A 576,716-nucleotide genomic window follows, 5' to 3' on the forward strand; every position below is an offset into this window, starting at 1 on the left:
AACCACACTTTGTTAGCCTATAACTGTGTTTACAAAGCCTCTAAGACCCTTGTGGATGGTCTGGCTGCTTGTGTCATGTTCATTTCTTTCTTTAATGTGTTTATATAATATTTTTCCAGTTTTCTAATTTGTATTACATGTGTATATGTATTTCTCATTTGTATAAATGAGAATGTACTAGAATGAACATTTCAGTTCTGATTCTTTTATCCTCATGTTCCTAGAACATCTGGCCTTTTTGACTTTCTTATATACCTTATTTGTTCTAAACTTAATTAAGAATCCTGTTTGTTATATCAAATCCAGTTCTTGGTAGATGGTGATAATGATAGCCAGCACAATAAATCTTACCCTAGGTGGGTCCTCATTGCTGCTCAACAGTTCATTTGATTATACTTATTGCCACTCCTTTCTATGTTTACTTTTCCAAAAATTTTCTATAGTTTAATTTCTCAGCTAAGTTTGGTTTATTACAGGGTTTTGAGCTTTGCCCTGGAATTAGTTCTCCTTAGTTTAGGTAAGGCCTAACTTGGATTGAATGATGTATTTTGCCCTCTGACATATATTTATGCTCCTTACAAAAAGGATGAAAATAACCATAATAGAAACCAAAATAACCTCCTTTCCTCCATCAAAGGCATGTTTCCTGCCTCCTTATCCCCTAAAGTTAGTGTTATGCAATCCTCTTTTTTCTTCATATGAGGTCTTTGCAGTTTCACACAGAATTTTAAGTTTTTCCTTAATGTGAATAGCTCCAATACATATTCTTCTTAGCATTAACTGACTTCCAAAAACAGGTTTACACTTACTATTGCTAATGTGGCATCTCTACTAGGATGCACTAAATATGTAAAAAATAAAACAACCATTTTCTAATAAACCAAGCACTCACCCTGAATTCATCCTGATGTCTACCTGCTCTTTGGTATTAATGGCACCATCACCTACAGAAACTAAGAGCTCACCTATCAAAGCTATTCACCCTTCCCTCTGTGTCTAACACTCTTCTCCCCATAGCATCTAACAAATAATAAGTCCCAGTGATTATTTCTTTGTAAGAAGCTTTCATAGCTGTACTTTTAAAAAATTAATCCTCATACAGGGATTGAACCTGCAACCCATACAAGTGCTCTGAATAGTAATCAAACTCACCTTCCTTCGGTGCTCAGGACAACACTCTAATCACATAGCAACACCAGCTAGGGCCATACTTACACTTTTGTCATCGTTTACACAACTGCACACACATACCTACTATCCTAATCTCCCATTTCTTCTGATAACTCTGTGACCCTTCCATGACAATTTCCCACCTGGATTACTTGAAACAGTAATCTCATTTTCCCAACTGACCTATTAAGAGCTGGAAAGTATAAATATACATAGATTAATGAAAAAGATGAAGTTTAAATTATCTCACTCTTATAAATAAACCTTTTGTGTTCTTTTCCTAGTATATTTTTCCAACTTTATCTTCACCTGTTTTGCTTCACTAACTTGTACTGTCATGTGGACTCCTCATGCATTCTGCATTTCCCAACATCATATTGTCTCTCCATCTCTTCCTATAAAAATCTTCACTCTTTTTAAAAAATATACTTTTATTGGTTTCAGAGAGGAAAGGAGATGGAGAGAGATATATAGAAACATCTGAGGAGAGAGAATCATAATTGGCTGTCTCCTACACACCCTACACTAGGAATTGAGCCCACAACCAGGGTATATGCCTGACCAGGAATTGAACCATGTCCTCCTGGTTCATAGGTTGAAACTCAATCACTGAGCCACACCAGCTGACCTTCACTATTTTTGAAGGGCAGCCCAAACATTTTCCATTATGCATTTTTATGCACAAAATTAAAATCAAGTTCCTTACACCATTCAGAATTAATCTTTCCTTTGAATTTCCTTCCACTTAATTCCACTCTAATAGAAATGGCCATATTCCCTATTAATGTAGATATTTATGCAGATATTTTTTTCTCTTCTATATATGCTATTAGTGTTTGATTGAAAAGATGATTTCTAAATGATTTTGATGTGTCTCATATTATCCAAAAGAGCATATTTCATGCTTGGAATACATTCACCAATATTTTCCAGTGATACTGACAAGTTTCACACAGATACCCAAATTCCATAAAACAAAATATCCATCCAATTTAATTAAAATAGACAACTTAGCTAAATAGTCACACACATGAATGTTTTGGAATCATGACAAAAAAACAACTGGTTAATTGATGGAATAATTTTACTCTTAACACTGAGTTGACATTGTAAAGACAGATCAAGAGGCTAAGAAAAATAAAGACTCTAACCTGTTAAATTTAGAATTTTTGTTGCTGTGGTGTTTTATACATGAAATGGAAGCTACAAGAAAACAGGCCATTTTTATTGTATTATATCTAATGCTGTTTGAAAATAAAACAAATATCACAATTTTAAGTGTCTTGGAAGCATAATTCTAATTTTGTTGCCAACATTCTGCTCTTCCATTTGTCATAGGCATCTATTATTATATGTCATTTTAATAGATATGAAACATGTCAAAAACACAGTTCTAATGGTAGCACTGAAATTGTCTAATTCTAAATGATTTTCATTAAACTACATTTATTTGTCTGAGTCAGTGGTGGCATTTTATGTTGTAGGAGTTTGAGGGATGCATTTTTTTATAGTGTCATTTTATTTCAGTCTTGTCTCTAGCTGTCTAGCTAGTCATTTCCATGTTAGCATTTTTAATCTCAGAAATAATGGTCAAATTTTTAACTATTTGTGAGGATTAAATAGTTTCATGCATGTATAGATTTTTTCAAATAGTTCTTAGCACATAATAAGCATTTATGAGGAAATAACAAATATAAATACACTTATTAACAAATGGATTCCTTAAGTATTTTTTACTATCTTATTCATATCAGTAATTATTCTCTTTAGTCTTCGCCTTAAATCAGAAATGTGCATTAATTTTCTTATTTTGAGTCATGATACCATCAAAAATACTTTGAAATAATCTAAAAGTGTTTTAATCAATATTTGACTGGAGATATGATATCCTCTCTGCTTTTACTAAGTTAGTTAATAATATTGTACATTACCTTTTAATCACTCTAAAATATTAGAATTCTAATATAAAGGTGTTGGTTATAGTTTAATAACTTAGAAGGCAACATAATGTGTTTATATTTTTGAATTTTACTCTGGAGAGGAAAGAAAAAAAACCAACCAATCAAATATAAGTAAAAATAACAACAAAATATTGACTTTATCTTAAGAAACAGGGCTACTTAGAACATTAGGAGTTAGGAGTTAGGATGCCTGTGTGCTAGTCTAGCACCTTCATTGGGTATCCTTGTGTCCTTAGCAAAACCATTCAATTTCTACAGTCACTCAGTTTTGGTTCTGATTGGTCAGTTTCTATGCCAGTCAGCATTTCTGAGCTTATCTCTGGGCCTGATCAGAGAGGCAGGTTTGATCAGCAGCCACCATGGAAGCCTGGAGAGAAACATATATTAGGATAAAGTTGCCTGGTCCCAAGGCAACTTTTCAAAAATGTTTAACTGTTTAGATTTTAAACATTCTTCTTTCTAGAAAGATCATATAGAGGAAGCTTTTAAGCTAGGGTAGCTCCTATTTCATGAAAGTCTTGTCTCCTGATATCTGGAACTGGTAGTCAAACTATTTTGAATGAGGATGCCCTTTGGAGAGGAGTGCCCACCACTGACAGTTGGACATGATTTGCTCCTGTCCTATGTCTTTCTGAGTGTGCTAGTATCAAATGTGGCCTACACTGGTCTTGTAAGAGAGAAAATTTAAGAGAGCCTAACATGACCCCCAGTAGGTGATTCACGTAGTATAGAGTGGGATAGACTTTCAGACCATTGTTTCAATTAAGGAGAGGGGAAAGGCACTGTGAGATTTAAAAGGACAGTGAGGCAAATGCTGACAGGATGTTCTACCTACATGGAAGAGTCCATCTACCTGTGGCTTGCTGGGAATGCTTTGTGGCTTATGACAAAGTATAACTTCTTTGTGAGTGAATAAAGATTGGCAAGAAGGCCAAGGAAGTACCAAAAAGAAGAGCTACTCAAATCCCTTAGCTACTGTGAAAAAGACTTAAAACTCAATGAATAGCGACGTAAGTATATATGGACTTTTTTCAGACATTATAAAATTGTGAGATTGTTATATGGGCTTACCCACTCCATGATATCTTCAATATGCCATGCTTAGCATGTTGGTACTCTGTCCTTGGGCAGGCACTTCTGGGTTGCAGCATAGCCTCTGCAGATACAGGTATCCTGCTCATATTTAAAAAGGGAAGACTAAGATCGTGGTCTAAGGAAGCATATATCTCTAAAAAGTTCTTATCAAACTTTTGTTTACATCTCATTGCTCAGTGTGATGGAGAATGGGCACTTCTAGTTGCAAAGTTTGTTGAAAATGTGGGTATTTAGCATTTTAAATTTCTGTAGTGGGGACAGACAAGGAAAAACAGTGAGGGATTTGCAAGTCATGTCACATGAGAAATGGTTGCAAATGCCTAGCATGTTTAATTAGAAAAGTGAAAATTTAAAGAAGACAGAAAAATGTTTGCAGCCCTTTAACTTAATGTTTTATGCAATGAAGATCATCCACATTTCTGCAGAAATTAGTTACATATCTGAAAGAACCTTTAAGAAGAGTTATTCCACATGGAATGGAATCTATTATGAGGAAAAAATACTGATATTTGTAATTTATCCAGGAAAATTTTAACAATCTATAATGTATATCTCCATTAAAATACCAACGGCATATTTCACTGACCTAGAAAGAACTCTCCAAAAGTTCATTTGGAACAATAAAAGACCCCGAATAGCCACAGCAATCCTGAGAAAGAAGGGTAAAGTAGGAGGGATCTCAATACCAGACTTCAAACTGTATTACAAAGCCACTGTTCTCAAAACAGCCTGGTACTGGCACAAGAACAGACATATAGATCAATGGAATAGAATTGAGAACCCAGATATCAACCCAAATCACTATGCTCAATTAATATTTGACAAAGGAGGCACGAATATACAATGGAGTCAAGACAGTTTCTTCAATAAATGGTGTTGGGAAAATTGGGCAGACACATGCAAAAGAATGAAACTAGATCACCAACTTACACCATACACAAAAATAAACTCAAAATGGATGCAGGACTTAAACATCAGACGAGAAACCATAAAAATACTAGAAGCATCCACAGGCAGCAAAATCTCAGACGTATGCCAAAAGAACTTCTTCACTGATACTGCCCCTAGGGCAATGGAAGCTAAAGAGAAAATAAACAAATGGGACTACATCAAAATAAAAAGCTTTTTTACAGCAAAAGAAACCATCCACAAAACAACAAGAAAGCCCACAGTGTGGAAGAAATTCTTATATTAGTTTAAAAAGAGAAAATTTTTACTCCTAAATTTCTTTTCCAGCATATTTATGATATGATTCTAATCTTTCTCACATCTCCTGACCCTTCTTAAATATCACTTGTGGACTTTGAGAAGAGTTGCTGTTCTAACATAGTAGCAAGCTGATGGCGGGCAGAATCTTCAAATTTCCATTGGAAAAGCTTACATCTGATTCTCAAAAGAAAGGCCAAATATTTATGTGAATGTAATCAACTAAGCACTAAGTAAGGTTTGTGCAAAAGTTTAAAGTTATAAATAGGTAAGGTGACATATTAGAAATATCCATTGTTTTAGAAGACTTTCTATTATAATAATCTGACCATTGAATGTACTCCAGAATTATACTATTGCTTTCATCACTCATGGAAAATAGTTTGTAATAACAATCATCTTCTCAAATTGGTCATTACCAAAGTTAATGACCTGTTTATTAGAACGTCAACCTTGGCTTTGCCTCAGTCTCTTAATTAACACATCTGTCATTTACTACTGATGGCTAAGAATCTCTGTGCAGAGGACAGTTCCTATAATGATGGCACCATTAAAACGACATCCCTTTATATTTAGATGGATCATCAAATTTACATTGGCCTATCACAAGCAGAATCCTGTGAGGCTTTAAATAGTTTTGGCAGCCCCAAATAGTAAATCTAAACAGCAAATAAAGCAGCATTAGCCTCCTTTGTGGAGCATTTGCATTGAGAATTATTTATTATCACATTTGAGAAGGATAATCCCACAGAACAATTTGCTGTACCTTCATGTGCAAAGAGGCCTTTTTACCCACACTAGTAAACAAACCTGCCCAAAGTGCAAGGCCTTCCAGATACATTTTCTCCTGCCATTTCCATTCATTCAATCATTCAATAAATATTGTCATATTACATCTATGTGGATGTCTTTAGCAAGCTAATAACATATTGATGTATTCAACTGAACATCTGTAAAATGTATGGTCATTAAATGTTGGCATTTTTTAAAGAAGGGAATATATTATTATCATTTTCCCAAAATGCGGTGATATCTGCTCAGTTTCTTAAATCCTCACTTGCATATTAGACTGGCACAGCCTGACATATTGACACACAGAATGAAACAAATATAACAAAATTCAGTCTCATATATTACTAATTTTGTTCTTTAAAATGTATTAATATTTTTAAATGTTTATTAAAATTAAATGATCAAGACAAAATGTTTATTTGATATAATGTCTGTTCTTTCAAATAATCATGTAGGAAATATAAGTCACCTGCAAGTTATGTTCTATCATCTCTTTTTAGTAATAAATGCATTTTATCATCCTTCTGGATTAATTTTTTTTAAATGCTCACTCGAGGGTATGTTGATATGTTTTTATTGATTTTAGAGAGAGAGAAAGGGAGTTAGAAAGGGGGAGTAAAAGAGATAGAGAAACATTATCTACATGAGAAACACTGGTTGATTATCCCTAATAAGTACCCTGACAGGGATCGAACCCACAACCTAGGTATGTGCCCTGACTGGGAATTGAATCAATATACTTTGTGTCTCTTGGAAATACTATATATGTTCCCATATCCAAGAGCCCCATTCTCCAACTGTTTAGAATGTTATTCTCTACTTCTATTTATCAAGCCCTTCACTCAAATGTCACCTCTTCAGGGATTTTTTTCTTATCGGACTAATTACTGTATGATATTGTGTTTTTACTTAAATCCTTTGTGTTTATTTTCTCTTTTATCCCACTACAATGTTAAGTTCTTTGAAGGCCTTTAATTCCCAGTATCCCCAGTGCCTAGAATAAATCCAGGCACAGAGATTAAAATAGACAGAAATCCCAAAATATTTGTCAGTTAACTGCTGTGTTTGTAGGGTGACAGAAGCTTCTAAAGGATATACTAGTATAATTATATATAGTCAAGGCACAAATATCACTTATATAATTTGAAAGTTGGAAATATATATATTTCCATGAAGCCAATACCCATATCAAGATAGGGAACAAGAGACATTTAAATGAAAACTACTTCTTTTTAAATGTAACTGTGGATCAGATATTTTGCTTCCAAAATAGAATCATTCAGAGTTTTAAGTGATGAAAGATGACATATAACCAATTTGTTGAAATAAAGTTATGATATAGAAATATTCCTAGCCTTTGGAATACCTCTTGCAAATTCAAATAAAGAAAATACGATTGAAAATGATGTTTAAAAGAGAAGAAAAATAAAGGGAAAATCCCCATCACCATCCTTCTAAGTTATTTACTTTGATTATTTTGGGGTGTGGTTGGATTGAAAATTCTGAAGTTATTAAAAGCAATATGTACCAATGTGATTTTCTTGGATAAATTTCAGGGAGGTCTTTAAGATCAAAGTTTTAACTATAACCCTAATTTGAAACTTCTAACTATTGCCAAAATGCTAAAAAGAAAATACTGTTATTTATTTATTTATTTATTTATTTATTTAGCAAAGGGTAATCATATATCCCAGTTTATCCAAGAAGGTCCCTGTTAGAACATAATTGTTCCAGTGTAACTGTTGTGCAATCCCTTTATTTTGAAACTAGTGATCCAGTGCACAAAATTCGTGCACATTAAAAGGGGCTTAATTAGAGGAAATAATTTAATGTTGCTATTTTACCTTTCTCTAATATAAGTGTCAGAGATGAGAGAAAATTAGTAAAATGTATATGAAAACCTTCCTCCTGTCAGAGTCTGGCACTCACCATGGGACCCAGAGTCAAGTCCCCGCCCATCCACATGCACCTCAAAATCACGTGAGACCCAGACCCGGCTGGCCCCCTCACCCCCATTGGGCTAGATCTAGACCCAGCCAGTCTCACCCTTGTCAAGCCCTGATGGGCAGGGGGCATAGCCTCAAGTCCCTGGGCCTGGTGCCAGGACAGGGATCGTGACCTGAGATTTCCCAGCCCAGACTGGGGCGGGGAACATGCTTTGAGGTCTTCCATCAAGCCTGCCAGGTTTGGGACAGGGTCTGAGATCCCCAGTCAAGCCCCGATGGGTGGGGGACATGGCCTGAAGTCCCCTGTCAGACCCCACCAGGTGTGTGTGGGGGTGCATCCCTAGGTCCCGTGGCCTAGCACCAGGATAGGAAGTGCACCTTGAGGCTCCTGTCAAGCCCCACTGAGCAGGGGGCGTGGCCTCAGATCCCCTATCTTGGCACTGCGGTGGGGGGCATGGCCTGAAGTCCTCCGTCAAACCCTGCCTGGTGGGGGGGATGGCCTCAGGTCCCCTGGTCTGGCACTGGGGTGGGGGGTGCAGTCTGAGGTACCCCATCCTGAAGTCAAGGAGGGGGGTGCACAACCTGAGGTCCCCTGTTAAGCTCTGCTGGATGGTGGGCGCAGCCTGAGATCCCCTGTCAAGCCCCATGAGAGTGGAGGAGGGCGTAACCTCAGGTCCCTGATGATTGCTCATTAAGACTCCTTATGGGAACTTGGCCTCAGCTGTGGCTACAGCCATATTTGTGATGGAGTGATGGTCAATTAGCATATTCCCCCTTTATTAAATAGGATAGTGTCCTTGGAAGATCAATGATGTGGTCACCCAACTTTTGTGCCCTTCTTTGATAAATGTAAGTACTGTTTTTTTTTTTGTCCAATGAAGCTCTGTAGCTCTCTGTCTTCTTCTTACTTTACAGGATAGATTTTGATTTAAAAAGCAGTTATACTTTCAAGATACAAGAGGCAGCTCAGCAGACATTGATTGCTGCCTTGACCTCATTATGTTGATAAGGGCATTTACAAATATTGTCTATGTTAAGGTAATAAACACCCCAGGTAGAAGGTTAATGACACATTTAACCTCAGTTGGGGGGCTGGACAGTTTTTCACAGAAAAACCAGTTCAAGCTGGTAAACCTTCTGTCTTGTCCATGTAAAACAAAAACACATCATGTTTCTACAAACTAAATATAATTCAAGAAGAAGTTAACAGCATGCAGAAAACTCAGTAATTGGCTGACTACACTGTTTTGCCAAAAAATAACAAACTTAAAATGTTATCAAGTCATTTTTAGCAGCAATTTTCTGTAATCTTTTGGGCCTCCTGCTATGACACTGCTAATCTGGGCCGTAGTTAACCAGACAAACAGCATTATGACAAATTCATGAATTGATGAGTCATTTTCCACATGCATTCAGCTAATGAGCAAAACAAGTCTTTTTTTTTTTTAAGCCTGATTATTTGCACCCTTATTTATTATAGGAAGCACATACAAATGCTTTCCCACAAAAATAACATTATGCTAAGACTAATAGTATCTATAGGCTAAAGATGTTTAGTCCATTCAAAATTGGAAAGAATTGACTCAAAATTTCTCAATGATGTCTATTAAATCCTTATATTTGGCATTAGGAGATACTTCCATCATTATACATTAGAATTCTAATAGTTTAAATTAAATCGATTATCAGTAGCTTTTATATATATGGGCTTTTAATTAATTTGTTAAAAAAAAACTATCAAACAGTCACCACAGCTATGAAGTCTGTAAATTTCTGGTTGGGACATCATAATAGAAGGGAGAAGTGTACACTATACTAGAAAAGAGAAGACATCAATGTGGGTAGCTGAAGGTGAGGCAGTCAAGAATAAGAACCAAATGAAGGAATTGGCGGGACATTTGGAGGAATTTAGGGGAGCCAGTGTTCTCAGTGAGTTTAGAGGAAGTGTGAGTTGAAGAATGGGAAAAGCCAGATGGGTTTTAACTTTCGTTCAAAAGTAATGCTTTCCTGAGCTGCAGAAATGTAAATGTTTACATTTCTGCAGCTCAGGAAAACATGACAACTGCAACGTTTTACTTCATTTTTGAACTTCTGGTCAAACTCCTGGTCGAGGGGAGAATTTGAATATTGGGTTTTTATTATATAGTAGAGGCCTGCTGCATGAAAATTTATGCACTGGAGGGTGCAGTCCCTCAATCTGGCCTGCCCCCTCTCACAATCCAGGAGCTCTCAGGGATGGGAGGCCACTTGGCAATCAGGGGAAGGTGACAGCCCCATCGTACCTCTGCTGCTACCATTGCTGGCAGCACAAGCCTCGGCTGCCCTGGTTACCTGAGCCTTGGGCCAGCCCTGGGCAGCAGGGCAGGTGCCATTCAAGGCTTGCCTGCACCTTGGGCTGGCCCTGGGCTGGGAGGTTGAGCAATTGGGGGACTTTAGAGGCAGGCGTGTGTAGCCACCAGACCTGCCTGACGTGGGCCCAGCCATGTTGTGTACCTGCCACCCCAGCAGGGCTGAGAGGACTGTGTGCTGCCATCTTGTGGCTGTGGGTGCCGCCATCTTTGAGGGCATGGCATTCAATTAGCATATTCCCTCCTTATTGGCTGTGGGCACCACCATTTTTGTGAGGGCATGGTGATCAATTAGCATATTTCCTCTTCATTATATAGGACTAGTGGCCCAAAGGAATTAATAGAGGAAATATTTTAATATGCTATTTGCCCTTTCTCTATAATAGAAGTATCAGAGATGAAAATTAGTAAAATGTATATGAAAATCTCCCTCCTGTCAGAGTCTGGGGCACACTGCGGGACCCAGAGTCAAGTCCCCTCCCACCACCTGCACTTGTTTTGAAAATGCAAGAGACCCAGTCCCTGCTGGCCCCATCCCCATTGGGTGAGACCCAGACCGAGCCGGCCCCACCCCTGTCAAGCACCTCTAGGCAGGGGCTGCAGCCTCTGGTCCCCTGGCCTGGTGCCAGGGCAGAGGAATTGGTCTGAAATCCCCTGTCAAGCCCCATGGAGCCTGGGGGCATAGCCTGAGGTCTCTTGGCCCCAGGGCTGGGTGCAGCCTGAGGTCCCTCACCCTGGCCAGGCTTTATGCTGTTCGGTCGTGAAGTTACAGTGTCCCGGCTAATTTGCATATCCCTCTGTTATATAGATAGATGAGAGGCCTGACACACAAAGATTCATGCAAGAATAGGCCTTCCTTCCCCTGGCTGCTGGCACCCGGGACCCAGGCTGCTTCACTCCAGCCGCCGGCATCCCCCACCAGGGACCTCCTCTGAGCTGTGCCATGCCTCAGAACATGCCCCCTCCCCTGGTGTGTGTGTGTGTGTGCCCCTGGGTGGAGGCATCTGCTGGGGTGGGGGCATGCTCCAAATCACACTGCACAGCTCAGATCAGAGCACGTCCCCAAACCTGGTGTATGTTTTGCAGCTTGGAGCATGCCCCCACCCCTGGTGTGTGTGTGTATGTTCTCTGGGGCTGGGGGTGGCACACAGTTCCCTCCCGTCCATCATCTGCATTCGAAGCTCCTCCTACTTGGTCATGATGCAGCCTCCTCAAGCTGGTGGTGATGCCCAAACAATTTGCATATTACCTGTGTGTATATATATATATATATATATATATATATATATATATATAAAATCATATATATATGATTTGATGTGAGTTTGATATAAGATTGGGAGGAAGTCTGAGTGGTTTCAGGGTCAAAAAGTAGTTTCTGGCCCCCTCAGGCTCTCTGTTAAATTACTACTTGAATCGTGAATGCACTGTGAGACAAAGAAAGAGAAATTGTAAGAACTATTTTGAATAGTGGAAAAAGCAATCAAAATGGAAAGAGGGGCACCTTGCATGACTAATTTAAAGTTCAGGTGTTCTTCCAGTAGACCTCCTAATTGCACTGAGGGGAGTGATTTGAAGCTATCAGATTCTAAGGTTAAATAGAGTTAATCTTTGGTGGGACAGTATGAGCATATAAGCAACGATGCTTGAAGAATGGGCATTCTAATTAAGCCTTCCAATTAACTCATAAAGTCATTAATGCTTACTAAAGATTTAAAATCTTTATAAAATATGAACATTTTTATGTTGGTAATCACAAATTGAACAATCTACTAATACATATAATTAGATCACATTTAAAACTCAGGATCTTAGATTAAAATTTATCTGCATCAACATCATTTTTGATAGGCAAATCATGCTCGCCCTGCTCCCAAAGATGTCTACATCACAACCCCCAGGATCTACGAATATGTTAAGGTACATTATAAGAATTGTTTATGTAATTAAATGAAGAACCTTAAAATGAAGAGATTATCCTGGATTAATAGGTTAGGCCCAATTTAATTTGATAGATCCTTACAATCAGGTGTGGTAAAAAAGAGAAGAAAACATTGTTACCTTAGTTAGGTAGGTATTAATGAAGGGGAGGAGGCAAAGGGGAGTTCAGACAGTAGGCCTTTTTGCTTCACCAGGAAGCTACAGCTTCACATCCCAAGAAATCGCAGTATTGTCCCTCCAAGGGGGTTAACACCTCTCCCTTCCCCTTCCTGTACTGGATACTCAGGGAAGCAGAGGGAGATAAGAACATGCTGTAGAAGTCAGAATGGTGCAGGGAGAGAAGCTGGACCATAGAGGCCTGTCAATCTAACCGGGGAAAAGATAATTGGTTAGGGGTGGACCCTAACCCTCCCTCCCCCTCTTTCTTTTCCTCCCTTTCCCCTCTTCCCCCTGCCTCTCTCTTCCTCCCTTCCCTCTTCCCCCTCCTTCTCCCTCTCTTTCTCTTCTGACCCACACTCACCCTGTTCATAATACATTCTCTTTCCATGGCCATGGGGACCTAGAAGCCCTGTGGACTCCACAAGCAGGCTCCAGACAGAAGCCTGGGTAAAGCAGAAAAGCAACAGATCGCAGGCTTAACACAAGCCAAGGTAACCTGATGCTGGACTGGACTAAGCTTAATATGCCAGAGAATCTCTGGACATTAACTCTATTCTGGCCCTGATTTTCCATGGCGGGATGGACAGAGATGGGAGGTGACCCAGGAAACTTCTTTAATGTTTGCTTCCTGAATAAATTTTGCCACCAGACCTCATTCTCTCTTGTGGGTCTCTGGGGATGCTCTTTCCCAAGACACTGCAAGAACCCCACTTCCACCAGCAATGATATGACTAAAGACTTGTCAGAGAAATGCAAAGTTGCTGGCTTTGAAGATGGAGAAAGAAGGTCAGAGCTAAGGAATGGGTGGCCCTGGGATTCTGGAAAAGACAAGGAAATAGGTTTCCCTCTTGTGTCAAGGAGAGATTGATACTCTGCCAATTCCCTGGTGTTAACTGAGTGAGACCCATGCTAGACTTATATACAGAACTGGAAGGTAATACATTTGTGCTGCTTTGAGACACTGAACTTGTGTTAATTTGTTATGGCAATGATGGAAAATGAATACATCCTATCTCATAACAGAATTTGTGGTAGGAAGAATTTTAAGAATCATCTTGACTACCAAAATATTTATCTCCCTAATTCCTGGGGCTCTAAAAATGATGAGGTATCATGTCCTTGAATATGTCAGGGTACATAGCAAAGGGGACTGTCCAAATGTGAGTAAGGTTACTAATCAGTTAACTTTAAAAATAGGGAGATTGGCCAAAACTGGTTTGGCTCAATGATTAGAGTGTCAGCCTGCGGACTGCAAGGTCCCGGGTTCGATTCCGGTCAAGCGCATGTACCTTGGTTGCGGGCACATCCCCATTAGGGGTGTGCAAGAGGCAGCTGATGGATGATTCTTTCTCATTGATGTTTCTAACTCTCTATCCCCCTGTCTTTCTTTCTGTAAAAAATCAATAATTAATATATATATATATATATATATATATATATATATATATATATATATATATATATATATATATTTAATAGGGAGATTGGCCGAAACTGGTTTGGCTCAGTGGATAGAGCGTAGGCCTGTGGACTGAAAGGTCCCAGATTAGGTTCAGGTCAGCGGCATGTACCTTGGTTGCGGGCAGATCCCCAGTAGGGGGTGTGCAAGCGGCAGCTGATCGATGATTCTCTCTCATGGATGTTTCTAGCTCTCTATCCCTCTACCTTCCTCTCTGTGAAAAATCAATAAAAATATTTAAAAAAAAATAGGGAGATTGTCCTAGATTACCTGGGTAGACCTCATCTAATTACTCAAGGTTCTTAAAAGCAGAGAACTTTTTTTTGTGTGTGTGTGTGCTCAGTGATAGAGGAGTGGGCCATGTGAGAAGGTATGCATCTGAAGTCAGTCCCCAGCGGGCAGCCAGCTGACCAAGAGCTTTAGGGAACTGGATCCTGGCACAACTGTGTGACCTGGAAAGCAGATTCTTTCCTGTCCCCTCTATGGAGAGTTCATCCCAGGTGAAATCTCCAAGCATAGAGCTCTGCCAAGCCTACCAGACTTATGACCAACAGAACTGCAGGCTAATAAATGTGTGTTGTTTTAAATCTTTGATTTTGAGGCAGTTTGTTACATGACAATAGAAAATTAATTCAAAACTCTAAAGGTTTTTTTTTTTTTTTACTATCCCTTGATACTAAGCATTGCGTAGGGCCATCCATATGTTAGGAAATGCAATCTAGCGAGAAGGACCAAGTGGGGTTTGAAGTGAAACAGACCCAATTATTAACTTGATTGCCTTGAACAAGTTCGTTAACTTTGATAAGCCTCATTTCCACATTAAAAAAAAAAAGCTAGATGTGTCTGTCTGCAAGGGTAGATGGGAGAATGATCTAAGTCTCTGAAATACATCCATGGAAATAGTTGGTGAGTACTAGGTGATCAACAAACAAACAAACAAACAAACAAAAAGACAAAGTGAATATTCAAGAGGACCTGCAAATATTAACCCTCCTCTTTCTTTCTTGGGTTCATAAATGGAGAAATAAAACAAAACAAAAAAAAAAAAAATAAAGACGGAGGCCAGTTCGCCATACTTGGCTTTAGGTCTGTTAGCCAAGTGGAGTTGCTAAGACTTACCCTAGAATTAGGGGGATCCTTTGCCTGTCTGCATGGAGGAGAAGTAGCAGCTGTGCCACTTACAGGCAGTTCGATCTCAATAGAGAAGTGGATGGAGCAGAGTTAAGGGTGCAAGTTACCCACAGAGGAACAATGGGGAAAGGGAGCAAAGATGTGCTCAAGGAAGTCCTGCTTCACTGAAGCCATGGTTTAGGTTTAGTGCCAGAAATGGGCACTAAGATTCTTAGTAACTTTTCTATGCTTACCTAGCAAAGGCATACTAGAGCTTGAAGGTAAATTCATGTCTTTCATATGCAAGGCTTTTGCAATATCTATCACAATTACTCTGCTTTACTGAAATGCAGCTGTAAAAAAGTCAGCGATGAGACAGAATTTGAATAGGTCTATTTAAATTAAATCTATGAATCTGTCTATTTGTAATCTTTTAGTGCGGTGTAAGAAGATACTATAATTTTAGAAAAAAATAACTTTTCCATCAATGTTTATCTGAAAGAAAAAAAATTGCTGGTTAAAAGAGGGTATTGGTGTCTTTCATTTAAATAAATGTTTATTATAATGCTAAAGATAAAAGCTTCCCTATAAGAAATAGATAATTCTAAAATTAACTGTAGTACCATAGAAGAAAGTAAATATAATGGTACTGATCAGCTAATTGCACAAAGTTTTAATCAGCATTCAGATATTAATGAAATTTGCCAACCTATGGAAAAGTTTTATTTCTAAAGTATAACCTTAAATGGTTAAAGGCTGAAATATGGAAGTTGTTAAACAGCTGCAGAAACAGATTATGTTTGAGGAACTCAAATTAATAAATGATATTTAGCTGTAATAAAACTGGAGTGGGTTGGGCCTCCCAGTTTCTCTCCAGCTGATTAAACACTACCTCAAGACATACCAACCTGTACTAAAGTCACTAAGAAAAACTAAATCAGTTTACTCTAATTGTGATAGCTAACTTAAATTTGTGAAATTTGTCAGATTTCACAAATTACCAAAAGTCTTATTAATTTTCAAAAACATGATTAGAAAACTACAGTTTCCACAGTTACAAACTATTTTCTAATTCTATTATTTCTCTGATGCATTATTTCTTATCATGAGCAGGGAAAAACAGTTGAAGGTAGAGAGAATGACTTAAAGATATCATCTCATTGGAAAGCACAAAATGAACATTTCTAGATGATGTAAACTTGCAGAATTGTTTTTGCAACACAAGTGCACATGATCTTTTGTGATATTTTAATGGATATTACTTTCTGGTATTTATGGGATGGTTACCAAATTTTCTTAATCTTTTTCTCTTCAATCCTATAACACATTGTAGTATCAGAATACATTATTAGGTGGTGGTAATAACGCTGAAGTACTACTTTTCTTAATAAAAATGTCATATATCATAGAAATAACAGAGAATCTACTAGTAAACTTTTGCATGAGTGCCTCCTGGACATGGATCAAAGCCTTCTGATAGATTTTTTTTTAATGTGTTACTCAGAAGTGTAGCATTTTAGAGGTAGTCCTTGGAACAGGAAGAAGATGTCAACTGATATTATGTAATTCACTCTGGGACCAGGAGCAAAGGCCAATTTCAAATGCTTGCTTTTACAACCTCTATTACCAACCAAAATGTCACGTAGCTAAGATCACCACTGTGATGTGTTCTCTGCCCCAAACACCTCATTTAGTGTCATATGACCTGCGGCTATTCAATAAATACTAATTGATCTTAATAACATGTGTGGACTGTGAACCCATAAAAAAATGTTAAAGGAACTTTAGAATGATTCCAGAGTTCCAGGAAAAGCTGGATCACATGTTTTGTTGTTACTTGTTTACATGTTGCCTATGTTTTAATTTAAAATTCTTCCTTATCATAGCACTAAATTTATCATATGGTAGTTCCCATTTTGGCTCACCATATGGCTAAAATATTATATTTATTTTCTGTTGATTTTAGTTTGATTATTTCTAGTATGAATAGGAGCCTTTCACATGGATTCAAATGTCTCTTAGTTCACAAATGTTTTTACCAGTTTGGCCCTGTGTTACCAGTATCTCATAATGATTGTGTTCTCAACAGCCTCCAAAAATGCAGGCTCAGTATTCAGGGAAACATTTTAACATTTTCTTTTATTTACCACATGGAACTATGGGATTACTAGTATTTCCTTTTTGAATAGTTTATTTGAAAGGTTATTTTTAACATCTGAAATTTCTATATAATGTTTCTTTCAAGTATTATTTTACCTGACCTAAAATAGAACAATTTCCTCTTGGCAAGATATGTTATTACTCTGGGTGAAAAGTATGCCAATAAATCCTTATGAGATGTGCTGGTTGGAGGATATTTAAAGAGACATATGTATTTTCAATAAAATTGATAACTGTTACAAAAATTCTGATTTAACTGATAAAGGAAACAGAATGAATAATCTAAGAATTCCGTATCTCAACAGCAAAACTTTTATATGCTTACTAGAGGCCCAGTGCATGAATTCGTGTATGGGTGGGGTCTGGCTGGCCGGCCCTGATGGGGGCCCATCAGGCCAGGCAGGTGGGGGAGAGGGCCACAGGTGATTAGCCGGCTGGCCCGCCCCTGATTGGAGTTTTGGGGACCGATTGGGGCCCGGACCAGCAGTGTGGGGGCCATTCTGGGCCTGGATCAGGCTGGTTGGCTGCCACAGTATGCATCATAACCACTAGTCATTCTGGTCGTTCAGCCGTTCCATTGCTGGGCTTTTCTATATATATAGATAGTTCTCAACATATTTTAATCTAACTTTTCCTTTTTTAACTCATCTGCACTTTCTCTTATATATATAAACACCTCAGATTTCCTCCATTTCTTTATTTTGGATGCAATAGGCCAGGCGTCTTCAAACTACGGCCCGCGGGGAGGAGTCTGATCCGGCCCGCCAGGTTTTTTGGGCAGTGAGCGCAGCCGAGGTGTTACAGTAGGAATTAATAGTTCATATAGTCCGGCCCTCCAGCTCTCTGAGGGACCGTGATCTGGCCCCCACTTTAAAAAGTTTGAGGACCCCTGCTAGGCTATTCTATATACATTCCATTTCCTGTAGTCACTCATAATTAAGGAAACATCCTTCTTTCCTTTGACTACCTATTTCTTTTCCTTTTTCCCCCTCCCTACTTTTATTCTACCCTCTCTTCTCTCTCCCTCATTTCCTCCCTACCTCCCTTTCTTCCTTCCTTCCTTTTTTCCTTTGATAAATATACTAAGTCCTGTGGCTTAAGCGTTACTTAAAATACAACAAGGACATAGTATTAATTTTTTTTTTTTTTTACTTAATCCAACTTATTTAACTTCCATCTATTTACAATATCCTATTATTATTATTAACTTTATTTTGCAAAGAAAGAACCCAAGACTCAGAGAAATTAAATGGATTTGCTTAGGAATACAAAAATAGTAAAAGAAAAAATCTAATGAAGAATTATTCAAAATATTCTTTAAAAAATACCACCTTAATTTTTTGGATGAATAGAGCCATTTGGACTTTCTTGAATTATTGAGATTCCTCAAAAGAATGATTACATTATAATAAATTTTTATTATTATGGAAATATATTAAAATTTACTTTTATTAAAAATAATGTCTTAATTAATTATTTCATCCACTTTTTGAAATAATTCATGCCAGTATAATTTTATTTGATCTGCAAACTATATGTTAATCACTTCAAAGATTCTCACTTGGTTTCAACCTGTAAAGCAATCTATTTCTCCTTATATTACTAGACTTTACTATAAATAATATCCAATAGGAATTAGATTTAAAATAATAATATTCTTTTTAAAAATAATAAAACACTATATAGAACTAGAATATAAAATTTCTTAAAGGCAACTAACATTCCTTAAGATGGTTTGTTTTTGTTAGATTCTAATTCACTATTTATTTCACAATTTAATGATTATATTTGTAATGAAATATCTTTATATATTGCCTAAAAATGATTTTTAGAGTTAGGCATACAGCCATTTATTTCACACAGAATCACAGAAATTCATAAAATTTATAATCTTAGTTATCTTTTTTCTTGCTAAGTAAAAAACATTTATATATTTATGTGATTTTTCTTCTTTTTTCCTCCATTATGAATAAGAGGTACATCTCTTCTTTCTAATAATCTGAAGTATTTAACCCCTGAGAATGCATTTGGGCGATTTTATTCTTGTTAGGTCCCTGCAAAATTAATTATGATTTCATTAATTATAGGCATAATTAGATTTTCATGTAAGTTGTTATCCATCCAGCAGTATATAGTATTAAGTACTGATAATGAGAGGCATGAATAACATTTTTATAGTATACTATGAATAATTGAAATTCCACTTCAAAGGACTAAGCTTTGTGATTATATAATAAAACACGTGTTTTTTGTTGTTGGTGATAAATAAAAAGTACGTTATAAAAAAGAGATTCCATAATACATTATTGCAAAGATACAATCACCATATATATATCAAGTCAGGTTTATGATAGCAACTCAGATTTTTCCAAAATACTATTTGTAGCAGACATTAAAAGATTGAAAGGATAAAGACAGATATCTGCATTAATCAATGTGAATAAATAGTTTTTAGACAAGGTGACACTTGCTCTCTTAGGAGCATTTTTCTTAAGGTGATATTTTTAAAGGTCCAAGTATTTGGGATAGCAGCATTGGTAATAGACCAATAGGCACAGTTCTTCATAGGAATAAAGTTTCCATAATTGATCAGCCTTTGTCTATAACTCATTGAACATTAGTTATTTATGGCCAAAGATATATAGTAAAAGGAACTTCAAATAGAATCACAAATACATATTAAGGTAACAAGTAAGAGTAATTTCTGTAACTTATGTCATTATTATTCTCTTATTTTTACTTTTATTTTATTTATTTTGTATTAGTTTCAGGTGTACACCTTAGTGGTTATACAATCACATACTTTACAAAGTGTCCCCCCAATGGGCACCATACATAGTTATTACAAAATTATTGACTATATTCCATATGCTGTGCTTTACATACGTGCCTTAATATCTTTTAATATAGAGAACTAGAGGCAAAATTTGTGCACTTGGCTGGGGCAAGAGGGGGTCCCTCAGCCTGGTTTGAACCCTCTTGTGGTCCAGGTGCCACATGATCAGTCGCCCTACAGAGGGAGGCCTGGCCCACCCACTGCAGCCCATTGATCCGTAGCCTGGGCCTCCCTCTTTGGGGCGATTGCAGAGTCCTCTGACTGATTGTCCCACTGGCTGGTAGCCTGGGCCTCCCTCAGCAGGGCTATTGTGGCGTGATGGTGCTACCCTCCTCCCCACTATCACCACCACCAATCACATCGCACCTGCCTTGGCAATGGGGACATAAAATTACTATGTTGCCATTTCAAGTGAATTAAGAGAGGGAAGTTAAGGGGTGAGAGGGTAAATGCTTGTAAAAATAATATTTTCTTGTGGTTTTTGTTTGTTTCAGAGAGGGATTTCCTTGATTCTTATGCTGTAATAGGTACTCCTAGTCTATGACCTCTTGAAGGTAGTAAGTGAAAGTACTACAGGCTGATACAAGCCAGTTGTAGAACATGGCATATATATATATGGAATGAGTCCAGGCTCCAGAATAACCATTTTGAAGAGAGCTGCCCACCAAACAGTGGGATACATTTTGAGTTTTGCATAATTAAGAAATAAACTCTTATTGTAATTGAGGCATTATATGTACATTCAGATTATACTGAATAATAATATATCATGGATATATATTCACATAGAGTGAAATCTTTGTTTTATAATTCAATTAGAAGTTTTGCTATAAATAGAAAAAGTTAATATTTTTTATATGCATATGATTTTTAGACTTGCAAAAAGCAATATGAAAAAGTCTCTAAAAATTCTTGTTGGGCAGCTGATTTAAGAAATATATGTCACTTCATTTGCAAAAGTTTGACCCATTTTGGAGCAGCCATAAGACAATATTACACAACATTCTAATTTCAAGGTGTGTTGTTTTATTAAGAGAAGGGAGTATTCATGTTGAACTATGATATTCTGGTTCTCTCACCTTCTATATGACAGATGCAATTAACTGTTTTGCTCTTAACCCCAATGAAGAATTGTTTATTTGTGTTTTCTGTTATTTCCAGAGACCACAACAATTTGAGTTAATAGACTCAAGGCTACAAACACACTCTTGTACAGTGACAGTTTTGGCACTCAATGTCTGTGATAAGTTAATGTAAGGTGTCATTAACTGCTATGATACAGTACCTTCCTATCCAGGTGGCTAGCAAGGTATGCTTTAGTTGGTACAGCACTGTTAAAAGAAAGTCAAATATAGAACTCTGTTCTTAGTATGAAATTAAGAATGACTTATATTTCATACTAAATTGAATATTATTTTCCCAAGTTTTAGTACTTTCAGTATTATTTTCCCAAGTTTTAGTACGTGTGGAAAGTATTGCAAGAGTATAGGCTTGAGGTTATGATTTTTATTCCCTGGTTGTGGCACTAGATGAATATATATATATGTATTATATATTATCTTCATATTAACACAACAGTTTGGATTGAATAAATATTATCTTGTTTTTATTTGCAAAAGCCTTTAGTCTGAGTATCTGAAATTATATGTAATCAGGGATACTATAAATTACTTCCTTCTGATGAAGGTCTGATCCATCATTGGCTGTGTCACCTGTCAAAAATAAATAAATCTAAACCATTGATCATTATATTTAATTATGTTTTTGTTATCTTGTGGATAACTTCATGAGTGTGGGGAAAAGTGTAGTCCTCAAAAAATTAAAAAGTAACTATCATTCTTCTATAATCTAAGAAAGGGTTAGAAAGTGCTCTGAATTATAAAGTTAAAAAATACTTGTAGTTCTGAACCTCTCTGTATTTATGTTTAACATCGCATCAAAAAGCTTTGGCCTTGAATTGATTATTTTTATTTCTAATTCTTATCTGAAGACTCTGATAAATAAATATGTCACAAATCACACAGATATCGCACATATGTCATCTGTTATTTGTTTATCTATTATCTATCTATCTATAATTTATCATTTTTCTACCCTTTATCAATTTCCTGCCTACCTATCTCTTCATCTCTTTATCTTTCTTCCTTGCTATATATTGGAGTTGTCAGAAATTTTATGCTCCAAGTTGTCAGAAATTATCCTTTAGGGGAACTTAAAATAATTTTATATCCAGCTATAAATTCTTTCTTAAAGATACTGTGCTGCCACTTGGTACTATAGAAAGGTATCCTGATACGGTGACTCTTAGAGTCCAAAACAAAAAGAGTTTATGAGATAACTTTTGCATCTTTGTGCCAAGCTACTGGGAAACCAGGACACCAGATATTTCTTCTAAGTATCACATAAATGTGTCTATTTAAAGTCGGATGAGGAAGACATGCATATACATAGGAAAATGCCACAGATTCATCTACTTATTACTCATTGGTTAATATTCTTTAAGGCTTTTTATAAGATTTTCAATGCCTTATTATCTGAACTTGAATTCAGATGAGAATACTTATGAGTTATGTACAGTGCAACACTGATTATAGTAATCATATTCTTACTTATAATTATTGTGCTACTTTTCAGAATTTGCAAAATTCTGTACTCCATTTCTTCATTTCTCCTTTGTTACTAGGTACATAGTATATTTTTAACTTACCAAAGAAAGAAAAACTTGAGGTAAGATCACAGGAGTGAAAAATTCTTTTTTACATATGAATAAATATACACATTCAAATATAATACATACTCACAGCTCTTCTTATTCTTCGTCCTGCCTTCCACAAACTACAAACTGAATAATAATATCACAATAAGTGTAAATATAACATGATAAATATTTATAAACATATAAATACATTTTCTATTCTCTCATACTTTATTTTCCCATATCCTTTTTTTTTCAGGTTAATAAAAGCTCCCCTAATAGAAATGTTTCCTATTTCAAAATAAATTACTGTGAATTAACGTGTTCCTTGGAAGTAACAAGGAAACATAGTATATGCAATTGCAAATCTGAAAGGTTTCTCCTGACCATGTGGAAATCAGCTCACCAATGTACAGAGTCATGGCCATTCCAATGCTGAGCCCAAATGAAATACCAGTGGGGGGTTTTTAATAACCGTTCTGTGTTATATACATATAGTTTGAAGCATATAATGTAGAATGTATAGCACATAATATACTGTATGTAATAAAAAAAAAGTATAGTATATTTCCAGTTTCTGCTTGGATTTTCGAAATCTCCAGAATTTCAATTTTTGATAAAACTTCAGGATAAAAGTGTTGACATGTTCTTTGTGATGTCCTTGCAACACTTTCCATCTTCCTCCTTGTCCCCGCTTCCAGGGATGACACATGGCCTAGAGCACATTGACTACAATTCTTCCAGTTTTGGCATTGTTGATTTCCACTTTCCTACTTAACGGGGAGAATATCAACAAAAAGAAAAAGTTTCAGCTTTCTTTCTTCCCCCTCCCCTCACTTCCCCTCTTTTCCCTCCTTTCTCCTTTCCTCCCTTCCCTTTAGGCATGCTAAATGCCAGATATTGTCAGGAATGATCCTTTAAAATACATGGAGTTTAATCACACAGCTTCTGAATGACACAACAGTGAAAAGGCCAACCTAAAAACTATTTCAGTGTCCTGTTCACAGCTGGTAAAATTAACTACTTGTTTTTAAAAAGGCAGTATTTCCCCCTCAAACATAATCTCAGGCTTTAAAGGAAGCTTCTCTTGCTTCTTTCTAAAACTCACCAGACATCACCTGAAGATATGCAAGAGGTTGTGTACAGACTGGGAGAGAAAATAAGTTTCACCCTATTGGGGAGGAGAGTTCGCCCTTGCCTAAGGCTTCCTCCCAACCCTTTTGAACAGCAAGTGCCTTGATGAAGGGCCTGGAGGGGGGATATCAGGGTGGAAGAAGGAAGTTTGGCCAGTCTGGACCAGGAGGCCACTGGGGGCAGGGGAGGGGGTGGTGGGGGAAGTGTGGAATGTTTCCAAAACTCAGCCTTGCATTTACATAGGAGGCTCTAAAACGTAGGGAGCAGTTTCCTTACTTTTAAAATAAAGAAGCAAGCCCTGGCCAGTGTTGCTCAGTTGGGTGTCTTCCCTTGCAAGAGGAGGTTGCTAGTTCAATTCCTGCCAAGGGCACATGCCCTGGTTGCTGGCTTCATCCCAGATATGAGGATGTGCAGGAGGCATCCCATCGATGTTACACTCTTTCACATCAGTATTTCTCTCTCCCCCTCTCTCTTCTTTTTGAAAATTAATAAACTATAAATAAATAAATAAATAAATAAATAAATAAATAAATAATAAAGAAGCTAGGAGAATCTTAAAAAACATTTTTTTTCCAAACTTCACTCATTGTTTCAACTGTAAGTCTTTCATCTGTGACCAAATAGGTTGTCTACCCCAGTTTTGGATCCTAAATATTTGAGGGATGAAAAGCAGGAGTTTAATTTTTTTTACTACCTACTGAGGAATGGAAGGTGCATTCTAGACAATTATTTAAACCTTCCCTCCAATAATATATTTTTTAAAAAATTAAAATGTCTACAGAATTCTTAATTAATTTAACAACTATTGATGGCAACCACTATGGGCCAGAAACTGTTAAAGTGCAGGGGACATATGGGTACAAATCAGCCTGAGATCGTATCTTCGCCTAAATTTCTTGGTTTGGCATAAGTAAAAAGTCAGTTCTTTCACAAGTAGTCTGAGCTTATGGATTTGCAATCTTTTAACATGACAAATTCATTTACATGTAATAGAGCGAGGCAAAAGTGAAGAAGTGTGAAAATTGCCCTATTTGAATTATTGTGCTCTATCACTTCCAGTAATGTTTTATGGCTCATCATATTTCAATATTTGCTGAAGGACATCTATGGAAAAACAAGATCTGTCAATTGCTGATATTTATGACAAACTTTTAGGAAAGAAAATAAGAGGAATCATGCCAATTTAAAGAATACCACATTTCCCAGCCTGTGGAGCACTAATGATTTATACCTGTTAGTATCTAAAGTCAAATGTTTACTAGAATCTTATGCTGATTGAGTGTCACCACTGAAAACAGCTAAGAAACAAATGCCCAGATAAAATGGAAAAAGTGCTATCAGGGACACTAAGAGTCCTTAACAGATCACACTATATGCCCTAAGCACACATATATTTAATTCCACTTGACGTACCATAGCGCCTATCAACATATCATGTAAAAATACGCAGTATTTAGAGTAGATATGAGGATTTAAACACATGTTTTATAGATTTGAAAAATCCTATTTTGAAATGACCAAAAACTTCTTATGTAGTTAATAGATTAAAGAAATTAATTAGAATTGCTTGGCTTGAGATGCACTAGAATAATTCAGGAGAATTGAGGCTTTTAGAGCTGGCATAAATCAATGAGCATACTTCCTCAGAATTATCTATGGGCAGGAAACAATGAGTGGTGAAATGCTTTCTGAAAGCACAGCACCTTTTTTAGTTTACAGCCTAATATCAGTTTCTCTGAGCAAGGAGATATTTAGACAAAGCATTTCGACTTCACTCCTGGGTCTAGCTGAGAGGAGAGAAAATAGCATTCCCCAGGATGACTAGCAAATGCTTATTACACTGCAAGGCCCGGAATGTGTGAAGTGTGGAGAGGTTCCGATAAAAACCTTGTCAAATCGTTCTCTCCTTTCCTTGAAGCCTTTCCTTGTTGGTTGAATTTTATCTGAGAATTGATTTTAACTGACCTCACTGTGGGGTCTGCCACTGAAGTTGGATCACGGGGACTAAGAGATTCCCACAGAGGTGAGGAGGATTTAAAAAAAATGACCCTTTGAGATAAAGCACTGTGAATATCAGAATGAGTCATATTTGACAGATCAGCGCTAACAAAAAGCGATTTTCTCTATCCTCACATTTCATTTCATTTTTACCCTTTCCCCCCCAGTTTGCTTGGTGTATGTGTATGTGTGTGTGTACATGTACATGTGATGTTACTTTTTTGCAATAATCTGATTGAACATATCATCAATCATTAGATTATCCATGTAGGACTCTTTATATATAAAAGGCACAGTGTCTCCTCTGGAGTTCAACTGCGAGACTGGGAGTTCAATTGCTTACTCTGACATGCGCTAACCACTAGGGGGTGGATTGGAATGAAGAAAGACCCCCACCAGCAGCTGGCATCTAGGGAAGGGAGTCCCTGGCCAACAGCCAGAAGGCCCTGATTGGCCTTGATTGCTGGCCAGGCCTAGGAACCCTACCCATGCATGGATTGCATATACCAGGTCTCTAGTGTTTTTTATAAGTATTTTCAGCAACATTTGATATGTCATTTAAAAAATAGTCAATAGCAGCATTGCGGCTTTTGCTATCCCTGGCTGTTCAAATATAGCAGCTCAAAACAACTATTTTATTTTGATTTGCAGTTTGTGGGGGGGTCAGGATTTTGGGAAGTCCTCATCTAGGCAGTCTGTACCTCATCTTCATGGTATCACTGGCATGGCTGGGGCTGAAAATCCACTTCCAAGAATGTTTCTTCACTCACATGCCTGGAGCCTTGCTACTTTGTGGCCTTGACCTCTCTCTCCAACCATGGCATCTCCTTCTGCAGGGTTTCTCCAAGTGACTTGGCATTCTCACACTGTTTTGATCTCAGGAGAATCAGGACTTCCCATTGGTGGCTGGCTTCCCCCACAGTGAGCCCTCCAAGAGACTAGGAGGATATGCAGGTTCATTTCTGTTAAGACCAAGCAGTTACAGGCCCAGCACAGATCCCAGGGATGAGAAAAGTGGACTCCACACCTGTATGGGAAAGTGTAGCCAAGACGTCACGACCCTCCTCATCTGCAACACTGATGTTCAAACTCTTGCTCTTTCATAAAGCTTTCTTCTTTTGTTTTCTGCCAATTCTCACCCAAGAATAGTCTGTGCACAGACACTCTCTCCATTGAGCCAAGCCAGTGAGGGCATGAAACCTTCTTCTAATCAGCTTTTTTGAAGTCAGAGTTTCCCAGAATGTAACTTTTGTTATAGTAGAGATAATTTGACCTTTAAAAAAATCATTTTCATTGTTGAGAGTATTACAGATGCCCACCACTCATTGGCCCTCTGCACCCCACTCTCACTCCCCGGGCTTTCACCACACTATTGTCTGTATCCATGCGCTATTCAGATATGAATATAAATTCTTGGTTAATCACTTCTTACCCCTCCCCCCCTTCCCTCTGAAATATGGCAGTCTGTTATGTGCTTCAATGTCTCTCTGGATCTGTTTTGTTCTTTGTTCGTCAGTTAATTTTGTTCATTAGATTTCATATATAAGTGAGATCAGGTGATACTTGTCTTTCTCTGAATGGCTTATTTCACTTAGCATAATGCTCTCCAGGTCCCTCCATGCTATCTCAAAGGGTAAGAGATCCTTCTATTTTTACTGCTGCCTAGTATTACTTGGTGAATATGTACCACAGTTTCTTTTCAAACTATATTTTTATTGATTTCAGAGAGGAAGGGGGAGGGAGAGATAGAAACATCAATGAAGAGAGAGAATCATTGATCAGCTGCCTCCTGCATAACCCCTATTGGGGAGGGAGCCTACAACCTGGGCATGTGCCCTTACCAGGAATGGAACCATGATCTCCTGGTTCATAGGTTGACACTTAAATATTGAGTCATACAGGCTGGGTTTTACCACAGTATTTTTATCTTCTCATCTACTGATGGGTCCTCGGGCTGTTTCCAGATCTTAGTTATTATAAATAATGCTGCTTTTTAGGGATGCATATATTTTTTCAGATTGATGTTTTAGGCTTCTTAGAATATATTCCTAGCAGTGGGATCACTAATTCAAATGGCAGTTCCATTTTTTATTTTTTGAGGGAACGTCACACTGTTTTTCATAGTGCTTGTACCAGTCTACATTCTCACCAACAGTGTAGTAGGGTTCCTTTTTCCCAAGATCTTCATCAGCATTTGTTGTTTGTTGATTTATTCATAATAACTATTCTCATTGAGGTGGTATCTCATTGACATTTGAATTGGCATCTCTCTGATGATTAGTTATGTTGAGAATTTTTTCATATATATCTTGGCCTTCTATATGTCCACTTTGGAGAAGTGTCTATTCAGGTCTTCTGCCCATTTAAAAATTGTATTGCTTGTCTTCCTTTGTTGTGTTGTATGAGTACTTTATGTATTTTGAAAATTAACCCCTTATCAGATGTATCATTGGCAAATATGTTCTTTCATACAGTGGGCTCCCTTTTCAATTTGTTGCTGGGAAATAGTATGACCTTTAAAATTGTGGTAAAATTCCATTTTCTTCTTAATCTCTATGTAACTTTCATTATTTAACATATCCAAACTTCAGATTTCTCATATAAAAATGTGGATAAAAAAGCTTTGAGTGTGGCTTAGGTGGTTCAGTTGGTTGAGTATCATCTTTTGCACTGAAAGGTTGCCAGTTCGATTTTCAATCAGGGCACACACTTAGATTGCAGGTTTAATCCCAGGTCACTACACATAGGGAAGACGACAGATTCTCTCTCTCTCTCTCTCTCTCTCTCTCTCTCTCTCTCTCTCTCTCTCTCTGCATGTCCTTGGGTGAGGACTTAAAAAAATAAAAAAATATAGATTTTTGAGAAAGGGAAGGTAATCAGAAAATGTTCATAATGTGTGTAATGTAGTGCCTGGAATAAAAACAACAGTAAAATTCAGTTTTTTGGTCCCTTTCTTGTGTTTTTTTCTCCAGATAAGTGTTTTGTTTTTTTTCCTAATCAGAATGGCACCTATAGTTTGAAAATGCTTGCTCCCAACTATCCTGAATGCAACTTGGTATTGGGGGGGGGGGGGCACAAAAAAAACCTTCCTGAAATATTTCTTTAAAATTTTACTTATTTTTCAAAAAAAAATTTATGACACTATATTGAAATGTAATAAAGTATAATATGTTTGGATGGTCAAGGCCCCTGTATTTTATCTATAAGTTGTTTTTTACAGGCTTTCATCCACTGCTACCCAGCATGAGACAGATGCATACTCTACATGCAGTCTTCAATTAATAACCTTTTCTCAAGCATGTGCTAAGTTACTGCAACTATTAGAGGTTGCACAGAAAGAAACATGAGTAAGACATATTCTAGGCTGAAATTTTGGCTACTTCTTGAACATACTATGGTTACCACCCATGCATGATAGTCATATATGTATCCCGGGCTGAATACCTTCCCTGCTCTTCCTGTCTCTCAATTAACCTGATGGTCAACATCTCTGTGAATTATTTTCTTATGCTTTCATATGCATTTTACCACCTTTTCTGTTTAACGTTTACTACTGTCAGCCATGTTTCTACCTCTATTTCCTAACAATACAATGGAAAACTAACTTTAATTCTCTATGCTCCCAGTGGAAGCTAGCCTTTCACTCAACTTATATTCAGGTACTGCTCAGAGGATAATTCTTTTACCTGGTCTTTTTCATCTTCAAGACAAAAATTCAGCTACTTTATCCCTTTTTCTCTTTAGTATGTAATCTATGTTTCTTTTCCCTACATGATCAGAAACAAAAGTAATATCCCCATAGGAACTACCAAAGCTTTGCGTTTTCACCTCATGTAATATTTTAGTGATTTATGTTCATCTCTCCTGTCATTTATATTTAAATCTGGCCTATTTGTATATTTGAATACCTTATAGCAAACAGAATATGAATATGTCTAATTAATATTTAGGAAGAGTATGAATAAACAATTTTTACCAGTATGAAATAAATAAGGTAAATTAATCATTTAACAAATTATTTTTCTAGATCATTTTCAGTTTTTAATGTTTTCATTTAGATATGACTTGATAACTGATAATGATCCTAATAAATTTATATGACATAGGAATAGCTAGTAATAAAATGAAAATACTCATAGTTCTAAAATGTTCTGCGTCTAGTGAGTTAGTTGTTGTCAACTTTCTAAATCACCTGTCTCTGTCCTCAACATTTCTTATTATCTTCAATCTGTTATTACACTCAAGAATGCTTTTATGTTTAAGGTTATCTCTGTGGAAGTGAAATTATCTAAGGTCATCTCACACTCAGGAAGTTTTCTATCTTGATTAAGTAAGGATTAAGTAACCTTTTCTATGTGTTATTTGCTGTGTGTGTGTGTGTGTGTGTGTGTGTGTGTGTATGCGCGTGTGTGTGTGCATGTGTGTATCTGTATGCAAACAATTTTGGAGAAAATCTTGGTAGTTGAATATGAGAATAAGACTATGTTTCTAAACCTTAATGAAGAATGAAAAGTTTTTTGTTTTTTTTTAAAGATTACTTCCATTTAAAAATTGGCACAAAGGAAAAAGATAATTCTTAGCAACAATGGTCAATATATTTCAAATAAAACTAGAGTTAGGGATAATTTTCCAGGTAAAAGGCTCTGTGCCTCTCCAATCATACCATGTAGTAGACCTGTATTCTGTCTCATAGATTCTATCTTTATTTGTTTGTAATAACTGGATAAGTAAAGTGATTGGGAATAAGGGGACATTATGGTGAATAACTGTAGCAGTATAAATGTATTCTCAACAGTCCATTTCAAAGCAGACTATAAGACCTGGGAAACATGCAGTTAGAGTTACCATTTATTTGTTTCTTTACATAATAATTCATTCATTCATTAGATATTCCTTGAAAGCCTATTTTGTATAAGGCACTCTGTTAATAACTCTTGTGAATATTAAAAAAGTATCCAACATTTTATTATAGTAAAAAAAATTATCCAACTTTTTATTATAGGAAAAATATATGCCATGTAGCCCATATTTGTTTTGAATTATGAAACATTTTAATTGGCATATTTTTATAACCATTCATTAACACATATTAGCAATAATTCCTGTTTATGCTTAAAATTCTAGCATGAATATTTATCATGCATTTTTTATTTTTTATTTCAAAGGTGTGCGAGTTGGAGGATAAATTATACCAGTGGTTCTCAAAACGTAGTCTAGATATCCCTGATGGAATACCTAAGATACTTTCATGGGATTAGCAAGATCAAAATTATTTTCATAATATACTATAAAATTATTTTACATGTTTAATCTCATTTATTACAAGTGGAGTTTTCCAGAGCTACATGATGTGCGATATTGTAGTAACTTAAATGCAGAAGCAGATCTGAGAATCCAGCTGTCTTTTGTAAAACTATATATTAAAGTGTATTTAATTAAGTAAGCATGAAAAAATGTAAACTTTACCAGAGGCAAGCCACAAGGAAAAGCTACGTGGCTTATTTCTTTCTATAATGTTTTCATTGGGCCTTAAAGGAAAGGACAGGAAACCTTCCCCTGGGAAGTTACATTGGAGCTGAAATACAAAGGTTCATAAGCATTTATAGGATGCTGAGTGCAAAGGGCATACTGAAAGAGGAAATAGGATATGCAAAGTCCTATGGTAGCAGTAAGCATGAAAGAACCCAGCAGCAAGAAAGATTCAACCGAAAGACTTGTATGCATGCATATAAGCATAACCAATGGACGTAAAACTCTGAGGAGGGAGGGCATGTATGGGAGTGGGGGTGGGGAATTGGTGAGATATGTACATATATAATACCTTAATTAAAAAAAAAAAGAAAAGAAAAAAAAAAAAGAAAGATTCAGGTCACTATGGTAGGAACTCAAATATGGTAGGGTGGATGGAATGGAATCAGGATAAGAAATCCAGGTGAAGAGGGAAAGAGGGATCCAACCAGAAAAGGATATATATATGTACAATAAGGATTTTTTTTTTCTTTAATTCTAAGAGCAATGTGAAACCACCAAAAAGTTTAAATGGATAAAAGGATAACCAAGGGGTCTTTTTTTGACCCCACAATTCAATAAGTGAGCACAACTATGAAATGATAGTGTCTGAACCAGGCTGATCACGTTCAAGAAAAGGAGAGAAATTTGGGCGGGGGAGGAGGGGATTCATGTATCATATCAATGGATAAGATATTGGAAAGGATGACGGGACTATGAACAGACATCCTTTCCTTAGTTCATGAATTTAAAAAATCGGTTGCTCTTAGAGGTTTCCTAGCTATGCAGCTGGCTGAATGGTGCAACATTTAACTTGAGAAGAGGGAAGCACTGACAGCCAGTAAAAGCCTAAAACTTCCAAGAAAACAATAGTTCCTTGGGGCTGTCACATACAGGCTTACAGCTCTACAGTGAAGAATGAAGATGATGAACAGTAAACTTCAGGCTAAATAAAATCAGCAGCCCAATAACATCCATCTCAATGAAAAGGATTGTTTTATCCTCCTGAAACAGAAACACAAATCAAGCTCAAACTGATTTTGACATCCTCTGTTTTTATAGTCCTGAATTCACTTCCCATCCTCCCCCAATTCTCTGTGGCCAACCACACTGGTATGAAAAGTTATAAATGTTTAACATTTACCTTATTCCCAGTCTTCTCAACTGAAATTTTAAATAGTTGAATCAAATTCCTATTCCTATTTGCCGCACTTTGAAATTTAGTATAATTCAGCAAAGACACTAAATTAAACTGCATGGGATTGATGTGTAAAGTGATTCATATGCAATAATTTCCCCCTTATCTGTGGTTTTGCTTTTCATAGTGTTGGTTACCTGTGGTCAACTGCAGTCCAAAAATATTAAATGGTAAGTTCTAGAAATAAACAGTTCTTAAGTTTTAAATTGTTCACTGTTCTGGGTAGCAGAATGTATGCTGTTTTGCTTCATCCTGCCCTAGACAGGAATCACGCATTTTGTAGCATGTGCATGCAGTATAGGCTACCTGCTCATTGTCACTTTGTAGCATCTCTGTTAGCAGATTGACTGAAGAAGTGCTGGTGTTCAAGTAACCCTCATTTTACTTAATAATGGCCCCAAAGTGCAAGAGTAGTGATGGTGGCAATTTGGATATGCCAAAGTAAAGCCATAAAGTGCTTCTTTAAGTGAAAAGGTATGTATCTATAGGAAAGCAGCAACATACTATATAACAAAAGCCTAGGTGGTGTCACATCCTCATGTGATGTCGTCACAAGATGGCCAGCAGGGGAGGACAGTTGTGGGCAAACAGGCCAGCAGAGGAGGGCAGTTTGGTGTCATTGGCTGGCAGGGGAGGGCAGTTGGGAGGACAGGAGGGCAGTTGGGAGTTGGATGCAACCAGACCAGCAGGGAAGGGCAATTGGGGGCCATTAGGCTGGCAGGGGAGCAGTTAGGGGGCGATCAGGCTGGCAGGCAGGCAAGCAGGAGAGTGGTTATGAGTCAGCAGTCCTGGATTGTGAGAGGGTTGTCCCAGATTGGAGAGGGTGGTTTGAGGGACACTCCCCCATGCACGAATTTCATGCACCAGGCCTCTAGTATATATTCAGTACTATCTACAGTTTCAGGAATCTACTGAAGGTATTGGAACATAGCCCTCATAGCCCTCATAGATAAGTGGGGATTACTGTTCTTATTTATTTGAGACTATGAAATATTGGAGCTTTTAAATTGAAATATATTCAAAGTGAAGTAAAACTACTTCAAGTTATATTCCTTAAATTTAACTTATCTGTTTATTTGTTAAAGCTGATTTATGTTTTAGTTGTTGATGTGTCCAGTACTTGACAGAAATATATCACTTGTCTTATAAATATGTCATAATTAGTACTCTTTTGTCATTCCTTCTGGAGTTTCATACTATCCCCTCTCATTCTGAGTAATGTTTATGATAGCTTGATGATTTTTTCCACCTGTATGGTAACAAAAACCAAAAAGACAATGAGTTAGTGGTCTTAATAAAGAAGCTTTTGAATCACATTTTCTTCATTTAATTGGAGGTGGTTTCCACCTTCAATTCCACAGATGTTACATCAGAAACAAAATTAGCCAATAACAATACACATAATTTAGACATATCTATTTTTTAAATCATCAGTTGTGACCCTCTATAGAGCTTTATGATTCTCTTTAGTCTTCTGTCTATACATACATATATGTTGGCTTATAATAAACAATTACTGAATTGAAGATTGTGCCTGCCATTTCTTTTTCTAGCCATAAATAAGTGTTTTCGGAAAAATAAAAAGTGAGTTGCCATTTCTTTTGCAGTAAGTGAAGTAGAGCATTATTGTAAGGGGAAGATGGAGGTCCTTGCAAAGGCCATTTAAACTTGAACTCCTCTGGATAAAGGCCAGCCCCTCTAAGCCTATCAATCACATGTGACTACCAGCCTGTCTTCACAGACTGTAATTTCTCAAGCAAAAATAAGGCAATGCAGCCATCCCCAGCTTTGATGAAACTTTTATGAAGGAAAATTTATACTAGTTGTACCTGATGATTAGTTGGTAACTGATTAAATGATTTATATTTTGCCTGGTCAGAAAGCCAGGCAGATTAAAAAGTGTGGCAGTCCCCTCTCAGAGCACACATCATTGTCTTTAGGTCATTGCTGAGATAAATTATCAGTGTGGTTCAAGGACAGCTCAACACTTCACACTTTCTCAGGGCAAGGCATTACTTGGTTGGATGTATATTTATAAGAACAATGATTCTTAAACCAATTTTCCCCTGAAATTACAGCACTGCAAAATTAGATGTTAATTTAGACTTGTTTGGAGTTTCAAAAGGTGAGGAATAAATGAAATTTAGTTAAATATCCTTCAGAAGTCTTACCTTCAATTTCAAGGCATACATAACTTCAAGTTGCAATTTTAAGGATGCCAATAACTTGCTTGGAAACTGGAAAGAAATTCGGAGACACCAGAAGAGTAGATCTGAAGGCAGGACTGAAAGAGACTGGTTATGAAGAGGAAGATGCTATGTACTAGGACAGTGGTTGGCAAACTCATTAGTCAACAGAGCCAAATATCAACAATACAACAATTGAAATTTCTTTTGAGAGCCAAAATTTTTAAACTTAAACTTCTTCTAACACCACTTCTTCAAAATGGACTCACCAAGGCTGTGGTATTTTGTGGAAGAGCCACACGCAAGGAGCCAAAGAGCTTCATGTAGCTTGCAAGCCACAGTTTGACGACCACTGTACTAGTATTATGATCCAGGAAGACAGTGATTAAGTTTAGAAAGGCAGAGAGAGCTAAACAATTCTTTCATATATTACCCATTTCTTATTCTGATACATACCATTATTTTTTTTAACATAAACAAGTCATTTAAATAAATATCAGTAACAGTGAATATTTATTGGGCATTTAGCATATCCAAAATATAGTAGGTTTGGAAATTTAAAGACAGACATTATAATAGGCCTAAGACTTGCTACTTAGCAATGTCTAAAGAGTTCTATTGTCGAAACCAGTTTGGCTCAGTGGATTGAGCATTGGCCTGCGGACTGAAGGGTCCCGGGTTCGATTCCGATCAAGGGCTTTACTTGGTTGCAGGCACATCCCTAGCAAGAGGCAGCTGATCAATGACTCTCTCATCGATGTTACTAATTATCTCTCTCCCTTCCTCTCTGTAAATATATATATATATATATATATATATATATATATATATATATATATATTTAAAAAATAAAGAATAAAGGGTTCTATCACTAGAGATGAATTTGAGAAAATAGCTTTGAAAGGAACAGAACAAAAAAGTAGTATACACACATTTCATCCTACTTTTCTAATTTTACCCTTACCTCTTTGCATGGATGATGATGGCGATGATGACATAGATGTTAGTACATATTTCTATGTCACTAGAATGATTGGTTTTATTCATTTCTGTTCTCAGTGTCTACAATACTGCCTAGAATAAAGTAGATCCTCCATAACTATCATGATATGGTTTTCTTCCAACTCAGTATGGTATCAACTTTAAGAATGCCATAAGAGCTAAAAGAGATTTGCAGTGTCTGGAAATGGGATAATAGGAGAACTGCCCTATTCCTGATGGGTGGTGCCAGTTACATTTTATGTAGATGTCCTTTTATGGGGCACTGAAACTAAAATCTAGGATGTCTGAGTCCAAGTTCATTGTCTCACAAAATTGAAGAATGAAATGGTGGACAAAAATGTTTGGTGAGAGAATCCAGTCCTGGAAAGGATGCAGCTGGGGGTTCCAGGAGCCAGTGTCCAGAACTTCTTTTCCACGTCACAGTCTATTAGTCCATGTGCAGAGTTCCACATTGCCATAAGCTACATGAGCTCAGGGGAGAGAAAGAGCGAGAGGGCAGAGGTTTTTTAAGCTAGGGGGTGGATACAGCTTTGCTAGCTCTTGATTGTTTTTTTCAAAGAATTTTGCCTTAGCAACAACCTTGGGATTGGTTTAAACACCTTGCTGCCTTGTGATTGGCTATTGGCATGTGGCCTGTCTTAGCAATATCTATACATTTTAAAATTCATGCCTCTCACACAAGCCCTTCCTTCCCCACCCAGTTGAGTTGCCTTTGTAAATCCACCTCGTTGGGTTTCCCAGTTTTTATTTCCTCCCCACCCCCACTGCCCATGGACCCAATTCCTAACTACCTACTTTCCCTCTGTCTTCTCTGCACCATCAATATATTTAGACATAAAATTGAAATAATCTAAGTGTTACACAAGAGTGGTGGAAGATTCCACGGTGAACCAACACATGGATGAGTTATTGAAAAGGCTCAAAGTAGTGACTTCTAAAAAATTGCATTTGAGAACTTTTCAGAATTTTTACATTTCTCATAATATTTTATTTATAAATTCATATTTCATTTTATAAAGAGCAATATACAAATAAATATTATTTTTAATTCCTCCCTTCTGTGATATATAGTAAAGATATAATGGGAAAAATGGAAAAAGAACCCATTGTATATATTTATAAAATATTAATATTAATATGTTAATAATTATAAAATTATTTTAATATATTTGTAATAAAATATGTTAATATATATTTTTAGTCTTTTAAAACATACCATTTTTTTATTTTTTGCATTGAAATTATACCTATCAAAACAAGTATGATGTCCTACTTACATATAGGTGGAATGAATTAACTCTGAATTTCAACATTTTCCTTATTAATGAAAGCTATTCATAATCAATTAAATAGTTTCTTCTCCTAGCCCAATTCTTTTGGATGCATATAAGTAAATTTAAAGCAATGTGAATGGTACACGTCTTTTGTGATTTAAATGATAAACATGGTCACAGGCACTTTTTGATTGTGTGGTAGAGAATGCTTTGAATTATAATTTTCATGCATCAATTTTCATAGAGCTGTTAAATGTAGCATTTAAATATTTCCCATACTATTTTATACAGTTAAGAATAGGGAATTTTTTCTATTGTTTATAAATTATTGAATTAACGACTGTGATTTATAACAGATTATAACAAATAAGGATACTCTAGAGACAGTTTTTACATATCAAAAATTTTTCATTCCCTGTAGTAAAAATCAAAGACTATGTGAATAAGGAGAATGTGGTTAAATATACCCGATTTGATTATGATTGTATGTAGTTTGTGATGAACAACTTCCCTGTTCTTTAATATTGGAAATGTTTATGGCCAAACTGCCAGCCAGCTCTGTTGGGGCTATTACTTGGCATCGTGTCTGTGTTTATCTCATTTGATTCTTTGGTTTGATTTTAAGTTCAATTTGTTATGCATACATACCACTGTAATGAAAACTGACATAATGGGTTTATTCAAAATTAAATGACTCAAGAACTTAATATATCCGTGTAGGAAAATAAACACCCAAATGATGCAGCAGAGTAAAGACAAATTGTTTGTGACTTAATTTATTTTGAAAAAAAAAGAAAAGAAAAGAAAAAGATGCAGCATCTTAGGAAGAAGTAATTATTTCTTCTATATTTGCAGACAGGCTTATAAAATAAACTGTAGCTATAACATTCTTATTAATTTTATTCTTCCCATTTTTTAATCCTATTTCTTTCTGGCTCTCTTTATCTTTAATTGCTTTTCCCAGGAAAAATATGAAGGTCGTCGTGTAACGTGAAATGATGAATCATACATGAGCCAAATTTGCTCTCTATATGACCACCTATACAACATGTAAGTTTACAAATTTGTCATTTCATGAGTCCATAAAAATGACAATAACTGTGACTCCTACTTAAACAAGCGTTTATTTAGGCTTTGTATTATATCAATGGTAGAATTGTTATTGGAGAATTGCATGGATTGCCTTCTCCTTTGCTAATGAGAATTGGGTTCCTGTGGTACTAATGGAAGTAAGCATTTCCAGAGACCCCCAGAGATGTGGTAGAAAGCTTTACTTGCATGGAATTTGATCTCTGGGTTTTAAAAATCCCAATTCCCTTATTCCAGTCCTGGAAGAGGTGCAGCCTGGGATACAGTAGAGCTAAAAGCTAAGCCAGTGTCCAGAGCTTCTGTTCCAGGCCCAGGAAGGAACTGGATCTGGCACAGCATTGGCCTAGTTCCAGTCCATCAGCCCACATGAGGTGGTAGTCCAAATGGCCCTGGGCCATGTGGGCGAGTGCAGTGTGTGAAAGCTTTGAAAGCCTGGAGTCAGGTACCAGCAGCAAGAAAGAGCAAGCGAGAGGAAGCTCCCTTGTTTTGTAGTTCAAAAGTAAAATCCTCCTGTGCTTGCATTGGCCATGACTCTTTTGAATAATGACCTGTTTCCAGGTGTGACTGACAAGCAAGAACCTTCCCTACATCACCCAGATATTACTGGTCATGCGTCAATTCTTCCTTAGTCCAGTCCCTTCCCCAGGATCTGCAGGGAACTACCTGGAGAGTATTAAACTGTAGCTTCCTGAACACATGGAATGACTGTATTATATGGCTATCCCTCTATTGTTTTGCATAACTGGGTTCATTACAAGGGGACCAGAATGTCTAGAATGGTACTAGTAAGTAGAGGGTATTTAAGAGCATGTGTAGGATAGTATGTGAGTGATTCCTCCCCCCCCCCCCCCCCCCCCCGAGACTAGCTCCCTCAGGTATTCCTAATGAGGTTGTTTTGTTGATTTGCTTGAGGGGGGTATCTCTCCCTGTAGTGGCATCCATTTCTCTATTTTTCAAGGATAATAGTCACTGCTATCCTGTTTCTCTGAAAATAAGACAGTGTCTTATATTAATTTTTCTCCCAAAGTTGCACTAGGTTTTATTTTCAGGGGATGTCTTATCTTTCCATGTGCTAGGTCTTATTTTCGGGGAAGCATGGTAGTATATTTTCTCTTGTTCTTAGCAGAAGATAAAGGAGGGAGGAAGGAAGGGACAGAGGGAGAAAGGAGAGAGAAAAGAAAAGAAAATCTATGTCCAGCTATAAAATTTACCTGAACTATTTATGTTAGATTTACAATTCAATTCATTAAACATTTGTGGTACCTACTACATATTACTGGCTGTTCTAGTAATTTTAATATATACCATTATGTAAAGTATGACATATTGAGTAAATTTTTATTATAAAGGGCCAGGTGGTAAATATTTTGGCTTTGTGGAATAGTCTCTGTTTTAACTACTCAACTGTGCCTCTGTAGTGCCTATGCAGCCATAAACTATAGAAACAAATGAGCATGGCTGTGTTCAAATAAAACTTTATTTATAAAACAGATGTGGGAAGGATTTGCTCTGCAGGCCATAGTTTGCCAACCCCTGTTTATTCTAATTGACAGTACTTGAAACATTGGCATGCCTTCAATAAAAGATACTACATTACCTCCATTTAGAATGTCTTCATTATGGGCTTTAGGTTGTATTTAGGAGTGTATATTATTTTAATTATATGATGTGTAATGAGTTATATAACAAGAGACTCCAAAATAACTAAATCCTGCCTTGATCTAGTCACTCATTTGTTATGTGAGTCTGTGGATTTGTTCTATACAAAGAATAATACCAGCCAGTGGACAGGAGTATACTTAATTACTCCATTGCAGAGATCTGTGGGACTGGATTTTATGCACATGTTACAGCCTGAGGGAGATGAGTGACTCTGCATCCCTTAAGTCCAAACCTAATTAACATTGTTTATTTCTCACAGACATATCATATATGAAATAACAGAATTCATATTTAGGCACAACTAAGCAAATCCAGTTGTGTGAACTTGCCCACTAATAAAGGTGAACCAGAGTTATCAAGTCCTACTAATCAGAAAAGAATCATCCCTCTTGGGAAGAGTACACAAGAGATTGGTAGAAGAAAGACTTCTTGGTGTGGAAGTAGCAGGAGCTGCCATCTCTTTAAAGGCCTTTGATTTTACTTCATATTCGTGTGGGCTTGAACAACAGAAATGCATTGTCCTTCATTCCTGGAGCCTGAATTCCAAGATCAACGTACCAGCAGGGTCTGTTTCATCTGAGGCCTCTTTCCTTGGCGTGCAGATGGCTGCCTTCTTCCTGACTCTTCTCTTGATCCTTCCCCCCCCCACCCCCCCGTACAAACACCTATGCTCCTGTCATCATACCACATATATTGGAATAGGGCGCAACCTAAGGGCCTCATTTTAACTTAAACATTTCACAGGACCATAACTCCAAATACAGTTACATTCTGAAGCACTAGGAGTTGGGACTTCAACACATGGCTTTTGAGGGTAAACTACCCTCTGATGGAAATAGCTCTCAAGTCCGAGCCACATGGTCTATTTTAAAATTATTATTTTTAAAAAATATATTTTATTGATTTTTTTTTTTCCAGAGGGGAAGGGAGAGGGATAGAGAGCTAGAAAAATCAATGAGAGAGAAACATCAACCAGCTGCCTCCTGCACATCCCCTACCGGGGATGTGCCCACAACCAATGTACATGCCCCTGACCGGAATCAAACCTAGGACCTTCCAGTCCGCAGACCGATGCTCTATCCACTGAACCAAACCAGTTTCGGCTTAAAATTATTTTTATTTGTTTGCTTGTCATAGAGGTGTTTTTTTTTTTAGTTTTTTGGTATAATTAACAAAATAATTTGTATATATTTAATATGTGTAATGATGTCCAATAAAAAAGAGAAAATTGACTAGCCAAGTATGTTTACCAGGACTTAATGGAGCCCATTCATGTTAACATGAATGTAAAATGTAAGGGCGTAAGATACAGAAATAGAAGAGTCTACAAGAAACTATTTAGTGCATGACAGTGATGTAAATTCAAGTGTCATACCTTACAGAAGTAAAACAGAAATAAACGTTTCCACATAGAAAAGGTCCGACCTCAAAGATTGATGGGAGTCAGTTACCTTGCAGAAGAGCAGTCATGTTGCTCAGATTTTATTGTAAGATACAAGATCTTGATGTTCATGCCACTGACTAGTCTTTGTAACAATAACCAGAGGAAAATGAGCCGCATTGATCGCCGAACTAATTGGATATTACTTGAAATTTGGCAGTGCCAAGCCGGGCTCCTCTGAGAGAAATAGACCAAGCACTAGCATCAGAGATTTACAATTCCCTTTGGGTTGTTATGAATGGAATCAATATGTATTAATGACTGTAGCAATAAATTCGGTCATATTTTATAGGGTAACATTCTGCACTTACCCAGTTGTTGGTTTGACATAGAATAATAGAGTTTACCCTTTTTAAGTTGTAAATTACTATGAAAATGCTGAGCCTAACAGTAAAATGCATTTGGGATGTTTTTAAGCTTAGGAAATATCGGTAATACTTCCACTAAGCATACTATTAAAATAAATAAATAGTATTTATTGCTTGGGTCCCAGCTGCAGCTGGGTGAAAAGCAGTGGGAAAGAAGAAATAAGACATACATATTTATCAAATGCACAAGGCTCATGTTTACTTAATCTACTTTCAAAGAGCTGCTTACACCAGAGAGGGGGGAAAGAGAGCTTTCTTTTTATTTCTGAGAATTTTTTAAATACAGTTGATATGGACAGTGGTATTAATAGTTACCATTGTTGTGGTAATTGAAAGACTAATTATGATAAAAGATTTGCCATAACTTTTTCTCATCATTAATTTACTACTACTTAGTTTTTGTTTTTTTTTTGGTTTAAGTTTCATCAAGACTCTATTTAACAAAGTTTTAGTCTCTAAATTGAAGGAAAGAATTAGTCTCTCAAAAAAAAAATACCCACAAACATACATATACACATATATGTTCATGATATGGTATATGTCCACACATAAATTAGTTTTATACATTTGTGTATATACAATACATTTATATGTGTGTATATTCATAGATATAAAATAAAGTGATGTCTGCCTGTATTTCATTATAATTAAAAATAATTTATCATTCCCACTATTTTCAGGATACTTGTGATTGTATTTAGTAAACAGAAGCATTGATTTGTATGGATTTAATATACTATAGAAATGATCACCAGTCATACAAATACGATTGTAGATTGATGCCTATGTGTGTTTGTGTACATACACAAACCATTCTATTACCTTTTTATAGCTTAGATAAACATTATAAATCCTTTACTTTGTTGAATGCATGCATAATATGGGTAGCAAAGCAACAAAAAGTTGCAGAGTAAATAGAAATAGTAAAGGAAAATCAACTTAGGAATAAAATTGGATTTCAGTGTTTTTTATCTTATCATCCTTCTGAGTAATTTTGCATGACTCTAACCAATTGTAAATTTGATCACATTTATTCCTCATATAATCTGATGAGTGAGCTTAAGTAAAAGTGATGTTTTTAAAAATTTTCTCAAATGCCTGGCATAGTATTAAGTATATAAAACATTTTATTAATATGTGCTGAATTAAGAATTATAGAACACATAAAATATTGTTTGGGTCTGGCTTTAGGCAAAGTACAAAAGTTAGAGAGATTACAGAGTTCAATTAAAAGGGAATGGAATGGGTATTTTTGGCTTATTTGTAAACATCAAAATCCTGCAACTCCCTTTCAAATTTTTGAGAGAGAGATTTATTTTAAACATATTAATGTTTTATTTAATATATTGTAATTATGCTTTGTTGATATCAGGAAGAATGTCAACATTGTGTATTATGTTATGCACCGAGCAAAAAAAAATAAAATAAAAAAAAAATTGAAATTTTTCTGCCTGTAGATAAATCTATGTTAAAACTTGTTCCAGTTGCCTCTTTTTTAAAAATGAAGTCAGTCCCACAAAATTCTAACCAGGCTATATATTTTTATTAGGCATTCGAATGTCTATTGATGTGCTAAGCATCTGGTTACCTTGAGATTCTGGTTTAACTGGGCAGAACAAGTATTTTTTTTTTTTTTTCTTTTCTGTTCATCCCACTGATTTTCTACAAAAGAATTATTTCATCATTCTGGTCATTGTATGTCCTAAATGAGGTTTTGCATTCAAGTGTTGATGCTTCCTCATTAACATGGAGTCATTTGAGGCTGAAATTGCAGGTGGAGTGGTGTCTGCATGTGGTGTTAAATGTTGACAGATAGCCTCGCTGTAATGGGAGAGCTCAGTGAAGAGAGTGCTGCCAATTGAATTAGAAATGCAGAGACGGAATCACTAATGGTTTAAAATGTAGAGCATCTGATCTGCCTAATCTTAGGCAATATGTATATTTTTTGAAAACATTAAACTCTATTTCATACCACATAAAAACTATTTAAGGTTTTGATTTTGGGGTTTAAAATTAAAAATATTCCAAACTGAAATGTCTGAACAAATGTTCCCAATTGTCTCAGACTCTATCTGTGGAAAAGAGATCTAAAATGCTTTCACATAGATTGTGTGGCCTCCCTGCAAGCAATTTTGTATACATTTAGTAACATGGGATTGAATGCAGAAATCACAATGAATATTCAGCACGAAAGGCTAGTTTCTAATGATTGCAAGCTATTGAGAGAAGTCTGCCCATGGGTTATTTTAAAGCAGAACTATGCCTCTTTGCTATGACTTGAATAACTAGGACACTTGATGTGCTTCAAGGAAGTATATACTAATACTTAATGCTTGAAGTCATTTTTTCTATTATCATTGTTTATATGCATACTCACAATTTAGAACCTAACATAATATACTCCATTATATATTCCATTTATTCTAACTCCATTCCAGAATACTTAACACAGCCCTATGGAAAGAATATTGGTGTTGGAGTCAGGGTATCTGTATTTTAATTCTAGGTTTATTGCTTTCCAGTTGTGTAATCTTGAGAGACTCATATAACCTCTCCTATGCAATTTTACGATCTTTAAATCTAATAAGATAATACTATTTCACAAACTTGTAAAAAAATTGAAGAAAGTCTATAGAAAAGAGTATTAGCCTTGTAACGACAATATGCAACACAAATTAGAGATTGCAATATTAATACTGACACATAGAAGATAATAACTACCTGATAAATTATGAGTGTCTGTCAGAGGTCAGCATAGTTCTGTAGATTGTAAGTCTCTGCCGATTTAACCACTTTCCATATTGAGGCTAAAATACATAACGTCACTGCAACTTGATTATAGTGCTATATGGTTCCTACTTATTCAACACTCTGGTAAATGGCATTTTTACTTAACTGGAGGAGACTGGCAGAGAACAAAGCCAGTTCTATGCCTACAGCAACTCTGATGATGAATTAAGGGTATATCTATAGTGCCAGCACACAGTCTACTTAAATCGGATAGATGGCTGCTTTTCCCGCAACCCATCAGCAGCAGTCTATAAAGGAATGTAATTCAGCTGAATAACATAAATCTCCCTCTGCTGAGACTCTTTGTTCAAGTTCGTTGGTTTTTCTGCTTGAGGCTGGCTGTTAGACAACTCAATCTATTACTCATGTTTATTCATATCTAGATGCTACCTATATGCCTATTTCAAAATCTCAAATTGAAAATGGGTCCTTGATGCCACACATTTCTGTAATGAGAGAAATCATGTGTTTGCCTAAATCATTATTACCATGATATGCAGTGTGGAGGCTTCAGTAAAAGATTTGCAAGGATTATAGATTTGTCGCGGCAGGTTTTGGTTTGTTTTTATGTTTTTAAACAAATGTGAAATCTCCTACCAACACTTCCTACTTTCACCATATAAAGAAATCCAGTGCTTCTTCCAAACAGAATTTCTTACAACTCTTTTACTATGTGGAGTAGGAAATTTCACAGAAACTTAGTTACTGCATATTCAAAAGCTACCCTTTCCCTACTTGGTTCATGACTTTCCATATCCTGGATATCCATCTATAAAACAGGATACCCTAGGAATTTTGCATAAGGTTATCATGATATGGTGGAATAACTCAATTTCTAATCTTAGATAAGCTGCTCAGTGGGTATGGCCCTGATTTAAGTTACCCAAAATTCTTGTTTCTCACTTTTTCTAATTGGTGGTAAAGCTTAAATGAACAAAGTAAGTTCATTACCTAGGACATAGTAGATCTGTCAAACCAATAAAATTTATTTTCACAAATTTAGCCTGTGGACATGACTGTAGCAAAGAAGTTTGGAATGATTTGGAATGTTAGAGAGAAGGCAATTACTTTTGGAGGGGATAGTATTCAAGATGGTTAACAAAATGAAGTAGAATTTGCTTTAAGCATTAACTCTACATAATAAAATAATCTTATTATTGAAGTTTAAAATGTATGTTTGTACCTTAATTTGATACTCTAAAACCTGAATGGATTTAACATCAGATCTGCTTAGACATGCTGTTTCCCTAATTCAAGTTTACTAGACAGTTGCCAAAAATTCCCTTAACATGGTATTTTATTAATAAAGAATAACAACATATTCTTTAACCATGGTAGGCTTATTCAGGTTGGGGGGCCTTCTGTGGATGCTCATAAATAAAATGGCTGAGTCATAAATTATTCATTATATATTCACTCTACAGCTTTTATGCATGTCTGAAATAATATACTTCTCTTATCTTTTGGTTTTCTAAACACAGAGTACATTGGCTCAAATGAAAAGACCAGAGTGCAATACAAACATACTGAATATGTTCCATTTACCTAACGAGGAACAAATAGAAGATTGTCCACTACCAAACTAGAAAGTTGGAGACATTTGAAAATTGTTCAGAACTATAGTGAGGTGGTTTCTAAAAGGTACTTACAAATCACTCAGTGATTTTTTAATCAACTTAAATCTCTTGCTGAGGAGGAGGTGATATGAATAACCTACCAGTTCAGCTTCTGTTAAACAACAGCCACAGAAAACCATCACAGCTGGAAGCTTTCTGAAAGAAAGGGTTCATTGGACCATATGCTAGCCCAAAAAAGAACAAGTCCTGGGCATGCAGTTGAAACCACCAGGTCTAAATGGAGAAGATATCATTTCTATTGTCCCAGAGCTACAAGGCTGTTTTATGCTTTAAGTTTGTGGAAGAAAGATATGTTTTTTTGAAAGAATAGACCTTGGCTGTAGATGAAGGTGACAGGAGAAGGTGGAACAGGGCTAGTGCCTGGGTAGTCCCTAAGAGAGAAGAGTGTTCTGTTTTGGATTGGTTATAGGCAGTAGTTCAGAAAATTCCTGGGTAAGCAAGATCTGGTGGAGCATGGTTGGTGGTTCACTATTGAGCTATTCTCTATAGGTAATTGTGGAAATAGCCACCTAAAAGTTAGTTCAAAGTTTCAACATATATTCAGGAATGTAAGCACTATTGTGTTTGTTTTGTCCTATAGTTATTAACTGATTAACCTTTCTTATATTGTCCTTCCACCCTCTGCTGTAATTTAATTTAGGACATCTCAGAATTCTCTCCCTGTCACTTCTCTGCTAATGATTTCCAACTAACCCCATCCCTCAACTCCAATCATTATACACAACTGAGAGTCAAATTAATTCCTGTTAGCCCTACAATTGGAAGTATTGCCCATTTTACAATACTTCTGAAGGGCCATTTTACCCACCATCTTTTTAACCTCTCAAGTTTTCTGGATTGTATAAATTTGTCTGGCTTAGTGGAAAGAGGTAAATTGAAACTGCTGGGGATGATTTATCAGAAAGCACTCCAGAGAAATAAACTGGTTGACTTGGACCTTAATGCAAGAAGCAAAGAATAACAGAAGTGCTCTTTAATTGTCCAGGACAACATGATGAATTATAAAGACAGCCCCCACATGGTCTTCAGGAATGTGCTGTTTTAGATGAGCTTGCAGCACTAGCCATGTATCATATCAGTGCCTTTGCATTTCCAATGATTATGTTGGCCAGACATCAGTTCCAAAGCCGATTTTGTATTTACCACTCATCTCAAGGGAAATAATAGAAGATATCACTTTAATTTTAGTAACTGAAAGATTTAGGAGTAAAAGGAATTGACTGGCATGTCTCTTTTTTTAATGTTGAAAGATGTGAGGAAAGAAAGTTAGAATAGTAAAAGGAGAGTTGCTTTTTGTTTAGCTACCTGTTAATGGTTTGTATGCTTCAAACATAAAGCTTTGAGCAATTCAAAAAAATCAAATGGCAAGTGATGATTCCACCGATGAGAGGTAATTTACTTCATAATATCTTACACATGGAGTCCTATAACACAGGGAATCATGTGGAGTGAGTAGAAATGTTCTTTTTTAAACTGAGAAAAGGCTTACAACAAATAAAAACTAGAGAGACTGAAAATCCATGATTTTTCTTGTACCCCTAAAGGACTCAGAAAAACTGAGGTGACAAAATCTAAAGAGACAGGCACATCCAGTGAGACATAGCATTGATATCACTTAGGGTGAGCAGAGGCCCCTGGGGACCTTGGAGTAGGACAGCTTTACTGGTGATTTGAATGAATTGCTGCTGGAGGCCGGGGAGGAACAACACTGAAAGTGAGAACCTCCTGGAGGCTGACCTCACAAGGATCTCCCCATCTTGTTTAAGGATATCATCTGCAGGAACCCTACTAGGTTCTCACAATGAAGATCCATAAAAAATCCTCTCAAGGTCACATGGCCAGGGGAAGAGGAAGAGTGGCCAGAGTATAATCTTCCCAGATTCTACACCGAAGGCTTCTTCTCCAGAGAACGCCTCCCCCAGGGCAATGCTGAAACATTGTTAGTTCCTCAGGTCTTCCTGTCCCACTACGGGTTAAGTCCTGGAAGAAAGGAAGAATGAAGTAGGAATATAATATTATACAATATAAAACATAAGTATAAATACAGTTGAAGATACCAAATTATTTCTCAGTTTAAAAAAGAACATTATCTTCACATTTAAGTTTGTTTTTTTAACTTTGCTACTCTCCTAATTTTGTATTTACTAGTATATTCTTTTTTTGCTTAGATTTACTTCATGTTTGTATCTTTAAAATTATACTGTTTTGTTCTGCATGTTTTCAAACTTTGTATAATGAATTATACTATGTATATCCTTAATTTATTATTTTTATAACTTAAGTATGCTCTATAAATATTTGTATATTCTCAGTATTTAATAATAAAATGAAAAAAAAAGGTGCTAGAAGCCCCTAGACTAATTGTTCATGTTTTATTAAGAATCACAACGTATGGTATTTATGCAGGAGATAGTCAAATATTTTTCTTTTCAGTACTGTGTTAAATGAGAGAGAGAGATAGACTAATGTATTGCTATATCTCCTCTCATTTAGAATTGGGACCATATCAGTATATAAATTAGTTCTGTGGTCTCTCTTTAGACTTGTGCTGGGTAAAATGAGTTTCTTTTACCAATACACTGTCAGCCACCACTCAGCGTTTCAATTCATGATATAGTCATTTCCTCTACCTTCTGTAATAATAGCCAGAGGAAGACAACTGGAATGTTAATGCTTAGCCTTAGCTGAATCTAATGGAAAGAAATTTACTGCTTTAACTTCTTAGCAACTGGGATCCACTGGCAATTAGACACCTCTTTCATATCAGTGTAAATTCAAAGATTAAAATGAAACAAAATATTCAGAAGAGTTGTTTTCCCACTTTTTCTCTGTACCTTTAAAAATTATTAAAATAAAACATGCTTATTGTCAGAACTTTATAAAACACATAATATAAGAAACAAGAAGAAAAAAATCCAGAATGCCAATAACAACATTTGGGGTGCACTTCCTTTAGTTGTCTCCATCCTATATAATAAAGAGGTAATATGCCAATTTGCCCTCATGCCCTTGCATAAGATGGCCACCCCCATGTGGTCAAAGATGGCTGCCATAAGATGGCTGGCAGGGGAAGGTAGTTGTGGGTGATCAGGCCAACAGGGGAGGGCAGTTGGGGGTAATTGGGCAGGAGGGGAGCAGTTAGGCATTTATCAGGATGGCAGAGGAGTAGTTATGCAGGCGTCTTCAAACTACGGCCCGCGGGCCACATGCAGCCCGCAGAGGAGTCTGATCCGGCCCGCCAGGTTTTTTGGGCAGTGAGCGCAGCCGAGGTGTTACAGTAGGAATTAGTAGTTCATATAGTCCGGCCCTCCAGCTCTCTGAGGGACCGTGATCTGGCCCCCACTTTAAAAAGTTTGAGGACCCCTGATAGAGGGTGATCAGGCTGGCAGGCAAGTGAGCAGTTGGGAGCCAGCACTCCCAGATTTTAAGAGGGATGTCCAATTTAAATCAGCAGTCAGACATCCCCCAAGGGGTCTCAAATTGGAGAGGGTGCAAGTTGGGCTGAGGGACACCACCCCTCCCTCTTCCCGTGCATGAATTTTGTTCACCGGGCCTCTAGTATAAAAATATTATCTTATTTGGAAATACATTTTCTATTCTGTGTTTGTTTATGGGTGTTTTTTTTCCACTTAGGATTTTCTTATGTCATTATTCTTCAAATACATTATTTAATCACTGCACACTACTATATATATATATATATATATATATATATATATATATATATATATGAACTAGTGACCTGGTGCACAGATTTGTGCACAGTGAAAGGAAATTAATTAGAAGGTGGCCAGCAGGGTGGGACTGGACAAGAAGGGCTGGACACACCCTGGAGCCAGCCTACCGTGGTCCCTCCCTGGCATCTGCAGAGCGAGTGGGGTCCCTCTGGCAGGGGGGTCCCTTGTCCTGCCCTGCAGGAATTGGGCCAAAATCTGCTCTCCAACATCCCCCAAGGGGATGATCCTTTTAATGGACATAGAAATTGAACCCATTGTTTTTCTATTATTTAAATGCTGCCTGTGGATCTTTCTTTTAAACCACAATTTTTGACAGTATATTGACTGCTTTCTTTGTGTGACAGACAAAATATTAACTTAGGAATGCTCCTAAGTCTTTCACTTACCTTGCCTGTAAAAGGAAATTACAGCTGGATTCCCTCAATTTATTTTATTTTTGTTTTTCTTGACCAGCTTGTGTTCCTGGGAGGTCCTGATTTGCCAGATCCATTCTTTTTTATTTGTTGATACAGAAGTGAGGAGCCATGAAGGATATTTAGAGGAACATGATACCCTTGGGCTAATCTGGTGGGAGAAGTATTCTTGTTGAAGAGGGCTGATTCAAAGAGGAAGAAGGTAAATGGGTGGGCAGTGGGGGGCACTTTTTCTTTGTTTTGTTTTTTAATATTTTATTTTATTGTTGAGAATATTATAGATATCCCTATTTACCCCCTTTTGCCCCCCCCCCATCCATCTCCCTTTCAAGAGCTATTAATCTCACTTAAGATAAGAAACTCAATAAGAGTATTACAAAAATAAAATAAATGGTTTTGAAGTTATCTCTCGGTTTCAGACTTGGTACTTTTGTGGCTGTGACATTATTTTAAAACTGGGATATGAGCATCCTAGTTTCATAAGCTTTACACTTTTGTAAGGAAAGATCATGTCCTTCTCATTAACAGTCAAAATTGCTTTCTCAAAAGATTAGGTGAATTTATCTTCTTTATTAGTCTGATATAAGAATGCCTTTAGGACTGATTTGGTACAATGGACTATTATCATTTTACAAAAAAAAGTTTGTAAACTTGATAGGGGGGAAAATAGTATCTAGTTATTTCTTTTTTCCTTAGTGAGGTTGGATATTTCTAGTTTTCTTCATATCTTAAATGTCATTGAAGTGTGATTTGACCATGATCATTTTTTTTTTTTATTCAGTGGGTGAATTTGCATATCTCGGTGTTTTTTAAGAATAGTCATCTATTAATTTTTATATTTGTGGCAGTTTATTCTCTCTGTCATTTGGTTTTAATTGTATGATTTTTAAGAATAGATGTTTTAAAATTTTATGTAGTCAAGTCAGTTGACTTTTTTCATTATAATTCAATCTATTGCTATAGTCTCAGAAAGTCCTTCCTTATTTTGAGTGTTCAGTAAATACTCCCCCACTCTTATTAGTGATGCTAAATTGCTTATTTACAAATTTCTAATATGCTAGGCTACCTATCCTTTGCCATTAATCTAGCATAACTTTTGTAATTCCAATTAACGTGTGTTTTAACATGCAAGAAAATATCTCATCATCTGCATTTTAAACTGGTCTTTGCTATTCTTACTGTTTTCTATAACTTTTAGAATTACTTTGCCAAATTATTTTTAAGAGTTTTCATTGGAAATTTAAGTAGAATTAGATTAAATCTCTAAGTTACTTTGGGAGGCATTCTCTTTCCATTTATCAAGTATTTTAAATACTTTAGTAAAAATTTGTTATTTACTTTGTGCATCTATTCATCCATTCATTCAGTGTATCGTTTTGTTAAATGGCACTCTGATGGGCACCTTAGATGTAATGATGTACTGGCAAACCTCTGTATTCCAATTCCCTTGCAATAGATGCCTTTCATCAGTGAGGTTATGTAAATAGGGCATAACATGGCCCTAAGAACAAATACTCCTTCATAATGGTCTCAGAAAAATAATTCATTCCATATACTGAAGACATAAACTAAATGGCAATGAAGTTCAGGTAGATGTATTTAAAGCACTAGCTGGGTAACTTTATAGAAATAGTTTTTAATAACTCATAGCTAATTGTCGCAAATTGGCATTATAGATTATAATTTTGGATTGCCTTTTCCCAAGATATTTTGAAATCTAAGACAATCAGAACTTTTATTCTTGATGATATGTCTTGCACATAGTGGTATTCTATGCATTTTGGAGGGAGGTTGAACTGATTGTAAATGAAGAAGAAAATAATACATAATTTTCTCTTTTCTTTTCATGTATAGGAAATCAGTTTTCTGCTAGTATGTTATCTCTTCTGTTTCATATAACTGCTTCAATCTATAGAAAGTAATTTTTGATCTGGAAAGACACAAATCAATAAAAAATGAAAGAAAAAAAAGACAATCACTCACAAAAACTATCCCACTTTATCTTTTGGATAGAATGATATTATCACCAGGTCTAGAGATAATTTTAGCCTTGCTTCATAGAATGTAATTCATTGAAAATGTAATCTCTAAATGGAATGTTCCTGATTACAATGTACATGTTTCTATGTAATTTTGGTATTTGCCATTATTTCTGTGGGTATACTAAAAAAACAATTTCAAGTTTTCATTTCTCTTGAATTGCTCAATTGATTTTTATAGATTTTTTTGGTATCAGAAAGATTAAAAAAAAATAACAACCCAAACAATTGCTTGCCTTTTCTGGGCTTGCTGAAATTATTTTTATCGACAATGTCATATTATCCATTGTGGATCTGTGTTCATATTTTGTTCCCAAAATAAAGCTCTTATCAATATAACCTTATGATGCCCACCACTGTCATAGAAAACAATAATTTGAAATATCATGAAACTTATTTTCCATAAATTACTGACAAAAAATAGAAAAAAACACTAGTTTTTGTCAAAATATTAGAATGGAATTTTAGCTGAGAATTCTCTATTACTATTCTCATTAATAACATCTTGTTAGTAGAAAAATATGTTCCCATTATCACCTGCATTTACCTTTAATTTTTCTTCACATCTTTTTCTCTATGAAAATAATCACCAAATTTTAGGGGAATTATTTTTCTAGATAATAAGTCCTAATGATAAAAAAAAAAAAAATGCTTTTACAAACAAGATGTCAATTGGTTTTGTGAGACTGGTTGGGGCAAGGTGTTACATTTTGCAAAAAGGAGCTCAGTGGGTATGGGTTAGAGATACATGACTACACCAGGAAGAAAACTCTTGGGTGTAATAGTAAGGATTGTAAAAGTAATTTGAAATAAATAGTACTATTAAAATTATGTTCTAGAGAAAATAATATTATACTTTGCAACATCATTTATTTGCTCCAAGTTTTTTTATTTTATCTTCAATAATTTTCACTAAATGCAGAATCTAAAAGAGCATATTGATTTAATAAATGTGTTCTTTAAATCAATTTGCATTTTATGGAAGACTATAAATGATTCACTAGTGCATGAGAAAATCATGGTTCTCTGCTATTCAATTTATAATGAGGGACAGTAATTGATATTTTAAATAAATAAAAAATGCAGAAAAGTGCAAAGATATGAAAAAACAGTATTTCTACTACTTTTAATTTCAAACTATTACGTTTTTCATTTTAACCTCATCTTTTGTTAATAAATGTATGAAAATATTCAGAAAAGATAGAAATAACTGACACCATCCCAGTCATATTTTTCTTTCTTCCTTTTCCCCCCCAAAGCAACTACTATCAACATTTTGTATATGTGGAAATGTATAATACATAGCATAATTTTTATATGTCTTAACAGTTTTCAATTTGCATAGGCAGTAGCAATATTATGCAATACAGTTAGTCTCTTCCCCCTCCTTATTAAACAAATATTTATTGAGTACATATTATGTAACAAATACCATTGGAGGTGAAGGAATAAATACAAATTACTGCTCTCAATGAACTAATATTCTAGATAAATGCAAGAAGAGAAAAACAAAACAAGTAAATATATACAAGAAATATGTCTAAAAGAGATAAAAGTAATGAGGAAAATAAAGCAGAATTAGGAAGTGGAATATACCAAGTGAAAGTGTGAGTTTAGTAGTGCTATTATAAATAAAACTAGAGGCCTGGTGCATGAAATTCATGTATGGAGGGGCGGGGGGGTGGGGGGGGGAGTTGTCCCTCAGCCCAGACTGCATCATCTCCAATCCGGGACTCCTCGAGGAGTATCCGATTGCCTTGAGGTAGGATTGGGCCTAAACGGACAGTTGGACATCCCTCTCATATATAATAATAATCCAGGACTGCTGAGTCCCAACTGCTTGCATGCCTGCCTTCCTGATTGCCACTTCTGCCTGCCAGCCTGATTGATGCCTAACTGCTCCCCTGCCAGCCTGTTTGCCCCTAACTGCCCACCCCTACAGGCCTGGTCACTCCTAACTGCCCTCTCCTGCAGGCCTGATACCCCAAAACTTCTCTCCCCTGCAGTCCTGGTCAACCTTAACTACCCTTCCCTGCAGGCCTGGTTGCCCCCAAACCATCGATACGTGCCACAATATTTTGAATTTAATTTAAAAAATAATTTGCAATGAATATTATAAAAATAAACATATTACTTACAATTTGGGTGTTCTTGAATATTTTCAGCTGAAAAGTCTCACGAAAAATGATTTTAACGTTGGTCATGGCTGCCACTTAGGGAAAACATTTTTTTTTAAATAGATGCACATGGCATGTGGGAAAGGTCTACCACTTGCTATTACAGATGCTTATGGCGTACAATGTGTTAAATCTGACACTTACTAGCTTTTGGGCTTTGGGAAAGTTATTAGTTACTTTACCATATTCTATTCCTCAATATTATCATCTATTTTTATATGGGGCTCATAAGTTTATTTTGAGTAGTAAGTGTATTAATATGTGTAAAGCCCATGGAAAACTGCTCACACATAAATGTCATATAAGAAATAGCTATTATAATAGTTATAATCATTATTTTCATGAGTTGTCAAGGATTATGAATGCAAATTTTTGCTTCCTTTTCTGTAAGAAATGTAAAGTTTTTTTTTTTTCAATGTAATGGAGATGTTGGAGAAGTCAGACATGTTCATCTGTTTCACATGGTCTTAGATAATAGAATATAAGCATTAAGAAAATCACCTGATTTTATATATATATATATATAGATATAGATATTTCCCACAGAAACCCAAAATCATCCAGAATTATAAAAAAAAACTATGTAGGCTATTTTGAATCAATATTTTATAACTATGTAATATAATTTTTAATATTTTAATTTACATATTACAAATATATCCAACATAAAATAATTAATGTGGGATCTCCTTTAAAGTATTTGATTATTGAACATGTATATATTACTGAATCTATACTCAAAGCCAGATTTTTATCTCATGACATATTTTTAAAAACTATAATCTTATCAAAATATAAAATTTTTCTGACATTTTTGTCTTTCTTGGGCTGTTGAAATTGTTGTCTCATTATTACTATTACTATTACTGTTATTGTTCATGTTTATGCCAAAACTTTCATTGAGAGGTCAATGTGTTTTAAGCACTTTGAAAATATTAAACAATAATTTGTTGCTGACGTGTAGAATCATGTCTAGTCTGCTAGATAACCGCTGAATTTGCTCAGGCATGTGAGAAAATCTGCAATTGTTCCACATGGTCCTTTACTTTGGAGACATGCCTTGTTAAAATTAAACAGATTTTTAAAAAATGAATAGACCAGACATTTTGATTTCAAATCTGATTTACTGTGATAAGTCTAGATCCAACTTGAATCTAAGCTTGGTAATAGCGTTAGTGGTAGCCCCTGAGAACTCATTAGGAATAGAACTATAACAAATTGAGTTCCCCAGTCATAGTTACTTTGTCTTCTGCCCTCATTGCTTGCATGTCCATTCAAAGCTAAATATATCCCTTATACTAAGTCTCCCTAATTATGAGAAGGAAAAATTTGCTTTTGAATTAAAAAAATCTAAAAGTTATGGTGAGCAAGCAAGCACAATTGCAGGTGTCATCTTGCATATCATTCCAGCTTAAATTATTTCCTCTCTTTCATAAATAGACCTTACTTTAAAAAATTTCTATTATATTTTTTTCTAAAAGTTTAGGTGTTTTATTTAAAACCTTCCTGGAATAGGTTTTTAAATGCTCAAAGTTTCTTTATCTAGGGCTATCTCTATTTTAGTATTTAAATTTAGTTTCAAGAAAGCATATTTATTAAAGTTTGAGGTCAATACAAAAAAATAGTCTTTATTCTTCAGATAAATTCTTAAAAAGTGATAGCTGAACAAAACAGACAGGTGTGTGGGGGGGGGGGGGGAAGGGAGGGTCGGCCTCAGTTTTGTAGCTTTGGACATCTTGAAAAATATGGCTTATGTGTGTGACCCAAATGTGCTTCCTAATGCTGAACCACATAAATAGACAGATTGATCTGGAGTACTCCCGGGCCTCCCAGGCAAGAGCAAAAACTTTTCGGCTGAACACTTCATTTAGCTTGGAGTCCAACAGGGAAAATGCTCTCCATGGACAGGCAGTTACACAAGAGATTAAAGGAGAAGGTTGTTAACCTTGGCATTCCCAGAATACATCCCCAAATTTAGCCAAGTGAAAGTGGTTCTTCCCTTGGAAGGATTGAATGATGAGGTGGAGAAATAACAAAGGATGTTCCTCCAAGCTGAAACAGGAGAAAGGAGTTCCTCCAAAGTATTTATGTCATTCTCTTTGCAATGAGAATGGGAAGCAGTTAAACCTTGTGAATTATGCCACATTTTACTGCCCAGACTGATTTACTTGGGCTTTGGCTTCTGATCCTTGCCTTTACAACATGGAATCTTCAGGACTGGTCATCAAAGCAAAAAGAAACTTACTAATCTTATTGTTCCTTATAACTAGCAAATTCCTCAAGCAGTTTCATCTCAAATTCTATCTTAGTCATAATTTAGTTAAATAGAATGTTGTTGGTACCATTGAAGAATGCTGTCATTAGCTTTATGCATTTAAATGGCTCACCAAAATATAACTTTGGGACATTTTCCCACTGAACTCTTGCTTCCAAGAATTTCATTATTAAAGAGTTAGAGTTTTGCCTTAATAATTTATGAGGCATGAAAATTAAGAAGAAGATCATTCAAAACAAATTCATCTTGTATTAAATTAATTTCACTCAGATCACATCCTTTCCACAGTAGCTATGTTCTCTGATCTTCCTTTTAGGTTTATAGATAAGATGATAGATACATTGGTTAGATAGGTAGATATTATAGGCATGGGTAGATATAGTTTACATCCTTTTAGAAGTTTTTTTTTTTTTTTTTTTTTTTTTTTTTTTTTTAACAAGCCGAGAAGAGTAACAATTTTACTAGTCTATAAACTGCTTTATTATTACTTTGTAAGAAAAAAAAAATACATATGAAATAAAACAGAAAGCTGCTTTTCCTGTTCAGCTGACTTTTCAGATAAATTTGTGTTTTGGAGGCAGGGAGCAGTGAGGATAGCATGACTATGGTATCTGCATAAAACAAGTTTCTTCAGTGGCATGTTATGCCTTAAAACATACCTTTCTCTGTAGATATTTGTTAACAACTCACAGGGGAAATACCATTGTGAAAATAAACACAGATACAACATAAAACCCTGGAACATTGTTTAGGTGAGAGAGATTTTAAGCACACTAAGTTGGGGGAATAAAGGAGCTATAAAAGACAGAGGTTGGACAATCTTTTCAAAGGAAAAAGAGGTAATTTGATTGGCTCTACTGCTTGCTGGGCTCAACTTTGGGAATTATGCTGAAAATTCCACACCTCCAGATTTTGACAAATGAGATCCCTGTGTGTGTGTTTTTCCCCCCATAGTATAGATTTTCAAACTTTATTTCACATTTGCTTCTTTTCTTTTATGTTTTCTCACTATTGCTTCAAGATGATACACATAACTTTAAAAGCAGAATTAAGTTTTCTGTGGAGGCTGAATTCAACATGGCCCTAAGACCAATGGAGTTTTTCTAAGTACTCTCCTTTTCTTAGAAAGTCATTGCCCCATAGTACGCGGATTATTATTCTAAGTCCAATTTATGAAAGTGTTATTATATGCAATTTATGGTATTCTGCAACACATTGAATAATACTTCTTAATATCACTGATAAATTGCTTAAATATCTCTGCAATATGGAACCACTCACTTAAAAATAACAGTCCAAATTTATATGTGGTTGCCTAGAAAGTGAATAATACAGATTTTCCTTTTTGTAAGAGTCCATTATTCAGGCTCATTGCCTATTTGTATTTTTTTAAAAATCTTTTATCATCTTTTCCCTGTAAAGAGATCATTTATAGTGACATAGAAACCCCACTTGCTTTTAATCTTATGGAATGTATGGCTTTCAGTTTCTGGGGAAACTTAAAGCTAAAATGAAATGAATGCTTTTAAAAAAAATTCATGTGATTTCACTTTCCATAATTACCCTTTTCAGAGGATTGCAGTAATTAAAAACAGATTAAGTATGTTTATTATCCCCAATCTTAAACTTTTCTAATACATTTTTTATATTGACAAAAGTATGGATGGAGGAGAAATTGGTAGCCATCACAGAAGTCCTCTTTAGTTTTAAAGGATAAACAGGGAAATTTAAAATATTGAGGGAAAATCTTTGATTCAATTAAGTCAGATCCAATGGATTATTTGTATCTTGAAAAGCTCCTCTAGAAAGGTTTTATATCTAATGCCATTACAAATTAAGACTCACTAATACTTTTAGTTAATAAATCTTAATTATTTAAGATTATGTAAATATTGATATTTTTTAATTATGGTAGCATATTTTATCTATTTCTCCTTTGTGACACAGTCTATGTTGTTATTAAGATTTCTGTGTGATATATGTATAAGAAGAGATTATATCCATTCTATACTTACTAGAGTAAGACAATAGGAAACACCAGAAATTAATGTAGACTAGGGAACAGGATTTTTTTTCTTTTCTGATTCTTTAATGGCACTCTATGAGCAAGCTGCTTGCATCCTGTGCCCTTGAAAAGAAAAATAATTTGGTTCAAGGTAGAATTCTCCTGTTTTTTTTCTAATTCTATGAAATACAAATGTACATATCACAATTGATAAATCCTTTCTTAAGTCAAATATCCATGAAGGTCAAGTTGTAAGGTTTTTTTGTTTGTTTGTTTGTTTGTTTTTAGCTGAAGCCTCAGTTTCATTGTCTCTGAGGCATCTGGAAAATTTGGGAATTTAATGTAATATCTCTTTATCCAAATGTCACAATGCAACGAATTAGGTTGAAATTTCTAAATTAGGACTCACTGAACATTTCTGTAGAGAGCTCCTGGTGTTTATAATAAGCTTAATTGAAAAATAATTCCAATATCCAATAACTACACATCAACTTTTTATAAATACCTGTAAAGAGAAAGTAGAATGATAATTTAATAGCTCTAGGTTGATTCAATCAAAGAACGCATGAAGTGGCTTAGAGCGCCACTTAAATTATTAATGAAAAATCTAGAATAAAGGTGATAGATATGAACTGAACTCTAGGAGACAAAAGAAAGAGGTAACTCAGAAGGCAGTTCTAAGAGGTGAAAATGAACCATTTGCCTCTCAATGTGTTATACTAATCACATCTCTGTATTTAACTGAAGACTGCATTGTTTTGAAACACCTATGTGAATATCAGGTTCTTGATTTATGCCATGTAAATCAGAAAAGCTTTTTGATAGGGGAATTGTTGTAAACTTTCAGTTTGGTCTTTTGGGACTTTTCAATGGAAAGACAAGCTTGAAACTATTAGTTTTAATTAAATCTAAGGTATTTTGTCCCTCAATCATTTATAAAACTAAAGACATCTTGATCTTAATTTTATATATATATATATATATATATATATATATATATATATATATATATATATATAATTTTATTTTGTTATTATTATTTATTTATTTATTTATTTTTTTGTAATCCTCACTTGAGGATATTTTTCCATTGATTTTTAGGGAGAGTGGAAGAGAGTGGAAAAGACAGAGAGAAACACTGATGTGAGAGAAACACATCAATTGTTTGTCTTCTCCAGCCACACCAGGGCCTGGGTCAAGGAGGAACTTGCAACTAGATTCAAACCTTAGACCTTTTGGTCTGCAGGCTGATTGCTCTATCCACTGAGCCAAGTGGGCTAGGTTTATTATGTTTGTTTTAATATCAAATATATTCTCTCAGTTAAAAACTGATAAATGCTCTAATATCCTTTGGATTTTTCTCTTGGAACTTCAGTTTGCATTACAGCAGTTCTTTGAGTGGACAACACTGGTTGGTATTCATCGTTAATATTTTTTCTTATAATGGTCAAGTAATACAACATGGTTATTGAGTGAGAAATATATCAGGAAATTGAAGGTAATCAATAACAGCTCCAACAACAAATTGCAAAACCAGTAAAAAAAAAATTACATTTTATAAGAAAGCAGTATATAAATTTACAAATTTTTTCTGAATTGTAAATTAATGGCCTATGTATATTTCATTCTATGATGATTTTTATGCTATCATTCTGAATTTATCATCTAATTAGCAAAATCATTTGTGTTTGCATTTAACAGATTATTTAATTACAAGTATATTTTATTTTTTCAAGAGTAGTATAAAGTCTTTGACCACAACAACCATATATTTTGCTTCTTTTTATACTTCTGGTGTAATGCTGAGCACTTAAAAATACTTGATGAATGACAGATTAACAACTACCTACTAAATCGCTATTAAAACAATGATTAGTGGTTAAATTGGCTGTGAGTAGATATGCTTATTCAGAGTCCTTATGTATATAATTGTGTGACTGCTGTGGATATTTTATAAACATATCATCCATACAGACTTGCTAATATGCTCACCATTTTTTCTACTGTGGTTTTATTCAAGGTAACATGAATATTTCATTCCCTCCCACTCATCATTAATAATAATGTACACATCATGTTTTTCATTTTACTTTGGTAGAATGTCTTGAAAATCTTCAAATATCAACTCTCTACACTTCTCCATTCTGTACCAATCATCTGGACACTGACCCATAGAATTGATCAAATGACCCCTTTGACCTCCTGTTTCTGATGGGATCAATAGGAGATGCTGGCAGGAGATCTTAAAGAAAAAGATTACTGTGAGCTCCGGATTTATATTGACTTACTCCTTTTCTTGCTAGATGAGTTGAGTTTGGCTACACTTCTCTATTGAAGTCTATAGCTTCTTTCAAGTATAATTCTTTCTCTGTGTTCTAGAAGGAATCTTCAACATTCAGGCCTAGGGTGCAAAAGTTTCCATGCTATGACTAATCTTAGAATAATGTGCCATTCCTTGTTGCTTTTCTAAAATAAAGTTTCTACCTTGCTAAATTCTCTTTTGAGTTCTCTGAAAATTATCCAATTTGAGTTTGCCATCTGTTTCCTGCTCATAACCTTGCATGTATGAAGGATGAAGGCAATTATGAACCCTACCACTTAATTGTTTCACATTTCATTGCCCAGGTGACTTAGATGATTCTCATTAGTAGAGCCACGTCTGGAATTAGACTTCTGGAAATGAGTTTCTCCAGATGAGTCTCCCCACTTCTGGTTAAGATGGAGTAATAGGGGCTGTAACACTGCTGATACTATTCAACCTTATGATTGACACTAAATGAAGCTGCTCTATCTGAACATATTGTCAACCTGTAAGAAACCAGAAAAAGTAGTGACTGTGCTATAGTCCAACACCCTGGACACTGGATGCCACTATATTCACTACTGGATATCAAACCAACTATCAATACCTAGTGCTCTGGGAGTAGAGTGTCCTAGTAATATTATTAGATGCCAAAGCACTAAAGTCACATTGTATATCTTGACTAAATGAAGAAGATATATAAGAAGTTCTATAAAGGTGCTTTGCATATAATTTAAAGGCCCATTAAATTTTAGCTATATTCGTGGTCCAAGAAACCCCAGGTTATCAAGAAAGAGTATAGGGACCTCAATGTAATATTTGTGCAAGGTTATGAATGACTAACATTTTACAATTATTTCTTTTGCCTGAGTTATTTAGTCTGGGTGTTCTCAAAATGTCTCTAAACATAACATTTTTTCCTCCTTTACTTCTTATTGAAGGGAAAAAATTAATAATAGAAGAAACAAGTTTCTTATTTTTTGTCTATGTTATTTCTTCAGTATTCAGAGGAAACCAAACTTAGATTGACTTAAAAATTAAGCCTTTAATGATATTTTAAAAATGATATTTCACAGTTGATTTTAAGAAAGTATTTTTTTTCCTTAATGGTCTTTAAGAAATGCTTTTCAGCCGAGACCAGTTTAGCTCAGTGGATAGAGCATCAGCCTGCAGACTGAAAGGTCCCAGGTCGATTCTGGTCAAGGACAGGGACCTTGGTTGTGGGCACATCCCCAGTGGGGGGCATGCAAGAGGCAGCTGATCCATGACTCTCTCGTCGATGTTTCTAGCTCTCTATCTCTCTCCCTTCCTCTCTGTGAAAAATCAATTAAAAATATATATATATATATTAAAAAAAGAAATACTTTTCAACATCTAGTAGCACTAAATCCTTTAATTGTTGAACTGATGCTTGGTAAAAATTGATAAAAATATAAATCAGAATACAGAGATGAAATGTATCTCAAATTCATGGCCCTATCCTTTTGATGATGATTATGGTTGTATTAGTGCTTAAAATAATATTGTGATATTGAATTATTGAATAATGAACCATTTAGTGAATTATTCATTGAACAGCTAGGACAGATATAAATAATCTGTTCTACAAGTTACTGTTCTAAGTAGTAATTTTGTCAAGTCTCTCTATTAATTGTTTCTTTCTTCTGTCAAACTTTACCAGTCTGTCTTTCAGGTCCAGTTCAACCCCATCCACTCAACTAAGTCATCACTAATGATGCCCCTCCCCCCACACACACACTCAATAAATATCTAGCACTTATTGTCTCAACCTATCAATTTAAAATAATTATATGTAGTTATCTGGTGCTAGTTTTCCAGTATTTAAATTTTGATATGAATAGTCTGTCTCTGTGCATGAATTAAGTTCTGTAAGAACACATTCTTTTTATTAGCATAGTACTCATGTTCAAAGTATTGATTACTAATGAATATATCTTCTAATAATAGTCTCTTGGACAAACTCTACTCTCATTTCATTTCTAAAGATGTGCTAGAATACACACTTGCCATTATTATAGAATTTTTTGGACATCCTAAAAATTTTAACTAATTCTGTTTGAGAAAATTTTAGTAAATATTATAAAGGATATACATTCTCTCTTTGTTCTTCTGGTTAGCTAAAATTATAATGCATATCACTTCTCTATGACCAGTTTTAAACCTGCATGTGAAAACATGCCAATCTTTTCCAATTTTGAGAGCTATTTGCAATCTGGATAATCACATGCCCTTTAGATAATGCTTGATCAGCTGTCTAACTAAATTTCACCCAAAAGATAAACTTTTTCATAAAAAGAAAGAATATGCCTCAAATTCTTTGTGCATTTGTGTTTGACACGTTCTTTGCAAGTGCATTACTCAGAAGGAATATATTTATGAGATAGATTTCTGCCTTTACCAGTAGCTCCTAACACTTTGAAGGCACATTAGGGCATTCACTAACACTCCCAGTCTAGGGCATAAAATAAAGTTTGTCCATATGAGAGAGACTAGAGTTTATGTGGTAGATGAAATGGACTCTTGGATATGACATTTCAGAGTATAAATTTTCATACTTTCTTCTTCATTTAACAAACATGCCAATCTAGGGAGTTAGATGGATGCATTAAAAAGGATAATCTGGGTTTATTTAAGTTCATTAAAAAGCTTAATGAATTTTAGTGTTGGTATCTGAACTCTCTCTGGTAATACATTTGTGTGGCACATCTCACAACTGACCAAGGCATATGGTGCCAGCAGAGTCTAGGCTATCACTAGTTAAATATTAGAAGGACTTGCACCAAAGTGTCTAGGAAATAAAGTATTTGACACATGACTGCATTACAAACTTGAATCCAGTCCACATTTGAGGGTAAGAACAGTGACAGATGCTGTGGGTTTCCAAACTATATTCCTTTTGGCACTCACTGCCTTGTATGCAAGTTATCTTCAGCTTTGAATTTAAAAGCTTTTACTGACTACAGAGTTTGAGGCAGAGTAGACTGGGAGTGTTAGGGCATTCACTACCAATGACCTCTACCAGCAAGTAGCTCACGAAACACAAATAGAAATTGGTGCATAAATGTCCCAACTCTGTCTCTCCTCCTATTGTGAAACTCTACTGCATATTTCTTACCTTCTAGCAAAAGTACTAAGCCTCATTGAATCCTTGTTGTTCACAGCTTATGAAACACCCTATATCGGTTTCTTTCCCTTCCTTACCTCATTTCCACACTCACCTGGGATTCACACCCCCAATAAACTACTTGCACATAAATCCAGTTGAGCTTCTAGGAGAATTCAATATAAGCCATATACAAAAAATGGCTACCTTTTCTTAGCATTAACCATTCCCAAAGCTGGCATACTTGAGATCTTATATGGAAGAGATGAAAAAAATAGCAAGAATTGGTAAGATATGTTCTAAATCAAGACTGGTCTCTTTTTCAGGCATCTGTCTTCATTATGTTTTACTATTAAAATATGTTTTAGAAAGGTAATAGAAAAAAAATTAGTATGCTGAATCCTTGTATTTCATGATCTCAGTGTATCATCCAGTTGTCATCAATATTTGTTATAGGACCATAATAATAAACAGTATCAAGCATAAGCATTTGTCTGGCAACTTGATTTTTATAGGTTTATTGCATAGACAAACTGACTGGTATTTTCCACTGTCTGTCAGAATAAACAAACTTATTTTAGATGTAATATTTCATTGATTCCTCTGAAGACAGTTATATTGCTATTTTAATCTAAGGTGCTTTCTTCAGTTTGGAATACTGAATTTATATTATTCAGGGTTTGTGAAGGAAATTTAAGTTGATTTATTGTTCTTTCTGAAGTGTAAGTGATGCCATTTGGTTCTCTAAATAGACAAATAATAGGAATAAAAACATCATTTGGATTCTGTTCTGGGTCTTTCTCTGATTTATCAATCTAAGTGCAATCTAATCAATTTTACATGTCTTAGTTTCTCTATTTGCCAAGTGGAGACATACTATTTACCTTCCAGTTTTAAATATCAACATTTGATTTAAAAATTCATGATGATTTGTCAAAAACTAATGTCCGATATGATTTTCCTACTTAATCAACCACCAGTTTGAAGTAGTTAAAATTTTAATTTTGCCTATAAGTTTCCATCCCCAAAGTTCTGATAAGAGAGATAGTAATGAACTATGTGGAAGATATCAGGTTACTAGGCTGTGCGGAGAGTAAGGAATTTACAAAGTTTCATACAGATTTCCTGACTATTAACCACAAGAAATCTAACGAGTTCAGCCTGACAGGTGCTGCTCCAATGGGCCATCTCTTCCTCAGTTCTTGTTTTTCAGGACTGCCATTCTCACCACTACTCACATTGAGGCCACTGACATGAAAGTGGCAGCTGCTTCTGTCCTGCCATAATAAGCAGAGGCATCGTTCAATGCCAGAGGTACCTTTCTCATTGAACACATCATATGCTACATGGTTGGGAACCCCAGCAATTGAGGAACACTGCAGTGCAGGATAGCAGTCCCTTTTCCGAGTACATGGGCTGAGTGATTTAGCACCTTTTCTTCAACAGAATTCTTAGGGTTGTGGCTGTTGATGATTAATAATTCTTCAGGATAGCAAGAGTTATTTCTCGTATGCCAAGCTCTGTGTTCACCACTTTTTCTTCACTATCTATAATAACCAAAGCATAATATGCTAATTAGACTGGACAGCTGAATGACATTCTAGATGTCCTTCCAGATGACTTACTGGGGATGAAGCCGGGGTTGTGAGGGCTCACCTAGGCTGCAAGGGCTGAGCCACTTGCGTGAATTTCGTGCATCAGGCCTCTAGCTTTATATAATCTTTAAAAACAATTCTGAGAAGTGTTGTTTCATTTCTGAGGGTAAATGAAGAAACTGAGGCAATAACTGAAGTTTATTTTTAGAAGGAATGGACATAATTTATATCCTGTTTTTGCCACTGATTAGTTAAGTAGCCAAAGTTAATTTCACAATCACTGTAAACTTTATTTGCCAATTCTGAAGCATAGGTCTAACAGTAGCTGCACTGCATGGTCAGGAGAAATGGACAAATCATAACTAGAAAATGTAAAAAGAAAAGCACCATCACCTAAACAAATTGTAAATTTATATTGATTGCTCACACTTGTTTAGTTAAAGGAACACATGTCTTTATTCCCCTCACCCAGAATCTCCAAAGATAGAAATCTCAATGTATTATACCTAATGGTAATTTTAGTTTCATGGATTGAAATAATCAAGAAATTCACTGGCCTCTTTTTCTCTTTCTTCTATTTCTTTCACATCATATCTATACTAATCATATTGAATTTTTAAATAACCTGGACTAAAATATTAAATCTCAGTCTAGCAAGATCTTTGAAAGCTCCCAAGTTTATAAAAGAGCAAAATTATTTGCTTTTATTTAATTAGCAATAACTGAAGTTTGTTGGGAAAGGTTATTTTGTATTTTTTTGTTTTAAAGATTTTTATTTTATAATTTAATTGTATTTTATTGTTGACAGTATTATAGGTATCCCCAATACCCCCCAACTCTCCCCCACCCCCATATACACTTTACCACCCTCCTTCCAGCCCCTGCTGGCCTTCACCAACTATTGCCTATGTCTTGGTTATATATATGTATATGAATTCTTTGGTTAATCTCCTCCCTCCCCTCTGAGATATATCAGTCTTTTCCATGCTTCCACGTCTCTGGACCTATTTTGTTTGTCAGTTTTATATTAATTAAATTTCACTTATAAGTGAGATCATCTGATATTTGTCTTTCTCTAACTGGCTTACTTCACTCATCATAATACTCTTCAGGTCCATCCATGCTGTTGCAAAGAGTAAGTGATCCTTTTTTTTTTTTTTTTTTTTTTTTTTGTAAAGCTGGCCTAGTATTCCATGGTGTTAATGTAACACAACTTTTTTATCCACTCATCTACTGATGGGGATTTTTAAGGGAAAAGTTATTTTGAATAACAAGAAAAAATAGATTTTTTTATATTTCAAAATTTTTATTTTTAAAGAATAAAACAATATTTAAAGAATATCCATGGGAAACAGAGTTCATAAAGTTCAGTTTTCCTGAACAGGCTGCATGGGGCAACCAGGCTGGTAGGGGAGTTAGTGAAGGACAAATAAATGACTGAGCAGCAGGCTGCATTGAGTGACCAAGCTGGCAGGAGTGAGGGGGCGCTTTAGGGGAGATCAGGCAGGCAGGCAGATGAGTGGTTAGGAGCCAGCAGTCTAGGATTGTGAGACTGAGGGGTCGTGGATTGGAGAGCATGCAGGCTGGACTAAGGGGAACCACCCCCTGCACAAATTCCATGCACCAGGCCTCTAGTTTTCATATAAATGGATCTGGCTGTGTCTTTGAGGAACATTTCTTTCTTTTTTTTAATTAAATATATTTTATTGATTTTTCACAGAGAGGAAGGGAGAGGGATAGAGAGCTAGAAACATCAATGAGAGAGAAACATTAACTAGCTGCCTCCTGCACACTCCCTACTGGGGATGTGCCCCCAACCAATGTACATGCCATTGATCGGAATCGAACCCAGGACCTTTCAGACGCTCTATCCACTGAGCCAAACCGGTTTCAGCTGAGGAACATTTCTATGGAGATTTATTTCATTTTAAGTTAAATGAAAAGTCTGATTATGTGTGATGATTAATTTTATGTCTTAACTTGGTTAGGCCACAGTACTTTCACTTTGTGTGTGTATCAAACACCATTCTATATGTCATTGTAATGGTATTTTTTTATATATAATCAAGATTTAAATTATTAGACTGAGTAAAGCAGATTACCTCCATGATATGGGTGGACCCAATCCAATTAGTGAAAGGCCTTATGAGAAAAAAGACTGAGGTCTCCCATAAATGAGGGAATTATGCCTCCAGACTACTATCAAACTTGAGTTATAAGCCACTATTCTCCGGTTTTCCTGCCTGGTGGCCTACTCTATATATTTTGGACTTTAAAGCCTCTAAAATCACATGATCTAATTTCTTAAAATAAATCTCTACATACACTGTTGGTTCTGTTGCTCTGAGAAACCTGACTAATACACTATATATTCCATTCTCCATGGCTCTCAGCAGCACACAGTAGGTGCTCAGCAAATAAAAAATATGGACAGCAAGCTTTTTAAAGAGGACACATGGAAACAAAATCTCTCCCACTGAAAACTTACAGGAAGCACAGCTCTTTGGGAACTCATACCCAAGTCCAGGAGAAAACCTCAATCTCTCCTCACTTCTCTTTGGATACACTCAGATGTTTTTTGTTTTTGTTTTTTTGTTTTTTTTTCTGGCACTGAGCTTGATTTTAGGGCTTTCTCAGGAAATTAAATATAGTTTTTCCAACCCTTTCCCTCCCTGATTTATTCCCTCTTTTTCACTCTCTGACCTTAAAAGGCATCTGATCTATTCCTGGCTACCCTTTCTGAAAGCTATGAACTGTGAAATTACGTAATTAATAGGCAATTGGATAAGTAAGTAGTAAAGTGCCAGAAAGTCCATGTATGTTCTCTTCTGTTCCCTCACCCCCAGGTTTCCCTTTGGAAAAACGCAGTTATGGCAGCAGATTCAAAAGCAATTAGCTTTGAAAACGCAGGAGTAGAGGAAATCCCCATACAATAGCTTGGAATAAGGAATGGTATGATTTAAAGAGCTTTGTGAGTGTTCACCACCATCTGCTCCTATCAGGACTGTCAGTTCTGCATTAGTCCCTCTCTCTCCTTCACTTCTCCTACCCACTGTTGGGGTGTCCTGTGTTATCCTTGGAACAGCCATCATCTGGCAACTATTTTAACATATGTGCAGCCAATATTGCTGCTTTAAGCAGCTCATCAACTTAGAAGCCCACTAAAGTGAAGAAATTACTTTACTTTTACATGTGGGATGTTTGCAATAAAACAAGCCTTCCTATGTTTTCTTAAGGCGAGAATACTCATTCTGTCTGTCTAGTCTGAAAGTCTATACCTTATTTCACCTATGTGCTAAGGGCATTGGTATCTCAGGCTTGAAAAATTATTTCAGCTGGGTTTTACTGTTCATAACTATTCTAGTCTAAAACTAACATTTTTATTTTTAAAGATAAAAGATGTTCACATTTGCCTCAAAGATCATCTGGAGCTAATAGTCAAAATGGGGAAAGGTATAGCATATAGCCATTACCTGAAGGATGGCAGATAGATAAGAAAAGACAATGTGGGAAGTTTGGGTCTCTATCATATTTTCATGAAATTTTCATAGTTGAAGATTGCATAAGAGCTAATTCTGTGCTATCCTTGGAAGGAAGAGGAAAGACCTGAACACCCACACCATTTAGCCTTTCAGAATAGTATGCAACTGAGGTGTGTGCCTAAATTAGAATGACTGCATGTAGCAAAAAGCAAGAAGCTCATTGGTTTGGAAAGTGTTGAATGATATGAGAAAAAGTATGTGTGAGGATGCTTCTATGTTATCACTCCAAGAACAGAAGGCTGATGGACGTGCTGTCCATCCATATTTGGCTAAAGCCCAAAAGGAGAGAGTTGGTTGTTTTGTAAGGTGTCAGAGTAAACTGTTATTGCACAATATGGAAGCTTCCAAACATGTGCTATCATTGGTCAGAAATCGTCTCAACGAGGAAAGGCCTTTTCACCAATTGCTTTATTATTTTGCTTAAATGTCTGTTTTTGCTCTAATATTTTAATGAGCTTGAATCCATTTTTTTAATATAATGAAAATTATTTTTGGAATAGAAAAAGCCCCGTTTTATTTCAAACAACATTTATTTCGTTAATGTGCTCTGTTAAAAGGAAATATACCAATAGAAAAATAAACAAGACATTTCTTTCTACTGGCTCCATGTTGACCTTTGTTGATGATGAGCTGGTGGCTATCTAAATATTTTTACTTTAATAAATTAATATAAAGGCTTACAGAATTTGATATATTAAATATAATTATATATTAAGCCTCTATTTGTCTTGAACTTCTCTGGTCAAACCTGTAAGGAAATAATTTTAGGAAAGGAGACTTCCTAATATATATTTTAAAAGCCTTTCTTTTCAGTTATTCCTCTTACAAACTAAGTATTAAGAAATTGTGAAAGTTAGAGCCTCATCTTGAGCCCTTATCCCTGGATTTCTTCCTACCCTCTGGGTCTGGCTCTTGTTGCTTACTTTTCTCTCAGAGCAGCTGAACTCTCTTAGTCTTTGTTAGCAACCTGAATTATTTCAGATATTTGATATGGTGAATCTCATCACTTTCCTAATTGCAGCTGAATAAAATCTAAGTTCAAGAAACTCAGATGTTTAGCTTAAATTTAAAAAAAAAAAACTGCTTTAGGATAACAGCATATACAAAAGGTATATATATATATACACAGGCAAGTGTGTATGATTATTCTGAGAAGATCAGAAGAATCTGTGTGTGATACAGATACAAAATGAATTTGGAGGTGGCAGGGGAATAACTTTTGAGGACAGGAGAGAGCAAAGAACAATGCAAAGGAACAATTGAGACATGCAAATGAGATAAGCATTTCATTATCTCATTTGTATATCTCGAGTTACAGGACTTAAGGAAGGGGTCCCAGAGAATCATGAGGTACAGGACTTAAGGATCAAGTAGAAAGATTTAGCACTAGGAAGGAGGGCAATAGGTTTGTGAAGACAGCAGCATGTACAGGAAGAATGTGGAGGAGGCCAAAGGAGAGCACGTAAATACTGGTAGATGTGATTTCCTCCCAGAGGAAGAGGGCAAACTGGGGAACCAGGGAAGAAGAATGTAGAAAGTGTAAGGAATGAACAATTTAGCGTCTGTCAGACACAAAAAGACAAAGTGAGGAAAATGCAGTCATTTCTAAGAATTCAGAGGAGACAAACATGGATTTGACTCAATCCAGACTAGTTTTTTTGTGTTTCCTAGTTATTTTTTTTCAGGTCTGGGATTGAAGTAATAAGTAGGTAAGAGAGGTAAGGAAAAAAACAAAACAAAACAGCAATTATTGATATCTCACGAAGTTCTAGGCACTGACCTCAATGCTTCAATTAGTCATGGCTGAGGATCGGCAATAGGACTTGTTTTGAATATTCTGCAACTCAGTAAGTTCTAGTAATGCAGTCAAATGCATAATAACAGACTGAAATTAGAAATAAAGACACAAGCAAACACCTACCAGTTTCAGATTTCTTGTGAATTTTGCGAGCACATTTTAATTTTTTGTGGGACCAATAAGCTTGTTCTACAATAGCTTTCATCTTTTGGACCTCATCCCTGTTATAGTGCTTTTCTCACCTTGTTCTCATATCAATTTGTTTATATTACTTAGAGCTGCAACCATATTACTTGGCTCAAATAGCTCTGAAATATGGACTAGTGAGACAATAAATCATTATATTTTTTCTGGATTATTAATATTTTTAATTTTATTTTGTTGGGAAACTCATAAGAAAAACAATTCCCATGAAGGGCAGTGTTAGAACTCTTCATTATCTTAACTTTGGGCTTTTATTTTAAAAATTATATAAGCATATGGTTGTTAATACTAGTTAGTTGAAAATACCCTTGAGAGTTCATACTGTTTCCTTTTTTTTTTTTTTTAAAGCAAGATCTAGTGGAGATGAAAATAATATATTTAGCACTTTTATGGCCTCGATAACATTTGTTTTGAGACGCCCACATTGAGTTCACTTTTGTTTAGCTCCCTCTGCATTAATCAGTCCAGCACGATTACCTTAATGACACTGCTGTAGCCTCCTCCTAAGGGAGCTCCTTCCTCCTCCAGCAGACCTCATAAAACAGTAGGGAGGGAGGGAAACACCAGTAAGAAAGTTGGTCTGAAGTAACACCAGGTAAGGGGAGATTTTGCTCAGTGAGGCCTGGTTGATAAGTGGTTTGCTGTGAAGTGTAACTCCATCCGTGGGAGCAATCATGCCTCAGGAGGAGCCATGCCCCCATGATATGAGAAGGGGTTGCTTGGGATGGTGTTGCCAGAACTTAGTCCAGAATTAGACAGCAGATTTGAAAGGCAAAAATAAGCCTGGGATAAGATTTTATTTTAATAAAAGAAAACTTGAGCCCAGCCAATGTGGCTCAGTGGTTGAGCATCGATCTATGAACCAGAAGGTCACGTTTCCACTCCAGGTCAGGGTACATTCTTAGGTTTCAGGCTCGATCCCCAGTGGTGGGCATGCAGGAGGCTGCCAATCAATGATTTTCTCTCATCATTCATGTTTCTATCCTTTTCTCCCTCTACCTTCATCTTTGAAATCAAGATAAATATAATTTAAAAAAAAGAAAATTTAAGGTAAACTCTTATAATGCATAAGGGATTTTCTAATGCCCTACTCTATTTCAGATCTTTGTAATATTTAATTTTCACTTGTGCACTTTATTTCTTTTTTTGCTTTGAGTGGGTTTCCCTGAAGTATTAAAGTATCTTGGTGCAGCTGACATAAATGAAAGGGAGTTTAAAAAAGCTAACCAGCCCAGTTAGGCTCAAGGAATAGAGTGTCGGCCCTCAGACTGAAGGGTTCTGGGTTTGATTCCAGTCAAGGGCTCGTACCTAGGTTGCAGGCTCAATCCTCGGTCCTGGTTCAGGGCATGTGTAGGAGGCAACCAATTGATATGTCTCTCTCACAGTATGTTTCTCTCTTTGTCTCCCTACCTTCTACTTTCTCTAAAGAAATACTCAATGGAAAAAATAGCCTTAGGTGAGGATTAATAAAGCAGCTATTATAAAATACTAACCAATAGAAGATTATAGACATATTAATAATAGTTTGTATTATCAGGTTAAAAATGTAGATTCAGACTCAGTAGGTCTGGGGATGGGCTAGCATTTCTAACAGCTGTCTAGGTAAGGTGCTGCTTGCTAAATAGATGGTCCCACTCTATGTTTGCTGCTTTTATTCATCTGCTGGTGCCTCCTGGGCTATCAGATATACTGAAAAAGACCTAGAAATATTCCTGGATCATTTGTATTTACAGCTGTATACCTAGAGATTTTTCTCAAAAATGTCTGATATGTAGAGGAGTAGATGTTCTTCAGTCCAGCAGTTGCATGACTGGTTGTCTAGAACACATGTGTCAAACACAAGGCCCGCGGGCCAAATCCGTCCCGCCAGGCCTTGCAATGTGGCCCGCACCACGCTGTCATCACTGCACTCCGCTGCGTTTCCATCACAATGACAGTTTATGACTGTTCAGTAAACCATTCGGCCCGCGATTTAGGCTGGATTTTAGATTTTGGCCCCTTCTCTGATTGAGTTCGACACCCCTAGTCTAGAATGTGCTATTATACATTTGTTGTGATAGGCCATGTAAGAGCAGAATCAACATTAACAGGGTGCCAGGGTGCTTGTATTATATTTTATACTCTTCATCTAACTGCTTTTATACTAGATTAATAATCCCTTACTACACTTTCCACTTGGTTCCTCAAAGCCAAGGGGCACAGGATAGACCTATTCAGCCCATGATGTCATTCCCTAATATTTATTGGCTTTGAATAATAAATGCGGCTCTTCCTGGATGTGTCTCTGCTGAGGTTGCTTTGTCCCAGTGGGAAGATGCCCCTTGGAGATTGCTTTAACGTCTAAAGGTATTTAATTCCTTTTAAAACTACTTTTCTTTTTTTTCTTCTTCTATTTAACTCTACATATTTTAAGAGGAGAGACCACACCCACCGGTCCCGGATGATCAGTTATTTCCTCTGCCTGGAGTTTCGTTATGCAACCCAGCGAGGCTGCTCTGCTATGAGGAGGCTCACAAGATAAATTGCCTCCCTTTGGCTCTGTTGTTTTCTCCAATTACACAACAGTGGCAAGGGAATCAGGAGGAGATGAGAACGACAAGAATTCTGGGAGATGCTAACGATTAGCACTTGCGTTATTAGTCTCTGGAGGTTCTTCAAGCTCAGTGTCCCTCATGGCTTTGTCAGAATAGCGGAGGGAAGCAGAAGCAGGCGGGAGTCAGGCATCACTCAGCTGCCCAGGATACTGCTGGGCCCGTGCACAGGACTATTTGTCTCCAGAGTCCCATGATCCGCCCAAGAGTTAACAGACACTGCGCGGCCCTGATGGGTTTAACTATGTCTAATCAGTCTGCAGGGCGGAGAGCTGTGAAAAACCTTGTTACTCTGGGAGGGAAGCCCATCTTCCTCTAATAAAACAGAATGTAGTTACTGTACCATTCATCTCCTAAAGCACTCTCCTTTGTATTATTAATTTTTTTGAAAGTGCAAGTTTGGGAAAGTCTTCATAGACACCAAGCTTATCAACCCTATTCATCTTCTGAGTGAATAAATTTCTTTATGAAAATAATGCTCTTGGAATGCTATTTGTTTGTGGTTTTCCAAGGAGAGAGCTTTCTATCTCTCTGCCTCTTCTGCTCCATTTGAGAGTGAAGCTCATAATGGTATGATTGTCAAAAGGAAAGAAAGACATCCTAAGATAACGTGGGGAGAAGCATCCGGGAAGGGTAAAATTTTGCTAGTGAAACCTTTAGTACTATTGTGCACTAAAGCTACTTTTTGGATGCATAGGATTTACTCCTAGAGGAGAATGGATGTTTGTTGACAGACAATATGTGCCCCCATTCCAAAAGCAAGCCCCATATCAGAGAACTTGGGAATTTCAAGACAGAGAGAGAGAAAGACAGACCTTGATATAGCATCCATGCTGAGTAGAACATATGGGGAAGGCATGGGCTTTGAGTTGGACATGTTTACCTTAAAGCACTGCCAGCTCTGCTTTGTGAATGTGGGCACATTCCTACTTCTATTTCTGTTTGTAAAATGGCGATAATGGTATCTTCTGCATAGGGTTGCTGAAAGGATCAAATCAAATTGGTATAAGTTAATTTCCTACTATGTAACACATGACCAGTAAATGTCACCTTTGCTAACATTTTTTTATAGGCCATGATCACTGCTGCTTGCTTCCTTTTACCTCTTTTATGGTTCTTATGATATTTTATTAAAATTATTTGTTTTCGAGTCTTTTTAGATCTTGATTTTTTTCTTGGACAGGAGCATATCTTATGATAGTAAGATCGCTAAATTTGGGTTCAACCAAGATAATTTTTTTTCATGGGATGATAATGCTTCTCATAGTAACTATGAAGATTAAATAGGAAACTGTAATGGGCATTTTATTAAAATTATTTGGCATAGAGTTTGACACAGAGTGGTCAGTAAGAAGATGCTAGTTCCACACTTTCTTTCCTTCTTTTGCACAGTCAGTGCCTAGCAGTTTCTGACACATATTTCAAGTGTATAATATCATTGTTTAACAAGTGAGGAGTCTATGGAGAAGTGTGTAAATGTGTAAGTAAAAATAGAGCATTGGATGAACCCAGAAATTTTGGCTTTAATTCTGCCTCTGATTTGAACTACATAGCTATGTGACCTTAGAAATGCACTTGTACTCTCTGGGTCTTGGTGTCTGTCATTGGAAAGAAGGAAATGAATTGGATGGACTATATAATGAAGTGGTTCTCAACCTTTCTAATGCCGCAACCCTTTAATACAGTTCCTCATGTTGTAGTAACCCCAACCACAAAATTATTTTCGTTGCTACTTCATAACTGTAATTTTGCTACTGCTAATGAATTGTAATGTAAATACCTGTGTTTTCTGATGGTCTTAGGCTCTACAGCAGCGGTTCTCAGCCTGTGGGTCGTGACCCCCAGGCTGAGAACTACTAGCAGGGTTGCCTAAGACCATCGGAAAACATAGGCTTCACTCGCCTATTTAACGACAAGTGATTCGTTTTAGATAATGAAAAAACAAGACTAAAATATCAGTCCAACACTGTAGACTTATCAGAAGTCAGTATCTTTTTCTGAGGACTCTCTTCATAGTGAAAGGCTTCTGAGGTCACAGCACGCAAAACAATGCCTTGGCTACTTTTGTAAAACAGCACACAGCTGCTGTCCCATATGATGGGACAGTGGTTTTTAAAGTGTGGTCCCCCGGGCCAGCCTCACTAGCAATAACTGGATACTTGTTAGAAATGAAAATCCTCAGGCTCCACCCAGACCTTTGAATCAGAAACCGTGTGGCTGGAGCCCAGGGATCCATGACTCTGATTCACAATGAAGTTTGAAAATCATTGCTGTAAAGAAAACAAAACCCTAAATGCTGACCAATCCTCTGCTTGTCCACTATTCAGAATTAGCCTCAATGAATGAATCACATAAAATGGAAGCTATTTCAATATTCCAACACATATTATAATATGTATAAATGCTCACATGCTCAAAGTGTGTCTTCCACTCTTCCACTTTCTAAACTCGGCAATGATCCTATACCTTTATTAGAGAACAATGGTGAAGTCTGATTTGAAGAGCAAGTGAGGTCATTTATTTTTACCCAGTGTCAGCAAGGATGCATGCATGCTCTCTCCTTTTAAAAATGTGCCCTCAGAGTTAACAGCTTTTGAAAAGTTTGAGACAAAGTCACTTTGTTTCGCACACGAAGGCCCCACCAGCCATGGTACCTTTGAGCTTAACGCCTCCTGGTCACCACACTGCCCTGGTCTTTGTTGAGGCAGAAGGCGAGATCAGCAGCAGTGGGCACGGCTACCTCTCTTTTGCAGGCTTTCTGGGTGTTTCTGTTCCACTTCCTTACTCTTTTTTTAGTTTCAGAAATAATGAGATAAAACTTCATTCCCCTGTACTTTTTATCCTAGTTAGAGAGAAAAACCTCATTAAAATAATGAAGTGATTTCAGCATGATGAATTATGTCCCAAGGCCATTGATGTCCACAGGTAATGAAAACACTCAACTACCCTAAACCCTGGTGCGAAGATAAAGCTATGTGCTCCCTTTCAGCAGCCCTGGGTGTGTAGGAGGGAGCAGTCGCTGGCCCAGCCAAACGTAGACGGATCATCTGTTTCATCTCGCGCTGCAGCTGGATCAATTTGGTCACCAGGAGCAGACAGATTTCATCTCGGCCTTTCGACAGAAATTCATTTGGCGCAGATAAATCACTGAGGAGTTTGCAATGCCTGTTGTCAATGACATGGATTTAAACATGGGGAAAAAAGAGAAATCCTTCATTTAGGCATACATAATGGAGGGAAAGAAAATGGAGGCTCACCAAACATTTCAAGCTATTCTGTCAGCGAAATGCATTTTCGGGCTAATCGAGCTGTGTCGTTGGGTCACCTGCTTCCTGAGGATAAGCCCTTTGTTCCCAAAGAGCTGAATTCAAAGACAGGAACATGTCCTGGAAACAATTGTTTTAAGTTATAAAAGGAACTATATATGGAATCCATTTATTCACTGGATCTGCTCACCCTGAATTGAAGAATTGGTCCCGCTCAGCATTCTTTCCTTCGGGGAAACAATTACTTGTATTATTGCTGAACATGGATCTAAATCACATGAAACATCATGACAACATTTTAGGAAGCTCTAACTAAAACCAAAGGTAAACAGCATTTAAAAAAAATTTTTTTTGTGTGCCACAAATGGCAGCTCCATAGTCCCAGGCAACAGATAAAGGTAGTGTGAAGCACATAACTCCTTCCAAAGTGAAACATAAATAAATACGTTACCAGAGAAGACCTAGACGTATGGATTGACTGTAAATGGAGTTTACGGCTTGATCTATGTGAACTGAGTTGCAATACCAATAACACAAATGCTCCTCCATAATAGGATTCCTAAGAGAGTGGGCGGTTATAGGCCTCCAAAGCCATAATAGCATTCCCCTCTCTCTTTAATGGCTAATTTTTCTCCAATCATGCTCTGTAGGTAATGCTATGGATGGGATTTAGTCATTTAATTAGGAGGCTAGCAGAAAAAGGGCCATAAAACAAAGCTCATGTTACTCAACTGGAAATAAAACCTGTCTTAAATCCATCTCATTGTGGTAAAGGCCAGGGGTTGCTGGGAGAACCTGATGTATTTTCATTCTACGAAAAAGAAGAAAAGCTTGTAAGTTTTCACTTGCAACGTTTTGAAATGAGATCTTTCCCCATTTTTGTAGGATTTCACCGAGAGTTCTCAAGACTTATTAAATAAACTACAAGTGTCATTATTCTTTAGGGTCCTTTTTACGTACTTCAAGTGTTTCAGTGAAGCTCTGTTTACTCAGCACTATGGAGGTGTTGTACTCCACAATGCCTGTTTCGCGGTCCCTTATGTTGGGTATAAAGTCAATGGAGTCAGGTGATACTTGAGTCTGTTCTCTGAGGTGCCAGCTCTAACTTCAAAAGGGTAAGCATTTTGGTTTTATGCTATCCTCCTACGTAGTATGAGCATTCCAAATTTTAGGGCAATGAATCTCAATCTTGACCATCTGGGGGTCTTAAAGACTCCTAGTGACTGCTTCCTCCTGCAGACCATTACATCAGACTTGCTTACAGTGAATGCCAGGCATTCCTATTATTAAAACTTTCCAGGTGATTTTTAAGATGATCCCCCTTCAGGATTGAGAGCCACCGTTTTCCAATTTTGACTAAAGAAATAAATGTGTATCTCATTATTCTGTCTTCTCTATGCATATGCTTCTCTTCTAGGCTTAGAATAATTAGGATAATTAGGTGATAGCCAACTCTTTGAAACTTTTTTTTTATAGATTTAAATGTTTCATTTATTTTTATGCTTACCTGTGGCCAAATATGTTTTCATTGATTGAAATATAACTGAAATTATTACAGAGTTTTGGAATATACTGAAGGGTCAAGGTTTTATTTCTGGGTCGAATCCTTTAATTAAGCATTCCATCTCAGGTCAGTGATGTGGAAAAATAAATATCATAAAGTAAAAGATGTTAATAACACAACAATAGTGCACGATTCTACTTTATTGCCCTTGCTTTTCCTAATTTTTTTTTCATCTTTCATCTTATTTTTCAGTCATCCTTCCTGATTTGAAATTGTTAGCCTGATTTATTACTTTTGGCTAGTTAACAGTTTTACCTGTTAACTAGAAAATTTCTTCTGGTGAAAGGTTCATTTTTGCTTATTCATATTTTATCATACTATAAAATATTTAAGACTTTGGAAATGGCATAAAGAATAACACAAAACATATCCATTTACCCATTACCCAGCTTAAGAAACAAAACATCGATACAATTGATGCCTCTGTACATTTATTCCTCCTTTATTGGATTGACAAATTTTGCAAATAAAGATCCAGAACACCAGTAAAATTAGAATTTAAGCAAAACAACCAAAACCTTTTTAGTTGTCCCATATATTGCTTGGAATATATATACACTAAAAATATATATTTGTTATTCTCTGAAATTCAGAGTGTACTGTGTATCAAAGGAGAAGAGCATCATTATTTTCATTTTAGAGATCAGAAAACTGAGGTTTGGAGAAATTATATACTTATCTCAAGCCTCTCAGTACATCAGAAAATGATAGATTTAGGATTGAAACCTGCATTTTCTAAATTCAAACTTCAAGTGTTTATTTTCCCATTTTATTATAACTCCTAAATGCATATAAATAAAATAATTTTAGTAATTATGCTCAAAAGCATCTTCTTAAATATTTTTTTTTCACATTCAACCAATTATTTGGATAGCGTACTTTAAGGTTTTAAATGCTTTGAGAACATACATACTCTATTTTTAAACTTGGAGTATATTTTGTCTCAAAATAAGTACCAATTTGCTTTTAACTAATGGGACCATATGCAGGCATGCAATCTCTGCACTGCATGGTTCCAAGTTTGATCAGTAGACTGTGTCCTCTCCTTACTGCCAATGGCCCACAAGAAAAGACTGATGGCAATAATAATGTGAACATTGCTATTGCTAAGGTTTGCAAACATCCACTCAATAAACCAGGATGCCATGAAAAAAGTTCCTGAGATTATTCTATATATTTACAGGCATCTATTTTTTGATATTACAAATGCATATTTTTATGCTTCTTATTGTAGATAGAAAAATTGAAATTCCCAGAGATTAGGTAATTTACTCCACATTTCAATGAAATGGAAACAAGTCCAGATTTTCAGCAAGAAAGCAAAAGCTATCAATGTTTTCTAATAATTTCATGAGAATCTTATGGTCTATAGTAGGCAGAATAATGACCCTAAAAGATATCCACATCTTGATCCTTGTGTGAATATGTTGTGCATAGCAAAAGCATTTAACAGATGGGTTAAACTAAGAACCTTGAGAAGGGAGAGTATTATAGACTAGCCGGCCAGGTGCACCAATCAACCACATGAGTTTTTAAAAGAGGAGAATTTGTTCTAACTGGAGTCAGAAGGAAACACTAAGATGGAAGAATGGTCGCAGACAGACGAGATTGCTAGCTTTGACGTTGGGTAACAGGGCTGTGAGCCCAAGGATGTGAACAACCCCTAGAAGCTAGAAAAGGTAAGGAAACAAGCTCTTCTCCTAGATCATCCAGGAAGGCTATATCCCTGCTATGGGATATAGTCCTTGATTTTAACTCAGAAAGACCTGCTCGCCTACAGCACTCGGAGGTAAATTTTTGTGTTGTTATCAAGTTGTGGTGAGTTTTTATATTGGTGATAGAAACATAATGCATGTTGTATTTTGACCATACAGCTATCATGTTTGTGTAGATAATTGGTAAACACAATAATTCAATAAATATTTCTTGATAATAATTCTGACAGTAGTTTTAGCTCGGACAAATGATACCATATTTGGAGATAGGCAGGCTGCTACCTCATACTTTTTTTGTGTGTAAGAGTCAACTTGGTTTTTATTTTTAAACGTTGATTTCTGATTTCTATCTCAAGAGTTTCTGATTCAGAAGTTCTAGAGTAGGATTCTAAAGGAGATTAAAAAAATGGAACAGTAACTTTGGGATATGGTGTATTAGCATTTGGAAACTCAAAATGTTTATCATCTACTATATGCATTAATTTTTATATACTCATACAACAAAATATTTCTCAGCCATAAAAAGTGACATGCTGATAACTGCAGTGATGTGTATGAATGTCAAAAGCGTTAATGCTGAATAAATTCATAACAAAAGGTAATATACAGTATATTTACACTTATATGATATGATAAAGGAAAAACTTTTAAAAAGGGTCAGAAATCAAATCAAAATTGCCAGAGGCTGGGGGCTGAGGGAGGGAGTTGAGTTGAGGGAGAGAATGATTGGACCTGATTGCAGTGGTGAGGGGTCTAAGATGATTAAAATATTCTATATCTTTATTGTGGTGATAGTTATAAGATAGTATGTATTTTCCAAAACTCATTGAACTTTATACTTAAGGAGAATACATTTTATTACATTCAAATCTGCCTTAGTAAACATGGCTTTAAAATAAGTAAGGTCTCACCTTGCCAGTGTTACTCAGTGGTTGAGCATCAACCCATGAACCAGGAGGTCACAGATTGATTCCAGGTCAGGGCACATGTCTGGGTTGCAGGCTTGATCCCCACTGGGATGTGTGCAGGAAGCAGCCAATCAGTGGTTATCTCTCATCATTGATGTTTCTCTCTCTCTCTTTTCCTCTCCCTTCATCTCTGAAATCCTATATAATTAAAGCCTAATATGTTAAGTGTCTGGTCATCGGTCATCTATTCACCCAATCAAAGCATAATATGCAAATGATATGCTAAGGCTGCTCAACCACACTGAACACCAGGGGGCAGACAGTCAACAGGTCAACCAGTCCCTATGATGTTCACTGACCAACAGGGAGCAGACACTCCAACTGGTAAGTTAGCTTGCTACTGGGATCTGGCCGATCCTGACTCCTGACTGAGAGAGACAGGCCAGATATGCCCTGGAGCCCTTGCATAGTCTCTTCCAGCTGGACAAACTCCCCTGAACCTCCCTGGCCCCAGTCGTGCACTGGTGGAGTCTCTCAGCCTGGCCTATGCTGTCTGATAATCTGGGACCCCTTGGGGGAATGTCATAGAAGTGATTTCAGCCCAATCCCCCAGGCCAGGCAGAGGAATACCAGTGGTGTATGAATTCGGGCACTGAGCCTCTAGTAAAAATATATTAAAACAAAAATTGGGATCTACTTTTAGGTCAAACAACTACAACCATCTTACACAGTTTAGGAACCACTGAGCTAATAAATCTGAGAGTGAGGAATAGAAAGCAAGTTATTACACATTACTCTTAACCAAGTCCCAATTAAGCCATAAAACCCCATGAAAATGATATAATGGGAATTCTCATGAGGCTCTGAGAGAACTCAACTCTGACTCAATTTTTAAACTACATCATAATATAGCCATGAATTTAGGCCATTATTTTCATAGCGACATAAAGTATCCTGCCCTACTAATTTTCCAAAATGTGAGGAGGGTGGGGGAATCCCAGAATGTTACAAATGAATCTCAGAAGTCATCTTTTCAATCTGTGATTCCATCTGGTTTTACAGTGTAAGTTCAGTTCCTTTCCCAAGATATCTCACAATTAAAGTTCTTGTTAAGAATGGGAGAAGACTCTTATATCTTGTAAAATAATAAACTGAGTTTTAAAGTAAAATCACTTTAAAATTATAAAATTTCATTTGATATTATATAAAGGTCAGGAATTCTGCTTAATGCCTTTGTGTGTGCGTATGTGTGTGTATGTGTGTGTGTTTAAGCAACCATAAGGTTCACACAAAATATATTGTTATATTTTAAAATACTCATTTTGCCACTTCTTTAGTATGTCTTTATATCACAATTTTTTTTCTGGCACAAAGTGGTCCAATAACTGTCTCCCTAAAATCTATTGAGTTCTCCTGACCCAGCGACTCAGACTCTGGGCAGGATTTCAGAATGAGTCGTGTTGATATTTATTGTCAGCCTGTGGTGTGAAGTGACTATTTGTCTAACATTTCCTGATGCACATGGACTAAATGAAGGTTCTAAAGACCTTCACAGAGGTGGTGAATATTTTTAAATTATGCATTATAAAAGATCAGGATTGATAGAAGAGTGTTGATTACATTTTTGAAAATAAATTGAACAGTTGTATAAAGTAAAAAAAAAAAAAAAGTGTGTTAACAGGGACCTGGGGATATTGGAACAATCCTGACTAGAGTTAGCTAGAGTGGTCAGAATGTATTGCAATAAGCGAGGTGAGCAATGATGCAGCTTCAGGGAGAAGAGAGTTAAGCAGAAACTTTGGAGACATGGTTATCGATTGACTAGAGAAAGAAAGAGAAAGAGAGAGAGAATTTAAAGATAATTCTAAAGGTTATTGGATAGTCTCAAGTCAATTATCTTAAAATGCCAACTCCTAGAGCAGTGATTTTTGAACACGGTCTTTAGAGTACTTTGATGTGCTTCAAACCTCGCACAGGTGCACCATCAAGCTTTAATCAACACATTAATTTTATTTTTATTCCACCTTAATGTTCAAGAACTCCATTTTAGAAGACACCATTTTTCCAGGTTCTTTATTTCCTTGAAATATAGTGCTCTTTCCTACTATTTCATACAATTCCATTTTCTGGAGTAATTCAGTATATCCCTAAGAGTGACAGATTCTTACAGGATAAAGGCCATTAATCTTAATAATCACTTTTTATATGGCTGAAGTTCCTTTCATCAAATGATAGTCAATTCTTGCACTCCAAATTTCCACCTGTTAAAAGGGCTCTCTCTAAAGACGTTTATACTAAAGTATGTCACAGAGATAAACAAAGAAAAACTTTTGAAAATTATTACTTTATCGTTTGATTCATAACTTTCTTTGCCCTTCTACCAAAGTCAAGTTCTGTAGGAAGTGTTGACAAGTTGATCTGTGATTAAAAGAAAAGGCACTTACAAGAACCTATTTATACACTTTATGGTATCTCCTGGGATCATTTAACTGACTAATTTGGACAGAATAGACAACAAATTGAGGGCCTGGTTTCTTCTCCTTTTATAACTCTGTAAACATAATCCCAAATTGATTGGTCTTTAATACATGAGAAGCAAATGAAAAATTAATTAGATTGGATGCAACTCTTGAAGTGAGCACTTTACTGCTTTGTTGCTTTGTCTATTTGATCCTCTTTCTTTTGATTTATCAATAAAATAGCTCATGTGGAAAAAATAATAGAAGAAAAGTAAGGGCAAGCATCAGATTAATCCAGACAAACTGTACAACTGAGCAGTCTTTGCAGAGTGTAAGATTTAGAGTTGGTCTGTAGGTATTAAATTCACCAATATAATATATTAACACGAAATCAATTTTTTTTCTCAATTTTAAACTTATGAGCTTTTTTGTATTATATATATTTTTTCTCTTTATAGTAGGATCAACAATTTCTGTTAATATGTTTATCTCTTCATTACACCTGGATGAAATGACTTGAAAGCAATTGTAGTCATAGAAAATTAGAAGTGTTCTTGTAATATAACCCTCTCTTTTTGATGGGTAGAGTCACTAAAAGTCTCAGAGGCTAGTGGCAGTAGCGAGGGACAAGAAATTTTCCTGACTCCCCTTTCTGTGATCAAAAACTTTATTCAGAATTTCAGTAATCACTGTTAGCTTAATTAATTCTAAATCAGACCTTGCAGTATTCATAATTCATTTACTAACTTTCTTATAGAATGAGTATATAGTAAAAGAAAACAAATATATATCTTCATGAGCCCTGAAATCTAGAATATAGGCAAGCAAATTTGTAAAATTAGTTGGGAAAATTATATTTAACACTCTTGCTTTGTGACATGGGAGGCATATTTACAGCACACTGAGGTGAAGTGGGAGGACTTTTCTACTTAGTGAGTTGCCAACAAAAAAAATGGTTTTGAAAACTCATTTTAGAGATGTTGAATCCATTAAAGCACAGACTATTGGTTTAGTTTAGTAGACTACATAATTATGTACTTTTTGATGCAGAATGCTCTATGTGGAGAGAGCAGTTTTATCAATATCTGAACTTCAAAAATAAAAACAGAAAAAAAAAACAGAAATGTCTGCACCAGTTTGGCTCAATAGCTAGAGCATCAGCCCATGAACTGAAGGGTCTTGGGTTTGATTCAGTCAAGGGCACATGCCTCAGACCTCACCCCAGTCCGGGTGGGTGGGGGAGGCAACCAATTGATGTCTCTCTCTATTCTTCCACTCTAAAAATCAATGGGGAAAATGTCTTCTATTAACAAAGGCAAACAAACAAAAAAATATTGAGGTAACTTATCCTAGGATGTAATGTGAACTCTTTAGCATCTCTCCTATTGTAAGCATTACCAAGAAAACACATAGTAGTTTCTTAAGGACTGTGGTGAGAGAGAAAGAACACAGAATTTTTATCAGCTGATTTTTGAGATGGAGTCAGACAACATAACTGAAGTGCAAAAGTACAGGATGTTTACATAGTAAGAGCCCATCTGGAATGTAGAGGATTTCTCTGAAAGTTGGCAAAAGTATATATCTTGGGGGAGGAGAGAAAGAGGGGAAGGAGGAGGAGGGAAGAAGGAGGAGAGAGAGAAAAAGGAGGAGAGAGAGGGAGAGAGGGAGAGGAAAGCTATATTGTAGCAGGTATGTGACAGAGGGTAGTACATATGCAAAAAAAGGAGTATGGAGTAAGAACAAAGAGTATTCAGATCCTTACAGTATGTTAGAATGATAGAACATGGAATATAAGTTATATTGGCACATTTTGAAAGCATTTTCAGTATGATTCCTTGAACTCTATGTGATCATTAATGACTGAGTTATGATGATGGAGTAGTATTTGGGACCAGGAAGACATACATGTCAGCAGAAACAACTTAAAATACTGAATTGCTTATACGATGAAAGCAGTGGTCTCTCCTTCCTGTCCTTCTTCCCTTCTTTCCTCCTCTCATGAGAATTTATAAGCTACTTGCTATGTCAGAAACTCTGCTGGATATCAAGGATACAGAATGGAAATCATGACCTGTGGCTATGATGTGGTAACTCCTGTGCCAGAGCCCAATGGTGAGGCACCAATTCTTCATGGGCTATGACGGAGGTTTACATCATAGGCTGCCTATAGATGTGGCATGATTTGAATCTAAGTAGCTGATTAGGACCCAGCCAGGAAGAGAAAGATGGCAGGAGCCTAAACTGAACCAGGCCTAGAGAACTATGTGTAATGACACAAGTATGGATAAGCGTGGTGCATTTGGAGAACTGTCAGTTTGGATTGCTTCAGCACACAGTGGGAATAGAGTGGGTGATGAGACAGGTTTCAAATCAGGAAATATACTTGGGTGTATCCCCTGAATCAAAGCAGTTGGGGTATTTTAAGTATGAGTGTCCTAGGGCAAGTGAGATTGATAATATCAATCAACTTAATATGTGTCAGATACTATATGAAAAAGAAAACCTACTTATATTGCCTTATTTAAACACTTTCATAAAGAAATTGTTATTTTTCACTTTGTTTTCACATACGCACAGAGAGAGGGAGAAAGGGAAATGCTGAAAATTTGCAGTCATAGAATTCAGACCCTCTGAATCAATAATAGATAGCTTGCTTCAACACAACTCTGTCCTGGAACCTGATACAGAGGCTTCAAAGCCAGCCACTCAGCACATAGATCCTGTCTATTTTTTTTTTATTTGCAAGATTTTATGATACCCATTTTATTGATACATTCAAGGAGATTAAGAAATGTAGGTAGCCCTAACTGGTTTGGCTCAGTGGCTAGAGCATCGGCCTGCAGACTGAAGGTTCCCAGATTTGATTCCGGTCAAGGGCATGTAGCTTGGTTTCGGGCACATCCCCAGCAGGGGATGTGCAGGAGGCAGCTGATCGATGTTTCTAACTCTCTATCCCTCTCCATTCCTCTTGTAAAAAATCAATAAAAATATGTATTTTTTTTTTATAAAAAGAAAGAAATGTAGGTAATTGCTCACAATAGCACAGCAGGTAATGATGACAGCAGGGTCATACTCCAGTCTCTCTAGCTCCAAAGCACATGTTTATTACATTGTGCTCATAGTGAATCCCAGTGAGAGTCCTGATTCAGTTGGATGTGTTTGTGTGTGTATATGTGGATGGCATTTTTGTTTGCTTGAGGTTTTTTTGGGGGAGGAGATGAGTAGGAATCAGAGAACTTTTATTCTCCCAGTATAAAGTTTTATTTTCTGAGAAATTATAATAAAACATCTGTCTATGGTTTCTTTGAGAATCTGGCAAGAAAAAGTTAAATTTACCTTCTTCTGAAACATTAGTTGGTTCATTATTTGATTTTAATGTCAGTGATTTTTAAAGAAATTCCTATATCCAAATGAACTAAAGACTAGAGATGATATATAAGATGCCGCAGGTTAGAACATCCCAATTATAATCATGATTATATACTTTTCTTACTAACTACATTAATATTTACCCATTTTCATTATTGGTATAAGCAAAAATAAAATAAATAAAAGGAGGGAGGGAACAAATGAAGAAAGGATAGAGGGAAAGGAAGAAAAGAACATCGCCCTGTCTGTCCAGATAGATCAGTTGGTTTGAGCAATGTCCCCATAATATGCCAAGGTTTTACAAGTTCTATCTATGTTCAGGGCATAGACATACAAGAATCCACCAAAAAATACATAAATAAGTGGAACAACAATTAAATGTCCCCTCCCTCCTTCACTCTCTCCCCTTTTCCTGCCTTCCCCCCTCTCTAAAAATCAATGATAAAAAAAAGAACATTTAAAAATAGCAAATATGTGCATCACATTCACAATATGCCAGCCACACTCTTAAACATTTTACATGCAAGAAGTGTAACCCTCACAACTCTGTTTGTGTGTGTGTATGTACGGACATAGACATTTGTTAAACTGTGCCTACCTTTGTGTTGTTTACCATTGCCTATCTATAATTGCGAATTCCCCAATTATAATCTCAGCCTCTCTAATTCAGAATTAAGAACGCATGCAGTATGTTTTTCAGTGAGCATGCATGTGTAACTAACTATATAAGTCTCAATGCAGGCAAGGCTACCTTCTCTGGGCTGCAGTGAACACCTGAGGGCTAAGTGGTTGCAGATGTGGCCCTTTTGCTGGCAGCAATAGCGGCAACAGAAACGTTGAGTTTCTGGCATGAGGTGCTGGGTGATCGCAGCTGCTGTGGCGACAGTTACTTTACCACACAGATGCTGGGATGTGGTTATATCCCTGGAAGGCTCACCTCAAGATATTTCTCCAGGCTTCACATCACTTAATTTTTTTTGTGCTTAAATTAGCCAGAGTGATTCTGTTTGTAGTCACGGGTGCTAACCCACCTTCTCCATGTATACGTGTACATATACGGACACAAAGACATTCATGCACATTTATAGGTATTTGTATTATACACCTGTATATGATAGTAAAACTAACTGCACTTCTTCAGCACAGTTCAAAGGTAACATTCATTCCTTACCAAGGTGATGCCAGGCACTCGGTGAGGCCCACTGAAGCAGTAAGTTCTTGAAAGCATGCAGGGTAAGACAGTTGGCTGCTTTTGTTCCCACCCTCTTAACATGGTTATGGGTGACTGATGTTATAAGTCGTCATCTCTCTTGAGAATCCTAAGGCAGAAATGGTGCTTCATACCCCTCAGAATGGAGAAAAGAGCATTCATGATCACCCCAGAATGCAACTGAGATAGAATTATCACTTTTATTTAAACACAAGATTTCCTGGAAACATACCATTTGTTTTTATTTACTTTGTGATATATCTGCAAAGTGCAATTTACTTATTTCAATTTTTAAAAAAATTCTTTATTGTTTAAAGTATTACATGTAGTATGTCTCCTTTTTCCTCATTGATCTCTCTCTGGCTACCCCCATCCCCTAGCACATGCCCTCACCCCCTAGTGTCTGTGTCCATTGGTTATACTTATCTGCATGCATACAAGTCCTTTAGTTAATCTTATACAATGTCCCACCCCCCACTACAAAGCCCCCCCACACACACACACCCTCCCCTACCTTCCCTCTGAAGTTTGACAGTCTGTTTTTCGATGCTTCTCTGTCTCTGGATCAATTTTTATTCATCAGTTTATGTTGTTCATTATATTTCACAAATTAGTGAGATCATGTGATTAAGTCTGGCTTTCTGAGAAAGCTTCAGTAGAGGACTTAGTGCAGTTGCTTTGCTGTTGCTCTGTGCTTGTGTTTGCTTCGTCCTCATCATCATCAACCCCTGTAGTCTGTTTAGATTCCCTTCTCTATGTAAGCTCATTCATCCTCGTAGCACTTCACATTTCTTTGATTATTCCAGGGGAAAGATGTGAGCATCCAAAGGAAGAACATTTCTCCACAGTGAGTGTTTACTTATTATACATTGGGATGCTACCTGAATGAAGGTTTACCTAATAAACAAGTTGCAGTAGAGTAGTATTCTTCACAAGCCTTGGCTCTGGAGTCAGCCTTGATGCCAAATTCAATGACACTATTCTCTGGGCCTGTGACTATGGGCACATGACTAAGCTTTCCAGTGTCTCTTAATATCTGCCAAGTAAGATATTAAGCGCATAGCAATTACTAAAGAAATATGAATGGAGTGCTTTGAGAGGTGCATAGAAGTGGTTGCTAAAAATTAGCTGCTGCAAGTATTCTGATGGAACATAGGGAAGGGAGTTCAGACCTGCAAGCATAACCCCATGCTAGGTCTACTCTGGGCATCTCAACTGTACTATGAACCATTTTTTTTCTGCCATGTTTGTAATACCCCCCTGCTTAGTTATTCAACCAGAGATCTGAGTGTCATCCTGGACTTCTCCTTTCTCTTCACCCACCATATCTAATGAGCAGAAGTCCTACTAATTCTGTCTTGTAAATATCACTTGAATGTATCAAAGTCTCCTCATTTATGTTGCCCATTTCCTCATAAGATTCAGGTCCCTTTACTCTTGGATCAGTCTGTTTGCCACAGAGCAGCCCTGATGGTATATTAATTATGTCTGGTAAAGAAGCAAATATGATATACAAGTAAAGCCCTTTATTCATTTTTACACTACCTTTGAAACACAATTCCCTTTCTATGGTATAGAAATATGAAGCCCAGTATGATTCACATTTATTTACCACTCTGGTTACATATCTTTATCCTCCTTTTTAAAAAAATATTTCTAACATACTAATCTTATTTTCCCCCTAATGTGTAATGAACTTGATTATATAGATCATATGGATAACTTTGTTCTCCCCTCTCCTCTTTCTGCCAAACTCATTGGTCACATATTTACTAAATTTAGGAAGTATTGGCCTAAATTCCAAGACCACGTAAAGTCTCCTTTTATATCCTACATCAAACTTTTATTTTCTTTGTCAAAAATTGCTTTTCTATGCTCTGATTTTTGTGTGGGCCAAGCTATGTCTACCTTAGTAACTGCTGTGTTGTTAGCACTTTACATAATATATTGCTCAGAAAATAATTTTGGTTGAATTACAGATTGAAGCCAGACTAAGGAATAGACTGATTTCCAACTGAGTCCCCTGAGTGTTGATTGCTGTACAGTCTCCTGCTGGAGGCCAAACCTATCCCATAATTCTTGATTATCTTAAGAGTTGTATATATCAACTGACCAAATGGAAAGTTGTGGGGGCAGAGATCTACTCTGGTGTTTCACAAAAATGTTAGAGCAATATAAAATGGAGTGTGGTCTGTTGAATTGGTATTGAGAGTTGAATGTAATAAGTTGGCCTCAGTTATGAGAAAGACTTGCACATTGAGGAAATTTTGTGTGCTACCAAGACAAATGGAGGCCATTAGAGTACAACAAGAATCCCAGAATTGAACTAAACAATGTTCATCTTTGTGGTGCAAGAAACATGTGTTAAATTCATGGGATGGACATGCCAAAAACTTATTTGCAAGAGGGTTTGAGGCCACTGCTAGAAAAATTCTGAAATATAGCCCCCATGTCTCAGAGTTTCCAATGTTATAGTGTGAGCCTTTTCTTCTTGTTTTCCCTAGTCCTCTTTTGTTTTTGCATCATTTCTGTACAGCTTCTTTGGCACTTCCTTTTTAATCATTGCTCATCCTCCATTTCCCCCCAGAACTGTTGTGTGTAAGAGTGTCTTTGTGTGTGGGTTGTGTATGGGGCAGGGACTACAATGGACAGGGAAAAACCAAAACTCTGCCACCAGCTTGCAGGAATTGTTCCTATGGCACAGGATTGGATGTGAAAATACATTATTTGACCATTTTCCTACTCCCAGCCTGCTGAGTTCAGTATTGCACAGCTGTTGATAATGCAGTCTCTCTCAATCATGCCTCCTGAATCAACAGACTGCCTTCTGTAAATATAGCTTGTTTGTGGCGTTCCTCACTTCTTCATACAATCTGGTTTCAGGAGAAATTCTCGCCTGCAGTCCGTGGATATAGTCCCTATTGTTTTAAAGAAGGAATTGCCCAGTTTTATTCCTCAGAGGTTTTGCTTCCTACAGAGAATTGAAAGCTTTCTACAGATCTGCAGGTTTACCTTTTATTTCTGTCCTGTGAGTATTCAGTCATTCATATAGCAAATATTTCTGAATTCAATGTGCCAAGTACATTGCTAGTTTCTGGACAACATTTGACAGAATGAAAATTTATGGAATATGCCCTCAAAGTACTTTGAATTTTTTGTGAAGAGAGGGTTAGGCAAACACACAATGACAATACAATATTAATTGCAATGATGGAATAATGCACAAAATGCTTCAAGACAAGAAGAATGCCTGAATCTGCTTAACTTGAAGAAAGGCTTTAGTTGACTCATAAAACAGGATGTAGACCGACTGCATGTAAGGTTCTGTGGAGAAGCAGTGGTGACTAAGGTAAACTTAAACTTGTCCTGATGAAGTCTATACCCTACTTGGCTAAAAACTGACTTTTAAACTGATAGATTAAGGATCAGTGGGGTTTTCCACAAGAATGAAAGTGAATGTTCCAAGGAGTGGAAAGAATCTGCAAAAGAAGAGAAACAAGAAAATATGGCTAGTTTATGAAACTGTGGGAAGGGCAATAGTGAATCATAAAAACCAAGCAGTGCTTGAGACAGAAGATGTAGCTATGCAGGTGGGGTAGGGATAGGACAATAGAAGAAGGTACACTGTGTGCTATCACTGCAGTTTATGTTTTATCAACATTTATGGAGGTGGGGACATGGAACAATTAATAACAAGGAATGAGACAATCACATTAGTATGTTAGTGACAACACTCATAAATAAATATGAAAGCATGATTAGAGGTCAAGACTAGAGTCAGGCCCACGGGCAATGTATCTATATCGACAGGTGAGAAATAGGGAAGTTCTGTTGTACTGAGATATAACACCATATAAGTTTAAAGTTCACACACAATGATTCGAATTTACATATATTGTGAAGTGATTACCATAGTAAGTATAGTTAATATTCATCATGGAAAGAAACATTATCCAAGACCATATTGCTTATATCATAAAATATAAAATATGAAAGAATTGAGATGTTCTGATATGTACAATTACTTTGGTGTATTTTAAAATGGTAATCCTAGATTTGATTTCAATCTAGGAAGAATATTAGCAAAATTTGGAGTCGGAGAATATATATTAAAGTGAATCTATTTCATGATTCTAAGAAAACTGAGGGCCTTTTCAAGAAACTTTTTTAAGGGTAATGGTAGAGTTAAGCATCCAATCATTCATTCATATCATACTTTTAAACACCTCTTTTTGAAAACATTTGTGGATGCTAAAAGAGGAATAAGGTATTGTTATTCCAGCCTGAAAGTAGGTTTTTTCCCCACCTACCAGGTACTTAATATGTAACAGTTGCCATTTGAATGGAAGAAAAGGCCATATGTGTGTGTGTGTGTGTATATATATATATATATATATATATATATATATATGGGATTTGAAATACTATTCTAAACTAGAAAATATTTTTAAAGTACCAGAAGAAAACAGGCACAAAAATGTCATGAGAAACATGACTTAATATTTTTTCTTTAGTTGAACAACTTGCAAAAACATTATTCGATTCTGGCTTTGGTTTTAGTCAAGTTCTTAGCTATTTAGGATGTTTTATTCCTAATTTAAATGGCAAGAAAACATTTGTTGGTCTCTAGTGGTTTTTCTAGGTCAGCAACTTTATCAATAATATTTTCAACACAATTGAACAATAAAAATAGATACTACTGAAGCAAAACCATTTTTTAGAAAGATATTCTATCCTGAAATATTTTGCATTTCTTATTACACCCATGCCAACACAAGAAAAATAGTCACAATTTTAAAATTTTATTTTCAAATATGGTCTTATTTTAATTTGGTATGTTAGAAAGAACACTTGAATTCTAGTTCTATTTTGTACTCAGTCATTTACTGAGTCAGATCATCAAAAATTAATTGTCCTGAGTCTTCCTGCTTAAATAATGAGAGTAATAATTAGATCTAAAACATTGCTGTGATGGTTTAATAACATGTAAATGATAATGTACTGGATGCTTTAGTAAATTAAAACATACTTACTACTTAACATTTGTAAAAGAAATAAAAAAATAAGGAAATTGTAATATGATGTATGTTAAGAAGTTCTCCTATTTCTTTAGAAATTAAATTAAGAAGGATTTTCTTAATGCTGACCCTAAATTGTTTCATAAAATCAAATTAAGATAAAACTATGAGACAATGTTGCCTAAGAAAAATTGTGAAAGGAGATTAAAATGTCAAAGTAAGTATTTTTGCTTGGAGGTCATTTATGAGAAATTGTGATAGATATAAAAGGCTAATCTAACAAAGGGAAACTGGAAATTACATGGGAAAGAAATGATAGGGCTCAGGTCAGGGCAGCATTTTTAAATGGTCAAGAATCACTTGAAACCAAATAAATATTCAGATTCAGATTTGAGAACAAAGAATCTGTATTTTAGCAAATATTTAAAAAAATTATCTTAGATAATTTTCCAGAGATATTTCAATATACATTACTTGAGCCCTTTAAGTTTAAAGACTTATTCAATTCACAGGTATTGAATTCTACTTATCATTTTTTTTTTATTTGCAGAAAGTATTGAAAAAGAAAAGTGATTAACTTTTAATTATGAATTAAGGATAATGAATTCTCTGGTTAAAAGCACTGAAATAACTTAACTTGAAGTAACTAAAAGATAAATTTTTATTTTTTCTGATTTGAGAGTATTTTGTCTTTTGTTTTTGTTTTTGTTTTGATAACAAAGAATAGAGGACAGAGTTTAGTTTGGACTTATATAATAATAAAATAAAATGTAAAATTGGAAGCTATTATGGGACTTAAACAAATAATGGAAGACAGTATATATATATTCTACATGATGACATGTCTCTCAGTTCTGAATAGCTAAATGTCTCCGTGACTTTTCCAATGTTTATATGAATCACTAGAGGGCAACATACACTATTCCTTTAAGATCATATATATCAGTCCAAATTGCTTATAAGTTACAGGGAGTGAAAACAGAGCCCAAACTGGTAGGAGTCAGAAAGATAAAAGCTGAGACTTTAATTACTGCTAAAAAATTATTAGTTATTTTAGCTAACTGCACGGAACCATCAGTAACCAGGCATTTAGTAGAAAAAAATACTGAATGAATTAAGGTTTTTTTCTTAATTTTTAAAAAAACAATCAAGTACACATAATAATTGTTCTCTAAAGGTACGCACACAATCATGCATAATATAAAACAACGACAATGAAAAATGGAGCCTTTTCTATATGTCAAACATGAATCAATTACAGAACAGCAGAATCTCTTTTCTTTGTGTGGAGTTTGGCCTGGGTTTCTTCTTTATATTGTATTATATGGGCTCATTTCATTACTGCTTAGGTTTTAAAAAAAGAGTGAATCTTTCAATGGCGACAGAGCCAGGCTGTCTTTTCAATCAAGTGGGAAAAAATACACCTTAAGAATAAGCCAGTCAGAGAAAGAGAAATATTAGATGATCTCACTCATTTATGGAATATAATAAACAACATAAACTAATGAACAAAAAAACAGATCCAGAGACAGATAATCATCGATCTGACTGTCAAACCTCAGAGGGAAGATAGGTAAAAGAGGGTGAGGGTTAGGGAGAGATCAATCAAAGGACTTGTATGCATGCATATAGGCCTAACCAATGACACAGACAACAGGGGGGTGAAGACATGAGGGGGGCGGGTAATGGGGGGATGAGGACAGATATGTAACACTGTAATCAATAAAGAAATTAAAAAAAAAAGAATTGTAGTTCAGATTTTCAAACTTAATATTAACTTTTTCCCCCACATTCTTATATCTAGACACTGATGTTTTGGTTGTACTGGTATTTTTTTTTTAATATATTTTATTGGTTTTTTACAGAAAGGAAGTGAGAGAGATAGAGAGCTAGAAATGTGGATGAGAGAGAAACATTAACCAGCTGCCTCTTGCACACTCCCTACCGGGGATGTGCCCGCAACTAATGTACATGTCCTTGACCAGAATCAAACCTGGGACCCTTCAGTCTGCAGACCGACGCTCTACCACTGAGCCAAACCAGTTTTGGCAGTATTTGGGTTTTAATGATGAAATATAAATCCACTTTAGAGAAAAGTTGGTCACAATAATGATGAGTAAAAAAACAAACAAACTAAATGAATGGATTCTCTGTCTCCAAAATACTTTTTAAAAATAGAAAGAACTAAGGTGAGAAAAAATACAAATATGAAGGTAGGGAAACTGGACAGAGTGAAAACAGAACCGCATGTTTTAAATGGAAACATATTCTAAAAAACATTTTATATTTTAATGATTATAATCTAATTCCTTTGTTTCAATAGAGAAAATGGTAGCTTCCAGTTAATTTTTATTTATTTTTATTTTTTAAAAATATATTTTATTGATTTTGTACAGAGAGGAAGGGAGAGAGATAGAGAGTTAGAAACATCGATGAGAGAGAGTCATCGATCAGCTGCCTCTTGCACACCTCCTACTGGGGATGTGCCCGCAACCAAGGTACATCCCCTTGACCAGAATCGAACCTGGGACCCTTCAGTCCCCAAGCCGACACTCTATCCACTGAGCCAAACCGGTCCTGGCTCCAGTTAATTTTTAAAGCATGGCATATGTGTCAGGCAAAGTGCTTTATCTTTATTATCTCATTTAGTCCTCTGTAACAATTGATGGAATTAGAACAATACCATCTGAACTATACATGTGCAAAGTGATATTTTAGAGGTTAATTTAGTGGTGGAGCTGAGACACAAATCCAAGCAATGAGCCCAGAGCCTGCAGTCTTCACTACTGTGCTTCTCTGCCTTCCATGGATAGGTGTAATCTCAGGAGGAGAAGAAGCTCGTGGCCATCTCTGCCAGAATGGGGCATATAAGTTTCACATTGTTGTTATATATGCAATTGGCTATGTATGCTTTTTTTGTTGTATTGACAGCAAGCTTCAAAACTTCATATGTTAAATTTTGTGAAGATGTTAACATCATAGATATTTTTACACTTAAAAAATGTCGAATTTTGTGTAAAAAAAAAGAGCATTTGCAGGAAGTTTTAGTTCATTATTTTGAAAAGTGCTGCTGAAAGTTATTATATACTCTGGGATGCTTATGGTAAACATGCTTCATCTCAATATACTTGTGAATGCTGGTTTAAATGCTTTAAAATTGATGATTTCGATGTGAAAGACAACATCCAGGTCAACAGAAAAAGTTTGAAGACCAACAGTTACAAGCATTATTGGATGAAGATGTGTGTCAAACTCAAAAACAACTTGCAGAAAGATTAAACATTGTTCAGCAAACAATTTCCAATCATTTACAAGCAATGGAAAGATTTTAAAGGGAGGAAAATAGGTGCCATATCAACTGAATGAAAGATAAATGGAAAAACCAAAAAATCATCAGTAAAATGTTGCTTCAGTGGAATGATAGTCTTTTTTGCATCAAATTGTGACTGGCGATGAAAAGTGGATTTATTTTGAGAATTCCAAATGCACAAAATCATGGGTTGATCCAGGTCAACCATCAACATCAACTGCAAGGACAAATGACTTCAGAAAAAAAGACAATGCTCTGTGTTTGGTGGGATCAGGAAGGTGTGGTGTATTATAAGCTTCTAAACCAGGTGAAACCATTAATACTGATTGCTACTGACAACAAATAATCAATTTGAGCCACACTTTGATCATAAAACCACCAGAATGGGCCAGAAGACATGGCAAAGTAATTTTGCTTTATGATAATGCACCATCACACACTTCAAAACCAGTTAAAGACACAGTCAAAGATCTCGCCTGAGAAGTATTAGCCCACCCACTATATTCACCAGACCTTGCTCCTTCAGATGACCACTTGTTCCACTTGATGGCACATGTACTTTCTGAGCAGCACTTCAAAACATACGAAGTGGAAAATTGGGTCTTTGAATGGTTTGCCTCAAAACAAGAAAAGTCCTATTGGGATGGTATTCACAAATTACATGAAAGATGGGTAACAATGGACATTATTTTGAAGCACTTTTGATGCTTCTCTTGAAATTGTCATGTTTTATTTGATTACAAAATCCACATTTTTAAAATATGTATTTTATTGATTTTTTTTTACAGAGAGGAAGGGAGAAGGATAGAGTGTTAGAAACATCGATGAGAGAGAGACATCAATCAGCTGCCTCTTGCATACCCTCCATTGGGGATGTGCCCGCAACCAAGGCACATGCCCTTGACCGAAATCAAACCTGGGACCTTCCAGTCTGCAGGCCGATGCTCTGTCCACTGAGTCAAACCAGTTTCAGCAAAATCCACATTGTTACCTGGTACAACTGAGTTAGTTATACCTTTCAAAGTGATTTGTATAACAATAGTTTCCTGTATCACTCCAGTTAGCCTACAATAGTCATCCAGGTCTAGGTTATGTTGCAGTAACAAATAATTTTAGTAGTTTATAACCCAAAGTTTTATTTCTTGCTCATACTACTTTCCATTGTGAGTCAGCTGAAACTGCAGCTCCACGCAACACATTCTCTTCACTCTGGAATCAGCCTGCCTAAATGCCCACTACCTTGAACATTGCCTCTGAATATGGCAAGGGAAAAAGAGATTTCTGAAGGGTTTCACATCAGCATTATACATTTTGAGCTGTCTTATAACTCATGGCCCAGAATTACTCCCATAGCCCTGCTCTACCACATGAGAGCTTGCTTGAAAAGTCAACCTACTGTAGTTCTAGAATGGAGAAAAACCAGAAGTTGTTTTTTACCTTTGCTTTTGACCCAAGTAAGACGCCTAAATTTTACACATAATTTCCGAAAATCAAATAAAAACATAACTTTTGACAATATAAAAATATATTTTAAGGATAAAATTTAAGCCGTTGATATCTTAGTCTTCCTGTTTAATTAAGCTTCCTGTAAGTTTAATTAGGCTCAGAAGGAAAGGGATAACAAAAAATATGCTTTTTCTCTCTCTAAGTTAACTTATAAATATAGATTCTTATCCCAGTTTCACAGATCAAGATGGCTATGTTTAATTAGAGGTAGTAGTAGTACAGATGAAGTTTGCAGACTCAAAACTTAACCACACTCATCTATAATGCTTTTGTGTGATGGTTCAAGATATGTTGGTGGTAGCTCAACTGCTCTGTATAAAAAGTTTCAAATTATGAACATATGCCTGTTATAAGAAAAACATTTTACTATATAAATAAAATAGATAGCCTGGCATTGTTAATTTTTCTTCCTTAGATATACTATATACATTCCATATTCATTTGTTGGTTTTCAAATAACTTTTTTTCTTTTCTTTTTTCTCCCAAATTTCATGTTATAGCTGATTAACATGTCTCCTTTTGCTGTCTTTTAGTTATTAAAATGATTTCTGAATTTTACAAACAATAGAAAATCTATCCCAAATGATGCATATATTTTCTTGCCACCATGTAGTCAGACTCCTCCAGTTCTTTTCTTTATTATAATCTATTTATTAAAATGTCTGGATTTTTTTCTTTGCTAATGTCTGCTATTTAAAATCAAGTTTGAAAATAAATTATGTCTGTACACAAATTATCTTAAACAAAAACAAATTTTAAGGAGATTGGCTATAAATAATACACTCACAATATAAGGACACTTAGCACTGTCTGCAGCAGAGGAACATAAGAAATATCAGCCTGCTCACTCTGAGAAAGTGCATTGTTTCTGGTTCTCAGACATCATCAATGTATAATGTTGTTTGAGTAAAGCTCCTGCCTTTAAAATCTTTACTTCTCGCCATCATTGATTTAAAAAAAAACACTAAACATATGCTCAAACTTTATTGTAATTGTGGACATGTGAGAGAAATGGTAAATGGATGAGATGAAGCAATAAGATATTAAAAAAATAAGAAGGGTTAAATATAAAACTTAAAAAGTGACATTTTTCAAAATAATGTTAATAATAGAAATACATAGATGGAAAGATAAAGGGCACAAAGAGAAATTATAAATTAAACATAAGAAAATGTTTTTAGAAGAGAAAATAAAAACTAGAAAAGTGTAAATTTGAGAATTGTATTCCAAATAAGCTATAGCAATTAGTTTTTCTTTTTTAAATCACTTAAAACTTTTTAACTATAAGTATTGACAAATTCTGTTATGCAGAATCCACCAATTTTTTACTTTCTCAAGATGAAATAGTCCTTGAAATATTTCTATGCCACTAGGGTGCCATTCAGTAAATTGCTTCTTCATAAGCACTAAATTGCACACTAATGTCTTGAGCAAGAAAGCTATCTACTTCCTCGGATTATAAATATTATCTCATTAGTGCTAAAAACACACCTATGAGGATGGGGAATATTTCTTTCATTTTAGAAGTTGAACAATTGAGACAGTAAGCATAGAACTTTAGAAATGTCGGTGTTCCAAATTTCAGAACTCCCAATGTAAAATCAAATGTTCAAACTATTAAATAAAGAATTTATACCTCAGTAGATATCTGCACGACCATGTTTCCAAAGCATGTGCTAGGAGCAGTGAAAAATCCGACTTTGCAAACCTTTGTTCAGTTTGTTATAGCAAAGAGTCCTTGCCATAGCAGTATTGGTGGACAAATGAGAGAAATGGTGAATGAATGGAATTTAAAAAGTGAATGAATGGATGAAACTTAAATGTTCCCATTTGTCATCATGATATTAATCCTGAAATAATCCATATGTGACAGAGAAAAAGGACAAAAAGAAATTATGACTTTGGACAAAGTGTTTCACATAAATGCCTTCTACTTTATAGGACTTTACCATTTCTTTTACAATTTACCACTTGCTGGCTGTCTTGATTTCCTGCAGTTTTAGTTGTGAGTTATTTCAGCAGATTTACACATTTTCATGACTCAGTTGTTTTTATTGCTCATTTGCTGCTCTCTGCCAGGCAAGATGAAGCAGAGGCGAACTCAGCCCTCGAGGGCCTGAGTCTCTAGACTGTCCCCACATTCCAGCATCTGCAGTACAGCTCCATCTTGCTGCTATGGAAGCTGTGATGACACTGAGAGCCATGCTGAAGCTGGGGGCCTTTTGGGTCCTTACTAGGCCACCTTGTCCTGTTGGACCCAGTGCCCTGGCTCTTGCTGATACCACTTCACTCCATGTCAAGATCAGTATTTAAAGCAAAATTGTCTGATACCATTAGTATTTCTGCTCCTTGCACTCACACATGTATTCAGTAATTCCAGACAGCTGTCTTCTTTCTCAGAGTCTGATTCTTCTTCCCATTTGACATTTCTGGAATTTCAAAGACCACGATGTTAGTTCCAATCTCCTTTCAACTGGGGATTACTAAGCACCTACATAGACATTTGAATGCAATGAGATGTGTGCAGGGAGGTAAAGCTTATCTCCACTCCCTAGCCACATCTAAGCCTAAAACACTCATTAAGTCCAAACTACTATTATGTGTTTCCCCAAACTATGTGTGGGTGATTGGCAGATAACTAAAGAGGGCACATGGGGCTGCCAGCTTAAAAGTAAATTTCAGTCCTCTGGCTTTAGTTCATTTTCAAACATGTTACATTTCAGTCTCTGCAGGGCTTCTCACTACAATTATATCAGTGTTCCCAAAGTCGAGATATATCTTCTCTGTTCCCAGTGTATTTACTTCACTCACCCTCTACATTTAAAATATTACATATATATTTTACTCTAGGGGGAAAACCCTATTTGGAGAAATGTCTGTGTTCCATATTTTTGATGGAATGTAGATTTCCCATTTAAACTTCTCACCTTAAAATTTATTTACTAATAAAGTATTTCAAAGAGGAATTTCAGTTTTTAAACTAGGAGACATGTTCAGGGGGAAAAAAACCACAATTTTATTATGAAACACATTTGAACTCTGGCTTCCTAGAACTTTTCTCCTTGAAACCCGAAAATGAGTGGTGAGGGTCAGATTCACTGCAACACTGCTTCCCTTACCTAAGTGATCTGTTCCCGTTATATCACTGCCAGTTAAAGGTGACCTCATGCTACCAACATATTTTCAGTGATTGATGGTGCCAGAGATGTTGACATTTTTTGCACTTTTTATTCTTTTCTGTGACTTGGCTTGGTCTCTACAGTTTTTTGTTTTATTTTGTTTTGTGTGTTGTTGTTGTTTGTTTGTTTGTTTGTTTATTTATTTTATTTTTTTGCCAATCCTGGTCCTTTCTCTATTCAATAAACAATCGAAACAAGGTCTTATTCCTCATTTTCTTTTCTTTTTTTTTAATATGAATCTTTATTTTTTAATTTAAATTCTTTATTGTGTAAAGCCATGGTTGGCAAAGTGTGGCTCGCAAGCCACATGCGGCTCTTTGGCCCCATGATTGTGGCTCTTCCAAAATATCACAGCCTAGGTGAGTCTACTTTGAAGAAGTGGTGTTAAAAAGAAATTTAAGTTTAAAAAATCTGGCTCTCAAAAAGAAATTTCAATTGTTGTACTGTGGATATTTGGCTCTGTTGACTAACGAATTTGCCGACCACTGGTTTAAAGTATTCCATAAGTCCCCTTTGCCCCCCCATTCATTCTACTTTGCTCAAGCCATTGAATAGCTCTTGAAGTTGGAATATGTGAAAGGGGGTAAGAATATGGCTTAGTATTCAAAACCCTAAGTAAATACATTAAGGTGGTCAGTTTTGTGGGTATGTAACAGCATGAGGTCCTCAGCAGCTCACATCAGGAAAGGGGCTCTGAGGTGACCTTTACCCAATGAGCATAACAAATGTCTGGCTTAGAGACTGTCCCTGAAATCACAAATTTATCGACCAGATTAAGATAATGTGAAGTTTTCCCCCTCTTTAGTAGCTGCTGCTTTACTTCAGAAATAATTAATGGAATCTAATCATTTGTGTAATTGGTGGGAAAAAGAAATAATTAATGGGACCCATCATACCACTACCTCCCTCTGAGGAAGGCATGGTTGCCTCATGGTGTGTGATCATTAATTTCATGTGCCAATTTGACAATGGGCCCTGGGATGCCCAGAATGCTGGTTACATATTATTTCTGGGTTTGTCTATGAGGATGAAGCTGGAAAATATTAGCATGTGAATTGGTAGACTGAATAAATCAGTTGGTCCCTCCCCAGTGTGGGTGGGCATCATCCAACCCCTTGAGAGCCTGGTTAAAACCAAAAGGCAGAGGAAGGCTAGTTTAGCTCTGCCTGTGTATCTGAGCTGGGCATTTATCTTCCCCTGCCCTCCAAACATCTACTTCCCAGACTTTCAGACCCACCTTGGAATCTGCCATCGGATCTTCAGCTCTTAGGCCTTGGAATTATATCACCAACCGTCTCCAGCTGGCAGATGGCAGATCATGGGACTTCTCAGCCTTTATAGTTATATGAGCCACTATTTTATAATAAAATGATCTCAATGTTTACCCCCCTTTTCCCTCCCATTCTCTCTCCCTTATACACAGTCTTACTTTCTCCAGTTTTTTTTTTTTTTTTTTTTTTTTCCCTCTGTTCTCTGAGAATCCTGAATAATACATGGTAGGAATGAACCTATGGATTTTGTCATATTTTAACTTGGTTTCTGGTACTGACTTTTTATGAGAAATATTGTAATGTGATTAAATGCTTGCCTTCCTATCTTAGTGTATTTTGTTTACCCCCATTCAGATGTGTTTTCTACTGGTTCTGTGTTTCTGGAGGCTGACTTGTATGGGCTGCATCAAATGGGCCCTCTAGCCTTCTAGCTTCTGGTTGGGTTTGGCTAATGGAGGAACTGGTAGGAGACTGGAGGACAGAGAAAGAGTTCTGTTTAGTGATTCCCAGTTCTCTCCCTGTTGACTCTTTCCTGACCTACCTAAGAACAAAGTTCCCACCCACGGTGGCCTTTTCCTTCATTCCCTTTGTTGCAGCTCTCAAGGTATTTAGGTATCTCCTCCTCTCCCCAACGTTGCCTGGAGCTGGGGATGGTGAGATTTCTGTAGTCATAGCTCTAGGGTATCTCTACATCTTATTTTTGGTTTGTCTTTAATCTGCCAACACATGTGTAAATGGTCCCTTTATTAAACTCTCTTCAATTGCCCTTTTTGAGCATGTCATCTGTTTTCTGGCAGAAGGTAAACCTCTCCTTCAATTGTTCTCACATCTTAGAATTATTATGAGAATAGAATAAGATAATACATGTAATGTGCTGAACATCGTACCTGCCTCATCGTAACTGTGAAATAAATGCTAACCATATTATTAATAATATCATCATTCTTTTATAATAGAGGAGGTAAACTTTTATTGTTCCTGATGACAGTCTAAAACAATTTAACATTTAGGAATGGTTATAATCTGTGCTACTCTGGGTACTCCAAGGAGCAGAGCCAAGACAAGATTAGACATGCGAAAGATTTGTAGAAGGAAATTCCTGTAAAAGATAAATGTGCAAGAAGAGCCTTCAGACCACATTTCAGTCCTGACATGTGAGGGGATGGTGGGCAGGGAGAAGAATTGAATGCAAAGTCAGACTGTCCCAAAGACAGTGTTGGTAAGGCTACTGGTAAGTCCTTCAACCAAGGCTACCCCCTATTGAGAGGATCCCCTTATACTGCAGGAATAAGCCAACACTGATGCTCTCAGCCACGGTTCAATTGTTGACTAGGAAGAACCTAGAGGAAGTGAGGTAGCAGGCACATGGAGAATGCAGTGGATAGTCAGTCAATACTTCTTACGCCACAGCAGAGTTCAGTGGTGGCTCCAGATTGAACCATGTATATGGTGTGAGATAAGGGTCTAATTTTATTCTTATGTAATGGGGATACGTCCCCAACCCACTTATTGAAGACTCTGCCTTTTCCCCTTAGTGTGTTCTTGGCACCATTGTCAAAGATCAGTGGGTCATAAATGTGCAAGTTTATTTTTGGACCCTGTATTTTTTCTATTGCCCTATGTGTGTGTGTATGTGTGTGTGTGTGTGTGTGTGTGTGTGTGTGTGTGTTTTCTTGTTTGTTTGTTTTTTGTTGTTGTTTTTTTTAATGCCAGTACTACATTGTTTTAATCACCATAGCTTTATAATAGTATTTGAAATCAAGAAGTGTGATTATCTCCAAGGAGAATGAGAGTTGGGCTTTTTTGCCATTTGCACTAAGCCAGGAGGAAGAGCCTCGGAAGTGTACATGTGCCCGTTTAAGCAAACCTGCCTCTTACTCTCTCAGGACCAAAGGACTGACAAGTGCAGGGCCCCATCAGTCCCTAGGGGCGAATGTGTTAGGAGCCAGTCTCTCGGTGACAGCCATAAAAGCTGGGATGTTAGATATCTGAACAACACCCTTTGCTCTTTAATAGAAGGGAGAAGCTGAAAGTTTAGGATTCCTTCCTGATGATATGGAGGTGTGCTGAGGATAAAGTTTATGACACCACTGAGTCTCAGCTTTTTACTTGTTTCAGTGGGGGTATTTCCTCATTTGCTTGGTGTGCAGGAGTCTCCTGACTAGTTTCTGGTTTGCTCCCAGAGGGCATTGTCCCCTGTGCAGAGCTGCTTATTTGTTGTGTGTATGGGAGAAAGGCTCCTCCGCCTGCCATCTTACTGATTTCCACTCATAGAATGTCATTTCTATTCGGGACATTTCTATGATAGACTCAGCTGTTTGGAACAGCCCTGCAACTGACCCAGTTCTAAACACTACTCAAAAATGGAACTGTCCTAAAAATTAATTGTATTTTGTGGAATGATATGGATTGAAAATTATCTCGTTGACCTAAGGGCTGACGGCACCTATTGCCTCAATTTTAATGAAGAGTATATATCTAAGGAAAACCCTAGGCATGACTTAATATGTCCATTTTTTTCTTTAATAGCAACTTCAAGTTCTTTTTCATGTAATTATTAGAACAAGTACTATGTATTGGTTAGTTCAGCATTTTTCAAACTACGCTTCAAAGGTGGCCTGCTTCTGTCGGCTGATAACAAAGTTATATAGTATACTGTTTATTATAAAATAATTTTGGAAAACACTGATTAAATAGGTTTCTTCACTATAGGACTTCAGTTGGACTTTTTGTTGTGTTTTAGTCAAGATTTTAGAGATAACTGTAAGGGTCCTTTGAATTTTTATCTTTAAGTTTTTACTTTGATCACACATACACATACACACATTTCTTTACCAAACCACTTGTCTATACACTGAGTGGCCAGATTATTATGATCTCTGAATATATAATAATCTGGCCATTCATTATATATATATTAGAGGCCTGGTACATGAATTCATGCATGGGTGGGGTCTGGCCGGGGGAAGGGGACATGGGCAGTTGGCCGGCCTGCCTGCTGGTCCAACTGCTGGTCAAGGGGACAATTTGGATATTAGTCTTTTATTATATAGGATATACACTGAGTGGCCAGATTATTATATGTTCAGAAATCATAATAATCTTGCCATTCAATGTATAAGCCATTGGGAAAGGGGGAGATGTGCAAGCATAGGAATTGGAATGATTTGTATTGGAATGATTCACAATATTCTCATTCCAAGCTACATTAGTGCCTTATAGAAATTCTGCTTACTTATGTCAGAGACCCAAGGGATGCATTTGCTTGTATTTTTATTTCAGAGCAGTGCATTTATCTCTAATTACCCTACTTTGTTTTACAGTTCTATTCTATGGCCTGTGGATTCACGATTCGGGGCTGTGTTCTGGTATTAAGACTCTCCCATGGATTTCGTATGAGCTCCATAATTTATTCCTCAAATGCAATCTGTGAAAAATATGATAAAGTGTCTGGGAGGGGTGTGAGGAAGAAAGGCAGATGGCATGAATGATGTCTCATTTTTCTGACAAAGAATATAACAAGGATGGAAAATGATATACTGTGAATCCATTGCAGTGACAAAGATTGTAATGAGAATTGGTAGGAACATAACTGGCTGCATTCTCATTACACTTGGCGGATGGATTGTAATCTTCTCATGCTCCTCAGAGACAGCACCCATCCTCTGCCGATGGATGAGCCTTCCACAGAGCTCTGCCTCACTTTTATATCGATATTTTTTATATAAATGGACCATTAGGAAAAGCAAGGGTTACAAATTTCAAAATAGGCACTGGAGCTCTAATTCTAGTGACCAGTTTAGTGACTAGCAAGATTTTATTTGATAATGTGAAAAGATATTAGTTTGCCCCTTAGTAAATAGCAGTGTTTCAATCAGAAACTGTCTCTTTACTCTGGGTAAATGAAGGTTGATGACTGTAGTGTTTGCAGCACAAGATGTACATAAATGCTTGGATAACACAATAAAGGGGAAAATTTATATAAAGAGTCTCAGGAGTTTTAGGGTTTTTAAAAACTATATTATGACACTCATTTTTATCATAACAATATGCGAATTATGTAACAATATGTAAAAACATATAAATAAATCCAGTGATACTTCAAAATTGTAAATGAAGTTATAAAATTATAAGTATTGACCTCTGTAGCAATAATGCCATAAACCAATTGCAGAATAAGTTGAAAACATGTTAAAATTGTTTTCTACAAAAGGACATGTGGTAAAGAGTTTTATTACCAAGTCCAAACAAAACAAATATATTCTAGAGTTTTAAATACTTGGCAATGACAACTTCCTTAACTAATAAAATGTATTAAAAATATCATCAGATATATTGTAGAGAAAAATAATATATGTATTTCCAAATAAGAAGCAAAGCTTTTACATATTATCCAACAATGTCCTGATGTATCGATTCATGTGCTAAGTCAGAAAAAATTTAAAAAATAATATTGTAAATGGAGTCACAAAAATAACATTACATCAAGCCATAAAATAAAGTATTTATAGCTTACATGAATCATAATATATTTCAGATGTATGCTTAGTCTAAATATATGATCTAAAATTGTGAGTGAACTAGTGTAAAATATAGCAGCAGATATTCTATCATCCTGTGGTAGGGTATTTTAGCTGGAAAAACTTCTGATAAATTTGCTATCGTTTAGTTATTTTAAAGTAGAAACTAATATTTTTAACCTGCGTGGACTAATCTCTATGTGGTAAGAGATTGGGATGTATCTTCATCAAGTTTCTGACTTTTAATTAAGGATGCAAAGCATACTCCTTCCTGACCTGACAGTAGAAGCATATGGCCCTTACTTGACAAATAACATCAAATATTATTTCTTCTTCATTCATATTTTTTTTCCTGAAAATAAGCACTTGTATCTACTTACAAACACACTTAAACGTAAAAGCCACTAAACAATGAGCTATAAAAGTTTGTCTAGAAGTTATGCAATCAGTTCTTTAATGTTCTCCAATGTATCTATAACGGGGTTTACTCTGACCATCACATAGCTGCCTTTTGGTCTATTTGCATATTAGGGTTACATATATACTGAGTGGCCAGATTATATACATATACATACATACATACATACATACATACACACACTGAGTAGCCAGATTATTATGCATTCAGAAAGCATATTATGCGTTCATATATATATAATATATATATATATATATATATATAGAGAGAGAGAGAGAGAGAGAGAGAGAGAGAGAGAGAGAGACACGAGATGGAACAAATCATATTTATATTACTTTATGCAACATTATATACTCAAAATACAAATGGAATAAATGAGCTTTTCCTCCCTCTTGAATAAAGTTGATATAAAAAAGTAATTATTGAAGTAACAGTATATTATTATTAACATGATAGTAATTATTGAAGTAACACAGATATCATTAGGGCTTGTATGGAGAGGGTCCTCATTACGTTTGATTCACTCTATCTGAAAGAGTAGCTAGGCTTTCAAAACATCCTAAGTGTCAATAATCAAATCAATGCCATAGCTCAAAATAAGTAGTCTTATCAGCTCTACTTAAATTTAGTTTCAGGATTTTAAAACTTCAGACTTCACAGGCTGTGGTTTTATTTTTTATTTTCTCTTGAACAAAAGCATTTAGTCCAGCACTCCTGTGAGATAAGCAGTTGATGGACTAAATGGATGCAGAGACTACATCCATACCAGTGGCAGACAGGGTAGAGAATTGATTTTATTTATTGGCAAAAACAAAGTCACTCTTGCATTAATGGCAGACAGATATTTCCAAGAAATATGCTTTGCTTTTAACCTCCTCACCACTGGCTGACAGGCTGATGGCTTACTGGTCAAAGATAAAGATATACCTAGTAGAAGTCATGGGTTTACTCTTAAAGATAAAGAAACTAATTCAACTTCATTAACATTTTTATTTAAACAGCTGATATAACTAATCTTGGAGCTGTAATTAAATAAAGATAAATGCTTATTGTTTTTATGGCATTCAAAAAAAAACTATTTCAAAAGACTGTAATGTGTTGTCCTCTGTATGGTCACATCACCACCTGAGTTTTGCACAGCTAATTAGTATCTTTATTTTATTGCCCACAATAAATCAACCCAGAGGAGTTTTTCATAGAAAAGTTGCCAATAAATTTCCCCAAAGCCTTTTCTTACCTATGTAGTTCTAGAGAGTCTGCATATAATTTTTTTTTTTTTTTGGTGAGATTAATTGTGAAGGGTAGACTCATTTTATGAAACAATAACATTTTAAGTCTCTTCTAGAAGAACAATTTTACTAAGATACTCATGCATGTAAATATGTATTGCATAATTTATAAAGGTAATTTTTAAAAATTGATGCTTGTACTTTCATAAGGTTTGTTGAAATCAATCCTGTACATTTATTATATTCATGATGTGTAAAATTGCTACAAAGTTTTGCAATAAAATGCAGAAATCTCTTTTTACTCTATAATTATAATTCTATAATTTTGGAATTGTTAGTGTGACATGAATATTGAGTATACTGCAAAACAGAACAATTGTTTCATAACTCATAATTTGAGGTCATAAACATAAGGCAAGATATACGACAAGATATCCTACCTAATAAAAGAGTAATGTGCAAATTGACCATCACTCTACTATACCCACCAGCTACGCTCACCAGCCATTCAGAGCGAGTATGCTAATAAACACAACCAAGATGGCTACAGCCACAGAAAGCAGGAGGGAGGCTTGGTTTTCCCAGGCAATGGAGGAAGCCAAACTTTCTACCTGCCCTTGCCAGCCTAGGCCTCCAATCAAGGCTACAAAGTTTCAATTATAGAAGGTAAACAAATCTAAACAGAAATGTCAGCAGCCATGGAGCTGGAAAGAGCAGGAGGCTAGGGTTGCCTCTGGCAATGGAATAAGCAAAGCTTTCCATACACCCTGGCCCATGGAGGCCTCCACTTAGGCTACAAAGTTTCAATTATGGAAGATACATAAACCCTAACAGAAATGGCTGCTGGCCATGGAGCAAGCAGGAGGCTTGGCTTCACTCCAGCCTATAAAGTCTCAGTTGTAGAAGATAAATAAATTCCAGATACCATGACCTCTGCTTGGGTTGCTGTGGCAGGCCTGCAAACCACCGCAGGCCCCTCGCTCAGGATGCCCCAACCCTCAAGGGAACCCCCACCTTGATCTGGGACATCCTTCAGGGCAAACCAGCTGGCCCCCACCCGTATACTAGGCCTCTATTCTATCTAATAAAAGAGAAATATGCAGATTGACCATCACTCCAACACACAATATGGCTGCCCCCAGGTGGTAAGATCCTGTCCCCATGTGGACACAAGATGACCACCACAAGATGGCTAGCAGGGGAAGGCAGTTGGGAAGCACCAGGCCTGCAAGGGAGGGACGTTGAGAGGGACCAGACCTGCAAGGGAGGTCAGATGAAGGAGATAAACTCTGTAGGGGAGGGTGGTTAGGGGCAATCAGGCAGGCAGGTGAGTGGTTAGGAGCCAGCAGTCCTGGATTGTGAAAGGGATGTCTGACTGCCATTTTAGGCTCAATCCCATGTGATATTGGGCCTAAAATGGCAGTCATACATTTCCCAAGGGGTATCAGATTGGAGAGGGTACAGGCTGGACTGAGATCCCTCCCACCCCCCAATGCACACATTTCATGCACCAGGTGTCTAGTTTTAAAAATAAATGACACTACAGACCTGGTACCAACAAACCAACACTTGGCTTCCCTCAAGTGGGACACAGGCCCTGTGCCCAACCAGGAGCGACACCACTTCAAATTGCAGCCAGTACTGCCAAGACAACATGGTGCAAAATGTAGCCCCCACCCCAGCCAAGCCTGAAAATGTTGGCTATGGATGCCAGGTATTGACATCATGTAGCAATGCTCAGCTACCTCTTCCTAGTAAATGGCCTCACTGGAGTTTCTCTGGTCCAGGAATATAATTTGCTTTATAGCCAGGTACAAACGTTTTACACTTTAATCAAATATTTGTGAAGCACTTTCTCATGCCTCATCTCATTTGATCCTCACAGAAATCCTGGAGTAGGTAGATAAGAGAATTGGTAGAATCCTATTTTCTTTTCATTAGCAAGAAAATGAAGATTTAGAAAGTTTATAAACTTGACCTGACTGAAAAGAAGTAAGAAATGGTGGAACTTGAAAATGATTATATTTCTCAGAATATAATCGAACACTACTACAGTTAAATATTCTATCCTTTGTTCTCCCTGCATGATCTACACTAATAATCTGCTTCATATTGATATTTACTGCTGTGTTGCTGACTATTACCTGAAAGAAAAGTTAGGGCTGGGCAGAAAAAAGTTTAGCTAAATCAGAAAGCAGGTTTAATTAAGCAAGTTTATCTATATATAGAAAGCTCTTGCTGGTGATAATCGCACACGTGTGTTTCAATCTCTCACTGTCTATTGTGAATTTGGTTGACACTTCTATTATAGAGAAAGGGCAAATAACGATGTTAAAATATTTCTTCTAATTAATTTTCTTTCAATGTACACAAATCCATGCACCAGGCCTCTAGTAAAATACATTAACATATATAGGTAGGCATTGTGGACTTTTAAATGATTGGGAGGCTTTTGGTAAAACAAATTATAACAATGTGAAAGAAGTGTCAAGGTAATCAAAATTAAGGCATTTACTTTTGCTAAAAACTTGAGAGTGGAAGTGTTGATATTGAACCTGGGTTTAAGGACTGATTCCAACACTTATTAGTCCTGTGACTTTGGGGAAGTTATAAAATCTTTTGGGGGACTTTACTTTTCTCATCTACAAAATGTGAGTGATAAGATCTTTCTAACCATTTTTGTTTTGTTCTTTTTATTTTTAGAATTACAATAACAATATGTAAAATACATGAACTTATCATAATAACATAAAGTTATTATCATTATTTATTACTATCCTGGATTTTTTATGGTATTTAAAAAGTAAAAAAACAAAACAAACAAAAAAAAATTTGTTTTTCCCCTTTCTTTTTAAATCATGTTGATTATAACTTTTCTTGTTTGTTTAAAAAGAAAAATCACAGTACTTTAGGGATGTTAGCACTACTTGGTTCACTCATGTTTCAATTTAACAAATACTTATTTGAGCCCTAATACTAATCACTGTTCCAGACACAGTTTTGCAACAAAGGGGAAAACATAGATATGCCTTTGCTTTCATGGAGACGTTTATTCTAACCAGGGAATGGGGATAAGTATTATTTTAAATACTAGGAAGAGATTATTTTAGATCAGAATATTTTAGATTAGAATATAAAACATTTTATTCTGAAATAAAATTTCTGAGAAATGGCCAACTAAACTATTCATAGAAGATGAGAATAAATACTATGCTCATAAATAAAAGATGAAAGTTCTTGAGAAACAAGGGCAAATACCTTAATTTGAGATGGATTATTTTTTCTAAGACATTTCAGAAGTCCATTGTTCTGGAAAATAATGATTTGGAGGACTGTGGAATTTTAGAAGTTTTGTTAGAAAGGCTAAAGATAAACCATTCAGGGATTTATTGTATGTCAGGGACTGAATTTGAATTTATTCTAGGTGTAAGGGAGGAAATTAAAGGCTTTACCCTGATGTGCATACTATGATTTTCTTTGTCATTGCTTTCACTGATATAACAACTGCCTAGGACCCAGGCAAGAATGAAAAGACAGCAGTGACTCAGGATACCCAGATATTCAGGTATGCTGAATGGCTTAGAATGGGATGGGGCTGTAATTAGAAGTGAAGAAAGGAAGGAGGAGAGCTATCATTTGGAGACAGAATAGATAAGACTTGATGGATTGATTGTAGGGTATGAGAGAGAGAGGAATCAAGAATTCCTTCTTGTAGATGGATGCACTTTAATTATAATTTGACTGAATAGTGTTAACTTTCAGCTGAAGTAAATGTACACCTACCAGTTTGTATATGTTGACAATGAATTAACTACATAAATGGCAGATTATTGCTGGTAGTAAAGGAATACCAATCAGGCATCTGCATAATATGCAAAGTGTCCCCTCAGGAGTTCCACCAACTGGGAGACTGATTGGTCTATATGACATGAGCTGACCTCTAGGGGATGGCACAGAAGGAAGGAAGGCCCCAGCCTGCAGCTGGCAGGTGCTCGGGACCCTACCCAGGCACGAATTTCATACCCTGGGCCTCTAGTCATTTTAGAAAAGTGCATGCTTCCACTCAGTCCCCTTTCCACTTGGATAGCACTTGATGCACTTCAAATTATAGCTATTCCAGAAGGAATTGCAAGTTAAATGCAGGAGAGCATATGAATTATGTTTATCATCAACATAGTTCTGAGCACTATCCATGCCAGTATGATACCATCAGAAAAAATCATAGAAACAGTGACACTTGTGTTTCATTTGGTATTTTGTTCACTATATATATATATATATATATATATATATATATATATATATATATATATATATTGATTTCAAAGAGGATGGGAGAGAGAAATAGAAACACCAATGATTAGCTGCCTCTTACACGCCCCCTATTGGGGATCGAGCCCAAAACCCAGGCATGTGCTCTTGACTGGAATCGAACCTGGGGCCCTTCAGTCCCCAGGCAGACACTTTATCCACTGAGCCAAACCAGCTAGGGCCTTTGTTCACTTTTTATGTCAAGACCACACAATTAATCTTTTAAGCAGATATGGGTAGTGTTGTTGTTGTTGTGGGGTTTCTTTGTTTTATTTTGTTTTGTTTTTCCCCTCAACACTCTGGGTACCCATTAAATGCCTCTAGTCCCTATAACCAGAACTGCTGAATGAGCACAATATGCAGCGTTGTCTGGTGATTCAAGATTGGTCTGGTTATGCTAGCTGACATTCTTCTGAGAACTCTCTCATTTTTCCAAGTAGTTTATATAGCTATTAGACCCTAATCTTCATTTGATCTTTTGAGTATCACAGAATTTGACACATTGTCCTTTACTAGAGAATTTATTGGCTAGGGAATGGTTACTTTCTTTATCCAATACTTTCTGAGTAGTGGCAAGAGAAACAATATCATGGATAAGTACATTGTACAAAACTGTTAAAAATTCACAAATTCTTTCAAGCACTATTTTAATTCTCTTTCCATCAGTGTTTCACCAGAACTATAAAGAGAGAGACAGAGAGAGAGAGAGAGAGAGGAGAGAGAGAGAGAGAGAGAGAGAGAGAGAGAGAGAGAGAGAGAGAATTTTGTTGATTGACCTTCAATTTTATTTTTGTTGTAAACATTATCAGGAGAATAGCCTGAAGACAGGTAGTTGCAGAGTGAAGAATAAATTGGTTTTCCTGATATATAAATTGGAAAATTGGCCCTGCAATCCCTGGGAATTTACTGATACTTGGGCAGTTACTGATTGATAACAGCCATACATACACATGTACCTGGTTCTAGGAAACTAGAAAATTCAAGAATGTAGGAACTTAACTATTCTGCTAATCTACGGATACCCTGTTTTTAAATTCTTTTTATTGCAGTTTATACCACATCGAGGACTTCCCTGAATAACAAATTCCATGAGTGCAAAGATTGTCCCAATTTTGCATAGTAGTGTGTCCTCAGCAAGTAACACTATGCCTAGCACAAAAGAAATATTTTTTATTTAATATATAAATCCTAATCCTTAGCAATAGCTTTATTAATTCTCTAGTAGATGGTTACTATAGTTTGTTTAACACTATATCATACAGTTGAATTATCACTTTTATAATATAACCTCACTTTTCTCACTTCATGGTGAAGCCTAATCATTGAATTCATATTGGTTTATTATAGAATGCACTGGCTGAATATGCAATTTTTGGCATTAATACATTTTGTTAGTGCTGAGAATTTATACATATAGTATAACTTTAAACCTCAATATTTATTTCATTTTTTAAAAAGGTGATCATAATTTATCTTTACCATTATTTATGGTTGGGATTAGGTAAAGAAAAAAATTTATCTAAAAAACATAATATCAAGTGCCCAGTAACTTTTAAGCTCTTAAATGGGTTCCAGGTATCATCAACAATAGCAGTTTAGAATGAAAACAAATCTGGTTCTTAATTTTAAAGGCAAGATTTCCTTCTTTTTTAAAAAAAAATCTATTAATTTCAGAGAGGAAGGAGAGGGAGGAAGATAGAAACAGCAATGGTGAGAGAGAGTCATTGGTGGGCTGCCTCTTGCTGGGGATTGAGTCTTCAGCCTAGATATGTATCCTGACTGGGAATCAAACCAGGACCTCCTAGTTCATAAGTTGACACTCAACCATTGAGCCACACTGGCCATGCTTAGAATTCTTAATATTAAAGATCATGGTACTTTAAACTGGTCTCAAAAGTTGTGACTGCATCCTGCTGGCTATAGAACACACTTTTATGTGACTACTAGTGGCCGAGTACATGAAATTCATTCATGTTAAAAGCGGATTAATTATGCCGAAACCGGTTTGGCTCAGTGGATAGAGTGTTGGCCTGCGGACTGAAGAGTCCCAGGTTCTGTTCCAGTCGGGGGCATGTACCTTGGTTGCAGGCGCATCCCCAGTGGGGGGTGTGCAGGAGGCAGCCGATAGATGTTTCTCTCTCATCGATGTTTCTAGCTCTCTGTCCCTCTCCCTTCCTCTTTGTAAAAAGTCAATTAAAACAAAAAGAGGATTAATTAGAGGAAATATTTTAATATTGCTATCTTCCCTTTCTCTATAATAGAGCTGTCAGAGATGAAAGAAAATTAGTAAAATGTATATGAAAATCTTCCTCCTGTCAGAGCCCGGGGCGTGCCATGGGACCCAGTGTCAAATCCCTGCCCACCAATGTGTGTCTCAAAATTATGTGAGACCAGACCCGGCTGCCCCTGCCCACACACACACATTAGGCTAGTTTCATACCCGGCCTGAGGTCCCTCAGCCCAGGTCCAGGAGAGGTCATGCCTTGAGGGCCCCCATAAAGCCCTGCCAGGTGGGGGACGTGGCCTCAGATCCCCTATTAAGCCCTGCCAGGCGGAGGGGTGCAGCCTCAGGTTCCCCAGCCTGGCGCTGTGGTGGGAGGCATGGCCTCAGGTCCCCTGGTCCAGTGCTGGGGTAGAAAGCATGGTCAAGCCTGGGATCCCTGATTAAGCCCCACCAGGATGGTGCATGGCAGGGGGTGCATCCTGAGATCCCCCCTGGTGATTGGGTTGGGGAGCAGCCTGAGGTTCCCTGACCCAGCATCAGAGAAGGGGGTGCACCTTGAAGTTCCTTGTCAAGCCCCTCCAGGTCAGGGGCAAGGATTCAGGTTCCTCAGCCTGGAGCTAGGGTGGGGATTGTGGCCTGAGGTCCCCTGTCAACTGCACTGGGCAGGAGGTGTGGCCTAAGGTCCTCTGGCCTGGTGCTGGGGCAAGGGGCATGACCTGAGCTCCCCTGTCAAGCCTTGTGGATAGGGGGTGCAGCCTGTGATCCCCATGCCTGGCACTGGGAGGTGGGGAGCAGCCGGAGGTTCCCTGTCAAGCCTTGTCAGGCAGGTGTGTGGTCTGAAGGCTCCTGTCAGCCCCATGGGACAGGGGTGGCACAGCCTCAGGTCCCTGCTGATTGCTCACTAAGGCTCATTAAGGGAACTCGGCTTCTGCTGTGGGCGCAGCCATCTTTGTGGTGGAGTGGTGGTCAATTTCCATATTCCCTCTTTATTATATAGGATAGATTATCTAATGGCTACACCTGAGAGTCAGAGAACAGGGCTTATGGTCACAGAAAGGGAGGGATGAAAAGATAGGATATTTGCATCTGCTTTTTCCAAAGCACTTCAAGGGATTAAATAACTCAGGCTGGACACTCTTGCTGAGATTCTCATGCCACTTCTCATGTTCCTAAAAGCTCTTCAGTGAAAGTCTTCTTGATTGCTCTTCCCAGTGACCTTCAAATTGCTATGTGCGGGGAATTTGTGTGGAAGGCTTTAAAACCCCGTTTGGCTGATGAGACACTCGTTGTGACCACATGCTTTACATGTCACTGCTGACTCGCTTAAAGCACAACTAAGCTTTGAGTTCAGTGTCCAATGAGAAGCACATTTGAATATGTGTTCCACAGGGCTATTTGTGAGGCTAAATTTTACCGATGGCTTTGGAAATAGAAATTTGCTTTTATTTTATTGTTTTATTGTTGAGAGTATTACACATGTCCCCCATTCCCCATCCCTGCCCTGTCCACCCCACACCTCCCTCCCCAGGTCTTCACCACACTATTGTCTGTGTCCATGGGCTATGCATATGTACATATAAGTTGTTTGGTTATTCTCTTCCTGTCCTTCCACCCCTCTCCCCTCTGATATCCGTCAGTCTGTTCCATGAATCCATGCCTCTTGACCTATTTTGTTTGTTGGTTTATTTTGTTCATTAGGTTCTCTATATAAGTGGGATCGATAGCAATTTTTCAATTTTGAGAATTCCTATTCCTGCTAGTTCTCAAAATACAAAATATATATTCTATATAGCATGAGAAAGAAAAAAAAATGATGAAGATTTATAAATGCAAAAGACCAGTTTTTAAGAAATATCTGTGTGAACCATTTGGTCAGTTAATGTACCTGGGATTAAGAGTATCTTAGGGGAACTCCAAGACCTTTCAATGACATCAAATACTAACAATTATCACATTCTTCATTGACACATACTCTCAGGGGAGAAAAACAACATCATTCACTTAAGAAGTTCCTCTATAAAGTACTAAACCTGTATTTTATTATATCCTGACACTTAAATACACTTCTTTCTAATATTCTATATAATGAAATGGGAAAGAATGGCCAACCACTTTGAAGTACAAGGATTGTCTAGAGGAAAGGCACTAGGCAGTGGTCTGATTTGTAAGCTGCACAAGCCTGGGAAATGCTCTTTAAAAAGCTCTTACTTGCACATTTGAGTGCACTATCAAAGGCATCCATTACCATCATAAATACTTTTTATAATAATTTTTCAATTAAAGATCTGCATAGCTTTTTCTCAGCTACTTTAACAGAAAGGACAATGGAGGTTGGGGAAAGGGCAGAGGGTGGGGTGGGAACCGGGTGGAGCAGGGGCTGGGGGAATGAGGAACTTTTGTAATAATATGAACAATAAAGATTTATAAAAAAAAAAAAAGTGAAATGTGAAAAAAAAAAGAAAAAGAAATCACAGCAGATTACATGCAGAAGCACCTGTGAAAACTCAGCTGTCTTCTCTTGTCATGCATTATAAAGACCTAATTTTCTAAATTGCTTTGTTTTGGAAAATGTATTTTAAGCAAAATATCTTCTATATGTCAATAGGCAATGTGTTTATTGTTTAAAATAAGTATTTTTTTAGAGTTCTCAATTTGAATTCTTAATAGGGTAAATATTAATAGCTTTGACCCACAGATCAAAAGCTCTTTGGGGCTCTGAATGATATTTAAGAATCTTAAAATGTTCTAACTATATCAAACAACTTAATTGGTAGGAATATATGTCCTGTTTGAATCAAGAAACTATTATTAACTTTGCCAGTTTGTTTCCTTTTCATAGGAATTGTATATTCAGTTAATCAGTGGGGTAAAATCACACTCTTTTGAAAAATCTCATTGTACAAATTGTCTATTCAGTCACCCCCCAAAATTTGTTATTGCTTGTTTTCTGAGTGTCAGGCCTTGTACCAGCTGCTAACACTCCAGTTAAAATTCTGAGAACCCCTTTCAGCTCTACTCGGAGTTCCCTTATTAGGTTATAGTCTGCATACCTATTTCCACATCTGTGTCTCTTTTGATCATTAATTCACTAGTGATCTATAATCACTGACCATATATTACTCACCCCAATTTTATTTCTAGTTTCAGTCCTATATGAAGGGTCTGAATCCACAAAAAGATACCACTTCACACTCACTGGGATGCCTAAAATAAGGACAGAAAACAAGTGTTGAAAACAATGTAGTGAAATTGAAAACTTTATGTATTAGTTTTTGTTTTGTTTTGTTATTTTATGGTGGAGCCATATTGGAAAATACTTTAGCAGTTACTCAAAATGTTAAATGTAGACTCAGAAAACCCCATTTCTAGGTATATAACCATGAGAATAAAAAGCACATATCCATGCAAAAATCTGTATACAAATATTCATAGCAACATTATTCATAATAGTATGAAGTGGAAACAATCCAAATGCCACAAATGATTAATCTATAAATTAAATATGGTATATCCATACAATGGGATGTTGTTTGGAAATAAAAACGAATGCAGCATTAATACATGCTACAACCTGGCTGAACCTTGAAGGCATACTGAGTGAAAGGAACCGATCCCAAAGATTGGTTCTGTATACCTCCATCTATATGAAATATCCAGGACAGATAAATCTATAGAGACAGAAAGTGGGTTACGGGTTGCCAGGGACTGGGTGGAGTGGAATGACTGATTACAAGTATAAGATTTCCTTTAGGAGTGATAAAAATTTCCATAGGTAAGATAGTGTTGGTGGATGCACAACTCTGAGCATACCAAAACCCACTGAATTATACATTTTCAAAGGCTAAATTGCCTGATAATTATAGCTTAAGGCTGTTATTTTTTAAAAAGTAATGGTCTTTCTAGCAGTCAAAATTGTTGGGGGTTCATTGTTGTTATTGTTAAACCTCAATGAAGATATATATATATATATATATATATATATATATATATATATATATATATTCCCATTAATTTTTTTCATTTTTCTATTTATTTAGAAATTTCAGGTAGCATTATAAATGTTTTTTAATCTTTATTGTTGAAAATATTACATATGTTTCTTCCCCTCCATTGCCCTAACTCCTCTCTCCCCCCACCAAACCTTCACTACCCCCCTTAATTTTTAGAGAAAATGGGAGAGGAGAAACAGAGAGAGAAACATTGATGTGAGAGAGAGACATCAGTTGGTTGCCTCCTGCATGTTCTCCAACCAGGGCAAAGATGAAGCCTGCAACCAAGGTATCTGCCCTTGACTGGCCTTTTAGTCTGCATGCTAATGCTCTAACCACAGAGCAAGCTACAGCTCAAAATTGTTTTGATGTAATTTGTCCTATTAAAATAATTTAAGAAAAAAAGTTTCAAAATAATGTCATTCTATTGTGGGGCTATACAATTTTGATTTTGAAACTGATCATGAATAATACTATTTAATAAAAGAGTAATATGCAGATTGACAATCACTCCAACACACAAAATGGCTGCTTGCATGTGGACAAAGATCCTGCTCCCATGTGGACACAAGATAGTTGCCACTAGATGGATGGCAGGGGAGGGCAGATGTGGGCAATAAAGCCAGCAGGGGAGAGCAGTTTGGGAGGACCAGACCTACAGGGGAGGACAGTTGGGGGGATCAGGCCTGCAGAGGAGGGTAGTTAAGGGGGACCAAGCCTGAAGTGGAGAGCAGTTGAGGGAACCAGGCCTGTAGGGGAGGGCAGTTGGGGGCAACCAGGCTGGCAGGGGAGGACAGTTAGAGGCAAACAAGCTAGGAGAGGAGCAGTTAGGTGACAGTTAGGGTGGTAGGAAAGTAGTTAGTGGGTGATAAGGCTAGCAGGCAGAAGTGATTAGGGGCAATCAGGTGATTAGGGGCAATCAAGTGATTAGGGGCAATCAGGCAGGCAGGCAAGTGCGCAGTTGGGAGCCAGCAGTCCTGGATTGTGAGAGGGATATCCGATTACCTGGGCTTCAATGGGGTCCCAGATTGGAGAGGGTGCAGGGTGGGCTGAGGGACATTGCTCTCCCTCCACACACCCCTATGCATAAATTTCATGCACTGGACCTCTAATCCTATATATTTGTCTGATTTGACAAGGCAGGCATAAATTCTACAGAGTGCTGAGTCTAGAGGAGAGGATTAAAGTTCCAGTTTTATGAAGACAGTTTTGTGTGTTTTTTTCTGTTTCAATGGGAGGTCAGTGGGAAAAACAAAGGTACAGTTACCAGCATGATAAAGTCATTATCACCATCCCCCATAGAGCAATTAAATAACTTGTTCAAAGAAGCCACCGCTGGTAAATAATTAAACCATGATTATAACCTTGAATAGGAATGTTTAATAAATTTTTAGCTTATAAAAAGCTAAACAATGTTTTTAAATCACTGTATTTTGTTGTTATTACATTAGCAAATTCATGTGTAATATTTACTAAGTGGCTGAAAGAATTTTAAGAACTTCATATTTATTCAGTTTTTTTGTCCTAATAATACTATGGGGTGTAGATTGTATGGCTGGATCATCATCTTTATTACAGATGAGGAAACTAAATACAGGGATGATAAGTAACTTGATTATAAGTATCTGACCTAACATATACTCACAAGCAGTCTTACTCCAGACTAATTTTCAACACTGTGCTCTGATTCCCCTCCAGCATCAAGCATTATCCCTTCTTGCTGGCCATTTAATATTTGCTATTTTTTTAAACTGAAAAGTCAAATGAAATTACTTAATACCCATCTCCTACCACATATTCTGTTGTTAAAGTTGAAAGTGTATTGTAAGGAGGTAAAAACGATGCAGTTTCCACTCTCTCTGTATACCCAAATTTACGCATTATTCAACTTTCATGCACAAAATTTCTGTATTTCCTTTTATGATTTCCCAAATTCTCCCTCTCTAAAAGTATCTTAATGTACTCATGATGCCTGTGTGCTTCAGTGCTGAAATTAATTTACTGCATTCATGTTTCTTTTTCTCTAATAGATTGTAAGCTCCTCCAGGGAAGGATCTGTATGTAATCTATCCTTCTATCTTTCAAAGCACCCATACACAGTAAACTATCAAAACATATTTGAGAAGTGAATCAATGAATAAATGAGTGACTAACATTGATAGTTGTGGTGGAAAAAAATGCTCACATTTCTTTCTATGTCATCCTTTAAACAGATGTATTTTACTGCTTCCTCTGAACAAGAAAATCGCCAGTGTTAGTACTATATTCTCTCGAACCAGCTTTAATCATAGTAGATTTATGCACTAAGCAGAGAGTAAATCCCTTTTAGTATTGATCTTGTTTAGAAGAGTGAGTGATTTTGGACAATTTCAATCTTGTAAAGTAGAACATTTAGCAATGACATGTCAGAAAGGTCTATGCTCCATTAGAAATAGCAGCAGATTTATTCCAGCATTTATCTGGTTTAGGCAGAATTGCCGATCTCTTTTGTCCCATATATGACAATCTAATACATCTCAAAATGCTTAAGTTTATATCTAGGTGAAGAAAACATCCGAAATCAATTTTTCAGATTGTTAGAGAAGTTGGCAAATTATTTTGATGAATGGTTAGGGTACCATAGTCCTGTCTAAAAAGGCATCCATTTTTTTTTTCTTTCTACCATGAGCACATTTTAAAAATAAAAAACGAACCTTTAAGAATGGACAAATTCAGAAGTAAACCCATGGTAACATATTATGACCAGGCTACCTAACATAGGTCCAATCCCATTATAAGTAAAAGGGTTATTCAAAAATCAATAATCTGGATTAATTTTAAGTCAGCTGGAGTAAAGGTCACTATTACTGTTTATTTGGGGATTACTATGTTCTAGGTACTAGTCTGGATGGTTTATCTCACTCAATTTTCCCAAAATCCTATAAGGAAGGGAAACTGGATATGAAGAAAGGGGCCATTAAATACTGTGTACTTAACTGCCCCCATAGGTTGCAGCCAAGAGGTAAATCCCAGCCTCTACCATAGCTAATTTTATGTTTAACATGGCCTTCTCAGTATCTCACATTCTTAATCCTTCCTAATAAAAGAGTGATATACAAATTAACCATAACTCTGCTCAAGCCATGCCCACCAGCCAATCAGAATGAGTATGCAAATTAACCCCAACCAAGATGGCTGCAGCCACAGAGAGCAGTTGAGAGGCTTGGGTTTCCCCAGAAACGGAAGCCAAGTTTTCCACCTGCCCTAGCCAGCCTAGGCCTCTACTCAAGATTACAAAGTTTCAATTATAGAAGATAAATCCCAAGAAAACTGGTAGCGGCCATGGAGCTGGAGAGAGTAGGCAAGGGTTGCCCCCAGTAACGGAGGAAGCAAAGCTTTCCACCTGTCCTGGCTGGCCTAGGGAGTGATCAGGATGGCAGGCAGAAGCGGTTAGGGGCAATCAGGAAGGCAGGCAGGTGAGCAGTTGGGAACCAGCAGTCCTGGATTGTGAGAGGGATGTCCAACTGCCTGTTTCAATGGGCAGTTTAACATCCCTCAAGGGGTTCCAGATTGGAGAGGATGCAGGCTGGGCTGAGGGACACCCCCCACCCCATGCATGAATTTCATGCACCAGGCCTCTAGTAATCAATAATGATTTGATTAATTTGACCACAAATATAATTTTAAATGATGGTTATTGCTATGAATTACAAGGTGTGTTTTTAATTCTGTAGCTCAGGTCCTGATTACATGTTATCTATTAATTTGTATTCTATTAAACATATTGTATTCTCAAGATTCTGATATGATCCTTACCTGCTTTCACTTCCAACACTAAGGGTTGATTCAAGGGATTAGCAATACCATTGTCTACATAGATTTGGCAATCAAGAAGAGTGAGGTCAATCAATCCATAGACAATATTAATTTAACAACTATTTTTTGAATGGCTATTGAATATCTATTCATCAAGCACTCTTCTTAAGATCTATCATATAGGAATCCTCAGTTTCTAACTTCCAGGAGCTCAAAAACCATGGGAGAGGGAACAGATTTTGTCAAAACAACCATTATACATAGTGTGGCAGGAGTTACAATACTATATCTTAACTGTTTAGTAATCTGTGGTTCCAGGTATCTTTACCAATCTCAGAAAATGTTTTTTTTTCTAGATTAAAAAAAATTGAAGACTCTTAATCAATAGAAAAGGCACCAATATAACATATTCTAGTTGTAAAGATAGCTAGTTTCTATACTTTCAATCTAGTTTTTGGACCCTGAACAATTTATTTCATATGTATAGGCCTCAGCTTCCTCATCTGTTAAATGATGATAATAAACTGAACTCATAAGCAAGATAGAATTAAAAGAAGTAATATTTGTTCCTGAAAGATAAACTGGCAATAAAAATTGGGAGCCATGTGTTATTCCTCTTTATGCAGAATAAAAACGCATATTGTCCTGAGAAGTGAATCCTACAGTAGGATAGCTCTACCTAACTTGTCTAACCCAGGTTCATTTAACAAGGATACAAGTTTTTAGTGGGATATTCATAACATGTGTAAATGATAACCTAAAGGAGTACATTTTGAAAAATGCTGACCTAATTAATATTTAAATTTCTGAATATAAAGTGAAAAAGTGACTGAATGTCCACATTGCTTAAATGTGTTGATATATTTATAAGAATTTTAATTAATATCTTGCTATGTTACCATACTTAATTTAGTTTGATGATAAAGAAACAAAGATTTGGTGGCAGAAAACCCTGGGTTTAAGTCTTGGTGACACTGGTTACTAGTTGTGGGATTAGGAGAAAAATACTAAGTGTCTCTCTGAGCCCTGGTTTCCTCAGTTGTACAACTGAGGAGAAATAATACCTATTTCTGTGCAGTAGTTCTGATGATAAATGAGATAATAAGAACTATGTATCATATAATGCCTGACATAAAGTTCTTCAGAAAATTGAACTATTTCTAGTATTAGTGATTTCATCATTGTTTTAATAATTATTTTTAGAGTATTGACAAATTCTATTTTTTCCCCAATTTATAGTATTGTCACTTACTATTATATTTAAGATATACCAATATATGTTATAGCTATAATTTATCTATTATATATTTATAGCTAAAATTTATATATATATATATTTGTAGCTATAATTTATATATATTATATATTTACTATAGGCCCAGTGCATGGATTCATGCACTGGTGGGGTCCTTCAGCCTGGCCTGTGCCCTCTCACAATCAGACCCCTCAGGGGATGTAGTAGTGCAAGAAGCCACAGGCAGCTGGGGAGTAACCCAGGCCAGGCATTGTGCTGTTCCTGCTCATCTCAGCTCCAGTGCTCCTGCCTCCACTTCAGCCACAGAGATGGGAAAGGCTTGCACAGGTGCAGCTGCTCTCGCCAGCCCTGAGCCCAGCATCTGGAACCCGACAATCAGCTGAGCAGCACTCCCTTTGTGGGAGTGCACTGACCACCAGGAGAAAGCTCCTGCATTGAATGTCTGCCCCCTGGTGGTCAGTACGAGTCATAGTGACTGGTCAAACAGTCAACTGGTTGCCTTGCTTAGGTTTTTACACATATAGATAGCTATAATATATATATATATATATATATATATATATATATATATATATATATATGTGTGTGTGTGTGTGTGTGTGTGTGTGTGTGTGTGTGTATTTGTAGCTATAATTTCTTAAATATATATTATATACCTATATTTAAGGTAATTCACCTATCTGTAATTATTAGCGTTAAACTCTGGACAGAATACAGAATATTAATCACCTCAGCTGTCCTTTCTATGTTTTGTAGAATCCACAGTTCTTCAGATTCCTACCTGCTTTGTTTGTTGTAGGTAGTGACCTTTCCCTAGGATGTTTTTCCATCACAGAAAGCTAACATTTGCTGACTCTTGTAATCTGAGATGGTTTTTAAGACCATTCTTTCTAGTAAAAGAGCAGGCCTCTAGAATTAGTTTTTCTTTCTAGAAAACACCAACCAAATATCAACAGTCTTTTCTTAAATTTAAAACTCTACCCTTTCATCTCCTAAAAGAAACCCATTGGAATATCTACTAATGTTAATTTTGGAAAACCTTAAGTGTTAACACTATTTTCCTTCCTGTGCAAGAATGGTGTTACAGAACACCATTAGTGGTGTGTATACACTTCAAGTTACTTTGTCCCAGTAATGTTGGTGATTTTGTGCAGATCTGGCTGGACTCTCCCTTAGTTCATTTCCTTTGCCTAGGCTGGGTAAAGCCATATCTCATGGAAGTTAAAGGTAATGTGTGGTCATGGAACAGGACAAAGCGGGGAACAGTCAAAGCCTTGACCATTGTACACTGGCACACTTCTTAACACTGAAGCTAACCAAGATAATTTTAATAAAAACAGCCAGCTGCTTCCAAATGGGAAGTCAGTATTACCTGTTCTCCTGCCCAAGCCTTCCAACTGGCTGTTGATTAAATATGTTTATGGAATACTTTTTAAAGAAAATTAACGTCGGAAGTGACAAAAAGCTTCATGCATAGGAAAGAATCAATAAGGATATATATTTTGTAGCTTTAAAACTAGTGAATTTGAGCTGACTCAGGTAGCTTTCCATATATGAGCAAATGTGTTTGAGCATTTGGGAGAGTAATAAAATTTTTCATTAAATTCTAAAGTTGTCTACATTTATCCTAGTGGGGGGGAAAACATACACACACACACACACACACACAAAAACAAAAAACAAATATAGTATTGGGAATCCACAGCTTGTTTTCACACCGAGTGAGAGTGAGGTCCAGTGTGCTGTTAATAAAGCAATTTTATCATGCAAATATTTCTTCCCCTCACCACAAATAACATTTAAATAAATGTTTCTGCAGAACATATTTCTCCAACTGCTATTTTTTCCCCACTGACCTTTAAGTAAAAGTATTGTAAAAACCATGTAGATTTGCATTATTTTCTTAGAAAAATATATGAAATTCAATAGCTATTTTGTTCTTAATTTATTGCCTTCTTAAGTAACACTCTAAAGCAGGATCTGTGACACATTTGGCATTTAGTATATTCATATTTGCTTGTGAAGTGATGGTAAGAGGGGCAGATTTTAATTTCTCTAAAATATATTTTCAATAGTTATTTGAAAAAAAGTTACCAGTTTAATGGGAATAAATTGCAGAATTGTAGAAATATGAGGCCAATATAATGTTCACTGTTATTTATCCATTAATATTTATTTACTGAAACACAGTAAAGGAAGCAATGTGGGAATAAAGATAAACAAGATACAAATTTTGCCCTCAAACTTATAGTATAATAGGAAGGATAAAAATTAAATAATGCTAAGTAAGATTTTAAGTGTTCTAAAGAAGATATAAAGAAAAGCTTATTAGAACACAGAGAAAAGCAGACTTATTTTTCAGCTGTGCCCTTTAGTAGATAAATGAGTAAACTGTAATATATCCAGACAATAAAATATTATTTAGTGCTAACAAGAAATGAAGAAATGACCTATTGCCAAAACCGGTTTGGCTCAGTGGATAGAGCATCAGCCTGCAGACTGAAAGGTCCCAGGTTTGATTCTGGTCAAGGGCCTGTACCTTGATTGCAGGCGCATCCCCAGTGGGGGGAAGAGGGGAGTGTGGGGTGCAGGAGGCTGCCGATCAATGTTTCTCTCTCATCGATGTTTCTAGCTCTCTATCCCTCTCCCTTCCTCTCTGTAAAAACATAAAAATAAAATAAAATATATTTTTTAAAAATGAACTATCAAGTCATGAAGAGACACGGGGGAACCTTAAATGCACATAGCTAAATTAAAGAAGTCAATTTGAAAAGGTACCAGCCTGTGTGATTTCAACTAGATGACATTCTGGAAAAAGCAAAACTATGGAAATGATAAATCAGAAATTGTTAAGGTTTTGGGTTGGAGGGATGAATAGGTAGAACAGGGTGGATTTTTAGGACAGTGAAACTACTCTCCATCTATACATATAAAATCCTAAGTGACCGTTACAACCAAACAATCAGACGACCATAATGACCAGTGGTCACTATGATGTGCACTGACCATCAGGGGCAGACACTCAACATAGGAGCTGCCCCCTGGTGGTCAGTCTGCTACCACGCCAACCTCTCTCGCCAGCCAACCTCCCGTGGTCCCTCCCCCAGATTAGCAGGTCTTGGTTTCTCAGTAGGACCTGGGTCCCAGGCTGGGAGGGGAAACCAAGAGTGGGTAGCAGTGGACTCAACCCCTATTCTAGGGTGGCTGAGGGTTGGTTTTCTCCTCATGGCTGGTGACCAACCTCCTGTGCCCAGTCCCTACCCCTGGCCAGCAGGCCCTGATAAGCCCACCACCAACAGCCGTGGTAACTGCACAGCAGCAAGAAAAGGAGGAGGGGGTGAGGCATAGAACCACACAATGGTGGCATCTGTGTTCCTTCCACACCTGGCCCAGTGACTGTTGCCTCCTCTCCTTCGCCCCCCAATTGGCCTGGCCCTGATCACAGACCAGGCCTATGGACCCCACTCATGCATGAATTTTATGCACTGGGCCTTTAGTCTACACTAATAAAAGAGAAACATGCAAATTGACCATCACTCTGCTATACCCACCAGCCAATCATGAGCAAGTATGCAAATTAACCCAACGAAGTTGGAAGTGGCCACGGAGCTGGAGTGAGCAGGAGGCAGCCAAGCTTCCTGCTCACCCTGGCCTCCACTCAAGGCTACAAAGTTTCAATTATAGAAGATAAATAAATTCAGATACCTGCTTTCAGCAGACCCTGGCCTCTGCTTAAGGAGGCACAGAAAAAAAAAAGAAGAAATAAAAGGAGGGGCTGGGAGCTTGGGTTGCTAGGGATATGGCAGCCTCTCACCCAGGCTGGCCACACCCCTATTGCCCAATCCATGTAAACGGGCAGTCGAACATCTCTCTAGGGGTCCCAGATTAGAGAGGATGCAGACTGGGCTAAGGGGCACCCCCTCTTCCATGCATGAATTTCATGCACCGGGCCATTATATTTCAATAGTTACAGTATAATGATGGATAAACATTTTTCTAAATTTGTCCAAACCCAGAGTACACCAAGAGTGAACCCTAAAGTAAACTATGGATTCTGGGTGACTATAATATGTCAATGTAGGTTCATCATTTGTAACAATGTACTGCTTTGATGGAATATGTTTATAAGGGGAAGGTTAAGCATGTATGGAAGGAGGGAGCATATAGGCATACCTCCTTTTATTGCTCATTGCTTTATTGTGTTTCACAGGTGTTGGTGTGAACTTAAAACTGCTTAACAAAGTTTTTGTTTAAAAATAAGTCATGCTTTGGGAGGATACAACACTACAACCTGGCCTGGAAATATGTGTGTTATTTTTATTTTTTCTTAGATGTTTCAGTCATGCTCCTTAAAAAAATAAAAATATAAATAAATATCTAAACAGGAGAAAACCCCACCTAGAAAAAAATATTGCAATTCTATCAAGAATCATGATTTTTCACCTAGTCAAAATGGGGAGGAAGTGTATCACAGGGTGAAGAAAGAGGCTATGGACAGATTTAGGAAGTATTAAATAGTACACAGCAAATGTGAAATTTGGAACAGAACTATTGGTTTGCAGATAAATGTTTAACAGCAGGCTCACTGAAAGAAAACTTGATTTATAGTGTTTGCCAATTTCCTCGGTGTAAATATTCCTGCCATGGCAAATATCAAGCTTCCAATGATATCACTAAAGATCGACGATGGAAGAGATGCGCATGATTAGATGTTCCACCTATATCCTTATCTCTAAAACTCTAAGGAAACAAATCATCATATCAGACTGAGGATATGCTTAAATTCCACCATTGGGAGACTGAATTCTATTCTTTATTTAATAGAAATGCATTGACATTTAGGTGCCAGTAAAAAATATGAATATTGTAAGAGTGTACAGATTTGAATTTGGGTTGTGATTATGGGAGTGTCCTGAAAGGATATGAAGGTGTAAAAGACATTTGAAAGTATAATACATGAGAAAAGTAATTGATTAATTAGATGCAATGAGAAAAAGAAATAAAAGATAAATATTCTTATCCTATTATTTAAACATAATTGTGTTAAATTGCTTATATATCTGGTATTCCCTTCTTTCTGTAGTTTAATCTGTCCCTGAAAACTGCATTGTGTTTTTTCTCATTAAACATTTTGTAAGTCTGCATGAGGCTTGGAATTCTAGAGTAGTTGTGTCAGTTACATTGCACATTGAATCTACATTCTTAGAAACTGGTGAGAGAGCAGCAAATGCTAACAAGTGAGTGAATTAAAAGATCCATCTAGAAAATGGGGGCACCTGATATTGTCAACATCATGTGATTTTGAGGGTTTTGTAAAGAACTGCATCTAAAAGCACGTTCTATTACCATGTAATTCTGAATGAGGTAAATAATAATTATTAAAAGACAAATAATGAAAAAAAGTTGAGACGTTTCCTTGGAAATGTTGGAGGAACAGGATATGTAAAAGCAGGAATTGGTTGCATAATTTCATTCAGCTTCATTGCCTGAAGTACCTTTGCTGCATGTAAGGAAGCTGCTCGTCTTCACTGAAAAGCTGAGAAACCTAACTCTTAAAGCCCACAGCATTTCATCCTGAAGTCACACAATTACTACCAAAGCTTTGCTTTGAATTAGACTGAGTAATTTACAGTCATATGCTCTGTTATGCTTCCCATACAATTGTATTAAATAACAAAGTGAGAAAGAAAGTGGCAAGAGGCCTAAACTTTTTTAAAACCACAATGAAACTAAAATTAAAGAATAGAATAGTCAGGTAAGAATAGCAGCATAGTGTCACTATTTTAATCCAAGTTCTTACTGTGTCTCACCCAAATTATTGCAATAGCATCATAGCTACTAGCTCTGCCAGCTTTACCACTGTCATTTACCTGCCATACTTTCATAATACTCAGCTTATTAAGTAAAATTCTATCCCTACTAGTCTGTCTGCATTTTCTAACTTACTAATTTCTAATTTTTTAAACTTATTTTACAAAGTCTGCTTTTATACTCCTCATTTGATGTAGTTGCCATTGCTTCACTTTTAATATTTCTGTATTTGTGTCTGTTGTACACATAATGGGAGCTCAAAGAATACCTTTTAAGTTGGTTCAGAAAAATTCATTTTGAATTAATAAAAGTTTCAGATAATGATTAAGATCCAAAACAATCAGGAAAATTATGAATAATAAAAATACTGATATTTTCTCAGTTTCTGTTTTGTTTTGCTTGGCATTTTATGCCTGCTTTAACTGAATCTTGAAAGAAGCAATAATTTGTTTTGATAGTACTTGGAGCTATGAGACTAACTATTAGGTCTCAATTCACTGGCTAACTCTGTGCAAATAATCCATTAAGTAAAACAATTGACATAATTACTTTTTTATTTATTGTTTTCCTCATGCCTCAGTCAACCAGACTTTTGAAGATTCTGTGTCACTTTAGCATGGTGGGAAAGCTATAGATTCAGCCAGCTAGATCTGAAATCATTGTGGGTCCCTAGACAATTTCTCTTTTTAAATTCATAGAAAAAGTAAGGATAACAGAACCCTTTTTTCAGGACTATTTATTTTATTATTTCTCTATGTCCAAAGATACCAGTGGTCTATTGAATCAGGATATAATGTGTAAATATCAAATATTTTTATACACAAATTCAGAAAAAAATATTTTAATTTCCCCCCCCCCCCCAAAGTTAACACATGTTGACTGATTAAAATTGATATAAGGCATGTAATATATTACACATATAACCTATATAATTAGCATTTTTTCATATATTCTACAAAGAAAAGATTAATCCTGATGAAACATGTTCAATCCATTGCTTTAAAACAAATAAAAGTTTTTTAAGCTCAAAAGTAAAATGGCTTTTTAACATGATCTTTCAGGAAACTTGGATTTTTATATTTTCTTTCAACTGATATTTCAAAATGCCTTTTCTTTCACGATCATGACAATCTTTTCACATTCTTACTTCTGAGAAACTTGCCAAGAGCAGGAGGGAAAAGATAAAGCTCCAAAGTGAGAATAAGTCAGTGGCTGGGAGGGGAATCCTGCCAACCTGAGGGTTCTGGCATTAACTTGTTGAGTGGCAGTGATTTCAGGAGAGCAGTGAACTGCGGTATAGACCTACCATTTACCAAAATAGAAGTTTACATGCCATCAAGGATGTGACTGCCAGCATGGACTTGTGCAAGCACGTAATCTGCAGAAGTTTCCATAATTCCCGTTTTTTGCCATCATTCCTTTGTGGGCGGGCCATTCGCTTTGGCCTGCAGCTTGATGGTGGTTTTCATCCTGCCAGGATGAGCTTCCGCAGCAATGAACCCAACTTACAGTGGACAGATACAAGCAGCAGAACAATATCGAGGCTGATTTACCCAGCACTTCCCATTCACGCTCCCCTCTCCCGCTGATTACCAGTGCCACTAATGTCACCACCTGTGAGTCTTGGTGGGAGGCTTTGCAAATATGAAGTGGATTCTGGAAGCCTCTGGGAAGAAAAGAGTTACTAAAATATTTCATTTTTCACTGATAGGATTAAAAGGCAGATGATTTTTAATAGCTCTTTCTATTCGTATATTAACTATTTTAAGAATCATTTTAACATCTGCCTATGAAAATGATCATTTTATTCCTGGGTGTGGAGGTGGAATGGTGGAAGGGATAGGGGTAAGTGTGTTCACATACACACTTTCCTGGTCTATTAAATATCATCTAAACCCATGGTAGGCAAACTGCAGCTCGCGAGCCACATGTGGCTCTTTGGCCCCTTGAGTGTGGCTCTTCCACAAAATACCACAGCCTGGATGAGTCTATTTTGAGGAAGTGGCGTTAGAAGAAGTTTAAGTTTAAAAAATTTGCCTCTCAAAAGAAATTTAAATCGCTGTACTGTTGATATTTAGTTCTGTTGACTAATGAGTTTGCCAACCACTGATCTAAACCATACATTAAGTTAAAATTATAAGGCAAAATATTTGATTTATACTTATATCTGCCTGCTAATAAGTTTCAGATGTGAATATGTTTGATTAATAGCTATCTAGAAGGTGGAAAAACCTCATCATTACTTTCTAGAAGATTCTAAACTCTTTAGGAAAATATTTTGTCTTTGTGTTTATCCCTTAGTAGTCCACTAGAAATAAGTGAAGGGGAAGGTTGCAAAAAGGAACAAAAGATGCATTTCAATATATGCTTACTTATTAAACATGTTTTCTAGAAAGTGTATAGAGTAGTAATGTTACTTTCCTAGAAACTAAGTGGGTAATGTAGTTGAGGAAAGAATTATAATATTAAAACATGCTTCTATTTGTGGTCATCATTCTTATTTCAAAATTTCTATTTGTTCCTTAGCCTTTAGGGTTCATTCCAAAAGATCAATTCTCTCTTGGTTTTAAAGTCATTCCCTGGCAGAATACAGTGCTTAGGGCAGTGGTTCTCAACCTTTCTAATGTCGCGCCCCTTTAATACAGTTCCTCTTATTGTGCTGACTCCCAACCTTAAAATTATTTTCGTTGCTACTTCATAACTGTAATTTTGCTACTGTTAATGAATCATAATGTAACTATCTGTGTTTTCTGATAGTCTTAGGCTCTACTGCAGCGGTTGGGGATCACCACAACATAAGGAACTGTATTAAAGAGTCGCAGCATTAGAAAGGTTGAGAACCACTGGCTTAGGGGAACACATTAGCATTTCCTTCCCTCTTGGTCTAGTTCAGTGGTTGACAGCATGGGCTGTGGAGCATGACTGCCTGGATTTGAACTTCAGCCTCACAACTTAACAGCTGGTGACTTCAGGAAAATTACTTAAACTCTTAGCATTGGGCAAAAATGAGAAAATACTTTTCTTATTGAGGGGTATGCGGTAAGGAAGAAAGCACTTAGCATACTACCTATCTTACAGTAAAAAGTAAGTAAATGTGAGCCATTATTATTACTAAAACATAATGGTTTGTGGTAAACCTGCAAGCCGCAGCTCAGTATTAAGTGTCTCGGCAACATTTAAAGAGCACGTGATCTCTTCAGGCATGTTATTGTGCCCGAGAGCTCTGGTTGTAACCCATGTGCCTCCTCATCCAGGGCTGATTTGGTTTGTGCTGTTTGCCGAATTCATCTCCTTCACTCAAAGTCTATAGATTTACTAAGCATATCAAGGATTTGTAATTTTATTAAAGATCCTGAATGTCCTGTGGAGGAGTCATATTTAAAAACTCTGCTTACCTCTTCTCCAAGCCTATCTGTGAACCTTCTTAAAGGAAAGACTAATGCAACCCAGCATCACTGGTAACATTGTCCTTCCTCTTGAACTTATCCCCAGAGAACGTGAGTCTCTTCAACATTTTCTTTACATTGAATAAGACTAGATCCAGTTTCTACTTTTAAATTTCCATTACCTAATCATTTCACCACAAGAAAAGAGCCTTCCAAGGGCAGCATCATTAAGAATTTACCCACAGATATAAACTTTCTCTTCCATTTCCCTCTCCCATCCTCCTCCTCTCACTTCTGTCCTTCCACTTCTGTTGATTTCTATAGGCAAATATTTCCTGAGAAGATTATGTTTCCAAACTGTAATTCACAGATTCCATGGGAATAATTAAACTAGAATCAGGGTAGAAATTTGTTTTATGAACAAATTAAGAATGGAAAGTTCGCCTTAATAAAACACTTTTTATAAATCTGACATAGATACTATTTCTAAAACTTAAGACAAAAATATTACTCATCTCCATATGTATCATTGGATATAAAATTAGATTTCACAGACTTGAGTATCTAGCATCCTCATCCATGAACTGCATTCAGCATGGCCAAGGGTGAACCTGAGGAGGGGCAGTGAAGGACTAAAGAAGGCAGACAGACAGACAAGAGAATACAGTTAGGGCCAGGTAGGATCACTGTGCCTGGATGAGGATACAGTGACACAGCCTGTAAGCTGAAGCTTTATTTTATAAACAGATCACACAAAACAAAACAAGGGAGTCATCAACATGTTTATAATGTTCTTGTGAGTTTCAAATCTATTTCATTACTCATACTTTGTTTTGGTAGCACTTGCTGCACCTCCCACAGCCCATTAGCTACCTAGGAACAAGGGAGCACTATAAGATCAAACTTAATTGTGCTAGGAGGGCTCTTAATTGTGCTAGGATGTGTATAGCTCTGCCACAGGTCAGTCCAAGGTGTGACGCTATAGCCACTCCCTACATATCCACATTCTCAAAAGATCTAACATATTCATTCATATAGGCTGCCTTAACATCAAAAAATAGGTATTTTATTAGACCATATTACCTCTAATAAAAGGAAATAGCTACAATTAATCAACTGTCCTAAACTACCGGAAACATTAATACATTTACACACACACATAGACATCAGTTTTTAGCACTTTATGTCCTCAGTAAACATGGTTTTGTTGAGAGTTTGCACATATTGTTCATCAGAATATCAGAATGTGGACTTTCACTATTAGGAATCAGAGTTGTTATTATGATAATATGTTAAACCATAGTATTAAATCAGTGTTTTTCAACCTTTTTTGGGCAAAGGCACACTTGTTTCATGAAAAAAATCACGAGGCACACCACCATTAGAAAATGTTAAAAAATTTAACTCTGTGCCTATATTGACTATATATAAAGTAATTCTCTTGAATAGGAATCAAATAAACACAAAGAAAGTATTTTATAATTACTTTATTATGAAATATTAAGTAAACAAAATAGTGAAAAATTATAAAATTCTTGTCTTGTCTGCACCTACGGCACACCAGGCAACATCTCGCGGCACACTAGTGTGCCGCGGAACAGCGGTTGAAAAACGCTGTATTAAATTACCTGAATCCATTAAGAGACAATTCTCTCTGTTTCTAAGAATTAAATAAGACAATGTGTATTTGGAAATTTGTAATCACATTTATAAGGCAATTCTTTGGAAATTCAGTGGTCGGCTTTGCTAATGGGTCATCTGCCATCATTTGCATCGGCAGTTTGAAATACCTATGCTGGCGAGCATTTAAATTCAAAGCAGCAAAATGTTAATAAGACATTCATGGAAATAAATATGAATTATTGCAAATTTACATCTGGTGATCCCATGTGAAATAGTCATAGATATATAAGATGAAATTTTAGCATCTAAGAGTAGAAAGCTAACCTGTATTGAATGTGCACATCCCAGAAAATGCAAGAACACTTTAAAAATCACCTTTTACAACTACATTAAAGAGGAATGAAGTTGAACTTTCAGTGCTTTGTTCACATGACTGAGGTAACCTGTGTCTCATATCAATCCGCCTAGAACAAAGGTGTTGCATACGTTTGCTCCCTAACTCCACTACAGTGATTAACTATTTTCACCATGGCTTGGTTAATTTACTCTGAATTACTGCACTTGCTCTCTTTTGACCAAGCTCATTTGCCTTCCTGAGGAAGGCACCTAGACAATAACCCCATGGTCCTATTAGTTTAGATTGCAGGTGGGCCTTAGCACTGAATCCAAATGGTAATAAGTGGTATAATTGAAAAAGATCACTAGGAGCACCAAGAGAAGGGAAGAGAAAGGAGAAGAGGCACATTTATCCTACTGAAAAGGAAGCTTTGTGATTAAAGTAAAAGAAAGATATATGAGACAATTTTGTAGTGCATGCCATTTTTTCAAGTACAGAAACAACACAAAACCTACTGAAAAATAGAACAGATTATCCTCTGAGACTTGGAAGAAGTTGGTCTGAAAAAACCAAGGGCTTGTATTTTTGTGGAAAAACAAATGTCTTTTCTGTTCCTGTACAGAAATCTTACCAGTAACTAGAGGAAATTAGCATGGATATACAGGCTATTAACATTAGGATTTGATTTTTGCAAAGGATAAACAAGGCCTTTTTATTTTATCTTTGCTTAATGAGCAAACTAGCTCCAGAGAGATGCAAAACTATTTTGGCATTGTGCCTACAGCTTATGTCACAGCTTCAAGGAACAAGGTGTTGGCCCCGATGATGCTCACACTAGGTACTTCAGAGCTCATTCATTTCTGCCATGCTTTCCCCTCACCCAGAGTTACAGGGCCATAAGGGACAATGCACCCTTTGGACCATTTGTGGTTTATGAATTGTAAATCCAAGGAGAGGGAGAGACAGCTTGACTGAACCCAAATTATGTTACAATAGATGGTAATGAATGTCCCGCTTTAGCAGGATAATAGAACCCCTGCTGATTGGCAGTCTTTCAGACTCTCTCCCCTCTCATCCGTTTTCTCTCTTGGCCTTGACCCTAATCCAGCAATTGCACATCCCCAGCTGCTCTTTAAGCTGCCTCATTAGCAGCGCACCATTGGGCAGCTCCCAAGACGGTCATCCAATGAGATAAAAGTGACATGGGGCCAAAGACTGTAACTGATTGGCAACATTGCAATGAAATATGAGACAGGGGTCGATGAAGAAGGCTTTTGAGTATATTTGGCAAGAAATGTTATGTACATGTTAACTTCACTGTTCATCATTTTGTTTTCCTAAACTTAAGGGGGGAAAAAATCCTTTAGATGAGAAAGCCATAAAGAATACATTTGGATTAAAAAGACTTGTTTTATAAAATGTTAAAATAATTTTTCTCAACATATAAAATGAATACATTAGCCATATAAACAGCCTAAGTTCATTGATACTGCCATAAAATACTCATAGGCATGATATTTTAAGACTGTTTCAGAAATGTTATTTTTAGAACAATTTCAAAATGGGCAAAAAGTATATTGTTTGGAAGAATCTTATGAATCTGTTATCTATACTTTTCTTGACATAAATCTAATTTACACTTTCATAAATTCCAGGAAAATGTAAATTTGTAGTGATAACTTAGGGGGCATAGTTAACACAACTCAAAATAACTTTCAAAACACAATTTAAAATAACATTAGATATATTATCTCTATATTAACTCTACCACTGAATTTATTATAGTTATTTCAGCAATTCATATAATCCTTCAATTGAACTTAGTACTCATTTGACAATCTACATGTGATGAATTATTTTAATAATTTTTATTTATGTTGGTATTAATTACTTTTTTATTATCAAACTCCTCTGGATGAAAGCAATTATTTCCAGGAGAATCATAAAGCTATTTGTTATGTCTTGAAAATTACTTCTCAGCTTTCAAATTTTTTAAATGCTTAAATAAAGCGTTGCCATTTTTATTCACATAATAACTTTGGAGCCTCTACAATGAACCAGTCTCTGTTTTATGTCACAGAGATATGAAAATTCTTTAGTAGTGTATTTGTTCTAAAACTGATTGCTGTCTGGTAGAAGAAGATATTTACTGTGTTATATAATGTGATAATGTGGAGTGGATATGAACTAGAGTAAATGTCTCAGTGGATAGAAGGGTCACAGGCTTGATGCCAGTCAAGGGCACATGCTCGGGTTGTGGGCTTAATCCCCAGGAAGGGGTGTGCAGGAGGCAGCCAATCAATGATTCTCTCTCTCTCCCTTCCTCTTTCTGAAATCAGTAAAAACGTATTTTTAAAAATAGTAGTTTATAAGAAGACATCTTAAGTATTTTTGAAGTGATTAGAAAGACTTCTTTAGAAATGTGCATCTGAACTAAGTCTTAAAGGATAAATACATTCCAGCTAGTTGAAGGTAAGATTAAGAGAGTAGGAAGAATTTCAAGCAAAGAGAAAGCCATATACAGTGCAGGCTTTAGGAAATTCTTGTAATGTCGTGAACAGTATCATAAAGAAGTTAAGGTGTTAAGGTACGCATGCATAGGGGAGCAGATGAAGTGCAACGTATTGAAATGGTAGTGCAAGTATAGGAACCCTCATATGAAAAGACCTCATTGATTGTAAAATAAGTGCCATCATTTGTGACACCAGTCAGTTCCAGAGGCCCGGGGGCAGAAATACATAATGATTCAGTCTGATGCTTGGAAATAATTCAAGTCAGCCACATTTCCTAGTCTTCTCTGCCTCATCCTCTTCTTATATATCCTGGTCAATTCTTCTTACAGGTCTTTCATGAGAAGAAAGATGATTGTTTAAGTATAACCCAAACTCCAGTTGTAGCAGTTATATTCAACCCAAGCCATGAATTTGGATGAGCTGCCGTTGGATCAGATGTCCTTCCTTGCTCACATATATTATAATTGAGGAGAAAATAGGAGAGATGACGAAGACTCAGTGGACATCTTGGGCTTCTAGCTGCTTAAGGCTAAATCCTGCAACAAAGCTGTAGGAGGAACAGTGTTCTTCAGGAAGGGTGATGGAAATGACAGGCAAGTTGATGGTGCCAGATAAGAAAGCACATAGAGGAAATCTGTGGAATGTAGATCATGTGAGACTCTTTTTTAAACAACAAGGTTAATTTAAACCGATTTTACTTGTACATTGTCAAAAGTTAAAATACCTCCAGTTACTTATGAGGAAGTATTTTGTATCTCCAGTGGCAAGAAAAATTAATTTTCCTTTGAATACACTGTGGACATTAGATGATTAACATATTCTTTTGTGGTTTTACACAAGGTATGCTTCATCCTTTCTTATTCTATTAAATTATTCTTTCAGTTTCTAACTTAACTTTCACTCTATTATTGAAGTATTACTTTACTCCATATTGACTTTCCCTTCATGCCTACAGCTTTCTCGTTTACTAAACACGTAATTACCTATTTTATTTTACTTTATTTTATGCATGTGTATATTTTACCACTACCAAGACCTCTCAAAAGCAAAGACTTTATTTTATACTTTATCCTATTTTCTCTACAATGCAATACAAATTTCATAGAGTAGGAATGTAATAAATACAACTTCGTTGAATGAATTGAGGCTAAGATAAATAATTTGGGAACTACAACATTGTTTCAGAAGATACCTTGGGCAAAAGATTAAGCTAATTTTTTGTGGTCCTTCAGATACATGGTGGTATAAATCATAAACAGAAATGGGTTATTTTTTCTAGATTTATCTTTTGATTTGACTTCTGAAAAGTCTTTACTGAACATAATATCTTATGTGAACTCAGTTAAATAGAATGTCTGATTCAACATAATGACTCTTTTCAATAAAACATGCTCGCTAATGACCAAAGCCTTTCTTTAATAAACTAGAACCATTACAATGAAGAGTCCCTTACATCTATTTCTTCAGCAATAAGAGTGAGGGCATTTAGAAATATTGTCTGCTGACTCCAGGTCTTCAGAGCATAGAGAACTGCTCATACTTCCACTGTGCCTTAGCCATTGCCAATCTACTTTAAGAATAAGACTGGCTTCTTCAGAGTAAAAATGTAAAACAGTGATTCTTTTTTTTCTAATAAATTTTAATAACTCACTTGAATGAGTGTCATGTAGGTCAGCATGTAGTCATCTGTTGAATTAAAAAGATTAGTGAATATCAAAAGAGCTTATTTCAAATAAACTAAACCAAATTCTCTCTCTCTCTTTCTATATGTATTGATTTTTTTTTTTTTTTTACAGAGAGGAAGGGAAAATGATAGAAACATCGATGAGAGAGAAATATTGATCAGCTGCCTCCCACACACCCGCTAATAGGGATGTGCCCACAACCAAGGTACGTATCCTTGACCGGAATCAAACTAGAATCAAACCTGGGACCTTTCAGTTCACAGGCCAACGCTCTATCCACTGAGCCAAACCAGTCAGGGCCACTAAATATATTTTTGAATTCTCTTTTCATTGTATTCAACTGTCATGATTTTAGAGTGAAACACAATTTTTAGAAAATCACACAGTGTTGCTATATACATTTTCAAGAAACTTTTAATTACTTAAAAATCCAAATTTCTCTTTAAACATTTGTAAAATGTTAGACGATATGATGGGAATTGCAAAAGCAAATAGGTATTATACATGATTCAGGTGAAAGTTATTTTTTTCAAAGAAAAACAAGAAATAAGAGGAGATATATGTATTTCCTGAATCCTGAAGAATGAGTAGGATTTCTCCAAACAGACAAAACAGTAGGGGAAGAAATCCCTAAAGAACTGTGTAAATAAAGGCTCAGATCAATGAGTGCTCTCTCTGTTTTAGCAGAATTGCTCAGTACAGTGTAGCTGGAATGAACAGGTAGTGCTCTCTTCTAGTGAGTAATCTGTCTTGGATAGTCTCTTCTGCCTTTTCTTTCCTAAAAGTCTAGTATATTAAATGGGCACAATGTGCCTTTCTTTTCAAAAGCTAATTAAAAGCCTGTCGTAACCCTAATTTACACTTTCCTAAGTTCCAGCAGAATGTAAATTTGTAGTGATAACTTAGTGGACACACTTAACTCAACTGAGCAGAGCATGGATCTAATGCAAGAAAAAAGACTGCTAAGCCAGCCTCTGCCCTTGTTATTCAAGGAGTCAATGATTTTTATGTGCCCAATATATTTACATGATGCTAGAATATATAGAGATTTGTGACAAACATTAGCTAGGTTAATGAGATATCGAAAGAGGGACTATTTTATTTTTAAATGTCTTGGAGTCTTAAAATTCTTCAACCATTCCCACAATTCAACGGGAGTGCTGAGCCACCCAGGCAAAAATGGGCCTCTTAGTCACTCACTTATAGTTACACTAAGTGGTAAAGTTAAAAAGGCCCAATGGCAAGTAGAGAACTGTATTCTTTTGAGAGAGTTTTTGTTATGTGGGGAGTGCCACCTCTGGGTCCCCCACCCTTATGCCCACGGGGATACACAGGAATGCCTGGAAAACCTAAAGAACAGCAGGTTGCAGGTGAAGCACCCTGCATTGCATGCGCACTAAACAGAAAGAGGCTGCCTTTGACTATTGATCAATTCCCACAAATGATGAATCAAAAGTTGCTTTTTTATGGATCATATGTAGACCACAAGTGTTGAAAACTGCTTTTTTATGGATCATATGTAGACCACAAGTGCTGAAAACAGCAGTTGTTTGAAAGCTCTGTCCTAAAGGACCCCATCTGAGTTTTTGAGCAATTGAAAATGACCCAGTCGTGCCCCCAAATACACAGAAGCAATGCGTTCTTCCAAATCAATGGAATTATGAATGACTTACCTTGAAGTGAGTCTTCAAAGAGTTTATCAAAATAAATATGGGATCAAGAATCAGCTTTCAACAGCTGTCCAGCTCGGGATCGCTAAAGCCAGCTCATGAAAGTACCATCAGGAAAGATATTTCTCATCCTCTTTTTCAATTCTGGGGGTTTAGTCAGAAGTAATGTCAGTGCTAGCAGTGTAGATAGTTAAAAAGCCAACAACCCCAATAACCTTTCCTGGCTTTAGGCTTCCAAAATGGAAGGAAGTTTTACTTTAAGTAAAATTTGGAAAATAATTTTATAAGACTGAACATTTTGTGACAGACCTCTTTTGGTGGGATATGGGGAGTGGGATGATTACTGTGACCTGAGGTTTTTCAGTACCTGATAATGGCCAGAAGTCATAGGGTCTATCTTTGACTCATCCAAGGGGATGGTGAGGAAGCAGGATACAAAATGCATATAAAAACACAGAGAAAATAATATATATGTTGGTTTTGTCCTATGAGTCATGTGGGTCCAAAATACTAATGCTTACATTTGTAATAACAAGAATTCACTATAAGTATACATTGAAAAGCCCTTGCAATGCTCAGTAGCAAGTTAAAGAGCTGGAATCCTGGTTATCAGGATACCATACTAATGACTGACATTCACGGTCTGTCTAGGGAATAAGAATCTCAAATTGGATGAGAACCCAATGAGTTATTTGATTTGGTAATTCAGAAAAAAATAGGAATGGAATATAGGATATTTGTGTTGAAAGTGGTTGGGAAATAATAAATTAAAGATAGTGTGTCAACACTTTTTTCCTTACTCTAGGCCCTAGAATCTAGGGTATTAAATTATGATTTTGCTTAACAATGAATCAGATTGCCTGGGACATATCTTAAATGTAAACAAGGTAGGAAGAGTAATAATAATGATTATAATAATGATATTTCTAGCTTATGTTTTGTAGTTTTCATATTTCAGGCTTTGGAACAAGTAATATATAATATTATGTCAAGTAATTGCCAAAATCAGTTTATACCTATTTTGATGATTAGGATATTTAGATTCAGAGAAGCTAAGTAGCTCACCCAAATTGACCTAACTAATAAATGATAGTCCAGGATTTTTTCTTAAAGAATATGTTTTCACACTCTAAATTTCTTGAAAAAAAGTTAACATTTATTTTTTTAAGATATATTTTTATTGATTTCAGAGAGGGTGAAAAAGGGAGAGATAGAAATATCAAAGATGAGAGAGAATCACTGATTAGCTGCCTCCTCCATGCCCCACACTGGAAATTAAGCCCACAACCTGGGCAAGTGCCCTGACTGGGAATCGAACCCTGACCTACTGGTTCATAGGTCAACACTCTACCACTGAGTCACACTGGCTGGGCAAAGTTGACATTTCTTATTCTAAGAGAATGGAGAGACAATCAGGTAGTTCAAGTATGGAAAAGAGGAAAATAGATTCCATTCATAAAATACATGTTATAAAGTCCAGGGTATTCCTAAATGTATGTCCACATTGGAATTATTTTAATACCAGGGATGGACCACAGGACTCTGTTTTTCAGAAGGATATCCTGGACTTCCCTGCTGATAAGGGATCCACTTGAAGCAAGAGTGCACTGACTACCTCTTATTAGAGAGGAAACACCAAAATGAGAGTTCCATATCTATGACACCAAAATGGCCATTTTCAAATGTAACCCAGCCCCTGATGTGCTATTTGTTGAGAAGAGATCGATCCCCAAACTGAAAGGATAAATTCACCCTTTAGGAAACTTACTCCAGTAATTTTAATACTTGGGAGATCTGTGTTCATCGTGACTGGGTGAAGTGAGTGTCAGTATTCATGCCTCCGTCAGCACCGAAGTCTCCATATGAAAATGATAGTAGTAACAGAGGCAACTCTTGCTGATTTCAGATATTAAGTCACAAAATAGATAGATATTCCCCAGTGGAGCAACCAAGAAAATGTGTGTGTTTTTTGTTTGTTTGTTTTTTATTTTATTAGTACTATTCTTTTCTTTGTTTATTAAAGTATTACATATGTGTCCTTATCCTACATTGACCACCCACCCCCAGCTCATGCCCTCACCCCCTTGGTGTCTGTGTCCATTGGTTAGGCTTCTATGCACGCATACAAGTCCTTTGGTTGATCTCTCCCTCTTACCCCCACCCTCCCCTACCTTCCCTCTGAGATGTAATGGTCTGATTGATGTTTCTTTGTCTCTGGATATATTTTTGTTCATCAGTTTATGTTGTTCATTATATTCCATAAAAGAGTGAGATCATGTGATACTTACCTTTATCTGGTTGTTTTATTTCGCTTAGCATAATGCTCCCCAGTACCATCCATGTTGTTTCAGATGGTAAAAAATCCTTCTTTTTTTACAGCAGGGTAGTATTCCATTGTGTAGATGTACCATAGTTTTTTAATCCACTTTTCTACTGATGGACACTTAGGCTGTTTCCAAATCTAAAAGTTTTAGAGAAAAGGAAGCATCATAATTCTGGTTACTGTCAGTTCTAAGGGACAAGAAAATACAATTGGGTCCAGATGTAGAACTGGCACTGTCAAGAATGTTTGCTCATTTATTTACAATATCCAAGGAGGGACCCAGCTTCTATATTAGTCTGGAGTTGTCCCAATAGTTTATGCATCAGTTAACATGAGATAAAATAGCGATTATTCTTCACAATTACTAACTATTCACTTACATAGTATGATATTTTAACTATTTAGGAATGTTGTCTGTTTAAATAATTAAAAAATGCCTATGAAGTAGAAACTATTATCTCTTTTTAAATAAGAAATCTGAGAGTCAGAAATATAATCAACTATCATTAACAGGAAATAAGGCCTAGATTTGAAATAAGATCTAGTTTACTCAAATCTAGAGCTTTTCATCAACATACTAAAATAATCTCTAGGTAGCAATGATAGCAACTACAGTGCAGATGTAACCAGATGGTTCAAGGACCAAAGGAAGATGATTCAACTGCTTATAACTGACCTGCACCTGAAGCAGAAGCAATTAGGTAGGACTAGAATTCAACCTACCAGACCCAGGACTGAAAGGGGCTTAACTCTGAGCAAGAGTGTTCAATGCAAGATCTCAACCACAGAGAAAAAGTAAAGTGTAAGCAAAAAACTGAATGAGATTAAAGACTGAGTTAATGAGCAAATTTTTCCCTCAGAGATTTTGTGAGATATGATGGACACTAGACATTGGATTTAATGCTACACTGTTATCCAGAAAACACCTATTGGTGAATATGGCCTGCTAACATTCAGCCCACCTGGTTAGGATTGCCTCAGAAAGGGGCTGTTTCTCAAACCTGTGAGTTACAGCCATAGGTGATGGGCAGATATCTGCCCTTACTTTTAAATTTACCTCTCAATCTTGGTTTGGGTCAGGAACATATTTATAAGATAATTTATAGCTTGTCTTTCAAATACATATACTTATAACATACTGGAACCTCAACTCAATGTATTATTATTACTGAGAAGCACTCAGTGTTGAATTGGTTTATTTGGGGATTATGTACTAAAACATAAAACAAAAACTTATAAAGCAGTTTCATTCAAAATTTAACAATATTTCAGTCTATAGTTGAAAAGAATCAACTTATTGAATGAACAGGACACATGTTAATATTTCTCACAATTTCAGTAGTTCTATGTACATTCAGTATTGTTTTCTAATGCATTGTATGGGTCAACATGTATTCTATCTAATAAAAGAGTAATATGCAAATTGACTGTCACTCCAACATGTAGGATGGCTGCCCCCATGTGGTCAAAGATGGCTGCCTCCATGTGGACACAAGATGGCTGCCACAAGATGGCCAGCAGGGGAGGGCAGTATTGGGTGATCAGGCCTACAAGGGAGGGCAGTTAGGGTTCACCAGGCCAGCAGGGGAGAGCAGTTGAGGGCAACCAGGCCTGCAGGGAAGAGAATTTGGGGGAGAGCAGGCCTGTAGGGGAGGGCATTTTGGGGAGGAGCAGGCCAGTAGGGGAGAGCAGTTGGGGGAATAGGGGGGGGCAGTTGGAGATGACCAGGCCAGCGGGGGAGGGAAGTTAGCAGTGACCAGGTCTGGAGAGGAGAGAAGTTGGGGAGTGGGGGAGGCCTGCAGCAGGGGCAGTTGATGACAACCAGGCTGGCAGGGGAGGCAGTTGGGGGCATTCAGGCCGTCAGGCAGGTGAGCAGTTGGGAGTCAGCTGACCTGGACTGTGAGAGGGATGTCTGACCGCCTGTTTAATTTTGTGCACCAGGCCTCTAGTTGATAAATTAGAGATGGAGCTGAGAGTGTTCTCCATCTCGGAGCTAGGGAAAAAGTCAGCTACATGTTCTTCCTGATATATAACCCTGAGTCTCCCAAACTCTTGCATATATATACATTTTTTTACATTTACTTTTATTTGATCTCAAGTTGTATACCTAACTTAAGAATCATAAATAGATAAAAATGCCAAATGTCCTGAAATTTCAATGTGTTCAGTAATTTTGTGCAGTGTTGAAAAACAATTCCAGTACCAACCTTTTCTTTATTCTCATTTTCTTTCTCTGAATAGAGTTTCCACTGAATTGAAAAGAAACCCCATGCACCGAACAATACAGGGCACAAAAAGGAGACTTGTGCCTAATGATCTATACAGACATATAATCAAGTAGTAATTTTAAACCTAGCAGATATGTGACTGGAATACAGTGTTAATGAAATTTCACAGCGGTTCTGGTAAGATGGTGATGGTTATTAAAGCTGACCCCCTTCAGCAAAGTAAATTGCCTTAGGTTTTAATTTTATTTTGACAGGATCCTTTATTACTTTTTCTGAAATCAATGTTGACACATTGCACACTGTGGAAAAAGCTAAACAATACAGTACTCTCAGCAGTGAAACTCTGAACAACAGGTGGTTTATATTTTTAGTTGCTACATATATTATCTGCTGCACAAAAATTATATGTGACACATTGAAAAAAATGGTATGCATGCATTAATGCCATTAAGAGCATTTAGTATAGGCTACAACTTTATACCCAATAAATATAAAAGGCAGTATGATCTGTCATTTTTGAAGGCTTCCTTAAAATGGATAATGGAGAAAGGTTAGTGTGAGTTTAAAAACATGCATTTATACTGACTCTGCTAAGTACAAAGGCAACTTTGAATGTAGACCTTAATTTTTTGAGACTTTTTAAAGTAAAAGTGTGAGACTAGAATACAACTTGACATATAAAGTGGATCTTGAAACTATTATATTCAGGTTTTATAAGTAGAAATATAGAGATTCTTTAGTTAAATTAATTAAGGTTACATAGTTAAGTGCCAACAGAACCAGAACTAATGTTTTAGGCAGCTATGCTTTCTCCAAATTATCACCTTTGAAATTTAAGGTTAAACGTTTTAACAAGTAAAATCACTGAGCGCATTCAGCAGTGGTTCAAATGAGAATGTAGAGAGACATAAATGTTTGTGTATGTTAGATGTGTGTGCATGTGTGTACACACATACATGTACATATATAGATATGTAAAGGACCCATTAACATATCCACATGTATTTTATTATTTCTTTTTGCATTTCAACATGACTTCTGTTTTTGAGAACAAAATAATAATAAATTAAGATATGGTTTTGCAATTATATTTGTTGAAAAATGTTTTTACTGCTGAGTGTCAAAGAACAAAAGCTCTATGAAGAACAGATAAACTTTTGCACTTCTTTTTCATCTGGGTAAATTCTGATTTTCAATGTCTCTCTATAGTTATCACCACTGCTCTCTCCTTTCAAGCCTCCACTTGTCCATGACCATCACCTGTAGAATCCTTCCAACATCTCAGCTCCAGTATCTCTTCTTTGAACTTCACTATACTCTATTCTTGTATACCCAAAGCACCTTAATGATTTACTCATATTCAGTTCTCTTTTCCAGTCTCAAACATTCTATAATAGATTCTATATATGTGGTCACCTTTATTCACTGAAATCAAAACTGTTAGAACTATATTCAATGTAATTTTTCTGTATGTTTCTCTCTTCATTCATCTTCTTTAATGCTACTGCTGCTTCTTCATAGTCTTTTGGGAATATCTTTCCTAGATATTTTCTCATTTCTTTTCTGCTTCCAAAGTTTTGCATCTCTTTTTTTTTTTCTTTTTTTTTTTCCTTCATGGTTTCTTGTTTCTTTCTCTTACTGGTTCTTATTTTTTGTAAAAGCATCACACTAAAAAAAAAGTTCCCAATTTTCGTCTCATCTTTAATTGGACACTAGAGATTTTTTTTCAATAATTTCATTAAAAAGAATTTGGAATAAAAATACCCACAATGTTTAGAAACAACCACCTAAGAATGAGCATGTTGTTGTGCGGGAGAATGTCACCACAGCTAGTAAGTGTCCAGGGGTCTCTTGTGATTAATCATGTGGATTTCAATTACTACAACTCATATATTAAAATGAATTCTGTAAAAAATTATGCAAGAATATGAAAAAAATAGATTATATTGTCAAAAGCTAAATTGATTACCTTGATTTTATAGCAGTAAGCAAATATATAAGTTAAATGGTGAATCATAATTCCTAAACTATACATAAAATTCTCCTTCATTTTATGGAAAAGCATGACAAAAAATCTTTAGAAGCTGTGGAGCATTGCCATTATGTTTATGCTCACTAAGCAGTGTGCCATAATTATTTAACTACAGTTTCAATGTTTTCATGTACGCAGCATTGCTGAGCCATTAGAAACTTGGTATTATTGTGTTCTTTTTCAATTACCTGAGCATCCCCTGGGTCCAAGAGGATGAATAAGTTTTCGGAGATTGCTGACTCTCTTACCCTATTAGAAATGATTGGGTCTACTTTTTCCACTACATGAACCTATTTTTATTGGTTTGTTTAGCAACTTTAAAATTTTTATAAAGTCAATCAAGAAGCCTTTTCTAAGTGAAAGTAAAATAAAACTTTTCTTATTCTTAGTCTAACAAGTAATCTGCTCAAAACAATAATAGCAAAAATGTGTACATTATGTATACTTATGTGTGTATGCACTTTTATACACACACACACACACACACACACACACACATATATATATGCTGTGTATTCTTATATATAAGTGAACTGAATGACAGCAATGATACAAGGGATCAAAGGGAAAAGCTATTTTATTAATATAGGAAATAAACTATACATGATATATACATAAGATTATTTTAAAATGGACTTGGAGTATTTGTAAATATTAATTATAACCTGTAAGTTGAGGTGGAAAATGTCCAGCTCGCGGGCGGGCCTTATAAAGCCTGCAAAACCATTTGGCCTGGCCCTGCCAAGGCGTTAGAGGTGAGTTAATTAAATGTTTGACCAAATGCAGCAGGCTAACTTTTAAGTTGATAATTTTGACTGGCTCATGGATGATGTTATAAATACCCAAATGGCCCTTTGCAGAAAAAATATTCCCACCTCTGCTCTAGTGGAAAACCACTTGAAAAAAAAATTAATTGAATTTATTGGAGTGACATTGGTTAATAATATCATATAGATTTCAGGTGTACAATTCTATAATTCATCATCTGTATATTGTACTGTGTGTTGACCACCCCAACTCACGTCTCCTCCCATCACCATGTATCTCTCCTTTACCCTCTTTTACCCTCCCCACCCCCCTTTCCCTCTGGTAATCACCATACTTTGTCTGTGTCTATGACTTGTTGTTTATTGCTTCCCTTCAACTTTTTTATCCAGTGCCCCATCCCCCTCCCCTCTGATAGTTATCAGTCCCTTCTCTGTATAATAAGCCTTTCAAAAACTTTCAATATAATGGGCAGGTTCTTCAACTAGTTATATTCAAAATTCAGGTGATTATAATACAAATATTTTTTGTTTTATCCAAATGATGTTTTTTTTCTCTCTCCCTGACAGTGAGAGCACCTGTTTACTTCCTCCACTGAGAATATCAAAGAGTAAATAAGCTTAAATTTAGCCTGTGGGATGTAAATCAGAAATAAATTGTCTTCCCAGTAGACACTGTTAAATAATAAGTCTATTTGTAGTTATTTTGCTATCTGAATGATTAGATATCTCATATATTTTACTCTTAGCTTCTGCTATTTAATTGGCTTCTATCTGGAGGGAGAGATATGGACAAAATTACTCTGCTAGTCTTCATTCTAGTATAAAAACTTTATCAAGAAAAAATGAATTTCTTTATCTACTTCTTTTTTTTTTTTACAATAATAATGGTTAAATGTATTCTTAGCCAAAAAATTAATCAAAAAAGAATAGAGAAAACTAAATATCTTCTGCTTTTTGATATGGGTTTATTATTTAAAGTAATTTATATATATTACTTAGCATGACCATGTGTCAGGCATTTTTTAAGCACTTTACACATATTGTCAAATTTAATCTTTTCAATGGTTCTTTTAGTTAAGTCTTATCACACTGGTTTGTAGGTGAGATAAATAAAGCTCAGACAGGTTCTGTAGCTTGCCTTATATTGCTCAGTTAAGAATACATATCCAATGCATTAAAATCTAGAATTGAAAATAGATCTTTTTGACATCATCTTTGACTCCCTTTGGAAGAGAATTAGTAATATGAAACAGAGAAATGTCATGAGCTGAGGACCTAGTCATAGTATCTTCAAATGTAGGTGTTTCTGATGTTGTTAACTTCATAGATAAAATCATGACATATTTTGGTTTTAGTGTGAGTCTATTGCTGATGATGCAATGGTTATTAATACATAGTTGGTGTGTTGTTGTTTTTTTAAATATAGTTTTATTGATTTTGGAGAGGGAGATGAGGAGAGAGATCAAAACATGAATGATGAGAGAGAGTCATTGATTGGCTGCCTCCTATATGATCCTTGCTGAGGATCAAGCCAACAACCCAGGCATGTGCCCTGAAATGGAATCAAACCTGGGACCCTTCAGGCTTCAGGCTGACACGCTACCCACTGAGCCAAATCAGTTAGGGTTACATAGTACTTCTTTTTGAAGTATGCCTTTCACAGATTTTGATCATGTTAGGAAGCATCATTTGGCACAGGCTGTTCATTGGCCTGTCCAGAATCCATCCTCCTCTTTTTCATATTAATAATCACAGTTTTCATTGGATGTAAAATACAAATAAAATACAGCATTTCTATGTGTCCCAAGTGGATACACAAAGTTTACATGAAAGTCATTGTATGGAATTTCCTCAAAATCTCTTTAAAGGAGGATCAACTTGTTAGGTTGTCCCTATGGCCATTTTCCCCTTTGTATTTCCTCTTCTTTGTGTCCTAGATCAAGATATGACAGCTGGAACACCAGTTGCTATCTTGAAAACGTGAGGATGAAAACCACTTATGAGTAGAAATCTATAAGGAATGTCGGTCCCTAAAAAGTGTTGAGCTTATATGCCCCCATGTGCTCACCTATACTACTGCTATATCGAGGTTGAATTCCTATGTGTAATAGAAACCAAAATATCAGTAGTGTAAATAAGATATAGGTTTATTTTTCTAATAATGAATCTTAGTGACTTAGTGAAATAAAAATTGATTTCTCTCATATATCCAGATACTACTCTATAGCCACCATCTCTCTTCTACGATACCATGTTAGTACATGACCATCAAGGATATTACTACAAGTGGCTTAACTTGAACCAGTTACTTAACTAAAACCTCTACAAATAAAAAAATAGAAAAGATCTATGTCCATGTATACCAATAATTTCAATAAGTGTTCATAAACTAAATGCTTCCATAAAAGATTACCTATGTTCAGAAATTAAGAATCACATCTAAATAATACATGGGTCAAAAAAATAAGAATTTGTCCCATATCTATCTATCTATCTATCTATCTATCTATCTATCTATATATATCTATATATATCTATCTATCTATATATATCTATCTATATATATATATATATATATTACATTCCAACTTCTTTTATATTAATTCAATTATTTCCCTCATTCTGCATTTTAAGCTTCTATTTGTTTAGAACTTATATGATCTTTTTTTTATTTCTATTTTTCTGTTATTACATTAGAAAATAAATTTTGCATTCTCTTTTGGGATGAAGGGGTTGTACATTTTGCCCTTATATGCTTATTTCACCAGCTTCCAACTTCCTGCCTCTGGCAGTTGCCAAATCTCATCTCTGTATCTATGTTTTTTTTCATTTATTTTAGTTTCTACATATAAATTATATCAGACAAGCATTTATCTTTTACTAACTTATTTTAAATGCATAATATCTTTAATATCTATCAATGTTGCTGCAAATTGCATGATCTTATTATTTTATTAGAGGCCCAGTGCATGAAATTTATGCACAGGGGTCTGTGTCCCTAAGCCCAGTCTGCACCTTCTTCAAAATGGGACCCCTTGAAGGATGTCCTACTGCCAGATTACAGGGATTGGGCCTAAACTGGCACTTGGACATCCCTCTCTCAATCCAGGACTGCTGGCTCCAGGCACTCACCTGCCTGCCTGTCTGCCTGATTGCCCCTATCCCTGCATGCCAGCCTACTCGCTCCCAAGTGCCCCCACTGGCAGCCTGTTCACCCCCAACTGCCTTTTTGGTGGCCTGCTCACCCCCAATTGCCCCCCCTGCTGACCTGCTTACCCCCACTTTCCCCACTGGCCTGCTTGCCCCCAAATGGTCCCCTGATGGCTTGCTCAATACAAACTCCCCCCCGCCCCCCTGCTATCCAGATCACCTCCAACTGAACCTCCTGCTGGTCTGATTACCCCAATAGACCCACCCCACCAGCCTGATCACCCACAGCTACCATCCCATTCTGGCTTGATCACCCCCCAGCAACCCAAGCTCCCAGCCCCTCCTTATTTTTTTCTGTTTTGTTTTTTTCCACATCTTCTTGAGCAGAGGCCAGGGCCAACTGGAAGCAAATATCTGGGATTTATTTATTTCTATAATTGGAACTTTGTAGCCTTGAGTGGAGGCTAGGGTCAGCCAGAGCAGGTGGGGACCTTGGCTTCCTCATTGCTGGGGGCTACCCTAGCCTCCTGCTCGTTCCAGCTCTGTGGCCACCATCATTTTTGTTGGGATTTATTTATCTTCTATAATTGAAACTTTGTAGCCTTGAGCAGAGGGCAGGGTTGGCCAAGGTGGGTGGGAAGCTTGCCTTCCTCCATTGCCATCTTGGTTGAATTAATTTGCATACTTGCTCCTGATTGGCTGGTAAGCATGGCTTGTGGGTATAGTGTAGTAGGTCAATTTGCATGTTTCTCTTTTATTAGTATAGATGTTATATTATCTTAGAATTGCTTATCCTATATAATAAAAGGCCAGAGGCATCATGACAAGAGACCAGAACACCCCGGCCCTTCACAGGGCTGGCCTCACCCCCAAGCAAGCAGTAAGGGACAATCAGGCAGGCAGGCAGAGTGGTTACGGATGATCAGATAGGCAGACCAGTCGTTAGGGGTGACCTGGTAGGCAGGCCAGCAGTTAGGGGAGATCAGGTAGACAGAAGGCTCCTTAGGGCTAGCTCTGCTCCCAAACAAGTGGTTTGGGGCAATCAAGCAGGCAGCTAGAGTGATTAGAGGTGACCATATAGGCAGACTAGCAGTTAGGGGCATTCAGGTAGGCAGGTAAGTGGTTAGAGGAATTCAGGTAGGCAAGTTAGTGGTTAGGGGATATCAGGTAGGCAGATGGCCCTTCAATGGGCTGGCTCTACCCCCAAGAAAGTGGTTTGGCATGATCAGACAGGCAGGCAGAGTAGTTAGGAGTTATCAGGCAGCAGACCAGTGGTTAGAGGTGATCATGTAGGCAGATAGCCCCTCATAGGGCTAGCCCTGCCACCAGCAAGCAGTTAAAAATAATCAGGAAGGCAGGTGAGAGGATAGGGGCGATCAGGTAGGCAGACAGCCCCTCACAGGGCTGGCCCCACCCCTAAGCAAAGAAGAGGAGGCCCAGGCCAGCCAAAACATCGCCCTCCAGCCTGTCACTTGCAGAGGAAGGCTACTGGTTGCAGGGGAGGGGGGGCAATGCTACACAGATGGCAAGCAATGGCAGCGGTGGGTATAGGTCCAGCTGCCTGAAGCTGGGGGAAGGAAAGCCCCAATAGGTCCGAAACTCAGACAAGGCCTAGGGGCCTTACTTAAGGGGTCCCAGATTGTGAGAGGGTGCAGGCCAGGCTGAGAGACAACCACCCACCCAAGTGCACGAATTTTCATGCACCAGGCCTCTAGTTTTATATAATGACCCTTTTGTCTTGTATTAGTCTTTGTCTTAAAGTCAGTTTTTCTCTGCTATAATTATAGTTACTCCAGATTTTTTATTTTGTTTTATTTTCATTTACATGGTATAGTTTTTCAATTTTTTCCCTTCCAGTCTGTGTTCTTAGCTAAATAAAGTATCTTATAGGCAGTGTATACTTGCTTGTTGTTTTTTATCCATTTAGCTACTTTATGTGTTTTGATTAGAGAATTTACTACATTTATACTTAAATTAATTATTGAAAAATATATTTCTGGCCATCTTGTTAATTATTTTAGAGGTTTTATTTGTGTGTGTGTGTTTTTTTGTTTTTTTTGTGTTTTTTTTTTTTTTGTGTGTGTGGAATGTTTTAGAAAAGGCAGATGTTTAAACTCTTCTATCAGTGTTTTAGCTCTAGTTTTACTGGAATATAGTTTTGGCATGGGTATCCAAAGAATATATAATGAACGGTTGATAAAGAACAATTAAATACAAATGTTTAGTGTTTAGTAAATATTTCTGTTATTCGTCACCACTCTCACCATGTAGATTTGAGGGTGTTATTAGAACATGTGGCTATGCATGGAAAGGAATAATACTTGTCTCAGAAATTATTTAACCTAACAAGGCCTCATTATCAATATGATTCTATTGTATTTAGCTACATTGAGAGACCTTAAATAATTGACAATAGATAGTAAGTTATAATGATAATTTGTAATATAAGACATGTAGGCAATAATATAAGATAGAGTGATATGTATTCAGAATAGCAATACAAATACATTGTTTTGTCTCTTTTGATAAAATAATAGTGCATAAATGAATGACCTATTTTAAATATACATCACACACACACACACACACACACACACACACACACACAAAATCTCTTGTAGGGGTACAAAACAGTGTATATTATAAAACTGTCCAAGATTTTATATTTTCTAAATTAATTTGGTATATCAGCTGAATAAAGAGGCAATCTTTTCATCTAAGTTTTGCCACATATTTATTCTGTCCTATTTTTGCCACATATTTATTCTGCCTATAAAGAACAATTTTGAGAACATCTTTGCCAATTTACAGTTTCTCCGTATTATTTCTTCCAAGACAACAGTCTGAAAAATATCCAGGATAGAGGGAAGATATGTAACCAGGTTGCTCTATGCAGTATCCATTCACCTATGCTACAATAAGTCTTCCTGAAAACAGGAAAGGTATCCATTCAAAGGTTAAAAAAAATAATTTGAAGAATCAAGAATGAAATGCATACTCTTGAATTTTATGCTGTATTCCTTACCAAGCACTTTACTTCTGAAAATTGTATACCCTTTGCCTTTTAGATTTTCCTGTATTTTCAAATAAGCTTAAAATCATTTTACAAACACTATTGGACTGTAGTTTTTTTAGTTTTTTTCTTTGTCTTCAGCTCGCAAATATAGGGCTTAGCATTTATCTTTGCATTTCCCCCACACATGTACACTAGGCTACTCTTAGCACACTTATATTTGCACTGTAAAATCAAAGTCACAACAGTTAATCTAAAAGGTCAGATCATGAAGGATTATCTAAAGCAAAGCTTAGCATATAGGAGTCAAAGATCATGCAACTTTCCTGCTAGACCCTCTGTCAAACCATGCTTACTGTCATCATAAGGTTATACTCAAAGGGGTGCATTAAGAAACTGGGGTAGAATCAGTGGAATTGCCAGCATAGGTCAGGATCTAACATACCTGCTGTGTATTCACAATAAACCAACTGGCCTACCCAATGCCACAATTTAATGGTAATACTAGGGCATATTGTGCATAAAATTTAAACCACTCTCTCTCTCTCTGTATTTTTATTTTGCTTGTTTCTTTTTCTTCCTTTTCTTTTCTTTTCTTTTTTTTTTTAAGAAAAACTTTCCACTAAATGGCTAAGCATACTCTTTGGATATTATTTCACTTATGATATTCTTGTGAGGAAGGCTCATAATTACAAGGCTCATAATCCCTACTTTAAGACTGGAGAAGATATCAAAAGATGAAAGGACCCTTATTTTATCAATGGCAAAACTGAAAATATACCTAATGAGAATTTTCACTCATGGTCAATGATCTTTCCTTATAGATGTTTTTCAATTTGGAGGGACAAAGATCAGAATCTATAAATTATGTTTAATGTTTGACTCTGTATACATATATATTCATTTTTTATTTGACTTCATAATCATCTCTATCTACTGGTACTATTAGTTCAAAGTAACACTAATAATAGTTTTTTTATATAAAATATGTTAAAGGTAAACTAGTGAATAGATGCCTTATCCAAAATTTTAAGGGTAATCTCTAAGGGATATTTATAATTTTTATAAAGATTGAACTAAGCACTTGCCTTTTAAATTATACATTATAAAGTATAAAACCAATAAATTTTGGAGCAGGCTCACAGAACATGTTATTAAAATTTTTATAAGCTGGTTGTTAGTACAGCATGAATAAATTGATATAGTATATGTTTGACTAAGTCTTATTGTAAACTTATTTTACTACTACACCTTTTATATCTGTATGATTGAAATACTCTATGACCGTGGTTGGCAAACCACCGCTTGCAAGCCACATGTGGCTCTTTGGCCCCTTGAGTGTGGCTCTTCCACAAAATACCACGGACTGGGTGAGTCTTTTTTGAAGAAGTGGTATTAGAATTTTGTTTTAAAAATTTGGCTCTCAAAAGAAATTTCAATTGTTGTACTGTTGATTTTTGGCTCTATTGACTAATAAGTTTGCCGACCAGTGCTCTATGACATGCCCAGCCAGGTGTAGTTCAGCAGTTGAGCATTGACCCAGGAACCACGGGGTCACCAGTTCAATTCCTGGTCAGGCACATGCCCAGGTTATGGGCTCGATTCCCAGTGGGGAGCGTGCAGGAGACAGCTGATCAATGATTCCCTCTCATAATTGATGTTTCTCTCTCTCCCTCTCCCTTCCTCTCTGAAATCAATAAGAACAAAATAAATAAATAAATAAATAAATAAATGACATTCTATTACCAAGAATATCTTCCAAATTCTCCTCTCAGTAGTTATTTTGCTAGCTTGAAATCAACTATGGTGGGAGTATTTACACCATGAAAACCAGGGAATTGTACAAATTGAGTTTGATTTATTGTTTTAATCATTGTCTAAATCATTGGATAGTAAACTATCACCTGTAGGTTATCAGCTTGCTTTTTTTTTTTTTTTTTTAGCTTGTTATACAAATAGATTGTATGGAAAAGAGACATTCCAGGCTGATTTTGTGTACTCTAAGGGCAGGGCTGAGTAGTTACAACAAAAACTATATAGCCTGCAAGCCTGAATTATGTACTATGTAGCTTTTTAAAAAGAAGCTTGCAAAATCCTGATCTGAACTTCCGAAGGCAATGGAAAAAGTTGTCAGTAATGCAGTTGTCATTTAAGTGGTTTGTGACTTTGGTCATTATATTGTGAATAGCACAAATCTTCCATCAATCAAAAACTATTACCCAATTCAATAAAAGATTCCCTAACATCATTGGTAGGAGTTTATTACCACAAAACCAGTATTACTTGAAATGTTGAATGGTGGTGGAGGAGAATGGGAAGAGGAGTGGGGAGGAAAAGTTGGAAGGGGGGAGAAATTGAAGGGATGAAGAAATTGGAGAGAGGAAGCAAATGGAAGGAGGAAAAATTTGGAGGGAGGAAGAAATTAGAAGGACGAAGAAGAAGGTGAGGGAAGGAGGAGGAGGAAAAGGACAATATCTACCAACAATTGAATCTAAAAAATCAAAATAAATGGACAAGGAATCTAATGAATAAAATAAACTGATGAATAAAATAGAACCAGAGGCATGGAAACATGGAATGAACTGACAAATCTAAGAGGTAAGGGTGGGGAGGGGGAGGCATGCAGAAAGAAATTACCCAAAGAACTTACATGCATATATGCATTACCCATGGGCATGGATGATATAGTAGTGAAGGCCTAGGGTGGAGCAGAAACTGGGTGAAGGAGGCAATTGGGGAAAATGGGGGACACATGTAATACACTTAACAATAAAGATATTTTTAAAAATCTATTTTATTGATTTTTTTTTTTTTTTGCAGAGAGTAAGGTAGAAGGATAGAGAGTTAGAAACATCAATGAGAGAGATACATCAATCAGCTGTCTCCTGCAACACCCCCCCTCCCACTGGGGATATGCCCGAAACCAAGGTACATGCCCTTGACAGGAATTGAACCTGGGATCCTTCAGTCCACAGGCCAATGTTCAAACCAATTTTGGCAACAATAAACATATTTTTAAGAAAAAAAAATTTCCACTCATTGCAATTATATAGGAAGAAAAATCCTATTGCTCATTTTGCTACATTTTCAATATATTAGTCAAATTGTTTATGAAAAGACAGCCATTTTAAACCTTTTTCCCCTAAGAATTGTTATATACTTCTTTCCCTTTTTAATTTATTCATTAATGGGTAATATGTAAAATATAAATAACCTAGAAGTAACTGTTTAGTGTGTGGTCTTATGTAAAAAACAAAGAACAAAAAGCAAATCTCTTCAATCAAGTGGCAATGATTTATTCTTTTCACTTTTCACAAAATAGCAAAAATCACCTCATTAATAGTTTTTCATTATAAAGACTGAATTACTTCTTAACTTGTTAGGACTCCAGGTGTAGTCAATAATTTTGCATTCATTGAAAGAAATTGAAGGAAACAGACTATAATCTAGAGCTATATAATTCAGCATTTCAAAGAATTTTATATTCAGCGTGAACTTATAAAGCTTACATGATGAGTATTTCAGTGGTTGAATGACTCCCTTGCAGGTTGATTGTGAATATGCTATTCTACAGTATATTTCAGAAATTAGGTTTTATGCTTTAATGAAAGTAAATTTCAGGATTCTCAACTGTAGCTTCAGAATGTGACGAAAGTTGAAAGCAACAAAAACTGAAAGCAATTTAGTAATGTGTTTTTAAGTAAATTGAAACTAAAATTGAAACAGTTTATCCCAACCTATTGGTGAAATTTATCTGTGGCTATAAGGAATATGATAGAATGGCAATTAAAGGTGCAGGGATTGATAGAGAATACCTATGAAAAGCAGAAGGAAAAGCTGGAGATGCTGGATGTTAGAGACATGTACCAAATTGAGTAATCCCCCCTCCCCCCCTATAATGCAGTGGATGCAGTAAAGCGGGAAGTGAAGGATTGTCCGTAGGGATACATGGATGTATAATAGTTGTGAAGTTTGGGTGAGGAATTAATGAAAGGAGTTTGGATCAGCTCAGGTATTATTCCCTGGGGAGCTGAGTTGGTATGGGAGTTCCCCTTATGTTGTAGTAAAATATACAAATGCTTAAAGAATGTCTAAAAACATTAGGAAGGTTTCAAAGTGTTGGAGTTAACCTTCTCTGAAACTTAAAGTGTGATAATAAGGATACATTCCTCCACTTCCCTGAAGCATGTGTACCCCAGAGATAAGGATTTGAACTTCAATTACTGACTCAGTGACTTGTACTCTACCTTTAAAAAAAAATTTTTTTTTTAATATATTTTATTGATTTTTTACAGAGAGGAAGGGAGAGAGATAGAGAGTTAGAAACATTGATGATAGAGAGTCATTGATCAGCTGCCTCTTGCACACCCCCTACTGGGGATATGCCTGCAACCAAGGTACATGCCCTTGACCGGAATCGAACCCGGGACCCTTCAGTCCCCAAGCCGACGCTCTATCCATTGAGCCAAACCGGTTTCGGCTGTACTCTGCCTTGATAACCACATGTAGCCCCTCGCCCTGTTGAGATTAATCTGTATGCATTGACGTAATTCATTGATAGACACCTGAACTGCTGAGGGTACAGTACAGGTTTTAAAAATAGACCCCAGCCAGCTAACGGTGCTCACCTGTCCAGACAACCACAAAAGCAAGTCCTTTTGTCAGTCAGGCCAGCGATGATGCTCCAGGCTCCTCTCCCTGCCAGACCACAGAGGAAAGGCTAGTAACTCCTGATCCAGACGAACAGAGCTCCAGGGTAAGGAACACCAGCCCAGCCCAGCCCAGCTGCTGAACCCCAGAGGACAGCACCACTGCAATCCCCATTAAGCCTGTACCCTTAGCATCAGGAACCTTTGTGAGTAATAAAGTGCTGTGTGATTTGCAACTGCATATGTTTCATGTAGTATAATTCCTCTGGCAGTTAATTGAATTATTTTGCATACACTTAAAATTGAAATTAAAGCCTCTGGTGTTTTTGATCTAGCAACTACTTGAATGTCCCAACTCCTGCACAGTTAAAGTTTATCAAAAGGGATGCCTTAGATCAGTGGTTGGCAAACCATGGCTCTCGAGCCACATGCAGCTCTTTGGCCCCTTGAGTGTGGCTTTTCCACAAAACACCACGTGCAGGCACCCACATACAGTGAGAACGAAACTTTGTGGCCCATGTGCAGAAGTCGTTTTCAGCCTGGATGAGTCTATTTTGAGAGAGAGATTTTTGAGAGAGGGAGATGGATTTTGAAGAAGTGGCATTAGAACATTCAAGGGACCAAAGAGAGCCACAGTTTGCCGACCACTGCCTTAGAGAAACACCCCAAACCCTCCCCTGGAATCTACTTGGGACACCCTGCTTTGCCTCAAGCCTGACTCACTGGGTTTTCATGGTTCGGGACCAGCCTGTATTTTGTCCTGTTCATGCTGGATGGGAACCTGCAGAACATGATGAAGTACAGGCAGACCTCATTTTACAGCACTTCACCTGCATTCTTTTTTTTTTTTTTAACTTTTTTATCTTTTTTAAGATATTTTATTGTTTTTTTACAGAGAGGAAGAAAGAGGGATAGAGAGTTAGAAACATCGATGAGAGAGAATCATCAATCAGCTGCCTCTTGCACACCCCCTATTGGGGGTGTGCCTACAACCAAGGTAGTACATGCCCCTGACTGGAATCCAACCTGGGACCTTTCAGTCCGCAGGCTGATGCTCTATCCACTGAGCCAAACCAGTTTCGGCTTCACTTGCATTCTTGTGATGCCCACTTTACTGAGGTGGTCTGGAGCCAAACCTATAGTATCTCAGGTACCACCTCCCTATATGACGTACCTACGTGATCATGTGGGAAGCAAGAGTCTGTACATGCAAGGGAACCTCAGGCTGTTACACTGACAAGATATTTCCCAATATTTCAAGGGGAGAACTTGAGTCAAACTTGAGAGGTGCCCAAAAGAACATGGGAATATAAGGCAGAGAACAGAGGTGATGCCAAAGAGGGACTGAGTTAGCAGCCTCCGCTGCAGCAGCAACAGCAGATCGGAACAATGGCTCATAGCTGGACCACAGACAGAGAGAATGTGCTAGGGTTTGCTAGTGACTGATACAGGCAGCCACTTCAACCCATGGAATCATGAAGGGGCGGGGAACTCTTTTTCTGCCAAGGGCCATTTGGATATTTCTAACATCATTCATGGGCCATACAAAATTATCAACTTAAAAATGAGCCTGCTACCTTTGGTCAAATATCTAATTAGCTCAACCCTACTGTCTTGGCAGGACCAAACCAAATGATTTTGCTGGCCTTGTATATAGCCTGCAGGCCAGATGTTAACAACCCCTGAGGGATTTTAAAACCATGTTGCTCAGTCCACAGCTCATTATAATTAAGTTATAATATGTGGACATTGGACTAAGGCAGTGGTCAGCAAACTGTGGCTTGTGAGCCACATGTGGCTCTTTGGCCCCTTGAGTGTGGCTCTTCCAAGTCTATTTTGAAGAAGTGGAGTTAGGAGTAGTTTAAGTTTAAAAAATTTGGCTCTCAAAGGAAATTTCAATCGTTGTACTATTGACATTTGGTTCTGTTGACTAATGAGTTTGCCGACTACAGGACTAAGGCATCCAGAATTTTTAGTTTTCCAGATATTTCCAAAGTCAAGGCTAGGAACTTCAAGCACTGATTGCACTTAGAATTACCTGAGAGCTTTGGTGTGTACCAGTACCTCATTCCCTCCCCAAACTAATCTATTCAGAATCTCTGGTGATAAGGCCCCAGAACAGAGGTTAGTTGTGATCAGAATTTTGTAATTTAGATGGAACGTTACCCTGTCTCATAGTTTTTCCACTGACCTTTTTCCTCTCTGGGACAATAAGAAAATTAGCTTCAGTAAATTGAGCAAACTCAGAGGATTCTAAACAAATGACAGCAATAGTTTCATTTCATAAAAGCTATTATACGTTTGTTCACATTTAAACTTTACACATATTAAGTTTAATTTTATTACCCTGTGTGTAAGAAGAATATTAAATACAGATTAATATTCAGATATCATGATGCTCTTACATTTTTATAATTTTCATGCAAAAAAAAACAACAAAAAACACACAACACATTTGATCAGAAATGTTTAATGCTTTTGGTTAGTGCCAGGTAAGTAAAAGAACTAAAACAGAAACTCCCTAAAGCCAATTCCACCAAGACCATTTAATTCCTTCAGTCCTGGTTTTGTAATTATTCATTGTCACGAAAGTCAAAGCATATGAGTAATTCTGTACTTGAATACTCAGGAAGGAAATTGTTACATAAATAATTAATGCTCCAAAAGGTTAAATTTAATTTGAAAGTGGGTGATTTTCTTTTGCCAGGGTTATGGACATTGAAGGTGAATAGTCTCTTGACAGTCTTTCTTATTGTGGGGGGAAAATCTAATGGATAGCCTTTTGGGGTCACACAGATTCAGCAATATAATTTCTATCAACTTAACTGAGAAGACAAAAAGACTTTTGTTTTACTTTAAATTTGAAAGAGAGAATTTAGAATGAAGTAGGAATGGGATTTTTTAAGTTGACAAAATGTGAAGGAAAGCTTTTTAACAGGGCACGCATCCAGAAACTTTTAATTAAAATCTTAGGAACAAGTAATATAACTATACCAAGATTTTCCTTTATGAGATAAATGTAATTCTAATCTTTGTTGTAAAATATTTTATAACTTTCTTTCATTTTTAAGTTTATTTAAAGATAAATGTTTTATATTGCTAAAATCAAAGAAAAATACCACAAAATTATAAAAACAAACATTTAGTTAAAATAATTACTTAAAGGAAAAAGTGCAAATGAATAATTAGCTCTGAAACAATATCTAATTTATTGCTGCAATTGATTAGCCACACTAAGTGTATTGGTGTGCATCAAAATTTCATAGTAAAAAGCATTTAATCAGATATTAAAAATGTATTTTTTCTATACTGCACTTATAATTCATTTTGTTATATTAATATAGGTTTGATAGGGAATTGTCAAAGAAGTTTAATTTGTCACATGTTAAATTTTAAATTTATGAAATTAAATAGTATGGCTTTACTTTTCTCAGTTAAAAACTGGCTTTCCTCACTTTAGGTAATTTTATTTTATATATATATAATTTTATTTTATATATATAAACAATGGTACACAAAATAGTCATAGCCACAGGCTAGTTATTCTGCATGATTTTCATAGTGTGAAGAAAATGTTTCAATGCCCTTGTCATAAAATTTTCTTTCAGACACAACTTAACTTTCAAACAAAAGATACTGGTATATATATAATTTTTCTATTGACCTTCTTAATTTACTCTTAATGAAAAGTCATTAGTAAATCACTAATTGATTTAACTGGCAGTGAAAGGCTTCTGATCTTTGGAAGTGACTGGGAAATATTTCTCATGTTCTTACACATTAGGGTAAAGAAAATCCAAACATATATTAGTGTTACCCAGCAAAGGTTCACTACCTGATTGGCATAGAAACCAATACAATGGCACTGGCTTTCAAGAAAACAAATGTCTGCAACACTAATAAAATTTATTTTATTTTATTTTTATTTTTAAAATATATTTTATTGATTTTTTACAGAGAGGAAGGGAGAGGAGAGAGATAGAGAGCTAGAAACATCGATGAGAGAGAGACATTGACCAGCTGCCTCCTGCACACCCCCTACTGGGGATCCACCCGCAACCAATGTACATGCCCTTGACCGGAATCGAACCTGGGGCCTTTCAGTCCAGAGACCGACGTTCTATCCACTGAGCCAAACTGGTTTCGGCAACACTAATGACATTTCTAATACAAAGACCGTGCAAGCAGACCGTGTTACCAAACTATAAGAGTCATTTGCCTGTGCACAGCAAAGCCCAATAAGAAGCAAACTGGAGTTTGCAGCCGAGAAAGTAAATGTTTACTTAAGGAAATAGTGCCAAACCCAGAGGCACAGGTGACCCAATGTTCTAAAACCGCTCCCTGATGGCTTCTAAGGCACAGGTTTTTATAGGATTGTGGATAGGGTCATGGTCTCTATCGATGGATTGGTGCTAGGATGGGGAGAGTTGATTACTGCGTCAGCCAAGGTGTCAATTTCTCTGTTCTCACAAGGATGTGGCCAGTGGGGTCATGCTGCTTTGCTTGGCATGGAGCTAAACAGAGCTGAGGCCTAGATGTCATCTCTGGTTTGACTGAAACTCTGCCCCTGAATTAAATGGTCCTGAGGCTACTCTCCTAAGATTGCTTAATGCTGACCAGAACCTACTGTCCCGAGTGCTTCATGTTTATGAGAGTGGACATGCAAGAGAGTTTGAGGTGGGTGAGTCAGGTTTCTGGACAAAGCTAGTTTGATTGAAAAGGAAAGAAAGGAGCCCTGACCTGGTGTCTCAGTTAGTTGGAGTGTCATCCCATACACCAAATGTTTGTGGGTTTGATTGCCAATCAGGGCACATACTAGTATCTAGCTGGCAGGTTGGAGGAGAGGCAACCAATCGACCCACGCTTCTCTCTCTCACCAATGTTCTTCTTTCTCTCCTCCACCTCTCCCCTTCTACTCTCTCTAGAAATTAATAAATACATATCCTTGGGTGAGGGTTAAAAAAATAATAATAAAGGAGAAAAGGTCATATTAAAGAAATGAAGTTTCTCTTTGGTTACAACAGGAGGAAGGGCTCAAATCTGTCCCCTTGATCCAGGGTGTGGGGTGACTTTTAGGAAGTAAGGAAGAGCAGGCTGGTATGTAGAAGTGCTGGCAGGGCAGTTTTCATTTGGAGGGTTTGGAGAATTTGAATATTTATGGCAAGATATGGTAAGAGAGACTTCAGCACCAGATATTCCTGGACAATGGACCTTTAGCTTCTGAAAGGGTTCTGGTGTTCAAATTTTCCTCATGCTCAGGTCTTTAGTTTCCTGGGAAGGAGGAGTTAGGTGCGACTTTGATTTTAGGTGCATCTGGAGGTCAAAATTCTCTCCCTGTGCATACTCCAGCTGCATTTTTTGAGTTTTTAGCATTTTAACGTGAAAAGCAACTCATTATCTTGTTAGAAAAAGGAGCAGTTTGAGCTGGTCCTATCTTTACACTAGATTGAACAGAAAGGTTTCAAAGTTTATTCTTCATAAACAAAGGTTCCATTAAAGTATAGAATGTCTTATATTCCTGGAGGGGAACTATAAATTAGGATGGTGAAGGCCTGGGATGATCTAGAATGATTCAATGGGGGGAAGAGGTGGGCATATGTAATACTTTCAACAATATTAAAAACAAATAAAACACACACACACACACACACAGAGAGAGAGAGAGAGAGAGAGAGAGAGAGAGAGAGAGAGAGAGAGAGAGAGAGAAATAATAAATTAGGGCCCGAACCTTAGTATAGAAAATTAAGCAAACTGTATGACTGTGTCACAATAATCACTTTCGGAGATGAGAAAATAAGCTGGGGGGATCTCTTGATCATACTTTCTTTGCCAACACTAAATGTATGACACAGCTCCACTAAAAGAAATCTGTGTGTGATTTATGCTCCCCTGAGTTGGTATAAGACCATCAGTTTATACAGGTAACTATTTGCTGAAATAAATAGTAAGTGGGTTTCATCATTATGACTGTTGTTTTTATTTCCATATGAACAATGTGCTAAAGGAATTCCCTTGTTCTATTTTACTCATCTATGAACCAGTGAAACCACAGAAGTTTCAATAGCTTCCCTTTTCTAAAGCTTCTGGAAGGTCATTTTGAAATGGATAAGATAGCAACCATCTGTGATGTCTAGCCTAAGGGGCATAACCTAACTACTCACTAGCAACAGCTTGAGAGCTATGAAAATTGAGCAATTACCTGAGGAAATGCTTTGTGGGGCCAGGACCTTTGTCTCTTCTTGTCTCCATAGAGACTAATAGAAAAAAACAACAACCTATCAATGTACTTGCTAAGGAAATGTTGATAAATATTATGGAATGGAAATGACAATCATAATATGTATCAATTTTTTTTAACCTTTACCTCTAAATATTTGGTTGGTAATTATTTATTTCATAATTGGGAAAATTGAAGTCCATATAAGTTCCTCTTGTTGTGAATATATGGCAAACTAAAAAAATAGCTGATATTTTAAATTTAGTAAACCATCCAGTGTATTGTATTACCATGACTACTACGGATAATTGTATTTGTAAAATGCATATTAACAAAATCATTTCTCACTAAGTACATTCTTTATACTCTAATCATCTTCATCATATATCTGTGATTGTTCAGCATCCTCTTTTTCTTCTATCTCACATGTTGATGCATGTCAACATGTGGTGCCTACAATTTTGGAAGAGTTGAATTGTAAGGAGAAAGAAGCCAGCCTATTCACCAAAGCGGGTGAATCAATAGCTGGCAGCCAATAAGATGACTAGCCAAACTTTTCTATTTGCAAGATTTTTAAACTAATTAAGCAAAGCAGTTGCCCTTAAAAACAAACAAACAAAATAAAACAAACAAATAAACAAAACAAAAAAACACCCCAAACTTGAGATTGTACTAGAGTGAATGGAAAGGAATGGTGACTTATTAAATTTGTTCTTAAATTCACTGTCTCCTTTGATTCATTAACTTTCAAAGATAGGAAACATATTTAGTAAGTGTTTAAGGTGTTTGCCATTTTACAAATTTCAGTAGTTTAGCTGAAGCAAGCATTTATGCATATGGAACAACATTAGAGATGCCTGCAATTTTGTAACTTTCTATGCTACTTGGTTTTCTCAGACCCTGTGAAAATAACATGAACAATAGCTCTATAATTATGTAAAACATAGAATAAATTTTTCCCTCTTTTCTTTTAAGGGTTATGTAAATAAATATCAAATATTGATTGTCTAATAATTTTCCATGATTATTCAGCTTCTATTCTTCATCTTACACTGAGCTGAGCAAGGCAGTACAACTTTCTCATGTTTTAGCAGCACTTGTGGTTACTTAAGTTATGGTAGTCACTCTTTTTTTTTTAATACATTTTATTGATTTTTACAGAGAGGAAGAGAGAGAGATAGAGAGTTAGAAACATCGATGAGAGAGAATCATCCATCAGCTGCTTCTTGCACACCCCCCACTGGGGATGTACCCGCAACCAAGGTACATGCCCTTGATCAGAATCGAACCCGCGACCTTTCAGTCTGCAGGCCGCCGCTCTATCCATTGAGCCAAACCGGTTTCAGCAATGGTAGTCACTCTTGATGCTGGCAGTCATGATATAGAAAATTTAGAAAATAAATTTATGTCAAAATATTAAGAAACTAATTCAACATAAAGGTTTTCTTTTAAAAATTCTGCTTAGGATGGTGTGATATAAATTATAAGACTTCAAACACCATAATTTTAATTGTGTTCTAAAAGATTGCTAGTAAAAATATATAAAACAATGAATTATTGGGTAAAATTTGTCTTTAGTTCTAATTAGAGAATCCTCTTTAAAAATTCTGAACATAGAAAATATTAACACAGGATTGTTTTTGTAAATTATTTGAAGAGCTAACATCAATTTGATTACTGTTAATACATCAAAACATTTTAAAATGCATTTTAGCAGAGATTATTAACAGGAAAATCATTTCATTTGAATCCTCTGCTCAGTGATTCTGTACTGAAGTTCTTTGGGTGTCTGGAAGTTACAGTTGAAGGCCATATCAGGAGTGAAGGCTAAAACTTGCATTTCAATGTTCTTCTTGATGCATTTGAATTAATATTTGTCATTAAGTACAACATAATCTTGAATACATATTTCAGAATGCTGGGGAAACATATATTTTTTAAAATATATTTTATTGATGTTTTACAGAGAGGCAGGGAGAAGAATAGAGAGTTAGAAACATTGATGGGAGAGAAACATAGATTCAGCTGCCTCTTGCACACTCCCCACTGAGGATGTGCCTGCAGCCAAGGTATGTGCCCTTGACCGGAATCGAACCTGGGCCCCTTCACTCTGCAGGCCGATGCTCTATCCACTGAATCAAACCTGTTAGGGCCATATTATATTGCTGTGGACATGTTTTAAATAATATATGTTTAATTATTGACTTTTGTGCTTTTAGGATTATTATTGTTCATTGGTAGAGAATTTGGGAGAAAGTAGAAGTTTTAATTTGTAGTTAGAGTCATACCCGCTAATGGACATCCAAAATAAAGTTGTTCATGTTTGCAGTACATATTGATAGTGATCTCCGAAAAACTATGGAGATACACTTTGATAACTTTTAGTACAGCTTTTAGCTGAATTAAGAGAGTGAATGAGAAGATACAGGTGTAGGAAAGACATAAGCAAATAAACCAAGAACCACGTCCTTGGAAAAATTATAATTTAAGTCTTATTTAAAACAGTGGAGCTAAGGTGAAATTGATTTGGCTCAGTGGATAGAGCGTTGGCCTGCGGACTGAAAGGTCCTAGGTTCAATTCCAGTCAAGGGCATGTACATTGGCTGTGGACACATCCCCGGTGGGGGGTGTGCAGGAGGCAGCTGGTTGATGATTCTCTCTCATTGATGTTTCTAGCTCTCTATCCCTCTCTCTTCCTTTCTAAAAAAATCAATAAATATATTTTTAAAAATAAAAATAAAACATAAAACAGTGGAGCTAGCAGATGCTGTTGAGTAGGAGTAAAAAGAGGATTCAGGTAAGACCCAGAGAGAAGTGCTATCATGAAAGGTAAAAAGGGATGTTTTCAAGAAAGAGAAATGGTCATAGTGTCAACTGTAGTAGATATGCCAAAACATAAAGCATTGGTTATTGGATTCAGTGACAAAGATGAATCTGTTACATGTCAAAGTGAGATTCTTGGGGTACTGCTGGAATAATCCTCATGAGAGGATAAGATATCACAGAAACCTTCATTTCTGAGGAATTTCACCCCAAAGCCCCATTTCCTTTTTCCCGCCATAGAAGAAGTGTATCTGGGCCTTCAGCCGAGCTAAAAATCAGAGCCAGTGTCCAGAGTTTCCCTTCCATGTTAGGGCATTCCAACCCAGCACCAGGCTAGCTTGGTGTGTGTTTCCCCACAGCAGTCCAGCGGTCCATGCATGTGGGGTCCTCAGGGCCACATGACCATGGAGGAAGCACAGGTGAATGCAAAGAAGCAGGGACAAAACCAAAGGAACCAGGAAGCCAAGAACAACAGGAGAGAAAACTCCTTTGTTTAGGGGATTATGTATTTCAAAAGTTTTGTGAGCTTGCAGTGGCCAATGACCTCTGTTCCTACACGTGACTGACAAGAGAGTAAGTCCCTTAGTCACCCCAACTTCACCATTCATGTGCCTATTTTCCCCTTTGTCCCAGGAAACCACCAGCCCTTTCCCCAGTGATCTACAGGGGATGGGCTGGTGGTTCCCTTTGCGGGGTGGGGGATGAAATTGCAGCTCCCTAGTGAAGCTGCCCAAATGACATACCTGTCCTGCTGGCCTTCCCTTTGCTCTTTTACTATTGTTAATAACTAGCTAATTACCACAGTGCTGGTGAACTTTACCAGATGATTCAGAGAAAAGGTGAGGACAAGATTACTTATTTGAAGGAAGCTTTATAACAGAGAGATATTAATCACCCTTGATGATGATTTCATTCCTAGCCTTAATGGAAAGGAAAGGAAGAGACATAACAAGCTAGGTGGGGGACTCAGGGCTTTGCCAGGTAATGGGTTTATTTTGTGCTTTTTTGTTTGATTAGGTAAAAGAAAAGGAACAAGGTCCCAGAAGGATGAGAGGAAATTTGTTATCGAGATTATGAGGTGGGATTATACATGAACAAGCTAAAGTAGTTCTCACCCTTTGAAATGAAAGGGGGAAAAGAAAAAAGCAAGTGAGGGTGAGAGGAGATACAGAAACACTCTTCATTGTGGGGGTGGGAGGTTGGGAAATTCCATATCTTTTATGTGTCAGAGATCACATTCACTCAAAAAGGGGACAGTGGCTTGGTGGGTGCTTTAAAAACAGTGGTGCAGATCTGGAATATGTCCTGTGAGGAAAGGATTTTAGAATTCCAGAAGTAGAGCCATTCTAGGAGACTGGGTCTAGGTCATTGCTATGGTGTGGATAGCTAAAATAGAACATATCTACACAGTAACGATATCCAGGAAATAAAAATTTAAGTTATAGAGCTAAACTGCCTAGAGTAGTTGTTGAAGTCATCTTTGTTAACAGTAAGCATAATTTATAAATATTTTGATAGCAAAACTTCTAGAGTTTCTATAATATAAGCACTTATACATTTCTGTTGACATATAACCTAAAAAAGAAACCCAATACACAATGTTCAAATAATTTTACTTGCAACCTGGACCTATTTATTAATTTATAAAACATAATGGCATGTTTTATCACTTGCATCTAGCAAAATGTTTCTGCACCTGAAGTGAACATAACCTTTTAATGTTTTAATAGGTACAACTACCACTTTACTAAGTATCAGAAACTATATTACACATAACTCTTATATAAAACATCAATTGAACCTCATATAAAGCTTAATACATTAATAAGTATAATTCCCATTAAAAAAAATGAAGACCTGGAATTTGGAGAGATGAATAAGTTTATTCAGGTAATATAGTTGCTGAATGTTGGAGCCAAGACCCAAATTCAGGCTCATTACTTCACAATGTGAGTACCATACCATTTGCTGTGCTGGTTAGAACAGTTATGCAAGAATAGACAAACTCACAGGATGTTTTTCTAGAAATTGAGTTTCCTGGGAAACCCAATATTCCATATTCTTTTCAATATATTGGCAAGATAGATTACTTTAGGAAATCTTCAGAGATTTCTTATAGATACTCTGAGCTCTTCAAAGGAATGTGAATGGAAAACTTTGTTTTGTTTTAAAGAACTTTGAATGAATACACAATAGGACATTTTAGACTTAAACTATTGAGATAATATGAAGTAATTATAATAAAAAGTAAACGGTGTAATGCATTAAGTCTCACATGATGTACACAAAGAAACATTGATTGCAATCAGATTTTTTTAAATTATGGATGGAATTCATTCCAGCTCATACATTCCTGGAGAAAATAGAATATTTTGGAAGTTCAAAGGGAAAGGAGAAAAAAAAATTGAGGGTGGCATATTGAGAGTGGTAAGTAAAACAAGTATAATTTGCAAGATTGCAGGGATATGATAAAATGTTCTAATACTTTTTTTTCTATTTCACATATTGACATATTTATTGCTTTTAAAATTTGATTTTTGTAATCATCATTTCCAAAATGTTATATAGTAGTATCATTTTATCCATGCTTTTGCTTTCTGCAGTTTCAGTTACCTTTATTAGAGCTGTGCTCTGAACATATTAAATGAAAAATTTTAGAAATAAACAAATATGCAATCTCCTGATTTTCTGCCCCATCCCACTTGGGACATGAGTCATCCCCCTATCCAGTGTGTCCATGCTGTGTATGCTCCCTGCCTGAGTCCCTTAGTAGCCATCATGGTTATTAGATTAGTTATCACCACACACACAGACACACATTGCACAGAGCTCATTTGCATATTTTTACTATAGTGTATTGCTATAATTGTTTTTATTTTATTACTACTTATTGTTGTTAATGTCTTACTGTGCCTAATCTATAAGTTACATTTTATCATAGGTAAGTTTGTATAGAAAAAAAAACACAAAACAGATTTGGGTTTGTTATTTTTTTTCTCCCCAAACATCCAGGGTTTGGTACTATCAGCAGTTTCAGGCATCCTCTAAAACTCTTGGAGTGTAACACCCAGAAGTACAAGGGGACGGCTGCAATCTTAAAAGAAAAAAGCTAAAAACGTGGTTTTAACTTTTCAGGGCTTTATAGCAATGTAACAGTACATTGTGCTATTCTAGTAACATAAGTACCCCTAGACTTCGGCACAATATATTTTAAAACCTACTTTCTTTCACGTGAGGCCGCTGCGCCTCCGAAGTGCGGAGACTATAGCACAGAATATATGTAGTGGTATGTACGCACCCCATTCCATCTATTTTCAGTGTTTATAGGAACAGACTCTGCCAGTCCCAAAACATAAATAACAGAGCCCAGAAACGCTCTTGCATTGCTTTTACAACGAAGTAAACTTGCTATTGCATCCAAGTAGATACCCTCTACCTCTGAGCTAAGTCTTTATTTCACCTCGGAGAAATAAACTGGCTAAAGCAGAAACATTTATCCAGCAAAACTGGGTTGCACTATCAGCCCATTGACTTTCAGCCTCCCCCGTAGTCATGCTTGTTGCCACATAGCGGTGCCCTGCTAATTAATTTCCTGGGTAGGTCCGAAGGGACCGTTTAGGGAAGAGCTATACTAGTTTGCTCCTCTCTACCCTGAACAGATAAATCAGAGATTATGGAGTATTTTTAAACCCTTTAACATTCATTTCAGAAGTAATTCTACACTCAAGAAGTATTTCCCTTTGTATTTCTCTATATTGTTAGAATTTTTCATTGACAACAAGAGAGAACTCTAAATTACATTTAACCCACTCTTGCAAAAATAGAACAAAACCAAACCCTGCCATAGTTTTGTCTTATCTTGCTCTTATCTTTGGGCTAAAAATAATTCTGAGGAAAAATAAAATGTTCTTCTTGCCTAGAGATGGAGGCAGATGGGATTGCATAGAGTTAGTTCTTCCAGCAACAGTTTCCTACAGCATTAGCAGTAAATCTACCATTTGCAATCCATTGCCTACTTAAATCTATTTAATTTACATTTAACAAGACACCTCTTATTCTTGTGAGTTAATTAGAGAGTTAGTGACTATTAGAAAGGATACTAATTGAAATGCAATAAATAAGATAACTGAGTTGGTGTCTAATTAACCAAATTTACATAAGTAATAAACACCATATTGCAGTCTTCTAGAATCGAGTTGAACTAATGCTGATAGTCCAATCTCGTAGAAGAATAAGTGTCTAGGCATTTAATTAGCATAAAACATAATAGCTGTAGCAAATAAATTGTATATAATTTTTAAAGTAACTGCCAAAGTAGAATGCTTTATGTGATCTTTTCACATTATGGTGATCCCTATTAAATTTTCAATGAGTCATTTCAGGAAGAGAAATAATTCATAAGGGAGGCAAGGGATCATTCTCCCCTTCATAGGCCTGCAATTCCCTATACAATTAGTTACTTTCTGTGTCTCCACTTTATCCTACATTTGTCCCTCAACACTGTGTCCTGCATGTCATGATCTTCAATTTGAGAAATATTTTTGTAGGATTTTCATAAAACAAGCCCAACTTTTTCAGGAAAACCAGGTCCCTCCTAATTTCCTAACTTATGATGGCTTATCCATTTAAGATGCAATTTAATAGAAAATAGACAATTTATAGTTCTTTACAACAGAGTTTTAGAAGTAATTCACTTTTCAATGTGTGTGAATCTGTCTGTAGAACACCTGATACCTCATAAAACAAGACCTCAAAGTGCCATTCTCTGTTGTTTTGATGATGCAGCATTTTTTGTTCAAGTAAATGGTCATCATTTATTTAAAAATAAATATAGATGGAAAAGGGGTCAAAACCCAATAGTAAATTGAAATATAATACTTCAGTGTTTAGTGTGTGGTTACAGAAAAACATTTTTGCTTTGATATTTGTTAGGTGTACTCATGATTTTCTTCTTGCTAAATTATCAGTCTCCAGTAAGCAGGATAAAGTAAATATCTAAAAATGTTGCACTTAAAACTGTTGTTTTTAATCATTTGTGACCCACATGCAAATTGTCTTAATCTAAATTCTTCATAATATTTTCATTTGTTTTATTGAAAAGAACAATCAAGAGTTTTCCTTTTTAAGAGATTTTTATAATATAATGCAAAACTATGTTATAATAAATAGATCATTTAGGTCAAATTCACAAGAGACCTCTATGATGTAATTCTAAGGTTATTGCTTTGGTAGTTAGTTATTCAGTCTTTTCTCTCATTGAAAGTTAAAAATTAAATGGGTCAAAAACAAATTAAAAAAAAACAACCAATAAATAAGATGAACTTAAATAAAACAAAATAATAACAAATACTAGTATATTCTTGAAAGTATTTATTAAGTGACACAGCCATGGAATAGTCTAATAGTGGTTTCAATAGCAAAAGTAATTCATTAGAAAGGGACCAGTCAAGATAATTTTTTTTAAATTTATAATTTTTATAATAAATAGTTAAGGAATGACAGCATTACATACTTAAAACATTTCTTTTTTTAGATTCAGGTTTAAACTTACCAAAAGGTCCTGTCACTAGCATAGAAATTCAAAATTAAATTGCCAGTGTGTTCACATGATGTATAAAACATAATTTAAAGAAGTATTATCCCCATCTTAAATATCTTTGTCTTCATGAAATAATGAAAGACAAAAACATGTATTTGATGTCAGTAGTTTTTAGAGATTCTGCCAAATATGAGAATATTTTAATCATTTTTTAACCATTTTCTATTGTTGATTTGGTTTCTCATCAGCATTTTCTATGGGGACATTTCTTGCTATGAATAATCATTTATTTGGCAAACAGCCCTCTTAATATTATTTATGAAGATTGTATGATTGAGCAGCATAAACATACATAAATTTAGTTGTCTGTGAAAAAAATTAATCAAGGAGGTTCAAAACAATCAGTTGAGACTTTTGAATGTGAATGTTGGTATGTAGATGTATATAGATATGTCATTTACCCTTTCAGTAATTGGGGTGGAATTCATGAAATTGAAAGCTTCTTTCTCATATTCTATATACTATACATACAAGGTATTCTAACTTCTCACTGATTTTCCTCACGAAGCTTGTATACATTAGGCCAGAGTCTCTCAAACTATGCTTCTGCTGCATGTAAATGTATAAGATATATACAATTGTATAAGATATAGCATTTCCTAAACTTTAAGTACTATCATTATTTTCTTAAACCTTTTCATCTGCTATGAGAACTTGCAACTAAGTAACAAATTATACTGTAACAAATGCTAGCAGAAAAAATGAAAGCAGGTTCAGAATTACAGAACCTTTTGTTAGACCCAGGATGATTTTGCCTTTTTGCAATACAGGCACTTTCTGCTGGTAAAAATGATTTCTATATTGAATTATGAAGTCCAAGTTATCAATATTTTTTGATGTTCAGCAAAGAACACTTTGCCTTCCAGGTCCTCAGGCACATGAAGACAAAATTTGTTTCTGCACTAAGCTTTTATTTTTAATGCACATTGAAGGTGTCTTTCAAATATTTTAAGGATAGGCTATTGTTCTATCATAATTATAAAAATTATAGAATTAACAGGTTTATATTGCATGTACTTTTAAATGCAGAGCACAGGGAATTTTTTACGCATTGCATAAAATAAAATTAAAATTAAAAATTAATTCAAGCTTGAAAGATGAGGTTGTTAACCTACTTTTAAGATGTGAACACAAAGACCTCTGAACTATACACATTCACTCAAACTACACTACAGTGATGGGAAATACAAATATTTTAATTTGACACTTCCTCAGCCTCCCTTTGACTCACATTTTCTTCCCTCCAGAATGCTAATTTACATTCTTGCTGTTATGGATTGAAGTGCGATACCTCTACCTGTTGTCTCAATGGCTGGCTCTAACTTAACTGCCCTGGCCAAGGGAAAAATGGAAGCATTTCTTCTCATAAGAAAAAAAAAAAGGAAGCATTTTTCCTATGCAGTGTTTCCCAAAGTGTGGTACACGTACCCCCAAGGGTACGGGAAGAGTTTGGTGGGGGTACGTGTTGCACTGGAGTTTGGTGAGGATATGCACTGCACCGTGCTTAGCTGCGCCTAATTCTATGTTCTCATGAGTACAAGGGGTACTCAGAGTTACGAAAATTATAGAAGGGGTACACATATGTCAAAAGTTTGGGAAACACTGCAAGGAAAGCTGTCTGAGGATGAGATATATGCCTCCATATCTGCTCTTCCGACACAGAGGACATCATAGATTGGGGTTATCTGGTAATAGACTCTGAGGCAGAGATTTGTATGCAGAAAGTTTATGGGGAATACTCTCAGGAATATCTTTGAGGAGTGAAGCAGGATTGTAGGAAGGGAGGGGAACAGCAATGCAGGTTCCATAATGTCCTCAGCATATCCCCAAGGAACTCCGAAGTTGAGATTGCTTTGGGATAGGGGCTGGCCTCGACTGGGTCTGCCTCAGTTGCCTGTAGCATATGGGTTCTTGAATTTGTGTAGGAAAGAGTTCACAGCAGTCCAGGTGATTTTGAGAAGGAGTTTATTAAAGCTGGGGAGAGTGAAGGAAAGGAAGGACTTAAGCTAGAAGGAGCAACAGGAGAGAGCCTAGATGGTGCCCTTCGTTGGCTCCCTAGAAATGTTACAGGAAAGAAGTGAGCCAAAGTGGGGCTGCTTTTACCTCACTGGAAAGTCAGCGAAAAAAGGGGGACTTGGAGACAGGATCAGGGTGTGAGCCTGGGATAAACTGCTGCTGCCTGCTGCTTCCCTGGTGGCAAGTCTCCTGGGGATCATTAGAGTTTAGGAGGAAGTAAAAAGATCTTGCCCTAGAAGGGGCATGGGTGTGTTCTAGGGCAAGCCCACAGCGGATCTTTTTCTTGGGGATTTCTATCTTCCTTTTGCCAGCGAGAATCGTAGGGGGTGATTTCAGTGTCATATTTATCAGGGTCTAGTAATAATTAATGTTGTTTTTTAACATTCGTTTAAAATCTTGCTTGGCGTTGACTTGTATTGACATAACCTTCAAACACATGGTATCTACAGAATGTGTGAAGTGCAATTAACAAGGTTTGCTTGAAAAAGTTTGTGTTTGGTTTGGTTTTTGTTGCAAAACTAGGGCTAAGAAGATGGCAGATGAAGAGCATATTCGACACTGCATGCTATACGAGTTCCAATTAGGAAGAAAAGCAAGTGAGGCTGCAAAAACCATCTGTAGTGCTCTTGGTCAAGATGCAGTTAGCGCCAGAAAATGCCAGCGTTGGTTTGAGAAATTTCGCGAGGGAAATTTTTCCTTAGATGACAAGAGTGGTCGAGGCCATGTGTCCAATTTTGATCAAGAAGCTCTTCAAGCTCTTTTGGTGCAAAATCCTCAAATTACCCAACAAGAGCTTGTGACAACTTTAAATTGTTCACAAAAAACAATTTCCAATCAATTGCGTGCACTTGGCAAAGTCCAAAAGTTTAGAAAATGGGTTCCTCATGAGTTGACCGACAACAACCATAATCAAAGAGTCACAATTTGCAGTTTGCTCCTCTCTCCTCAAAACTGTTTGCCGTTTTTAGAGCAAATTGTTACCAGAGATGAACAATGGGTGCTGTATGTTAATTTGAAAAGGTGGCCTCAATGGTTGGACAAAAATGAGGCTCCGCAGCTCACGCCAAAACCTGACTTGCATGCAAAAAAAGTGATGTTGTGTGTTTGGTGGAATTTTAAAGGAATTCTTCATTATGAACTTTTACCATCTAACCAAACCATTACAAGTGCAGTGTATAGTGCCCAATTGGAAAGGTTAGCCAAGTGTTAAGAGAAAAAGAACCCGCGCTGATTAATCGGAAGGGCGTAATTCTTCACCACCACGATAACTCATGACCGCATACTGCAAGAATCACTGCTGAAAAACTGCGCCAGTTGGAATGGGAAGTTCTCCCTCAACCTGCATATTCTCCTGATATTGCCCCTTCCGATTACCATTTGTTTCATTCTTTGCAAAACTTTCTTCTTGGAAAAACATTTAATAATGAAGAATGCCTCAAAAATGCATTGACCGAATTTTTTGCATCAAAATCACAAGAATTTTACAACAGAGGGATTAAAATGCTTCCTGAGCGTTGGGCACAAGTAGTAGAAAACAACGGCAACTATATTGTTGATTAAATTTTGTTGTATTGTTTAAATAAATTTGATTTTAAAAAAAAGTATTAGAAAACGACATTAATTATTACTAGACCTAAGATAAGCTTTCCAAATATCTTTTAATATGCTGATGCATAAAAAGGCTTGTTTAGAGGAGTCTGGATTATTGTTTGGTCTGCTTTACTATTTTACTTTTATCTTGGGTCTGTCTTCTTTAAAGCATTTTTTTGTTATTTGTTCCCCTGGCTTCATCTGTCCTTGGGCTTAGCTGGCACAAATGGCGTTAATTAGGTCTCTTGTTATCAATTTTCCCTGGCAATGGTGGCTTAACATATGTATTCTCTGGTTAGGTAGGAGAGATATAAACCATTTGCTCTCAAGTGTCCTTGGTTAGGAAAGATAAGTTCTTGCAATGCCCTACACTATTGAAACTTTGAAAGTCTACTGAGCAGTTAAGCATCTCAGTTCAGTATAACTTATGACTAATGGGATCACCTTATTGAAGATCCACATTAGTCATTTACTATCATATAGAAAATATATATCTTTAATAAATTGAATTATACATAGCTTATCACTATTGCCACATAATTTATTCTTGTATTATATTATTTATTTTGGTTTGTAAAAACACTCTGCATCTAGAAATGATGATGAGCAAAGCATTATGCTAATTTGTAGTCATGTTATTCACATTCTTGCCCTAGACAAAAAGTATTATAAATAGAGATAGCAATTTCAGATAAGTAGTAGTAAATTTACAATTTAAAATTTTGCCAAAACTAAGTTTTTGATGCTACCTACTGTTCATTATAAAGGCAAATTGAACTTAGAACATCTCCATAATTTCCCAGTAATTTTGGAGTAGCAATCTAAGAATTTACTGCTCAAATACTGAAGTGTGTGATGTCTGAGAGTGCCAGTCCTAGAGTCACATCTCATAACTGAAAAAATCTAGATGCCTTCTAAGTCAGAAATACATTTGTGTGTTACATTACAATATATCAGCACTGGAATTTATGGGACCTAGAAACTTATGTTCTCATACAATTTATGCAAGTAAAAAATGTATTCTTTCTTTTCCCTTTTATATATAACTCAACATAAGTAAAACTACATATTTAACTGTATTTTAATTATAATACAGTCATTCCTCTACCTTTATAGGATAGAAAAGTGGCCAATATGTGCCAAAAAAATCAGATTATGATCGGTTTCTTATATTTTGAATAATATTATGAGCTTTTCACCTGCCACCAATGTCATCTACAAGTGCTCTGTTTCACACAAGTGTATTCTGCAGTGGGAGAATTTGCACATTCATGAGTTATATACAAGTCTCTTCTGAAATCTTGAGACTGCCTGTCTCATCTTCCAGAAAGCTGCAGTCAGTTTATTCTACTTGTCACCATCAGGTCTGGAAAAGCAAATAAAAATTCTTTTCAAAGGACTATTACCACAAACAATTGATAGACATTTCAATGAATAAGAAGGACCATTGGTCAAAAAACATTTGTTCTAAATCTTAAGCTTTATAGAAAACATATTCATAAACAAGTAAACATTAAGAGATGTTCATAAATATTACCTATAGATATGCTCTGGGAATTTAACTTGAGTAAAAAATGTCATATCTGAGTTAAGTACCATGTCACTAGAGTAGAGAACCCTGAATTCAAGTTTACTTTAGGATTCTAGACTCATTAATAACTCCTGAAATAAAGTACTTATTATAAACTAGAGACCTGGTGCATAGATTTATGCACTGATGGGATCCCTCAGCATGGCCTGTGTCCTCTCGCAATCTGGGACCCCTCTGGGGATTTTGGACTGCCCATTTTGGCCTGATCCCCACAGGCCAGGCATGGGACCCCACTGGTGCATGAATCCATGCACCGGGTCTCTAGTATGCATAATATCTTTGGTTAATCTCTTCCCATCCTCCCCCTCCCTCTTTCTCTCTGAGATTCATCAGTCTGTTCCATGTTTCCATGCCTGTGCATTGAACATCTGCCTGCTGGTGATCAGTGCACATCATAGCTACTGGTTGAACAGTGGAATGGTGGAACAGTGGAATGGTTACTTAGGCTTTTATATATATAGATGGTAATTAAACACACACACACACACACACACATACACACACACGGTGATGCTTTGGCATCATACTAAATACACTTAATTCTGGCTCTTGAAGGCATAACATTGCTCAAGATTTTTTTTTTTTAAATCTTGATTGAAATAATAATTAAAAATTACAAATGTAATTATTTACATTAGTGAAGCAGAATCACATCCTTCTGAGTTTTGGTTTGCTTAATCCATTTAAAATTACTATGAGTTGGACTTGATCAGACTTTCACCATAAAAAAACAAAAACAAAACAAAAAACAAAACAAAACAAAACAAAACAAAAAAACACCCCCACAAGCTGATAATTATTGAAATTATATGGCCCTGGCCTGTGTGTCTAAGTTGGTTGGAGTATAATAATGGACAAAGTTGGTTGGAGTATTATAATGGACATCAAAAAGCGGCAGGTTCATTCTGGTCAGGTCACATACCCGGGTTATAGGTTCAATCCATGGTCAGGGTACATGTGGGAGACAATCCATGGATGTTTCAACATCTAAGTTTTCTCCCTCATCTCTATATCTTTTGCTTCCTTTCTCTGAAATCAATTTTAAAAATTAAAGGTGCCCATATTTGACTAACTCATACTTTTGACTTCGAAGTATTTTTAGCACATTTAACTTGCACGAGATTTAGATGCTTTGCAGAGCATAATAAAAGATGACAGGTTAATTAAACATTGGAGATACGCCAAAACACAGATACATCCTCATCACAGGGTTCAGCAGGTGCTTCCATCCCAAGTGTTATATCTCAGCTGCAGGTAAGTTCATAGACTAATTAGGATCATGCTGGATGATGGGTTATTAACTTACTTGAATAATTTGGTATTCAGTGTTTGGGAAAATTAGCATGAGATAACACTGGAGTAGCATGCAAATATTTATTAATGAAGATAGTATTAACCCACACAAGCACTGTGTTTGTTTCTTTCAAAATTTCACTTAAAATGAGCAGGAGTAGCACAAAGTTATAAGAAACAAGTTACAAAAGTCTGTCATAAGAAGCAACCCAAAGTAAATCTAAAAGACTGTGATGTCCTAAATTTTCAAACATGTGATTAAAGGGTTGATAGGTTGTATAGTTAGTTCTGAATATCAAAAATTCCTTGCTGACTTTTTTGACAGGCTGAATAATCTAATTTATAATCATGCTGATAGTAGAATGGATTTTGATTGGTTTATATTTTCCTTTTCATCTTCTATACTCTCACCTTTCTACTACTCTAAGTTCTCCTTGAGGACTGCTATCTTTTATGTTTATGTCTATTACTGGAATCAGAATAATTATCAAAAACACTCATTAAATATTTAAGGAAAATTAATAATAGATCACACATGTTAATTACAAGTCACATACTTAAACTTATAATTTTTATTATTATTACTAGAGGCCCATTACATGAATAGATTCATGCAATAGGCTTTGCTTCCCTTTGCTTCCAGCACCAGTTTTCCCCTTGCACCTGGGACCCAGGCCTCTGCTCTGGCAAGAGTCTGCTGCCTCTGCCTTTGCTGCAGGCTCAGGCCAGAGTTTGCCGTCTTCATCTTTGCTATGGCCAGAATGCAGCTGCTGTAGATCCCTTCACCCCCTTGCCCTCCCTCTCATAGCAGGTGTCCTGCCACTCCTGGCCACCTCACCTGGAGCAGCTGGGTGGCCACCATCTTTGTCTTTCTAATTTACATATTCCCTCCTGATTGGCTGATGGGCATAGTGGAGTGATGGTCAATTTGCATGTTTCTCTTTTATTAGTGTAGATTGTAAATTATAATTAACAAATTATATAAATTGAATATTGCCAAGTTGGTTTCTTTTTGTGTTCTACTTCCGAACACATTTTTTTTTTTCCTTACACGAAATCTGTTGTATGTTTTAAATTTCTATGGTTTTCAGTAAATCACACACATGAAAACACATACTCAAAATACTGATTACATTTTCTATAATATTTTTCTCTTTTGAAGTGCAGTCAAGTCTCATTTCTATGGACCCAACCCATACCCTATTAGTGAATCTATGTTAATAGAGCACTTTAAAATAATCATTTTTTTTTTAAAAGAGTAAATCACCTAGCTGGGATGATCAGTGGTTGTGTTTCAGTACATGAACCAAGAGGCCAATTCCCCACCAAGGCTTCCCAGTAGAGAGTATGCAGGAGGCAGCTGATTGGTGTTTCTTTCTTTTTTTTTTTTTTTAATTTATTGATTTTTTTACAGAGAGGAAGGGAGAGGGATAGTTAGAAACATCAATGAGAGACAAAAGCAATCAAGTGCCTTCTGCATACTCCCCACTGAGGATGTGCCCACAATCAAGGTACATGCCCTTGACCGGAATCAAACCTGGGACCCTTCAGTCTGCAGGCCGACTCTCTATCCACTGAGCTAAACCAGCTAGGGCCTGAGTGGTGTTTCTATCTTTCTCTCCCCTCTTTCTAAAATAAATACAAACACATTAAAAAAAAGTAAATGATAAAACCTCAATATTTACTTTATAGATCCACTCAAAGGCATGCATATTTTCCAAGGAAATTGTAACCATACCAGATATTAGAGAGAAAATTATGACACTGCTTGACCACATGTTACTAGACAAATGTATCTTTTCTGAGTCCCAGAATGATGAAATGCCTTCAAGCCAGTCTGAGAGAAATAACAGCAATTTGGAATAATGTGTCCTTAGTTTTCCATTTATCTACATATGAAACACTATTAATTTTGTGGGTAAAATGCTATTTCAGAAAGGAACAAATATAATATTCAGCAGGTGCTAGGCAATATGTGCACATGATAAGCATCAGGGAGCCACCTGGGTTTGTCTGACTCTAGCCAAATCAATTCTTATTCAATAATACAAGGTTGTGCAGACATAGAAGGAAAGAACACAGTATTGCAAGTTACTTCTAAGGCAGTGATAGAGTTGATTTGGACTCTCTCATTCTCTTTCTCTGACTCTCTCTCCATATAGATATATGGAAATATCTCTCTCTCTCTCTCTCTCTCTCTCTCTCTCTCTCTCTCTCTCTCTCTCTCTCTATATCTATATATATATATATATATATATATATATATATATATATATAATAAAATGTATATTCTAATTCATTTGATCTGACAAGTTAAATATATATGTATCTATATGAAAATACATACCTAAATAGACAAACATAGATATCTTTATATTTCTATATGTCTTCTTCAAAAGTTGAGATATTCTAAATAGAATTAACAAGGCTGGGTGCACTGGATGCAGCCTTTCTTTCCCACCCCACCCCCCTTTTTTTGTATTTAAGTAAGAAGAAAAAATGTGTGTTATTCTCCAAGCAACACTAATCAATCAGAATTTATAATATCCTTGTTAATATTGTTGGGCATTGTAAATGGTAGTTAAATTGGTGTGATTGTTGTCAGATTACATTATTAACTTATTTGTTCAACAAATATTCAGAGAGCTCAGACTATGTCCAAGACTGTTGCTACAGTGTGGTATGCAAGCTTCAGCTAATTTTGACTCAGTTTCCTCTCATTTATAAAATAAAAGCAATATTAGTCCTACTTAATAAGGTTATTAGGGAGATGAAATGAAGTAATACAAAGAAAGTTATTAGAAAAATGTCTACCACTACTTAAGCACTGAGTGTGTGTTTAAATTATAGATAACATGCTAAATAATTTTGTGTGATTCAGGGAGATTAGGTCTGGTTCAATCTCTTATATCAAACTCTGAAATTCTGACCAAACTATCTTAGTTTATTAGACACTATTTAAGGGGTATATACAAGTATTTCAAAGGTATTTACCAGGGGTTAGAATATTTCTTATATGAAATAATATTTCTTTGATAGACAGAGACCATATTTTTATCAGGGCATTTTTGTGGTAAGAGAGAGAATGATAAATTTGAAGGTTATGGCTTTGCCATTCAAATATCTTTTGTTTTTATTTTTTAATTGTCAATAGCTTTGTTATTCCTCAAGTCCTAGAGAGATGGGGTCACATATCTTTGACATCACTTCACAGGTGAGAATACTGTTTATAAACTAGAGTATCTGTGAGAAATAGTTGGCTACCAATGTAGAGTTTGCTTATTCTCTAGAAGACAAAAGAATGCAGAATATAAGGAGTACAAATGCTATTTTCAGTTGCCTTATGACTATTAAAGCATAGCTGCAAATTGTTTTCATCCTTGGTTAGAAGCAAGAGACTTGAGATGTAATAGAGCTTTATGATTTTGGTAAAATCATTAAATTCTCTTGGCCTTTGTGTTATATCTTTAAAATAATGTGGTAAGGTATCATTTAGCACTAAAATGTTAGTTTCCATTTTGGTATATTTGCCCTAAGTTTAGAAGAATGTCTCCTTTTAAATTTATCCCAATAGGTGTGGAGTGAAAGTCATTACTACCATTTGTCAGTCTTTGTGTGATAACCTCTATAAAAAATTAAAAATAAAATGCATGAAATATTCTAAATATTTAATACTCAACTTATATTCCAAACTACTTATGGCAAGTTGCAAATACAAAAATTTCTGTTACTGTTATAATTATAGCAAAGAAATGTTTAATTCTTTGGAATATTTAAGTTTTTTGGGTTCATTATACACAAATTAAATACTTTCTTTATATGAAAAAGGTCAATAATAATCCCAACTGTAAATGGTTATGTTAATGAAGAGTGTGGACAGTATATTAATGTTTTATTTCTTAGTTCATCATTACATCTATGCCTTCAAAGGAAATTGATCACTATTCTAGATATTTTCTGAGCATATGCAGCTCCATTCCTTATTGTACAAACTAAATTTAGGGACATAAATTGGAAGAAAATTTTTAAAAATTAAGAATTTTATTAGAGAAAGGAGAGAACTTTTTTTTAGTCTAGAAACTTTATTTAGAGAATACTCATGAATTTAGTTTTAAACCAACTTTATCGCATAATGTGCTAGAGCAGTGAATATGTTTTAAACTATGCTCATCCTTCTTTAGGAGGAAAAAAAAGCTCATTTACAATTTAATTCTAATCCATTTGATCTGACAAGTTAAATGTGAGAATGTAAATAGGAAACCTGAAGGGAAGAGAAGAAATCTCTTTGGAAACAGGCTATTTTTCCTGTCACTCTGTTAATATGTCAAGAGAAGGGTCTGAGAAACTTCAGGGTTAGAATGATTTATGGTGACTCATTCATTTTAATTATCCTTCTAAAGTTTTCAATAAACACTACTCAGACTCTTTTGGTTTTCCTCTTTTGGTTAATGTACATTTTATAAGAACATTGCATTGTAATTAAGTGATCAAATTCAGGCTGCTACACTAGAAAAAGCTATAAACTGCCTTTAGATTTCAGGAAGTACAAAATCATCTCATTTCCTCTGACACTATGACTTTTATTATTTGATTCATGCTTCTTCCAGCTTTCTATTGAGTTTCTCAATCAGAATGCAGGAGAAACAAAATGTATGAAAGCTGAAGACACAAGAAAATAATTGTTTTGTGTTTGGACAATGAGAATTAACTGAGATTCCAAAAGAGAGACACTAGGCCATGGAGAAAAGGACAATTAAAAACAAGGCAAGTCACCCAAGTAATTATTTATTTGAACACTATCAAAGTTTTCAAATCCAACTTTATGGTAGAAAATGAGCATCTGAACCACAAATAATGGTCATTTATTTTTAGAAGTTGTTCAGGATTAGATATAATGATGCCTTTATGTGCTTCAAAATAACCTATTCCCCTAAGCAATCATGCTGAATAGAAAGGCACACCATCATTAGAAACATTTCCTTTTTCTACTGAGCTTCCCAAGTGTGTACTCATATTCCCTAAAGTATGATTAAGAACAATTTTATAAAAAAATTTTTGTGCCCCACACTATTATAATTTCTTTTAGGTATGAGCATTAAATTTCCCCAGTGTCACTCACATTTTCAGATCTTTTTTTTTTTTTTTTTTTGCCAAAAGAGTACACAAATTAATTCAGAAAAATGCATTTATTAAAAAATATCTGGGCTTTTTTTAAAAAAAAAATCTCACATGAGTACAGTATTTTGCAAAAATTATAGACAGCTTCAATCTGTATAGAAAACTCTGCCAATAGTAGCATCGTATACATTGTTAGTATCAACTGCTTATATTTGGGCATATATATTTAAAATATGATAGTTTTTATAAAGTTTGAGAACCTAAAAAACAGAAAGAATACCTTATAAAGCTTTGAAATTGTATTTCTGCAATTTAAGAATTGAGTAAAAGCCCTAGCCTGTTTGGGTCAGTGGATAGAGCGTTGGCCTGTGGACTGAAGGGTCCCAGGTTCAATTCCCATCAAGGGCATGTAGCTTGGTTTCAGACACATCCCCAGTAGGGGGTGTGCAGGAGGCAGCTGATTGATGTTTCTCTCTCATCAATGTTTTTAGTTCTCTAATCCTCTCCCTTCCTCTCTGTAAAATATCAATAAAATATTTTTAATTAAATGGAGTGAATTTAGAGATGTAATTAGCTTTATTAAGTGATTTACCAATTAGGCAGTATCCCAATAGCAACTGGAACTAAGCTAAAAGGAGTTGTAAAAATAGAAGGTGTTTTTTTGTTGTTGTTTTGGCCCTGACCAGGTTGGCTCTGTGGATAGAGTGTTGGCCCGTGGACTGAAGGGTCTCAGGTTTGATTCTGGTTAAGGGCATATGCAGGAGGCAACCAGTGGATGCGTCTCTCTCACATTTGTATTTCTCTCTGTATGTCTCTCTCCCTCCTTTCCACTCTCTCTTAAAAAAAAATATGCGATAGAAAAATATCCTCGGGTGAGGATTACTAACAAAAAAGTAAAAATAAAATGTGTGAATTAAAAAAACGTAAAAATGGAAGGTTTTTATAGGAAGAAAGGTGGGGCAAGGAAACTATTAACAAAAGAGAAAGAAAGGATTATTTGGGGACCCAGACATCTTTTCTTTTCGAAAGGACTGAGAGGAGGGTTTTGATAAAGAGTGCCCCTTCTTTCTATGGGGGGTGATGAAGGCCCATGGGACAGATTACTGTAGCTTAACCAGAAAATTCTAGACTGGTTGATTAAGATTTTGATTGTGGGAAAGGCTGAAACTGCAATTAGATCAGGTTTGGTGTCTAGGATTGGTATTATGGAATATTATCTTGAGCAATGCCATTTTGGGCCTGTGGTTTTCTTTTTAACACTAAAAAGTAGGATTAGATCAATTATGCAGCAATCTCAATAACAGAGACATATGAGTGGCTAGGTCATTTGCATTGTGTGTGTGTGTGTGTGTGTGTGTGTGTGTATGAGAGAGAGAGAGAGAGAGAGAGAGAGAGAGAGAGAGAGAGAGAGAGAGAGAGAAAGTTTTACAAAAAAATAGAAGATGAAAAACTAAAGTTGCATCTCAACCATCTATTTCATTTTCAAGTGTTGAGTATTGAAATGTGCCACTGCAAACCTCAGGATGTTTATATGGGATTTGGCAAAGAGGTCTTAAACTCCTCAGTATGCCTGACTGTAAGGCAGATGAATAAAAACACTATATATTACAAGCATGTTTTTTCAGAGGCTCTTATTAGGTTAATGTATATACATCTTCCATCCTTGTTTCTCCTTGTTCATGTTGGCTCTAACATGCTGTTCTCAGCCAAGGACTAATTTTCTCACCTCTCCTTACATATAGGTGAGGCCATTTGAATATTTCTCATTAAGTAGAATTTGAACTGAAGAGATCTATGACACTATGGGGCTAATGCTATCATTCTCAAGCCTCTTTCTCATTTTAAGCTCACCTATGTTGGTGTGACTCTCACCTAGGTGGGTATCCTACAGTAAAATTGATGTTGGAAGCAGTTAGACCAGGGGTCGGCAACCTTTAAGACATAAAGAGCCACTTGGACCCGTTTCTGAAAGAAAAAAAAAAAAACCTGGGAGGCGCAAAACCGTTGTGACATTTAAAACAAATATAACACTGCATATATTGTTTCTTACCTTAATGCTATATACCGAATCGTGCAGTTAGCTGTCAATCTGAAGAAAAAAAGGACTTTTTCACTTAACAATGTAAAATATATTTTTGCAAATTAATAGCTAATTAAAATATTTAATTTATTTGGTTAATGGGATTTTTGCTCCTGAACCTCAGTGCACAGGGTCAGCACATCAGGGCTGTAAGACGTTACCTTCATTTTCACACAGGCTTGCAAGTTGTCGGAGCCGTGGTAAAGCTTCAAAAGAGCCGCATGTGGCTCTGGAGCCGTAGGTTGCCGACACCTGAGTTAGACTGACATGAGCAGAGTAGGAACAATAGTACAGCTACAGAAGGTCACCAGAGCAGAAAGCCCTTGCTTAGCAACAGAGGAAACTGCAAAAGCAAGTATTAGAGGTGGGATCCTGCCCCCAAGGCAACCTGTCCTCCCTTAGCACATCATTGATCATTCAGTTTAGCCCCCCTATTCTTTTATATTGCTGGCCATGCAGTTTGTTTGTTTGTTGGTTTGTTGTTTTTTAATATATTTTATTGATTTTTTACAGAGAGGAATTGAGAGGAATAGAGAGTTAGAAACATCGATGAGAGAGAAACATTGATCAGCTGCCTCCTGCACACCCCCCACTGGGGATGTACCCGTAACCAAGGTACATGCCCTTGACCAGAATCAATCCTGGGATATTTCAGTCTGCAAGCTGACGCTCTATCCTCTGGCCATGCAATTTGGACGCTCCCTGGAATGTCGCTAGTCATGTGGTAGACCCCCTTGGAGAAGGAACAAGGTGGCTGGAAAATTGCCTCATAGGACTCCCACACAAACCCTTGCACCACCACTGCTGTAAGCCATCAGGATACTGAGGTTCATTCAGAATAAATGGTTTTAAGAACATAGTATCAAGTCTGTTGATGACAGAGACTGAAGTTTGATCACTAAAGATAAGTAGGCCTCAGTTATGTTTCAGCTCTAGGACCAAAAAACCAAGCCATTAGGGCCAGCTGTGATGACTAATGACCCCTTCCCTAGCACCAGCCAATCAGTAAAAACCACACCCTGAAGGGACACACCTGCTAAGCTGATGAATCTTCTGTTGAGATCCCCATCCCACCCCACCCAACCTGAGACCTCCCTATAATTTCTGCCTATAAAAACTCTTAGACACTTAAGGGAAGGACTTAGTGCATGTTCTAGTGCATGTTCTTCCTCTCTCTCTCTCTCTGTCTCTCTCTCTCTCTCTCTCAGTCTGAGCCTTTCCTTCCCCCTTTCTTCTTTCAAGGTACATACCTATCCTTTTTTTCTCCTAAGCTCCAAGGATCCTCCTTTTTCCTCTGTAACTTGTTTCCTGACCCATGCAGCCCAGCTGGGTCACTTCTACCTCCGTGACTTTCTAAATAAACTTTTTGAGAGTTCTTGGCTCTGAATTCTTTCTTAGCCAACCTCAAGGACCAAGATCTGACTTCTAACATCTGGTGCTGTTTCACCATTAAAAAACCTAAGAAGGGCTGCTAGACCAGGAGTGTTTATGCCCTTGGGAAAATCACTTCTTAAGTTGCTACAATCAAGTGACAACTGATACTAATATAACTTCCAGGTGGCATAACTACAGTATGACTATCTGCTGCTTGATCTGGCATAACTTCTGAATTTCAGGTCTTGTGACAACTTTATTGCTCACTTTAATTAATAAATTTACAATCTGCTTTTTCCCTTCAGTCTTCACTTTTAGTTAGCATAAGATAGTCCCTCGGGGACTGATTATCCCCGAAAATGAGAAGAAGGGCATCCCTGAGCTTCCAAAGCAGAGTCATAAGCAACCAGCCTTCCCTTTGATCATTTCATTATAATTTACATCTTCATTCATTCTAATGATTTGTAAAATGAGGACATAGATATATTTGTTTCCAAATACTCCATTTTTATAATACCAGTTGGATAATCTCTACTTTTTAATAAAATATTAATGATTTGTTTTAAGTAAAATATTAAGTAGTATTGAGTGAATACTGATCAAAGGGAAATTTGTTATACTGTTACATTGACATTTATAACATTAATAAACGTATAAGTTGAGAATGATTGATTTTTTTTTAACTGTATGTGTGGAATTCTGCATCTGGCTTTTATGTTACTAGAGATCTCATACACTAAATTTCTACATTTGAGACAAGGTTTCATAGTGAATGTTGTAGGCAGAATAAAACATAATCCCTGAAACTGGTGTATTGCTAACTGGTGACCTTGACCCTTGTGTGTAGAGTGATGTGCATTTTGAGATAGGGAATTATCCTGGATCATCCAGGTAGGCCCAATCTAATCACAAGTCCTTTAGAATGAGAACCTTTCCTGGCTGAGGTCAGAGATAGAGGTGACAATGGGAAAAGGGCCTGAGAAATACATCGGAGCTGGCTTTGAAGGTAGGAAGGAGAGGTTGGGGTAGTGAATGGACCTCTAGAGGTTGGCAAAGTAAAGAAATAGATTATCCCATAGAGAAACCAAGAGAGAACACTGCCCTGTTAGCATCCTGAGATCTCTGTGGGACTCCTCACCTATAGAAATGGAAGATAACAAATTTGTGTTAAATTGCTAAATTTGTGGTAATTTGTTTTGGCAACAGTAGAAAACCAATACAGTGAGTATTCGTTGTAAGCTATTATAAAAAGGAGACTCCTGTGAAGGCATCTTGTAATCATGAAGATGGATAAGGATAAACCAGGAGAGCTCTCAGAGAACCAACTGCACAAACAGAACATATCACTGTTCCTAAGAATCTATTCATTTCTTCTAGGCTATTTCTGTTGTTGGCATCTAATTTTTCATAATAGTCTCTTAGGCTACTTGTATTTCTGTGGTATCAGTTGTAATGCCATCTCTTTAATTTGTAATTGAATTTATTTGAATACTCTTTTTTTTTCCTCAACAAGTCAAGATAAAGTTTTGTGAATTTTGTTGATATTTTCAAGTTTCTAGCCCTTAGTTTCACTGATTATTTTCTATTGACTGTTTAGTCTCCATTTTATTTATTTCCACTCTAATTTTTAACTCCTTACTTTTATCTTAAGACTTAGTTTTAATGTTGTTTTTCTAGTTACTAAAATTAAGTTCTTCATTTGATAATTTTTTGTTTTAGTTTTCTTGTACATTATAAACATCCCTCTGAGCACTGCTCTTCTGCATCCCATTAACTTTGGTATGTTATATTTCTATTTTTGTTTCAAGATATTTTTTAATTCCCATTTTGATTTTTTTTTGATTCATTGATTGTTCAGTAGTTTGTGAATTTCCACATACTTGTAAAACTTTCAGCTTCCTCCTATAATTGGTTTCTATTGTAGTTTTATACAATTGTGGTCAGAAAAGATATTTGTTATGGTTACATTTTCCTTAATTCTGCTGACTTGTTTTGTTACCTAACTTATGATTTATCCTGAAGAATGTTCATGTACCCTTGAGAATAATGTGTATTCTGCTATTGAGTGGAGTGTTCTTTATATCTCTATTAGGTCCATTTTATATAAAATATGATTGAGTTCATTTGGTCTAAAGTGTGATTCTATTCCAGTGTTTCCTTGTTGGTTTTCTGTCTGGGAAATCTATTTATTATCAAATGTATATATTCAAGTGTCCTACTATTAATGTACTGTTGTCTATTTCTCCCTTAGATCTGTTAGTACTTGCTTAGCATATGTAGGTGATGCAATATTGAGTGCATATATATTTACAATTGCTATACCCTTTGATGAATTAATTTTTATTATTATAAAATAATATTTTCCTCTTGTTACTGTTTTTTACTTGTTTATTTTGTATCCTATAAGTACCCCTGCTTTTTTGTTTTTGTTTGCGTGGGCCCTGAGTGGAAATGGAACCAGGAGGTCATGGTTCCATTTCCTCCCAGGGTACGTGCCCAGATTGCAGGCTCAATCCCCAGTAGGGGGCATGCAAGAGGCAGCCTATTAGTTATTCTCTTTCATCATTGATGTTATTCTCTCTGTTTCTTTCCCTTCTTCTCTCAAAAAAAAAATTAATTAAAAATTAAATAAATAAAAATATTGTGGTTGGTTGCATTCACAGATTCAGAACCCATAGATATGACTGAGCCAACTGTACTTTAACTTTTTTTTTTCTTGTGTGTATCTTTTGAAGGTTTTTGTTGTGGTTGTTATATGGAGGCTTACTTGAAACAACCAACTGAGCAACTGGCCTGGGCAAGGCAAGCATTTGGTGGAAAACAAACAAACAAACAGACAAAACACTTGAGAAATTTTCCATGTCCCCCAGGCAGTTAAAAGGGAGATCAGACATGTTTCCATAGGGAGTGGAGGGGTGGTTACAGTGTAGTGATGGGCTTATCTGGTGTTTTTTTTCTGGTGTCAGTGCACTGGTGGGATGGCACCAGTTGTTGGTTTTTCTTACCCAGAGTCCTTGGTGTGCTCAGTCCCCAGTCAGGGGCATGTAGGAAGCAGCCAATCAATGATTTTCTCTGATCATTGATATTTTTCTCTTTCCCTTCATCTCTGAAATCAATAAAAATACCACACACACACACACACACACACACACACACACACACACGAGGCATTACATTGTTAAATGCCAAGTAGGCAGAGTCAAGTTTTATAAGAAATGTTTTAGGGGGTCACAGGACAGGGATTAACATAATAAAGTTGAAAATGGGAAGGAGGTTGAAATATAAATGTTATGGGGGACAGATAGGTAAAGTAAATGAGCGAAATAGTCTAGGTGTAAGATACTGGCATACACTCTATACTGAAAACAGGTACATACTTCATATCCCCAAAGAAATGCATTCTTCTATTGAACTATGGGGTATATATTTTATACACATTTTTCAACCTTTGATATAGGCAAGGAAACAAAGATATATAATTAAAAATTAAAAATAAGATAATCATAACAATAAATGGCAAAGAATGTCTGTCTTAGTGTTAAATAGACCACACGGAGTATGAAGATAATAATGGATTGGAGAAGGCTGGCCACAGTCTTGGCAATGTCCCAGCTGATAGATGCAGAAGCCAGATGACCTAGCTTCAGTCCCAGCTCCACTACTGACTGTGTGACCTTAGTTTAGTTACATAACCTCACTGTCCCTATCTTAGAGATGTTGAGAAGATTAAAATAAATGAATGCAAATAAGGTGCTTTATGAATAAGTGCTCTATCCAAATAGTGCCAGGCTATTTGTATTTCAAGAGAAGCTGGAATTCCAGCTTGGAATTTAAAACATCTTATTTAAAAAAATTTGATCTACTTATTAAAATTGGAAAAAAAGGTCTGAGCCACACAAAATACCTATGCTGGCTCAATTAATCTAGAGGAGGAAACTTTTTACAACTACTCCCTGAGTTAGTATTTTGTTAGGGTTTGAAAGAATAGTAATAATTTTTACCAGAATGATTGAGGTTCACAGCTAATACAATATAAGACATGAACTGTCAAGTTAACACACATTCAAATAATCTATTCCTTCCTTAAACCTCTTTCTTGCTATGGAAACAATAAAGAGCAAACAATCACATAGATGCTTTTGCAAATATGAGAAATACATGGTTCAAAATTTGTGCCCTAATATCTTTACCAAAAACATCAGTGTCTTATGTAACAGATTTATGAACCAGTTAGTAAGTGCCATTGCTTCCCATAACAAATTTCTATGACCTATTAGATATACAATTTCACAGTTGCACAAAAGGTGATAAAACTATCATCATCTAAACCACGTGTGTCAAACACAAGGCCCGCGGGCCAAATCCGTCCCGCAAGGCCTTGCAATGTGGCCAGCACCGCGCTGTCATCACTGCACTCTGCTGCGTTTCCATCACAATGACAGTTTATGACTGTTCAGTAAACCATTCGGCCCGCGATTTAGGCTGGATTTTAGATTTTGGCCCCTTCTCTGATTGAGTTCGACACCCCTAATCTAAACCATATTGTTAGTCTGCTCAGGAGAAACAAACATACCATGACTAGTTGCACTATTTCTTTATGGACTTCTTTCTATAACCCTTCCTTCCTTCCTTCCTTCCTTCCTTCCTTCCTTCCTTCCTTCCTTCCTTCCTTCCTTCCTTCCTTCCTTCCTTCCTTCCTTCCTTCCTTCCTTTCTCCTCCTCCTCCTCCTCCTCCTCCTTCTCCTCCTCCTCTTCCTCCTCCTCTTCCTCCTCCTCTTTCTCCTCCTCCTTCTTTTAAATTTAAATTCTTTATTGTTGAAAGTATTACATATGTCCCCTTTTCCCCCAATTGACCTTCCCAGCCACTCACACCCCCTAGCAATGCCCTCATCCCACTGCTGACTGTGTCCATTTGGTTATGCTTATCTGCATGCATGCAAGTCCTTTGATTGATCTCTTACCCCCAGTTCACCCTCCCTTGCTTTCCCTCTGAGGTTTGACAATCTGTTCAGTGCTTCTATGTCTCTGGATCTATTTTTGTTCATCAGTTTATGATGTTCATTATATTCCACAAATGAGTGAAATCATGTGATATTTTTCTTTCTCTGACTGGCTTATTTAGCTTAGCATAATGCTCTCCAGGTCCATCCATGCTGTTGCAAATGGCAAGAATTCCTCCTTTTTTTTGGAAGCATAGTATTCCATTATATAGATGTACCATATTTTTTTAATCCACTCATCTGCTGATGGGCACTTAGGCTGTTTCTAAATCTTAGCTATGGTGAATTGTGCTGCTACATACCATCCAGAATGTGCTGGATCTCCTCTTTAAGCCCACATATAACTGAAATCCAATCAACAAGAAATCCCAAGGGTCTCCAATAAACAATAGTCATATGCTTTATTTATAAACTCTCATTTTGAAATACTCTGTTTAGAAAAAGTAAATTGTTACTATTAACTAAAAAAATAAAACCTTCTTAGTCTCAACAAACAAGCATGGAAATAAATGAAAACATAATTTTGAAATCTTTTGCCTGAGGTTATATAATTAACAGAAGGAAATACATGTCTTTTCTCTGGTGGCATTTTGTTATGAGATATTATTTAAAACAATTTTCCAAGGAACATTTTTCATGAGCCATCTCCGTAATTCTGTGTCAATGCCTCAGCACCATTTTCAAAGACTGTCACAAAATTTAAGGATGCTTTTACTCAGTTTGTTGGGTCTTGCTTCTTTCCATTTTCTAGAGTCTAGAATCTAGACCATAATTTTATTTTTCCCCCTTCTTCATTTTTCTCCTGTACATTCTCTCTGTTCCTTCTTTCTTTTTTGTTAGAGTCATTTCCTTGACTTCAGGAAGACCTTGAACTTCACAGATCTCCAAGAAACCTCCTCCTTTTTCTTCTAGTTCTCCTGGGACTGTATTTCATGGCCAAATCCGATCCGCTTATTTTGATGTTTTGATCTTCCTGTGACTAGAAACCAGTCTGTGCAGCCAAAACAGACACTTTTCTGAGGGCACTGCGTGGGTTTTCAGACCTCCTGGGAGGAGGAAAAGCTTCAATAAAACATCAGGCCACTACCTAAGTTGACTGGCTGGAGTGATGCAGCCTCTTATGTGGTTCCTGCTTTTTACTGTAAGTTCACACTCCCATGAACATCAGCTCGGCCTGGCTTGTAGGGCCTTAAGTGAAGGTTTGCACGCACACACAGCCTCTGTCCAAGTTACCTCGGCTGCAGTACTTCCATCACCCACAACGTAGGTCTCTGGGGGCTCAGTTGGCCTCGGATCCAGTTGCGGCTCATGTTTTATGAATGTGGCGAGATTGTCCTTGCCTCTCAGCCTCCCGCAGCAGGTGAGCTTGTCAGAGTCGCTAAGAGAGGACGCGAGAAGATTGCCAACCACTTATGCGGATTGTTTTCGCAGTTCTTCATTTCTGTTGAAAGGCACGCAATATAAACAAAGCTTTGCTCAACTGCAGGAACATTTGTCAGGGATTGGGCTGTCACACGCAAACCTCCATCCCCGGGCTGCGCTAGGGAAACCCTGCGGCATCGCTCCTCGTGGGAGGGCTGTGCGTGCCAAGCGGAATCCCAGGACGGAGGTCTCTGAGTGACTTCTGGCTTTAGCACAGAGGGAGAAAAATCTCACTTGTCAGAAAACTAGATGGGTGGCCTGGAAATGATTTAACAGTCACACTCAGCTCAAGTAGAAAAGTTTGGCTCCTGCTCTGCTGATTTTCCTGCGGTAGAAATGTGTGTATTTGTTTGTTTTTAATATGAAAACATGCCAGATCTTTAACATTATAATAGGTGTTTAATGCAAACACATGGCCCGGCTGGTCTGCCTCAGTGGTTGAGCTTGTACCTATGATCCAGGAGGTCTTGGTTTGATTCCTGGTCAGGGCACATTCATAGTGGCAGGCTCAATCCCTAGTGTGGGGCATGCAGTAGACAGCTGATCAATGATTTGTTCTATCATTGATGTTTTTCTCTCTCTCCCTTTTCCTTCCTCTCTAAAATCAATTAAAATTAAAAAAAATCCAAACTCATTAAGTATATAAAATGTTCTAGAAAAACCTTTAAGTTTTATCATATACTTAGAGGCCCGATGCATGAAATTCATTCAGGAATAGGACTTCCTTCCCCTGTCTGACAGCACCAACTCCCCTTGCAGCCCCAGTTTTGTTTGGAAGGTTGTCCGGAAGGACATCCAGTCTAATTAGCATATTACGCTTTTATTATTATAGATTTTGTACCTAAAATACTATGAAATCCAAAGAATACTTTCCTTGTGAATTAATAGCATTTAAAAATTGAATCTGCCAATAATTAGGAGAATCCTTAGTGTGCTTAATTTCTATTTATATAATTCATTTCTATTTTTTGTAAATAATTTGCTTTAGATGCATATTTTTCCCCCTTGAATTTTTTGATAAGACCTACAATTTAAAAGAGAGGGATACAAATTCTACGTAACAGATAATGACAAATAGCATGTTGACCAATTGATTCTGTATATTAAATCTACCTAGCTTTTATGAGTCTCAAGAAAAATGAATAGCTGGTTGGGGCATCATTGGTTGGAGCAACCAAAAGGTTGCAGGTTTGATTCCAGGTCAGGCCAGATACCTCGGTTGCAGGTTCGATCTCCAGTCAGGGTGAGAATGGAAGGCAGCTGATTGATCTATTTTAGCAGGTAGTCTCATGCACTGAAAGGTAGTAGATTCCTGGTCAGGGAACCTACTAGGTTGTGGGTTCCATCCTTGGTCTGGGCACATATGGAAGGCAACCCACTGATGTTCTTTTTCATATCGGTGTTTCTATCTCTCTCAAATCAATAAGCATATTGATTAAAATAAAAATGAACAAACTTTAATATATTTTTTTTCTTTTTTAAAAAAATTATAGTTCAAATATTCGGGAAATAATATCTGTATATGTAGTCAGCTCTGAACTTGAAAAGTTAGAAAACATGTTGTTTTTATTTTTTCTGAAAAATTTTGGTATCTTGGATTTTAAATAACTCTAACGGCTATACATTTATAATCAGTTATCTATAGGTAACTTTCTCCAATATCCAATATATTCATTGAATCATAAAAAACAGTTTTAGATATTATTCATGTTTGAAATCTATATGATCTTGAATTATATAGCTTGACTATATATGCAAACATATTAGCAAATTTTATACTTTGATTATGTATGTAAAATTCATACTGCCAACTCTCCCTCTTTTTAATTAGTGTTTTGGAGATTCTTACCTATGAGAGTCCTCATTCTGTTTTAATATACTCATATCTGATTAAAATTTCTAGAATAAATAATAATAATAAATAGAAGCTGAAGTTCGTGTTTGACACTATTACAAATATGAAATTGCCTTATAAGCTATTTGATTAACTTTAACTCACTGATGTACAATTAATGTTTAAAATCTTGCTACTACTTTATTTAACATCATTAAAGTGGTTTTCCTTTTAATTATCACTGAATTACTAAAATAACATATGACTTTTAAAGAATCACAGCATTGTAATTCTGATATTGGGAAACACGTTTAATTTTTTCCCCTGATAATAAATACTTTAAAATCTATATAATGTATATAAATATAAATATAATTTGTTATTTCTCTTTTAATTTGAGAATTAAATATTTTGTCCTCTAAACAGAAAAAAAAATTACAGGACCAGCAATAGATTCAAATGCATGTATTTCCACGTAAGAAACTAATATTTACTATGCTGTAAAGGACTGGTTCAGGTACTTTATCCATAATATGAATTAAAAAAATAGATGCTTAACAAGATTAATTTAGAACTACTGTCTTGATACCTGCTCATTAAGGGGTAGCATGGTTTGACATTGCCATTCATGTCCTTATAGGCAGACCTCATTTTATTGCATTTCACCTTATTGTTCCTTCATGGAGATGGTGTGTGTGTGTATGTTTGTTTGTTTATTTGTTTTTACAAATGCAAGGCAAGACTCTCCACCTGGAAACATATTAAAACTTGCTTTATGTGATGTTCACTTTGTTGTGGTTGTCTGGAACCCACTCCAAGGTATCTCTGAGGTATGGCTGTATTTGAGGAGGAGTATGTGTTCTAGAATCATATAGATATAGGTTGAATTCCTGTTCCATATCTTTCTAAATAAAGAATGTTGGGTAATAACTTAAACCACATTAGATTTTTCCATCTGTAACATGAAGATAATTATAGCCCCTACATTATAAAACTATGATTAAACTGTTTCTCTCTTTATGATAATGAATACTGACAGAAGGTCTTACCACTTAATGGTAGACAGAGTTCCAAAGATGTTTTCCCCAAGACTCCTGCCCCTTGATGATTAACTCAAGCAGGTGCTGCAATGAAAGGACTGACTGTATAGCTGGAATCAACATTACTAACACACTGACTTTAAAATGGGAAGATACTCTTGATTAGCTGAGTAGGCCCACTAAACACTTGACTCCTTAAAAAAAGAAGTTTCCCTAGTTGGGGTCTGAGAAATGCAACAGATGTGGAGATAGATGGCAGTGAGAGAAGAGAGATGAGGGTGAAAAGGAGGTCAGAAAGATTTGGAGTAAATGTGTAGAAGTTTCTTACAGAAGCAATATAAAATGAATATGCACAAGTATTGTAAGCAAGAATAATAATAATAATAGTGTACTGTCACTGGGGTACAAGGATATCTTTATCAATTGATATGAATAATACACAAATAGTTAAAAAATGAATGCATCATAGGAAAATACACAAATAGTGAAGAAGCTAATTATGGACTTATGAAGTGAAAAAGTTAAACTTAGTTTTTAGAGAAAGTGGGTGAATTCCTTATCTCCCTAAACCTGCAGTGGTTTTACAGACAAAAAAATAGGGAGGGATGAGTATGCAGTTGTGCAAGCTATTTGATATGTCCTAGTGTTGTCATTGTAGTTAACTAGTGAATAGTAACGGACGAGAGCAAAGAGGAGGCCAGACATAAGAATGATGATCTGGGCAACTTCATGCTCCTCAAAGAACCACTGGTCCATTCCTTGCAATTTACAGGAGGAAATGATCCAACAAAGCGGGAGATGAGCTTATGCGCAGCGAAGTCAGGGTGACCTAGGGAAAGTGCTTGCTGGTCTGTCTAGCCTGGGGAACAGTGGATTGGCTAGGAGGTGGACCTCATCAGAAGTATGCAACATCTTGGAAGGTTAAAATTCCCAGATAGAGAGCATCCTTTCTCTGGTGCTCCTCGTTCCCTCTTGCTCTGTGACCCACATTTGAGTGTGCTCACATGCTTTCTCTCCATAGACATGTGACCTTATGCAGCTGCAGGGCCCATGGCCATGTGAACCCCGCATGCAATGGACTGCAGCTGGGAACATAAGCTAACCTAGTCAGATACTGGACTGGACTTTATTTATTTATTTTTTTAAATACATTTTATTGATTTTACACAGAGAGGAATTGAGAGGGATAGAGAGCTAGAAACGTCGATGAGAGAGAAACATCGACCAGCTGCTTCTTGCACACTCCCCACTGGAGATGTGCCGGCAATCAAGGTACATGCCCTTGACCAGAATCGATCCAGGACCTTTCATTCCGCAGGCCAACGCTCTATCCACTGAGCCAAACCTGTTTTGGCTGGACTGGACTTTAATATGGAGCAGAGACTCTGGGCAGTGGCCTTAATTCTGTCCCTGCTTAAGGCAAGATTGGATTTCTTCCATGCAGAGACGGACAGAGATGGGATCTTGAAGGGGAACCCCATCAAACATGTGATCCATGTTTGGAATATTATCTTCCTTGTGGCCAAATAACTTATCTTCATCCTTCCTCTCCCAGCTTTCTAAAATGTATATGAGACAAGGGAATCTGAATCAGTTATTAAAATCAAAACTCAGTATTTTATTTAGAGAGATTCTGTCTCATAGTCTAATCAGTGAGTATATTTTCACTATTTTTTTTCATTTCAATAATTTTGGCCATGTTTATGGAATGCTTCATTCCGTCCACTGTATATTCCATTCCAAGGAAAGGACAAATTGTCCTGTTGATACTTACTTTTCGGACTGGAACCCGGATTCTTTGTCAGAATCAAAGAATGAATCCACGGGCAGAAAGTGGTATAGCAAAGGTAGAGATTTATTGAAGAACAAGTACAGACTCCCATGTGGGGAGAGGGAAGGAGTCCCACAGAACTGAGTCCCATGTGGGGAGGGGGAGAAGGGTCCCACAGAATGGACTTCCAAGTAGGGAGGGAGAGAAGTCCCACCGAGTTCTTCTTCTCAACAACTTATAAAGGCGGCAGATCATGGTGCCTTGATATACCCCTCTGATTGGTCAATATTCCTATTCAAGTTGGTTACTATCCTCCTTCCTTATTGTTTTTCTATCCCCCCCCCCCCCCCCTGGGCTTTCTTCTCCTCCTTCTCTTTATTTTGTAAATATGACCTTTCTTGGCTACTGTTGCTGCTCCCTTGTCTTATGGAGATGTAACTATACCTGGCTTCCTTGAGTTATGAAAATGCACCTTTTCCTAGTCTGTAGCCCTGCCCTTTTCCCATGGACCCCAATTCTAAAAAAATCCCTAAGCCTGCCTATGCTCCCCTAAAATTCCTGCTTCACTGTCTTAATACACTAATGTGTTTCAATGGAGTTTAAAAGTTGCTCTTTGTCATGCAGTAGGACTAGCATTTAATCTACCAAGTTAAGGAAAATAATGAGGTATTGCTCTCTGCTAAGTATTGAAAAGGCAGGCAGGTTCCTATCAGCTTTCTACTAAAAGGACTGCTCCACAGATTTCATGTTTGCCCCGTAGCATTATTCATGAGCACTGTCTAATCCTTCTTCCTGCTATGTGGCTAAACAGCTCCAGCACATCAAGCCAGAGGGAAGACTTCACATGCTGACGTAGCTGGGTTCTTTGAAGTTTATTCTTGCCACATTTTGAACCTCAACATTCTGGTCTCCTTTTCTATATAGTTTCACATTTTCTTTGAAACAATAAGGTTAAATAGCAACAAGGGTTATTTGTGTAAAATGGTTCCCTCTGGGCAGTCCCATCCCATAAACAATGCAGATAGTTCAGTAATGCAAGTGAAAATCAGAATCACATTTTAAAATGACTGCAGAGCAACAGACTGAAGTCAGTTTCTACTATTTAATTAGACTTATTTATTTTATGAGGATATGCTCAAGATCATTTCAGTTGAGATGTTATTTTGGGCCTTCCCCTACAGTGCAATAATTATTGACATGATTTTCAGCTCACCGCAGCATTTTGACTGAGGAGTAAGTCTACCATCACATTTCTATCACATGGTATAACTAATAGTCTGAATTTTTCCAGCAGAGCATGTTAGCTGTGTAAAAACAATTCAAAGCCAGTAAATGCTGTTACTTGGAAACATTATAAGGAAATGTCACACCATAACATTTACCTGCTATGTTTTATTCTTTAACCCGCAAGCACTTTTGTTGTTTCCTGAGCTGAGATTAGTAACTTAAAAAGCTTTTATTAAACATGTACAATTTAAATGGAGCATTCAACCAACTGTACATTCTCTCAATTAGATTTCTTGCAAATGATAAATGAGTGTGAATGTGTAATAAACCTTTGAATACCAGTGATTTAGGGCGAAGCAGAACTATAGCATTTCTAGCAACAGATTGAGTGCAATTGCTTGTGTGGTAAAAGGTACGAAAAGTGTGTGGTGGTTGCTTGCTTGCCCTTTCGTTTCCTTAAATCAAGAGTGTATCCTTTCAATGCAATTTACGTCAGTGGACTTTGAGCAGCAAATTAAGGCACAGGAAAGGCAAAATAACTCATTGATTCACAAATGCATTACTTCAAGGCCCCAGACCTCAAGTGCTTTAGAGCAACATAAGACTTACATGTAGATAAGAAAAATTAATCCAAAGAGTCATTTATTTGCATTTGTTTGTATGAAGGAACAATTCACAGAATTTCTTACAGACTACAATTGGCTTGCTTTAGACTTTCTGATTGGAGCTTAGTGTATATAATGGAATTACTTTGGTTTACATTAGCAATTTTAAAATTTGATAGTGTCAGCTCAACATCTCTCTCTAAATATGACATTTGACATTTATATTTATATTTTCTGGACTTTTAGGCCCTATAAAATTTGTAGACCAGTGATGTGATCATAAAAAGTAAAGAAGACCACAATAATTTTTAAAGTTATGTTGTAGTCATTGTTATTATTATTGTTATTGGGATTTCTTTTTAGTTAATCCTCACCTGAGAATTGATTCTTTTTTAGAGAGAGTGGAAGAGAGAGAGAGAGAAACATTGGTGTAAGAGATAATCAGTTGCCTTTTGCACATGCCCCAACACAAGCTAGGATCAGGCCTGCAACCCAGGTATACGGCCTTGATGGGGAATTGAACCCAGCCCATTTGGTCTCAGGCTGAAGCTCTAACCACCAATCCAAATTAGCTAGGGATAAAGTCATATTTTGCAATATGTTTATCTTTAAAATTAAATGCAACACTGGAAACCAAATCTTGAATATATATATATATATATATATATATATATATATATATATACACACACACACACACACACACACACACTCACACATACATAAATATACATATAGGTATATATATACACACATATGTGTATGTATATTTATATATCACATCATAAGTGACCCCCATATTGATGTTATTATTGGGAAAAGTAGGGTATCCCTTTTCCTACTGAGTGCCAGGGGTAGAGCGCTTATGATCTTGAGAATAAGAATTATCTGAGACTCACACAGGAGGATGAGTAATTTCTATTTGTGTGGCATTATATCTCTGTGTTTCCAAAGTCCCATGTCCCTTAATCCAGTTATAGAAGAAGTGAAACTGGGTTTAGTAGAGCTAAAAGCTAAAAGCAAAGCCAGTGTCCAGAGCCTCTGTTCCATGTTGCAGCTAGGTACTAGTTCAGTATCACACTAGTTGCAGCTCATTAGTCCATTTTGTGTGGGGCCCTGTGGGTGCCTGCAGGGGAGCCAAGAGAGCACACCTCCTACAACAAGAGTCCCAAGAGAGCCAAGAGCACCAAGTGCCCAAGAGGAACCAAGGATGACTTGTTTGTTCAGGGACTTAAGTATCCCTGCAGTGGCCACACCCATTCTGACCAATGACCTGTTCCCAGATGTGACTGAAAAGAAATTACCTTCCCAATAGCACCCGACTTACTGGGCATGTGTCTATTCTCTTCCCAGTCCACCCGCTTCCCCCAGAAATATGCAGGGAACAGTCAGGAGGCTCCCTGGGGAATGTAATACTGTAGCTCTCTGGCAAAGATGCCCAAATGACATTGCTATGCTATTTGGCCTTCTTTCTATCTCTTTCCTGTTAATTACAATGGAATCAGCGTTTCTAAACAAATTTAATTCTGTTAAAAGATAATCTGACTTATAGGAGCGTCTATCTGAGCCAAAACATATTCCAGTCCAGCGGCACCAAGCTGGAAGTGGTTAGGAGTTTTTGACTGATAGAAGAATATAATAAGCCAGGAAATGATTTGCTTGACTATGCCTTAAGTATTTGGAAAAGCCTATTTGGCTATTTGTGATTGATTGTCCTTAGGTTTTGATTTCTTAATGTTGAGGCCATATATAGGCTTAGTTTTTAGTTTGTTTATGTAGATTATAAGCATTAAAGCCACCTCAGTCTAATGGCCTCCTTGTTTAATTAAACATTCTCATTTATGCTGTAACCCTGTTAGCAGACAGCAATGGGGGATCTCAAACATGGTCACTTAAGGAGCCAGGCTGATTGAGCTGCCACCAACTTGAAAGTTGGTTGTTAACATAAAAATAAACAATAAGCTAATATAATGTTTGGCAAATTGTATCCTGATGGTCAAATAAAGCTTGCAATCTATTTTTGTATATTTAATGAGCTAAGAATGTTTTTAGACTTTTAAATGATTGAAAAGATTAAAAAGAAAATATTTTTTGACAGATTTATAAAATGTGACCTTCTAATTTCAGTCTCTAGGAGTAATCTGGGACCACTGGCTCCTAACTGCTCAACCTGCCTGCCTGCCTGATTGCCCCTAACCACTCTGCCTGCTTGCCTGATCACCCCTAACTGCCTCTGCCTGTCTGCCAGATCACCCCTAACTGCTCCCCTGCTGGCCTGATTGCCTCCAACTGCCTCTGTCAGCCCCCACCAACATGGCTTTGTCCAAAAGAAAGCCGATGTCCAGCCTTGCTGTGATAGGAGCTTGTGGGCCGGGTGGGAAGGAGCCTAGAGGTGTTCCATGCACTTCCTGGAGATCTATCATCTATCTGATCATTTAGGTCGTGATGGCCCTTGGCCTTTTTTAATGTAGACTAGAGGCCCAGTGCATAAAATTGGTGCATGGGGGGTGTGTCTCCCTCAGCCCAGCCTGCACCCTCTCCAATCTGGGACCAGTTCCCCTGGCTCCCAAACACTTGCCATCCTGCCTGCCTGATTGCCCCTAACTGTTTCTAACTACCAGCCTGATCACCCCTAACCACTTCCCTGCCAGCCTAATCTATTCCTAACTGCTCCCCTGCTGGCTCAATTGCCCCTAACTGCCCTCCCCTGCTGGCCTGGTCACCACTAACTGCCTTCCTCTGCCTGCCTGGTTGCCCACAACTGCCCTCCCCTGCAGGCCTGGTCACCCCTAACTACCCTCCACTACTGGCCTGGTCAACCCTAACTGCCCTCCCCTGTAAGCCTAGTCCCCCCAACTGTTCTATCCTGTAGGACTGGTCCCCCCACAATTGGCCTTCCCTGCAGGCCATCTTGTGGTGATCATATTGTGTTCACATGGGGGTGGCCATCTTTGGTTACATAGAATGGCCATCCTATGTGTTGGAGTGATGGTTAATTTGCATATTACCTCTTTATGACACCATGACTATTGATTTATGTTATCTATGGCTGCTTTTGTGATACAATGACAGAGTTGAGAGTTGGTGCAAAGACCATATGACCCAAATGCTGAAAATATTTATTGTATGGAGAGAGATGAATATTCATATTTTGTGTTTTATGAAGATAATAAGATAGAGAAAACTTTGGCAATTGAAAAAATGGAAATATCTTGAACCTGATAGAATTGAGAGCAAAGATGCCAAAAAGATAGATCTTCTCCTGGAATAGCTACCATTTTTTTGAATGCTTAATAAGTGACACACATCTTGCATGTATTTAATGGTTTCATTCTAGAAATTTAAATTCATCTTTTATGAATGAGTGTAGATGTAACAAACATCTAAACCTGTAGAGAATTTTTATAATCATTTATTTGAGCCAAACTGATGACAATTGCCGGGAAGCAAGATCTCAAATGTTTTGGAGAATAACAGTTTTTGCAGTTTCTTTCGTGCATTTGAAATCAAGGAAGAAAAGTTAAAGAAAATTTAATGAAGGGAAAGGAAACAAGGCCAAGGCGGGTTTTGATACTTAAAATTATTCTCTTGAAGGTCATTATTTGTAGTTCTAAAATTTGTTAAACTAGATGCACAAGAACAATGGGTAGGGCTTGCTTAAGGCAAATATAAAACTTATAATATACTAAAATTTATGTGCCTGAAGTATGAGCACCTGTCATGACCTTTCCAGTTAGGAATTTTTGACCAGATGACCCTGTGAGTTTACTTTTTATAGACCCCTTTTTTGGTTTACATGGAAAACTGAGATGCAAATGATATTGGATGAAGTTAGGGGTGCTCTTTCTCACTGGGTGCTGCTGGGAGAATTCTCATGATATCCCAAGAAAAATAGTTTTCTGAGATTTGCATGAGAGAATGAGGGATTTTTATCTGTGCAGAATTAAATCCCTGGGTTTCTAAAGCCCCATTTCCCTTAGTCAAGTCATGCAAGAAGTATAGCTAGGGTTTCAGTAGAGAAGCCAAGTCAGTGTCCACAGTTTCCTTTCTGTGTTGGAGATAGGTACAGTACAGCATCAGGCTAGTTTAGTCCATTAGATCATCGTGTGTGGGACCCAGATGGCTGTGGGTCATGTGGGCAAATGCAGGGAAGCAGGAGCAAAGAAACCCCACAAGCCAGGTGTCAAGGGCAATGCTCCAAAGGAGCCAATGACATGAGATTGAACTTCTTTGTTTAGAAGGTTAAGCATCCCAAATCTTTATGGGCTTACACTGGCCATGCCCATTATGCCCAATGACCTCTGACCTCTGTTTCCAGATGTGACTGACAGTAAGCACCTTCCCTCATTATCACATCTTTACTGGGCATGTGTCTGCCTTCTCTTTGTCCAGTCCCCTTCCCCCAATATTTTGCAGGGAATATGCCTATAATGTCTTCCCTTCCCTTTGCTCCTTTCCTATTCTATATAATAAAAGTGAAATATGCAAATCGACTGAACAGCAGAATGACCAGTAGGCAGGGGGCGGGTTCAGCGTTCAGGTGGTGCCAGGCCAGCCAAAGCATGTGCTAGTGGGCAGAGGGAGGGAACAGTGATGGGGGGAGGGGGAAGCAACCAATCACTGCAGAAGGGTGATGGGGGGGTGGCTGGCACCATCCCCTGATCAGCCCATCCGGTCTTCTCCCATAGATGAGAGTAGGACATCCTCTGAGGACTCCTGGACTGTGAGAGGAGCAGGCCAGGCTGAGGGACCCCCCAGCAAGTGCACAAATTTTTGTGCACTGGGTCTCTAGTCATTAATAATTAGCTAATTGCAATGGTATCACAAATTGTGTTAGAAAATTTCCACAATTTTTTAAAATATATTTAATTGATTTTTTTTTTTCAGAGAGGAAGGGAGAGGGATAGAGAGTTAGAAATATTGATGAGAGAGAAACATCGATCATCTGCAATCACGGTATATGCCCTTGACTGGAATCAAACCCAGGATCCTTCAGTCTGTAGGCTGATGCTCTATCCACTGAGCCAAACCGGTCAGGGCAATTTCCTCCACAAATGTGTACAGCTAGTAAAGTGATAAAATTATAATTAGAACTTCAGGTATGTCCTCTGGTAAGCACAGGGGAGCTATAGGTTTTGTGTATTGCCCCACTTATAGAAAGTTAAACTAGGCACACACAAAAAAAGGATTGGTTATTGCAAGGTTCCTTTCTTTTTGGGAAAGGCAGGGTTCTGTCAGGTAGGTTACCTGACTATTGCTCATCAGGCTATTTCTGAATGACTGACTTAAATTTTTATTTCTGGGGCTGTCAGAACTGTAATTAAGTCTCAGTTGGTGACATGGGGCATAAGCAGCTCCATTTGGAGGCTGCTGTCTTATTTTTAACAATATGTAGGACTGTGAGTTTTGACACTGAATATTTGATATACATGTCTTATACAATTTATACTCTCTAATAGGAAACAATGGAAGATTTTCATGATAAAAATGATTTTGAATTATATGCATTGTGAGAATTGATCTCTCCTTTCTCTACATGAATCAAAGATGGATATATGTGATTCCACATATTTATAAGCATAACCAATTGTTAAATGGCAGGCTGTGGAGAAAAATACATTGGATTTGTTGTCTTGACTTTTACTAATAGAAGGAGAGCCTGAGTTATTTACTAATTTAAAATGTTTGATTAATTAGGCTTTAAGTTTAACAGTTTACAAATACAATGAGTGTAGAAATTTCATTACTGCATCCTTGAATGTATTGGTATTGTTAGTTTTTCTGGCACCAAAACTAATCATATGCAGAGTCTAGTACTCAATTAACCTTTATTGACTAAATGACTGACTGATTGATTGAGTTAATGTACAAACTCAATGCACTTAGAAGGCAAATTTGAGCTCTTTTATTTTATTAGAATCCAGTGATAAATCTGTTCATATATAACATTTTTCCAACTTTACTTAAACCTTCTTATTGGATTTTTTAAAGATGACATTGGTAATATTTTACAACTTTTTTAGAAGTAGGTTTACCAGTAAAACTATGGTGATAAATTATATAGATCAACCTAAGCATACAGAGAATATACATACTCAATAGTGACAAAAGTATTTCTTTAAAAAAAAAAGTTATGGGAATAAAAACAAAACAAAACAAACCTTTTCAAGTGAATGTAATACAGAAAAATACCAGGTTCATTCTTTTATTTTTTATAAAATGCTTATGCATCATATTTAAAAAGAGTAAATTAAGTTTTGGGTTTAGCAGTCATGGCTAATAATGAGTAAAATTTTGGATATACAATCAAATATGACTCTAAAAAAAACAAAATTTCCCTTGTATTATGTATTACACTAGTCACTCTAAAATTATGGGACTATGATCTTAAACTCTCATGGTGGGAAAATCTTCAATTAAAAGTAGGGGTGAGAAATAAGGTAAACCTATGTAAGTGTATGCCACTGTTTTAAAAACATGCAGTAGGAACGGGAGGAAAGATAATTTCTGTGTATTTACTTGATTTTTTTTCAGCACAGGACAATATACAACAGGTCCTCAAATAACATTATTTGATTCAACATTGTTTTGTTATAACATTGATGAGATGCCATATCAATTAGCTTATGGTAAAATTGGTTTTGTTATATGTGGTTTTGCTTCAAGTCTCAGAACCAGTTGATGATGTTAAATGAGTACTTACTGTATAAATTGATGTTTTATATTTTCCTTTTTAACAATAAAGCAATGATGGGGAGTAAAATATTAGGTTCACTCTGAGGGAAAGAAAAAGTGAGGCGAAAAGAAATTCTCAATGGATGAAGCATGCATGTGAGAGAGTTCTTGTGTAACCACATGCAGCATCCCCTCCGCCATATCCTTGCAGTAGTTCAGGGAGTTATTGCTGTTCAAATTCACAGCTTCCAACACCATGTGGATAACAGTTGCCAAACCTTTATAATGGGTCAGTAGAAAAAATAAAATCATGCCCATACCTATTAGCATAAGGCAAGGAGGAAGAGAATGAGCTTTAGATATGGTTCTTTAGTTGTCCTCAGATTATTTTGTCTTTTTTTTTTCTTTTTTCTTTTTTTGTTCTTTTTTTGGCAGCTATTCCAGATTGCTTGCAATTTAGACAGTGATTATAACATTGGCTACATATAAGAATATCAGTGCCCCTTTCTGGATCAATTTTGTCAACTTTTGTGTGTTTTGTGTGTGTGTATGTATGTGCGGGCTTAATAGTGGCATTTGTTTAAAGCTCCTCAAGTGGTTACAGCATGACACCAGGATTGAGAACCACTGAGGGAGAGCTTTGTTGGGGAACATTATTTTGCTAGTTCCTAACTACTCACACCAAAGAGGGGGAGAAAACTAAATTTTATATGCAGACTCTTGAGTGAGAAGTACAATAAAGAGGGGAGTTCATGGCCTGAATGCCTCACCAATCTTCTACTTTTGATGCATGAGTCTGGTTGGTGTCCTTTAGGATGGTTGTGACGGGGAAGGACCACACTAGTGGTGATTCTTGGACCACACCTGGCTTGCTCTGCAGGTCCTGAGTTTTGGCAAGACCATCTTCAGAGCCAGATAGAGAGAAGACTGAGGAGGAGACAGCATGGAGGACAGCATCTAGAGGGAGGGTATACTTTTCTTTTGTTCATTTTCCCAGTTTAAAAAGAATTGAACTTGAGCATAAGAAGAAGATAGAGCGTGAAGATACCTGAGAGTTGTTGTTGTTTTACTGTACACTGCAAAAGAAATAAGCAATTCCAAATTAATAATATCATCTATTAACCATGCTTTTAGTGCCGACCATGAGTGCTATGCAATCCTAAAGTATGAATCAGGTATACTTAGTCTTTCTTAATGGAGTTAAAGAATGAACTGTAATAGCTATAATACTGAAATAGAAAATACTGTTCTAAAAGTAATACTTATATATTTTTTGTTTTTCTCTAAATGCTATAAATGTTTTAATATTTTCCTAATGACTAGTACTTCAAAACACATAATATCCCTGTTCTAGGCATCCTTACTAATACCACTTTCAATTAAGTAGAGAAAAAGAACAGTAAGATCTAATTTTCTGAAAATGCAAACACACACACACACACACACACACACACACACACACACACACAAAAAAAAGTGGCACCTCAACATTTTATGATACCTGTTTTTAAAAAAAACAGGATTTAGTTTTAGTTGTTTGTAGAATAACAACAAAACATCTGAAAATTATGTAAATAAACTAATATATAATTATAATATTTAAACTAAAGTCTAATTTTGTAATATTTATTCAGCCTAAAAAAGGTAGCTCATGTCAATAAAATAACCTTCTTGCAGAATTGTAGCACTCTCCAAAACTTAGAAATTATCCAATCAAACTTATTTTTTGTGGAAATTAAAACTCTGAGAAATTGTGGCTTTTGTTATATCATAATTTATTTTTAGCACAATACTAAAAATTTGTTGCCTTACTCAGTTTTTTATTCTATTTATCACAAAAAGATTTTTTTCAGAAAACTTAAGATCAACTAGATTATCTTGATAAATGTCAGCTAGAAACATCTCTCTCAAAACCTCAATAGAAAAAATTGTCATCTCTTCCAAAAATTAAACATATTTATGGGGAAATTCTAGAATATGCAATTAGCATTTTTACAAAAGTTTATCATTTAACTAGATGCACGAAAATTCATGCACTGGAGAAAGGGGTCCCTCAGCCTGGCCTGCCCCATACACAGTCCAGGAGCCCTCAGGGGTGGGAGGCGACTCGTCAATCAGGGGAGGCAACACCCCATCACACCTCTGCTGCTGCCACTGCCAACAGTGCAAGCCTCAGCCAGCCCTGGTTACCTGGGCCTTGGGCAGCCTTGAGTGTCTGGGAAGCTGACATACGAGGTTTGCCTGCTCTTTGGGTGAAAGCTGGACTTCTGCCATCCCAGGCTTTCCTGTGCCTTGGGCATTGGCTGGGCAGCCAACATCTGAGGCTTGCCTGTGCCTTGGGCCAGCCCTGGGCAGGTGGGGGACTGAGGATGGATCCAGCCCCACCGTGCACCTACCAGCCCCCTGGTGGGGCTGAGAGGACTAAGGAACTCTGATAGGCCTGAGGGGACTGGGCACCACCATCTTGTGGCTATGGGCACTGCCATCTTTGTCATGGTGTGATGGTCAATTTGCATGTTTCCTCTTTATAAGATAGGATAAGAAAGACTGATTGATATTCATTAAAATTTTATTGAAGAGATTAGGAATATAGGAACACAAACTGTTTATAACATTTTAACCATATATAACAATACTGCTATAATAGATTGAAAATATAGCATTGTGCCTTATAAATTTTTGTAATAATAAATATGAATATAGCCTCAAAGACATAAACATTTTCAAATCATTTAAATTATTTTTAGTTAAATTAAATATTCAAGGAGTTTTTATAAGCTTTTTTTGAAAAAAAGAAAAGAAAAAAGAAAAAAAGCGGTAATATATAAACATACTACAATCATGGAAATTATCCAAGCTAATTTAACTGTGTTAAGAATTAACCTATTTTAAGATGTAAAACGATTAATTTTGAATATATATGTATTAAGTGACTTAGTAGAGCTTGAAATTGCCTGATTTCTGGGAGGTAGATTTTGAAATATTTTTGGTAGAAGGTTTTTGGTGAGAGACGTGAGACAATACAAAATTATCATTGCTTTCCAAGTGGAACAGATGATCCATTAAGAAAAATTATATCCAAATTAACCTTTCAAGATTTGTAGTAATTATAATATGCAGATTTTATGTTTACCTGACTAAAAGTCTAGAGGGATGCAAGATTAACATCGAATCTGATATGCGCTGTTTTTATTAGTTTGGAAAGATATATGGAAGAAAGAAAAATATTTCATAAAGCAGAAAGACTTTTCTTTTATATTTGTAAGTAAAATAGAATAAATTTATGCTGTGTTAAGTCATTTTAGACAAAATAAATTGGAAATAGAGTAAAAGCAAAAAGATTGCTTTACAGGTGACTACTGCTCACAGGAAGTATTATGATTGTGTGAGAGACATACTGAAAATCATCCAGTATTCTGTTAAGTGTTTTTGCTAGTATATTAAAAATAAATGCCAACTACATGTAAATAATGCTTGAATCATTATAGAACTCTGATATTCACAATGTCCCAGCTGAATTTAAATATCACTCTGAATTTCTGAGGTGTTGTTATTATATAAGAAACACATTAATATAAATATATAATTTCTTTAAATATTACACTTTTGTGCCTGGAGCCTTACTTTAAAAAATTTTTAAGATAATAATTTAGGAGCATACACCACATGTTCTTTATAAATTAATATAAATATTATAATATTAAAATGATATTTGCCCACTTTCACCACACCTGTTGGACATAGTAATAGAAGTGCCAGCCATAGCAATTAGACAACAAGAAGAAAAAGATACACAAGTTGGAAATGAAAACATAAAACTGTCATTATTTGCAGATGACATGATACTGTACATAGAAAATGTTAGACTTTTATTATAAAAAATATTAGACTTAATAAATGAATTCAGCAATGTAGCAGAATACAAAATTAATGCTAAGAAATTTATGGCATTTTTATACACCCATAGTGAACTTACAGAAAGAGAGAATAAAAAACAATCCCATTAATCATTGCACCAAAAAAATTAAGATACCCAGGAATAAACTTAACTAAGGAGGTAAAAGATCTATATTCAGAAAACTACACAGGACACTGAAAAAAGAGATACAGGAAGACATAAACAGACGGAAGAACCTACCGTGTTCGTGGATTGGTACAAGCAACATCATTAAAATGTCCATACTACCCAAAGCAATCTACAGATTCAATGCACTCCCTATTAAAATACCAACAACATATTTCACAGACCTAGAACAAATTCCAAAAAAAATCATCTGGAATTGAAAAAAAAAAAAAATACCCCGAATAGCTGCAGCAATACTGAGAAAGAACAAAGTAGGAAGGTTCTCACTACCAGATACCAAGCTGTATTACAAAGCCACTGTTCTCAAAACTGCCTGGAACTGGCACCAGATAGACCAATGGAATAGAATAGAGAACTCAGAAATTGACCGAAACCACTCTGCTTAATTAATACTTGACAAAGGAGGCAAGAACATACAATGGAGTCTAGACAGTCTGTTCAATAAATAGTGTTAGAAAAATTGGACAGATACATAAAAAAAAAGAAACTATACCGCCAACTTACACCATACACAAAAATAAACTCAAAATGGATAAATGTTTTAAACATAAGATGGGAAACCATAAAAACACTAGAGGAATCCACAGGCAGCAATATCTCAGACATATGCCGAAACAATATTTTCATTGATACAGCTCCTCAGGCAATGGAAACTAAAGAGAAAATGGGACTATATTAAAAAATAAATAAACAAACAAACATATAAATAAATAACAACAACAACAACAACAACAAACAGCTTCTGCACAGCAAAAGAAACCATCAAGGAAACAACAAGAAAGCCCACTGCATGGGAGTACATATTTGCCAATGTTATCACCCATTAGGGTTTAATCTCCAACATTTACAGGGAACTCACAGCTTAACAAAGGAAGATAACGCAATCAAAAAATGGGCAAAGGACCTAAATAGATACTTCTTGAAAGAGGACATACAGAACCAAGAGACATGTGAAAACATGCTCAAAGTCACTAATGTTCCCAGAGATTCAAATCAAAACAACAATGAAGTATCATCTCACACTTGCCAGAATGGCTATCATCAGCAAATCAACAAGTGACAAGTGCTTGTGAGGATGCGGAGAAAAAGGAACCCTCCTGCACTGCTGGTGGGAATGCAGACTGGTGCAGCTACCGTGAAGAGTATGGACTTGCCTCAAAACACTAAAATGGAACTCCCATTTGACCCAGTGATCTCAATTCTAGGAATATATCTCAAGAAACTAGAGACACCTATCAGAAAGGATATATGCACCCCTATGCTCCTAGCAGCACAAGTCACCATAGCTAAGATTTGAAAACAGTCCAAGTGCCTATCAGCAGATGAGCAGATTAAAAAACATCTATACAACGGAATACTATGCTGCAGTAAAAAAGAAGGAATTCTTACCATTTGCAACAGCATGGATGGACCTGTAGAGCATTATGCTAAGTGAAAGAAGCCAGTCAGAGGAAGATAAACATCACATGATCTCACTCATTTGTGGAATATAAGGAACTATATAAACTGATGAACTAAAACAGATCCAGAGACAAAGAAGCATGGATCAGACTGTCAAACCTCAGAAGGAAAGTAGGGGAGGATGGGAGTAGTGGGGAGAGATCAACCAAAGAACTTGTATGCATGCATATAAGCCTATAAGCCTAACCAATGGACACAGATACCAGGTGGGTGTGGGAATGAATGGCTGTGGGGTTTGAGAGGAAATGGGGTGATAAGGACACATATGTAATATCTTAATAAAGAAAAACAAAACAAAAAATGATATAGAAAATGACACTATGTAAATATGTTCTTTCAAATTCCATCTATTGCCAGGAAAAGAAAGAGTAATATAATGTTTTTGTTAAAAAAGTTAAAAATAGGAACAAACTAAGATAGATTTCTAAGAAGCAGTTAAAAATAAAGCTTAAGTAATTAACTCCATTTTTTTTTCTCCTTTTCATGAATTAGATCCTGAAAATGTTGAATAAAACTTACCTGAGAATTCTAAGAAAACTAACTTTTAAGCTAGCTATGAAATTCTTTATGTTTGCAAATATCTAATTTTCCTTAAAAATACAGATTCAATCAATAAATTATTAGTGAACTCAGAAAACTTTATTCATTTATATTGCAAAATTACCTATTTATGGCCATTTTTTACATTAAATTTATAGTAACATTGCTTAAAAATTTCTAAATATTGAATTTGAAACAGATACTCTAGGTTTTAATGAATATTTTTATCACATCTCTTGTTTCTCACTTCATGTAGATAAGTTCTTAAATTTTTCTTCTCTTTAATGCCATCAATAGTTTTGAAGATAAGAACTTTTTTTCACATACAAATATATATTTTGATAAGAAAAATTATTAGTCCATAATAGTACTTATAAATTAAATTCAGTGTTATAGTATTTAAAGTTAACTTGTTCTAGTTCCTTTATACTGAAAATGTTTATTCATAAGATTAACATATACTTATTTGTATTATCTTATACAATAAATTAATTTAAAATAATACTAATTATATTTTAACATAGTACTGAATGATATTTACTTGTTTATATATATACAAGAGGCCCAGCGCATGAAATTCATGCATTGCTGGGGGTGTCCCTCAGCTCAGCCTGCACCCTCTCCAATCTGGGACCCTTTGAGTGATATCTGGCTGCTGGTGTAGGCCTGATCCCACAGGGATCAGTGATTGGGCTTAAACTAGCAGTCGGACATCCCTCTCACAATCCAGGACTGTTAGCTCCCAACTGCTCACCTGCCTGCCTGCCTGCCTGTTTGCTCCTAACTGCTTCTGCCTGCCAGCCTGATTATCTCCTAACCACACCCCTGACAGCCTGATTGATGCCTAACTGTTCCCCTGCTGGACCAATTGCTCCCAACTGCCCTTCCCTGCTGGCCTTGTCACCCCCAACTGCCCTCCCCTGCTGGCCCGCTTACCCCCAACTGCCCTCCCCTGCTGGCCATCTTGTGGTGGCTATCATATGACCACATGGGGGGCAGCCATCTTGTCTGAGGGTATGACAGTCTCTTTATTATATAGGGTTGTTTGGTTTTTTTTAATGGGGAGTGTCTGTTAATTTAAATTTTTCTTTGTGAATATGATTAAACATATATTTTCTAAATCAAAGCTATGTGACTAGGTACTTGCAGAGAAGATTATCATTGTGTGGACAGAAAAGGGGCCACATAGTAAACCTGACAAGGTCAGGAAAGGCCTTCATGAAGAGTCTAACAAGCTCAGAGACCTAAAGTAAATGGTCTTAATTTCAGTGGAAGTGGAGTTCTTGGGGTATTTTGAGGAAAATAATTCCCTGATGTCTCCATAGGAGGGTGGGTGTTAATGGAAAACTTTATTGTTGATGTAAAATTAAAGGGTTTCCCTCCAAGGTCCCATCTCTGTCTCTGGCCATGGAAAAAGTCCAATCTTGTCTTCAGCAGGGCCAGAGTGAAGGCCACTGCCGAGAATTTCTGCTCCATATTAAAGTCCCGTCCAGCCCAGCATTTGGCTGACTTGGCTTGTGTTCCAGCTGCAGTCTATTACATGTGGGGTCTGAACAGCCATGGGACATGCAGCTGCTGAAGGCCACATGGATATGGACAGAAAATAGGTGAGTCCACAATTTTTGCATGCTTCTGTTTGGGTCCATCCACTAGCCCATTTGTCGGCAAACTCATTAGTCAACAGAACCAAATATCAACAGTACAACAATTGGAATTCCTTTTGAGAGCCAAATTTTTTAGACTTAAACTTCTTCTAATGCCACTGCTTCAAAATAGACTCACCCAGGCCATGGCATTTTGTGGAAGAGCCACACTCAAGGGGCCAAGAGCCGCATGTAACTCCCGAGCCGCAATTTGATAAACATGGCACTAGCCAATCCATTGTTTCCCAGGCTAAACTGACAGACAAACACGTCCCCTTGCCACTCCAACTTCTACTGTGTATGTCCTACCATATGCTTCTCCCTCCAATACAGTACAGAGTGGGGAAAGGAGAGGTGTTAATCCCCTTTAGGGACAATACTGGGATTTCCTCCTGTGTGAGGCTATAGCTTCCCTGTGAAATAAACAGGCCATGCTTTTTAGCTGAGTATGCTCAACACATCAAAGGCAACTCTCCCTTTGATCTCTTTCCTTTATTAATGTTAACTGGCTACATAACTATGCCCATAATAGTAGAATTAAAACTTCCTAACTAAAGGAAAGTTATGGCAGGTAGTCATGGTCCTAGACCTGTATCTTTCTTGACAAAAATCAGTCTTTATCTTAATTGAGCTTTTCTATTGTCTTTTGTATCTATGATGACAAACTTTTGGGAGGACAGAATAATTTTCTTTCTTTCTTTCTTTTTTATATCCTTAGGGGCACAATCTCCCACCAGAGCAGAGATCACAAAACCCCTCATTCTTCTTGTTATCTTGTTAATTGTTAGCTGCTAGCTATCCTGTACCCACCAATGTAAACAAGTATGTGTTTATTTGTTTTACTTTTATCCACCCCCTGAAAATTCCCCCACTTTGCTTTCTCCTGCCTCCCTAATCTCTCACCAATGGATTTCATGTAACCCCTTGTGCCTCCTCCTCTGATTGTAAGGAAAATGAAATAAGGTGCAAAACTGCCATCCTCTGGAGCATTTTCTCAATCCCTTGAGATTTTGCTTCCCATCAATTGTCATCAGTTTGGTTCAAATAAACTCATTAAAACACCTCTTAAATTGACAATTGCTTCTGCATCATGTTTATTCCCTCCTCCAATGGATATCCATGCGCCTCGTCTCCCCCCCCCCCCACCCTGACCCCACTTAATTTTCATTTACTTAGGTCATCTATATCTTGGGATTTTATAGGAAATATCACTTTTGCATTAGCCTAATTGGCTCAGTAATGGTTGGGACTAGGCCCTTGTGGATTGAAGATGAAAAGTCTTATTGATGTAATGGTCTTTACATAGGCAAGTCTTTTTCTTTCTTTCTCCTCTTACTGCTTCACCATGTCTTTCTAAATTGGATAGTGATTTTTTGCTTCTCCTCTTCTTCAATAATACTAGCTGTTTCTAATGGAAGGCAATCACTCCATTTCTATTATATATGAGGTAAATAAGAAAGGGCATATTGGAATATATTTTGGACACTTTTTTTTTGTAATGACATCAACAGCTACCTAATCTTGAGTTGTTCTATCTAAAAACGTCTGAGATTTTAACTACAAAGCATCAGTTTTGTAACTTTGTACTTTCTGATTTTAATCTTCCAAAATAAAATTGTAAATTTATTTGAATCCCTTTGATGGGGAGCATGAATGAACAAAACACCTCTATGATTCAATTTTCCAGGCTGGGCTGAGGGACACACACCCTGTGCACAACTTTCATGCACTGGGCCTCTAGTATGTATATATGAATGTAATCATTCTAATGAGTGAATTATAGAGTCAGAGAAGTCCCATGATCTGCTGTTTGCAAGATGGAGTCCCAAAAAAGCCAGGTGTGTAATTCATCTCCACTGCAAAGACCTGACAAATGGGTGAACATTGCTGTTAAACTCCATACAGAGGCAGAAGACAAGTACTATTCCATATCAAGCAGCAAAGCAAGAAGTAGAAAGGGGTGAATTTTTCCTTCAGCCACCTTTTTGTTATTTCAGGTCCTCAAAGATGGAATGGTGCCCTCCTCATTAGGAGGGCTATGTATTTTACCAAGTCTATTCATCCTGATGTTAATTTTATCCAGAAACACTCTCACAAACACACCCCTTTGCCCAGTCAAGTTGGCATGTAAAATTTGTCTGTTTCCCTACTAAGGCTCACATCCATGAATTCAGGGGGTATCATCAATGTCTTCCTCCCACTGTGCCTAGCACACAGCCAAAACTACTCTTTGTCATTCAGTGAACTCCTTCACACTGAAATTCAGATGTTTTCTTGGGAGTGAACCACTGTTCTATAAATAAAAACTCCTTACCAAGATGTATGCAGATATACGAGGCAACAGACATAGCAAAAATATAAGAGAAACATTAAAAATGCTGCATTTCATCTTAAGGCTACATAGGCAAAGCATACATATATCCCTATACTCTTGGCAACAACTTGATGTTATAAAACTTCCCCAATCATTTTTACTTCCACAAATCTAATTCTTCCCCAGTTTTTGAAGCTTTAGTCACTAGAGTCACAGATTCTCAAGCTATAAACATAGGATCCCACATCTAGTTGTTTATCAAGTGATATAAATTTTATTTGAGGATCTCTTCAGTTCACCTACTTATGTATGCCTATTTCCACTGATTTAGTTTAGACATCGGTTTTCTCTTGTAAAATTATTTACAACATATTTTGTCCAATATCCCTTTAGCGTGGCTTTCTCTTTACTCTTCCATTTGCCATAATGAAGATCGAGTTTTTGTATAAAACATATCTTTAATAACACTGTTTGGTTTAAAAGTTATACTTGTTTTTCATGTAAGATTATGTCTAATATCTCTTACTTGGTAATCAAGTCTTTTGGGATTTGTTCTTACTTAACTTTTCAATTATTTCCTATTTTATGACCTGTGTTCCAAGCTTAGTAAATCTCTCTTAATTTCCTTTATAAATGATGTTCTTACATGCCTTTTGCCTTTAGCTATATTCTTTCTTTTCTTCAAAAAATGCTATTTTGCTCTTTCTGAATGATATCTATTTATTTTTTAAAGCATAAATAAATGATCATCTTCTACTTTGATAATGTCACATCCTACAGAGAACTATTAATAGTTGCCTCATTTTCTCTAACAATGATATCAATAAGAATAATCAAAGCCTTTTATGTGCCAATTACTTCCCATTATAATTTTATCAAATTCTTAAAACCACTATTTTTCAGGTGATAAAGCTGAGATTCAGAAATATATTATCTTGGCTGAATTAAGCAATAAGTTGAAGTCCTACTACTTAATCAACCCTTTAAAAAGCTCTTTAAATAAATGGATCCCTGAATGAGTTTGTAAAGAATTTTTCATATTTACATGTTTATCAATTCTGTTCACCATACCTTGTTCATTTAGCCCAGCTGCTTTTCATCTACTTATTTATTTCCCTATCTAAGAAGATACTATTTTTCATTATTCTTTGTTAACCTTATTTCCAACATAATTTCTCTGAGCTAACCAGAAAAGGAATAGACCTTCTGAAGTTCCTTCTTTCCTATTCTTAGCTGTACTTACTCTGGGTAATTTGTATCCATAAGTAGTGTGTGTCTCCCAATCTGTAGTTCTCATAGATGTTTTCAATTAATTTCCCTCTCAAGTTCTTCCATCTATTTTCTACCTACTTCTAGGATCTGAATTTTATCTACTGCTTAACTTAGGGTTGTATCTCTCTGTCTCTCTCTGGATTTTTTGCTTACTATATAAGTTAGTATTTAGGCTATATATCATTATCTATATAGGAATGAGACCTGAACATCCAGCAGCTAAAATAAGATAGATGTTTGCCTATTTTTCCCAAATATCTAAGGCTACTAGTATGTTAGCTCAGTTCTAGAATGTTACTCGGGAACCAAGATCTCTTATAGATCTGCCATCTGCAAGGCACTGTATGGTCTGCATGGTCCAAGATATAGTACTACCAGGTCTGAGTTTAAAGTTCTGTCCTGATGAAACAGTGCAATGCTATGATATGTCAAAAGTTGCACATGTCACCCTGGCAAGTGGTTCTCAGTGGTTAGAGCATTGGTCCATGCACAGAAGGGTTTAGAGTTTGATTGTCAGTCCAGGCCACATACCTGGGTTGCCGGTTCAATACTTGGCCCTGGAAAGGGCTTGTGGGAGAGGCAACTAATCAATATGCTATCTCACATCAATGTCTTTCTCTCTTTCTCTCTCCATCCCTCTATTTACTCCTTTCTTCCTCCCTCTGCTGTCTCTAAAAATAAATGGAAAAACATCCTTGGGTGAGGATTAACAATAATAATAACAAAAAGTTGCACGTACCACCTCTTTTCATTTCTCATTAGTGAGGACACATTCATATGACCATGACAAACCACAAGAAGACTGTGAAATGCAATCACTAGGTAGAACTTCAAAAGTGGGAGAAAAAGACTAGAAACCAAAAGATAATTAGTAGTGTACTGTATACTTATCCATTAATCATTCTATACTTATCTATTAGTTATTCAGTTATTTAGTAGATAATTCCACACCTAAACTAGAAAGTCCTAAGATTATATCCTAATACATAACGTTAAAAACTTTGGATATGCTATTTCCTGATCTTCATCTTTTATAGCTGAAACTAGAATTTGTGAAAATACTATCAGTATTTATTGAGTTAATTTTAAAGTATTGCCCATTGTATATTTCAGGAGCATCATATGTAGTAACAAGAAAAATTACTCTTCACCTTGTGTTCATTTATTTCACCAACAATCCATTCTCATTAAGGAGACTACTCTTTATCATCAAAGGAGAAAGTGATTTGAAATATCAATGTGCAATGTTTCATTACTAAAAGAAATAATGATAGAATAGATACTTGGATAATTAACACTTAAAAATCTCTAAATTATCAATACTCTTATGACCATTTATATAATCTCTAACATAGACTTACTTTGTGATCTTAAGCATTCTATCTGCTGCCTCTTAGACTTAGTTTTCTTATTTATAAAATGTGATGTGTAGACTAGATTATCCCTAAATTTCTTCTCTTAGTTAATATTTCTGATTCTATTGTTTTACTAAATATTATGTAATTGTTAACTTTTTTGTATATTTAAGAAAGAATATGGCATTCTGTATCTTTTTAAAATTTTCACCATAAAATATGTTTTTATTGATTTTTTTAAAGAGGAGAGAGAGAGAGAGAGAGAGAGAGAGAGAGAGAGAGAAAATAAATGTAAGAAAGAAACATTGATTGGTTACCACCCATAGGCATCCCTATCAGGGATTAAACCCACAACCTAGATATGTGCCCTAACTGATTTGAAATTACATCCTTTGGGTGTACCCTCAGTGCTCCAATCAATTGAGATATCTGGCCAGGGAAAAAATAATATGGCATTTTTAGTGCAAGGCAGATTGCTACAGGTTGAGGATTAATTTAAACAAAACAGACCTAGATTCCTTTGTTAAGGAGGTAATATTCTAATGGGAAGACTGGTAAGGAAAATTATGGGAAAATAATGATGGGGCAATTTATAGCAGAAGCCATAAAAGTTATGCTTAGATAAAAACCCAAAATGGGCATTTTTATGCAAATCTGTGTTTTTCAATAACATAAATTATTATACTATACACATAGTTTCCTAAATATTTAGGAATGAAAACAAGGTTTAATTTAAAATACAGTTCAGTTAAATTTATACCTATAGTATTTACTCATACATTCTATTTTATTCCATCTCTAACCCTATCTGCACTGTGAAATACATTATATAAATTTTCATGAAATAGTATGGAAGAACTCTGAAACAAATCTTCTGTATATTCTCACTTTGAAAGGTATTTTATGAGTGTGTAATAACATTCAGACAGCTGTTACATTTAAGTCTATCAATGATCTTCTATTAATAGTTCTCTTGATACTGAATGACACTAGAAATAAAAGAATTATTCTTTATTGAGTCCAAATACTCTATCACACTTTGCCTCATAGCATCATTATAGGATATTAATTACATGTGCCAATAAAAATGTCATGGCACAGTAAATTTAAATACACATGTTAAGTCTAATTTGACATGACGTGATATTTTAAAATATGCATTTTCATTATGTCTTTATTCCAAGGCACTCTCCAATTTTGAGTTACTGACTAAATGAATAAGTGAAAATTTATTAACTATATCTAGTCCTTTTCAATTACTCCATATTAACTTTCTGTTCTTAAAGCCATTAAGAGGAACCCAAGTATACATTTTTACCTTGTCGTTTAATCTTAATATCCATCTTTAAATTGGCATTATCACAACAAAAAACTAATCTTTATGGAGTGCCAATTGATTGGCAATTATAGTGCTAAATTATTTTTAAATATTCATGCAACCTTATGAATTAGGTTGCATTATTATACTTACTTTACATATGATGGGATTGAAGCTAGCACATATTAAGACATTTACCCACGTATGCTCTGGCCTGTGTGGCTCAGTTGATTGGGCATAGTCCCAGGCACCAAAAGGTCACTGGTTCAATTCCCCGTCAGGGTACATACCTAGGGTTTAGGTTCCATCTCCAGTCAGGAGGCAACTAATTGATGTTTCTCTCTCACATCAATGTTTCTCTCTCCCCCCTCTCCCTTCCTGCCTGTCTAAAATCAATAAAAAATATGTTATTTTTAAAAAATACCCACATAATTTTCTTAGGTATGAACTCAGGTATTCTAACTCCAGATCTTGAGCCTTAACTGGAAGCCCTTTTATAGGAAGTGTGGCTTAGAAGTTAACCCAAATTTATGATTAGGGTTATATATAACTGTGACTATGTCTTCTAGTATTCAAAGATGCTAAAAATTCAGGATATCTCTCAGAGAAATAGTGTTAACAATGTATTTGTATTTTTCTTTCTTTCTAATTTTAGAGAGTCTTTTGATAATTAACATTACCATTTCACCTTTCCCCCAATTCTACGATGTATCAATAGATGAAGCAATCATTCATTTAAAATCACAATACTATGCATGTTTTTTAAATATTTCATACTGATATAAAATAATATTTTATGAAATTCTTAGGCACCTAAATATCTAAAAGATCCTCAGTTTTTAGTAGTAAATACCAGTTCAATAAATTTTGTCCATTTAAAAAATATATTTTATTAATTTTTTACAGAGAGCAAGGGAGAAGGATAGAGAGTTAGACCGGAATCGAACCTGGGTCCTTTCAGTTCACAGGCCAACACTCTGTCCACTGAGCCAAACTGGTTTCGGCAATTTTGTCCATTTTTATATATTTGGTTTCTTTTTTAAAAATGTGCTGAAACCCATTTGGCTCAGTGGATAGAGCATCGGCCTGCAGATTAAAGGATCCCAGGTTTGATTCCAGTCAAGGGCATGTACCTCGGTTGTGACACATCCCCCCTAGGGGGCATGCAAGAGGCAGCTGATGGATGTTTCTCTCTCATCAGTGTTTCTAACTATCTCTCTCCCTTTCTCTCTGTAAAAAATCAATAAAATATATTTAAAAAAATAAAATAAAAATGTCATTTGTGTTATCTACATATACTATAAATTCATTATAGATTATTTGGAAAAAATTAGTTAAGATGTTGGCTAAGTTCTTTGAAAACATGTAGCAGTGGCTTAAACAAGATAATATCATACTATTCTCTTCCAAAAATTCTAAGATGCCCGGTGACCTCAAGGAAAATCCATTTGACAAGTGAGTATTTTCTTTTTATGGGAATGATTATAAATTTGAATTCATCATCTTCGCTCCAGACTCTTACTAGGTGTATCAGAGAAAGGGTAAAGGAGGCAGAAGGAGAAAAGAGAGAGAGAAAGAAGAAAGCAAGCGGACTCTCTATAGTCTGTTCTTATGCGGGCTCTATTCCATCATGAGGATCCCACTCTCATGATTTTGTCTCAAACTAATTACTATCCAAAGGTCCTAACTCCAGATATCATCACATTGGGAGTTAGGGCTTTAACATGAATTTTGGAGGGACACAAACTTTCAGTCATTAACTATCAGGAATGATACAAAAAAATATATTTTTTCCAAAGATGATATATAAATTAAAATTGCATTATAATGTATTTAAAATATAATCAAATCAATTAAATATTATATAACTATTTACCCTGATCATAATAAATTATCTGACTTAATTAAATTAATTATTTAATTAAGCTACATTAACAATTTAAATGGCCTTTGTTTGTACAAAATGTACAGACATACTATGGGTCTTGTGTAAGCTGTAGAAGCACATTTAATATTTGCTAAGTGATTTGCAGTCTTGTGATGTAAGCATCACTGCTTCAGTAAACAAAAGAAAGCAATTTCAAATTCAATTATTAAAATGCTAACATTAGCTTGGTAAGGAACCAAACAGAACATCACATTTGTCCATGACTTAAAAGCAGTATCATCAACAGTATGAAGTAGCTAGAAACCAATATGGAGCCAAATGCAATGAAACTGAATAACTTTATTTTTCTGGATGTAATATATTTCAAGAGTTACATTTTATTGAAATCTAGTTTCACCTCCGGCTTTTCAGGAAGGACTCCTCTCAGTTAATATTTCAAATAGAAATGGAAGGGTGAACCATTCATTTGTTCATTTTTTAAAGTTAATTTGGTTGAGCACTGTTCTAAACAAATGTGTATCCCTCATAATGTTGTCTCCTCGACTGGCTTCTGCTGCACATGTCCTCTGTAGGAAGGACATCTCCAATGTGCCAACTTGGCTTCTACTGTGCATGCACCCAGCAAAGGAAATGTCCTCTTGCTGTTTATCCCTTTGCCCTGTAATCAAGGTGAATGGGTGAGTTGTTCCCTGGGGAGAATGGAAAATTGGACTTTCCTGCCTGCTTTGAGATTATCATGCCTTTGATGGAAGATGTGGCTGTCCCCTGGGGTATCTGTGAAACTGTCTTCCTAGTTAACCCAGCTTAATTAGATGTCAGGCTCCCTTCTTTTTCATTAATATCTAATAACTACCTACTGGAACACTGTGAGTTTTAGTGGGCTGAGAACCAACATGGGAGTTAAGAGAAGCTGAGGAAGCTGAAATTATCAGGGAGGTGTAATAGATAAAACAGAGATACTCAGGGAAAATTCTTTACACATCAGCAGAGGAGTGCCTAAGTCAGTGGCTATATATGGGAATGATCTGTAAGGACATACAAACAGCAACTAATGGGGAAATATAATGTCAAAAACACGCAGAGCAAAAACAGGGTTGGGAGTTGTTAGGATTCTAATCAGCCAGAATGAAGAAACCTTACTGAATATTAAAGAGAGTTGATTGAGACCAAAAAGGCTTTTGTCTTATACAGTATAGGGAGCTTACCTGGCCCTAAAGAAACGTTTCACCATACCTGTCACATAGGGGTGCATATATCCTTTAAGAATGGTGTTTCTGGTTTCTTGGGATATATTCCTAGAAGTGAGGTCACTGGGTCAAATGGGAGTTCCATTTTTAGTTTTTTGGAGGAAACTCCATACTCTTCTCTACCGTGGCTGCACCAGTCTGCATTCCCACCAGCAGTGCATGAGGGTTTCTTTTCCTCGACATCCTCACTTGTTTTCATATGTCCCTTGGCCTTCCTTATGTCTCTTTCAAAAAGTATCTATTTAGGTCCATTGCCCATTTTTTGATTGGACTTTTTATCTTCCTTTTGTTAAGCTGTATGAGTTCCCTGTAAATGTTGGAGATTAAACCTTATGGGTAATAACATTGACAAATATGTTCTTCCATACAGTGGGCTTTCTTGTTGTTTTGTTGATTGTTTTTTTTGTCGTGCAAAGGCTTTTTATTTTGATGTAATCCCATTTGTTTATTTTCTCGTTAGTTTTCATTGCCCTAGGAGCAGTATCAGTGAAGGAATTCCTTCCGCATATATCTGAGATTTGGCTGCCTGTGGATTCCTCTAGTATTTTTATGGTTTTCCATCTTATGTTTAAATCATTTATCCATTTTGAGTTTATTTTTGTGTATGATATAAGTTGGTGGTCTAGTTTCATTTTTTTTGCATGTATCTGTCCAATTTTCCCAACTACCATTTATTGAAGAGACTGTCTTCACTCCATTGTATGTTCTTGCCTCCTTTGTCAAATATTAATTGAGCATAGTGATTTAGGTCAATATCTGGGTTCTCTATTCTATTTCATTGGTCTATATATGTGTTCTTGTGCCAGCACCAAGCTGTTTTGAGAATAGTGGCTTTGTTATACAACTTGATATTTGGTATTGAGATCCCTCCTACTTTGTTCCTCTTTTTTCAGGATTGCTGCAGCTATTCAGGGTATTTTTTTATTCCAGATGAATTTTTGGTGAGTTCGTTCTAGGTCTGTGAAATAGCTGTTGGTATTTTAATGGGGAATGCATTGAATTTATAGATTGTTTTGGGTAGTATGGACATTTTAATGATGTTGATTCTACAAATCCATGTACACAGTATGTTCTTCTATCCATTTTTGTCTTCCACTATCTCTTTTTAAAAATATATATTTTATTGATTTTTTACAGAGAGGAAAGGAGAGAGATAAAGAGCTAGAAATATCGACGAGAGAGAAACATTGACCAGCTGCCTCTTGCACACCCCCCACTGGGGATGTGCCCGCAACCAATGTACATGCCCTTGACAGGAATCGAACCCGGGACCTTTCAGTCTACAGACCTGCGCTCTACCACTAAGCCAAACCGGCTTCGGCTCCATTATCTCTTTTTTCAGTGTCCTGTAGTTTTCTGAGTACAGGCCTTTTACCTCCTTAGTTAAGTTTATTCCTAGGTATCTTCTTCCCTTCATTTTTATCATTTCTCTTCTCCAACTGACTTTTTACTTTTTCTAATTTAAACTGACCAAACCCAGTTCTGTGATCCTTTCAAAATTCACACCAATGCACCTAAACTCATCTTCTATTATATAACTTACCTCACAGAGGAGATCCTTTCTGGTTGTCAGAGGACTAACAATATGAAAACAACATTTGTGTTGTTATTTTTCTGATCAAATTGGAAAAACATGTTGTCTATTGCTTTATGTTGTTTTAAGACCTGGAAAGTTGTTAATCATGGTGAGGTCTGAACATGTAAATCAAATAGAAAAATGTGTATTTACTATTAGAGGCAAGTAAACTGGCATAATTGTAGAAACAATCAGTTTGGCAAAACCACAGTAAGGAAGATCATCCATCTATTATCATCAGGGACTTACATGTAATTGGTGTGAGAACATCTGATGTTTCCAGGCTGCTTAATGAACCAATGATCCTGACAAATTTTTCAAATTTTTAAAAAATATGTGTTTAAGCTTCTTTGCAATGCCTTTCCAGTGTTATCCATTGGGAAGTGTAAAACTCAAATTCCCTAGTGAAGACAGGGATGATCCAATGTTTATAGTAGGCTAATCCACTTGCTTCATCTACCCTGTTTCCCTGAAAATAAGACAGTCTTATATTAATTTTTGCTCCCAAAGATGCGCTAGGTCTTATTTTCAGGGGATGTCTTATTTTTCCATGAAGAAGAATACAGTACACATTTATTGTTAACTGAAAATAAAGGAAATTTATTACCTGTATACGGTAAGATAAATTAATTTTCATTCTGAGACAGAGCCTAAGGAGGCCTTATTTTCAGGAGGATGCCTTATATTTCACTCAGAAGGAAACCTGTAAGTAGGTCTTATTTTCAGAGGATGTCTTATTTTTGGGGAAACACGGTAGCAGTAGTAGAAAATGGCTAGATTATGAAGTGTGGCTGTCTAATGTAATCATTCTACACTTCAATATTTTTGTAAGTGATAGGATGTTATAATTAAGGCAATATTTGCATTGTTGGTTCATAAAAGCTTTTTTTTGTATACTGTCATTTAAAGAAGAAGCATTCATAAAAATAATAGCAGAACCAAACTTTAATAATCTCAAATGGAGCCCTAGATGGTTTGGCTCAGTGGATAGAGTGTCAGCCTACAGACTGAAGGGTCCCAGGTTTGATTCTGGTCAAGGACACATGTCTGAGTTGTGAGCTCAGTCCCCAGTGGTGGGCATTCAGAAGGCAGCTGATCAATAATTCTCTCTCATGATTGATGTTTCTATTATATGTCTCTCTCTCCCTTTCCCTTCCTCTCTGAAATCAACAAAAACATATTTATAAAAATAAATAAATAACATAAAATGGAGATATAGTATTTTAATGAATAAACCATTTTTAAAAGAGGGGAAAAATAAATTGATTTGTATGTCATATGGATGGCTATTTTATAAGAAGTATAGATAGAAAAAAGTCCACAGTTTTTATGGCTATATAGAAAAATTATCTCTGACAACACGAGACAACAATAGAATATTTTTTCAAATGTGGAAATGTAAGATGTTATATCAAACCTCTTCTCTGACTTCTCTGGGTAGTGGATAGATCTTAAAAATTTGTCATAAAAATATATTTATTTGTTTCTTATCTGTGCTTATTACTCTTTTTTGGTCTAACTTCGTATGTAAAATAGAGATAATACTTAACTCAGACATTATTATGGCAATTAAAAGAATGGATTAAATATGCCTGAAAGATAATACTTTTAATAACATTTTCTAGCATAAAATAATCATGCATTAAACACTTAATTCTCATTATACCTAATAAAGTAGTATTAGATCAGTTTCTAATATCACAAAAAACTGAGATTTAGAGAGGATAAATAACATTTCTAAAATCACAAATGAATGACAGAATTGAAATTTGAACTTATGTCTTATGAGTCTATCAAGAACTTATTCTATTACTCAAAATCCACTTTTGGTAAATTTAATACACCTCTTCATCCTAAATGATGTTTCTCTCAAACATGGCTGCAAAATACTTTACCACTGGACCTTACTTTATAGCTGCATTTATATCTTATCAGTGTTCACATTCTTATACCTTTTATTGTTAGTTTCAATGGAGAGTGCTTTCTCTAAATCAGTATTGAAACCTCAGCACTCTATGCAATGCTATTTGTTCATGAAAAGCTTATGCAGAAGGAGAAGAGCTAGGGTATTGTGGGAGCTGGGTGGAGGGAGGCAAAGTAGGAAAATACTAGTTGGAGACATCTTTAATATTCTCAATAAAAAATAAATTAAAAAACAATATAAACATATTTAAAAAACAAAACAAAAAATTGGACTGGATTTGACTTTTTTTCTTTTGGAGGTGGTGTTGCACATTGACTAAGAAGCCAGGCTCTGTATTCACATTTCCAAGTTTCAGAGCTTACCTAGCTAGCTACATCCTTTGGTTATTAAAAATAAGTCACTTAACCTCTAGGTGTCTCAGTTTCCCATCTATGACATGACGATAATAATTACCCAATAAATGTACCTACTTCATCGGTTTGAAGAATGATTTAAATAGACAGTAGATATAAAGGGTTTTGAATAGTACCTGTCACGTAGATATTGTTTTTACTGCTTATCAACAGAAGCCAGAGGTTGTTAAACATGCATGGCAGACTTGTATGAAGGACAGAAATAATGTTTTCTCCTGTAGTTGGGGATTCTAAAAGTGAAAGAAAAATGTATACTTAGGAACTGGAGGTACTTAGCATGAATTAAATCAGAGCCAGTGGCCACTGTGTGTGGGAGCCTGAGAAGACAATATTCTTCCTGAGCAATTCAGCCCTAGCTCCGGTGCTGCCTTTGTTCCCCAAGCTACAAAGGATAGCATTTTACATCGCACAGCTACCTTTACCAAAACACATGGATATACACAGACTTTTAGAAAGGAGAAAAAAAATCACAGCTAAAACTCTGAAAACACAGCTAAAACTTAGAAAATATAAATTATAGCTAAAAAGTAATAATGACTAAAAATAGCTTTTGTAATAGTAAAAAACATTAGTAAATCCTATCAAGGTTTGCTACTAATATTTTTTAAATCTATGAACCTTTGTTTCTAGAGAGAAATCTAAAAATTAATGCTGTGTTTTAATCCATAAAACTTTTAAAATTATAGTTTTTTTAAAAATTCTATTAAGAACAACATAGAGATCTGATTTTATTAGAAACATATAAATTTATCTATTAAGATGATAATATAATGTAAGAGAAATGAGATCTTGTTTATTTAACTATGCAGTAAACCATATTGTCAATGAAGAAGACAAAGTAAAGTTTAAAACTGGAACCTAAGCTAGTACTTTTTATTCTTCTATAAATATTAAAATAAATTTCAGTTGTATACACTTAAGATTTCTTGTTATTTTATCTATTTCCTGGTAAAATGAGTAAGTGCCATGGATCCATGATATGTTTTCCAATGTGCCATAACTGTTTCCTCTGGGCCTTTTGGCTGAGATAAAGTGTGATGTGTTGTCTCTAGAGACTCTTGCATGCAAAGCCAAGACAGTTATCTAATAAGCCTTTAGCATTTTTTAACTGAAATAATGGTAACCAATATTACACTAAGTGTTGGATTATTTATGAGTAATATGTTGCTCAGTAAAGATGCTCAAAGCATTAGCTGCAATGACTCTCATCATTTTCGACTATGTCAGACAGTAATCACACTCTACTTCTTTCATCCTCATGCCTTTCTCATTTTGTTCTTTGACATTTGATTTAGTAACAAAAATAAGCTAAATATAGCTTAAAGTCATTAGTATGATTGGATTGAAAGTATTGCACTCTTATTCCTTTCCTTTCTGCTATCAAGATAATAATGAAACACCTTTTCTATTTTACTACTAGAGGCCCAGTGCACAAATTTGTGTATGGTGGGGTCTGGCCAGCCCGGCCCCAATTGGGGCAGGTTGGCACTGAGCCTGTTGCGAGGAGGAGACAGTGGGAGGTTGGCCAGCAGGCCCTCCCTGAATGGGATCCCATCAGGGTTGGGCTGCCTGGGGGGGAGGGGCCGAGGGTAGTTGGCTGGCTGGCTCTGCCCTTGATTGGATTACAGTTCTGATTGGGAGCAGAGCTGACTGAGGGGAGAGGTCATGGGCTGACTAGAGTGGTGGTGGCCCATTGAGAGTGGAGCTGGCCTGAGGGAGGGGCTGCAGAAGGTAGGCTGGCCAACCCCGCCCCCTATTAGGTTGTGGGGAGGATAATTATGAGCAGGGCCTGCTGGGGGGAGATACTGTGGGAAGTTGGCCAGCTGGACCCTCCCCCCAATCTAGCCAGTTCATTGGAGACAGTAGGCATCATAGCAACTGTCATTTTGGTGGTTACTGAGTTCTGGTGACTGGCTCTTTATGTATTGATATATAGACTAGAGGCCCAGTGTACAAAAATTCGTGCACTGGAGGGGGTTTCCCTCAGCCCAGCCTGCACCCTCTCCAATCTGGGACACCTCAAGGGATGTCCAAATGCCCATTTAGGCCTGATCCTGGTGGGTGGTCAGACATCCCCCTCAGAATCTGGGACTGCAAGCTTCTAAACACTTGCCTGCCTGATTGCCCCTAACCATTTTGCGTCCCAGCCTGATATCTCCCTAACTGCTCCCCTGCCAGCATGATTGCTCCCAACTGCCCTTTCCTGCCTGCCCGATTGCCTCCAACTGCCTTCCCCTGGGAGGCTGAGGGGACTAGGGAACTGAGGCTGAATGAGACTGGATACTGTGGGAACTGGGTGAGGCAGAGATGAAGGTACTGGGGGACTGAGGCTGGATAAGGCAGGGCTGAGAGGACTATGGATTGCTGAGGCTCAAGGTGCCTGCCATCCCCTGGTGGGACTGAGGGAACTGGGGACTGGGCCCTGCCATCTGGTGGCTGTGGGTGCTGCCTTCTTGTGAGGGCATGACAGTCAATTAGCATATCCCTCTTTATTAGAAAGGATAGCACTTTTAAAATATATATATATATATATATATATATATATATATATATATATATATATTTTTTTTTTTTATTGATTTTTTTACAGAGAGGAAGAGTGAGGGATAGAGATTTAGAAACATCGATGAGAGAGAAACATAGAACCCCAGGACCTTTCAGTCCACAGGCCGATACTCTATCCACTCAGCCAACCCTATTTCAGCAGGATAGCACTTTTAAAAAAATATATATTTTATTGATTTTTTACAGGAAAAGAGAGGGATAGAGAGTTAGAAACATTGATGAGAGAGAATCATCGATCAGCTGCCTCCTGCACACCCCTTACCGGGGATGTGCCCGCAACCAAGGTACATGCCCTTGACCAGAATCAAACCCGGGACCTTTCAGTCTTCAGGTCAACTCTCTATCCACTGAGCCAAACTGGTTTCGGCGGCAGGATAGCACTTTTTTACAGATTCCTTAGGACTGTATAGTGATTGAGCACCTCAGCTTGGTGTGTGAGTTTTCCTACAAAGAGACTCCTAGGAGATAATGCACTTTTAGGTTCCTATATTTCAGCAAATGATTGCCTTGCCCTCATCCAACTATCAGCTCTCAGGTGTAACCATTTCAGATGTATTCCTATGCCATGCAGAAACTATGGAAAGACAAAAGAGTGTTACTGGAATCTTAGAGACTTCACCAGCTCTCGGTTGTCTGTCCCAGATTTATAATGTGACAGATTCCTCATTAATTTTATTTGAGTTTCTCATTTCCAGGAATATTTACTCACAGTGAAACATGATCCTTAACTTATATCTTCCTAAGTGATTTATATTTTAGAAAGTTCTTTGGAAGAACACAATGCATTAAGTGTCTAAAGAAGTTGATTAATCTAAACATTATTTTCTAAAGGTAGACTTTCAGGTTTTATGATATATAAAACTTAAGATATTTTATAGTTCCACTTAGTTGCCCATATTAAGAGTATTTAAGGCTATGGAAAAGTATTATGCTTGAAATATTGATATTTGGGGATTATGAAATTCTAGATTATAAACCCTGCCAGACTGTACAATTCCATGAAAGGAGGGTCTATTTCTATCTTGTTCAAGATATCCCCAGGGACTATTAAATAATTTAAAACACAGGAGATTTTTAAATATTTTATATAGATCAGTAAATTAGAGAAAGCCTGAGCAAACCCAGGTTATTCCCAAGCATGAATAAAACTGATTAAATGTGGATTATTCTTTGATATTAAAGGACTTCTGTGCCTGATTTTACCCTTAAACAGGTTTAAGAAGTATAAACCTATAATTGTCATTCTCTATTTAAAGACTTTTGTTTTCTGAGCTGTCTTCTTCCCTTCCTCCTCCCTTTTCCTCTTTCTTTTTTCTCTTCTCCTGCCCACAGTTTTTTTTTATTACTCCTATTGATGTCCCTCACTAGCCCATTAACTTAATATGCCAATCTTTTCAGCAATTCTCTGTAAAGAAAAACCTGAGTTTTTGAATCATGAAAATACTGCAAGCAGACATTTATATGCATTTCCTCTTTCCATCAGAAGAATAAATCCACTGAATTGTTTTCAATAATAGATGTCTTTTTCTACATTTATTTTCACTACATTTATTTATGAAAGAAGAATTACATTTTACTGATTGGTTTATATAACCTGGTTCACATATGAGTTTAGAGGCTGAATCATGTAGTAAGAATCTCTTCTTTCTACAGTATCACATTTTAAACCCACTTAAAACATGATATCTAGACATATTAAGTGATTTACCATATCACAAAAATGCTAGATTGCACATCTCACCAAATTAGATTTTCAGTACTTTCCTAAGTGCAGGAAAAGTAGGTAAAAAACACTGTAGTCTTAAAAAACAATCAGAAAGCTTGACCAAGTTCACTGATCCTAGATGATACTAGATAAATTTTAACTACTCATCTTCTTATCTTTAGCTCAATCTTGAACTTGATATGACATTGACCTTTTACTCTATCTCTGGTCAGCTAGATAAAGTACCAAACTGCAATTTTTATACATTTTCTTACTGTATTTATTAGTTCTGCTTTGATGGAAATACTTCCCAGCTTGGGAAAAAAAAATCTATTCTTAGGATTTACTAGAAATCTTTGCTCATGTAGACATTTCTGAGGTGCAGGTTAGAACGTGACCTTAGTTTATCTTCAAAACATATCAACATCCTAACTGAAATTGTTCAGGTGGGTCTTTTGAAAAATTATTTTAGTGTCAGCCTTTGGCTTAACAATATCTTAGAGTCGTTTTTACAGGTGACAGGTTCATTTCTGCATTTATGTTTCAAAGCACATATGGAATATATATTTAAGAAGGTTGCTTAAGATTATAGCCATTGGCCCAAACCGGTTTGGCTCAGTGGATAGAGCGTAGGCCTGCAGACCAAAAGGTCCCGGGTTTGATTCTGGTCAAGGGCATGTACCTTGGTTGCGGGCACATCCCCAGTATGGGGTGTACAAGAGGCAGCTAATCGATGATTCTCTCTCATCGATGTTTCTTTCTTTCTTTTAATATATATTTTATTGATTTTTGTACAGAGAGGAAGGGAGAGAGATAGAGAGTTAGAAACATCAATGAGAGAGAGTCATCGATCAGCTGCCTTTTGCACACCCCCTACTGGGGATATGTCCGCAACCAAGGTACATGCCCTTGACCAGAATCGAACCCGGGGCCCTTCAGTCCCCAAGCCGATGCTCTATCCATTGAGTCAAACTGGTCCCACTCTCATCGATGTTTCTAACTCTCTATCCCACTCTCTTCCTCCCTGTAAAAAATTCAATTATATATATATATATATATATATATATATATATATATATATATATATATATATATATAATAGCAATTGCCTAGCTTTGAGTCTCTCACAAAGTGAAAAAGAATATACAGCATTGGGTAGCATCAGCTATGATAGTATCAACTCTAACATCAAGATAACCTTCTCTGAGAATCCAAGTTACAAAAAATACTGGCAAAGCCCAGGCCTTAGGATAAAGTAAATACAAAATACATTAATTGTAGAGGCATTGATGCTGTTTTTCCTTATTTCTTAGGTGTTCAACATAAGATGATTACCACTATTCTGTTTATGCTTAAATCCTCTTTCAATTTAGAAATGTGTTGTTTTATCTTTCATATAAAGTGACAAATAAAAATACATATAAGATAGTAAAATTTCATGTTGACATGCTTATTCACATAAACATTTTTTCCTTTTTCTTTTTTTTTTTACACTATTGCAGATGCCCCCTATTTTCCACTCCCTTTGCCCACCTCCACTCCTCTGCCCCTTTCCCTCCTCCCACCCCATCCCTTGGCCCCTTAGCCCTCCCCACTCTACAGTCTATGTCCATGGGCTAAGCATACACGTTCTTTAGCTAATCCCTCACCTTCCTTTATAGAGTCCCCTTTACTTCCCCCACCCACCCTCATATAATTTTGAATGAATAAAAAATATTTTTAAAAAAAGTCTCAGGGTTTTAATAGTCAGGAAATTTTAGTGTTATTTTGCCCATTTCTTTGGTGCTTTTACTTATATTAATATCTACATTTATATATTAATGTAGCTAAGTTCATTTTCATAATCTATTATAATAAAAGTGTAATATGCTAATTGGACCAGATGTCCTTCCAGAGGACCTTCTGGGCAAAGCCGGGGAAGCCCGAGTCCCGGGTCTGGAGGAAAGCTGGGGCTGGCAGCCGGAGAAGGAAGGCCTACTCTTGCATGAATCACACCTCCAGTTAAAACATCATTATCACACCTTAGAACTGAAAAGGAGTCAGAAATCACTTTTATCATATTTATGACAGAAAATTCTCAATGTTTATAGATCATAGGTTTGAAACTAGACTTCAGACTATTTTCTTTTTTTTACTAGTGCTATTCTGCTTTAACAATTAAAGAGGTTCTGCCAAAACCAGCTTGGCTCAGTGGATAGAGCATTGGCTTGCGGACTGAAAGGTCCCAAGTTCGATTCCGGTCAGGGGCATGTACATTGGTTGTGAGCACATCCCCAGTGGGGAGTGTGCAGGAGGCAGCTGGTCGATGATTCTCTCTCATTGACATTTCTAACTCTCTATCCCTCTCCCTTCCTCTCTGTGGAAAATCAATAAAATATATTTTTTTAAAAAATTAAACAAGTTCATAATAAACCAATTACCATAAATTAAATTCAAGTTGACCACCATAAATTAAAAATTTGAAGATTTATTAAAATCACAGTTTTTAATAATTAATATACATAGCAATGCAATAATTGCTCAATTCTTTTATTTTAGTGAAGATAACAATGAAAAGAAATTTTAAATGAAATGAAAATGACTGTATTCTAATAATGATCAAATGTATTATTTTACTTTTTATTATATATTTTAATTATTATAAAATAGGTAGATTTTTATACTTATATATATTCACCTGCACATTTCTTAAGTTCTTAAGATCATAATTGAAATAAGTAGAAAGTATGCATAACAGTTAACGTATACAATGAATATATATATATATATATTTTTTTTAATTGATTTTAGTAGTCTAAAACAGAATATAGGAAATATAACTAATAGGAGCAAATACTTAGGACTTGGAATTTATATACATATTAGCAATAAGGTATATACTTTACTGTCCATGGAAAGGTAAAGGCAACCTTCTGCTTGCTGAGAACTACATTTCCAGTACTAATCAATTTGAGAAACTTTAAGATTTTTGGAAATAAGTTGGACTAAACAGAGAATGAGAGACTGATGCACAGCTCAACTACTAAGTTTAATATAGCAGGGAATTAACAGAAAAGGGAATCTTTTTATAGAAACTTGAAAAAATCATCTATATTTTTTATAAGGGAGGCTTCTAGGCCAATATATATGACTACCCTGATTATATATTATACTGGCAGATGTATGCATGTCACTTGCTAATTATAGTAAGAAATTAAATTTAAAAAAAAACAAGAGAAGTGAAATTGCTCTAGAAAATATTTCTCCCAAGCAAGCATGTATGTGAATTTTTAAAAAATCATTATTTCTTTTAAAAAATGCTATTAAACGAAAAGAAAGTAAAACAACTTCATTTCCTATAATCAGTCACTTTAACAACATAAGTCACTTCAAAAAGAAATATAATTCTTGTTTGGGAAAGGAAAAAAAAACAACTGCAGAAAATTAGCTAACAACTCAGAAAACTGGATTTGTTTGTTTTTATTTAACTATCAGAAGCTATCCTAGTATTTCCTGCAAAATAATTATAATCTCAACTAATGTGAGGGCTGAGTTAGAAAAAAAAACTGAAGGCAGCACCCCTGTCCTCAGGTTTACTTTCTCATTGGTTCCTTCCTATAATTTTACAGCAATAAAGCCTCTGCCACTCAGACAATTTCAGAGGACATGGGTATTTCCTCAGCTTGCAACCGTCAGTCCAAATGGGCTTTGCTCACAAGGTTAAAGCAGAGAGATCTGTGGGGACCCAAGAGTTTGCTGTGTGTGTATATATGTATATGTGTGAGTGTGTGTGTGTGTGTGTGTGTGTGTGTGTGTGTGTATGCGCGTATTTGGTAGAGTGAGACTGGGAATTTTCATAATGAGCAGAATAGTTTTGTAATCCTGGAAGTTTCTATTGTGGCATTATTTTCTCCTTCTAGTGTATTGCATACAGATAACTTGTACAATTCTTTTTGTGTGTTTGTTTGTTCATTTTTAGCAGCTACGAAAACATTTAGAAATGTACATATTTCTGTAAATTTTCATCTGACCCCTGATCTATATACCACATACATAGAAAGAAGCAAATTTCTGCTCTGGAGCTAAAGTACAAGTTTCTTATTTAGTCCCTGCAGCTTGTGTTCCTTTCAATTTGAAAATTCTTAAAATTTCGAAAACTTCATGTATATCTGGATATTGAAATTAATTCTTATGGCATGTCTGAAAATATAAGTTTTAGTGAAAGACTTCTAAAACTCAAGGCTCAGATTTAGTTTCTCCTGTGACTAATTGCATTCCCTAAAAAGATTAAAACAGTATTTATAACCTGTTACATATTCTCCCGGAATTAATACATGTGGAATATATAACATTTTATAGATTATGTGCTGTATAATATTAATTGAATATTATTTTAATAAATTTACATACCATTATTTCTTATTTATTTTAAGATACAATATTATCTTATACTATATTGGTAGAGTGATAATTTTAAGGCAAATAATAGTTATGAAAGTTTACATTTACTCTATCATATAAAACTAATGTCCTGGTGCACAGAGTCACCATGCACATTGAAAGGAAATTAATTAGAAAAAATATTTTAATATCACTATTTGCATCTTGCTAATGAAAAGAAAATAGGATTCTACCAAGTCTCCTATTTACTTACTCCAGGACTTCTGTGAAGATCAAATGAGATGAGGCATGGGAAAATGCTTCACAGACATTTGGTTAAACTTTAAAATGTTTGCACCTGTCTATAAAGCAAGTCATGTTCCTGTGCTGAAGAAACTCCAAACATACTAGTCGCTAGGGAGAGGAAGCCAGGTGTTGCTATGTGATGTCATTACCCGGTGCCTATAGCAACCATTTCCCGGCTTGGCTGGGCAGTGGGCCACATTTTGCCATGGGGTCTCTGCAGCGTGGCTGGTGTGCCAGATCTGTGGTGCCGTTTATTTTTAAATGGCCAGTGTGCATCATGGCAGCTCCTGAGTTGAGCATTTGCCCCTGGTGGTCAGTGCATGTTATAGCTACTGGTTGGAGGGAAGGACAGCCACTTAGCCTTTTATATGTATAGATTCAGTCTGTTGGTCTTATAAAAGCACAGCCTAAATGTTACAATAAGTGATTTAAAGTTACGCCATACTGTAAATATCTTTGTTTCTGCAGCTATCATTCAGGCTGCTCTGAAGTAAAGAACCAGAGGGACTTTATTATTAAGATAAAGAGAAATAAAACTGCAGTGTGAACCATCAGGGCAGTGAAATAAAAGAGCAAGCCTGGTGTTGGGAGCTTAGGTTGGAATGATGGCTCTGAAACAGTGATTGTTGTGGTGTCTCCAGTCCCTTGCCCTGCCTTGGTTTCTGTGTCTTCTTGGTAAAACGAGGACAAGGGATGAAGTCATGTGCCAAAGTCTTGCTCAGCCCCAATTTGGCAATTTTAGTTATAAAAAAGAAAACCTAAAAACGTGTGAATTTTAAACCCTTAATATGTGAACAAAACCCCTTGCAAATGAGATTTCTGGGGAAATTTATCCATTTTAATGACCACAGTCAGTCCTCTTTTATGCCTCAACCATGGTGTCTCATCTGGTTTAGCATTTTGCCTGGATTTGTTTTAATTCAATTTAATTAGCAAATGAAGTAGATCTCTATTATAGCTTCTGCACAGTATTATCTGGTAGTGTGTATGATATCTGTGCTCTGGGTGGGGATTTTACTTTCACCACATAAACAAATGTGAAAAAGAACCAACAATTGCCTGTATTTTCCCAAGAGAACTAGAGGCAAGGCAACGGAACCCTCTTCTCTTGACCAGCAGTGCAGGGGCTTGCTCACCTTTTAAATAAGTGCTTTCTGATTCATGTGAAGTCTTGGCACATAGTAGGACAGCACACCCTCTGTCGGCCACTTGAAGTGCAAGCCAACTGTGCCATCTGCTAAGACCCGCCAAATACAAAAGCTACCAAGCTGCTTCTTGGCAGGGTGTGTGGAAACATAGACAGTTAGGTTAAGGGTGCATGGAAATATATGAGTGAAATAGAGGCTCAGCAGTCTTGCCCTAGAATGCATAGTCTGGAAGCTTTTGCTACAATGCTTTTACCAGATTCCACATGGTGTAAGTCTCAAAGCTGTTCATTTTCTTGTTAGGTGACACTATCTTGGTTTTGTTATATTTTGTTATATTTTGTTATATTTTGTTATATTTTATTTTTAAGTAAATATTTATTTTAAGGTAGATGTATCTATACTAATGAAACGGCAATATGCAAGTTGGTCAGGACGCCATCACAGTAACGAATGGCATGGGTGGATGGGAACTTTGCAGCATTAGGGATGGGGGCAGGAACTTGCAGCTTTGGGGACACGTTGGTGCTGCCATTTGCTGAGGGCCCTAGGCAAGTGGCAGTGGGGACAGGGGTGGGGAAGGCAGGCAAGGGAGGGTGGCCTGGACTCCCCACATGGTGTGGCTGTGAGCTCTCCCAGTGGCCGCTGCCGCTTGCCCAGAAGGACCACAGGTTCCTTCTGCCAAGTGGCAGCAGAGCCGCTCTACCAGGAAACCTTCACACCGCTAGCAAAGGCAGGTGAGCGAGGGACAGCCCTGCTGGGGAGGGGAAGTCTGAACTCCATGGCTAAGAGCTCCCAGCCAGCCACGCACCACCTTGGCCTCAGGTACTATGGGTCAGGGGTTCTGATAAAGGCAGCTCCAGACAAAGCCACAGCGGCTGTGAGGCTGGGGCTCAAGGCAGCTGTCAGGTCCTTCCTGACAAAGAGGGCCAGCCTGGGCGAAGCCATCTCATAGTTGTTTATTTGCTGCCTGCAGTTTACCGGTGCACGTGGGTGTTATTTTTTTTAATTTATTTTTTATTTTTAATTGTTTTATTGATTAAGGTATCACATATTTGTCCTCAACCCCCCATTCCAATCCCTCCCCACACACACACACACACACTCATGCCCCCATCCCCCTATTGTCCTTGACCACTGGTTAGGCTCATATGTGTGCACATAAATCCTTTGGTTGATCTCTCCCTTTTATCCCCACCTTCCCTTTGAGGTCCAACATTCTGACCCATGGTTCCTTATCTCTAGGTCTGTTATTTTTAAACGGAATGCAGAGCTGGCTGCTGGGAGAGCGGTGGGCGCTTGAAGCCACCACTCCAGCTGGAAGACAGGGCGGGGCCCACAGTGCATCCTGAGGGCGCTGCTTGCTGGCCATCAGGCTGTCCCCACTGCGGGCTTCCTGCCCAGTCCAAAACTTGGGCCGGGAATCTGGATAGTGATGTTCATGCTGTCCAAGCCTCGGTGTAGATGACGAGTTCCCCCCCATGGGGCATTGTCTTCCCTAAGCCCGGGCTCTGCTCCTTCATCCGCATTCCGGAGACAAAGCCTCCTGCTTCTCTTCCACCTGGAAGCCAGGCCAGGCTGCACGGCCAATGGTTCCGGAGCAAATTTCACACCCCACATGCTCACCAACACACAGCACCCTGGCCGGAGCGATTTGTGCCCTCGCTCTCCTGCTCTGAATGTCCCCAGTCCATATGTGCCCGCCCGTCTCTCCGGCTCACAGTCCTGTCCGTGTACAAATGCGCTTCTGTTACTGCAGTTATCTTCAAAAGCGGGATGCAGGAAAGGCGGCGTCTGACTGCTTTCTGGGGTTGCTCCTCCGTGTACGGCCCCGCTCCTCTGTTTGTGGGCCTGTCTGCTGACAAGCCCGGGGTTTGCATTTGGTTTATAGCCTGATGGTGCTGATCCTGATGCAAAACAACTGTCAGCTTCAAGATCCCACGCGGTGGGAGTGAGGGTAGGGCTGGGGGTAGGGAGAGCTATATTGCCTGGAATCTGTTGTTCAGCTTTGAGGATAGCAGGAGGCGTGGGCATTGCATCATGATACCACATAAAATTTAAAGAACTCTCAGCGGCTTCATCTCCAGTACTTTAACACGCTGTAAAGTACATCCTCTCTTTTCTTCTCTAAATCTAAACAATCTTGTATCATTAAAGTGAAGACGTAGAAAGGATGTGTTTAGACTGGCTGGGCTCTCGGCCATTAGATTTTTCACTAAAAACATGTTGTGTTCCATTTTCAGAGTGCATATCCTGAGGGCGTTCCAAAAAAAAAAAAAATGAAAGAGTTCAAGTTTCAGTTCAAGGTTGACCCTCTCTTGGTAAGGAATGGGGGTAAGGGGCACAATACAGGTAGTCTTAGTTGGAAGGAATAAGACATACAGTGTTAAAAAGTTCAGCATTTCAATAGTTAAAAACAGTACAAGACAAATACAAGAAGTCATATAGTATTAGGCAAGTTTCAAACGAATGGAGGTTCAATACTTCAAATGGCAGTGGCTATAATTGTTCAACTTGGTACATGTGCATCTTACCCAAAGAACTTACCATTGTAATTTGGCCCCATGGCAAACCTTTGAAAACTCAGAGGTTGAATCTTAGTAATTGTTCTCTTTTATCCTAAAATTGCTTTGATTTTAAAGGCCCCCTTGGTCCTTTTCCAAACCCCTAACCTTTAGTACTCCCCACCCCCAAGTTTTTAGTACGTGGAAGCTGAGTAAGTTAAGGTTGTTGATTAAGAAGTAATGCCATCATGACCTTTGAGGTAGAATTTTTGGTCAAACTCTCCCCACTTTCTTTTTACACCCTGTTTATTTCTACAAATTAAGGTGGTAATTGTTCACTCTGTTTTGTAAATTCAGTTACTGGGAGAGCACACATTTTTTTAATGTTTCACCTAATCAAGCTGAGTAGATTCTAGAGCCCACATACTAGGGACTGAGCATGCTGCCTGTCAGCAAAGTGCTCATTTAACCTCTTGGGTTGGCTTTTATGTCTGTCTCAGCAATGAAGGCAGGACATGCAAATACAGTATACGCCTCCAGACAAATACAGTGTGGGGTAAAGTAGACTTACAGTTATTTATATGGAAATTAATACAATAATATATATATATATGGCTAAAATGCAAAGTATCCCTCTGGAGTTTGACCGAGAAATTGGGAAGTTCAATTGCTTGCCATGACATGTGCTGACCACCAGAGGGCAGCACAGAAATGAAGGAAGGCCCCTGCTGGCAGCCAGAAGGCCCCAATCAGCCTTGATGGCTGCCCAGGCCTGGGGACCCTATCTATACATGAATTTTGTGCACCAGGCCTCTAGTATTTATAGAAAAATTGTAAAGTTAGTACAGAAAGTTTGCAGATAGATACAACTCAAGTTATCCCTATTATCAATAAGTTGTATTATATATAAGATATTTATCACATTTAATGAAGTCATATTGACACTTTATTTTAATTAAAATCCATACTTTAATATTTTCTTAGTTTTGAAATAATGTCTCTCCCCGCCCACCCCCTTTCCCCCGATCCCATCTGGAATATCATAATGCATTATCATCCTATTTCAGTCTTTTCTTGGCTGTAATGGTTTCTTGGACTGTTTTTGTTTTGATGGCCATGATGTTTATTTCAAAAGTACTAATATTCTATAGAATGTTCCTTAATTGGGATGTATTTGATATTATTTTCTCATGATTAGATAAGGGGTATGGGTTTGTGAGATGAAGGCTGTACGTATTATTTTCATAACATCATATACAATAGATTATGTATTATCAACATGACTTTTTTATGTTAATTATAATCATGAGATAGCTTATGTCATGTTTATACACTTACAGTTTCTCTTCTTTCTCTCTTTGTATTCTGTTCTCTGTGGGAAAAAAGTACTATGTATAGCTCACACTGCCAGGGTGAAAAGCTATGTTCTACCAGCTTGAGGACAGAGTATATCAATTCTGGGGGATTATTCTGCAAGGGAGACTCAACAGTTCTCCCCCATTTAGTTATTATTTATAAATTTAAATTGGTATTAGCTCATGAATATTCAATTTATATGATGACTTATAATTTAACACTACTTTATATACTTAGTTGTGTTAAATTCTATCTTTGGCTATTGAGATGTTTCCCCCCTCATTTTTGTTTATTTTGAGTGCTTCTTTACTTTCTGGCACTACAAGGTCATCCTATATATTGTTTCCTAGTCCAGTATTGGAATCAAAGAGCTCTAATTCCTTATGTTGGAAAATAGTATTAGAAACCAAGATATAGGTGCTATGTGTTTTCATTGCTTCTGCAGTATCACTGCTTCTAGGCATTCTCAGAGGAAAGAACAAGGAAATATATGTTTAGATACTAACATATATACATATGCATATCTGTAAGTATTTATAAAGATAAAATGGATTCATATTGATGTTTCCAACTCTAATCCATAACCATGTAGATCATTCTTCTTGATCGTCTTTAACTTCCCAATTTAGCAGTACAACATCTGGTCCCCACTATTCACCATGAATTTACTTAATTTTAAGTTCATTATACAGATATAGTGATTTTCAAATTATTAGTTCACACCCCTATGGGACAAACTTTATCAACCAGAATACATTTCTTATGTAAAACTCCTTTTGCCTTTAGTTTTATAGCTCTACCCATTTCCCAAGTTACTTGGGTTAGCACTTAACCCTCCAGTAAGACTCTCATTCATAATAAAAGCCCAGCAACCAAAACAGCAGAATGACCAGAAACCAGAACAACTGTGCCCCTTGTCCTGGCCTGCCCCACCACCTAGCAGGGACCCCCACCACAACTGGGAGTGGGGCTGGTGTGCAAACTACCCATAACCTCTCACCCTGGCCAGTCCTGTCCCCCAGCCGGAACCCCCACCCTGATCTGGGCCCCCATCAGGGCAGGCCAGCCAGCCTCCATCCATGCACTTGGCCTCTACCCTATATAATAAAATGTGCAATATGCAAATTGACCCCAAAGGCGAAACAACCACGCAATCAGTCACTATGAGGTACATTGACCACCTCTTGGTCCCTCTCCCCGGTCAGCAGACTCTGATCACCTGATGGTAAACAGGGAATCAAGGATGGGTGGCATGGAATGCGGGTGGTGCTGGGCCAAGACCCCTGTTCTACCAGTTGACCCACACACAGAGAGGGCAACCCACAGAGGGGGTAGGGCCTGTGAGCAGGCAGAAACGGCTGACTTCTCAGTCCCTTCCCCTGGCTGTCAAGCTCTGATCACCTGATCGTGAATGGGAAACTGGGGGTGGGTGGCAGCGGGGGGGCGGAGGGAGTGATGGCCCTGATTGCAGGCCAGGCCCAGGGACAGTACCCACACATGAATTTCGTGCACTGGGCCTCTAGTTTCCTATAATCATGATACAGTCAAATTCTTTTGTCAGTGCCAACTTAAATCCTGGGATAACCTGACCTCCTAAATTAAATTTGTATGCATTCAGGTTTCCTCTTTCTGTTTTAAAGTGATGTGGGTTTTGACACATGCATAGTGTCACGTGTCCACCATTACAATATCATACAGAATAGTTTCATTGCCATGTATGTACCTGTGCTTCACCAATTCAACCCATTCCTCACTCCCCACCTGACAAACCTTCTCTGTTTATTGCCTCTATAGTTTTTCCTTTGTCAGTATGTAGTTTATTCAAACAAGCTTCTTTCACTTGGCAATGTGTATTTAAATTGTATCTATACATTCATATGGTTTGATAGCACAATTCCTTTGTATAGTGAATAGTGTTCTATTATATAGACTAGCAATTTTCAACTGGTGTGCCATAAGAATTTTTACAACTTACAATACTTTACTATTTTAGTCAGGGACATGGACCTCTTTTTCCCTTAGACTGTCAAATTAAAAATGACATACAACAATAGCATTCTGCGTAAGTAAATAACAATTATACCTATTTTTCTGATCAGCAAAAGAAAATGTTTAGGTTTGTCACAGATTTTTAATAATTAGTTTATGTGTTTTCTGAGATTAAAAAAAAGTTACAATTGCTGGTATAGAGGAACAGCAGCTTATTTTTTCCATTCACCTATTAAGAATATCTTGGTTGCTTCTAATTTTTGGAGACTATGAATAAAGCTGCTATAAACATTTACACGCATGTTTGTAGGGATATAAAATGTAAAATCAATTGGGTAAATATGTGTGGTTGCTAAATCATACAGTAAGACAATGTCTTAAACTGCCAAACTGTCTCCCAGAATATAAACAATTTTGCAGTCTCAACAGCAATGAGAGAGAATTTATATTGCCCTGCATTCTTCCCAGCAATTGAAATTGTCAAGTTTTTTGGATTTTAGCCATTCTAATAGAGGTGTAGTGATATCTCATTGTTTTAATTTGCATTTTTCTAATGCCAGATTATATTGAGCAGGTTTTTATATTCTTATTTGCCATCTGTACATCTTTTTGTTGAGGTATTCAGCTCTTCTGCTTATTTTCAATTGCATTGCTTTTCTATTGTTGAATTTGAAGAGTGCGTTGAATATTTTGGATGTAATTCTATTACTAGATACGTGTTTTGTAAATGTTCTCCCAATCCATGGCTTGTCTTTTTATACTCTAACAGTATCTTTTGCAGAGCAGCATATACTTAATTTTAATAAAGTCCAACCTATTGATATTTTTCTTTCATGAATCATGCTTCTGGTGTCATGTCTAAAAACTCATCACAGAATCCAAGATCACTTAGATTTCCCCCCTATATTTCTTCAAAGTTTTATAGTTTTGTATTTTAGTTTATAGCTATGATCTGTTTTTAGTTCAGTTTTATTATGAGGAGTAAAGTCTGTGTCTAGGTTCATGTCTTTTGTTTATAGACATACAATTATTCCATCACCATTTTGTAAAAAGATTATTTTATTCCATTGAATTGCCTTTGCCCTTATGTCAAAAATAAGTTGATTGTATTTGTGTGAGTTTACCAGACTTTTATTCTGTTACTTAAATGTGTATCTATTCTTTTGTCAATAGCATTTTGTCTAGATTGCTTTACCTTAATAGTAAGTCTTGAAATTGGGCAGTATGAAGAATTTTGTTCTACTTATTCAGTGTTGTGTTAGTTATTCTTGAATTTTTGGCCTTTCATATAAATTTTGTTGATATGTATAAAATAGCTTGCTGGGGTTTTTATTGAAATAAGCCATCAGTGAAAGAAAAATACCACATGATCTCACTCATTTATGAATAATAAAGAACATTATAAACTGAGGAACAAAAAATAGATACAAAGGCTGAGAAGCACTGAACAGACAAATGACAGTGAAAAAGCTGAGAAGGGTTGGGGGATGGGGGTGAGGTTAGAGATCAACAGAATGACTTGCATGCATGCATATAAGCATAACCAATGGACATAAAACACTGGGAGGTGGGTGAGAGCATGTGCCGGGGGGGGGGGGGGGGGGGGGGGGGGGGGGGGGGGGGGTGTAGGGCAGGCTGGGGCAAGGTCAATTGTGGAGAAAAATAAGAGACATAAGTACTACTATTTGTAATACTTCCCCCCCCCCATGGTATACCATCCTCATTTTATTTTGAGAATAAAAAAATAAAAATAAATAAATAAATTGATAGATCAAGGTAGAAGAGGTAACATTAACAATATCAAGTCTTCCAATCATGAACAGAGAATATCTCCCTTTTTGCCTAGATCATTGCTTTCTTTCATCAGTGTTTTATAGTTTTCTGCATAAAGTTCCTATATTTTGTTGGATTTATACCCAATTACTTATTTTTTGATACTTTTATAGATGTTATTTTTATTCCAAATTCTAATATTTCATTATTGGCGTATAATAAAATGTCTGATTTCTCTATATCAACTTTTTAGCTTACAACCATGATATACTCACTTAAAAGTAGGAGTTCTTCTGTAAAAATGTTTAGGGTTTTTGTACATTAATTTTGTCGTCCTTCAAATACACTGTAATTTTTTTGTCTTTTCCAATTTCTGTAACATTTATTTTCTTTCCTTGTCTTGTTTCAGTTACAAAGGACTACTTATATGTTGAACATGAGATATAAGAGACATTCTTGCTTGTTCCAAATCTCCAAGAAAAACGTAAGTCTTTCTCTCAGTGTCATATGTGACATTAGCTGTCAATTTTTTGCAGATGTTCTTCAATGAGTTGAAAAGTACTCTTTAATTTCTAAGATTAATGAATTTTTATCAAAAGTGGGTGTTGGATTTTGGAAGATGCTCTTTCCCCATCAATTGATGTGATCATTTAAGAAAAAAAAAAATCCTTACTTGGTTGACAAGATTGTATTACATTGACTTGGTTTTGAATATGAACCAGACTTGTTGACTTGGAAAAAATTCCACGTGATTCTTGATCATAGTGTGTAATTTCTTTTACACATTGTCAGATCTGTTTGGTAATGTTTTTTGTTGGGTGTCTGGTGTTTTGTTGTTGTTGTTGTTATTTTTTTTTTTTTAGGATTGTTGCTTCTATGTTCATGAGAAATATTTGTCTATGGATTTCCTTTTCTATGATATATTTATTTGATTTCAATATTACAGCAACTATAGCCTCATAAAAGAATTAAGAAGTGTTTCCTCTGCTTTGATATTTAGAACAAACTATGGAGAATTGGTATTATATGTTCTTAAAAGTTTGGTAGAATTTAGTTTTAAAAATCATTTGGGTGTAATGCTTTATGTTTTTTCTACGTTATTAATAATTGATTCATCTTAAAAAATAAATATAGGCATCCTTAAATACCCCTCAGGGAGCATCCATGTCTTGTAACTTTTTCAGCTGAAATCTTCTGTTCTTATACTGTATTATGATTGGTGTGATTGGTGAAGTATAGAGAAAAGGCAGTGTTCCGTATTTTTGTGATTAAATATCAGCCATTTAGTGGGCTTGTGTTCCTGGGCTGTAGCATCACTAGAATTTCTTAGCTCTCCTGCACCCCTCTGGTGACAAGAAGACAAGAGGAGTTGGGAACAAATTCCAGAGCTTTACTTTGAGCTCATGAATTGGAAGCAAGAAAAAAACCCAGACTATTCTTGATAAATTTTTACTTCAAAGCTCTGAAAAAACTTATGTAACATTGGTATCATTTGAAACTTTGTGAGGTTTCTTATCTGCTGATAGAGATAGTGAATTAATAGTTACTGTGTCCTTTGAAAAGAACATATATTGAAATTGATTAAGAAGATATAACCTAAACAAAAAGTGTTTCTTTATCCATTCATATAAAAACTTTTTGGAGAGGCACAAGTAAATAGTTTTACTAAATTGAAATGTAATAAATTATGAAGGTCTATAATTTGGCATTTAAATTTGATGTAACAATCGTATTATAAACATAGATACGATTTTGAAGACTTTTATTAGTAAATTATTTATTAAAATATCTCTTAATATAGACACAATGCAGTACTTACATAAGCATTTAAGGTAAAATATTTAAATATTTTATTTGAAATAAATTAGACTTTTATAAAATTTTCCATTTAGCCTAATTAGCTTCTAGGTAAGCAATGTTTTTCATTTACAATGTTATGACATATAGAGAAATGATAATTGAAGATGTATACATTTGGTTACCCATTAGATGTAACTTTAAAGATTTAGACATGTTTTGGAAAAAAAGGATCACAAGAACCAATTTACCAAAAAATACACTATATTGTTCAGAAACTTTCTTTTAAAACTTACAGCGTTAAAGACAACTATGACTAAGAAATTAAAGTATTTGTATATGTAACTAGTATATTTTTAGTTCTATATTATTTTTAATGTTCTGAAATTTTGCATTAAAATTTAATAAAAAATTCTTTAATGTACATGGACATTTAAAAATATTATCTTTTAAAAACAGTTTTAAAAAGAAATTTTAAATAGAGCTATTCCCTAGATTACCATTATAGTCAATCAACCAAATAAATAAATATTTAGAAAAAATATTTGTGGTGATCTTTTCATAATTTAAAGGTGGTTTGTTTCTTTTTCTTTTTTTCTTTTTCTTTTTTTTTACAATAAATTGGACAATTACTCCATTTATTTTGGCCATACACAAGCGAGTCTAAGAAGTGGCATCTACAAATGTATTTGAAAATCATTTTTTCTTGCACTTTAGTATTTCATCATGTGAAACTATTAGGAAGCACATATTACATGGCAAGTTTTGTCAATTAAAACTAGTCCTCCCAATATTCAAGGCACACTTGCTTCAGATCAGTACAGTTTTCTTTATAAGCATTCTAAGTTAGCCTGCACAAAAACTGCTACTTTCCTCTCTTTGAATTTATCTTTGTCAACTGGGACTGCAACAATATATATAGATTCAGGTCACGTATTTGTAGCAAAAATAAAAATAGAAAGCACCATATGTTTAAAATAATTAATGCTTATTTACCAATATGAACTCTATTCTAGATACAAAATGGGATCACATTGTGAGAATAGCTTGCACTTCAACTATGTTGCATATAAATGAGCAGAGTAATTAATAGGACCTAAAACTCCTTTCACCTGAAAGATTTAAAACTTTGCATCTTTGGGAAAAAAAAAAATATGACTTTTCACACTGAGGAGATTAATGTCAGTACAGGGTTGGTAATTCACTCCTGGAGGACAAAGAATTTCCAGTTTATTGCTATACTCATCCACCAAAAGGAGAAAAGACAGAAAGTTAGAATTTGTTCTCCTGTTGTACCTGCTTACTTGCGAAGCCGGATGTTTAAACATTCAAACTTTTGGGTGCTTCCTTAAACATTAAAGTACAGGAATTATTAGCGGAGAGTCCGTAGACATCGGGGATGTAAAAGCTGAAGTGCACTGCACATTTGGAAAGCATAATGTGCCGTCTGCTGATGGTGATGGATGATGATCCCCCTTCAGGCAACACTAGCCACTTGGCTGAACGGCAGATGGGGAATATAAGGCAAACGCAGAGCTAAGAGGCCATCAAAGTAAGTAAGTAAAAAGAAAGGACACTTAAAGGGGATGGATTGTTAGATGGAGGCTTGTAATAAATGGTGTCAGTGGTAAGTTAGGCTTGCTTGTTCAGTGGTTAGAATTCCAGGGAGGAAAACAGATTGGAAAACTCAGCCGCTAGGTATTCATTCTCAAAGTGCTGTGGTTTTAAATAAAGAGAAATGCAAGGTTAGCATTTAGGTGATAGCAGAGGATACATGTTAATATCTCTTTTCAGTTATACTTTAGTATCTATGAAGGTTCTCTGTCAAAAGAAATGTCTGTATCAGAGAGAATTAGGATAAAATACAGTCAGAGTTCAATAGAGTTGGATTTCACAAAACTTCTCTGGAGAAGTTTAATGGCACATGTATTACATCAACCAACTTCTATGACATCTAATCATGCTGAGCTAGATGTTTCATATACTCTGTTTAAAATATCACAAAAGATATTTGGCTCCATTCATTCATTATACTAATATCAGTCAGTCAATGCGTGAAATACGTGCTAAATTCTACCTATATGTAACTATGTGCCAGGCTTTGTGATAGGTGTTGGTGAAAAAAACAAGCTTCCTGCCGTCAGTAAGATTTTCATCTAATTTAGTAACTTAGAAACTTTTTTTTCATTTCCACAATTGATTTTTAAAATATTTTTATTAAATATTTATTGTTGAAATATTACATATGTCCCCTTTTCCCCTCCATTGACCTGCCCCCTCCCCCAGGCTTTTACCACCCTATTGTCTGTATCCATGGGTTAAGCATATATGTATACAAGTTCTTTGGTTGATCTCTTTCCCATTCACCCACCTCCACCTTCTGTCTGAGATTCCACAGTCTGTTCTATGCTTCTATGACTCTGGATCTATTTGTCTCATCAGTTTATTTTGTTCATTAGATTCCACATATGCGTGAGATTATGTGATATTTATCTTTCTCTGACTGGCTTATTGCGCCTAGCATAGTACTCTCCAAGTCCATCCATGCTGTCTCAAATGGTAAGATAACCAGGGTGTACATGTACCACAGCTTTTTTATCCACTCATCTGCTGATGGGCACCGGGGCTGTTTCCAGATCTTAGCTATTGTAAATTGCACTGCTATAAATATAGGGGTGCATACATTCTTTCTTGAAGCTTTGGTGGGACAACGTATGACAAAACAAATTTTACCATAGATTAATTAATATAAGCAAGAGTTGAGTTCCTACCACAAATCATAAGTGTTATAATGAATAGATGTTGAATGAAAATATGCTATTTGTAGATCTGCTGTATTGAATTCAGCTGTTTTATTTTGATTTAATTATGTTGTGCTATTGTCTTAATTTTTCAGAAGACCCCAAATCACATATGATATGGGTAGTTACTCTTTGTGTTTTTCTAGCATATTCCTTGTTCATCTTTTAATCTGTGTGATCATTTTGGACCAATGTAGGAACAAACCCTGTGCATGTGACAAACCTTTACTCTCTGAACAGGTGTTAATAATTTTGGTTAACAAAATTATTTATGAATTCAGGGTCTTCCAAAAGAAAATTAATGCTTTTCTGAGACACAAGTTAAGTACTTTAAAAATTATTTTTATTATAAGAGATTTTATAAATATATTTATAGAGATGCAAAGCAACAATAATTACAGTAACTGAAAATACAAATGCAGAAATCATATTCTTTCAAAGCATTTGCTCTTGACCTAGAAATCATACTGTAAGTGTGTCTATCTCTAAGAAAACATTCTGTACAACAGAATTGTTTTCAGTGCAACATTGAATATATCTCGGGGCTATGCCTTTAAATCTCAAAAGAAATCTTGTGATAAGATATTGTGCCAGTGTGAGGGTGCATGTGCCTGCTTGCATTTGTTGCCTAGCCTCTGTTAACTTTCACCTGCTGCCCTTTGCTCCCACCTGTCTTAGTTTACTGAGCTACTCAGGAAGAAATATTTTTTTTCCTGTGAGTAACCATTCTGAATCATTCACACGCGAAGAAACATGAAAATTCCATAGACTCTGACTTGCTTGGTATGACTGTTTAGAATACAGTGATTAGGTACATTGGTCAATTTTTTAAAGAGAATACTAGAATCTCATTCAAAATACAGGCATACCTCAGAGATATCGTGGGTTTAGTTCTAGACCACTACCAGTAGTAGATATCACAATAAAACAGTCACATGAATTTTTTGCTTTCTTAGGGCATATAAAAGTTATATTTACACTATACTATCATCTATTAAGTATGTAATTGCATTATGTATAAAAACAATATAGGTAACATTGTTAAAATATTTTTTTGCTGAAAAATGCTAACCGTCATCTGAGCCTTTGTTGAGTTGTAATCTTTCCCGTAGTGGAGAACCTTGCCTCCATATTGATGGCTGCTGACTGGTCAGAGTGGCAGTTGCTGAGGGTTGGATGTGGCAGTTTCTTAAAATAAGGCAAAGATGAAGTTTGCTGCAATGATTGACAATTCCAGGATCCACATCTCTGTAGCAGGCAATGCTATTTGATAGCATTTTACTCACCGTAGGACTTCTTTTTACATTGGAGTTAATTTTCTTAAACTCGGCCACTGTTTTACCTACCAGGTTTATGCAATATTCTAAATCACTTGTTGTTATTTCAACACTCTTCATAGCATTTTCCCCAGGAGTAGATTCTATCTCAAGAACCAAGGGATATTGCACTAGCAGGTATGAGAACAACATGCTTCTCATTGTACATCTCCATCTTGGCTGATTAAGTGCATTGTCAGTGAGCAGAAATATTTTGAAAATCTTTTTTCCTGAGCAGGTCTCATCAGTGAGCTTAAAATATTCAGTGAGTCATATTGTAAACAGAGGTGCTGTCATGCAGCTTTTTTTGTTGCTTTCAGAGAGCATGCAGAGTATGTTTAGCCATAATTCTTAAGGGCACTAGCTAGAAATTTTGGAAAGGTGCATGAGCATTGACTTCAACTTAAAGTTACCAGCTGTAATATCCCCTACCAAGAGAGCCAGTCAACCTGTTTTTGGACACTTTAAAGCCACACATTGACTTCTCCTCTCTAGTTATGCAAGTCCATCTTCTTGCAATCTAAAGCTCTTTTGTCTACTTTGAAAATCTCTTGTTTAATGTAGCCACCTTCATTAATTATCTTAGCTAGGTCTTCTGGATAACTTGCTAAAGCTTCTACATCCGCACTTACTGCTTTACCTTGCACTTTTGTCATGGAGAAGGCTTCCGTCCTTAAATCTCAAAAACTTGTGCAAGATTCAGAATTTCCTTTCACAGCTTCCTCACCTGTCTCAGCCTTCACAGAATTGAAGAGAGTTAAGGCCCTGGATTAGGCTTTGGCTAAGGGACTGTGGCTATTTGATCTTCTATACAGAACACTAAAACTTTCTCCATTCTCATTAATAAGGTTGTTTTGCTCTCTTATCATTGTGTTCACTAGATTAGCACTTTTAATTTCCTTCAAGAACTTTTCTTTTGCATTCACAACTTGGCTGTTTGATGCAAGAGGACTATCTTTTGGCCTCTCTTGGCTTGTGATGTGCCTTCCTCACAAAGCTGAATCATTTCTAGCTTTTGATTTAGAGTGACAAAACTGGGAGTCTTCCTTTCACTTGAACACTTAAGAGGCCACTGTGGGGTTCTTAATTGGCCTGATTTCAATATTGTTGTGCTTAATGTAATAAGGAGGCCTGAGGAGAGGGAAGGAGAGTGGGGAACAGTCAGTTGATAGAGGCAACAGAACACACATGACATTTAAGGACTAACTTGCTATCTTCAATGGGTGCAGTTATGGTACCTTAAAGCAATTACAATAGTAACATTAAAGATCACTGATCATGGATCACTATAACAAATATACAAATTAAGAAACAGTTTGAATGTAGTGAGAATTACAGATATGGGACACAGAGAGATGATGTGAGCAAATGCAGTAGGAAAAAATGGTGCTAATAGGCTTGCTCAATGCAGGGTGGCCACACACCTTCAATCTGCTCAAAACACAGTATCTGTGAGGTGCAGTAAAGCAGCACACAATAGAAGGAGGAATGCCTGTGCTGATCTCCCGGCTCTAAAGCTCCATTTCTCTGTTTCATAGTTCCAATGTAAACTGAACATTGGAAATGTAGATACGGTTAGTACAGAAATGGAAATAAGACAATAGGACTATATTGAATATATGGGACCATGAGAGAAAAAATAAAGTGAATGGGGGAAATTAGTCATTTCTGAATGTATACAATAGGCCTGTGACCTACCTCTCTTAATCCTCAACATAGTCCCACTAAGTAAGTATGGTTTAGCTTACTTACAGAGAAGGGAACAAAGGCTCTGAATGGTAAGTCATGTTCCTTGAATTGTTCAAGTGGGCAAGAGGCAAGACTTGCACCCAGTGCAGCCTGTTTCTGAAGATACCTCCTCCACGACACACTCATCCCTAAGGATGCAGGCTCAGTCATGCCGCTGTTATGGACTTCATTTGCTCACATACCTTCCCCCATCCTGTAAGCATGGTGAACTCAATCAGTTCTTTAAGTAGAAACAAACAAAAAAAAATTATAATATATTTTATTGATTTAAGAAAGGAAGACTGAGGGATAAATAGAAATATCAATGAGTATCATTGATAGGCTGCCTCCTTCATGCCCTCCACCGGGTAATTAGCCTGTAATCCAGGCATGTGCCCTGACCAAGAATAAACTGTGACCTCCTGGTTCATAGGTTGATGTCCAACCACTGAGCAATACTGGTCAGGTCCAAAACTTGTTTTTTAATAGACTTCACCAATTCTACTAGTATACTTTCTTCCACAAAAGCCACCAGTAACCCTATATTTTCTTTCCTTCCTTTAGCAACCATACGGCATTCATCAAGTGCACGCCACCTGTACAATCACACTGCATCTTCCATTGCTATAACTTTCCCATGGGCTTTTTTCTCTTCTGAGAGATTGTAAATTCCTTCAGTCTAAGACTGAGAATCAATCAATCAACAGATAATCACTCAGACCTTTCTAAATTGAGACATTGTATAAGGTGCAATGGAGGATAAAACAATTTGAGCTGTAGATAAATGAAAGTCTCAAAAGACAGTACATGTCTCAGTACACTAATGCCACAATAATTCTAAATAACACTGAGGGTTGTAAAGGCAAGCTTCTGTTCTCACACTCACTGTTATGGGAATTGCCTGTCCTTCGGATTGGCTTGGTCCAGATTGACTTATTCTGAGGGAGGATGAAGGAGCTCTGTGTGGGGAAATCTTTCTCCAGGAACCTAATTACCATGTTTGATAAATCAATAGTATTTGTTATTAACATGTTACTTCTCTTAAAGTACAAAATAATGTTTGGTAATAGCTATGAGGTAAACATGTATTAATTGGTAACATCACTATATTAATATATACATTGACTGGATGATATTCATATTTAATAAGGACTTGTATATTAAAACTAATCAGCATTTGCAAAGCAAAATATTTACCTATCAAAAAACTTTTTCACTTTATATCTTGTTGAACACAAATGCAAAATCTAAGCAGTCACTCAAAATAGAAAAAGTAAAGTAACATTCTACTTCTACATCTTTATACTCAAAGGGAAACTATCTTCTAAACGGAAGCTGGGATACGTGATGCTGGATAGGTTGAAGACATACTGCTCACCAGCCATGAGCTCTGCATTGAGTGTCTTCCCCCTGGTGGACAGTGTGCATCATAGCCACCGTTTTTGTTTTTGTTTTCTGCACACCCTGGCGGGCCCAGTCCTCCACTCAACGCTACAAAGCTTTAATTATAGAAGATAAACAATTCCAACAAAAATGGTTGCAGCCATGGAGCTGGAGAGAGCAGGAGGCTTGAGATGGCCCCTGTGATGGAAGAAACCAAGCTTCCTTAGCCCTGGCCTGCCTTGGCCTTTGCTCAAAGGCACAAAGTTTTAATTATAGAATATAAATAAGTCCCATATACCAGGGCCTCCATTTGAGTCCCCAGGAGGTGGGCCGGCCTGCAAACCACCAGAGGCCCCATGCTTAGGCCGCCCCACCCTGATCTGGAACATCCTTCAGGGTAAACCAGCTGGTCCTTATATGTGCACCAGGCCTCTGTCCTATCTAATAAAAGAGTAATATGCATATTAACCATCATGCCAACACACAAGATGGCTGCCCCCATGTGGTCAAAGATGACTGCCCCCATGTGGATACAAGATGGCCACCACAAGATGGCCAGCAGGGGGGGGGACCCAGGCCTGCAGGGGAGTGCAGTTAGGGGTAACCAGGCCTACATGGGAGGACAGTTAGGGGCAAACAGGCTGGCAGGGGAGCACCAGTAGTCCTGAATTGTGAGAGGGATGTCTGACTACTGGTTTAGGCCTGATCCCAAGGGGTCCCAGATTGGAGAGGGTGCAGGCTGGCTGAGGGCAACCACCCCATGCATGAATTTCGTACACCGGGCCTCTAATTTATTTTATACAAACAATATATGGATTTCTTTCCCTCAGCCACATTCTCTGGAATAGTCTTTGGCATAGTACATAAAGGTACAAATGAGGAAATATCCAGGAATCGACATGATGACTTAGTTTTCCATGTGTTTTAAATACCAATAAGAGGAATTGGAAACAAAATGTAGAGTATTTATGGTTTCTTTAGCAAAATAGAAAACAAAACAAAAATAAGTATTCATTTGAAAATGACAGAATGTGTTTCTTTTAAAAAGCAAAACAAAACAATGATCTATACATTTTATTGCTTATTAATTTTAAACAGAGAGATAAAAGAAGAGAGAGACAGATAGACAGCTATTGATTCATGTGTGTGCCCAGACTGGAGATCGAACATGTAATCTTGGCATGTAAGGGTGACATTCTAACCAACCGAACTACCCAGCCAGGACTTGTCAGCTTCTTATGGATGTTAAAATATTTAAAAGAAGTTATTTGTGAAACATTATAAAACTGAAAGAATTTGTATTATTAGTGAATGTTTGTTTTATAAAAATGCATGTATTTATAATTCTTAATCTTTTATTATGATGGTGATTGTAGCATAAGTAATTGAATACAAAAACACTCTTTGAGTTGAATCTTTTATTATCATGATTCTAGCTATTTTTCCTTTTCTTTAGCTCCTGCCTGGCTCACACATAATTGCTGTACTAGACAGCATGCTCTTTGTCTCTGGGCTTTTAATTCAGGCTTGGTAGATATTCAGTCAGTTCACAACTGATTAAAGTTCACATTGTAACTTCTCTCTTCATCACTGGAATTTCTTTTTTTTTAATATTTTTTTATTGATTTTATACAGAGAGGAAGGGAGAGAGATAGAGAGTTAGAAACATAGATGAGAGAGAGTCATCGATCAGCTGCCTCTTGCACACCCCCTACTGGGGATATGCCCGCAACCAAGGTACATGTCCTTGACCGGAATCGAACCCGGGACCCTTCAGTTCCCAAGCCGATGCTCTATCCACTGAGCCAAACTGGTCCTGGCCATTACTGGAATTTCTAAAGAAAAGTTTTGTTTGTTTTTCCCAGAGCAGCTTCTTCAGAATGACTGCAGCCTTACGTCACACCAACTTCTCTCTCTGCTGCTTATTTTTTGTCACTTCCTGGTCCCTCTCTGACTTTTTCTATGGCTGCTGAATGGCTTTTCCATCTGACTATGGAATGGATGTGGGATTTGGCAATCAGTGTCATTTGAAATTATACTCAAAAAGATCATCTCCTTCACAGAAATCATGAAGTCGAGGAAAACATCAAGTTCTGCCCCAAAATGGCTTAATTAAGCTTTTGGTTATGACATATATTATGTAGATTTCATAAACTTCAACTTCAGCTCCCAAACTAGCATCTTCACTGTACTTAACATGATTAATTTTACACATTCAGAACTTTTTATTTCACTTGATGTGTCCTAAAAGATTTTAGGATGTGAGTTCTCCAATGAGATTTTAAAAAAATGACATATACATCATGGATTTACATGTGCATACACACACACACACACCCCTAATATGCAAAGTGTCTCCTCAGGAGTTCTACCAGCCGGGAGTTTGATTGCTTGCTATTGTTTGCTATGACATGCATGGACCACGGGGGCCGAGGGGTGTGTGGAATGAAGGGAGGCCCAGGCTGGCAGCTGGCAGCTGCTAGGGACACTACCTGTGCATGAATTTTGTTCACTGCGCCTCTAGTTATATTATAAACAGCATTGTATTGCTATATAAGAATGTAGTGTTAATATCTATAATAACACTCTCGTAATAAAAGCATAATTCCCTAATTAGACTGGACATCCTTCCAGACGTCTTTCCAGGATGAAGCTGGGGCTTTAGCCATGGAAACAAGGCAGCCATCTGTGGCTGGGAGGGAGGGATAGAGGCAGTGGGTCTTGGATGTGAGGGAGAGATCCAGGCAGCCCCCACAGCTGCAAAGGCCTACTCTTGCAAGAATTTTGTACATTAAGCCTCTTGTTTTATTATAATACTGTAAATGCACTGGATACTTTGCAACTAAAGACAATTCTTCTGCACTCATCACACCATGGCCATTTCAGATAAGTGTTTTGTAGCTTTGTTTTGCTTTTCTTCTCTCATTTCTAGGTTGCTTATCACTACCAGAAAAGCAAAGAAAAAGTGAATACTGTTCACTCTACCAGTTTTGGGAAGTAACTTAGAATTATCCTGTTTAGTCTAGGACTTATAATTGCAATGGACAAAATTGGTTTAGTTAGACTCATTCTAACATTGATGGAAGTAAATGCTGTTTTCAATGTAGGCTCCACAATGCTAAGACAAGCAAAATAACCATTTACTTATTCAACATGTGTTTACTGACCAGTGACAGTTTTGGAACCAAATAAAGGATCATAGGACAATGATAGAATTTAATAGAGTAAATTCTGGTTAAATGGAATAATAAGAATTTGATTAAAATCCAAATTCAAAATCATCACCATATTTTTTATAAAGTATTTAGACAATATTGATTATCAAAGTTAACAAAAATAAATAAAGATGCCAGTCATTTGACTTATTATTAAGCTTTTATGCATCTACATCATTATCTGTGTAATTCAAATTTCTATTTTCAAAAACTTACAGATTACTAATGATCTTCCTTACTTGAACATAAATTCCATGCATGTAGACACTGTCTTGTTCACCAGTAATGTCATAAATTATGGCACAGAGGAGGCACTCAACAAATTTTTGCTGAATTAGTAAATGTATTCATGTTAATGATACTTTAATGCACATGTGTCAAACACAAGGCCCGCGGGCCAAAATCCGTCCCAACAGGCCTTGCAATGTGTCCCGCACCGCGCTGTCATCACTGCACTCCACTGTGTTTCCATCACAATGACAGTTTATGACTGTTCAGTAAACCATTTGGCCCGCGATTTAGGCTGGATTTTAGATTTTGGCCCCTTCTCTGATTGAGTTCGACACCCCTACTTTAATGAGATGAAAATGTTCATTTTAACCAGAAATGCTAAAAATACTACGAATAGCAAAGGTCCTTTGTGTAAACTGGCAAGAGAAATGCAGCCTGTGTATATCCAAAGAACATTAAGTGGGAACTACAAAGAATATAAAACAATAGCAATACTTTCATAGTGTTTTTTGTTTGTTTGTTTGTTTGTTTTTAATGTGATAGTTTTCTCATCATTTTATGTATACTCACCTCATTTAATTTCCATAGCAATTCTCATTAATTTTTTAAGATACAAACTGAGGGATAGGGATATTATGACTTGCCCAACATTATCCACCTAACTCTTGGTCAATCTCTGATTTCAGTTCATTTGGTTCCAGAGTCTGCTCTTAACCAATATGATGCAAATCACGTTCTTTGAGGCTTCATATGGGAAGAAATAAATCCTGGCAGGGATATGACTAAAACCTTACTGGTAGTTCATAATATTGAATCTTATCTCACAGCAGTAACTAGGTCTGCATAAAAGCAGTCACTAGAATAATTACTTAACCATCTTCGAAGCAGATCGCCTTTTGAAAAACAGAGGAGGTAATAGTAGGAAATATACTAGTTTACTTCTATATCTACTTTACTCCTGGGATGATTCACTAGTAACACCTTGAAGGAAGTTGACAGTCATTTAACATAACACATGTTTATCTAGCTGATTAGTTTTCACTACTGAAATATAACAATATAGAATAGATAACAATGGATTTTAAATAAAAACGTACTAATTTAAATTTTAAGTTATACATTATATTATCTCTGTTCCCTTACCTAAAATGTATGACACTTAAATTGGGATGTGGGGTGATTAGAAGCCAATTTCTTTTCCTTTTCAATATTTGAAGCAACTGAGAGGGAGATAACCAGGTGGGACACTAAATGCCAAATGCATTGCTTGGCTTCCAGTCACTCAGGAGCCAAGCAAGGTCAAAATCCATGAATATGCAGAACCATTTTGTCTCTTACCAGATGAAGGTAAACTTCTCCTTTGTAGAGAACTAGACAGAGGGGAAAACACTTTTCCTCATTGCTGGTAAAATGGCACAAGTTCCTATTTTACTGACTGAGTTAAGAATATGAGTAAAGGAAAAAATAAACCTTCTCTTTAGAATTTCTAATTTTGGCTTTTTATCCCCCTGGGCTTAGTTTCTAAGCTGGCAGCTGCCTTTCTTCAGGTTGTAGACAGTAATTATGAGAACAGCACTATTTCCTCCTTCCAATATGTCAACTACTGCTCCTTCATGCCTCATCTTGGAAAAACTAGAAGAAGGCTCACTTTTGTCTGAAGAAGACTGAAATGTAGCTGGAAAAAACAACAACAACAAAAAAGAGTAACTGTAAAACCACATTTCACCTTAGGTCAAAACTTATTCTCTATTTTTTCTTTTAATCCTCATCCAAGGATATGAACTTTTGTGGGTTTTTTAAAAATTGATTTTAGAGAGAGACAGAGAGAAACATGGATGTAAGAGAGAATCATAGATCCATTGCCTCCTGTATGTCCCCCACTGGGTATTGAACCCACAATCTAGGTATGTGCCTTGACCAGGAAGTGAGCCAGTAAAACCTTGGTGCAGTGGTTGACACTCCAACCAACTAAGCTTCCCAGCCAGAGCTCTATTCCCTTTTTATACCAACTATCAATAACTTGTCAAAATTTGCCATTCTGTTACACAAAAGATTATATTGACGGAGGCCAAAGTACCCAAGGATCAGACTCTTATCTACAGGCTTCCTTTAGCAAGGCTCAAGGGGAAACCAGAGTTCTGCATGTCCTTTGAAATACCTGAGCCACACCGCCTTTTCTCACACTCACAGTGGCACAACCACTGTGAGCATTAGGGCCAGCAGTCCTGACCTAGTCAGCCATGCCTTTAGTTCTGTTCTCATCCCTCCGACTCTAATCCTCAGACACACACTATGTCAATAATAGCAATGCTAACAACTTCTTCCTGTATTCTGAAACTCTTCAAAATTTCCCTGTGGAATACATAATCATCTGCAAATACCTCTCTTTCCTCAATCTCTTGGAGATTCCCTTCTACTTCTTCCTTAACTGAAGTCTGGTGTTTTTTTTTTCTCCTTCTCTTTCAGTTTTTAAGAGGCGGTTGTTTTCCCCTGACCAGTTTGGCTCAGTGGATAGAGCGTTGGCCTGTGGACTGTAGTGTCCTGGGTTCGATTCCAGTTAAGGGCATGTACCTTGGTTGCTGGCATATCCACAATAGGGGGTGTACAGGAGGCAGTTGATTGATATTTCTAACTGTCTCTCTCTCTTCCTCTCTGTAAAAAATCAATTTTATTGTAAATATATATATATATATATATATATATATATATATATATATATATATATATATATATATTTATTTATTTTTTAAGAGATGGTTATTTTGTTTGCCCCCTGCCATCCTTAAAAGCACTGGGGCTGGAACTGGAGTATGATGCCCTTTCTTTCCATTGTTGCTTTAGATGAATATCCCTTCTTCCACTATGAAGCACTGATTCTGATCATCTCATTAAACTCTATCTCTGACCCCCTATCCTTGTTGCAGATATCTTCCAAACCTGGAAGCACTCTCCCTCATTTAGTGAAGTTTTAGCATCTGAGTCACTGCCACCTACTCTAAAACTCTTCTAATGTTTATATGGATAATCTATCTAATAGCTTACTCTCTCAACTCTGTAGCCAGGTCCTCTCCTATGGAGATCTTGTCTTCTGTCCTTCTAAAGCTGCTCACTAAAATAGATAATAATTTGTTTGTCTCACGCACTCCAATATATGTTTTATAAGTTGAATGCAAATTTTCCCCCAAAGAAAATTCCAGAGTTTCTATGAAACCTTTCCTAGATTGAAATGCCATAGCAAAGAAGCAGTTAACTTGGGACACATTTTGTTAATAGGTGAACATAAGAGATCTCGATAAAGCACAGATGCTCACAGACACAGATCAAAAAGCTATGGTGACTTGATGCTGAGATGCTGAATGCAATTCCCAAGACAATTCCCAGGAAAGACCTTGGCAGGGCCACTCTTGATGCTCAGGATATGTATGGCCTTGATAATGATTCACTGCAAAATAAATGCTGAATGCTATATGTATATTTGTTTTTTTCATTAAAGGAAATATCCTGTTCAGACTTTTGTAAAAGTGAAGTGGCATACAGCGAACTTTTGAAAGGTGGGGATACCTCTACTGTATAGCTAGAATTGAATCCTTACTGACTGTAAATAGGAGCTATTTATACACATTTACTGTATGAATAAGTTAAAAAGACATTATCAAATCTTGTATAAATCAACGCTGTCAGTCTCACTAGGATGCTAGTCAGTCTAAACTAATTTTTCAGAATCCACAACCTATACACTTGTACCTCAATGGGAGAAATCTTGAATATGGTTTTAGGATAACACTACATATACCATGTTGAAGTGGAAGTGACCTCATTATTATACTGCCTTCTTAGGGTATGAGATAATTTTGGAAGCATTGAAGAAGCTAAGAATATATTCAGCGCCCTTAGTCTAAGCTTTATTGATGATAAAAGTACACTTTTTTGTTAACTGATTATTACTTTTCTCAGCCTAAATTTTGCTTTTAATGTGAATTTGTATGAATATGCATATATAAAATCACTAAATAGATCTTTAAAGAATTCGGGCTCTTTCTTATCTCCTATTTTGAGCATATCCCTGAATAAAAAGTATAATCCTCTTACATGAGTACTACTTCTAGAAATCTATCTCAACTTTAATAAGTTTCAAGTTTGTTCCATTTATCTTTAAAAGTCTAAATTTCAACACTCTATTGTTTTTCATTCTGATTCTGGCAATGGATTTTTTTCATACTTTTTTCTTTCTTTATGCAACACATTTTCTTCTGCCATACTCTGTGTTCAATATTTTTAATACTTTTTATTATACAATTTCTTAAGAAAAACTGATGAAATTAAATATCTAGATTGTTCCTACCTCAATATCTCTAAGGGAAAAATAAGTTTATTATCATGTGTTCATATATAGGAGAATGTTGTACCAGAAGAATGAGCTAATAGGTTTATCTTTTTTTTAAATATATTTTATTGACTTTTTACAGAGAGGAAGGGAGAGAGATAGAGAGTCAGAAACATTGATGAGAGAGAATCATAGACCAGCTGCCTCCTGTACACACCCCTACTGGGGATGTGCCTGCAACCAATGTACATGCCCGTGAATCGAACCTGGGACCTTTCAGTCCACAGACCAACGCTCTATCCACTGAGCCAAACCGGTTTCGGCTAATAGGCTTATCTTAAATACAGATTTTCTCCAGAAAAAGGACCCAAAAATGTTCGAAGAAAAAAAACAATTTAGAATATAACAATCACAAGAAATTTGTAATACTTTTTAACTTTTAAAACAAACACTCAGAACATTAGCAGTTGCCATCTCCAAATGATGAAGAATCATCCTCAAGTAGTGGTTAGATCTCCAGGTAGAAGGGACGCTATTTGAATATCTAACTTATTTCAAAAACTATAGTTTTGGCGAAAATCACATTTATACAGCCAGACATTTTTTTTCTCAATTAAATTCTTTCTGTGATGATATAAACATGATGTGTCAGACCCATAACAAGAGTTCTTGATAAACATTTAAAAGTTGACTTTGCTTGGATGTCCTGAGACAAAGTATGAGAAACTATTTATTTACTAACAGATATAAATGGAGCAATGTCCTTTGAACAGCTTTGTGGACAGTATTATGCAGCAGCTGGGATGCAGAGGTTCACTATAAGGCCACAAGCAAGCAGAGTATCAATACAAAAACCCAGAGTAACATCACCCAATAAATGAGTTTGTTTGGCTTGTCTTCTCAGGTGCAAGGGCTCTCAAGTGATTCATGCTTTCCTGAATCGTGTTTACGCCAAGTTTTGCATAATATTTTATCTTCTTTATCAGTAAAACAATATGAAATATTTATTAGGATGCTATCACTGTGGCCGATATATAAGATTAAATAGGTCTGTCAGTCTCTTTTCTCAAGGAGGCTACATAGTCACAGTAAATAAAAATAGTGTCAGATCTTCAGACATAGATTCAAATCAAAATACTATATTCTTTTTGTTTTCTATCATTCTTAAGCAGAATGAAACCATAAGAAATTCAGTATATTTTTATGATGATAAAGTTTTATTATTGTTTTTAAAAGTGGAACACTACATCACAAAACATAAGAAAAAGCAAACTGCTTTTTAGTTTTCAACTAAAAGTTGGAAACAGGAATCAGTGATGAAATGCTGAGTTCTAGAAAATATATTTTCCAATCTTAAACAATAGTTTTTAAATATTAAAGTAGAAAGCTATAGAATTCAATAAGATGAAAAAGAAATCACTCAAAATTGGTTGACTCTGTGGGTCTTTGAAAATCACATCAATAAATGTTAAATGTTTCATCATAGAAAAAAAATGAATTTACAGATCTAGGCCTCATATTTTCTTTTCTCTCTTGGCATACCATGTCTGTACAGGGCAATGAAAAACTCATCAGAAAGCAGTTGGTTATTGGGAGTGACTTTTCAGGACAGCAGGAGTTATGTGCACTTGTTCATTGCAAGGTATATAGGGATAATCGCCTCCCATCCTATCGAGGCAAAGTGTCTAATTCTTTGACACTGTTCCTGGTTAGCATTGTGGTGGTTGTCTGATTCTACTAAACTCTAATTTAATATATAAGATCAGGTGCAATAAATAGTCTAAATCATAATAACTGAATTATTTTATTTTAGTTAACTTCACATTTTATCCAGCAGCACACTATACTCTCTGCCTCTTCTTTAAAGGAGAAACTCAAGTCCTACCAGCATGGTTCAGTGGTTGAGTGTCAACCCATGAACCAGGAGGTCACAGTTTAATTCCTAGTGGTCAGGGCACATGCCTGAATTGCAGTTTCTAATCACAGTGTGGGTGTGCAGGAGGCTGATGAATCTCTCTCATCATTGATGTTTCCATCTGTCCTTCTCCCTTCATCTCTGAAATAAATAAAAATAGCCTATCTAATAAAAGAGTAATATGCAAATTAACCATTACTCTGCCACAAAGATGGCAGAACACATAGCCACAAGATGGTGGTGCCCAATCCTATCAGCCCCACTTTTGGAGTGGTGGCTTTCTTGGTGCAGCAGCAGCTGTGAAGCCCCCATGCCTAGGAGACAGAGAGCAGACAGCAGGGCATGGTGGCTTCCTTTGCATGGCAGGCACAACAAAGCCCCCATGCCTAGCAGACAGCGAATAGCAAGGTGTGGCAGCTCCATTTGTGTGGCATCGGCGGTGAAGTCCCCAGGCCCAGCAGACAGAGGACAGCAGGGCATGGTGGTGAAGCAGCCAGGCCCCACAGAGAGCATAAAACAATGGGGAGAGGGCCTAAGACATTATCAGGATATCCCCTAATAGCTCCTGGATTGGAGAGGGTGCAGATTGGGCTGAGGGACCATCCCCCATCCATAAATTTTGTGCACCAGGCCTCTAGTATTAAATAAAAAAGGATCTCCTCAAGCTACAACTAGAAAAGAAGAAAAAGAAAAAAACTAGAAAAAAAATGATCACACCTTGTTATTTCTATTTCATTTTTTTCAAGCTCAACTCTATTCCATTCCCTTTGTTTGATTTTCCATGGTGAAGACTTAATGGCTTCAAATTATTTTAAGATCTTAGTGGCTGTCATTCTTTTTTTTTGTGAGAATTGAGCATAACCTCTGGTTATGCCTACAGGTCTATTTGTAGAAATTATCCTCATTCAGAAAAAAATACATCTCAGAGAGAAAACAAAAACAAAACTAACAAAAACGCCTAATGAAGAGAGTTCTAGCAGAAAGGTAATTGTTTGAAAATAAACATGATAGATGTTGAATTGATTGAGCTTTATTTGGACTAAAGGCTTGAAGAGAGTTAAATAAAAGTAAAATAAAGTGACCTCAGAAAATTATACGAACTAATTAGGGAACTGTGTTTACAGAATAGATAAATAGTACATTTTTAGGGAGGAGGGCTACTCAGACATTTGAAGAGATATTTCTTCTCTTTTCTTGCTATGATTGGGTCAGTCAGGAGAAATGGTGTAAAGAATCCTATATAATAAAAGCCCAATATGCAAATAGACCAAATGGCAGAATGACTGGTTGGTGGGGGGTGGGACCTGTGAGCTGGCAGTGCCAAGCCAGCCAAGGTGGGTGCCAGCAGGCAGAGGGAGAGGATAATGATCAGTGGCAGTGGAGGGATGATGGGGGGGATGGGGCCAGAGCTGCCCCCTGGTGATCAGTGCACTCCCACAGGGGGAACACCACTTAGCCACAAGCTGGGCTGATGGCTGGTGAGCTCAGCGGTGGTAGTGGGAGACTCTCCTGCCTCTGAGGCAGCACTAAGGATATCTGACTGCTTAGGCCCACTCCTCCCTGCCCCCACCTCAGTCAGACATCCCCTAAGGGCTCCTGGCCTGTGAGAGGGTGCAGGCCTGACTGGAGGACCCCTGAGTGTACAAATTTTCATGCACTGGGCCCCTAGTTCTTAGTAATTAGACTGCCTCAAAAGAATAAGATTGTTGCTGTATAGATACATAGATAAATTAGATAGATTCGATAGATAGATGATAGGTTATTAAAATTTATTCAACCAGAATTTAAATCACATTGCAGAAGGGACAACTGCATTTGGCTATGTCTTTCATTCTATACTTCACTCAGCTTGTGATTCTAAAGTGCCTTAAGGAAGGTTACATGTGGTTTATCTTTGAAACTATTTCCAGCCTTAGATTATAAATAACTCTTTAGAGAGGTAGAAGGATTATAAACTATTATCTTTGGCTGGCCCACAGTGACAATTACAGTGTTCTGAATATATTAGAGACTCAATAAATATTTTATGGACTAATTGGCACATGAAATTTTGAAACACATGTTCTTAAAAAATGCAGCCAAGAGGACTTCCTAGCACACTCAACCTTGTCTCAGCAGATGTTTGGACTTGAAGTGATGTGATCTGTCTAATACGACATGTTGGCATAGAGAGGTGTTTTCTACTCCAGGTGACAGTGCCTTGAAATAATCACAAATGACTGTTTCCTAGCAACAGAGAAGAGATGTTCATGCTGCACAGGAATTTCCTAAGTTCTTCTACCAACCATTGAAAAAACATTAACAATCAGTGGAGATTAATCCTAACTTTTGAGTTATGATTTCCATTTGTTGCTCTTCTGATAGTGTACCATCAATTAGGGATCTATGGAAGGAAATCCACTTCAATAAAAACATTGTCAAACAAATATTTGACATACAAATAAGTATGACTATATATTATAGTAATTCTGAATAAAGCAGAATCAAGTAAATGACAGAAAAATAGATTAATCTAATATCAGATTCAAGTACTTCAATATATATTTCATGAACTGCATATTACTTTCTACCACTAAAGACTTTATTTTTATTACAGATAAATAAATAATTTTATTTTCTGAGTAAAGCTATTTCATACTTTAGTCCATAAAATTTCAGTCTTTACTTCAGTATTTACATTTAAATATATAGCAGCTTCTGGCCCAGCTGGTATGGCTCAGTGGTTGAGCATTAACCCAGGAACCAGGAGGTCACAAGTTAGATCTTCAGTTGGGGCACATGCCTGGATTGTGGGCTCAATTCCCTGGTAGTGGGTGTGCAGGAAGCAGGTGATTGATAATATTTCTATCTCATCGATGTTTCTATCTATCCCTCTATTTTTTTCTCTAAAAAATCAATAAAAACATACTATGTATGCTTCCTATTCTAATAATTCTTTGATCCAGGTAGTCAAGTTACAGAATTCTTATTTGCAAGTCTGTGAAACTGATCAGTTTATATTTTTTCATATGAAGGCATCACTGAGAATGAAAAGAAAAAGGTTAACCAAACAGTGTGGCTAAATGACAGCATGAGAGGAAGAGACAGAAGTTCTCAAGAGACAGACGGGGTCAAGAGCACAAACTCTAGAGACAAACTGACTGGGTTTGCATCTTAAGTGCTACCACCTATTATGTGCATGATTTTTGGGCAAACTGTTTAACAGTCCTGTCATTTCATGATGATGGTGATATGGATGATAAGCCCCATATTCTAACATTTATATTAATGGGTTAAAATGTGTAAACTCCTTAGAATGAAGATTTGGTACAAAAGTTTTAGGTTATCCTTTGTATTTCAATTTATACACACAACTTACATTTACAAACTTATCGATAAGTTAATAGTTGCTGCAACCAAAAGTAAGTCAGAAAAAGCATGAAATATTTCTGTCATCTGAGTAGTAGACATACCCACCACTTTCTTTTCTTCCTTATGACCTATTTAATAGTTAATGAAATAACTGATATCGACTATGTAGCTATTATTCATGAAATGTATTATTTTACATTATAAATAATAGCAACAATAGGATGTATCAAGTTCACTAGGGAACTACAGTATAATTGCACTAAGTATGGTTCAATACTCAAGGCTTTAAGTTATATTTTTTTCTACATACTTAAAGACAAACAGTACTCTAGAGAATAACTTCTTTAAAAAAAAAGCATAATAGGAACAGAGGATGCAGAGCTTGATTTTGTGCAACTAATGGTGAATCAATGAAGGTGAAAATAAAAGGAGAGTTTGTAACCTGAGGGAATAATTGTCCTCTGTACTTGTATGAAAAGATGCATACTGCTAAAGTCCATTTAGCCGACTTGACACCCTCCAATGCTTCACCTCACAGAGCTCTGATATTGGACGATGCCTATAGGAAGCGAATGGGTTTCTTCCTTCCAGTTATTGTGGTAAATCTACTGGAAACTTCTGAAATTAACACCCCTTACTAGACAATGCAGTCTTTTCTGCCTGCCAAGAAAGACCATACCAGTCAGAGAGCAAAACGTTGGTTTGGCTGTGGAGGGCTAAATGTACTGGTAGTTTTCCTTCCTGGAGGACATTTGAATATTGCAGGACATTTTGCAAAGAGTGTGACTGAAACTTTTGCATTGTTTAGCACTCTTTGTCACTAATTCTGTGTAGTTTCTTTTTTTAAAATATATTTTTATTGATTTTTCACAGAGAGGAAGAGAGAGGGATAGAGAGTTAGAAACATCTATGAGAGAGAATTATCGATCAGCTGCCTACTGGGGATGCGCCCTCAACCAAAGTACATGCCCTTGACCGGAATTAGTCCCCAGGCTGACACTCTATCCACTGAGCCAAACCGGTCCCGAAATTCTGTGTCTTTTCATATGCTGCTGAAGGAAGTAATCTACCAGGAATAAACAGGTTGAGGGTTTCAAAAGATGTACAAGCCTGAGTCATTTAAATGCCCTTAGAAATTTAATTGGTAAACTTGAACCTTTTCAGTTTTATACTCTTGGAAGTTTTGTATATTAAAGACAGTTATTGACTCTATAAAATGTATCATATATTTCTATAAACTAGTAATCAGTTACTTATATGATATGTTGCATATGTTTATTATTCCTCTCATAGTGTTATATTACATATTTATATATACAGTCACAATGGATTAAGACAGTGAATATTTTATTTTTCAAATTGTTTCATAATGGAAGAAAAAGGGGGGAGAATAACAAATACTTCAAATTAAGAAAATATATATGTATTCTAATGTTGGGGAAGTTAGAATTGCATGTTGTTAAAAAATTCATTTTATTTCTAAGTACAGAGAATACATATTGAGTATGATAGTAAAATATGTTTAAAAAAATATTAATTGATCCTGCCTTATATACCTGGACTTTTAATAGATAATATATATTATGAAAATATAAACTAAATAGCAAATATTTTCTGATCTTGAAACACTGATATCAAAAATGAACAAAAACAACAAGACAAGGTAGAGAATGCTATATGCTATTGAACTGGATTTTCAGCATTTTTGTTTATGTATAATAAAGAGGAAAATAATTTTATTTGGGGGTTGGAGGAACCATATAGAGCATTTCATTAAAGAGGTAGGATTTGAGATAGATCTTGAAGGATAGGTATAAATCAGTAGATGAATATGGTGGAGAAATATGTAGATACATGGATATCCCATAAAAATGTGTGGGAAGTATCATAAAGACAAAAAAGTTTGTCCTGTGCTTATAAAGCCTATACAAATAAGATGCATATAGAAATAGGAGTAGGAGAAAAACCATATATTTTTTAAAAAGTCAAACTTATGGAAGACTTGATTTTAATGAAAAATAAGAGTTTCATTTTTTTTTCTAGGCATGGGAACCACTGAAGACTGAATCAGGGTGACATAAGAAAGAGATATGTCTAGGGAGGAAATATCTGTGTTTATTGCAATGGTAATACAAAGAGATAATGTTTTATTTTCAATCAAGTCTATAAATTTTCTTACATTCAAAATAATTACTTATTCCCATAAAAATATTTAACCCATTATGTGAGTTAGAAAAACATCATAAAAGTAGAGAAGTAAATAACATTTCAAATAACAATAGGAATATCAGTGGAACATGTTTCTATCCCACTCCATTGGTTCTCATAGAAAAAGTTTAATTTAAATAAACATATTTTGCATTTTGCTCCAATCCTTACTACTCTATTGGTAGGTAAAGTGTATTCCAAGCCCTAAAGTGTATTCCTATTTTAGGATCTAACCTACTATAATACATGGTATATGTATTTGTATATGTATATGTTCTTGTCTCTACATGTGCTATTTCACTGTACTTATGAGGGCTGAGGTTAGGAGATGAATTGTATCCCTTGAAAACAGAGATATTGAACTCCTCACCTCAGTACCTAAGAATGTGACCTTATTTGGAAATGAGACCTTTACAGATATAATCAAGTTAAAATCAAGTTATAATCAAGTTAAAATGAGGTCATCAGGGTAGACCCTACTTCAGTATGAGTGATGTTCTTCTAAAAAGGGAAAATTAGGTACAGAGACAGACAAAGAGAGAGAAACAGGGAGGACATCAAATGAAGACAGAAGATTAGAGGGCTACATCTCCAGGCCAGTGATCTTCAGGGGTTACAAAGCTAAGAGAGGCATGGGAGAGGTGACTCTGGAGCTCTCAGAGCGACCGTGGCCCCACCACAGAGTACAGGCCTCCTGAACTGTGAGATAACACATTTCAGTCGTTTTAAGCCACCCAGTTTGTAGTGCTTTCTTATGGTAGGCCTAAGAGAGTAAAGTGTCCAACTGACAGATGCAGCAAGAAGTACACTTACTTACAAATAAAGTCAAGCTTTCCAGTGCACTAGAAAGGAAGGAAAGCAACACAAATAGATAGCATGTGACGATCTAGAGTTAAATGGGAGAAATACCCAATCAGTGGTTTTCCTTTGTTTGGCATTGACCAACTGAAAATCTAATGGCACTAAAAATTGCAGAGAAGCCTTAAAGTAAATGGGTTTATTTTCCTGACTAGACCTATTTGAGTCATCAGGTTTCTACAACAACTCAGACTAGATAAACAGAATAAGGCATAAGGAAGATTCCAGACCTTTTAAAAAATAATAATAATAAACAAGACTTAGAGGATGTTATTTAGACTTTATTTCTTTTGGATTTTAAATTTTTTCCTAGAAAATTCATAGTACTGTGAAGTTTTTCTTTAAATTTGGGGGAATTATATATTATATTTTATGACTGATTTATCTTAAAATTAATAGTTATACCCCTAGCTGAAACCAGTTTGGCTCAGTGGATAGAGCGTCGGCCTGTGGACTGAGGGGTCCTGGGTTCGATTCAGGTCAAGGGCATGTACCTTGGTTACGGGTACATCCCCAATGGGGGGTGTGCAGGAGGCAGCTGATCTATGACTCTCTCTCTCACCAATGTTTCTAACTATCTCTCTCCCTTCCTCTCTGTAAAAAAAAATCAGTAAAAATATATAAAAAAATAGTTATGCCCCTAATACTAATGATACCAATCTAAAAATAGATAGAATACAACATTCATTTTTAAAAAAATGAGAATAACCAATGTCCTTGGCATGTTTTATATATATAACATTTTTTACTAACTATTAGTAAATTTATACTCTGTTTATACTACCTTATATTTTTTAGCAAAAATGTTTTCATTCATTAAACTAATCTTTTAATTTTTAATTATGTGAAATTTAATTGTAGGTGAATATAGAAACATTTTTACTATGTGTGAAAAGAAAAAAAAATGGAGCAAGCTAGGACATGAAAAATAAAGGTTTTGGTGCTTCCAAATTACTTCCCTCAAATAGCAGACTTTAAAAATTTCTATATAGAGCTACTGTGAGAATAGTCTTCATTGATCTGATTTAATAATGTAAATTTCAAAATATAATGACAAAGTTTATGAAATCTAACTGAAGTCTATCAGCCTATCAAATATTATGAAGGACTATAATGATTAGAAGCACTGTAATATCCACTAGATCAAATATACAATGGTAGGTAAATTATTTTTGTAATATGACTTATCCTCCCTTCACTATTGATTCCTCTTATTCAATAAGATACTTGTAGATGAAAGACAATAAAAATAAGATAAGGAAATGATGAAAAGGACAAATAAGTTTTGGGATTTCATATAGTGGAAAAATGATATTGTATCATAAAGAGCTTAGTCATACTGGACTATGAATATAGCAATAATGTGTATGTCTAATAAAAAAAGTTTCCTTGAATACTTACGGTATACTAGACCTATGCTAGGAACATTGGATTACTCTATTTAATGATAAAGAAACCTACATCAGCATCTCTTTCCTAACTTTATTTCTTCTCTAAAATATAGAGAGAAAATTTACCAAGTGATTATTATTATATAAATATGGTATCTATCTATAATGGATAATAATTTTAATGCCAAGATTTAAGCCCCTTTTATTCCATTTCTGAAGCTTATAATCTTAACATAGGTTATTCTGCCTCTTTATTATGTAAAATGATCTCAGTGGTTTTGATAGCTGATTATTTCAGTTTGGGATATTTCATGAGCTTTATTTCTCTCTTGTACTAACTATTCATTTTATAGCTCATTAGCACCTTAACCTGGAATGTAGAAAGAAAACTACACTATGCAACAAATGAAATTTGAATTTGTGGATTATTTGGTATGTATGAACATAAAAATAATTGCTACCCTAAGAGCTCTGGTTTTTCTTTAATGTTTTATTTGAAATTTTGAGTTATAGGTACAGCTCTATTTTCTATTCTAATTATTTATTTAATGATTATAAAAAGATACTGAATTCTTGTGGTTAGACTTTTTCCATACTTCTCAGTTCTTTAGCATCCCCCCTCCCTCTCTTTATCTCTCTGTCTTGCTCTCTCTCCCCACAAATAACAAAAATTTTCCATTTAACATCTTAGCTTGTAATTTATCATATTTTAAATGTCAAAAATGATATTTATAAGTTATTTTGGTATTTATGAATGAACTAATGTCAAAATTTATTTTCCTTTTTAATATATTGAACATACAATTCAATTTTTAGAACTGTCTAGACTTTTCTTTTTTCCTTTTATATAGCCAACATTCTGTAGCATGTAATATTTCCAATATCACTGAGCTAGTTTATAAAAACCTATATTATATTCTTATGCTTCTCATAAATAAATATAATTAATAATGGCTTCCTTTTTACCTAAGAGATTAATAGCTTTAAATTCATGATTCTCTCAGCATAAGAATCAATAAGGTTTTATGCATGGGATAAGTACATTGTGACTAATACAATATTTTCAGTTACAGATAGAGATAGGCAAACATTTCAACAAAGTAAAAAATTTTAATAATGCTGTGATAACTATTGCCTCAGGTTATTTTCAACCTCAATTTACTTCACTTTTTTTTTCTCTTCTAAAAGAGCTTTATAATTACAAACAGAGAGAATATTTAAAATTTAATATTATTAAATCTATCATTAGCATTTTTCTTATTGTACTGCATCTTAAGACAGCCATACTGATTTCAATAATAACAAAATTTCATTTCTTTTCTAAAATTATTTGAAATACATTTTTTCACAATAGTGAATATTATTGCTTTATTCACATGTTAATAACTATGCAGGTGTCTTCACTGTATTGTATAGAATAATTCTACAAAGACAAACCTGATTTAATCTGGAATCTATTTGTAGGCCATTATTAAATAAAATTTAATGGTTATTTAAACTTTTTCATGTAATATTTAGTTTTCTAAAATAACCCCAAAAATTTTGTCAAGTTTTTTCCTAAACTGCTAACAATTATCAATCTTGGAATAAATATTAGCTTCAATTTCCTCAGCAGAGAGAATGGCCCTTTTGCCATTGTGTTATTATAACAAGTTACCTTACCATCCTAAATACATTTTTAAGTGAAAAAAATAAACACAATTATAATCAGTTAAATGTAAAGTACTTAGCAAGTGTTTCCAAGATAAAAATAAGGATCAATCAGATTATAACTGGAGTGTAGAAAAAGTTTTCACACTCAGGTGAACCTAGTATAGTTATCTCTGGGCATATAAAACTGATTAAATAATGCTCTCATTTTAAAGTTATCCTATGTTTACTATTATTTCTAGTTGAATACAAGTGGATCTTTTGTGGGGTCATAAATTATTTTTTATGAAAGCTTAGAAGCTGCCAACTACTACAAATATAGCAGGAGGAAAGCATGTAACATGAAATATGATGGCATCGATTATTGTATGGAATTAACATTAATTTATAGACCTTTATTTCCTATTAGAGATTTTGGTCTACAGATATACCATTACTTTGGAGATGGCCAGTTAATGTAAACCTTTGTTATAAATACAATGATGAATTTCTAAAAGAAAAATATTTAACAACCTGGCTAGATAAAAGCAATCTGAATTGCATAATTTAATAACCTTGCTCATTATGTTAAACTAATAAAACTGTATTTCATGTGAACAAATGTTTTCCATAAGTGCTGGATAATGTGAAAAGTCTTCATTCTGCTAGTTATGTCTCCAATCTCCTTCTGCCAGGGACTCTTTATAGTGTTGGCGATTTTGCTTGTGTGAACATCAGTTATCTATCTCTGATAAATCTACTTAGAAGTGGCCAGACACTTTAAATCTCAAGCTTTTTAAAGAGGTTGAGATATGTCCATTAATCATTATCATCTAAAAAGATGTATTAAAATTTATCACTCTTTAAAGCTTTTCTGTCAATTTGGACCCAGTCCAGGGCAGGCCCTTTTCACATAAAATGGAATAAGACAGACATGCATATAGACTCATTTCAATTTGGTCTGTCTCACTGCACTGACTTGAAAAATGCATTCAATAAATTTTATTCACAGATTATCGGCCACTGGATCTTTCCATTTTTTGTCTAGAACAAAACCCAGATATTTTTCCAAGCCAGTTTTTGTGTGTGTGTGTGTGTGTGTGTGTGTGTGTGTGTGTGTGTGATATTTTTAGTGCTCTATCTAAAGCAATATTTTAAGAATACATTCACAAAAAATAAAAAAAAAATAGTGGGAAAAAAATACTAAGTATGCTTGATAATGCCCCTTTCTTATACTTTTTTCGTGACTACCAACTTCATTATAGATGATTTTAGGAACTATGACTAAAAGGAGAACTGAATAAAGAACTCAGTTTAAAAGAGACAAAAATAACTGACCTCAAGAGTTATATTTTTGCAGAGTCTTTGTTATTTCATAGTCAGACTAGAGGCCTAGAGCACGAATCCATGCACAGTTGCGGTCCCTCGGCCTGGCCTGCAATCAGGGCTGATCCGGGCCAATCAGGGCCCGCCATCCAGGGGACAGGGCTGTGGGAGGTTGGCCAGCATGGGAGGTTGACTGTGGTAGCACATTGACCACCAGGGGGCAGCTCCTGCATTGAGCATCTTCCCCCTGGCAGTCAGTGCACATCATAGTGACACCCCCACAACCCTCCCCTACCTTCCTGCTGTAGTTTGACAGTCTGTTAGATGCTTCTTTGCCTCTGTATATTTTTGTTCAACAGTTTATAATGTTCTTTATTATCCATAAATGAGTGAGATCATGTGGTATTTATCTTTAACTGACTGGTTTATTTCACTTAGCATAATGCTCTCCAGTTCCATCCATGCTGTTGCAAATGACAAGAATTCCCTCTTTTTTGCAGCAGCATAGTATTCCATTGTGTAGATGTACCAGTTTTCTAATCCATTCATCTGCTGATGGGCATTTAGGCCATTTCCAAATCTTAGCTATTGTAAATTGTGCTGCTATGAACATAGGGGTGAAGATATTCTTTCTGATTGGTGTTTCTGTTTCCTTGAGATATATTCCTAAAAGTGGTATTAATGGTTTAAATGGCAGTTCCATTTTTATTTTTTTGAGGAAACACCATGCTATTTTTCACAGTGGCTGCACCTGTCTGCATTCCCACCAGCAGTGAAGTTCTTTTTTCTTCACATCCTCACCAGCACTTATACTAGAGTTATAAGTGATTTATATACTATCTTTAAAATGTTAAAGGATTTTGAATTTGGCTATATATTTGAATTTTTACCTTTTTTAATTAAATCTATTGGAGTGACATTGGTTAGTATAATTTCAAGTGTGGTTTCTGGATTCAGGATTAGTTTCTGGAGATTTATTCAGCCTGACACCCAAACTCAAATCTCCTGTCATCATATATAAGGGCTTCCCTTTCCCCCCATCCGTTTTCCTCTGGCAACCACCACATTACTGCTTGTGCTCAGGAGTTTAAGTTTTACATCCCACATAAGTTTTTTGGGTATATACCCAGGAGAGGGATTGCTGGGTCGCATGGTAGCTCTATTCTTAATTTTTTGAGGAATTGCCAGAATGTTTTTTCATAGTGGTTTTACCAGTCTACATTCCCACCAGCAGTGCTTTGAGGTTTCCTTTTTTCTTCACAACCTCTCTAGTATTTCTTATTTGTCTTTTTGGTAGTAGCCACTCTAATAGTTGTGAGGTGATATCTCATTATAGTTTTTATTTGCATTTCCATAATTGCTACTAAGATTGACTATCTTTATATATTGGCTGTTTATATGTCTCTTAGGAGAAGTGTATTTTCAGGTCATCTGCCAATTTTGTTTATCTGGGAAGGCATTTATATTTTCTTCTCTTTGAAAAATAGTTTTGCCAGATATTGCATCCTAGTTTGGCAGTTTAATTTTCTTATTTCAGCATTTTGAATATATTATACAACTCCATTTTGACCTAAAATATTTCTGATGAGAAATCCACTTATAATTATATGGATGTTAACTTGTATGTGACAAGTTGCTCTTTTTTCTATCTGGTTTCAAGATTGGTCTTACCGTATTTTCCGGCGTATAAGACGACTTTTGAACCGAAAAAAAGTCAACCGAAAATCGGGGGCAAAAGACAAAAATTGCACAAAAATTACCTGCAGATCTTGACGACTAAGTAAGTCTTTTCTTTGAAGTGGGGGGGTAGTCTTATACAGCGAATATAGGCCTAAACCTATGTTTTAACTGTAAAATTAGGGGGTCATCTTATACGCCGGAAAATACTTTAGATTTCTGATAGTTTGATTATAATGGTTCTCATTGTGGGCCTATTTGGTTATATTAATTGGAATCCTTTGAATTTGGAAAGCCATATTTTTTTTTTTTTAGATAAACCCCTTGCCCTTTTCTTTTCCTTGTGGGGCTCCCATAATATGATTATTAATTTACATGATGATATCCCATTAATCACTTAGATTTTTTGGACTTTACTTTTTTATTTTTATTCTTCTGACTGGATGAACTATCTTTGAATTTGTTGATTCTTACTTTTGATTGATCAAGTTGGCTATTGAACCCCTTCATGAATTTTTTTTCAGTTCATTTATTGTATTCATCAGCTCTAGAATGTGTTTCTTCTTTATAGTTTCTACACTTTTGTTGTTATTCTTATTTTGTTAATGCACTATTTTTCTAATTTCATTTAGTTTTCTATCTGTGTTCTTTTTAGTACACTGAGCTTATTTAAAAAACTTTTGAATTATTTGTAAGGCTATCTACAATATATAGATCTTTGTATATTCAGGATTAGTTTCTGGAGACTTATTCAGTTTATTTGATTGGGCCTTATTTTTCATTTTCTTCATGAGCTTTACTTTTTGCTGTGAAAAGTACATTTGAAAATCAGTCACCCCTTCAAATCTTTACAGGATGGCTTTGTATAGGAAAACACCTTCGCCAATCAGCCCAGATAAATAGTCTCATAGACTCTCGGACCTTTTCTAAGGCTGTGTCTTCTCTAGTCTTGTGCATATAATTTCCTAGTTAGATTTGCCGGTGTCTTTTTAAAGAATTTGACATCTTTTGCTACGTCTGGTCTCTGTCCACTGTACTGCAGGTTCTGCGACACTGAAGAAGCTGAGCTCTCTTATGCTCAGTGGCCCCCGTGCATGGAGAGTATGCCAGTGCTGCATCAGCACTCCAAAGCAGGAGACACAGAAACCAGTCCCTTGGATAGGTAGTCCCTCCAAAGGCTGGGGCATTGGATGTGCATTTCACTGTTTCCTTGCAAGGGAGGAGCTGTTATTTGAGCTTTTCTTTCCAATTGCATCACTCTGTGGTGTCTTGTGGGAAGGTAAACCACAGTTGTGAGGAAACAGGTTTTCTTAACTGTCTCAATGCACCTAGTCTTGGCTAGGTACTAGCCTAGAGCACTGAAACTTCTTTACTGGTCTCTGGAGTTCTCCTGAAGGCTTTTTAAAACCATATGTTGTTGTTAGGTTGGCATCTCTTTGGAGGAATGAAGGCCATGGCTTCCCATTCTGCTATCTTGCTGATGTTACCACTGGTAGTTTTATTAATAACAAATAAATAAAAAATCTTACTCTTTGGTACTATGGGTTACATTACACCAGTTTGAGGCTGATTGGAAGGCAATGTAATATAGGATTGTGTTTATTATTTTGTTTTGCAATCATGACATGACATTCAACTCAAAATTCCATAAGGAAAAGGAGACATAAGTATTTATCAGCACTGGTAATAAAGCTTTACATGATGGTATTGCCACAGAAAATTGTATAAAACACAGAAACGAAACCATCATGGTGATCAGCATGCAAGGATTCCTCACAGAATAGTATTAAATCTGAGGAAGTGTGTCTTTAAGTAAATTTCTTTATAATTGAAGCAGTAGTTGAAGTCCATTTAACTATTTAGATAAATGATATCTTTTTGACATGAACACTGTCAAGTAAGCTGAAAATGATTAGTTAGCTTCATTTAACTTGACTTTTATGTCAGTTGGAATATTCTCAAGTATGCTGAAAATGGATAGTTAGCTTCATTTAACTTGAGTTTTATATCAATTGGAATATTTCTTTCTACATTGGAATAAAATTTTCCTTGAAATGCCCTTTTAAAAAATGGCTGGAAACTCAACAATTAAGATTCCAAGGTTATTTTTGCTTCTAATGACAATTCTCTAATGAAAGGATGATGTCATTTTTTGGATATTTATATATACTTGTTTGCTTTTTTTTCTTAACTTTTTTCTCTAGAACTTATACTAATCCGTTATTATGGATATGGTAGTTGCAAAAATATTTTCTGAGAGTATGAATTCTTATATCTGTAATACATTCTTACTTTCAGTTGTGGGTTTTTATTTTCTTCTATTTTTGGTTGGTCCCACCTCAAAAGTCCAAAATTAATGTAGTGTTTTGGATGTTAATCTCATGTGCATGGCAAAGATCTACTGAATTCTTTTATAATATTCTACTATAATATAGAGGTACAGGAAGGTAGTATTTATTATTTTAAAACAAATTTAAATTATGCTGAGTCTCCACTTCTCATGTGGATGGGGTTTTAAATTTCCATATTTAATGTGCCACTTATATTTTTATCCAAGACTTCAGAGTTCTTCTAAAAGAGAAAGATAAGAATTTCTCTAGTTCTGGCTGCTATACGGTTTTTCAAAGTGGCTACACCGATCTACATCGCCACCAATGGTGCAGGAGATTTCCCTTTTCTCCCCACATCCTCTCCAACACTTGTTTGTTGATTTATTGATAATAGCCATTCTGACAGGTGTGAGGTGATCTTTTTTCTTTTTTCTTATCTAAACTTACAATTAATCTCCAGATTTCTGTCACTTATTTCGTGTTCTTTAGCAGACTAAGTAATCACTTTCCTCAATTTCCTCAATTCCCAGGACTTGCAGAAATCACCTGTTCCTTCAGTCCTAGAGAAATTTCCCAACTCATTCAGTATTAAATCCCCTGATTCCAAAGTTTCAGAGCACAGACCCTTTCTCTTGGACTTAAATTGTCCTTCTCTTTTAGGAAAGAAAACTTGCTAATTTTAACCTGGGAGTTTAAAACACATACATAATTCTGTAGGATCAAAAACCCTGCTTGATAAAGAATCCTGCTATCACAGGGGTAGAACATTGAGAAAAGGAACAAATTATCTCATTCTTTCTAATTCTCCTAATAATAGTTTTAAATTTTCAATAAAACCATAGTAACTTGCCATATCAACAGGTTTATATGAGGGAGGTCAATGGGATACTCCCAGGTTGTCTATTTTTGTTTTATGCATAATCTGATTCCCATGTTCTGTTCTTGCCATGTTTTCTCCTACTCATAAATGATTTCCCATATCCAATTACATTATGTCTTATTATTTATTATTACCTCATGATTAATTATGGTATATAACAGAATTAAATTGAAATGTGCTGTTTTGTTTGGCCATACTAGGCACAAAAATCCTTTGCCATTGTTTACTCAGTCATCCTGAGAGACCACTTTGGCTGCTGTGTTGAATTTAGACTGTAGTGGTAGAAAATATAAATAAGGAGATCTTTAGAAAACTAAAATAATAACTTGTGTGAGGAATAATAATAGGTCAGGTAAGGATTGTAGTCATTGATTTAATGAGAAATAGTTAAATCCTACTTTGAAAACAGATTCAAGTGGCATTATTGATGAATTAATTACAGCACGTGAGATAATAAAGAGAACCAAGCATAGCTAAAAGGTCTTTAGACTTGACAATTGGAAGAATACAGTTCCTGTTAACTGACGTGAGAAAAACTCTTGGAGAATCATGTTTGGGATTGGACATATGAAGATTATAATGCCCATTTTGGCAGCTGGACATACAAAAGTAAAAATTGGGGGGCATTCTGTAGAGAAATAAAGTTGGGAGCATTACCATATTAATGGTATTTTAAGATTGGGTTTGGATGAATTCACCAAGAGAATGAATGTGGGAAGAAAAGACAAGGCCACAATAAAAAACTGAGTCCAGGGCACTTCAGCATTAAGAGATTCAGGGAAAAGGGGGAAGCTCCAGACTAAGGATACCGATTAGTAGCATAAATCAGTTATATATAAAGTGGTGGGGGGCAGGGGAGGGAAGGAGGGAGGAGGAACACAAGAGAAAGTTCTGTCCTTTAAGATAACTAAAGAGCATATGTCTGTGAGGAGTGAGCAATCAACAGTCTCAAATGATTTGAAAGGTCAATTAAGATGAGGCTGAGAACTATCAGCCTGTCAATCCAAGATAAAATATAAATAAATAAATAGATCCTAAGCAAAGCCATTTTTCATAGTAGTTTTTAGTAGAGTTTGTGCAGCTGATGCATCCTTTATGAGGGTAGCCTTTTCCTTTAATCATCTGTGGGTCTATTCATGGCTCAGGAGTAAAATAGTAAAACTACACGTAGTTTCAACCATTCTTTATCTTCTTGCAAGTAACACGTTATTTTATTTTTCTTTCCTATTTGAGAATAATCATCATAAGTGACATAGTTTCTTCGAGTTGCAAGAGTCAAATCTTTATATGGTGGCAAATACTTGTTTTGTGAAGATGGAATTGGTTTTAGAGACTGACTCTTTTTGTAATTCCAATTTAGTATTATTTTGAATTGAATACAGTAAGAATCAAGAAATAGATTACAATGTTTTTTTCTCCAAAAAGTAATAACTGTATATTTATAAAGCACAATACTGCTTAATAAATGACACATTTTCCTGCATGACTTAATACTGGTTTATTTTAGTAACCATGTTTTGAAGACCTACATTGTACTAAATGTCTTGCTAAATATTAATTCCAAACTCGAAGAGTTTTATAGATATTTGGCTAACAAAATAACTACCAATTTTACAACATCATATTCTTTTAAAAATACAAATACTGTTATAATTATTAGACATCATATAGTTGATTGAAAACTAATTACATTTTTTTGCTTTAAAAATGTTTATTTTTTATTTTTTATGTGTGTTGTTGAATTTTTTTTCTTCCAGTTTGTGTTAGATTTTTTTAAATTGATTATGGTCTCACATAATTGTCCTTATTCCCCCATTCCCATCGTAAACCCCTCCCTAGATATGCCCCCCCCCAAAACCCCCATTGTCCGTGGCCACTGGCCAGGCCCATATGTATGCACACAAGTCCTTTGGCTGATCTCTTCCTCTTACCCCCATCCTCCCTTACTTTCCCTCTGAGGTTTGAGAGTCTGATGGCTGATTCTCTTTCTCTAAACTGCAACAAGCCATAATGGTTATGCTGAGAGGCAAATGAATCAGTCTGTAGTGAGTTCCTTTCTGGGCCAACAGTTCTTTTGAGTTCCAATTTTAATGCCAGATAGTTCCTACTTACATTGTTTTATAGTGTTTTCACTATTTCCAAATACGGGCCATATATAATTTGTCTTTATATACTAATTTCTGGTGTCTGCTATTAAATATATTAAATGTTATGAATAGTTTTATTTTCTGTTAGATTTAAAGTTTTTTTAAATACTGATTAATCAAATCACATGAATTATGTCACATAATTTCTTGTATATTTTACATAAAATTATATTTTAAATAAGGGTGTTAAAAATCTATGTTTGAGCATAGTACCTGCCATTTACTACCTCTGTAACCTTGAGTTACTCAATTTTTCTAAATTCCCTCACCTGTCATTTGGTATGAAAAAGTCTACAAAATACTAGGTGATAATATAATTATGTAAGTCATTTGTAAGCCATGATATAAGTGCAAATATCAAAAGAATGTGGTGTACTTAGGAATCAAAAGCTTAAAGACTAATTCTGACTCTGTCCCTTATTGAGAGTAACATTGAAAGAACTATTGATACTTCATGGCTCAGTTTTGTGTGTGTGTGTGTGTATATATATATATATATATATATATATATATATATATATATATATAATTGATTTTTTACAGAAAGGAAGAGTGAGGGATAGAGAGTTAGAAACATCAATGAGAGAGAATCATTGATCAGCTGCCTCTTGCACACCTCCCACTGGGGATGTGCCCGCAACCAAGGTGCATGCCCTTGACCGGAATCGAACCCGTGACCTTTCAGTCCACAGGCTGACGCTCTATCCACTGAGCCAAACCGGGTTCAGCTGAAGGCTCAGTTTTTAATTGGCATTATTTGCCCACCTTGATCAAGGTTATGGGTTGGAGAACACAGAGCAGGGGCATGCAGATCAGTGTAACAATTTATTCTATCAATGTTGTTATTTCTGATATATGTTATATCCATCCTTGTTATTTATTATTTGACAAAATATTATTTTTTTAGGATAAACTTGGTTTGTCTATATCAGAAAAGGCACCTAAGAGAATTGAGCTCATTTTCAACCCTTAAATAGCCCCTCCATTATAATGTAATTCATGGTACTGCCAATTTAAGTAAAAAGAGACATCTCACCAACTCACTCTGCTGATTGCCTGTAGGCAAAAGCATTGGAATAAGTGACTGAACTTTTTGCTTTGCATTCAGATGTTTGGCTTTGAGCTGACATTAACTACTGTCATAATTACTTACAACCTCCCAAGATATTCATAGAATTTACTACTTCTAGATCTTTAATGCTTTTGACATACAATTAGCTTTATCAATCACTTTTTCAATTACTTCTGCAGGATCTAGATTTATTAAAGTCTTCGATTAGGCCCATTAAGATGTACAACAACCATGAATATTTCAAGCTAGTGTTTTGGTGGTCCCAAGTGACATTTACAGAGCACTTTTCTTGTCGTAAACAAGTCTTCTTAAGGGATATGTTTCTCCCAGTTGGCAATACCAGTCTCTGACAATTCCAGTAAACTGTATGCATACGGGAACTGGAGTTTCCTTTTTATCCTGTTTGCTTCATTCTCCTCTTAAATTCATTTTTAATTTAGCCATAACTTGTGTATAAAGTCAGTCCTCATACTCAAGTGTTACCTCTTCTTTAAAAAATAACAGAATCATTGCTGATGCTTATCCTGAGATGTCAGTGTTCAATAATATTGTAAAGTCATTCCAAAGGAGATCTCCTTTAATATTAAAATTAGTTTCTGATGAAAAAATAAATAAAACAAACACACAACTATAAGGTGATGTCAAAACTCAAATTGATCTTCTAAAAGAAAGGTCAGTGAAGCAGGTGATCAATCCTGCTTACTGTTTGTTTTTTTGTACATTCTGAGAGCTAAGAATATTTGTTATATTATTTGAATAAAAAAATCAAAGTGGTATAATGCTTTGTGTCATAAAAATTATATGAAGTTCAAACTTCAGTGATCATAAGTAAAGTTTTATTTGAATGAAGCCATGCTCATTCATTGACATATTTATTATTTGGGGCTGCTTTCACTGCTACAGCAGCAATGGTAAACGATTGCGATAAAAAACGGTGTAGCCACAAAGCCAGTGATATTTACGATCTGATCCTTTAAAAAGTTTGCTAGGCAGTGCTGTGCATATGGCCTTGAAGCTTTAATTTGTGACCCCATTCTGATTCGTAGGGCCAATATTCACTTAATGCAGCAAGTATATAAAATATAGTAACTCAACCTTCCAACTCAATATTCAGTCACATTTATATCTAATCTGATTTCTGACAATGTGCTGTAATTATAATAAGCTATAGAATGAGATTTTTCTAAACAGCTGTCACTAGTTGGGGCTTGCTACTGCTTTTTCACATACTTCTAACTCAGTGGATAGTATAGCTTCAGGTCCCAGGAATTTATGCTCTACTTTACGACATTCCAGTTAACTGAGCCATGTCTCATTGTTTTCTAGTACATGCTAGGATTTTTCTATGACAGGATTTTACATTGCGTTTCCACAGAACATTAGTTTTCCAGGATGTGCAAATGTTTTTATAAATGAATCCATATTTAAAATAAGTTAGAAAATCTCTTGGATAAACAAATTTAAACAGTTTCTTTTCTGAATGACTTGTCAAGAGATTTAATATGCTGAATTCCTCAAAGTTACTTAGCTATCAAACACCTTTACAGAGAGAATATCATGGGACTTTGCTATTCTCTGAGGGGTTATAAAAATGGAGTTAATAAGGCTCATATTAAAAAATGCTTTTGTACTTTAAGTCAATTTATCAATATAAAATAGTGTTCCAACTCTAAATTTCAGATAGATCTGTTAATTATTTATTTTTATTCAGTAACTAACACATAAATAGCACTCTTTGCTGGGTCTGGTTCTACACACTTTTCAAATATTAACTAATCAAACTTTCATAATAATCTTATAACTTCAGTGAATTTTTATCTATACTTCAAAGATGAGAAAACTGATGCAACAAAGAAGGTGATTTTCCAAGTTAATTCATCCACAAAGCAGTAGAACTAGAACTAGACACATTGCTTTCAAGTTTTATGATATTTATTTATTTATTTACTTACTTACTTGTTTATTTATTTACATTGATTTCAAAGAGAAAGGGAAAGAGAGAGAGATAGAAACATCAATGATGAGAGAGAATCGTTGATAGGCTGCCTCCTGCATGCCCCCTACTGGGATCGAGCCCGCAACCAGGATATGTGCCCTTGACCAGAATCAGATTGGTACCCTTTAGTCTGCAGGCCAATGCTCTGTCCACTGGAAAAAAACCTGCTAGTGCCAGGATCCATGATCTTAACCAATAAACTGTACTGGATCTCCTGACTCAAAATCACATCCTTGTGATGCAAAGTTTTTCTAAAGCAAAAGTGTACTAATCTATGACACGTTTGCTCTTAGCAAAGGAAAACTTCTTGTAAAAGAAATATGATCTGCTTTGTTTCTAATTTTCAAGCTGGATAAGGAGACTATAAATTAAAGGAATAATGACAGTAACAACAATAATTTAAAAAAAAAGATAAGTTAGCTAAGAGTTCATTATTCTTTGTATTAGTTAGCTTGGGTTGTGAATATAGGATACCACAGACGGGCTGTGTAAAAGTAGAATCAATTTATTTCTCATAGTTTTGGATTCTGGGAAGTTCAAGTTCAACATGCCAGCAAGGTAGGTTTTATTCGGAAGCCTCTTCTCTTGGCTTGCAGGCATCCACCATCTCATTGTGTGCCTCTATGACTTCTTCGTGTGTACATAGAGGAAAGAGCAAGCTCTCTGGTGTCTGTTTTATAAGAATACCAGTCTTATTGAATCAGGGCCTACCTTTAGGACTTTATTTAACCTAATTACCTTTTTTATAGATGCTATATATATAGTCACATTGGGGGGTTAGGGCTTCAACATACAAATTCTGGGGGGCATAATTCAGTCCATAGAATTCCCCTATGGGCACTTACACAGACACCATTATAGTTAGATTGGAGTCATTTGGCTGGTTCTTGCAATATAGTGGAGCAAAAGTGATGTGTGGGTAAAGTTGATTAAGAGCCATTATTTTACTTTAATCTCTCTCCTGAGGTGAACTCAGAGGCCACATATTTCCAAAGTTGTGGCTCAAGTTGGAGGAGAGGAGTGGGTAAATGACATGTACAGTGCAACACATTGCATGGGGAAAAAGTAACTAGAATTGATATTACCAAATTAGTTGCTATTTTACCATAAGTCATCTTTGAAGCTATATTTTTTCTCATATTTTTGAATCTACATAAATAATAACTCAGTTTTTCCAGTTCTTACATAAAATACATTCTATATAAAATAAGGTATTTAAGAAAGTAGCAGAAAGAAACACCAACTGGTTATAATCCTACATTTCCCAGGACTTAAGTGTGACTTTTAAGAAATCACCTAACTTCTCTAGACCTTGGTGTCCTCACATAAAAATATTGGCCAGATTGCTGGCCAGGTAGCTCAGTTGGTTGGAGCATCATCCCAATACACCAAGGTTGCAGGTTTGATTTCCAATGAGGGCACATACAAGAAGCAACCAATGGAAGCACGGATCAGTAGAACAACAGGTCAATGTCTCTCTCTCTTTCTCTCTAGAATGAATAAATTAAAAATATATATACAAAATATTGGCCAGATTTACTAGATATCTCTAAAACCATTTCAAATCCATTACTATAACATCCTATATAATAAAAGCCTAATCTGCTAAATGTCCAGTCATCCATTTCAACCAATCAAAGCATAATATGCTAATGATATGCTAAAGACCTCTCAACTGCACGCTATGACATGCACTGACCACCTAGGGGCAGACAGTTGACTGACTGACCAGTCTCTATGATGTGCACTGACCACTAGGGGCAGATGCTCCAACTGGTAGGTTAGCTTGCTGCTGTGGTCTGGCAGATCAGGACTAAGCAAGGCAGGCCAGACACACCCTGGAGCCCTCCTACAATTCTTCTCTGGCTGGTCAGCCTCCCAAGTCCCTCCCTGGCCTTGGCCCAGATGGTACACTGGTGGTGTTCTTTGGCCTGGCCTGCACCCTCTCGCAATTCAGGACCCTTCGGGGGATATTGGAGAGCCAGTTTCTGTCTAACCCCACAGGCCAGGCCAAGGGATCCCACTGGTGCACAATTTCATACACTGGGTCTCTAGTAATAGTATAAAATTAGATAAAACACAAATTTACTTAAACATGGTAATGTATTAAAAATACTCTAAAAGAATATTGTTTTAATTTGTTTTTAATCATACTATTTTAATTATCAAAATATAGCTCATAATTAACGATGAGCACCAAACCCATAAGAACAACAAATTTGCCGAAACCGGTTTGGCTCAGTGGTAGAGCGTCAGTCTGTGGACTGAAAGGTCCCAGGTTCGATTCCGGTCAAGGACATGTACATTGGTTGAGGGCACATCCCTGGTAGGGGGTGTGCAAGAGGCAGCTGGTCAATGTTTCTCTCTCATCGATGTTTCTAGCTCTCTATCCCTCTCCCCTCCTCTCTGTAAAAAATCAATAAAAAATATATTAAAAAAAAAAAAAAAGAAAAAGAAAAAAAAGAACAACAAATTTGAATTATTTAACCTAAATTGGAAACTTTAAATATATTTACATACAATATTTCAAAACCTTTAGCAATAAAAATGTCAAAATATGTGAAATATTGCAAGGCCATTTTATTTTTTATATTAGCTCAGGCTGCCATAAAAAAACACCACAGAGTGAGTGGCTTTAACAGAAACATGTTTTATCACAGCCTGGAGGCTAGAAGTCCGGGATCAGTGTGCCAGCAGGGTTGGTTTCTGGTGAGATCTCTCTTCCTGGCTTACAGATGGCTGCCTTCTTGCTGTGTTCTTACATGGCTTTTCTTTTTCTTATATGAACACTAGTCATGCTAGATTAGGCTGAACTCTTATGACTCTATTTAATCTTGATGGTTTCTTTAAAGACCTGATTCCAAAATAAGTCGTAATGTGGGTTATAGATTAAAGATATGAAATTTGGGAAGGAATACTTCAGTCCATAAAATTGTTACATTTAACATTTTTCTTTTAATTACCAATCTTATATGTTAGACTAGAAGCCCAGTGCATGAAACTCATGCATGGTAGGGGTGGGTATCCCTCAGCCCAGCCTGTACTCTCTCCAATCTGAGACTCCTCAAGGGATATCCAACTGCCCGGAATTGGGCCTAAACAGGCAGTCAGACATCCCTCTCACAATGTAGGACTGCTGAATCCCATCTGCTCACCTGCCTCCTTTCCCGATTGCCCCCAATCGCTTCTGTCTGCCAGCCTAAACATCCCTTAATCACTCCCCTGCCAGCCTGATTGATGCCTAACTGCTCCCCTGCCAGCCTTTTTGCCCTAAACTGCCCTCCTCTGCAGACCTGGTACCCCCCAACTTCACTCCCCTATAGGCCTGGGAATCTCCCAACTGCCCTTCCTACAGGCCTGGTCACCCCCAACTTCCCTCCTCTGCTGGCTTGTTCACCCCTAAATTCTCTCCCCTGCAGGTTTGATTGCCCCTAACTGCCCTCCCTTGCTGGCCTGATTGCCCACAACTGCTCTCCCTTCAGGCCTGGTCTCTCCCAACTGCCCCTCCCCCTCCCACTGCTGGCCATCTTGTGGCGGCCATCTTCTGTCCACATGGGGGCAGCCTTCTTTAACCACATGGGGGCAGCCATCTTGTGTGTTGGAGTGATGGTCAATCTGCATATTACTCTTTTATTAGAAAGGATAGAGGCCTGGTGCATGGGTGGGGAGCAACTGGTTTTCCCTGAAAGGTGTCCTGGATCAGACTGGGGGATCCCTTGGGGCATGCGGCAGCCTGGGTGAGGGGTCTGTGGTGGTTTTGGGGCTGGCCACATCCCCTGGTGACCCAAGTGGAGGCCCTGGTATATGGAATTTATTTATCTTCTACAATTGAAACTTTGTAGCCTGGAGCAGAGCCAAGCCTTTTGCTTGCTCCATGGTGGCGGCCATTTCTGTAGGGACTTATGTATCTTCTATTATTGAAACGTTGTAGTCTTAAGCCAAGGCATGAGCTGGCCAGGGTGTGTGAAAAGCTTGGCTTCCTCCATTGCCGAGGGCAACCCTAGCCTCTTGCTTTTTCCAGCTCTGTAGCTGCTGCCATTTCTGTATCATCTATCGTTGAAACTTTGTAGCCTTAAATGAAGGCCTGAGCCAGTAAGGGCAGGTGAAAAGCTTAGCTTCTTCTATTGCCAGGGAAACCCACGCCTCCCTCCTGCTCTTTGTGGCCCTAACCATCTTGGTTGGGTTTATTTGCATATATGCTCTTGCTTGGTTTGTGGGTGTGGTTTGTGGGCATGGCTTGTGGGTGTAGCGAAGTGATGGTTACTTTGCATATTACTCTTTCATTAGCTAGGATAAGATATGCTGAATTTGTTAATCACAGATATTGACATCTGATATTTGGTGTATGAGAACAGGACATATTTTAATTGCAATATCATATAGTTTACTTTAAATTATTTTCAGATAGCTTTAATTTTGCTAATAATCCATTTTATTGCATTTTTTCTGAAGCATCTCTAAGCTCCAGTTTTTCCTTTATAAGATGGTAATCACATACCTATATCATAAAGTATTATCTCATAAGTTAAATTAGATATATTTCTTAAAAGCAATGAATATACCAAACATAGTCATATTATTATTATTTTTATTCTGAAGATTAAATAACATGTTAGTTTGGATTTATGCTTTCCCCAGTCAACTAAATAGTAGGATAAGAGCTTGAATATAGTATAACAAATTTAACAAGTTCAAGAGCAACATGGTCATAAGATGAATTGTTCTATGCTTACACTATAAACTTTGAAACTATAAATTTGAGATGACCATAAAACAGATTATTGTTCACAGTTTCCTGCATGCTCTGCAGAAAACTTGTATTTGTGGCCATCATTAATGAAGCCTAGTAACAGCCTTTGCAGGCATCAGTGGGAGCCAGCATTTGTAGCAATGGATGAAGCAGTAGCAGAAGTAGTGATACAGTCAGCATGAATACATAAAATTAAGATATTTTAGAGGGAAGAAGATCTACTAGTATATTGCTTCATTATGTATTGCTCCTGTGATTAACAACAGCATTGCTACCATTTTCTTATAATGAGAGATATGAGATTAATCAGGAATAACATACTTGACGGTAAAGAATACAAAGCCAACAAAAATCTTTGCCAAGGAATCATCAGTACCATATTTTCCAACGTATAAGACAACCTCCCAATTTTACAGTTAAAACATAGGTTTAGGCCTATATTCGCTGTATAAGACTACCCCCCACTTCCGAGGCAACACCAATTCTTTTTTTAATAGACCGCCTCTCTGACTCTGGCCAATCTGAGCAGGCTTTTTACTATTAATAGAACACAGTGTCGTCTTACATGCCAGAAAATACGGTATGTTCTAATGGTGGCCCTAGTGTTGGGCTTCTCTCAGGACTTGCGAAGGAAACTGGAGTTACAGTTTTTAGGTATTAAGAAAAGGAATAATCCCAATAGTTTAGAAGATTTGACTACACCTGGCTTATACTTATAATCCATTCTCTCCCTTTTAACAAGCTTATCTGCATGGGTCTCTATTCCTTACAACCAATTAATACCTAGCAAATATGTACACCACACTCACAAAGTGAGCAAGTAAAAAAGACTGTTCTTAAAATTCAGGTTTTTAAGTTGCTTCTGTGTTCCTTACCCTAAAATAAGTGATGTCTTGTTGGGAAGTTTGGCTTTGTCAATAGCAACAAATAGTCTTACAGATTCTACTTATTTTTTGTCTGTCCTGAGAATAGATCATATAGCCACAGGGTTATCCGACTTGTGCAATTCAACAAGATAGAGAGATACTTTAAAAAGGGTAATAAAGATAAACTCTTCGCCCTGGGCTCACATGCACCGAGCTTTCCAGGCTGTCTATAGGATTATTAGCTACTCAATTTTGACAGGCCTCAGAAAGATTCATAGATCCTTTACCTAGTGCACTGCTTTACAATTTAATAGTGGCTCTTCCCATGTCAGCCTTGCATTAAGTAAGGACACAAGGAGATTGCATTGCAGCTTTACTGGCTTCACAGAAATAACTGAAATATCAGACCCAGAAGAATACGTCTAGATATCTGGAATTTGTGAGCAATAATCCCATATTCTCTGTTTTTATAGAGAAATCCTTATTTACTTTTTTCAAGCAGATGTTATAGACTATTAATAAATTCATATAAAATGCATAATGAATATGTTGTATGCTATGTGAAGTTCCACAAGCTGCAGTTCTTAGAAAAAAAAAAAATGAAACCTCAGCGGAACCTATAAAAGTACATGGAAGGGTAATTGAAAATGTAAGATAATTTCTCTTTAATCATTGGTAGTAGTTAAATCTATAGGTACAATGCTTTTTATTTCTCTAAAAGATCTGATATAGTAAAAATAATTAGGGAAAATACTATAATACTAAATCTGTACTTTTTAGACTTTGGAATACATTCTTGATATAATAGAAATTGTTTTTGTTGTGTGTGTATTTTTTTTTAAGAAGATAGTTTTCAGAGGTAATGCTTTACTATTTTGGGTATAAATTTAAAACATTTTAATAGAAATGATTCTACAAGGAAGGAAATATAGAAAATTTAGGTTTACATAAATAATAAGACAAATTGGAGTGTATAACTGCAAAGAATGCTTACTGGATCAGCACAGTGATTAAAAGTAAAAAAAAAAATAATAAGTGGTTCAGGTGAATAAGAGTAGGCATACAGAAAATAAAAACCAAAAATGAAGGTCCTGGACTATTTTAGTTTTCTAGTAAAAAATGAAAAAAATTAAATAACTGTTCTACATGCATAAAGTAATTCAAATTACATGCAACTCAGAAATGTTTGAATTATTTTAGCTGGTTTAAACCTTTTTACAAGAATATACAAATAATATAGCATCGAATTTATCACCAGCTATTTTATATCCATAAAAATAAATGAATCAATCTGAAGTTGGTAAGATATTTTTAAATTATCTAAAACTCTATATATAAAACATCTACTGGGGAGAGGGGTGTCTATGGTGGTAGACCTCTCAGCATCCATGTAATCTTTGATGGCTATTTGTAGTCAGTCAAATAAAGTTATTTTATCTCGGTGTGATTATTGTAGGAATGCTCATATGTTCTAGTTCTATTCAAGGCATCATGGATATTTTTTTATTATTAAGACATAATATAAGGACACAGGAAGCAATGATTTCTTGACCATTGAGACATCTGCTGCTTGATTCTCATCATTACCCTGAAACTATGGCAGATATTGGGCAACCATACAGGAAAACTATCTTAGAAGAAAAAAAAATAATGATGAAAAAGTTAGAATAGGAAGAGGGAAAGAATCCAGCTCTTTGCTCATATTTTTGGATTGCTGATTAAATTATATCTGGGATCATGCTAAATTTGGGCACTTCGGGTGAGAAAATAAAATTTCCTGGTGTTTTAGCCATTTTTAAATGGAATTTCATGATGTTTTCCTGTTTAAAATATCATCATGTATAAAAATAAATTTTAAGTGTAAAAGTTTGTCAGTTTCTTACTTATAAAATTAATTAGGAAAATTAACTAAATTAAAAACTATATATTGATATATTTTTACATAAAATTGCTTTATTTACTAGTATATATAACCAATGTTTTGATTTAATATAGTTATTTAGTACATTCCTTTTTTTAAAAAAAAAGATATTTTTTAAAGCTAAATAATAGCTAAGATGATTCTACGCAAAATTGCCTCTTTTCCTTGGATGTCCTCTGCTATCAAGATTTTGGGGGGAGGCCAGTGCTGGGTGAAGGTTGTTTGCCTGCTCTTTAATCCTTTTATTGACATTGTCTATATCCACACTTGAGCCTATTTCCCACCCATCTCAATAGGTCTCTGCTCCTTCTACCCCAGTGCTGTTCTCACAGATCAATAGGTTTGTATAAGAGAACAAAGGCTTTCCTCAAATCCACAGAGATTACTGTTCGTATATTGCCCATTTTACTGCTTCTCTAACATGGGAAAATTCATAATTAATATATCTAACCTAGTTTCCTTGATTATATTTTAGTAGTCATCATGTGGGATCATGCTTCTTTAATTTAATCAATGTTAGAGAACTGATGGCCTGTCTGTACATGGGAGGAGGGATATCTATTACCAGGGCACATTTTCCCATGAGGTCTCAGGATGGCTCTGGGAAGCTGGCGGATTATTCCTTTTATTTACCTGTTCATCTTCCTCATGCTGCATAATAGAGATGGTATTGTTTGGAGACATGTAAGACATGAGAAAGTACTTTGAGAGGTTTTTTTGTTGTTCCAGGATAATCACCTTATAAACTTTAGTTACTCCTGTTTTTATATTCAAGCAATTAGGAAATGGGGACTATTAAAGTCTTTGTTAATATCATGCTCTCTGTCATAACACTTTTTATTTTCATCTCTTGTCATTATTGTAGTAGAAAACACAAACCAGTCCTTTTCTTTTATCTACAATAGCTTGTGCTTCTCTTATTTATTCATATGAGGATTAGATTGGATAGCCACTTGAGAACAGAAATGAATTAAGAAATTGAATTCCCTTACATTGTCAAATCAAAAACAGTGATAAAATTAAAAAAACAAAACAAAAACAAAGTGAGTACTTATCAAAACATTACAATAACCTAGAAATGATGTTACTTATGCAATAAATAGAACATAATTTTATCTCTAAGCCAAAAAAAAAGATTTACATACTCAGTCACACCTTGTGTGTCTCTGTCCCCATAGTATAATTGTTTGTTTTTTATAACCACAAATATTTAAAAATTGGTTTTAACATAGATCCAAAATTCTTATTCAAAATACATAGCATCAAATGTATTTTAAAATTCCATTTTTATTTGGCGAAGATAAGGTGGTGTGTATACTTATTAATGTAACACTCAAATCAGAAACTGGCAAAGCATCGCATAATCATATTTATGCAGTGGAAGATATAAATATTCACAATATGTGTGACTATAGCCTTTTTTAGTTTCAGATCAGAGTTTGGCAACAAAACTTTTATTGTAAACATCTGAAAAAACTTTTTATTTCAAAAGATTTTCATAATGGCATTGTTAATAAAGGCTTTAAAATCTGTATTTATTTTAATACCTGTCTTATAATATATATTTTAGTAAATATATAAGATATTTAGTTCCTAAATTGATGCTGAGTAGATCTGGAATGGGAGCTAACTAAGAACACATTTAGTATTTTAATGAGGACCATAGGACTGGAAATTAGTTGAGTTTTATTCCAGTTTTATGTCTGTTACTAAAGTACACTAGATATTGGCTGATCATATTTATTTGTTTTTGAATGAATATAATTTTGAATATATATATATATATATATATATATATATATATATATATTCACAATAGAGGCCCAGTGCAGGAAATTTGTGCATGGGGTGTGTCCATCAGTCAAGCCTGCACCCTCTCCAATCTGGGACCCATCTAGGGATGTCCCTTTCACAATACAGGACTGATGGTTCCCAACTGCTCACCTACCTACCTTCCTGATTGACCCTAAATGCTTCTGCCTGCCAGCCTGATCACCTCCTAATCACTCCAGCATGATTGATTCCTAACTGTTCCCCTGCCAGCCTGATTGTCCATAACTGCTCTGCCCTGCAGGTCCGGTTGCCCCCAACTTCCCTCTTTTGATGGCCTACTCATCCCTAACTGCCCTCCCCTGCAGGCTTGATCATCCCCAAGTACCCTCCCTCTCAGACCTGGTCCCTCCCAACTGTCCTCCCCTGCTGACCTGATTGCCCACAATTGTCCTCCCTTGCAGGCCTGGTCCCTCCCAACTGCCCTTCCCTGCTGGCCATCTTGTGGTGGCCATCTTGTGTCCACATGGGGCCAGGATATTTGACCACATGGAGGCAGTCATCTTGTTTTTTGGAGTGATATTACTCTTTTATTAGATAGGACAGAGGCCTGGTGCACGGGTGGGAGCTGGCTGGTTTGCCCTGAAGGGTATCCCGGATCAGGGGATCAGGGTGGGGGTTCCCTTGGGGCATGGGGAGGCCTAGGTGAGAGGCCTGTGGTAGTTTGCATGCTGGCCACACCCCCAGCAGCCCAAGCAGGCCAGGGCTTGCTGGAAGCAGGTATCTGGTATTTATTTATCTTCTATAATTGAAACTTTGTAGCCTTGATCATAGGCCAGGGCAGGCCAGGGAGGACAAGAAGCTTGGCTTCCTCCATCTTCAGGGGCAACCCAAGCCTCCTGCTCTTTCCAGCTCCATGGCTGTCACCATCTTTGTTGGGATTTATTGATCTTCTGTAATTGAAAATTTGTAGCCTTGAGTGGAGTCCAGGGCCCACCAGAGCAGGTGGTAAGCTTGGTTTCCTCCATCACTGGGGCAATCCAACTGTCCTGCCTGCTCCAGCTCCATGGCCACCGCCATAGTTTTGGGGTTAATTTTCATACTTGCTTCTGATTGGCTGGTAGGCATAGTGGAGGTATGTTCAATTTTCATGTTTCTCTTTTATTAGATAGAATATATATATATATATATATATATATATATATATATATATATATATAAATATATATAAATGAATATGTTCTTATTGATTTTAGAGAGAGAGGAAATGAGAGGGATAGATAGAAACATGAATGAGAGAGGAACATCATTGATTGATTGCCTCCTTCATGCCCCCTACTGGAATCAAGCTTGCAACCTATGCATGTGCCCTAACCAGGAATCAAACTCTGACCTTTTAGTTCCTAGTTTGATGCTGAACAGCTGAGGCACACTGGCTAGGCTAATCTCACCACATTTAAATAAAATTTATGTGAGGATTAAAGTTCCTTCAGGAGTTTTACTAGTATATTAGCCTTTACATTTCTTTAGTTCTTCTAATTAAAAATAAAAATAAAAAGTTGCTTCAAGTTAGTGAGTTTATTTACTCCCTCAAAAAATGTGGAATTTTTTTCACCTTCTGAAACTGAAATTTTGAACTCACTAAACCCAACTCTAATTCTGTCTCTATAAATTTGACTTCTATAGACATAGAAATTGGATTAATACATTTTTTGTTCTGTTGTCTACATCTTATTTCACTTAATATAATGTCTTTAGGATTCATTTGTGTTGAGCATGTGTCAGACTAACATTTTTTAAAAAACTAAATAACATGTCATTCTATGGAATACGGTTTTTAACATAAATAACCTCTTCTCTATGTTTTTTTTTTTTTTTTTAGCACCTATGGTGGCACATTGACTTTTGTGATGCTGTGTTGTTAATGCCTGTGATTATGCTCTCAGCAAAACAAAGACAGCAATTTATTATGCACCGAATATATATATCTATCCTAGTCTGAACAATATCAAAACATAAAGGAAATGATTTTTCCCAAAGCATAAATAAAATCATTAAGCATCCACAACAGCTAAAAACATTTATTACTTAACTAGAGGCCCAGTGCATGGAATTCATGCATGGGCAGGGTCCTAGCCAGTGATCAGGGCCAACCAGGGCCTGCTGGCTGCTGCCTGCTGCCTGGGACTCCCTTCCCTGGCTCCTGGCTGCCAGCTGGGGCCTTCCTTCATTCTGCACCACCTCCTGGTGGTCAGCTCACATCATAGTGAGCAATCAAACTCCCGGTCTTCTGGTCAAACTCCTGAGGGGACAGTTGCATATTAGCCTTTTATATAGAGAGATATTTATAGTTGTCAACAATATATCTAGTTGGAAAATAGCAATTCAATTTATTAACCTAATAATTTTAGAGATGTTTGACTTTTTTTAAAAAAAACAAGGTTATTAAAATATCCTATTGATTTTATTATCAACCATCAAAAGTTATATTTTACTTTTATTAGCCATTTACATATTCTTATATGTATCTCTCTCTGCTTAGTTGGTACCCAAGATGGAAGTCACTAAGTAATGCCAAAACTTATGTCTATATATTGTTTTGTATTTTCATAATAATTTAATTGATTCCTACTAGTTTTCATACAATTAAATAGTAAATTTAATTTCTCTTAGAGTTATACTTTATTTCAAGGATGCATGTTTTGTATATACAGAGGCCAAGAAATGTCAACGTTGAGTAAATCATATTAACAGCTTTTGATCAAACTAATCTTTTGGTAGGACCTGCATTTTCAAATCTTCTTATCTCTACTTTCTAATTATGTCTGAAAGACCTTTAACCATATTTTATAGACATTTTATTTACACACTTAAATCAATAGTGAGATTACTTCAAAGCACCAAATTTAAATTTCACAGTTTATACAAAGTAAAGGGTTAAAAGCTCGTATAAGCTCAGATTTGGAGTAATTAATTTAGTAATTGTCAGGGATGAATAAGTAGAGCATGAGAAAGAATATTCATTATGCGCATAAGGGAAGGCACTGGATTTCCATTAACATTAAAGCATCATCAGCATAAAATGAGCATTAATATTCCACAGGATAGTTGGCATCCTTTAGGGTGTGAATTTTTCATTTGTTTCCCCCCCTCTTTAGCTGTTCTCAAGAAGGTGATATTACTCCTGGCTGACTGAGAGGGATCAAGGTTTATGCTATGTTCTACTCCTTTTCCTACTGATAATCACAGGTTTTATTATGTATGTAATACAAACCATGCTGAAAATCTTCTATGGATTATCTTCTTTAATCTCTGCACAATCTTATGAAATAATTATCATTTTATTTTCATTTTGCTAATAGGTTATTATATGGCTTTTATAAGGCCATTGGGCAAGGGCCTATGCCCCCATGTTTAATTTATATGCCATAAACTCTTCTGTATCTCATACTTTGTAACACATTTTACCATTTTCCAAACATTATTATGTACACTGCCTCAATACCAAAAAGCAACCCTATATAATAATTATTATCATCACAATGACAAAATTAGGAAGTAATTCAGTTCCCAACTAAACATACTTCTCTTTCTATTATGTAATGCCTCAAAATGTAGAGCCAGTGGTTTGTGGTAGCTCCATGAGTATTTCTTTTTTTAGTAGGGGTGTCAAAATTTATTTACTTATTTATAATTAAGTTCATTGGGGTGACATTGATTCACAAAACCTACAGGTTTCAAGTGTACAACTCAATAAAACATCATCTGCATAATGCATTGTGAGCCCATGACCCCAATTCTCTTTCTGTAGCTATTTCCCCTTTTTGCCCAACTCCACCTACCTCCCCTTCCCCATCACCTTTTCCTCTGGCTATCACCACACTGTTGTGGCAGCTATGCACTATATATATATATATATATATATTTTTTTTCTTCTTAATCCCTTTACCTTCTCTCACCCAGCCCCTCAAACCCCTCCCCTCTGACAACTGTCAAGTCTGTTCCTTGTATCCATGTCACTGTTTCTATTTTGTTCATCAGTTCAGCCAAGATGCTTTTGAACAGGCTTACATATCCAGGGGGCAGATAAAGATTTTACAATGGCAGGTTTTCTTGTAAATGCTTAAAGAAAAGGGAGATCTGGTGCCCAGAGTTAGAAAGAAGCCTGTCTAAAATTTAGTCAAGCTGAAGGGCAGATTAAGGCAATCTTGGTCACAGACTTATGTCCAAGACTTCCAGTTATTGGTCAGTGTTGCTCCCCTTTTCTTTTTCAGTTAGAATCCAAAGTTTGATACTAGACACATGGAAGACTAGGTAAGTCAGGCATACCCTAACCTCTTTTGCCGGTGAGTGTGCCATTGGAGTTAGTTCTGGACAATGAAAAGTGAGCGGGTATGTTACCTCCAGAAAGGAAAGAGGCTTGGCCTCTTCTTAGCCTTCTACATGTCCTGCTAGACAGAGTAGAGACAAGACAGCAGGAGTTGCAACACAGTCTTAATTTAAAACATAGAAGCCATAGGATTTGGATGGCAGAGTAAAATGATAGCAGGATCCTGAGTCCTATTAAAAAATATTTTTAAAGGTAAAATCATGGCTCTCCCACATATATAAAAATTAGCATGAATTAAAGATTTTACATAAATCATTAATGAAGGAAACTGATAAGGTGTTAATCAGTTCAGAGGAGAATTTGAAAAACAGAATATTTATGAATCCAGAATATTATGGTGAATGTGAAAGTATAACCCAAACTGGGGGAGTGGAGTTTGTCTCTTGACACTGAATTCATTTGTATCTGTTAAAGAAGAATACTTTTACATTGGTATTAATTATCTAAATTACCACAGTTGTAAAATAGCTCCCACAGATTAGAGCCAGCCTACTCTAACGGGTGAGCTATATATAAGCAGTGCTAAATTTTCAATTGAGAACATTTTTACCATTTTTTTCTACATTCCCCTACTTTGTGAAGTGGCCAACTCTTAAGCTAATCTCTGTTTACTGGTTATTATATACATTCTGTCTTGAAATATCACATTGAAGCTTTTTAAAAAAATAATATGTGAATGCAGTTAAAATTTCTCATCCCTTCTTTACTTTCCCCCAATACAATTACTCTGAGGCATCCATAGAGACATTCTGCAAATATTTGCAGATCTATTATTTAGAGCCTAATTTGATATTATACTAGGAAGAAAAAAAAATCCTGACCAGAAAGATCTACATATTAAACTCCATCTTCTGTGAAACAAGCTTATAAATGAATTGAGGCTCTTGAATTATTTAAAAATGGAAGATGCCAGCATACTCCTCTCTGTCCAATGCTAACATTAAAAACCACACAAGTGCTCTGAGTTCCGCAAAATTTCATAAAAAGGAGATGTTTGGTATCTCTCCCTCATAGAAAAAACCATTTGGGAACAGAGTTGGAAAGATGATCTCAATAGGAAGCTCCCGTTGCTTATTTTAAGTCTCAAATTATGTAGTAAAATTGAAGAGGTAACATTTTTAGAAACCAAATATACCTAAGATATGACATTTATTTGTGAAAAACAAGTGCAATGTACATGTAGATCATTGAGTATTACTTCACCATTAAATTCAACCTAATATCTCATCAAACCTTTTCCCTGCGAAGCTAGCAGGAGGTTAAATTAATTCATTTGTACTTTTCCCCATTCAGGCTGCATTAACTGATTCAATGATTATAGTGAATGCACAAGTAGAAATTGAGTACAAGAAATATTGTTAATTTTCCAGAAGTAACTTCAAAATTATTATTAATATGTAATAAAGGTATTAAAAGCAGCGCTATTAACTTTCTGTGTATCAAGTAATTTGTAAAGAATTCATGTTGTTATCTCACCATAAATACTCATGTATTCTTTTATTTATTCAAAAATAGTCCATCATTTTCTGCATGCCCAAGCTTTGTTTTGATCATTAACCCTATATTAGAGGCCCAATGCACGAAACAGGACCAATCTGTGGGGCAACTGCCTTGGCTGGCCTGGGGCCTGTGGACTGGGCGCAGCTCCTGCATTGAGTGTCTGCCCTCTGGTAGTCAGTGCACATCATAGTGACTGGTTGTTCCACCAGTCATTCTGCCATTTGGTCGATTTGCATAGTAGGCTTTTATTATATCTATACTAATAAAAGGGCAATATTCTAATTGGACCGGATGTCTTCTGGATGTCATTCCAGATGTCCTTCCTGATGAAGACAAGGCCAGAGGGAAGCCAGCCTGGGTCCCAGGTGCCTGTGGGCAGCCTTGGTCTCAAGTATCTGTGGGTGGCTGGAAGGAAGCAGCTTGGGTTCTGGGTGCTGCCAGAAGCCAGAGGAAAGAAGCCTGCATCCCAGATGCTGGAGGGAAACTGGTGCCAGCCACCAGGGGAAGGAAGGCCTACTCTTAAACAACTTTTTGTGCATCAGGATTCTAGTAGGATAATAAAAAGGCTAATATGCAAATTGTCCCATTAAGAGTTCAACCATTCACTATGATGGGTGGTGACCATTAGGGGGTGGTACAGAATGAAGGAAGGCCAGGCCGGCAGCCAACAGCTGTGGGAAAGAAGGCCCTGAGGAGCCTTGATCACTGACCAGGCCAAAGGACCCTATCCATGCACAAATTTCATGCACCAGGCCTCTAGTAGCCTATAAATGAACCAGTCTGAGAGTTCCCAAACTAATATAGCCAGGGGCACTTTATGGGCTTGTGACTTGTGCCCCATATTGAGAACTCATTTCTTGGATTAATACCCCCTGCTTTTACTACTTGAAATTTTAAATTTTATTTAAACTTGTGTTTTGTATGTGAAGATCGATGTGATAGTAGAGAAAGAGCATGATCTAAAGAGGTACATACAATTGGCATTTTTTCCTTCCTGCACCATTCACGTATGGCATTATGGTGCCCCAGAACCACAGAATTCTGGTGGTCCATTGATACATGAGAATTCAGTGGGACTCAAAGCAAAAATAAGATAAGTAACATTTTCAGAAAGTGATTACAAAGAATTAAAGAGAAAGATAGTTAAACCATAGTTCCATTTTCTTTCAGTTCTTCCTTACTCATCAGTAAGCTAAAGGTAATATGTATTGGTAGAATGCACATGTATCCAGAAGTCAAACAAAAAATGGAATTGTGCACTATTTCGAACTGTTCTGGTTAGGGTGATATGCCTAAATTATATAATTTCTGTGATTTTTACATAAGTTAAATTCTCCCACATCTTTAAGTGAATCACATAATACAAAGGTATGTGGTAAAATTCATTGCTAATACTTTTAAATTAAAATATTTTTTAAATTACAATTACATTAAGTAATAAATAAAAATACCATGGCAAGCTGAGAGAGAGATATATCATGGGAGCGGGGGTGAGGGTGGAGGAAGAATGCTTTATATTTTATAGCTGTTTTTGAGAAAGGAGCCTCACATTTTCATTTGTAGCTTACTCTCTCATGGGGAAACAGACTGTAAACACACTTATTAAAACAGATATGGAAATGTTCTAACAAAAGAAAGGAATAAATAGTGATGAAGGGAGGGGGTATTTCAGATAAGAATTTCAGATAAAAGATTTCATCTGTTTGAGAAGGTGAAATTAGAACAGAGACCTGAATAATGGGAAGGAGCCAGGCCTAATAATACCCATGGAAGGAGCACAAGGTTTCATTTCAGATCTAAACCAGAATCTAACATGGAAGTGGGAAATATAGGAAGAAGGGAGCAGCATAAGGAAAGTCCTAGATATGAGAAATAGCTTCATGAGTTCCTGGAATGGTAAAAAAGAGAAATAGATAGTTGATGATAGATAGATAGATAGATAGATAGATAGATAGATAGATAGATAGATAGATATAGAGAGATAGTCATTGTGGCCTAAGCAGAGTGAGCAGTAGCAGACTGGTAGGAGGGAAACAGAAGGGAGGGGAGTGGAGAAGGAGTAGAGGGCCAGTTTCAAGGAACATTTTTGAAGAGGGAAGTGATATAATTGGATAAAAATACTTTATATACCTAATTTTAGTTATGTTGAAATTAAGGATTGGAGGTTGAGTATAGTTTTCTAAGGTTACCTAGCTAGTAAACAGAAGAGCCAGGCCTGAACATTAATCTCACTCTGGTGTCCACCAAGCTCTACTCTGAATACAGACACTGCCTACAGTGGATGAACAGTTAAGCAGATTATTTTACTGCAGCTATTGCAGTAGAGGAGGGAGAACATTCCTTACTGAGGAATGCCTCAAAGGAAAGGAAGGGGCCTGGTGTTCAATAGAGGAGGGGGAACAGGGTGTCCTGGGGAAGGATGGAGGAAGGCTTCATATTGGAATAGCAGAGGGCAGGCAGTATTCTGCCAATAGCCTGCTTTTTAGGGTACAAACTGGCTTGGGATTTTTTTAATTGTCACTGTATTCAAGGGGCACAAGGCTCAAGTTCATTTCAACATGGTTATTGCATGAACAATTTTGGTCATAGGTCTTCAAACTGTCTTCTTTTCATTTTAATCGAGCGTGGTATGTTATTGATACTGTTTTTTTTTTGTTTTGTTTTGTTTTTTTAATCTTCACCTGAGGATATTTTTCCATTGATTTAGGGAGAGTGGTAGAGAGAGGGAAAGACAGGAGAAATATCAATATAAAAGAAACACATTGTTTGGTTGCCTCCTGCATACGCCCCAACCAGGGCCGGAGCCAGGGAGAAGCCTGCAACCGAGGTACATGCCCTTGACCAAAATCTAACCCAGGATCCTTTGGTCCTCAGATTGATGCTCTATCCACTGAACCAAACTGGCTAGGGCTCCATACTATTTTTGTTTAAAGTGTCTTTATGAACATAAGCTCTGATTTAACATTGAAGCAGGAATTTACTTTATATCTGGATAGGCACGGGAATAGAATACTTTGTGAATAAAAGTGAAGCATGAGTCTACCATATGAAAAATGACGCAATCTCATATTTCTTTGGAAGCCTCAAACAAGCGTTTTGAGCCTTTTCTACTCAAAGTGTGGTCCTGAGTAGCTGGCTGCTTATTAGAAATGTAGTCTTAGGCTTCATTCCAGATCTACTAAATTAGAATCTATACTTTAACAAGCTCCCTGGGTGATGTGTATGCTTAAAATTTGAGAATTATTTCTTTGAGGCTGTACAATACCATATTCCTAAAATACATACAAAAGGATTCCTATTATGAAGTCTTCCAAAGGCAGGAGATATCTCCAAATGCCTTGAATATTTAAAAGAAATTTCAAAACAACCGTAGGCTGTGAGAGTGATTAACATGTTATCCAGTACTGTTGCTGATGAATAATGTAATTGGTCATATTGCCTTTTCTCTGCAGTACATCAGGATGTGTCTAAGAATAAAAGTATATTCAGTTCATTGAAATACATAATTTTCCCCAATTCATAGATGAGGAAACTGATACAGTGAAAGATACTAAGTGAATGCATTCTTTCTGAAGTGTAAATTATGTAGTCATAAGAGAATTAGCTAGAAAAGAAAAGCTACTCCTCAAAGAATGATAGTTTTGTAGAAAATGAGTAACAATATCTTCATTTCTACCCATTCAGGTAAGTCAGCTCCATTCTTAGATTTGTCCCTATTTGGGAAATTGCAGTTTCTATAGGAAAAATGGGCATTAAGAGTCATTTCTTATGGAAATATGAAAATACCATTTAGACAAAATATTAAAATGCAGAAGACTACACAAGACAAAGAGGATCGGGACATAAAATCCAAAATAACTAATAGGACACAAATTAAGAGAAAAACAATTTGACTATTACAGGTAAATCAAACTTTTTTGATTTTCTAATAGCAACTATTCTATATATTCAATGAATTTATTATTAATTTTCCTCTTTATTTTATTTGTTTCCATCACCATTTATCCCCCCTATAATCTCTTTCACCTCCATTCCCCCACAACCCCCTGCAATCACCACACTGTTCACTGTTGGAGGTGGAGAGTTCTCTCTCTCTCTCTCTCATTTTGCTCAATTCCCCAAAACCCCCTACACCAGCTATTAGTCTGTTCTCAAAATAGAGACAGAGTCATAGAGAGCATTAAGTGAACTTGAAACATGGGCATATATCAATGCCAAATGGATCTGCAAATAGTGAGCCAATGAAGGCAAACATCTCAGCACAGTCTAGAATGACAAATAGCCCTAAAAAATCGGACACAGGGTTTCTACCTGGTTTGATGCCTATTTAAAAAATGGAGATGCATCTAATTTGGGACTTTGTGTGAAGCTCTTAGTGGCTGTATTGAGAATGAATGAACATATACTCTCATTAGAGCTCCATACGATTTGCTATGAGTAACTAACTAACGTATACAACAGACTTTGGGGAATATATGGGAATTCTTACATAGTTTCTATTTCCTCATTACTCAGACATTGGTAGCAAATCTTAACCTGTCAGACTAACAGAATATTTCTGGGTTCATCTTCCTCCATTTTCTGAAGGCTTTAGAAGTAGATTCCTTTTATGTTTTGTGCTGCTGTGTCTCAACTTTGCTGGTTCTGGAAGAGTGTCCTATGTATCTACTTCTTGCATCAAGAGTGTCCTATGTATCTACTACTTGAGATTCTGACCTTTGTTTTGTTTTGTTTTGTTTTGTTTAAATCATCCAAAGTTCAATCTTTAAAAATTGGTTTATAAAATTACTTTTTATGGGGACAATTACTTTTTTCAAATTTGATCTAGAAAATTCAAATTGCCTGCTTTACTTATTAATCCTTAAAATGTTTTATGTTCAATATTTTAATTAAAGAATAAATTCCCAAACAATAATGCCATGAATTCAGATTTTCACATATTAAAATCTGCTACACATAAGATCACAAAAGCCCTTGAATGTGTTCATATACGTAAAATTGAACTAGATGAATTTAGTTAAAAATCACAACATGAATACATTTGTATTTAAAATCTACACATATTCATGTGATGAATTTAGCCAGAATCTATGGTTATTGTGAGTTGAGATAATATTATGAATTGATGAGGTAATAACTCACTTGTTATTTGGGGGGGGGACCCCAAGAATTTTATTTGATTATATTTTTGGTGTATTTTCTTCAATTTATAACATTTGGTTGAAGGAGAAAAGATAGGAAAATGTTCAAAGTGTAAAATAGATTTGTAAAGACTTCTTTCTTCTCTGGGACTTCCTGAGTATGTATGTACCAGTAGCCAGGTCTAGGTTTTCTTGTGCAAGCAAACTAATAGTGAGGTAACTTTCTATATTCATGCTATTTAAATAATTAGTAAACAATTTGTAAGGGAGATCATTTATAAAAATTGAAATTATTTGAAAATTTTAAAAAATTAAATATCTTAACCTGTCAAAATAAATAAAATAGGTTTATTTTTATATTCTTGAAGTGAATACAAATCTCAGTCACAAAAATACTAACTATGTGAATTGACTGTTTACTCATAGGTATACATGATAATATTTATATGATAAAACTGTTATTTATAATAGAAATAGGCAGAACTTGACATAAAGCTCCTAAACATATCTCAGTCATTAATATTATATGTCTTTATTCCAGTGGAAAATAAAATAAACTATTCCAACTTAGATAAAAAAGACAAAATACAGTTATTTTGAATAAAGAGTCTGAAAATAAATAAGAGAGAGCTGATTTGAAAAATGATCATTTTATGATTTTGACATTATCAAGAGCTAGGTTTGACAAATAAGTCAATTAAATTTGAATAAAAAGTACAGAATTTAATAACAGAAGAAGAAGTTCATTTGGGGAAAACAAACATTGTAATGTTGAATATATTACTGAAGTAAGTAAAACACAAAATTTTTTTATGAAGGGTGACTTTAAGAACTTAATAACAAGAAGATAATAACCCTTTTATTTAAGCAAATGATGCAATTTAAATTTTACATATATATTTAAAATTTAATCTTTAACAAGTGGAAACATGGAGGTAATGACTCATGTAAACTCCAGTATCATAAAAATAAAATAATATAATGTCAGTTGTATATGCAAAATTTTATTTAAGTAATATTTTAAATGAAACCAGAGTAACCATTAGATTTGTTGTTAAAATTGCTTCAATTTTGCTTTTGAAGAAAAGCAAGAGGAAGGGAAATTAACAAATGAGGTACCATACTAGTTTTTTTTAAAAAACATCTCTCAGTTTATCTTATAAAATATTTACAGTGGGAATTATTACACTAGTTAACAGAAAAGGAAATAGAAGTTCAGAGAGGCAGATAACTTGGGAAAACCTAATTGGTGGAGGAGTTTCAAATTTCAGATGGAAATGTGATTTAAAAACTTATTTGCCTTATAAGGCGGTGTTTCCCAAAGTGTGGTACGCGTACCCCCAGGGGTATGGGAAGAGTTTGGTGGGGGTACGCGTTGCACCGGAGTTTGGTGGAGATATGCACTGCACCATGCTTAGCTGCGCCTAATTCTATGTTCTCATGAGTACGAGGGGTACTCAATGTTACGAAAATTATAGAAGGAGTACACATATGTCAAAAGTTTGGGAAATACTGCTAGATATAAGGTATTGCATTTAATCAATCAATACGAAAACACATGTTATTGTTCAGATGTCTGGATTTGGGAAAGATTATCTGATAAGTGATGACATCAATAAATAATATACCACTCTAAACTACAACTTATTGTCTGAACGTGGTCCTATCACATGCTTTATTACTTCCTTTAAAAATTTGTTTCAAAATTTCACATTTGATCTTAACTATATTTTCTTCTACTTTTCCTGTCAGTTGATTTTGTAGCTTATCTCATTTAGTTTTAGAAACAGAAATAAGAAAAAAATAATTGACAGGTAAAATGGACAGGTAGATATCTTTTACCATAGATAGTTATTATGGATGTTGAAAAAATTACATCATTCTATGTTGCTGAAACACACAAAAAAAAGTCTGACTACTTTAAGACAAAGGAAATTTATTAAACTAGAGGCCCAGTGCACAAATTCGTTCAGGATTGGGGTCCGATTGGCCCATCCTGATCAGGGTGGGGGATGATGAGGGGCAGGGCTTCCCAGGGGGAGGGGCTGCAGGCAGTTGGCTGGCCCCACCCCTGCTAGAACTTCCAGTTTAACTCCGTGTTGTAGTCCTAGTCAGGAAAACAATTTGCATATTAGCCTTTTATTATAGAAGATATCTCTATTTTTTTAAAAATATATTTTATTGATTTTTTACAGAGAGAAAGAGAGAGGGACAGAGAATAAGAAACATCAATGAGAGAGAGTCATCAATCAGCTGCCTCTTGCACACCTCCTATTAGGGATGTGCCCGCAACCAAGGTACATGCCCTTGACCGGAATCAAACCCGGGACCTTTCAGTCCGCAGGCCGACACTCTATCCAATGAGCCAAACCGGTTTCGGCTACATAGGATATCTCTAAAATGGACAGATAAAAAGATTTACATTCTATATTGCTAGGAATAAATCCCCAAAGTCACTGTAGTCCAGTGGAATGTCACCAATGTCTCTGTGGAGCTTTGATGCAACTGTCCTTCTTTTTGAAATGGATTTCATGAGTTCTTTCTTTCTTTATTCAACTCAGGATTTAAGAATCATTAGTGGAGCCTAAGTCATTCACCTCAATAAGGGAGGCTGGAAAAGGTGACTAGCTTCTGATAGTGATTTCTACAGTTCACTAAGATTCCTAAAATGAAGAGAACCCTAAATATAGCAAAGGTATTCAAATGTGCTCTATAACTAAACAATAGCCAATATTATCTTATCAATCATGACATTATATAAAACATAAATTTATTTTTTATTCTTTATTGATTAAAGTATTACATATGTCTCCTTTTTTCATCTGTTGGTCCCTCCCTGACTATTCCCACACCCCAGCAAATACCCTCATCTCCCTAGTGTCTGTGTTCATTGGTTTTGCTTATCTGTATGCATACAAGTCCTTTGGTTGATCTCTTACTCTCCCCCCCCCCCCCCCCCGCCCCCACCCTCCCTTTCCTCTCAGGTTTGACAATCTGTTCGATGCTTTTCCGTCTCTATTTTTGTTCATCAGTTTATGTTGTTCATTATATTCCATAAGTGAGTGAAATCATGTATTATTTATCTTTCTCTGATTGGCTTATTTTGCTTAGCATAATCCAGCTCCATCCATGCTGTTGTGAATGGTAAAAGTGTCTTCTTTTTTACAGCAGTATAGTATTCTATGTGTAGATGTACCACTGTTTTTTAATCCACTCATCTGCTGATGGACACTTAGGCTGTTTCCAAATCTTAGCTTTTGTAAATTGTGCTGCTGTGAGCATAGGGTATATATAGCCTTTCTGTTTCTGTTTTCTTGGAATATATTCCTAGAAGTGGTATTACTGGGTCAAATTTGTAACTTTTTGAGGAAACTCCATACTGTTCTCCACAGTGGCTGCACCAGTCTGCATTCCACCAGCAGTGCCTGAGTGTTCCTTTTTCTCCGAATCCTAGCCAGCACTTATCATTTTTGATATGTTGATGATAGCCTTTATAACAGGTGTGAGATAAAACATACATTTATGTTTGTTTGTTTTTATTCAGTAAACTTAAAAAATCAATAGAAAGTCTACAAAAATATAGGGAAAATGATTGCAATTGTATTTTTATTGAACCTTTTATATATAAAATGGTCCTCAGACTCTTCTTGGTTTGCGGTATTAAGACATTCATACTGTGTAGAGTGGGGTTTCCAAATGGTTACAGAGACTATAATTTTATCATTTTTATCAAAACATTTTGAGAGTATACTGAGGTGCTAATAATAAGTCAATAGTCTGCATCAAAGAACAGTTCTGGGCAGCTGGTGTATGAGATCATCCTGGGTGTGCACAGACACTATGCAGTGGTTCATATGACAGAGTCACAACTGACTGATCAACTGAAGAGCTGCTAACTTTTCTATGAACAGGAAAGAAGGGAATTAGGAGGCAATGCTGGGCTCTGTAATTTCAATATTGAACAAAAACTGTGATTTGTAATTATGAACAAAGGTTTAGAAATCTAGCATCAGGAAACCTCTTCTGCTGTCCCACATACCTCTCAGCACACATACAAATTTGCTAAGTGAGAGTTCTAACACAAGCTGGGCACCATATATGCTGATACTTCCTCCCAATCTTTATTGAACCCTTCAGTGTTGCTGCTGAAAATCCCCAAACTCCACAACTTTTACCTGCAGTAGAAAAAAGAAAAAAGCAGCAGGAAGAAAGCTCTAATCTCAGAAATAGATTTACTTTAGATTTTAATTTGCATCTGCAGCTTAGATCCAAGAGCATCTGGGAAATGCAGTTTCTAACGTTTTAGCTCCATCAATATCAGAAAGCTCCCAGAAGGACATTGATATTAAAATAGTGGCCAAGTCCACCTGCTATACTAACCTCAAAGTTCAACTAATGTCCTTTCTCTTTCCTCTGTTACACTCACATGTAGAGATCCAACTCAGGCTAAATTCAGCTGTTTAAAAGAACCCATGCTGTTGAACAAGGAGGAAGAAAAACTCATGGGATGTTTTTACACTTAAAAATCCTGATTTTCAGATTGGAGTGTGATGCTGCCCCCATTCTACTATACTTTGATGGTCCATGGCTTTGTTCTTCTAGATGAATAAGTCATGCTTTGGTTTCTGTTCTCATTCCTCTCCAATTCCTTCTCTTCTTTCACTCCCAGTTAATGACCTTACTTTTTATTTTTCTGAGAGATAAAAGAATCAAAAGAGATGTTCCTACACTATATATTCTACTCGACAACATCCCCATATGCCCTGCCATCCTCCTGTTGCTATGGATGAACTTTTTATGCTCCCAAGTCTGAACCTTTCCTTTTTAATTAATCCCATCACTTCCTAACATACTTGTGCTAACAATTATGTTGTACTATCTCATAAATAATTACCTTTTTAATTAAATCATTCCCATAGCATCAAAACAGTTTATAATTTTCTATTATAGAAAAATCCTCATGACAACTTTTTCTTTTTTCTTGCTACTTTTTACTGTAAAACTTTGAAAAGTTCTTCTATACCTACAGTCTCCAGTCAGGCCTTTGGCCTTGTTACACTTCATTGGAACTGTTTTTGTCAATGTTTCTCTAGTGATCTTTTTAAGTTTCTGAACACAGTGGAAAACCTCTCCCCTTTATGAAGGAATGATCAGTGTTGGACAATGTTTATTACTTCCCACTTCTTTTTTTTTTTAATTTTAATTTTATTTTATTTTCCCCCCTCCCTCCCTCCCACCCATCCCCTCCCTCCCCAGAGCTTTATGTCCATTGGTTGTACTTATATGCATGTATACAAGTCCTTCAGTTGATCTATTATCTCCCCCAGATCCTCCTCCTCTCCCCAGTGAAATTTGACAATCTGCTTGTTGCTTTACTGTCTCTGTATCTATCTTTTGGTTCATCAGTTTATAATGATCTTTATTATCCACAAATGAGTGAGGTCATGTGGTGTTTCTCTTTCATTGATTGGCTTCCCACTTCTTGTAACACATTCTTCACTTGGCTTCAAGCATGCTGCTCTTCTCCAGTTTTCTTTGCTCACTCCTCTCATTTCCCCAATTTCTGAACATTGGGATAACTTGAGATCCTCTTTTCTCTATTTCATTCAGTCCCTTAATAACTTATTCTATTTCTTACATTTAAATAACACATATAACTGATGAATTCCTTATTTATAACTCCCGCTCTGCAATCCTGATTAATATTGCAAGAATAAATTTATCTCTCTAAAAAATCAAATAAGCATTTCAAATGTATAAAGTTGAATATAGAACTTGTTAGAAAACGTCCTTTCTAACAAAATTTCTTTTTAAACTTAAAATTTCTTTTCTAACATAAAATTTCCTTTCTAATGTAAATTTCCTTGTGAGAAAATTTTCTGTTCCTCTTGCAATCTTCTCCATCACAGAAACGGGAACCCTTTTATTCCCAGTTGTTTAAATTAAAAATCTTGAAGTCATCTTTAACTCCTTCCTTGCTTTCCCATTTTCACATTAAATTTTTCAACAAATCCCTTTGCTTTGCCTTCAAAATTATATACAGAATTATAGCACTTCTTGCTACTCCACTAATACTAACATCATCACCACCTACCAATTCTTTACTAACTGTCCCTTCCTCCAGATTTTCTTCCATTTTAACACCTATTCTCAATATGTATGCTAATACAATTTTTCTAAAAAGTTAAATATATCATGTCACTCCTTTGCGCAATTCTCTTTGTCTCTCTGGTGCCTGGCACACTGTTTTGCTTCAATTATGTTTTGTTATATAAAATAATGCAAGTGTCACATTCATTTTCAGGATGCTTCATGGTCTACAATAGCTACTGTTGCTCTAATCATCATTTACAGATGCTAGACTTGAAAAAGAACAAGAAAGGAATGTCATAATGTCATAAAGGCCTTTGCACAATGGCTGTTCTTAAAGGAACTCTCCCAAAAATTTAACAGAAAAGCATCCACATTCATATAATTGGTCACTCCTTTTATCAATAAGCAGCTTAGATATTCTCTCCATTTTAATCTGGGAAGATTTGGGAATACAGCAGAAATATTTTGAAAGTTCTAAACCTAGCTTATAAATGGCAATATAATGTCATTCTGTGTCCTTCTGCTCTCATAACCCAGTTACCATACTGTGGGGAAGGGATCTGCCAATAACCATTGCCCATGGGTAGGATCTAGCAATAACCCTTGGCCATGGATAGGTGATCTGTAAATAACCATCACTGACGTCTCCGCTGAAAGCCAGCATTAAACAACAGACATGTGAGTGAACCATCTCCAGATAATAATAGCCTTTGGCTGCTGGGTCTTCCTAGGTGAGCCACCAGGTCACATAGAACAGGAACAGGACCCCTTCATTATGTCTTATTCAAATTAATGGCTCTCAGAATCCTTGATCCCAATAAAATGATTTCATGGCACCAACTTTTGGAATGCTTTATTACTAAGCAATAGTTAACTGGAACAAGTGTGTGAGATTAATATTTGGGCTTTCAAATATAATCAAGGTTTTGTTACTAATTGCTCAACGAACATTCACCCACAATTCTTATCTTTTTGTACTTTCTAAAACATGGATATAATTTTAGCTTTTTAATAATGGCTGTATGGATGGTAAAAGTATTAAGACCTTTCATTTTAGAACTTAATTATTTTATCCTCATACTTTTTGCCTAGGCAGAGAATCTCCTCTTGAAAATTACTTTTTGGCAGTATTCCAGTGCTTTGCTCTGTGATAGCCATTAGTATTGCAGATCTCAAATTTGATCCACCTCATTCTGAATAGTTTGATAAAACTTCGATTTTTGTCTTCTCTGGAACATTTTAGAATCTTTTTTTTTATATCCTCAATGTTACAAAATTCCATCATATTCCATCTCAGCAAGAAACATTTTTTAATTCATTAAACAGAGCACTCAGCAGCTACTGTTAATCTTGAAAACATGTTGTTTTTGGTTCTGTGGAATGACATTGTATTTCTTTGGTAATTTTCTCCCACTATTTTACTTGTTTTCTTTTCCCTCAGAAACTCCTATTATTAAAATGTTGGGATGCTTAGATTAATCCTCTGGTTTCCTTTTTTCTATTTGTTTTTCATCAACTTTCTGAAATGTGTTCTCAATTTTAATTCCCAAATGTTCTTTTCCTCTGTGCTTTCTGAAAAATAAAGTATGTATTTTCTTTTGTTCCTTTTGTGGTTCTCTCCTTTCAGGGTATATTTTTTCTTTAAATTGGTCATAATTCTGGCAATGTTTTCATATGTAAGGTTTAGTTTATTAAAGCCAAAGTACCAACTATACAGTATAAATGGGTTTTGTAGCAAATGTTTCAAATTTTTTTTGTGGGGGGGGGGGGGAATTTCAAGTAACTTTGATATATTCTTAACAAGGCAGGAAGCTTTTGCCTTCTTTGTAATAGCTCTAAATTCTTTCACCTCTATAATTATGAAATCTTTTAAAGAAATCAGTTGGAGTTTATCACTATGAAAACATCATAGTTGCCAGGTTTTGCTTGTAGGAGGTGAAGGAGACTGAGGGGCCTAAATGGCAATGTTCTCTTTATTGCTGTTCCTCAATTATACACGTGGATTTTGCTTCACTTCCACTTTCCACTTTGTGTTCTTAAAGATTCTGTGTCAGAATTCTCTCTAAAACTTCTCTTAGAAAAATTACTCCTACTTTTACTACTGCTTTCTCCTCTGTGTATCCTTTTTTTCATTTTAGATTGTCCATAAAAACAATCTCATCCATTTTCAGTTATATTACCTGAAAACGTCCTCATTTCCATCCCATCAACAGGTTTCACTGGGCAAGGGTCAGGATACGCCTGTGCTCAGTTCTACCTTCTAGGCTAGGGGCCATATCTGTTATGTTTGTTTGTTTACTCTAATGTCAGTAGGAGTAGATTTCTGTAAGAACAAAAGTGTAGGTACTTCTCCCAGCAGTTTCTTTAAATGGTTTGACAGGAGATAGTTTTTGTTAGTCTGCCTGCCTGCCTGCCTGCCTGCCTTCCTTCCTTCCTTCCTTCCTTCCTTCCTTCCTTCCTTCCTTCCTTCCTCTTTCCTTTCTCCTCCTCCTCCTCGTCCTCCTCCTCCTCCTCCTCCTCCTCCCTCCCCTTCCCTTTCTTATGTCCACATGGGGGCAGCCATCTTTGACCACAAATGAGGCAGCTATCTTGTGTGTTGGAGTGATAGTCAATTTGGGAAACTATGGGAAACTTATGAATTTGTAAGTCTTGAATTTTAGGCATATAGCAAACTGTAGAAGTAAAATATTAATAGAATTAAGAAAATATGATTGTGCTATTGATACATATATGGGATATCTATAAAGAACTGAAAGTAAGTGTTTTCAGGAATAATATTTTCAGGGTAGTAGAGAGGTAGAGATTGGGATAATAAAATAAGAGAAAGAGACTCTTTGAGGTTACCTTTGTTTTGGAGCTGGAGAAAATAAAATTACCAAAGACAAGAATTAGTTTCATAAGAGGCATGAGAGGATCTAGAAGGTAATAGTGTCCTGGAAGTTAAGGGAGGAGAAAGGTTTAAGAATCAAGGCCAATAGTGATTCACCAACTATAGTGGCAATCAAAGAAGAATACATTTAAAGAAGTCATTGTATGTTATTACCAAGAATCTACAATATTAACTTCTGGCATTATATGGTAAAGATGGACTGAAGGCTGGACAGAACTGTTTATTTGACTATTTGAATATCAATCCTGTGAAACAGGGAGAGACTACATTAGATATTTTGTTTAGGGAATAACAAAACAAACAAAAAATGCCAGAAGTTATTGAGGAATAGTTTATTTAAGTTTTTCTGCATATTACAAATTGAGTAAAATCTAGAATAATACCTTAAGGGTGTTGAGTCTCAGGAAAGTCTATGAAGTTCACAGAATGATTCAGGCATCAGTTGATACAAGTAGTCAGTTGAATTACTTGAGTTTTGTAATTGAGCACGAAAGCAGTGTGGCAGTTGTATATTGCTGTTATAACAATAGTAAGGAAAAAATACAATATTGAACAAGTATTATAGTGTGAAATTGAAGTGTGATATAAGAAAGTATGGAATGTAATATAAACAAACTGATAAGCACCTTTGAGTGGCCTGTATGTAGGAAATAGATAAAGTGATCTGTACCCCATATGTAAGACCGGATAGCAAGTCTCCTGGGACCCGCTGATAAGACACACTGAAGATACATCTAAGCACTGAAGACACATAAAAAGAGCAAGCTCCACAGAAGATCAGAGATGTCCCTTCTCCACCTCCACAGAGGGTCGCTCTCCACTTACCCTGCCTTCATCAGTCAAAGCTCTGCCCGAGCCCTGAACCCTGAGCTGCAGACTATGAGTCGTCACGAGAGGCCTTAACTCAAGCCGAGCTGCAGCTGCGAAGTCCTCCGTGAACCTTGTGTGTCTGTCAGTGCGGATCCCCGGGTGGCCTGCCGAGGTCTGGAACCCACCAGGACTCTGGTAAATAAACCGTGTGTGATCCGTGCATTGTATGTTTGTCTCCTGTGTAATTTACGCTCGGTGGATTATTAATTAAGTACTTAGAGTCATACGTGTCAGATTTCTGGCTGAGGCACCCTAGGTCACCTGTGCATACGCCCCTTCTGGAGTTATTGGGACAATTGCCTTCTTCAGAGAATAGCGAAGGTTGGTGGAGGGTCTGGATCAGAACACCCTACTTTGTCTTGACTGGCCCCATCATTAGACAACCCATCCTCATGTCAGAGGGTGTATCACCCAGGGATCAATCTCTCCACTGGCATTGTACTGTTTATTCAGCTGCTGACCTTTTTTCCATTAAAGTCATTGTTGTCCAAATCACTATTTTGTTCAGCACTTTCATAGTATCTGCCATTTAGGGAATCAATACAGTCATAAAATTAGCATAGTCTGATAACTTGAAAGACATAACTTTCTAAATTGCTAAAGCTAATAGACATTTCATGAGTTTTTGCTATTGTACTAGTGAGTTTATGGGAAATAAGGAAGATCATAGCCTCATTGTTTTTAATATGAACATATTATTTATTTTTAAGATTTTTATTAATATCTGCAACTTTGACATAAATACTGTCAGGTAATATTATCTATTATTCAAGCTGGCTTAAGTAGAGAAGACAATTTGCAAGTTTGTCTATGAAAATTGGATTTAAGGCCATTTGACAGATTGCCCCAAAATATTACTCCTTAATAAGAACCTCAGTCTCTGAAATATCATCAATGTAGGTAAACTGCAATATTTTCATAGCAAAAGAAGTGTCTTGTAATCCTTATGAGTCTCTGCTGTGTCATTTGTTAAATGAAGATAATGATATTGCTTGCCATTTATTTCACTGAGTTACTTGGATAAAATGAGATAATTCTAATGAATGTGATTTGTAAATGTAATTTAATTTATAAAATCTGTGAATGTATATAGCCCTTGGAGACACATTTATCTACCCTGTTTTCCCAAAAATAAGACAATGTCTTATATTAATTTTTTCTCCCAAAGTTGTGCTAGGTCTTATTTTCAGGGGATATCTTATCTTTCCATGTGCTAGGTCTTACTTTCAGAGGATGTCTTATTTTCGGGGAAACATGGTATTAAAAGTTATTATATCTTAATGTGAAACTGGTTCATGTTTAAGGACTATTAACCAGTTAACTGCCACACATCCAAAATAGAAATCATCCCCATTTCTTCTATATGTGCTGGAATATTTACAAATTTAAGTTACTGTTATTTTCTTTACAAACCCAGAGATGTCACTAACATGTCTGATTTTAAAATTGGGCGACCAGAATTGATATGGGAGGTTTGTGGCTATAGAGGCACATGGTGTATGGGGGAGGTCTGCTGCTTGCGTCTAGCTTATGGCATACAATGGGTTAAAAACAAACAAACAAACAAACAAACAAACAAACAGACTTAATGAGACCAGATTTAATAGTCTGAGCTCCAACAAAAATGGGCAGCCAAGGTCAGGAGAGGGAATGTGGTCCCAGAGAGTGATCCCAAAATTCAAAAGGCATTAATGAAAAAAGACATTAAAGCAGTTTTCCCAGAAACACATGGGTGATCATGTTTTAGTGCTTCTTGAAAAAAACTGAAATTTTTTTTCAAGATAATATAGTGAGTGTTTAATATAATATAGTTCAAGAATAATATAGTGAGTGTTTAATAAACTAAGTTTATTTAGAGCAAATAAATAGAGATTGTGTTCTTTGTACTTTTGGGGGGATATATCTAATGTATTGTTTTCTAACACTTATTTTTTTTTTTTGCCTGCTTTATCATGGTATGATGTAGATACAAGAAAAAAAAAACACCTCATTTTTAGTTGTACATTTTGATGACATTTGACAGTTTTATACAGTAGTGTGTCAATCATCAGCACAATTTGATGTAGAATATTTCTATTTTCCAAAAAGACTCCTTTGTACCTTTCTGTATTCAATCCTTTCCTACCACACCCTGCCTCTGGCAACCATTGATCTGCTTCTAGTCATTATAGTTTTGCCTTTGCCAACTGACATAAAAGAAACCATACAATACCTTATCTTTTATATCTTCTTTCACTTGGCCTAATGTTCTTGAAATTCATCCATATTTTTTTAAAATATATTTTATTGATTTTGTACAGAGAGGAAGGGAGAGAGATAGAGAGTTAGAAACATCGATGAGAGAGTCATCGATCAGCTGCCTCTTGCACACCCCCTACCGGGGATATGCCCGCAACCATCAGCTGCCTCTTGCACACCCCCTACCGGGGATATGCCCGCAACCAAGGTACATGCCTTTGACTGGAATCAAACCCGGGACCTTTCAGTCTCCAAGCCGACGCTCTATCCATTGAGCCAAACCGGTCCCGGCGAAATTCATCCATATTTTTGCATGGGTTGCTGATTTGCTCCTTTTTGTTGCTGACTAGTATGTTGTTGTACCAATATACTTCATTTTGTTTACCCATTCACCAGTTGATATACATTTGGGTTGTTTTCAAGTTTGAGTTATAACGAATAAAGTTGCTATTAAGTTTTAAGTACAAGTCTTTGAGTAAGCATGTGTTTTCATTTATCAAAAGTAAATAAATCTGTAGGATTGGGATTGTTGGATTATAGCCTAAGTGTATGTTAACTTTTAAAAAACAGCCTAACTGTTTGCCAGAGTAGCTTTACACTTTTGCATTTTCATCAGCAATGTTTGAGAGTTCCTTCTACTTCACAACCTTTCAACACTGGGTATCATCAGTCTTAACTAATTTTAGACATTCCAGTGGTACCTCTGTGGAGTTTTAATTTGCAGTTCCCTATCCACTAATGATAGTGAGCATCTTTATATGTGCTTCTTTGATGAAGGGTCTGTTCATGTCTTTTGCCAATGTTTAAATTGGATTGTCTCATTTCTTGTATTGTAGTTAAAAAGTTCTCAACGTATCTAGATGCAACTATTTTATGAGATTGATATTTCCTAAACATTTTCTACATGTTTGCATCTAGCATTTTCATTTTCTTAAGAGCATTTTTGAATAGAAAAAGTTTACAATTTTGATGGAATCAATTTATCTATTTTGAGTGTGTGTGTGTGTGTGTGTGTGTGTGTGTATGTGTGGCTTAGCTGCTATTTGCTTAAACCAAGGTTATACCGAATATTTTAGTGATTTCTTCTAGAAGTTTTATAATTTAAACACTTGCATTTATGTTTATGATGCATGTAATATTTATGTTATGTATGTTGTAAAAACTTAGATCCCCTTTTAAAAATATAAGCATCCAACTTTTATCATTTGTTGAAAAAAAAACTACTAATAACTTATTGAAGTATCCAGACATATTTGTCAAAAAATAATTGACTATACATGTGTAGTTCTATTTGTAGACATCATCTTCTGTTCTGTCCTTCAGCATGTTTCTGTTACTGCCGATGCTTATTTGATTACTGTAGCTATGTTCTAAATCTTGAAGTCAGGTTGGATAATTATCTCAAATTTGTTCTTCTTTCATTCCTTCAAATTTGTTCTTCTATTGGCTATCTACACTAATAAAATAGTAAAATGCAAGTTGATCATAACTTCATGACACCTACCAGCCAATCAGGAGTGAGTATGCAAATTAAGCCAACAAATATGGATGGCTTATTTGCATACACAGGCACCTCCCTAGCTACTCTGGGCCTCTGGGCAGCGTGAGAAGGTGGAAAGGCCGCTCCAGCCGGAGTGAAGGTGGTGGCAGCAGCCAGGGGAAGGAAGGCCCGTTCTTGTACGAATCTTTGTACACATCAGGCCTCTAGTATCATATAACATTTTATCACCTCATTTCAAAAACTATTTATCTTTATAACATCCTTACCGGTTTTGGATTGAGTTGGCTCTATAGATTAGTTTACTAAGAATTTTTTTTAATAGGATTTGTTCTGATCATAAACATCGCATATCTTCCATTATTTTTCCTCTTCATGATGTTTTGTAGCATGCATGTATTTCACTAATTTTTTTTATTTTTGATACTACTATAAATATTTTAAAAATTTAAATTTTAATTGGTTATGACTTAGCATATAGAAAAACAGTCGACTATTACACAATGATCATATATTCGGTGGCCTTACTTTCAGAGCTATTTTTTGTGAATGCCTTAAGGTTTTCTACAAAGTTGATTATGTGGTCTAAAATAAAGTCAGTATTGATTTTTGCTTTCCAGTCTGTAGGGTATTTATTTTGGATGCTTTATGATACTGACTTTTATCTTCTCTATAATATTTAAAGTAAGCATACCTACTTTATTTAAATCTGAGGAAGAAAGCATTTAGTGTTTCACCATGGGGTATGTTGTTACCCTGTTTTCCCGAAAATAAGACAGTGTCTTATATTAATTTTTGCTCCCAAAAATGCGCTAGGTCTTATTTTCAGGGGATGTCTTATTTTTCCATGAAGAAGAATATGGTACACATATATTAAGTGAAAATAAAGGAAATTTATTACCTGTATACAGTAAGGTAGTATGGTAGTTGTCAACACAAACCAGATAAACTGTGAATCCTACAGTATCAAGAATTTACTCATTTATTCAATGACAATGATGTCATCATCTTCTGGAACATCATCATAACAATCCAATTCCTGAATTTCCTGGTGAATGTCTTGTGACTCCATTTCTTTCAGAATCAGTGGACCAAATCTCTCATGTTTAGCCTAAGGGGGGGCTTATTTTTAGGGGGATGCCTTATATTTCACTAGGAAGTAAACCTGTAAGTAGGTCTTATTTTCGGAGGATGTCTTATTTTCTGCAAAACACGGTAGTTGTGCATATTTTTTTAATATATATATTCCCTTCATTAGAATGAGAAAGTTTATTTCTATGCTTAGTTTGGTGAGAAATTTCATAATGAATGTGTGCTGAATTTATCAAATGCTTTTTTCTGCCTCTGTGGAAATGACCATAATTTTTCTCTTTTTTAGTCTTTTAAAAAGGTGAATTAAATTGTTTATTATTAAATGTTAAGCCTAACCTGCATTGCTGAAATAAACTCTTCTGGTCATTATAATTTTTATATATTTTTGAATTGATTTGTCATACTGCTATATTGCTGGATTCATTTTACTTATTTTGATTTTATTATAATTTTGTAGCAAAGTTTATTGACCTTGCTAAAATGGTAAGGATAAGGATTTTTTTTATAGATTATGTATTTTCTGATTTTTCATCTGTATATTTTTCTTTAACATTGTTTTTTTCTTAATATATTGACAGAAAATCAAAATGTTAGGGATCAGATGAGATCAGGAATGTGCATGGTGGTATGACCATAAACCAAAATTCTGGTAATCAGTATTTCAGATAATCTTCTCTATTACACTTGACTTATAAAAGATAAGCCTTAAGGGACAATATTTTTATTATCCAAAATTTTTATTTTCATACTTTCTAAGTATAAAGGTCAGGACTTTTATATTATGTTTAATACTCCCTTTCCAAATTTTCAGTAAGTAATATTTTCAGGAAATCTCTTTGTGTTTCTCTCCTCCCTCCCTCCTATCCCAAAATATTATATATCCTCAAATTAACCTAATTAGAATCCACATAGGTAATTGTCTTATCCCCCAAATATTAACAAATTTAAATAGAATCCTCAAATTATTGAATAAAGGACTATACAATGAAAAACACCCCAGAATTATTTATGCTCAAGATGTTGAAACAAGTGAATTAAGTGATTAACCCCTGAAATGAGGTCAGTGCATTGGAGAGGTACCTCTTGATTAAAAGCCAATGTTAGTCTTATGAAAAACTTTGTGATGTGTAGTTTAAAAGATACAAGCTTGCAACATCCTCTTTACTAATGCTTCTTTTTAAACATCTATTTTTCTAAAATGTGAATGTGAGAAATATATACATTCTATGTAACAGACACTCAAAGTTTATGTAATGAATGAAAGAAGTTAGACATTTACTCTCTAAACCTCATTAGTGATAAGATCTAGATGAAGTAGCTTTTAACTGTCAATCTTAAGTCAAGAAAATTTTCAGGTAATACTTAATTTTATATAAACAGTTGAACTTACATTAATAGAAAATTCAAGAGGTAAACAACTAGGTTGAAATGTAGTCTGCTTTAATAAGTTCCTGATACAGGAAACTTCTAGAGTAGCAAAACCACTCAAGCATCCTGGGGTAATTCCAAGAACATTATCGGGCCCCCTGAAAGCAGTTGTAACACTGAGGTGTACGATCTTGTCTAACTTGAGAAAGAATTTTATATTAATTTACCTAGTCCCAGAAACTCCAAGCCACCTAAGCTTTGATAGAGTTGAACAGGAGAACTGACCCAATTGTTTTTAATTGTTGTTCTTTGTTTGTTGCTGGAATATGTTTTTGTTTTTAGTTTATTTTTATTATCAAAAGTATTACAGATGTCTCCTTTCCCCCCCTCATTGACCCCTTCTAACCAGCATCCATACACTTTCCCCTTAAGCCCCCCATCCCTCTGCCCCATACCTCCAGGCCTTGGTCTGTGTCAAGGGTTGCGCATATATGCCTATAAATTCTTTGTTTTATCTCTTCCTACCCTTCCACTGTGATTCCACAATTGTCTTTGAATTCAGCACCTCTAGTTTTTTTGTCAAGAAAATAATTAAATATGTATCAAAAATTACTCTTGAAAAAATATAAAAATATTAAATTTGAACTGTAGAGTATGTTAAAGCTAAGAGTCCAAGACCATTAAACCATACAGATTTCTCCTGTTGTTGAAAGGCAAGCTTTTCTTTCTGCACTGCTGTTATCGAACTCTGTGTGTGTGTGTGTGTGTGTGTGTGTGTGTGTGTGTGTATAATTAGCTGCAGTCCAGATAAGACTACTTTTGGGAAATTCAATCAGGTAATTCCCATTAGTTTGATTATATTTCTTGACATATATCTATATGCCACATTCTTCAAACAATATTAAAAGTCATACTGAAATATCATAAGAAAAATAATATGTCTGAATCTTTGAATCAGAGAAAAAAAATGTAAAAGATCTTGTGAGGTAATATCAGTATGTTTTTGTAATACTTCTAATCATTCTACCATCATTAAGTCATAGATGGTTGATTCCCTGTTCTGTCATTTTAATTCAAGGCTGTCAGAAGGAGCCTGGTCTAATAGCACATAAGAGGATGCAGTTGTTCTTAAATGCATGAAATTCATTCCCTGCTTATTTTCTTCATCCTAGCTCTTTCCGTGACCATGAACATTGCCAAGGCTAGAAAGAGTGTACATAAATTAACAGGCAGGCAGAACTGAAGAAAAAGTACTGATGATCAAGTTGTATAGTAACTATCCTTCAGTTAAGGAAAGTTAATTTCAAAGCTCCCTTTTATTCATGAATGTTAAAGGGAGAAAGAGATGTTAATGTGTTTGGATTACATTAAAGTGTTAAGACTAACTAAAAGAAAGGGAGGGAAAAAGTGCTAATGGCAAGAGGACACGGAAGAGGCATTATTATATTACTGCTAATGCACATAAAACATTGCCTATTAAACTAGGATGGCAGTTTTACATCCTATTAAATATATCAAAGCTATGCTTCAATTACAAATCCTTTTATATGCATGTTTTAACAAATATGTCTTTGATAATGGAATGTAGCCACAACTTCTTAAATGCTGAACACAAGCTATATTATGTAATACTGTGCCAATGGGGGGGAAATGACCACCAGAAGTTTATTGTATTTTGAGATCTCAAATATATATATATATATATATATATATATATATATATATATATATATAATACGTTTATTATATTGATATATATATATAATCTTTATTATATATATTCATTGTGTATATTCATTATATATAATGAATTTTCAAGTTAGCATCTGGGCAGCAATTCAGTCGAGAGCCTGGGCCTCTGGTCTTGTGATGGTTAACAGTGACATGTGTGGTACCATTTTCAAATGCTTATTTATGGAAATAAATTATGACCTTGAGATGGTATATGAAAAAAAAAACACTTGATCATGTTTATCTATGATCTTATTTGTGAAATAACTGTAACAACTTTTTCTAGAAATCTATTATAGATGAAATAAATTTCCTCAGAAATTAACAAACCTCATTTTGAATGGCATATGTGTTAGCTTTATGGACATTTCAAATATAGAAGTTCACAACTTCTAAGCTGTATAATTCTGATGTTCCCTCGTACCTGATAAAAAGTGGCTGGGCAAAAATACAAACAGTGATGTTTTCATTAATTGGATACTATGGAGAGTAAAAGATGCATAGAGAACATAACGCATTTTTTAAATGATGATTTTTAAATGATTGGTGGTTATGATTCTGAGAAAACAATATTCTGGCCACTATGAACAGACTGCTTTTCAGCAGAATTGCAATCTTCTTTTTATTCATGACTCAACTATGAACAAGTTCTCTTTCTTAGAAACTCATCATCTATGCATACAAATGTATTGGGTTTTTTCCCCCACTAGAAATTGAAAAGAACGTATTAAATCTAATTGCTTACTTTTCTCTTTAGAGTCATAAAAACTAGCCAAATTAATTACTTGGTTAACTTACCTTTGGTGAACTGTTTGATGTGTTGTGTGTTTGTTTGTTTTTCTCCTATTACTCCTACTTGCTCTCAAATTCTAACCTTCCAGGGTTGGAATTTAAAGAAGACAGAAGCACCTACAAGAACATAGAATTCCTTCTAGATTTAGGCTGTTATACTTTCTATCTTGAATGTTGTGGAAATTCATCAGTTTACTTGAAGGAATTGTTTGTAAGTTCTTCTAAGGTAACTCCCTCACCTCCACTCCTTGAAATAAGTGCAGGAATCCTTAAGAGTTGTCTTTTGGTCTCTGGCACTTGGAGTCTAATTACAAAAGTTCACTCACCCTATAATCAGGGTCCTATAAACAGTCAGCCATCCTGTTTATAAGGCCCACATGGAAACTCTCTTTATTGTCTGCCCTGAACACTCTGGGGAAAATTACCTTCTTGCTATTGTTTTCCTTATTTATTTATTTTTTTGAACATCATCTTGGCCATCTCTGCATATATATTATCACATATTAGTTTTGAGTTTATTAGTTAAGTCCACAGAACACTTTGAGATTTTTAAAATAGAGATTTTATTGAATTAATTAATATGGGTAGGATTGAAACTTCAAATTATGTAATTATTTCCTCCCATGAACTTATCTTTCCACTTATTTATAATTTCTTATGAAAGCTTCAGTAAATTCTTAATGTTTAAACAAACAACAAACAAACAAACAAACACCTTCTGTGATCTAAAACCTCCCACATCTCCAGCCTCTCTCCCCTTCACTGTCTACCCCCCAGCCACGATAGCCACTCTCTCTTAAATCTGTCAGCCATTTCCCATTATAGAGCATTTTCATCCTATTCCATCTTCTTGGAAACTCCTTTTCTCTTAACATTCACATTTTGGCCCTTTCAGGTCTTAGATTATAAGACACCTTTTTAGAGAGGCTTCACTTATATCACTCACATATGGTCTCTTCGCACATTCAAACTCTTCTCTGAAAAACTCTTATTTTGATCTACTATATTTTTTATAATGGTGATTACTAATATCTGTTTAATGTTTGCCTTCCTGTACTGAAAAAAGCTGTCAGCAAAATATTTATCTGTTTATTTACTGCTTGTAATATATCCCCCCAAAACAAAAAGTACCTGTGAGAGTCTGCACTAAAATTCTATATATGAAAGAAGGCTTATCCATGATGAATTTATTTTAATTTTAGATATAAAAATCTGAAAATATACTGTTAGTTGCCATAGGGATTTGAAAAATTATGTACATAATTTTCACAATAAAATCCCTATTTTATTCTCCCAATAAAATACATTTCTTATTTCTCTTTCTTATCTCCTATGTATATATTTCTATTTTCAACACTTCTAGCATTTTCACCTGTAAAACTTTCCAACAGAAAGCCTATATATCTCTACCTTTATAATATATTTTAACTTCTCTCACATTGTAAAAGAGAGGGTAAAAGAAGAATTTTGGAAATGACATTATTAAAATGTCTTTTGGATCCTCCCAAGCAAAATATGTTATTACTAATAAGTATACATATTAGCACTATCAATAATGCATATTAGTAAGTGTTAGAATGACACCATAAAGGAAAAACATGTTAGTTTATGACAGGGTGATTATTGATAAACAGTTTTAAGCCTTCTGAGAAAATTTTAATCATGTTATATTTTAATTTTAATTAATTATCTAAAAACCAGATTAGTTAATGGTCATAATAATTTCCATTGATTAGTTTCCTTTCTAGTTGGCCTTTTGGCATAATAGATGTTTTCAAAGCAGCATGATGTTTATCTGTAAATATCTATCTTATTTAATATAAGAGTAATTTTGCAGATTGACCATCACTCCAACATACAAGATGGCTGCTCTCATGTGGACACAAGATGGCCACTACAAGATGTCAGCAGAGGAGGGCAATTGGGAGGGACCAGACCTGAAAGGCAGAGCAGTTGGGGGCTATCAAGCCTGCAGGGGAAGGCAGTTAGGGGTGACCAGGCCAGCAGAGGAGGAAGTTGAGGGCAACTGGGCCTGCAGGAAAGGCAGTTGTGGGGGGTGGGGGCAGGCCTGCAGGGGAGAGCAGCTTGGGGACACCAGGCCTTCAGGGGAGGGCAGTTAGTGGCAATCAGGCTGGCAGGGGAGCAGTTAGGCATCAATCGAGCTGGCAGGGGAGTGGTTGGGAGCCAGCAGTCCTAGAGTATGAGAGGGATGTCTGACTGCACATTTAGGCCCAATCCTACTGGAGGAACAAACATGATCAAAGAACAGATTTTTATAATACTTTCATATAGCCAGTCCACTATCTATTTTTTATAGAATATAGTTGTTAAGAAGGCAAAAGACAAACACCTGGAGAGAATTCTAAACATACAGGAAAACTGTAAGATAGAATTTTAATAACTCCAAGAGTTGATGAAATTTGCCAGCATTTATTTCCCAGTCCAACCAGAGCCAGATAGTATGGATGTTCAATTTCCTATGTGTTGGTAAATTAGGTTATTACATAATATTTAAGGTTCTTGCAAATCCATATCGTTGTGTTTCTATGATCCTTCAAGAGACACTATACCCAGGATGACCATATTGACACTATATACATCACATGGTTATACATAATATATTTTAAAAACAAGATGCTATATGAAATTCCTATGAGAGAGGCTTATTTTCTCCTGTTGCACTTCCCAAATAACTATAATCTACTGTCAAGAGTTTGATCTTCACTAATTGGACTCCAGAACTAAGTGGAGTTCTGAAAGTATCCACGAGACAGAATATAAAGGGTGGGATGGGTAATGCTAGTTATCTCATTTCCCTGTCTCCCTCCTAGTACACTCAGAAGCACACACATACATAAGAAAGATGAAGTCCTTTGAATGGACAGACAGGTGACATTAAGTTAGAAACTATTTCCCAGACACTCCTCTCTGTCTGGCTACTGATTCCTGTGAGCCTTGTTTTGTGTATTAATAACAGGGAAAGCCCCTCACCACATGGAAAGGAGAAAGCTAGCGGTTGGAGGTCCAAGTGGTGCTTCACAAAATATCAGGTTTTATTTATTTTTAATCATGGGGGAAACAATGCCAATTTGTGCCATTAAAAATTAACTGTTATTGGATACATTCCTTATTCTTATCCTTTGTTCTAGATACTTCTAATGAATTCACTTTCTTTGCTTTTTCTAAGTATAGCATTGTCTCATCATACTCAATTTATGTTATGTTCATTTTCCACTGGTGGTGTCACCATGAGTGATGTCCATTTCCTGCATATAGCTTGACCTCTGCATCTGCTGCATGGGTATGTACAGTGTATGTGCATAGAGAGGGACAAAATATCTGAACTTTTACTATTTTAGATCCCAAAAACCAAGACTTTTCCCTCTTTCCTTTATACTGACTTCATTTAAAACCTCTGATTTTAATATATCTCTATCTCTATCTCTATCTCTATCTCTATCTCTATCTATGTATATAACTATATCTATACTATATATACTGAAGTCAATATCCTTAAATGTCCTTCCTCTTTCTTTTACTCTCCTAAACTGTACATTTTCTCAAATAGGGAAAATGTAGCATGCAGGCTTTTTAAATAGAGAAGGTCTTATAAAAGTCTTATGAGATGTAAAGTATATTACATATTGTGTTAAAAAACACATAAGTGATCCATGTTGTTCAGCAGTTTTTATTGGAAATATCTATAAATTACTTGAAGGCCTAACAACTAAAGTAGCTAGAAATTTGAGCCAGTCACCCTAGGTGTTCTTTCTGGTGCCAACTTTATTTAATGCTACTCTGTAACTCCTCAGTAGCATTCCTGGATTATCTCCACTATATAGAAATAGAATAAGTAGTAAATAAACTGAGAGTTGAAAAAGGCTGAGGATTAAGATTATTCCATTTTCTTCAATATTAGGGGGAGAGATAAACCAAAGGACTTGTATGCATGCATACAAGCATAACGAATGGACACAGAAACCAGGGGGACGAGGGCAGGGGGGTGAGGGATGATGAGGAGATAAGGACACATATGTAATACCTTAATCAATAAAGAAAATAAAAAGAAAATGAAGAACCCAGAATTTAAATAAAAACCCAACCAATTTTAGATCCTACGTCTCCTAAATTCACTCCAGTCGTTTCCCCCACCACCTTGCATTTCCTCTGGAAACACGGGGATTCTCAAGAGTCTTTCATCTGTAATCTTGAGATGTCACAAACAGAAAACACAGAAATGCTCACCTGAAAGTAGGAATAATTTAAACTTTAAGGTTCTTCATAGTGGGCATTACTGCCTATGAAGTTCAAAATACTTTGATTTAACCATATTTCCCAAAATTAAAACTACATTAGTTCGAAGAAAAATCTGAGCAAATGAAATGATGAATTACTTACAGACTGAAAATGAATAAAAGGTATGGCTACATCTAACTGAAAATATTCTAAGAAATATAATCTGACTTCATCCCTCAGTATATAAAATGATATATATATAGCCCTGGGCAGGTGGTTCAGCTGGTTGGAGCATTCTCCCATACACAAAAAGGTTCAGGGTTTGATTCCCAGTCAGGGAACACCTAGATTGCAGATTCAGTCCCTGGTAAAGTCATGTATGTATGGGAAGCAACTGATCCATGTTTCTCTCACATAAATGTTTTTCTCTCCCTCTCTCCTCTATCTTCCTCTAAAAATCAATGAAAAAAACATATCCTATTGGAGCAATGCATACTTTCTAATATCACAATTTCCTGTTTTATGACATGTCTCAGAATTGAGTCATTCACAACAGATGGCTGCATAGATAGTAGCTATTTCTATAAGAAATGACAGCATCTTCCCACTCAGTTTCATTTGTGTTTTGTTTTCATGCATTTTAGAAGTATGAATATATGAAAACACACTTAGATAAATTTTTCATCAAAATGGTGTGAAACTTGAAAATAAAAATCTATCTTATTACATCTTATTTAAAAAATAAAACTGGAAAATGAATTCTAGAGAAACAATGTTAATTCAGTACATAGAGTTATCTCTCTCTCTTTGGTATTCAGAATTCTTAGTTTTAAAAAATGAGTGATGACTGGTAATAACCAGAGGATATTTAAAATATTTTCCTTTGATTTATGGTATACTTTATCCTCCATGCCAAGGACCCTGATGGGAATGTTAGATGATTCCTACTGTCGCAGTTGCAGGATCCAAAAACTGTGTTTTTCCTTTGTCAATGCCTAGATTTGCATGAGCTTCACAATCCATCTTACATAAAATTGTCACACACAAAAAATGATTTTTATCTTCATTGAATTTGGTCATTATCCACTCAAAGAATTTTGTACTTACTCCAAAGTAAAAGAGAAATCATTATGTCCAAGAAACTGCATAAAAACTCACTAGCAACCAAAGTGATCAGATAAATTTAAAATTCCTAAGAATGTTTATAATCAGATTTAGAAAATGTAATTATTTTAAAGGAACAAAGAATAGCCAAACAGTCAGGCATATTTCCTTGAATCTGTGACCCAAACCTCTATTCTCAAAGAGCTGGTCTTATAAATGATTTTTTGTTCCTGTAGCTTCCTATTAAATTATGCCATGTGCCAAAGGAACAGTAATAGGCAAATCAGGTATTCCTCCTCATTTCAGCATAAATAGTATGTAGTAACAGTTCTCTTTCCTCTGGACAATCAGCATCAGTTATTTCAGATTTTATGATATAGTTATCTATAATCTTCCCTAACCCATCCCCTTATTTATTCTTCTTCATTCAACTCATTATAGATAATTTTCTCAAGTGCCTTTATGTTTGCTTTGAAGGAGAAATGACTGATACAGAGAGGATAGAGACAATGAGACTGCCATTTTCATGCTACTTGAGTCTTTAAAACCTGCTTAAACCCGATCCCATCTCCATATTGAATTTCTCTAAAGGAGAACTATTGCAAAAGCCCATATTTATACCATGTGGGGCTATATAGCACAGTAGTCATAATAGACAGTTCATACTACATGATACTTCAGTGGACTATATTTAAATCTTCAGTCTCTGTTAGAGCCCATAAGCAACCCAGAAACTGTTTTTTCAATAGAGAATAGTTATCTATAATAGATGGCATGACTTTGCTCCAATATCATTAGGGTCTGTTCTGACATTCTCTTAGGTATTTGTCAAAGTTCCTATACAGCATCCTTATCTGCTACAGATGCTTCAGCTAACATTCAGTTTGTCAGGCTATAGGGCTCAAATGTCAAATTAATTTACACAGCAATCTGAATCTGTTGTAGAGCACATTAATATAGCTTCAAAAACTGTAATGAATATGTTAGTAAAATAGAATTCAACAGTATGTAAAAAAGGTGACATATTATGACCAACAGTAACTTATTCCACAAACATAAGGTTGGTTTAACTTTTAAATATCAATCAATATAATAGAATTAATTAATAGAATAAAGAATAAAAAAATAAATGATGATCTCAATACAGAAAAAAGTATTGAAAATTTAAGCTTCATTTGTGATATACAGTAAATCTCACTGGGAAGTAAACTATAGTTTGCTTTGCTTTGTTTTATGTTTTCCAGAGAGTGCACATCTTTCCTATTGTGTAGAATTTTGAGGTGAGAAACTTATAGATTTAATGAGTTTCAAATCACTTTTGGATAATTTAGATCCCAGTTATTATTTTTTTAATTTTTAATGTATTTTTATTGATTTCAGAGAGGAAGTGAGATGCAGGAAGAGATGAAAGAGAATCATTGATCTGCTGGCTCCTGCCTGCCCCCCACTGGGGACTGAGTCTGCAACGTGGCATGTGCCCTGACCAGGGAATCATACTGTGACTTCCTGGGTCATAAGTCAACGCTCAACTACTGACCCGCACTGGCCTGGCTTAGCTCCCAATTCTTAAGCTGCATTGCAAAAGGCTGAGGTTATTATCAAGCTATTGATTGAGCAAGGAAGGAATTTCGTTTCTGATATTGTTGTCTATTCTTGCAGAATTAGAATCCAATTACAGCATGAATGTTCAAGATTTTATGAATCCTCTACTTTTAAAAACTCTTTTCTGCTTACTCAGTAAAATTCTGGTGTAGGAAAAGGGTATTTTATAGAAGTAGGTGATTTTGTATTTCAGACTCTTCCCAATTCCAGCTGTCCTTTCACTTACACCATCATAAAAGGATGTTCCAATTTCTTTCTGACCGTGTAAAATCTGTTAGGCCAACTAATTCCTTTGCAGTTTCAATTGGACTAGGTTCTCGCTTCTAGGTATGATTGCTACTTTTGTGTCTATGCTCAGTTTCAAAGTATTTCTTTTGTCTGGAATATGGTTCCTTAAAGTTTTCTTTGTATCCACTGCTTTTCAAACTTTTACTTTTCCCTTAATTAAGCAATCTATATCAAGCCATTAGCACAGTAATTTTCAACCTTTTTCATTTTATGGTGTACAAACTAATTACAACAATTCTGCTGCATAAGAAAAAAATATATTATTTTTCCAATCTGACAAAATAACAGGTATACTTTTGATTCATTCACACTGGATTGCTATTGTGTTGGGTATTGTTTTCTTCTTCTTCTTCTTCTTCTTCTTCTTCTCCTCCTCCTCCTCCTCCTCCTCCTCCTCCTCCTCCTCCTCCTCCTCCTCCTCCTTCTCCTCCTCCTCCTCCTCCTTCTTCTTCTTCTTCTTCTTTTCAATTTGACAATGTAAGGGAAAAGAGGTCAATGTTCCTGGCTAGTTAGGTATGTACATTTTAAAAATTGTGGTCTACAAACTGCGGCTGGCAAGACACATGCAGCTCTTTGGCCCCTTGAGTGTGGTTCTTCCACAAAATACCATGGCCTGGGCAAGTCTATCTTGAAGAAGTCGTGTTAGAAGATGTTTTAAAAAAATGGCTCTCAGAATAAATTCCAATCATTGTACTGTTGATATTTGGCTCTGTTGACTAATGAGGTTTGCCGAGCACTACCCTAGAAAAACAGCTATCAGCTTTCCATGGACAACCAATATAGATTATAAATAACTGTCCCTATATTCAATTTAATATTTAATATTTTCCCAATATTGTCCCCAACTCAATATTTTCCCCTATTTTTTTATTTCTCACAGGTAACTGTAGAAGCATATCATTTTTAAAATGAAAATACTCCAGTAGCTCCCATCCCACTCAGAAAGAAAAGAAAAAAGTCAAAAGTTATTACCATGGTATAACTGAGTGATCTGGCCCTTACCCATATTTTTAAAATCACAACCATACTCACTATCTTTGCTCTCTCTCAAAAACTAAACTAAACTAAACTAAACTAAAATAAAATAAAATAAAATAAAATAAAATCTTAGCTCTGGCCATTGTGGCTCAGTTGGTTGGGCATCATTCCATGCTCTGAAATGTTGCCAGTTTGATTCCACGTCCAGGGCTCCATCCCCAGGAGTGCAGGAGACAGCTGATTAATGTTCCACTGTCACATAGAAGTTTCTCCCTCTCTCCCTCTCTCTCTTTAAAAAGAAAAAAAGAAATCTTAAAAATATAGAGCAGGTATCATTTTCTCTGCTCAGATAATTAATTTGCATTTTCCTGGGCTTGGAAAAACCTCCTTCAAATATTCCATGATTCATCCTTTACTTATTTATGTAATTTTATCAAGATTATCTCTCCTGATCACTGTATATAGAATAGGTTATACTTTCTCATCACACCGTTAGCTAACAAATAATCCACGTTTATTTTCTTTCATTGTGCTTTCTATTATCTACCTGACATTTTATTTTCAATCTGTTTACTCATGTGTGCTCTTTTAATGACATTTTCACACTGTCTTGTCGATCTTCATATTTTACTTTTCTTTAAATAGAGTAACTCCTTGGCTGCTTGGGCAATGTACACTTCTATTGTATTAATAATTCCAGAGGCATAAGTAGCTTCATGTTGCCAAAACATTTTATAGGGGTGAATTTCATCTTTTGTTTTTTGCTTAAATTCTGACAACTAAAAAGTATAACATAGGTCTCCAAGATATATTTCTTTAATTTAAATTAGTTAAAACCTGTTGTTTAAAATATCTCATACCTATAAGATATCTTATACCCCAGAGGAACTCAAATTTACTGAATAAAATTCACTGAATTTCCCCAATATTTATCATGTCATCAAGAAGTGTTTATTGCCGAAACCGGTTTGGCTCAGCGGTAGAGCGTCAGTCTGCGGACTGAAAGGTCCCAGGTTCAATTCCGATCAAGGGCATGTACGTTGGTTGCAGGCACATCCCCGGTAGGGATGTGCAAGAGGCAGCTGGTCAATGTTTCTCTCTCATCGATGTTTCTAGCTTTCTATCTCTCTCCCTTCCTCTCTGTAAAAAATCAATAAAATATATATTTTTAAAAAGTGTTGAACACACTACATAGTTTCAGAGGATAGTTTTATTATTTCTGACAGGTTCTATAATATTTTATTTTTTTTGTGGTGAGGTTTCAAAATATTAGTATGGCACTTTTTTTGTTTACTAGTATAGCAGCTATTTTCATTCTTAATCGATGGCTTAAGAAAATGACCTGGGATAATTAAGCAATTATGCAATAGTAGAGGCCTGATGCACGAATATTGTAAGCATCTGATGCTGGCACCTGCTTTCCTTTGGCACCTGGCAACTGGGCTTCCCTCGCAGCCCTGGCTTTGTCTGGAAGGTTGTCTGCAAGGAGGTCCAGAAGGATGTCCATATAATTAGCATATTGCACTTCTATGATTATAGATGGAATAATATAGTAGCCAGTAACCACAAGTGGCTGTTGATCTCTTTCAATGAGGTTTGTTCTAATTAAGATGTTCAGTAAGTGTAAAATACACACTGCATTTTGAAAGCTTAATAAGAACAAAATAATATATCTCATTAATAAATTTATATGGATTACATATTTAAAATACTAGAGGCCCAGATGCCAGCTGGGGTATTCCTTTGTTCTGCACTGCCCCCTGGTGGTCAGCAGATATCATAGCGAGCAAGCAAACTCCAGGTCAAACTCCTGAGGGGACACTTTGCATATTAGGCTTTGATATATATATATTCTATTTTACTATTCTATATATATAGAGAGAATATGTTGAATATAATGGAGAAAATAAATATGATTTTATTTTTCCTGTTTCTTTTTACTTTTATAATGCAGCTACATCTGAGGCTTTATGTTTAAAATCACACATGAGACTCCCATTTGTGGTTTGCACTATATTTCTTTCACAGATTATGGGGTTAAATATACATGAAGCATGAGAGCAAGTTGGAAGATTGGTTAACTTTTCATAGGGAAAAATTCGCTTATGTGCTAATTATTTTAATACCAATGTAGATTTCCTATAACACATAACATGCATATTTAATAGTTGTACAATTATGGGTTCTATTATTGAACTTTCTGGCATGTCCTTGACTGAAGTGATTTAACATAGAAGTTGGATTCTATTAATATTAAGAACTTTGGTGAGAAAATATATCTAGAATTAAAGATTCCCAGCTCAGTCTTTAAATATGAGGCATCAACAAACAAATGTGATTTGTCAAGTGCTAAAATAAAAACATTGGTTAGTGTCATGGATAATTATTAACTTGAGACTTTCTTTTTTCCAGTCAGAGTAATATGTTGGCACAGTGGTTGGTGCTGCAGGAATGGATCATTATACATGAGAAACAAAGCTTCATGGTGGTTGCATGATAGACCCATTACTATCAAATTATACCATGTGAGGAGCTTTCTAGTAGAGGGGGTTACCTAAAATTACATACAATGATGCTGTTGCTTTTTTTAGTAACATATTTGAAAGAGAAGAGATATAATGTAGTTACATGGTCCAAAGAAAGCTTTGCAGACTGTGGCTGTCTGATATGTATGACAATGTTATTGCATAAGTAGTGTTAATGTGACCTTTGTTTCTGTGTGCATAGTAGTAAAAACATGTATGAGAATGTTGATGTCAAACCTAACTTGTAGGATATAAACGCTTTTTTCCACTACTGAATTTCATGGTTATATACAGGAACCATCAATTGGCCACAAAGGGATTTCAGAAAGGGCTGAAAATTCTGGGAACTGTTGCTTTTACTATTCTACTAATTCTTAAAAATCTTCTTAATTGATGAAAATGTTGTGATTAGCTTTAATTATTTCATCATGCACTACTCAAACCTTTGATAGTATATCATGTTTTCAAGTGGTATACTTGTCTTTGGTAAAACTGGTTCTTTTCCGTGGTAGAATGAGAAGATGGGTTTAAACTAACTTGCCTGAAATCTGTTCAACCCCTTTTACTTGTCAAAAATATCCATCCTACACAGAGGGAAAACAAGACGACAAATTATTTAGTTTTATTTCCTTGCCAACTGGATCTTGATATTAATAAACTAATGATACTTTCTAGAAGGAAGAGATTTTATCTCGACAATGTCTTCAGTAGAATATGCCTGGCTAAAGATTACTTATAGAATCCTATAAGGCTTGGTTGCTTAAAGAATTTCATATAAATTATACAACCCACTGGCATATAAAATGAAGATGTTTCATACTTGAAGTGCACATATTCTGTGAAGAACCTCACAGACATAATTTAAAGACCTCATCTAATCTGGGCTGGGAGATGCATGTCCAGTATGGAAAGGAAGGACTCAGAGAGCCCCCTCAATGCCACAGCCCCTCTTTCCTTTATCTGAATCTTTTCATCAGCTGTCTTTTTTAATTAATTTCTAAAGCGTGATACTGGGCAAGATGCCTGATTCATGTAAGTCTGATTTCATAACAAGATCCTGTGTGTTAAGTAAAATTCTTATGAACCTGTTTAGTTAAGAATCATGCTAATGATTCTTAATCATACACTTGTAAGCTCTTTTTGGCCAGAAGAAAAAGAGTTTATATGCATTCCATATCAAAGTGTTTCATGAGGGAATTCTGTGGAGACTTTGTTATGTCACAATTGAATAACAATAACATAAAAATTGGCAGCGTCTGAATAAACCTATGGAACATTTTTATTTAAGTTTACCATTGAGTTTCCAAAGTTGATACAAGCAGATCTACACTATCTTAAATAAACATCAGTTCTGTAACAGCTTATAATTTACTGTAAGTGAATGTGGAGGCAAGTACAGTGTTTGTGATGAGTGCTACAGAAAATTGTACAAATACTTAGTATGTTAAAAATGACGTTAAGGCCAATTCAAATCTATATCCTCTACTTTTGGCTTTTTTAACCTATAAGAAAGTGGGTGGTTTAGGGGGGGATGGTGAAAAGTGTTACTAAGTTTTTATTGTGATTAGTGTTTCAATTATTTCTGTATGGTCAGTCTTAGCTTCCAGTTTTGGTAGGTATTAGAGAAAGAAAGTTTTCAGATGGACTTCAGTTGGATCTAATCCCTTTAGTTTTCTATAATACATTGAATATTTCATCCAGATAGCTTTTGGGACCTCTAGATATTTGAATCCTATTTTCTTTATATACATCACAAGTTGAACAGTTTTGCCAAGATGAGCTTTTATTTAGTTATGCATGAAGAACCAATAAATACTTCCAAAAACAATGTGTTTTCTGAACATCTGGTTTGGCAATGGTTTTTACATAATAAGTCTTTTCAATTAAATTTTCAGATAGTGTCCCATTTTTTTAAAAAAATTGTCTTTAAGGGGGCCCAAAGGAAATATGCTGGTTGAGATGGTTTTAGTACTTAAAACTGTATTTTTGATTTTACATACTTCCATGGTTAAAGAGTGCAAAGTTATTTGGGATTTAGACGTAGTACCTAAATCAAAGGGTATTTATTTATTTTTTAATTGATTTCAGATAGAGGGAGAGGAAGAAAAAGATAGAAACATCAATTATGAGAATCAGTGATCAGCTGCCTCCTGCACAGCCCCTACTGGGGATTAAGCTCTTGCCCTGTTGGGAACCCAATCATGACCTCCTAGTTCATAGGTGGATGCTTACCACTAAGTCTCTCCTGCAAGGCAAATTCAAGGGTATTTCTTATTTATATGATTGTTGTCTAGTCCCAAGTGCTGGTCAAAAGGTAATTTTTTTCCCAATATCCTTTTGTTTCTGCATTATCTACTGAACATATTAGTTAATTTATTGGCTTTAGGATAAATATGGTTGAAAATCTATAATTTAGTTATTTTGAACATGGGCCAGTTTTTTTGTTTTGTTTTGTTTTTTGTTTTTTGTTTATTTGTTTTTCAGGTGAGAAATATTTTTTGGGTTTTAGTTTGTCTATTCATTATATCCCTTTGGATATAATTATTTGCTAAATGAAATTACCTCTTTAATGCTTAATAACAAATTTGAGTGCTTCTTAACTTCTGTAGTTGGGTTGAAATCCAAGTATTACTTAAGCCTTTAATGCAATCTGATTTTGAAATTACCTCATACTTCCATTCATAATTTCTTATCATGAAGTTTACAGTCTTGAATTTTTGTTTAATAGCCCATTAAGGAAAGAAAGTCCTAAATAGAATTCTCTCCTACCTTTTAGCCATTACAAGATTGTTAATGTGTTAGATATTTTAGAGTATTTATGAGTTGTAATTAGGTTTCAATTGACATCCACTGTCTATTTGTCTTCATCTGATGAATCCAGCAAGTACATTGAATAGCAGAGGTCTGAAAAACCCAGGACATTGGGAAATAATTCTAAACTCTTGTCTCAACTAGTTCTGTGTTCTGTGATTTTTAAGAGTTCTTAAATATAGTTGTACAATAAAGCAAAAGTCAGTTTTCATAGTAATTTAAGCAATTCAACCGTGAGGTGCTTGGACATTGTTTAGAGTGAATTGATTCAAACTTATATATAAAGAAATATTATTCCATGAAGTACATTACTCTCAGTATAAAATGTGCTTGATGTATACAGGGTATGGTTATAGTATAGTAAAAATAGATAGGAGTGGTGGATATCAGAAGCAAAACCTCAGATTAGTTAGAGATGTTTTCCCTTTTGCTTTAGTCAATAAATCTTTGGAAGTATTCCATTTGTTTTTGGAATTTGCTCACCATTTTATTTGACAAGCTACAAGTATACCAGTGAAAGTAGACTGACCAGTGGATGTTCGCAATTTTTGCAATCCTCTTTTGGGGGTAGGGATTCCCTTTAAATATATCAATTTAACCAAATTAGAAGTTCCACAGAAAGCAGTTGTAATTCAGTTATGCTTTGTAAAGTTATTTTATTTAGAAAAATGGGCACAAGAATTGGATTTTAATGGAAAAACATGCAAAAGACAGAAGTATTCCTAGGAGGAATGTCAGACAAATCAAGAGACAAACATTGCTTTTTCATTGTATGTAGCATATCATGGCTCTCTTCTGATCTGGCAAGTCTATTTACATTGCCAACATTCTGGCAACCACTGATACCAGTGTAGGTCCAAGAGAGACAGTTCTTATAATTAAACTAGAGGCAGGTGCACAGATTCGTGCACTGGTGAGGTCCCTCGGCCTGGCCTGTGGGGATTGGGCTGAAACTAGCTCTCTGACATCCCATAAGAGGTGCCAGATTGCAAGATGGTGGTTCTCTTGAGATGCACCCTGGAATCTGGCTCCCTCCTCTCTCGTTCCGGGTGTGTCACTTAAGAACAGCTGCCAAGTCACTGCAGCTTGGCAGCTCCTATGTTCAACATCTGGCATGAACTGTCATAACTACTGTTCAGATGGTCAAATGGTCAGGTGGTTGCTTAGGCTTTTATATATATATATAGATATATAGATAATAAAAGAGATTTTATTGAGATACACAAACTAATATGTTTTGTATTTGTAATCAGAAACCCTAAAAAGTGAGGACCTCCTTTAATGAGAATTTTTTATTCAAGGATTCAGTAAAATAATTCCATTTCCTTAATCAAAAATTGTATTGAGGATCTGTTTGCACAAAAAAAGACAAAAGTCTTAGAGATCCCACACCTGCTTTGCCTAAGGCATACCTGGACAGAAATTAATGGTGTTTAATGAAAGTTGATTCCCTATCATCAAAACTCAAAATTAAAAAATAGCTGGTGGTAAAAGACAGGGAAAAGCATGAGGAGTATCACAGAGCAGTTTCCTGGTTGAAAGAGGGTCTTAAAATTTGGTTTGAGGGGGCTTCTGTGGCTAAATGTGAGTGTGTGTAAAATAAGAAGACAGAGACTGTCTTTCTGTTGTATAAAGTAAAACGACAAGGATATCCTGGACAAATAACATCCTATCTAACAGAAGACTGTAAATTGACCGTACCACAGTTATACCCACAAACCACGCCCACAAAACAATCAGGAGCAAATATGCAAATAAACCCAACCAATATGGCTGCAGCCTCAAAGAGCAGGAGGGAGGTTTGGGATCCCCTCCACCCCCAATGGAGGAAGCCAAGTTTTCCACCTGCCCTTGCTGGCCCAGGCCTCCACTCAATGCTACAAAATTTCAATGATAGAAGATAAGTAAATCCCAACAAAAATGACTACACACACAAAGCTAGAGAGAACAGGAAGCTAGGGTTGCCCACAAAGATAGAGGAAGCCAAATTTCAACAGACCTGGCCTGCATTGGTTTCCCCTGCTCAAGGCTACAAATTTACAATTAGAGAAGATAAATAAATCCCAAAAGAAATGGCTGCCACCATGTAGTAAGCAGAAGGCTTGGCTCCACTCCAGGATACAAAGTTTCAATTGTAGAAGATAAATAAATTCCAGATACCAGGGCCTTCACTTAGGTTGCTGTTGGGTGTGGCCAGCCTGCAAACCATGACAGGTTCCTCGCCCAGGCCACCCCACACCCCAAGGGAACCCCCACCCTGATCCAGGACACCCTTCAGGGCAAAGCAGCTGGCCCCCCACCCATGCATCAGGCCTCTATCCTATCTAATAAAAGAGTAATATGCAGATTGACCATCACTCCAGCACACGAGATGGCTGCCCCAATGTGGATACAAGATGGCCACAAAAAATGGTCAGCAGGGGAGGGTAGTTGGGAAGGACCAGGCCTGCAAGGGAGGACAGTTGGGGGCAATCAAGCCTGCAGGAGAGGGCAGTTAGGGGTGACCAAGCCCTAACAGGGTAGGGCAGTTAGGAGCAAACAGGCTGGCGGGGGGAGAAGTTAGGTATCAATCAGGCTTGCAGTGGAGTGGTTAGGGGGTAATCAGGCTGGCAGGCAGAAGGGGTTAGGGGCAATCAGGAAGGCAGACAGGCAAGCAGTTGGGAGCCAGCAGTTCTGGATTGTGAGAGGGATGTTTGATTGCCTGTTCTGGTGGTATGGGGCCTAAACATGCAGTGGGGCATCTCTTGAGGAGTCCCAGATTGGAGAGGGTGCAGGCTCAGCTCCCACCCCCCCAACCCCCGGTGCACAAATTTCATGCACCAAACCTCTAGTGCAGTATAACATTCTAAATAATAATTTTAAAAAAAGGGTTAAAGAATAATCTAAGATCACTGAAGGAACTTATTTAAAACCGAATGTGTTAGCTGGCCAGGTGAGAGAGCACCACACCACTCAGGAGCAAGTGCCATGAATTCTCTGAGTGTGGGATGAAAGGACTAGATATAAAGGTGTGATGTAATCTTTTTATTGCTTAAACAGAAAATAATGTAGTCTCTTTTGAGCTTGATAATTATTCCGGTGTGTGGACATTGAATAGTTTCTTTATCATTGTGATTTTCTTTTTGTATCCATCATCTCTTTATTTATCTGTGTATATGTGTAGATATCTGTCATGTTTTTATAGACTATCTATATGTATCTTCTATGTCTATTTGTGTCTATCTATGTATTTATTTTTCTAGGTATTTATCTATGTGTCTATCTCCCTATGTATATATCTGTCTGTCTGTCTATCTGCCCTCTATCTATTCATTTATTTATCTTGCCTTGGTATTAGCAGCATTAAGGAGATAGTGATAGAGTTTATATGCACATCACCAAAACTCAGAAGGAAAAAAAAAAAAAAGTCCTCCAGAACATTCAGATGCCATTCCTCCTATCAACAGATACTGATACTTACCTGTTGAATACCTAATATGTGTAAGTTATATTTTGAATTTAAAAAAATAGGAAGAGCTTTCCTGATCTTCAATAGCATGCCTCTACGTTATGAGGTGTATAAATGTAGAAGACATTATAAATACTTTTAAAATTACTTCCTTTTTTTGTATACGAGGAAAATGGAGACATTCCTTTTGTGTCTCTAAAATTCCATTTTAAATTTGAGATCCTGATTGAAATGAAGATGTGCCCCCTTGTATACACTGGATAATAAGCACACAGTTTCATAGATTTCAAATTGCTTTCAAGGTCACTTAAGAAGATTTTGGAATAATTCAATGAAGGCTGTGGTTGTGCATTTGAGTCTGTCTGGTATTCCCATTACATCTCTACTTGAAGTCAGAATCCCACATAGAACATAGCAGTTGTATTGGCAGTTGGGCAAAAAAGCACATTTTTGTTTAGTAACATCATTGTGAATCATGGTAAAGAGAAACATTTCTCTCTTACAAAACTTTAAACAGATGCCCATATCCAGGAGCTTCGTGAGTCTGTTTCTAACTCACATGCCAGAGACAGAGTTCCTTATTGCTTTCTATGTTATTGTTTTCAACATCAGAACTCAATTGCCCACACAAGCTGCCACAATATTTATTCTGTGTGTTACATTTAAGGAAAGTACAAATGAAATTATTCTGGGGGGTAAATGTAACAAACCTTTGAAACACGTGAACACCTATTTACTAAGAATCTTATAGTGAATACTAGAGGCCTAGTGCACAAAATTCATGCACAGAGCAGGGAGGGGAGGTGTCCCTCAGCCAAGCCGCACCTCTCAAATCTGGGATCCCTTAGAGGGATGTCCGACTGCCCATTTAGGCCTGATCCCACAGGCAGTCGGACATCCCTCTCACAATCCAGGATTGCTGGCTTCCAAATGCTCATCTGCCTGCCTTCCTGATTGCCCCTTACCCCTTCTGCCTGCCAGCCTGATCACCCCCTAACTACTCCACTGCCAGCCTGATGGATGTCTAACTGCTCCCCTGCCAACCTGCTTGCCCCTAACTGCCCTTCTCTGCAGGCCCAGTCACCCCCAACAACCCTCCCCTGAAGGCCTGGATCCCTCCCAACTGCTCTTCCCTGCAGGCCTGGTATCTCCCCTCACCTGCTGGCCATCTTGTGGTGGCCATCTTGTGTCCACATTGGAGCAAGATCTTTGACCACATGGGGCAGCCATTTTGTGTGTTGGAGTGATAGTCAATCTGCATATTACTCTCTTATTAGATAAGATGGAGGCCTGGTACAGGGGTGGGGGCCGGCTGGTTTGTCCTGAAGGGTGTCTCGGATTGGGGGGAGGAGGGATTCTCTTGGGGTGTGGGGTGGCCTGGACGAGGGGCCTGTGGTGATTTGCAGGTCAGCCATGACCCCTGGTCACCCAAACATATGCTGGAAGCATGTATCTTGGATTTATATATCTTCTAAATAATTGAAATTTTGTAACCTGGTGTAGAGCCAACCCTCCTCATGCTTACTCTTTTGTGGTAACCATTTCTGTTGGAATTTATGTATCTCTTATAATTGAAATTTTGTAGCCTTAAGCGAAGGCCTGGGTGGGCCAGATTGTGCAGAAAGCTTGGCTTCCTCCATCACTGGGGGCAACCCAAACCTCCTGCTTTTTCCAGCTCTGTGGTTGCCGCCATTTTTTTTTGAATTTATATATCTTCTATAATTGAAATTCTGTAGCCTTGAGTGGAGGCCTAGGCTGGCAAGGGCAGGTGGAAGCTTGGCTTCCTCCATTGCTAGGCAAATCAAGTCTCCCTCCTCCTCTCTGTGGCTGCAGCCATCTTGGTTGGGTTTATTTGCACATTTACTCCTGATTGGCTGGTGGGCATGGCTTGTGGTTATAGCAGAGGTACAGTCAATTTGCATATTGTTCTTTTATTAGATATGATACTTTCCAAAGAAAGTATAGCCACATAGGATCCAATTTTGAAGGGACAAAGGGAAAGTTTCTAAGAAAGTTGGAAAGAAATGTATCCAGAACACTTAACCCTCCCTGCTTTAATTTATCTGTTCATTTCCTAAATACAGGAAAGGCTTTTCTAAATCCTACAAAATATACAGGCATGCATGACACTAGAATGCTGAGATCAAAACAGTGATGAAAATGAATACTCTGGTCAGGCATGCTCTGAATGAAGGCAGAGACACAATTGATTTTGGACTTGTGCCTCACATTAAGTTATAATGCATGAAAAAGACACAGCATCCAAGAAACTGCTAAGAATGATTACCATTACTTCTAAGAATTGACTGATTATACTATAAGGGAATATATACAGTGGATTATATAGGTTTTACCCAGTAACATAAACTTTAAATGGGTTTGAGAAAGACAAACAGTTACAGTTGTCTCCCGCTGCCCCAGTCAACAGAGATTACTGTAATCTGTCACTACTTTCCTCCAGAGTATTCCAGAGAAGGAAAAAGATACTTCATAAAATTCAATATGATGATGGTAAAAAATAAAAGACACAAGGTATTATTGTTTGCTCATGTCTATTCCCTGGGGAACTAAGAATCATGTTTATAAAACCGGTAGAACAGGAGCCATATTACTAGTGCTGTCCAATCCAACATCAGCTCTGTCTTTGCATACGCAAAAAGTCATAATTCAATTTTCAGCCAGAAATAACTTTCTTTTTCAGATTATTCCCAACGTCCTTTCTCCCATTTCCCATTAGTCCTATCATACCAACTATGTGTGTCACACTCGTCTACTTCTTTCCAATCATGTGCAGTAAGTCCCTTTACTTTCACTTTATTCCCACTGCATATCCAATCTAATGTCCATTAATTTGTTCTGAGTATATCCATTCCCTTTTTCCCCAAAACATAGATTTCAACAAAGGAAAAACAAATATATGAAGGAAAAGAAACTCAACAGAACAAAAGCTCAAACATACAATCCATAAACACAATAGATGAGGTTTTGAGCCTCAGTTGAGTATAAATCTCTGAAAGAAGTCGTACTTGTTAGCACGATCCTTATTCCACCACCCCCCTAGTACCTTGTGTATTAAATAGACATGAAATGGCAATATCCTTGTAGAATTTAAAATCCCAGTTAAAGTTTCAATGCAAGCCTATTGTCACCGTTGGCCTCACCCCAGCTTCTGACCTAACAGACAGAGAAATGCAAGGAGATCACCAGTGATCCTCACTCATACTGGTGACCCCAACGAGGTGAAAGAAAAAGGACAAGGAGGGTACTGAGCTATTGATTGATTGGCATTTTGCCGCTTTATAGAATAACAGACCATACACATGAATCACTGGCTTACTATTATGGTATCAACTAATGATTAAAATAAACCTAGGGTTACCTTGAAGTGAAAAAAAAAAACACACTCAATTCCCTGAAAATATTGAGTATAGTGTTAAAACAGAAAGACCACTTTTGGAGCACAGTGCGCCTTTACCTGTTTGTGGCAGGGAGGTATTCTCACGTCAGAATTACTTCCTTCTTACAGAAATAATCACCTTCACAGATTACCTCCCCCATCCTCACACTTTACATACTTTCAGAGTCAAGAGAGTCTAATGGGTCTAGTTCACTTTTTTAAATGAATTTATTGGGGTGACATTGGTTAATAAAATTATGTAGGTTTCAGGTATACAATTATCGAGTACATCATCTGTATGTTGTACTGAGAAGAGGCTAAAAAGTGTATAAATATTGATGAAAGGAGACTTGAGGTGTTAACAGAGGATGTGGCTTACTTTTAACCATCTCTCTATAGGTGTGCCTTTAAAAAAAAAAAAAAAAGCAGTTCCTAAGAATGATTCTTTTAGACATTTCTGAAGCCCGAATTGGCAATAATCACTTTTACTTACTCTGACTAGAAATTGTCACAGGTTAAAAGAGAGAAATATAGGAAGGAAAAAATAGACACATCTAATTCCAAGCAAATTCTGCCTGATGTGGCAAGCTCTGCTTGTACAACTACATTTAAGTTACACAGGGGCAAGGACTAAATGCACATCTAGTGTGTGCTACATTCAGGATGACTAGCCTATCTTTGGTCACTTAGGGGCTTTTTCATCTTCCTGCAGGGGAGAGAAGTATTGTTGACATTGGAGCCAAGAACTGGGATAGCTTTTAGGATACACAGGGTCCAGGTCTGCAGTTTTTAAACTTCTCTTCATCATAAGCAACTCCACAGCTGCTGGGGGCTCTGATGCGCTAGGACTGTTGCGATGCTGATGGAGGAGATGGCATAAGGGCACCCAAAGGCACTGTGGAGTACAATGGCGGCAGACATGAAATGGATTTGAGGGCTCTCAATGTTTAACTTAATCAGACAAATTCTCCGAGCCTCAACTTCCTCTTTATCGAACATCATGCTCATCCTCTTGTGAACTTTAAAAGAGTAAACATGGGCATATGGCTACATTAGAACTCTAGCTGGAAACAGAGTTAGAGAAGCAGAGCAAGTTATGGGGTTGATAGTCTCATCAGTCCCTCAGCCACTGGAAATCTTAGCCCAGGACTACTTTCTTGATTGCATTATCTGTGCCAATCATAGCACTAGCCCTCTTGCATTCGTTATCGTTTATGTTCACAGTTCGACATAGAAAAAAAACCAGTTACCATATATCCTCCTTTTATATAAAAGGAAACTAAACTCAAAGAAAGGTTGAGTGGCTGGGCAAAGTCTCAAGTGAGATAGAAGTAATTCTGGCTTAAGAACTCTGAAGTTTGTCCTCTTATCCACCCTCACGCTGCACGTGCCAGCTGTAAGCCTGGCTCTGGCTGAGCCCACAAGGGGAGCGCCTGCGTTGAGTGTCTAAGCTCTCCTGTCGTGGCACTGGGGGTGGGGGAGTCGCCGACTGAAGTCCCCCGTCAAGGCCCCCCCCCCCATTCCAGCATCACATCAGTGCTGAAAGGGATTCCTGTAGGCAGTGTCATGTCTCTAGCCAGGGACGCAGGAAGGTACCTTCACCTCAGCACTGGGCTGGAACCCACACAGGCAGCGTGACACAGCACTGTGGATGGAAGTCCCTGCTCCCATCCCCGCCCACATACTGGTCGTGACTGGAACACAGTAATGGACAAATTAGCATATTATCTCTTTACACTGAGTGGCCAGATTATTATGATCTTTGAACCCAAAAAATAATCTGGCCACTCAGTGTGTGTGTGTGTGTGTGTGTGTGTGTGTGTGTGTGTGTGTGTGTGTGTGTCTGTGTATGTGTGTGTGTGTGTGTGTGTGTGTGTGTTTCATGTCTGCCGCCATTGTACTCAAATCCATTTCATGTCTGCCGCCATTGTACTCCACAGTGCAATCAGAGGCCTGATGCATGAATTTGTGCATGGGTGGGTCAGGACAGCCTGGCCAGGGAGAGGGGACATGGGCGATTGGCTACCCTGCCTCCTGGTCGAATTCCTGGTCAAGGGGACAATTTGCATATTAGCCTTTCATTATATAGGATATACACTGAGTGGCCAGATTATTATGTGTTCAGAGATCATAATAATCTGGCTTCTCAGTGTATATGTATAGATATGGATTGACACAGAAAGGGGGTGGGGTGGGAAACTAGATCAAACCTGTCTTATCCCAGGTCTGAGGGATAAGAGTAGTCTGGAAATAAGATTGGAAAAGATAAACCCAGTCAAATACTCCTACTTGGGCCATGTTATAAAAGTTGCTTAGGAATTAATAAAAAAGACTGATGGTAGTTCCATGAATAGGAAAGGTGGGAGGCAGAGAGAGAGAATTAAGTGAATGAAATATTTTTTTTTACTTATTTCCGCAAATAAAAATGGGGTGAGATTATCTGGAAAGAAGGGTACAAAGAAGTCAAAATATGATAATATTATTTATTTTATTCATTCACTAGCATTTGAAATCTTTCACACATTCTAAAGGATTAAAATAATTAAAGCTATGCTCACTGAACAAATCTGTTTTTTTTTTGTTGTTGTTGCTTATTTTTAAAGAAGAGGTAATAGTTAAATCAATTATATCATTTAACCTTTTATTTTAATATTTGGGTCCAGGGGAGTCAATTTCTTACTGAAGTAAATATCTTAAATTATAAATTCTAATAAATAAAAATGTTGGTTGCTTAGTACCAATATATTTTAAAATAACATCTGTATTAGAGGAATGGCCAGTTAATTTAGAAATTATGTTTCCTTATGTATCTCTCCTATTTTCTGAAATATGGGGAAATAAGGAACCCAACTTGTGGCCAAATGCTTTTTTGCTGTATGATTTCTTTTCATGCAGCACACACTCACACGTGCATACACATTCATCTCTAGAAGCTGGTAAAACATCACCAAATCAAAAAGAAGCATGACATTAGGAATTTAGGCACCACAATGATTAGAGTGTTTTAATAATGTAATAACTGATAGACTACTTGTCAGACATTTCATTCCTTTTAATCAAAACTCTTACTCTGCTAAATGAATCACCCCCTTGAGGTACAATAGCAGATTTCCAATTTAGTTATAGAACATTAATAATGCAAGTTCTGGGGGTGGGGGGAATTCCTTTATTTATGTTCTTTTAATTTAATTTCAGGGAAGTTTAAAGAGACAAAGAAAGAAGGAATATGTTACCTTGGCAGCTATGAGGAATATGGACAAATAAGTACAGAGAGTAACTCAAATCAGACCTTGAAACATTGAAAGGACACTGAGGAATCAGACCTCTAGTCCCTTGTCCAGTTTAGAAACCCCTTCTGTCATGTCTCTGTTGTATGCTCAGCTGGGGTCTGCTCTCACACTTCCAATTTGATCCCATGAACATTTACCATGCTTCTGTTATGCATCAGACACCGGAGAAACACTGAAAGACACAATGAATGGGAGAAAAATATATTGTACAATCTGAATAAAAGGGTTATAAAAATAAATTAATTACAATAATATATAAAAGTAATAAACTGAGCAGACATTTATCATTTACCTTAAAACAAATGAGAAAGGAATAAACAAAAATATCAAAAGTGAGAAGAATGTTATTCAAGGTCCAGGCAACCTCCAGAAAGAGAAAGTCATGGGGGTCTGGGGGAAACCCCATAGGACAAAACCTATGTGGAGAGGATCTGTGTGCCCAGTCTGGGTGGTACAAGGTCAGATGGCAAACCTGTGGCTGAAATAAAGTGGGCACAATGAGGAAGTATTTCAAGGCACCTGGGTAACTGCCTCTATAACATTGTCACTCCTTATAGAACATCAGGTAGCAGAACTATTTGCCCCAAGCTTGGAGTGGTGACAGAAAAGGCATGGCTGAGTGAAGGGTGGCTAACATAAACATCATGGGAAATAGACCAGCCACATATCCTGCCCAGAGCCTATTAATTTCAGAGAAAGATAGAAATATCAATGATGAGAATCATTGACTGACTGCTTTCTCCATCCGCCAAGTGGGGATTGAGCCTAAAAATCAGGCATGTGCCCTTCATTAGAATTGAACCTGGGACCTTTCAGTCCACAGGCCCATGCTCTATCCACTGAACCAAACTAGCTAGGGCCAAAAATGTTTTTATAAACTCATGAAATAGGCCCTGGCTAGTGTGGCTCATTTGTTTGGAGAATCATCCCATATACCAAAACATTGCGGGTTCAATATCCAGTCAGAGTTCGTGTGGGAGGCAACTAATCCATGTTTCTCTCTCACCTCTCTCACCTCTCTCTCTTTCTCAAAAAAAAAAAAAAAAAAAAAACTAAAAATAAAATAAAATCAAGAACTATTATACACACTTTTTTCAATCTATTGATAACAGTATAGCTACGATACTGATTCATATTGAACCTGTGTTAGCCAAAAAAGTCAAATGCTTCTTAAGTGAATTCTTTAAGTGATCTTAATGACTCTGATTTTTAAAAGCACCACTTATGAACACATAATCTATTTATTTATATTTTATGATATTCATCTATACCTGCTTTTGAGTTGTTAGTTTATTGTTATCTTAAGTCAACTTCCATCTTCTGACCTGGTCTCCTTGTCCATTTCGCTCCACATGCACGTAGTTATTTTAGGCCTGGAGACAAAACCATTTAGCAGAATAAGTATCGTCTGTCTGTCTCTTCCAAAGAATAACAACAAATTGTACGTGTAATAAACTGGTTTTATTTAATCACAAACATTAAGTCTAAAAGTAACTGGGAATTAGAGTTCTAAAAACTTTGAGCAGACTTATTTAATAACCCAGCTCAAAGAAATTGTCAAATAATACATCCTTCAATTTGACATTTCTGGAACATAAAGTAAAAGAAAAGAAAACATTTTGTATATATTTCTCAGGAATCAAACAATGAAACATTTAAACTGTCCGTGGTATGACAGTTAAGGCTGCAGACCATGATGAGGAGATCATGTCCTGCCCCAATTCCAGGATGTGTTAGTTGTGTAACCTAGAACAACTTTTATGACTTCTCTAATCCTTGATTTCTCTATCTGTAAAATAGATAAGGGTATTAAATATGAGATGATAACTGCATAAAAATATAGGCCAATTTCTTTTTTTTTGACATATTTTTATTGAAGGGAGAATGAGAGATAGAAACACCAATGATGGGAGAGAATCATTGATCAGCTGCCACCTACATGTCCCACACTTGGGGTCAAGCTCATAACATGGGCACATGCCCTGACCAGGAATCGAATGGTGACCTCCTGGTTCATAGGTCAATGCTTAATCACTAGTACATGGAATTTATATAAACCCTTTTACACATTCAAGAATTTAAAATTTTTGCCCCATTTGATTTATTCTCTGTCTCACTCTCTTCCTCTTCACAGTATAATAAGATCTTAAAACCAGGATATATAGCATTTCCTTTCATGAGAATACTTCCTTGGTCTTTCATAGTTTTTATCTTCACAGAACCTACAGATTATTTTATAGAATTTCCATATTTCCTCAGATTCATGTTGTTAATTTTGGTCACAAATTCAATGGAAATGATGTTGTGAACTTAGGAATGCACAATATAAGGAGGCACATAATGCAGTCTGCTCTATTGTTGATCATGTTGTTGATCACTGGTTTTAGATTGTGCCTTCTGGTTTCTCCACTGAAAAGTTAATACTTTCCCCTTCCCAATTAGTGAGTAATTAGTGAGGACATATTTTGAGACTTTATAAATATCCTGCTCCTCATTAAACTTTCATTTACTATTTTTAGCACACATAGATGATTCCTGACTGAATCAATTATAACTTTGATGGCTGCCAAATGATGATTAATTAATTTTATCCTGATTTTGTTTGTTGGAAGTCTACTGTATCATAAAGAAATGTCTTTTCCTTTTCCTTCATTAATTGTTTTTCTATTTATGTTACTGGGCACTAATAAAATATTTTATTCTATAGGTTATAGTACATTGCTACCAATTTTTATTCTGATGTTAAGAACAACTTGGTCAGCAGGAGCCCATTAAATATATTCACATTAGTCCTCCAATGTTTCCTTTTTATTGCCAAGCCTTGGAATCTTTTCTTCACAAAGCCCTGTTTTTGTTTTTGTTTTTATTTTTTTTTATTTAGTGGAGAGTGATATTTAAATACCAATATCTATGCACAAGGGCCACCCATTGTTACTGAGGTGTCATTGTCTCTATGTCTTCTCAAAGGAGAAGAAAACTTTTGTATGCGTGTATGTTTATATGTACCTATTTTATATGTATTTGTAAGTTTACAGTCATACACCTAATTCGAATCCAGTACCATCAGGTTTATTCTAGACTTCCTTTCTTTTGCTAGTAATGCCTGGCTCCTCTTATATTATCTTCAATACATTTAGGCTCCTATTATATTATCTTTAATATATTTACTTATCAGAATATTTCTAGAAAACTCAGACTCCCTCATTCAACTTACTTCAGAGTAACTTAGATTTAATAATTGTAAGTTCTTTCATCATGAGTTTGAGAGAAAGTAGGTAAAAATCGCATGTTTAAAAGTTATGTGGCTGCTTCATTTCCCCCTCTCCTCCTCCTTTTTCAGTGTGGTTATATTATGCATCTGAAATAGTTTTAGGTTTATTTGTCTCTCTCTTCCATTTAAGTTTTGTTACATCTTGACTTCTGTTATCTTTCTCATGCAAACTATGATTCCTTCTCCTCTGGATTAATGCAGTAAACCTTGACTAATAGGCATCCTTCCAATAAATCAGACAACGTGATCCTCTTCAGGTATCCCTGACTATGGCAAATCCTGGCTCTATCTCCTCCTTCCCTTCACCCCCCCCCCCACACACACACACATACACACCCTGCTTTCTATTTCACTTATTTCAATTAGAATAAATAAAACAAAGAGTTACAATTGAAAACAGAGTTACAATGGTTTACAAGTCTTTATGAGGTGCCTCCTTTTCCAATGGCTCTCTGTTTACATACCCACACAGATCTATTGGGGTTTCTCAAATGTTCCAGGCTGTGCCCTGCTGGTTTACTTTGCTTTTTCCTGTGCTTGAAATGCCCTTTCCTCAAATCACAGAATGGATTGCTTCCACACTTCTTTCAGGACAGTTTTCAAAACACATCTTAGTGAGACTTTCTTTCACCAATTCATTTATAGTACAAACCTTCACTCCTTTTGATTTTTTTTCTCTCCTTCATTCTTCTCCAGAGCGGTCCTTGCAAACATATTACCCACTTTCCTTCTTTATTCTCCTTATTGCATGAATTAGAATATAAATTCCAGTAAAACAGGCATTTGTATTTTTCCCACTCTGCACCCGGAGTGCTGAGTACTATGCACGACACACAACCAATTTTTCACTAAATAATTGCTGAACGAATGGATGACTCTCCTTCTCATAGGTACTTCTAGAACATTAGAAAGATAATAACATAAAAATTGCTTAAAATATTTGTTGTTTTCTATAATATTGTTTTGAGGAAGTTGGAGCTTATTTGTGTAAGTGGGGGAATATGTACATATATGCTAAAAAACCTAGCTTAACATTGGAAGCTTTGTAATACTTCACTTACCCAAATCCCCCAATGAGCCTTATTTCTCACTTCCTCTAATATACTGCGAGTTCTGGCTCTGCCATGGACATTCTTTTCTTTGAAGTCCTGGGATGCATCACAGGAAACAGCACAGCCATGATTGCAGAGGCGGGTTTCTATTCTATTTGCACTGGGAGGGCAGGAGTTTTCATTTCATACATCATTACAGCATTCTCCAGTGATTGGGCACCAACTTCATATTACTCCATCACAACAAGCTACCTGCTCACAAACTCAGCACGCAAGCCACGCTGAAACAATCTCCACAACACATTATCTGTAAGACCTTGTAATTTCAATTGTTCATGCTAAAATGTTATGTTATGCATTTCAGTGCAATCTCATTATACCAGCACATAGCAATCGCCTAATGAACTGTAACAAAACTCAGTTTCAAAAATGTCAAACATAATGACAGAAGGAAACAAAAATAACAGAAATACATTGCTCCTCAATTGGATTTATAAAGTCTTTGTGTTTAGACTTATATAAGTTTCACACACTTTATTTCTGGTGTATTTTAAATGATCTTAGTGTTTTAGCAGTGTTCAGCTACCTTATGTAAATCAACACACTGAAGAAACATCAAAAAATACTGACTCAACTGAATGTTTTTCTTAAGTTTGCCATTCTCAATTAGATCACTTTTTCCTTAATTATAGATCTCTATATTTGGAAGGTCTCCATGATAACTCATCTTTATTCATCCATTTTTTGTTTGTTTTTCTAGTTTTATTTTTAAGCATCTACTATGTGCAATTTTATAGGGATGCCATGGTGCATATAGCAGTGGATACATAAATAAATAAAACAATATCTTAAATGTATATTTCCAAGCTGAGGTAGGGACTATGAAAGAAAAAATACAGAAATCTATATAATATTGAAAACTGAAGTTCCAGAGGCTAGAAAAATGGCTTTCTTGAGAAATCAATTGACCCAAGAGCAAAGAATGGATGATGGGTGAGCATCCATCCTAGGAATAGGCTTATTGTTTCTAATTCTAGAGAAAGGAAGAAAAGAAATACACAACACATTGTGAGTCTGACCAACTTGAAGAGGACAGTATGACCCTGATGTTGGGAAAGACTGGGAAGTGGCAAAACCTGAAGCTGGATATGATGGCACAACCACATTATGAAGGATTTGGGACTTTATTTTAAGAACCACAAGACTCTACTGAGGAATTTCTAAAATGGAAATAGTTTATCAGATATTCATTTTAGCATGTTCCTTCCAGCTAAGTGAAGAGAATAGATTTGAAAAATGCAAAGGTGGAAGCTGAAAGAGTAGAAGATGCAGCAGTTGAGATGAGGGCATCTTGATTCCAGTAGAAATTATACACTGAAATAAAATTATATATATACTAGTGTTACTTCCAACTGAACTGAAAGAACTTAGAATTATTTTGACAGTTTTACTTTAATGGTTTACTTCTTAGCAGTGGTATTTACTTTATGTTTTTGTATTCCTCTTTCTGAATATGTGTTTTTCAGTCCAGATTAAAGCATATATATATATATATATATATATATATATATAGATATATATATATATATAATATTTGGCTTATATCTTAATACATTTTACTTAAGTCTTTTTAAAAAAAATATATATATAAGGTATAAAAATTTTTTTATTAGTTTCTGGTTATCCTATGACTTGTCATTTTAATTATTATTATGTTTATTTATTAGATGAGTACTATGCTATAAGTCTCCTTTAATCCTTCATAGGTAGCTTTTTTAAAGCTATAAAAAGGGTATAATATAATAAAAGACATTTATTAGATATTAAAAATCTCATGCTTCTTCACTTGAAATAGAAGTGTGATTTAAGCCGAAACCGGTTTGGCTCAGTGGATAGAGCGTCAGCCTGCCGACTGAAAGGTCCCGGGTTTGATTCTAATCAAGAGCATGTACCTTGATTGCAGGCACAACTCCAGTGGGGGGTGTGCGATTGGCAGCTGGTCAATGATTCTCTCTCATCGATGTTTCTAACTCTCTGTCCCTCTCTCTTCCTCTCTGTAAGAAATCAATAAAATATATTTTTTTAAAAATAAGTGTGATTTAATATACAAATCTCTATTAGTATAGACATAAAATATCTATCAAATATCATAAAATCACTTAAAATTTTTGAATTTAGGTTGCATATAATCTTAGTAGTTATAAGAACATCAGAAAGATAACATAAAGTATCATATCTTTATAACATTTATCATGAAATGATTGATTAGAAAGCAAACCTTTTGAAACTAATGTACTACTAATAAAAAGCTAATATACAAATTGACTGAATGGCAGAACAGCAGGTTGCTATGATGTGCACTGACCATCAGGGGGCAGATGCTCATTATTATTAGGCTTATTTATTATTACCACTCATCAAGAAGCTGAGCTCACGGCTGGTGAGTTCAGTGGCAGTGAGGGGAGCCTCTCCCATCTCAGTGGCAGCTCTAAGGATGTCCAACTGATGGCTTAGGCCTGCTATCCATTTCTTAAGGGATCCCGGACTGAGAGAGGGTCATAGGCTAGGCTGAGGGATCACCCCCCCAAGTGCATGAATTTTGTGCAGCAGGCCTCTAAAGTAAATAATTATTCTGCCACCCACAAACTCGCACTGTTTCTTAATGCCCACAACCAAGGGCTCATAACTAAATAATATATTTAATCCATAGACACAGACAATAGGATGGTTAGGGCAATGAGACAAAAGGAGACATGTAATACTTTCAACAATAAAGATTTAAAAAGAATATCTACATTGTCAGAGTAAGTCCTTTGTGGTCACATTTCTGTGAAAAGAACTCTGACTTCCGTAGCAGAAAACTTAGTTGCCATGCAACTGTCATGGTAAGATTTTATCTGTAAAAGTAGTATTTAAGTGGCCATCATCCTGAATTTCAAAATTCTAAATTCTATCCTTGAATGAACATATGCAAACTCTACTGATTTCAGGCTATTAACTCTGTGTTTTTAAAGTAGATTTGATATTAGTCATTACCAGCTTGAAAATACAATGTATGTAATTAGCACAGTAAGCTAATTCACTTATATATATATTATAAGCATCCATTAATTTCATCATCTCCACTTTTTCTTAATTTATGTATTTTATTAATACAAAAACCTCTATGGCCTATTTAAGTTTGAAAAGCAATCCTTAGTAAGTGGGTAACAAATGTTACCCATCATCTCCTTTAGGTTTTTTTTTTAAACATTATCCAAATTTTATTCAGTAACATGTAATTATCATAGTCTCAGATTTGTGGTAATTTACCCACATAGCACACTTTGAAAGAGAAATGTGAAGATATAGAATTTCTGGCTTCTTGTTAATAGTTTCTAAATTCTAAAAGTTCTATTGGAATTGATAGTATTAAATGTTTTCAAATAGCTGGATTCCCTACACAGCCAACTGATGTTTTAGAAATGTTCACATTAACTTTTAAGCTAAACATGCCATCTTCTTGGCCCCTATGTTTATTAGGTTAACTGCATGACACTGAATATAATCATGTATGTCCAGTATGATGTGATGAACAATATAAGCCCAAAGTCTACAAAATCTCTAATAAGATAGAAAATATGATAACATGCTATCCTTGATATTACTTCTATTATTAAGCTATGAACATGATTATAGTCTTAAACTTTTGTCTTCTTCACCCATGATAAAAGTTTTGAACTGAAACAGTTTTGAGAAAGCTATAAAGATAAGAACTGACTTTTTTCTCCTATTTGTTTAAGAGTAAACTTCCCTTTTACAATTTTGATATTATGGTTCCAAATGTATCAGCAAATATTTTTTCAAACCTTTTTATCCCTTTAAGTCCATCTAAAGAAACAGTGTGATAGTTCGAAGGAGTAAACACTGAACTTTGGAATTTCACAATTAGAAAAGGCTACTAGAAATGGAGAAGTCACTGTCAAAATATGAAGGTTCCATTATATTTATTAAAAATATCTCATTCTGTCTCCATAAAGTGGAGAGCCTTATGACTTAAATCAGCATGAAAGCAAGCAATACCCTATAATAAGATACCTTTCAACCATTCAACTGGTAGCTATGATGTTCAGTGACCACTAGGGGGCAAATGCTCAACACACAGGCATGGGAACATGGAACAGACTGTTGAATCTCAGAGGGAAGTGGGGAAGAGGAAGAGCGGGAATAAATTAATAAAAGATCTTATATGCATACTAGAGGCCCAGTGCATAGATTTGTGCACCAGTGGTGTCCTTTCGCCTGGCCTGTGCCCTCTCAATCTGGGACCCCTCAAGGGATGTTGGAGAGCTATTTCAGCCCAGTACCTGTAGGTCAGGCCGAGGAACCCCCCAGTGCATGAACCCATACACTGGGCCTCTAGTAAATGAGTAAATGAATACATCTACTGAATTCAACTTAGTTAAAATTTAATTTAAAAATCAAATAATTCAATGTTCTTTATTTTAGCCAGAAAATTTTATTTACACACAGTAAATACATAAATAGCAAGTCTATTGCTGAAAAACTTGTGGCTTACTATATAATGCAAGTGGTAAAAATAACTTCTAGTTGTCACAGGTTTAGTTAGTTATTTGTATCAATATCTCAATATGCAAAACCTTACCATTCAGTAATAATGAAAGCAACAAGTACATAGGTAAAAGTACAGAGATACACATGACCAAGTTCATGTATATACCTTTCTCAGATATGTAGCTCTTTTCTGAGGTAAATGTTTAGCACTTCTCAAAAGTCCACACTGTGGGCAGCAAAGTGGCAGTGAAATGAGGAGGAGCAGGAAGCTTGACACTTTCTATCTCTGAACACAATGGCTCTTTCCTCACAAATTAATTTTAATATCTGTGAATAGTTAGTCATGAATTGAAAAGATTTGCATGAATGCTCACAATTAGATTTATATGCAAATCCTGGAGTTCTTCCGGAATACTAAGAGGTATGCTTTGAGATAAGGAAAAAGAGGAAGAATAAATAAAACTCCAAAAACTTAAGTTATTCTATAACTGGGAAGTAAGCTGTAATTCTGTGTTTTCCTTTCCTTCTTTTATCATCAATATGTATGTCTTCATATTCATTTTTAAAACTTGGTATAATGTATATTTAGAAGAAACACTCCAGGGAAGCTAGAAAGATTCATTTAGGAGGATGTGTCCAGAAGGTAGTTCAAATTTAAACTATGGTCCCTCCATAGTGAAGATCGTGTTTGCTATCCGGGTCTTTCTTTTCTACCTAAACACTCTTCACTGCCACTGGAGGAGAGGCTTAAGAGGTATTATGCAAACTCATAATTTCCTCACCATTTTTAGGCTGTCCATCATTTTCTGAGGTAGATATATTTGAAAGTAATGTTATTAGAATAACAATTCCAAGACCAGGTGGATTCCTGCAACAGAGAGGAATTGACAGGCCTGCTCCAACCATAGACAAGAGGAGAAACAGTCCAGAGATGAAAGATGCTGACAACGCCTTGCCACACTAGCAATCAGCAGCTGTGCATCACTGCAGGTTACCTAGGACCAAACCAGAGAGGGTCAGACCCACATTGCTACCATGTGCCCACCATCTAAATATCATTGCTGACATGTACACATAAGGAACTGTTGGACATTGAAATTGGGACTCAAACATTTTTGTTATTATATGTTTATTTCTAGTCTGCAGAGGCAAGATTTTTAAAAGGAAAGAAATTGGGGGGGAGGGGGAATAGATACATAGACAAAGAAGCATTGAACAGACTGCCAAACTACAGTAGGAAGGCAGGGAGGTTGGGGGGTGGGGGCTGTAGGAGATCAACCAAAGGACCTGTAGACATGCATATGGGCATAACCAATGGATGCAAGACACTGGGGCAGGGAAGGTGAGGCATGTACTGGGGGGTAGGAGAGGTGGGGGGGTCAATTGGGGAGGGGAAGGAGACAATATATATCTGCCTCTATTTGTAATACTTCAAACAAAAATTTTTTTTAAAAAGAAAGTAAAGTTAATAAATGGTTTGAGTTCCCTTCTCTACCCCTGTTCTGGTGTCTCTACTTTATTGGTCACAAAGTAATCTTAGACTGTGATAGATCCTAGAAAGGCAGTGTTTTCTGCAGCATTGAACAATCTTGTTCCTCTACAGTAGGGGTGTCGAACTCAATCAGAGAAGGGGCCAAAATCTAAAATCCAGCCTAAATCGCGGGCCGAATGGTTTACTGAACAGTCATAAACTGTCATTGTGATGGAAACGCAGCGGAGTGCAGTGATGACAGCGCGGTGCGGGCCACATTGCAAGGCCTGGCGGGACAGATTTGGCCAGCGGGCCTTGTGTTTGACACATGTGCTCTACAGCGTGTGTGTGTGTGTGTGTGTGTGTGTGTGTGTGTGTGTGTGTGTCTATGTCTGTTGAGAACAAAGCAAGGGAGGCAAAAGCTGAATTTCTTTGAAGACTTTATGCTTTGTGTTATGAGGGGCAACTATCAGAACTTAAATCATAATTGAAAGAGAGAACTTCAAGAACACTGGGGCTTGCTTTTACTTATTTATTAAATAAGGCATACGTCTGTATTTTTGTAAATGTCTTTTGTGATACGAATTAAGACTTTAACATAGATATAAATGCTGGATTTTATAAATAAATCCATTAACATTTTAAGCAGAGAAATAAACAACTCTACTATATGATAATTTGTTGGAAGAAAAAAATAAAGAAAAAAAATGTGCTCTGCTTTATCTTCTATCATAGGGAAGGAAAGATAAATTAGCCACACATATAGATCAATAGAAGACCCATGAACAGTACTGTTAAATCATCTATGAATGACTAAGTGAGATCTGAAACATAAGTAATCGCCTATTGTAGATACTGTCTCATAGGAGTAACAGGTACCTGATCATCTGAGACTATATCTGCTTCATCAGACTGCACAAGGCAATGATACAGGGAGAGCTTCCAACATCGGTCACTTTTAAAAGCAATGGGGTAAAAGGGGGTTAAAATTAAGTGACTTTTAGATTTGATTTGATTAGGATACCTGAAATTATCATCTACATGAATAATATCTTGCTATAAAATAAAAAAGAGAAAAGACACTGAAAAAAAGCTCAATCTTTTTGTGGCTGTGTGAAATGTTTGATATCTTGTATGCCACCTAGATCTTCTCCTACCTCTAATAACTGCATTTCTACATTATTTTATGTTATTTTTCTAAAAACAACTTTGGCTTTACCTGATGAAAATAAGTCTAAAAGTTGATGATATAAAATATTTTGTCAGTTTTACTAGTTTCATTATATGTTAACATTAAAATAAAAACCTAAGTGAGAGGCAAAAGGAGTTTGAGAACAAAGTACAGCTATTCTGAAAATTCTGATTCATACAGAAACCCAAATATTGTTCCAATTAATTGAGGGAAAGGTTATTTATGAGACAGAGAAGGGAAGTAATTACACAAATGGAAGGGAGGACCTTTTATAGATGCAAGTAAGCAATAGTTATTCTTTAGCTATTAACATGGTACCAAGTCTGAGGAAATGTTTTTGATTTTCAGTTCTTATAGTCAGGATGTCTGCTTTCCTGTTAGTTTTACAAACATTTGTAAGAAACTGTTGGTTTGGCCCAGTCTAAAGATTACTTTGTCCAGTTCAAATAGTGCAAAAGGTTGAGGAGTAAGACTTGTAAGACAACTCCCCCAGGATGGCAGCTCTGATTCCATTTTGAAGTGGTTTTGTTTATATTATTTTTCACAGTGTCTACTATAAAACTGAACAATGTTTCTCAAGTTGGTATTCTAGAAAATTGGCCTTTGCAATGTGAACAGTGCTAGCAATATAAATTACTGTTTTGTTTCTTCTATTTCATGAACACTTTTAAGACTGTAATAGGCAAGCCACTTTGTTTTATGTGCTATAAAATTACAAAGGTGAATTAGTAGGGAATATGCCCTTAAAGTACTTCCAGTTTAGTAGAGAACACAGAACAATTTATAAAACGTATAAAAAAGTTTGGGTTCTAATGCATAAACCTCAAGATTCAAAGATATATTATGATTATTAATTACATTTCTGGCTAACTCCTGATAAAAATAGCATGGGTCAAAAAAGGCAGATGAAAATCAATTAGGATGTCTGACCTAAAAATGCCTGAATCTGTAAAATGAATTTGTATAAAATAATGTAATGCTAATATTTAAAGAGACATCTCCTTTTAGCAGAGATCTGAAAATAACAGTTTCAATTCTCTCATTTAGATCTGAAAATAATATTAAGTTTCAATTCTCTCATTTAGAAGAAAAAATGATAATTACAATATGTAATTTACTTATTCATGAGTGAATAGCAAAGAAAGAACTAGAAATTTAAGATCATATACTCTAGGCTTATGTTCTGTGCATTATGGAAATACAATATTTACTTAAAAGCTATAGTTTCCATTTCAGGATATAAGACAAATAAGAACACATAAAGGAGGAACATCAGTCTTACAAGAAGAGGGAGAATGTGGTAGGTGTGAGAAAATGGGGCTTTCATCAGAGATACTGCATGTGCCATAGCCTGGCGACAAATGGGCCCACGTCGAGTGGTGCAAGTGGTCTAAAGAGGCTGAACTGATGATGCCCAATCAAGCAGGAACTTTGCTAAGAGGCTCAGGAATTGGGATTTTAATTCCAGGCTGGAGGCAAGCCATCGAAGGGTTCCTGGGTTACTTTTTTCTGAAATATCTTTCTGGCAGCAACACTGCACAAGCTGCAGTAAAGAAAGGGAGGCAAGTTAGGAGATTTTTCAGTGACCTGGGCTGGAGATCTGAATCCCCAGCCACAGCTTACGACATGGACAGTGGAAAGAGGATGGGGCAGCAACAAAAGTGAGTAAAAACTCCTTGTGTAGCTAAAATTTTTACGTAGGAGAAACACTAATGCCAGAGAGGACTCCCATGTTATGGAACATGGACAGTGTAAAATATGCCCATAATTATAAGAACTCATGCATTAATTGAAACATGAAGCAAATAGCCTTTCCTAGTAAAAGCCATTTCAAGTGACCTTCAAGAGAAAATGGTTTTCAAACGACCACTTAAGATATTAAAAGCACCGCTGTCAATGTAACAATAAATGAGTTTTAAAAAATATATGTTGACAAAAGATTAAATCAAATTATTCATTCATGGAAATTCTTGCATGTTTATTCTAGTGATGTGCCAGTTTGGGGGATTATGCACCTTATCAGTGAAAACATTTTAAAATTTATATCCCACTATATGTTTATCAATCTCAATAAATTGTATATACATACCATCAAACTAGGAGAATATATATTGTAAAATATATTAAACATAGACAGTTAATTAAGTGATATATATGTGATATAAATATCTAATATATTTACTACTAGCACAAAACATTTGGCTTCATTAAAATTAATATTTCTGTTGAGAGCAAATTATTAGTGTCTTTATGATTTTATTTCAAAATGAGTTTACCACTTTAGGGATCTTTTGCAAAACCCAATTTATTTTTTATTTTATGTTTAATTATAGTCATAAATTAATAAACACTTTTTAATAACACTTATTAAACCATTGTTATTATTTTTCTTTCTTTTTTTTTTAAATATATTTTATTGATTTTGTACAGAAAGGAAGGGAGAGAGATAGAGAGCTAGAAACATCGATGAGAGAGAGAGTCATCGACCAGCTGCCTCTTGCACACCCCCTACTGGGGATGTGCCCGCAACCAAGGTACATGCCCTTGACCGGAATCGAACCCAGGACCTTTCAGTCCACAGGCTGATGTTCTATCCACTGAGCCAAACTGGTTTCGGCCATTTTTATGTTTTTACTAAACAACTTAAAACCTAATGAAAATTATAATTTTGAAGATTTTTAGCTTCTAAATCTTGTTTCAAAGTCTTGAAATTGTAAACATATATATGACACATCATTTTTGGCAACAAAATTACATAAAAATGAAGTTTCCAAACATATATTTTAAAACTATCCTCTCTATAGGAAAACTTTACTTTGAACAGTAGTCAATTTTCTTCCTTACTATTACAACACCATCTTTATATTGAAATGACAAATTGTGTCTTTATTTTTTTAATATCTCTATTTGGTAGCAAACTAATGACTTGCTATAGATAAGGGCAGAAAAATTGAAGCTTTTTCTTATCTTTTTGTAAAGTGATAAAAATGTGTGGAAAATAGAAAATTAGTGACTTCCCTTTAAACTCAATTCCACATATTACGAATTATTGTAGAATTTACTATTTAAGGTTATTATTTCCAAAACACATTAGGGACATCTTGTAGCATTAACATGGCAATGCATTGTAATCTGCTAGTGAGAGAAGAGTCCACCATGATCAGCCCTTATAATTACACAGTCTTCCTTTAGGAATTTTTCTACATTACTTGTCACTAAAGTAACAAGTGACTGTCCAATATGTGGACCTGGTGAGAGAGCCAGGGTGACTCCTCCCATTGACTAGTAGGAAAGCATCATTGCTTGTATTTTGGATCAAAGAAATCTAAGTAAACTCTATATTTTTTTCTTGTTTAATCATATTTCCACAAACATTTAAAATCAAAGACCAGAAAGCAAGTCCTAACTAACACCCCTCATTATTCTGTCTGCTTGTGACATGGGTAATGTAGAAATATATCTGGCTCCATCAGAAATCATAATCATGAACTTTTGTGTGTATGCCATGTACCAATTTGGCCATTAGGTAAAAATTATGTAATCCTTCTTCAACTAATGTTTTAAAAAGAAAACTTTAAAAGCATGAGCATGCAGTTATAAAGAAAATTAGTGCCGAAACTGGTTTGGCTTAGTGGATAGAGCATCGGTCTGTGGACTGAAAGGTCCCAGGTTCGATTCCAGTCAAGGGCATGTACCTTGGTTGTGGGCACATCCCCAGTAGGGGGTGGGCAAGAGGCAGCTGATCGATGCTTCTCTCTCATCATTGATGTTTCTAACTCTCTATTCCTCTCTCTTCCTCTGCAAAAAAATCAGTAAAATATATTTTTTTAAAAAGAAAATTAGTTATACTGAAGTTTAGTCTTTGAAACATTTACAAGAAAAGCAGAAGGAAAGATTAATAAATCTGTCCCTTTATTAATGTATTAAATAACAAGGTGTAGTAGTTTTTCAATAACTAATGAAATTTATAATAATAAATGCAAATACATTTTAAAGTGTATAAATTGTAATATATTTGTTTGTTTTTTTTAAATATATTTTATTGATTTTGTACAGAGAGGAAGAGAGAGAGATAGAGAGCTAGAAACATCGATGAGAGAGAGTCATCGATCAGCTGCCTCTTGCACACCCCCTACTGGGGATATGCCCGCAGCCAAGGTACACGCCCTTGACCGGAATCAAACCTGGGTCCCTTCAGTCCCCAAGCCGACGCTCTATCCACTGAGCCAAACCAGTCTCGGCTAAATTGTAATATATTTGTAATTGGTAAATTCACAGATAGTAATACTATAATAGTCTGTTAGTGATATTAATGATTTAGAAAAAAATACTAATTTTCAGTTAAATATTGGGAGAAGTATAGATGTAGCTACTATTTTGCCATCCTAATTCATGGACTTCCTGACTTCTATAGATTCCCAGTTAAATATCTCTAACAGAAACTTAGTCAGGTGAGGATATCAAAGAAATAACATTCTGAGTTTAGTGAAAACCAGCCACATAACAAAACTTAGGAAAGAACAAGGAGGGAAAATAGGCAAAAGGTTTCATTTTTATATCGATAAAATACATAGACATTGTACTGACTTCTTCCTCAACTTGAAAACTTTTGCTTGTATTATAGGTAGACATATGGGAAGACATTTTAAAAATTACCTATTCACCTCCTTTATGGGTCTTTTTCTCTCTCATAGCATTCCATCTTTAACTCAGGTATTTAGAATTTGTGTGGTTATCTTCAGAAAAAGAGTGGCAAGGTTTGCAAATACCTATGCAGTTAAGAAATCAAAGGCAATTTTAGATATAACCAAAATGTATAGGAGAAGTGGTATTTTAAGATCTTTAAAATACCTTGATCATCTGTAAGCTGCAGGCATTCATTTTTATTGAATGGTGGTATTTTAAGAATGAGACCATCATCTTCTGAATTTAAAGAAAAATAATCCACTGGTATTGAAACAGGTGATAGGATGAAAGAAAAGTCTGACTTCAGAGATTGATTTGAAAAAGGCTCTGCCTGTTGCTACCTGGTAAGACAATAAGATCCCAGAAGAGAGAAAAAGGGAGAGGTCCTGAATGCCTTTTTTCATCCTTTTGCAGATAAAAAAATAAGATCTAGGATTCATATTTCCATCTATAACTTTGAACACTCTATGAATTAACACATTTACTTGATTTCTGTATAGCTTTGCAGAACATAGCAGGCTTGGATTTCTGAGTCTCCTACCATTTTTCTTAAGTTATCATTTGTTGTTGTTGTTGTTTTTTTAAACTTTAAAGTAAGAAGCACTTAAAAATACTCCCAGCAAAGTGCTTAATAAGTTTTTATTTGAAGTCTATTGGCATTACAGATTTGGCAAAACAGTTATTACAATGGAGGGGGGAAAAGAAACAGTTCTTATTTGATGAGAGAATTAAAAAAAAAGTATGAAAAAACAGATGAAAACTATTTAGCAGACACCTTAAAACATATATTGTTTCTAGACTATTTATATGTTTAGTTTCATATTTTAAGGGAATTATTCTTGTTAAAAAATATGTTACACTTTGGGTTTCTAAATCCCTACTGAGGTCAGATGATAACACATCTGCAGTCCCTGGCTCCCCAACCTCGTCCTGTCAGGATTGTAAATGATGCTACTTTTCAACAATCAGTGGTGCAGAGAGGGGATTAGAAGCATGAATTGTAACAAACAAAATATGAATTTGAGGTTCACATGATAGGCTTTTTTTTTTTTCGGTGACTATGTTCTGAGACTGAGATTGCTGGCACATTTCGAGGTGCAGCAGCTTCTTTTATTTGCCACTGTAAGTGGGAATCACCTCATCAGCTGGACCTGAAGCCCAAAGCAATCATGAGCTGTGAATGAGTGTGTGCCCTCTATGCTGGATTGGCTTACACTTTATCAGAGCTTGCTTCTCCTCTGAAGAATAACTGATTAAGTGTTGGTGTGAGAGCAAGTGGAAAGGACTACAGCTATGACTAATTAATAGAGAGCCTTTACATCATCTGCTATGACAATCCATTACTCACCATATCACAGCATATATGCTGAGTTTAGTCATAAAGCTAATGTATGATTGTAATCAGCAAGCTCTTTCTCTCTCAGCAAGCTCTCATATCTCTATCTATCTATCTATCTATCTATCTATCTATATATATATATATATATATATATATATATTTTACATCTGGCAGATGCATATGTTTAAGTTTTTGATGGAATTAAATGCATACATATTCTTAACAAATCAGTAATTATCTTTTGGTGGAGATTTCATTTGGTGCCGCTATATTGTCTCTATCCCAAGGAGGGAGGTCTTCTGTTTTGCGGCACATTAGTCTCCTCACTGAAGAAACTGGAATTCAGGAGGACAGGAGAGAGATGACACTGGCTTTCTATTTGTATGAGGAGTAGTGCATGCTGGGATGAATACCTGCAGCTTGCAGATGATCAAGGAAGATGCATCAGAATTGGGAGGCTGCTCAGGGTTTTAGCTTTGTTTAGTGCCATTTATTTTATCTTAGTTGAAGTTATTGACTTTGAGAGAGTTTATAACTTAGTAGAGGAAAAGGTCAAATGCTAATATAGATATAATTATTATAAATATTACTCAATATATGATTTTAAAATAGCACATGATGCTATATGAGTAGTGAAGTTTGGAACTCTAGTTTGGTGGCTTCTTCCAAAAGCTTTGAATACTCTTGATTGTATTCCATCCTCTGCAGCTACCTTGTACTAGTACATCCTTGCTCCATCAGTCAGATTCTCTGTCTGGTGCATAAACATATTCCATTTTTCCCCCATCTTAAAACAACTATTTCAAGCACTGCATCGGAAACATATTAACTTGGGATATAAAAAGATCTCTTCCACTGTGACAGAGGAATGATGAAAGGAATTATTTTGGATAAAAGTAAATTGTGCGGAAGGGAAGTGAGTTGAGTCACTTTCTACATCATTACCTTTTCTTTTTTGATGGAGTGTAGTAAAGTTTATCCTTGAGAGGAGGTTCAGGACAACTTTAAAGAGCTGTGACATCTTCTGAGCAGAATGTGACAGAACATTTTAGAGTTATGTGGAAAGATTGCCAAGATGAATTGAAAACAATGCTAGATGGGAGAATTATGCTCTTTTTACCAGCACTAATGCCATTGCCTTTATGATTTTTTCCCACTTTTCCTTTTCTTGTATTGGATAAAATTTTCAAAAAAAATTAAGCAGTTGGAAAATTTTGTTTTGTTTTGTTTTACTAAGAATTTCATGGAGTTGTTTAATATGATATTTGCAGTTTGTATAGAAATTACATAGTATTTAATTTTGGTGCAGTTAATCCATTCCAGGAGTCACTTTAGACTTTTGTCATTTTTTAAAGAAGAAAAGAATGTAAATAATTATGCATTATTTAATGCATCATAGTATTTACTGATATTATTATACTTTTAGCATAATGCATGATTGGACTGAGTTTTGTAAATGAAATTCTTAATCTCAAATCATTCTTATATTTTTAGATTGAAACCTAATTGGCCATTGTCTGTTTTTATCAATCTGTTTAATTTGGTTAACAATGATCTCTTGTTAAGGACTTCTCCATCTATATGTATAATATGTGTCTCTACATATTTTCTCTTACTTGAGATCTTTTGTTGATTTGGTTGATCTAAGCCTAGTTAAAATCTATCCCTAGCCCAATATATTGTATACTAACCTATGAACTGAATTTAAAATAATTCTGTTTTATATCTTACAAAATATTTCAACATCTTATAATTTAGATAAATAAATTGTACCTCCTGGGTCTAGAATTCTAGAAACTATACTTATTAGTCATTTGTTTCTTTGTGATATATGTCATTGATAAAACTTTTAATTTCTTCAAGGTAATTAGTTTGTATTTCTACCTATTTCTGAGAAAATTATCAAAATTTTTACCAAAAATTATAACAACATAATATATATGATATATTCTCTTTGAATTTGTGGCTTATTGACTTTATTATTTATAGTATCATACATGCATGCTTTTTCTTTACTTTCTTCATTTAAAACATATGAATCTAATATCAAATAATTGTAGTATTTTCTAAGTTAATTATTTCTAAGATTATAATTTATTTTCTTTAGTTTATTTGTATTTTTTCATAAAATTCTTGAGTTAAAGGTTTATTAATATTCAGTAGAATTCAAAACTATGAAAACTTTTCAAAATACTGATTAATCTGCTTTCCTTATATATTTTTCTGAGTCTGTAAATACCCATAATTTATGCTTCCATTTCTGCCTTAATCTAAAGATTATTGTTCTACCAGAGGTCCAGTGCAGGAATTCATGCATGGATGGGGTTCCTCTGCCTGGCTGAGGATCACAGCCATTTGGGACTGGCCAGCTGGGGATGGACCATGGGAGGTTGGCTGTAGCAGTGCACTGACCACCAGGAGGCAGCTTATGCATTCAGCATCTGCCCTTTGGTGGTCAGTGCACTTCATAGCTACCAGCTGGTCATCTAGTCATCCGGTTGTAACGGTTGCTTAGGCTTTTATATATATAGATAAAAGAATATCAATTTAATTTAGTTCTGATAATATCAAATGAAGAACACAATCAATTAGATTTCTTTTTCTTAGAAAAGTGTATATGTGAAGGAGACAATCATATAATCAATTTATATATATATCTATATCTATATCTATATCTATATCTATACCTATCTATCTATCTATCTATCTATATATATATGGCTAATATGAAAACTGTCGACTCAGGAGTTTGAACAGGAGAGCACGAGTTCAATCACTCACTCTGATGTGTGCTGACCACAAAGGGGTGGCACAGAACAAAGCGAGGCCCCGGCTGGCAGCCAGCACGAATTTCATGCACTGGGCCTCTAGTATTCTATATGTGTTTGAGAGTAACATTCATCTTTGTAAGGTTAAAATATGCTTTTGCATTCCTATACTATTTCTCTTTTCCTTTATCTAGAGAATTTTAGAAGTTTCATTTTAAATTTGTATTATACTAGTTATTATAATAATGAACTTATCTATTTCAGTATCAAAATATAAATATTCAACTATGGGTTACAGCTATTCCTATACAAAAAGAAAACATCTTTAGCACATTTAAACTTCTCTGCCACCATACTAAAAGTTATTTTTAGTATGTGTGAACATTGTACCATTTTTATTTTGATTTGTTTGAGAATTACATTGTGTATTACAAATTACATTACAGATGTATAAAATATTGTCAGATGCTATAGTATTTATTAGCATTTAGAATACTGCTTAAGTCTTTGCATCTTAGAATATAATAACTTATTTAACTAATGCTATAAGATAAAAACATTAGCTTCTTTCTTTAAATATGAAAATAATAAGAAGTATAGTAGATTGCCAACGTTATTCAGTTGGTAGAAAGCAGAACTGGAATTTGAATCAATGTAATACTTCTTTACTATTTATGCTGTTAAACATCTTGCTACATTTTGTAGTATAGTATTTTAATATAAAATTTAAAAGGACTTATTGGTCACTTATTCCTCCTGTATATGTCTGTAACAAGAAAAATATGGTTGGCTATGGGTCCTAACAAGGCATAAACAAAAACGTTTATATTGAGATGCCAATGCAAGAAAAGGGAGATTCTTAATTCCTGACAAATTCCAGTCCAAAATCTACATGTTGGGCCTGGGTGACATGGAACATTGAGAGAAAGTAATATGCCTCAGTTTAATAGTTTAGCTTTCATTTAGTAAATATTTTCCTGTAAAAAATGAGTGTATTAATTAGAAATAAAGGAGACAGTGTAAGGCTAGATGTATCCACTTGTATCTATCTATCTATCTATCTATCTATCTATCTATCTATCTATCTATCTATCTATCTATATATATATAAAGCCAACAACCTGAACACTGGAATGACTGGTTGCTATGATGCCCACTTTGTCCAGCAACGGGGTCTGATGGGGGGATAGGGCCTGAGACCTCTCTCCCCAGCTGGCCTCACCCCTGATCAGCCTCTCCCACCCTGATTGAGGGCAAGGGAAGCTGGCCAGCCAATCCCGCCAGTGGCCACTCCCCCTGGTCGGCCCTGCCTCCAATTGATCTGCCCCATCCTGATCATCCCGTAGCTCCTCCTTCTAGCTGGCCCCACCCTTGACCACTCCCCCTACCCCAATAGGTGTTAGGGCCAGCAAGCTAATCTCCTAAAGCTCCTCCCCCTCCCAGCACCACACCAGATCGAACCCCCAACCTAGATCAGGGGTAGGGCTGGTTGACTAACCACCCAAGGATCCTACCCCCAGCCACTGGTCCCCAATCAACCCCTTCACCCCATTCAGGGCAGGGCTGGCCAGACCACCACCCACAGCCCCTCCCTATAGCCAGCCCCATCCCTGATAGGCCCCTACCACCCTGATCAGCCCATAACCCCTCCCCTCAGCCAGCTCTGCCCCGGATCAGCCCCCTCACACCAATCGGGGGTAGGGCTAGCTGGCCAAGCTTCCACAGCCCCTCCCCCAGCTTCTGACCCCTGATTGGCCCAATTGCCTATGGCTCCTTCTCCAGTCAGCCCTGATTGAGCCCCAATCAGGGCAGGCCAGTCAACCTCCTACTGTCTCCTTCTCCTGACAGGCCTGGCCCCAATTGGGCCTTCCCACGCACAAATTCATACACTAGGCCTCTAGTCCTATAGCATATAAAGGTAATATGTAAACTGACACTAACTGTGGAAAGACCAGTCACAATGACATGCACTGACCACCAGGGGGCCAACGCTCAATGCAGGACCTTCCCCTGGTGGTCAGTGCACTTCCACAGGGGGAGTGCTGCTCAGCCAGAAGCTGGCTCATCGTTGGCCAACGCAGTGGCAGTGGCAGGAGCCTTTCCTGCTTCTGCGCCAGAGCTAAGGATGTCTGACTAATGGCTTGGGCCTGCTCCCTGCAGGAAGCCAGTGGGATGTCTGACTGCCAGCTTAGGCCCGATCCTCCATGTTGGTGGCCTGGGCCTCCCTCTTTAGGGCAATCTTGAAGCCCTCCAATTGATTGCCCCACTGGCCGGTGGCTTGGGCCTCCATCTGTGGGGCGATCATAGGGCAATAGTCGGGGGGGGCCCCAACCAATCGCATAGCACCCACCTTGTTTGGCTTGGCCCTAGTGAGTGTCATAGCATGGTTATCCAGACGGTTCTGCTGTTTGGTCAATTTGCATATTATGTTTTTATTATGATAGTTCTGAACGTTAAAACACATGATATGCCTCCATAGAGCCTCTTTCAATAGGTCTCAGCACTGGCCCTAAGAGACGCATCCTCTCAGGGCCAGCTTCTGCCAAGCTCACTCATCACTTCAGTTTCCTCAATTTTAAGGGTGATATCCTCTTCTTATATTTATTAATTTCTGAGTAACCTCAGCATTTTCTTTATGCTCTTTTTTAGATTTTCTATTACAAATCTAAATTGCAAATTTCTATTACAAATCTAAATCGCAAACAATTTCCTTTTATTAAGTAATTTATTTTGAAAAATTCCTATTTCTGTTTTTCTGATTAAATTTAGCTTGATATGTGCTTGTTGCCTTTATACTTTATTATATGCTACCCAGCATGGAATCTTTGCTAACATTTCTTGGCTGAAGGGTACACTGAAACAAAAGTTATCCTATGTTTTACTGAAATACTTCATTATATGTTTAAATTTAAAGAAACATTTAAGTTTGAGTTATATAAGTAAGAGAGTATATACGGTACCTAAAAATGAGGATACATGGAAGAGAGATACTTTGTAAGATCTTCTCTTTTCCTTTTAGAAACAGAATTATATAATTGGAAATCAGAAGAGGGATTTACCTGCAGTCCATAATCAATCATCAGATTCTAGGATGAAGCAAGTAAGATCCTAAAGAATGCAACACTGCTATGATTACTCTGCATGCTTTCTCAAGTGCTCTGAGGAAATTGCTAACCATCCCTCAGTAATCCTGATCCCTTAGCCAATTCCTTCCTATTACACTGAAAGGAGTGGACAGCAACTCAGTGGCAACTGAAACATTTTTTAAAGATCCACATCTAAATAATTTCTGCTATCTATCATTGCTAGATGTAAGAACAAGGTAAACATTTTTATAAGCTTGTGAGCAGATAAAAATGTAAAGAAGAAAAAATTCTAACATTTCTTTCTACAATATTAACTCCTTAAAGATACATATTTTTGAGTCAAGGACAACAATCTGAATGTGATGAACCCTGCCAATATATGTTTCATGTGTAAATGAAAGACGTTTCGAACTTGCAGTCTCAGAATGTATGCCATCCATACAACTTCTCAAAAAATGAACCAGAATAAAGGTAAGATGGGCAGCCACAAAAATATTAAAATTATTATGAACTGCTTACTCTTAGTCAAGAAGTAAGCTAAGTCAAATGTTATAATGTAAACTAGAACAATAAGCCTTACAATTGAAATGCATTTTTTAAAGGTAATTTTAACTCTCAAAATGTCTAACATTGCGTTTGTCACGTTTCATAGTTAAAATATAATTGACATTTTATATAATTGCTAGAGGCCTGGTACATGAAATTCGTGCCAAAGGTGGGGGTGTCCCTCAGCCCAGCCTGCACCCTCTCCAATCTGGGACCCTTGACGGATGTTCTACTGCCCAGTGGGATTGGTACTAAAGGGGCAGTCAGACATCCATCTCAGTATCCAGGACTGCTGGCTCCCAACTGCTCGCCTGCCTGCCTGCCTGATTGCCCCTAAACGCTTCTGCCTGCCAGCCTGACCACCCCCTAACCACTCCACTGACAGCCTGATCAATGCCTAACTGCTCCCATACCAGCCCAATCGCCCTTAACTGCCGTCCCCTGCTGGCCCCGTCACCCCCAACTGCCCTTCCCTGCTGGCCTGGTCACCCCTAACTGCCCTCCACTGCAGACCTGGTCACCCCTAACTGCTCTCCCATGCCAGCCTGGTTGCCCCAACTGCCCTTCCCTGCAGGCCTGATTCCTTCCAACTGCCCTCCCCTGCAGGCCTAATGGCTCACAACTGCCCTCCCTTGCAGGCCAGGTCCCTCACAACTGCCCTCCTCTGCTGGCCATCTTGTGACGGCCATCTTCTGTCCTCATGGGGTGGCCAACTTGTTTGTTGGAGTGGCAGTCAATTTGCATATTACTCTTTTATTAGATAGGATTGACTAGGGGCTCAGTGCATGAATTAGTGTACCTTGAAAGGAACTGTGGGCCCTGAGGCTGTTGTGGGCATAAGGACAGGTCTTGCTCCATCCTCTGCTCCCTACCCAGCCCCTCCCACCGCTACTCCCATGCACTGATGGTGCCAGCCCTGCCTGCACCCGCTGATGGTGCAGAGTGATTGGGGCTGGTGCCAGCAGCAGGTGTGAGTAATGGCTGCTGCCCTAATCACACTCAGGAGCAGGGGGAGGTGGAAAAACCCGTAGGGGCAAGCAGGGCCAGCAGCTGCTGCTGGCACCCACTGACAGCATTGGCCAATTGGGACCAGCACCAGTAGCAGGTGCAAGCAGCAGCTCCAGCACTGGCAGTAGGGTGGGACCATGGCACACGGGAGCAAAGAATTTTCAGTAACCATCAGAACATCGCCCCAATGACAGCGACTGGTGCCCCACCTTGGTCTGGTGCCCCCACTCACCTGCTCCACTAGCCACAACTGCTGATGTCCCCCCATGTTCTGTGCACGACCCCTGGTGGTCAGTGAACGTCATAATGGCCCATTGTTCTGCCGTTCCATCTATTAGGGTGATAGATAGATAGATAGATAGATAGATAGATAGATTCCTATTAATAAAAAAGGGGGAAATAATCTATTGAATTTTTAGAAATATCAAGGATAAATTTAGAGGGAGCTCAAGTGACTATTTAAAAAAAATCACTATTAGTATTTCTAAATATCAGGTCCCAAAACAGTATATTTTGGGTTTCTTGGTAAGGATTCCAGGTAGGATTAAAATTTAGTGAATTACTGTTGAGCCTACAAATTTAAGCTAATAATTAAAAAAACTCTAATATATCATCATGATTAAATACAGAGCTAAATCAAGCAATCAATCATCATTTGTTTCCATTTCTGGTGCTTCTTAATATAGGTACAAGAAATAGAACTAAATATATCTGGACATTGCAGTGACTGGAAAGATGAGTTTGGGAGTTACCATCATTTCCAATAAACCAATTTTGACATTAATATATTTCTGTAATATATAAATGATTCAATGGAAATTATGTAGAACATTTTTAAACTATACAGCATTTCCTTTTTCAGACCACTATGATACAATTTAAGGTTTTTAACTTCAGGGAGCTAAGTAGGATAGCAATAGTACCTATTTCATAAAACACACCTTCTTGACAGGAATTCATTGATGTACACAAACATTTCCAACCCACATTATACTACTTGCTCTAAAATATTCTGTTGCTTCTAAAAATCATTGCCTGAAGAATATATGGACTGTTCTCTGAAAGATGCAAGAAAAGTAGTTTTAGAAAAATGGAAGCAACAGAAGGCATAAATACACATCATGATGGTGCCAATTACCGGCTGCATGAAATAGTGCCAGTTATTTAACATTTCAGAACTTTACTCTCTTTGTTAATTTGGACAATGATATATTCCTTGTAGAGTTATTGTGAGGATTACATATACCTATATATAATGGCCAGGGCATAGTAATCACTTTATCAATGATAACTATCACAGTTATCTTTAAAAATTGATTATTGTTCTAATATTAAAGCAGTTTGGTTTGTCTCATAATTTGCTAATGAGTAGTTGATTGCTCAGTAATGAAGAAATGCAGAGGAAAATTGAGTAGATATTGATTACTGATAAACTAGCCTAAAGACTACTAAAATATAGAAACTTGCACTTATGGAAACAAACATGATGGAAATGGTACTTTTGAAATAAAATGATTTACTTTCATATCAAAAGAAGAAATTGGATTTTACCATAAAGATCAGTGTAACTCTTTAAGGGAAGCCACTGAGGCTTGTCTAGTTTAATATTCTCTAGTGTCTAAACTATAATATTTGTTGCAGGGAAAAACTATAGATAAACTAATGCCTCTCTGTTTAAAAGCCATGTACCAATTGGTATCACATGAATTCTGAGTACATGGTTTGGACAAATTAGCATAAGATGGTTTATAAATTCCAAGTACAGTTAGATGCAAACACTAAAAGCCATAATTAAATTCAATAAAAGTAGCACATACCAAGCTAATTTTACTCTTTCTTCAAAAACTTTCAGCAAAATGGGAAAGAAAACATACCTCAACACAATAAAATCAATATATGACAACCCATAGTTATCATTATACTCAATGGAAAGAATTTGAAAACTTTGTAAGATCAGGAACAAGACAAGGATGTCCAGTTTCACCACTTTTTACCCAACATAGTATTGAAAGTTCTAGCCATAGCAATCAGATAAGAAAAAGATATAAAAGGCATCCAAATTGGAAAGAAAGAAGTAAAAATTTTATTAATTGCAATTGCAGATGACATAATACTACAGAGAGAGAATCTTAAAGAACCCACCAGAATACTATTAGAACTATATATGAATTTTAAAAAGCTGCAGATACAAAATGAACATTCTGAAATTGGCTGCTTCTTCGTACATCAATAACAAAATTATTAGATAGAGAAAATAAAATAACTCCATTTATACTTGCATAAAATGAATAAAATATCTAGGGTAAACATAACCAAAAAGGTAAAATATTATACTTATAAAACCGTAAGACATTGAAAAAAGAAATTGAAGATACAAATAAATGGAAACATATACCATGTTCATTTATACCATATATAGGAAGAATTAACAATTTCTAAGTGTCTATACTAGGGGTGTCGAACTCAATCAGAGAAGGGGCCAAAATCTAAAATCCAGCCTAAATCGCGGGCCGAATGGTTTAACTGAACAGTCATAAACTGTCATTGTGATGGAAACGTAGCGGAGTGCAGTGGTAACAGCGCGGTGCGGGCCACATTGCAAGGCCTGGCGGGACGGATTTGGCCCGCAGGCCCTGTGTTTGACACATGTGGTCTATACTATCCAAAATAATTTATCAATGCAATGCAATCCCTATCAAAATACCAATGATATTTTTTTTCACAGAATTAGAACAAATAATATTAAAATTTATATGGAACCACAAAAGACCCCTCCAAACCCAAAGCAATCTTGAGAAAGAAGAACAAAGTTGAAAGTATTATACTGATATCAAACTATATACTACGAGGCTATAGTAATCAAAATGGCATGATACTGATATAAAATGATACACAGATAAATTAAACAGAAAAGAGATACTAGAAATAAACCTATGCTTTATAGATAATCAACCAATGACAAAAGAAGCAAGAATATACAATAAATTAAAGATCATCTCTTTCATAAATGGTTTTGGAAAAATTGGATAGGTCCATGCAAAAACAAAACAAAACAAAACAAAACAAAAAACCACAAAAACAAACAAACAAAAACAAAACAAACAAAAAAACTAGAATCCATTCTTACATCATATACAAGAATAAATTCAAAATGGATTAAAGAGTTAAATATAAAACCCAAAACTGTAAGACTATTAAAACACACACACAAAAAAAACATAGGCAGCAAACTTTTTGGTGTTGTTCTTATTAATATATATTTTTTTGGGGAGGAGGGGGGGGAATATATCTCCTTCTGCAATGGAAACAAAAGAAAAAAATAGACAAATGAGACGACATCAAACTGAAAAGTTTGCAAGGCAAGGGAAATGATCAACAAAATGAAAAGAAAACCTAATAAATGGATGAAGATATTTTGCCAATGATATATACTATATAGGAACTCATACCACATTACAACAAAATATCCCACACCATCAGATTAAAACATGGGCAGAGAACCTGAATAGACATTTCTTCAAAGAGGACATATAGATAACCAATATACATAACAAAATATGCTCAACATCTGTAGTCCTCAAGGAAATGCAAATTAAAACCACAATAAAATACCACCTCACACCTATCAGAATAGCTTTCAACAACAAATAAGCAAGTGTGAATGTGAAGAAAAGAGAAGTCTCTTGAACTGTTGGTAGGCTTGTATATTGATGTTGTCACTATGGAAAACAAAATGGAAGTTCCTCAAAAACTTAAAAATAGAATTGCCATATAACCAGCAATTTTTAAACAGATGGTGAATGTTATTGGTAGCCCTTATTGCAATGACCATACCGAGGAATACACAATAATAAAAGTATAGTTATAAAAATAAAATCTCAAAGCTATGTAAAATAAATTGTTATTTTCTAAAATAAAATTTATAAAATAGTTTTAAAATTTATCAAAAATGGAAAAAAAATCCCTAATTTATTTACAGTTTTATCCCCAAGTGACAAGATATGTGAGATTCTATTTTAATGGGGATTGCACATATTTCACAGACCTAAAACAAATTCTACAAAAAGTCATCTGATATAAAAAAAGGACCCAAATAGTAGCAACAATATTGAAAAAGAACTCTTAATGAATTTACAGAGTGGAAAATCTTTCCTGTTAAAACTTTTTTTTTTTTTTTTTTTTTTTTTTTAGAATTGTATTTTTCCAGAATTAATTTTTCTGCATTTATTTGGTTCAAACTTCACTTGTTCCCATTCTCTTTGTTTTTTAAAGTAAACTTTCTGAACTACCAATAGTTTCTTTTTTTGTAATGATTTCTTTACACTTAACAAAAAAGTGTTCTCTTGAAATACAACAGTTAAATTCATCCTTTAGAGAAATTATGATACTCTGCAAAGCTGAACATTAAAGGAACACTTATTTTTGCTTTCTATGACATATTTGTACTATTAAAATTCCTTAAGATGCTAGAATTTTAAATAACAAATCTATGCTTTTCAATTATATTTATGACCTAGTTATTTCTGATTAAATAGGTTTCAGTTAGACTCATATATTATCAGCTACATTTAATATATTTCTTCTTAGCACCTATTTATGTTGATTTTATACCATTAGATTTCTTTTAATGATTGATTCTGTCTGACCTGAAATGGATGAGAAAACTGAATGTTTAAGTAATTGCCAATGAGAAAGATGTTAACATTAATTAGGAGACATTTTAGAAGATATGCTTTAGCAGTAGATAAATCTACATAATTATGAAAGTCAGAATTTTATATGATAAAAATATTTATTGACTTTAATTTTCTAGAGAGAAAGTGCAAAGACTCATATTGCCATGGGCCACTGGAAATGGTTTGCCCTGAAATTTGATCCATGGTATTTCTTTTGTATATCCCATAGGTAGCGATAAATTACTCTAAAAATGAATCCTAGATAGTTTTCCCTTTAAATCAAGTGTATTGTTGTTTAAATAAACTTTTTGTTAAAAAAATAAAAAAAGCCTAATATGCTAAGTGTTCTGTTGTCCGGTCAGCCATTCAACTGTAATATGCTAATATGCTCATGATATGCTAAGGCTGCTCAACCTCTTGCTATGACATGCACTGATTACCAGGGGGCAGATACTCTGACCAGCAGATTAGCTTGCTATTGGGGTCCAGCTGATTGGAACTCAGTAAGATGGACTGGACATGCCCTGGAGACCTCCTGCAATCCCTCCCTGGCTGGCCAACCTCCCACATCCCTCCCTGGCCCTGATCATGCACCACTGGGATCCCTTGACCTGACCTGAGCCCTCCAACAATCCAGGAACCCTTGGGGGTTATAGGAGAACTGGTTTTGGCCCAATCCCAGGCTGAAGGACCCCACTGGTGCACAAATTTGTGCATTGGGCTTTTAGTACATTTACTCATGCACTGATAACTGAACAACCCACTGTATATTTCCATTAAATTCCTAAGAAACCTGAGATCAAAATAAAAAAAAAATTAACAGAAAAACTAGAACCTAAAATATTTATTTGTCTTCACTCTTTAACATGTAAATATAACATGAAATGGTGTGGTAATTCTGGTATAAAGTTGCTTAGATGAGAGTTCAGGAGGAACAAATTGAAATTATGCACACAAAAGAAGAAGAAGGGTTGTCAAATCCTATCTAATAAAGGAGTGATATTCAAATTGACCATACCTCCACTAGACCTACAAGCCATGCCCACCAGCCAATCAGGAGTGACTATGCAAATTAACCCACGCAAGATGGCTGCGGCCAGGGAGCCAAGTTTCCCACACACCCTGGCTCAGTTTTTGGACTCTACTCAATGCTATAAAGTTTCAATTATAGAAGATAAATAAACCCCAACAAAAATGGCTGCAGCCACAGAGCAAGCAGGAGGCTTGTGTCCACTCAAGGCTACAAAGTATCAATTAAAGAAGATAAATAAATCGCAGATACCAGGGCCTCTGCTTGGGTTGCCAGGTGGTGTGGCCGACCTGAAAACCACCACAGGTCCCTCGCCAAGGCCACCCCACACCCCAAGGGAACCCCCACCCTGATCCAGGACACCTTTCAAGGCAAACTAACTGGCCCTCCACCTGTGACCAGGCCTCTATTCTCCTATCTAATAAAAGAGCAATATGCAAATTGACCATGGCTCCAACATACAAGATGGCTACCCCCATGTAGACACAAGGTGGTCGCCACAAGATGGCCAGCAGAGGTGGGCAGTTGGGAGAGACCAGGCCTGCAAAGAAGGGCAGTTGGGGGCAATCAAGCCTGCTGGGGAGGTAAGTTAGGGGTAACCAGGCTGGCAGAGGAAGGAATTAGAGAGCGAATGGGCCTGCACGGAAGGGCAGTTGGGGGGATTCCAGGCCTAGAAGGGGAAGGCAGTTAGGGTGATCAGGCCTGCAGGGGAAGGCAGTTAGGCAAAAACAGGCTGGAAGGGGAGCAGTTAGACATCACTCAGGCTGGCAGAGGAGTGGTTAGGGGGTGATGAGGCTGACAGGCAGAAGATGTTAGGGGCAATCAGAAAGGCAGGCAGGGAGCAGTTGGGATCCAGCAGTCCTTGTGAGAGTTCTCAGATTGGAGAGGGTGCAGGCTGGGCTAAGGGACACCCCCACCTCCCATGCATGAATTTCGTGAACTGGGCCTCTAGTTATATAAATAAAGAAGATAGATTACATAGACTATATTAATAAATTTTGTTACATAAGTGTTATGATCAATGAAAAGCCTAATAACATCAGTCCATGACACTGGGACCCACAACCAGTGGCCAACTTTAAATAGAAAATACTCAAAACATTTATATTGATGCATGACATTGTTTTCCTGAGAGAGCAAAGATTTTAATGATTTACTCATTTCTATCTCCTTAGTTGTTTCCATCACTGTATTCATAATTTGGGCCTTTAAAAACAAAATCAAGTAGGTAGAACTGAAAACAATAGGCTATAGAAATAACATCTTGCATGAGACTACAAAATTATGTTAGCATTGTATTATATTTTTTGATCTATGAAAGGTAACAATACAAAGAAATACATAGAGAAATATAGAATGAGATTGGGCAGCTAAGAAAGCTTAAAGGATATAGCAAAGATTACATATGTGTCAATATGTTGAAATATCTTAGATTGGTAGCATTGATCAAAACCATGGGCTCAGAAAGGAAAGCAAGTATTTTAGCCAGCACACAAGAGGTATACCTTAAACCAGAGGTCTTCAAAATATGAGCTACAAGCCCAAATAGACCCATTTCTTGTCTCTTAATGACCTGCAAGTTCAAATGATTTTTACATTTTTGAATGGTTGACAAAAACAAGAACACTTTATAATGTGAAAATTATATGATTCAAATTTTATTGTCCATCATTAATAAGCCATGATTTTTATTTTTATGCATCACCTATGGCTATTTTTACATGAGAAGGGTGCACTTGTGTAGTTGCTACAGAAAATACCTGGCCTAACAACTCTAAAGTATTTGCTCTCTGGCCCTTTAATAAAACTTGCTGACATCTACCTTAAGCCTATGAGTCCATAGAAGAGATTTTTATGTTTAGTTCTACCAATAGACTGATCAAGGTGGCTTTCAACTACAATGGATTTCTGACTGGGTGAAAGTAGAGAGCAAGGCAATTTTGGACATATGATTCTGTTGTTTATAACACATTAAAATTCTACATCATATTTTCCAAGGAGTTTTCCTTATTTAGAGTATCAAATATGAAAAAAAAATGTTATATTCATTCCATTTTGTAAAATAATAGCCACAGCAAGTCATAATTTAGAGAACTAATATCTTAAAAATGTTGTAACCCATTGAAATAATATTTTCTCATCTATTAAGACATGTATTAAAAATAACTAGACATTTATATATTTTTAGAAACATCTAAGAAATTCTATCTGAGAAACTAATAACTTGTGTAAATGTGATTGACATAAGAATGAATGATGGTTTAAATGTTTCCTTCTCCAAGAAGTATAAAACATCTAGTTTCTTTAAAAAATATGGTTAAATTTCATAGAATAAAGAAAAAAAGTAATAGTTCTAATTTTTTGTTTGTTTGTTTAGTAGGCTTCCATGATATATACAGTTTAGCTTTGCATGATTTCCCCACAGTCTTTTCAGAAATGTTATTAAATTCACAAAATTGTTTCTCTTCCTGCATGTGAAGAGAAAAGCAATTTAAAATGTTTATTTTATGTTTGAAGTTTCTATTCATAAAGAAAAGGTGAAAATGTTACTGTTGACTTCCATTTGTGGCTCAAACCACCAAAAATGTACATTCATGCAGAGGGTCTGACAAATGAAAGTAATCTCACATTTTCTTCATTCATTAATACAAATGGATATAAAAGGTACTTTGCATTTTCAAAAAGATAAAGGAAGCCAGTGCCATTTTCATTTTCCCTTGGTGTTGGATGAAAAACCTTGTTCCTAGGTGGAGGTCAAAAGAGCTATTATACCCTAAGAGAATGTAGTACAACAGAGATCTTGCTCATTTCCATTAAATGAACTGAGACCCATTACTAATCACTAAATGTTGTGTACTGATATATTTTATGTACTGATACAAAGAAAGATTTCATTTAAAAAAATGAATACGCTATCCCAGAAACATCATTTTATGCACAGTTCAGTGGGTGGCAGGCTTGAATGGGTAACTGTATATGGTAAATGGATCATTATGTACTTCAGTATGGGTTATTGACTAGTCAAGTTACACGCAACTTATAAAAGCCATTGGCTATTTACAATTAGGTAAACTGCAAACCTAAATACTCTCAACAAGGTAATAAGTGAACATTTCTACATGATATTCTATTGCCTCAGGAACTGTTCTTCCTGCATAATGGCTTACACTCCACTGGCCTGATTAAAATTCTAATTATACTGTATTGAATGTGTCTCTAAAATGTTCTCAGAAAAACAAATTCACACCCTTCTACAACTGTAGTTATTAGGATTGAAAATAAAACTTAAAAAACTCACTTTTCTTTTTTCAGAAATCATATTAATTCAACTGAAAGTGCTTTATTATAAAAACAATACATAAAGGGGTTCTTGTTTAAGATGGCAATGTAGAAAGATTCCAAATTCACCTCCTCCCATGAACATACTAAATCCACAGCTACATGTGGAACAATTTTCTCTGAATAAAGCTAAATACATTTTCATTAGTGAGGAACTTCTACAGACTGAACAAACTAACAAGAACAAAATCCACAGCAAAGCAGGGAGGAGAAGCTGATACAATATCACCATAAACTCCTGTCTGTCATGGCGACCTACAATTGGGAGGTAACTTAAAACTTGAAGCTTTTCTCTAAGGTAGGGGTGTCGAACTCAATCAGAGAAGGGGCCAAAATCTAAAATCCAGCCTAAATCGCGGGCCGAATGGTTTACTGAACAGTCATAAACTGTCATTGTGATGGAAACACAGCGGAGTGCAGTGATGACAGTGCGGTGCGGGCCACATTGCAAGGCCTGGCGGGACGGATTTGGCCCGCGGGCCTTGTGTTTGACACATGTGCTCTAAGGAGTGAAGAGCTTGAACCCCACACTGAGCAACTGAACTTTTAGGGCTGCATTTACGAGAGGAATTCACAAAACATCTAACTTTGAAAATCAACAGGGCCAGTATCCACGAGGCTATAACAAATGGAGAAAGGGCTCTTTAAGGGCTCATGCACTCAGAACCTCCAGCCCAACCAGAGCTCAGTGCTGAGACAATTGAAAGTTGTTGAGACTTTATTGAAAGTCTTTTTTTTTTTTTAATCTTACAGGATCTTCCTGGGGATGAGGGGCAGTCATCTAATATAGCACACATTTGGATCCCCTTGAATAACTCTTTGTGGATGGAACACCTTCTTCACATTCTTTCTCTGCTGCACCCCAGCTTGCTGGTATCTCCAGGAAAGGAGCTTGTACTCTCCTCAGATACCCTGACTTTGGTATCTGCTGCCCAGGCTACACTATCAGATTGCATGATAATCCCCCAGGACTGTAACCAACGAAAACAGTGTTCTGAACAGCTGTCGCCTCCAGGGCGCAGTGAGAGGCAGCAGATATAGGAGACCGGTCTTTCTCTGCAAAGCTGCAGCCTGAGGGTCAGCTTTCTAATTAAACATCTAAAGGTCATCTAGAAACATTAGAGGGATGTTACTATCATTGAGTTCTCCCTCTACCACACTTCAAGAATGCAAGTATCTCCCAAAAGATAACTTCTATCCCTGTCCAGTTCCCCAGTTTTGGGAGCTGCTACCCAGAGGACACCTCTTCATCACCTAGTCCTGGTGGCCAGCAGGAGAGCATTCCTGAGTCCCTTGGAGGGTCAGTTCCTGTCTGGCTAACATACCCAATGCACCATGCAGAGAGTGGACTTAAATACCCAGTGGTTTTGTGGAAGAGGTTTCTTTGCTTGTCCTGCAGTTTCAGCCCCAGTGGCAGGTTTTCAGATTAGCACAAATCCTGAGGCCCAGAGAGAGCCTGATGGATGACATATCCCAAGAAGGAGCTTGTACAGATATAATTTTCACCAAGAAGGTACCTCCAGAAAGCTTGGCTCTGGTGGCAGCAATACAGTATACATTTGTATTCGTTAAAAGCTTCTGTCTGAAGATTTGGCTTCTAACAGCATAATCTGGAGGTGACTGAGGTCTTCCCCTTTGAAACACTGACAGGTCTTGGGACACCCTCCACTACTGGGAGCCACTAAAAATAAGATGGGCTACCTGGACAACCACAAATGTTTGTGATACAGCCAATAGCTAGGAAACAGTTGAAAAATAAGCTTCATCTACTACATAAGGTCACTCCATCAAGACTAAAAACAAGGGCTACATAAAAGCAACCATTTTACATATATTAGATGCATACAAACATAATCTGTCTTTCAGCTAATCCACGCACTGCTTGATGCATGGAGTTATGGCTGGACTATATCAGCCTCAGTCTCTCCATAACTCCTTAAGCCACATTACAGTTGTTGATAATATTTTATATTGAGCATGTAGAAACCTGAGTCCTAATCTGCAGGAATACTCATTACTTATTCTGGTCTTCAGGTTATTTACATGATTTCTATCATTCTTAAAGAAAAGTTAATCTGCTCTTTTCATTTTGGAAAAACACTCTCAAATAGTACTATGGGATTGTGGGCCAGGTCACTGCAACTCTATATTAGAAACAACTGTCAAACTTTGGGAGCATTACAGTAAATATGTTATGTATAATTAGTGGCCAGATGCAAACCATAATTATTTCAGATGAAAAGCAAAGCTACTTTAGTAAGCATAATTTAAACCAACTCCTCTGGGATTAGGATAATAAATCCAGAAACAAAAGCCAAACATTTGGATAATCCTATCTTGGTCACACATTTACAAAGAAGTTATCATAATCATTTGCTAATGTTCAGTCTGGCTCAGGTTGCAATTTGTACTGATCCCTTCAACTTTTTGTTAGGCTATCAATGTTGTTTGGATGAAGTTTTAATTTGGTAAATCTTTCACAACACTGCGAACTTGGCCCTGTGATGATAATGTTTAGTTCCACTGAATAATTTTCCAAAAACTCACAAACTAAAGCCTTTAGCAAAAAGTGGTAAGTAAAAGTAAGGCAATCAGCAAAATAGTAACCTTCCTTCCTACATTTCTGAAGAGCCCATTTGTTAGTAAAGAGCACTGCATCTTGTTCAGACCTTCCAGATATTGAGGAATCCCCAGCTTTTACCAGTGTGTGTGTGTGTGTGTGTGTGTGTGTGTGTGTGTGTGTGTGACAGAAAGAGAGAGAGAGAGAGAGAGAGAGAGAGATAGAGAGAGAGAGAGAGAGGGAGAGAGAGACTTACTTTCTGGGAGTTTATAGTAATTGATAATCCCATTACTAAATAGTGTGAAATCAGATCCCAGTTTCACCCAGATAGTATTCTTCATGCTAGTATCCTGTTTTAATTATTCAAAGCATCTCATTTTACTTTTGAAGTTGTCTCAGTATGTAAAATAATTTATATACTCTCATTTCTAGGAAATTACTGATTGGCCAACTCCTCTGGAAGTCTCTCATTTGTTATGAAATAAAAATCTCAGAGTTAGAAGAAACCTTAAATCACATCTTATCTAACCATATAACTTATAATTAAATCTGTTCATCTTGATATCATTTTACAAAGGAAAATATTATAATATCACTCAAAGACAAAATAAAAATTAAAATAGGTGCCTTGACAACCTAAGGACTGAAGGATCCCAGGTTCAATTCTGGTCACGGGCATGTACCTTGGTTGTGGACACATCTCCAGTAGGGGTTGTGTGGGAGGCAACTGATTAATGTTTCTCTCCCATCGATGTTTCTAACTCTCTATCCCTCTCCCATCCTCTCTGTAAAAAAATCAATAAAAAAAAAAAAAATATATATATATATATATATATATATATATATATATATATATATATATATTATATTTTATTGATTTTGTATAGAGAGGAAGGGAGAGAGACAGAGAGTTAGAAACATTAATGAGAGAGAGTCATAGATCAGCCGCCTCTTGCACACCCCCTACTGGGGATGTGCCCGCAACCAAGGTATTGATACATGCCCTTGACCGGATCGAACCCAAGATCCTTCAGTCCCCAAGCCGATGCTCTATCCATTGAGCCAAACCGGTCCCGGCCAATAAAATATATTTTTTAAAAGTTTGTTTTCTTATAGAAATCCTTAAAAATGAAGCCCTATATAGAGGAAAAAAACTAAATATCAGAATGATAGACATATTTTTTCTATTTCTTGAACCGTTTCCACTCTCTTTTCTAATTTATTCTGAATTCTTTCTTAGAGTTGTATATTTTAGGCTAGCTGTTATCAGGCATGATTGTCTCCACCCACAGGATTGGACTTGTCCCAGGAGGTTCATAGTCAACTTCACATTGGGGTCAATTTATTTCACAGTTTCTACTGTCATATGTGTTTGAGGGAAAGTGAAAATGTTTATTGAATTGCTTAATGGTTATGTTTAGCAAGTTTGGCAGCATGCTATGTTATTTCTTACCCCAATCAGAAAGCCACTTTATAATAAAGATGTCCTATTTTCATCTTTATTTTCAAAATATACCTAGACTAAGGATGCTTTCTACTTGTTTAACTGTTCTTCTAATTGGGTATATGGTTATTTTTGACTAAATGAGTATCTGTAACTAATTCAGTGTTTTCTTGGATATGGTTTTAATTGTGTTACTTTTGTAGACTACAAGATCATTAGTAAAATATAATGCTTTAGTACATTAGAGTCCTCTGCTGTGTTAAATTAATAATTACTGGTGATTCATTAGCAAGATTTTTTTTTTAAGGTGGAAGTTTTCTCAGTATTACATCATAGCACTTTTTTTTATTCACCTGTGGAATGCTTTTCACAAATGAATTAGAAAGATTACCCATTCATCTGTGTAGCTGGTAATGAACTCTCTTCCATGATCCTATCTTTTTAAGAACAGAAACTGACTTATTTCTCATCTTTCTGCCCCATCTTACTCATGAGAACAGTGTATGTTTTCTAAAGATCTAATGGACTTAAGGGTCTAAAGATTGAGACTTATAAGGAGGACATACCTTTAGGTAAACAGAGAAAGGCAGATAATAATGAGAAAATGAAAGTTTAAAAAGAGGGCAAAGTATTAGAGTGAGACTATAGTTATAAGAGAAAAGTTCAAAGCTATCGAGGGCTACTAAAAAAATAAATAAATAAAAATCCCCAAATAAAATCTAACTCTACAACTAAAAGAACTAAAAAAGAAATTAAAAAAACAACTATAACCCAAAGTAAACATATGAAAGGAAATAATTAAGATCTGAACAGAAATAAGTAAAATAATTTTTTTTAAAAAAATAGATAACATCAATAAAACTAAGAGCTGATTCTTTGAACATATAAACCAAACTGACAAACCTTAAGCCATACTCATCAATCAAAAGAGAAAGAACCCAATAAATAAAATCATAAATGAAAGATAAATTACAACTGACACCACAGAAGTACACAGAATAATTAAAGAATGCTATGAACAATTATATGCCAAAACATCTGACAATCTAGGAGAAACTGGTAAATTTTTAGAAATATATGACCTTTCAGAATTGAACCAGGGAGAAATATAAAATATAAACAGATTGATTATTGGCAATGAAATTGAAACAGTAATAAAAAACTTCAAACAAATAAAAATTCAGGACCAGATAGCTTTACAATGAATTTTACCAAATATTCAAAGAAGAATTAATACCTATCCTTTCAAAAAAAATGTTTTTAATGATTTTTATAGAAAGAGGAAGGGAGGGAGAGAGAGAAATAGAACTATCAATGAGAGAGAAACATCAATATCAATTTGTTGCCTCCTACACACACCCTGCCAGAGATTGGACCCACAAACAGGGCATGTGCTCTGACTAGAGTTGAACTGCTTAGCTCCTGGTGTATAGGTTAACACTCAACCACTGAACCACACTGGCCAGGCAATATCCATCCTTCTTAACTAAAACAATTGAAGAGGAATGAATGCTTTCAAACTCATTCTACAAAGCCAGCATATCCTATATAATAATCCTATATAATAAAGTTATAATATGCAAATTGACCATCACTCCAATACACAAGATGGCTGCCTCAAGATGGCCAGCAGGGAAGGGCAGTTGGGAGGGACCAAGCCTGCAGGGGAGGACAGTTAGGGATGATCAGTTCTGCAGGGTAGGACAGTTAGGTGTGACCAGGCTGGCAGGGAGGGCAGTTAGGGGTTCCCAGGCCAGCAGGAGAGGGCAGTTGGGGACTACCAGGCCTGCAGGGGAGAACAGTTAGGGGTGACCAGGCTGGCAGGGGAAGGCAGTTATGGGTTACTAGGCTGGCATGGGAGAGCAGTTAGAGGCAATCAGGCTGGTAGGAGAGCAGTTAGGCATTGATCAGGCTGGCAGGGGGTGGTTAGTGGGTGATAAGGCTGGCAGGCAGAAGTGGTTAGGGCAAATCAGGCAGGCAGGCAGGTGAGTGGTTGGGAGCCAGCAGTCCTGGATTTTGAAGAGATGTCTGACTGCCCAGGCCTAAATAGGCAGTAACATCCCTCCAGGGGTCCCAAATTGGAGAGGGTGCAGGCTAAACTGAGGGACACCCCACCCCCATGCACGAATTTCATGCACCGGGCCTCTAGTCTCTAATAACAAAAGCAGACAAAGACATTACAAAAAAAAAAAAAAAAGAAAATGACAGGCCAATATTCTTGATGAACATAGACTCAAATTTCCTCCATAAAATGCTAGCAACACAGATTCAACAATACATTAAATATATTCCACAACATGACCAAGCAGCTTCATTCAAGGATACAATGAGGTTCAACAGCTATTAACCAATCAACAATTATACATTACATTAGTAAAATAAAAGATAAAAACCTTATGATCATTTCAATAACTGTAGAAAAAAGCATTTGACAAAATTCAACATCCTTTTATGATAAAAACTCTCAACGAAGTGAGTATAGAGAAGATACATCTCAACATAAGCAGGTACTTAAATGATTGCCTTCATAACAATAAAACCCAACAATTGCAAAGTGTAGCATGTTCTTAGAGAGAGCTCTTCTAGAAGGATGAGGACAAACTAAAGCAGGCCCAGTCAAAATAATCCTTTTACTGGATATAAGAAAGAATTTATACAGAAAAAGAAAGAAAATGTAGCAACCACTTCCAAATATGGACAAAAACCACTTCACTGCCTGAGTAAATCTTTTCATAGTCAGGATACAGTTAGGGATCCACTTCTGCTTGTCTGATTTCTATCCACTAACCCTACAGGGCAGCTAGTTAGTGAGAATTCTATGCTTAAGAAATAGAACAATTGCTGAGACCAGTTTGGCTCAATGGATAGAGCGTTGGCTTGGGACTGAAGGGTCCCGGGTTCGATTCCGGTCAAGGGCATGTACCTTGGTTGCAGGCATATCCCCAGTAGGGGGTGTGCAAGAGGCAGCTGATCGATGACTCTCTCTCATTGATGTTTCTAACTATCTCTCTCCCTTCCTCTCTGTACAAAATCAATAAAATATATTTTAAAAAAAATAGAACAATTGCTGAAGAAATTAGTGTAATTGTTAAGATCAATTCATAAGCTAGGTGTGTTGATTGAAATCTACGGTGTGCTGCTTATAGTCATGTGGTCTTAAGCAAATTCTAAAGATTTTTGTATAATTTTTCTAATGTATAAAATGGTGATAAGGTACAAACCTGCTAGGGTTGTTTATAAAATTAAATGAGCTAGCATTTGTAAAAACCTTATGTATCATAAGAGCGATAAGATTCCTACATAGAAGGTGAATAAAGAAAATAACACAAAATACAATTCACTAAGTATATAAAAAAGAACTACATAATAAAAAGGTTACATAAAATTGAGAAGTCAGAGAAATCCAACATTTTTCTAATTAAAATTCCAAAAGGTGTGAATAATTGCAGAAATTAAGAAAATTAACAGAAAAAAAGGTAAAAGTTTAAAAATTTATATGTATAATAAAATACACAGGATTATCCAAGAACATTTTGAAAAATAATCACTTTGAGATAGAGAAAGTAAACATGCCACCAGATGTCATAACATACTAAAAGTTAAAGTAATTTAAAAGGTGTGTTTTTGGTATAAGAATAATAAAATGCTTTAATAGAATCAGTTAGGTGTAGACAGTAAAGCATGTATAAATGTTATAGTAGTACACGGTAAAGATGATATTAAATTAGTGATTGTGTGATAATTAGCTACAGTTTTATTTTTATATTTTTAATACATTTTATTGATTTTTTACAGAGAGGTAGGGATAGGAATAGAGAGTTAGAAACAACGATGAAAGAGAAACATCCATCAGCTGCCTCCTGCACACCATCTGCTGGGAATGTGCCTGCCACCAAGGTACATGCCCTTGACTGGAATGGAACCTGGGACATGCCCTAAGGGGTTCCCAATTGTAGAGGGTGCAGGATGGGCTGAGGGAACCCTCTCCTCCATGCCCAAATTTTGTGTACCAGGTCACTAGTAGTATATATGATATAGCATTATAAAATGAAAACACACATGTGATTGGCAACAGCAAGAACTTTATATGTATTGAGCATGAATGAATCAACATTTATTTTTAAATTGCCAACACACATCATATGTGTCAGCCAGTTCATTGGTTGGACTGTCAGACGGATGGATGGGGGTCACTTAGCCTTTTATATATATAGACTAGGGACCCAGTGCACAAAATTCGTGCACATGGGGTGGGGAGTGTCCCTCAGCCCAGCCTGCCCTTTCTCACACACTGGAAGCCCTCAGTGGATGTCCCATGGGGAAACAGGCCTAAGCTGCAGTCTGGTCTCCCTCTGTGGGAGGCAACTGCTGAGCTGATCAGGAGAAGGCTCCAGCTCCATCACCCGGCTGCTGCAGCCACTGCCAGATACTGCAACTGCCAAGGTGTTTTCATTAACACGGACTTTAGTCCCTTCACCATAAAAAAATGACAACTTTCTTTAAGCATTTTCAAGATGTGTCTTTCATAGGATATGACATTTCTTTCTTCTTCTTTTTATTTTATCCTCACCTGAGAATATGATAACATTGATTTTTAGAGAGTGTGGAAGAGAGAGGAAGAGACAGAGAAACATCAATGTAAGAGATACACTTTGTTTGGTTGCCTCCTGCATGAGCCCTGACCTGGGCCTCATCCTAGGTCATGCCCTCGATCAGAATGGAACCTAGACCCTGCAGTTAGCAGGCCAAGGCTCTACTCACTGAGTCAAACTGGCTAGGGCAGGATATGACATTTCTTAGCCCCTCCAGCAGTGGACCTTCGTTTTTTTCTCCAGGAGTGAGGTGGAAAAACCTTAGATCACCTTATTGGATTCTTATTACCCAAGTTATCAAGAACACTGCAAGTGGAGGTGTACAGGGGGCTTAGTCAATGAGCGCTCAGAAAAGTTGTTTATGCTCAAACTGATTTGATTCAGTGGATAGAGTGATGGCCTGTAGACTGAAGGGTCCCAGGTATGATTACTGTTAAGGCATGCACCTTGGTTGTTTACACATCCCTAGTGGGGAGTGTGCAGGAGGCAGCTGATTGATGATTCTCTCTCATTGATGTTTCTGACAGTCTGTCCATCTCCCCTCTTCTCTGTAAAAAAAAAAAAATCATTAAACTATATTAAAAAAAGAAAAAGAAAAAAAAGAAAAGAAAAGATGTTTCCTCTGCAGCCCATGTACAGATGATCCCCTGCGTATGTCCATTGGGCTAGGGGCATGTCCTGGCCGCTGGGGTCACACCCCCAAGCCTGGTGGCCCCACTGAATGGGGGGCATGGATCCCACTGACATGGCGATGTGGCTCAAGTGGCTGTGGGGCGGGAACTTCTGCCACATCACCATGGCAACAAGGCTCAAGCGGCCATGGGGCAGGAACTTCTGCCACGTTGTCATGTCCATGGCCGCTTGTGCTTAGCACCCCTGGCTGCTTGACCTGGAACCCACCCATGGCCACTTGTTCTGGGACCCAGGCCGCTTGGCACCAATGCCCATAGGCCACTCCTAGCCAGGGGCATTCTGGAATCCTATGCAAGGACCTACAGGCTCGGAGTAGCATGGGTATGCAAATTAAGCCATTATCTTTGTTGGGTTATTTGCATACTCACTCCTGATTGACTGGTGAGCAAGCAGAGGTATGGTTAATTTACATGTTTCTCTTTTATTATATAGGATTATCTGCACTTTGAAGACGCAGTGACCAAAACAGTGTAAAGGAGGAAGTATTATATGAAGGTGAACTCATTTGAGCAAGATATACATAATTTATCACAGGCACATGTTACTAAAAACATACAAATCATTTCATAACTATTTCCATATGCACAAAGCATTCAATATGATAGCTACCATCTATTGCCTTAGATATTCATGTCAGAAAATATGTACCAATAGATAATGAATTATCAAGTTGGTGGCACAGGCAAGATTCAATATCCATGTACCTTGTTTTCTAAATAAATTTATACTTTAATAGTTTAATTATCCTGATTATGTGGTTTGCCACAAACTTAGAACATTATTTATTCATATTTTTACAATTAAATTGTACATCATTCTGTCAGTAAATTTCAAGAATTTTCAGTAAAAATTCCATGTAAGTATTCACACACAAATATGCAGATTATTCACTCTAAAATGTCTATAAATTATTCTATATTTTGTAAATGTTCTTATTTGTTGTTAACAAATAAAATACCACATTAAAATAAAGGATTTTCAGATCTACAAATAACTACATTCCATAGATCATACCTTCTGGTGTTTACTTTTGGGTAGTGCTCTCCTGTAGACCATCAGCTGGCCTACCTCTGTGACTTGATTTGGTCAATGTAGTTTCAGTAAATCTGAGGCAAGCAGAAGTGTTAATTTGGAGACTGGTGGCTTGCATTTTGAAAATCTAAAAGAGAGAGAGAGAGAGAGAGAGAGAGAGAAAGAGAGAGAGAGAGAGAGAGAGAGAGAGAGAGAGACGTTTTGATAAGAAATACTCTCCCATCTCAGCTGTCCTAGCTGAGCCCAGCACCCACCTGACCCTGAAAAAGGAAGCTGTAAATGAGCCCAAGTGTGTGCAGCAGAATCATGGAAAATGACACACTGTTCTTTTTTAAAACATATTTTTATTGATTTCAGAGAGGAAGAGAAGAAACATCAATGATGAGAATCATTGATCTGCTGCCTCCTCCATTCCCCCTACTGGGGATTGAGCCTGCAATCTGGGCATGTGCACTTGGCTGGAATCAAACCTGGGACCCTGCAGTCTGCAGGTGGACTCTCTATCCATTGAGCCAAACCAGCTAGGGCATTTGTTCTCATTTTAAGTCAATGAATGTCGGGATGATTTGTTATGCAGCATCAAATAACTTAAGCACTCATTTGTCTTTTATTTTGTTACTCACAGCTGGGTAATGTTGGGCCAGTCACTTAAACTCTGAGAATTTTTCTCATCAATAAAATCAGGATATTAATTATAGCTAACAATTACATAGAGGTTACTATCACATCCTCATCTTATTGAATTCTTGTGGAAACTATGTGGTCAGTGCAGGTATTCTCTCCTTTTTTTTTTTGAAAGAAAAAATGGGAAAGGATTTAACGGATGCTTTCAAAGTTACACATCTACTAAAAAGTGACTGTAGATTCAGTGCTTTCGATTTTTATTCAATACAGACAGGTCTGTGCTTGTTTTTAAACAAGAAGTTCTCTCTCTCCCTCCCTAGGTGTCCTGCTTGTCAGATTTGATATATATCAATTTGATTTTAAGTGTGACCAGTGGTTCGTTTTGGTCAGTTGTGGGATTTGCCTCTCCAGCGCCTGTATGTCTGTGGTTTCACTAGTGGAACCTTTCTCCTCTGTAAAATCCTACATTGTTCTATTGTACTCTGGAGAGCAGTCCATCTGCTTCTGCTGGTTTACACATAACAAGCTCTGCTTAGGAACCTAAAAGAACATAAATCTAGAACTTCAGATCCGTGCTTGTCGGTGCCATATAAAACAGCTCCTGCTCAGTAATTATGTATGATGAACATCCTGATTATAATACATTCCATCCACTAAGGTGGTCTGCTAGCACACACATAACACCGGTTACTGACATAACTAGGCTGTACATGGCTTTTTAATGTACTATTTCTTGAATAGAGAGACTTCTTTTTTCTTTTTCAAGACTGTTCAAATGATGGTGCCTTGCATACTGAATGCACCATTTACATTCAATTAAAATAGGAGGCTTCAGCCTCTCCAGACTAATTTGCTTCAAATAAGTTTGCTTTCCTTTCTTTCCGTGGTTCATTAAGAGATAATATTTTTTAGGCTCTTCAGATTTATTATTGACAAATTGTGAAAAATTGGCTTCTAAATAATTTTTGTTTGTTTTGTTTTTGTTAATCCTCACCAGAGAATGGTGAGGGGAAAAAAAAATATATATATATATATATATATATATATATATATATATATATATATATATATATATAACATTGCTTTTCAGAAAGAATGGAGGGAAGGAGAAGGAGAAGGAGAAGGAGAGGGGGAGGGGGAGGGGAACAGGGAGAGAGAGGGAAACAGGGGAAAGGGAGGGAAAGGAATAGGGAGAGGGAGAGGGAGAGGGAAGCATTGAAGAGAGACACATCCACTGGTTGCCTCCAACAGGTACCCCTACCAGGGGGCAGGAAGGGAAGCTGCAACAACCCAGGTACATGCCCTTGATCAGGAATAGAACCTGAAAGAACTTGAAACCCTTAAGGGGGTGGGCCAATGCTCCAACCATTGAGAGCAACACCAGCCAGGGTTGCTTCCAAATAATGTTATTCATAGAGTCTCTCTAAGCAGTCTTTCCCTCCATTATAGAAAGCAATATTTGTTCATCACAGTATGCTAAATAAGACTTCATGAAAGTGAACAAAGGGAATTCACATCTAGCGCAACTGAATTTAATGTTGGTTATTTGTAGCACAGGAACAAGACTTGGGCTAGTGCCCTAGCCGGCTTGGCTCAGTGGATAGAGCGTCAGCCTGTGGACTGAAGGGACCCGGGTTTGATTTCAGCCAAGGGCACATGCCTGGGTTGCGGGTTCGATCCCCAGTGGGGGTTGTGCAGGAGGCAGCTGATCAATGATTCTCTCTCATCATTGATGTTTCTATCTCTCTCTCCCTCTCCTTTCCTCTCTGAAATCAATAAAGAAATATATTATTAAAAAAAAAAAAAAAAAGACTTGGGCTAGTCAAGAACCCTCCCACTATAGGTTTGATACAAATTTAAAGATATTTTTGCAAACTTTTGTCAAATGAAATTGATGATTTTCTACATGGTTTAATGGAATCTATGAAAAAGGAATAAAGCCCCTTTCCTTGTAATGATGTTTTAAAATGTTAAATCCAAGAAAGTATTCAGAGTGTATACTTTTAAGGGTATTTGGAATCCCAGGAGTATACAGCCTATAAGGTGCTGCATTTTCTGGTTATGACAGCTAGCAAAACTGGGTTTTAGTAAAAAGTGCCAGAAAACTTATAATTTTGAGTAATGTATTTGAGCTTGAAATGAATAATAGTTTCTTCCAGACAAACTGAGAATTCACTGGTGTGTAATGAGATGTTAGCCAGTACTACATGCAAGATATTATTCTTCCTGTTCTCTTTTACTCTCTAGGAGGTAATTCCATATGCATGCAACAGAAAACCCACTTTTATTTCCTTAGAGGATTTCTAGAAAATTTATATTCTGATTTTCTCTTCTTTTGCCAAGAAAGACTCACCACATCCTCTTGTGGTCTATATAAGGTTCCTGATACCAGAGGAAGAAAAGAAATATAAATATTAGGAAAATAATTGTCCATACTTGAAATAATATTTACATGACCCTGTTTAAAAACATTTCCTTAAAAAGATGTCTTACCTAAGATAGTCTGTCTACTTATTTAAGACATATTTATTTATTTTAACTACTATCTTCCTTTAAGCATCTCCAAATTAATACTGTCCAAATAACTTCACTCTCTTTTTTGTTTTCCATATGCTTAAAGAACATCTAAGATTCATTCTGTAGGCTAGATGAATTATCAGTATATCATAGAAATACACTTTTAACTATAGTTTCTTCTTTTTTTTCAGAAGAACTTATTTTCCAATAAATGACCTTAACTACATTTTTTTTGTTAAGCAATGTTTGTTCATCAGAATACACTAGGAGCAATTAAATATAAAATATATGAATAGCCCAGCTGGCATGGATCAGTGGTTGAGCATCGACCTATGAACCAGGAGATCAGGGTTTGATTCCAATTGGGGTACATGTCTGGGTTGCAGGTTTGATCCCCAGTGTGGGCCATGCAGAAAGCAGTCAATAAATGATTCTTTCTCATCTTTGCTGTCTCTCTCTTTCTCTTTTTCTCTCTCTCCACCCCCTTTCCCTTCCTCTCTGAAATCAATAAAAATATAAAATATATATGTGAATAAATTAATATATATATGCACAAGGTGGGGCAAAAGTAGATTAATAATAGCTAACATGGAAAATAATAATAAATAATATTATTTACTCACAGCTGTAAATCTATTTCTGCCCTACTTTTTATATGAATTTGTATGTAGGTGTATCCTATAATAGGCTTTTGTTTCAGAGTTTCTTGTAAAATTCATGAAGAAAAAAATTACTGTTGGCTAATGATTTATGAAGGAAAGAAAATAATAATCTCTAGATATCTCTTACAATTATGAAATGACTAGAGGCCTGGTGCATGGAATTCATGCACTCTTGGGAGGGGGTCCCTCAGCCCAACCTGCGCCCTCTTGTGGGGAGTGGGCCTAAACTGGCAGTCGGACATTCTTAGCACTGCTGCAGAGGCAGCAGAGGCTCCCACTACTACCCTTGTGCTCGCCAGCCATGAGCCCGACTCCTGGCTGAGCAGCACTCCCTGTGGGAGCACTGATCACCATGGGGGAAGCTCCTGCATGGAGTGTCTGCCCCCTGGTGATCAGTGTGCATCCTAGTGACCAGTTGTTCTGCTGTCAGGCCACGACCTGCTCTCAGACATCCCCTGAGGGGTGCTGGATTGCGAGAGGGATCAGGCAAGGCCAAGGGACCCCACCAGTGCACGATCATAGTCAGGGAAGGCCACCCAGGAGGGACCACAAGAAGGCTCCAGGGCATGCCTGGCCCATTTTGCTCAGTCCTGATTGGCTGGAATCCAGCAGCAAGGTAAACTACTGGTAGCAGCATCTGTTCCCTGGTGGTCAGTGCATGTCATAGTGAATGGTTGAGTGGCCTTAGCATATCATTACCATATTTTGCTTTGGTTGATTGAATGGATGATCAGGCATAATATGCTTTTATTATATAGGATTTTACATTTTCCATAGAGAATAGTCAAAAGGCATGCATATTCATGTTTATGCCTTTTTCATTTTATTTACTAATCTTTAGTGGATATATCTATCATATGCCAGTTTATCCTCTGCAGTGTCTGCTGTAAGACAATCCTTACCAGGCATTGCTTCTTATACATTTGCTTATTCACTCATCTTTTTAATAGATGATGCATATATATGAGATATACTTCTGTCCAATTGCTCCATAAAAGAGTTTATCATTGTCAAACCCTGCTTGCTTCTCTTCCCAGGAGATTATGGTTAAGAGAGACTTTTTGTTTGGCCATGATGAATAGACTGACAGTGATATTGTAGGAATCTCCAGGTATCGCAAGGATGGAAGTTAAACAATTTCTGAATCTCTGCCATCTTATATTTAGAATCATATATATATATTCACAAATCTATAAATGTGCCCCTCCTTATTTAAATAAAACTTTTATATCTATCGGGAAACAGGAGAAAACAATATTGAGTATTTTATTTGACTAATTATTAATTTACCACAAATAATGTTTTAAGTATGCTACTTTATGTTTATACTTTGTTAAAACTTATTAAAATATTCATGCTTTTAAAACAATGACTGCTAACTATAAATGTCTCAAAAATGTCAAAATGAGCCCTAGCTGGCATGGCTGAGTGAATAGAGCATTAGCCTGTGGATTGAAGGGTTCCAGGTTCAATTCCGGCCAAGGGCACATGCCTGAGTTGCAGGCTCCATCTCCAATAGGGGACATGCAGGAGGCAGCTGATCAATGATTCTCATCATTGATGTTTCTATCTCTCTCTCCTTCTCCCTTCCTCTCTGAAATCAATAAAGAAATGTATTTTTTTTAATGTCAAAATGTATTTGATCACCAAAAATATGCAACGACCTTTTAATTTTACAGGTAATTATTATAGGATATTGCAAACTTACATTTGACCGCCTTGGAGACTCAAAGGTTTTATTCTGTGTTATTCCTATAACAAGTGGAGAACAGTCTCCTTTACATAAGAAATTAATCACTGTCTTTGTCTAATTAAAATTTTCATCATAGTAGTTGATATCACCCATATGTAATGTGACCCTGTGAAAAGATACTCAGCATCACTAATAATTAGGGAAATGCAAATCAAAACCATAGTAAGACATCACTTCACAATTATTAGAATGGTTATTATCAAAAACACAAAACTAGTAAGTATCGGAGATGTAGAGAGAAGGGAATCCTTTTGCATTGTTGGTGGGGAATATAAATTGATGCAGCCACTTATGGAAAACAGTATAGAGGCTCCTCAAAAACTTTACCTATTTTTAAAATTTCCAGTAAAATTCATACCCATTTTTTGGCTTTGGCTTTTGTTGAAGAGTGAGTATCAGTTAGTTTAAGGCTATAGTAAAAAAATTACCACAATCTTGGTACCTTGAAGTTATAACAGAAAGTTATTCTCCAGAAATCCTAGAAGCCAGAATTCCAAATCAAGGTTTGGGCAGAAGCATGCCACTCTGAAGGTTTTAGGAAGAATTTTCTTGCCTCTAAGCTTCTGGTGGCCCAGGCAATTCTTGGCTTTCTAATGGCCTGGGGCACAAAATTTGTGCACATTAAAAGGGAATTAATTAGAGGAAATATTTTAATATTGTTATTTGCTCTTTCTCTATAATAGAAGTGTCAGAGATGAAAGAAAATTAGTAAAATGTATATGAAAATCTCCCTCCTGTCAGAGTCTTGAGCACACCATGAGAACTAGAGTCAAATCTCCACCCACCACCCCCCACACACACTTTGAAAACACAGGAGACCCAGACCCGGCCGGTCCCACCCCCATCAAACTCCCCCGGGCGGGTGGAGCAGCCTCAGGTCCCCCAGCCTGGTTCTGGGTGAGGGGCACAGTCTCAGGTCCCCTGGCCTGGTGCTAGGGTCAGGGGCCCGGTGTCAGAGTCGGGGGCACAGCCTGAGATCCCTATCAAGCCCTGCTGGGCCAGGGGCATGGCCTGAGGTACCCCTGCCTGGCATTGGGGTGGGGACCACGGCCTGAGGTCCCTCACCTTGGCCAGGCACCATTCAGCCTCAGGTCCCTGCTGTTCGGTCATGACGTTATGGCGTCCAGGCTAATTTGCATATTCCTCTATTATATAGATAGATAGATGCATCATACTAATCACTGTTTCTGCTATCCACTGTCTTCATCCTTGTGTGTCTCTGCTGTGTCTGGGTCTTTAAATACCACCTGTTCTAAAAGACAGTCATTGGATTTAGAGGTCATTATAATCCAGTATGACCTCATCTTTTTATTTTTATTTTATTTTATTGTTTCAAGTATTACAAATAGTAGTACATATGTCTCTTTTTTTCCCCATTGACCTCCACCCAGCCTCCCCAACCCCCCCCCCCCGCACACACACACACAAACCCTCCCCCCTCTCCCCAGTGTCTTGTGTCCATTGGTTATGCTCATATGCATGCATTACACCTGCTAAGACCCTCTTTCCAAATAATGTCACATTCACAGTAACCAGAGGCTAGGACTTAAACATATCTTTTTGGAGAATGCAATTTGACCTACAGTATACAAGTAGACTTTCCCAGAAAAGCCTCTGAGACGCAGGTAGGGAGTTTAATGGAGAGATTACACTTTTAATCCAAAATTGTGGAGAGTAAATAAAACAGGATTGAGTATATATATGTAAATATGTATGTGTATATATGTATATATGTATATATTATTATAAATAAATAGAACTGTATATGTGTATATATAAACTATATCCATATATTTGATAAAAACTCATTTACAAGACACTTGATTGCAGAACCATTCATAATAGTGTCTAAGAAAATTCACCCCAAACGTTACTTTGCTGTAGAATGGATGAGTGTTTTGCAATATATCATGCATTGACCACTATGCAGCAGTGAGAATGCATGGACCACAAATAAATCCACAACATATAAGAAAATCAAAATGTAACATTAAAAAAAAAAACACCCAAAACACACAGACTTTATTTTTTATTTATATAAAGATAAAAACCATATACCACCAATTCCTGGTATTAGAAGTCAAGATGTGGGTGCTCCTTTGCATTGAAGAGTGATTGAAAGGCAGCCCAATTGTGGCTTTAGGGACACATAATGTCATGTGTCTTGATCTTGTTTACTAGTTTCTTAACAGGTTATTCATTGTGAAAACTTATGTAAACATAGTCTGGCACATGTATGTGCTTACCAGTTTGAATAGTATACTTCAAATAAAAATAAAATTTGAACTGTGACAGTTACAACCATGGTTTCAGTCAATTGGGAAACCCTGGAAGAGGAAAGGTCCAAAGTTGAAAATTAATGAGGTTCTTGCCATGTGATGATGAGCAGAATACCTTCTAGTGCCACCTATGACCTGGTATCAGTGAGCAATGCTGCAGAGACCTCTATGGTCCTAACAATTCAAAAATAACTCCCCAACACTTTCCCACTGACTACTGGGCAATATCCTTTCTATGAAGCGTTAATTTCTGTAAAGTATTTTGTATCTATTTTCCCAAAAATTTCTGTCCTTTCTCATATTTCATTTTTAAATTGCTAAAACTAGACTAAAATTGAGCTAAAAATTGGTCTCTTTCAATGAAATATGACAAAGACAAAAAAGGGCAAAGTGTAAAACATTAAGTTATCACCTATATTTTTAATTTAATAAAATATGAAGCCAAATTTAAGGAGAGGACCGACACAATTACCTTTATAATCCAGGTAAGGTACACACTAGTCAATGACACTTTACTCTGCACAACCTCACCAAAGCATTGAAGTTGATATTCTGCGATGTAATTCACTTCATCGTGTCCCAGGCTTGCCAAACACCCAGCAGCATCTAATGCATGCATTTGCCTTTTCTGAGAGCTGTATTTTGATTAGAGAGATTTTATCTGTAAAGCACTTGAATTTTCCTAGAAATATTACAGTAAAGCAACCGAATGATCCAAAGACTTTAGGTTAATGGTAATGTAGAAGAACATGGTCAGTGTTATCAAGCAAGGAAATGCATAAAAATATGATATATATACTAAAACACAACATACTACAAAGTGTGTTTCACTTCTTCTCACTGTTTCTTCTTTGCCAGCCTGCCTGTCCTGTAAAATCAAAACATCTTCTTAACTGGATACGTTCTGGGAACATCAGCATTAAGGAAATATTACTCTGATATCCTACAACATTGGCCTAATTTTTAAGTGATCTTATAAATGATTATCTTTATGTTTTCATTTGTATGGTATTCAGAAATCCTTTCTTTACATATATTTAAACTTCCAAGAGTAAACTGTTAAGGGTTCATAACTTTTATAATGTTACTAAAGATAAAGATCACTAAGTGAAGATGCAAGTGATATGCACGTAAAGATCACACAAATAATAAAATTACTTAGCCCTTCTAACATAAAATTTAGAACTGTAAGTTTACTCTTAAAGCATTAATGAAACATTTTTAATCAATTATTTTCTTATTTGGAAATTCCACATTATCGATCTAATATGATGATTTCCAAACATTTGGCAATTTCTGGGACATTTAAAACCTTCATCCTCAAATATCAAGTTAATTTACATATTATGAAACCAACCTGTTATTTCACTTTTATACAACCACTAGAGGTTGTATAAAATTCGTGTGCATGAAATTCATGTACAAAATTCGTGCAAGGAGGGATGGGGGGTTGACTCTCAGCCCAGCCTATACCCTCTCCAATCTGGGACCCCTTGAGGGATGTCTGACCACCAGGATTGGGCCTAAATAGGCAGTTGCACATCCCTCTCACAATCCAAGACTGCTGGCTCCCAACTGCCCTTCCCTGTAGGTTTGGTTCCCTCCCAACTGCCCTCCTTTGATGGCCTGGTTTCATCCAACTGCCCTCCTCTGCTGACCTGGTCACCCTCAAATGCTGTCCTCTGCTGGGCTGGTCACACCTAACTTCCCACAACTGCCTTCCCCTGCAGGCCATCTTGTGGTGTCCATCTTGTGTCCACATAGTATCAGCCATCTTTGACCACATGGGGGCAGCGATCTTGTGTCTTGGAGTGATAGCCATTTTGCATGTTCATTTTATTAGATAGAATTTTTAACTAAAGGGAAAAAGTAGTATCTTAGCATGAAAGAATCCTGTGAAACATTATAATGCTACCTAGAAACACAGCATTGGCTCCTGGAACTCAACAGGAGCCAATCTCAGCTCATCAGCATTGCCACAAATGCAATGCTTCACTATGCTTTATGAGCACCTGGAGCCAGACGCTATAAAATTGCTGTGAGGAATTACCTACCAGGGACCCATGTGGACTGTGCCAGGAGCAACATAGAGGTCTTTTCATAGTGTTATCCATGTAATAAGAATTCTGTATGGCAGAGATTGGAAATGTAGGCAGCGCTTTTCCTATAATGTCCTAAGGAAGCATTTTCCCAAATAATAATATTCATTCTACCACACCACTCCCTGGAAATCTCATTCAGTGTCACCACACATGTTTTCAATAATCGCAGTTTTACTGGCAAATTTTTCAGTACCAAGAACACAAAAATCTATGTTGGAGAAGTAGATAGCAACTATCCACGTGTATGGGTGTTTGATTCCCAGCAGTTTACTAGTAACTCATTTGTAAATAGGACCAATGGCTAAGAATCCTAGTTCAAAAGTTCTCTCACCTCATTTGGAAACATCTATTTCATTCTAACAATCAATCCGGTGTACAGAAAGAAAAGCAAAGTCACAGTGAGCCTTTAAGTAAAAACACGGTGCACCCTGCATTTCTTTGGAGCAGCCACATTCTATATTTACTCCCTTTTTTCCTCATTCTCCTCAGACTTGAAGCTGAGCTGCCCAGTTAGTAGAAGTTTGATATTTTTATAGAAACAAATACTAATTCCAATAGAAACAGATATATTTTGGTGAACAGTCTGGAAATCTGTTTAACAGAGGTATCAATAGATTGTTTCAAATATTTCTCAGGTACCAGGTCTCATATCATAAAACCAAGTATCAAATACATACCCATATTTTATGTTTACTACCAATGTCACATGAGCATCCTATGAACAGTCTGATTTTTGTGTCCATGCAACTCCTGTAAAATGAAACAAACCTCCATTTTTTTTTATCGTATAATTACTATTTGACTCAATTTCACTCTAATTTAGTGGTGGTTTGAAAAAGAAAGCCACTTTTTACATTTTGAAGTTACATTTAAATAATGGTCAAAGAGATTTCACTAAAATAAAATAAACAACCTTTATATACAATGTTAGTTTCCTTTGATTTCTACTATTCTAATCAATCCACTATCACAATATAGGCTGACCAAGATTCATTTCTCTCTGAACTCATTCTTTAAAATGAAAACTAATAGGTCCTAAATAATAAAATTGTAAGAAATGAGAGTGCTACTAAAAGAGTTATTTAGATGAGAAAATTATAGCTTCATATTAGCACATCTGCACCTTGACAATCAAATGCATGAATGCATTATAATTTCAATGAATTATGCAAAATGCTAATTAAAAAGTCACATTTACTAATCATCTCTCAGGGTCATAACTGGAATTAAATTTGAGTCAGGACAAACAATTCCATGAAGTGTATTTTCATCAGATAGTTTTTATTGCCGTTTAGAAATGCATACAAGAAGAACAATTTTTGTTTTCATTAGATGTTAATTGATTTTGTTGTGTTCAACCTATCAGAAATTATTGATTACTCCCTATAACTTATAGCTACATTCTGTAGCTGTGAATTTCAGAAAATGGTGCATTATAAATATACAATTATATAATAAACTAGGGGCCTGATGCATGAATTCATGCACCTTCAAAGGAATTGTGGGCATGAGACTGCGGTGGGCACAGGGTGGGTCTTGGTCCATCCTCTGTGTCCCCACCCAGCACCTCCAGCCACAGCTGCCAATCCCCCGTCTGCTAGAAGCCCCTGCTATCACTGCTCCCATGTGCTGATAGCACCAACCCCACTCACACCTCCTGGCAGCATGGAGCAATTGGGGCTGGTGCCAGCAGCAGGTGCAAGTGGAGGCACCGGCTGCAGGTGCAAGCAGGGCCAGTGCCGTCAGTGGGTGCAAAGGTCAGCTTTTGGCTCCAATAGTCCCTCAGGAGCAGGAGGAGACAGAGAAGACCTGAGAGGCAATCAGGGTTAGCAGCCACCACTCACACCCACTGATAGTGCCAAGCTATCAGGGCTGGCACTGGGCACTGGCAGCGAGTGCAAGTGGCAGTGGGGTACGACTAGGGCTGGTGCCAGCGGCAGCAGGTGTGAGCGGAAGCAAATAATTTTCAGTAACCACCAGAGGCTCACCCTGATAACAGAAACCAGTGCCCCAATGACAGCAACAAGTACCCCACCTTGGTCTGGCACCCCCACTCACCTGCACCACCATCCTGCAGTGGCTGATGCCCACCATGTTCTGCATACAAACCCTGGTTGTCAGCGCATGTCATAGCAACCAGCTATTTGGTTGTTCAGTTGTTCTGCTGTTTGGTCTATTTGCATATTAGCGTTTTATATATATATATATATATATATATATATATATATATATATATATATAGAGAGAGAGAGAGAGAGAGAGAGAGAGAGAGAGAGAGAGAGAGAGATGTAGGCTTTGTGTTTTAAATTAAAAACTGATTAAGCAGTAGAAACTTCTAATATAATTTTCTACAACTAAGACTTGCCTGACAAGCATAAGAAAGAAATGTTTTAAAATATTTCTCATATTTAACATTTTCAATTCTCAATCCTTATAAATATATTTCAAAATTATTCATTATATTTACCTGTGAACATTGTTTGGAGCATCTGTATATTTCAGGATGTGGTATTATAGTTTATGAGATAGATACTTATATTCAAGACAGATGGGTGAATAGATAACTAGATAGATAGATGTTGGAGAGATTAATGGGTTAGAGATAGATAAATTTTTCAATTTCTCACAATTACATATTAAAAATGATGTAATTTTTTAAAGCCCCTTCCAAACTTTAACAGTTAGTGCTAAGTATTCTACTTCACTCTATCCCTCACTCATACCATTTGCTTGCCAAAAAAAAAAAAAAAAAAAGGTTTAAAAGGCTAGAGAAAATGTTTGTCCCTATACAAACTTTTTTATACACATCGACCAGCTGCCTCTTGCACACCCCCTACCGGGGATGTGCCCGCAACCAAAGTACATGCTCTTGACAGGAATCGAACCTGGGACCTTTCAGTCCGCAGACGGACGCTCTACCACTGAGCCAAACCGGTTTCAGCACTTTTTCCTACTTTTTAAGGGACAGATGAGGACCTGCATCCTTATGACTAGAATAGACAGGAATGGATATTTTGGACAAAAATAATCCTACTCTCTAAGGAATCTGTGAATTCTGTTAGACAAACTAAGTGAAATGAAATAAAGTGATGTTAGTCTGCAAATAGCTCCTTTAGAATGCTGATCCAATGTGCCTCATATGAGAAAATATGAGTTTATGTGTTGAATTAAATTCAGGTCACTGGGTTTATAAAGTCCAAATTGGTTGTAGAACCTTGTTGCCTCTCATTAAGTATCTGATATTTACTATTAATTTTGAGATGCCTTTGGCAGTCAGTGTAAAATCATGTCTAGTGAAGTCCTCCTTTCAGGATTCATTTCGCAATGGCTCATTTGATTATTAAATTTAAGCACTCATTACCTGCTATTCTATAAAATGTTAATGTTCCAAGACAGGTATTTGTAGAGATTCAAACCTCTGTGTTGCAAGTACAGGTAGATTCTGCCAGACATTTTAATGCCAATGCCGGTCACTTAGGCTATAATTGGCTCTAATTAGCTCTCTCATCCAGCTGTAACGTTCTTTACCTGCAGCTGAAAGGCACTCAGGAGAGTGGAAAAACCTCTCCTATGGAGTATTTGAAAATTTAGTATCAGCTAAATCCCTGCCAATATGATCATTATAAATGAGCTGCAAACCCATTAGCTCTGATAGGAAATGGGTTGTGAGAAGTGAGATTTGATCCAAACTACCTCCACAATAACAGTAATCAATGCCCAATGAAAACACATTCCACTATGAAGGGAAGCTCATAACTAAAGGCTATATTTAAAATAGTAGCCTGGACAGGCTGGGTTATAGATTAACTTTCTCTGTTTATGCAGCTTACTTTTTACTTTACATGCAGACTTAGAGAGTTTTTGAGTTTCACGACTAAACTTTTCTTTTATAAATTCTGAACTTTTGGGTTTATTCTAAAAACTCAGGGTGATATTGAAATGATCTCAACTGCTGTGTAATTTTCCCTAGTGGGTGAATAAATTAGATATGGACATTTGTTCAAATCCTATATGATATTCAGATAAAAACTTTCTCTCCAAAATCATCTTTGACTAACTTGAAAATATTTTTCCTGATTTCTCAAATGGTAATAATGAGTTAAAGAGGATGGGATTCTGATGAAAGGAAATGCCAAATGAAAGTAGGGCTTAATTCAAAATAAAACAAAAATTAAAAAAAAGTAATTTACTTATTATTTTTATGAAAATATTATTATATTTACTTTTAGCTGATACTCTAATTCTAATGACTTCATTTCCGGATCTTTGCAAAAGAAAGAATTAAGTAAAAAACTTATGGTAATGATAATAATAATATGCATCTAAATTTGTCACTGAAATAGAGTATGGGGATTAAAGGAGTGGCAAATACAATGTATTTGCATTCACAGCTGGATGAGTTGTCCTGTTTCCTATGGTTGTTTCTCCCATGTAGAATTTTCTCTTTCATATAAGAAGTTCTGGGTGAAACTCATTTATTTTATATCCCCATAAAATGAATTCTGAAGTTATGACTGCCACAATCCAAAGAAAGAAAATTTAACAAAACAAAATAGCATATCTTTTGATGGTGATTACATTCCCAGTAGCAACAAGTCTTTACTGAGTATATACAGAGTACTATAATAATCCTAGACATGCAGCAATCCTTAATCTTTGAGAGTCCTCTTTGAGGGGACATAGAATGAATGAGCATGCAACTAAGAAAATATCATTAAAAGGTAGAATATTCTGAGGTTTATATAGTTAGAGGAGTAAGCAATAGCTATAGGTTGTGTATGATCACTAGAGAATCTTCATAGCAAAGGTGTGGTTATTTGGTATTAAAAATGATGAGATTTAAGACTGGAATAAAATTGATTAGGGAATAATACAAAACTAATTTGCCTATAACAATAGATTGGTGGAAGGCTGACACTGAACATATGCCACCTACAGTTATATTTTCTTTACCTTTTTTTTTTGTAATTCTGTAAAATTAGTTTATCTGGTAAAAATGAGATTCAAAGAGTTTTGAAATACTGTTAAAATCTGATATTCTCCATATCAGGTTAATATTGATTAAACAACCTTGCTTTGTTATGTTCTGTTAGAATATGATACATAATATATATCTACTTACAATTCTAGTCATATTTTCTTACTAACTTTGGTCATATTTTCATTATATCCCAGTTATTGAAAATTCTATTTAAATAAGTCAATTTTCAAAATGATTGTCAAGGTGTACTATTCTAGAAGATTAATTAAAAATTGTTTGCTTTAATATTATGCTCTCAGTTCATTATTTGTGACTATTTAACTTAGAGCAATTTGAACCAGAAGAAATCTGGGTAAATAATTATATAAGTAGAATGTAAGTAAACTAAGGCTCAAATATCTTGTATTTTAATTAAGTTATTTAGGCAATTGATAGAACTATGATGATTTTTCTATGTAGGCAAATTTAAAGACCTAAAGATGTTAACTTGGGAGGTTTTTGAGTATGAGAATCAACTTTCCTGAATTACTCATTGCAATATTTAACTTAATATATCCTATATTGAAAGACACTTAAAACCTCCTAGAGATTTGTATCAAAAATACATACCATAAAGTTAACACTTTTAATAAACAAATAAAATGCTATTATGTTTAGCATTGTATATTATGCTATGAGAAAAAAAAAACAAACATTCACACTCACCTGTCTCCAAATGGTATAATTTTGTGATTAATTTAAAATAAAACTTTCAAAGATGGAAAGACCTAAACCTGAATATTTTAACTCTTTAAAAAAATTTAAATATTAAACTGAATTTAGCTTCTGCATTCTACTTCCACTGTTGAGTTTCTCAGTACTACCTCTGGATGGCTGAGTCCAGACACTCTGTCTTCTGATTTAAAAAAAAAAAAGAAATCCTTATTTAATGATTTCAGAGAGGAAGGGAGAGGAAAAGAGAGATAGAAACATCAATGATGAGAGAGAATCATTGATTGGCTACCTCCTGCATCTCCCCCAATGGGGATCAAGCCCACAACCCAGGCATGTGCTCTTGACCAGAATCGAACCCAGACCCCTCAGTCCACAGGCCTATCCACTGAGCCAAATCAGCTAGGGCTGCCTTCTGATTTTTAAGCCTCCCAAGGCATTGCTATATTCTGCTGACTATGCTCAGTGCCTGGACCATGGCCACCCCTGAGGCTGCCACTGTCCTGTCCACTGATCCACTTTGTGGTACCTTACTGCAATGATTCATAAACACCAGGGCAATGGTCGGTTATAGTGTTTAGTGACAGAGAATGCTGTATAAACTGAAAACCAAAAAGTTCTTGAAGCACTCAGAAAACTTAAACTGAAAGGTAGATTGCCACTCCAAATTTGAAAGAAAACAAACAAACAAACAAAAGAAAATCTAGAGATAAGCAGCTCCCAAGAATTGCTTACCAGGGCAGAAACAACTGACATCTATAAACTGGTGGGACACTTCTATGCTCATTGAACTACTGGAAGCTGAGTGCAGAATAATGTGAGAGTAAGAAATTCCCAGAGAGGCTATAGTCATTGGGAGGCCTCCACACTCTCCCTTCTGGATAGAGACTTAATAAGAACACTGTACAAAGCTCTGTGTCCCCTATACCGCACCACCACACTAACAAGCCTCCAATGTTGTCACAGTGGGTGACAGTAGAGAAATCCAAGAGAGGAGACAAAACAAAGATGCTAGAGCAGTGGCCGGCAAACTCATTAGTCAACAGGGCCAAATATCAACAGCACAACGATTGAAATTTCTTTTGAGAGCCAAATTTTTCAAACTTAAACTTCTTCTAACGCCACTTCTTCAAAAAACAGACTCGCCCAGGCCATGGTATTTTGTGGAAGAGCCATAATGTGAAGGCTTTTATAGTTATAAGTAGAGCTAACAATAAACACAGTCCAACTTATATCCAGATTAATATAAATCAGGACATTAGAGGACTATTTACCTAAGTGCCTATTTAACAAAAAAAAAAAAAAAAGCTAAGAAACGAAAAACCAACAACTCTTCTTGAAGCACCCTTTCAGATTTTCAAGATAACATTGGAAGGGATGTAACAAAGTCAAGACAAAAAATTCCAAAATGATAAAGCAAGCATCAGAACCAGATTCATTATATTATAACACAAGTGCTGGAATTATCAGACAATGAACAATAAATTTTAAATCATTATGAATAATATGTTGTGTTATAATGGAAAAATAGAATACATAAAATATCAAATAGATAATATCAGCAGAAATGAAAACTACAAGAATCAAAAGAAAAAGCTAGAAAGAAAAATGATGGTAACAGAAATCAAGAAAATATTTGACAGGCTTGGTAGACACACTATAGCTAAGGTAAAATTAGTGAACTTGTAAGATATAATAAAGCCATGAGCATTTCCTGTCATTATTATATAGCATTTGTACTCTTAGCAAATTGATTGTTGTCCTTCACACATGAAGACACATTTGCAGAAACAGGATCAGTCTGTTTCCAAATACTTTTACTTATATTTTAGTCTTTAAGGAGTGAGAATGGGGAAAGGCTTCTCAAGAATAAAATTTGGAGCATGAAAGGTTAATATTTAAATATATACAGATACTTAGTATTTCTACACACACACACACACACACATACACACACACAGAGGGAGACAGTCACACACACACATATAGCTATAGACCACCCTCTATTCAGCACAGAAACAAATTAATACAATGAGAGTGGATAAGTGAGAAACAGGCTCTGTGCTCATGCTGCTGGAGTTCATAACCAGCTCTGCGAAAGTCACTTCACTGTTGTGTGGCTGTTTCTTCATCTATAACACGGGAAAACAAAATGTCTTACCTCATGGGCAGTCATCCCTACCCACTGAGGATGATCGCAAAGTTTAATACTTGCTTAAAACAACATTTAGCAAATATTGAGTGCCCAGAATGTGTTAGCTGCTATTATTAACAAAATTTGTTTAAATTTGATGAGAAATTATTAAAAATTACTTTTAACATTAGATACCACTTTGGAAGTTTGAAATTTTGTATGTTTTAGAAGTCATACTCTTTTAAAGAGTTTTAGTAATAAGAATGGTAATAATTCTTATTTGAATGACCACAGTGTGACATATACAGATTAACTCATGAAGTCTTCTTCACATGTCGCCATTTTACAGATGAGTAAATTAAGTCTTAGGTGAAATATCTTGCTCAAAATTATACAACTAGAAGCTGTCAGGACCAAAGTTAATATCAAGGCTCTTAAATGCCAAACTTTTTCAGAAAAACAAAACATGAGGAAATTCATTGCCAGAAAATCTTCCCTGCAAAAAGATATCAAAGGAATAAACACAAACCATTTTTCTTATTCTTAATTGATCTAAATTGTTGATTTTCAACCAGTGTGCTGGCAATAATTTTTAAATGTGTGCTACCTGATTGTTTAGTTTCCCCTTAGATCAGTGGTTCTCAACCTTCCTAATGCCGCACCCTTTAATACATTCCTCATGTTGTGGTGACCCCTAACCATAAAATTATTTTCATCGCTACTTCATAACTGTAATTTTGCTACTGTTATGAATCATAATGTAAATATCTGTGTTTTCCAATGGAAAACAACCAAACAACCAATCAAAGCGTAATATGCTAATGATATGCTAAGAGTGCTCAACTGTTCACTATGACATGCACTGACCACCAGGGGGCAGATGCTCCAAACAGTGGGTTTAGCTTGCTGCTGGGGTCTGGCAGATTGGGACTGAGGAAGATGGGCCAGACACACTCTGGAGCCCTCCTACAGTCTCTTCCCAGCCCAATCATGCACCGATGGTCCCATAGCTTGGCCTGTGTCCTCTCACAATCCAGGAATCCTCGGGCAGGGGGCGTTGAAGAGCTTGAGAGGGTGCCAGATGCAGGGCTCATGGCTGGCAAAGCACCAATGCAGAGGTGAGAGCCTCTCCCAAACAGGACTGATTGGGCGAAAGCCCGTGGCAGGCACAGTGGGGCCAGAATGAGTGGGGGCAGTAGGTAGGAGATACAGGTGGCGTTGGACTGTGGGTTTTGGCCCGATCTCTGCAGGGCACTCAATGGGACCCCACCCATGCACAAATTCGTGCACTGGGTCCCTAGTTCATCAATAAAAAGAAATGAGATATCAAGCCATGAAAGAAACAGGTGAGTGTTAATTGCATCATTCCTAAAAGAAAGTGCTAGCTTTATGCAGCAACGTAATATATAATTCCACCTTTATGGTGTCCTGGCAAAGGTAAAATAATACAGACTGTAGAGAGCATCAATAGTTTCCAGGGGTTAGGGAGTTCATGTGTGAGAGTTTTGGGCTAGTGAAACTACTATGTACGTTACTGTATTGGTGTGCACACAATACTATCTATGCGTTTTTTAAAAACCCATAGACTTTAAACAAACTAAACGTAATAAACACAAGTTAAAAATAAATAAGGAACCATGAGAATTTCAGCATGGAATGCAGCCTACAACAAAAGATTTAATTATATTATATATTTTTGACATAATTTCACTAAAGACAATGAGGGCTAAGGTACTGATCTAAGTAAAGTAGGTAATGAATAGAAACTGCAAGACTACATATAGACTAAAGTAAATGTACATACATACTGTATTCTAGTTCATAAAGTTATTCCCCATGGAAGTATGGGTTAAAAATTCTGAAACCTCCATAGCTATATATTGGGAATGAAGAAATAAGTAAATGAATAGCAGATGGTGAGAACCATGTTTCTCATGACTGAAGAAGGAAGTTACATACACACAAACCGGAAGACTAGAATGAATTATGTGGTACTGGATTAGAGTTGTAGATAGATAGATGGAAAAATGGAAAGATGTAAAAGAAAGAAAAAAAGAAAAAATAAAAGAAACAAAGAGGAATAGAATGAATATATGAATGTATGTATGTATGTATGGTTGGGTTATCATACAAGCATTCCCTAACTTTTTCCTCTTAAAAGGCATAGAAAAAATTATACTCCAGTAGCAACAAATACACCCAATGCCCAGATCCTGGCTTCTAAAATTCTTCAATAAACAGTAGCAGGAATTCCTGGAAAAATTGATGATTCTAGAACTGTAAAGAAGTACCCAAAAAACAAAATGATGTCAAATGTCAAATGGACACAGGACTCATCTGAAAGAATTTCCAATAACTTAATGTGAAATAATTTGAGAAACCAGAGAAATAACAAAGGATTGAATAATTCAAAATATGAAATAAATATTCATGAATTTAAACTGAAATAAATCCATTTATGGGAAAATTGACAAATCTTCAGCATGAAAAATTCCAAACTATTGATGTAGTTATTTACTTCTCGAAGTATACCCCATCCCTTAAATTTGGACCACACACAGTTACTTTCTATTTAAGGGAGGAAGATGGGAGGGAAAGAAACATTTCAGAACAGACACCTGACAAACAGTACCTCAGCGAAATGACCTGAGTTAATATTATCAGTGATATATCCTATTAATGGCATATACCATTTATGGGATGTGATAGAATGACACTTCTATGGTATTTCTTCTAAAAAATGCATTAGTAATCTATCCATGAGAAAAATTCCAGACAAATCATAACTGAAGAACATTCAAGGAAATATTTTTCAGTATTCCTCAAAGTTATTAAAAAAAAAAATCTGAGGAACTGCTACAGAGGATCCTAAGGATATAGAATTTCTGAGTATTATATAATATGGAATTCTGTGGGGGAAATTCTGTAATGGTAAAAAGACATGTAGGTAAAATCTAAAGACATTCAAATCAAGTATGGACTTTAACCAATGATAATGTGACAGGATTAGTTCATTAGTTTGACCAATATGCTACAGAATAGTGTTAACAACAGGAGAAACTATGTGCAGAGTGCATGGAAAGTCTTCAAAGGCCTTGCAATATTTTGTATACCTAAAACTATTCTAAAATGGAAAGGCTAATACGAATTATTTTTAAATAATGCATTGCATCCAGAGACTAGGTCAGTATTGGTTCTCTGTCCATCATGTGTTGAGCTAAAACCAGCTTCATTCTTTTATTATTAAGACCTTGATGAAGAATCTCATGGGTGTATGGTATGGGCAATGTTAAATGGTCATAGGAACCCACATAAAAAACCTCTTAGTAGTCAAACCTGGAAAATTTTGAAAAACAAAACAATAGAAATAATATTGTATAATATAGAATAGAATAAATATACATGATGCCATGTTATTATTAAAAAAAACTTCTAAAAATAAATGAAAGAAGTGATAAATAAAATGACTAGTGACTCACATTAAAAAAAAAAAAGAGTATAGCGGCGAGGGTGGGGGGTTGGGGGGGAGTAATTTCTGTATATTGTAGAATATCGGCAAACTCTACCTTTACCAATTAGCAAGTTTAGAATCACCAGTGATGTCATGTTGATATCATGTGCTACTCTATATCAGTTATGAGAATAGCATTTAATCTTGTGGTCTTCATCCCAAAACCTATGATCCTAATCTAACCATGAGAAAATATTAGACAAAATCTGTTTTTGAAATTTCTACAAAATGCTTTACCAGTACTCTTTGAAAGCGGTAAGATAATTTAAAAAAATTTTTTTCAATCAACATTTGTGTGATTTTGTCAATAATTTGATATCTTCACCCACATTCTCCAATGTAAATATTTAATTTCAGCATGAAATTGACTTTACAACACATAAGATTATTATTTTTTTAACTCTAAGGGCAGCAACAATATGAGTTAGTAAGGGAAAACATGAAATTTAAAAAATGGGGTGTCCTCATTAAAATGTAAAATAATTTTGCTTCACATACATATGCTATACAGTGAGCCATGATAGTATTTCTTATTCACAAAATCCATTAGCATATTGGCTTAGAGGTATAGTCCATTAAATCCCTTAACTTTCATTTCTTTGATTGATGGATTTTTTTAAGGGGGAAAAAATAAAGTAAATGTTTTGCTAATGCCAAACTGACTGTTACATTTGATATTGGTTTACTGAGGGTATTTCCACATTCCAGATTGTGACAAAGGAAAATATGTTTTGTACCAAACTGTGTTAGAAACCTTGATAGGTTCAGAAGCTCATTTCAGATAAACTTATACAGATGTTATATGTTACAGTACAAAACTGAGCTGAAAATTTCCTGGGAACACACGTTCTTATGAGATTCCCAGAACCAAGTCTCCCCCTATCAAGGCTTCAAATGAAACAGCCTTACATGTGGAAGTCAATAACTGCAGAGGCAGCATTCAGGGCAGAAATTTCATGTGCTTGAGGCTTTGTGAGCCCCTTTTCCTTACTAAGCACTGTTACCCATTGCCCTGATTAAAGTTAGAGACCAAGACAGACCAGGGATCAAAGTCACTAAAGAAGTCACTAAAGAATTCTATTCTTTGTTTTCTTTTCTTTTTTCCTTCCTATTTTTCATCAACAGTCATAAGGCATGCAAGAACATGTTAAAAGTGAACTGACAACACTAGAAAAAATTGAAAACTTTTATTTACCCTAGAAACATACTGCCATTTGTAGTATTTCTTCTTACTCAATAATTGCATTACATACATGCACACACACAGAGGGAGGAAGGAGAGAGAGAATGAGAGAGAGAGAGAGAGAGAGAACGAGAGAGAGAGAGAGAGAATATATTTTGAAAATAGTAAAACTTCAGACCAAGTTGGTAAACTTCAAATTAGAATGAAAACAATTATGAGTTTGACTATGGGAAGCTGTCCAGTATTGACGCAGAATCTATTGTATTTTTTTACTTTTGAACACATTTTCTTGCCTTTCATTTTACCTGTAATTCTTTGACTTCTCTGTCTATTCCTCTTGGAAAATATATTCTAATTCCCCTTTTTCTACTAATGGTAATTCCACCTACTAGGTTTGGAACTCTTCTGTATCAATGTATCTTTGTCTCATTCTTCCTTCTTCTTTTGCCTACATCATTCAAGTGGTTTCTAAGAAACATGTCTTCCATAATTAATGACTGGGCAGTATTTTACTTTCTATGTTTACCATGTCACCTTCTTTATATACTAACATAAGAACATTAACTCCTATCTTGTAAATACAGAGAAAAACCTCCCTGGTTGAGCAAAAGAGTTTGGCTATTTATTCATATTTAAAATGTGTTAAGTTCTATTTTAGGAAATATAATTTTTCTTTTGTGTACACTGAATAATAATGTAAATGTTTTTTTATCTTAATTGGGCATTTATTTCTCTGTTCTCACAATTCTGTTTCTATCTCCTATACTATAACTTATTTACATTATATTATTCTGAGAAAAATGTGAGAGTTTAATCCTGTTATGGTTATGTAATGGTGATTGAGTGTACACTTTTAAAGGTGGATTGGGCCAACTGTTAAGAAACTTGTTAGAATGGTTTACTGCTTTATTTTTACTCCCTCACATGACAAGTCTTCTTATATTTAAAATGTCCCAGGAAGAAGGAATTCGCCCAATTTTAAGGGAACATAATAATGAAATCTAAATTATATCACTTTTTACAAGGTCTTCAAAAATAAACTGTAGAAAGAACCAACAGAAACCAAACAAAAAGATGAAATGCACACATTTCCCTAAATACAAAAATTACTAAAATTATAACAACATAATATAGTACATCTGAATACCCTTATGTCTATTGATTCAATTGAATCTGAATTAAATACCTTTCAGAGGACAATTAGATTCACTGGTCAATCATCCAAAACAAATAAGAAATGTCACCATATTTGCCCAAATATTGCAAATAATAAAAAAGAAGGCACATTTTCCAAATCATTTCATAAGACTACTGGAGCTTCATTAGCAATGTCACTCATGTGAAGATACTGTTTTATGTTAAAAATGTAGTTAGACTACATGAAAAAAAAATATAGTATGTTACCTGTCACTTCAAATTTTCATATGACTTTTAAAGCTAGAAAATACAATACTAATCTTAGACTGTGTATTTAGAAACAAAAGGTCCAATCCATACCTTTCTCTGCTGTAACGTTTGGGCCAATGCTACTGTGTTTTGCATATAGAAATCTCATTTAGATGAATCCTGTAGAAATGTGGAGAAGCAGGTAGATCAGTAGTATCATGCTTGAATCAAACTGATTATTTCTAGCTTGTTACTCATAAAGATGTTACCATGTTTTCACTTTTATTTAAACACTTATCACTCATTCAGATAAAGAATTGTAAAGAATTTCAGTTTATTTATATCAATTTTCTGAGTTGTATATAGAAATATAATCTAACATTTAGCCTGAGAATAGTCATTGAATAATTTGAAATTTAACTAAAATCATGTAAGATGACTTCCTCTGCCCATGATGGAGTATTCTGCAGTGGAATGGCAATATTACCACAAACAACTAGAAAAATCAGATATTTTTTAAAAATCTATTTGGGGGGACTGGAGAACTTGAGTCAAACAAGACAAAGGGTCAAAATTCAAAGAGAAGGGAACTGATATAATATTTGAAATTTTAGATCTTTGTCCCTCTACCGTACCTCTACTGTTAGGTGCATGGAAAGGCCAAGAATCTAAGGATGAGTGGAGAGCTTTTTTTCATAAGATGCCAAAGTCGAAGAGTCATAAATTTGAGGATGGACTGTTAAATAATCAGGAAACTAGGAAATGGGCATTCACTTTGTAAGAAAGGAAACCCAGAAAATGGTTCTCTGTCCATTTTTCACTAAGAATATACCAAATTCTTGAAATGCACAGAACAGGAAGATCAGAAGTTAGACAAAGAACCACTAATTGATAGAGCTGAGTTTTCCATAGCTTCATAGCATTGAAGTGAAGAAAGAAACTTGCCAGAAATTTCAAAAGAATTTCCAAAATTAAGAGTCTAGAAATATCCCCAATTTCAGTTGGAAATAGAGGTGGGTGATACCATTAGGAGTGCATGCATTTCCTACAAAACTAAATCAGCTACTAGGGAACTCAGTTCCTCTTGACTTCTTGGGCATTTCACAAGAAAGAGTGTGTGAATTAAAAGATGCAGAGCAAAAAAATGTGCTAGCTATAGACAAGTGTAGAAGAGACACACATATACAACAAAGATAAATTATTAACACAGATATAATTAGAATCCCTGCTTAGAGGGTGGGAAGAAAGAATGAGAAAAACAATATGATAATGTATAATATACAGGGATTTTCCAAATCTGTTTATAGGTATAGATAAAGAAGTCAGGCAAGATAAATACAAAGAAAACCATAGTTAAGCCTGTCATATAAAAACTGATAAGTAAGTCACCATATTAAAATAAGATAATAATCATATTATTAAAGTGGATAAATATTTGAAAAATGTAATACATATTTATGATGAAAATATGAATTATGGCAAATTGAAATTAGAAAATAAAATTCATATTATTAACATTAAAATCTGCATAGAGCTTTAGCAATCATATCAATGGTCAAGAGCTGAACGCTTTTCCCTGGAGACTGAAAAATCAGGAAAAAATACCCCAATATTATCACTTCTATAATAAGCAAGAAAGATAGAGTCATACAAATTGGAAAATAAATCTTTATGAGTAGTTTCAGAATTTTTTAAAAATACCATTTACCATCTGTATATCTAAAAAGCTAAGTGTCTGTCCTTCCTTCCGACTGGTAGCTATGATGCACAAGGACCTCCAGGGGGCAGGTGCTCTGACTGGTAGCTATGATGTGCACTGACTACCAGGGGGCAGATGCTCAACACAGGAGCTGCCATGATGTGCACTGGCTATTTAAAAATAAAGGGCACCATAGACCTGGTACTGACAAACTAACACTCAGCTTCCCCCAAGTGGGACAAAGGCCCACCACCACCCAAGAGCAACACACCACCAAATCACAGCCAATGCTGCCAAGACTCCATGATGTAAAATGCGGTCAATAGCCCAGCCCAGAAAGTGTTGCATTGGGCGCTGGGTAATAATTTCATGTAGCAATGCCCAGCTTCCTCTCCCTAGTGACTAGCATCCTTGCAGTTTTTACAGCCCAGCGTGACTTGCTTTATAGCCAGGTGGAAAAATTTTACAGCTGTGACCCACAGGTTGAGAACTGCTAGCAGAGTCACCTATGACCATCGGAAAACACAGATATTTACATTATGATTCATAACAGTAGCAAAATCACAGTTATGATGTAGCAATGAAAATAATTTTTTGGTTGGGAGTCACCACAAAATGAGGAACTGTATTAAAGGGTCGCAGCATTAGAAAGGTTGAGAACCACTGCCCTGAAAGCACCCATGCCCCAATTGCTGGTGCTGTATATATATTACCTTAATAGAGTAAAGGGGCTTTGCAGATGTGATTACATTAAGGGCCCTAGATGGAAAGATTGTTTTTGGATTATTAGGAGGAGTCCAAAGTAATCACAGTCTTTAGCAGAAAATCTACTTAAGAAACATAGAAGAGTTCACTGCTGACTTGAAAATGGAAGAAGATAATGTACATCAAGAGATGCAGGTAGTGTCCATATCCCAAAAGAGGAAAGGGGATAGATTCTCCCCTACAGCCTCCAGATGGAAGGGAGCTCTGCTGACAATCACTCTAGCTGACTAAAATTCCTTTTGTACTTCTAACCACACCAAAAAGATAACAAATATGTATTCTTTTAAGTCACTAAATTTGTGGTAATTCCTTACAGAAATAATAGGAAACCAATGCATTAGAATCTAATCTATCTACACTAATAAAAAAGAAACATGCAAATTGACCATACCTCTGCTATGCCCATAAGCCACGCCCACCAGCCAATCAGGAGTGAACATGCAAATTAATAGAACCAAGATGGCTACAGCCACAGACTGAGCAGGAGGCTTGGGTTTCCCCTGTAATGGAGAAAGCCAAGATTCCTGCATTGCTGGCTTGCCCTGGCTGCTGCTCAAGGCTAGAAAGTTTTAATTATAAAAGATAAATAAATCCCAGATACCAGGGCCTCTGCTTGTGTCACCAGGGGGCATGGATGGCCTGCAAACCACCAGAGGCCCCTTGCCCAGGCCACCCCATGCCCTAAGGTAACCCCCACCCTGATCTGGGACACCCTTTAGGGAAAACCAGCTGCCCCCCACCCATGCACCAGGCCTCTATCCTATCTAATAAAAGAGTAGTATGCAAATTGACCATCACTCCAACACACAAGATGGCTGCTCCCATGTGGTCACAAGATGGCCACCACAAGATGGCCAGCAGGGAAGGGTAATTGGGAGGGACCAAACCTGCAAGGGAGGACAGTTGTGGGAGATCAGACCAGCAGGGGAAGGCAGTTGGGAGGGACCAGGCCTACAAGGGAGTGCAGTTGGGAGCAATCAAGCCTGTAGGGGGAGGGACTTTAGGGGCAATCAGGCTGGCAGAGGAGCAGTTAGGCATCAATCTGCTGGCATGGGAATGGTTAGGGGGTGATCAAGCTGGCAGGCAGAAGCAGTAAGGGGCATTCAGGCAGGCAGGTAGGCAAATTGCTGGGTGCCAGCAGTCCTGGATTATGAGAGGGTCCCAGATTGGAGAGGGTGCAGGCTGGGCTGAGGGACACACACCCCCTCTCCCCCATGCATGAATGTTGTGCACTGGTTGGGCCTATAGTATATATTAAAGGCTAATATGCAAAGTGTCCCCATGGAAGTTAGACAGGGAGACCAGTTCTTTTGCTCATTATGACGAGCACTGACCACCAGGGGGCAGCATGGAACGAAGGAAGGCCCCAGCTGGCAGCCATAAGGAAGGACTCAGCTGGCAGTCAAAAGGCCCCAATGAGCCCTGATTAATGGCCAGGCCTAGGGACCCTACCTGTGCATAAATTTTATAAACAAGGCCTTTAGAAAAATGGGCTTAAGACACAGTTTGTGTCACCTCTGCTTAAAAGTGCATTCCCATGAAAATAATTTTTGTTACAATTTTTAAGTCCCTTTGGCCTCACCTGGCAAGAACTGTAGTAGTTCTTATAGCCAACATCAAATCCTTAAATACTTTGTGTGCCTGACTGACCTGCACAAGCAGGCAATTTTTTACTTACTGTTTAAAAGTGACACAAAGAGAGAGATTCTTGTCATACTTACTTTTTTACAACTCCTCAAATTTCCAATTAGTGTTCTTTAAAATTTTGGTGGCAAGTTTTTGTTCTTGTTTTAACAACACAAGATGTTATTCTCTTATGGGAGACAGCATTTGACATTCTTAAATGGTAATGAATGTACTTGAAAGATGAACTAAATAAGTCTGGGCTCTATTTTGATTCACTTTTTGGGAACTGTTATCTGAACAATGCATTCATTCTGCATGTTCTCTGCCATGCACTCAGAGGCCTCTTCCTGACAGAGGAGGGCTGAGGATGTCCAGTGCTGCCTGTAACTACCTAATTCAAACCTGATTCTGCCATCAGTGAGTTCTTCAGTCATAAATCTAAAGCACTACTTTCTAACTGGCTTACTTGGTTAGAATAATGCTATTTTGATATCCATCTGTCTGACAGACTCTTATGTCACTCAATTTCTTTTACAAATTTGTACCCCAAAATAATAATAATTTATGTCATAAAAGCCCAACAGAAATTATAGAACTTTTGAAATATATGCTGTAGTCATTAGATGATAAACAAGAATATTAGACATGTTTGCCGGGAATCACTAGCATTTTATTTGAGAGTGTGCACTTTCCAAGGGGCCAGTATTCACATAAACATAGACTGAGTGTTATTCACTAAATCGAGCCAAAATTAATGTCTTATTATAGCCATGTAATTATGATTGTGCAAGATATGCATCCTACTGGCTAATGCAATAAGAATCCATTTAGAAGGAATCAGTAAAAGATTTTGCCACCTCGCCTCACTCAGTTTTCTCCCAAGTTCATAAAGGAAGCTCTGTCCGAGCTCATAAACTCAAAGCATTCTAGCTTTGTCCCCTGTAATCCGGCAGTCACTACACACATCTGAATGGACATTAAGCACACAAAAATTTGCATTGGATATGAAGCCTGCTGAGATGCATCTAATATGCACATTCTAATTAACTCTGCTACCACACCTGGGCCTAGCATCTCTGGCTGTAAGCACATTTTCAAGGGGGATTTGAAAAGCAATTCATTAATTTGGTATCCTTCTCCAAAATCAATAACAATAAAAACATAAATAGGAAGGCAGATTTGATAACTAATTCATCCTAGAACCAGAACATCTGCCATGAACCTAAACTGGGTTTACTTTGGCTTTTATTTTGAAACATTATTTTAAAAGCCCCAATCTGTTTAATTTGAAGGGGTTTGGGAGCTGGAAATGATGTTTGAATATCAGAGTCTCTGGGAACATAGATTGGTTTTCTGAAGGGCCTAGGAAAGGCAGAATAAAAACAAACATCCAGAAAAAGGCAGTAGCATCAACAACCAATATATTAGAATTTGAACCATACCACTTACTAACAGAATTCAAATTTTGGATTTATCATTTTCATAGATTGGGAAATCAATTAACCACTTTTAATATCAGTTTTATCATCTATAAACTGGGTATATTAATATTGACCTCATATATTTTTCAGGAGATTTTTTATGGTAAAATGTTTGTAAAGAGCTTAGCTCTAGTTCTGGACTGCAAGTGGCAATCGGTAGCTATTATTTGAATCTGAATATAAAGAGAGTTGGCAATGCACACCCACACATTTAAACTTACAGAGATTGAACTTGCATATTGCCTAGATAAATAAAATTTCACATATAACTGCCAGTCATAATTTCTGAATTTATCTGCTCTAAAAGCATAATAAACAGTTTCAGATAGGCACTCCTAAGGCATGGGGAAAAAGCACTGAATAAGTTTTATTCAATTCCATCAAAGCCACACTAAATAATAATTCACTCTAAGTGAAAAGACTATTTTCAGAGCAAATAGATTTTCAAGATAGGACCCCAGCTCTCCTTTCTACAATATTTCCTCCTTTACAGTCCTCCGTTACCAAAATACTGGAGGCATATTTGCCAAGGAATGTATATGAGATATTTACTGTAATTGTCAGTCAATGTTAATAAACGCAGCAATATGAATAGCATTGTTGGTTAGTGAGTTGGCAAAATTCACCCATAACAAAACTCTTCTGAGCTGAGAACATATTGCTTTGTAATCTTATTTAAATTACTTTTATATTTTATTTATTACTCCCTCATGAGAATTCACTCCCGGTTTAATGTGAAAAGAACATTAACTTGAGTTACACACAGTAAACATAATCCTGTGTAACAATGTAAAGAGGCTATGTAAGTGATGCTCAATCTCATTTTAATTAAAAACAAAATCAGATTTTCATAATGTGGATAGTGGCTGAGTATGGCTTTTCAAACTTCAGCATGGGTTGGGTTATGAGCAAACATAGGACAGAGATGGGGCAGCAACAGTGATAAGATGTCATCCCTGGATTTGCACTGTCCTCAGCATCCTCTGGTGGCTGGCTCTTTGCTCATCTTTAGTGTTGGGATCTCAGCTTTGCATAGTGAAGTAATCTCTTCCTTGAATTGGACAGAACCCATTAGCACTCTGAAGCTGACTTAATTGCCTTGTGGCTCTTCATCCCCAACAAGGAAAAAGCACAGGCAGGTAGTTCCCTTCAGTGTGTGCTGACTCAGAAGAGACCAGTGTCTTTCTCACCCTGCCTCTGCATTCTTCACAGTACTGGCCAGCTTTCAGGTCAGGGTTGAGTCAAGACAACTGCTACATGAGACCTGAGTGCCTTAAATGGGAGATACCCCTCTCAACTTCCCTCTGCTGAAGTTGTTCACACTCAAGACAAATGGTACAGCCCAATCAAGAGTCTAGGATTCCAAGACATAAACTGAAATAGTAATCATGTTTTTCAGCACATCTACGTCCAAATTAAGGACTAAATGTAAGACTATAACACTTGCATGTTTCAGAACAAGGTGGCTGCTTCTGGGTTGCAGTGCAAACACAATGTGTATGGGTTTTTATCTCCTACCATTCATCTGTCATCTATCTATCTCTCATCTATTTCTCATCTATCTATCATCTATCTATCTATCTATCTATCTATCTATTTATCTATCTATCTATCTATCATCTATCAGCTATCTATTACCTATCATCTATCATCTATCTATCTATCTATCTATCTATCTATCTATCTATCTATCAATCATCTATCAGCTATCTATCTATCTATCTATCTATCTATCTATCTATCTATCTATCTATCTATCAACTATCTATCAGCTATCTATCATCTATCTATCTATCTATCTATCTATCTATCTATCTATCTATCAATCATCTATCAGCTATCTATCATCTATCATCTATCTATCTATCTATCTATCTATCTATCTATCTATCTATCTATCTATCTATTGACCTTTCAATCATCCACCAAATTGATTTTGTGAAACACCAGTGAAATGTTGAAATATCTGTGTTACTGTGAACAGTAAAAATATAGAGGCGATATCTGCTATCCTGAGAACAGGTGGGATTACCCAGTAAGAGAGTGTAATAAATTAAAGCCTGTGACTAGAATATTTAGAAAGGCTTACACAGCATAGGTGAAGATAAAATATTTCTGTTTCTTCAATTTCTTCTACTGTTTCTTCAATTTCTTCTCTCTGGCTTTGAACTCCATTAAGTGATGTTGCAATTGGAAATACTTATTAATGCTTTTTAAATCCCAGAGTCTTATACTTTTTTATGTGAGAGGTGTCTTCTAGTTTCTATTTTAAATTATACCCATACTTTGCCATCTTGAAATAAAAATGGGCTTCTGTCCCTTTCATTACTCTCCTTGTCTCCTTTGTAGTAATTCCCCATTATCACAAGTTAGATAATTTCCATATAAGATAACTAGTTATATATATATATACCATAACATTCAGGAAAGCCAATGTCTTTCATGCCATGCTTCACAACTTTTATTCCTTTTTTGCTTATCAATACTGTTACTTTTACTGAACTTAATTAAGTGCCTTTGCCTCAAATATATTCTTGATCCAGTCTCTCTTAGTCCTTTAAAACCTCTTTGGAGGAAGCAGGAGGAACATTACAGCCTTTGCTATTGCAGAGTTATACAGGATGTATACAATGCCTTGTATAAACTATTAGTAAAACGAGTATTCTAGCCCATCCAGTGTTGCTCAGTGGTTGAAGAAGCATTGACTTATGAGCCAGGAGGTCAGGGTTCAATCTTTAGAAGAGGACATGCAGAAGTCAGCCTATCAATGATTCTCTCTCATCACCAATGTTTCTTCTCATTTCCTCTCTGAAGTCAATAAAAAATATATTAAAAAGAAACTAAAGAAAACAAGTATTCTAAAAGGTGGAAAAATAATTTATATTTAAAATTAACAATCAATTGATACTTTGAGATTTCAAATTATTTTATAACTAGAGGCCTGGTGCACAAAATTCGTGCACAGTGTGGGGGGTGTCCCTCAGCCCAGCCTGCACCCTTTCCAATCTGGGACCCCTCGAGGTATGTTAAACCACTAGTTTAGCCCGATCCCAGTCGGACATCCCCCTCACAATCCAGGATTGCTGGTACCCAACTGCTCGCCTGCCTGTCTTCCTGATCACCCCCTAACCACCCCTTAACCACTTCTGCCTGCAGCCTGAACACCCCCTAACTACTCCCAAGGTAGCCTGATTGATGTCTAACTGCTCCCCTGCCAGCCTGTTTACCCCCAACTTCCCTCCTCTGCCAGCCTGGTCACCCCTAACTGCCCTACCCTGCAGGCTTGATCACCTCCAACTGCCCTCCCTTGCAGGCCTGGTCCCTCCCAACTGCCCTCCCCTGCTGGCCATCTTGTGTCTACATGGGGGCAGGATCTTTGACCACATGGGCGGCAGCCATCTTGTGTGTTGGAGTGATGGTCAATCTGCATATTACTCTTTTATTACATAGGATATATGCCTGGTGCATGGTTGGGGGCCAGCTGATTTGCCCCAAAGGGTGTCCCGAATCAGGGTGGGGGTTCCCTTGGGGCATGGGGCGGCCTGGGCAAGGGGCCTGTGGTGGTTTGCAGGCCGGGCACACCCCCAGTGACCCTGGTATCTGGAATTTATTTATCTTCTACAATTGAAACTTTGTAGCCTGGAGCGAAGCCAAGGCCCCTGCTCCTTGAGTGGAGGCCTAGGCCAGCCAGAGCAGGTGGAAAGCTTTGCTTCCTCCATTGCCAGGGAAACCCTAGCCTATTCTCTCCAGCTTCACAGGGCTGCTGCCATTTTTCTTGGGATTTATCTTCTATAATTGAAAGTTTGTATCCTTGAGTGGAAGCCTAGGCTGGCCAGGGTGTGTGGGAAGCTTGGCTTCCTCTATTGCTGGGGAAACCCAATTCTCTCAACTGCTCTCTGTAGGCTGCAGCCTTCTTGGTTGGGGTTAATTTGCATACCCACTCTGATTGGCTGGTGGGCACGGCTGGTGGATGTGGCTTGAGCGGAGTTATGGTTAATTTGCATATTACCGTATTTTTCGGACCATAAGACGCACTTTTTTCCCCCCAGAAGTGGGGGGGAAAAGTCTCTGCGTCTTATGGTCCAAATATAGCCTACACATATACTTTAAAAATTTTGTTTTTTTACTTGCCCGTCTCTGTGTGGTCTCTGTGTGCTTGCCCGGCTCTAAAATGGTTCTAAATGCTGCTGTTTACTTTACAGGGTTGATTACATGTGTTTATGACTGTGATGTTGGGTTTTAATGCACATAAAATATTTTAGGACACTATTTGTTTCAGAATCTTTTTTTCTTCATTTCCCTTCTCTAAAAACTGGTGCGTCTTATGGTCCGGAGCATCTTATGGTCCGAAAAATACGGTACTCTTTTATTAGGTAGGATTTTGAATGTGTGTGTTTATGTGTGAGTTTAGAGCATAGTGAGGAAAGCGATCATTACCTGAGTGTTTAAGATAGCTACCTTTCTAATTTGAACCTCACTGGAAATGTGAGCCTCTCAGCTGCTCCCACCGCTGCGGTTTCATTGTGGTCTATTTTACAGATTGGTCATGTGCATAACTTTTTAAAGGGAAAATTATTTTTATGCCTACAAAAAGAAAGCTTGATAGATCATTGGCTTTAATTAAAGTTGATAAAACTACTCTTCTACATAATTGACATTGTCTTTTTAACAAAATTTTAGGATACTCACATGCATTTCAACTAATATATTTGACATACATTTGGCTTGATATTTTGAATGAATCATCCTCTGGTTCCATTCATAAAAATACATTTTTTCTAAAAATCTCTCTCTTGATTTACATAATTCTAATTCTAATTTATTTCTCCTTGGTGACTCATCCTTGCAATAGATCTTCAAAGTCGTATCTGATATTATCTTAAGGTCAGCCATTTTATTTGTATTAAACAAAACCGCTAGCCTTTGATGCCCCTTCCGCAGCTTCTCACCTATGAAGAGGTCTAAATCTAGTTCCATGCTTTGTAACACACTGTTCTCCTTTTTTAGTAGCCTGATTTATTTGAGCATTTTTTTCAGTTTCATTCCTCCATAGCTCCTAAGTGGTGATTTTAGTCTTCTTCAAAAATAGGTAAGTTTTAAAATAAGTCTTCCAATGTTAGGCCAGTTTTATTTGGTACACAGCCTTTCTTTATGATCATATTTACTAAAATAAAATTAAATTAAAAAATAACTATAAGCCGAAACCAGTTTGGCTCAGTGATAGAGCATCGGTCTGCGGACTGAAAGGTCCCAGGTTCATTTCTGGTCAGGGGCATGTACGTTGGTTGCAGGCACATCCCCGGTAGGGGATATGCAGGAGGAAGCTGGTTGATGTTCCTCTCTCATCGACGTTTCTAGCTCTCTATTTCTCTCCCTTCCTCTCTGTAAAAAAAAAAAAAGTCAATAAAATATATTTTAAAAAAAATAAATTTAAAAATTAACTATAAGCGCATGCCAAATATTTTTTTCTTTCTTTTTAAAATTCAAATTACAATACCTGGGTGTTGGCATTATATATAGCAACCCTATCTTCCTCAAAAGTATCTGCAGAAATTTCCAATATTGACTCTCCCTTTTATGCTCCATATCATCTTTTGATATATATTAATTATGCTAATTTTCTATTATTCTTCCATTAAATAATATTCAGGATATAAGGGTAAGAGGAAAAGATTGACAAAATAAATGAAAAAAATATAGGCGGGAACATAAGGTACTTGCTAAAAAACATACGTGAGCCAAGCTTACAAGGATAAAAAGTAATGTGAGAAATGCAAAAATTGCAACAGAAAATTTACTTAAGAGATATAAACAATAATACAATTAAGTAAGTGAGGGCAATGTCAAAAGGAGTCATGTTTCTAAAGGAGATTGTAAAGTTAACTAGACAGCTTCTATGAGGTTCAGTGAATCTGGATTCAAACCCAGGTCTGTCAGATTTCAAAATCCAAACTTTTAATCAATTTGAAGCCACATCATGGACTCCATTTTTTTTTTTTTTAATAACCTAGAAGAGGTCCTCTTAACCCAGCCTGCACCCTCTCCAATCCGGGACCCCTCAGGGGATGTCCAACTGCCAGTTTTGGTCCAATCCTGGAGATCGGGCCTAAACCAGCAGTCAGGCATCTCTCTCACAATCCTGGACTGCTGGCTCCTAACCACTCAACTGCCTGCCTGCCTGATTGCCCCTCGCTGCCCCCTGCCAGCCTGGTCACCCCTCATTGCTCCCCCTGCTAGCCTGGTCACCCCCAACTGCCCCCCTCTGGAGGCCTGGTTGCTCCTTACTGCTCCCCCACCCCCTCCTGCTGGCCTGGTTCCCCCCAATTGTCTCCCTCTGCCAGCCAGGTAGTCCCCAACTTCCCCTCTGCCAGACTGGTTGCCCCTCACTGCTTCCCTCTGGCAGTCTGGTTGCCCCTCATTGCCCCCACCTTGCTGGCCTAGTCACCCTTAACTTCCCCCTCCCCTCCAGCCTGGTCACCCCTCACGGCTCTCCATGCTGGCCTGGTCGCCCCCAATTACCTCCCTCTGCCAGCCTGGTCACCCCTAACTGCCCCCCTCCGCCAGGCTGGTCACCCACAACTGCCCCCCTGCCAATTTGGTCACCATTCACTGCCCCACCTGCTGGCCTGGTCGCCCTTAACTGCCTCACATGATGGCCTAGTCACCCCAACTGTCTCCACCCTGCCAACCTAGTCACCCCTCACAGCTCCCACTGCCGGTCTGGTCGCCCCCAACTGCCCCCCTCTGCTGGCCTGGTCCCCTTAACTGCCCCTTCCTTACCAACCTGGTTGCCCCTCAATGAACCCCCCTGCCAGCCTGGTTGCCCCTAACTGCTCCCCCTGCCAGAGTGCAGTGGCAGAAGAGATCTCTGAGCCCCATATCAGGCACGAAAGTGACAGGGAGCTCTGGGACCCGGGTTTGAAGGCCAGCCACGCCCCCAATCATGAGTTCCATCACACCCCAGCCAGGGCCCGAGCTCCCTGACTGCCCCCCTTGTTGGCCTGGTTGCCCCACACAGCCTCCTGTATGGTGGTTCAGGTGGCGACAGCCGCTAGCTTTTTATATGTTAGGATGTCCTTGCAAAAACAAAGGGCATTGTATTTGCTCATAAAGTACCACTTTCTCTACTTTGCTTTGTGGAGTTTGTTTCCCTATTAGGGTTTTAAGTGTATTTCATATTGATTTTTATGAGCATTTTGTTGATTAAGCTTAGCAACACTTTCTTGGTCATAAATTTGCAAATACTTTAGTTGTGTGTGTTTTTCTAGGTCTTCCTACTCAATTGCTTTTGATTATAGTAAGAATTTTTTTAAAACACATTTTGTTGATTTTTAAATTATTTTTTAATTTCTTTCAAATACCCGAGACATAATATAAATTCACCTTTTTTATTTTTTATTTTATTAATTTTCTTTATTAACTCTGATATATATCCGTAATTTATCTCGGTCTTTGGTATGAAGTTAGAAATTTAGAGGGTTTCTACTATCTCCCAAAACCAGTCTTCTCTGTTAGTATCAATAAATACCTACTACCACAACCAGGCCCACATGTATTTAATGTACTTAGTACAACACTTACTGGGACTAAAATGTCTCACAGTTATTTTCTTAAGAAATGCAATATAGACAAAGATGCTCCAGCAAGCCTGGGCCCTTTTCTCCCTACTGTAATCCTTAACTCTTTCCATTTGAAAATGTTTCCATGTAATGTTTAAAAACCATACTGTTGAGGCTCTGCCATTTACTGGAATGTGTGATTATAAAAAGCTCTTTATGTTCAACTAGAGGCACGTGATTCATGCACGTGAGGGGGCGTCCCTCAGCCCAGCCTGAACCCTCTCCAATCTGGGACCCCTCGAGGGATGTCTGACTGCCTGTTTAGGCCCATTGGGATTGGGGCTCCCAACTGCTCACCTGCCTGCCTTCCTGATTGCCCCTAACCACTTTTGCATGCCAGCCTGATCACGGCCGGAAGTCCCCTGTCAAGCCTTGCTAGGACCTGAGGTCCCCCCATCAAGCCCTGCTGGCTGGGTGTGTGTGTGTGTGTGTGTGTGTGTGTGTGTGTGTGTGGCCTGAAATCCCCCAGCCTGGCACTAGGGCAGGGGGCACAGCTTAAGGTGCCATATCAAGCCCCACTAAGCCAGGGGCGCAGCCTCAGGTCCTTGCTGATTGCTCATTAAGGCTCATTACTAGAACTAGGCCTCTGCTGTGGGTGCAGCCATTGTGTTACAGCGTGATCGTCAATTTGCATATTCCTTCTTTATTAGATAGGATTATATTTTGGTGGCTTAATCTAACCAAATACGTTCATTATAATCTGTTAAGTTTCAAATATTGGACCCATTAGTATACCATAAAATCAATTTAATGAGTTAAGCCAAGTATTAACTGATGTAATTAAATAGAGTAGAATAGAATATTATGGGATAGAGCATAATGTAGCAGATTACCTTTGTACATTGTAAGGGGGTATATTATTTTATAACACTTTTTTTTTTTAATTCCCATTTTCTGTATTCATGACTGTGTGTATGTATGTATGTGTGTGTGTGTGTCTGTGGGGCATCGTCCAAAACTATTAGGAAGACACTGGGATACGCATTGTTTTTAGCCTTCTAAAAATAAATAAAAAGTAGGATATTTTTGTATTGTGTAAATTAATGTTGAAAACAAAGAATTATTGAAACTGAAAATATAGTGAGACACAGATTGTTCTGCTTTAAGTCTGTGTGGCCACTCTAATTCAGTTAACTATGATTGCTATGTGTATCATAAAGGGTTTTGATTTATCCATAGCGAATTGGTTAATGCCAAGCTGGCTTCTGGTTACCACCAGACTGAACAAATTTTCTACCCTCTGTCATTCACTGTGTGCTCAGAGAATGCCAATTCATTTTTTATATTCTTAACTTGATCCAAATAATACAAATTGGGTTAATTTTCTGAGTGAAAAACATGCATTCATTGAATTAAGACTGTAGGTAGAACATGCTAGTTTTGAGATTGGCCTGCCTTGATTATCTGTTTCTCTGTTTAAATTTACAGTAATAAAAGTGGCATGTGTTCACTGAGTCTCTATCATTGTTACCTGTTTGATAACTAAATACATACCTTTACTGCCATCAATTTTTCTTAATTTATTTTAAATTTCTGTTCTTAGATGCAAATTCAACAAATTTTGGATTTTATGTTTTCCTGTTGAATCAAAATCTTTATTAAGTCATAATCCCCATTTTATCTGTGGTATTTCTTATCTTGACATCTAATTTCTAATATCATTATTGCTACACTTGCTATATTATGGTTATTATAGGCATAATAAATAACTCCCTATACTTTACCTTCATCTTATGTGTCTTTATATTTAAAGTGCATATATTTTCAATATTCCATGGTCTTATTTTTATTGCGTGATAATCTATGCCTTTTAACAAGATGTTAACTTCATTACACTTAGCATAGTTTTTGTTCTCTTGTATTTAAGTCTGAATTCTTATTTTGCTTTTTGTGTGTTTTTCTCCCATTTCATTCATTTTTGTTATTTTGGTGTTTTCTTTTTTTCCCCCTGCTTCTTTTGGATTAGTCTAATATTTTTATTTTTTTATTCTAATATTCTTAGATGAATTTTATTCTCTATCTAGATTTTTAGTCAAATATATTTTTATTATACAATATTTTATTAGTTGCTCTAGGAATTATGAAGTGCATCTTCTACTTAACCCAGTGTAAAGTTATATTACTTCATAGCTAGTTTTAAAATATATGAGCTTTACAAAAATATAATTATATGCATCATACCACAAACATTGGATATTAATGTTATCTATTTCAGTTCTACAAACAATATAAACTCCAATTACTATGGCATTATTTTCTGTTTTAAACAGCAATTTTTTATACTAGTTAGCAGGAAAAAAAAGTAGCCTTGCATTATTTATGACTTATTTTCCATGGTTAGTCTTAACTCCTTGAGATCTAGTTTTTCTCTAGCTATTTTTGTACAATTTACATTAAACTTCATTAAGTTTTTTATTTATTTACTTGAGGCCTGGTGAACAGATTCACTGAATCCCTCAAACTGGCCTTTGGGGATTGGGTTGAAACCAGCTCTCTGACATTGTGAGAGGGGTGCCGAATTGTGAGAGGGCAATTTTCAGGGACACAACACAGAATCGGACTCTCTCCTCTCTGGTTCCGACTGTGTCACCCAAGAAGCACAGCTGCCAAGTCACTGCAGCTCAGCCGCTCCTACATTGAGCATCTGCCCCCTGGTGATCATTGCACATCAGAGCTACCAGTCAAATAAATGGTCAGACAGACTTTTTATATATATATATATAGTAGAGCAGTTTGCTAGCAATAAATTACTTTAGTATGACAAAATATCTTAATTTCACCTGTATTTTTAAATGGTATTTTTGCTGGATACAGAATTTGGGGCAAATTTAATTTTTCTTTCCTTTTTTTTTTTTTTTTTTGTTTTAAAGAAGTCATTTCCTTTAATTTTCTGGCCTCTACAAGTTTATAGTTTTTCCCTGTTCAAGATTTTTCTCTTTACCTTTACTTCTAAAGGTTTGATTATGCTGTTTCTACTATCTCTTTGTGTTCAGACCTCATAAGATTCACTGAACTTCTTGAATTTTTAGTTTGACATACATCATCATCCCCAAATTTGAAAAAATATTTGACCACTATGACCCTTAAATTATGTTTTCTGATCTATTCTCTGCATATCGGACTCCAATTACATGCTTGTGAAATATCTCACTGACTCACATGCCAGTTAGGTGCTATTTATTATTATTAGCACATATTTTTTGTCTCATTTCTTCAAATTAAATAATGTTTAGCAGTCATATTCTAGGTTCATTGACTCTTTACTCTGACATCTCCCCTTTGCTTTTGACCTCCTTGTTCTTACACATATGACACAAAACTGACCATGTGTATAATTGTGAAATAGTGACATGGCAATAAAATGGTATCATCAAAACTTATACTATTAGAGGATTTTCACCTCAGAGTTATAGACACTTTTGGCTGGATAGCAAGAGGATGGTCCTGTGCACTGTATAAAGATCAGCAGCTCACCTGACTTCTCAGTGCTAGAAGCTTGTAGCAACCTCTCTCTCTGGTGGGACAGTGAAAAAATGTATCCAAACATTATCAAATGTCCCATGAGGATAAAAGTCACCCTTGGTTGAGCACAACTATATAATACATACATATAGTTGTGTAGTTTGCTGGTATTTTTTAAAATATAATTTTATTTATTTCAGAGAGGAAGGAAGAGGGGGAGACAGATAGAAATATCAATGATGAAAGAATCATTGATCAGCTGCCTCTTGCAGGCCCCACACTGGGGATTGAGCCCTCAACCCATGCATGTGCCCTGGGGAACTGAACTGTGACCCCCTGTTTTATAGGTCAACCATGGAGCCACTCCAGCTGGGCCATTTTTTCTTAATTTATTTATCATCATAAATGTACATTTAGGGGAATATTAGATTTTCAAAAACAAGGAAAATTAAATCTAATCATGAACAGAATCATAAAATTAGTTAAGGTACAAGTTTGAGTTATTGGTTTAAGAAACTGACTTGACTTTACAGAACTATCTTATGAAGTAGTTACACTGAAATGACCTACCCTGATGTGTTCAGAATGGGGTTAGAAAGCCCATAACTGCTTCCTTAAACTGCAATCAATTTCAAATGTGTGAAATGCAAAAAATATCACCAACTATACAAGTGAATTAAATTTATAACTCTTTTCTCCATAATCTTGCTTTGAAATTTTAGTACAAAGGGAATGCCTGAATGTTCAAACTTAGCATATGACCTTCTGCAAACTGCTGTGCTTGCTGCCAAGCTGTGCATCTGTGGATATGCCCAGATGGTTTTATTGTAGCTATTTAAATTGGGGTATCTATAATAAGAAGTCATTGCTTATTTAACCTGCTTTTCTGGGATACTAAGCATACAAATTTGATTACAAATTCTAGGACTTTTGTCATCATGTTGCTTATGTCTAGTGTGGATGAGTGAGTGTGTGAGTGTGCATGCACACCTATGTGTTTGAGGGATATGTATTATATCAGTTGTCTCTATTTCATCAGCATAGATTTTAATTTGATTTTGTTAGCTGGACAAGGACATTAATGAGCTTTTTAAATGAAATATTTTTTCTGATAACTAAAGTTAGTGTGTGCGCGCACTTGATATGGTTTATCGATTGGATGATAATAATAATGAGAAGGAAAAACAAGCTTTAAATGACATAAATTATATGCTACTAGATAAGGCAAATAAGAAGACAAATTTATGGGCTAAAACACATACTAGTTTCCTTTGTGACTGTACTCTTAAAACCAAACCAATATTCCCTTTAAGAAAAAGGTAAAATTAGATTAAAACTAATTATCTTAATATAGTATCTGCTTTACATTTTTAAATGACATAGTATTCATGAATTAGATGAAAGCATATATGTGTACATATATATATATTGACTTTCTGCTATTTCTTGACAGTCCTCTATCAAATATTTGTTAATAACAACATACAGATTTAAAAAAATTAGCAAGTATAATTTGTATAAATTCCTTTAAATTTAATATGGCAAAATATGTAAAAATGTATATTTTAAGTGAGTAAATTTTCGTAGATACTTTAAACGTATATATGAAGATTATTAGTACCTATTAAGATATATTTCCAGATAAAAGAGAACATTGGCTTTTGTGATTACAAATAGTATTTTTTGGGACTTATTTTTCATGCTGTATATATGAATTGTGATGATGAATTTTAAAAATAGTAATTTGCCATCCTATTTGTAACAAACCCAAGATTACAAAGGGACAAAGGTGGCTAAATATATTTTATTTGATACTTTAAAGTAATATTCTATCAAATATGTCATATTCTACTAATATAATATCTTATTTGCTATTTATAGTTGGTGACAATAAAGAGAGCATATTTGAAGATTTAGTAATATCTCCAGAATATCTACAGAACAATGAGTAACATTCCTTACATTTAGAGCATACAGATTTCTAAGAATTGTGATTTTACAAACTGTTACATTTTTTTGTCTCTCTTAATTGCCCCCTTCCCAATTAAGATCCACACTAAATTGAGTCTGAAGTCTACTCTGATATGCAGTGGCAACAGTTGTGATGAGATTCACCTATTCTGGGTTCAGGTTTCATTTTCACCTTTTAACATCTGTTTCATGAGTATCATATCCACAACAGAAATCACTTGAATCTTTAAAATAAAGGGGCTTTTGCCAAGCTGGTGTAGCTCAGTGGTTGAGTGTCAACCTATGAACCAGGAGGTCACAGTGTGATTTACGGTCAGGGCACACAGTCGATTTGGGGCTCTATTTCCAGTGGAGGGCATGCAGGAGGCAGCCAATCAATGATTCTCTCTCATCACTAATCTTTCTCTCTCTCCCTCCCCTTTCTGTCTGAAAGCAATCTACACTAATAAAAGGGTAATATGCAAATTAGCCATCACTCCATGACAAAGCTGGCAGCAGAGTGGGCGGGAGGCAGAGGGACACATGCAAGAAGTGAGTGAGGTTCCCTGCCTGAGGGTTCCAAATCTGCCATTGGTTCCTTTCACAGCTGATTCTCCTCCTCACTGGTATCCTCCACAAAAAAGCCCTTCTGTGCAAAAATGTCATGTCCTAATGGGTGAATCCTAAACCAAATGAGTGTCACACCTGGGCAACCCAACTCCCTAGAAAAAGGGCCTGGGAGGAGGGATTTAGGAATCACAAAGGCATTGTGACCTGCTGGGTCTCCGGAGCTGCTGTTAAATACGGGCAGTCTGAGACCCTCCCAACACCCCTGAGCTGAACCTGGGAACCAAGACATTTCCAAGGCCCAAAGCTGACGAGGTCAGGGGCAGGGAGCAAAGCAAACAGAACAGACAACCCGAACAAAGACTTTGGAGCCTAAGATGAAGCAGAGCAGTGTCCTGGCCCCCGATGCCCTCCTGGAGACGTGGTGCCCACACCCAACTGGGGGTAGGGGGTGTATGTGCGGAATCTAAGGCCGCTGGCAGGAGGGAAAGTCGAGGCATGCCTAAGGATTTTTGTACATGTGTCAGATGGAGAAGCAGAGTCAGAATCAAGAAGCGAAGTCTTACCTCAGTGCTGGGTGTTTCATGATTGCTGTTGACAGGAGGCACGCGGAGGACTTAAGAGGCAGCCCTATAACTTCTGCGGTGACCACGGCTCTGGAGAGGGAGAGACTGAACTTCTGGTGTCTGAACTGCTAGCGCTGCAAACCTTGACCTATCCAGAAGCTCAGTGCTGCCTGCAAACCTTGACCTATCCAGAAGCTCAGTGCTGCCTGCAAACCTTGACCTATCCAGAAGCTCTTGCTGCTGGAAGTTGCTAGCCCTGCCTTTTCTGGCACAGCAGAGGAGAAAGTTTGAGAGAACAGGCGGGTACGGTGGCTCCAGTGGTCCAAATCCTGTCATTGTCCTGTGTTAACTAGCCTCAGCGCCCTCCAGGGCCACCTCAGCGCTAGGCCAGAGGAGGCTTTGGAGGGGGTGGTGGTGAAGAGAATGCTTTCGCTCTGGATACCCAGTGATACTTCCCTCAAGAGCCTTTCTGGGGCTGGCAGGAAAACGTGGAAATGATTGAAGAATAATGTCTCAAAACAAAGAGGTTTTTCTCATCAGCAAAATGTGAATTACCTAACCCACAGACTTTGCGAGAATTACTTGAAATAAAATTCCAGACGTTGTATGACGGCCGGGCTGACGTGGATAGGTTGACTGAGTGTGAGCCTGGTCCTGTGCATGGAAAGGTTGCAGGTTTGATTCCAGGTCGGGGCACATACCTGGGTTTCAAGTTGGATCCCTGGTTGGGGCTCCTAAGGAAGACAAATAAAGGCATGTTTCTTATATTGTTGTTTCTCTCTTTATCCCGTTCCCTTCCACTGTCTCTAAAAATCAATAGAAAAATGAACTAATGCCATATCTACAAATGTGGATAATCTAAAAAAAAGGGGGGGAGGGGGAGAGGGTGGCCCTAACTGGTTTGGCTCAGTGGATAGAGCATCAGCCTGCAGACCGAAGGGTCCCAGATTTGATTCCAGTCAAAAGCATGTACCTTAGTTGTGGGCACATCCCAAGTTGGGGTGTGCAGGAGGCAGCTGATTGATATTTCTCTCATCTACCTTTCTAACTCTATTTCTCTCCTTTCTTCTCTGTGAGAAAAATCAATAAGATATATTTAGAAAAAAAATAACAGTAAAAGAGGTTACATATGTACTGTATAATTTAAAGCACGTAAAATAACTTTTGGGGGGCATATATGCTATTTATATTAATAAAAGGGTAATATGCTAATTCGACTGGACATCTTTTGGACATCCACCAAACATTGTGCTGGGCATCATGCTGGTGAAAGTTGTTACCATTTTTACTAGATCAACAATCTCAGAGTTACTCTTCCTTTTGGTTACTTTCTAACTTTGGATATGTGACCCATCTGTGATCATCAGTAACACTCCAAATTAGGGATTAGTCCTTTGCCCTTGGAAATATCAAGGGAAATCTCTATTACTTTGAAAAAATACTAGAGTTTGAAATAATTTGCACTTCTAAAAAGAAAGACTGAGCTTTTCCTTTTCAGAATGTCAATATGAGGAGCTATGTAGGATACACTCCCCAGAAAAATTGGTAAATTATTTAAAAAAAAATAAAATCTATGGAAATGGTCCCATGTCTATGCAACAAATAAAGAAATACTTATTCAAGAAAGCCAACTAAAACTCTGTCAGAACAGGAAAAGTCTGTGGGATTGGACCACAGATTTCACACTCTCTCTTTGCTTCTGGTTCAGTGTGATGGTAACTCCAGCTCAGGCAGAAGCCAGGAACACAGGGCTTCATCTATCCTCAGAGTTGGGCCTCAGCAGTTCACATTCTATCACCCAGCTCCATGCTATCGAGGCTAGATTCGAGTCAGGGGCTCTCTTCTGTAGAGCTTCCACTTGTGGGATTGAAGCTCTAGCATCTGCTTGATGTGCTGAGAATACAGGAGCCCCATTCACCCTCATTGCCTGATTCAGAGAGTGGAGGTTCCAGTCAGGACAAGAAAGCTGGGAAGGAAGACCAGAGATTGAGGCTACTACCCCTACTAAAGCAGAGGTGGCGCTCCAAAAACAGTGCGCTCCTGTCCCTGCCCCCGGCTCCAGAGCCATGGCTCAGAAATATTGCCCAGCTGAGAGGCAGGCTGTAAAAGAAACAGCTTTATTAGAAACAAATGGTAAGGAGGTTAAGCCTATGGATGTTCTCAAAATCAATGGAGGGTGTGGGGGATACCAGGGGGTAGTTTTATTGGAGACATAGCTAAACTGGAGGTCAGCTGGCTTATAAGAGCACGGGGGCGGGGGGGGGGGGGAGAGACAGTTAAGTAGCATTTTTCTGGGGGTCAGAACAAATCTCAAACCTAAAACTATCCTTATAATTGATCCTGATGTTAATTGGATCACTCTATGAAACAATTTAGCCCAAGAATATTATTAAAGACGGAACAATCAACCGGCAATTAGAGACACTATTTTCTGCGTGGGGTCAGGGAAAGACACAAGGAGAACACTGATAAAACTATTGCTCTCCCAGGGTGACTGAGCATGTCCAAGGCCGCATCCCTAAGAAACAACATCAGAGACTCCATGCAACAGGGAAAATAGTCTTCACTGCAATAATCCAGCCAGCCACCAAGTAAGCGAGCAAGGAAACAATCATAACTAACCCTGAGTGGAGGGTGACTAGCACGGAGATATGCTACAATTATTTATGAGGCATGCAAAGAAACAGAAAATTCTGACATGGGGGAGAAAATCAAACAACAGAAATTGCTCGCGAGAGCAATCAGAAATCATATTTAACAAAGACTTCAAAGAAACCATTAAAATATTTTCAAAGTACTATAGCTAGCTATGTTTAAAGGAATCAAGCAAGATATGATAGCAGGTCTCATCATATAGAGACTATCAATAAAGAGATAAAAATGACTGAATAAAAAAGAACCATGTGGAAATACTGGAGTTCAAAGGTATACAATTAAAAAAAGAGAGAGAGAGGGAGAAAGGGAGAGAGAGCCTCAGTGGATTTGAGCTGGCAGGAGAAAGAATTATAAACTTGGAAATGGACTTATAGAGATAGTGCAACTTGAAAAACAGAGAAAAAAATGGGATGAAGAACAAACAGAGCCTCAGAGAAATGTGGGCCACCATTCAATGAACCAACACATACTTAATGGGAGTGCCAAACGGAGAGGAGGGAGAGAAAACAGAAGAAAAAGTATTCAAAGAATTAATAGCTGAACACTTCTAAATTTGATGGAGATCATTAATGTAATTAGTAAGAAGTATTGATAAGTTTTGTAGAGAGATTGGGTCTCTCAAGCACTGGTGGTGTGAATGTATTAAAATGAAGCACTTTTATAAAAGTCTTGCACTTGTCAAAATGTTAAATGTAAAGTTACCATTTGTCCCAGCAATTTCACTAATAGGTATATCCCCAAGAGAAATAAAAACATATTTTATTTTTAGTTCATGGAGTGTCTTCCCATACACCAAATAGATTGCAGGTTCAATCCCTGTGGATTGGGGTAGGCAACAATTGATATTTCTCATCTCCTCTCTCTCTCTCTCTCTCTCTCTCTCTCTCTCTCTCTCTCTCTCTCTCTCTCTCCCTCTTTCTCTAAATTTCAATATATATCCTTTGGTGAAGATTTAAAAAAACAACAACATATGTCTATGTGCAAAAATTGTATACTAATGTTCATAGCAACATATCTCATAAAATTCAAAAGGTACAAACAACCCAAATTCCATTAACTAATTAATGGATAAACAAATGTGGTTTATCCATAGACTATACTATCTGACCATGAGAATGAAGTATACATACTACAACACAAATGAGAAAGAAGTCAGTCACCTAAGAGTTTATACTATATAATTTAATATATTTGGAACTAATATATTAGGTGTGTGAAAGTTGTGCACAGAATGGGGAGGTCCCTCAGCCCGGCCTGCTTCCTCTCCAATCTGGAATCCTATGGAGGATGTCCAACTACTGGTTTAAACCTCTATTCTGACATCCCTCTTTTAATCCAGGATCGCTGGCTCCTAACCTCTCTCCTGCCTTCCTGCCTGATCACCCATAACCACCTCTGTCTGCCTGATCACCCTTAACCATTTCTGCCTGCCTGCCTGCCTGATCACCCCTAACTGCTTCCCTGCCAGCCTGATTGCCCCTAACCGCCTCTGCCTCAGCCTTGCACTCAGGACCCAGGATTTCCTCCTCTGACCAGCCACAGGCACCTGGGACCCTGGCTGGCTTCACCTGGGCCAGTCACAGCTGCAGGGGAGAGTGGGCAAGTGGCTATGCCTGGGCCACAGCTCCAGGTGCCTGGGACCTTGGGGCAGGTGGCTTTTCTCCCTCTCTCGGGCCATAGGCACAGGCACTGGTGCCCGGGACTGCAGCGTGTGTGTGTGTGTGTGTGTGTGTGTGTGTGTGTGTGTGTGTGAGGAGAGGGGTGGGTGGCTTCTCCTGGGCCTGGCTTTGTCAAGAAGGACATCTGGTCTAATTAGCATATTACCCTTTTATTAGTATAGATGTCCAGAAGAGGGAAATCTATAAAGACAGAAAGTAGCTTAGTGATTATCTATAGTTGAGAGGGGTGGTTGCTAAGGGTAGTGTTTGGCTATGGAGTGATGAAAATATTTTAAAATTGTTTGTGCTAATGGATGTATAAATACCACATACTAAATTCCAATACTAAACTAAATACTGAATTAATACTAAAAACATTGACTTGCATATTTTAAATGGATAAATTATATGGCCTAAGAATTATATTTTAATAAACCTGCACCAAAATTTTTAGAATTAGTCATGCTTCCATAATTCTTAGAAAACTAAACATAAAAATGAATGCAGTTACTACTTTTATCATCCTGCCATTTTTGAAGCAAAACACACTTTCAAAGCAAATATACTTGGCTACCTAGTATTATTTAAAGTAAACATTAAAAATATAAACTTTCCTGTATTTCATTATTGATTTTTGGGTTTTTAGAACTAGACATTTTCTCTTAAAACATTCAAATAACAGAAGTCAATTTTTCAAATGTTTGCAAACATGAAAAAACATAGACCCAATTTTCTAGTCATGCTTTCAGTTTTGACCCTTTTCCCTGAATGTTTTCTTACCCCAGCAGGGCAGTCCAGGCACCAGGAGGCATCTTTAATTTGCATTTTTGGCTTGTGTTTGTCCTAAAATTAACATCTCTTAAGTAGAGTTTATTTTGCAAAGAATCTGTTTATCTAGCATTAATTCATACAAAAACAGGAGTATAATAAGAATGCATAAATTGCAAAATGCATAACTGAATACTTAAATTCTTCTCAAAGCAGTGGGGCAATTTGATCCTGATAATCCTATTTACTTTTTTTTTTTAATTTCCTGAGAGAAATGGGCATACTGATGTAGGATTTATTTCGTATGCAATTTTCACAAGACAAAATTTGCTTTTAAGTTTAAAATGATGCTGTTTCAGTCCCTTGTATCTAAGTACGATGAGCATTGGAAAGGCAGACAGAACAGCAAACATCTAATCTTGGCATGGCATTTGCTTTCCACTTTCTTTAGTGTGCACTGGTGGGATATTACTGAATGTTAAAACCTTGGCAGTCACTCGTGTATAGAGTTGCTTTCTTTTGTGGAGAGGAAAGTGAATTTAAAGTGCATTGAAATTTCTCTGTTTTTGAAATTGTTGCTGATTAGTTTTTATTTCTTTTTGTTTTCAAGTTTTCTCTTCGCTGTTCACTACCTGAAGAACACTGAATTGTCAGCCCACTTAATAGATGGCTGTACAAGTACACTATTTCTCCTGGGTGAAGAATTATGAATCTCTACCATTGCCCATGCTTGTCAACAGTTAAAAAATTGTCCCATATGTTTAAATCACTCAGTTATCACCACAATTTGATCATGATAATTCTTTGTACTCTTTCCAATATCTACTTAATGCTTTTCATATAAGTCTTATAAAATACATGAAGGCAGAATCAATAAATAACTTTATTCTAAAAAAAGCTTCCCTGCAATATCAATTTCCTCTCACTACCCATTTTCACTCAGCTCATTTCACACAAATGACATGGGGGTAATTGCAGATGCACATGTATTGTAGATTCCTATTTCTATAAACTCTTTTTCTAAGGACTTAAGCTGAACAAGTGTTGCATCTGCTTCTCGAATGACCCATCTCACACTAATTCTTTCATTATTAGAAGTGGATTTTTTTCCTTCTACTTTTAAAGTCCCAAGTCTACCAAATTTATAACAATAATACTTACTATTGTGAAAAAAACAAAAACAAAAACAAAAAAACACCAACAACTTGATTCTGCTTCTCTTTTTGACTTGTCCCAATGATCTGACCCTAAAACCAGGAACTTATTTTACTCTACATCATCTTTGATCCCCCAGTTACATTTGACATTGTTGGCCACCCTTTTCTTTTTCTTTTTCTTTTTTCTAGAAATAACTCTCACTGGCCCTTTTGGAATATCTCTCATATGCCATCTTGGATTTATAACTATATTATTAAGTCTTTCAGAGAACAAATGCATCATAATAATCTAATGTATTCCCACAAATATTGAGAGTTTAATATATACTAGGCATTCTTTTATATACTCAGGATATGTCAATGCACAAAGCAAAAATCAGAGTTTATGGAGCTTATATTCCGGCAAGGACAGACATATAATACATAACAAACAAAATACAATGATAACTAGTATATATAAAAGTCCACATGCTACAAAAAAAGTGTAGAAGAGTGAAATTGGCATTACAGAAGGTGTGGTGTTCTTTAGCATAAACAATAAATCTCAATATTGTTCCCAATATCTAGCTTTATGCTTTTCACATAAGTCTTGTAAAATACATGGAAGCTGAATCAATAAACAACTTTCTTCCATAAAAAGCTTCCTTATAATTTCAATCTCCTGTCACTATCCATTTTTCATTCAGTCTATTTCACACAAATAATATGGATATAAATGTAGATGTACATGTATGTAAATATATAGTAATAGACATAAATATAGATGCAGATGTTAAAGTTTCTTAACACATTGTCATTTATTCTGACAGTATACAGTGATATACAGTTGTACAGATCCCATGGCTTTTAGGAAATGAGGCATCTTTTTCATTCCCTTCAGTGACTATTAATGATAAGACTAAATCAAATAACAAGTAAGAGATTCATATAGAAAAGTTCTTAAGCAATAAAGTACTTTGGTAATGCACAAAAATGAGAAAGGAGATGGGGGATCCTTGAGTAATTATTTTAATTATTCTAGGAGCATATAACTATTCGCTAGTTAATGTCCAAGTCCCAGTAGATGGAAACCCATTTACATTTTTGGATAATTAATATTTCATATTAGAAAATGTTTTCTTTTACTTTATGCTTTCTGAAACAGAAGATTTAAACCTAAGTGTCTTTGTGAATAACATTGAATATGGCTTCTCATTATAAAACAACTTCAGACTAGCTGAATGTCATGAGCAAATTATTTAAATTCTGAATCTAAGTTTTCTCAACTGTAAAATAAGTATGGTAATAGTACTTTTCTCAGAGCCTTCAATAGAATTAAGTTATATATTAAGCTTTAGAAGACTGATAACGAGGATGGTGATGATAATGATGTGATGATGCTAAAGCAAGAAATATTTATAGTCCCAGACTAGACAGGTTACTGAAGAGAATGAGCTGAGTAGTAGGGAATTCGTTGCTAATGATAGAACAATCCCAGTACTCTGTAAACCCTCTTCATGCCCTTCCCATACACCAGACTTTACAAAAGTCATTCATGGGTATGGTCCGTAGGCCTGGACTACGATCAGGGCCATCTTCCCCTGCTGCTCACAGCCAGACCCACCCCACACCATCACCCACCTCAGTTCCCCATTTGCCATCTGGTGATCAGTGCCCACTGGCTGGGGAAAGAAACCAAGAGGTAGACAATGCACTTCATAGTGACTGGTCCAGGAATCATTCTGGTTGTGCTGCTCTTAGGGTCAATTTGCATGTTATCCTTTTATTATATAGGATTGAGGCCGAGTGCACAGGTGGGGGCTGGCTGGCCTATCCTGAAAGGAGCCCTGGATTGGGGTGGGAGGTCTCCACTGGGGGGGTGCCAGCCTGGGGTTGGGGCTGCCCAGGGTTTTCAGGCCTGCCACGGTCTATGGACTAAAAGGTCCCAGGTTCGGTTTTGGTCAAGGGCATGTACATTGGTTGAGATGTTACTGGTCAAGGTTTCTCTCTCATTGATGTTTCTAGCTCTATATCCCTCTCCCTTCTTCTCTGTAAAAAAATCAATAAAATATATTTTTTTAAAAGAGAGAGAAATCTGCCCATTGACATAGACATTAAAAAGTGAGAGGGAGAATAGAAGGAAGAAAGGAGATGCAGGAATCTATCCATGTAAGATAAATGTCATAATAAAAGACTTAAATATGAAGAAGCCAATATAAGTAGTTATTCCATTTAAATATGGAACAATTTTAGGTGATAGTTTAAGTTCTTGTTAAGAAAATAATTAAATGTTTTAAAGGTTGGTAGTGGGAAAAATATAATACTGATGAATGAACTAACAAAAAATCATAGCTGAGGAGTGGGAGCAAATGTCTGAAGACTAAGGACCTCCTCAGAGCAGAAAGGCAAATTTGTCCACAATCAAGACATATATTTGAAAGTAATACAATTCTAACCAGTTACTTTTCATCACAACGTATTTTTTTAATTAGTAGTTAAGAAAAGCTTGCCTTGCAAATATGAAGTGAATTTTAGCCATTTTTTTCACTTCAACTTTTTCCCTTGTACTTATTATATTGATAAATAATAAATGATATTCAAGTTACTCCATATAATATGGTCAAATTTTTGTAGAAGTATTTTAACCTATTGGTCTCTCTTAGTTTTTCTATAAACCAATACAGGTGCTCGGAAAGACACTAACCTAATTTTAATAATGATGCCTATCTCCTGGTAGGGGAAAGTGGAACAATTATTTTAATTATTTTTTTCTTTTTTTTTTTTAAATATATTTTATTGATTTTTTTACAGAGAGGAAGAGAAAGGGATAGTTAGAAACATCTATGAGAGAGAATCATCTATCAGCTGCCTCTTGCACACCCTCTACTGGGGATGTGCCTGCAACCAAGGTACATGCCCTTGACCGGAATCAAACCTGGGACCTTTCAGTCCACAGGCCGACACTCTATTCACTGAGCCAAACCGGGTTCGGAGAATTTTTTTTCTTTTTCTTTTTCTTTCCATGCATTCATTTTGCTAAAATAAACATTTACTATTTTACCATGTAATAACTTGATTTTTATAATAATAATCATGAAACAAAATCAAATTGTGATTATTATTAGCAGCTGGGACTTGCTTAAAGGATTGGGGGATAGATAAATTTTTCAAAAGAGAGTCAAAAAACAAAACAAAATAGGATCCTTAAAAAGTCTTCTAGAAGTAAATCTACATTTGGATTATTATAGAATAATCAGGACAGTAACAACTAAAAACAGTTTCAACGAGGTTCTTTATCTGGTTTTCTCAAGTTGTTGGTTTTGTGTATGTGTGCGTGTATGAGGGCTAAGACACTACATAGTAGATGTGTTTTCCCTTCAGATGTAGGTAAGCTATGATTAAATAATTTTTATTGAGAGTTTAGTGTACACCACTTTTTAAAAAAATCAGAAATACACTATAGAGAATAAAATAATAGCATGGCTTGTATACAGAGTATGGAACAAGGATATGGAAATATTTAATTAAGCATTCTGAATTCTAGCATACATTTTCTGTTTCAAAGTTTAAGAGTGTTGAATATTTTATTTGTTAATTAGGTCCAGTACTAAACTCTTGAAAAGATCTATAATCACAGTTTAGGTTTGTTTGTTTGTTTGTTTTTTTAAATATGTTCTTATTGATGAGAGAGGGAAAGAGAAAGAGAGAGAGACATTGATGGGTTACCTCCCACATGTATAGGGGGTGGTGTTCAACCAACTGAGCCACACTGGCCAAAGCTACCAGCACTTCTTTAAAATTCTAACCAGCAGTAAAGCTTAGAATTGAAAAGGCAAGTTATTACCTGTAGCCATGTGAGCTTTCTGCCTTTCTTTAGAAACTGCTAACAAGGAGCCTCACAATGAGAAGGCAGAATGATCTGTTTAAACGTGGAGATGCTTGCCCCCTACTTCCAGTGTTGATTTGTGATTTTTGTATTGTAATTTTATTTTTATATTAACATCTGCTCATGGAGATAAGTTGGTGTGGGAAGAGGGGGCTGAATTGTACTCCCAATTGAGTTAATGGGTGTTACATTATCTCCTATTTAAAAAAAAAAAAAGTTGGGTTTAAAAATTCAATGTTAATATCTGTGTCACAGATTTAGCCAAGAGGGATTTTTTTTTTCTGTGTGATATAGTAAATGCAAATAACATTTTAAACTGTCCTATATTAACAGATGGCCCAGCAGAGGATTTTACTTCAGAGATTCCTGCCTGATTCTAGGGTGGGCCGAGATAATAACCATGGAAGCTGGAAATCTCCCTGTTCACATGGATTAGATAAGAGGTGAACAGCCACATGCAGTTTTGTAGACTTTGGAAGCAGCTGTATCTGGCACCTCCCAAATAGCATTTAGGAAGATTAAACTGATAGACTATCAAGAAAATGAAAGTTAATTACTGAGGGCCACCAGGGCAGTGAAGAAAATTATCACAGGCATTCACCATAATATATTAGATTAAAAATACAACTTTAGAGCATTATATATGGCATTTTAAAAGACATTGGTTGCATAATGAAAGTCAATGCTTAAAAATTATTTTATTCAATGAATACTTTAACTTGAAACATTTGCAAAGGAAAACCTCAGGCAAGTATTTCCTGAATCTTAAATCACTCCCAGGCTGTTTCAAATCTCTAGTTACCCATCTTCCTCATACAAATGTTCCTAAAAATTACCGAGTTAGGAACGTGGCGCAGGTTTACTGGGCGTTACAACATTAGAGCACCATCCAGAAGGTCTGTCTAAAGTCCCCTGAAGCCAAAGGTGCTTTTTGTTCATTAATTTTTTTTGTTTGCTGCTATTATGGCCTAAAATTTGAATGTTAGATGCAACCTTGAAGAATATTGATAACTTGCAAATAATTTTAGTCTGTTAGAAAGTCCAATAATTTCTATTTGCAAAAAAATATAACCATCTACAAACTAGCTCTAATATTTTTATTGGCTGTATACTTTAGTCACTCAAATTCTCTTTTAAAACAGTTTAATTTGAAAGTTATTTAAATTTGCCATTCTGCTTAATGTTTGGCATATACTCATTATGTGTTAGTAGGTAGTTCATGTTTGTAATCTTTGAAATGCCCATCCTGACCCACTTGCCTGTGAATTAGGGGGAAGGAACCTGCTTCAGTTCTGTATCCCTGGAAACTGTATTGAACCATCCTGGCACTCACTGGACTCCCATTAAATACTGATTTAAACAACGTGTCAATAATGTTAAATGCACACACAAACAATAATGCAATAACTGCAAATCTGTGTGTGTGTATGCACACATATATGTGTGATTTTATTTTGCAACATTTGCAAGAGTTCTCTCAGCATTTTGTGCACAAAGAATGAGAAAATAAACCCAAAGCCATTGTAGTTGGTCACTTCAGGAGATGTGTTTTTGTTGTTTTTTGTTTTTGTTTGTTTGTTTTGTTTTGTTTTTCCTGAAAAAGATTAGATGTCAGCGGGAAAAATTCTCCTCAACAAACATAAGGTTTCCTTTTTTTTTTTTTAAACCTTATATCATAAAATTTAAAAGTGTCTACACTGTGCCTTTTAGAATTTTAACACAAAGTTATTGGAAGTTCCAAAATACAGCATGGGATGTGCTAAGATGAGTCACTATCATTATCTTACACTCTCTGTTGGTTCAATCAGTTAGATGCATTAAACAGTGCGTCACAAGTGTAATGTGGCTTTATTCTGACTGTGTCCTCACTGTCCCCAGGAGGGAGGGGCACATGGAGAGAACTCTCCTGGGGGTGGGAAGTGGGGAGGCACTCCCTATATGTACTGTAATAGAATGAAGGTTAGTGAAAAGGAAACAGTTAATAAACAGAAAAAAAAAATCTATTTCTTAAAAACAAACTAAGGATCACATTTTCCATTCAGTTTATGAAATCCCCAGAACTGCCACACCAAACAAATGAGACCGCTCTGCCCTTGTCAGCTACCCATTTTAGCTCTTTTCTTGTGATTTTATTTTTGGCGATGCAAACAGAACAGGGATAATTAACAATTGTTATGTACCTGAAATGTGCCATGTACTATGTGATGTTTTAAGGAAAAAATATTCAAACCAACTTTGGGAGGAAAGGAACTGAAGAAATTCAGGCACAGACGGTTGAGCAATTTGCCTGACATCACACATGGAAAGTGGCTTTTATCCTGATGCAGTTTATTTTTAACTTGCACATTTGTTGTCTTTGTAATCTTGGGTCTCTTAGTTTGGACGATAACTTTCAAATTTCACAGTCTCTTCAAAAGTTATTGTGACCCCCAACTCAACCTCACAGGGGTGCAGTAATAGGCTACTGTTCTCTCTGATAAGAAAGTAAATTTTGGACACATATTCAGCTTTTTATAACTTTCAAAATTACTTTAGTCCAAGAAAACTTACTGCGTTAAAATAGAGATAGCCCTGTTTTAAAAAGGCAAATTAGTGGAGAATGCAAAATGTTTCCAATATCTGCAAATAGAGGGTTAAATACTAAACTATGCATTATTTAAAACTTTTATTTTGATAACCACATCAAATTGAATATTTAAATAATTGTTGAGAATATGGAAAGAACAGAAGCTATATTAAGCAAAGAATCCATTTCTTACCTGCAACTTTTAATTAGGCTTATAAAGCTAGAGGCATGTGAGTAAAAAGGTATATTATTCCTAATATAAAAATTCCTCAAAGAGAGATTTTATAATTAAAATTATTTAAAATTCCAGGCTTGAATCACAGTTTGGACAATGTGTTAGCCTATGTTTTCTTAAGGATTTCTTTCCTACCAGATATCTTCAATTCATTTTTCTAAGCTTAGGTATTTTGAGATAGCTTTTTTTCCCTTCTTTGATTCCTAATGAAATATGTCTCCCTAAATTTCTACTAGAACCTTCTTCCAGACCCATTAAATTCTGTAGGAGTGATGTCATCCCTATCTATAGTCTTAAGCAACTCTATTTAAATTCTCACTATTTTTATGTTAGTACAAACATTCAGGAGGTTACATCATCTCCAATAATATGTAAGATAATCCAGTGAGAATCTAAATTTTAGAAAGATTAAGGAACCCATTCAAGGTTATACAGCTACAGATGTTTATTGGGATTATAATATATTTTGGAGAGATTGGAAAATTTGAAAGTTATAGCCCAATTATTTCAAATTTTTCTATCTAATTTTCAAAACAGATCTAACACTTCTATCTTATACTTACAGACTATGGTATCCTTCTTTCTCTACTTCAATGCTTTCATTCATCTAGAATTTTTACATCCCAGAAATACTACAAACATTTTCTTAGAAACCTTTCTTATCACATAGTGACTTCTTTTTTATACTAAATTGAATTACTCTTTCCTTTTATTATAATTAGCCTCTTTAATATATGGGTAACTTTTCTCAATATATAATTTTCAACAATACATATCAAAACCTAAACTTTAAAAAAGCTGAAACAGTGTCAAATTTTGCTTCTGGGAAGACGAAGTAGACATATTTTTGATGATTCCACCCAGTCAATATGATGGAAAATTCTGGACATTACATATAAAACAAACATAAGATGACTGAAATTTGGAGAGTGGAAGGAAGACCAATTTGGTATCTTAGGAACCAGGGGGAAAAAACGTAGGGACTTTCCCGGATTTTCTTTATGACTCATAACCCTGACTTGTATGTGAAACACCCAAAGCCTAGATATATCAGTGAGCACAGTCCTAAAAGTCCCCAAAAATGCTGTTTTATCTGTCAAAAGGCCAGAAAAGGGGGCATCTAGCAAATAAGAAAGCTTTATACAGTAACTGCTCTACTCCATTTTAACACCACAGTGGAAATTTTGATGACATTCCATCCATGCCAGCAAAGTCCTAGTGCAAAGCCTGGATGTGAATGATATCTAGGTTATTACAAGGCACTACACCTTTACCCCTTTGACCAGGTTGGTGTCAGAGAAGGCTGAATAAGGAGCCAGGATTTTCATCTCATCAGGGAGGTAACAATTCCTACCTTCCCTGCTTGTGGTATCATAGCAGACCACATAGGAAATCTGGATTCAACCCCACTTGTCTGTACCAACACATCATTGTGCACTGAAATGATGTCATTCAGTAAAGTTGAACATGAAAATGACAAAAACACCCCCTGTGAGCCACAGAGAAAACATAGGATGGAAAAATAATAAACAGAGCCTCAGGGACTTCTCAGACCTATTATTCATGTCATATGATTTCCATTAGGAAAGGAGAAAATTAGCAAGGCCAAAACTTCACATTTTGGCAAAAGGCAAAAACCTACAGATTCAAGAAATTGACAAAACTCTAAATTTGATAAATCAAAGTCATCCACATCAAACATATTACAGTACATCTTCTGTAAACTAAACAAAAACAAAGTGTCTCAAAGCAATAAGATAGAAACAACATCTTGTCTATAAGGGCAAAACAATTTAATTGCGAGCAGATTTCTTATTAGAACTGATAGGATTCAGAGAAAAATAGCACAACAGATTTTTTAAAAATATATTTTATTGATTTTTACAGAGAAGAAGAGAGGGATAGAGAGTTAGAAACATCGATGAGAGAGAATCACCAATCAGCTGCCTCTTGCACACTGCCTACTGGGATGAGCCTGGAACCAAGGTACATGCCCTTGACAGGAATCAAACCCGGGACCTTTCAGTCCCCAGGTCAATGCTCTATCCACTGAGCCAAACCAGTTTCTAGCATAACAGATTTTAAGTGCTGGAAAAATGATATTTAATACCATCAACACAGAATTTTATGTCCAGCAAAAATATGCTTAGAAATTAAGTGGAAATTGAGACATTCTTAGATGAAGGAAAACTAAGAGAATATGCCACCAGGAGACATGAACTAAAAGAATGGATTTTTTTTTTCTCCATAGAAAGAAAATCATAAAAGAAACATTGGGACATCAAAAGGAAAGAACAACAGAAATATTAAAAATAGGATACATTTATTTTCCTTGTGTTTTGAGAAATTTAGATTGTTTTAAGCAGCTCTAAGTGTATGTGGAGATGATATTTAAAATAATTATACAGTTATGCACCACACTCTCTTATCACTCTTTAAAAACTCTCTTAACTCTAAAGATATTACATATGAATTGAGCAATCATAAGCCATCATTCAGAAACTACTCTACTCCTAATTCATGACTACTAATCTGCCATTTATATCCTTATTTCCTGTTTCAACGAATGACTCATTTTATTTATGTGTCCTCAAAGCCCCAACCCTTCATTTGTGTCATGTATCTTGTCCCTCAAGTCTTACTGAGAGTTTTCTCCACTTTCTTTGTTATCTTCTCCTTACTAGTTCTTCTTACTCTTCTAGACCATCCTCCAGAGTAAATAAACATCTCAATAGTTTCAATATTTAAAGTAATAATTTAAGAAACCCCAAACTCAACTACAATCATGTCTGAGCCCCAATATAAACTGAATGTCTATCTTCCCTTTACTGCAAAACTCTTAAAACATTTTTTTCTGGTTGGCTGCCCCCTCTTGCTATTTCCTAGTCTCCACACCCACTACAGGTTTTTATTTGTTTTTGGTTGTTTGGTTTTGGTTTGGGGTTTTTTGGTGCGCGTGTGTGTGTGTGTGTGTGTGTGTGTGTGTGTGTTTCTTTACTGCAGAAATTTTCCTCCCCCTTTGTAGCTGTCAATCTACATTAGTGACTGTAATCATAACCACTTTTTAAAAAGACTTTATTCTTTTGATTTCCAAATTTCCTCCCTACCTCACTTCTGTTAGTATTTTTGCTGGCTCCTATCCATGACTCAACTAAATTTTGAAATGATACAGTAATTGCTCTTGGGCCTTCTCTTTTTTTGTTACTCCTTTGACTATCACAAAGTTACATGCCTTTAAATTCATACTAAGCATATTTTTAAATTGTCTTAAAATTTGAACTTGACACTTATTTATCCAGTTTAACATGTCCATATTGAAATCTCTGAGAAATATTTTTAAAAAACATAATAGAGATTGTCACTTCTCTGTTAATATTCTGCAATATTTTCCAACCTATTTTCAACAGTTGCCTATATTTCTTACCATATTCTTCTTCTTCAATTAACATAATCTAAACTTAACAGACCTAATCCATTCTAACACTAAGGATAGTGATCTAATTTGGAAGCATATTTGGAAATAGGTAGTTGTCCACATTTCGCTTTTCTCTAGTACCACTTCTGATTAAGAAAAAAAAAAAGCCTAAGTAAATTATTTAACCAAAACACCAGCATAATTATTTCTTAAAGTGGAAATACTATAAGTAAACAGAAAGTTATAAAAAAGAAAGAAAAGAGGCTGAATGTATTTCTACAACATAAGCTATTTTTAATAAAGTGGTCTAACATTTAAAAAAAATAAAATGGTCTAAGATTTCTCCCATGGAGCATGGAGATAGGAGAGAGAAGGGGATGGATAGGAAAAGGGACAATAGTATTGACAGAAGCAGTCGTGCATTGATAAGTAGAATTATAGGTATTGGGTGGAAAAGATAACCCATTCTTCTCTCTCTATCTCCTTACCTCCCATTGACCTGGGTAGCCAACAAAAGCTGCAGAAATTGAATCTGTGAGTTCATAGTCAGATCTGTTTAATTATCTATATCTTCCAACCCTTTGTAACTTAGAGAGAAATAAGGTAGCAGCCAACCTGAGCATCCTCACAATTGGGTGGGTCTAGTATACCTGGAAGTAAGGACACCAGAATGTATAGCAGTTGAGTGGCTTCTTCTTTGTAATAAAGCTGTCAGAGTTGACATCCCCAGGATTCATGGTTCTTTCTTCCTCCTCCTTGAGGAGGGTGAGGAGATTATGCAGATGAATCACAACACTGTCTCTGCCTAGGATTCCTTGTCTTCTGTTCTTGGCATAATCTCAATTTGTTTCTATACCCCTTAATACCCACACCTCAGCAATGCAACTAGGGGATAATCACCTTAGCAAAGCTGTTTAGCAGCTCCACTAATTGGTTCTGGAAGACATTTTTTTTTTTTTTTCTGAGTGATACAATAAATATTCCTCTCCCACTCTGTTCTTCTATTTGTCCTTATTCAAAGCTCTTTCTGTGTGTTTCTCTGCCTTTTTGGTCCATTTCTCTTTCTCTCTACTCTTTTCCCTTCCTTTAATTCTATAGATGATTCTCACTCAATCTCTTTCCTCTAAATAACTGAAGTTTTTGTTCATATTATAAATATTAAGACAACTTCTTAGAATTCCTTTCCTTATAGTGAGAAATTACCTTTACTAGCCTTGCTAGCTCAGAGAGAGCAAAGAAAAATATCAGGAATTATTAGGGAAATGTTTCAATTAAGGCATTGTGGAGAGCAGCTACAGCGTTCAAACAGGATCAAGCCTCAGACTGATGAGAAGGCACAGTCCTCTTGTGGCAAAGCCACATAACAAGTCCCAGCTCGGAGGGCAAAGACCTCCCAGCACAATTATAGCCAAAGGCTATAGTTGTATGTAAACTTGACCTATAGTCCGAACTTGTAGTCCTTGACCTATATAGTCCAACCTTGTAGCTGAGGGATGTGGGCTTCGGGAGGTACAGCAAGTGCTGCCAAAACAAAGCTTGATGTAGTTCAGAGAATTCCAATAATATGAAAGAAGCAGATTTGAAACTCATAAGAACATTGTAAATACCTTGACTACTCCCTTGTTTTTGCTTTGTCTTATCTGACTGTAAAATAAAGATTCAGCTTGCAGGGTGTGTCACTGTCCTCATTCACCCAGCCCCAACCATATTCTCTTGTCTATTGTCTTTAATCCTTCACTGTACTCTCCAGGTTCACCATTGGCCATGCTGGACAAGGTTCATGTGGCACCCCATGTGAGTCGCTACATGAACCGTGTCCATTCAACAAAGGGAAGAATTAAGGGCCAGGTTGAACTGTCTGGCTGGGCCCCTGGGAGCTCAGGGGAGATGGCTGGACAGTGCACATTAATCCTGAATTCTTCCCTTTGTTGAATGGATGCAGTTCAGGGCATCAATCATTACAAAATATATGAATAATCATTATGCAGTTTCTAGTCATAAAAAGCTTTTTAAACTGTGGTTTGATATTCTGAGTAAGAGGAAAAATATTTATATAGAATTTTGAGGAATATTCTACAGTAGGTAGAGGGGCAATAATGGATACAGAGAAATAAGCTAGAATGATAACACAAAAGTCCAAAATAGGTAAGATCATGGCTAGAACTAAGGTGTTATTCTTTTTGCCAATCTGTCTTGTGTTTCCTTAGCTTCAAATAGTTAAATATCTTATACATAACTCATTTTTTTCCTTTTTTTATTTTGAGAGAAGAAGCCACCATAAGTGGGTATTAAACTCACCCTTCTCTATTCTCCCATTGTTTCACTCTTAATACTATAGAATTTCAGGTATATTGCACAGGATTATTTAGGTTAGAGCTCAATGAAGTACTTATATTGCAAAGCTCAGCAGAGGAAAGAGTAGAGTTATGCAAACACAATTTTTTTCTGAAAGACAAGAACTTCACTTTAAAGGAGGTTCTCAAGTTTGCTTCAAAGAAAAATTAGACATTGGACTCACACTACTCAGTCTAAATTTGTATTTAATCTTTATTTTACATTAAACCACTCTAAATTCCCCTGATAGCTTCAGCCTTCATTTTCATGGAAAATGAAGTGAGATCTTAGGGATTTATCTACAGTGGTTTTGCTCAGATGAGTCTTTCAATGGTATTCTGCCAATTTTATTTTTTTTCCCAATTGAGAAATAAAGACATTATGTATTTCCATGTTCTCTAGCATATTTTTAACCCTTCTGAAAATAGTAACCTATCAAACACACATCCATATGAAATCACAGCTCTGCCCCAAGCCTCTCAGTACAAATTAGCCAAATTTATCATCTAGAGAAATTATGAACCAATAAAATGTTTGAATGGACAAGAAACATATTTGAATAATCTTCTTTAAAATATTAAGCCATATGCCAAAGATTATGAACAAATACATATATAACAAACACTTTGATTAGAACCAATTTAAGATTTTATTCATGTTGATATAAATATATAATAAAAGTTACTTTAGGATAATTATTATATCCTATATATGAATGTATGTAATACCCCTCACTATAACTGATGGATGTTTCCTCATGTCTAAGAAATATATTCCCCACTATAACTATCTCTTAAATTCTAGAATCAGCAGGGTTTAATCTTATTTTCTTTTGTGTTTCCCTCCTATGGATTTAGCTACTGCTCTAATATATATTGTACAATAGCTATCTCCTTGTCCATCTTGCCAAGTCAAACCCTATAATACATTACTTGAGATTTTTCTGTAAGTATTAAATTTAATATATGTGCAATAAACTTTCCTGCTCCCACCATAATTTCTGCCACTTTTTTAAAGCCTTGGATGGTGACATTACCAAGAACCCAGTCTGAAGACAAGAAATCTTGATGTCAACCTTAGGTTCTCTTTTCTTGACTTCCACTTTCAGTAAATCAATAAATTATCTTAGGTTGTACCTCCAAAATGTGTCTCAGTTACTTAATGTATCCTTTACAAAGAGTGAATTTTGCCTCAGTTCAGGGCTTCAGGCCTTTCTAGACTAATGATTTTTCTGAGACCGAGTTTTTTCTGTTCCAGTAAATTGGTTGAATGAGAATCTTCTTGTAAGGCAAAAAAAAATATGCTGTTATCAGCTTCATGATGAAAACTTTTTACTGATGCTCTTTTAAAAATATGAATGAGATGTAATGGGCATTATGTTAGTTTCCAGTGTATAACATATGGACTCTATATTTGCATACATTGCAAGAGGATCACAAGCCTAGTTAACAACCAACATCACACATAGTTATAATTATTTTTCTGGTGATGAGGTTTACTCTTTTAGAAACTTTAAAATACACAAGGGTAATATAAACCCTGCAAGTTTTTTTTGTTTGTTTGTTTGTAAAGCAACTGCCTGACTTCAGCTTTGATGCCAAAGGATTCTCTTTCAAAGGAGCATCCACTTCAAAAATGGCTGTCTGAAATAAAGGCATGCCAGCCCAGGCCACCTCCCCTGACTGAGACTTCTTTGTTTTAGAGTTCCTTCTTTATTTTGGTAACTCACCATTGGGCAACTTGTTTTTTTCTCTTTCTCACACTTTAAATTTTGACCTATGTTTTAAATTCACCAAAAACAATGAGCTTGTAAAACGTTAGACCCCTAATCTGAACCCCAACGAAAGCAGAACCTTGTGCATTCTCTCTTTCTCTACCTATCTACCTACCTACCCACTGCCTCACTGTGTAGTCCCAGGTGTGCTATGTAATTTCAGGTCCTGTAATTAGTAAACCTTTATTTGTTTTTCAAAGTTTCCTGATGGTTATTGCTGAAGGGCATCTTGCAGTTACAATAAGAACTAGAAGGACCAGTCAAACCACAACATTGGTTATGGATAGGCCAAAACCCCACACATACAACAGGGTTTGGTATGGTTGTTTGTGTGTGTGTGTGTGTGTGTGTGTGTGTTTTCTAGCAGACAAAAATCAACCCTCCTTTCTTCCACACATTAGAAACATTTGCAATTACAGTTCAGATTTTCTGAGGTCCATATTAAATAGAAAATATCAAGAGCACAGAAGAGCTGCATTGGAGGGAATTCCTCATACTGAGACATTAAGTGAAAGGTTTTGCTCATTTGTTTCAAAAGGACATGAGAAGGAAAATTCCCTTTTTAACCTACAAGTTAAAAAGTAAGTTTTCCCTGCAGAATATTATTTTTTTTTACTGAAATAATAGTATAAAGATGGTGACTTTATACTTTTCTTGTGTAAAATTTACACATTCTTTGATTTGATTTATTTATTTTATTTTTTTTGCCTACATGACATATTTTGTTTCTGAGATAGAACTACTGTGTTTTTTATATCTACTGTGAGCTCCACTTTGAATTCAGAATATTAAACATAATATACTCTAAAAATAAGACTTACATTGTTCATCCTGTTTTGTTTTCAATTTTAAGTGTTTTTTAAAAGACTGAAAGAAATGATGTTTTAAAGTAACTTCTGCTGACCCTGTTTTAAATTGAGATCCCAAACCAAAGCTTCTTTTTCATAAAGATTGCAAACAAATATTAATATAAGTCTTAAGAATTCTAATATTGGAGGCTTGAGATTAGTCAACAAAAAATTGTGTCTAGCTTTAAAATGATATTATGCTTTGCATTTTTTATGCTTTGCTTTTTTAATAAAGAGAAACAGAACATATAATCAGCAATATCTTTTTCTTTACAAATGTATATTTATGTTCATTCTTCCCATCTAAGAAATAAAATATTTTCATGAATTCAAAGAATTTATTTAGTTTTGTCGTTTACCATAATAATTCCTTTTTTTTGTATCTATTCTGTCATTCACTTTCATTTCAAATAAAAATGACAACTAAAATGTGTGATGCTTTTACCTACTCAACAAAATATTTGTGACAGTCAAGGAGGCTGTGGGCCTGGGAAATATTAGAGAAAAAGAAAAGAAATGAGGGGGAAAAAACATACACATAAAATCTAAGCATATGCCTTTAATTGAAAAGTTACAATTTAACCTTTCAGAGACCCAATGAAATTAAAAATTAACCAACAGGAACTGTGTAAAAAAAATCTAGACTACCATTACTACAGGAATGTTTAAGGGGATCCATGTTGTCACCAGAATGAAAATATGCATACACACACATACATGGTGGGACAAAAGTAGATTTACAGTTCTTCATATAGAAAATAATACAAATATATATGACCCTAAAATGCAAATAGACCAAACGGCAGAACAACCGAACAACCAGTCGCTATGACATTCACTGACCATGCATGGAACTCGGCAGGCATTGGCCTCAATGGATTGGTGGAGCAGGTGAACATGGAAGGTGGGGAGCTGGTTGCTGTCTTCTGAGCAAGCCTCTGGTAGTTATTGAAAATTCTTTGCTCCCATGCATAGTGGACCCGCCCTGGCACTCAGACCCCCTGCTGGTGCTGGAGCTGCCATGTGCACCCGCTACCAGCAATGACTGCTGGGACCATTGCCCTGCCCCTGAGGGCTTGTGTACCTCTCCCTGCTCCTGAGGGGCAATCAGGAGAGCAGCTGCCACTCACATCCACTGATGATGCTGGCCCCACTCACACCTGCTGCTTGCGCTGGCCCCAATCTCTCCATGCCATCAGCATGAGCAAGCAGGGTTGGCACCATCAGCACATGGGAGCAAAGGCAGGAGCAGGGTTGCTGTCCAAGCGGGAAACAGGGACCATGGCGGGTGGGGCCAGAAGGGGCGTGGAGGATGGGCTGAAACCTACCCCTATGCCCTCCACAGCCTCGTGACCCACAGTTCTTTCCAAGGTGCATGAATTCATACACTGGGCCCCTAGTTAATAAATAATACAAGAATAAACTCTGTGTTTCGCCTACTCACAACTGTAAATTTACTTTTAAATGGTTTACATTTAAACATGACTTTGGGTTCAGAATAAGCTGTTGCTCTGAAGTGGCTCTTGAAAATCATCATGTCCAAACTACAAAACTTTTGTTCATCAACATGTTAGACTCAGTCTAAGGTATTACCTCTGTCTGCTATTGATTTCAGCAGCCTTCAAAAATCACCATAGCTTGCTATAATTTGCATTTTGCTGGATGGCATCAGAAGGATTGGTAATATTTACTAAAGCTTATATAATTTTTCCAATAAAAACAAAACAATTGTATATCTAAGCTCTTCTAGTCTTGCTTGTCAATTTCCTACATTAACAAGATGGCTTGTTTCAATAAATTCCTTACAAAATGTCCAATGACTATCTATAAATGAGAATGATGCTGCATTCAGCATGGTTACTATTTGCAATGTGTTAGTTCTCCCTTCCCTGTGCATGCTTTAAGGTATCTTCCTATCTTTAGGTATTTATATAACAAAGGCTCACTCATACTCTTTCACACGAAATCTCATTACTGGAAATTGAAAACTAATACTGATTTTATTATTGACTTTCTTTTTCATTTTAATTTATTTATGATCGATTCCAATCACAACAAAGTGAGGATGTGAGACAAAGCAGCTCAAGTGGAAAAGGCTACAAAGGACTCTGGATGGCTACTCTTCATGAAAAACTTTTATGTGTTGGACTTCAGAACCAAAAAGAGAAAAGTCAGAAATACTCAACTTCTTTATTTGAGACACTGGGGATAATACTTGAGTAGCTTTTGCTACATAATAAAACTGGAATAGCATGCAAAAGTAGGCAGTTATTTATCAGCTGTGTTCGCTTGTATGGCTCTTCTTCAGGTTTTTGCTGAATTTGGGTGGGCACTAAACAGATCTCATAGTGGGGCAAGGCTAGTGGCACAGCCTCCATCAAAATTTACTTTTCTGTGGTGAATTAAAAATCTAAGGACGATGAGTAAAATCAGATGTGACCAATAGGATATAGATATGAAACTGTCACTTTTTCACTTCCAACTATGATTTTGGACAAAACTGGCTACATTGCCAAGACCAATACCAATGTGAAGTGAAGGCAGAGTTGGGAGGTGGGCAGGGTGAATATATGTTAAAAATCACGTATTATACCAGTTATTAAAATAGAAACCAAAGCAACCCAATGAATTTTACAAATTCTTTATACAAAAACAGGACTAAAAATTTAATTTAATGTAATTAAATTTAAATGAGTTAAGGGGTTAATGGCCTTCAATATCCATGGAGAAAGTGGCTTCTTTATTCTTTTATTTTTATTCTATCCTACATTATGATAGTATAGTGGGGGGCCCAGGTTGATCCCTAAACTATGTCTATCAGATGAATTCAAGTATGCAAGACTAATGTGCAGGATAAAAGATCAAGGAACTTATTTCCATGAGGTGTTAAAGAGCAGATTAGGAAGCTATTAATTTCCAGTGAAATTAAACTGACCAGAAATTATTAGCCCCAAATAAGATTCAGATTATCAGTAGGATTAAGTATTCCATGTGCCTAGAGAGAAAAAAAATTGTGCTCAATTTAGGTTCCTGTAGACTTAGGCTGAATTTTTCAGAGAGGATAGGATAGTAGGTGGAAGTAGAAATTTAGATATGAACTTTCATATTAGGTTGGGAGAGAAGTTACAATTTACTTGTTATGTACAATTCCTCCTACTTTGCCGTAGAGTCCTATAGAGCTATGGACCCTGTGGTTAATAACAGCATAGCCATGAAGAAGCCCTGCTCAAATCTCCTTCAAAAAAACCTGCTGCTAAGAAAACAGTTAATTTATATCCATCCCCTACCATCCTTTTGGATCTACTTAGAGTGGTCAGAATGAGTCCACAATTCCTCTTCAGCTACTCTGAGCCAATGATTGAGTATGGTGGGCAGAATGGTGTTAGAGCTGGATCACTGAGGTCAGATTCAGGACCCTTACAATAGACAACCTTTTATCTCATGGACTCCCCATTGTCCTGTCCATGAATTTCTCAAACTGTGCTGCAATCTGAGAATCTTCCTACCTAACCCTTCCCCACCCCCTCCTTTCACGTGAGCCAGCATGCTTTGTAGGCTGAAGGCTCCAACAGCCTCTTCTAGCACCCTCCTACTTAATTCTTCACAGAACTTCCCCCAATAAAACATTTACATATCTAATCTTATAGAGATATCTGATTCTAAGAGAACCCAAACTGACATGGTAATCAAAACTGGAAGTAGTGTTAATAAGAAGTGACTGCATTTGCTGTAAGAAGTAGTGTACTTTAGAAAGCATATGGTTATTGTATAGAAGAAAGAGTGCCCTCTCCTAGCCATAAAAATAAAATTATTGATGTTATATCCTGGATGTTAGCCCCACAGGTTTCATTCCTTAGTGGACATCAAACTTAGAGATCAAACTGAAACAAACAGAAACAAGTGGTAAGACCCCATGGAGGTTGCAGTCATGCTTAACAGAGCGAGTACTGCTCAGCTAATTTGGCCCTATGGACAGCAGTGGAAGCGATGCCCAGAGGAAATACCTATACTTAGAATAGGTGGCAGCAAAGTCTAAGGAAAGTTGAGTGGAAGTGACTTTTCAGTGGGTTCCAAAGACATCTATCAAGCATCTTCACAAACAGTTTAGTAGAAACTGGAATCCTTGGATTAGTGCTGGGAAAGGTAATTTGCATTGAGAAGACAGAGAAAAGGGAGAAAGAATTACAGATTCAGAAAAAAGCATGATTCATGAACAAACAATAAGAACATTATATTAAAGGAATTCCTTCAAAAATTGTGAAAACTGTATTATGAATAAATAACCTCTAATAGCAAGTTGTCACCAGAATCACTTAAATATTTGTTTTATTTTGACTCTATTTTTGCAATTTACTTTGAGAAATCCAATTTGTAGTATTATTTTTCAAAGCTCATATTAACTTCATTCCTCACACATTAATAGAAGGCTGATTCAGCATATAAATCAGATCCCCATTTTAAAATGGTTTTATGGTAAAGAACATTTGTACTGCTACATCCGACACCACTAGGATTCCAAATCTGTCCTGCCATTTACTGGTCCATTACATTTTCTTCCATGGACATGGAAAGCCATAAAAAGTCCGTTGTTTCTTTAGAGGTTTATGTTGACATTGCTGAATGGCTGGCAGTGACATAATCACTACTGTTATTTTTTTGGGGGGGAAATAATAATTTGAGTATAGGCTAAGAAAGAGGAACAGAATGATTGCAATTACCAGGCCTTTTGAATCACATAAATAAAGCAAAGGCAGGTGCTGGTTTGGGGTTCAAGAACTAGTATGGGTTTAGTAGGTGAGAGGAGATCCAATGTCTTGGAGGAGATGAAGTCAAGTTAAAATAAAAAAGGATCTGCATACTATACAAAAACTATTGCTTATTTGTTCTTCATTGTCTTATGTATCCTGTGATTTTTAAAAAATGAATTGAATTGTTTTAAAAATAATAAATGGGAACATGACAAGCTATTTCATAATAGAAAAAGCTGAGTACTATGCTAACAAAACTGAAGAAAAAGGTATTTAGTCAGTTAAAAAAATTGAATGTGGAGTAAGTATCTTTAGAAAGAACAGACATTATATCTGAATGTGTTTGGTTACTGGATTTACTGTTTTAGCTTCCTGTTTATGTATATTGTTTCCTTCCTGTAGTAATGCATATAAAGTCACTGAGTTACTTCTAATAAACTTGGGTAAGGGAACTTGATACTAGAGAACTGCAATATTTAACTGATGGTAATGGTCTGACCTCAGGTGATAGTGATGAGCATTGAGGGGAAGGCAGTGGTGAGAAAAGTATTGCAAAGATAAAATAAATCTTCTATTTTGGATCCTGACTACTATCCCTTCCTTTCCAAATCAAGGTGATGAAGTTTCAAAACAAAGTATTCTATAATATATGAAATAATTTTAATAAACATTCTATAAAATAAAAATTCTATTTAAATATGGATAAACATGAATACATTTGTATTTGTAATACAATAATATACAGAGATACTCAAACTTGCTTAATACCTGAAATTCTAGAAGCAAGGGATTTAAGTTCTATAGCTACTAGATTTTTGAAGCATTATGTAGGACAAAATATACTGAAACATCCAGTACAGATGCCAATTTTTTACACATATATTTTTTACTATTTTCTTTTCAGATCACTAGATTTTTCTGCATTTATAAAGTAAATTACTGTTAATTTTTTTTCACCTGACATTTCTCAAAAGTTTCAACAAGAAACTTAACTTTCCATTAATAGTGTTCTTTTGAAACTTCTTATACCAGCTGTGTAAGTGGGTTTTAAGTAGGACAGCCAGAAATCAATCAGTTGCCACACTGAATACTTAAAAAAATGTGTACTAGAGCTCTAACCAGTTTCGCTTCTAGGGGTGTCGAACTCAATCAGAGAAGGGGCCAAAATCTAAAATCCAGCCTAAATCGCAGGCCGAATGGTTTACTGAACAGTCATAAACTGTCATTGTGATGGAAACGCAGCGGAGTGCAGTGATGACAGCGCGGGTGCGGGCCACATTGCAAGGCCTGGCGGGACGGATTTGGCCCGCGGGCCTTGTGTTTGACACATGTGGGTGGATAGAGTATTGGCTTGCAGACTGAAAGGTCCCAGGTTGGATTCCGGTCAAGGGCATGTATCTTGGTTGCAGGCAAATCTCCAGTAGGAGGTGTACAGGAGGTAGCTGATCATTGTTTCTCTCTCATCGATGTTTCTAACTTTCTCTACCTTGCCTTTCCTCTCTGTAAAAAAAATACAATAAAATATATTTTAAAAATTAACTTGTTAAAATAATTTCTTTCACCATCTTTTAGTATTAAGTTATATATACAGTAGGTTTACAGTTGTTTTATGGAAAAATAATACCATAATTAATAAATAATAAGACAGCAAAAAACTCTGGGTTTGATATAGTCACAACTGTAAACCTACTTTTGCCCTATCCTTTATTTATTTTTTCTTTCATTTTGGAAGAAAGAGCAACCCTAGAAGCTAACCCCAGTTCTGAAAATTATCACTATGCTGTGAATATATTGAAGGGTTTCCCAACATTACTTCAGTGTTACATCACTTCATTGTTGAATTACAGAGACTTTGATTACCCTATGAAAAAGAAAGCCAAACATAATGTAATGGATTTTGATATAAAACTTAACATTTAGATATGCCTGAGTTTGTTATCCAAAGCAATAACTCACAAGAAGTTTTGCCACAATTGAATTAGTCTTTGTTTTATGGTTAAGATTTATGTCACTTTTATTCATCAGTAACTTCTCTTTCTCTTGTGTTCCCTTTGAATAATCCCCATATTTAAAAACACACTAAAATACTTGAAACATGCCTTTTATTTCTTTACTTTAAATATTCCATTAATCTTCAGGAGAAAGTAACTGTAAAGTATATCTTACTTTACTCAATATAAGTTAACTGCTTTTACAGACAGGTATGGATATCAATTTTTATTTTGCGGTTTGCCTTCAGCCATTTTTTAAAGTTAATATATATTTTCTTTCCTTTTCTTAAATAGTTGCAACAATTCAGTATTTTTGAAACTGCAAAATATCATATATTTTCTTATTCATTTGCACATTTACTGTATGTCTACTAGATGACAAGTACCAAGGATAAGGAAATATGACTAGTCTCTAGTCTCTGCCCTTTATAAAAGCTCAAGAGACTTTCTGTGAAGATGAACAACTAAAAATTCAATATAGTAAAACAACTTTTATGAAGTAGGCAGGTGACATATGTTATTGGAGAATATGAGGGACAATTAATAAGACTGGATGTTAATAAGAGGTCAAGATATTTTTCTAGATGAAATAAGGAGAGGATGAAAGAAAGAGAGAATATGCCAGGGATAGAAAAGAATAAATGATAATATGTCTAAATATTCATCTAGGTATTTCTTTCTCCACCTTCTTCTCTGTAGTATTCGCTGAATTATTTCATAGCCCCGGGGACTTTTCCCTTCTTCCTCCCCATAACCACATAACTAAAAATGAGTATGCTAATTGCGGTAACAAAGAAGTATGTATTGACACAGTAAGTTTTACCTTAAAATAGATGAGATACAGTTATAAATTGGAGGAGAAGAGACCTCAAAGACAGCAGAAAACAACTAAAGAAAACATAAACCTTTGAGTTAAGAAGGACCTACTGTTCAGAATACATGAAAGCTGACTCAGGAATCCAGGTCTTCAAACACTTAAAATCAGCCTGAGGCTTGTTGGTCATGTGGATTTCACACACATTGACTGTCCTTATAGATCCTGCCCAGCCTCATACCAATTTACACTTGCAAATTTTCTGCTACAAAATCATTCTTTGAATTAGTGGAAGTCTTAGAGAATCATGTCACCGTCATGAAATCACTTTTCCACCAAGACCTAGTACAGAATAATCTAGGCAGAACAAAAAAAAGTACAGAACCAGACACATGAGAAAACATTGGATGGGATTTGAGTTACTGCAACATATGGTAGGAAGTGAGCACAAGAGTAAGGCTGGGTTTTTGTGTAGCCAGCCAATGTTTTTAAATTGTACCCATATTTTGGGCTCATATTTTCCAACATCTCCACTAAAGTGCCTCTTAAGACTGAGCTGAGATACTATGGAAAACATTGCCTCTGAGGATATTGCTTAAAGCTCAGAATATTTTTATATAAAAATACTTTTTCTGACTTACATTTTATCATTATATTTGTATATTTTCCATTTACTCATATATATATGTTATAATATTAGTTTATTCAAAATAAGGAAAACAGATATTGAAAGCTGTGTCACAAAGACCCTATGGCTTTAAATATGCACACACACTTTTTCTTAATTTTACCCTACATTGAGAAACACATAAAACCTCTGAGTATAGAGAAAATATTGAAAAGACTCAAGAGAACAAATCACATGATCTGATTTGACATTTAGTAAATAACACTTATGGTAAGTAGATTGACAGCACTGGAATGTCTGAAATGAATTCATAAAAGACTGAACCAACACAAAGACATGAGGTACATACTACTGTATCAATTCAAAATATTAGGTAGCATATGCTGAGATGGAGATAGGAGTACAAGGAGGTCTACTTGAGGTGATGCCTGTGAATATTAAGAGGGAGGAAGCAGGATTTCTCAGGGCAAGATTTCAGGTATCAAATCTAATAGGGCATCTGTGAAGAAAAGGGGATAGAAAGGAGAACTGAGCCTCAGACTATGATGCAGATCAAATAAAGATGTTGCCCCCAAACATGGAGCTCCAGATTGTCTGTTACAGGAGTCCTGAATGATGAAATGGTGTGGCCACGGAGGAACTGCTGTGCACATCCACTCTCTGGCTTTGCTGTGAAGAGCACGGCTTGATGCAAACCTGCAGCAGAGTCCCAAGAGTGTCAGTTGGAGGCAAGTTTTTATTGAGGGAGAATTGAGGGGTGACCTTATAGGGCTGTCCCAGGTCAATCTATATGTGGGGTTGGTAAAAATAGGTTTACAGCTGTGCATATGGAAAATACAAGCATAAATAAATAATAAAGAAGAATAAACTCTGTTTTGTGTATTCATAACTGTAAACCTACATTTGCCCAACCTTGTATTTGGAGAGAAGCACTTACAGGTTTCTAGTAATCCTCATTTCTTAAGGGGAGACCCAGAAGGTCGAGGGCCTTAATTACTACTGGCCATCCTTTAGCACCAATATTCCTTCCAAATTTCCATCACCCCTAGCTACCATTTCTGCTGTTCTTGAGGTGGCTTACTCTGTAGAATGACACATTTCATTCCTGAAAGAATGAGAGTCCCTTGTGTAAAATCCCATACCTAGCAAGTAGACACTTCATAAGTCTTTAGAGTCTGGTGCCAGCTGAGACTCTCAGAGCAGAAAATACAAACTTATGCCCAGAATAGGTACCTGCTGTTTTGAGAACAAATTGCAGGCTCTTTTAAAATACAAAGGACTTAGTAAATTTAAAACCAAGTATTTGGTTGGCTCTTTTGAGGCATTGTGCCATACTGAGGTTTCATCATTTATTTCTGTTGATGGCTTGTTGGGCATTCAGAGGGGGCAATAAGTAGATAAGCCTTGGTAGGTAAGAATCCATGTTGTTGGACACATTCCCAACCTCCATCTCTGCCACTATGTCTACTGATTTGTGGTCCTGGTATTGCCCTGTAAATGAGAAGTGTTTCTGTCCCTTTTTATTAAAATTAAATACACACACACACACACACACACACACACACACACCCCTAATCCAAGGGCATATATCATATACACAGATAATATTAATCTGCTCTAATAAAAATTCCAAATCTAGCATGGCAGTTGAAATTGGTGCTATAACTGGTTGAGCGTATAGTAGTACACAGTCTTTCTCCAGAATCCATTGGATTACTGCAATGGGTAGACTGGTGAACTAAAAGAAAGTATAGAAAGGACTATCACCTAGCATTCTGGAGATACTAGGGGTACCCTTAAACTTAACCACTTCCCTTACACCTCCCCACAGGGATGTTATACTGCTTTTTATTTAGTACATGAATCAGGGGTTGTGGCTCTAAAAGCTTCCATTTGCCTTTCTCACTATAATTGCTCTTACTTCACATAACCAGCACCTAAAAGGAAGGTTACTCCAACTGCCATGTATGTTATTCTTAAGTATGTAGTAAGAATCTTGGAAACTCACCAAGAAATGATTTTTGTGGATGCTATAGACCCACTGTAGCTTAGAATATAGCTAGGCCTTCTTTTCTTATTTAACTCATATATGCCACCATTCTAATAGAGGACTATTAGAATATTTAGGGTCTCTGAGTATTAATGTAATCTCAGACTCTGGTTCCAGTACTTATTAAAATGACTGTTATTCCATTTTCCTCAACATACAGTACACATGAGTAGATAGCTTTGGGGTCCATTGAGGAAAGATTAGGGAATCAGTATGTATATACAGGAATCCTTGTTTTATTGCCCTTTACAGATACTGAATTTTTACAAATTGAAGGTAAGACTTTCAACCAGTAAAAAGATTACAGCTTGCTGAAAACTCAGAAGGTGGTTGGCATTTCTTAGTAAAAAAGGATTTTATAATTAAGGCATGCACACTGTATTTTGTAGGCATAATGTTACTGCACACTTACTATGCTACAGGTGGGTGTAAAAATACTTTTATATGCCCCAGTAAACAGAACATTCTCTGTGACTCACTATTCCAGTGCTATGGAACAGAACCTGCAATATCTCTGAGGTGCGCACTTGCTCTGTGGTTACATAGTCAATTCTCCTGGGGGCCAGTCACCATTTCACTTAACAGTTTAAGGTTGGAAAACTCTCATTCCCAGGAATTGAGTAAGGAGTCTTGAACTTTTATTGAAGCAACTATCCTTACATTCCTACTGATCCATTTTTCTTCCTTTTGATTATTTATATAATGCATACCCATTTATGTTTGCCCTTAGGAAGGTCAAATTCTAGCATTCGTTTGCATGTGGGCCTAGCTCCTTTGGCTGCCACTCTGACCTTGCTGGTATTATGATAGTTATGGCCACTGATGTCTGGCAGTTTAACACCATCATCTGATGACTTACTGTGAGGACTATTGTACTCAAAGGAGCTAAGCTATGTGACAGCCACTCTTGTCATTGGTCCTGACTAGAAAGAAGAGCCATCTACCAGTGAACCTCTTTTTTGTTGTTGTTGTTGTTGTTAATATATTTTATTGATTTTTTATAGAGAGAAAGGGAGAAGGATAGAGTTAGAAACATCAATGAGAGAGAAACATCAATCATATGCCTCCTGCACACTCCCTACTGGGGATGTGCCCGCAACCAGGCCAACACTCTATCCACTGAGCCAAACCGGCTAGGGCACCACTGAACTTCTTAGTAAAATGAATGTTTCTCCAAGCAGCTCATTGTTAATGAATGGTGTAGTGATTCTTCTGGCCGCATGTAATACATATATCCACTTCACCATGCCCCGTGTCCTTTTAATCCCTTCTACCACCATCGGCCATGGAAATTCAAATATTTTCAAATCACTCAAGAGGGCCTATATTTTTACATTTTTAGAAGTCATCCAAACAGCTTTTTGGCATCTTTCCCTGGTACTTTATCAATGTATTATATGCTGAATCTCAACAATATCTCCAAATCAATAAATTATCCTTTACAGTCTTATGCTTCAGTCCTCTTAATTATTAAGCATCATTTTAATCCAGTTACACTGGCACTCTCCTAACTCCTGAAGAAATATTCCCCAGCTTCTTTAGGGTATTAACCACTTCCTCTCTCATGGGGTCTAGCACATGCCTGTCTAGATCATGCCACAATTAGTAGTAGCCAATGATTTGGGAAAAGTTCATAAGGGGGAAGATACTAGTATGCTGCGGAAGCGGGGTCTCTACTGTGACTTTTTATTGGAGGAAAGAACTATTAGAGAAAGGTGTCCTCCATCTGTACAGTTAGGGTTTAAGATGCTGGGAAGTCAAAACCTTGGGTGTCATTCTATCCATATATATCCATTCCATGTGCTTGAGTAGCTGGCATTTAGAACCAGGACCCAAACTTTAGCCTAATAGAACTTCATCAGCTATACCGTCAGTGGGTCTTTAAGTTCAGAGACTCTAAATATGAAATCTTGAGTTCGGTCTTCACATTTTTCTGTTCTCTTACTAAACCACACAAGGGTCTCTTTGTGAGTCACCAAGCCCTTGAACTTCACACTTAGTTTTCAATTTTTTATAAACAGTTCTGCTTTTCATTCACTATAAGATGTCAAAGCTACTTAACATCAGCCAGCCAATTCTATTGCTATTGTATGCGCTGTGTCCCCCTTTTCCCATCTTTTTTTGAAGTCCTGAAATATCACACTGAGCAAGACAGTTCCTTCCACTGGAACATTCTCCCAAATATTTGAAGTTTTAAAATTAATTTTATGTTGGAAAGTTCATTACCAGATCTTGACAGAGTTTTACATTTTCCAACTGATGAAAAGGTTGGCAAAATTACATATATAAAAAGAATAACTAGCAGCCACCTCAAATACTATGTCAAATATCCATTATGAAAATGAATAATTTCCCCCCAAAATTTCTATTTTACATAAATGTAGAAGCCAAAACAACAAGCTAAATAAGTATCTAATAATTCCTGTCCATTATGGGAATTTTAATTAAGAATTTAAAAAGAGAAACTAAAGTAAGTACCCAAAGTAAAGCTTAAATTTGACTAGAAACTCTAAAGGAAGTGGATAAATATTGTGCTTCTTAATAATATAAATGCATATAGTTATATATTCAAATACAGTACTACTAAAACTCTACTATATTATAACAAAGCAAATAAATTCCATTCCCAACGAATTAACTTATCTTTATGTATATATCCTTGAATGCTTAGCATATTAATGACAAATTGTGTTTATCTAAGCAAGACCAGTTTATTAAATTCTATCTGGTAATAATTGCATGGCCTTACATATAGATTAAACATATTTTAAATTTTGAAGAGAAAAATATTATTTCTGTAGATTTATATAGTTTTTCTGTACCCTTTTGGTAATTGCAAAAAGTAGAAAAAAGTGAGATGAGGAAGAAGAGAAGATGGAGAGGAGAAAGGAAAAGAAAGTTCAAAGGAATAAACTATCAGGCAAGAATAATTTCTTATAAGATTTTCCAAACATATCCACACACACTCTCAGAAACTAATGCTGAAAGTATAAGATGTCCTTTGTTTCTAATCATATTTTAAACAAATAAATTGCTTAATGATCTGCTTAATATATTTATATAGAATTTAAATTAATAAAGAAATTTATTTATTTTGATGTTATATGTAGTTATTTTAACAGTATTTTATAAACAACTATTAGAATATTAATTTTGGCCTACATTATATTTTATGTTTTTACTATACATATATAATTGTGAATTTTAAATATATGAGTGGGGGCCCTGTCCAGGGAAAGCTGGATGTTCAAGGCCACTCTGAGTATGGGAATCCTAATCAGGGTTCAAAGCTAATTTGCTATATGCAGGTGCAAAAGCAAGGATGCAGACACTGAGCAGGCATGCCCTTCTAAGACCCAAAGACCGCCGAAACCGGTTTGTCTCAGTGGATAGAGCATCGGCCTGTGGACTGAAAGGTCCCGGGTTCGATTCCAGTCAAGGGCATGTACCTTGGTTGCGGGCACATCCCCAGGAAGGGGTGTGCAAGAGGCAGCTGATCGATGTCTCTCTCTCATAGATGTTTCTAACTCTCTGTCCCTCTCTCTTCCTCTCTGTAAAAAATCAATAAAATATAATTTTAAAATAAGTAAATAAAACCCAAAGACTGAGGTCACTATTTGGCAAGAAGCTTCTTTTGTCTGAGTGTGTTACTGACCACCTAGGGTGCGGCTGCTCTGTATGGCTCCTATGTTGGGGGCTGCATTGTGGGGAAGAAGTATTACTGGCCAGTTGGTGCTGGCTGTTTTTATTAGGATGTCTCCTGACTTTACTACTGTATTAGTAAGAGCTCCTCTGCAAGGATACTTTGAAGAACTGCTTTGTCTAATCATGGCTCCTTGGTAGCAATAGTTACTTGGGCTATAATAAAGACTCTTTTATATGCCTACAACTTTTTTTTAATACTTTTTATTGATTTTTTATAAAGATGAAGAGAGAGGGATAGAGAGTTAGAAACACGGCTGATAAAGAAACATCGATCAGCTGCCTCTTGCACACCCCCTACTGGGGTTGTGCCCCAAACCAAGGAATATGCCCTTGACTGGAATCAAACCTGGGACTTTTCAGTCCACAGGCCGACACTCTATCCACTGAGCCAAACCGGTTTCAGCAACTTTTTATGCTTCTTAATCCAATACCTGGTGTCCAAGGAGGTCTATCCTTTGGCAGAGGGATTAGGATCCACCCAATGCCCTAACTTTAATAACTTGAAATTAGAAAACAGCAGAAATAAACTTTTATTAAAGGTGATAATATCAGTTATGTTTTTTCTTAATAAAATTATTGTGGCTGTTACCTTTGATCAAATTGTCATTAAAATCTTTGAAAATTGTTTTCATTGGAAAATTACATTAAAATCATCTATTTTCCAGTGTCGTATCTCAAAACAACTAGTTTCCCATCGCCACAAATGCAGCATGTCCAAAACATTTTTCTTTTCTTTAAGCAAGATCTTTATATCAATTTATATTTTTGAAAATTAATTCCTATGTTTCTACTTATCCTCAAAGTAAATATTTCATGCCTGTAATTATTTAGTCACACAGACCTATCATTTCACTTTAAATATGATGTTGCTTTTCCAAATTTCTGTCCACTTCTTGTGCCATCATCCTAATTCATACCCTAAACCCTTACATTATTAAAACAGTCTTCTATGTAATCTTTCACACCAAAATTGCCATTCACCCTGTACAATAAATCCTATTTCCATAGATTTTAAAATGGCTGCTGGATCTTGCAGCCTTAAATTTTGTCATTAGAGTATTACTTCCTCTTAATACCTACTATTTAGTATCATCAATTATTAGAGAAATATTTCCCCTTCTTCCATAAAAAAATGAATATTTGACTCTTAAATATTTAGAATACTTGTCTTTAACTTGGAATACACTAAGGTCATAATTCTTTGCTTTGGATTCAGGAAGTCTCTGCTTTTAAAAGCTCTACTTTTATGTATACTACAATATGAGTAACTCTGATACATCTGGATCCTCCAAATTGAGAGATCAAGATCTACAAGAGTTAAGTTTGCCTCAAGATATCAATTCCTGGAATACACATTGTCACTCCTATTAGCTATTCAGAATCTGGACCACTTCTGTGTTTGGGAAACCCCTTAACTTGAGCTGCCTCCCCAAGCTGTCTTTCAGCTACATTAAAATGTGAAGTAGGTAGGCTTGGCTAAACAAATGCACCTAACCATGACTGAGTCACAGGATAGTGGTGTAGGGATCTTTGTAGTAATTTAAAAAACAATTGATTTCCTAAGAACAGCAGTGATGTCAGATATGAAAGCAGCTTCTGGTATCCTGGCTATGGTTAATCTAAAGTTTATAGAGTGTAGAAATTTGAAGGCTCATATGGTGCTTTAGGTTGATTTAGAGCAGTGGTCGGCAAACTCATTAGTCAACGGAGCCAAATATCAACAGTGCAATGATTGAAATTTCTTTTGAGAGCCAAATTTTTAAACTTAAACTTCTTCTAACCATGAAACTTCTTTAAAATAGACTCCCCCAGGCCATGGTATTTTGTGGAAGAGCCACACTCAAGGGGCCAAAGAACCGCATGTGGCTCCGGAGCCGCAGTTTGCCAACCTCGGAATTAGGGTATTGTTTCTTAAGGTGTTTCCTATACCAGCAGCAAAGGCATCATCTGCAACATGTTAGGAATGCAAAATCTGAGACCACTGCAGACCTACTAAACCAGAAGAAACTTTGGTGTGGGATCCAGAAGTCCATGATTTAGCAAGTTCTCCAGGTGATCTCAGTGGCCATTAAAGCTTGAGGATCATTGGATTAGGATCTTATTTCAATCTGCACTTAACACTTTATTTAGCCCTTATATTAAGGGGAGAGCTAGGGAGGGAAGGAGAGAGAGCAGAGGAGAGATAGAGAAAGAAAGATATCCTATGTCCCTGAATGATGTCAGCAAATTTAACTGATCTCACCATGGTTAAACTGGCAGCCACAGACATTACAGTGAAAACCACGAAAAACACTGGAAGGTTGTTTTTCAATTTGCTGTCCAGCTGTATGTGATGAACCTACAAATTGCATCTGGGTTCTCGCCCCACTTTCTTTCAACCTCAGGTGCTTATTTTTATCAAATCTTGCTCAACTTTGTTGATTTCACACTATGTATCTTGTCTCTGATATGATGAGTGCTGATGCTAACAACCAATCCCCTGGTTGCTACATTATTAGTAGCATGCCCAGACACTACACATCTAAGAAGGAATTTGGAGCCATTTCTTATATTTGTATATTGCCTCCCCTTAGGGATTTTCACTGTATGGACAGTGATTATGCTTTATACACCTGTATTCTACTCATTAATCAGCACAATAAAGCTTAGTCAAACCTATGATATATTCAATTATGTAGGTAAACTTTGTTTTTTACCTCCTCTATTTGACAACCTTTTTTGTTCATATTTTACTTCCTTTTCTGGTAAAAAAAAAAAATAATAATCATGAAAACAATTGGCTACAGGAAAGAACTATGTTATTAAACATCACATTGAGTTCTTACATTGACTATTTTTCCATCTTCCATTACATCATTAGCCCTCTCTCTATAAATTTGCTTGCTGTTATATACTCTTAAATGCCACCTCTGTGACTCAGAGCATATTGCAAAATTCAATTAAATCATTTTATGATACTATGGTAAATGAAATAGATGGCATGCAGCTCCTCTCCTTAAGCACAGAACCTGTTTCCCATCTCCTTTGGAGCAATAAATGGTAGTGGAAGTGACAATGTGCGAGTTCAGGAGCCCAGGCAGCATAAGGCTTTGCAGTTTCTGCGTTCCCTCGCTTGGAAAAGTTCTGGCCATCACATACAGAAGTTAAGTCTTACCTCCAGCAAGTGGAGAGTCCTGTGGAGAAGAAGCAAGGCACCTATGCACACAACCAGCCATGCACACGCAGACGCATAAGCGAAGCCATATTTAACCTCCCAGGCCAGCTGATCTAGCTAAATGCAGCCTCATGAGTAAGTTAAGGCACAAGTAACAGAAGAGACAATGGACTAAACAACAGAATCAGCAGAAATAATACATTAGTTTTAATTCAAAATGTTTGGGATAGTTGTTCATGGGTCAATAGTGTGAATTAGTATTGTGAATTGTTTTGATATAATTTTCTATAATGTATTTTTGGTTTATATGCCAATAATGTTAATCAGACATTTTGAAGGGAGACTTCTGAATTTGCTTCCATTAGAAGTCTTTTTAAAATATTTAAAGGGCAAACACGTGGAAATTTGTTATTAATGGTCTAAGAAAATCTAGTCTCACTGCCACCTGTGTACTTCCCAAGGAAAGATTCTATCATTTCACTGCTATTTCACTGGTGTTTTCCTCTGACAAAGTCATAGTTTATGCTCTTCTCACCATGTACCTGAAAGAAATATAATGACAATTAAAGAAAAATTTCTCTTCAAGTACATGCAACATTTATAGAGATGATTGTCAAATAGCAAACTGATATATGATACTTAAGTGTAGGATATAATAAGTGCTTAAGTCATTTGTTTTTTCCTCAAGAGTAAGGTTTGATGACTTTACTAAAAAATCTTTTAGTCCTGGCGTGTGAGCTAAGTGGATAGAACATCTGCCCATGCACTAAAGGATCACAGATTTGATTCCCAGTCAAGGGCTCCAATCTTGGTTGTAGGTTCAATAGCAGGCCCAGGGCAGTGCACATGTGGGAAGCAACCAATTGATGTGTCTTTCCCACACCTCTCTCTCTCTGTATAATAATTTCTTAAATAATATTACGTTGTGTTGTTTTACCATAATTATCATAACCATTCCCATATGGCTGAATAGTTGTCACATTTTAATAAACATACATTTACTGAGCACCCAATGTGAGAAACTATGTTAGGCTCAAAACTGAATGAGGCATAATTCTGTTCAGGGTGACTAGTGTGAGACACAAAGACATCTAAGAAATACTTTCAATTTATTGTAGGAAGTGATAAGATACAGACATAAACATTACAATATCTACAAATAATAAAGTATGCTGATCTGATCTGAACAACTTGAAGGCATAGGAGTAAATTTCAAGGTTACACAAAGATTTCTCAGATAAAATTATAAAAGTTATACATATAAAGAAAGAATAACTACCTAAAGGGGAAGATATATCATGTAAACTGACTAGAAAACTCAATATTGTAAAAATTGCAATTTTCCCAAGACTCATGATAGGTTGAAGGCAACGCCACTTAAAACATCTGCAGGATTATTATTTTACAGTATACAATTAAAAGGTGATTGGCTCTACAAAATAATAACCAAGACACTTATTTATGAAAGGACTTGGTCAAAGAATTTACTCAGAAAATAGCCTCTGCAGTACTGATAATGTTCTATTATTTTTTCATACACTTAAATGAGATTATTTGCTTTATTAATTTTATTTATGCTTGAAATATATGTTCTATTCATTTTTGTTAAATATATTTTAAATAAAATTTATATGGAAAGGTAATATTTTGGTGTGATACTCTTCCAAACATTTTAGGCTTCTTTTTCCCAAGTAGCTAAAAAAAAAAAAAAATTACCTGTATGTAAATGCCATATTCAGACATCATTATTTCCAGTGCAAACTTTTATAGCTAATAATATAAAAATAAAGCATATAAGATATAATTTATAAATGTACATAATCTAAAATGTTAACATCAACAAAATGAGCAGTATATTTTATTTTCAGAAAAGACAACATGAGAAGCTTGAGCAAACTTACTCCTCAGAAGACAGGTACTATATAGCTGGATTAAATTATAAAAGATTATTTCAGGACACTTAAATTGAAAGTAGACAAGAACTTGTAAAGTACTGTTGATTCTTGTTATTTTGTGTAGTTATAGTCTAGAAAGTTGCCATTTACACTGCCTTATTAAATATTGTCCTTAGGGGGAATACAGGGTTAGATTCCTGCTATCTGTTCACAGCTTTCATCAATTGATCAACACATAACTTTATTTTATGTGTGTTTGTGATTAAATATACCTTATTATATATTATTGATTCATTAGCATTGGATTCATGGCCTGTAGCACTATAACTTATCTAACTACATGTATATTTTCTCCATAAGGTACATTACAGCTTGACAATTTAGGCAGTTAAATCACCAAGAAAAAGAACAAAAATGTGGCAAACATGGCACTAAACAGATGGTGAAAAGTACACTTGTTTATAGTATGAAAGCTAAACAAGAAGGCAAAGCATTGGTCAATCTCAGTTGAGAATTGTGTCATTAGATTTTTTTCCGATTCTGCAAGTGTCTGTGAATAGTGCCAAAGCCCATGAGGATTGATTTTGAGGGTTACAAATACATTTTAGTGAATGGGCAAATTAAAAATATGAAATCAATAATAATAAAAGGGTAATATGCTAATTAGACTGGACATAATTCCAGATGTCCTTCCTGATGAAGTTGGGTCCAGTACCACTACATAATACTAACACAAACAGCAAAGCACATTCAACTGCATGAAACAGCTTTTCCCTCTTCTCTTTCATCCAAGTCTAGAAGATTACTGGAGCTGTGTTTCAAACAATTACTTAGAATTTTGCACAGCCTTCCAATAACATGTTATGGTTACCAAAGACAAGAAGGGAAGGCTGAATATGCTTTTAATAACAAAGCAATCCCTCTTTCATGTCTGTTCAATTAGAGATAATAGTTTAAGGCATTAATCACACATATTTTCAACAAAACTTTTCTCAGTTAAAGACATCCTGCAAATGATGTGGTCCAATGCACAACTGCCCATTATGGTTGCTATGACTATGGCGAGTCTGATCTAAAAGGCAGTATACAATCAGGCCTGAGACAATGAGTGGATTTTCATATTTAATGGCCTGGGTTTTCAGCTTGGCACAGCAAACTGAATAGCAGTGACCCAAAGATGACCTTCCATTTTTCTTTGATTTGTCCCCAGAAACGGATAAGGTATTGGGATCCTGGGAGTAATGAGAAAGCAAGCATTCCTCTTTGTATATATAAAAACATCAAGGAAGAGTTTATCCCAGAAAACTTCTGTTTCATTGCTGATATAGGATAATTCTCTTGTAACTTTTCTTGATTCAAAGGTTTTTCTAAAAATATAATTTAAAAAAATATATCAACCAGGAGCAAGGGGACTTGGCAATTCATTTTATCACTGAATGCCCTTCTTCATATGCTTGTACTTGTCAGGTTTTCAGTTTGCCCATCTATAGAAGCATTTGAACAAAATTCTTGAATCTAGATCCAAAATTACATTGCTTTCATTTCATAAGCTGAATATGGGACCAAAACAGGAATTAATGAGTCAAATTGGTCTCCTTTCTTTGAGGCAGAAATGAGATGATGCACAGAAGTGCTTAATCAAAGATCTGGTTCAATGCATGCTGGTGTGTTTGTTGTTGTTTCCCTTCTGTGTCATGTCTTTGCATTATATGATATTTCTTTCAACTTTGAGAATGCTGGTTTGTTTGTTTTTTAAGTTTCTAGAAAGGTTTTTCTCAAAAATATCAAATATCAATTATTACCATTTATGAATTGAACCCATACATTGCTATTCTAGTTGCATAATGCTGATCACAGTACCATCATGTAGTGAACAACAGAATTAGAAATTACTGAGTATTGCTTTAAAATAACACAAAGAAATAGTTAACACAATAATACAGTTTTGATTATTGAAGGAAAAATAATATATAGAATATAACCATAATATGTTTATACATAATTTAAAATACCATATTAAAACTGTTAATCCATAGAACCATTTACTAATGGTGCAGGATTTGCCCAAAAATTGGAAATTAAATTAGGACAAGTGTAACTTAAGCAATGAAAGGAATTACATGAACTAAGAAATTTGATTTCCTTCTAGATAAATTCTTTATATTCCACATGTCTAATTTAAATCAACCCATCCATTTAGCATTCCCTGGATACACAGTTTGAAATCATTTTCCTTCTTAGCTTTATCAGTACTTGAACACAAGTTGTAATTTTTAAAAATCATTTCTGAAATACTATCATGTTTTGCCGGATTTGTGCACACTAATTGCTACTGAATCATATAGCATGTGTGCCTGATGCTTCCATAGGTCAAAACTCAAAATGCCAGGGGTTGAAGTAAGGAAAAGTTTGTTGATGGAGAATATGTCAACTGAGAGGATGGGAGACTTAGCGTTATCTCAAATTCATCGTTCTTGTTAGACCAGACTCAAATGTTTAGAAGAGGCTTAGAGTGAATGAGTATGTGGAAGTTCTCGTGGAGCACTTTTTAACTGGAGGATCTTGGAACTTGGCCATTTATGGTAAAGGGGCATCAAAACCAGATTTTCCTGGACAATAGAGGAAGGGAGAGGGATAGAGGGTTAGAAACATTTTGACTTCTTAAAAAATATATTTTATTGATTTTTTACAGAGAGGAAGAGAGAGGGATAGAGAGTTAGAAACATCCATGAGAGAGAATCATCGATCAGCTGCCTCTTGCACACCCCCTACTGGGGATGTGCCCGCAACCAAGGTACATGCACTTGACCAGAATCGAATCTGGGACCTTTCAATCTGCAGGCCGATGCTCTATCCACTGAGCCAAACTGGTTTCGGCAACATTTTGACTTCTGAAAAAGGTCTGGATTTCAAAATCCCACTATGTCCTGGTCTTTTAGTTCCATGCTGGGTGCAGGTGTGTGTTGGGGGAGTGGGAGGGCGGGGAGAGACTTTGGATTCAGGTGCAACTGAAGGACACATTTCTCTCCTCTGCTCATGTCCTAGCTGCATGACTTGTGTTATCAATGTTGCTCTGGAAAATAATGCAGGATCTCATTAAACAGGATAGGAAAATTCTGAGCTGGTTCTGCAGTTACATAAGGCATTACAACTGTGCATAAGGAAGGGTTTATGTGATCTGATAGTGGATGAATTCATGACCTCTTTCCCTGAGCGTGTGGTGTTTAAATATAAAAAAAGCTGAAAAGATTAGAGAATATAAGTGTTCACTGGTAGCATAACTTATAAAAAGCTATACTTATAATATTTTCAAGTAAAAAATGGGCAAAAATGTCTCTGAGATATGTCAAGTTTGTAGCTAACTGGATTCCTAGAAGAAAAAAAAAAAGAAGCATTACTTTAAAGCACCAATATTATAAATTACTAGATGCCCATGCACAAATTCATGCATGGAAGAGGTCCCTACGCCTGGCTTGAGATCAGGACTGATCCGGGCCATCTTGCCCAGACCTGATAGGGGCCTGCCAGCCAGAGGAAGGGATGGGGGAAGGGATTAAGGGAAGGCTGGCCAACTGTGGGAAAGCACTGACCACCAGGGGGCAGTTCCCACATTAAGTGTCTGCCCCCTGGTGGTCAGTGTGTGTCACATCAACTGGTCAACCAGTCATTCCGGTAGTTTGGTCATAACGGTCGCTTAGGTTTTTATATAGAGAGGTAGTGTGGGAAGTCTGAAACTATTCAAATAGGCTATAAGTATATAACTAATTTTAAACTGTATAGTTTATCTCTACATTTTATTTTTTTAAATTTTTATTGAACTTATTGGGGTGACATTGGTTAATAAAATTATATTATGTTTCAAGTGTACAATTCTGTAATACAACATCTGTATATTGTACTGTGTGTTTACCACTTTAAGTCAAATCTCCTTCCTTCACCGCTTATGCCTGCTTTACTCTTTTCTACCTTTGCCTACCCCCCTTTCCCTCTGGTAATGACCATATTGCTTTCTGTGTCTATAAGTGTTTTTATGTTTGTTTAATCCCTTAAACTTTCTCACCCATCCCGCCCCCAAAACCCCTTAACTTCCTTGAGCTGGCAACCTGTTCTCTGTAACTATGAGTCTCTTTTTACCTTGTTTGTTAGTTTATTTTGTTCATTAGATTCTACATACAAGTGAAATCATAAGGTATTTGTCTTTCTTTGACTGGCTTGTTTTGCTTAGTATCATACTCTCCAGGTCCATCCACACTGTTGAAAAGGGTAAGATTTAATTCTTTCGCATGGCTGAGTAGTGTTCCATTGTGTAAATGTAACACAGCTGTTTTTGTTGTTGTTGTTTGTTTTTTATATTTTATTAATTTTTCACAGAGAGGAAGGAAGAGGGATAGAGAGTTAGAAACATCGATAAGAGAGAAACATCAGTCAGCTGCCTACTGGAGATGTGCAAACAATCAAGGTACATGCCCTTGACCGGAATTGAACCAAGGACCTTTCAGTCCACCGGCCGACGCTCTATCCACTGAGCCAAACTGGTTTCAGCAACACAGCTGATTTATCTACTCATCTACTGGTGGGCATTTGGATTGCTTTAAAATCTTGACTATTGTAAATGGCACTGCAATAGAACATAGGCTTATATATATTCTTTGGAATTAGTGTTCCATGCTTCTTCACATATATTCCCAAAAGTAGATTCACTGGGTCATAAGGCAGTTCTATTTATTCTTCTTCACATATATTCCCAAAAGTAGATTCACTGGGTCATAAGGCAGTTCTATTTTTATAACTTTTTTTAATATATATTTTTTATTGATATTTGTACAGAGAGGAAGGGAGAGAGATAGAGAGCTAGAAACCGATGAGAGAAACCGATCAGCTGCCTCTTGCATACCCCCTACTGGGGATATGTCCACAACCAAGGTACATGCCCTTGACTGGAATCGAACCCGGGTCCCTGCAGTCTCCAAGCCAACGCTCTATCCATTGAGCCAAACCGGTTTCGGCAACAGTTCTATTCTTAATTTTTTGAGAAACTCCATGCTATTTTCCGCAGTGGCTGTACCAATCTGCATTCCCACCACGCCTGCAGGAGGGTTTTTTTTTAAATGGAAAACAGTTTTTTAATCTAAGAAGTCTAAATTTCTGTTATTGTTTAGCCTGGCTTATTGGCTTATAGAGTACCTTTTACCTGATATATGTAAACCAGTACAGATCAAGAGATATGCATAGATGGGAAGGTAAATTCATAGATTGGAAGACAGAGATAGATAGATAATTATCCTTACTGGTATACCTTATGTTAATAATATGTTTAAAAAAAAAAAAAAAAGACCAAATGGAATCACTTTTGCTAAGCCTTGTAACCCAACCAAAACTTAGTAACTAGTCAGATTGCAGTTTCAAGCTATCTATCCAAGGGGTGAAACTTTAAACCAATCAGTCTGGAATTTTCTGGTCAATGCTAGTGAGGTAATCTGCATTATAAAATCTCAGCCATTTAACTATTCTCAAAGATGACCTGGCAATGAAAATAATCCTGGGTTTTTTGTGTGTTTTTTTTTCTTTTGCCACATTCTTCTGCCTATAAAAACCTTCCATTTTGTACAACTACTTGGAGCTTTGTTCTAGTTGCTAGATGAATACTGCCAGATTCATTAATTGCTTAATAAATCCAATTAGGCCTTCAGTTTGCTTGGTTGAATTTTGTTCTTTTTAAAAAAAATAAACTTATTGTATTGATTTTTTTTTTTTTTTTTTACAGAGATGAAGGGAGAGGGATAGAGAGTTAGAAACTTAGATGAGAGAAAAATATAGATCAGTTGCCTCCTGCACACCCCATAATGGGGATGTGCTTGCCACAAAGGTACATGCCCTTGACTGGAATTGAACCTAGGATCCTTCAGTCTGCAAGCATATGCTCTATACACTGAGCCAAACCAGTTAGGGCTGAATTTTGTTCTTTACATATAACCAAGACCTGCAATAATTTTTAAAATTATTCCTGAAATTTAAATATATAAGGAAATATGTCTACTTGGTTGCTTTCTTTACTTAGTTGGGCTTTTGAATTCAGAATTTATTTACATTTACATTTTTTTTCATACTACTCTTAAAATGGTTCCTCTTTTAAAGGACTTCAGGACTTTTGGTAAAAAAGCCTAAAGTGACCAATAGATTACACTTAGTCAGACTTCTACAAATATTCAATGTAAAAAACCACAACATTGAGACCTGCAGAGATTAGAGTTTCAGGGTCAGAAACAGAAAAAAATCCAGATAAGTCACTGGAAGTGAGGTTAATCAGGGTGATTCCTATGACCACCACTTAGTTCTAGACATGTGTACGTACATGTACTCATTAGGGACATGACACCATTAAAAGGTTACAGCTCTTGCACCATTCCATCTGCACCCTTCCTTCCTTACTAGTAGTTGTCTATGTCCCATATTTTTAATCTTTCTTCTACTTGGCCCATACCAATCAACAGAACCATTCACTACTCTGCATGAATATCCTTAAAATTGTTAGATCTAACTGCCTCTCTCAAAGCCTAAGATAATATAATCACCAGTGTAATCCCTTCCACAATAATTCTGTCTTAAGTTATCACTGTTGAACATTTTAGCAATTTTGGTTCAACAGAGAACAAAATGGAAGAAAAAAAAAAGAGAGAGAGAGATGGAAAATGGTTATGATACACAACCTTCCACCAGTTACAGGTCCCTCATTTTGTTTACCTGCAGGTAATTCAGCTCTAAATTTTCATTTCAGATTTTGCTTCTTAGAAACAAGACTTCTACCAATCCCCAGTGTCTGGGTTCCCTGGGAAACAGACTCTAAAACTTGGATGCACAGGTGTATTTACTCATGTTCTCAGGATAGTAGTTAGTATGATGGGAAGAGGAAGAAGTGATCTGTGATGCAGTTGCACCAGGGACCTCAGGCAATTCCATGGGCAGCCCTTCAGGGATGTCCCTAACGTAGGCATTAACCAGTTATTACTTATAGGCTATGCTGTTGCTCTGGAAAGCCAAAGGCCACAAGGTTGCACATATTACCATTTGTATTGATTACCCAGGGCAGCTGTAAAAAATTCCTTAGCAACATCATTTAATTAATTTTTTTATTTTATTCTTCTTGGGTCTAATTTATCCCAATTTTAATTTAATAATTTTGCTACTCGGTCCTTCTTGTGTCTTACTTCTTCATCCTTAAAAGAAAAGAAAAAAGAAAAAGAAAAAGAAGGGATTCAATGTATAATACCTGTATTTCCTTTTAAAATTTTAAAAGGACATAAATCAAATGTTTTATTTTAATCATTAAAAAATTGCCACTGTCTGCAGATTCCTGGGAACCTAGTTTAAGAGGATATCATTTGTTAATGCCACTGGAACTTTAGGTGGCAAATGTGGCCCAATGACTGTTTGAATAATTAATAAATTTCCTAGTTTCTAAGTTTTCAAGTAATGGTAACAAAATCGACTCTTTGGATTTGATGAGTGACAATAAGTCATCACATTCAATATTTCAAAAAAAATTATATGACCTTATGTTGAATCCTTCATTCATAAAATAGTATATAACACATCAATTTAGATAACTAGGAAATAAATTTTGTTCTAATTTATAGTCAGAATCAGATGACAGTTTGTGGCAGAATCTGTTTTTGGCTTGAAACCCATTTCCCCTTTTCTTTGGTTTAATGGAAATTTGATTAAAGTTTATAGCCTTCAAACTCCGGATTATAATTAAATTAAGTTAATCATGGCATGAGTTGGTTTTTGTGGGATTTTTATTTTTGGGTTTTTTGTTTTGTTTTGTTTTGTTTTGGTTAATCTTCACCCAGAATATTAGGGAAGATAGGGAGAGAACAAGAGAAACATTAGTGTGAGAGAAGCACATGGATTGGGTGCCTCCTGCATGAGTACTGACCATGACCCAGGCCAGGGAGGAGCCTGCAACCAAGATACTTGACCTTGACCAGAATCAAGCACTGGTTCCTTTGATACGCTGGCCACTGAGCAAGTAGGGCTAAACTTTTTCTATTTTCCCCACCACTTTTGAAACTAGAAGTGACCATGTGACCTACTCCTACCCAAAACCGTGTTAGATTTAAGAATAAATCTGCTGGGAAGAAGAGTTCTCTAAAATATTTTGCTAAGCTGATTACAGGGGAGCTATCCTGCCTTTATTTTATTTTATTTTTAATATATTTTTAGTGATTTCAGAGAGGAATGGAGAGTAAGCAAGAGATAGAAACATCAACGATAAGAGAGAATCACTGTCTGGCTGCCTCTTACATAGGGCTCCAAGCCTGCAACCTGGCCGGGTGCCCTGACCAGGAATTAAATCATGGCCACCTTATTCATGATTCAATGCTCAGCCACTGCGCCACGCCAGCTGGGCTGTTCTGCCCTTAATGTAAATGTAATCTCTAGAACAACAGTGAATCTTCTGCAACCATGGAGTTACATCTTATAAAGACAGACTAAGGGAACTGCAAAGATGCTGACTCTGACTTCAACAGACTTCTAAATCCATGCCAGCATTGGTGTGCTTCAACAACTTGGGATTCCCATTAACTATAACCCAGTATAGTACCAGCTCATACAATATTGTATCTGAACACACCTTGAAAAGAAAACAGCAGAGAATACATTGCCTTATTGAAACTGATTGTACTGTTCAAAAAGCTGTTCCTAAAGGGTTAACAAAAATTCTCATTGGCAGAGCGTCCCACTGTAAAATTGCACAACATGTTATGAACCTAAAGTAGTCATAGTGTAGTGCAAATAAGTTAAAATGTAAAAGCTATCAAGACTACAATATAAAATTTCCAAAAGGTTCCTATTATTTAAAGTAAAAAAAGGGGGTGACAGTTGAAGAATATCGTGTAAGGAAAAATATCCTGAGAATAATTTACATCTAAAAAATTTGTGCTTTAGAAAATTAACCTTTATTCAAAATGCTAATAGCAAGATACCCATGAAAATACACACATGGTGACAAAACAAGCCAGGGGAAAATCATTTGGGGGGAAAAAATGGAAAAGAATCCCAAATCAAATTTAAAGAAAATATCCCTTTATTAACTTTTGGTCGAGAATATAATTTATTATTTAAATTAAATTAATTGAAGAGTATTTAAATGCAAGCCTATTTGTTAAGTACCCCATCTCTTTCTATTGATAGTATTCCTAGCAGCCTTTAATTAATATATTGATCAAAAAACAGAGATATGGAGGATCCAAGATGGCTGCTCGGGTAGACACCTAACCGCAGCAGCACACAACAATTTCAATGGAATACAACTAAAATGTAGAGTGGACATCGCCCAGAGCTACAGGTAGTCGACTGACTGAAAATTCTACAACAAGAAGGAAAGAGAAAACCAGAAGGAAAATCAGAGGAGCTGAAAAAAAGCCTAAGATACGGAGATACGCTGCGCGCTCGCATGCATGCACAAGTGGGGAGGTCGCAGCCTGAGAGGAGGAGAGGGCTGGGTGCTGCCTGGCATTCCCTAGCAGGAAAGAAATAGAACCCCCAGCCTGGGCTGAACCCCCGAACCAGCAGTGCTGAGCTCCAGATATGAGCTAGACCCTGGGGACCCAGGCTCCGGTGGGGGAGACGGGGCTGTGAGGCGGAACCCCAAGAGAGGAGCGAAAAGCAGGGCCCCTGGAGTAGCGCGCACATTGTGCACAGAGGACTGAATGTTGACTCTGATGCTGGATTACCCTAGCGTGAAGAAACAAAGCCTCCGGCGGCGCTGAGCCTCAGTCCGGACTGCTCTGAACCCCAGTCCTGGACCAGACCCTGGGGACCCAGGCTTGGGCAGGGGGAGGCGGGGCTGTGAGGTGGAATCCCAGAGGAGTGGAAAAAGCGGAGCCCCCAGAGTCGCGTGCACTGCGTGCAGAGGACAGTCTGTTAACTCTGATCCTAGACTCCCCTAGCAGGAAGGAGGAAAAAAAAAAAGCTCCAGACTGGAGGAATGCAACAGGGAGCAGGAGCCCCTGCCGGACACCAGGCAGCCGGGCTCCGGCAGGGAGCCGGGCGACGGGGCCCCCCAGGGGGGTGCCCCTGAGCCTTCAACCTCTGAGCGCGGGCAACAGAGCCAAGGCAGGGGGCTGCTTCCTGGGCGGCGCCGACCCCGGCAACAGGCTGGAGCAGCGCGGGAGCCCGCGGAGAACAAAGGGGTGCCACAGGCCAACCTGCTGAGCTCCCAGGACAAGGAGGAAGAAACCAAAGTTCTCAATGTGAAGAAATCAAGTGAGAGCAAAAGATAGTAAAATTACTTAAGAAAGAATACAAAGAAGATCTTGAAAAATCAAAGACTAAGTCAGAACTCAACTCACCAGCCAACATTGCAACATAAATGCGTTTTTTTTGTTGTTGTTTTTTTAAAAAAGGACAGAATGTTGGAACAGCGGCGGCCAGGCCTAGAGTGCCCAGGCACAAAGCAGTGGCAACCGGGCCCGGAGCAGCAAAGGCCAGGCCCCAGAGCAGCAACAGCCAGAACCAGAGCAACAACAGCCAGCATTGGAGCAGCCAGACCTGGGGCAGTGGCAGCCAGGCCTGAGGCGGAGACAGCCAAGCCCAGGGTGGCCAGTCCAGGAACACCCAGACCCGGAGTGGCCGGGCCCGAAGAAGCCAGGCCCAGAGCAGCCGGGTTGGGAGCAGCCAGGCCCAGAACAGCAGTAGCCAAGCCCGGAGCATCCAGGCTGGGAGCGGCCAGACTCGGAGTGGCCGGGCCCTGGACAGCTGGGGCCAGAGCAGCCGGGTCTGGTGCGGCCAGGCCCAGAGCAGCAGCTGCCAGGCTGGGAGCGGCCAGGCCCAGAGCAGCCGGGTCGGGTGTGGCCAGGCCTAGAGCAGCAGCAGCCAGGTCCATAGCAACTAGGTCGGGAGTGGCGGAGACCAGACCCGGAGCAGCTGGTTGTGGAATGAACCAGAGCAACAGAGGCCAGGCCCAGAGCAGCCAGGCCCGGAACAGCTCGCTCCTCGCCTGCCCCTGCCCCACAGCTGCCTCTCAGACATGGCTGGAAACTTTTGTGGGAACTTGAGGGTCTGCTGAATCAAGTGATGAAAACTTAGATCTGGATGTGTTGAGTTAGTATAGGGCTGGGGTGTTGATCTGTGTTGATCTGTGAGTGCCTTGTGTGGGGCCTGGATGAGGCTGGTTGACCTATTTGGAAATGTATTTTGTGTGAAATGTATCATTGGGCATGTGGTGGTATTATTGATATGAGAAAATGCTAAGTAACTGATTTACTATCTGAAAAGGGATTTACTATCGGGGAAAGGGAGGGAGGAAGAGACTGAACATAAACTGCACCTATGGATGAGGACAATGGGGGATGGGGAGGGGGGCGGAGGGTGGGGTGGGAACCTGGTGGAGGGGGGAAGAAATGAGGAACCTTTGTAACAATATGAACAATAAAGATTGATTAAAAAAAAAACAAAAAAAAACAGAGATAAAAAGAGAAATGTATTTATCAGCAAGTGAACCAGAGCCAATTTCTTCTTCCAGCTATTTTGACAATTAATTTAGATTTCATTATTTATTCACTCTAACTTAAATTGCCTATCCATATTTAGCACCAATTTTTCTCTACGTCATATGTAGTTAACTTTCTCTTCACCTATTTGAATTGTTTTTGTTATGCAATTTTTTAAAAAAAATTGAGTACTGCCTACTGCATCAGATTAGTAATTGACATATGAAAAAAAGCCTAATTTTAAAAACTATATTGTATTATTTGTTAAACAAAATATTTGTTACATACTTATATGTATATTCATCTTTATATTTTATCTAGTGTCATTGACCAGTCAGTTACTACAATAGTTAATTGACTAATTACTTAAACTTTCATAGTATTAAAATTTAGCACATAGATTTTATGCTGTGATAATCATTGTAAATATATTATGATAGTGATGAAGCAAATAAGTAAATACTATTTTTTCAGCTAATAATTAATATTTTTTCATTCCCCAGTTTTTTTCTGTTGCTCTCACCTTTATACTTAATAATTCAGTGATGTTTAATGCTTTGTGAAGTTTGTCAGATGCAACCTAGAACAAAGTTAATTAGTACATAGATGGATTACTTAAATATCTTGCAGAAACATACTCTATAAGAGTAGCATTTTAATTTTAGAATTAGATACTTGAGGAAAAAACAGTGATTTAAAATATAAAAATATTGGTTTGCAATAGCAGGAGCACATATCCTAGGAAATTTAAAGCATAGATAATACACAGATTGAAGATGTGTTCATGAATGCTAAAGAACTTCTTTTTTAACCTCCATATGGATAAAGTAGACATCACTTCCTTAAAAATGCCTTTTTCAACAAGTCTATGCAAAGATCTCAGATGCTTACACAAAAATCTGTAATTTCTTTGTCATTAAGTCAGTTCTGTGTTTGAGAATCACTTTACTTACCTATCTGCCATTCAAAGTTAAGGACTGGCATGGCAGGACCATTGTTTTTACAACTCCTATTATCCTATAAAATAAAAGCCCAACATGCAAATTGTCCCCTCTACCTGGAGTTCAACTGGGAGTTTGATTGCTGGCTATGACATGCACTGACCAGCAGGGGGTGGTGCAGAATGTGGAAGGCATCTGCAATGCAGCACTGGCAGTGGGCTGCAGTTAACTGACTTTGAGAACATTTTTCTCTCTTTATGTATTATGTTTCAAGTGATGAGAGTATTTTGCTTATATAATTTGATATTCTCACTTTTCACTTAACATCAGAATGTAAACATTTCCAATATTATTAACATGTTTGTGCCCATTTTGAATGACTCAGTATTTTATTTATGAACTAGAGGCCTGTTGCATGAGATTTGTGCAATAGGCCTTCCTCCCCTTGGCTTCCCACACCAGTTTTCCTCCAGCACCTGGGACCCAGGCCTTCACTCTGGCCACCACCTTCTGTCTTTACTTCAGCCAGAGCCTTCAATCTTCGCTCTGGCTGGAGTCTTCAATCTTCACTCCAGTAGGACCATTGCTCCTGTAGCTCCCTCTGCCCTTCACCTTACCTTCAAAGCAGGTGTCCCACCCTGCACATCCACTCCTCATCTTCATGCATGCTGCCCAGAGGCCAAGAGCTGCTGGAGAGATGGGTACACCACCATCTTCGTTGGGTTAATTTGCATACTCCCTCCTGATTGGCTGGTGGGCATCACAAAGTAAAGGTCAATGTGCATATTTCTCTTTTATTAGTGTAGATAAGCTACAAATTACAATAATTAATACATTAGCTGCCTTTTCCCCCCCTCATTTATTTGCTTAATCTAAAGCTGTGGATGAACATCATGGTGTCAATAATCCCTCTCCCTCTCAGCTCTTTTTTCTCTCTCGGCTCTCGTCTCTCTCTCTCTCTCTCTCTATCTCCTCTCTCTCTCTCTCTCTCTCTCTCTCTCTCTCTCTCTCTCTCTTTCTCTCTCTCTCTCTCCTCTCTCTCTCTCTCTCTTTCTCTCTCTCTCTCTCTCTCTCTCTCTCTCTTCCTCTCTCTCTTTCTCTTCCTCTCTCTCTCTATTTCTCTCTCTCTCTCTCTCTCTCTCTCTCTCTCTCTCTCTCTCTCTCTCTCTCTCTCTCTCTCTCTCTCTTCGACCAGGAAGAAAATTCTAAATATGAATTAGCAATTAGAAGTATGCAATTGAATATTTGTGGGAACTCAGCCATGGCTTGGCATAAAGAAAAAGTATATTATCATTACTTTCTTAGCTTATTTTAAAATAATTATAAATTAATTAGTATACATGTGAAATTTGTTTTCATAACTTGTAGATTATAATTTAGAGGTATTGAAAACTTTATTTGCTTGAAGAGATAGAAACAGATGGTTTGAGAGACCTAATAAAGTGGTTGCCATTTATCATAATGTCTTCATGCTTAACATATGAAATGTGTTAAGGAATAAAAGATGAGTTGGACATAAAGTGTATTAAATGCTAACATCATTATAAAAATAGTTTAAATTGTATATACTTGATGACTCTAAATTATCTCTTGAATAAAAAAAAAGAGCTGGAAGAAGTGTTGGCTGAGATGTTAAGAATTAAGTGGTTATGTGATATGAAAGAAAAGGGTTTTAATTTTTGTATTTTGAATTGTCTAATGCATCTATATTTTACTTATTACAATAAAATTAATGCAATATTTAAGTATTGTGTTTCAAAGGTAAGTTTTCTGTGTTTTAGACCCAGATCTTTTACTTTATAATTAGAATTACATTTAATATATCTGAGGTTCTTTTCAAAACAGTGAAATAAATAAAATGATCATAGTAACTTCATAACTCTTAAGAAGACAAACCATATTCTATTGCAAGTAATAGAAACCATCTCTCTCTCTCTTTCTCTTTTTTTTCAAATGAAAGAAGTGGAATCTAGAATGTAGAGAATCCAAACATTTTATAATATTCACTAATCCTGCCTGAGCTTTGCCTAACAGAGACATTATCTTTGTAAATATTGAGCTTAAAGAAAATCTGTTCTTGCCCTGTTGGTGTTGCTCAGTGGTTAAGCATTGACCATGGTTTGATCCCTGGTCAGGGCACATCCCAGGTTGTCGGCTCATTGGTTGTCAGCCAATCAATGATCCTCTTTCATAATTGATGTTTCTATCGAATATATCTCCCTCTCCCTTCTTCTCTAAAACCAATTAAAAATATATATTATTAAAAAGAAATAGAAAACCTGTTCTTTGAACTGAAAGGAGATGTTATCAAATCTTCCAAAGTTGTTTGCTATATGAAATTTCCTTGAAAAGAGAGTCTGGAACAAAGCCAACTGGTGCCTCCATTTGCAAAGTATGCAGGAATGTAAGATACATCCTCTAGTTTTAGGTATATTTGGATCTATGATACTTACGGTTGGCATAGAAGTCAGCAAAAAAAAAACACAAAAAACAGTGATTAATGTCACTAAGCAGAAAGTAGTGCATGATTCTATCAACTTAACAGTGTTTCCCAAACATTTGACATATGTGTACCCCTTCTATAATTTTGGTAACGCTGAGCACCCCTCATACTCATGAGAACATAGAATTAGGCACAGCTAAGCACAGTGAAGCGCATATCCCCACCAAACTCCGGTGCAACGTGTACCCCCACCAAACTCTTCCCGTGCCACTGGGGTACGCGTACCACACTTTGGGAAACATTGAACTATTAATAGAACAACAGAAATTTGGAGTTTGAATGAAGAGATCCTTCCTAGTCTAATAATTGATTAAACTGTATACATTTCTACCACCTGCGAAGTCACAAACGAATTGGGATAATTTAGAAAAATAAGAAACTGATTTTATTGCAGACTGTCAATTGTCTATGAGACATTTTTATTTATTTACTAAAAAATGTTTGAAAAATTATCTACTGTCATGGCAAACTAAAATAAATAAATAAATAAATAAATAAATAAATTTCCATTTGTGTGCAATAAAATAAAATATCAATATATCATACTTTCGTTTTATTTAATTGATACATGTTTAGGAAAATTCTATATACATGTAGTTTTTTTTTAATCTAAGAATAAAAGTAACTACCAACATTCTAGCACACCAGAACAGAAATAATGTGATTATTGTTAGACTAATTTAGGACTAGATAATAAACTATTCTATGTTGCTTTTCCACATTTATAATTTAAAACTGAATATTAGATTTCTTACTACGAATTCCAATATTTTCCTAGAAGTTGTATTCTTTATAAAAATAATTTTTATAATAAAATTATATTTTATTGTATTTGTCTTTATTTACATTGGAAAAGCCATGCATCTCAGTGTCAGTATTTGGCATACTGTTAAAACTTCATCAGTAAATTAGAAGTTTTTGTAGAATGCTAAAAGCAATGAATGAAATCATCCGAGACATAAATTTGACCATTTTTAAAAATATGACAACAAAAATACTGATTAAGTAAATGTAAAATATACTAATTTAAACAAAAATACTGCAAAGCTATGTTGCTCTTCAATAAAGGAAAATACCTCTTACATTAAAACCATGCATTCTCAACCCAATGCAGAACATCTCAGTGAAAATAAATTTTTGTGTGTACCAAAATATAATATATACTTATATATGTATATATTTTAATTATATGTATTTAAATAAGTATAATATATTCTATATAACAAAAGTCTAATATGATAAGTGTCTGCTCATCCAGTCCTCTATTCAACCAATCAAAGCATAATATGCTAATGATATGCTAAGGATGCTCAACCACTCACTATGACATGCACTGACCACCAGGGGTAGATGCTCTGACCTGTAGGTTAGCTTGCTGCTGGGGTTTGGCCAGTCGGGACTGAGTGAGACAGGCCAGGCATGCCCTGGAGCCATCCTGTGGTCCCTCCTCAGCTGGACAACCTCCTTTATCCTTCTCCTACCCCAATCGTACACCAGTGGGGTCCCCTGGCCTGACCTGCACCCTCTTGCAATCTGGGATCCCTAGGGAAATGTCAGAGAGACAGTTTCGACCTGATCCCATCCAAATCAAGAGCTAGGGAAGTGGGCCTAAGCTGTCAGTCAGATATCCCCCGAGGGGGTCCCAAACTGCAAGAGGCCCAGGCTGAGGACACCCCTACCCTGAGTGCATTAATTTCATGCACCAGGCTTCTAGTATTTATATATTTCAATGTATACATTGTGTCATATGGTTTTCTAGAGCTTAATTTTTGTAATGAGACCACCTTTTGAAGGTGAAAGAAAGATTGGAGCAATTATTAATTAATTGCTCCAAACCTTTAATTTTAAAAATGTTATATCACATTTTTAAAATTAATTCCCCTCTTTTTTATTTAAAAAGCAATTGATACCATTATACTCACTAGGAAATAAAACAATAGAATGCATATCCATTCTCTGACACATATATTACAACTAAACCTTGATAAACTTATCTAACTGAAGGTGATAAATGCAGTAGAAGCTTGTTGTTTTTTAATATAGTGGTGTTGGTGGCAAGGTTTTACATAAAATGTCTATCATACTCAGAGAGATTCTGTTTATCATTGTACTTACACTGAACATTTTTATGTTCTGTATCATATACATTTGTATGTAATGGAATTCTGTGATCAATTTATACTGCAAAAGAAAAGGCTTAAAATTGTATTCTGCAAAATAGCCAAAGTTTCCATTGTTATTTAAATTTCTGCTCATTGTTCCATCTGGACTTTGCAGTAGACAAGAAATCCATAGCTGATTAAAGTAACTGTCTGTCTATATTTTTTTCCTTCTTATTCAGACTTAAATCTCTCCTTCTTTATCTTGTCTTCAAGGAATTTGGAAAGTTATAACATGCTGGTACAGTCATGAAATGTCCTTATACACAATTGTCCATTTATGTATTTACAACTGATTTTCCCTCATGAGAAGATTTTAGTTTTCAGAATACTCTCACCAGCTGTTTTCTTGACCCCTCCCCGGAAAAAGAAATTCACTTTCCACTGGATGGGAACATATCGCTTTTCATTTTCCTCCTTGCCACCTAGTTTTCAGGTAGTACCTTCCACACACACTGTCCCTCGCAGCTTCATTGCCCCTCTAGTCTCTATAGCTCATATTTGAATCTTTTAAAAAACTCACATATCCTTCTGGCCTAAAAAATTTGAGGAATTCCAGCTACCCAAGTGAGCCATCTCTCTTTTACTCAGTAGATTCTGCAGACACAATATCATTACATTTCCAACCCCAAACCCTCAAATTGCAAAGAACTCAACTAAATTCTATAAGTACCCTCATTTTCAGCTTCACATTTTATGCTTGGAAGAATAAATAACATTTTACTCCTTAAGTAGGTTAATCAATAGAAGATATCCTAAACATATAACAAAACAGAGTTTTACCTAAAACAAAACAAAATAAAAACATATATATGAAATCCCCTCTAACCTTTTTAAGTCATATATTAGGATTTTCCAGAGAAATAGCACCAATTATATACACATACAGAGAGATTTACTATAAGATATTGAGTCACAAAATTATGGAATTATGGAGACAGAAGTCCCACCATCTGCTATCTGCAAGTTGGGAGCCCAGGAAGCTATTGGTATAATTCCAAGGCCTGAGAGCCAGAGAGTCAGTGGTGCAGGTTTCGGTTTGGATCTTAAAACCTGAGAACTAGGATCTGTGAGGACAGGAGAAGATCCATGTTCCAGATCAGCAGCCAAGCAGAGAGTGAATCAACTTTTCTTTTCTTTTTTTTTCTTCTTCTTTTTTTTAAAATATATTTTATTGATTTTCTACAGAGAGGAAGGGAGAGAGATAGAGTTAGAAACATCGATGAGAGAGAGTCATCTATCAGCTGCCTCTTGTACACCCCCTCCTGGGGATATGCCCACAACCAAGGTACATGCCCTTGACCAGAATCGAACCCAGGACCCTTTAGTCCCTAAGCCGACGCTCTATCCATTGAGCCAAACCGGTTTCGGCATGAATCAAGTTTTCTTGGCCATTTTATTCTATTCCGGCTCTCAATAGATTGTATGATGCCCACCCACATTGGAGAGAGACATCTGCCTTACTCAAGCCCACCCATTCAAATGATAATCCTTTCCTGATATCCCTCACAGGCACACTCTGAATACTGTTTAATCAGCTATCTGAGCATCCCTTGGTCCAATCAAATTGATACATGAACTAAACCATCAGTAATCCTATCTAATAAAAGGGTAATATGCAAATTAACCATCACTCTGTCACAAAGATGTGGTGCCCAGTCCTCTTAGCCCCACCCTGAGTCCCCCAGTCCCAGGGCTGTGGGGAGGCGGCCGCTGAGAGTGGGCAGTGTGAGCAGCCTGGCAGAATGCTTGCTTCATCTCTGCGGCGATGCGGCAAGTGTTCCGTGCCCTGTCATGGATGGCCTCTGGACAGGCCAGAGCACCGATAGGCCTCTGGGCTGCAGAGAGCCTCTGGGCAGCAGGCATTGCAGAGAGCTACTGGCACACAGATTCAGGCAGGGGGCTACTAGTCTTTTATAATGTCAATTGGGTGACACATTTCACGAGTTGTATATACAATTTTGGGGTAAATGCTACTTTTCAGGTCTTTCAAAATTACCTGTTTAGAACTCATTCTGTAATTTGATATTGACGATTTCCAGGCTTGTGTTATAATAGAAAATGGGTCTAATTTAACTCTGTAATTACTTAAATAATTCCACAATCTATATTCTGATAATTAAATTTATCCTAAGATATTAATTAATTTTTAATATTTATTTATCATCTATAGTGTAAAAGGTACTGAGGAAATGCGAAAATGCCATAGAAAATGATATAGACACTGTTGGTCTGAAGACAGTACTCATGATTCAGTGAGTTGCATGTCCTCTATGATCCTCTTGTTTTCCTAGATGTTGTAAAGTATTTATTAAATTTTTTTTCTTTATCCATTTTTTTAGTTAGACATATTTCTTAATTAAGTTGTAAAACCCTTAAAAGTAGAAATTATGTAAGGAATTATTTTTATTAATGTAACATCTTAACAATGTTGGCAGCATTTTGCTCAGAAAAATCCTACATTATTTGAAATGGAATATTTTCACCAAATTTAATTAAATAGTATTCTATACAAGTGAATTCCATACCCTTGGGTTCTGATTCTATAACATGAAACATATGGTATATTATTTTCTTCTTAACAATTCAAGACTGTAATTTTGCCTTAAAGTTGTTGTTTTTTGTTTGTTTGTTTACCTCTGCCTTCTTTCTACTTTTTTCCTATGTAAAACAAATTAATAATAACCAGAAATTAAATGAAATGACATAGGTTATAACTGTCTATTCTAAAGTGCATTAATTAGTTAATTCAGCTGAAATTTGGGTAACCCCTATTGGTAATTAAACTGTGTTAAATAGTTTAATTTATCATTAACTTTAAAATGTAAGGTCTCATCAGCAAATGGTCTCTCCCTACAAGTTTACCTGCGAGAATGTTAAGGATTCTCAAGAAAATGAGGGAAGACCCGAGTAAGTAGCTTGTTAGAGAGAAAATGTTACATTCTGAAGTCACATCATTAGGATGGGTGCTTAATTTAAGATTTTTTTAAAAAAATGTAAATAATAGCGCTCTCTCTGTCTCTCTCTCTCTCTCTCTCTCTCTCTCTCACACACACACACACACACACACACACACACACACACACAGCTACATTAAAAGCAACAACTTAAAACAGAGAAAGAAGAAGCAAGTATGGAAAATATGTTAAGATAAGAAAGTCTAGTTCAGTTGTCTAGTAATGTGATATTTCTTAAGAACAGAGAATCTGTAAAATATATCAGTGTGCTGTTGTGATCCTGAAATTATTGGCTGTGATAAAAAGAAAAGGGGGAGGGGGGAGCACGTGTACTTTACACTTCTTTTTCCTTGTTTTGATTTCCCATAATTCTTGATAAATCACATGACTAAACAACATTTAAAAAAATGAGAAGAAAATAACTGAATCTTGTGGTCTTCACTACAGAATGAATAATTTTGTATTTCCTGTTATAATAGTCTTTAATATAGGGGCACTAGACAAAGTTAGTGATAAATTAATGAAATCGGTATGCATTAGCAACCCAAGAAAATCTATTTAAAAACATATTATTCATTCTGTAGCAAAGACCACAAGATTCAGTTATTTTCTTCTCACTTTTTTCAAAATGCTGTTTAGTCATGTGGCTTATCAAGAATTATGGGAGATCAAAACAAGTTTTTTGCATGTTTAAAAGTAGTCATACTGAATAATCAATATTATGTGTCTAGCACATGCAGTAACATTCTAAACTGTTAAGAAATATGCTTAAATAACACTTTTTTCTGAAAAAAAAATTCATTACTCTACTTCCCAATCCTCTATTTTCAAAAAAAGCATATATTTCCTTTCTGCATTCAAATTAGGGGAGCATCTACTTTTAACAGCAAAATTTCTTGGCCATATCATGACCCATGAGATTTAGCTAGAATATTAAAGTCATGCACCTCTCATTTGCAATGACATTTATGTAGCATGAGTGTCAAGGACAAATAAACTAGTGCTTAAGTAACGCCTAATCTAAGAGGAACCAAAATGCACATGCACACATTATACAAACACAAATGTATGCCTGCACACGGAGTCTCAAGGCAAGTTGTCTTTCCAGAGGAGAGAAGATTGAGCAAACTCAGTCCAATTATTAGTTTTCTGGACTTTACAGAATTAAATTGTATATGCATAACTAACTTGGCATTATTACATTCCTTTTTAGTGTGTCTCTTTAACATGAAATTATTTCTCTTTGCAAAAACTTTTAACTACCATAATAATTCAATTAAAAAAAATCCTCCAGTTGGAGAGAAATGAAAATATATTAGAAATGGAAGACCTCTACAGCCACATCATTGCAGACACTCAAAAAGGCCTGCAAATATACTAATGTGTGAAGAAATAAGAGAAAAGACTGTAGTTAAATGATTTGAGCCATCAGATGGAAATAATCTAAATTGCTGGCGTGTCAATGACATTATTGTTGATACTCTTTAAGTGAAATTTTTCTCAATGAAGGAATTTAAGAGTAAATTGATATATGTAATTTTATCCACACATATAACATTTATATACAAAGATAGATGATAGATTAAGATAGATGAAAGAAAGAGAGAGAGAGAGAGAGAGAGAGAGAGAGAGAGAGATTTAGGTTTTGGCTGATTATTACTAATATTGACAAAAATCTCTGATGAACAGTATATGTAGTATTTTGTAATTTCTCGGTTGTATTTTTGTTTTTTAGATTTTTCTTCTGTTGAGACATCTACAGTTTAGTGGTTTTCCTATAAAGGCACAGGGGATATATATGGGGATTTCTGTTTTATTTTACCTAATAAATACTAAAATAAAAAGTAAAAGTTTGTATTTTCAGTTGGGAATATAGTATGAACAATGTACATAGTGTGAACAGTCTGAGAAAAATGTACTGGCACAATATGGCCCATGAGAGAGTCTTGGATATTATTAAATAAATCCACCTGTAATATAACCAGTTTTTATTCATGTTTTCTATTTCTCAGCCAAACTGACATTAAAATCTTGCTTCAATGTAGCAACTTTTCAAACATACAAATCCAATAAACAAACATTTATTGGACTTGACTCTAAATAACTATTAATGGCTTCTGAAACTAATACATTATCAATTAATACAGAGTTCATCACTAAGGATGGTCAAAAGAATGTATCATGATTTCTGAAATGGGAAAAAACTATCATAGGAACTTTATAAACATTTTTGAGTGAGGCAAGATTATTTTAGATAAGTATATAGTCTCCCAATCAGAATTCTATATAATAAAAAACTAATATGCAAAACTAATATGGAACAACTGAACAACTGAACATTCGGTCAATATGACATGCACTGACCACCAGGGGGCATGTGCGAAACATGGCGGCATCAGCTGTGTGGGATGGTGGAGCAGGTGAGCAGGGGCATCAGACCAAGGTGGGGCACTGGTCGCTGTCATTGGAGTTAGCCTCTGGTGGTTACTGAAAATTGTTTGCTCCTGCACGCTGTGGTCCTGCCCAGTGCCAGAACCACTCACACCCGCAGTCAGTGCTGGAGTGACCGCTCCCACCTGTTGCTGGTGCCTGCTGCTGATCCTGATCACTCTGTGCCATCAGTGGGTGTGAGTGGGCGGCTGTAGGCCCTGATTGCCCCTGAGGGCTTTCCCACCTCCCCATGTTCCAGAGAGGTGATCAGGGCAGCAACCACTGCTTGTACCCACTGATGGTGCTGGCCCTACTTGCACCTGTTGGTGGTGACAGCCCAATTGCTCTGCACTGTTAGTGTGGGAGTGGCAGCGGCAGTAGAAAGGGGGCTGCTGGCATATAGGGGACCAGGGCCATGGTAGCAGGGGCCAGGCTGGGCACAGAGGATGAGCTGAGACCCGCCCCTGTGCCTACTGCAGCCTCACAGCCCACAGTTCCTTTTAAGGTGCAAGAATTTGTGCACTGGGCCCCTAGTATCAAAATAAAAAAGAACATTTTATACAGTTTTACTTTGGAAGGTATGTGAAATAATTGAATTTATGTATTACATTTTTCTACCATATTTCCCAATTCAACTTCTTAAAATAACTTGATTAGCATTCTGTTTTTATAATATATTGATGTAGTTGACATCCTTATAATATATTGTGAGAAACATATGCATCTGTGTGTGGGTGCAATTATTCTTCAACCAAAATCACAGGTTTCACTTTAATATTTTCTTTGTTTTGGTTTCACTTATTAAGCAGAATTTCTCCCTTAATAATTGTAGTAAAACTATGAGTTTTTAAAAAGACAAAAAGTGTTCTCTTGAGGAGTTTTGGAGGGTCTGGAAAAATACTAAAGTGTAATTTAGTCTATTTTTATTATGTCTCCAGAGAGGTTAGCTACTGCAGTGTTCATCCCAAAAACGTCCATGTCCACAGCAATAACCTTCAGCAACTTTTCGTCCACACTGCGGATTCTACATTTCTAAAGTTAAATATAAATCTAAAGCAAATAAGATATTTTGTACTTTTATTATGTAAAGAATAATTGGTGTGAGAAATTTTTAGAAAAAGATTTGTGCCAGTTTTGTAAAATGAAGAAAAGTAAGAAAGGATGAGGTAACTGAAGTTAAGCCTCAGGAACATTTAATAGTTGAAGACCCCTGCACCATGCCCACGTGTTACAGCTCAAGGACCAGAATTGAACGATTTCAACTTTTATCTTCGCTCTGGCCCAGCTTGCTATAAGAACCTGAGTAAAATACTTAATTTACTTCAAATTTTTCATTTATAAAAGTAAGAAAAATAGATTAAAATAATAAGATTATTTTACTGATGCTATTTCATTTGACTTTCCTAGAAATGACTATAGGGAAATACAAGGCATGTTTTTATTTTGTATAGAATAGGTAATTTTCCATGCAAGGGGTTGCTTTTAAAAGTATTGTCAAGATGTTTCAGCATTCTGAAGCCAAAGGATGACTTTAACCACGATTATGGCAGATAAATTTTATTTTTATTGATACTATTCTTTCTTTCTTTGCTATTCCCTAACAATCTCTTCCTTCCTTAATGATCTAACAGGGCCCTATTCTTTTCTCTGGCATAAGGAACTCATACGAATGAATGAGTTAATAAAATAAATGATCTGACAAAAGAATTCAAACCAAGATGTGGATGACAAGTTTTCATTTACTCGTGGGAAATCTTCTGTTTTAAGAAAACCACAGGGGAGAGAGTTACCCAAAAGAGAGAATGTTTGTTCGATTTTGGTAACACTCTTCTCACTGTGCAGGAATGTCTCCATTCTGCCAGCCTCACAGAGGTGGCTTCTCTCCTTCTTCCAAATATCTGACAAGGCCACCACCAATTCAAAATCCAGAGAGATGGCATAGTACTTATCGTCCATCATATTTGTACCACACTTCTCCCTATACTTTGTGTTCTCTGATTGCTTCTTTACTTGATGATAATTTTCTAATTGTAAATTTTAATTTGAGCTTGTAAAATGTACACTTTGTATTTTAAATTGCACATTTTATAAAAGAGAAGGGAAAATAAGTCTATCTTTCCTCTAGATTTAGTCACTTTTTATGAATTGGTATATCAAACATTTATAATTATACTAGTAGCCCTGCACACGAATCTGTGCACCAGTAGCTCACCACAGCCCTCCAGAAGCTCCCCATCCACTGCCCTGTCCTCCTTTAGCTCTCTGCTGCCTGCTTGTAGCTTGCTACCCTATCCCCCTGCAGGTCCGTGAACCGGTGGTTACATGGTCAGTCGTTATGCTTCACAGTGTAAGGACCATTTGGATATTACATCTTTATTATATAGGATATGCTTCATCATCAAGTACATTTCTTTTTTTAAAAATTTTTTATTGTTTAAAGTATTAATACATCAGTCTCCTTTTTTCCCTATTGACCTCTCCCCGGCCTCTCCCACACTCCAGCACATGTCCTCATTGCCTACAGTTGGTGTCCATTGGTTATGCTCATATGCATGCTTACAAGTCCTTTGGTTGATCTCTTATCCCCTCACTCCCCGCCTTTCCTCATAGGTTGGATAGTTTGTTCCATGCTTCTATGACTCTGGTTCTATATTCCTTCATCAGTTTATGTTGTTCATTATATTCCACAAATGAGAGAGATCTTGTGATATTTATCTTTTTCTGACTAGCTTATTTCACTTAGCATAATACTCTCCAGTTCCATCCATGCTGGTTGCTTTTGCAAATGGTAAGAATTCCTTATTTTTTACAGAAGCTTAGTATTCCGTTGTATAGATGTACCACTGTTTTTTAATCCACTCATCTGCTGATAGGCACCTAGGCTGTTTCCAATTCTTAGCTATTGTTGATTGTGCTGCTATGAACATAGGGGTACATATATCCTTTCTGATTGGTGTTTCTGTTTTCTTGAGATATATTCCTAGAAGTGGGATTACTGGGTCAATGGGAGTTCCATTTTTTTTTTTTTTTTTTTTTTTTTTAGGAAACTCCATACTGTTCTCCACAGTGGCTGTTACCAGTCTGCATTCCCACCAGCAGCACAAAAGCGTCCCTTTTTCTCCACATCCTCCCCAGTACCTGTCATTTGTTGATTTGTTGATGATAGCCATTCAGACAGGTGTGAGATGGTATCTCGTTGTTTGGATTTGCATCTTTCAGAGTATTAATGACTTTGAGCATGTTTTCATATGTCTCTTGGTCCTTCTATGTTCCCTTTGAAAAGTGTCTATTTAGGTCCTTTGCCCATTTTTGATTGGGTTGTTTATCTTCCTTTTGTTAAATTGTATGAGGTCCCTGTAAATTTTGGAGACTAAACCCTTATTGATAATAACATTGGCAAATATGTTCTCCCATGCAGTGGGCTTTCTTGTTGTTTTGTTAATGGTTTCTTTTGCTGTATAGAAGCTTTTTATTTTTGAAGTAGTCCCATTTGTTTATTTTCTCCTTAGTTTCCATTGTCCTAGGAGCTGTATAAGTAAAGGTTTGCCATGACAAATGTCTGCTATTTTTGCTGTCTATAGTTTCTTCTGAGATTTTTATTTGTTGTATATACTCTAATAACTGAATCAATGCCAAAAGTATTATAGGCAGACTGAATTTTAAAATGGCAGGATAAAATGCACATTAATTAGTTTATAATAAATGCATGCAAGTTCTAAGTACTTAAAAACAAAGGCTAAAAAGACTATTCCTATTAAGCTAAAAATTTAGAAATGGAATGAAGCAATGTTAATGAAGTTGCAAAATAAAATTATACCCAGAGCATGTGTAATTATGATGCTAATTAATTCATTTGTATTTTATGTTATATTAGCCTGGTCGTTGTTAGGAAATAAAAGTAATAAGCAAACATCTAAATGGCACAGTGACCAGAATATTGAGATATTTGTTACAAGACTCGGATTGGGTTTTATAGCCATAATTTATGTATGATTCATTATATAATCTGTTATATAATCAGAAATATCAAAGGGTAACAGTCTTAAGTTATAGGATCGAAAAGAAAACCAGATGTAATGAAATCTTTTCTCTATTATTCCTTTTCCTGGAAAAGATAATGTGGCTTTAATGTTAACTAATGCCCATAATTTTTGACATGATACAATGTATTGAATTATCAGAAATATAATAAAGGTTTGATTTCATTAAAATCGTTTCTGTCAGTGTACAAAACTCTAATCAGGTGCTGCTTATTAATTAGGTTTATTTAATTAATGAGATTGTCCTGTTCCCTAAATATCCTCAATAAAAATGTAATCACGTATTCATTTAGAAATGCCTAACACTATAGGTGTAGGAATCTTAGTTCAGTGACATTCAGCATTCTAACAGAAGTTTCAAGAAAGATTGAAAGCCCATAAAATGGTAATGTAGGATTTTCCAGATTCAGTAGGTCATCACCTTTTCAGGTCTTATTTCCATTCTGGCAATATTTGATTCAGAACACAGTTTCTGAAAGTGACAAACTTTTCATCGTACACTTGTGTATTCCATAGTACACATTACTATTATCTCTACAGATCATATATTCTTCATGTAAATCATAAATGTGACTATTGACAATGTTACTGAATTAATTTAACAGTATATGTTTATTTCTTCAAGTGTCAGGTATGACTTGTGTCAAGTGTTCCAGTTATAGCCATTTTACTAATTTTGAGGACTTTATAAAAATGTTTTTATTAGTGGTGTTAGTGACAATTTTCATTTTCATTCTAAATATATTTTAACAATTTAGTGTGCATGTTTTTGGTATATACTTTTTAAAAATATAATATTCATCTCACTTTAAGTCTGCATATTTTTCTGACCCTTCTTTTTTGGAAACCAAATTTCCATGTTATGTATTCCGTTTTAAATGTTCATCCATTCAACAAGCTCATTTGGGATACATAATGAATTAAGTTCTCTGACAATGAATTTCAAATAAATTGCTGTGAGGGATTTTTAAAAGGTAAAACATAATTCCACATCTTTCTAAAATGAATATTCCATTTATTTAGTGGGTGGTTTATTTTCTTCAGGCATTTTTTGATTTGTACCACTTGGTAATATACTCGCCAGGAGGCAAGGTTGGCCTTCTCACCCTAAGTAAATGTAATGCTTTTTCAGCCCCAGAATGCATTTCCCTAACCAGTTGGGGCAACTTGTAAACAGAATAAATAATTAGCTACTTAACAGCTTCTTACTTGGAACATAAAATTTTAATCACTTAAGTGCAACATGGCAGAATGAGTGAACATATGCCTATATTTTCCTAAGGAATAAAAAAAAAAAAAAAAAAAAAAAAAGGACCAGACTCACTCTTAGAGAGAGAGAGAGAGAGAGTGAGAGAGAAAGAGAGATGGAATAGAGCTTGGTGGCCTTAGAACACTATTTGGTAAATAAAAGCACAGCTAGATTTCTTGGAAAACTCTAGCTTCTATAATAACAAACAATAACTGTGAGCCAGATATCTCCCCAACAAATTTCCTTTTAAGTACCCTGTCTACTATATTAGCAGTCAGAGAGAGCCAGGCTTTAGTTACCATGTAAAATATGTTAATCAAGTGTCCTGTCTCTTGTTTTTCATATCCTTCCAAAACACAGAAAAGAGAGAATTCATAATGCAAATTATTTCAATACTTAAAATTTTACCATAGAATTATGTTTTCTATTTTTTTAGTAATAGATATGTTTCTAACTTTCATGATACAAATTTTATACTCCCCCTTTTTTTCTAGTAATTGAGGGAATATTGCTATAAAAATTCTATTGTAAGTCACACTGAGGACCCAATTAGCTTATATGTACATGGTTTATGCAAACAAACTTTAAAGTGTCCTGAGATATTTATCCCTAATTAGGTCACATGGCCCCATGTTAAAATGTTACACTTCTTCTCTATCTCATGAGAAAAACATCTTGTTGAATGAGCTTACATGGGCTATGCCCTTTATTAATTCTTGCATATTCTAAATAACTTTTTTAAAGTACTGGATCATCTGATTCTTTATTTTTTTAAGTGTCACATCCTGAATTAATTAGCAAAAACACAGTTTTAAGCTTTGTACTTGAAAAGAGCAAGAGAGAAATTTTCTTTTTCTTTTCCCCCTTCTCTTTCTTTTCCTGTCTTCCTCCCTCCCTCCCTCCCTCCCTCCCTCCCTCCCTCCTTCCGTTCTCCCCTTCCTCCCTCCCTTCTTTCCTTCCTTTCTTTCTCTCCTTTCTCTCATTTCTTTCTTGAATTTAAAAAAAAGCACCCTGCTTTTCAATTTAAACCATTAAACCTGTGGTTGGATGCCATTATGTTACTAATGGATCCACAGTGCAATGTGACACCACTTGTGATCTCCATTGGGAGACACAGACACATAATACACATGTTTATTTTAAGTCTAAAAGGGTATGCTAATGGTTTCGGCACTTTAGTATTAAGTAATGAAAAAATTTCCCCTTTGGTAGGAAACGTGTTGTAATATAAGCCATGTTTTCATGGGATAATGGGGTCTTTTCTCTACTGGAACTATGCTGAAATTTCAAATTGGATTCATGAATTAAGATGAAGCATGGCCATGCTTGTAGTTTGTGCTAATTTACTCTCACCTTACCTCTGCCATATCTGTATCTCAGGAGACCTCATTCTCACAATCTTCAAGTAGACATTTGGTACAATTTCCAATGCACTGCTCTAGGACTGTAACGGCACTGAGGTTGTGTGTTTACAATTTATTAAATCATCGCATGGTTTGTTTGTTTGATTTTTAAACTTAGTTTCTCTTGAATATTTGAGAGTTGTTAAGTTCTAGGAAGATATGTAGCTTTTAAAAAAATAAATATATGGTGATGGAAGAAGACTAGACTTTGGATAGTGAACACACAATACAATATACAATTTTTTGTCATAGGATAGTATACTTGAAACCTATATAATTTTATTAACCAATACAACCCCAATTAATTCAATAATATAACATATAACTCTTAAGCTAAGGATTTACTGTTAAATTCTATATTTGAGATTAGGAAATGAAAGCCCTATGAATTTGTTCATGAAATTTATCCTACATCAAATTAATTAACTGATTGATTGAATAATTTATCCCTCTTATCCCTTTCTTTTTTTTTTCAGCTTTTCTATTAAGATTGGCAGTCTAAGCCATGATAGGACATAACACAATTTACGAGTCAATTAACAGCAATTTTAAGTTTGAGACCATGGAGGAAATATTTAAATCAGGTGAGGATAAACTGCTTCTAGTTTTGAGTCTTGGAAACCAGAGACCATAAGTGGGTGTGACCAGAGAATAAGCACTTCTTGTGGATCTGTCACATCTAACCACTTCCCAGGCATTGTATCCCAGAAGGAAGGAGACAATAAAAAAGCTGAGAGAGAACATTCACAACATTCACAATGGCCACATTTTCTGAGGGAGACAAAGTTGTTCAAGTATTATATAAGCCCTTCCACTTTCCTCCTTTTCAAACTAAATCTTTGCTCAGGAGAGCACACATCAGTGAGGCATCAAGAACAAAATAAAAACCCACATTGCACTAGCAGATTTGGCTCAGTGGATAGCACATTGGCCTGCAGACTGAAGGGCCCCAAGTTTGATTCTGGTCAAGGGCACATGCCCAGGTTTCAGGCTTGATCCTCAGTTGAGATATGCAGGAGCAGCCCATCAATGATTTTCTATTGTCATTGATGTTTCTATTTCCCTATCCCTTCTTTTCTGAAATCAATAACAATACATATAAATATCTATACTAATAAAAGGGGAATATGCTAATTAGACCAGTCATCCTTCTGAACAAAGCCACAGTGGCTGTGAGGGCTGACTCCGGAGGGCAGGCAGCCAGCAGTGGCAGCAGCAGGGGAGTGAAGGGAGCATGCCTTCCCCTGATCAGCCTGATGGCCTCCTGCAGAGGGAGGCGATATTGCAGTTTAGGACATCCTCTGAGAGTGCCAGGATTATAAAAGGAGGCAAGTCAGGCTGAGAGACCCCCCTTAATGCACTAATTTTTGTTCACGAGGCCTCTAGTAAATAAATAAATACCCACATTAAGTATAAACAAAATGTGGCATTTAAAAGCACATTGAACAAGCAGACCCCAACTTTTTACTATTCATTCCATGTTTTGCAGTATGCTATGATAACATGCTATTTAGCAGCTAGCAAGTTAGATACCAAGTGAATGTGGAATACAATGCTGCAGAAGGAGTAGTTTATCATTAATATTTAGGATTAGTTAAGTTCTGTTGCAGATGTACACAGCTTCTTGCATAATATAATATTTGCACATCTTTTTGTTGTGTTGTTGTTAATATTCACCTGAGGTATTTTTTGAACTGATTTTTAGAGAGAGTGGAAGGGAGGAGGGACAGGGAAGAAGAGAGAGAAAGAGAAAGAGAGAGAGAGAGAGAGAGAGAGAGAGAGATCAACGTGAGAGAGACACATTGATTGATTATGTCCCCCTTGCACCACGATCAGAGTCAGAGACTCAGCCTGCAACCTAGGCATGTGCCCTTGACTGCAGTCAAACCTGGGACCCTTCAGTCCAGGGTTGACACTCTATTTACTGAGCAAAACCAGCTCGAGCAATACTTGCACATCTTCACAGGCTCCAGGGCTCAGTGGACAGAGCGGATCTGTATACCAAGCATTTTGTGCAAAGAGTAAACTTTTAACAATCAGTTCAAGGGGGTACTACAAAAGACAATGATTTTACCAGGGATCTTCCATTTAAAATTATACTGCCTTCTTTCATAACATTCTCACTTAAATATACCTTATTTTTTATGTATGTGTATCATATTTATGACATTTTTGTGTTATGCATATTTTGGAAAAGCATTAATTTTTAAACTATTATTATAAATACTTTCCATAAAATATTCCTTTATAATTTGTTGCCAAGACTATTACATAACATAAAAAATTAATTGACATTTGAAGAAGTCTGTCCACCTCAGGATGGCAAACGCTTCCTAAAAATCCATTGACTTCAAAGAACTTACAGAAAGAATTAGAAGAGTTGAGCTTTTAAATATATTAAAATTTTATTCAGTTATACTTTTTCTAAAATTGTGCTAATGTTTTAATTTAAGTTGTAAACTAAATGAAAATAAATGGCACCATGAACGTCTGTCTGTTATTATTTTTTTAAAAAATACCAAACAAATAATTATAGCATCCTTGACTTTTGCTGTTACAAATGTCCAAAAAGTTTGGAACATTTCACCTGGTGGTTCTCACGGCCTCTTCTCATCCCTCTGATGTTAGTACACAAAGGGCAGACAGCCTGCATTCCTTGTAGACTGAGTAAACTGCAGCACAGGGCTGTGTGTCTTACCTCTGTTTGGAGAGCAGGCTTTTAACAGTAAGGGTACATTTACACCTCCTTTTGCAATTTGCTTGTTCGTTATATTCGACTTTACTATCATATTTATGTTAATAATACAAGATGGAAGCTGTAGCAATAAAAAAAAGGTTTATACCTTGGGCATTAAATGCAGAATGATACTTTTATAATGCCTTGATATAATTGGATAGTCATGCAATGATATCTATATCTAATTTCATCGCTTCACTTAAAACTTACCCAATTGTTCAAAAGTTCTTGTCATTTAAAAATGTAATTGAATAATTCTGCTTTACGCAGCAGAAATGGTAAATTTGGACACATACTGTTAAAAAAGGCAATGGAAGACAGTAATAGGGCAGTCAATGCTAAGTGAGATAGAACAATTGCGCCAGCAGTTGGAATGCCATATGGAAAATGGAAGCTTGGTTTCATAACCAGGATAGAAAAATCTGTCACGGCTATTTTTGTTGCATATTCATAACCTGATAAATTGTGTTAATTGCTAAAAGAATGAGGAGCCAAGCTCAAGAATGGATTATGATAGGAGTGGAGCTTATTAAAAATAGCAATGGTTTCAGAAACCTATATTTAAGGGCTTTTTGTTTTGTTTGTTTTTTCACTGGCAGAAGAAAAAAATAACTATTTTTTTCCATTGAAATATATTTTCATATGTATTTTTAACCTTTATAATATGAAAAGTTTTGAGTTATTGCATGTGTATTTAATTTTATCTATTACATCAATAAATAGGTATGGGATAAAGGTATAACATTAAATGATAAGAATGTTGGGAAATTTTCTATGCTATTACTTTAGAAAGTGCTGCCTGCTGTACAACTCCAAACATAAATAAAATATTTTTATTTTATAATTTTGGGGGGTCTTTGTTATTGATGGCTTTGCACATAACAGGTGTAATTAAGATTTGAAGACCAAACAAATGTGAACACATTAATTTTTGATTCACATTTCTAATCCCCATCTTTTGAAACTCCCCATATTCAGGTCAAATGTAATTTAAGATGATCAATTTTGCATACAAACCACGAATGCTCTTTTCAATGATAGTGTTCAGCAAATTATAAGAGGCAAATTTAAGAGAACAAAGACAAAAGCAAAGAGTTCCTGTGTTGTTGCTTTTAATAGACAGAAATAAATAGAACACTTTGTATTATAATGACTAGACTCTGTAAAAGGTGCCAAACTGAATACTAACAGAAAGCAGCATCTTGAACACTCTTTAGCAATTATCCAAAGCATTGTTTCGATTTGCTTAGATAATACATAAGATTCATTCAAGGAAATTTGTGTTTTAAGAGTAGTTTTAGAATGATATTTAAAAAGTTCTCTGAAGTATTTTCACATCCTAGAAATATTATATATTCTCACTATATTTTCCTAATTCCACTTCAACCTAGAAAAGTCTTATGGAATTTCAGAATGAGCCAACTGACCTAGCTTCAAGAACCTGGGACCAGCTAGCCTTCTTTTAAGTTGGTGATTTCAGACAACAATTAAATACTGGTCTTTCAGTTTTCTAGCATGGATAAAAATGTGAGGACTAAAATATGTGCCTCAGTTGGTTGCACATTCTTTCATACACCAAGAGGTTGCTAATTTAATTCCCAAGTCAGGGCACATGCCCTGTTCAGGCCGGATCCCCAGTAGGGGGCTTTGAGGAGCCAATCCCAATGATGTTTCTCTCTTCTCACAGTGATGTTTCTCTCTTCTCCCTTCCACACTCACTAAAAAAAAAAAAAAAAAAAAAAAAAAAAAAAAAAAAAAAAAAAAAAAAAAATCAATAAACTATTCTTTAAGAAAAAATGTCAGAACTCATCACCAGAACTTCAGGAAAGTTATAATAGTTGAGACATCATGTTCATGCAAACTACAAATTTGCATATATACAGGCTTTTGTCAGAGGCATGCCTAATTCTCCATTGTGCCAACCTGAAACCAGAAGGAATATGTGCCAAACAAATTGTACAAACTTAATGGTGTATTTTCCATTAATACACCCTAAACATTCAGTAACTTTCATTGGTATCAATTTACGTGTTTTTCCCCATTTGATACTGTAATATAAAAATGCTTAGATAAGAATAAAATATTAAAAGTATGTATTACAGTGAAATGTAATAAAGTAATAATACAATATGAAAATAACAGTAGTCTTTTGAAACATAAAAAGCTTCAGAATATGACTTATATTCTCCTTTTCTAGTTCAGTGTCACACTAAGCTTCTTTGAAATACATTATCCTTATATTCACATGTCCTCCTTCCAGACTTGTAAGCTTCATGAGGACAAGAACTGTCATAATTGCTATATTTTGTTACCAAGAACAGTGTTTACTACACAGAATAAGCTCTAAAGATGATTATTAAGGATATTTTTATTGATTTCCGAGAGGGAGAGAGAGAGAAACATCAATAATAAGAGAGAATCATTGATAGGTTGCCTTCTATATGCTCCCACCGGGAATCTAGCCTGCCTGGCACATGCCCTGACCAAACAGTGACCTCCAAGTTCATAGGTCAAGGCTCAGCCATTGAGCCATGCTGGGTGGGCCCTGAAAATGTTTTTGATTAAATAATAACTTTCTCTAAATTTTATTAGTGGAGGACAATATTTCTGGAGTAATGTGAATGTACCAGTAAATGAATATTTCAATAATAAGAAGCTTAACCAATGGACACAGACAAAGGGGTGTGAGGGGAGGGGGTTTGGAAGGCAATTGGATGATAAGAACACATATGTAATACCTTAATCAATAAAGAAAAAAAATTTAAAAAGAAAACCAAGTAAAATTTTTTTCAATGATAAGTAATCACTTTTTAGAAATGTTAGCAAATGAACATATTCAGTATTTTGTAATATTGAATAAATTTCCTAATAATGAGGCAATATTAGATGTTTTAAGGATTCATCTCTTCTTTATGGATATGGTCCCATATGTTACATAGATATAAATCGTGTATATTATGTCAAACTAGTTAAATACTAAGAAATCTAGCATTTTTAAAATTACCATGTGGGACACACACTATAAGCCCTTCATTTTAAGGCAAATGCCTGATAATATGTATAAAATAAACACACACACACACGTATGTGCACATACACACACCACTTCTTTCTCAAATAACAGTGCAGGCCATAGGAGGGAAGCCGACGTCTTTATCTAGAATAACTCCCAAAATTATATCAATGCTCAGTGGAATACAGGCTACTATGATAAACATTTTTTAAAAATATTTTTCATTTAATATTGAAAACAAATCACAGACAAAATTATATGCATATTTCAGCAGGTAGTGAGATAAGAACCACAAACATAATAAAATAACCATAATAAGTATTACTATTAAACATTCACCAGGCAATGTCAAAAGCCTATAAGATACATTGTCCCATACAATCACCATTTATACTTTATAAATGGCAAATTCATTTTTGTGACATTCAAAAAGATTTACCAATTTATATCCCACGGCACATGATTAAGTTAAAGAACAAGGATTTGACATCATGTTGATTAAATATTCAAACACATGTGTTTTCCATTATTCAAGATTCCTTTAGTTATATCAGTAACATATAGGTTAAGACTGTAAATGCAAGCTGCAATTGGTATTCAACATGTTTGGTTCTCTGACTGAAATTTTCATTAAATGTCATTAAAAAGTAATTTTCCTTGAGTACATTTAGTACCATCTATCATAATCTATCCAGATAAGATGAATTGTATATCTATACTAATAAAAGAGAAACATGCAAATTAACTATCACCACAAGCCACACCCACCAGCCAATCAGCAGTGATTATACAGATTAACCCAAGATGGCTGCTGACCACGGAATGAGCAGGAGGCTTGGGTTTGCCAGGCAATCGAGGAAGCCAAACTTCCTGGCCTGCCCTGGCCTCCACTCAAGGTTACAAAGTTTCAATTATAGAAGATAAAGAAATCCCAGATACCAGGGCCTCTGCTTGGGTCTCTGGGGGGGTTGGGGGGAAAGGGTGCATGGCTGGCCTTCAAACCACCACAGGCCCCTCGTCCAGGCCACCCCATGTCCCAAGGGAACCCCCACCCTGATCCAGAATACACTTCAGAGCAAACCAGCCTGCCCCTACCCATGCACTAGGGCTCTATCCTATCTAATAAAAGAGTAATATGTGTCGAAACTGGTTTGGCTCAGTGGATAGAGTGTTGGTTTGCAGACTGAAGGGTCCCAAGTTCGATTCCAGTCACTGGCATGTATGTTGGTTATGGGCACATCCCCAGTGGGGGATGTGCAGGAGGCAGCTGATCCATGTTTCTCATCGATGTTTCTAACTCTCTATCCCTCTCCCTTCCTCTCTGTAAAAAAATCAATAAAATATATTTTAAAAAAAGTAATATGCAAATTGACTGTCACTCCAACACATGTAGTCAAAGATGGCTGTCCCATATAGTCAAAGATGGCTGTCCCATGAGGACACAAGATGGCTACCACAAGATGGCCAGAAGGGGAGGGCAGTTGGGAGGGACCAGGCCTACAAGTGAGGGCAGTTGGGGTGATCAATCCTGCAAGTTATGGCAGTTAGGGGTGACCAGGCTGGCAGAGGAAGGAAGTTGAGGGTGACCAGACCTGCAGGGAGTGCAGTTGAGGGGAAACCAGGCCTGTAGTGGAGAGCAATTGGGGGGACCAGGCCTGCAGGGGAGGGGAGTTAGAGGTCACCAGGACTGCAGGGGAGTGGTTAGGGGGTGATCAGGTTGGCAGGCAGAAGTGGTTAAGGGCAATCAGAAAGGCAGGCAGGCAATCAGAAAGGGATGCAGGCGAGCAGTTGGGAGTCAGCAGTCCTGGATTGTGAGAGGCATGTCTGATTGCCGGGATCCTACCGGGATCAGGCCTAAATGAGCAGTCGGACATCCTTTGAGGTGTCCCAGATTGGAGAGGGGGTAGGCTGGGCTGAGAGACACACCTACCCCTGCACAAATTTCATGCACTGGGCCTCTAGTTTAGTAATAAATTCCCTGACATTGCATGATAGTCAACTCTTCAATGGATATTAAGAAAAGTAATCAGTTTTGAATGAGAGAAAATAAAGTAAGACTGTTCAACCACAGTATAATAAAGAGAATACTCACTATGACAAAGACAATAATCACCCCATTTGAATGCACACCAATCACCCAAAATATTCATCTAGTCCATAAAATTGTCATCATAAAATACAGGAATAATTATAAATAAGGTTACTAGAAACTAATTGTATATTGATTCTTGTGCTATTGTTTTCATTTTGTCTGAGAATGCTTATTGATTTTGTTGATTATCTTTCCTCACATGTAGTAGAATTTTGCTTTGCCATTTTATTTATTTATTGATTTATTTGCTCACTTCTATCAGCCACTTACTTCAAGGAATGGAGCATTGTTCTCCCAAACATTAGATTTGTCTAAAAAAAAAATCCAAATTTTTATCCCCCAATTCTTTATCAAAATCTGGATATTTTTACTTTAAAATGCACTCAAATAATTTATCCAATGAACAATTTGATATTTTCATCTTGATTACAATATAAACAACTTATGGAGAAGAAATGTTCTACAGAAGTGTTTAAAGCCACTGGAGTATCTAAGGGCAATCTTTGTGCATAACATAAAGGCACTTACATAATCTTATATCCACAAACATACATACACATATATGATGGGACTCAAAGTCTTCTCAAAATAACTAATGATTGAAGTTATTTGCCCATCAGGGGTCTCTTGACTCTATGTAGATGTATGGTCTGATTTTATTTTTACCTGAGGATCCCATGCCAGGATGTTGCCACTAAAGCTATGTTATTTAGTGGCTATTATGGTATGTTATTAAATATTTATTGTTTTCCATTCTAGGAAATACTGACAGAGAATAAAGGTAAGAATCTAAGCTGAATTTATTCTTGGCATATGGAGAATTCCAAAGTGAAGGTGGTTGTTTCTATAAAAAGTTAAACACCTATTCTGCCTTGACTAATTTTCACACTTTGATAAAGCTTGGTGATAGAAGAAAAACAGTAGGGGTGAAAACATAAAAACACTTCCAAGCAGCCACCCTGCCAGGGTGAAGTGCATACAGGTTATGACAATAAGTGTATTTTCCTTTAACTGTGCTTTGTTCTATTCCACATGTGTCAAACACAAGGCCCGCGGGCCAAATCCGTCCCGCCAGGCCTTGTAATGTGGCCCACACCGCGCTGTCATCACTGCACTCCGCTGCGTTTCCATCACAATGACAGTTTATGACTGTTCAGTAAACCATTCGGCCCGCGATTTAGGCTGGATTTTAGATTTTGGCCCCTTCTCTGATTGAGTTCGACACCCCTATATTCAATCTTTTACTAGAATTTATTTTATCTTTTTCATCAATGGGCTTTTTTATTCCCTTTCTCTGATGGGCATATTCTGATAAATATATTCACCATCCATCCTTTCTATTGCTTCATCAAAACTCATGACTTTTACTTTCAGGGTACATAGCTATAATATATTTTCATGAGGTCTTGTGACTGAATTCAGGCTAATGCATTTGAGGAAGAAATGATAAGCGTTAGTTGCTTGGTGGGACATGACAATTTCCTATGTACTCCAGTTTTCTGTTTCCTCTTCCTCCAGTTAGAAACTGAAGGTTGCAGTTTAGGCTTACCTATGCAAATAAGGATAGGCTGACACTGATAACCAGTGCTGACAATGGCTAAATGTCTAGCAAATGGAGCACTTGATAGATTTTGTAAATGCAACAGCCCCCAAAAGACCTGCATACTTGCACAGATATTCTACAATGAGTCTTTGAAATGTTGGTGTCTATTTGTTACTGCAGCTTACATGACACAAACCAAGGCAGTATCTGTGAGATTTGTAGAAAATTGATGATTTATAATGCTTGATTAATTAAAGATTTTTTTTCTTTACCTTTTCAATCTTGAAGGCTTTATCATTTTGTGTGAAGGGCAGTGAATAGTTGATTTCTTTCTTCTATTTGAATAGTTGTTTCAGCACAGAATAATACAGCTAATTGGTAAGAAGTTCAACTCAAATCCTGCATATAATAAATGGCATTGAATATCTAGAAGTTAAGCCTTTCCCTTTGGGTGAAAAGGACCTGATTTATAGTCAATTATCTAATGAATGGTCACAAATCACATATGCCTAAAATGGTTACACTAAGAAACCACTGTGTATTTGAATATATAAAACAATTAATTTCTATTTCATTGGTATTCTCAATGACCCACTGAGATCTGATTAAGCAATCATATAAACCTTGACATTGCTTGTAAGCATTCAACAGCATTTGAGATACTTCATTGCTTAGAAGTTAATAATTTATTATTAGTATTTAACCTTCATTTATCAAATAGTCAGTGTAGAGGGAATAACATATAAAAACTTTTTTTTTTCCATGAACCATTCATAGAAAGTGAATAAACTGAAGTTAAATACCTCTTTAATGATAGTGGATATAGTTACACTTTCTTAAAGGGCCAGTGTGTTCTTCGGGTGACCCATTACATTCAGATCAGAAGGAAAGTACATCTGATTCTTGAAATTTTGTGTTGTTCTTGTCGTGTGTGTGTGTGTGTGTGTGTGTGTGTGTGTGTGTGTATAAAACATACAGGTTTTAGATTAAATAAGAACCTTTGTGTTACATATGAAACTGCTAAATGTTTCCCATAAGTTTCTATTGATAAATGGCTTTAGAAACTTTATCACTTCTGTAAAACATTTCTCCTGCATTAATTGCTTATATTGCAATCAAGGATAAAATGTCAATATGTGCATTGGATAAATTATTTGAGTACATTTATATTTAAAAGTCTCCATAACATGGTTTGCTTTCAGTGGCATGTATGATAATGAAAATAGTTAATGCTCACTTGAAAGCTTACTATATGTCATGCACTGCTCTCTGTGCAATACAAGTGTTAACTCATGTAATACTCTTAGTGACTTTGCAAGAGTTTACCCATTTTACAAATAAGGACACTGGTTTTTAGATAGGTTAAATATCTTGCCTAAGGTTACATAGCTAGAAATAATAGAAATGTGATTTGAGCCCAACTGATCTCACTTCAGAATCCAGTTTATATATAATCCATATTTTTATTGATAAACATCTAAGTAAGCTTTGAAATATATTTTAGAATTTTTACCAAATTCATTCAAAAGGATTAAAATAAAAATATTAAACCACTTTATTTCACTGCACAAATATTTTACTAGAAAGAGTATATAGAGATTATAGATTCTTATTTTTATCTGAATCAGTTTAAGCTAAGAATATTGCTCTTTCATGTAAAACTTCTAGTCAAAGCCTTTTTTAAGTACAAATAATGGAAGCCAGAGAGTTTTAGGACATTTGTTTTTAAAAATTGTCTAGGCTATTTTTTTTCTTCACAAATCAATAAAAAAAAAATCAATCTTGGTCCTGATTATTTTTAAAATAATTTTCCTACTCCTTTCTTTTTTTAAAAAAAATGTTCAGTTTGTTTTTGTTTATGCTGATACTAGAGGCCTGATGCATGAAATTCATGCAAGGATAGGACTTCCTTCTTCCAGATGCCGGCACTGGCTTCTCTCTGGTATCCTGGACCCAGGCTTCCCTCCATCCCAGGATGTCCAGCATATTACCCTTTTATTATTATAGCTATCAGACTTAGGTTCATTTTTTTGCTCTATCACAGCATGTTATAACTCTATTGGCTTAATAATAATAGATGGTAATTTCATATGATAATAGCAATATTGTTTACTTAATAGAGTTATTGGAGAGATTATATCCTTTTTCAGGTAAATTATATTACATATGGTCAGGAACAAAATGAAGACAGAAGAAATTATATTTAATGACAATAAGGTAATAACTATAAAATTTTATAGAAGTATTAAGGTGAGTTTTCTATGTCTTAACTTTGAAAATGAACCACTAAAACTAAAATAACAACAAATTTAAATGATCAGTATGGCCTTTATGAATTATAACTTAAAAACAGAATGCTTGTTCTTGCACTACCATTATTCCTTTAATCCAGCTACATCAAAGTAGAGAAGCCATGTGCCCACTGAAGAATATATTTCCTTAAACTCCTGAGCTTTTACTTATGAGAGGACCAAAAGACTGCAAGCGTTGCAGTACTGAGTATTACTAAAGCGATTGGAAAGGCAAAAAGATAATAGGCTTGAGTAAATATTGCAGGACTGGATACTGAGCTCACCATGAATCCCAAAGAAATATGCTCATTTGTCAGAAGACAAGGGAGGCCTTACTAACTCATTTTGCAGTCAATCTTTTGAAATGTTTTAGATAGCTTGAAATTAAAGAGCCATCTTAGAACCCTTTTAAAAAATATATTTTATTGATTTTTTTTACAGAGAAAAAGGGAGAGGGACAGTTAGAAACATCGATGAGAGAGAAACATCGATTAGCTGTCTCCTTTACACCCCTCACTGTGGATGTGCCTGCAACCAAGGTACATGCCCTTGGCCAGAATTGAATCCGGGACCCTTCAGTCTGCAGACCAATGCTCCATCAACTGAGTCAAACTGGCCAGGGAACCCTTTGCAATTTGCTAACTTTTGTGTGAAGTTATTAACCATATTATGAGTTGTTTTTAATGTTCTATAGTAGACCATTATGACATAGTTATAAGATTAATGTTTTTCAGTCAGATTTATGTCAAGCTATTGCTCAGAAAAACTCAATTAATCTCTACTTAATCCATACACTATTGCTATTTTGCAGCCTTAGTATTATTTGCTATTTTCGTATTACATTTTCCTCAATTAAATCTGAAAAGTTTCATTCCTATAATATTTTCCATCAACTATTTTATAATTTTTCTAGTAAACAATTAATGATTAATCATTCCCTTTTGTCTGATAAGAATAAATTATCATATATATCATATATAACCTCTTTCAGATTTTAATTAAATCAATTTGAACCATATTAGGATATTAAATGTTAAATAGATATAAATCACTTATATCATTTGTGTTGACAAATATTCATTTGCTCCATTGAATAGCTAAGAAGTGGCCACTGTATTCATTTATCTTAATGTTCTATTTCAAATAAACATAATTACATAATATCTACCCTGTTTCAATTCAATCCTTTGAGTAAGTCATCTAAATAATGCCATCAATTTGGCTAGTCTTATGTTTCTTCTCTTTTCTCAGATATCATTCCTTCTACTTCTCCAGACACTATACAGAGTTATTTTGGGATAATATTTCTAACTTGTTTTTCTTGAGGAATAATAGTTTTTTATTTTTTAATCATCCAAATATTAATAAGATGTTTATTATCTGGCACTCGATTTAGGTATATTTGACCTTTAATTATAAAACAAAGTCAATGTATAATATGTGTTGCCTATGTTTTTTATTTATTTATTTAACATTATTATTGAAAGTATTACAGATGTCCTCTTTTACCCCAATGACACTCTTCACCCTAGACCCACCCTCCACCAGGCCTATGTTTTGCTAAACATGGTTACTTATTTATTTAAGTCCCAAGTAGTTATTCTAAATGAGTCTCTTGTTTTCACAAATATATTGCATTGTTTTTTCTTTCTTGAAAACCAGCATATGTCAACATAATCTGAAATAAAACAAGCAGAAGGAAAAACAAAAACGATGTTTCTATTTCAATATTTTAATATATTCTTGCCTTGCATGCAAGATCTTTTCAAATTAGTTTTCATCTTAACTTCATTTGAATTTAGAAGATAGGGAGAAAAACAACTGACTGAGTATAGATCTTCTCATTAAAGTTAACATTCTCTTAGATTTATAGGAGAAAGAATAAAATGTGAATGGTTTATATTATATATAAAGCATTAAATATGGCCCTAATTGATGGTCTTCTCAAACATTGTCCCAATTGATGATTTCAGCACACTATTTTGGTTAGGCACATGTGTCAAACACAAGGCCCACGGGCCAAATCCGTCCCGCCAGGCCTTGCAATGTGGCCCGCACCGCGCTGTCATCACTGCACTCCGCTGCGTTTCCATCACAATGACAGTTTATGACTGTTCAGTAAACCATTCGGCCCGCAATTTAGGCTGGATTTTAGATTTTGGCCCCTTCTCTGATTGAGTTCGACACCCCTAGTAGAGTATCATTCACCAGAAAAATTTTTGTTCCCAGTCTTTTTGTTAACCCTTCCTTCAAACTGATAATCAAAATGCATTTTATAAAATACATCTATCCTTTATAATCTAGTGTTCCATACAAATAGGTATTATTAGAAAACAAGATGGTTCATGGTTTATACATTTACAAAAATACTTATTAAACAAGTACAACTGGTGGATTTCAGAATTTTTAATTTTCTATTGTATATCGGTAGTCCCCAAAATAATTAAATATCATTCAGTAGTTCCCTAAATGACCATGGTGAACTTTTACCTAGCACCATGGGAGCTAGCAAAATGAAGTATACACAAGGAGGAACTTTGGAATGTCGCACAGTAAATTCCCAAGTACCTGGCTTCTTCATAGCACTCAGAGATGGGACCTATATTCCTTCTTTTCTCTCTCTTTCTCTCTCTCTCCCTCCCTCTCCCTCCCTATCTTCTCTTCCAACCTTATTTCTTCCTTTTTTCAATTCACACATCACACACTGGAAAGACACAATTGTAGTACCTTCCCTATCCTGAGATGCTTTACAGTCTTTTTTTCCTTTTGGTTTGTATGTCCCTTCTGCACTGAATAAGCTTCTCTTTTTCCAAATATACTTCTTGAAGGTATGGACTAATGCATTTTCCATCATTTATGCCTATTATATTATGTAGTATTTGGCTCAAATTTGACATGCAATACATAATTATTGAATATATCAGGAAATATATGTGTAACTGCTAAAGCACACAAACTGTAGATGGTCAGTAACTTCTCTCTGTCTTCTCTATTGTAGGCTTTTTTTTTTTTTTTTTTTGAGAAAGTAAATGTTTTCCCAGAAGCAAGATATTTCCCAAAGTTCCCCAGGGTGGGCTTCTGTTTAGTCACACTAGCCTGACATGCATCATATGTCCAGCCTTACTTAGCTGCAATTGAAGCTGGGGAAACGTCGAACAGGGTTTTCCTATTTGATTTCCATTAAGATCTATCCCTTAGGACCACGCATATTGCAACAGCAGAGTGTACTGATAAAGCAGGAGAAGGTGTTGCTTTCTTGCTAGCCTTTCAAATTTTAATTCTTCTTCTTCATTACTTAGTATAAAAATAAAGCATATAACTTATTTTTAAAATGGAAATAGTTCAGTAAATGAAATTTCAGTGGCATGCATTGATTGAAAAACAAAAATTGATTCCATGATGTAATTTGAAATATCTAATACAAAATCCCAAGAAGAAGGAGAACCTTGCTACACTTTTGTCATTAAAAACAAGCATTTCCTAATGATATTGTAAAAGCGTATATTATTGTATCTTTTAGTCTCTGATATGTGGAAAAGCTCCCTTCTTGGAGATACTGGTGCTGGTACTCCCACCAGTCTCTGTCCCAGGAGAGTGTTTCACCGGTCTGCCCCTTCAGTCATCACTTTAAGCCCTCCTTCACTGGAAGTCTGGGTATCATAAAGGCCTCTACGCTTCACCCTGGGGTGAGTGATTCTGGGCACATGAGCCCTTTCAGAGTTGTTTCTCCCATAGCTACAGCCTGTGGGGCTTAGGACATGAATCCCCTTTGGTTTTCAAAGTTAGGGGTTTGGGGAAGTCATTTCTCAACTCCATATCTTCAAAGTTGGGATGCCCAGTGCCTGATGCTTCAAGTTGAAGCTCCGGTTTTTTAGTTCCCTCCAATTTCTGGAATCCACCCTAAGGGTGGGGTTTATAGTGAAACCATTTTCCAGCCTCTCCTATCAACCCCTTTGTGGTTTTCTTCCTCTTTGCTCAACGTTGACCCCAAAAAATGTATTAACATTTTACACTTTGAAGGCCTGAAAAAAGACAATTTTCTAAAGAATAAGATGGCAGTTTTTATAAGGGGAGAGCTAGAGAAGCCCAGATTAACATACTGAGTAGAAGGATTGTCACAAAGGAGGCAGCTCCTTGCATTGGGGCTGCCATGAGTACTGAAGTGAGAAGAGACACCAACTAAGAGATGGGAGTGCTTCATAAATTTAACTATTTCACATTTTCCCAGGTGACCAACTGCGTCTTTTTCAAATCACTAAAAAGGTCTATAGTTTAAAAAAAATACTATGTATAGATTTGGAAAATTATATTATTACATAGAATATAGGCTGTCTGGCGCATTTGATCATTAACAGTCTTTTGGTGATTTTCAAATGAGTAATACTCTTAATTCCATTTATCTAGCTTTATTCATAGTTTAAATATTTATGAATTTGCATGTATAATGTTTCTCCCTCAATATGAATTAAGATGATGGTCTCTCTTGCTAGGCCCAAACAAATAGTTCTAAATATGTTCCCTCAAATACATATTTTTGAATTATTTCTATACTATTGACATGCAAAACATATTCATATTCAGCTGTGATTCATTTCTTTGTTACTCTGTCAGCAAAACAGAGATAAAGTGTGATGTAATCATCAGTTCCACCATTCTCCAGCTGAAGAATAATGGAAGAGATATTGACATTAGCCCCAATATAGGCTATGGCTGCTATAACAAATTATCACAAACTTAAACAACACAAATTTATCATCTTAAAATCCTGTAAATCAGTTCAGCAAGGTTTCTTTGGGCTAAATTCAAGGTGACTACAGGGTTGTGTTCCTTTTAGAAAGATCTAGGGAAGAATATATTTCCTTGTTTTTTCCAGCTTCTAGAGGATGTCACCATTCCGCGTCTTGTGTTCCCCTCCCTTCTCCTTCAAAGCTAGCAATAGGGGCTCTAGGCTTTTTTGCACTGCCTCATACTGACCTCCTCTTCTCCCTCCCTCTTTACCTTGATAGGCCCTGTGATTTCACTGGGCCAACCAGATAACCCAGGATGCTTTCCCATCTCAAAATCATTAATTCAGTTTCATTTGCAAAGTCCCTTTTGCTGTAAACATCTTTGCTAGAAGCATTTGTGCTGTGGCAAAGATGTTTACAATGAAACTGCATAGAACCCTACACTTGAGAGTACATACTCTCAAGTTCCAGTGTAGGGTTCTATGCAGTTTCATTGTAAACATCTTTGCCACAGCACAAATGCTTCTAGCAAAGATGTTTACAGCAAAACAAGCAGGTATGGCTTCACATACCCTTAGCCCATTCAAGTGCCATATCTTCATAAACGTTTTTGGGAAAGTGTAAGAGTTCTTTACATCCCGGAGGTGGATTTAAACAGGTAAAACATGCATATCATTGGCTGAAGACAAATCACACTAAGTCAACTGTATATTTTAGTCAAGAAAAAAGTAATGCACATCACATTATAGCTTAAAGCTTTTATTTCGTAAAATCACAGATTCCACAATTGAAATCTTTCTCTGCAATCTTTAAACACCTGTTGAATCTATTCCAGATAATCTCAGTTACACACTCTTTCAAATTTAGAATTTATGTCCTACAGAGCTCTATCCAAAGTGGATAAGATAAGAATGAAAGGGTTCAGAATTAGGTCAAATGACAGTACAAACATCAGTAAACATTCATCAGTTGTCAATGCAAGGAAACCATCAAGTGCTGAGCATAGAGTCTGATACCTGGGTGTCAATGAATGTTGATTAATTGAGTGAAATACATGAATATATAACTAAATCAATCCCTGAATAAATGCTTTAAAAGAAAGGCAATCCTGGACAGTATGGTGAGTTTGTAGATATATCAACTTAAGAAAAATTCTCATCACTTAAGGATACCACTGAGGACTATTCCAATATTCTGTGTTAATGGTATTGTTAGGATTATAGCAATATTTAACAAGAGATAAAAACATATAGTAATACATTTTTGTAAAGAAAATATTTTTAAAACCCCACCAACTGTCTTTCTAGTCTTTCTCATCACTTATTTAATAATAAAAAGGACTGTAGAAATCATATTTTGGCCATTCTCTCCGATGTGCTAGATCCTGGATCACCAGGGTTTTCTTAGGCATTGTGAATGCCCATCGATGGAAGGGGGTTTCTGTTCAAGAAAAAGCTGATGATTTCTCTACATAATTACCTCTTAGTGCCTGGATCCATGGAGAATAACTTAAGTAAAATGATATTGACTTTTTCAGTAAATATGCAAGGCAACATTTCCCATGACCTTAAAAAGTAACAAGTAAGACGCCAAAGATGATGAAACTATAATACATGGCAAACTAGATGCATGGTGTGTGGATACATTTCCAGAGCCCGTAGAATCAAACCCACTTAATTACAAAAAGGACTAATCCTCCAACCTAGATGCTATGGACATATAATATGGACATATAATATTAGATTTTCCCCCAGGCTGAAAAAGAAAAAAAATGGGGAGACGGGTGTTTGATCGGTTGACTCAATGTTGAAAACAATAGCATTATATCAGAATATGAATTGACTGCTGTATTTTGGAGAGTAAACACAACCTGGAACAAAAGGTACCATCCTGAGTTTATTACCACCGGAAGAATGAAAATTCTTCTGCAGATTCTAATCAGCATGGTCTCTCCTCCGGGCACGTCTGCCTAGTCCAGAGAATGGCATTTCATTAAATTCGGACGTTGGTGAATTGTCAGCACTTATTTTGCTTGTATGTTTTGCAGCTTTCAGCGTTATTGATCATGAAATTTTAATACAATGCTTGGAAACGGACTAGTATGCCTGCATTTCAAGAGTTGCCTCAGATTGATTTAGGCCTTAGCTGCCCCTAAGAGAGTAATCAAGACCATTCTGTATATTCTTACCTTTTCTCCCTGCTTCTCTATCTTCCTATCTTCCCTCACCTAATTTCTCCTCTTTGTTGCCATTTAAAACAAAGTATGTCAGTGAATTAAAGAAAATTTCCAAGTCTGGTTGATTTGTAGATTATGAAGGTATGGACTAATGCATTTTCTTTATCTACTTCATGATTCTCATATTTAAATCAGCTTAAGTGACCAAGCCATCCTATCTAATAAAGAGAGGATATGCTATTTGACCTTCATGGCATCGCAAAGATGGCAGCGCCCACAGCCAATAAGGAGGGAATATGCTAATGACTGCCACACCTTCAAAGATGGCAGTGCCCACAGCCAATAAGGAGGGAATATGCTAATGACTGCCACACCTTCAAAGATGGCAGTGCCCACAGTCACAAGATGGCGGCACCCAGTCCCCTCAGCCCCGCCACACACCTGCCTCACAGTGCCCCATTCACCTTCAGCCCCCAGCTGCTCAGGGCCACCTGAGACTCAGGGAACCAGGGCCAGGCTAAGGCTTGCTCTGCAGGCAGTGGCAGCAGCAGAGGTATGGTGGGGCATCACCTTCCTCTGATTGCTTGGTCACCTCCCACCCCTGAGAGCTCCTTGACTGTGAGAGGGGGCAGATTGCACTGAGAGACCCCCTGCTCCAGTGCATGAATTTTCTTGCATCGGGCCTCTAGTATACTATTACTCATTGACATTTGCCTATATTTAAACATTCCTACGCTATGTTATTTTCCCTGAGTTTTATGTAATCTTATAATACCAGTTATATTCAATTAAAAAAAAATTCAACTCACACAAATAATAAATAAAATTATATTAGCTCATTTAAGTGACTTCATAATTAAGTCATTTCATTTTATATTTGACAGAAAAGGCTTCTGATAAAATTTCAATTTCATGATTTTAAGGTTTATTTAGACACTTAGTGGCCTTTTGAAATTATAATATATATATAGTTCTTGAGCTATGAGGTCATTTTTTTCTATTCTCCCTATGCACACTGCTGCTGGCACAAGAGGACCATTGCCTGTCTTTACTTGTGTTGGTCTTATAATAAGATTGAAAGTCTGTTCAGTACATTGATTTTCCTCCCCCAACAACTTGATTACTGCAATTCCCTGTTAACTGGCTGCTTTTCAACTACTATATCAAATTGCAATATGTACAAAGCCAGGCTACTAGGCTGATCATCTGCAACCCCATATTGTGGGGTGGGAGGGGGGTGGGGGAAGGGGAGAGCAGATCAAGTTAATTTATTTCCTTCCATCTTTTGTTGAAGGGGTTTAACATGGACTGCAATCCACCTTATTTCATATTTTTAATTATACTGAAAAGTGTTAAAGACCATGTCACAGTAGCAGGGAAGTAACTTGAAAAAATTGTAGACACACAAAATCTGTCCTTTCTATCAATGACTCTAGGGATTGAATTCAACTGTAATACATAAGGAGATTGGAATCTGGCTAAGAGTGGCACTGTGAATGTACCACATGAGACTGACTGCTCCAAGTGAGTGTCATATGTGAGGAGCATTGGTGTGTCTGAAAAATTACCTTTCATTTTATACAATGAGTGAGTGAATGGATGAAAGGAAGGGAAAAAACAAATTACATGTCTTAGAGAAATTTGGGATCTACTCCAAAGGAAATATAGTCTGGTTTTGAAATACTGCCATTAGAGAAAAAAAGAAAAGATTAAATATATATATATATATATATATATATATATATATATATATATATATATAGGTAATCCTGTAATTCATAAGAAAAATGTATCTCTTATGAATAATATATACAAAGTCTGAAACTTTGAGATACATTTTATTCCTAGAAAATGAGCATAAGTCAAACATACAAAACCTACTAATTACTAAAATGTATATACTCAGCTGTACAATTGTATAATATATCATCTGCATATTGCATTGTGTGTTTCCTAAAATATTTTGGCAGTAAAATCTTACTTCAACTAAATGTGACTATTTACTGGTATTTATCCCAATTTGGCATAAGGCTATTTACTAGTATTTATTTATTCCTGCTTAGTAGGAATTGTCACATTTTGCTATAAATATGTTAATCTGCTTTATTACTCATTGTTGTCCTGTAATCCACTGGGTTATTTCATAATCTGTAGTATCTGCACCATATTACCTTTCAGAGCATACTGCCTGTCTAAGCAGTTCTGAATTCTAAAACACTTCCGGTTCTATGGGTTTCAGATAAAGTTTTATAGACTTGTACAGTGCTCATGGCATTGTACAATGGTAGCTGTTGTTGTTTTATTCATTTATCCAACAAATATTTATTTTATATAAACTGCATTCTAGGGATTGGTCTAGGCATTGGAACAGCGGGTAGTCTTAAACAGCTTGCAGGCAAATTAAAATTATGCATAAACAGAATTACCTTTAACTATGGCAGTACTAGATAGAAACAACGAGAGTGTTTGGCAGCACTTAACCCAGACTATGAGACAGGGGATGGATGAGGAGAAGGTCCTGGAAGCTTACAAGTAGGAATAACATCTTGGGAGAGCTGAAATTTAGGTTGGATCAGATGCACTCACTGAATTTAAGCCGACCAAATGTTGGGTATTGAGGGTTAGAAAATGAAATCCAACAAAGCTTGATCTCTCAATCAGTAGAATCTGGTTTGAACATAAAGAATGAGAGAGCAAAATGACAAGGCATAATTAAAGAGTAAGTATATTTGATTTATTTGGAAGATTGAAAGATGCTCGCATGTAGAAGTTCTTGCAAGAGTTTATATGATCATGCTTGCTTCACTAATATTGGATGATTTCCACTACATATTTGATTGGAAGAAAATAAATCCAGCAAGTGTCAAGGAAACAGATTAGTAGATTGTTGTAGTAATCTTACCTAATAAAAGAGAAACATGCAAATTAACCATCACTTCACTATGCCCATAGCCAAAGAGAGTATGCAAATTAACCCAACAAAGATGGAGGTAATTTGCATATGCAGGGTTGGAGCAGCCAGGAGGGGTGTGATGCCTGCTATGAGGGGAAGGGGAGTGGCAGAAGGAACTACTGGAACCGTGCTCTGGACAGAAGCAAGGACTTGCTGGCTCCTGCAGACGTGCCGGCTCTGGGAGGGCCAGGAGCAGGGACTTACTGGCTCCCAGGCGACTGGGAGTGAAGCCAGGGGAAGAAAGGCCTATTCTTGCATGAATACCTTACAACAGGCCTCCAGCACAGGTGATAATAATAGATGAAGATCGTATCTAAAACAGTGATCTGTGAAATTGTATTCCCTTAAAGAATTTTCAAATGCATGCAGTCCTTATAAGTGTTTAAAATGATATTAACTTTTAGTGATAGCTTCAGCAAATGAGTTTGCTGGACTATTTCTACAACTCTGCACATTATAAATCAATGACACAAATAAAGAGAAAGCCCTAAGAGATTAGGCTGCTAACTTTAAATAAACATATATTGTTCTAAAAATACTTTAAGGTAAAAATAATGGCATAATAAAATGGGAATGCTTTACAATTTTTTGTTTATAGTTTTGTTTTGTTTGTATCTAGGTCAGCCACCATGGCATAAAACAGTTTTGTTTTTTTTTAATGTTGCCAAATAAGGTCTGAAGCTACTAAGTGAGAGTTCCGTGAGAATTTCTTCTATTTTGTTCAAATAATTCTACCGAATTACTTCCCTTTACATAATATGTATTCAAATTTATTTATAGGATGCATACATAAATAAATGAATAAATATTAAAAGTAAAGAATAGAGAAAGGGAGAATTGTTTTGTTTATAAGTGTACTTAAAACTTTTTAATCCAGATTTTAATCTAAAGCCAAAAAGCAAATAATGTTATGAATTTATCTGTTTATTTGTTCTTCCCCACACTACTATTAGAGTGCAAAATTTGTCATTAATAATGAATTTAAAGCTATATTACTGAATTTTATCCCAGGCTGTTGTATGTATATACTTTGCTTAAAAGTCACCATAAGATCTATCAAGTTACTCTTGTGATTCATTTACAATTCTGGTGAAACATGAACCAATTTAAATCTAAAATGCTGGGCCATAATTTATTTAATGTGGCTCTCAGTCAAATTCTGAGAACATATTCCTACTTTCAATCAAGACAAGGTATTATCTCTGCACATCAAGAAACAGAAAATCACAAACTTATCTCCTTACTTTTCCTACAACATTCTAATTTTATTAAATAGCAATGTTAAAATACTTAATAAAATAACAGCTATCATGAAATTTTCTCATACATGTATTTCTTTAAATATATCACTGAGATAAATATTACAGATTCCAAGTTATAAGCCAGGAAATGAAGCTTAGTGAGTGAAATGATTCCTTTTAGATCTCAACCTTAGTAATTGGCTAAGCTAAAATTTCATGACTGGTTAACTTAAAAGTCATCCTTGCACCAGCAAAGAACAGTGTGTGTAATGTATACAAACTTCCCCTGAGATATGCTTTGGATCTAAATTTATATTCCACATCTAGAGAGACATATTTATTTTGGTATATACATGCCATAGAAAATATCTTATGGAGCGAATACAGTGACAATTTAAATAATTGTTGTCAGATTACATACTGACATTTCTATAAAAACTTGAAAAACATATTATAAGATGAATCAAGTTTTATATATAAACAGCAAAGATTAAAAATTGATATTTATTTAATGATAGGCTATATATATATATATATATATATATATATATAGTTACAAGTTACAGAGAGATAGTAATAATAAAATATTTTTCAACATCCTAGGAATAATAAAGTAAATAATTGCAATAATCATTATTATATGCAAATTACATTGTGCAGGAATTAATCATGCTGCATCCATTATCATTGAATCCAAAAATATTTTAGGTTGCACTTAGTTTTCAAACTGTTTCTATATGTGATTTATTAAGATATGCAATCACAGCCAAATCCTGTTTGGCTCAGTGGATAGAGCGTCGGCCTGCGGACTGAAAGGTCCCAGGTTCAAATCCGGTCAAGGGCATGTACTTTGGTTGTGGGCATATCCCCAGTTGGGTGTGTGCAAGAGGCAGCTGATCCATGTTTCTCTCTCATCGATCTTTCTAACTCTCTATTCCTCTTTCTTCCTCTCTATAAAGAATCAATAAAAATATATATTAAAAAAAGATATGTAATCACAGATTTAACCCGACTTCCTGACAACATCTAACATGAAGCAAAGCCTTCTTTCCTTAAATCTTCCTCAAAATCTTGTTAACACAAGCCCACGTCCTATTCAAAGTTATTTTGGGCTCCCTCTTACTGAGATGTCTCATGATTGCTCATGATGTTCCTTCTCTCTCATTAAAATGAGTAGTAACTTGTTCAACTATAGATATGTTGCTGGTTTTTGTTCAATAATGTAAAAAATTCAATCAAATATATTGCTTTCATAAATCTGATGCTAATAACTAGCTTGATAGTTTTAGTTCTTTGGGTTTTGACTAGCAGTAATTTGATTTTATGAATATTCAGGTGTTGTTATTTGTTTATATTGATCCTAAATAATATATGCTCCTCTTCCTCCTCTACCAGTTATACCAGTTAATAATGCAGATGTTGCAATAAAAGAAAACACAATAATTTCAAGAGAAACATCAAAGTAGTTTTAAAGTAATGTCCATTGCTAGCTACACATTTCCCCATCTTTCAAGTAATTTCTGGGTACTATCCCAATAGAAATTTTCTTGTTTTGAGGCAAACCATTCAGAGACCCAATTTTCCACTTATTTGTATATTTTGAAGTGCTGCTCAGAAAGTGTATGTGTTATCAATTGGATCAAGTGGTAATCTGAAGGTGCAAGTTCTGGAGAATATGACAGAGCGGTTAATACTTCCCAGACAAGACCTTTAATGTGTCTAGCTTGTTTTGAAGTGTGTGATTGTATGCTATCATTACTTTATATAATGTGTCTTTGCTGTGTCTTCTGGTACATTCTGGTCATTTCATGATCAAAGTGTAGTTCAAATTGATTGTTTGTTGTTGGTAGTGGTCAGTTTCACCTGGTTTTAGAAGCTCATAATACACCACACCTTTCTGATCCCACCAAACGCAGAGCATTATCTTCTTTCCAAAGCAATTTGGCCTTGCAGTCAATGTTGTTGATGGTTGACCTGGATGAATCCATGATTTTGTGCATTTGGAATTCTCAAAATAGATCCATTTTTCATCACCAGTCTCAATTCAGTGCAAAAAATACTTTCTTTCATGCTACTAAAACAACATTTTACTGATGACTTTTTGGTTTTCCATTTGTCTTTCATTCAGTTGATGTGGCACCCATTTCTCTTCCTTTAAAATCTTTCCCATTGCTTGTAAATGATCAGAAATTGTTTGCTGAGCAACAATTAATCTTTCTGCAAGTTGTTTTTGAGCTTGACAAGCAGCTTCATCCAATAATGCTTGTAATTGTTGGTCTTCAAACTTTTTCAGTTGACCTAAACATTCTTTGTCTTTCACATCAAAATCATCACTTTTAAAGTATTTAAATCAGCCTTTACAAGCAACTTGAGATGGAGCATGTTCATCATAAGCTTCCCAAAGTATATGCTAACTTTCAGCAGTACTTTTCTTCAAAATAAAGTAATGAATTAAAACTTCCCGCAAATGCTCTTTTTTTTTTGTTTGTTTGTTTTTTGTTAAGAGAATCAGCATTTTTAAAAAATACATTTTATTGATTTTTTTACAGAGAGGAAGGGAGAGAGATAGAGAGCTAGAAATGTCAATGAGAGAGAAACATCGACCAGCTGTCTCTTGCACACCTCCTACCAGGCATGTGCCAGGAACCAATGTACATGCCCTTGACCGGAATTGAACCTGGGACCTTTCAGTCCGCAGACCGATGCTCTACCACTGAGCCAAACCAGTTTCAGCGAGAATCAGCATTTTTTAAGCATAAAAATATCTATGATGTTAACCCCTTCAGAAAATTTGACATGAAGTTTTGAAGCTTGCTGTCAATAAAACAAAATAACATACATATCAAATTGCATATATATCAACATATGCATAACTCCATCTATTGAAAAAAATTCACATTATTAACTGGTACATCTTTTTCCTCCTACTTTTTTCTTTTTTCCTGAAAAGGCAATAAAAGTTGCATTTTATCCAAAAGTAGTGTTTCTTTTTCTCCCCAGGTCTACTGAGGTATAATAGGCATATAAAATAGTGCATATAATTAATCTATACGATATGGTGAGATTGGACATAGGCATACACCTATATGCATATCACCACAATTCAGGTAACAAACATATTTATCACCTCCCCAAAGTTTAATTGTGTTTGTTGAATTTTTTTTTTTGGGGGGGGGAGTGGTAAGTGGTCAACATGAGGTCTGCCTTCTTTTTTTAAAATATATTTTTTATTGATTTTAGAGAGAAAAGGAGAGGAAGAGAGAAATAGAAACATCAATAATCAGAGAGAATCATTAGTAGGCTCCCATCTACACTCCCCCACTGGGGGTAGAGCCCATAACCCAGGCATGTGCTCTGAGTGGGAATTGAATCATGACCTCCTGGTTCATAGGTCAACGCTCAACCACTGAGCCTCGCTGGCCAGGCTCCGGTCTGCCTTCTTAAGCAATTTTAAATATATTCAATATATTACCTTATTGTTAACCATAACCACTATTTTGTACAGTAGATCTCTAGAACTTACCATGTATAATTATAACTTTATTAGGGGCCCGAAGCACAAAAATTTGTGCAAGAGTAGGCCTTCCTTCACCGGGCTGCTGGCACCGGTTTCCCTCAGGCACCCGGGACCAGGGCTTCCTTCCTCTGACCACCTGCAGTTACTGGGGACCCGGACTAGCTTTCCCTGGGTCCCGCGGACACCTGGGTCTAGGCTGGCCTACTTCTGGTCCTGGCTTCCTCAGGAAGAGTATCCAGGATGATTTGCATAAGATGTACTGTCTAATTAGCATATTACCCTTTTATTATTATAGATATACATTGAATAAATAAGGTCTAATATATTTCTGTATAAAATATTTAACAAAAGCCCAGATAACCTAGTATTTGTCCATCAGCTGTTTTTATTAGACAACATTATGTGGCTATTTAGAAAAAAGACATCTGAAGATAAAAAGGCAATGGCAAGGAATACAGTACTGGTTGGATATAACAATGTCCTCAAGAGTTCCACAAAATGATTTTAAAATCTGAAGGGTGAAGGTCAGTGAGTCAAGTCATAGCACGTAAGCCATCAAGGCCATGCTCTCAGACCCTTCAAGATCAGGGGCCATTCTCAGATTTGCAATAAATTGCACAGATTAATTTGACACTATACCCACTTTTACTATACCACCTTTTGACCATGGTTTCATTCTTTGACTCTACTTGGACAAGAGCCTGGGAACCATCCTCCCTCAGGGAGCACCATGCATTCCAGTTCAATTTTCCTGTATCATATTGAATTTTCCTTCTTTTCTAAAGTGCAAAGGTTTCCCATGGCATAATCATCACTATTACACATTAATGAATGGCAAGATTTGTAAGTGGAAAACATGAACTTATGAAAGAAAATGGCAATTTTCAAAAATATGTTTTGGTCAATACTAACTGCAATGAAAAAAGACTTCTGTTGTGGTATTTGTAGTTATTGAACTATGTCAGGAGGTGTGCCAAGAGTATCATAAATTATTCTAAACATAACTCCAAGATTGCTGTTAAGTCAATGAGAGATATTTAACTATTGATTGATCTGCCTCTTAATCAGTGAAAGAATTATATTGTAGAATATAGAATAGATAGATATACAGATATAGATACAGATCATTATATACATAGGGAGTATCCAATATACAAAACATATCTTGCCATAGAAATCAGTACAAAATTCCAATCCAACTAAAGATTATAAAACCACATTCCTCAACATTTCTTAACCATGACTTTCTATCAGAAAGTTTGATTCTTGAAATGATTTAAAATATTTTGAAAAAAGAGAAAATATTTTATTAGAAATAAATTTATTTAAAGATTATAAATTATAGTTTATAATTAATTTATAAATTTAGTTTATTTAGATATACTCTTAGGATTACCCATGCCTTCTCATGCTATTAACTCAGTTTGTTTTTCTTCTACAGCTCTTATATTTATTATGGTTTACAGGTTTTTAGAAATACTACAGGAGTAGTAAAACAGACAAAGAAAAACAAAAAAGCAGTTTTTACAGGGAAATAAGATTGAAATTACTTTTTTTGCCATATATTTGAAGTCAGTTTTCCAAATTGGGCCTTGCAAGGCAAATAACATGGATACATTTCATGACAAAATAGTCTAGAGGTAACAGTAAATATTTTACCTTTATGGTAAAGAAGACTTGTTTATATATTTTAAAATTCATCTCAAAATGAAATAAATAAATGCATCTTCAAATAAAATAAACCTAGACCAATGCACATACTGATGGAAATGCAAAATAACTCTTATAAAACTTTACACCACATTGAACTCCTATCTGATTAAATGTCTTGACTGAACTACAAGTTTATAGAAAAGAGAGAAGACCAAGAAAATGTTAGTGAAACTAAATGGGTGAAATCAGTAAATCTAGGTTGGAGGAAATGCCCCAGGTTATTCAGTTAAACAGCAAATTAGAGGAAAACTAGTGGGCCAGTGCACGAATTTATGCACATCAAAAGAAAATTAATTAGAAGGAATATTTAATATCGCTATTCACCCTTTTTTTATAATAGAAGTGTCAACCAAATTCAAAATCAGCAATGACAGACCGAAACACACACGTTTAATTGGCACTGGTGAGAGCTTTATATGTATCATGCATGCCAGAGTCAACTTAGCCTTTTATATATGTAGAATAAACTTGCTTAATTAGACCTGTTTTCTGATTTAGTTAAACTTTTTCCAGCCCAGTGGAGCACCCCAACTTCTCTTTCTGGTAATTGTGAGCAACACAACAGTAAATACCAATACAAAGCAGACTATTATTGTAGGTCATGCAGGGAGAACAAAGGGTAAAATATTTAATATTTAATTGCAGCAGTGTTTGATTATATTCTGCGCAGTGAGGAAACCTGAAGTCATTTTCAGGGTCCACCATTTCTTATGTCTTTTCAGTCAGGTCAAGTTTCTAAGCTTTTTAAATCTGTTTTCTGGCTAATGAAAAGAAAATGGGATTCCACTGAGCCTTTTATCTACCTACTCCAAGACTTCTGTGAGGATCAAATGAGATAAGGCATGGGAAAACACCTCACAGGTATTTGGTTAAAGTGTGAAATATGTCCACCTAGCTGTAAAGCAAGTCATGTTCCTGGGCTGAAGAAACTCCATGGAAGCTAGTTGCTAAGGAGAAGAATCCAGGCATTGCTACATGATGTCATTACCCAGTGCCCACAGTAACCGTTTCTGGGCTAGGCTGGGCTATAGACTGCCTTTTGCACCATAGGGTCTTGGCAGAATTGATTGTGATTTGGTGGGGTGTCACTCCAGGGTGGTGGCAGGACCCATGTCCCACTTGGGGGAAGCTCTGAGTGTTGCCTTGTGGGTGCCAGGTCCATGTTGTTGTTTGTAAATGGCCAGTGTGCGTCATGGCAGCTCCTGTGTTGAGCATCTGCCCCCTGCTGGTCAGTGCATGTCATAGAACACTTAGCACATTAGCCTTTTAAATATATATTATAGATATCGATAATTTAGGAAGGATGGTGGTGGAATGATGGAAATAAAATTAAAAAAAAAAACACAGAAATTAAATAGTTAAAATAAAGATGTTTCAATTGTAATGCATGAGCATTAATTTTTTTTCCTGATTTGTATAAACAAATGGTTTTTTAAAAAGACAGTCTTAGTAATATAAAAACCAGCTGTATACTTTATTAATTAATAATATTGTTATTAATGTGTGGTTATATTTTTAAATGGTCATTTTCACAGATGTATACATACTTAAATATTTATGAAAGAAATAATGTACTACTGAAATGTATCCAGGAAAAGACCTGTGGACATTAGTTACAGGGAACTTTGACATTAACTAAATTGAAATAAAATGGATTCATCAGTATTCATTAATCTAGTACTAGAGGCCCAATGCATGAAATTCATTCAAGGGGCTCGGCTCTCACAGCCCAAACTGCCTTGGCCCTCACAACCCCAGCTTCATTGAGAAGGTCATCTGGATGGTCTCCAGAAGGTCGCCCAGATGCTTATTCTGCTGTTCAGTCTAATTAGCATATTAGCTCTTCATTATGTAGGACTAGGACCCTGTGCACAAATTAGTACACCTTGAAAGGAACTGTGGACTGAGAGGCTACAGTGGGCACAGGGGTGGGTCTTGGCCCATCCTCTATATCCCTGCCAGTCCCTCTCCCCATTGCCCCCCTCTGTCCTCTCTGCCAGTCAGCCCCACTCCCACTGCCACCATTCCAGGTGCTGATGGTGCTGGGCCCCCTCCACCTGCTGCTGGCATGGAACAATTGGGGCTGGCACCAGCAGCAGGTGCAAGTGGGACTGACTCTGTCAGTGGGTGCAAGTGGCAGCTGCTGCCCTTATTGTCCCTTAGGAGAAGGGGAAGTTCAAGAAGCCCTCAGGGACAATCGGGACAGGCAGCCACCACTTGCACTCACTGATGATGCCAAGTGATTGGGACAAGCACTGGGTTCCGGCAGCAGGTGTGAGAGGCAGCTCTGGTGCCAGCTGTGGATGTGAGTGGGACCTGTGCTGGCAGTAGGTGTGAGTGGCAGCTGCTGATCCTGGTCACCCCAACAGGAGTTGGTGAAGAAGACCTGGGGGCAATCGAGGCCAGCAGTCACCACACATACTCACTGAGGGCGCCATGCAATCAGGGCCAGCTCCAGCAGCAGGTGAGAATGCCAGGTAGGACTACGGCACATGGGAGCAAAGAATTTTCAGTAACCACCAGAGGTTTGCCCCAATGACAGCAACCAGCACCCCACCTTGGTCTGGAGCCCCTGCTCACCTGCTCCTCATCCCACCATGGCCGCAGCCAAAGCCCGCCATGTTCTGCACTCTGCCGCCTGCTGCAGACACCTGCCATGCTGCACGTGCACCCCTTGGTGGATAACACATGTCATAGTGACCAATTGTTCCACCATTCAGTCTATTTGCATATTAGGGTTTTATATATGTAGATATGAAATTTGTTATGCATGTAAAATTATCCATCATATAAATAGAAAAATTAAGAAAAGTAAAATTTGGAGACATAGACTAAACTCAATTTGCAGGAAATGAAATTGTTTGCAGATGATGATAAATTTATTGGTGATAAAAATATAGTGAGTCCACCTATGATTGTTTTGAGGCATGTCATAAAAAAATCAAATAAAGTAAGTTAACTATTTTTCTGTGTGTATTTAAACTTAATCTTAAAATGAAATATATTTTTCTTTCCCCTGAAAAAAAAAACACACACATTAAATCTCTTTAAAAAAAAAATAGCAGTTGAGGCTGTGGGAAGTTTTCTGAATTTTCTTTAAATGATTATCTTGCCTTTCTTCTTGTTTCACTACCAGTTGGCACACTGCTCCCCATTGGGTATGAGGACTGTACACTGCCTGGTCTCCACACAGACTCTCCTTTATGAACACACAGCTTTTACTTCCTTAAAAAAGCTAGCGGCCTTGCTTCCAGACACGTGTCTTGAGGGTAATTTTTTAGTGACTAATTCCCTTACATTTAAGGTTAAAAACAATAGTTTCAAACTCTTTTTATTAAAAGCTTATTTTTAATATATTGTGAGCCAGCAAAAGTTGTCATAGCTTTGCCTTGAAGTCTTAGAGTTATAACTCAATTAGGAAGTCCCCTTGGACTCTGGTTGTCATATATGCAGCATCAGGATAGCAGAAATATGTTTTTTTTTTCTTTTAGTCTCAAGCCATTAGAATGCAAGATTTCACTCCCTAAGAAGTGATCAAAGTTCCAGAATCTGGCTCACTTTATTACTGAATAAGTCACTAAAAATGAGTCTAATTATTAAAAAAAAGATTGCTGTTATTTATGATCAACTATGTTTTATAATCTCAATAGACTGAAAACAAATAAATGTTAATCAGGAAATACTAAAAATATGTGACAAATATAGAGACATTTTGTTAACATATGTAACCTGTTTGCTACCTTCTCCTGTGGTTCCCTATGAATGCTATTAAAGTTGGGTAGGAAAAAACCTGTAGTCCAAGGGACTTCAATTCCAAAACTCAGCACTAATCTTATTAGTAGTAATGTGATCATTGCTTTTTAAATTGAGATAGGTTTAAGTCATTTTGCTTTCTAAGTCGGCCTATCAATTTTTTTTGCACCATATAAGCATTGTGTAATTAAAGCGAATTGTACAATTATGTGACATGATATGTCTTGGTCAGTTCTACATTTAAAAATGGAATGATTTAATTTGAATTGATTGTTGTTTATATACCATTTAACTACATGCATGAGATAATCACATCATAAAGAAAAAGTGCTTTCCATGGTAGCAATAAAAGAGCATTAAATTTTACATCGAAGGTACATATGCCAAATTTAAAATTCTGGCCTTTAATCAATATCATTTGTAAAATATCTCTTCTGACCTTTTGCCTCAGTTTATTATTAAAATTAGGATAAAAGATTAATGACATGTGTTACATCAAAATATGAAACATAACTACAGATAACTTTTTGGAGCTATAGATGTAAATTCTAGAAATACTATTTTAGTATTTTGCTGCATTTAATGTTTACACTGAATAAATATAGCATGTTTTCACTCTGGTCTCAAAGGTCACTAATGAGATTCTAATTGCCATACTCAATATTTCAATATTTTCTCTGTTAATTTTCACACCTGCCAGAATTTGCAGTGTAAGTCTTCCACCCATGGAAATTGTTTCCCACTAGGTTCACATTGTCTTGTTTCTATTTCTGACTCTCTTTGGTACCTTTATTTTATTTCAACAAGTATCTTAAATGTTTATGACAATAAGCCAGCCATGCCCATATATATTATTTAAGATTCTAACTAATGTGCTCACAGTCTCTACATGAAAGTAAAAGACGCCAAAAAGCAGCTCTTTGTGGCAGGCTTTACCTTCATTCTGCCCTTTCTTGCCTCTCACTCTCTGCATCCATCAGGATTGCACTAAGGGAGAGAGTGTGACAGGTGGGGTTGAGAGAAAGTTATATTCCACAGAACTTTGAGGGGCTGGCAGACCAGGCTCCCCTAGCTGGGCAGCCTCTGCCAGCACTGAAATTTCAACCAGTGTGGCTGGCTCTGCTGCAGAGGCTGTGAAATTTTGAAGGGGAGAGCAGCTGTGACTAGGAGCCCAGCCTCACCTCAACCCGCAGAGACCTCAGACACCTGGCCAGGGACTTGCTGCCTCAGCTGCAAACCCACAAACACCAAGATTCCAGCCTCCCAGCCTCGGGCTCCTAAACAGTTTTCCAGGGGGAGACAAAATGGCAGCCAAATAGGTGGATGCATCCTGTGCCTTCTCACAGAGCAGATAGAAAAAACAAATAAATCTAATAACATCCACCTAGAAATTGTGAATTAAGCACAGCTGGTGAGACAGTTCCTGCCTGGAAAGGACAGAGAATGCCCGGTGAATATTCTGCCTCTTCAGATTCAGTCCCCCTGTCCCCCTTTTTTGTTGCTGTTTGTTGTTTGCATTTTTGGGTCTGTTTGTTTTATGGATTTTTCTCACCATATATGTATATATTTCCCCTCTTCTTATTTCTTCTTTTTCTTTTCTCTCTTACCTTTTTTCATTTACTGGATATCATTTCTGTGGCTCTTTTCATTCCCCTAATTCTCTTTTCTGTGGTGGTCACCTTTACTGGGGTTATCGATGTTATGAATACATTAGTGTTTAGTTCCCTCTGTGCCATATCTTGTCATGTATTTTGTGCCTTTCAGTCAATGTGGTAGAAAGTGAGCCACATACCCAGAGAGCCATAGAAGAGCAAAAATGGGGAGATGAAAAAACAGCCCCCATATGAAAGAAAAGGAGGAATCACCAGAAAAGGAAGTAAACAAAATGGAGGCAAACAACTTGTCAAAGAAAGAATTCAGAGCAATGGTCATAAGGACATTGAAAAGGATGGAAGACAAATTCAGACTGAGCAAGAAATAGCAAACCTGTTTGAAGAAATAATGACAGAAAACTTTCCTGATATTGGGAAGAAAAAAACTCACACAAATTCAAGAATCACACAGAGTCCCAAACAAAATGAAACCAAAAAGACCAACTCCAAGACACATCATAATTAAATTGGCAAATACCAAGGACAAAATAAGAATCTTAAAGGCTGTCAAAGAGACAGAAATTTACCTATAAGGGATCTCCTATTAGACTACCTACTGATTTCTCAACAGAAACAAATCAGGATACAAAAGAATGGAATAAAATATACAAAGTGATGCAAAGCAAGGGACTGAATCCAATAATACTATACCCAGCAAGGCTATCATTCAAAATTGAAGGTGAAATCAGGAACTATATGGATACAAAAAGGGCTAATGGAGTTTATTACCACCAAACCAACAATGCAAGGAATGTTAAAGGGATTGAAATAAAAAGAAGAAATAGGAAGGAAAGAAGGAAGACAGGCATAAAGAATAAAAATGGCTACAAACAGGTACCTATCAGTAATAACCTTAGCCTAACTGGTTTGGCTCAGTGGATAGAGCATCGGCCTACAGACTAAAAAGTCCCTGGTTTGATTCCAGTCAAGGGCATGTACATTGGTTGCAGGCACATCCCCTGTGGGAGGTGTGCAGGAGGTAGCTGATTGATGTTTCTCTCTCATCGATGTTTCTAATTCTCTATCCTTCTACCTTCCTTACTGTAAAAAATAAATAAAAGATATATTTAAAAAATAATAATAACCTTAAATGTAAATGGACTAAATGTTGACATATGGTAGCTGAATGGATAAGAAAACATGACCCATATATCTGTTTCTACAAGTGACTCTCCTCAGAACAAAGGACTCACACATACTGATAGTGAAGGGATGAAAAAAATTTGTCAAGTGAATGGAAATTAAAAAAAAATAAAAGCTGGGGGAGCAATACTTATATCTGACAAAATACCTCTTAAAATGAAGGCCATAACAAGAGATAAGGAAGGCCATTTCATAAAACTAAAGGAGGGAATTCAATAAGAGGATATAACTCTGGTAAACATATATCCATCCAATACAGGAGCACCCAAATACATTTAAAAAAAAATTCTAGATGATATCAAGGGAGAAATCAACAGCAATACAGTCATAGTAGGGGACTTTAATAACCCATTGATACAACTAGATAAATCCTCTAAACATAAAATCGGCAAAAAGAAACTTTGATCCTAAATGATTCATTAGATCAGATGGAATTAATTGGCACCTTCAGATCATTTCACCCCAAAACTATAGAATATGCATTCATCTCAAGTGCACATAGGACATTTTAAAAGATACACCACATATTAGGACAAGGGAAAGTCTCTTCTAATTCAACAAGATAGAAATCATATCAAGTATCTTCTTGGATCATAATGGCATAAAATTTGAAATCAATTACAGTAAAAACAATGAAAAAAAATCAAACACTTGGAGGCTAAATAGCATGCTATTAAACAATGATTGGGTTACCAAAGAGATCAAGGAAGACATAAAAAGCATCCTGAAAATGAATGAAAATTAAAACACAACAATCCAAAATCTATGGGACATGGTGAAAGCAGTCCTGAGAAGGAAGTTCATAGCCATGCAAAGCCTACATGAAAGAACAAAAAAAAATTGTAATAAATTATCTAACACTACAACTGAAAGAATTAGAAAGACAGCAACTCGTAAACCCCAGAGTAAGCAGATGGAAGAAAATAATAAAGATTAGAGTGGAAATAAATGACAGAGAGACAAAAAAAAAAATGATAAAACCAAGAGCTGGTTCCTTGAAAGGATAAATAAGATTGATGAACCTCTAGCCAGGCTCACCAAGAAACAAAGAGGGCCCAAATAAACAAAATCAGAAATGAAATAGGTGAAGTAACAACAGACACCAAAGAAATACAAAGGATTGCAAAACAATACTACAACTCTACTCCAACAAATTGGACAACCTAGATCCATGGTCAGCAAACTGTGGCTTGCGAGACACTTGCTGCACTTTGGCCCCTTGAATGTGGCTCTTCCACAAAATACCACTGCCTGGGTGAGTCTGTTTTGAAGAAGTGACATTAGAAGTTTATGTTTAAAAATTTAGGCTCTCAAAAGAAATTTCAATTGTTGTAATGTTGCTATTTGGCTCTGTTTACTAATGAGTTTGCCAACCACTGACCTAGATAAAATGGACATATTCTTAGAAAAATACAAGCTTCCAAAACTCAATCAGGAAGAATCAAAAAACCTGAAAAGGCTGATAACTATCCATGAAATTGAAACAGTAATCAAAAGTCGTCCAGCAAACTAAAGCCCTCTGCCAAATGGCTTTACAGGAGAATTCTACTAAACATTCAAAGAATTAAAACCTATTCTCCTCAGATTACTCAAAAAAATTCAAAGGCACATTTACAAGCTCTGTCCTTTTAGCCAGCATTACCCTAATTCCAAAACCAGATAAATATACCATAAGAAAAGAGAACTAAAGGCCAATATCCATGATAAACATAGATGCTAAAATCCTCAACAAAATTCTAGCAAATCAGATCCAGCATTACATTAGAAAGATCATATACCATGACCAAGTGGGATTTATTCGAGGGATGCAAGGATGGTACAATATCTGCAAATCAATAAATGTGATAAAGCACATAAACAAATTGAGAGACAAAGATCACATAATCATATCAATCAATGTAGAAAAAGCATTTGACAAAATCCAGCAACTCTTTCTTGATAAAAACTCTCAGCAAATCAGGAATAGAAAGATTATACCTCAACATAATAAAAGCCTTATATGACAAACCTACAGACAACATCATTATTCAATGGGAAAAATCTAAAACCATTTTCCCTAAGAACATAAACAAGTCAGGAATGCCTATTGTACATAGTACTGGAAGTGCTACTCATACTGATCAGACAAGAAGAAGAAATAAAAGGTATACATATTGCAAAAGAAGAAGTTAACCTGCTATTAGTCACAGATGATATGATATCATATATATAAAACCTTAAAAACTCCATCAAAAAACTATTAGACTTAATAAATGAATTCAGCAAAGTAGCAAGATACTAAATTAACATCCAGAAATTCATTGCTTTTTTCCTACACCAATAATGACCTCACAGAAAGAGAAACTAAAAACAAACAAAACAAAAAACAATCCCATTTACCACTGCACCAAAAAAAAATCAAGATAACTAGGAATAAACTTAACTAAGAAAGTAAAAGACCTGTATTTGGACAACTAAAGGACATTTCAAAAAAGAAAAAGTAGAAGAAGACATAAATAAATGAAAAAAATATACCTTGTTCATAGATTGATAGAATCAACATAATTAAAATGACCATAATATTCAATGCATTCTATAGATTCAATGCAACCCCCATTAAAATACCAACAACATATTTCAAAGACCTAGAACAAACTCTCCAAAAGTTCATCTGGAATTTTTAAAAATACTCTCTATAGCCACAGCAATCCTAAGAAAGAAGAACAAAGTTGGAGGGATCACAATACCAGATATCAAGCTATATTACAAGGAATTGTTCTCAAAACTACCTGGTAATGGCAAAAGAACAGACATATAGACCAGTGGAATAGAACAGATAACCCAGAAATAGACCCAAGTCATTATGCTCAATTAATATTTGACAAAGGAGGCAAGAGCATAAAATGGAGTCAAGACAATCTCTTCAATAAATGGTGCTGGAAAAATTGGTCAGATACATGCAAAAAAATAAAACCTGTTCACCAACTTACACCATACACAAAAATAAACTCAAAATGGTTAAAGAACTTAAATGTAAGACAGGAAACCATAAAAATTATTGAAGACTCCCTATAAAGCAAAATATCAGACACATACCGTAGCAATATCTTCACCTATACAGCTTCTAGGACAATGGAAACTAAGGAGAAAAACAAATGGGACAGCATTAAAATAAAAAGCTTCTGCACAGCAAAAGAAACCATTAACAAAACAAAAAGAAAGCCCACTGCAGGGAGAGAATGTATTTGCCAATGTCATCTCAGATAAGGTTTTAATTTCCAAAATTTACAGGGAACTCATACAACTTAACAAAAGGAAGATAAACAATCTAATAAAAAAAAATTGGTAAAGGACCCAAATAGACACTTTTAAAAAGAGGTCATACAGAAAGCTCAGGGACATACGAAAACATGCTCAAAGTCACTAATCATCAGAGAGTTGCAAATCAAAACAGCAATGCGATACTGTATCAAACATGTCAGAATGGCTATCATCAACAAACACCAAGTGCTGGAGAGGATGCTGAGAAAAAGGAATCCTCCTGCACTGCTGGTGGGAATGCAGCCTGGTGCAGGCACTGTGGAAAAGAGTATGGAGATTCCTCAAAAAATTAAAAATGGAACTTTCATTTGACCCAGTAATTCCACTTCTGGGAATGTATCCCAATAAATCAGAACACCAATCAGAAAAGATATGTGCACCCCTACATTCATAGCAGCACAATTTACAATAGCTAAGTTTTGGAAACAGTCTAAGTCCCCATCAGCAGATGAGTGGGATTAAAAAAAAACAACTGTGATACATCTATTGTATACAATGGAATATAATGCGACTATACAGAAGAAGAAACATTTATCATTTGCAACAGCATGGATGGACCTGGAGAGCATTATGCTAAATGCAATAAGCCAGTCAGAGAAAGATAAATATCACATGATCTCACTCATATGTGGAATATAATGAACAACATAAACTGATGAAGGAATATAGAACCAGAGACTAAGAAACACTAATTAAACTGTCCAACCTCAGAAAGAATGTGGTAGGGATGGGGGAGAGTGTGTAAGAGATCAACCAAAGGACTTGTATGCATGCATATTAGCATAACCAATGGACACTGACACTAGGGTGGTGGGGGCTTGTCCTGTGGGGCTGAAGTGGCGGGGCGGGGGGCGGTGGTCAACTGGGTAAAAAGGAGATATATTTAATACTTTAATAATAAAAAAAAGAAAAAAAAGGACAAACTTCAGTTATAAAATGTCATGAGGTGGTAAGGTACAGTATAGGGAATAGCGTAAAACTATGCACAGTGACAGATGATTACTGGACTTACGGTGATTACTTTGTAAAATGTAAAAACGCTGAGCCACTATTTGTAAACCTGAAACTAATATAATACTGTGTGTTAGCTATCATTAAAAATGAATTAAAGAGGGGGGAAAATTTACCTCTAACCTAAACTAATCAATATATCTAAAATGAAACTCATCATCCACTTCTCAACCAAGGCCTATCCTTCTGTTATTTCAAATGCAACATATTTTAGTCAATCATTCAAATAAGAAAACTTTATTTTTTTTTGTTTTTATATATAAGTTTTTATTGTTCATATTATTACAAATGTTCCCCACCACCACCATTGCTCTCCTCCACCAGGTTCCCACACCACCCTCTGCTCTTTCCCCACTCCCCATTGTCCTCATCCATAGGTGCAGAGTTTATATTCAGTCTCTTCCTATATCCCGCTCTCCCCTTTTCCCCAAGAATCGTCAGTTCACTCCCCTTCCATACCTCTGATTCTATTAGGTCTAGTAATAACTAATGTCGTTTTCTAATACCTTTTTTAAATCGAATTTATTTAAACAATACAACAAAATTTAATCAACAATATAGTTGCCATTGTTTTCTACTACTTGTGCCCAACGCTCAGGAAGCATTTTAATCCCTCTGTTGTAAAATTCTTGTGATTTTGATGCAAAAAAATCGGTCAATGCATTTTTGAGGCATTCTTCATTATTAAATTTTTTTCCAAGAAGAAAGTTTTGCAAAGAACGAAACAAATGGTAATAGGAAGGGGCAATATCAGGAGAATATGCAGGTTGAGGGAGAACTTCCCATTCCAACTGGCGCAGTTTTTCAGCAGTGATTCTTGCAGTATGCGGTCGTGCGTTATCGTGGTGAAGAATTACGCCCTTCTGATTAATCAGCGCGGGTTCTTTTTCTCTTAAAGCTTGGGCTAACCTTTCCAATTGGGCACTATACACTGCACTTGTAATGGTTTGGTTAGATGGTAAAAGTTCATAATGAAGAATTCCTTTAAAATTCCACCAAACACACAACATCACTTTTTTCGCATGCAAGTCAGGTTTTGGCGTGGGCTGCGGAGCCTCATTTTTGTCCAACCATTGAGGCCGCCTTTTCAAATTAACATACAGCACCCATTTTTCATCTCCAGTAACAATTTGCTCTAAAAACGGCAAACGGTTTTGACGAGAGAGGAGCAAACTGCAAATTGTGACTCTTTGATTATGGTTGTTGTCGGTCAACTCATGAGGAACCCATTTTCCAAACTTTTGGACTTTGCCAAGTGCACGCAATTGATTGGAAATTGTTTTTTGTGAACAATTTAAAGTTGTCGCAAGCTCTTGTTGGGTAATTTGAGGATTTTGCACCAAAAGAGCTTGAAGAGCTGATATTATATTCAACAGTTAATATTGTTCATCAGATTTTTTTAATTTCCTTGGTTTTTAGATTCACTTATTGATAGTTACATATTTGTTGTTCATAATTTTTATCTTTATTTGCTTTCTCTTCTGAAAGAACCCCCTTCAGCAATTTATATAATTCTAGTTTGATGCTGATGAACTCCGTTAGCTTTTTTTTATTAGTGAAGCTCTTTATCTGACCTTCGATTCTGAGTGATAGCTTTGCTGGATAGGTTATCTTTGGCTTTAGGTTCTTACTATTCATCACCTTGAATATTTCTTGCCATTCCCGTCTGGCCTGCATGGTTTCTGTTGAGAAGTCAGCTGACAATCGTATAGGTGCTCCTTTATAGGTAACTACCTTCTTTGCTCTTGCTGCTTTTAATATTCTCTCTTTGTCTTTTGCTCTTGGAATTTTAATTATGATGTGTCTTGGTGTGGTCCTCTTTGGATTCCTTTTGTTTGGAGTTCTGTGTGCTTCCTGGACTTGTAAGTCTAATTCTTTCACCAGGTGGGGGAAGTTTTCTGTCACTATTTCTTTCAGTATGTTTTTGATATCTTGCTCTCTCTCATCTTCTGGGACCCCCATAATTCTGATGTTGGTTCGCTTGAAGTTGTCCCAGAGGTTTCTTACATTATCTTCAATTTTCTGGATTCTCTTGCCTTCTAGCTTCTGTGGAGGAGTTTCTTCTGGTTCTTTATGTTCCAAATCTTTGACTTGATTCTTGCGATCTTCCATTCTGTTTTTAGAACTCTGTATAATATTTTTTATTTCAGACAATGTATTCTTTATTTCTTGTTGATCCCTTATCATTTCTTGTTGACTCCTTATTAATTCTAGTTGATCTCTTTTCATATCCTCATAGGTCTTATCCATCTTTTCTAGGAAATTCTTGAAAAACCTTATAAGCGTAGATTTGAACTCTATATCCAGTCGCTTTTTGTCCTCCATTTCTTTCTTTTGTGTTCTATTTCGTTGGTCGCATTTCGCAGTTACAGATGGGACGGGATTTCAGGGTGGAGCCTACGGCCTTGGCTTCTGTCAGCCCCGCCCTATGCGGCTCCTCCAGCTCAGGGTCCTTCAGTACTCGCTGCAAAGCGCCTCTTGGGCTTTTATAACTCCTCCGCGCTTCCTTCTGGTTTTCTCCTTGCTTCTTGTTGTAGAATTTCCAATCAGTCAACTTTCCTGTAGTTCTGGGTAATGTCCATATTATATTTTAGTTGTATTTTATTGAAATTGTTGTGTGCGGCTGCGGCTAGGTGTTTACCTGGGCGCAGCCATCTTGGATCCTCCAAATAAGAAAACTTTAGATAGTTCTTACTCATTATATCTTCTTTATGTTCCATAGCAAGTAACATATGAACCAAACAATTTTCAATTTGTATCATTCACAATTTTTAAAAAAATATATTGTATTATTTTTATTTTTCATTTCAGAGAGGAAGGGAGAGGGAGAAAGACGGAAACAATCATGGATTGTCTGCCTTCTGCACAACCCCTACTGTCACCAGGGCATGTGCCCTGATCAGGAATCCAATGTGACCTCCTGGTTCATAGGTCGATGCTCAACCACTGAGCAACACTAGCCAGGCTGTTTTTGCCTCTTAATTTCCAGTGCTACTGATTTAGCTCAGGAGAGCCACTTTATATATTCAGTTGATCAAAGTGGATCTCAAATTTATCTCTGTTCCTTATTCTTCCTTTTTGATCAACCCATGGTGAATATAATTTTTCAGAATAATTTTCACAAAATGATTTTGTATTATTTTCTTTAATTCAAATGTCTCAGTTGCAGATCTATTGCTGAAGGAATAAACTTTGTTTTCTGCACAGTTGCATTCCTATCATTGCTTATAGCAAGTTTCTAAATCCTTTACAAATACCATAACCAGTCTCAGTATGAATCCTATAATCTCAACTTAATAAAAGGCTTAAGAAAAAAAAAAAAAAGGGCAAAGACCTAGGTGTTGTATTTACTATGAATCAAAATGGTCATATAGAAAGCTGGATGACAAATATGAAATTTAAATTAAAAACAATTTATATAGGGTCCTGGATGTAAGTGCAGAATTCCTTTATGCTTTATTTCAGAACAAGAATTTGGACCTTGAAAGGAATCAGAAAAAGAAAAACCCGACCTTTGAAAAGTAATGATCTTGAACAAGAGCTAGAAATTCCAGTTGTGGTCAACTAGGACTGAACAAGACATATATAAAATGAATTTAAACTTTTAGTCAAAGTAACTGAAGAGAAGTAATGGTAGCTTAAAACAGGAACATGACCAGGGTGGGTTTAAGAATAACAGAGCAGGGGTAAGTCAAGTTGGAATAGACGGATACAGACATGGACATCTGAAAAATAGGACCAGATAATCAGTGACTTAAAAAAAATGGAAAAGCAAATTAAAGCAAGAATGTGAACTCAAAAATATTCAGAAAAAGTATATTTAGGCAGGAGAAAATGTGATTTAAGCCTGCCTCTACTACTGTTCTTATATTGTATGTACAGCCTTTGGCATCAAGAAAAATTTAGTTTAGAATTAAATTTCTTCTTTCTCATATTTATTCTAGCTTTGTATTCTGCATGTGAAATATTTATCACAGTATTGGACACACATCAAATAATTAACAAATGGAAATTGTAGGTATTATTTTCTACTATATGTCTTATTGCAAAGCTTTCAATCTTTAGATACATTTTTGCCTTTTGGATGTATCACTTTTAACCCACAGAAGTAGTCATAAAACTATTTATGTGTCAGAACCTTAAATTAAAATTAATTGCCTGAAAATAAGCTGCTATGTTGTTCCTACTTGGAATACATAATGACATAATAAGGTTATCCTTCAGCTAATCAGAAAACTTGTTATGTTATGGAAGTCATATTCCTTCAGTTTGCTACGTACCTGAAGTAAAAGGCTTTTCAATGCCTGTAAATGTGTGTCAACTGAGTGATTACATGAGAAAACTATATAGCACTTTTTGCTGGGACCTTATAAAATCCACCTTGTAGATGACCAAATACAACACCATGGAAGTGGGCAGCTTAAAGGAATTGTTTTATAAAGAATCTATGTCTTCTTTTTAAGTTTTATGATGCATTCTAAATACTACAATAAAGGAAAACAAATAAATAGGTAAAGAGTACTTACATGTGTATACTTAAATTACCTTGATATTATGTTCTAATATTTGAAACTGAACCTTAATTTAGATCTATGTGAAGTCCTCTTACTTTTTAATATAACCACCTATTCTCATCACATAGGAGATCTAAGTGGGCATTGAAAAAGACGTATTTTTTCTCTCTCAAATGTTCTAGGCCAATTAAATGGAATACTTATTAATAAGTTTATTTCTTGTTCTTCCACTTTCCTGAGCCAATCAAAACTGAAGAAAAAAAAACCTTTTAAATATTCACTGGTGTTTCACTGCTCATATTCATAAAATATATTATTTTTGTTAGATGATAATATGTAAATGCATTATGTGTCACATAATGACTTGAAAGATTTAACATAAATGAGAAAATACACTCTGATGAGCATTAAGTTCTTTTTGCCCATAGTATTGGTTAAAATTCAGGACAAGCTTATAAGCACTTTCTGCTTCTGCCCTTGTTATTCCCAAATGCAATGTTCTCATCATGGGCTTCTAATTACTGCTAGGTTTATTTAGGAGGTGGTTATGTCTGGAAAAATTTGATTTCTACTCCTCTGCCCTTTGATGAAGAGGCTCTAAGTGGATTTTTAAATCTCATGGTAGGCACTTATTATTCATAGTTCATTCAGTAAAGTATACCAGGAAATTAGCTCCTGCCTCCTGGTTGGCCTACAACTACATAATGAAAGAATTCTATTGTAAAGCTCTTATTGATTTTTACATATATATATATATATATATATATATATATATATATATAAAACTTTTTTATTTAAGGAAATTAGAACATAACATTGAATTCAAAGCTCATTATAGCTTCAGGGAAGTTGAATGTACATTAAGTTTTCCTTTGATATGGATTATTTTTATGACATATACCAACATTTAGGTTAACATTTTACAGGAACAACTGTATTTGCTATAAAATGGCTTTTATTCTGCATTTCTTCTATTAGTCTGCCAAGGGGTACTAAGAATATTATTCTAATTTTCAGTTGAGGAATTCAAGTTGCATGGAAGCTTGTGGTTTGCAATACTCATGTAGCGCATTACGGAAGATCTATAATAAGAAAAAAAGATGCATAGCATGCCAATTAGAGTCTTCCTTCTGAGTCTGTTACTTTACTTTTTATATAACTATATTCATACAACTCAGGGAACATTAAGATTAATGTCAGTTGATCACATTTGAACTTTATCTCTCTTCTTATTCCCTTCAGAAACTTGTTGAAATCATCTCAGCAACTGTAAATCTTATGACGACAACAAGCCTATTTTATAGATTTACTTAGCTTTCTTGTCTATATTTAGTTAGTGATTAGTTCAGTATTGCTAGCACCAAATATCTATAGACCTCCATGGAATGATGGATCACTAATTTCTTTAAATAATAGTTTTTAAATATTAACTATTTAGAAATGGGTTGACCATGAATCCTTGATCTTAATTGGACATTGACTATAGGTTTTTCTGAGTAGGATTTAATCATTTTAGCTTGTTTTATTTTAGTATGTTTGTCCTAACATAGAATGTCATAATATTTCTTCAGCCACCTTTGCTTACTTTGTCTATTTGTGGTAGGCAGACATTTGAGCAAAGTAAGGATGAGGGGCTAGGTACACAAGGTCATCTGGGTGGAAAGCCCCAGGTGCCTAGCAACTGGACAAATTGTAGGGTGGAACCTCACCCTCAGGGTGGCCTTTCCGCCCCTAGCATATTGCTGGTCATGTGGTTTGGACCCTCTGTCCTTTCCTCCATAGAGATAACATATAGACCTCAGTTGTATTTTAATTCCAGGCCCAAAAAGGCCACAAAAGCAACCATAACTGACTCAGGACTAGATGCATTGGATAATGACCCTGTGTCCTGGTGCCAGCCAATCAGTAATGATCACAATCCTAAAATGAAACAACTACCTGGAATACTGCTGAATATTCTATTGAGATTGTCCCTGGGACTTCCCCTAAAATCTCCACCCTTAAAATATTTAGTTCAGAGGAACCAGCTTGCTCACCCTTTCCCCTATCCTTCCCATCCCAGTCGGGCATGTCACCTTTACCTTCCTCATTCTCAGTCTCCTAGGGCCCTTTCTTTGCCTCTGTAACTTGTTTCCTCAGTCCACTTACTCTATAAATTACTTCTACTTCTATGATTTTATAAATAAACTAAGAGCTCAGCAGGCAAAATCGCCCACCCATCCTGCATTGACTCCAGGACCTCTCCATGCAGAGCTCCAGCGTGCCTAGCCCAGCTCCTCAACCCCTCTGGCCTTCTCTGGCAGCTTCAAGCCCTGCCCTCAGTCCCTCGAGTTGCCTGGGGCTGGTCCCACCTTCTCCTGGAGCCTCCCAGCTTCCACCCTGTCACAGGAGCAACATGGTTGCTCAGCCCCATCAAAAGATGGAAACCTCCAGCCTGCTGAGCTCTGCTCCTTCCCCAGGCAGGTGAGGGGCAGGGAGCTCTAAATGTGAGCGGTGGGTGGCGAAGGACTGGTGAGGGGGCACTAAAGGCTCTCACCACCGCCCTCCGGGGCACAGGCCTCCCTCCTCCAGGTATCTCCCCACTTCCACCCCATCTCTGGGAGCAATGCCCCACCATGCATGTGTAGGCAGCCTCCTCCTTAGTAGTCCTGACTATGACACTGTTAGGACCATTTAGCATATGACTATATATATATATATATATATATATATATATATATATATATCCTTATAGTTTGAGTCCTAGCTCTGAATTCTTTCCAGGCCAGAACTCAAGTATCAAGGTACCTACAATGCTTTAAGATATCCATTCTAGAAGGAGGAGAGAGTGTTTCAAATTTATATATAACTTAATTGTTTTAGTACTGAATACTTTTTTTTCTGAGGAGATATCTATGGCATGATAGAAAGTAATTATATGTGAACTTAATTTAAATAGTTTTCAATAATATTGTATCTTCTAGGCCCTCGGGTATATATTATGCCCTACATGACCTCTATTTGGAGAAATTTACCTAAAATAGTATATTTTAGGTATAATTATTATCTTAGAAGAGTTTTGGCTTCCTTGGGAAATATAAAAGGGAAAACAAAGTATAGCAACACCACAATCATGTAGACAAAAAGTAGGGAAAGTGGGTAGTTAAAAGAAAGACATTCTGAACTAAATCTGATGTCAGTAAAAGGGAAATTATTTTTTAATTCTCCCTATCTCCCTCTAGCTCTTTTCTCTCATTTTCCAAGCATCAGAAATCCTATAATCTTATATTGGTTGGTTAAGAGAAAAGCCTACATTTTTTTTTAATTTTCTGGCTTCTTGATAAAATTATTATTATTTTATTTCCCTTTAATTTTTGCTATTTTGGGGAGTGAAGACTTATGTCTTTTACTTATTTTTAACAAAATTTTAACAAGTGTATTGAGGTATAATAAACATATAGGTAGCAAAATGGCATGATGATATCACTGGCAATTGGACTTGGTACTTGAATTTTGGCCAAGAAAGAATTCAGAAGCGAGGCTCAAACTATAAGAGAGAGACAAGGAAAAATGTGCCTGGGGTGAAATGGGGGTAGGGAGAGGCTTAGGTGTGCTCCATATACAGGGAGAGCTGCAATGGGTCCTCTAAAAGGATTTTTAATGCACTCTAAAGTCTGGGATCTTAGGGGAGATGCCAGAGGAGAATCTCAATAGAATGTTCATCAGCCTTTCCAAGTGTATCCTTTCAGGGTTTGTGGACTCAGTTGATTGAGCAGCACTAGAGGAGGGAGCCATTAGTCATTGTACCTAGTCTTGATGTTAGCCTTGAAATCACTTTGCCTTGCCTTGCTGCTTTTCTGGACCTGGAGCTGAAATACAACAGAGGTCTAGATGTTATTTATAGTTTGACCAAAACTCTGTCTCCATGGCTTTGTTCCTAAGATTACTTGATGTGATTATGCAAAGACTTGTGTGGGAGTTATATGAGACTATTCTCTGACCCCTTATTCTACTTGTAAGGAGTCTTGAATCACATGACTAGGAAATACCAGAGGAAGAAAGGTCAGAGGTTGCTCTAAACTGTGACCATGGATATGAAAGGGGATCTAAATGGCATAACTAGAAATATGCCAGGGGAGGAAAGATCACCCAGTAAAAAAAAGTAACTATGGAGAGTAATCTGTAAACAGATTACATGATGAAAATGAGGACCTTAAATTATTTTCACTTTGTGTGTGTGTGTGTTTTTATATAATTTCACAAAAGGAAGACAGAATTCCAGAAAGCAATGTTTAAAATTATATTTGTGATAATAGTTAAATAAGTTTCTGAACCTGTAAATGGCATGTTAACTATGGAGCTCTGGGTAGATATCACAGACGATGGAATCGGATTCCTTATCTGATACATATAGCATGGTACCATGAACGAATCATTTAACTTCTGTGCTGTGGTGTTTGTGTAGAAGAGAAACAGCTTAGAAAAGTTCATCACATAGGCTATATTTTTATTTTATTACAGATGTCCCTTATTTTACCTCCCTTTTGCCTACCTCCACCAATCCTTGCTCCCTCTCCGTCTGGCCTTTACCACTCTGTTGCCTTCTTATATCTTCACATTCTTTCATCCTGTGCCCCTCATGCCCCTCTCCTCTGAGCCCTATTAGCTGTTCCTTGTATCCATGCATTTTGGTTCTATTTTTGTTCATCAACTTATTTTGTTCATTATAATTCAAATATCAGTAAGATCATATGGCATTTGTTTTGTCTGACTGGTTTATTTTGCTTAGCATAATAACCTCCAGGTTCATCCATGCTGTTGCAAAGGGTGACAGTTCCTACTTTTTTATAGCTGTGTAGTATTCCATTGTATAAATATACCACAGCTTTTTTATCCATTTCTTTATTGATGGACACTTGGGCTATTTCCAGGTCTTGGCTATTATAAATAATACTACTAGATGAATATCATTTAACTAGTGAAGTAAATTTTATTAACATCTCTGAGGAAAGTTACCTAAACATTCTTTCTCATGTTTTTATGCCAAACAATCATTATTTGCCTTTTCCCATTAAATTAGGAATTACTGAAGTATAAAATGCCAGTATTTAATAATCAAACTTAAATCATTTTTGCTTATTGATCAAGCCATATTATTAAATATCTCCATTTATAACTTAGAAAAGTGGGAAATACTGACTTTTCCAGGGAAAAGGAACTGTAAAATTACTATTCAAACTCAACTATAATATCTTAAGTGTCTTGATTGGTTATATGTATTTACTGTAGCTTCAAGTTCTCTTATCTTAGCAAAACATTTTTAAATCAATACTGTCTATTGAACCATGAATAAGATAATTTTTCTCAATTTCTCCAAGTGGTGAAAAACAATTGTTATTAAAATAGTGATGCATCTTCAATTCTATGTATGTGTCTTTTAGATATAAGAATTGACCATCTGAAATGCTTAAATAGTTGCAGATTTCATTATTCTCCAGGAAGTACATCAAAGGGTGCTGAGAAAACAGTACATAACCAATGTTACTTAGTTAAAAATGGCTCAGGAGAATGCTCACGGAAAAAAAAAAATAAGGTTTTAACGTTTTAATTTTACTCTGAATGTGGTTTTTGAAAATTCTCTAATATTATGGAATGTAACTGCCTACAATATTCTTAATCTTCTACCTTTATCTTTAGGACTTCATGGGTACCACTAAATTGAAGTTTCAAAACTGTTTTCTAAATGCACTGAAAGTGAGTGAACCTGACGTTCTTAATGAAGCACAAGCTATAACCTTTCCTAAATGCCCTTCTAAGTCATTCTATCAGAGCTTTGACTTTATCCTAAGATTTGTCATAACCATAGCAAAATACTATTACCAGTTGTTGACCCAGACCCAATCAAAATCATGGCATCAATTAATTAATTAATCTTAAACAACATCATATATAAAACTAAAGCTTAAATATAATGGAAATATCATATTTATGTCTTTATGAAACCACTTTTAGCACATTTATTGTGATTATGATTATTACATAAAGGCACTTCTATGGGTTTGTGGGGATTGGAAACTGGGCTAGAAAGGAAACTAAGGCAAATTACAATCATCTTGGGTCATCAAGCCACCTGCAGGAGGCTGCTTGGGCGGTGTTGCTTTGTTCAGTGGAAACGTGTATTCCCATCACATGCAGACATAAAGATTATTGGGTCTCACACACAACTTTCTAAGCCCATTTCCCTGGATGCAAAATATTGTTATTAGTTCCATGGTTTCTCACAGAGTTGCGTTGCTCGCTAATGAGATCATGACTGCTGCTCCCTTTTAGCTCTTTAAACTAAGAAGTTCTATAAATAAAAGACCCTATTATTTCCCCACTCTTGTTGCTCACTAAAGAAATGGTTTCTGAAAATACAGCCTTTCACTTGCTCTGTATGGAAAACCTCTGTTGCCTACATTGGGAGGGGTTGTGTGGCATAATTACAGGACTCTGCCCGTTCTCCCTGGTATTGTACAGTCACAGTCCAAAAACATTTCTAAGGAAAAGAGATGCTAGCATCCACCCACACTTCACCTAACACTGTTAATTCAAAACCCTGACTCCAGATGTCCACAGCTTGCTTCCAAAAATTTACCCTCTCAGGGTATGCTGAGGTTTAAATGTTTATAAATTATCACTGAAGAGTGGATGTTAGGGCTTTCTCAACAACTGTATCAGTGCTTTTTTGAGTCTTGGCTATGTTTTTGTCTGTTTTTGTTTTAGAGGCTTTTTTGGGGTACTTTTTTGAATAGAAGAAGATTAAAAACACAGGCAGTACAATTAATCCTGGAAGGCTTAAGAGCTTTCTTCTTATTTTCTCAGTCTTTCCTTGATTTATAAAAGTCTAAATTGGTGATAGAGACAAAACAATAATGCTAATTCATGTAAATTTCTGCATCTTTTATACTATTATACTACATCATGAGTACATTTTATTACAGTGATTTAACTAAAATACCAGAATATTATTTACAATTGGCCAATGATATACATATTCAGTATATTTTTTAAATCATGTAATTCTAAGTATAGGACCATGCCACAAGAAGTTTTAAATTATTTTAGTTTAATATTTATGTCCTATGTAATCAGAAATATGTCATAACTTTTGCTGTTTTTTTCCTGTAAATAAGTGTACTTAAAATATTAAGTGACATTATTGACATCCACTTATTTTTATTATTTCAATTCCTGGAAATTTGTGGCCAGGATTTATCATATTTATCTATTCTCCCTATACAACTTATTGGTTTAAGGGTTTTGAGAAGGACTTTCTTTATCTTTATAAATTCAGTATTTCTTTCCTGTAACCATTACAATTTTAAGTATATTTTGCTTTGTATTAAATTTTGTGATTTGCAATCTGTAATGAGCTACAACTTTTATATGTGTTCATTTATATCTGGACATATGAAAAATACTTAAAGTAGTCAGCTTTCTAAAATCAGTTCCTCCCCACTGACCTCCCCCCAACCTCCAAAAAGAGAGAGAGAGAGAGAGAGAAAGAGAGAGAGACATATGTACTACTATTTCTAATACCTTAAACAATAAAATTTAAAAAAGTAATTTAATAAATAAATAAATTGATTAAAAATTAAATGCTCAGATCTATTATAAACAAAAAATAAATAAATAAAATCAGTTCCTAAAATTAGTTAACATCCTGAAATCAGTCTCCCTATTTTTTATCTCTAAGCTAAAAATTATTTGTATATACTCAAAAGTTAATTAATGCAAATTAATATGAAGTAACAAAAACTAAGATAAAGCCTAATTCATTTTTCATAAATATAGGTATCATATCTTAATATTTTTAAAAAATATATTTTATGTTAATTATATTTTTTAATGTATTACTATTTTTCTGTAATATAAATAATCTAAAATCAATATATTTGTATAATACTAAAGGCATTTCAAAAAACAGTAAGCCATGCCAGGACTGGTTTGGCTCAGTGGATAGAGCATCGGCCTGTGGACTGAAAGGTCCCGGGTTCGATTCTGGGCAAGGGCATGTACCTTGGTTGCGGGCACATCCCCAGTGGGGGGTGTGCAAGAGGCAGCTGATCGATGATTCTCTCTCATCGATGTTTCTAACTCTCTATCCCTCTCTCTTCCTCTCTGTGAAAAATCAATAAAATATATTTTTAAAAAAAAAACAATAAGCCTTTTCCTCATTGTGTGAAATGTCTTTTTTTATTCATTAAACTCTAATACAGGCATTGTCCTAGCTGTGTGGCTCAGTTGTTAGGAGCATCATCCCATACACAGAAAGTATGCAGGTTCGATTCTCAGAGAATTTACCTAGGTTATGGGAAGGTGTGGTAGGCAACTGATAGATATTTCTCATATTGATGTCTAGATTTCTCATATTGATGTCTCTTTCTTTCTCCATTCCTCTCTCTAAAATCAATAAATACATTGGGAGAGGATTAAAAACAAAAAAACAAACAAACAAAAAACACCCACAGCCATTTTTTTTTTATTCTAATAGATTTTCTCTTTTTTATGTATTCACAATCAATTTGCAAAACTTCCACCTTCACCTCAACTGTGGGAGGGTCCTCTGTCACAATAAGAGAGCTGTATTAGTTTTCTCTTTGAAATCATTCTCTCCTCTCCAAGAGTAAGTAAACGCATAAATCATTAATTAATTACTCTTACAGAAACTAATATCATTTACCTTTACCCTTATGGGAAATGCAGACATCTCAATATCCACAAATCCAGTTCTAGCCAATTAAATATAAATAAAAATAACATGTGACACTTCAAGTTTGAGAACTGTAAGCCAATGAGGAGAGAGTTGGAAAAAATGGACTGAGGTGGCAAATAGATGAAATTGCTTGGATTCTTATGTCACTGCCTAGAAGAGAGATGTCTTTGGTGTGGGAGAATGCATCTTTACATCTGCATAGACTAGCATATCTTGGAAAATATAATTCAATATATATATCCTACACAACTCACAGTTTCCACTGCTTGCCATTGTGTAAACATTCTGGAAGGAAAATGCATGTTTGAGAAATTTTCCTGAAACCAGGGTGGTTCAAGAAAGTCATCCTCTACACTTTGGTTCTTTTACTTTTGGTATTGGTTTGTCTCATTCAAGTTTTTCCTTACTGATATTTACCTAGTAGCTTCCAGCTGGCATATTTCCATGTTAAATTATGGTGGAGAAAAGACTCTTTCTAACACTTTAAATAAATGTCTCATTTAATCAATTAAAATGTTTATCAGATCTTTTTTATTCAGATGTTAAATTCCAAGTCCAAAACCAAAGCAGACAAGATGACGTAGATGAAATGAGTGAAGCCTTGTTCAAGTGATCATTTCTGATCTAGGCACAGTGTGAGGGACCTTGGATATGAGGTTAAGCCCTAGGACATGTGCAGGGAAGCCGGTCCACCCACGTGACTGGAGTCAAAGTGATGGAGGAGGGTTGTGATGGGGGTCAGGAGGGATCTCGTCATGACCAGAGGCAAGTTTAGAAACATCATCTGACTTATCATCCTGCTTTCTCCTGACAGACCTTTCTTTGTTTCTACTCTCCTTTTTGGGAAAACAGCTTTCTCAGCTGAATAGTACAAATCTTGCAACTTCCAGGATTAAGAACAGGTCAAAACCAATAGGGGCAATTTAGTGTTACAACTGACCTGAAGATGAAATTCTCACCAAATCACATACACTGAATAGGTTAAAAAGGCAGGCTTCCTTTAAAAGGCAATTACTGCCGATTTGCTTATTAACAGTTCTGAATTACAGCTCTGTGCAATAGCCTGCAGTTATTAAGACTATTTTTTCGGGCTCATTCTCTCAAAAAAAGCTACAAAATAAATTTACAGAATGAATAATAAAATGTCTAATGACCCATCCCTTCTTTACAAAGTACTTCCCAGTATATCTGTTATCCATGGAAGTGTCTCATGCACAAATCTTATGAAAATTGGTACTGGAGGTTCTGCCTGATGCTATGGCTATTTTGTGGAAATCTTTACCTTTATCACAAACTACTAGAGGCACAGCGCGAAATATCGCATGAGACCCAGACCTGCCGAGCCAGTGGGACCCAGACTGATTCCCGCCGTGCCAGGCGGGCCATGGGAACCAGACTGACTCCCACTGTGCCAGGAGACACAGAGTCAATTCCCTGGCCACCCACGTGCACCTCACACACAGCCCCGCCCACCCGCACATGCCTTGCAGCTCACGCAGCCTCCTGGTGACCAGTCTTTGGTCATTACAGCTTGACGGCATCATGGCCAAGGGGTTTTTATAATAGAGATATGCATTTTCTTGATACTTCACTAAATTCCTCCATAATAGAAATGAGGTTTTTACTCTAGCATTTTGAAACACAGATTATTCCACATTCCACAGTTAATAAAACATGCACATAGTTTTAGAATCTATCAGAGGCTGTTATAAATTAGTATTTTTCTTATTTTTCTATTTAGATGTTTGCTTCCTAGATGTTATTCAATTGTAAAGATTGTTGATTTACTAAATTTTATAAACAATTTCAAATTTCAGAAGAGTCTAATTTTGTTAGGAAGCTGAGTTAAGATAATAAATTTCTTCCACAAGAAAGGAGACTTTCATAAGATATGTTCATATATATGTAATTTAGTGAGAAAAATAAATGCCATAATATAATTAATTTAAGTGTAAACTGACAAGTTTTCCTACTTTCTGTGTTAACATTCAAAGTACAGATACAAACAAAATTACAATGATAATACAATATTATTGCTTTGAGAATGGCCAGTCTGCAGTAGTGATTGCATATTTAATTTAAAAAAAAAAGTATCCCATTACTCAATACTTAATGGAATATGGCCAACAGTTAATGATACATAGCATACTAATCTTCAAACTCCTATTATCCTTCAACCATTTGTCAAGAATATGCAAGAAAAACATTCACTTCAAAATACACATTAACTCAACAAACTAAAATATTCAATTAAAAAGAAATCATATCAATTTGATTAGATTAAATTCATTTTGTATTGTACATTACTTCTGATTCTGGAAAGTTGTGATTGCAGAATTAAAACATTATACTTGTCAGTTACTGGAATTATAAAAAATGAGATTAATATCCAGGGAAAGAGGAAACTATTTCAAATAAGGCTTAGCTAATCTCCCAAAAAATTATATAACTTACTTATTTCAGAATTTTTGTAATATGATTGTTTTATCTGGTTTGGTTCAGTGGATAGAGCATAGGCCTGCAGACTGAAGGGTTCTAGGCTTGATTCTGGTCAAGGAAACATTCCCAGGTTGCGGGCTCAATCACCAGTAGGGGGGATGCAGGAGACAGCTGATCAATGCTTCTCATCCTCTATCTCTCTCTCCTTTCCTATCCTCTCTGAAATCAATAAAAATATATTTTTAAAAAAACACTCATCCCAATGGCCATCTCTGAACTATTTTATACCCATAAAATTTCAGTTTCTAAAATTTTATATGATGAGTCTTCCAACACTTCCTATGGTCAGCTGAGTTAGTAGCCAGTCCTTTCCAACACAGTGATGCAAGCAACCACTATCAGTACTTCAATGTTAGTTGACACAGAGAAAATCATTTGGCAAAAACAAACAAACCTGGTATTCCTTTAATGAGTGCCCACTATGTGTGACGTTTATTTCTAAATGTTTACATTAATAAATATAGTAGTAATAAAAGCACTATGGGATAGAAATAATATTATAACCTCCATTTTATAGACAAATTGAGATAGAGGATTTGAGTGATATTTCAGAGTTTACTGCCATATAATGGACATAAATAGGTGTCCAGCCAGGTTATCTGGATAGTAGGATTCAGAATAAAAGAAAGTCCCTGCTAGTATATTCTGTTCAGTGAGACCAAACTCCTATTTGCTCAGAGGATCTATTACCTTCTTTTGCCTTTCAATATCTCTGAATTTCTGGTTTCACATTTCTTTCTGTAAGAATCTACATAAAACTCATGTTTACTAGTATGTGAAATCAGCAGGTATAAATAATCTTTATGACACATCACCTCATTTTTCTCTCAATACTGTTATTTTATGTGCCTAAAAGAATGTGATTCTTTATTCCCTGACTACCCCACTAGTGTAGAAGAGATTTGAGCAGATAGCAAGCACTCAGTCTTCTTTTTGTTTGTTTGTTTTTAATGAATGTCTGAATGGAATTCCTAAAACTCTGGTATTGAAAGATATCTTCTTCTACTGCTTATGGCTCAAAACACCCAAATAACATGAGCCAATCAATAATAGTTCTACCTAAGCTAATCCAACACGAGCTAGAATTTACCCACAAATAGATTAGGATTTACAAACTCTAAGCTCTGCTGCCAGAGTATTCAACATTTGGTAAAATCACTTGCATTGTTCCCTGGGGCACATGAAAAATGTGAAATGCCAGTTACAGTACTAAGCTGGAGTTTTTAATATGAAAACATATACCCTGAATTGTGGATTTCTTCTCGACTGTGAATTTTGTAATGGCAATAACATTACTGTTTTTTGTTGTTGTTGTTTTGTCTTTTGTTTTTTTTTTGTTATTGTTGTTGTTTAGTTTAAATTCTTTACTGTTTAAAGTATTACATGAGTTTCCTTTTTCTCCCATTGACCTCGCCCCAGCAGCTCCCATCCTGGAGCACATGCCCTCACAGCCCTACTGTCTGTGTCCATTGGTTATGCTCATATGCATAAATATAAGTCCTTTGATATATCTCTTAGGCCCACACCCCCAACCTTCCCTCATAGGTTGGACAGTCTGTTCCATGCTTCTATGACTCTGGTTCTATTTTTGTTCTCCAGTTTATGTTGTGCATTGTTTTCCACAACTGAGTGAGATCAAGTTATATTTATAGTAGAGGCCCAATGCACAAATCTGTGGGAGGGATTCAGCCTTCGCACCCACGACAGCTGCATTGGCCCTTGTAGCCCTGGCTTCATCCAAAAGGATCTCCGGAAAATTATGGTATATTTATATTTCTCTGACTGGCATTTTTTGCTTAGCATAATGCTCTCCAGTTCCATCCATGGTGCTGTAAATGGTAAGAATTCTTTCTTCTTTACAGCAGCATGGTATCCCATTGTGTAGACATACCATTGTTTTCTAATCTAATCACATGCTGATGGGCACTTAGGCTATTACCAAATCTTGGTAGCTATTGTAAGTAGTCCTGCTATGAACACAGGGGTGCATATATTCTTCTGATTTTGATTTCTTGGGATATATTCCTAGAAGTGGAATTACTGGATCAAATGGAAGTTCCATTTTTAAACTTTTGAGGAAACTCTATACTGTTTTTCACAGTGGATGCATGAGCTTGCACTCCCACCAGGAGTACAAAAGGGTTCCTTTTTCTCTGCATCCTCTCCAGCACTTGACGTTTGCTGATTTGTTGATGATACCCATACTGACAGGTGTGAGTTGGTACCTCATTCTTGTTTTGATTTGCATCTCTCAGATGATTAGTGACTGAGCATGTTTTTACATGTCTCTTGGCCTTCTGTATGTCCTCTTTTGAAAAGTGTTTTGTTGATGGTTTATTTTGCTGTGCTGAAGCTTTTTATTTTGATGTAGTCCCATTTGTTTATTTTCTCATTAGTTTCCATTGTCCTATGAACTGTTTCCATAAAGATATTGCAATGACATATGTCTGCTGTTTTGCTGCCTATGGATTCTTCTAAGATTTTTGTGGTTTCCCTTCTTATGTTTAAGTTCTTTTACCATTTTGAGTTTATTTTTGTGTATGGTGTAAGTTGGTGGTCTAATTTATCATTTTTTCATGTATCTGTCCAATTTTCCCAGCACCATTTATTAAAGAGAATGTCTTATCTCCATTGTATGTTTTTGCTTCCTTTGTTAAATATTAATTGAGCATAATGGCTTGGATAGATTTCTGGGTTCTCTGTTCTGTTCCATTGGTCTATATGTCTGTTCTTGTGCCAACACCAGGTTGTTTTGAGAACAGTGGCTTTGTAATATAGCTTGATATATGGTATTGTGATCCTTCTAACTTTGTTCTTCTTTCTCAAGATTGCTGTGGCTATTCCGGGTCTTTTTTTATTCTAGATGATTTTTTGGAGAGTTTGTTCTAGGTCTTTGAAATATGCTGTTGGTATTTTAATGGGGAGTGTATTGAATCTGTAGTTTGCTTTGGGTAGTATGGACATTTTAATGATGTTAATTCTACCAATCCATGAACATGGTATATTCTTCCATTTGTTTATGTTTTCCTCTATCTCTTTTTTTCACTGCCCTATAATTTTCTGAGTATAGGTCCTTTAACATCTTGGTTAAGTTTATTCCCAATTATCTTAAATTTTTTAAAAATATATTATATTGATTTTTTTACAGAAAGGAAGAGAGAGGGATAGAGAGTTAGAAACATTGATGAGAGAGAATCATAGATCAGCTGCCTCTTGCACACTCCCTACTGGGGATGTGCCCACAACCAAGGTACATGCCCTTGACCGGAATCGAACCTGGCACCTTTCAGTCGGCAGGCCGACACTCTATCCACTGAGCTGAACTGGTTTAGGCTTAATTTTTTTTTGTTGTTGCAATGAAAATGGAATTTTTTTTTTTTTTTGTTTCTCGTTTTGTGAGTTCATTTTTGGTGTATAAAGAAGCCATAGATTTCTGGGTGTTAAATTTTTTATCCTGCTACATTGCCAAATCTAACTTGGTCATGGTGTATGATCTTTTTCATGTAATGCTGGATCTGATTTGTTAGAATTTTGTTGAGGATTTTAGAATATATGTTCACCAAGGATAGTGGCCTGTAATTCTCTTTCTTGATAGTGTCTTTATCTGGTTTTGGAATTAGGGTAATGCTGGCTTCATAAAAAGGAATTTGAAGTATGCATTCCTCTTGAATTTTTTGCAATAGTGTGAGAAGAATAGATTCTAGTTCTTCTTTGAATGTTTGTAAAACTTCCCTGTGAAACTCTCCAGTCTAGGACTTTTATTTACTGGAAGTTTATTGATTACTATATCAATTTCATCAATAGTTATTGGCCTATTCACTTTTTTTTTTATTCCTGATTGGGATTTTTAAGGTTGCATTTTTCTAGTAAAATGTCCATTTTGTCAAGGTTTTCTACTTTTTTGGAGTTGTTCATAGTATTTTTTTTACTTGATCCTTATTTTTAGCTGAAATTTCTAATACAGAGATGGTTGTTAGCCTTGATCTAGTTCACTATTAAGTTGTCATTATGCCCTTTTTATTCTGCTGCTCATTGTATAAATTAATTTTTTAAAATTCAGTGATCAAATGTTAATTTCCACAATATGTAAGTAATACTTTTCTGTCAGTTACATTTAGTTAAAGAGCAACATCTAAATAGCAAGTCTTATGTTAGCAATCAGCCTTTCCAATATAAGCTTGGTTTTCTGTCAATACTTTCACAAATTTTTAAATAGTTACTGGGATACATAAATCACATGAATATTTTTTTCTTTCCTTGTTACACTTTTTCCCCTCAAATGTAAAGAGGTTGGTCTAACTGTAGAAGTATAGTTTATGAGAGTGGCACTGTAATTTATCCTAAATAAGTTAACTAGTTGATTCTAAGAATATTCTTTACAAAAGGATTTCATAACTACCTGCTTGAAAGAGCTCTAAAAATATATTTGATAAGTTATCTATTAACTCATAAGTTCATTGTTTATGATGATTCTCAACATCAAGGGATGGAGGTAAGAAAGCCTTCCTATCTGGCCCCAGCATTTGGCTATTAACATGTCCCACACAATACTCTGAAGTGATTCATGCCTTCACAGAAAATTACATTATGAAATTTTCTGAGGTTCTATCAATAGCCATTTCTGAATTATTTCAGAAATAAAAGGAATAGATCATGTAGGACACTTGCTGTGACCTATTTTTGCTTTTCTCTTTTGTGTACAAAAACCTTAATTTTTGCGTTAGGTTAATATAACTTCCATATTGCAGTGCCTTCTTTCAGGATTTGAAAAATGTATCCTGTGTATTCCAGTTAATATTCTTGTGGTTCCATCTAAACTCATGTTGGCTTAGAAATATAAATGCCCTAAGAAAAATAGCCATTTATTATAAAATATAAACTCAGCACAGGTGACAATACTAGGTTTCTTTTATAAAGGAATTGTTATCCAGGAGATGAGAGAGCAAAAAAAGCAAGTACAACTTCAAAAGTGCTGCTACTATAAAAATAAACATAGAATTCAGGCTTGCGTCACTATAGGAGAGCCACTCCATCTAATCTTGGAGAAATAAGCAAAAACATCGGTAAAGAAATAATATGTTAAAATAAATTTGAAGTGGATAAGAAATTTCCAAGCAGAATGAAATTTCAAGTAGAGGGACTGTCATATCTAAATGAGTGTTGGTTAGAGGATCTGTGTTGCATTTGTTGAATTGTAAGTCACTAAGCAGGGCAAGGGATTACAGAGAGATTAATGCGGAATAAAACTGAAGGTGTAAAATAAAGAATTTCACATCAGTTTAATGAATCAAGTCTAAAACTAAAATTAGTGCAAAGTCCTTGAAGTCTTTCAAGCAGTGGGGTCACATAACTAACTAAAGCTGAAATTCTGAGTGGCCACTCTGACTACCTGTGTGCCAACATCTTAAAAGGGAGGTGGCCTGCACAGATGTTAAAATGCTGCAATCATCCCACCCCTCTCAAAGAGGCAAGGTGTTACTTCTCAAGAACATAACAAAAAAGAAAAAGTATAAAAGTTCAAAATATAGTTAATCACCCAAATGCCATTCTTAAATAAAGGGCATCATTCAGATGCCCGACATGACAGGAAAAGTTCTGTTTTGTCAATCTTATAGTTCCCAGGGGATACTCTCAGGAAATTACCAAAACCTATTGCCACGGTTGGCCTTGAGTTAATCCTAATGGATGTCATTCAGTTACTGTTCTCTGATCATTCTGACAAAAAATAAAATAAAATTGAAGTCTGAAGAGACCTTGTTTGTTTGTTCTTTACTATCCAGGGGGAACAGTATGCTCATGTTCCATCTGTGAATCATCCTTATTTTAATCAGTATCTTTTACACCAGCCAAAAAGAATTGATTGAAGCTGTTACTTTGCTGGCAAAGAGAATTTGTTTTTATTTGTAAAAAACTCAGGAGAAAAAAATATGCTTTTTGCACAGTCATATGGATAGCAGTTACCTTTGAAGTATCTATACATTGCATTATTGCTTTAAACAGCATACCTCAAAAAGGGATACAAAGCAGTTGCTTTCATTGTGAAGTGGCATAAATATTTCTTTTGTTTAAATTATTTAATCTCATTCTCTCTGGGTTACATATGTTGACACCTTTGTTATCTGATAAATAATCAGGCACTGAATCTCTATTTTTACCATTTAATCTCTTTAATAATAGAGAAGTCGGTGATTTAGGATGTGGAATCCTGCAAAAGATGAACATCCCTCTTGGACAATGTAACTACCTTGGATTTTATTAACTAACTGAGCAACGAATCAAGCAATTAACATGTTTGTAATGAACATTTTATAATACCAAAATGTATTTTAGTCTTGAACTCTAAATTATGGCATTGGTCCATAACTTAACAAATGACTAACCAGCTTCCTATTATTAAAACCCAGGAAGCTGAGCCCAGCATTGAAATAATACAATAGCAAAGGTTTACTTGGTAAACCCTGTAAGTTGCAAGGCATCCTCTATATATAAAAATTTGGATTCAGAGAGAAAACTGGGTGAATGTGTCCTCTGCTGTTTTCAGTAACTTAATTTTTAGAGACCACAGTACATTTTCAGAAATAATAAAATGTTTTCCTAAATTTCTAAGAGCAAAGGAAGAAAAATATCACTGCGCTGAGGGGTTGTGTTGCATTTATTGAATTGTAAATCATTAAGCAGGACAAGGGATTACCGGGAGATTAATGAGAAATAAAGCTAAAGGTGTAAAATAAAGAATTTCACACCAGTTTAATGAATCAATGAGTTAACATTGGGGATGGAGAGCTGAGAAAATATTGGAAGTGTTTGTTTTTCATGACGTGTCTCACAATTTAACACATTAGAAAACCCACATTTTTTTTCATCTTTACATTTTGATTAACTTGTTCAGACTTCTAGAAGGACAGTCATTAAATGTTCAATTCTAAATAAAAACATAGCTTATTACTGTACCTATAAAAGTTGATAATGATTTTTAAGAAATTAAAATTATTGGTATTTCTAATATAACTCAACAAACACCATCAAACAATATAAAATGATTAAATTCTATGTGTAATTTTCTTACTTTAAAACTGTATCAGTTACTATCATAAACATACTCCGAAGAAAATAAACAAGGAAATAAAAATGGGTTCATTAAAGTTGTAATAGTCCTATATAAATTTTAAAACAAAACTTTTTTTCCAACAAATACCAAGGCATTTCACAACACTATATGTATTTCATAAATGGTACATAGTATACCAGGAAACAAATAATGATAAAGGTCACTGAATTTATAAATTATTATGGCTGAAGAAAGACAAACATGCAAACCTTGATATCTTTCAATAAATGCTTGGATTGGAGAGGTAGAGGCATTATGGGACAACATAAAAGTAAAAACTAACTGAGACAAGGGATAACAGGAGTGTTTCATAAAAATATACTCAAAAATACGTATGAGTAAGAAATATTATGGAAGAAAGGATCACTTTTTAAATTATTTATGTAAAAATCTAGAGGTTTAAAGTCACACAGTGTTTCTCAATGGCCATGGCCTTGCCAATGGGGTGTGGAAATAAATAGTGATGAACTGAGACTTGACTTGCTGAACACACAATACAGTGTGCAGATGGTGTGTTGTAGAATTGTCCACCTGAAACCTGTGTAATTTTGTTAACCAGTATCACCCCAATAAATTCAATAAAAAGGAAAAAATATATGAAAAAATGAAAGAAAGAGAAGGTGTCATACAAGTAAAGTTACCACTATTTTGTTATCTCTGGAGGAGCCAAAGTTCACAGAGACCATTAATCAAAGTTCACAGAGACACTTAGAATGATAAATAATTTTTAGTTGAAGAAGCCAGTTAGGTGTCTTCTATGCTTGGTACAAATACAAAAATTTCAACTATGTTTCAACAAATTCTCTCAGAGCATGCAAAGTGCCTCAGCAAGGTTCATTTTACAGATACTGCCTGTCTGCTGATTCAGCATCCACTCCAACCTCTTCCTCGTATACATTTCTACAGCTCAGAGATCCAGACGCTAGAAAGCGTATAGCTCAGTTTACAGATATCTTTGAAGTGTCACCTATCATATTCATCTGCAAAATATTTGGAAAGCAGAAATAGAACAGAAATATAAGCCTAACATCTACCATTTTTGCTATTTCTCTTGGCAACTTTTGCTATTTCATTTGTCTCCTTTTCCCTTCTGCCCCATCCTGCCCAGCAGCTATTTAGAGATCTCGGTGTCCATGCTCTGGCTGTAAGGGCATTGCGAGGCAGTGTGTGAGCTTTTGATTTGTTGCTGCATATTAAAGCAGGAGAGGCATAGTTTTGAAGCTGGCAACTGTACTATCATTTTAGCATGATGCTTCCTGGTGGTAGTAGAAGTAGCATGCTGCTGTGAAACTAAATTCCTGATTCCTCTACTTCTTGGAAGTTCTAGAGGCACATACCGTATTTTTCGGACCATAAGATGCACCGGACCATAAGACGCACCAGTTTTTAGAGAAGGGAAATGAAGAAAAAAAGATTCTGAAACAAATAGTGTCCTAAAATATTTTATGTGCATTAAAACCCAACATCACAGTCATAAACACATGTAATCAACCCTGTAAAGTAAACAGCAGCATTTAGAACCATTTTAGAGCCGGGCAAGCACACAGAGACCACACAGAGCCGGGCAAGTAAAAAAACTTTTTTTTTAAAGTATATGTGTAGGCTATATTTGGACCATAAGACACAGGGACTTTTTCCTCCCACTTCTGGGGGGGAAAAAGTGCGTCTTATGGTCCGAAAAATACGGTAACTACTGTGCCTTGGCAGCACAAAACTACTGTGACTTTCAGCATTTTTCTCACAAGATCAGTTAAGAGTGTGTTTCTTCAGTCCACCCATGAATTCAGGTATTCTACCCTGGCTATAGATCTGCTATCTATTATGGGATTATCTCTATCTAAAGATTAGTCACATTTGTTGAATATGAGATAACCTGATAAGGATCTCACATAGATAGATTTATCCTTGGTATTTTTTGTGGCCTCCTCAATCTATTAAAGTATGAGTTAATATCTAAATATTATATAGCATATTTATTATATGACATATACAAAAATAGTGGACATTTAGGTTACTTCTATCATGTCTATTTATATATTTAAGAGGCTAAGTGACTGACCATCCATCCATCCAACTGTACAACTGACTGACTGGCCAGTACATATGACACACGCTGGCAATTTGAAAATAAACATTGACTCATGCATGCAGTTTTCATCTAGGAATGGATATTAATGAAATCCCCCATGAAATCATTTGTAATGGATCTATTATTCAATAGTATATCTGTAGATAATATTAAAAAAATATATCTAAACATGCGATTCTTTGTTCTAAAAATGAGCACGTTCATAAATTAAATGAAGATATTTTGGATATACTGTATGGAGATTTTCACACCTATTTGAATGATGATACCAACCGAGCCAAGGTGGGAATCAAACCTGCAACTTAAATGCATGCCCTTGCCTAAGAATGAAGCCTGCTACCCTTTAGTCTGAGAGCTAATGCCCTAATAACTGAACAAAACTGGGCAGGGCTCAATCCATATTATTAAAGAACAGCTATTAAAATACAGTGTAAATAATCACAAATTTTAATGGCTGGCCAATAACATTTACATGTAATTCAGTTTTATAAACTAATCTCTTTTTCTATTCTTTTAATCAATAGAAAAACAAAATGCCAAGTGTTTTTTTTAGGAGTAGAATGTTTTTTCTGGTTTTTGTTTCTTTTTTTCTGTTTCAACTTTGTTTCAATTATTCTTTTAACTTACATTTCTGAGAGTGAGATTCCTGGGTCAAAAGAAAAGGCTTTCTATATAATTAAATCTATTGATTTCATATTGCCTTTCTGTTTTTTTTTTCATGTCTTCAAAACCCACCAAGAGTAAAACAATGTATCAATTTAAGCACAGTGTGCCACACATTTAGAATTATCATTCTCTCTCCCTAAATTTTGTGGACAGAGAAATGGACATAATCATTTGTTTATCTCTTAAAGTATACTTTCTTTATCCAAATATTCTAATACCTACCACTTTCTTAACAAGAAAATGTTATTACATTATGACAGTATCAATATTGCATTTAGATAAAAAAAAAAAACCCAACAACAATATTTGCATTTAAATAACTTGATAGCATTAGTATAAATTTAATAGAGCAGTATTTTCATTGTATGATTAAAACACTTACCTTATAAATGTAGATTTCTCTACAGAAAAAAAAGTCAGTAAATTGAAAAGTAATGAATTCTGCCAAAATTAAATATTGACCAGATATGTCTGTGAACAAATACATAGGAAATTTGAACATATACTCAATAGATCAGGATATTATGAAAAAAGATACACCCTGACATTGCTCTGTAATTGCTGGACAATATTTAACTTCTATGAAAACATGCAAGCAATTCAGAAAGTTAAATAGTTATAATGGGAAGAAGCGGAGGAAATGTTGAAATAATTCTTTATAAATGTTTATAAAAATAATTATCCTTCAAACATACTATTATATTTGACCCTATAAAAATCTATAAACATATTACAGAGGACAATAGAATTTTGAGCATTAAGCAGCATGAGGACAATAGAATTTTGAGCATTAAGCAGCATGAGGTTTATTAAGAGTAGACATTCCACAGAAGCTTAATAGCTTCTTTTGATTCATTGTTAATTATAAAATTAGAGCATGCTGTGACTAGGCACATCTTTAATATTTGGACTCTAATAAACATTTTAGATTACGGTTTTAAAGTATATTTTACCACTATAACTTCTAATAAATTACTGGTATAGAGCATGTTTCAGGTAGATATTGTCATTAACTTTACTGAATAGAGACTGAAATAAAAGTTATGTAATCTTTTGGGAGACTAGTCAGAATTTAGTTATAACAGAAACCAATAATGTTCTAACTTCATTGCAAGACTGTCAATTTGATTCCTGCACATCATCAGTATAAATTTATTAATATGATTTTACTTAAACTAAAATAATAATATTAAGGCAAAAAATGAATTGAAATTTAGTAATGGAAAGTACTGATGTGCAGTTGGTATGGCTCAGTGGTTGAGTGTTGACCTATGAACCAGGAGGTCAACAGTTCAATTCCTGGCCAGGGCACCTGCCCAGGTTCTGGGCTCAATCCCCAGTGTGGGACATGCAGGAGGCAGCTGATCAATAACTCTTTCTCATCATTGATGTTTCTTTCCCTCTCTATTCTTCTCTAAAATCAATAAAAATATATTAAAAATAAATAAACAAAATAAATGGAAAGTACTGGTGTATTAATATGAGTTTGTATGCACAGAAAACTGATACATATCAATAAAATAAAATATTAATTGAGGGATACATAACACATAATGATAGTGTATTTTAATCTCACCTTTACAGATAAATTATTAAAAAATTTAATAAATTTTAGCTATGACACCAGCAACAGAACATACTGATCTTACAAACCATTTTTTATCTATATATATAAAAGCCTAGGCAACTGAATGACCAGTCAACTGGTTGCTATATGACATGCACTGACCACAAGGGGGCAGCCCCAGCATTGAGCGTCTGCCCCCTTGTGGTCAGTGTGGTCTACAGTCAGCTACCTGTGGTCCTTTTCCCACACCCTCACCCCCTAAACTCCCGCCAGCCAGCCGGGATTGGCCCCAATCGGGATCGGCCAAGATAGCCCTGATTGCTGGCCAGGTCAAGGGACCCCAGCCATGCATGAATTCATGCACCAAGCCTCTAGTTTTGTTAATAAAGTTGATTTTAGGGACTCTTACTGTTATTCCAATACACTGAACCTCATCATGTTTAAATCTGTATTTGTTTTTTTTAATATATTTTTATTGATTTGAGAGAGGAAGAGAAGAACATCAATGATGAGAGAGTATCATTGATCAGCTGCCTCCTGCATGTCCCACACTGGGGATTGAGCCTTAAACTGGGGTATGTGCCCTGACCAGGAATCAAACCTTGACCTCCTGGTTCATAGGTCAATGCTCAACCATTGAGCCACATCCGCTGAGCTCAAATCTGTTTTTGAAAAAATAAAATTATTAGAATTACCATTTTAGGCTTGATAAATTTTATATTAGTATATTACATTTAAAAGGAGAGTTAGAAATATAGATTTCTTTGATCAGACACAAAACAACTTTTATATCAAGTAATTTCAATCCCTTGGTCAAAATTCCTCAGTGGTTTCTCCTGACACAACCTATTCCACTGTCACAATATGGCCTCAGTTTATATTTTTAAATTCATTTTTCGTATTTATTTTTTATTTTTATTAGATTAATTGAGGTGGCATTAGTTAATAAGATTCTATAGGTTCCAAATGCTCAGTTCTATTATACAATTATCTATATGTTGCATTGTGTGCCTACCACCCAAAGCTATATCTTCCATTACCATATATTTGATCCCCTTTGCCCCATTTATTTTACACCACTATCCACTTAACACAACTTACTCCAATATTGGCTCACTGCTTTCTTGTTGTTTCTTGAAACTATCAAGCTTATTTCTAACCCAGGCAGGGTATTTTCACACATGAGTCCTTCTCTTTCCAATTTTTCTTCAGCCATTTACATGACTTACTACATTTCATTGAAGTCATGGCTAATAGATTCCTTTCTTCTAAATATCTTTCCTGAGCACCATTTCAATAATGGCACCTTCACTGCCTGTCACTATTTATCCCCATTAACATTTAGTAAGTAACCCATAAATATTTATTGGATGAGTGTATGAATTATATTCAGTTTTGGAGCTAAAGGGTGGATGTCTTAATAAGTGATTTCTAGAGTTCCTACTATTAAGACCTTATCATAAAAATGAAGTAGGGGCCATTTACACTGAATGTCTACCTCATGCTATACACTTTCATATTTAACACTCACAATCAACCTGCAAGTAATTTTATTGTCTGTATTTTATATATGAGCACGTTAAAGTTTGAAGCCATGAAGCACACAATGGCTCAGCAACACCATGCTAGTAAATGGAAGGGGGAAAAAAGAAAAACAAACAAACAAATTCAAATTCAGGCTTTCTAGACTAAAAAGTTAATAAACTTTAAGCTACTGGGGCTTTTAAGAACTAGACTTTTTTCAAAATATTCTTATGTGAAAGCTGATGTGTGAAAGGTTGTTCATAAAATCAGAATAGCTCTAAGATTGCAGCAAAGGAAGGGAGACTCACAATTAAATCTCCACAACTTATTTCTCTCTCTCTTCAGAGCATGTGCCTGCGGGCACATTTTTTAAACCAAAGAATTACTTACCAATGCCTTTCAAACATTAACTATGAAATACTGGTGATACATATTTCCTATAGGCTTTGCATAGCTCATCTTATGGTTTTTCAAGATTAGTCTAGAAATAGAATGTGTCTGGAAACATATCTACTAAATATTAGTAAGTATTGAGAGAATTTAAAGAGCACCCAAACAACTGGAGCAATTCAATGTATATATGGATTGAAAAACTCAAAAGTTAAATCAATATTAATAACAATTTATTAATATACTATTATATATTCAATACAATATCAATCAAAATAGTATAATGTTTTTATATATAATTAAAAACTAAATATAATTTATATGAGTATAGCTTGGTAAATGGTGTTAAAATATAATGCAAGGTGGGAGGTCTTACATTACCAATTATAAAACTAGTAATGAGTGTATTGTTCTGATAAAATAATAGACAAAAGGCCCTAGTCAGGTAACATAGTTAGTTGGAGTGTTGTTCCATATACCAAAAGGCTGAGGGTTCAATTCCCAGTCAAGCAGTCAAGACACATATCTAGGTTGTAGGTTCCATCCCCAGTAGGGTCACAGACAGGAGGCAACTGATCAATGTTTCTCTCTCACATCAGACTCTTTCTTTTTCTCTCTCTCTTTTTATCTCTCTCTCTTTCTCTCTCTCTCTCTTGTCTCTGTCAAATCAGTGAAAACATATCCTTGGTTGAGGACTACAAAAAAGAAAAAAAAAGTAAGAAAGGAAAGAAGGAAAAAAATGAACAGATAAATGAATTAGTGGAACAGAATAAAAATGCAGAACCATGTCTGATTTTTTTTTGCACAGAGGTGACAGCAAAGTGACAGTTTCAGAGCAGTGATCTTTTTAACAAATGGTGCTAGGTGGAAAGCCACAGAAATAACCATGACCTTACTTTATCCTGGTATTCACAAAAATGAGTTCAGGTTGAATGCTGACCTAAGTTCAGGTAGAAATAATAGTAATGCTTTGAGAAGATGACATAGGACAGTGGTCAGCAAACTGCAGCTCATGAGCTACATGCGGCTCTTGGGCCCCTTCATTGTGGCTCTTCCACAAAATACCATGGCCTCAGTGAGTCTATTTTTGAAAAAGTGGCATTAGAAGAAGTTTAAGTTTAAAAAATCTGGCTCTCAAAAAAAATTTCAATCTTTGTACTGTTTACATTGTGCCCTGTTGACTAATGAGTTTGCCAACCACTGACATAGGATGATACCATAAACTATCTGTTGAAGGAAATTATTTTTAACATGTTTTTATTGCTTTTTAGAGAGAGATGGAGGGAGAGGGAAGAGAGAAACATCAATGAGAGAGGAATACCATCAATTGGCTGCCTCCTCACAGCACCTCCTGGGGATGGACCCAGCAACCCAGCATATGCCCTAACGAGGAATCGAATTGGCCTCTTGGTATTGAGAGATATTAAAGAGCACCCAAACAACTGGAGCAATTCAATGTATATATGGATTGAAAAACTCAAAAGTTAAATCAATATTAATAACAATTTATTAATATACTATTATATATTCAATACAATATCAATCAAAATAGTATAATGT

Source organism: Pipistrellus kuhlii, unplaced genomic scaffold (assembly GCF_014108245.1).
Source record: "Pipistrellus kuhlii isolate mPipKuh1 unplaced genomic scaffold, mPipKuh1.p scaffold_m20_p_1, whole genome shotgun sequence".
NCBI lineage: Eukaryota > Metazoa > Chordata > Mammalia > Chiroptera > Vespertilionidae > Pipistrellus > Pipistrellus kuhlii.